This window comes from Diplotaxodon limnothrissa, linkage group LG19 (assembly GCF_057381915.1).
Source record: "Diplotaxodon limnothrissa isolate DT_005_m linkage group LG19, D_limnothrissa_male_GT1.1, whole genome shotgun sequence".
In the NCBI taxonomy this organism is placed as follows: domain Eukaryota; kingdom Metazoa; phylum Chordata; class Actinopteri; order Cichliformes; family Cichlidae; genus Diplotaxodon; species Diplotaxodon limnothrissa.
This window is the reverse complement of record NC_140614.1, coordinates 29,648,072-30,171,145: the sequence shown is the minus strand read 5'-3', so window position 1 is coordinate 30,171,145 and position 523,074 is coordinate 29,648,072. Positions and strand designations below refer to the sequence as shown.

The following is a 523,074-nucleotide window of genomic DNA, read 5'->3' as shown; positions in this document are numbered from 1 at the left end:
TTAGATCGTCAGTAATTTTTCTTCCAGTGTATACTTATATTGGTCACGTGTCTAATTGTAACATGTTTACATTAGAATCAGGTCAAAAGCAGATATGGGTTGTGTGTTTTGTAATTATTATTTTTTTGTATCATGTGTAACTCCAGGAGCAAGCTGGCTTTTACCCATGGCACACCAAGTGATTCCATAGCTTTCCTAAATGCCTTCAAGGTAAAGAATTTTTTACATATCTCCAGCAGGTTTTGATTTTGAGTGGATTTTCATGTGTGGTTGCTCTATTCTCTCTCGTTTCTTTATATTAGGCATGGCACTCAGCCAAGAAGAAAGGACAGCTGAGGCACCCAAAGGTATACTATGAACTAAATTACTCTAACCTTCAGCGATGTGAGCCACCCTACCAGGATAATGACCCCAAGCACACCAGAAAGCTTTGTACAAACTACTTACCAATGAAAGAAGATCAATAAGTGCTGATTGTCACTCACTTTAACTCACAGTCAGACCTGCTCGAGACGTTTTCTGACATCATAAAGCCTCTTAGGAGGCAAACTATACCAAGAGATTCTGAAAAAATAGAAGTAGTGTAATTGTTTCAGCAATTCACTTTTTCACTCAGACAACTAAAAGGGTATTATTAGAGCTAATGGAGATATTACTACAGTATTTGAAACAAAGAAAATGTACAACTATCTTCCTTCCTGGTTTCAGGATTTTGGATCCTGTGGCAAGTGATTTTCCAAGGCTAATTCTCTATAAAATATAGACAATAATAGGTGCTGGTGCCATTGCTGTTATCAGTTTTTAAGGCAACAAATCACATTAAATGGGTAGCCAAAAAATGGAGGAGCAGCTTCTTCTGACCATGTCTCTCCAACCTGACTATCCATGTCAGCGTCACAGGGATTAAAGTCTAGGAATAAGAAATAGGGAATAAATAGGAAAGGGGCAAGGATAGTCTATCATACAACACTGGTCAGATTGGTGATATGTTGTCTAGATGATGTTGCCATAGAAACAAAACCCACGCACTATGTGGGAGGGCTTTTTATGAACCATCCCCATCAACCTGCCAGCACTTTGTGTGTTCGTACAGCAATTGTCTCTAGTAAAAAAGTTATTCACCTGGTGACTTTTGAGGTCTATTTTTTGGATCATTATCCTGCTGTAGAACCATCTTCTTTACAGTTTAACTTCTAGCTGACTCTGTGAAGTTGTCACTCAAAACAAGATTTATCCTGTGTTTTTGCAATATATTCTGTGCCCTGTTTTTCATGTCAAAGACCTCACATAACAGTTCTTAGTAGCTGCTGTTATTGTTGTTATAGCCTGGTTGTTGTTTGCTGAGGCCAGAAAGATCTAGGTATTATAGAAATGATCAGGGTACCTACTTAGAATTTTTAGCCTCCCATAAAAGTGTTGAGGTATTCAAATTCTAAGAGTGAATTAAACTTAACACAACATTATAACAATGTTTTTGTTTTTTTTTGTCTGTTTTGTTTTGTGTTTTTGGCAAAAATTAAATGTATTTGCTGCCTTTTCTTCTTAGGATGAACTGGACTGGGGAAAGGAGAACTTCATTCAGATCAAGAGGATCAGAGAGGTACAGAGATCAAAGTCGCATGTGTTCAGAGAATAACATTTCAGGAGAAGGCGTGACCTGAGTGCATTAAATAGCAGGTGTTAAGTGATAATTGCAGTGTATTTTAAGCTGATACAAACTTGGCACAGAAAGTAAGCAAATGAGCCACAGTTTCAGGGGAAATTAACAGGCTTTCCAACAGTGTTGCCAGGAAGCTTTGTTACAACAAAGCAATAAACAACAAAACACAAATTGCCTTACTTTTTGCGCTAAGTTAATTTAAATTTGATTCCTTTTGTGAGGTCATGGGTAACCCCATGATGTCTTTTGCAAATTAGGTATTAAAATTTATAGTCCTTACAATGTTTTCTAGCTGTTGGACATGCAGTTTAAAGAAAGTATAAATACTTGCTTGCTGAAATTGCTGACCAGGTTGCAGAGCTGTATGAGGAGCTGAAGAAGCGTGTGTCCCAATTCAACATGAATGTAGCAGAGGAAAGCCAGTTCTCAGACTACACCAGTGCACGCAAGCAGGCATTCATTCTTCAGGTTAGTCTTTGCTGAAAACTGTGGGATGTTTATAAATTGTCTTAAACATCATAGTGTGACAATGTAAGGAGCTTTGGGTTGTTTTGCATGTCTGAGTATATTTGACTGTCAGTTTGATGTAAATTGTGACTCACTGCTTCTTAGGTGGTCATTGCTGGTGCGTACTACCCAAACTACTTTCTCCAGGTGGATATAGATGAAGCCCTGGCTTCCAGAGAGCTGAGTGGCTTCAACCCCAGAACGACAGTGATGGTATTATTACCTCATCTGCAGCTTGGCTCAGCTACACTTTACTTCATGTTAACATAGCACATTACGTTATTAACATAATAAGAATTATTTATAAACTTGTTAATAAGCAATTGGTTGTTGTTATCATTATTAGACTTCATGTACAATTCAAGCTGGCTGATGATTTACCTAAAACAGGCTTTACTTTTCTCGTAAATGTCTAAGAACGACAAATTTATCTCACTCCCTTTTCGCAGCTTGCTTGCATGTCCTTAAAGTTTTTAAAGATGTTTGATGGACAGTTTTTAATTAAAAGTGCATAAAGTATCTATCCATCCATCCATCCATCGATTTCTTCCACTTATCCAATTAAATTGTCTTAAATACAGATCAAGTGATCTTGTTTGTAGTCACGTCTCCACAAAAATTTGTAGCCAATAGTGTCTCTGTGTTTGCCTGCTCTACACATTTATATTTGCTTGTCTAGCTGGAATCTGAAGCCAATTTTGCTGCTTTTGCAACAGACCAAGCTCCATTCCATACTTGAATTCACAAATTGGCCATAATGCTCTCAAAAGCATTAAAAATATTCTGTAAGCATCATTTCCTGGCTTCTACCTCTGACCACCAGAGTTGATTGTGCCCACTCAAAACAGTGTTTGTTCTTTAGGATGTTTCAAAAGCTGCCAAGAAGCAGCCCTCAACTCATTCCCTTTTTTAAAAGAAAGATATGTATATATAGTCCAACCACTGAGACACAAATTTGGATCATTTTTAAATTTTCTTAATAAAAGGCACCACACAGACTGAACGCTCTGCTTCTAAAATGCTCCAAGTGTGATTTTAAACTGTGTGAAGGATAATACAAAGCTGCTTTAACCTCCTAAAACCTGACCTCTTTCATGGCATGCATTTACAATTTCTCTTTGGTGTCTGGGCTGATTGGGACCTGATGAATGTAAAAAAAAAAGAAAAAAGAATGACCTGATTTTTGTTTCTGAGAAAAATTAGATCCACATAAGAGTACATTTGTTTTAATTTTGATAGAACAGTGGCAGCATAATGTCCTCGTAAGTGGATATCAGGCCCATGTAGGCCCAAATTTAGTATTTTGGTCTAGACAACCCAAAATGTGATGTTCAAATATGTGGACACCAGGTCCTAGGAGGTTAAAGATAGACCCTGTGTATGCGTCGGGTATGATGATGTCGATGAAGGAGGCTGCAACATGCTAGCCATCCTACTTTCTAATCGAGAGAAATGGAAGGATACAAGTGTAATGACAGATGAGTTGGAAATTCTGTACGGTTAAAATTTGAGTGTACAAGTTATTACAAAGTAAGATACAGTAACTCAAAGGTGTTTACATTTCACAGCTAGTGAGCAGCTGAGCATAAACAGAATAATCCTTTTTTATCACTCTAATAATCACCCAAATTTTTAAAATCAAAATTATTTTATTCCGTTTGACCTGAAACTATCAACTGAGCCCAGGTTCATTAGGAAAATAATCACAAAGTGAAGAAATAAGGGCCGCTTCACCACAAACTTAGAAGAGGTTGTCACTGCTGCTAGCCTTTAGAAAGGTTTAAGGCAATTAAGCATTCACTTTTCGGACCCAGACTTTTTATTTTTGTCCAAATTATAATTTGGTTTATAGGCAATTAAATTGTCAGTTTTGTTTTTCTGATTGTATCATCAAACTGTTGTTTTTAGTTGAGGAACCTTCCACCGTACAGTTTCCTGTATTACAAGCAGCTGCAGTGCCTGTTCCGCCTCTGTGGACAGGTCAAAGCCATTTCCTTTGATAGCTCCAGGTACTAGAGGCTACTGTGGCAAGTCAAACATCATCACTCAGTACTTTGTCTGCTTGAACCTTTGTGCACTTAGTTTTAATCTCACTTTGTGTGTGTGTGTGTGTGTGTGTGTGTGTGTGTGTGTGTGTGTGTGTGTGTGTGTGTGTGTGTGTGTGTGTGTGTGTGTGTGTGTGCACTCAGAGCATATGTGGAGTTCTACAGGACATCCCAGGACTCTGGTGTGCTACCTGAAGTGTCTCTTGCCCTCCTGCTGGCCCATCAGAGCCCTGCAATGGAGCTGTCAGTCTACCCCATTGAACAAATAGAAAACTGCGCTGGGAACAGACACATAACTCACATGAAATATTCACGGTACGCCGAGTTTCGCATATTTCAGATGCCAAATGTAGTTGTCTCTCTGAGAAAAATCTAAGTCATGAGCTGAAATCTTGAACATGTTCGGCAAGGACAAAATGTCATCTTAACCACTAAGTTGTGGCTGTGTCTGTCATTTGAGGACTCAGTGTTTCTGGCAAATCTAACCCCTACATAACAGGCTGCAGTGGTCAGTGCCTTGGCCCTAAACCTTAATGTAATCTGACATCCTAGCACTCTGCATGCCTCTTGCCAGCAATCATTGGACTCAGAGTGGAGGTTTTAGGCAAAGCAGTGCCAGCTTCTTCCTACCCCTGCTGGGCTGTAGGGTGACACATTTATTTAATTGTAAGAATGCTGACATATTTTGATAAAATACAGTTTTAGCTTCTCCTCATAATTTGTGTTTTTTTTCCATAAAATATAATGTTCAGCTGTTGTTATTGCTGGTAAATTCTGAATAAAATTGTACGTTTGCTTGTTCTTAAAATGTTTTATTTTGGTGAACACATAGCAGACATCTGTTTACTCTTTAAAATGAGATGCTGACTCAGTTTAACTCATCACAGTAAAATGGCTATAAGTACACACATGCCAGTGTGTAGTCAGTGGTGACAGCGAAGCATCACCTAAAATCTCTGTTTCTGTGCAGCGTGAATGTTGACTTCCAGAGCCAGTCTGTCTGCCCAGTGGGAGTGGTCAGCAGCACCATCGACCCCGCCAAGCTACCCCCCAATCGCTTGTTTGTGGTGAACATCACAAAAGTTAGTCTTCTATTCTGTTTTTATTTCCCCTACTAAATACCCGACTTTCTTTATTTGAATAAATATTAATGGATGTATTGTCTCTGAAATCTGCTGTAGGTGGTGGAGGTTGGTCATTTCTGGGGGTTCCAAGCAGATGAAGCCAGCTTGGAAAAACAGCGCCAAATGACAGCAGATATTAACACATGCACGCTGCATCCTTTAACTGTGTCGCTCTACCCCAACCTGCTGTGCCTGGCTCCCTACTCTGAGTTCAATGAGCAGAACATGTACTACCGTGCCAAGATCCTACACATGCGTGGCAACACAGTGGAGGTAAATATTACTTACACTCTGCAGCCTGCTGCTCAAAATTTAGGACACCCGTTTATTTTCTCTGTAACTTTTCTCTGCAAGTTTTACTTCTATTTTTCTATCTTTTTTACTTGTGATTAGCCTGTCGTAGTTAGGATTCTGTACCTTTTTAAAGTCCAGACAGAAGTTCACCCATGAAGATGGCATTTGACAATCTCCCCAGTACCCTTAATGATGAGTTTTGAAACCTCAGTATATATGTTTGACCATTAGATCAGGTCACAGTTTTTTACAAGGGTGAGCTGTGTAGGCTGAGATCACCCTCACTGACTTCTGATGCACACTCAAACAGGCATCTGAGGGGAAAGAGTTGAGCTTATTGGTTTGAAGGTCTAGCTGTAATTTTTCCATTTGAACTCTTTTTTTTTTTTTTTTTTTTTTTTGCAAATATTTTTATTGAAAAAAGATAAAAACACAGTACTTGCAGTTACCGAAATACAATTAAACTTTCTTCATTTTCCTAAGTAAATATACTTATTAGGGGTGCAACGATACACAAAATTCACGGTTCGCTTCGATACTTTGGTGTCACGGTTTGATATTTTTTCGATACAAAAAAATGTTCATGTCTTTTTAATTTGTCATTTATTAAAATTATACATATATATTTTAACTCAAACGTACAGTTTTTAAATGTAATGTTGCTGAAACAACAAAGTAATAAAAAAATAAAAAAAATCTATCTGATCGAGAAATCCCTCATCTTTGGAAAAGAGAGTTTATTACAGAGAAATGGCTCTTTCCAAAATAAAAGCTATACTATACGCTTCTTCTGGGCTATATTCTCAACAGCATATTAAACATATCAAGTCCCATAAGGAGAATCATGTGCTAACGGCTGTCTAAATGACTCGGGTAAAGTTTGTAGCATGCGTGCTTGTTGTTTTTGTCTGTTTCCACTAGGATGATGTCGGCATAAATGTGCAGTCATATTAATTTTGTTCCCACTAGTGCTGTCGGCGTTAATTTCGTTAAAATGACATTAACGCAAATCTCCATTAACGAGTTACCGCGGATCGCCCCGTGCATGGGGCTGGACGGCGTTAACAGGCTAACTGCTCTAATGCACTAGTTCCCACCAATTGAGCTTTGCGTGGCACATCCGACATACTGTTTTACTTTTGTACATGACGTGCTTACCATCAGGGTCATACGTCACATGAAAACCAAGATAGTTTCAAAGGCCAGATCTGAATGAGGGTGGGGGAGGTTCAATTTCAGGTAGCGTTGAGGCAGTTGCCATGTTGCAACAAGCTTAGCTTCTGTCTCACTAGCTTGTGCTGCGCTCAGTGGATCTGCGCTCGACAGTGCAGCCTAGGCGGAGTAGTCGAACGCAGATCCACTGAGCGCTCAACACAGACAGCATCGTCAGAAGAAAAGTTGATAAAATAAATTAAAAATGTTGTATTGTTCGATACATATGCGTACCGAACTGAAAGCACTGTATCGAACGGTTCATTATATATATATATATATATATATATATATATATATATATATATATATATATATATATATATATATCACTTCTAAACTCATAACATTTTAGCCTTAACATTTAAATATTTTATATGTATATATATATATGTCTCAGAAAAAAATGTAGATGTTGTTTGTTTGTAATTTTTTTATTAAGAACTGCAACTTGCTCAACTTGAAATCTTCAAATAGATCTGGGTCCTGGTATTTCAGTGCTTCATGAAATTGGATGTAGTTCCTCCTTGGTCTCTAAAACCAGAGAACATTTTTTGAACATGGTAATTTTTGCAAATTTATCACCCAGGCGTCTCATCTTTCTGCAGGTCTTCTTTTTGGACTATGGCAACAATGAGATCGTTTCCTGCAGCAGCCTCAGAGAGCTGCCGTCTGATCTGCTGTCTCATCCTTTCCAGGTAGCAACATCATAAATGCCACAATCAGTCAGCAGATAAAATGCACACCAGATTAATAGTAACAGATAAACTGCTTATCATATCAGGCTCAGGAGTTCCAGGTCACTGGTATGCGTCCTTCAAATCAGTCCATCATTCTGGGGAACCAGTGGAGCAGCCGCGCCCGCAACCGCTTCATCAATCTAGTGAAGGGCCAATCTCTCATCGTGTCCCTGTACTCCATCCTCTATGGTGTGATGCGTGTGGATCTGCTCATCCACTCTGAGACAGCAAACACCAGCGTGGTAGACTTGCTGGTGGAAGAAGGACATGCTGTGAAGGCTGAAGAGAGCTTTGACTCCAAGGTGACACAATAAGCAGAAAGAAATACTAGTTCTCTTAGCAGCTTAAGATGAAGTTATTTCAGTTTTTTAAACTGAACTTAAAACAAAACTTGTATTGAAAAAATACTTTAGCTAATTGAAGTAAAAATGAAAGCTAGAATTTTAAAGACAAACTATTTGAGATGTCTGGCCTCAGGTTTGCTGCATGTGCTGCAGGCAGACTGAGATGCATTGAGACAAAAAGTTCTGTATGAATAGATCTGAAGCATTTTGTGCTTTTCTCAGTCAAAGTATTGAATGTTTTTGTGCTCTTGCAGCAAAACCATGAGGTGCTGATGTCTCTGTACAAGGACATGGAGGAAGGTACATATGTGCCCAACTCTGTAAGCAACACCTGGAGCAACCGCAAAAAAGAGGAGAAGGAGCTCATCGACAGCCTGCTTACCCACTTTTCCAAGCAACCCCAGTCCTATTCCAGGACAAAAGTACGAAACAATCCAGGCAAAGTTTTGCACATTTAGATGCTTCTAAGAAGGAATCAGAAAATATGTTACAGCATGCTTAGTAAACAGGGCTTTAACAATTCTGAAACCAAGACTAAAAATGGAATACAAATGCCCCAAAAGTAGTTAATTGTCACCTTCGTGTTCCTGTGATGCCTGTGCAGTGCTGGTAATTTCTCATGAAAGCATCCTAGTCTAGTAAAACTAGAATGGTTGAAGATCTTTAAGGTTTTGAGTGAATTGTTAGAAAGACAATATCTATAGCTAATGGTGGGTTTTGAATAACACTGAGTCTTTGGTGTTGAATGTGTGATGGATGCCACCGCCTTTTTTACTGTTTGCTGCTGTCAGTTTATCCAGAAGAGGGAGCCATTTCAGTGGCTCAGTTCATGTGTTTGTGTTCATTCAGAGGCACACCCATTCAATGTGACAGCCAGAACAGTGACGACACAGTTTTGCATCACTGTGATCAGTGAATGCATCATGTTATGTCTGATTGCTATTCCCTCTGACACTGCAGGTTCGTCTGCATGGACCAACCAGTCCTCATATGATGAGCTTCCACAGCTTGAGGAGCAACACGCTCTACAAGTAAGCACTACAGAGATTTAAAAAACAAAACAAAGCAAAACAAGAATATGTACCTACAACCACCCTCCCTCTGCCTCAGCTGATGATCACTGTATCCTCCTGTAGGACTGTATGTATAGAGAAGAACAGCATCAACTCCTTGGCTCTGAATGAAAACCCACATTGCAGACATCAGAAGATGCTGGTGGCTGGGACTGTGTCAGTCAGCTCCACAGGTACCAGATAAACAAAATATTACAAGGGTAGTGTCCTCCTAGTCCTGTTCCCAAGACTATAAATTGGGGAGTTGCATCAAGAAGCTTGAGCTCTAAATTCAGCTTTAATCATAATATTTGTGACTTTGAAATATAAGCAAGGCAGAATATTAAATTTACACAGAAAGAATGACATAACGAGGTGGTTCAAATGCAGAGGCGCTTTAATGGTAAAAGCACCATCACCTCTAGAGTTCAACCTCGACTTTGGAACAGCCAAAAGCATCTGAGGCTGTAATTTGACTCAAAAATTCAGTATTTCTGTTTTGGGCCCTGGTCTCCTTTAGAGGTGATCAATAAAATAATGCACTAAAAGCATTTTGAGCTAGCTTAAGGTGACAGACTAACTTTTTATTTTTACCAAATAGAAGGGTTTGCTTTAATCTAGCCTAGAGAAAACAAAGCCATAGATGACTTTTTCCAGGTCAGATTATGAGAGCATTGTTTTGATCTTGGCAATGGGTCTTATCTTATGTAGAGCTTTAAGGGTGTGTTTGTGTTGCAGGTACCCGTATTCTGCTGAAAGACACCTCCATTTTGCCAGACATCCCTGGACTGCCTGCACTTGTAATGATGCTCTTCACTCCCATCATGGAGCTACGGTTGGTTAAATGTGCATTACCGCTGCACATATATGTACAGAAACTCACATTCTTATTTACCTAACATATTTATTTTTAGCACTGATGAAGAGAGAACCTGCTACACTGGGGCACTCTGTGGCTTAGGCTTCAACAGTCAGAAACAGGAGGCCATCCTGCCTGAACATGACATCGAACTGTCCTTTGATGTGAAGATTGATGTTGACGACATCACTGAGGTAAATTTAACCTCAGAGACCGTTGTGTAAAATCATCAAAACAGCCACTCAAAGGATTCTGAATAGAAATCTTTGTGCATGTTTGAATAGTCAGTGTCATTTAGGAAGGTTCCTACATGGCAGGCATAATAAGAGTTTTTCAGTTCTCCAAATATTAAGAACGGCTTGCTGTGTGTGCTTCGCTGTTGGGGAAATTTTAGTATTTTATTAATCTGGTAACACTAACCATTATGTGTAAGTATGTGTGCACTTTACTCATGCAGTTTGCTAACATTTGCTAATACATTAGCTCTCCACCCTTTCATCCAAATGTGATCCAGATGTGGTCATTTCTGTCATTAGTGCTAATGTTGAAGCTTGAAAATAGAGTTCTAAACTACTTTTTATACAGTTTGTAGCTATGCTTTGTGATACTGGCAGTGGTGTGCAGTGTTGGGAAGGTTACTTTTAAAATGTATTCCATTACAGATTACAGAATACATGCCCCAAAATGTATTCTGTAACGTATTCCGTTACGTTACTCAATGAGAGTAACGTATTCTGAATACTTTGGATTACTTAATATATTATCGTGCTTTTTACAACAACGTGAATGTACTATTGCTGTGTGATTTATTACTATTACTGAAGGTCCGCGACTCCGAACTGTAGTAAAGGGACCTCTGACTAATACGGCGGGGTCCCTGTCGGCTCGTAGCCGAAAAATAGCTTTACTTTGTTGTGTGGGTCAACTTTTCTTGCGAGAGACAGAGAGAGGCGTTGAAAGACTGCTCCAACGGAACTTATTGTTTTCGGAGGAAAACACGAACACGGTGTACAGTCGAGTCTTAATAGCTTACTTACAACTGGGCTCGTCAGGCTCTCTTCTTGGCTGCAGTGGTTATTATTATATTTACATGCTTCCAGCTCCCGTTTTTCCTCGACGGCAACTCGTACCTTTCCACTCCCCTTTTTCTCCCTCCTCGCGCTCACAGACACATAACGTGTATGGCAGTCCATTCTCCCTGCAGCACGGACTACACTGCCCATGATGCTACATTCTTTAGAGCTATGCTTGTAGCATTCTGCCTGTTAGCTTAGCACAACAACGAAAAGGCGCTCTCTCACCCAGGAAACACACAGTCGCAGAGAGAGAGAGAGCGTCGCCCTGTAACCATGGCAACCGTAACGCTGCCGCCTGGAACGAAAGAACGTAGCTGTCAAACAAAACCCAAACAGTCCTGACCCGCGACAATATGAAACAGGAAAGTACCGCAGTGTAATCCATTTATTTCAACAAAGTAACTGTATTCTGAATACCACCTTTTTAAACGGTAACTGTAACGGAATACAGTTACTCATATTTTGTATTCTAAATACGTAACGGCGGTACATGTATTCCGTTACTCCCCAACACTGGTGGTGTGTGTGGATGGTAGTACTTCACTTGTTTGTTTAAATGATGTGGCACTTGATTGATTCTTTGTTTTCAGATAAATGCTCTACGAATGGCTATAAACCACCTCGTGTGCGAAGGCCCCAATGGCACTCTGCATCTGGGGACTGACAGGATCAGCCAGCTGCAGGAGGACTGTCGGGACCGCCTCATCAGGTCTGATATAGATACATACTGGGGTTGTTCCTGGCTCAGGTCTTTGAGGGGTCAACATGCACAATTGAGGTGTATATACATATATACAATTACCCACTCGCCCTGTGGGTGCTCTTTATCCTCAAAGCTTCATCAAATAACGCAAAAGCCAGATCAGCTAAAATGAGAAAGTATGACAGTTACCTCGAGTTTGACTTCATCAAGAATGACGATGGAAAACCCAAATGTGTTGTGTGTCTTCAAGTGATAGCAAATCAAGCAATTAAGCCAGCTAAGCTATAGCGGCATCACATAAAAAATTACCCAGAGTTTAAAGATAAAACAAAGTAATTTTTTTTCAGTGAAAAGGTAACATGCGTCAGAAAAAATTAATGGTGAACCTGATAACAACTTCAGAAAAAGTTCAGTGTGCCTCAGTGCACATTTGGTTTCAGATGACAGGGTGGCATCCCAAACTGGCTCCTGAGGGTATGCAAATATTGCTCCCCTTTCCTGCCACTTACCTCTGTAAATCATCATTTTCAACTTTGACTGTGAAGTACAGAGCTCGTTTATAAGTGGAAGATGATCTTCGAGTCTGTTTGTTATCCATCCTTACAAGAATAGAGAAACTGTGTAGTGAGAGACGCGCTCATCCTTCTCACTGAGTTAGGGAATAATTGTTGTTGATGACTGGATTGACTGTGTGAAATAAAGCCAGATAAGGCAAAATTGCTAGATTTTTCATTTTTCTGCAAATAATTTTAATAAGGGAAATATGTTCATTGTGTTAAAATTTAACCAATTAAATAGTCTTTAAACTGCTCATGAAACAAAATGGGTTCATTTAAATTGTTCCAGTGTTTTCACTGTTTATTTTTTTTGAAAGCTTTCCGATTTATTTAAAAAAAAAATGCTCTGAGTTTAAATACATCTTGAATTTGCCCGGAGTTTAAAAGTGTTCACGTTTATTTAAATTTTGTTTTGTTTATTTTCTATGAAGTTCATAGCTCTTTGAAACAGATTGAGTATTTATATTGAAAAATTTAAAATATAAATTATTCCTACATAATCTAGGAGTACAAAAGGCAGTCTGAGCATGGGGATTAGAAGGGGGTACTTGGAACAATTTTACCCCTGTAAGGGGTCCCTGGCCCCTAAAAGTTTGACAACCCCTGCTCTACCAGAGGACTGGGAGCTTTTTCCTGATGGTCTTTCTTTAGGGAAGGCCAAAATGTCTTTGGTGGACAACAAAAATGTTTTTTTTGAAAAAACAGTAAAAATGCTGAATTTTTAAGTTATTACTGTTTTTATTGTGCAGACTGTTCACGAAGTCTCCGCCAAGGGAAGCCATTGCTCCCCAGTTGTTTGAAAAACTGGGAAAATGGAACCAGGTAATGAGCAGATCAGTGCACTTTTATTTATTCATTTGATCATCTGCTCTGCTTAGGCACATTTAGGTCCTTGTGCTTTAAAATATGTATTTATCCTGCAGGTGGATCCTTCTCTGAGGATGGACATCGTGGAGCCGAGAGGTGGAAACGCCAGAGCCGTTCTCTACCAGCTACACCCTGTAACTGTGCTCAACAACTAAAAATGATTGTTTAAGTGTTGCATTGTGATTTGGTTAACTTCAATTTTACTTTAACTGTTGTTCGGAGGAGGTTTTTTTTTTTTCCCCCCACCCAAGTTTCACGTCCAATTTTTGTTGTAGCTTTCATCCTAACAGGAAAATCCTCCTTCCTTTCTTCATTTACGGTTACCTAGACACTTCCTGTTTAACTTGGTGGCTGCTGAAGTTCATTGATAAGATTCAGCCTCTTTGCCTTGTGTTTCTGCAGTTGGTCATTAAAAATAGTTGTCTGCAACAGATGAAGCTTGTCAGTCTTCTGATTGTGACTCAAGAGTGAAGTTAAATTTGTCAGCACACACACACACAGACACACACCTGTCTCCTACTATTAGAGGTGTGGTGGTGCCAGAATGTATTGGCCTATATTTATAGCTCGTCATTCCAAGTCTCTCATTCTAAGTGTTAGCACCTTAAACTTAGCTGTTGTGTCACACAGAAACACGACGTCAACTCATCAGTAAAGTGGCTTTGGAGAAGTTTTACACCAAGGTACATTTATTTTTCTTATTCTTGTAATTAAATACATACTGTGAGTGCAAATAGTTAAAGAGTCCAGGGTCTAAAGAACTACAGAGTATAGTTGAACATAGTACAAAGTTGGACAGTTATTCAAACAAGCTAAATATCACCAGATACTCCTTGTCTTCATAAGTTGTACAATAGTACCTAAAATATGAGCGTGGGTATTGTTCCTTATGGTTATACAAAAGCAAAAACCCTACAATTACCACATCTAAGACGCATATCGTTAAATTATTTTGTGCTTGGAAACACCAAAAGGAAATCATTTTGGATATTTATATATATTGACATATACTGAGAGAAGCCCCATCTGCTAACTCAGAAACATGAAGCGGTATTCAACATTGGCAGCAGAGCACGTCTGTGGGCGTTTAGCCATTTTGTGCCAAACCGTACAGTTTGTGGTAAGCACTGCAAAGCAAAAAATGTAGCGTGACTTTTAAAAACTGCACAAAAGATATCAAATATTATTTACCCAAGGCTCGACTTCATGCACTTCATAATAAGCAACACAAAAAAAGTCAGTTTCTTTTTTTGTCTTCGAGTTGTGTACTTGTCTACCTAGAAACAGGATTATGTGCATACGTGTGACTGTTTGTGTGTGTGTTAGTGATTAGACTGCTATAGACAAGGTGAAGGCTTCTCCAGTGGATGCTTTTAGAGAACACCAAGATGACATAGCACTACGCCCCACAGATGACGACCAGGCTCTTTAACGGTGGGCCTGACTCCGAGCTGGACTGGACTGTCAGCTTCTCGGTGAGACACGTGGGTCTACTCCTCCTTCCTCTTGGCTCCAGGGATCTTTGCCTGGATCCTTGACAGAGAAAACAGGAATTTAATTTTTGTTAACAGCAAGATGTTTACGCTGGATTTTATTTTTCTTTTTTTTTAATTTAAGGAGGGCATGACTTTGTGTGTTCTCTTTTTATGGTAGTCAATGGACCCGGCAAGTAGAGTCTGACTAAAATTAGCAACCTGCGTCCAGGAAGTGCATATTTAGGTATGAAAAGCAGTTACAAACCTAAAAACTCCTTGATTTTTGAGGGGTGTTGATGAGTTTATTTAAAGAAACACCCTGGGCATAATGCAAACATCTGTGGCTTTTCATTTCTTCAAAAGTGGCTGGAGAATAGGTAAATTTGCTAAGCAGTTAGAATTAGTATTTTCACATCCCACAGTTTTGATATTTTTATCATTAACAATAGTATCTGATAATTTTAGTTAAATAAAATGTGCAATAGCATCAGCAAACCTATATTTGTTTTTCCTCATTTGCCCATGCCACAGTTTGAGAACCACTGAGTTGCATAAATATATGAAAGATGCCCAGTAGAAGTTCACTTATATACTGGACACTGAGCAACTTTGGAGAAGTCTGACTGTGACCACTGAAAATGGCAGGTACTTCTCCTTCATTTGTTTGCAGTAGACAAACATGAAAGTTGGTAAGTTGTAAACTTTTTTCCCCCCCTTTCTTTGGCAAAAAAGTTCCTCAAATAAAATAACTGAATGGCAGCCACTCACTTGCCCACCACAGAGTTGACCTGGGTCCGTATTAGTCCCACGTACTGATCAATTTGTGCCTAAAAACAAAAAAAAAGACTTTTTAGAAGTTGAGCAATGTTTTTTCCAAACCTTAGCTGACTTGAGTTGATGTGCATTCCTACCTGATGTTTCTCATAGACCACAGGCAAGGTGAACATGGAGACCACAGCTGCAGAGGCACAGAAAAATAATGGTTAAAGTACTCTGACCTGAAGTGGAAATATGTTAAAAACAGGAAAAAAGTTGTTTCAACAGGAGGCCAAGCACACCCCAACCACTTCCCTTATCTAAGGTAAACTGGAAAAGCAAACACATACATGAAATAGAGCAGTACATGCCTCCAATAAATGCATTTGGTGCTCTCTCATGGTGACTGACATGTCATACTTCTGTTTAGTTCCCAATATATAAGGCTCTGTATTCTGATGATTATTAGGCTTCAGATGGAGTGTGAGTGAGTCAACAGCAGTGCCTGAAAGTCAGGATGAGCTCACCTAGGATGAGCAGTGTCAGGCCGTTGAAGAGAGCGCCTACGTAGGTCAGGAGCCACATCAGAACAGCAAACTGAAACAAAGTGTAGTTAAAGTTAGAGCTAGCAGACTTCTCAGCAGGGCTAAAAAGCAAACAGTGATCTTCTTTTAAATGTGATGCAAACCTTCAAAGAGTCAACCAGATCTTGTACAAGGAACAGCCTGCGGAGCTCCTTCATACAGGTGTTGGTGTAGAGCAGGATTTTGTCAGCATATTTACTAATCTGGTCCTGAGACAGAGCGACTTCCATCTCCAGGTAGGCCCTGGTAACATATACGAGAGCAGACAAAAGTGATACATGTCCACAGCCATCCATTATGTGAATGTCACTGACTGTTTAATGCAAACTGGTCATTTTCTTCAACTGTTTCCACTCACTTGAAAGGATGTCCCTCATCTGTCTTCTGCACAGCCTGCAGTACAGACTTGTAGATCCTGAAGCTGATGGTGGCCGAGAGGGCAGCCAGGGCTAAGTAAGCTCCGACACTGACCACACTGAACTGGGTCAGGGAGAAGAGGAGCAGAAGCACGCTGCTAAACACGGCCCCTGACTGCTTCACATTCCTCCAGTAGAGCAGATCAATCGCTGGGGAGGGAAGGACAGAACAAAGGTAAACTGTGTTAGGATCCATAACCAGCATTCTTTAGGTTCAATTGGTATCCACAGATGTACGTTTCACAAACTGGATTAGGCTGCTGCGGTCTACACACCACACATTTGGGTCAAATTACTGGAAGCTGTTCACAACCCAGGGTCCTCAGAGAGCTGTCACGTTATCTTGTTTTAACCCAGCTTCATAACCCAGCTTTTCATTAGGTTAGGCAGAATGAAGGTGTCCCAGTGACGGTGTGCCGGTTAAGTTTCTTTACCTCTATATATAGAGCGACCTTTCCAAAGGTAATAACTGACTGACTAGTTGAACAAGTGCTTCAATCTGTGTTGCGACACTCCAGGCCGGAGGGCTTCATTGTTATACCTGACGTGTGCTTAAAATCAGGAGCATCTGGTTGGGTCTCATACGTATACAAACATACATACCATCGGGCACGTTACACTCCAGGTACACCTGCACTGCCTGCTCACAGTGCAGAATTAATGATTGACCTATAGCTCATTTAACGCAGCAGCAGAAATAGAAGCACTATCAGCAGTTCACAGATTATGGCTCAATGTGATCTGGTCAGAGCAGCAGCTCTGGATCATGATGAAGGATGACGATGCATCAGGATCTCATTACAAAACATAATGATTCCTGTGAAGCACGCTCCCTCATACAAGAAGAAATATTTTGGATATACACATACCCCCAGGCTGTCATGTGTCTTGCTGCACTGGTTTCCTTCTGTTCTTCTTTGGGTGGTGGGCCCTGTAATTTAAAGCCACTAGCAAAGCAAAGTGATAACTGAGGATTAGCTCAGTGTACCATTACAGCTCCAGCAGCCGACGGGTCCTCCTCTGGCAGTCGGCTGGAAACATGGGCTTGTTTCCATGAGAACTGTCGGCTGCTCCTTTCACCTCTGCTGAACCGGCTGCCCCTCCACTCCAAGCACACCGCTACCACTGCGAGCCAGACAGAACCACTATAGTACGGACGCCATTAAATCCTTGATGACATGCAGGGAGAACTGTTTAATGTAAGGTATTGTGCCCACGAAGAACAGAAGATCGCTGCTGGGGTTTCTTGGGTGTCTTCCTCTGTGCTGTCCGCCTGCCTGCCTGCTCGCTCTAATTTTAGCTGTGGAGCTGTGAGCAGCATAGTGATGACGGCCATCTTTACTCTCCACTAAAAGGCATCTGTAGATGCCAAAGAGGGAGGCTAAACCTGGATGTGAAAGAACCACCATTGTCACTGAGTGAGTCTCAGCTCCGTCACACACTGTTCCCACACTGTGAAACAGCATGTCTTGTCTTCTTAGTAACTAAAATACATTACAAAAATGCTCAAGACCTATCCCAAACAACACCACCACTGTGAAATCAAAGACTCATTCATTGTCACAGCAGCTGCACATGGACCACTCCCCATTCGATCCATTGTTGCTGGCACGGCTCTCCATGTGGCTACTGATTTGAACGGAGATGCTCACATTCAATACACACAAAGACACACACGGGCAGGCACAGGTAGCGCAGACAAATCAACAACAGACATTTCTGCTCGGGTGACAGGTGTTGACAAGGCAACAGCGACTGAGGTCTGTGATGCGCCGCACAGATGGCACGCAGACTGAAAAGCTTTAGCTGCAGCAGAAGCGAGTACTGACCTGCGGCTCCCATGGCTGAACAGGGAAAGAGGCAGTTGCTTTATCCACGGACAAAAGGAGAGCGGTGAAAGGGGAGTCTCCCCCCCCCCCCCCCCCTGCACAGGAGGGGAGGGGCTACAGCCACACCAGCAAATCAGCATTCGCCTGAGCAGGAATGGGGGCTGAGGGATGGAGAGGGACGTGTATGGGGTGCGGTTGCCAAAGAACCACATTGCAATCCAGCACACACACACACACACATGCAAACACACACTCGTTCTCTGTTGGAGTGCTTTCATGCTCAGACTTTAAGCGCAGACTAGCTGAGATGAGACAAAGAACGTCAACCAGCCACTAATTTAAAAGTCAGCACATCAGAGTGGAAGAACCAAAAGACTTAAAACTGCACGATTTGACTTACGACAGCTAATAATCTTCCTAGACTGCTCCATTAAAACGCTTTGGTGGCATGGCGCTGCTGAGCACCTGCCTGATGCAGTTACCATAGTTACCATGCTCCATTTTCTCCCCACCGTTCAGTGAGAGATGGAGAGACAGGAAGGGAGGGGAAAGAACGTTCCTTTGGGAACAGAGAGAGATTCATTTTCTCCGAATCTGGGGAGACATCGGCACATAATGTGTCTTTGCACCCGACATATGAACAGCCACTCCCTTTACTGTGGAGCACAAAAGGACAATAGCAGGTTAAATAGAAGGCTTATGGGTGGACAAGGCTGTGTCAGTGTATAATGAAGAGAAGTGAGTGTTTAAAAGGCTTATACATTATAAGTCGACAGTTAACAACCACATCACGAGCAAAATTAGTGTTTGAATTCATATTGATCAAAAGACATTGTGTCTCTTAAGACGCTAAAGCTTCGGCTCCTACACATTTTTTTTTTGAATGGGTGAATGAGAAACTTTAAGTGGTCTGTAGAACCACAAGTGCAGCCCATTCACCAAAAGCCTGTTTAACAGCTTAGTCTGATATTCATATAAAGGAAACCCTTAGGTATGATAGCACGATGTAAATCCCAAGTACAGCGATGACGGGGGGAAGCTGATTGAATGTACACAGGAAGCACAAATGCTGCCTGACAGCCCAGTCTGATGATATAATTATTTGCTCTGATATTGAACACAAACACTGAGCAAAAAAGAACAAAACAGAAAATGATTAACACCAGTGCCAATAATTTGATTTCCCATCCCCCTTTTTCTGTAGTGGAACTAGTTTAGCCTGACCTCATTAAATCACTGAAGACATCCTGGTGGCCTGAAATGAGCCATCAGCCAGATGGAAAAAACATGCAACAAGACTTCTGTTGCAACCATCTTTCACAGCCGAGAGTCGGGAAAGATTTGGACCACGGCCACTGTGATTTGGACTTGGGGATGGTACCTCATCATGATCATTATTATTCTCTAATATTGGTTAATATATTAATGCTATATTAACACAGCTCAATGACAACTTAAGACTGTTAAAACTATCTGAAAGCAGACACACCCACACCCATATATGTATATATATATATATATATGCACTGTGTTCATATCAAACAAGACCAACATATCAAAGAGTGAGGTTTGAACTAATAGCTCAGACTTCAGATTGCGCTGACTCTCAGTTTTAGATATTTTTTTTCTACTCTTATGATGAGAAAAACAGGGGATGGGATCTTTCTGATGTGGTCATGTCAGAGTCATATCAAACCCCACACATCTGCTGTCCAAACCTTCGAACTGTGAGGGGCATTCAATCACAAGGAAGTTGGCTTGAAAGGTGAGCTAAGGGGCTGCACTGAGGCCCAGTGTAAGATTAAAAAAAGATTATTATAATATTTGAAAAGCTAATACAGTCTTGACAGTTGGTTTTAGAGCTGCCACTAGTGTTCTTAATTTTAAAAACTCTGTGACTTTATAAAGTTAAATTCTCCAGGTGGCAGCAGATAGAAAAGCATCCGCAGTGGAGAGAATATATTTTGGCCAACAGTGTGCATTAGAAAACCCATAAGCTGTTTTGTATACCTGTCATTTTTTATTATTTTGATTACATCATGTATCCATGACTCACCCCTGGACAAGCCTACATCATAGTTTGATCAACCCTGATGAGTTTGGTGGCAGTGAATCAGTATTTTGTATGGCAATGAGAATGACTACACAAAAATGCCTACAGCTTCAAAATGATGATGCACAGGCATTTAAAAGGAGAAGATAAATCAGCTCACTTTCATCCTTTGTTGTGCTGACTGCGGTGACTTAATTTGATGCGATCTTGATGCTGTGTATCGTTCGCATCAGGCTATAATGTTACACAGCCTGGGGTATCGATGTAGATCAAATTAAATGTATAATGACTCAGCACATTAATAACAAATAGGATGTTTTTGTCATCCTGAATCAGATACTGTTATGGTCTCTGCTGTGATACAATAAACAGACCAGTCTGTCATGTTTCTATGGCTTAACTAGACCTAAAAAGACGACAGATAATGAACCACAATCGGCGTGGAGGAAAAGACGCCATTTTCTCTCTCGGCCCCCTCTGTAAGCTCTTCCTTGCTGTTGGCACAGACGGCCGGAGGATGCTCTTCTCCGGCCCAGTCTCTGCAAGGTGCCATGGCGGCCAGAGAGAAAGGGCTGATGTAATGGGACTGGGTGCGCCCTGGTTACCATGGAGACAGTCTGTCAGTGCCATTCGGATGCTGTGACTGCCTCGTTACACAAAACAGAGCATCCGCCATAATAAACCAGCTTCCCTACACAGTCGCAAAGCGGGGAGGGTGATTACAGCAATATGCCTTGGTCCATGACACTAGCATCCATATTACCATGCACCCAAAACAGATGGCTCCCAGCACACTGATGAGGATACAGTTATTTTCCAAAACACCAAGCAGCGTCTCTCACCCCCCTCCCCCTCCCTTTGTTTTCCTTTTTTTTTGTGAGATGCACAGACATGAAACAAGAAACGATCCGTCATAAGGGCGTGTCCGTGAGAAAGGTGGAACAGCAAACGGCACAGTTTGAATCCCGTACGCTTACAGCTAATATGTAACATGCAAACCACACATGCAAGGGTGACACACATGAATGTTTAACCTACATGCAGAAATAACCATGTTACCCCTCCACGGCCACAACGTATGCACAGACAATAAATGAGCAAATCACAGTAAACACGTCAGTACCCTGGCCTTTCCAACTGCTCCAGGAGCATTCCTTCTTGGTCACGTCTGCAGCTCCCTGCATGCTGGTGATCAGTTTCTGTCCCTGTTCTCTCTCTCTCTTGATTTTCTCTTTCTGCTCTCCGTTTTCTTCTTTGCCTAGCTCTTCGGTCGCACCGACTCACTCACTCATCCCAGAAAGGCATGAATAGTCGAAAAAGGATGCGAGAGAGAGGCTGAGACGACAGAGAGGGAGGAAGGGAGGGAGGGAGGAAAGGTTTCCAAGGTGCTGCCGGCGCACGGAGCACAAAGACTGATGCTTGTGGAGCGGTGCTGGCTAGAAACAGAAGGAGAAGGGAAAGTGCGTATGTGCCTGTCTGTGTGGAGGGAATGGAGCGGAGGGGGGTAAATTGTAAACACCACACCACAGTTTCTGCTGCAGCAAATCATCCATGCAATGATTAAGAGCCCGGGGGGTTTGGGGGGTGGTGACAATCGAAGCTTCTTTCCTTTCACAATAAAAGTCCTAACAGAGCATCTAATTTGTAATAGTGGGGGTAAAAGCAACGGAAGGATTAGGTGGATGCAGGGTCACGTGGTGTTTAGAAAGCTGCTTTTGTCGTAGCTCCAATGTGGCATCATATGTATTTGAATCATTTGCAATATGCGCATTAAATATAGCACATACCACATGCTGTGCAGCCTTAAATAAAGAAGAAAAAAGGGAATTCTATAGTCTGATGTCATGCTGCACACCAGACAGGATGCAATGGAATATTTTATGAGCATTGAAAAATATGGCAACCATCCAGATTCGTTATTCTGTATTTGCACATGACACAATTTATGATTGTAGCCATAGATTAAAATAGCCTTTTCCAATATGACTCACTGGCAAATTAAGAGGCAAAGTGCTTGTTCTTAATAATTCATAACAAGAGACACTGTGCATTTACAGCACAATGCTCCTTGCTTAGTGCCTTCGGGATGTTTGTGTGTTATGGTTTCCTCTCCAGAACACATTTGTAATGCAAATGAAGCTGGAAAATGTGACAGAAAAAAGCAAAGTTGGATGTGTAAAAATGCAACTTAAAGAGCACAGTCATTGTGTGGTGTCAACGTTGAACAGAAAACAATGTGCTAATACCAGTTTTCAATCCCATCAAAGCTGCCAGTCCTGTCCCCTCAGTCCTCCTCCCCTCCACCCGCTGACAGCCACACCTCACACCTTCTGCTTCCTCTACAAGCTTGACGGGCCTTCATGCCAATACCCATGGAGAGGAAATGAAAAAGCTAACCTGGTCCCCCATCGCTGTTGCTATGGCAACTGGTATGGAAGTGCATGGACTGATGCAAACAAAATCTTCTCCCCTTCAACACAGCCTAACATAACAAAGGTGCACTATGCCCTCTAGTGGTGGAGATAAAAAAAAGACCTGACCTGCTTTTTACTAGCATTTCCAGAACCTTCTTCTAGCCTCAGTAAACAAAGTAAAACAAATGCATTCAGCTGTTATGAAATGTGTCAGTTTACATTTTAAACATGCAGCTATTCACCTGATTCAACCAGGGTGTCGGTACAATCCATGCTTTCTTAGAGGCCACAGAGGAACCAACGCAGACAAAAAAAAATCTAAATCAGAGGTTATTTTATTTGCTCTACAAACATGGGGGATTCAAGAGGATTCCTTCAAAGCTCTTAAGTAAGAGAGTGCCCCAGTTTTGACATCACAGGATTATGTAAACCCGCTGTTTACACTGACAGCCAGAACAGCCAATAGAAATCAAAATAGCCCTGCTGAGATCAAAAGGTGCAGGCTATCCAGCATTAACTGCTCACTGTGAGTGGCATGTCTGACTTATCTAATCTCAGGGGGCTGAAGGCTGATGTGTGAAGCCAGATGTTGTCAAGATGCTGGAAGCCCTCCACCCCCTCCTGCACATTTGTAATTCTTATCATTTGCATCATTAGAGTCACAGGCCTGAAACTGTAGCTGATTTTCAGTTGCCTTGCATTTTAAAGCACCATATCCTTTCTCTGTTTTTCCTTCTATACACCACCAGGGGGAACCAATTGTGGGGATAGTGCAAGACAAGCCTTCCCACCCACTCCTTGTACAGAGATAAACACTGAGCAGCTATTTCACGGCCTTGTCAACAAATCATTGCCAAAACACGCAGTCCATTAAGTAGCTTCTATGATAAACACCAGCAGATAAATTAGTACTTGTTCCATGAGCTGACAGCTAGTATTTAAGATGGGAGCACAGCAACAAATAAAAGATCACAAATAAGTTATAAGTTTGTGTGTAAACCTAAGAAGATATAACAGCAACAGTTTTAGGACTCACCTTTTTGTTTATCAAAGCCCTCCAGGAAAGTTGATGCAATAGGCTTTCCCAGGTCTTCTTTGCCCTCGCTGGTGATTTTGTGCATGTCTTCCTGGTGGGGCTTTTCTGATCGCACCTCGGGAGGCACGGCCGCAGTTGGGGGCTTTGGTTTGCTAGGGCGATCCTCCTCCTTTTTCACTGGGCTCTTGATCTTTTCTGAAACCAGGGGCTCAACGGGCGCCCCCTCAGTGGTACTGCGGGGAGGGACAGTGGTGGGAACCAGGGGGGAGGGAGGGCTGACTCCCTGTTTGGGGCCACTGAAGCCTTGCTCTCTCTTTGGGCTTTCTTCGGACGCAGACTCAATGAAGAGATCACTGTCAAGCTCTGCCTCCCTCTCTTCCCTCAGTATGCTGTAAGCTGTGGGTGGAGCGTGACTGCCAGCGAGGCCTAAACCACCCTTGGCAACTGGGGGACTATCAAAGGGGTTGTTAGGCTGGCTGAACGTGCCCTTGCTTTTAGGTGGCTGGGCAAATGGGTTGCTACTGGCCTTAGGAGGTTCCTCAGACACCAGCTCAATCTCAGAGTCCCCAGACTCTGCGCTGCTGCCATCATGGTCCCTGCCACTGCCCTTTGTGCCTGGGCTGCTTTTGGAAACTGCATCAGACTTGAATATGTCATGAGAGGGGAAATCTTTTTCTGCTCACAAAAAAATCCAGAGAAAAGAAGGCATTAGTGTCTTCCTTGCAAATCTGGACACACAGTATGTGCATACATGACTTAAAGCTAGATTACATAACTTTTGAAAGAATAAATAAAACTCTTTTCTTTTAGCAAATAAAGTCTGTCTACAAGTGCTAAATGTTAGCATTTTCTCCTATTAATATGGTAATTTGCACACCCCAGCCACAGAGAAAAAACTTAACCTGTAATTCTAATGTGTGTGTGTGTGTGTGTGTGTATTGATGCTGATATACCAAGCTACAGACTTTTATCCATGTAGTGCACAGGTGAAAGGTGTTTGTGTGTGACTATGTGCTTTGCCTACTTGTTGGTGAAGCACTGGGAGTGGAGGCTGGGCTGTCGTCCTCTGGCTCTGACAGCGTGACAGTGGGGACCCCCTGTATGCCCACACTGAGGACGCTTTCACGTTCAGACGCATTGACTGAGGGGGGGTGTGGCGGCGGCTCTGCCTTAGTAGTTGTTGGCTGGGACTCGGTCAAAGTGATCTTCACCGGGCTGGCCGTCTGTGGCGTGTCGCCTAGGTTTCGGTAGGAACGGTAGTCTCCCAGCTCCTCATCAGATGGCTCCTCAACATAGGGGAAAGAATGCGAGCCCAGTGCCGGACCTAGATTTTCTTCATCCTCATCATCCTCATCTCTTCTGGGATTCTTATCAATGTAGCTGCCCAATAAGTCATGTCCAGCTGAGCCTTTGTCCAGCAGGTTGTGCAGAGCCCCCTGTTGCTGGTCAGGGCGCTCGTCGCCGTGGCTGATGTCCATGTAGTTGTAGGATTCTGTCTTATCTGAGCCCAGCAGAGATTTTGCTGCATCACTAGCTTGGCTGGAAGTCATCTTGGAGCTGAAGCTGTAGGTGTCACTTGAGAAGTGATCCAAGGAAGAAGAACCTGAAGCGTGGCTAGAGGGCTTCAGGTCGTCAGACAGGTAGGAGGCTTCCTGGCCCGTTGTGAAGGTCTGATTGGACAGCAGGGAAGTGTAGACATCACCATCATCATTCATAGGCTTCCTGAACAGGCCAGACATGGGATCATCTACAAAAACAACCAGACAGACAGAAAGCAAGAGCGAGAGAGAGGCATGAAACTTAGGTGACAGATAAGTGTCACACAGAATCAAACCAGCCTGTGCCTGAGCAGTCTGATTAATGAAAACATCCAGTTAAACAAGGCTGCGCTTCAGCTGGATCTGCTACCAAAAAGAGGGGCTGTGAAAGCAGCACAGTCAGACTGGGTGCCTGTCTGTGCAGATCAGGAGGGATGCGGTAACAGAGCGTACTTGTACCCGACGAGGGACAAAGGGGGATTGTTCAGGCTCCCCCAAAAAACACAGTGTCGGAGCCAAAGTCTGTTCTAAATCATGCCAGCAAAGGGTATTCTGTAATCACATTTCTACTCTGTAATCACCAGTTCTCCATCTTCACAAAATAGTGTCATCAAAATGAGCTTATGCACACATGCTAATGATGCAGCACAGGAACGGTGAGGACCAGGCAGGAAAATAACCAGTCTCACATAATGCAAACTGAAGTGGTAAACAGGTGATTGCTGGCAGGTGTGAGGACTACTCCCTGCCGTCTTTCTGGACTGTGCTGTGTGTCCCTTTGTGGACTGGGCTGATTTATCCACTTCTGTGGTGAGCTGAAAGGTTTTCATCAGTTGCTTCTAGTCACTGTAATGTATATTAAGACTGATCCATGAAGATATGGATAAGCAGTAACAATACAGAGGTATGTCCTGACGGGCAACTTCTGCTTATATTAGGATTATTTAATTTAGTATTTTAGCCTCCCATTACAGGAGTGTAGTCCTGTCCTCTATTTCTACTGCTTAAGCAGGTGAGTCAGTTCAAGTCAGACATGAGCTGTAGTTGGAGTTGACTCACTTTATAAATTTGAATGTCCATGCTTCATTAATGCGGTGTTTTAGTTTATATTGTAATGAAGTTTGCTTACTGATAGGATACTCCCAGTGCTAAAGCAGTGGCTTGTTGGCTTCCCACAACCATGATGTTTTTCACGTATTTTAATATTCCATAAATGTTTTAAATATTTTTTTAATAATTTAATTTAATATGGTTTTAATAAACACCCATAACAATGACACATAATGTCACATAAAACAGGAAGGAATGTCAGAACATTAAGAATCAGGAGCAAAGGTCAAGTCAAGTATTTCCATTTCCTGACTTTAATTTCAATTCAGTTTTATTTTTATAGCGCCAAATGACAACAGTTGCCTTAAGGTAGGACGAAGACCAACAATCAAATGTCCTACTATTAGCAGCACGTGGTGGCAGTAGGAAGGAAGAAGATCCTTTTTTTCCCCTCCAGCAGAACCAGGCTCAGGGAAGGGCAGGGGACGGGGCAAAACTTTTAATAAATTTGGATCAACTGAAGAATTCATGTCAAGCTTCCCAGTCTAAGTTGACAAAGAATCCCACTTCATATAAAACTGCAACATTTTTATCTCATCCTCCTGTCACACATATTGAGACAATGTCCGACATTTTTATTGGTTCTACTTTATAAAAGTAAACATGGCTGAAAGAGACACATCTGCAGGTCTATGGGTACATCCCTAACCAAACATGTCTGGATAGTTTGTGTATTTCTTCAGTTTCAGCCTACCCTTTTTTAGTATTGTTCCACTTTGTCCCACACATGCCTACTCTTTGCCCCACATTTAGTTTGTTGGAATCTGTTCACCCTATACCAGTTTTAGTTGTGCAACATGTGTATAAAATGAACATCAGCAATCACAGTAGTCCCACAAAAATACAAACTATATACCATATAATGTTAATATTTGTATTATGCTGTGTACAAATCAGAGTTTATGCTTCCACAAATCCAGCTCCTCCCCCCTGCTCTCCAGCCTTGCTTCTCCCAGGGCAGCGGTGAGGCTATAAATAGGCTGGATCCAGCTGCTGGGCTGGATGAGGGGGTAAGATTTTAAATAGCAGCCTTCGGGTTAGCTCTGGAGGATGCAGACTGACTGACAGAAGACCCAACAGGTCAGGACGTCCCGTCCCTCCCTTTGCTTCCTCTGAAAAGCCCCGCCACCCTTTCCTTCGGCTGTCCTTCCAACTGCTGCTTCCTCAGTCATTAACAATAGATCATACCGCAGTACAGGGACATAAACACTACACACACAAACTGAGATACAGGGGAAAGCGTGATGTGGCACGGAAGGAAAGCAAAGCAGGTCAACACGTTTTTCAATAGGTTGCTGTTGAGCCATATTCAGCTCAGTAACATGAATGCCCTTGATGTACTGCTAAAGTGAAGCAACATGTAATCCTCCTAGTCCACTACTATGGTATAGGTCCCATCAATCGTCCCACAGGCAACAGCATCATAATCTTAACACTCACTGATTCACTGTACAAATGCTGTGCAGTGGGAAGCACTTAAAGCCACTAAAAACTGTGAAGCAAGGTCATCTCCCAAACTGGGAACTGCTCATGCTCCTGTTGATTGTAGGCAACACCCCCACTGCTTCCATCTATATCAAGCATTTTTACATAACAACACAGGAAATACAGTTCAACAGCACGTTCAACAATTAAGAGGCACGATTTCTGTCTTTAACCGCCATGAGAGCAGCTGCTCTGAGCAGCCGCTTGACAAACTTGGTGGAGATTGAGGGCATTTTGAATCTGCTGATCTGATATAGCACCCAGACAATGGGAAAAAAACCCATAAGGCTGAAACGAATGCCTTACTGCAGTTGGGACAGGATTGGAAAAGACAACAGAGGAATTCTCAGCTCACACAACATAATCATGTCACTGAAAGGATGGCGCAGTGCTGTGAATGGGCAGTCCCTTTGTTGTCCTCTGTGCAGCCAGTGCAGCTCTGAAACTAATGCAGCCTGACAATCTGTGCTACACCAAGGCATGGGCTCCTAATTATCAGGCAACACACAAATGTGAGCACAGATATCAAAAGGGTTTGGAGTTGCAACATGAATATATTAGCACTGGAAATAAAGGTGCACTGAGCCGCCTATATGGCAGTCATTCAGTGTGCAATAAAAACGAAAAAGCATTAAAAAAGAAACTTTGAAAATGAGGAGATGCAAAAAGAAATGTCGCTTTCCCCCCCCACAAAGCATGCCTACAGACTCGAGCATCATGGTGCCTCACTCCTTGCAGGCAGCAGTGCAGGAAAGAGTCAAAAGGCATGCTGCTGATTCCATGATCCGTAGAACAAGCTGGACTGACATTCTGGCATAAGTCTGTCTGTCTGCACTGTCCGAGCACACAGAGACCCTCAATAGTCCCAGTCATACAGTTAGTTTCATAAGCCTTTGGATGATGACTTTTTGGGGGGAATTTATGCCTCTGTACGGCCCACAGGATTTGAGATTTAAAAACTAAATCAAGAGGTGATTGGAGATGGGGTTTCACCTGTAATTCAAGTGCTTTAACTAAAGTACTGGATTAACTGCTTAGGAATTACAATTGTCAAATTAAGCAGGAACTTATATTTGGCATCACTGGAACTCTCAATATGAGGTCCAAAGAGATGTGGATGCAAATGAATGCAAATACAAATCGTATACAACAAGATGAAAACTGGTTATACTCAAGAAGAAGGAGGCCAGATTAGAGTTTGCAAGAAAACACCTAAAAGAGAGAGAATTTGTTTTCAGATGGAACCAAGATTAACTTCTACCTTAATAATGGGAGCAGAATTGTATGGAAAAAACTGAGAGACAGCCCATAATCTGGAGCATACCATCTGTCATGGTGGAGATAATGTTATGGTATGGACATGTATGGCTGCCAGTGTAACCGGGTCACTAATGTTTATTGATGACGTGACTGCTGATAAGAGGCAGTAGGATGAATTATGAAGTGTGTAGGGCTGTGCTCTCTGCTCAAATTCAGCCTAATGCTGCAAAACTGATCTGACAGCTCTTCACAGTTCAGATGGATAAATACCCAAAGCATATCGCGGTATAATTTGAAGCATGTGCAGTAATGATATATATTGCGATATATTCTTTTCTTCTGTATAATGTATTTTCCACACTATAAGGCACTTAAAAACTTTGGTAAGCAGCACTGCTTGATGGATTGTCAGAGCATTACGGCTGCCGTAGTGAGGAGCTTCGCGGAGTAATCTGGGCTTCAGGTCCCTAAGTCAAACGAACACTGAGAGTTAAAAACGGTCTAAATTCTTTCATCTTTAATAAAATGATCAGCGTTGCTGCTTTACCAGGTGTAACAATTAAGTTTAACATCCAGGCATCGATGAAAACAGAATTTAATACATTCAACGAAGTTACAAGTTAACAGGAAGTTAGCTCGCTAGTTTCCACCTAAACATGACATACCATGTTCTGAGAGATTTTTGAAACTAATTAAAACGTACAGCTCTGCTACAACTTCCAACATAAATGAAGACAGAAAACTAAACAGCAGTGACGTTTGCAGGGTTACTGAAGTTGGACTACCTGGTATATAATGTTGTGCTACGTGATTGCTAGCGACACAGCTATGTTAGCATAACATTAGCACAGTGAAGCTGGAGGATGAACGCCAACTTTTTTTCCCACTCGATAAAAGTTAACGTGAGGGATTCTGGTGGTCAGGCACAAATGCAATCGCATAGCAGGATGCTATACATGGGCCAAACTTCAGTCAGGAGAACAACTGAGATTATTCATCCACAATACGAGGTTAGTTATTAATATACTGCAACAACATGGGAATAGAACAGCTGCGAGAGAATTCAACATTAATGAATCAATGTTACGGAAGTGGAGGAAGCGCAGTTTTTGGCTTTCCCCATATTTCAAAAGTGCTTCATCTCTTTGCTATGACTGTCGTGCGGCACAATTTGCCGATGATAATGGTTGTAGCCGCTGCGATGCTTTTGACCAAAACAGGTGCAGCTTGATGACATCATCAACATGCGCTATCGCGGTAGAGCGGTATAGTCAAAATCTCTATCGTTGGCCAAATTTATATAGTTTCTATCGTATATCGTTTATATCGCCCACCCCTAAATGAGATATTCTTCATTGACCAAGTCACCTCATCTCAACCCAACAGAATGTTTTTTAGTTACCGAAGACCAAACTTAAGGCAGAGCGACAAGCTTAACAAGGGAGGAAACACAACATGTGGTGATGTGACACCAGCCAGTCATTTACTGAAAAAGAGTTTTATCCAAGCATAAATAACAATCTTTACAGTTAAAAATTTTAGTTTGTTCCATTCATTTTGAACTTCTAAATATTGGGGACTGTGTATCAAACGTCAGTTAGGGCAATACTTTTGAATTATAGCTGACAGTCTACACTTAAAATAATCTTTATTGTTTGAGTTCAAGTGTTGTGGTGTACGGAAGTAAAATCCCAACCCCCCCAAAAGTGCAGTTCTTCAAAAACATATAGTGTATTTGAGCTTCTCCTTTAGGCATCTCTGACTTCACAGCTCTGTTAGGAATCCATTACTCCACCCATGACCCAATGAGCAATGGTGTTACTTTTCAGGTGTTCTCTTTCACCATATGACCTTGTGGAAATGGCTCTATTACAGTGCTCTTCTTTCAACCCATCTGTGCATTTGGGGCTTGAACTTCCTACAAGTTGTCCTTTCTTTACCGGAAAGACAAAAACTGCACAAAAACATGCTAAACATGGACTATATCCAAAGACATGTGCATGTGTCAAAATCACAAAACATTTAAATAAGCTAAAAGTACATGGAAGTGCATATTATTCACTTGTTTTTATTCTTCTGTTTCCCTTTATTGGGTTTTGTAAGTGTGTTAGCAGAGCACAAGTGGTTTACATGCTGGTAAATTTATTTAACTAACTGGTGGTATTTTATGAAGAAAGTTAAGTATTTGCCTTTTGTGATTGATGTGGATGATTGAAATTATAACTCTAGGGTTCACTATGATTTCCTGGTAGCTGGTATAATAATAGATTTCTAAATTGAGTCTTTTGTATATCAGTGTTTAAATGAAGTTAAAGTTGTAATGGTCTCTGGCTCTAAAAGCTCTGGCTATTACATTTAAGTTCATGTACAAGCAGATGAATACCAATCACTGAGTACCACATTTTAATGATGGTAAAGAAAAAGAAAAAAAGGGGAGCACAAAAACAGCCTATACTGAGAGCTGAGGTCGATAGGAGAGCAGCTGGGCAGATGGATTCAAGTGCTCTGCTGCATTGATCCGAAATGACAAGGGCATACAATTACTGTAAGAAATGTTTGGTGAATCCACCACTGTTTAAAAAAAAATCACTTAAGGCCACCAGGACAATTTTTATTGTTCCAGCAGCCTCTGTCAAAAATAAATCCATTTAGAGGCAGTTTAAATAAAATCTATCCCCATTTAGAATGTAGCTGTTATACAGTGCTTGTCTTCCAGTGTATTGATTCTATCTTTCCTGCTTGGATGAAGCTTTATGGATGAATAGAGAGAATGTGGGAGGATCCAGACCGAGCGTCTGCACACCGCTCTCATCGGGTCAATTTAGCGTGACTTTTAAACAGCAATTCGCTTTTAAAAGTGTGGATGCAGGTAGGAAGGCAAGCTGACAAAGACTACCATAATTTACACGCCCACACACAAAAAAAAACTAATGGTCAATGCTCGTTGTGAGTGCCTTTGTTGATAGTAATTCTAATCCCGAGAGCACTTTCGCACTATGCCCAGGGATTACTCAGGACTCTCTGCTCAGCGCTAGAGAGCTGGTAAGATCAGATACATGGCATCATGTTTCACATGTTGGCTTTGAATTGCCTTCCGGGTGAACACATGGGATCTAAAATGTTGACTTATTGATATAATGAGCGCACTAATGCTTTTATATGGTCCCTCTTCAAAAGAGCTTCTTGAGTTTGGTCTACCACACCTTTATTTGTCCTTATATGCCTCAGCATTAGGTAACAGGTCCAGGAGACTGTAAATCCAGATTACACATTATTAAAACTAGTGCCAACTCAGAAGGACTGCAACCCAGGTTAATTCTTTAAAGCTACAATTTACAGATGTCTCCTAAACGTGTCACACACAGACAAGCTAAAAATTATGGTTGTGAAAAGAGGACTGGCATAAGGATGCATTAATTGAATATAAACATTGCCGTGGAGAGCGTGGCGATTGTGGATGCCACTCCTACACACAGAATGGAGTAGTCAGCAGTCAATATACAGGAAGCATGGGTAACAGACAGCAACTTGCAGCCAGAATATGGGCAATTATGCACTGAACCTCAGGTTCATCAACGCACTCGCTCGGCTCTTCAGCATTGCATCCACCAAGTTTGACTGAGTTATCAAGATTGCTGAAGAAAAGGTGGACAGATGAACTATTATTAAGATATGTAAGGCTCATGCAACAGCAGAAACACTCACAGCTGACCATAAGATACCAAGTTAAAGTTAACCTTAAAGGAAAGTGTTGTCTATCATATTTTTACTCTTTCCCATCACGCCAGCCTTTTGAAACACCAGCCTTGTCATCACAGCTTCACCTCTCTAACCATTAAGCCCCCTTCTTTCTTATTTTATCTTGCATCTTTATCATCTGCTCTGAAAAGACCTTGTACTGCTTACCCCCTCCCCCCTCCCCTTGGGAACAGCTCTCACGGCTAAAAGCACTGTGCTGGCTTATGCAGTCCACTAAGTGCTTTTTCTATCTCAAAGATATGGAAAAGTCCCAGCCAGACATATGCTGTCTCATCCTTGTCACTGATCTGTGCTAAAAGGAGAAAAACGTGAGTCTAATCCACCCATCAGCCACTGGATTGGAGTAGAAAGTTTCTTATGACCGATATGCTTTTTCAGGTTGTGATAAAATGATGCACCAGGAGGAGTTATGAAAAAGTAAAGGCAGTGTCACTGTTTGTGTATCTTATGTGCTCAGTTTTTTTCTTCACTGGCAGAATTCAGGCCCAAGCTATCAGAAACACCATCTGCTACAGAACAACCAACCCTACTGTTGTGTTCTCGCAGCACATCAGAGCTGGTCAGAGCTCCTTCCGCTCCTTCCTTTTCTCGTGACTCTTGAAACTTTTATAGGATGGGAAACTTTTAGATCAAAGAGGTTATCCGATCCGAGGATAAGGTTCTGCCCTGTGGTGATTTAATATGGCTGAAATCAGCATTATCGGGGTCTGTGGGTACATCAGAGCTGTGAACATGATTTAGAACAGACATGGATTGATTATCTGCAGAAAGATATGGTTTCCAATCTCATTTTGTTCAAAGCCAAAAAAATTCCAACCTCAAAACTATTTTTTCAGCAACGCAGAGAAGAGAAAAAGAAAAGCATGAGTGGACTTTTAGGAGTGAATGTCTTTGACAAAGATCAGACTGGACGATAACATGACTACATAAGAGTGAAACGTCCTCTCTGCCCTGCTAGATGTGATGAGATCTGCACTGTTCCCACCAAGAACATAACTGACAAAGTGGATTACTTCACTGGTATGGATACGGCTCAATGGGAGTCCGAGGAACAGCACAAAGCTATTCTTTTCCTCTTTTAGGAACCAAAACAAAGTGTGTGTGTGTGTGTGTGTGTGTGTGTGTGTGTTTGTCTGCATGCACCTACCCATGTTTGAGCCTGTCTGGCACAGAATGCCAAAAAGTAGAGCAAGTGCTCTGTTTACGTCTTCTAGAACACGAGGACAAACGCTGACAAGCCAGTTTAAAATGTCACACTGACTTGCTTTAAACGCTTCAGCAGCGTTTCTGTGTGTTTTATGTCAATTTTCCAAGCGGTTTTCCTACTGCACAATTCAGATTTGGATACTGTCATGGACAACTCCGTGCATCAAAGGATTTAAGTCCAATTTAAGCATTCAGCTATGCTGTTGTCCTTAAAGGATTTACCAGTGGCTAGATGTTTTCTTTTCTGTTTTGGAGCAGCTGCTGCAGAAGCAGCAGCAAGTGAAATGTGAAAAACCTGAGCAGCAAGGAAGAAAAACTGGGCAGCTCTTTTTTTTCTTCTTTTTTTTAAAGCACAAGCTCATGAATTTTTCAGTGGATTGGTGAATAAAAGTGCAGGGCTCTAGTTTTGCTCGCCAAGTGAACAGTGAACACTGTTAAGGATTAAAAATAGCAGCTTGAGATGAGCAGTGCTAAGGAGAATGATGACGGATCCAGAACCAAGGTCTGCCTTATCTTATCACAAAGTCCAGCATCCAGCAATGTGATGACATCACTGACACTATCCACGGAGGTGCACACAAAAACTGGGATGCATCATGTAACCCCTCTCTCGCGCATAAATATAAAAGACAGACAACAACTCCCCTAAAGTTCCCAAAACCTTTCCAAACTCATCTAGTTCGTGAGTTCTTATTATTATTATTATTATTATTATTATTATTATTATCATTATATTAGGTTCTTTCATGTTTATTCATCTATGTTATAAACGTGTCCTCTCTGTTACCCATTCTTTTTTGTATTTTTAGTTTTGTTACTGGACTAATGAAATCTTATGCTTAGGGATTAAGCTGTTCTCTTTCTATCCAGACACTGGCTTTGTAAGCTAAGGCCTGTAATTTGTAGCCTCACCTTCTCAACAAGCAAATATTTCTAATATAGATGTAGACCTAGCCCACATGTACGAGATGATACAGTAGTTATGGTAATGAACAGGCCATTCAGAGTTCAACAGGCTATTTGGTATTGCCTTCATCCAAGCAGATTCTTGTCTCCTGAGCGGAAAACCACTCGGTCATGAGCTATATGACGTTTCATAACTATAAAGGGCTGTTGCCGAGTTTAGTTTGGAAATATGTCTGCCATTTTTTCCCCTACGGCATCACTGAAGTTGCTTCCTCTTGGCTTTGTTTTTGTTTTCGAGCTCGGAAGTTTTATCCCGGGCTTACAGACAAGCCGTCTGTCGTAACGCTAATTCTCTGATAAATGCTCTCGCCTGCGTCCCTCACACTGTATTTATTCACACCGTAACATCGTCCTGTTACCTTCTGAAAAAGAAGACACGTAACGTGGCTAGACTGATTATAAACTGTCACATATTTAAGCATTTAAGGGCAATAAGTGCAAGCTTTACCTGTAGATGCAGTTTCCATAGCAACGGGAGGCCTTTTCCCGTCGTCCTGGAAAGGATGAAATTGTTGATCCAGGTCGCCCAACGCGTCGCCGCCTCTCGGCTTCAATTCTTCGCGCAGCTCGCCGAAGCGGCTCTGTGTGTTACCAAACAGGCCGTTCCTCTCATAGTCATCCCCAAACCACTTCCCCTCCGAGCCTAGCTCCTCACCGGGCTGCGCAGACATGCCTTTTTCCTGTCGTCGGACAGATGATATTATACTAGCTACACAAAGCTGCTGCCGCTTCTCTCTCTGCCGTAATCGTTTGCGCTAGGATGTGTGACGGAGAAAACCGCGCAACAACAACAACAACAATAGTGCGGCTCCTGGCTGGCGTCTGTCAGCTGAGACCGGGGTTTGTGAACGCCACAGATGAGGCGGTGCAGTCGGGAGCGAGAGGAGAAGGAGAAGGAGTGAGGTTGATTGTTTTAGTTCACTGCTCCGACGCTGACGTCATAGTGTCCGCGAGCCCTTACGGTTGGCACCACTTTATTTGGGACACAGTCAAAGATCAAAAAGGTGTTTTCGGCCTATAAATGAGGTCAGAGGATTCAGTCAAACCAGTGCTTAGCATTGGTTTGTGAAAATAGCGACAGTTAGCTTATTAAAACTGGACACATGGCCTAAAGAGGAGAATAATAAAGATGTTTTTTTAATAATGCGAAAAGAATATGTTTTTAGTTTTTCAAAAGTGGCAAAAATTCCTCATGTATCCCATGGTAATGTTTTAAAAGGAGAAATAGTTGTGTGCATTTTATGGTTTGATGTTTAAAAAAATGTCCCTTGCCATATGGCGCCCTCATGCGGCCGCTTTTAATATGAGCAGGACCTCAAAAAGTTGCAGTCTGTCTTAGCAACCAGACGCTCTTGCCTGGATACAGACTGATGGCTAACACTGGCTAAAGCAACCAGCGAGGTTTGCTGCTGTTCAGTTCTCCATGGAAAATAATTTTGATTTAGATGTACACTAAATTTAGCCGATTGATATTTAAACGGTCTCCTGTCGTACTTACTATTTACAAGCACAACGTTAGAAGCTAGCACAGCTAGCGCTGATGTGTGGTGACTTCGTACTCTTACTTGCTGACCTCAGTTATTACAGGTAGGTTTACCTGTACTAACTCTCTACTTTAACTTGTCCATTCGTTTTCTCTCAGTAAAAATAAGGCAGGATATTTTCAGCAACATATTTTTAATTAATTGCAGAGATATGTTGTCAAATGAGAAGCAAAAGAACCGCAGTGAAGAGGAAGTGATCAAAAAACTGGTAACTATCACATAAATATTCAGTTTTGAATACGTATAAAAAAATCAGTGCGGGTTTCTCCTATTTACTTCATTCTTTACTGTTTTTAATTAACAGTGCATGGCTAATGGAGTCCCCTATGAAAAAATTGCACAAGAGGGAAGCAACATCACATCACTGGAGATGTTCTTCTCTGGTTTCCCCCGCATGATTGGCCTTTCCTTCTTCCCAAGGCTGTCCCAGCTTACCATAATAGGCCAGAACATAGAGCACATTGATGGGCTTGAGTGCTGTCCTCTGCTTCAGGAGCTCTGGATAGTCCAGTGCCATCTGACGGTGTGTTCGCTATGCTAATAAATGCTGGTAACAACAACTGGTGATAGCTTGAATCATTCCTGTCCTTTAGATATTTTGCCATGTGGATGCAAGTGAAGATTCTTTAGTAATGGGTCTCTTTCACCTATAAAATATGAAATATTAGTTCACACCACCATTGAATCGTGTGTGTTAAGCATAATTATCCCCAGCTGACAAAGACACACGTGCAGGTGTTCCTGCAGGCAGGGTGATAACTGTGAATGAGCTGGATTGAAAAAGGAGGAGGTGCATGGATACACTGATTTTTTTTGTCCCAAAAAGTCTGAAAACCGTGAAAGAAATATGAACTATATGAGGTGTCGCATGCACATTTAAGCATGTATGTTTTGTGCCACATGCATCAAACAATCTACTTTCTCTTTATTGCAGGAAATATCTGGACTACAGAACTGCCTGCAGCTGGAGAAACTGTACCTTTATGAGAACAAAATCAGTGAAATAAAGAATCTGGACTTGCAGGTCCACCTAGAGGTGCTGTGGATCAATAACAACTGCATAACTAAGATTAAGGTTAGAGTTGTATCTCCTTTGCTTTTCTGTGTTTGTAATGCAAGATTTTTAATTATTTAGCAGAACAAAACTGCTCTTTTACACATAGTACTGTGCAAAAGTTGTGGGCCACCACTCATTTCTTTATATTTTGCTAGGAAAATGGGAAATACAGCAGGTGCAGCAATTTATTGAAACATGCAAACATATATGATAATATATGTCAAAAACAGAGTTTGTAGAATTCTGAAAAGCTTGAAAGTCAATATTTGATATGACCATCTTAGCATGACAAGGTAGACCTTTACTGCATTGGCAATGTGTTTGGGATCATTGCTGGAAAATGAAGCAGTTGTCAATCAGATACTTTCCAGATGGTATTGAATGGTGGCTCAAAGGCTGATGGTACATTTCTGCCTAAATAATTCCATCAATTTCAGATGGTGTAGATAGTTTTTTGAGGTCTCCCTTTTTCCCTCCACTTGTCTGGTTTTCTCTTTTTTTGTAAAGAACCAATTTAAAAAGTGCTTAGAGACAACACTGGTTCATCCCATGAGGTAGGTGCTTTTTTCAAATACTTGAACGACTCATGGGTCAGTGATGAGTGGCTAAACAAACAAACATTGGTCTGAAAATGATCGGGTATAATGACTGGACTGAAAAATCGGCCAATTTCCAAAGTTAACTTTGAAAGACCTTCAGAAAGGCTTAACTTAGTCTCCACATGTGGTTGTTGTTGTTGTTTTCTCTTAAAGGGCTTGGACACACTTCTAGACCTTAAAGAACTAAACCTTGCTGACAACATTATTGAAAAGATCGGTATGTTCTCAGAGTAATTTGTGTTCAGTTTGATGGAGATTCGGCGAGCTATGTGAAAAATAATGATGGCAATCAAATAATTTTTAATTTCTTCTAAGGGCACAGCCTTGATCCTAATGTCAACCTTCAGAAACTCAATCTGTCTGGAAACAAGATCAGCTCCTTTAAGGTAAGATTAAAAATGAAAACATGCTTTTGAAATACTTTCTCTAAAAACTTTTCTTACTTATTTTGTAAAATCTTATTAAAATCCTTGGTCTGACAAAAGGGCATTTCTAAATTCTTGGGAGAATGCCGGGGTCTCGGCTAGTTCACATTTTCAATCATTTCAACAACAGGCGTGCAACGCAAGACCTTTATTGAGGCATTGTGCGCCATAATTTCATTTTTTCCCCCCCATTCCTCATTCAATGATATACATTCATGAATGCATTTATTTAAATAATATATCTTAGGAGTATGCCTAAGAGTATTTTTTTTAATGTGCAGGTTTGTGTTAGTTACACATTTTAGGCATGCTTCAGCTGAGACGTGCTTTCACAGCACACGTGAATATTGTTTTTTCAAGGACATTTTGACAGGAAGCACAAAGGTTTTCGTATCTCTGTGACTGATTGGTTTAACACCTCAGATCTTGCTCCTGCAATCCACCTTTAGCCCTAAACCAGCTTATTATCTTATTCAAATCTGTAGCTTGACAAAGGGCATTCCTGAATTCTTGTGAAACGTTGAGGTCTGGGTCTTTTCGGATTTTCAATCATTACAACAATATGCTGGGCGATTGTGGCTCAAGAGTTGGGAGTTCGCCTTGTAATCGGAAGGTTGCCGGTTCGAGCCCCGGCTCGGACAGTCTCGGTCGTTGTGTCCTTGGGCAAGACACTTCACCCGTTGCCTACTGGTGGTGGTCAGAGGGCCCGGTGGCGCCAGTGTCCGGCAGCCTCGCCTCTGTCAGTGCGCCCCAGGGTGGCTGTGGCTACAATGTAGCTGCCATCACCAGTGTGTGAATGTGTGTGTGAATGGGTGGATGACTGGATATGTAAAGCGCTTTGGGGTCCTTAGGGACTAGTAAAGCGCTATATAAATACAGGCCATTTACCATTTACCATGTCTCAATAAGACCTTCAATAAGGTATTAGGCAGTATAATTTTGATTTCTGCCATTATATGTTTAGTGATATACATTCCTAAAAGACTACATAGGTTTTCCTGTTTTGTTTTGTTTTTCAAATCGGCACTTTTATATTATACATTTAATGGTGTACCTGTTGGCTCATTCAGATGACTCTGATCATTGTTGTTCAAGGTCGTTTTGTCAAGAAACGCAGAAAAGTTTTTTTGTTTCCTTCTCTGATTGACGTAACACCTGAGATCTCCACCTTTTCCTCTGCACCCGGCTTGTTATAAAAAACACGATTATCACCATTCACTCTAAAGACCCCACCGTAACTACAGGATCAAGAAAAAAATCTCGCCACCATGTCAATACAATGTGACATCTTTTTTTTTTTAGCTCTTCTTAAGTGTAGGTAATGTAGAAAAGAATAGAAGTGCTATCGTCAAGATGATGTGTTGAAACATCCATTTCAGTATGCAGCGATCATGATAGTTTCTTTATAATTACTAATATTGCAGTGACTTCTGGAAATGTAATTTATCTTATAGTGGGGGGGAAATATATGCAGTGTCATTGTTTTTGTTTAAAATACTTTAAATTTTCTGTTTCTGTTGAGAACAAAAAAAAAAAGTGTCCTTTAGGGTAAACGTACTTAGGATATGCAGAAACTTTGCTGTCCTAGTAAGTAAATAATATTTATTTAGAAATCACATGTAAACATAGCTTTCATTGACCAGGTTTTGTACAAATGAGTAATCCTATATACATGCATCCACATGTAATTACAAACATCAAATAAAAAAGTAAAAATTGAAGACAGAGTACAGATCAAAGGGCTAACAACAAATGTGCAGACACATAACGACAACAAGCAGAGGGGAGCTTAGTGGACGGGAAAGGTCAGAGAATAAGGTGGTTTTGAGCCTAGACTTAAAAGCAGAGATGGGGGGGGTCTTTTTATGTCATGCAGTAATTGATTTCACAAACGTGGAGCAGCGGCTGCAAAGGCTCTGTCACCTTTTTGTTTGAAACATGACCTTGGGATGTGTAAGAGATCTCTGCCAGTAGGATCGGAGAGATCTGGGAGCTGGATGTGAACAAATGGGATTGTTGATGTAAGCTGAGGCCTGCCCATTATAAGAGCCTTAAAATTGACCTTGAGTCTTGAATCTTTTCCTGTAACAGGAGTTGAGCCAGCTTGCCCGACTGCCCCGTCTGAGTGAGTTAGCATTGAAAGACCCCACGTCAACCCCAAACCCGGTGTGTCTCCTTTGTAACTATGACACGCACATTCTTTACCACGTGCCAAGCCTCCAGCGACTCGACATCTACGACGTCTCCAGCAAGCAAATCAAGGAAGCAGCTGAGGTACTGATAAGATCCAAGCTTTTTTTTAATGCTGCTTTGGGTTTAAATTGTTTGAAATAAATTTGTAAAATTACAGAAAAAGTTTGGTATAAAATAAAATAAAAAATTGTTAATTGACAGAATGTTTTTTTTTTTCCTTTGTCTGTGAATAAATACCTAAATATTAGTAATATATTTTAAAAAACGCCTAAATTTCTATAGTGGTAAAAAACAGGAGCTTTCTGTTTTTTGTGTATTATTTATTTGATTTGGTGTTTATCTGTATTAAAAGCTCCAAAACTTTTAAAAATACAGATAAAATTCTAAAATGTATGTCCTTCACATTTCCAGAGCCATTCAGTGGGCAAGTTTGTAGTCTTTGGTGGGCTGATTCTGGCCCCTGTGCCTTATGTTTGACACCCCTGCCTTATGGTATTTCTTCTAGGTTTCTATAAAAATAAGCTATATGTTTTTAGTGGATGTATTTTGTTTTCTTGTTTTTCTTTTTTTTTTCTTTCTTTAATCTGCCACATTTGATATTTTTGTTTTTTACAAAGATATTTAACAGTTATATTTGATGCATCTGTTATTTTGTTTTAGCCTGAAATAAGAGGGTTTTTTTTTTCATTTTTCTTTTAGTCTGCAGTGATGAAAAAAATGATGTACTACAATATGCGTGTACGCACAGCTCAGAGGAAACTAGCAGAGACCCGGCTCAGTCTGATAGAGAGGAAGAAAACTCTATCGCAGTCACCTGAAGAATGCATCAAGACTCTCACTCGTGCCCTTAAATTTGTATGTACTCTCCATAAAATGTCTTTTTGTAGCAGCTCTAAAAAGCTTCAGGTGTTTGTGTGCACAGAACGATTATAATTTGGATGCATTTCTAGCTCGAACGTGAGCTCTCCGTGGGGCCAGTTGTTTGCAAGAAACCTACCTGCCTGTCAGAAAGCGTAGAAGAAGGGCCACCACACCTGGATGAAGGCTTAACAGAAAGAAATGAATCAATCAGTGGCATAAGTCAGGATCCAGCCACGGAGCACAAAGTACACGCTAAGATTGAAGCGCTGAGGAAACGACTCAAACTATGGACCAGGAGGCTAGATGAGTGAGTTTGCATTTTTGATGAGATACAGAGACAGTGTACAGGGAGTGCAGAATTATTAGGCAAGTTGTGTTTTTGAGGAATAATGTTATTATTGAACAACAACCATGTTCTCAATGAACCCAAAAAACTCATTAATATCAAAGCTAAATGTTTCTGGAAGTAGTTTTTAGTTTGTTTTTAGTTTTAGCTATTTTAGGGGGATATCTGTGTGTGCAGGTGACTATTACTGTGCATAATTATTAGGCAACTTAACAAAAAACAAATATATACCCATTTCAATGATTTATTTTTACCAGTGACACCAATATAACATCTCCACATTCACAAATATACATTTCTGACATTCAAAAACAAAACAAAAACAAATCAGCGACCAATATAGCCACCTTTCTTTGCAAGGACACTCAAAAGCCTGCCATCCATGGATTCTGTCAGTGTTTTGATCTGTTCACCATCAACATTGCGTGCAGCAGCAACCACAGCCTCCCAGACACTGTTCAGAGAGGTGTACTGTTTTCCCTCCTTGTAAATCTCACATTTGATGATGGACCACAGGTTCTCAATGGGGTTCAGATCAGGTGAACAAGGAGGCCATGTCATTAGTTTTTCTTCTTTTATACCCTTTCTTGCCAGCCACGCTGTGGAGTACTTGGACGCGTGTGATGGAGCATTGTCCTGCATGAAAATCATGTTTTTCTTGAAGGATGCAGACTTCTTCCTGTACCACTGCTTGAAGAAGGTGTCTTCCAGAAACTGGCAGTAGGACTGGGAGTTGAGCTTGACTCCATCCTCAACCCGAAAAGGCCCCACAAGCTCATCTTTGATGATACCAGCCCAAACCAGTACTCCACCTCCACCTTGCTGGCGTCTGAGTCGGACTGGAGCTCTCTGCCCTTTACCAATCCAGCCACGGGCCCATCCATCTGGCCCATCAAGACTCACTCTCATTTCATCAGTCCATAAAACCTTAGAAAAACCAGTCTTGAGATATTTCTTGGCCCAGTCTTGACGTTTCAGCTTGTGTGTCTTGTTCAGTGGTGGTCGTCTTTCAGCCTTTCTTACCTTGGCCATGTCTCTGAGTATTGCACACCTTGTGCTTTTGGGCACTCCAGTGATGTTGCAGCTCTGAAATATGGACAAACTGGTGGCAAGTGGCATCTTGGCAGCTGCACGCTTGACTTTTCTCAGTTCATGGGCAGTTATTTGGCGCCTTGGTTTTTCCACACGCTTCTTGCGACCCTGTTGACTATTTTGAATGAAACGCTTGATTGTTCGATGATCACGCTTCAGAAGCTTTGCAATTTTGAGACTGCTGCATCCCTCTGCAAGCTATCTCACTATTTTTGACTTTTCTGAGCCTGTCAAGTCCTTCTTTTGACCCATTTTGCCAAAGGAAAGGACGTTGCCTAATAATTATGCACACCTGATATAGGGTGTTGATGTCATTAGACCACACCCCTTCTCATTACAGAGATGCACATCACCTAATATGCTTAATTGGTAGTAGGCTTTCGAGCCTATACAGCTTGGAGTAAGACAACATGCATGAAGAGGATGATGTGGACAAAATACTCATTTGCCTAATAATTCTGCACTCCCTGTATGTAAATTGATCTCTTAGGGGACAGCACAGAGCTAAACTGAAACTTTTAATCTGAAAAATTGATGTTCCTAATCTTATATTCAGGATTCACATCTGGTACGAGCGTGATTTGGCCCGAGCCACAAATAGGATGGAGTATACGGTGCAGTTTCTACTGATGGAGCTAGAAAGTGTTGGAAATATCCGTTTGGAGGAGGGCTGCTCCACAGATCCTTGGTACTTTTACTGTTCAGTATCATCCACTGTAACTGTAACCACTATGCAATTCACAGTAACAAATGGGAAATATACTCTCCTTCTTTTCTCTTTTGCTCTGACCGACAGGTTTACTTCTTGTTGTGACCTCCTACTTTCCCGCTTCTCTCCATCAGACTACAAAACGTATGGCATCACTGATATTAGGGTGAATAGAGTTATCCGCATCCACAATAGTGCACTGAGACTTTGCTTTGAGGACAAGATTCACCGTTTGCTAGCCAGCGAAGATTTATCTTCCCAGTAAGGCACGAAACAGATGATGAGCAGATTTTAACGACTATGTTAAGCTTCATACTGTAACTCTATTCTTTCTAAGCAGGAATTACAGACGTCAGCTGGAGTATTTATTCTACATAGTTGACCCTGAAAAATGTGAGAAGGATGAAACTTTGCAGATTCTCCAGGAAGGCTTCAAAACAACAGAGCAGCAGAAGGTATGTGTGCTACCAGAAAGGATGCACAAGCTCCTATCACACACATTTATTCTACTAACAATTAGGGGAGTAATTGAAGCTAATTAGCCACACATTAGACAGTTTATCACTCAACGCCTGCACACTTGTACACAGTGCAGTAAACGATATGTGCAAAAAGAAATTATCACGCTCATTTATGGAGCAGATTGCAATGAATACTAAAATGAGGGAAATTTATATTTGTGTGAAACTTTATGTGTGCCTGATTTGTGTCTGTATGGAGAGGTAACCACATTAGGGTTACAGAAGAATATGCTTGACTTGTGTTATTCTCACGCTTTCACTTTTTTACGCGATGACTCTCTAAATTAGGCCATGGGAAAAGAGGGTGCTATACCTTTTTCCAATAGCCTGAGTTTGAACGAGCAGTCCAGAATTGAGTACACACTTCGCCAGACCAGCCAAGGTCACACTAAACACAGCATGGATACGATTCCCTTCAGGCACGGTGAGGTCATTTTACAGATTTCATTCATTTCATTATGTTTTTATGCTGTTTTTTTAGAAGCTAAACTGCTAATGCTCTTTTGCTTGTAGGTCAGGTCAATGTTTCCAAAGTGTTCGTGGGTAGAAGCATGCCCATCCGAGATGGAGAACCAGTGGACAGAAGCAATTATCCTGGAGTTTACTCTGTGTATCGCAGTGTGGAGACAAAGCACAGATCTGCAATGAGTGAAGGTATTCACTGAATCGGTGTGCAACTTTGCCAAAACAATGTCGGACTCTGTAGTTTTCTCTGGTCCCCTCCCCAATCAGACCAGGAGTGACATGTTTAGCCGCATGTTCTCCTTAAATTGCTGGCTGTCTGAGTGGTGTCCCAGAAACGATGTGGGCTTCATAGATAATTGGCAAACCTTCTGGAGGAAACCTGGTCTTGTTAGGAGAGACGGCATCCATCCCACTTTGGATGGAGCAGCTCTCATTTCTAGAAATATGGACAAATTTATTAAACCCCCCAAAATATGACTATCCAGAGTTGGGACCAGGAAGCAGAGTTGCAGTCTTACACGCTTCTCTGCAGCTTCTCTCCTCCTGCTACCCCCCCAAAAACCCATCTCCATAGAGACTGTGTCAGCTCCCAAACAGACAAAAAACAAACTAAAAACCAGCAACAAACAACTTAAACATAAACAATTACAAAGAAAGAACAATAAAGTATCCACATCTGAACCAAAGAGTAAAACAGTGAAATGTGGATTATTAAATATTAGGTCTCTCTCCTCCAAGTCTCTGTTAGTACATGACTTAATAATTGATCAACAAATTGATTTACTCTGCCTTACAGAAACCTGGTTGCAGCAGGATGATTATGTTAGTTTAAATGAATCAACACCCCCGAGCCATTCTAACTACCAGAAATCTCGAAGCACAGGCCGAGGGGGCGGTGTGGCAGCAATTTTTCACACCAGCCTATTAATTAATGAAAGACCAAGACAGACTTTTAATTCATTTGAAAGCCTGATGCTTAACATTGTCCACCCCAGCTGTGAAACTCAGAAACCAGTCTTACTTGTTATCATCTATCGTCCACCTGGGCCTTACACAGAGTTTCTGTCTGATTTCTCAGACTTTATATCTAATTTAGTTCTGAGCTCAGATAAAATAATTATTGTGGGTGATTTTAACATCCATGTAGATGCTAAAAATGACAGCCTCAACATGGCATTTAATCTGTTATTAGACTCAATTGGTTTCTCTCAAAATGTAAAAGAACCCACCCACCACTTTAATCACACTCTAGATCTTGTTTTAACATATGGCATCGAACCTGAACATTTAACAGTGTTTCCTGAAAACCCTCTCCTGTCTGATCATTTCCTGATAACATTTACTTTTACAATAATTGATTACACAGCGGTGAAGAGTAGACTTTATCAAAGTAGATGTCTTTCTGAAAGCACTGTAACTAAGTTTAAGAATATAATCCACCCACTGTTATCATCTCCAATGCCCTGTACCAACACAGAGCAAAGCAGCTATCTGAACGCTACCCCAACAGAGGTCGATTATCTTGTTAATAATTTCACCTCCTCACTACGTACGACTCTGGATACTGTAGCTCCTGTGAAAACTAAGGCCTCAAATCAGAAGTACCTGACTCCGTGGTATAATTCTGAAACACGTACCCTAAAGCAGATGACTCGTAATCTGGAGAGGAAATGGCGTGTCACAAATCTAGAGGATCATCATTTAGCCTGGAGAAATAGTTTGCTGCTTTATAAGAAAGCCCTCCGCAAAGCCAGAACATCTTACTATTCATCACTGATTGAAGAAAATAAGAACAACCCTAGGTTTCTCTTCAGCACTGTAGCCAGGCTGACAAAAAGTCAGAGCTCTTTTGAGCCAACCATCCCTTTAACGTTAACTAGTAATGACTTCATGAACTTCTTCACAAATAAAATTTTTATCATTAGAGAAAAAATTACCAATAATCATCCCACAGATGTAATATTATCTACAGCTACTCTTAGTACCATTGATATTAAGTTAGACTCTTTTTCTCCAATTGATCTTTCTGAGTTAACTTCAATAATTACTTCCTCCAAACCATCAACGTGTCTTTTAGACCCCATTCCTACAAAACTGCTCAAAGAAGTCCTGCCATTAATTAATTCTTCGATCTTAAATATGATCAACCTATCTCTAATAATCGGCTATGTACCACAGGCCTTCAAGCTGGCTGTAGTTAAACCTTTACTCAAAAAGCCATCTCTAGACCCAGCAGTCTTAGCTAATTATAGGCCAATCTCCAACCTTCCTTTCATATCAAAAATCCTTGAAAGAGTAGTTGTCAAACAGCTAACAGATCATCTGCAGAGGAATGGTTTATTTGAAGAGTTTCAGTCAGGTTTCAGAGCTCAGCACAGCACAGAAACAGCTTTAGTGAAGGTTACAAATGATCTTCTTATGGCCTCTGACAGTGGACTCATCTCTGTGCTTGTCCTGCTAGACCTCAGTGCAGCGTTCGATACTGTTGATCATAATATCCTATTAGAGCGATTAGAACATGCTGTAGGTATTACAAGTACTGCGCTGCAGTGGTTTGTATCATATCTATCTAATAGACTCCAATTCGTGCATGTAAATGGAGAGTCCTCTTCACACACTGAGGTTAATTATGGAGTTCCACAGGGTTCAGTGCTAGGACCAATTCTGTTTACATTATACATGCTTCCCTTAGGCAGTATCATTAGAAGACATAGCATACATTTTCACTGCTATGCAGATGACACCCAGCTCTATCTGTCCATGAAGCCAGATAACACACACCAATTAGTTAAACTGCAGGAATGTCTTAAAGACATAAAGACCTGGATGGCCGCTAACTTTCTGCTTCTTAATTCAGATAAAACTGAGGTTATTGTACTCGGCCCTGAAAATCTTAGAAATATGGTATCTAATCAGATTCTTACTCTGGATGGCATTACCTTGGCCTCCAGTAACGCGGTGAGGAACCTTGGAGTCATTTTTGACCAGGACATGTCCTTCAACGCACATATTAAACAAATATGTAAGACTGCTTTCTTCCATTTGCGCAACATCTCTAAAATTAGAAATATCCTGTCTCAGAGTGACGCTGAAAAACTAGTTCATGCATTTATTACTTCCAGGCTGGACTACTGTAATTCATTATTATCAGGATGTCCAAAAAACTCACTGAAAAGCCTTCAGCTAATCCAAAATGCTGCAGCAAGAGTCCTGACAGGGACTAGAAAGAGAGAGCATATTTCTCCTGTTTTGGCTTCCCTTCATTGGCTTCCTGTTAAATCCAGAATTGAATTCAAAATCCTGCTCCTCACATACAAGGTCTTAAATAATCAGGCCCCATCTTATCTTAATGACCTTGTAGTACCATATCACCCTATTAGAGCGCTCCGCTCTCGCTCTGCAGGCCTACTTGTTGTTCCTAGAGTATTTAAAAGTAGAATGGGAGGGAGAGCCTTCAGTTTTCAGGCCCCTCTTCTGTGGAACCAGCTTCCAGTTTGGATTCGGGAGACAGACACTATCTCTACTTTTAAGATTAGGCTTAAAACTTTCCTTTTTTCTAAAGCATATAGTTAGGGCTGGACCAGGTGACCCTGAATCCTCCCTTTGTTATGCTGCAATAGATGTAGGCTGCCGGGGGATTCCCATGATGCATTGAGTTTTTCCTTTCCAGTCACCTTTCTCACTCACTATGTATTAATAGACCTCTCTGCATTGAATCATATCTGTTATTAACCTCTGTCTCTCTTCCACAGCATGTCTTTATCCTGTCTTCCTTCTCTCACCCCAACCGGTCGCAGCAGATGGCCGCCCCTCCCTGAGCCTGGTTCTGCCGGAGGTTTCTTCCTGTTAAAAGGGAGTTTTTCCTTCCCACTGTCGCCAAAGTGCTTGCTCATAGGGGGTCATATGATTGTTGGGTTTTTCTCTGTATCTATGAAGCGCCTTGAGGCGACTTTTGTTGTGATTTGGCGCTATATAAATAAAATTGAATTGAATTGAATTGAACTGAATTAAAAGGAACAACAGCAGTTGCCTTTTTTGTAATTGTTGTTGCTTATTTCTTCACTCCTAATTATTTTTACATCTCTGTGTCCTTTTCATTCAGAAAGACCTGGCTCCAAGAAAACACACACTGATCTTGAGTCCAGTCCCCGCCGAAGGCAGTGGTTTGTGTTTGACCACGAGCTTGTCCTGCCCGAGTACATCATATATTATGAATACATCACTCAGGTAAATTATTGCATACATTCCTTTGACTGTTACAGATGAAACACAATTGTTCTCTGTGGAGGTGTTTCTTCATCTTTTAATATTTAAATATTGAAAAATTGCTGCATTATTTAAAGCGATAACATGCCTAAATCTCAGTTTCAATCCCTGTGATTTAGGAAGTGCAGGTTATTTAGTAATCACAAATTTGGTGATGCCCATGTTTTTCGTGGGCAAGGTACTGAACCTCAGCTTACCTTCAACGCATTCATCGTGAATTGGATGCCATAGATCAAGCACTTAAAGTTCCTATTCAGAAAAAATGAGGGCAGATCTGGAGTTTGACTTTTGGATCTTCAATTATTGACATGTAATGTGTTTACTTTTGTCTGTACAGACCAGGTTATTCATCTGATGCCTGTGACAGATCTAAAATATCCGCCGTCATCATTTCTAAGAGTTAGCTGCATCGGTTGGAAGCCTCTAAATAGATGAAGGACATTTTTTATTGAGGTTGGAGATCAGACAGCTGAGCTGCAGTTTTCGCGCTACATCCCTTGATTTGATGGGTTTGTTTTCATGTGGGAAACTAAACTAAACTAAGAGTTTAGAAACATGAAAGTGCAATTGTTTGTGCAGGTTATGTTTCTGTGCATGAATTATGATGAGTATGTGTTGGTTGCTCCCCACCTATCTATCTAGACGTCATATTTATTAATTATAATATTAATTTAAAAAAGCAAGTTAAAAAAATGCATCTGTTGGCAGTACATGTTGTAAACATTTTGATTTGCCTTGTCTAGGACAAAGACAAACCTACACTGCTGAGCCATAGCACAGACAGAGATCCTTCCAATGATGTTGCTCTGGACAAAGAAGTCCTCAACAGGGAACCTGTTCTTAAACCTCAGCCCAAGTTATTGAGCTTGGATGATAAAATTCTGCTTAGTGTTGCCCGAGCCAATGTCCTCAGTCAAATCACAGTAAGTGCTCTGCCGTTTTAAATAAGAGGTTGAATATGAAGCAGTTTCATTTCAGTTTGAACCATCATTGTTGAATCTCCAGGTGCTTAACCTTCATGGCAACAGCCTGAGCAACATAAAGGAGATTTCCAGCCTCACGGCTCTAAGGCATCTTACTGTCAGCTTCAATGAGTTCACGCACCTTGATGACATTTCTCACATGGTAATACAAAATAATGTTAAGATAACACTTAAGAGTGTGTTTAAGTCAAAGAATGCTTCTTTTATGATGTCCCTCTCTATTATTTGTGAAACTGAATAGTGGCTGCATAGCCATAAAGTGGAACTCTCACCTGCTCTCTTACCTAAACTACAGCCAAATCTTGAGTTTTTGGACGCTAGCTTTAACCACCTGGTGACTCTGGAAGGTCTGCGGGGGCTGGGACAGCTCAAACAACTCGATGTGCGCTGGAACAAGCTGACCAAGGTCAGAGAGGATACAGCTGTGCTCAGAAAACACACACCTGCTCTGCTGAAACTGGACACCCGATACAATCCTTGGAACAGGGTGTGTGCTGTGATCAAATAGAAAAAATAACTCGAAATATTCAAGGTTGAACCTCAGCAATAGTAATACTATGTATATGCTCAGAATATATATGTTAAAAATATGAATCTGAGTCTATGTTTCAAACTATACCACTGAAAGTGGCCTCAAATTGTAGAAGTGACTGAGTGAAGATGTTTCCCTTCTTCCAGCCCGAGGCAGTCAGAATGACCATACTAGGCCATCTCATGAACCTCACACACCTGGATGATGTGCTGGTAGCAGAGGAGGAGGCTGCTGAAGCTGTTCAGATGGCAGCTGGGTCCAAAATTAACCAGGTGAAGATTTTGTCAATATTCCTTCTTATATACTAGATTTTATTTGGTTGAGCTGATCTATGTAAAGAGACGTTGTTTAAATGAACAAATCCAAAATTGATGGATTAAAGTAAATGTTTTAAGTGAAGTATGGTAATTCAATCAGACTCGTTGACACTGCTTGTAGGCGTCTCTTCTGACACACTCGCGTACCAAGAGTGACCGTCCCCGCACTCTTAGTCTGCTGTCAACAGCCCAGCTCCTGTATCATTTGAGTCCATCACCCTGGGGTCTTGGTAAAGAACTGGACCAAGACTGGACTGCAAAAGTGAGCTTCAGCATGTGGGCTTCTCAGTAAAGACGTTTTTAGGAGCGGTACTAGGTGGGATGATGTTGATCTTCGTTACCTTTTGTGTCTACCAAATTGCTGACCAGATCACCACCCTGAACCTTGACAACAAGAGGATTTCCAAGATGATCAATCTAAGTAAGCTGGTGAACCTGCGCTGGGCCTCCTTTAATGATAACGAGATCTCAAAAGTCGAGGGTCTGGACAACTGCCTGAAGCTGGAAGAACTGTCCCTAAACAACAACAGTATTTGCACACTCAGTGGTCAGTCGCACTCTCCGCTTCCCAAGGAGAAATCACACAGTGCCGTCATTGTTTCCATGTCTGTATTTGGTCACTGTTTCCTCAGGCCTCACACGACTCCATTGCCTAAATAAACTGAGTGTAGATGGGAATCGGCTAACCAGTCTGGACGTCTCAACTCTCGACGGGCTGTCCAGCTTGTCTTTTCTGTCAGCTGAGAACAACTGTATTGCTTCTCTTCATGGCATCCAGAGACTTCGGTCTCTCCTTGAACTTTACATCGGCAGCAACCAGATCTCTACATCAAGAGACATCTACTGTCTGAAAGTGAGCATCTAGTTAACATTTAAAAATGGATGAGAAGGTGAAATAAGTAGAGTAGAATTTAATTTAAATTCATTTTACTATGTGAGCTTATGTGACCATTTTGCTTTTCAGGGATTGACAAACCTCCTAATCCTGGATCTCTGTGGGAACCCTTTAGTGGAGAAACTGGAAAACTATCGAATATATGTAGTGTTTCATCTCCCCTTCCTCAAAGCTCTGGATGGAATTGCAGTGGTATGAGCTTAAAAAGTCATATTACAGCGGTTGTTTCCAGTATTTTGTAATTTCTCTTCTTTTCTGCTGTTTTCTCTAGGAAGCAAGTGAGTGTGAGAGCGCAAAGAATATGTTTATGGGAAGACTGACCACCGACACAGTGGCAGAGAAGCTGGGCCACTCAAACTACACAGAAATCACACACCTAAACCTTCAGGCCTGTTCCATTAGGTAATAACAGTGTTGTAATAAAACAGATTATAAAGAAAGATAAAGCCTTAAAAATATATTTTTTTCTCACAGGATAGTTGATCTGTCTCCACCAGAACTCTTCCGTAATGTGCGCTGCATCAACTTAGACCATAGCAACCTCACATCCTTCTCAGGCCTCATCCACCTGCCCAACATCAAAGTACACAGTGCACCAAATGCCAGTACACTGTAATACACTGGCTGGAAATGCATCATGTTCAAATAAATTATTTATGTTGTATTGTTTACAGGCTCTGTGTCTCAACTATAACCACATAGAGTCAATTCTGCCCAGGCAGAAGACTCAGACTCATCTGACAAGCAGACAGATACTATACAGCAAAGTGCACTCCAGTGGCTACAGCCAACAGAGCACATCTAAAGCCAGCAGGTAATCTAGTGTAGTTTTATTTATGGGTTTTGTGCAAAAACAAGCTTCTTTTAAAAGTATTTCAATAGAGTTTTGTGCAGTCTAACCATGAGGGGGCAGCACTGACCAGCCAATGTGTGAGCTGCCTTAAATTTAACAGAAGCTGCTGGCAAACTATGATGAATTTATTTATAGTCAGAGTTTCAGTCAGAGAAATTCTTTTTTAATATATAAAAAATGTAAGCATTTAAAATGGGGCATTTCCTTTGAGGTAAAGACTACAATAAACTAAACAATTAAAACCTATTTAGTCTGTAGATTAATATAAACATTAGATGAAATATTTGTTGTGCAGAACCACTACACAATGTAGTGCTGTGAGAGCCATCCATTTGTTTAGCCAGACTGTGATTGCCTTGATGTGGTCTGCACCTGTGAGGTCTGACCAGTTAGACGTGGCAGCGGGAGGGACAACGAGGTGCTCGTTTAACCACCGAGATTTCAAACGGCCTTTCTCTAACTGCGTTTAAGGGATACTGGGCCCACTGGCAGCCTGGAGCCACTGATGGGAAGCCTGGAGGTGCTTCATTTGAGTCACAATGGCATCTCCAATATGGCCAATCTGCAGCTCAGCAGGCTCACCAATCTTAAAGCACTCTTCCTTGAAGGTATGTATGGTTGACGTTGCCACCCTTTTCTCTGCAAGCCGTTTAAAAGTGCACTACACAGAGGCTGTGAAAAGGCAAGCGCAAAGAGCAAAGTCTCCCCAATAGACCTAAGGCCAGGTGGGGGATGAGACGCAAAGAAAAGAATGATTGACTTTCTTTTCAACAGCTTTTGATGGCTTTTGATTGAGTTTTGCTTTGCTGGGGTGATTTGTCCCACAAAGCCAACCCTACTTTTCTTTCTTAGAAACCTTTGGAAGCTTGGTTTGTAATTTCAGCACTGTTTACAGCCGAGTCAAGCAAGAAATACCCAAGAAGTGTTTATATGGGCCTAAAATTCTGCCTTTTATATTCTTCAGGGTGTGCAATTTACTCTAGTAGTTAGTATATAGAAATATTAGGGTACTGTTTGGGATGTCTGTTCGTTTTGATTTTCTAAAGTTTGGTCTCTCAACAGGCAATGAGATAAACCAAGTGGAAGGCTTGGAAGGGCTTCACCAACTCAGAGAGCTTGTGTTGAACAGAAACCGGATTAAAACTCTGACCAAGAACTCTTTCGCAGCCCAGGCTCTCCTCCTAGAGCTGCACCTGGCACAGAACCGGATCCGGGAGCTGAACCATCTCGATCCTCTGATTGAGCTTCGCAAGCTCTCCCTCGACATGAACAAGCTGCAGGTATTCAGCTTCAGCAGAGGTAGTAGTAGCAGCCTCCTCGCATGCTAGATTTTAAAAAAATGTTTATATTCACAATTTTAATGAAACGGCATATTCAATTAAACTGCATGAATAACTCAGAACGCCGTGATTTCTTGAGGTCACCGCCGAGGTCACAGCCATCTTTTGTGCAGTTTTGCGATTTACTACCAACTTTTACTGATTGGTTCACATGTGTCAGATGTATTTTGTTCACTGTGCAGCAGTATTACTTTTCCCTGCATTTGCAAAGTAAGACTTGAAGTATAGTAATCATGAGTCATTACTACCCACTGTGGCATGCAAGGGGTCGCATTAAGGAGAATCAAGTTTGATTGAAGGTCACGTATAAAGAATCAGGGGAACAATCAGGACAACGTGTAATCAGCTTCTCGGGCTGCATCTCCTCACACAGAGCGAGCGATTTGCACTTTTGTTGCCGGTTCCTTCTTCCCATCACTTCCTTAATGTTTTCACGCATTCAATTAAGACATAGAAATAAAGCAATCATCCAGAGCGTTATTCCTCACAGTGGGGGCGTCTTTGAATCACAGCCAAGTCCGAGTATAAAGCTGGGAATGAGAGAAAACATCCCCATGGCCTGTTGCGTGCCCAAAGTCTCTCATGAGATTAATGAGGGCTCACACATGTAATCTCTCCCATCAGCTGCTTCCATCCTGCCCACACCAAAATTATGAAAGGTTCAGCCCTGATGCAAATGCCTCTGTTATCAACACATAGCAAGGAACAGCTAAATGAGGGGTTATGAGTAAAAAAGAACTTTGAAATAATCTTTGCCTCTCTACTTCTTTGCAGGACATCGCAGAGCTTGACAAATTAGAAACTCTTCCCTCACTGAAGGAGCTCTCTGTTGTTGGCAATCCTGTGAGTATTAACAAGTTTTATAGGCAGTTTGTCCATTGGGTGGGTTCTGTCTTTATTTGCATCCACTTGCTGTCAGTCACAGAACATATCTTGAACTCACGATCTCTTGAACAAATGATCAAAAGCACGCCGAGTTCTCATTTTCACAATCCGATACGCTAACACAGGGTAATTCTGAGGTTCCAAATTAAGTGATTACACGATGGACCGTCTGCTGTGCCTCAAACTGGCTGGCATCAGAGACAAATTCGTTGACCAAATGGCTGTGTGCTATTGGCCCTGTTACATCACCCATCTGGAGCTCATGCAGGCCTTAGCAGTGCCTGCAGCCCAGGGCCTGTCTATTGTCCACTGGGTAATGCTCAGCTGCGGTAGCCTCTTTACTGCTCGATCTCATCCCCCTTCTGTTCCCATGGGGTGGGGGTGGTGGTGGTAGTGGGGTTAATCCTGCCAGGGGGTAGAGGCCAACAGCCACCCTGGAGACAATACCTCCTGCTGTTGACCGCATGAGATCCTTTAGCTATGTTCCCTAGCCAAAGTCTGTCTCCTCCTTTTTCAATGGACATCCATTGGCATGCACTCACAACCTCATCAAAGCAGAAGTGTCCTGCAGGAACAGGCAGTTCTGTGGCTGTACAGGCTGGGTGTATAGCCTGGCATACAGGGTGCCCTCAGCTGGGAAGGGACCTATGTGCTGCTGTCAGCTGGGTCACTGGAATAGCTGCTGGGAACATGGTAAATACACTGGGAGCCACATAGCATCATATTTATCCCAGATGCCTCAAAGCAGACTGGGCTCATCTCCAGAATTAATATTTCTGAGGAGTGGTTGATAGCCAGACTGTTTAACCAAACATTTGTTTGTCTTTTTGTTTTGTTTTGTTTTGTTTTTCAGGTGGCACGCAATTCTGTCCACAGACCAGCAGTGGTGCTTCGCCTGCCCCAGCTGCAGGTCCTGGATGGTGTGGACATCACTCTGGAGGAAAGAACCAGGGTGGAACTCCTCAATGCTGATTCATCAGTGAGAACTGTACAAATGCATGCTCGATCCAATGCGTAGGGTCGTCACACCTGTTAAATGTTACACAGTAATTTTTTCTTCCAAAGATTATGTTTAAGATACATTTTAACTCTTGCTTTGAGCCAGCAAAACTCCAATTTCCCTCTGTTTTGTTTCTAAGAGAGGTGGGAAACACTCTTGACCTCAGTCTTTGGAAATTTTAACAAATACATGTAAGGTTAGCGTATAGCTGAGATACGAACCCCTATCCTCTCCTACTGTACTTTAGTTGAATTTTAATTCTGACTGAATTACAAATGTACAAATGAAGACACTGTGTATGCAAAATAGCATAATGGGCCTTATCATGAAAGATGTAGTCCAGCTGGAAGAGTCAAAATGCCAACATCCAAACCACAGCCACCCTGAATAGTATGACTGATATTAGTATGACTGATTTAATGTTCATGTAATGAGAAACCGGGACAGTAATTCTCCCGCAGCACTGAATTAAAAGCGGTCTAAGCCTGCTAGCATCATCCTGCTGATTAGATGAAATGTGCCCGGCCGATAATGCACCAGTGGATTTACCCCTATTAGCCAGGTCAACACGACCCCCCTCTGCTTGTTAGACGTAAGTATGGAAATGAGCAGAGATCCTGGGTTTTCTCATTAAAAACACAAATGCAGCCCTCCCTCTGTTGACTCTCATGAATGCCATCTGAGTTGTCACTTTCAATCTGTGCCTGTAGCTGCTTTGCTTGAATGTAAATGTTGTTATTTATGCGTAGTAATTACTGTTGGCCTATAAGATGCTTACATATGTGGAACAGCAAGCAATCTAATCCCCAGTCCCCTGGCAAGTGTGTAGGGTGTAGTGGACACATTGCATGGACCGTGGACAGCAGCAGAGATAGAAAAGTGGAGAAAAAATGTTTTATGTTAGAATACATATACTAGTGAGGAACTTAGATGCACTTAATAGATCATGTTTGCATGTTATGCTTCACATCAGTTCTGTCCTGGAGAATTATGTCCATTTTCCTTATTCCCTCCTTGTTTTTTAAAGCCATACTCCCATCATCCCGGAGCTCTCCTTCCTACAAGTGAAGTTAACCTTCCTGGACTGCTCGTGCCCCACAACCCCACTCTAAGAGTAATGAGTGTAAGCGGAGGGCTGCAGAATGTGATGCACGGGCACAATGTCCTGCAAAATAACATAGACGAAGACCATTACACATACAAATGTGAGTATAACATACAAACCCAAATCCAAAAAAGTTGGGATGCTGTGTAAAGTCTAAATAGAATAAAATGTGATCACAGAAAACACATCAGAGTTTTAAAATAAGAAAATGTACCATTCAAGAAAAAGATTCTCTTCAATTTGATGGCAGCAACACAATTTAAAAATGTTGGGACAGGTCCATGTTTACCACTGTGTAGCAGTCGGTCTTCTTTTAACAACAGTCTATAAACATCTGGGAACTGATGTCTACATCACTTGCTTGACATTTGGGAGACAAATATATTGCTGAATAGTCCTGGATCTGCTGAGCTGTTTGATTTTTGGTTTTATGGTGCACCAGATCTTTTTGATTGGTGAAACGTCTGGACAGCAGGCTGGCTAGTTCAGCACTACATTCTTCTACTATGAAGCTGTGCTGTTGTAATAGGTTCAGTATGTGGTTTAGCATTGTCTTGCTGAAAAGATGTCTGGATAGGTGCATATGTTGCTCTAAAACCGGTATGGAGGCTTTTGAACTGAGTGTTGATTGTCTTTCCCCTCCTTACTCTGGAGGATTTTTCATCCTTGCTTTCTAAAAAGAATGCAAAATTTGGATTCCTCTGACCACAGAACAGTTTTATAATTTGCCTCGGTTCATTTTAAAAGAGCTTCGGCCCAGAGAAGACGGCTCATGTTCACAAATGGATTCTTGTTTGTGTGATAGAGCTTGGATCTGCATTTGCGGATGGCGGAGTGAACTGTGTTCACAGTCAATGATTTCAGGAAGGATTCCTAAGCCCATGCAGTGATTTCCATGATATAATCATGTCCGTTTTTAATGCAGTGCTACCCGAGGGCCCGAAGATCACAGACATCCAATATTTTCAGTCTTATCTGTTGCGCACAGAGATTTCTCTGGAATTTCAGAATTTTTTGTTGATATTATGTACAGTAGACGATGAGATATTAAAAGTCTTCTTAATTTTGTGTTGAGTTTTTTTGTAGAAAACTGTTGCAAAATGTTCCTCCATCTGTTTTTTCTTAGTACCACTTACTTTTTCCAGCCTTTTATCGCCTTTCTACCAATTATCTTTTGTCAGAGGTGTTGCTCCTATCACCTTCAAAATTTGAAAACATTTTTCCTTAAAATTTTTAATTTTCTCAGTTTAAACATTTGAGATATTTACTGTGTTCTGCGGTAAATAAAATTATTGGTTTATGGGGTTTGTAAATTGTTGTAATCGGTTTTTAGTTTTACACAGTTTCCTAACGTCTTGGAATTGGGTTTCTTTTTCTTCTTGATGTAAAAATGCCTTGTTTTCAGCTGCCATATGTAACTTGTTATATAGAGATTAGCTGTTCTCCTTTGTGCTCTGTCGCAGTAAGAATGATAGACGTTTCAGTGATATCTAATATTACGCCTGTATTAACTCCCCACCCAGGTAAGAAGCACAAACACAGTAACGTCGCTCGAAGTGGCCAAACTGATATTTACTTCAGACACAACCGAAGAACAGGAAGCAACATTCCGACCACTGCTGGGAACAGACAAGAACAAGACAGCAGGTCGGTAAAAGAAAAAAAACAGTGTATATCTGATTTTTTTCTCCTTATTTTTCCTGATGGAAAACTTTTAAAAAGAACTCAGAGTAAACTAAAAGTTTGTTTACACTTGTTGTATTCCAGATTCCCAAATGGCGGTAGACTTCCACCCCAGTAGGAATCAGAAGAGGTGGAACACGAGGTGAACACATATGGCGGCCATTGCTGTTGTGTGTTTTTATGTCCTGGTGTGAAATTAATGACAACAATAATCTATGTGTATCTAAATCGTGGGATTTTTGTATGTTTTAATAAATTACTATTAGTTAATACAAGCAGCACTTTAAACTGAACTGCCTCTGATGTAAATTAGGCCGTTTTTTGGGGGGGGCACATGTCGTGCCTTCCTCTCAAATGCATATATAATGATTGAGACTTCATTTTTTTTATATGCGGATCACTAACCATGGTAATCTGAGGATGAGAGGTTTTGGTGTCATTTTGAATGCCATCTCATCTTTTGCAAACAAGTAGAGAAAACACACAGATGTAAGGGCGTGTGAGGCTGGCATGCCGCGTCCATCGGGTCAGATGCATCCCCAACAAGTGGATAATCCAGCTTTAGCACACCTCTCTGTGGACAATAATCTGCAGTCGCTCAGATAAAGATATAATCTTGAATACGGTCCAAATGGATTTCAGAGATTGTCAGTTTCATCATGTTAGCCTCTTTTCGAAAAGCCCACAGCAGTTTCGTCTCTAACGTGCAAATCTCCTGTGTTGTAATGAACCCACTCCACTTTGTGTTTATGATGTTAGCTCAGTGGAGCATTAAAATATATTCTTCCTGTTTTCCTGTTGGCATAATCTAGTGGTGCCACAGTCAACAAAAACACCAGTCTGAATAAGCCACATAAGGCATAAATATGTGAAGTAAAAACTCCTTACTGCAACGGGAAACATTTAAATAAAAAGCTTCATTGCTTTCACAGTTGCTCTGCTGACTATCATACATTAGATCAACATAGCAACTTGAGGTTTTATAACAAAATTTGTGCAAAATTACACAGAGGAATATAATTATGAAATCGCCAGTTTAAAAGACACAGTGTTCGCTGCAGAGATTATGCATTGGTGGTGTTAACATGACCACTAGGTGTCCTTAGAGCTCCATTAACACTGCTAATCAGTCAGTGAGTTTTGACCTGTATGCTGTAAGCTGAAGGAGGATGTTTGCACTTCACTTTTGTGTCTCTCTTTCCGTGCAGCCTTTTTGCTCAACATCCCAGAAATAAGCCAGCTCTACGCAGAAAAAGTGAAAAGCTCTCCCCAAACAAGCTCCCCTAATGCATGTACTTAACTTCACTTAATTTGTGTTAATTCCCAGCATTAAGCGGGGCTAATGACTGCACAAGTGAGTGCACTGTCATTACCCTGCTCTGCCTGACATCAAATGGCAGCTGATGTACTTCTCTTGAAAAAAAAAAAGCACAGGAGAGATTTGGGGGCTCAGTGTGAGTGCTCTAATGCGTTAGGTACTGCAGAGGATAATTACACATTTTATATTTGAGTACAGTATGCGCAGTATGGATGGTTATAAATATATTTCTAATTCCTGTCGTGCGTGGTGTAAGCTTATAGTGAGCATGCCACTTTGCACGGCGTGTCTCATATCTGCATATCTTTCAGTGTTTCTTACATTAAAACGACATTATCATAAAGATTGTGAATAATTCATCACTTCTGTGCGAACCCAGATGCACTGCTCCCTCTGTCTATCTCGCTGCCTTTCCTAGCTCCTCCATGTGAGTAGACCACATGGTTTGTTGCTGGTTTAATGGGATGGAATGTGACAGGTTATGTTTTCATCTGCCTTATATGAAGGCAGGAGTGACCGAGAGGGAGAAGAAGGAGAAGAAGAGACGCAGAGAGTGAGAGTGAGGGGTGGAGAAGGGGGGAGTGAGCTGTCCTCTGCAGTTGTAATCTGGATTCAGAATTAGACATGTTTGAGCTTGTTGTGAATCTGTTATAGATGATGCCTGCCCCCTTCCCCCCAAAAACCTCGCTACACACACACACACACAGAAAAACGCATGCTCTGCATGGGGCCATTACTGCTGGTCCACTAACTCCCTACATTTGCTGTGTCTGTGCATTCAGAGCACCATTAGTCCAAGACTCTGTGAATAATTGCTGAATGGACCGCGTTTTCACAGCTATCTACTCAGGTTCAAGTGTTGGAGGGGAGGTTAGAGGGGTGACGACGCGGATTGAAGTTTGATGCGGAGGTTAACGCCGCACGTTGTGCAGTGCTTGTCGAAAATGCGCCGCATGTGTAATGGATGACCGACGTTACACTCCACATGCATTACACATTCGCCAACCTGTATTAACTTTTAGAAGTGCTTTGATAGGGGCTACAATTTCATCAACATCATCACTTGAGTTGAAATTGCTTTTGGAAAAAATGAACTTGCAATTGACGACCAACTGCAAGTCATTAAGGAAAATTATTTTGTTCTCAAAAGGTGCATATTATGGCCCAAGTTCATTTTATCCTTACAAATACATCCTCTATCTTGACATATTGCTTCTCTTGAAATCTGTCATTGAGTTATTGCTGTCGCTTGTGATTTGCCTGTAATTTGTTTCCTGTGGAATAAATCGTGACTGGCAAGAGGAGAGAAAAGAATGGAGTGAGAGTGACAGTCAGAATGAAAAGGAAACTGCTTTTATTTTGTGCAGACATTTTGGATAAGAGCCCGCATCACAGAGGCATTAAATCTTAATTGCTTTCCATTTCAGGAATCATGTGTCGTTTATAACATTATTGAACTTGTGTGTCATTAATAACATTATTTCAATCACGCAAAGTGTATTGCGAAATGGCAAAAACAATTTAACAGAACAACCAAACAAGAGAACGAATGCATAATTTTCTTGCAAATTTATCAGGAATCAATTTTCGGAGCTTTGTCAGATGGTTTGCTTTTGGGTAATTTGGTATCAGCCTTTCATATTTCATACAATTTGCAATGTGTTTCTCCTTTAATGACTTAAGTGTTAATTCAAGTGGATATTCTTCACCAGAGGGCTTTGACAAAAACACAGCAATGATTTTAAATACGCGGCGCTATGGGAGGATTGTGGACATGTTGCCGTTATTGATGAGTTTTTTTCTGTTATTATGGTTTATTGTGTCCTATGCGGAATAGAAATCGCTTTTTAAGATGACAAGGAAACATGACCTCCTGCCCACCCTTATCCCCTGAGCCCCATTGAGCAACAACAACAACAATTTAATCTCTTTTGACCCCGATTGTTATTTTTCTTTGTGTTTGTATCTTGGCCTTTTTAGTGATCGCTTCATGATCCTCCCTTTTTGCCCCGCTTCTTTCTAAGTAGACACTTTGCCACAATCACTTTCATTATATTGAAATAAAACACTTGCTTGGATTTGCTCTTTTTGTGTTAAGAACACGATAACAAGGATTTAGAATGCAATATTAATATTCTTAATCCCTTCTCAGTTATTAGGGTCGACTAAGCGCTTTAGAAACGGCATTTAAAGATCCTGGCAAGTGCCAAGTTGAAAAATTGTTTTGGATAAAGAAGATAAACAAACCCATGGGATGCGCCATTTGATGTCATTATAATTGCAAAGAAGGATGGTCTTTCCATTGTTCAGTGAAAAGCAGGTTAGAATGGTAAACCCCTTTGTTTTATAAGAGTGGTATCTGTATTTTTTTTAAGTTTAGTTTTAATGTATATGTCTGAACTTAATTATACAAGGTCTAAATGAAGCTGGTTAGTGTTTTCACAAAATAAGTGAGGTGATATACAATAGTTGTAATTATATCATTTTCACAATGAGAACTTCTATTCTTAAATTGTTGATCTACAGTACTGAGTGGAAGTCTTAAGCCACCCCTAATTTCTTTATATTTTGCTTCCAAGAAACCAGACTATCTTGTCATTTTTAAAGTTATTCTTTGGACAATGACTGCTTTTTCAGTCATTTTCAGTCCAGTCCTTGTACCTGGCCATTTTCAGAGGAATGTTTCATTTTTTAAAGTCATTTAAAACTGACCTATGAATCATTCAACCATAAAACAGGCACCTAACTCAAGGGATGAACAAGTCTATAAGTATTACAGACAACTTGGCAAAGAATCCTTTTGAAATTGTATCTTTAGGCACTTTGTTGCCAGCAGCCTGTAGCAAAAATACATAATTTGGCTTTAGCTAAATGAAAAATGCCAAAGATAACATGCAAAAAAAAAAACATTTTCCAAAATGTGAGATATTTTAGGATGGTGTACATAGCTTGTAATTTGAGGAAACTGAACCAATGGAGGGCAGAAGAAGTAGCACACCTTAAAATCTATCCACAGCAGATGAACAGTATTTGATAGTAATTTCTTTAAGAAATCTACATCTGTCCCTTCAGTTGATCCATCTACTGTTTACTGAAGCCTCGTCAGAAATGGTCTCAGTGGAAGGGTGGCTGTCAAGAAGCCATTCATAGGGAAGAGGGAAAACAGAGAAAAGGCTGACGATCAGTGACAACGGGTCTTTTTGGAGTATGTCATGGTTTGGGGCTGCAAGTGATCATGGTAATGATCTTGTCAAAATTGATGGAGTTATGAACCCAGAAAAGTACCATCAGTTCTACCACCTGGAAAACATCTCATTGGCAAAAGCTTCATTTTTCATTATGACAATGATTCTAAACTCCCTGCCAATGCAATAAAGGATACCCAGATAAAAGAACACACAGTGGATCACTATCAGTCATGGGCTGGCCTCCACAGAGTGCGCAACTCAACATTACTGAACTACTGACAGAGAATGGAACAATATCCTCAAAGAAGCCCGGAGAACTGTTCCTGAAGACTAAAACAGATATAGAGACTATTTAATCCCACACTGGGGAAAATCACTCGTTACCACAATACAAGGGACACAAATAAAATATGAATTAGAAATATTCTGGAAAAACAAAAATGGAAAAAATAAATAAATAAATAGGAAGATACTGTGCCAAGAAAAGCTAAAATACTATACAATGGTTACTATATAAAGTAAAATGCACCAGGATTTGTAAATTACAAGAAAGAGCCTAAGAGAATTTAGACCGTGTTGAACTTTCTGATACCTGTAATTAAAGCTTTTTTAAACATTACAGATGTTTTTCCAAGTGTGCATATTATTATAAGTGTCTGTCGGCTTATAGAAGTCGGTTTTTTTCAACGATGTGTGGTGAATAAATATTCCCCTTAAAGTGAAAACTCTTTTCAAAAATATGTTCCTTTTTGTATTAATAGTTGTGTGTGTGGCACAGACCGTCCATGGTATGTGGCAGAGCCCTTGAGTTGAATGGGCGGGGATTGTACGGTTTAAGCCAATCAGAGGCGCCGCGCTCTTCTTTCCTCAACTCTCATTGGTTAGAATCTGGCTGTGTATCATGCCGATGTTGCCTGGCTTTCTAATGGTTAGCTGGTAGCTAACGGTAATGTTGGCAATTTCCGCCCGTTTCTCCATAATATTACCTTATTACATCTTCAAATACTAAAAAAGACAAAACTGTCTGCAGTTGGCTATTCGGCTGTTAACGGTAAGTGTATCTCACATTGTGGCCAACCAGCTGTTATTCACCTGTTAATAATAGTAATCTAGCACATAGTCAAGATGAAAATACTTGGTGCCTTCGTTAGCTAACAGTAATAGAGCTAGCTGAAATAAAGGGACAAAAACTATGCCCAGTGCTCAGTGTTCTTTTACCTGGTTTAATTTTGTGAAGCGAGACTTATGATTATCCCTGCTAGCTTAGCAGGTTAGCCCACGTAAGCGCACCCACAAGCTACTGTTGCTGTGTTTTGTTTTCCTGGCAACTGACTAGCTGTGGCTCTTGTTTGCCATTCCTTTTTGTGCTGCACATTATTAAGCGGTGATTTTACGTGGTGTCTTAAAATTGAGTTTCCCCTGATGGAAAATGTGACCCATTGATGTGCTGTTGTAGATAAACAGCTTTAAAAATTATAATAATAGTGTGGTTGTAAGGAGTAACATTTACCTGAGCTGGAGGAAGGTATTCTCAAATAATGATGATGAATGTACTTCACTGTGAAAAATATATTTGTTGTGGCTTATTTAGCTCTAATTTGTGTAATGAGACTACAAAAAAGCACAGGATGGAGCTCCTATTGTATGGTTTCTTTGTCTTATTAGTGCATCTAAACTTTGTTCATTAATTGTTCCTCCATTGCAGGGTGCTTCACTGTTTCTGAGATGATGATGATGATGAATGGAAACTCTCCTTCAGGTGTGTGGAGATGACCTACCACCCTTTTGGGAATGGTCAGAATGGGGCCAGATGTGCCCCTTCTTAATGAGTACAAGCAGGAGTTCTTCTGGAAGCGCTTCCCCCAAACTGTGTTGGGGGGTCCACGCTTCAAGTTGGGCTACTGTGCCCCACCTTATGTATATGTCAATCAAGCAGTGTTGTTCTTGACACCATGGCTTTTTGGGGGCTTCGGGACCCTGCTCAGTCAGTTGCAGCTGCTTCAGGAGCTCCATGCTGCGGTGCTCTCTGGTATACTTATGTGTGGGGCTGCGGCGGGTGTCCAGGCCCTGGCGCTGTATGCTGCACGGAGGAGCGGCACAGTGGAGAGACTTGGTGCATCCAACATCCTTGTTGATGAAGAAGAAGTGGAATTTACCCACTGTGTCAGCACAGAGACTGTTCGATTCATTGCTCCTGGAAAGCGTTTTGGGCTTAATGTGGTGCTGCATACAGTGCTAGCTGGGGTGCTCTGTGGCTTTGGGACATGGTATGTGTTCCTTGGCAGACTCACTGCTCTTTATGGCAGTATTGGTGCATCTCTGGTGGTCTTCGTCCTGAGTTGGGTGACGCTGTGTATAGCTGAATATTCTCTCATTGTAAATACAGCTACAGAGACAGCCACTTTTCAGGCACAGGATACTTATGAGATAACCCCACTCACGCGGCCTCTTTACATTTTTATTTTCATCGCTGTGGATTTGGCTGATAGGTGAGTGACAAAATTAATGATTTTATTAAAGTACTTTGTGTTTTCTGTCATAATAATTCTGACATGTTGCTGTGATTATAGGTACTCTGATGCTGTCCCTGAACTCCATCTGGCCAGCCAGGTTCTCCACGTGCTGTTCCTCTTTCTACCTCTGCTGTGGGCGTTTGGTATCCTGCCTCCCCTGGATGCTCTGCTCCTCTGGGGCATGGAGCAGACTCTTGTGTTTGGCTTAGGAGGCTCACCCATGTCCAGCAACCTCAGGTACCACTGAAACGATTAGCTGACATCAAACTACAATTGAAAAATTACAGTTGTGGTCAAAAGTTTACACAACTGTACACTTGTAAAGAATATAACATAATGGATCTACTGAGTGTCCCGTTATTTCTAAAACTCTGATTTTTCTCTGATAGAGTGATTGGAACAGATACTTCTTTGTCACAAAAAACATTCATGAAGTTTGGTTCTTTAATGACTTTATTATGGGTTAACAGAAAAAAGTGATCACATCTGCTGGGTCAAAAATATACATACAGCAACATGAATTAGCAATTTTGGTGACTTAGAAAGTTGTCAGTGAACTGAGCTTCATAGCATGGCCTCTTAACTTCTTGTGAGTGATTATGAGTGACTACAGCTGGTGACTTCTCTTAGACAGGTTAAATAGGGCTCATTGGATACTAACGCCCACAAATGCTACAATGGGAAAGTCAAAGGAGCTCAGCATGGATCTGAAAAAGCGAATTATTGACTTGAACAAGTCAGGAAAGTCACTTGGGGCCATTTCAAAGCAGCTACATGTCCCAAGAGCAACAGTGCAAACAATTGTTTGTAAGTATAAAGTGCATGGCACTGTTTCGTCACTGCCAAGATCAGGAAGAGAACGCAAGCTATCACCTGCTGCTGAGAGAAAATTGGTCAGGAGGATGAAGAGTCAACCAAGAATCACCAAAAGGCAGATCTGCCAAGAATTAGAAGCTGCTGGAACACAGGTGTTATTGTCCACAGTTAAACGTGTTTTGCATCTCCATGGACTGAGAGGCTGCCGTGCAAGAAGGAAGCCCTTGCTCCAAAAGCGGCACCTTAAGGCTCGACTGAAGTTTGCTGCTGATCACATGGACAAAGATAAGACCTTCTGGAGGAAAGTTCTGTGGTCAGACTAAACAAAAATCGAGCTTTTTGGCCACAATGCCCAGCGGTATGTTTGGAGGAGAAAAGGTGAGGCCTTTGACCCCAAGAACACCGTGCCTACAATCAAGCATGGTGGTGGGAGTATTATGCTGTGGGGCTGTTTTGCTGCCAATGGAACTGGTGATTTACAGAGAGTAAATGGGACAATGAAGAAGGAGGATTACCTTCACATTCTTCAACATAACCTAAAATCATCAGCATGAAGGTTGGGTCTTGGGCGCAGTTGGGTGTTCCAACAGGACAATGACCCTAAACCAGAGGTGTGGACTCGAGTCACATGACTTGGTCTCGAGTCAGACTCGAGTCATTAATTTTATGACTTTAGACTTGACTTGAAAAAATGTTCTAAGACTTGTGACTTGACTTGGACTTTTACACCAATGACTTGGGACTTGAATTGGACTTGAACCGGTTTACTTGAAAAGACTTGATATTTTACCCCAAATATAAAATTTAACATGCATATTATATAGAGATTGAAAATGTGACGTCATTCACGGGTAGAACCGCAAAGGATTCTGGGAACTCGTGGCAAGCGGTACTAGCGCACGCAGGCTTTCAATTAAAATCAGTCACACAGCGATAAAAAGAAACACAAAAATGTCAAGAAGCTGTTGTATTATTAACTGCAATAGCCGGTCGCATGACAGCCACGGGAAGCCGACGGGTAAAGAGATCGGTTGTTATCGGATTACGTCGTTGAAGAGAAATTGTTCGAGCCATGTTTCCGAAGTAACAAAGAGGCGACGGATGGCCTGGATTGCAGCCATTCAAAGACCAAATATAACGTCCCAGAACACTCCAGCTCACAGGTTAGTCTGCTCCAAGCATTTCCACAAAGGTCAGTCTGCTGTAGTAGTTAATACGTCATTTTTCTTAACATAATTGGTGATATAGGTTACAAGCAAGTCTGGCGCTGAACAGAAATTGTCGCGCTATGCTCCTTTATTTATTGTGCATAAATAGTGAATTGTCCTGACACAATATTGCGTTTCGCTTCTGTTATTATGGTACATTGACAAAAACATATACTTTTATTCACAGGATAAAACAGGTTTTTTGTATCACTAATTGCCCAGTACGATTACAGCATACAGTATTATTGTCACTGCTACATTTCTGTAACGCGTACCAGAAATTATTTCCACTGCTAATTAATTACCATTGAGCTCAAAGGTCCTATTAATAAACGGTTAACGAATGTGTATTTATGACGACGATTTGTGAGACTGGTAAACTTATGATATGTACGATGGTCTTTACTTTCTACACGGTGCATTTCAAGGTCCTGTACCCATCCGTCGGTAAACTGTACCTGGGCTTGTTGCAGTGACCGGAAGTTAGTAAACTTCACGAGTGTATGCGCTCACTCCAAGAAGCGTATAATTATAAATATTAGGGCTGCCACGATTAGTCGACTAGTCACGATTACGTCGACTATCAAAATCGTCGATGACTGATTTAATAGTCGACACGTCGTTTGAAGCTTTGTAAGATCACAAAAGACGCAGGAATAAGTAGTAGGATTTAAGAGTGTAATAACGGACTGAAACAGAAGATGGCAGCACTGCATGTACAAGGATGCCAGCTGCCGTTAAACCCTGAAGAAGAAGCAGCTGTGTCTCAGAATTCATAGCGCAGCCCAGCTCAGTTTCCAACAATGGCGGCAGCTAGTTAGTTTTAATATTACTCTTATTATTGTTTCTGGGTCACAAAATAAACGTTTAACATATTTTCAGGCGAGAATGTAGCTGTGTAAACCTCAAATATCTGCTCAGTTTATCAAGACACCACATATTTTCAAAAGCGCTCCGACGTTTTCGGAGACGTCTGTTACCCACTAGCTTGATAGCTAGCCGGGGGCTAGGTCACTAGCGCCGTGAGAGCACCGGACTCCCGGCAAATCGTTTTCAAACCCACCGCCGTCTTTCGCTACTCAGGTTAAACATATAAGTCACTTAGATAACTTCAAAATGTTATTTTTTGGCTTTTTTCAGTGTTTTTTTGTTCCTGAGTAAATCGGTTTGGCTGAGATCAAAGTTATAGTTTTTACACAGCTGAATAAACGTCAAGCAGACAGCTGATTATCAGAAGTGTGAGATGCTCCAGAATTTACTCCGGTGTCCTGTTATATTTTAGATAGCAAGGAGTTTATTAAATTTTAATGAAATTTGCAGATTGTTTCGGTGAAGTTTAATAAACTATCATCTTGTCTTTATTTTTAGTTAGCACATACCTTAAACACTTAAAGCTGTAAGCTAATGATAGTTATATAAGAGCAGATGCTGCTGGTGCAATAAGCTGTACGCTGTACGTCCAATGGATGATGATCTGATTAGTCGACTAATCGCAAAAATAATCGGTGACTAGTCGACTATCAAAATAATCGTTTGTGGCAGCCCTAATAAATATGCATATAAATATGCTACGATGAGATAGCTGACTTTATCTAACTAGCAAATGTTTTCCAGGCTACGTTGGTGATGCAGTTTTTTTTTTTTAAATGATATTTAAAAAAAAAATCATTTATTTATGTATGATATTTTTGTCATGCGATTTTAAAGCCGGTCCTACAACCGCATCCAAGAATAACATGCAGCTTATCTCAGAACCGTCGGTGAAAATTATTCTTGGAGCTAGGTTTAATTGAGCTGCATTTTAAAGAGGTGCAATTTCACAATTTGTGTATATTTTCTAAGTTCACTATTTTGTCATGTGTTGAGAAAAACACAGATTTAAAAATTACATGGTCTAATATTTACATTTAGCATATAACTGCAACATGCTTTTTTTTTTTTTTTTTTTTTTTAAAGACTCGAAAGGACTTGAAATTCAAAATTTCAGACTTGTGACTTTACTTGGACTTTTACACCAGTGACTTGAGACTCGACTCTGACTTGCCTGACATTACTTGACTTGAGACTTGAGGATAAAGACTTGAGACTTACTTGAGACTTGCAAAACAATGACTTGGTCCCACCTCTGCCCCAAACACACATCAAAAGTGGTAAAGGAATGGCTAAATCAGGCTAGAATAAGGGTTTTAGAATGGCCTTCTCAAAGTCCTGACTTAAACCCCATTGAAAACGTGGACAATGCTGAAGAAACAAGTCCATGTCAGAAAGCCATCAAATTTAACTGAACTGCACCAATTCTGTCAAGAGGAGTGGTCAAAGATTCAACCAGAAGCTTGTGGATGGCTACCAAAAGCGCCTAATTGAAGCGAAAATGGCTAAGGGACATGTAACCAAATATTAGCACTGCTGTATGTATATTTTTGACCCAGCAGATGTGATCACTTTTTTCTGTTAACCCATAATAAAGTCATTAAAGAACCAAACTTCATGAATGTTTTTTGTGACAAAGAAGTATCTGTTCCAATCACTCTATCAGAGAAAAATCAGAGTTTTAGAAATAACGGGACACTCGGTAGAGCCATTATATTATATTCTTTACAAGTGTATGTAAACTTTTGACCACAACTGTATATCATTTGTTTTCACTTTTGAAACAATAATATTGTAAAAAAGTCATGTGGGTCATTCTATATCCTGAGATTAAAGTGGACAAACTCTGTTTAGCATTTCAGTATTGTAAGATGAGGTATGCATTTGTGCTGAGTGTTGGTGTGACAATAAAAGATGCTAAGAACTGGATGAAATGGTGGCAGATCATCTGCTGTTTTGACCCCTGAAGGGAGCATCCAAAAGAAAACGAAGCAAAACAAAAGAAATTATAGTAACTCAGAAGGTAAAACTAGATAACATTTCTAAATTGCCCATAGGTGTGAATGGGAGTGTGAAATGACTATCTGTCTCTCTGTGTTAGCCCTATATCAGACTGGCAACCTGTCCAGGGTGTGCCACGCCTCTCTCCCTATGATAGCTAGGCTAGGCTTCAGCCGCCTCCACGATCCTGATAAGGATAAGCGCACGAGAATGGACGGATGGATGAATCAGATTAAATGGTTCCACTGGCAGTGTTTTATTACCCTGTTTATCATCAGCCCTAATTTTTTTGTGTGTGTCTGTGTGTGTGTACTGTCTCACAGGCTGCTGTTGATGTTTGGTGTATCCGCTGGCGTAGCTGTATGTAATTACTTCATCCCATCAACACTTGGTGTGGTTCTCCTCTCCACTGCTATGGGATTTCTCTTGAGTCTGGATCTCAGCCAGGTTGGCACACTCTGCAGAGGTTCCAGGTCAGCCTTTGGGGACCGCGAATTGCTCAGAGGGGGGCCGTCACCTCCTCCTCCAACTTCCTTTGGCTGGAATCTAGGCTGCAGGGAAGTACTGCTATATTTGAGCTTGCTACTGGTGGCAATGGCAGAGGCAGGCGTTTTGCATCACTTCATCGGATCAGCTCAGTCCCGCAGCCTGATTACAGGACCCCAGGCTCCTGTCAGTTACCTCCTCCTCATACTGTTCTGCCTCTGCTGGGCTCTCAGAGAGATCCAAGGGGCCTATGTATTTGGAGGGGTGTTCCTCAATCCCCTGTACCCTAAAGGGATGTCCAATGTGCACATTTTTAAACAGAGAAACAGAGGACTGTACATTGCTGCTGCAATCAGAAGAGTCCTTATTTACCTGGGTGAGGTTTTGAGGTTTTTATAATACATATTGGAAGTCACCTTTTGTCCAGTGTTAACAGTTTTCTCAAGTGTGAGAATAACTGTATTTGAATGTGTTTGATCTGTGTGTGTTTTACTTCACAGTGTTTCCATTTGCAATGATTGCTTTCCTGGCTATGGATAAGTCTCTGCAGCTGCTCCACACGGTTTCCCTGAGCGTGGGATTTACTCGAGCCTTTAGAGTGGTATACTTAACATTTATGCTTGCTCACAGTCAAAATAATAAAAACTTGTAAAGCAATTTTGGGGAGATTTTAAACTGGGCAACAACCTAAATAACAGATCTTTGTCAAAAGAAGACTGAAAAGGGTGACACTGGAAAAACGGGTCCTCTTGACAGTTATTTATCCTTTCCTTTTATCAAAATGAAAATAAAAATGTATTAATCAGTGAGCGCCTCTTGCTTGATTTTAACAGCTTCTCTTTATTATTGTTGTTATGCAGGGATGGCAGAGTTCAGAAGATGCTCTGCTCCAAATGGTGGTGGTGATCTTGGTGCGGCTTGCAGCTGGAAACAATGTGCTGCCAGGGTGGGATGACTTAGGTACCGGAGTTCAGCTTCTTCTGGTGAGGTCAAAGTTTTCACCCACCATAAGTTCTTCAGTGCACGCTTTAAAATCTGACCCTTAAATATAAAACAGTGAAAAATGTCACAATTATCTGTGCTTTGACCAGCGCAAATAACTCTTTACTATCCGGATTGGGGCATCTTTGTATTTTTCTACTTGCCCTGAGTTGAATAACTCAGTGTGGCTTGTTTTGTTGTCGGCTGTTGATATTGAGAAGAAAATAACATTAGAGATCAGGGATAGAAGCAGCAGCTTCCAAATGCAAGTGCCTCATTTCAAATCAGCTCTCAACATGTTACTAGCTTTGATAATGAATGGCCAAGCAGGGTATTTTGGACATCTTTTTCGTCAACAGTGTTTTCTACCTCCTCCTGGAGAATTAAGAATATACACTATCAGGCTATATATATCCATAGCTCTGGTAAGTTCTGTGTTTTCCCTATGGTCTGCATCTTGGAAAGTGCTTAGTGTGCCTGGTAAACCTCCAAAGCAAGACACTCAGGAGGGATCCTGATCATATGCACAAACAGCCTCAACGAGCTCCCTTTGATGTAATGGAGCATTAGCTCTGTTTTGAAGTTCCCCTGAAGACTCACCTTTAACACGGTGCTAAGGTTTGTGTGTCCTGCTGACCCTAAGCCCTAGAAGCTGTGTTGTCCGGGGCAGTAGTTCCTGGCAGGGTTTTCCAAAGTAAAAAAAGCTGAATAGAAGCTGGAGCGCTTTGTTCCAAAAAAAAAAAAGTAAACCAGGGTCCCCTGAACCCACAACCGGTAAGAAGAGGTATTGGGACCATGCTTTGCGGCTTCTGCATTAACCTGCAATTAACTTTACAAAGTTTAATGCCGGAGGACTTAAGTGTTCTGACCCCTGCTGTTGCAGATTGATTCATTTGACACGTTATCCTCAGTTTTTTTTGACATTGTTTTTGTACTGATTACATGAAATGTTCCTCTGACACCTCATAAAATATATATATTAACTAATTTCCCATTGAAAGCCTACTAGGACTAACATTTGAAGCACTTTTTTGAACTGAGTGCTTTCTGTCATATTTCAGGCCTGTGTGTGAAACAAAATCACTGGGTGTGCATCAGAAATTAGTGAGGGTGGATCTCTGCCTGTGCAGCTACCCTTGAAAAACCCTGAAACTAATCTGATGCTCATCAAATCATATCTTTATTGATATACTGAGGTGTCAGAACTCATTAAGGGTAGAGGGGGAGGTCATCAGCTTTTGCCCTTTTGGGAAAGAGAGTTAAAATAGCCACACAGCCATAAATTTAATGCCTGCATATTGGACATGTAAGATTTCGCTTCATGTTTGCTGTTGTCTTTTGGCTACAGGTGGGCCTCCTGTTTGACAGAGTAACCCAGTTTCTAGCCAAGCTGAAATTCACCCTGATTGTGTTGGTGACATCTTGGACAGAGAAGAAGCAGCGCCGTCAGTCGGCTGGAACTCTCCTGGCTCTGAACGCCTCCCTATGCCCTCTGGTCCTGGCTGTGGTGATCGTCTCTGCCCTGCTCTCTGCCCCTTTGCTGCCCCTGTTCACTCTGCCCATCTTCCTTGTGGGGTTTCCCAGGCCTCAGCGAAGCTGGCCAGGACCCGTGGGCACTGCCTGTCCCTGCCCGGATTCTGTCTTCTACCAGCAAATGAGTGGAAGTCTTGCCTGTGCTCTGAGGACGGCCTTTGCAAGAGGGTCACTGGGTTAGTTGTTCGTGCCTGAAATTTTCTTTTCTTTTCTTAATAAATAAGCCGCTGATACAAAATCTATGTGTTAGAAAAATACAATTGTAGCATTAAGATTAGGGCTGTGCGATATGACCAAAATCTCATATCCCGATATTAAGACATCTATCGTCCGATAACGATATAAATCACAAAAATTTAACATTTTCAGTAAATTCTGTGAATCTCGGGCAGCTCGACTTGCGTGAAGTGTTTCCAGCTGGCGATACATGAAACTATATATTTTTTGACATAAGTTGTAAAGGCCGCCGTTTGCTTTGTGAGTATTTATTACACGACGTGCTGCGGGGAAAAGCCTGTTCTAACATTTGAGTCTAAGGTTTATTTTTTAGCACCTGACGGCTCTTTTTTGCTTCTCATCCGTTAATATTCTGCATACTCTTTTATGTGATTCAGTTTATTTTGAAAAGTCTCAACAGGATCTTGAGCTTTATTGTGAAAGGTTTATGTGGAAAATAAACAAGCGGACACGCAGTGGTTTTACCGTCTTTGTTACTAATGACAACACATAAAAAACAGGCGCTTGTCCGTCCGTAGTGTGGTTATATTAAATATAAGAGAAAGAGAGAACTGTAAGAAATTAATATAGCCACTACAGTGACCATCAAAACCATGAAAAAATATTGCCATAAACGTTTATTTTGCGACACCACACAATAAACGATAGCGTAAAATGAAACGATAGACGTTTTTATATCGTCATCCAATGTATAACGTTATGTCGAACAGCCCTAATTAAGATAATGACAAAACCCGTCATGGCATCTAAATTGGACAGCTAATAGTGTTCACTTCCTTTATGAAGCACCTGAAACCTGTTAATTATTAACTAATCAGTCACAGTATCTAAATTTAAATCTGTCTTAAAAGTTGGTTTTGCTTAACTTACAATACACACAGTATTTTTCTCCATTAAGTTTTTCTTTTTACAGCTCTCGGTAAACAGAGGTCACCTTATATAGAAAAAAAGTATATATATATGTTTTTTACAACAGTGTGTTTTGACGTGGGCTGTAATTGCAGCAACTGAACTCTTGTATGGGTCAAATGGGGACTGTATGCAGATCTGAAAGCAGTGAAGCATCATTTCATACGGTTACACAATAAGAGGAATTCTGTTGTGAGCAGACTTTTTGGACTACGGGCAGTAATGTGAACTTACGTGATCCAGTTGAGCTTTCTGTGAAGTGACCCTGGGGAAAAAAAAAAAAAAAAAAGCTTGGGTCTCTATTCATTACATCCAAATATTTCCACACCATTAACTGCGTAATACGCCGAGGCTAAACTGAGCTGCTGCTCGGGTTTTGTTCTCTTCCCAATCAGGTGGGGGAAAGAGAGGGAGGGAGGGGGGAACATGCAAGTAGGGACTTGTTTTTTATGGACTGATGATTTAAGACTGAATAAAACCAAGGTGATGTAATCAGTCAGTCTTATTGTTTTTTCTGAGCTAGGGAAGCTGTGGCTGTGATGTATAATTCAGAAAAGTTGCTTGTTAGGCTGAAGCTCACAGTCAAACGGTGGCAGTTTGTAGTGTTCTTTTGCTTTGCTCACACTGGGGGCCGTGGTGCAGTGAGCAGGAAAGAAATCTGCCCAGTGTGTCACTTCACATCATGAGGTAGCGGCTGGGACTATTCTAAGATGTCAGCATGGGACATGACATTATCCTTGAGCCAAGCGAGCACTAGTCAGGTTAAAACAAAAGCTTCCTTTCACCTTGCTGCTGCTGTTCATCTGTGTTGAATTAAACGTCTGTCTTCTGTCTCAGAAAATGAAAATCCACCTTTGTACAAAAAGAGCAAAGTTTTAGGGACTAATGGAAAGCTGGGGACAAGAAGAGATTTAATATTTAGATCTCTGTGCAGTCAGCCAGTTAAATCAGTAGCACGACCTTCCTGTACTATTGTACAGGATGCATCTCCAAGCAGCTCATCCAGTAACTACGTTATCCATGTAGTCAGCAGAGGGATGCACAGCTGATACAAAATGAAAGACTCCCATATGTGTGCTACATGTTTTATGTTCTGTGCTCATAGTCACATCTCCTTACATGTTGGATGTATGGATAACTGATGAGTCGCTCTCCATTTTCAGGTTCATTAGCCCCAGGCTCTCATTTTCTTGGCCGCTTTCAGGACCGCATGGTTTGGATAATGATCTTGGAGAGGGGATATGGCTACTGCACTGTCAACATTAAGGTACTGTATCCCTCTGATTGTCTATTAATAATCTATGTAAGAATCTAAAAGATTACATAAGGTGGGGTGTGTTTGTTACAGGGCCTGGAGCTGCAGGAGACGTCTTGCCACACGGTGGAGGCACGGAGGGTGGATGAGGTTTTTGAAGCTGCTTTTGAACGCCCTGAGCGGCTCGGCTTCACCCAGGGCTTCAATCTGCATTGGGGCAATGCCCTCACCCCGTGTGCTGCACTTGCAGTACGGGTCTACTCTGATGCCCGAAATGTGCTGTCTGGTATCATTGACTCTCATGACAACTTGAGGAAACTTCAGGATGACTTCATGAAGGCTCTGATCTGGTTGCTCCTGCGATATTGTGTGCAGAAACATAAAGGATTTTTATGGAGCAGTGAAGAAGTGTCAGTGGTTGGTGGGATGAAATCCCAGTCTTCACAGTTAGCCCAGACAACTTCTAACCAACCACCTGAGGCTGTCATGGTGGAGTCCAATGTGTCTTCTATAAGGTTCAGACAGGACAGCTCCAGTTTGACCTCCTTTGGTGACTGGTCAGATGAGGATGACTTATTTGGCCCTCAACCAGCCAGACGGACAGTTGCATTAGTGACTGCAGAAGCCCAGTCTGGACACGCCACCCTGCAGATGGGGGCCTCTCTGCCGGGCTCCGTGGAGATGGACAGTCTTTTTGAAAACATGGCCCTCTCTGCACTGCAGCCACTGCAGCCACTGGGACTGGGTATTGGGATGCCAGCTGTGGATAAAGGCCATAACTCAGAGGTATTCGGTGAAAGGTCTGGCTCTCTCCCACATCTGAACTTCAGCTGCCCCCAGTCTGAGGTATTCAACCTACCAAAAGGGTGGAGGACAGCACCATTACTACCATCCCGCTTGCTGTCTCTCAGGCCTTTATTTCCTGAGGATTGGTTTCGATTTACCTTGGGACACTTTGGGCCTGCTGTGCAGGGTGCAACCTCAGAGGACATGACCAAAGCCCTCAAGGAAGATGAAGCTTTGAAGGAACTGCATATTCATGTTGCACTTTCGTGTCTCATCTCACTGGGGGCAGAGTCTGCCTTCACCAGTCCTAGTTATGTGTACAGGCTGTATTGTGGAGATGTACCGTGGACAGAAGGACTTGAGTGGCTGTCTTCAAGTAAAGAACTTTACCAGCTCACACTTCAGGCTTTCAGGTAAAATTGCCAGTTAGGACCTCTAGATTGTGATTACTATAATCAGCCAGACTTATTTGAGCCAGAGCATCCATAAGAGTTCTGCCTTATGCTTTTGTTTGCCCTCAGGTTCAGTTTCAAGCTGTTGTTTGATCAAGCAAGCCTGGGGCCAATGGAGTCCCCTGAAGAGTTGTTCAGCACTCTGGAGGAATATGAAAGGGACTGGTACATCGGCCTGGTGACAGAGAAAGGCTGGCATGACAGCGTTCTTCAGGAAAAACCCTTTCTATTCTCACTAGGACATGATCTCACAATGGTAATAAGACATAACGAAGCCTCATTTACACCTAAGCTACAAAATATACAATTATAATTACAGTATATTATCCAGTTGACATAAAATTTAAGGTTCTCATAAATCCATGTGTTCAGCTTAGTTTGTTCCACTAGTTAGTTTGTAACATTTTGACTGTCCTTGTGTGCAGGGTACCTACACAGGGCGAGTGCTGACCCTTCAGGAGCAGCTTGTACAGGTGGGCCGTCTCAATGGAGAAGGGGTGAGAGGCCAGTGGGCAAACCTCTCCTGGGAGCTTCTGTATGCTACTAATGATGACGAGGAGCGGTACAGCATTCAGGCCCACCCCTTCATGCTAAGAAACCTAACGGTTCAGGCAGCCGATCCGCCTCTAGGATACCCTATTTACTCATCTGCCCCACTTCACTTTCCTTGCCTCTGAGCTGTGGTTCCATCTTTCATGTGGGAGTACCACAGAAATTCATGTTTGAACTGTAGCAAAGTCAAGAGAAATCTTAAATCAGGAGTTTTACATTTTAAATTGTTGACTCAGAGTTTGTGAATTGTCAAGTCGGCATGGGAACCAACTTAATTCTTCACATTAATTTGAGAGATGGAGCAGTGGCATCGCCACCAAAGCACAGACATTTGTGTTTATTAATGTTTGTGCTGAAACAAAAGGTGAATAAATTAAGACCCCTCCTCTCCAGGAGACGACTAATAAATACCTCTGGTTTAATTCGACTTTTTAATGTTCATGTGATCCCCCTTCCCATCCTCCCTCACTTTTCCACAAAAAGGAATGAGGATTTTATTGCTTTGTTAAAGAATATCAAGGATGTGCCTTGGGGATGTCTCGCTGTACACGTATGGTGTTTAGTGCTGTTGTTTTGTTTACAATTCACTTGTTTACAATCTAGAATGAATCTGTCCACAGTTTCTTGTACATATTGTTAATTTTTATATGTGTAGCTGTATATACTTACAATAAAAATAGCTTGTCAAAAGCTGTTTTTCATTAAACAAACTTGCCGGGATAGAGAAAACTGAACATAACTCAATTTTTGTAGGCATTTAAAGGGTCGTTGCAGAAACATTGCCATTCTTAATATAGTCTTTATAGCTTGTTGTCCATTCTTCAAGGCTGTGTACCACAAGTTGATTATTGGTTACAAACATTTCATTTAAGATAGGAAGAGGGCACGGAGCTTTCAAACCAGTTATGTCTCTAAATATTTACTTCAAGACTCAATTCAATTTCATTTATACATCGCCAGTTTATCGCCCGCAACAGCCATCCCAAGGTGACATGACATGAAAGCAGAAATTTTGAAAAAAGGAGAAAAAAAAATACAAAGTCCAACATTAGGAATGCAATTTCCCCTTGAGGATGTGATTTTCAGGAGGTCTTCGGTTTAGTCAAGTTCGCAGAGTCTGCATCCTACAAAAGAAGATGCTAACTGTCAGCACTTGATTTGCACCAAAAATGAAAAATTATTTTATTCAAGGTTGAAAATTGTCTGAATATATATCATGTTAACATCTGTAAATCTTGAGATACTTTATTGGTCACAAGCATGCCCCTTACATTGCCCAACTATTTCACTGTAGAGGAATGTTTAGATTCTGTAAGTCTTTATAGTGTTTCCTCTTTTTCTTTTGGTCCCAAAATGATCCTCCTTCATCCCAAGCAAGTGAATCCACAATGGCTAGCCAGTAGTGGCATGACCTTTCTGCATGGCCCTCAGCTGTCACTGTCCAGCAGAGGCCACCAGACACACTGGTCAGTCAGTTATCCAGTCAGCACCAGGGGGAAGGAGTCATGCTCACTGTCATACCCTAGCCACTGCCTTCTTCTTATTAGACTCAACCAAGGTCAGTAGAAGCTAGAGCCTCCCAGCTGTTAAGAGACAGCGCTACACACATAGTTCAACTTTATTCAAGTATTTTCAGCCTGTTCACACAGTGAGAACCCACCAGTCTCAGGTCTAATCTAGCACAGCTAACCTTGCAGAATACTGCAGCAGCACAAATGTTGCAGAAAGAAAGGGCAGCATCTGATGTGCCCCAAGTAAAGTGGAAAAAAGCTGCATGTTCACCTGCATGCTCCTGACCAAGTCAAAATGTGTAAAACAAATATTATGAAAAAAGATTTTTACTAACTCATAAAGCCCAAATATATACTCATATTGATCAGAGTATTTGGTAAAAATATGGTGATGTTTGAATTTCTCAGACCTACACTAATGTGTAAATAATATATCTACAAGGGAATTTTGCACCATAAAAACTTTCTGTACCTACCCGACCAGCTTTGAAATTCTGCACCCATTTTCTGCCCAACCTGTCGGACACGGACCAGGCGAATGTGGGCGCATACTGCCAGGTGTAGTAAAGCAGGAGCATGGGCTGCTGAGAGATCCACATCTCCTTGACACCATTGGAAATTCCCACTAGCATTAAACGCACACAGCGATCTGTTGGCATCCTCTTCAGATGTCCAACTGTGGGTGGAGGCTTGAAGTAATGAGAGGAAAACTTGTTACTTAAAACATAGCTTTGAAATGGTTATATTAGGCATATCAACTAAAAAAAATACCTTGTTTATTTCTGCTGTAAAGGCATTTTTGGCGATTTGTGATTGGACGGGCCCTGGACACACTGTGCTAATTAGTATTTTTGGATAGTCAGTCAGCTCAGTTCGAAGGGAATTAAAGAAACCCTGTGGATAATACAGCAGAGATCCAGATCTGTTCCCACAAGCCAACAACTAATACATTTAGTTGAAAAGAATTAAGAGAAATAAAATGGTCATAATCTCCTTTCTGAAATCTCATCACCTGAAGTGCATGCTTGCTAGCAGAGGCACCTGTTGCAAGAGGCGCAGCGGTAAGGCCAAAGAGGCTGCTGACAGTCACGATGCTCCCCTGGCCTCGCTGCGTCATGTGAGGCAGCACCTGCTTGGTTAGAGAGACCGTACCGAAGAAGTTGAGCTCCATCAAGGCCTGGCACACATCCACGCTGGTTTCCAAGAACAGAGAGCGCTGACTTCGACCGCCATTGTTAATGAGGATATCAATCTGATGAGGGATAGAAAAGAACATCTGAAATCTCATTTATTTCAGTTACCTATAGTTTTGTACTTTCTAATTTGTTTTTATTTTGATTCAGTTAGTTTTCAGAGTGGATTTTGTTGTTTCAGTTTAGTTTTTTTTGTGCGAAAATGTTTAGTTTTAGTTTAGTTTTTATTAGTTTCAGTGGAAGCTTTAGTCTTTTTATTATTATTGAATAGAGGACATGTCTCATCAAAACTATCACAATTGTAAGGGTGAATGTTTATGGAGAAAAAACATTGTTTTCAGCAGACATTTAAAACAGAGTAGCTATCTGAGAGTTTACAACCTCAGAAGAGATGGTGCATGTGGATTTAAAATAACAGTTAAAAGGCTCTGATCAGATGATGACTGCTGGAATACATCTCAGTAGATCTGCTTTTGTAAAAGGGGCACAACAGTGTTAGGCTTTAAAAGTGGTGGAACATGTCACAGCTAACAGGGGGATTTAAAACTGCAGTTTGATCAATCCAAATTTGAAATAGTTCCTGGAAATCGTGGGTGCCACACATGGTTCGGGCTAGAAAAGGAGACAGACAACCAAGCTTACTGTGAGAACCAAGTCCAAAGGTCAGCATCTGGGGCTGCATTGGTGCACACAGCATAGGTAACAAGCATATCTGTGACAGCACACCATTAATGCTGAAGGATACAGATTTTGGATGCTGGTTCCAAACTGACTTCTGCATGTGCTACAAAAGGAAGGTTTTGCAGTAAAAGCTGGAAATACGTTTTGCTATATTTTACCTTAGCCCTTTTTCATGTATGGCATACATATCCAGGTTTTCTACACCTTGTTAAAGTAAAAAGTCTTGAATTTACACACTGTCACAGGTTCTTAGAAAATGACTTGAATAATGAAAAAATAAACTACATCCACAAAGTGAAGTGAAACTAACCATCCATTAAAGGATGTCTTTAAAATAAGACAAAGGTGGTCTCTATTATGTAAATAAAACCCAGTATTTGAATGTTATAGATGAGTTGTTAATGCAACAACAAAAAAATTCATGAAACTATGAGCAACTGCAGTGAGCTTACGTGTCCAAAGTACCCAATCACAGTTTTTGTTTTTGTCTCATGTGACCTCCTCTCCAGCAAATCAAGTGGAAGAACAAGAATATCCTCATCCTTAAGTTCAGAGGTCTCTTAAAGAATAAAGGACAAAAAGCATTCATTTAGTCACTTTTGAGTAAAACTGAACAAACTATAACTGACATCATATGGAAACCTAGTATGTTATTAATGTGTTATACTCCATATACGTCCATGTACCCAAGCTCAAGTGTTCCTTCACATTAAGTGGGTTTCTTTTGGCTGGAATCCACTTTACTTTGATATAATTTGACAATTTAAAACAATTTATCTTACCTAAGCAATGGCGTTTCACTCTGTGTAGCTCATCCTCACGCCGGGCAGACAGGATGAGACGTGAGCCGCACTTTGCCAGCTGGTAGGCCAGCTCTTCTCCAATACCGCTGGATGCTCCAGTGATCCACACCACCAACCCTTTCAGCTTCCTCTCTGGTTGACACAAACCACAACAGTCAACATTTCCTGCTACAGTTCTTTGGTCTTTATAAACTTTCAGAGAGATAGCAAAAACCTAAGGAGCAGCCAAATCCATAATCTGGTACATCGGTAAAAAGGAAATAAAGTTTCACTCCACCATCTGGTGGGGGCCTTTCTGTGTGGAGTTTGCATGTTCTGCCCATGTTTGCATGGGTTCTCTCCAGGTACTGAAGCTTCCCTCCACAAGTCAAAAACATGCAATTAGTGGGGTTAGGTTAACTGTTGATTTGAAAATTTCCAGGGTGTGCATGGAAGGATGGCCATCTCAAAAATACCAAAAAGGCCTGAAAGACCACAGATGAAAACTAAAGTGGCTGGTCACAGTATCCTTTCCTTTTTTTCCCTTCAGTAACATCTAAACAAGTCAAGAGAACTCTCGAAGAGATAGGTGTATCATTGCTAAGCTGTCAAATCAAGAGATGTCTTCATGAATGGAAATAAAGAAAGTTTAAAACAAGTTGGAAACCACTGGTTACACTCAAGTACAAGAGGCCAGATTCCTGTAAGTTTTAATGATACTCTATGCATCATGCTTTACTTTCTAATTATGGTGAAGACTAAAGTGCTCCTTACAAAACTATCTAACAGCATAAAAATAGTTAAAGTTTGACCTATATATGACTAGCTACAACATCAAACTCCTGCTTACACATTAACATGGCAGGCCTAGTTATAATGGTACAGTATAATCCCGGTTTTATCCCCTTCAGTACAGCACAGTACAGAATGAATTCACACTTCAGGTCTCAGTGCAGGTTTTCAGTCTAATTTAGCTCTCTGTAGCTGTTGTCCTTAACAGTGATCCTTGGGCACAACTTCCCTCTTTAAGGTATCACATTTCAGCTTCACAAAAATCACCGCATTGCTATCAAAGATTGTTTTATTAAGTAAATGTGTTTCTGTTTAGAACAAACCCTTGGCTGACAGACAGTCTGTGCTTTCCCTTTAGGATAACTTTGCACTTAGTAACAGCAACAGGCTCTGAAGAGGCCTCCTGTGACTGCCACTGCTCCCTGATACGAAAACATTTGTGAATAATTGATAAGAGAAAAATGTATGATCTCTTCCAAAATTTGCCTTACTTAGCCTTTGCTGATTAACATTTTTTTATTTTTACTGTCCCCAACAGTTGCAGAGATACACATTTGATCACAAATCTGAGCCCCTTCTTTATTAATAAGAAACTTCTCACAGTTCTGGGGGATGGTTCTTTCACTCACCTGGCCTTTGCCCTGTCAGACTTGCCCAAAGCAGAGTGAAGTCTGCATCCGCGAAAATGAAGCCAATTAAACAGACAAGTAAACAAAATGCTATGAAGCAGCTCAGTGCAGATACAGTGCAGGACTCCATTCCTTGTAAAACAACACACATGCACAACCAACAAACTTATGATTTAAGTAACTACACTGCAACCTATAATGAGAGGTGGTTAAAGTGTAACCACTTGTGTAATCACTTCCTCTCTAGTATTTTCAAATTTAAACCTAGAGAGCGATATTTAAAGTCTTTATTCTTCTTCTTCATAATTTTTAAAACACTCTGTGGTTTCTCGACTGATTGGGATCCATTCCTGCCTTGTTAGAGTTCAAAGCTGATTAACTTGTGGGTTCCCACTTTTTACCCCAAAAGACCAAATGTATCATATTTCTTGTGTATGGATCCAAAATGTTAATTTTATGATATTTGAACCATTTAAATATTACTTTAGCCTAGAGACATGGTTTTCCATCATGCTTGAAAATGCACCAAAGTGTCATCAAATTGCTCCCTGGTCATTGTAAGAAGCTAGTCTTTGAGGCCTTTTTTTTTTTTTTTTTTAAACTATGAGTCAATCTTGACACCAATAGGAAGGAAGTTGATATCAAGCTTGCCACAAAGAATTTCAGAGGTTATGAAGAATAAGGGTCAAGAATTTACACCAATTTCAAAAGTCTTTGAAACTTACATAGTGGTTGTTGTTTTTCTGTGTCTCAGAAACATGTTAAAAATATATATAATTAAAACTGAAGCTGCAAAGTGCATGAAACACAAACAGGTGACTGTCAGTAAATTCACCATGATTTAGAAACAGCTAAAATTGAGACTTAGTCTCATCACATTAAAATTGTGATTCCAGGGCCTGGACAAAACTGGTAGGCTATTAAGAACGTTATTTCATTAGACGGTTGGTTATTCAGGTGAAGTCTGAGTATGAGTGCCCAAGCGTGATTCCAAAGACTCCTACAAGAAGATTTGTGAAAGAATAACCTCACAAGGATTTTTAAGCTTCTATGAAGACGTGCATTGGATTGGGTCTTGCTGTATCTGCATAGTGTTTGGTGTGATGTTGTGTTGATAATTTTACTTGTCCCTTTAAAGGAAGTGTAAATTTTCTAAGTCCTCTACTCTTTCATATGCTTACAATAAAAAAATAAAAAATAAAAAATAAAAAAATCGCTCATCAAACAGCAGTTTAATGTTTCATTAAACAACCTGGCCCAAAAGAAAATTTAAAGTAAACTTTATTAGTCATCCAAAAGGTCATTCAAATCTGTAATCATTCTTTAGGCCAAAAAAAAAACCAAAAAAACCCAAGGGAAAAACAGACTAACTACGTCTGAGACAAGAAGAGCTTTTAAACAGTCATGTCCTTGAGTTCTTCCTTCTGGATGGAAAAAAAAATCCAAAGTCCAACTTTAGGAACACATTGAAGTGTTTCTTCCTGAGGACGCAGCTTTCAGGAGGTCTTTGGTTTAGTGAAGTATGCAGAGTCTGCATCCTGCAAAAGGAAGAGTGCGGCTGTCAGCACTGATTTTCTACTTCCCTGAATCAAATCAAAATAATTTAAAGGAAAACGTCCAAATAGACATGCTGTTACTATTTGTACATCTTAAAAAAAAAAATTTTCAAGGTGGTCACAAGATGACGAGCTTTATAGGCAGGGATTTCACTGTTATGCTATTCATGTTTTTTTAGGCTCTTTCTGTTTCAAAATGATCCTTCTGAAGCAACGGCCACCCAGCTGCAAAATGACCTTTCTGTAAATTAACCTCTTTATATTTAAGGTCCAGTGTGCAATTTATATGCATTCTCCTCCCTCTCCGTTAAATACTGACATAATTACACTCACTGGCCACTTTAGTCAGCTGATCAGTAACATAAATATCTAACCATCCAATCACAAGGTAGCAAACTCAATGAGTTTAGGCAAGTAAAGAAGATTCAGATGACCTGCTGAGGTTCAAACAGACCATTAGAATGAGGCAGAAAAGTGATTAGAGTAACTTTGAATGCAGCAGATGTATGAATGTAGCTGGTAAGCGTATTTCAGAAACTGTTTGAAAAAGAGAAAATATGCAGTGAGCTACAGTTCCTCGGGTGAAAATGCCCCATTGACACAATAGGGAGACCACACCGGGTGCCATTTCTTGTCAGCTTAGAACAGGAAACTGAGGCTACAATTCAGACAAGCTCACCAAGGTTGCACAACAGAACTCTGGAAAAATGTTGCCGTGTCTGATGAGGTTCAACTTCTGTTGCTACCTTTGGATGGTAAGGTCAGAATTTGGTGTAAAGAAAATAAAAGGATGGATATTTGGGTTGCTTGGGATCAATTGAGTATTACCCTTTTATCACCGCATCTTCAGACAGCTGCTTGAAGCAGGATAACCTGAGACATAAAGCTCAAATCAACGCAAACTGGTTTCTTGAACATGACACGGGGTTCACTGTACTCAAACAACCTCTGCAGTCATTGAATCCTAACCCAATAGAGCACTTTTGAGATTTGGTGGACTCCAGAGAGTCACCTCATGGATGTGTAGCCAATAAATGTGTAGTAACTGTGTGGTGCTGTCATGTGACTATGGACCAAAATCTCTGAGGAATGTTTCCAGCACCTTGTTAAATCTATGCCATGAAGAATTAAAGCAGGTCTGGACTCTATGTATGAGCTATAGACATTTTTAAAATTCTCACACACTTAAATGACAGGGAGTGAAAAGGACACAAATAAGGCTCAACTGCATAACCAGGGCAAGAAGATAGGATCTATTATTGTGTGGTCTTTACCCTACAATATAAGACACAAGTTTTAGATTTTGTGCTTTATATTAATTTATATATAAATATAATAAAACATGGTTGCATCAAAAATGCTTGAGTGCAGACTCCAGAAACTAATGGATGACATGCAATGGCCTCATCAACCTTTTATGTACCCAATAACCAAGCTCAGCCATGAAAAAACACATCTACAGCAAAGTCTCTATAGCCCGTTTCCCCTCATAACATGTTTTGCTCTGCCTGTTTATCAAGCTGAAATTTGGGGGTTTGAATGCTTTGACTGACAGGTTTACAGACACGGGGAGCTGAACTGGACCTCTTAACTGGGTCTGTGCTGCTTAACATCCCCTGCTATTATGTACAGCCTGTCAGTTTGTGCATTAGTTTTATTAGTCTGCTATTTATCACTAATTAGCATGTTGCTAACTTGAGCCAATATCCTCACCCTCTGATCTAAATATGTTCACTTTTGGCGCAAAAAAAAAAAAAAAAATCAACATGATGCCTTCAGAATTCCGAGTCCAGAGGCCAAGGCATGCTGTCTTGGTGGCTACACCCATCTTTTACATACACCCTGTGCATATTATGTACGTACCACACCAGCTTTAAAATTTTGAACTCTCTTCCTTCCCAGCAGGTCTGTGATGAACCAGGCAAACGTAGGAGCATACTGCCAGGCGTAGTAAAACAGGAGGAAGGGCTGCTGTGCAATCCACATCTCCTTGACACCATTGGCGATTCCCACTAGCATTAAATGCACACAGCGACTTGTTGGCATTTTGTGTTCCTGGCTTCCAACTGATGCCACAGGCTTTACGTAATGGAAGGAAAAATGGTTACTGAAAGCAAACGTTCTCAAAAAGCACTTATGTCACAAATGTGAAATCGCAACAGCAAATAAAATGCATTACCTTGTTTAGCTCCTCTGTGAAGACGTTGCTGATAATCTGTGATTGGACTGGCCCTGGGCACACCATGCTAATTAGCATCTTTGGATAATCAGTCAGCTCAGGTCGAAGGGCATTGAAAAAACCCTGTGGAAAATACAGCAACACCACTTACCCAGTTGGGACCGGTAATAGTTTTTTTTCCCTTCCTTTGTTCCCCATATATAACTAATGCTAAGTTTAGACGAGATGCAGAAACATTCAATTACATTAAATGAGTTAAATTCAAACCACAGAGTCATGAGAAATCGCATCACCTGAAGAGCATGCTTGGTGGCACAGTATCCTGTTGCAAGAGGCGCCCCGGCGAGGCCGACTAGGCTGCTGACAGTCACGATGCTCCCCCTGCCTCGCTGCGTCATGTGAGGCAGCACCTGCTTGGTTAGAGAGACCGTACCTAAGAAGTTGAGCTCCATCAAGGCCTGGCACACATCCACGCTGGTTTCCAAGAACAGAGAGCGCTGACTTCGACCGCCATTGTTAATGAGTATATCAATCTGATGAGGGATGAAAAAATAAGATAGGATAAAAAAAGTGCAGAAAGTGCAGAAAGATGACGTGACTTGAAAAGTTATCAATCTACAATCTGGTGAAATAGAATTTTAATTGGGTCATTGTTTGATTCCTGGTTTAAAACCAGCATCTTTTAAATAAGTTGCAGGCGTCAGGAAATATTAATGTGGTAATGAAACTAAGAACTAAGCCTTACATTCCCAAAGTAGCGAATAACTGTTTTTGTTCTTTCCTCGTGTGATGTCCTCTCCAGCAAATCAAGGGGAAGAACAAGAACATCGTCATCCTTAAGGTTGGAGGTCTCTTGAAAATAAAAGAATAAAAATGATTCAGCTGATCACAAGCAAGTAACACTGAACTGAAATCAAGCTAATGCCCAGTTGCAACCGAACTGACTGAAAAGGTAAAAAGTTAAAGCACGGATGTTGAATACATAACAACATCATTTTAATTTATCTTACCTAAGCAATGGCGTTTCACTCTGTGTAGCTCATCCTCACGGCGGGCAGACAGGATGAGACGTGAGCCGCACTTTGCCAGCTGGTAGGCCAGCTCTTCTCCAATACCACTGGATGCTCCAGTGATCCACACCACCAGCCCTTTCAGCTTCCTCTCTGGTTGACACAAACCACAACAGTCAACAAGGCGAATTTCTTTTACGACACTTAGCAGTTAGCAACAGAGGAGTCATAAAGATTGCCTGATTTTGTTTTAACTGAATACGGCACTCTTATTGTATGCTCTTACTTTCACCAAAATTATTATTACTTATTTTATCTTTTTCACAGAAGACTCTTGAACTCTTGGATAGTTTTGCCTTTAGTACTTTTGTTGACTACCTGTGGTCACTGTTCAGAAAATGTTCCAGTGCACTAAAATGGAAGACTTTTGACATTCATACAGAGAAATTATTAAGTGCATATTGTAACATTATACGGAATTTGTTGTATGATTACATGTCTATATAATATAAGAAGCTGTGTGTTCTGCTGAGGCTCACATCAGAGTAAAGTTAGCATGGCACACATTATCTTCTAAACACAAATGACGTTTTGCCGTTAAAGAGTTCAGAGGTCAATCTGAGTTGAAGACGAAGCCTTATAAAATCAACTTATTGTTCTTTGACAGTTCAACCGATCAATCACAAACAGAGAGGTTACCCGTGCTTGTCCCCTCATAGGACGGATTCCCTTCGTTATAAACAAGAAGGTGAAGACAACATGTGGTGTGTTTCGTTTGACTCACCTGGCTTGTGCCCCGCTAGACTTGCCCAGAGGAGAGTGAAGTCTGCATCCGCGAAAAGGAAGCAGAGTAAATGGATGAGTAAATAAACTGGTATAAACCAGCTGAGAGCAGACACAATCCAGCAGTCCATTTGGTGGAAGCAAGTGGGCTACAGTACACGCGTATACTTTTAAAGTGGCTTGTCACTACCCGATCCGTACCGGAAATCCGATCGGTACCACGCATGTGCGAACGGTGTCTACTTACGGTCGAAGCATTTTACGATAGTTACAGGTCAGAGTATCTGTTAAGATGTTAAGAATAATAAGTATCTCTTAAAATGTTTGCAATAATGAAGCAGTAACCCTAACCCCATAGCTACAACCAAAACTAAGTTAAAGGATGTCTACGTCACTTCCGCTTTATTTTCAAAATTAAATCTTCAGAAATAAACGTGCTTCTTCCTATCTATCGCTCTTCTCCAGGTTGCATAACAGTATAACAGTTATCTTTTGCAATAACGAACTTGAACCACAGCTGTTACACAGTGTCCTGCAGAACCCTGCGAGTCTCCAAGAAAAACAAACAAAAAACCCCCAAACCCAGCCCTGAGTTTAGATGAGAGAGGATTTAATGGAACAGAATCAGACTCACAATACTTTACTAATCCCTGAGGAAATTATGTGGTCACAGTTGCTCCAAGACAGTAAGATATGTAAGTATAGTATGGCAGTAAGTAAGATGAGGGGATATATTTCAGTAATACAAGCAAACACACGTTTTCCCAGTATGAGGCATTAGCGATATGCAGTTTTGCATGTTGTATTTCATTTTAAAGTAACCTATATCCATCTATTATCTGTTATTATTATTAAAATAACCTATATCCCCCCGGTCATTGGTTTATGCAAGCCTGATGCAGGACGGATTTGCATAGTATAAAAACTGTGATCTTGACTAGTTTAACTAACTGAGGACAGTGTTATTTTCATGTTGGATTTAATGGGTTTAGAAACACTCCAAACTGAAAAACATGCATGTGGTGGTTATTTTACTGGCCGAGTGCAGTTAGACACAAGGCACTTAATTTTGATTGCTTAGCACACTGGACACATTTTGGCTCATGGATGTCTAGTGTAAATGTAATACATTTTAACTCATTTTCATAACATATCTTTTAATTTTTCTTTAAACAATATCTCATTTTTACCAAACAGACCCTTCAGAGTAAATGGATCATGACATGTTACATTGATTCATGTATTGCTCAGTTCCTCTTGATTACATCTTAATTTTCGAGACCCCTGCATCCATGTGAATACCATGCTCATTTAAAGAACTGTCAACCATTAAAGCTACAGCGATGATAAGGGAGTCTAGCAACTCAGCAAGGTTAAAGGGCATTTAAGATAAGATACTACAGTATTCATCCCAGAAGGGAAATTATGCTAGAGCAGCTGTAACCTAAGACAGAATTGCTTAAATTAAATAGAATAGCTCAGTATGACATAATACAACATGACAAAACAAAAATAGCTATAAGGTAAAATACTCAAGAATATAAATTTACATGAAAATAAAAATGTCAAACAATATAAAATGAATGAGCTTAAAAAACAAAAATCAGAAAATAAAATAACAAATGACATTTAAAAAGCTGATTATAATATAACAAGGAACTCAGTAATAAAAAAAAGCAAACAAACAAAGTAAATATTGGTATTGTGTTATGATATATTGAAAAGACTTCCTGTTGGGACAGCAAAGTCAATTCAATCTATTAGAGAAAGTTCTCCCCTAACTGTCCACAGTAAAAATGGTGCAGATGGTGGTCATCTTCTACCCACAGGCTTTTGGATACTGGGTTTGAAAGCCTGTTACAGAAGAGCGAGCAATGCCACACACAACCTCTGTGTCATCTCATTTAACTTTTATGAGACTTGGCCTAAAGATCCTCTGTTACAAATATACCCAGCAAAAACTTGTCAGCTTTTTAGGAAACCCGCTTCTGTAAAAAATACAGTATGACAGTGACTGACCTCAAAGAAACACTCGGTGAATCAGACTAGTTTATGTTTCTACAGCAGCAAAATAAAACTATCGTGGGAAGTTTTATGGGAATGTTTTGTTTGTAGATGCCAGTTGCCATAAAGTTTCGGTTCTTACGTTTTAGATACTACATATAAAACAAAATAATGAATTGCAGATAAAATATTATGTAATATATAATCCCAGAAACATGTATATGTAGATTCCCTGGCACAGTATGTTAAGCCAACTGTCACAAACCTGGGGGTCAAAGTGGACTGTGATCTAAAGTTTGATAATCAAATTAAGGCCGTGGTAAAATCTAGCTTCTTTCACCTCAGGCAGCTGGCAAAAATAAAGCCAATTCTTTCACGGCAGCACTTTGAGACAGTGATCCACGCCTTTGTTAGCACTCGGCTGGATTACTGTAATGCACTTTATATAGGGGTCAGTGCATTATATATTAGTCATCTACAGAGGGTGCAAAATGCCGCAGCTCGTCTTTTAACTGGCACTCGAAAGTTTGAGCACATTTCCCCTGTTTTAGCTTCACTTCACTGGCTGCCCATTTCTTTTAGGATTCATTTTAAAATTCTTTTATTTACTTTTAAAGCTCTCCATGGCCTAGCTCCATCTTATCTCTCTGAGCTGCTACAGCCTTATACACCCACCCGCTCTCTCAGGTCAGCTGATCAGCTGCTCCTGAAGATACCCAGGACTGGGCGTAAACTTAGAGGAGATCGTGCTTTTGCAGCTCCCAAACGGTGGAACGAGCTTCCTTTAGAGATTAGACAGGCCACTTCTTTATCTGTTTTTAAGTCACTCTTGAAAACCCACCTCTTTACCTTGGCCTTTGACACCACGTGAGATGTTGGTTTTTTATTTTTATTTTAGTTGTTTTTAGGTGATTCGATGCTGTTTTATCTTGTTTTTGCTTTAACATAGGGCTGTTTTAATTTTATGTCTTATGTGTTTTATTTATTTAATTTGCTGTTTTTTGTTATTCTATTGTTTTAACTTATTTTCTGTACAGCACTTTGTTCCTGTGCTGGGTATTTTAAAGTGCTTTATAAATAAAATTGGATTGGATTGGATTGGATGTACATCTAAATGATTGCTAAATGTCAATGAAAAATAAACTTTTTCACAGGAATCATCTGAAAAGTAGAACTCATTTGTTTTGTGGTTGCACATATTATAGGTTATAAATTTCCTCGAAAATTCTTTGGAACAACAAATCAAATAAGAAAAAGATTTCACTCATTTTTATGATTACATATATTGTAACCTAACTTTTTGGACAGACCTCACGAATTATACTTAACAGCTAAACATAACAATTTATGCATGCATGTTAACCTTTATAATTGTTTATAATTTGCTGTAGGAATGTGGTGGAAACCTTCCAGTTGTAAATTATTATAATTAAATAAATAAATAAATAAATAAATAAATAAAGCAAGCGATTCAAGTGCATAAACACACCTATAATTCGACCTATTGGTGGCGCCGGAGAACATGGCGGGGGAGGGGGGTAAAATAAAATAAATTAAAATTAATAAAAACAAAAATCAAGCAATGGTCAACATTAACTGTGCCACATTTCCCTTCTACAGACTGAAATTGCACAAGAAGCAGGAATTTGTGCAATAACGACATATTTTGACAGAAGCACTTATGCAGCACGTTTGCAGGATTGCACTGAATTAATTGTCATTTTGTACGGGCTTGTTTATATCAGATTTGGAAGCCCGTGTTGTGGTATACATGCTTTACGAGCATGTTTCTATGTAGCAGCTGGAGCAGCCAGCCACAGATCTTTAGGAATGATGTCATGTTTTCGAATGCGCAACCTGCAACATCCGGGTCCTGTCTCCGTCGCTCCGTGCCGCTCAGGCTAACGTTAGCTAGCAAGTTGTCAGGCTGTCAAGTGGAGAGGCTGGGGCAGACGTTTCAGCTTCCCTTCCCCTGGCTTGGCCGCATAAACCACCGGCCACCCCCCAAAAAGCCACGAGAAAATCCGTTTGAATATTCTCGCCAGCTGAGATAATGTAATGCATCACGGACGTACGCAAAGAGGGATCTCCGCACCTACACAATTTATATGCACCGAATCTTGAGTGACGATTGCTCGCTGCTAACTGGCTAGCTACCTTAGCTAAACCGCCGTATACCCCCTAGTTTCGTCGGTGTACCCTCTCTGGTGCGAACTGCGGCCAGTCGGTCATCGTCCCTGTTGTATCTTCCGCTGGTGTCGACTAGTATTTTGGTATTTGGTAAGTCATTAAATGTTTACTTTGTAGCCAGCAGCTGTTGAGGAACATTGGGCAGCCGTAGTTCTTAGCTGTGTTAGCATGTAGCAATTAGCAAGGCCAAGGGCTTTGCCTGCCTCAATATTATATTAGCGCACCACGGCAGGGAGGGAGGCCTGTCAGTTAGCTGTGAGGGACAAGGGTCAAGGCCCATAAGTAGGCTAGGCTGTTTGTTTATTTCAGTTGTAGTCGGTACTGGCTGCAGAGCAAAGTTTCTCACTAAACCCAGCAGCATTATTGAGCCTTAATAAACGTGACTATGGTGTAAAGTAGTTCATTACAGCGTTAGAGTTGGTTTTGACCGATTTTATGTCTTGTGATGGTTATCGAGTCTGCTAGCTGGGGCTAGCGCTACAGGCGTGTAGCTGCAACTCTTTACTACCCCAGGTAGCTAGTATGGTGAAGTGGTCTGCATTGCGGAGGTCACAGTGGTTTAGTGGACTATCAAAATGAAAGTAAATAACTTAAAACGTTTCGTTACATTTATTGGTAAACTCTAGACAGCCACTGGCCTGAGGGCGTTTCAGTCTGATCCACACCAGCAGTGTTCCTAATGTGTGGCCAAAATGTGCACACAAGTCTACTATTTTTAGACTAGTAGGGGCTGAACTCAACTCCAAGATGTTAATCTTTTGCCACAAATGGATCTAAGACGTGCTGTTAGTTTATTGATAGAATTGGTGCCTCTTTCTGGTTATTTCTTAGAAAACTATTTTTTAGAAAATTTGTCAGATTTGTACTCGTTTTATGTTTTCACATTGTCATAATTAGACAACATGTATTGTTTTAGTTTCCAAATTGGGGCTTTGATTGGACTGCACTTTCTTAATCAACGAATTTGTCATTTCTTTTGTGTTACAGGCTTTTAAAGGGACACAATGGGTGCATTTCTGGACAAACCAAAGATGGAAAAGTATAATTCCCATGGTGAAGGTAACAACCTGAGGTATGGGCTGAGCAGCATGCAGGGTTGGAGGGTTGAGATGGAGGATGCACACACAGCGGTAATTGGTCTGTCTCATGGTCTCGACCTGTGGTCATTCTTCGCTGTTTATGATGGGCATGCTGGCTCTCAGGTGGCCAAGTACTGCTGTGAGCACCTGCTGGAGCACATCACCAGCAACTCAGACTTCCAGAGTGCTCTTCAGGATGACCCCTGTGTGGACAGCGTGAAGAATGGTATCCGCACTGGGTTCTTGCAGATTGACGAACACATGCGAACCATCTCCGAGAAGAAGCACGGTGTGGACAGAAGTGGCTCCACTGCAGTGGGGGTAATGATTTCTCCAAGCCATATCTACTTCATCAACTGCGGCGACTCGCGTGGGCTCCTCAGCCGGGGTGGCACTGTGCACTTCTTCACACAGGATCACAAACCTAGCAACCCACTGGAAAAGGAAAGGATCCAGAACGCCGGTGGCTCAGTCATGATCCAGCGAGTTAATGGGTCCCTAGCAGTGTCCCGTGCTCTGGGAGACTTCGACTACAAATGCGTGCATGGAAAAGGCCCGACAGAGCAGCTTGTTTCTCCGGAGCCTGAAGTTTATGCAATAGAGAGAAGCGAGGGGGAAGATGAATTCATTATATTAGCTTGTGATGGCATCTGGGATGTCATGGCCAATGAAGAACTGTGTGACTTTGTGAGGTCAAGGCTAGAGGTTACGGATGATCTTGAAAAAGTCAGCAATGAAATTGTTGACACCTGCTTGTACAAGGTATACCATCAACAAACCCTCTTCTGACACTTTGTTGAACTGTTTGGTACAATGGTTGATTTACATAAATTCTTGTTTGTTATCTTTGATTTCTTTGCAGGGAAGCCGGGACAATATGAGTGTTGTGCTAGTCTGCTTTCCTGGGGCCCCAAAGGTATCTTCAGAAGCAGTGAAACGAGAAGCTGAGCTGGACAAATATCTGGAGGCCAGAGTAGAAGGTAGTAAAAGCACTTTTGGTTGACATTATTATAGAGTAAAACATCAAGTTTACAAATGCTCATATATCTTACTTATATTTAGAGGCAATGAAAAATGCAAAATCAAAGAGCAAAAACGGGAAGTGTTTTGTTTGTAATGTCTGTAGATTGGGTCTTAAATATCTGATATATTTAAGGTAGATATTTGAATCATACTGTATAATGAAGCATTGAAACACCAAATGAAGGACTTCAAATTCATTGATTACAGTGAGACTGCCATTGACATCTTAAGTTTATTTGCGCATCTTGCACATGTATCAATAAAACAATATCTTACTAGTGATGTCAAGTCTCTCAAATGCTGCCAGTGATCATCATTTCCTTTTTACCCCCTAATGTTCTGGAAGTATTCAACCTTTAGATTAAAAAAACAAAACCAAAAACCCCCCAAAAAACTTTTAAGTGTAAAACAGGGTGTGAAACTTCATGAAGGGTGTTGCTGACAGGTAAAGTAAGTTTTTCCCAGGCAAGATTTAAATTAACAGCCTGGTTTTCAACTGAAGATATTTTGCATGTTAAGCAGATGCTTTAACCACTACACTATGGAGAAACAAATGCATTTTTGAAAAGTTGGAAGTGGTGGAGGTTCATCTGATAATAGTTTAGTAAGTGATTTATGGTGTCCATAAAGATGATATCAAAAGGGCAACTATCAGTCCCTGTCTTTTTGCATCCACTACGGGGTGTTTGTGTGTGCAGATGGGGTCGAACAGAGTCAAAGGTGGCAGTGGCCTTGGTTGGCAACAGGGAGACTGTTGCCTGATACTTAAAACATACCAGGGGAGGAATTCTAAAATACCTGTAGTGCAAAGCACCTGCAGGAAACGGTAATCCAGCCATAGGATCAACTATGGAAACCTTGGGACTTTTACTAACTTTGAAATAGATTGTTGACTGAGGGCTCTCATTGTGTTGCCTTGACTATAAACTCAGTAATAACCTTGAGCTTTTAGACAGGGGTTAAAAATGCACAGCCACAAATTAAATAGGAGCGTCTGATTTATAACAAAGACAATAAAAAAAGATGAGTTTTGCAGTGAAAACAAATGCAAAAGAATAGTCAGTTTATCCAGTTATTTTGTCGTCACTGTCGGTGAAATTGCAGTCGAGATTCAAATTTGGTCCCAGTCCACCAATGTAGTATCCCAGTGGCAAGTAAAGGTAAAAAAACAGGCAAGTGCTGCCAGCTACACCATCACCATTGGTGTAGCACCTGTTGGCATGATTCCTGCCTGGGCTTATGTTGTTCTGTTTGAGCATCAGTTAATGCTTCATTACTATTTTGTAGAATTAAAAAAAAAAAGAAAAGTAGCAATTGCTGGTTGAGGTTATACCTGTTGTTGCGTCCCATTCATCGCGCAGGAACGGGTATTATAATAATAATAATAATAATAATAATAATAATAATAAAACCTGGATTTTAGGAAAATGCCTTGTACTTATTTCTTCTTCACTTTCCGGGCTACTGCCTAAAGGTTCTGTGAAAAGAAGCTGCTTTGGGTCATATAAGAAATCCCGGTAAAGTTTTGTACTCGCTAGCATAGTTACAACAGCTTTATACATTATTTACACAGGGCTTAGTTCTTCTCAACCTGACTAACCACTCAGCTAAAAAGGAACAAAAAAGGATAGATGTCTTTATCTTTTTTGTTTCACCTCCTGTTTTATCTGTCTTTGTTGCCTCCCCTGCTTTTCTGTGTTGTCTTGTGGCTTAGCAGCTGCATGTAGAGAAATTTTAGATGCGCTTAAAGCAAAACAAACTCCAAAGTAAATATCGTTACTGCCCATGTTACCAAATTTTAATGATAGCCTTTCAGTTTTAGATGGTAGAATGAACTTGTCTGGTTGCCAGTTGTTATATCTCTAATTAATACAGTGGGGCAAAAAAGAATGTGAAAAAAAAATCCATGAATTCACATGGTAGGATTTGTAAAGAATTTATTCGTAAATTAGGGTGGAAAATAAGTATTTGGTCACCTCAAACAAGGAAAATCTCTGGCTCTCACAGACCTGTAACGTCTTCTGTAAGAAGCTTTTCTGTCCCCCACTCGTTACCTGTATGAATGGCACCTGTTTGAAGGTGGAGGAAGAAGAATACTGAGTTGCATCCCAAGAACACCATACCTACTGTGAAGCATGGGGGTGGAAACATCATGCTATGGGGCTGTTTTTCTGCCAAGGGACAGGACGACTGATCCGTGTTAAGGACAGAATGAATGGGGCCATGTATCGTGAGATTTTGAGCCAAAACCATCAGTGAGAACTTTGAAGATGAAACGCGGCTGGGTCTTCCAACATGACAATGATCCAAAACACACCGCCCGGGCAACAAAGGAGTGGCTCCGTAAGAAGCATTTGAAAGTCCTGGAGTGGCCTAGCCAGTCTCCAGACCTCAACCCCATAGAAAATCTGTGGCGGGAGTTGAAAGTCCGTGTTGCTCGGCGACAGCCCCAAAACATCACTGCTCTCGAGAAGATCTGCATGGAGGAATGGGCCAAAATACCAGCTACTGTGTGTGCAAACCTGGTAAAGACCTATAGTAAACATTTGACCTCTGTTATTGCCAACAAAGGTTATGTTACAAAGTATTGAGTTGTATTTTTGTTATTGACCAAATACTTATTTTCCACCCTGATTTACGAATAAATTCTTTACAAATCCTACCATGTGGATTCATGGATTTTTTTTTTTTCACATTCTGTCTCTCACAGTTGAAGTGTACCTCTGGTGCAAATTACTGACCTCTGTCATCATTTTAGGTGGGGGAACTTGCACAATCGGTGGCTGACTAAATACTTTTTTGCCCCACTGTATATCTTAACATGACGTAACTTTGTATTTCTGAAGAGTTACTTACATAGCTGTTACATTTGCTCCTTAAACAAAATTGACTGTGAATTCCTATAAGATGCTCATAAAGTCCAGGGCCAGTAATAATAAAAGATGATTGTCTTTTGTGGTTGATACCCTAGTAATGTCATTAACAGCAGAAGGCAGAGACAAACATAATTTATATTATATTTATATTTTGTGCAAAGCTTAGGCTGAATGTAATAGATGAAAGTAGGCTTATTAAATTTTTTTCTACGCTTACTATTAAAAATAAGCATCAAAGTTAGCAATATTTTATTTAGTTGGGATGACCGTTTTGTGGCCTCTGTGTTACATCAGGGAAGAAGTATTACTATGACAAAGCTTTTATTTTACATATATTCACACTTAAACAGCTGTGATTTGGTCTAAATTGGACAATATTAATCTTGTTAGTTTGTTATCCTCCTTGTACACATGGATATATAATATTTTAATTGCTCATATCAATTGTGTATTTTTAGAAGTATTCTGGTGTTGTTTAAACAGAGCTGTAATCTAATCAAATTGTGTTTTCCAACAGAGATAATCAAAAAGCATGGGGATGAAGGTGTCCCGGATTTGGTCCATGTGATGCGGACGTTAGCATCTGAGAGCATCCCTAACCTTCCTCCTGGTGGGGAGCTGGCGAGCAAGTAAGTGATATTTGTGGTTAGAATGGAAACTATGCTATTGTGACACTGGGTGTCATATGTATATATTTTTTCATTTTGAATGAAAACTAGCATTGATTTTTTTTTGCCTTCCCCCTCAGACGAAGTGTTATTGAAGCAGTGTACAACAAACTTATCCCGTATCGAAGTGATGACACAGTAAGTATTTTGCTTTAACTTCCTGCAGATGTGCTTTCTTTGAAGTATGCATGCTTTTGTTTTCTTTAAGCACACTTGTACTAATCCCATGCATGCTATAAATATTCAGAAAGGTAAAACAATGATATTGCCAAGAGATCTTTTTCAAAATGCAGTCAGGGGAGAAAAAAATATGGATTGACTCAAGCAGTTCAGACAATTGTCATCAATGTTTATCTTAACTAAAACCATGAGCTAATTTCACCAATTAATGCAACTGAACTAAAAAAGAAGTCACTAATAAGTGTGGCATAAAAATGGTCCTCTTCAAACTGATTCAAAATGAACATTTCTCATAAGTCCTTTTCATACAAACAGGACTCAGAGCTTTTGCCCCTGTCCACTCAGATATTGTGCCTTTTATCAAATAGGCTCATTGAGTCAGCTACACGTATTAGTGCACATCATCTTGTCCTTGACAGTAAAACTTGTCCTCTGGTTCCTGTATTTCATGTTTGTGTAAGGAAGGTTTTTTAATTACTTAATTTACTTTCACTGGTAATTTCTTCAAAAAAAAACCAACCCTCAAACCTTTTGACTCAGTTTTGCTAATTGATTAAATTGAGATTTGTTTTTCCAACCAGTTTACACAAAGATTTCTGTGTTCAGAGGGCACTAGGCTTCTTAGAAACTGTTACAGTCAACTTAAAGTGACATTCTACACTTTGTTCGTTCAAGCTTTTTTTTAAGGGAATAGATCACCTTTGGTGCTATTTGCACTTTAAGATCTTCACAACTTGTTATCATTGCAGTTGTATACAGATGTATTCAAAACTCAGGGAGGAAGATGTGAAGTTAACTTAGATTATTTACAAAATTACCCCCCACCCCCCGGGTACCCTCAATTACGAGTTTTCGCACCTCAATATTTATCGATAAAGATGTGGTTTAACAATCATTAGAACAGGTTCCACGTCATTTTAGAAATAGGCCTGAAATATGACAGAAACCAGTCATTTCAGAGAAGAGAAACAAGGGATACCGCCAGTAATGTTCCAAGGGGGACAAAGTTGATGAAGATAAAATCTGAGGTCTGTCCTGGCCTTCCAAAGACCGTCACTCCTTGTGTTAAGCAACTCTAATGTTGCTGTGTGTTGTTAGATTTGTTTGATAGATTGTAAAATTGTAATTATACCCATTTTAATATCTTGTCTTTTTTCATGTATGCCTATACTGATCAATTGTTGAGATGCAGCTAAACTACTGTAGCACTGCAAAATTTAATATGATTGGTCATAAAGAGTGCTGCATAGAATGGATTGAGAGTGGACCAGGTTAACTGCCCCATCATTTTATAACACAATGATTATACATTTACATAATTACACTGCCAAATGGCATGCTGGGTAGGGTTAGCTGGCTGGTAGCAAAATGGTCTGCTAGCACCTGAATAAACCTCTGTCACTACAGAACAGTGAGAAAATAGAGACATGATGAACCTATGGACTAAGTGACTCTTTGGAAACCTGTGCCAGGTTCATACTGTGACACTGCCAAATCTGATGGGAAAAAATACAGTGATACTAAACTTCAGCAGTAACTATAACACATTATTTCACACTTCTAAATATAATAAAGTCATATAGGCTTACGTGGAAGGTAATTTATTATGTCTTAAAGGAAAATATGCACTGTCAGCCACTTTATTAGGTACACCTGTTAATGTAAATGTCTAATCAGTCGCATGGCTGCAACTGAGCATTTATGAAATTGCAGATCTACTGTCATCTTCCCACACAATCATCTTCAAAGTTTACAGAGAATGGTCAGAGAGAAAATATGCGCACCAGTTTCTCTCGGTGAAAATGCATTGTCGATGCCAGAAATCAGAGGAGAATGAACTGATAAGAAGGTAACAGCAACTCAAAAAAACCCCCACTTAGGACAAAGGTGGCACCTCAAACCATGGCGCAGGTTTTCAACAGCAGTATGACCGCATACTGCTGTTGAAGACCTAAAGACCACACCATGTGCCACTCAAGTCAGCTAAGAATGGGTAACTGAAGCTTTAACTCACACAGGCTCACCAAAACTGGACAAAAACGTTGTCTGGTCTGATGATTCTCCTGCAACAATGTTGCAATAATCAGATGGTAGGTGAGAATTCAGCAATTTTAAAAAAACACGAAAGCAGGGATCTCTCCTGCTTTGTATCAACGATTCAGGCTGCTGCTGTTGACATAATGGTTTGGGGATATTTATTTGGCACCTTTTGGGTGCCTTAAGATGAACCCGAGCATTGTTTAAACACCACAGCCAGTTTAGCATTTTTACTGATGTCCACCGCTTTAATGACGGTAGTGTAGCCAGCAAGATAACGTATCATGTGAAAAAGCTCAAATAATCTCAAACTAGTTTCTTGAAGATGACAATCAGTTAACTGCATGCAAACAGCCTCCTGATTTATTTTTTTCTTTTTATGCTTTCATGTATTGAATTTGTTTCTGATATTCACACTGACTTTTTTTTTTTTTTTTTTTTTTTAAGATAAATTTCTTATCTAGAGAGATTTTTTATTATAGCTCATGTAGCTTATGTTCTTTGTTTAAGTCATCCTTGTGGTCGTGATCCAAACTGCTAATATTCAGTGTTTTTTTTAAAACATTTATTTTTTTGTTCAACAGCCATCAGTTTGAAGCTCTCAAAAAAAAAAAATCCCGTCTCTTAATTTTTCATATACAGGCTAACTATGATTTGACTGAAAATTTTCACTGTTTGATGTCAACCTTTATGAAGACTAAGATCTGCAATTGAACATTCTAATATTATAAACTATAGCAAAATAAAATATAACAAAGTTTGAGGAGTTGAGTGTTCCATTAGGGCCTTTTAATTGAACCTGCTAGTAGTCATGTTAGAGAGTAAGGATGGTAAGGAAGTTTGTAATAATATCCTTGACAATATAGGAAAAAAAAATACAGAAGAGTGTTTTTATTGTTGCAGCAGGATCCAGGATCATGGTGCAACAATGGAGATATATAAAAAATATCTCATAGGACGCACCCTATGTGGTGGTTTTTATGAAAATTTTATGCAACATCAAGGATTTGCATGACTACATAAATACACATCAAATTCAGATAGTGTATTTTTATTATTTTATTAGTGTACACTGGAAATTGCGAGTTCAAAAATGTTATCTGTCGATGTTTCCAAAGTGCAACACATGTAAGACACATTTGAAATGTGGTTTTATAGGACTATGAATTAAAGTTTCATGTAGTTCCTAACATACATGAGAAATAATTGTTTGGGCAATGTTTACCTTTGTCCATTTAAAGTGGACTAGTTGATGAGTCAAATATTTTTCTCTTGTTTTAAATGACTAGCAGATGAGTTGCCATGGATATCGTTAGTAAAAGCAATAACAAAACTGCTTAACACTTGCACAATAACTAAAGTAACTTAACCTTGAAACCCTTTAGGAGGCTGAATAATATTGCCATATAATTGACTTGAGTTGAATTGGTTGAGCTTTTTAGTCAGCTTCTTAAAGCCCTGCTTTTCCATTGAGAAACCCTAATCAGTGAATTCCATCCATCATTTTGCTCTTCCCGTCATATAGAGTGCAAATTAGAGGGTGCTCCAGTGATGCACGGTTGAGTCATTTGTTTACTTTTCGGTCACAAATTATGAGCTGTTAGCATCTCTTCCTCAAGTACCTTCATAGCCTGGTTGTATTCAACAGTGCTTCAAGTTATGAAACAAGTTTGGTGTTTCCAACTTTTAGTGGAAACTTTTTTCTTGTATGTTTTGCAGTGTACTTTGCAAAACATGGAAGGCACAAAGGAGGTGGATGAAGTATGTTCTTTTTTTTTTTCTTTTTTTTTTCTTTTTTACAAAATTGTCATCGGCGGCTGATGTGGACTTTTAGCTGTCAGCTGGTAGCTATGTTCTATTGTAATGCTAATGACTGTATCCGGATACGAAATTATCGCATTTAACTACTGCTGTTAGTTTCTTTGAATCCAAATCTGCACTTGTTTTATTTATTCATTTATTTTTTATTATTACTATATTGTGGTGCACAGCAGGGAGGATGATGGCAGACGAGCTATATGTCAGAGCTAGATCATGTGGGTAATTTTTGTAAACACTAACTGTAATAATAATAATAATAATGGCATTTTAAATAGCAGGGGAAATCTAATTTGAGACATCTTGTACTGCTTTTGGCATCCTCGAGGCATTTTTCTCATTTTCAGAAAAATTTCTGTATGGCTCACATAATTACCCAATTTTGTGTGGTTTTGCTAAGATAAAACCATATCAGAAAGCCGCCATTAGTAATATTGACAAAAATATAACGGCATAACAGACTTATTTAATACAGTAGTCACAATATATTCTCAGTGCATCATATCAATAAAGAAATGTGTAAAATCTAATAATTAACCCTTAAGTTTAAACATTTAAAAATAAAAGTTTAAAGAAAAATCAAATCTCTACATGTTATAAACAAAAGTGTGTGTATTGTACATATTTTTCCCCCCTGTAGGAACTTGGTCAGATTTCTCTTGAAGCGAAAGAAAAACATTTAGATTTTTTCAAAGTTCAAGGTCCCTTTGACCTTGCAAAACCTAATGGATCGTTCTGAAGAGGTCATTATATTCAAATGTAGTACTGTAATAGGATGACATCGTTACAACAAGTCAGTTTGTGAAACTTCTTCCTACTTATATAATTCACGATCAACTATTAGTCGTATTATTAAAAAGTGAGAGCGTTTAGGAACAACAAAAACTCATCTATGAAGTGGCAGACTGCTTCATAACTGCAATGCAGTACTCTAGTTTTTCGTAGTAGATTACTTAAAATATTGCAATATCAGAAATGTGAATAGATAAATATTTTAATGGTACTCTTATCGGTATTGTGACCAAGTACTTTACCTGTACTCTAACTCGGCGGTCCCCAACCCCCGGGCCTCGGACCGGTACCGGTCCGTGAGTCGTTTGGTTCCGGGCTGCGAGAGTTGAGGCTCAGGTGTGAAATGTATGGTTTTCAGGGTTTTTATCGGTTTTCAGCGTTACTTTGTTATCGTTTTTATCTTTTAACTAAGTTTTCCTGGGTCTTTTCACGTGTGTTATGAATAAATCTTCTTTTTTTTCGGTACCGGTACCAGTTTTATTTTGTTATATTTTTCCGCGACACCTTAAAGGCCGGTCCGTGAAAATATTGTCGGACATAAACCGGTCCGTGGCGCAAAAAAGGTTGGGGACCGTTGCTCTAACTAATTTTAGTGAAAACATTTGAACCATACAATTGGGCAATCAAAACACAGGCACACTAGAGTACACTAGGCACTAGAGTAGGGGTGTCAAAACATAGGGCCCAGATGGTCTCTAATCTGACCCACTGAATGAGATTTTTTTGAAAAGTGTGAAGGAGTGCATCGATTTTAAACTCAAGTGTATTTTCATAAGTTTTAAAGCCTTTTCTGTCAAAGTAATAGATAAACAATTAAATGACAGAAAAGTATTTGCTTTTCACTACCTACTGTAGAAATATCTCCTGTCTAGGCACTGAGCTAGCATACATTTTTCTGTAATTTTACACATTTGTTATGTAGCAAAACTGAAGCTTACTGTTGAAGGTGCGCTTCTTTTCCTCATATTAAGACTTCTCAGGGATTAAATGCGTTACATGTTGTTATACTGATAGAAAGAGGAGTTTCACTGGTCTGGCCCACTTTAGTTAAGGGATGTCGAACCCATTTTACATTACAAAACACTTTGATCCTCACAGTCAGTGTGCTGTGTTTCGTTCGTATCTTATGTACTTTCAGTAGATGTTTTAGCAGACTGCCCTTGTTTCTTATCTTAGATGCATAGAGCTTTCCACACTTGTTGCACTCATTATGTGGTGCAGCGCAGCGGCTTGTGTGTATTGCGCAATGCTGCAGCCCACGCCACTCGCATACATACTGCAAGGGGGACAAAAGTATATTGTATGAATGCATAGTGGAAGAATGTTTTAATCGTATCGCAAATAAGAAATGGAGCTAGTGGTATAAAATGTGGAAGGCTACACTATAGCCATCACCTGTGATAAATGGGAAAACCAGCAGAGTAGAAACTAACATTAGAGCTTATCATCTTTCATGATTGAGATTCGTTTAATGGCAGTGTTGCTCACTAAATTTGGCAGATGTTACTTCCATTAGCGAAGAAGACATTCATAAATGAAGTCCTAGCTTTGATTTTAGATTAGTTTTAAACTTTGATTAGGATTCTTAGAAGTTCCATAATTTGCATCAGTATTGTGATGTTGTAAAGTGAATCTTCCTCAGTTGAAGTTTAACTTGACCCATAACAACAACAGGACAACAAGCTGGCCTTATAAACCAAAATCACATATGACACTTGTCAGCCATATCAGTAATGAATTTTCTGTGAAGATTTTATATTGTTATTTTATGTACTTGATACTTTTTACATATCTTTTATTTCACTGTAATTATATTGGCATCAATTTTTACATATCTCTATGCACTCTTGGTCTTATGGAGTTCTGATGGATGTAAAGCCAGAGTCTGAAGGGTTTTCCCGTCCTCTCCTCTCTTATCAAGGACTCTGCATCCACAGACGACATGTGGTAACACAACCTCCTACCACTAACACAGCATAGAGTTTACAAACCACCATCCTCTCAAGACCCACAGCAGCTCAGCTCAGCAGTCACTCTCCGTCACTCTGAGCTTTTGGTTTCTAAGAAGGGAATTTCATGGGAGGCGGAGGAGGAAGAGGAGATGCATGCACACAAACCTGGAACAGTGCAGCACCGGTCCACTCTGGAGTTCAGGATCCCCGCTGTCTTGTCTCCCCTTTATGTTCACCCACCTAAATATTCTCCTCTAAAGTAATCCATAACAAGTGAGTCCACAAAGTTTTCTTCCATTTTGTTAAATAATCGGCTTCAGTAGTAAGATTCCCCCCACCTTTTTTTTCCCTTTCTGTTTTTTTTTTTGTTTTTGCTGTAATTAATTTGATTCACATTTCCTTGTGTGTATTTGTATATTTCTGTTTTTGTGAAGTGCAATTGTCCTGTACAAACAGCCTGTATTTAATGCAGCTTGATTTTAAGTTAAAAAATGAAAGAAATGGAAAAAGAGAACCTTTTATGCACTATCTGCCTTTTCCTGCTCTTCTGGAATTCTAACAAATGTCTATTCAGTGAATATTATCGCTTGTCCTCCAGGCACAATGTCTCTGCGCTTTTATTTCTCTCTTTTTTTTTCTTCTTTTTTTTCCTCCTCCTCCAATTAGTCTATGCTCCTTTTAAGAAACGGGTAAATTGTATAGTTGACAGCACAGTAAGCTCTATATCAAACCATTTGAGTCCTAATTATTTTCCCCTGTGCTTTTTTTTTGTTTTTGTTTTAATTATATTTTACTTTTGTAAGTAGTTTTCTGTACATGCTCAAATAATAATGGCAAGGTGTTTCTCAATCAAGTATGAAGTGGAATTTTATTTTTCTTCAATTTTGAGAGGTATCTGATGGGTCCCATGTTAACGTGTTTGTCTGTAGATACTTGCAAGCGTGCTTGGGTGTTTGTGTGCACATGTGTTGGTAAAATGCAGATTTGGATGTGCAGCTCAGATTTCAATTTGGCATGGTGTTTTGGTCAAACTAGGCTGGAGTTTAAAAGAAGTGCTCTCCCCTTACTTGTTTTCAGCCCCCTCCCCCCCTTTTTTCCCCAGCCAGTGTTTCATATCAGCTCAACACAGGCTTCATTATTTCTAATTCCAAACACCATTGGACAACAGAGTTTACATCTTACCCTGTTTGATTTTAAAATGTATCTATCAGAACCTGAGATGAAACTAGTAATTCAGTTGAAATGTTTGGAGGTTATTCAGGTTTACACATCCCATCGTGTCATATTTAAATATCAATTTGTAAATGTAGATGAATACCAGTGACCACTGTGGGTGCCATATTTGTTTCTTTTCTTTTTAAATTACACCTTCAGCTTTAGTCAGCCTATGCCAAGCCCCCCATTAGATGCAGTTTTTGTATGTGTTGCAAATATGTTTGAGCTTCTTCATTTTACATCTGATTAAGATCTGTTTGTTGTGAACAGTTTAAGCACTGAACAAAATTTTGCATTGGCAATTTGAAAATAGAAGAAACTGCTGGCTCTAAAACTTACGAGGCTTTCTTTTGGGCATTCAGAACAAGAACAAATCTGCTAACGAAGCTTTCTTGTTGTGCGGCACCTTTTTTATTCCCATTAGTTTCTTCTCCAGTTAAAAACTCTCACCACGACACTGCAAGGCACAGCACAATACAGTTTGCTGCTATTGTGTTAGATCTGTGGGTTAACACCCTCGCTCCACTCCCCTGTAAAGATAGTCGCTGAATAAATCTGTATTTAACACACATAGTTGATATATTTCTCGAAGAGAAATAGTTTTATTTCAAATTTATTTTCTGGCATTTTGTGTGTGTGTGTTGCATTGTTGGAAACCTATGTATGTGTGTATATATTTTCAGCTTAAATTTTTAAGGAATAAATCATTGCTTGAGCTAGGTATTTTTTTTCTTCTTCTTGTTTGTCTTCAGGTGGTTGGTTAAATGTTTGTGTTTGACCAAGTTTTCCATTTAATCCATTTGGTGTTCCTGTGATTAATACTGAATGGTTCCAAATATATGAAATACAAAGTAATTATGTACTAAATTTATACTCCTTGATTTATCATGATGACAATCCTAACCATTTCAGTACATTTAGATTTGGCTAATTATTAAGAGTGGGAAAAAGACTAACTTTGATAATAATCCTAAGCTACTTTCTAATGTGCTTAATGTGGCAAATAATGCCAAAGAACCCCGAGGTTTTACAAAGCCCGCTTCACAAGTAAAACTAGCTATAAATATTTACTTATTGGACTAACTGTAGTTTATTTTTCTTAGTTTTGGTTGGTTGCTTTTTAAAGGTGCTCTGTGGAGTTTATGATCATTGGTTGAAAAGAAATCTATAAGCAGGTCCTCGCACTGCAAGTGCACACTTTAGAGGGAAAAAAAGTGCAAGAAATGTCCTTGAGGTGATGTGAAATGCACTTTTGCTGACTGCAGGGGGCAGTAATTTGTATATCAACAAGTGGTGTCATAGTAATGTGACATAATGGCCCTTTCACATAGAAATTTGCATTCGTTTATGCTTGTGGCCAAGTGAATGGCCTGAAATTTGTGTTTCGCTGATCGCTGCACACCCTGTAATTCTGCAGGGTTTTTTTTTTGTGTTTTGTTTTTATCGTGTGGAACAGGCAAGTTTTCCTTCGCTGCATTTTGCCTGTCGCGTAGGGAATTGTGCAAACAACAATATCCGAGTGCAGCTGTGATGCTGTCGCACATGTGAAGGGCCTTTTAGAGTGCCAAAGAACCATTAAAATACTCCAAAACCAGATGATGATTTTAGGGAATGAAGCCTAGGAAAATATGATTTTATGAAAAAGTTTGATAGGCCTTAAAGCAAAAATGAATTTGCTAAGACGTGTTGAATGTACGTTTACTGAGAGACTCCATAGTGTACCTTTAACCAGTAATCCTACAAAAGTATGACAACCATCAAAAGATTTGCTGAAGTGGCAGCTAACTCAAGTAGGAAATCTGTGTTTGCATGAAGATGTGGTTTCACTGAATGTTCTTTCCCTTTATTAAAATCAAGTTGCAACAAAAGACAAACAGCAGAGTAAAAATGTTTCATTTCCATCTTTTTGGTTTTAAAATTAAGAGTTGTATTTCTGCTAGTATGATACCGTAATACTTGTAAACCTGCTGTACTCAGTTGAAAATACTTCAATTTATTCAGTGGATTTGATTTTTTTTTTTTTTTTTTTTTGTGGAGCAGCTCATATTTAATCTGTAAGCTATTTATTTTGCTCTGCATAGCTTGTATTTTTTTTAAGTGCACTAAGTGTCTCTTACCTAACAACTGTCAGCACCCAACTGCTTGTTGCAATCCTGGTAGGTATTTCTAACTTTGATAATTTTCTCTTCAAGCCTAGCGATGAACAAACATTTTTCTTTGTATGTTGAGACAGTTGACAAAACTCATGCCCCTGTGTTTTCACATGAATAATTTAAAGCTAATGTCGTGGCCCTTCCTTAAATTTTGCTTGTTATCCACTTCCTACAGTAGAAATGCACCTTTCAATATTCAGAATAGCTGTAGCTGAAATGTTGTGAGATACTAAGAGTGGCCCGTCTATAATTTGTCCTCATGTGCATGTTTTCAGTGATTGCAAATTTCCATTGCACCCTTGTTATTTCCCCCAAAACCTGAACAAAAATTATTCCAAGCATATATTGTTTTTTATTTTTCCATTACCTTAAATACCTCGTGATCTCAATAGTAAGTGTTTTTGTCTTTAGTTCAGCAGTTACTTTTAATTAGAGCCTTTCCTTATTGTTTTTTTTTCCCTAGAGCCCATTACTTTAACACTGGTCTGTTTGATTGGTATAAGGTTATACTCATGTACAGTATTTGCCTGAATTGTGCTGATGTTAACAAATAAGAGTAACGATTGAAGAAACTACTGGAAAAGACAACCTGTTTTAGTAAGTAGGAACACTATCGGCCTTGTCCTGTAAAGCTCCCCCTCAACCCCAGCCAATGCCCTCAAACACTCACCCGTGTAATTTCAGCTTCTCGTGCACTTGTGTGATGCTCACTTAGCTCAAATCTGTAATTGTATTGAGTTCAGGGTTTTAAACATGTGAGGTGTGTGAGAAAATAAGTGTGACTATACATGACGAGTCATATGCACTGATCCTCTATATAATCAGCTTTTGTTTTCTTCTTTTCAGAAAATTGTTATTGTATTAAAAAAAAAAAAAGATTATAGAGCTATTTACAGAGTTACTTTGGTTGCCTGGAATGCATCCTGTATATTCTTGTACAGAGGATTACCTGGCAGAAGCTGAAGAGATTTTAAAAGCTTGCGCCCTCTTGTGCATATTTATGTACCTCAGTTGTGGCGTTTACTGTGTGACCCTTAGTGGTGGTGGTTTATTCGTCCCCTTACAGGACGTGCTGAGCCTCGCTTCGACCTTTTTTTTTCTCTCTCTTTTCTTTTTTTTTTTTTCTCAGCTCATAAATAAGCTCACCGATTTGCCTTACCCAAACTCACATTGCCCCCCTAAAGTACTTGTCCAACAAAACACTACGAGGAGAAGTAATGCTGCTAACATTACACTCTCAGAAAATGAAATCTGTCCATTTTAAGGTACTTAAGCTATCAGCAAAGTGACTTTGCCAGGTTGTCACCAGTTAGAACTTTTCAACCTTTGCGGGTTTGTTTGGTTTTTCTTCTCTCCATGTTACTGTATCAAATCTGTGTCATGAAAGCTTATTTAATTTCCACTGCAGATGATGTCATACTTTCAACAAATGCAAGTGTTTTAACATGGTAACCTCGTAAGCATTCAAAATGTGCATACATACATTAATGTCTGCTCTATTTATGATTACATTCAAGAATAGCTTTAGAGTGCTGTAGTTAAGTATTGTCAGTGTTGATTCAAATGCTTCTCAGAGGCCTCTGTGAGTGATTTTACAAAGTTCAATAACTGTATATTTTGTATTATGTTCTAGCTCCAAAGGAATGGCGGGAAAAAAAAGAAATGTGTTTAAAAAAAAAAGAAAAGGAAAAAAAAGCTTTGCTCCCTGAACTAAATTGTTCTATTTGTGTTGTCGATTGAACAAATTGCATTCCTTGCTTGTGAATAGATGCATTTTTCTCCCTGCTACTCAAATCCCCCCCCACCCCCCCACCTATCTCCCTCCCTCCTTTCTTTCATTTTTTAGCCTTTGAAGTTTGAATAAAATTTCTAGTTTGCAGAATGTATTACTAAATAAATGGGTTGTCATCTTGTACCTCTCATTTAATCACTTTTATCTGTCGGGGCCTGTTGTCCGAATGACACGTTCTCTGCAGTTAGATTATGTAACGCCAAACATTTTATTAAAAGCTGTCTCAGCTGTGAAAGTGAAGGGTTACAGGAAAAATCGGGAACAACATGCTTAATAAAAGAAAATCAGATGAGTTCATCATTTTTTTTTCTTTTTTCTGTGTGTCCATGAAACCCAGTGTTTTCCTCATCCAGATGTGAGATGCCTTCACAACAGCTGTATGTGTTGTTAATCTGGATTCTCTGAATATTGCCTGGTATTTATTTATTTTAGGAAAATCTAATCCTTAGCTCTGTCAAAGTGTAATGACAGTGTACATTCAACTTAATGCCTCAGTTTGTGTATTGCTACATGCTTTGAGCTGTGATCTCCGAAGCACAAGGATGTCGCAGACTGGCAGTGTCAAAGTTGTTCCTTTCTCAACGCCTTTTCTGCCGGGGTGTGGTGAGAGCAGCATGTACTATGAGGGGCTTGATCTCAGAGAATGGCCAGGCCAGTCCACGACAACTGGGATTAAGAACTGCGGGAGGGATTACTTTAAATGTCAACATAATGTCAGGAGCTGTGCTAGAAGGTCAAACGTTCAAATGGTGCTCAGTGGCAAGCAGTTAATAGATCAGGCACAATTTGGATTGTTGTGGCTCCTGTGATGAATTGACTAGAATGCTTAAACAAGGTAGAACATGCTTCCCAAATAATATCCATAGAAGGAAGAACTATTAATATTTTGTCTAAATGATTGTTATGAGAAAGACAGAATATGATTTATAAATTCTAGACTTTTCCAGTGCCATAGATAAATTAGATCCTTTAGAAAGTACAGTACAATGCAAAACAATGTCCTAATCAGAGTGCCAACTAGCCAGAGGGGGGCAGTGTTAATAACCAAGACTGATTAGAGAGGCCAGCAGAAACACTTAAAACTGTGATGCACAGTTCTCTGAAATCTGATTGATTAAAAACCGTGTTTATTCAGTGATTGTATTTTTAAAATGTTTTTAAGCAGAATTTAATGCTGGGAGGTTTAAAGGTTTAACTAGAAACTAGGAGCAGATGTATAATCCAAATATCAGCAATAGACACTGCAGGTTATTGGTAGGGTTGCAGAAGCTTATTGTGGTGCTCCTTTTAAATTTGTAGAATGAAATCTGTCCTCCCGACATGAGGAAAAGCAGCTGATACCTCTGCAGCAAAAGTGGCAACGAGAGCTCTGATACGCACTTGTTTTTAAGCATGTGCATTCCTCTCAGAGAGCCGTTTGAACTGCACAAAATGTGACTCATTAGATCTCGGGCCACCTGTGCACCCATAATGAATCACGCTGCCCTTGTATTCCTCCACATCAAAAAAAGCGGCCGCTGCGACAGAGGCCATCATCAAATGGAGCTGGCTCGTCATCTGCCTGCCATTGTTGAGCGCATGTCATGCTCTGCTTCTCATGGCGGAAAAACCCATCAGAGCTTGACTAATGCAGCCATGCAGACGCAGCAGTAAGAGGTGGGGGTGGTAGGGCGCACTGCATACTGTGTGTGCATGGTCTCTGCACTGAGGTCACTGAGCTCCACATTTGTTAATTTGCTTCAGAGTGCACTAGAATCAGACTTTTTCTTCTTTTTTCCCAGGGCTGCTCAGTATAAAAATTTCAATGCAAAATTTTGTGTAATTTAAGCACAGAAAGGAAAGTGAGAAAATGGAGTATTGTTTTATCACAGTCTACAATATTTGGTATCTGTTCTCCAAACCCGCTGCTTCTCCCCCACCCGCCATGCTTTCCTTCTCCATTTCCTCTTTCTGTGAGTGCTCTTGTTGCCCGAGGTCAGTTTGTCACGGAGAACACAAGCTTTTCTCACTTGGACGCAGCGATTCAATGATTGGTGTGTACAAACAATCATATCAGGCAGGGATGACATGCACCCACCTCTCTCACACCCTCCTCTCTCCTACAGACATGGAATATGTCCTTCCTGCTCTCTGTGCTACTGTCTGTCTCTTACTCACACTCTGTGGGAGTGACTGTCCCCTGCATGAGATGGGTTACACAAGCCTCTGCCTTGGGAATCCCGGTCCTGCTCATTATCCTTCGCCCCTGAGACACAGCTCATTGTAAATTAGGACATCAAATCGGGCTCGTTAAAGAGCCACAGATACACTCATTAGCATTGGCACCTTTCCTCTTTAGTGCCTGTATCAGCATTCGCTCCCACCACCTTATATCCTGTTATTCCCTCGCGCTGACTGGAAGGTTTAGGATTAATGTCAGTTCTAGCCAACGGGTTAGCACAGTTGTGCTTCAGATATGGGACTGATTGATCGATGGTGGCGGGAAGCTGTGGAATTTGTTGACAGCTGCCAACTATCCCCACCACTTCTATTCATATTTCATTGTGTGGAAGGGGAGGGGGAAAAAAAACCTGTCTCAGAATAACTCGTCTGGCAAGTGGCTGACTAGTTGTTTCACAGCTACAAGGGATTAGCAAAATGACTGAGACATCTCGAACCTTGCAAAAGATGCCTAGTTGGTTGATTTGTCAACATTTTTGCTGATTTTGAGCAAAAAAAATGACCATGACTTGGATGCGTATTTGCTTTATGTATAGGTGAAAGTGACTCTTCTCTTTGGCGTCATGCTCTGTATCAGTTTGTGCACTTACATAAGGATACACATGCCCAGCCTCCAACATGCAGTTGGCAGCAGCCGCACGGCAACAAAGGCAGTGAAGAGGAAGGCCGCTTGTGTTTAACAATTTTGCTAAACTTGAAGGATGCAGACAGTGTATTTTGGTAAGTAAAACACATTTTATTTATTTAGATTAAAAAAAGCAGCAGAAGGAGAGCTCCACAGTCTTGTAGACTACATGCCATGCTGACTTTACAGTATTACCATACCTGCATCTAATCAAAGTTACACTGATGTAATGCAACTTACTTTTTTTAATCTAATGTTTTAAATTGGGAATTTGTAAAAATGTCCTCCACAGGCAGCATTTTCAATGCCAACGATCAAAAACGGCAAACTTGGGGACCTCTTCTGATTTTAGAAGGAAAATGTTGCATTTCAAGAGCCCACATGGGCTCGTGTCCAATGAGATAGACACCTGCCTTGGCATGGTTGGTTGGCTGCAGGACTGGAAGACTCCAACAGCTTGGAAAAATGAAGTGCAACAATTGATGGCATTTGACCGTGAGCATGAGGGAACAATGAAATGAAATGAGTGGAGACTTGGGACAGGCCCTAATGAGCCATCTTCGCCTTAGTGGTGTTGCAACCATGGATGTCCTGGTTTCTTTGCTGATGTCTGTTCCTCTTTAGATGTGATGATTTATGCAAAATGAGTGTATCAGGTAGTGGGCTTGTCTCACAGAAGCAAACCATGCATCTTCAAATAGACCAACATGGAATGGAAACTTTCAGATATGGGGAGCAAAATTATAGACCTGACAGGAGCAAATATAATAGCTTGTCCTGAACTTCCATCAGTCTTGTGTCAATCCATACCAGCCACACTCCATGTGTGTAAGACCCAACTGCTCTTTACTGTGAAAATATGTCAGCATGATTCATATCAAACATTTGTTCTTTTTGTACCTGACTGGAGATTTTCTCATATCCAGCATGCTCTCCTATCTGTCATTGAGCTGCAGTAAGATAGAAATCTGAGCATGCGGTTCTTGTCATCATGCTGTCTCAGTGGGTCCTCAATGATTAATTGCTTAAAAGAAGAAGAAGAAAGAAACAGATAATGTCACAAGGATTTAGTCTCTTTTTCATACATTTTCCCCATCTCCTCTGCATGCTGTCTGACCTCTGGTAGCATGCAGCCAGTGGGTGATTGAGTCATCCCTCTTGCATGTCGTCACTTCACTTCATCCGTGTCTATAAACTTCACCTCATCTTCATCCTGCTCTTCTCCTCCCCCAGGACCCAGTCATCCTCCTCTTCCGTGGTTTCAGCTAAAATGAGGGCTAATCAGAACATGTCAAGCAAGCATTAGTTGCCACGCATTTGTCGATCACTGTAATTATCCACCCTCACTAAATAATTTATTTAATGTGGTTTACATCTCCAAAACACAAGTAGTCATTCATCGTTTCACTCCCGGCGTGTTCAGCGTCCAGTCTTTTCAAACTGTTATGTAAGTATAATTTTAAATACAGTATAAGACAAAGATGGAAATTCATAAGTTATTATGGAGGGGTTTTAACTTAATATGTCTACGGACCAACTATTTTAACAACATAGCTGGAAAAGAAATCCACACAAAACCGATTTAGTAACGTGTTAAAGGTGTGTGTGATGACTGTTTTACTCTTGTAGTCTGCAAATCATGAAAAAAAAGCTGTCATTCAGACTCTATTATTGAGTTCTCTGTTATCACACTACAGGAACATTTTCTACAAAACAGACATTGCAGGTATGCAAGGACACTTCAGAGGCCTAAGGCTCAGATAAAGGCAGTTGAGCTGTATGAACCTGTGAAATTCAGTTCACAGGTTTTAATGAAATTATAAAAGACAGCATCATCAGGGCCAGCCAGACTAAGGGAAACACCTGAAGTGGTTTAGTTTTGTCTTCTTTTCTAGAAAACATCTCATAACAAGTTTTAAGACAAAACTGAGTAATATGAATAAGGCTATAAAGGTATATATAAATATATGTCCTGCCAGTTTATAGAGGTGCAGAGGTGGTGATTGATTTATTGCAACCATTTTTTCCAGGGTGAAATGACTGTACAGCATACTTCTTTAATGACTTTAACAAAATAAGGATTGCGTGCACAAGTCTGAAATTATTTTGGACTTTCTCTAATTCACATACAGTCAAATTGTAAACAAAGAGGCTCAAATATATACATACACCCATCTTTAATAACTGGTGCTGAAAATTCTGTGATGCCTTTCTTTAGTATTCAGAATTGACTAGAGCTGGTTCTTTCTCTTTGCCAACATAAAATGATTTGTTTGACAGCACTCATCGGATTGATCATAATTCAGAGCAGTGAGAACGTCCAAGCAACTCTGTGAAGATCTAAAATAGAGAATTTACATATGTTGGGAAGGTCTCTTGGAGCTATTTCTAAACAACTGGCGATTCCAGGATCATCAATTAAATAGTTTTATATAAGTACAAGTTATTCACATATGTCACTGACACAAACCAGCCAAGGTTTGGAGGAAAATTCAATCAATCACCCTCAGATGAGAATAAATTGGTTAGGACCTTCAGGAACAACGAAGGAACCAACAAAGCTCAAGCCTGTCATGAATTGAAATATGTGGAAACACCAGCATCACTGTCTACAGTGAACCGCGTTTTACATCACCTGTACTGAAAGGGTGCTGACCAAGAAAGAAGCTCCTGCTCCAAAACCTTCAAGCTAAACTCTAATTTGTAGCTGCCCACGTGAAAAAGCCAAACGCCTTCTGGAGGAAATTTTTGTGATCAGATAAGATGAAAATTGAGCTATTTGTATAAATCACCAGGTAAATGTTTATAGGAGTAAAGGTGAGGCTTTCAACCATAAAAACTCTGTACCAGCTATCAAGCATATAAGTGATAGCATCATGCTCTGGTGCTGTTTTGATGCCAGTGGTGCTGGAACATTGTGCAGAGTTGATGGAATAATGAAGCAAGCAGTACTACCTTCAAATTTTTCAACTTCAACTCAACAGGTAGACAGTGTAGTGTTCCAACAGGTCAGTGATCCCAGAAATATATCAAAACTGGTTTTGTAATGGATAAAGCAGCCTAGCATTAGCAGCCTAGTTTCTGGAATGGCCTTTCCAAATTCCAGGCTCACCCAATTGAAAATTTCTGTACTATGCCTAAATCCAGCTCCGTCTCCGAAAACTAACGAATTTAAATAAACTCTGCTATTTCTGCCAAGAGGAGTGGTCAAATATCCTGCCCGGATTATGCCAGAAGCTTGTTGATGGCTACAAAAACCATCTGATCAAGGTGCAGCTTGCTAAGGAATATTTAACCAAATATTACTGCAAATGTGCTTATATATTTGAACCTATATGTGAAATTTTGACCGCAGGTGTATTAGAGAGATACACCTGGTGTCAAACTTGTACACCCAATTCTTGTTTTTTAAAGTCACTAAAGATATATGCTGTACAGTTATTCCACCTGGAAAAACAACAGCTCAAGGAAACCATTAAAGCACAAAATTACCATAACATTCATCCCTCTGATGAGTCTGTGTAAACTTCTGACCACAACTGTATCTGGCTCTTGAAGTATTGCCCCTAGTTGCAGCTACTAAACTGTAAAACTCCTCTTAGTTTGCTGCTAAATGGTTTATTTTTGGTGCTTTTGCCTTTGCATACAAGTTTTGTTTCTGATTAGCTTAGTCAGGATTTTTTCCCCCCTTTACATCATGGACTAGAAGTAGTAAATCCCATTTTTAAAGGAACCAGGCCAGTAAATGGAGTCACAGCAGTAATATTCACTGTAAGTCTACAAAGCAGCAGGGTCAACTCTTGCAGCTTTTCCACTGGACCAGTGTTGACAAGTCACTGTTTCTATGCCAACAGTGTATTCAGCGAAGGTGATTTTGAAATTGCCTTCATGTTGAATGTTAACAGGCGTTTATAGGGGCTTTATGTTTTAAAGCCCTAAATACATGTTGCTGATAGAGAGGAATCACATGAGCTGTACAACCCCTGGCAAAAATGATGCAATCAACACACTTAGAAGATGCTCACTTGACTGTTTTTACTATTAACGACTAAACAAATCACAAAACTGTTCCTTTTTTGATCAATAACTGAACATTCTTGATGCATGAAATTTACTCTGAATAAATTTAGTTATTTTAGTAATGACACATTTTTCCCCAAATCCAGTAAACGAAAAACAGTCGGAACATCTTTTAATCTTTTTTATCTAAAACAAATATAGACAAATCTAAATCTGCAAAATAGTCTGCAGTTAAAAGAGAGTGTTTGCAGACCACAGTGAGTTGTTGCGCTTGATGTAATGAAAGGAAGCATGGCTCTAACAAGAGAGCTGTCAGTTGAAACAATGGAAATGATTATACAAGTCTTTCAAGAAGGAAATCCAGCATGTTGGTTTAGCCATTCAGCTTTGTCTAAAATGGTGAGAAATGGTGAGCAAGTAGATTAATTTGATGTTGGGGTGAAAAAAAATTGAATCCCGGAAATTGAACTTTGTTGCAGCCATTCAGGGTTTTATGGTGGGTGGGCAAATTCACTATTCTTCAATTTCCACCTTGAATTTTTACTGAAGTTGAGATCTGGACTGTTTGCTGGCCGTGTTATTGAGCCGTTATGCCTTTCCTGATGAAAAGCTTTAAGGCTTTTTGCTCAGGGAAATGAGAAAAATGTCCAAAATGTAATTGTCCATCTCTGCATTTACTGTAGAGGTAAAGCTTGCCATCTCCTCTGGAACTTTAGCTAACGTGACCCCGTAGCATAAACGAGTAGAGGAGAATCTGTTTGTTTGCGCTTACATCTTTTATATGTGTGAAATTTCCAGATATATATTTTATAGCCTTTCAATTTAGTTTCTGCTTGGTCCAAATGTTAAACACGGCTGACTGGGAGTAGTCAACATATTTTGCAATACTCTGTGCTCCTGTTGGGGGCATGCTTCCTTTAAAGCAATCAGGTGCAACAGCTCAGCGAGGTCCGCCATCGCAGACTATTTTGCATATTTTGATTTGTGGAGGTTTGTTTTAATAAAGCATATTTCCTCTACCTAACCTTGCTAGGGTTTGTGCTTCTCATTTTTTCTTGGTCCATCATTAAACTTCACCTCAACCAACAGTGGTGCTGAGCTAAGTTGCTGATTTAAAGGCTGAATCTTTCCTGAGCGACGGACCCAAGCACTTCTGTTCCTGCTTGTACGACCACAGATCATTTAACCAACACAGCCTATGGATCAGCACTTAAATCCAAAGCTTAAAGCTGTACTGTACTTTATTGAACTATGTTGTATCTTCTGGTCAAAATCAAGGCCTGAAGATCTGATAGGAACAAATCACAGTCACATAATGTTCTGTCTGAATCTGTGTCCATAATTAAAACCTTGAACTGTTGCTCTCCATCGTGTGTTGTGTTCTGTTGTAAACCATTGTAAGCGTCTGTAGCAGTATGTCCTACGTCAGCACAGAGTTATGTTATGTGACACACGAGTGGTTACGCGCCCCCGGTTTATTGAGCATCATCTCTCACCTTGCTGCTCTTCTTTTTCTGAAGAAACATGAATACGTAACACAAAGCTTTTTTTTCACTAAATAAGCAGACACGAGAATGGAAGAGGTCAGGAGCTGAGCAGCCTGGCGACAAACGTACATGTTTTCAAAGTAAGCATTTAAGACTTTTGCTGCCTAACTTATCAATGATCTGAATAGTTTTATTTTATTTCTTATTTAGCTATTGGATGAATTGATATCATTCCCACACAGTTTCTATGGCTTTTTAGGTTTTAAAATTTTAAAAAGCCCAGTTGAATCCACATTATCATCAGATTTTTATTTTTTTTATTTTTTGGTAACAAAAAACGGTGCACTTTCTTTCAAAAATCACATATGCATTTTTTTTTCTCTGCCCGTTCTGTTGGTTTTTGTCTTTTGCCCTTCTCCCCCGTCCCTCTTCTCAGCTGTTTCTCTTTCCCTCTTTCTTTCTCCCCTTCTTTCCCCCAGTCAAGTCTGTCCCGTATTCAGTAAGTGAAAATAAAATAAACAATAAAAGGTGAATCAAATGGACCATTACGGCAAGGCTGGGATGGTCAGTTTGGTAAAGTAAATCCGTTGGGCATCTTTCTTTGCCTTTAGACAACAATTCTGATGGCAAAAGAGCCAAAAAAAAAAAACACATAAAGTTTATTTAGCGAGAGCTCCAACTCCTGCCTTTGAAAGCAGATGATGGAGAAATTCTCTCTATTTGTTAAGATTAATCAGCTTCATGGTGAGAGAACAAAAGATGATCCAAATGCTGAATATGAAATTGCTGAATAGCCCATACTCTTTTCAGCCTATATAGTTTTCTATAACTGATGACTGCATGTATGTCAGTATGATTTTTTTTCCTGAATAGTAAGGTCACAGCATAGTTGTAGTTTCATACCGTGTGTTCTTTTCAGTACTCTTTTAGTTGGAATTGGCAACAGCATCATAAAGAGAAGGAGCCTATACATTTCATTAATTTCCTAGAAAAAAACAAAACATTGCCTTTACTTTTATTTCTTTTTCTTCAGTGTGTCATTTGTAGCTGCTATATCATCATCATACCAAGATAAAGCTTAATACTGTTTTTTAAAAAAACAAGCAAGAAAAACAGTTTTTTCTTTTTTAATTAGACAAGAAGCTTTCTCAGATTTCCTTGACTTTTGCCCAGAAGAAAAGTTGATATTACTCGTGCTCCATGGTATCTAAGTAGTTTACTTGAACACACACAGCTGCGGTGTGTTTGTAAAAGCCATTCCTCCAGGTTTATATCATATATTTTTTCTGAAATTGTGAAAACTGCAGCTACCATGAAGACGCACTTGAAAAAAGCTGGCTTCCTATATTGTTCTTCTATATTCGTAGCATAATGAGACTGCAAGGATTCAGCACCATTCACCCACAAAGCACAAACAGCTTCTTTTTCCCCCTCTGCTAAGGTTATTGAGGCATCTTATGACTTTCCTGCCCAAACTGGGAATTATTTTCTGTTTGTCAATGACGATTACTGTAATTTGGCCTCAAGCCTCTTTGCTGTTTTTGTGAAAAGGGTTTCCCTATTCACCACTACCCATGTGAGGAAACTACTATTTTGGGCATGTGCAGTTTGTATAAGGACACGTGTTACAGCTCGGTCTGAGCCTTGTACACTAACACAATTCATCAACAGGTGTGAGAGGAAATAGTTTTTTTCTCTCTCTCTCAGCAAGAAGGATGTTACATTTGGAGTGTGTGGGGTAAGTGTGAGAGAACAAAAGTCGCCAGTAAGGGGCATTCAGCCTGCAGGAGGATTTCCTTGCTCAGCAGAGGAAAGAAGAGGGAAGCCTTGATGCAGCTGGTTGTGTGGAAGCATTTATACCAGCTGAATTAACTGGACTTGTTTGCTCTGATAATGGTTAACGTTAAAAGATCAGAAAAGCTTCAAGTAAACTGTAAGGGTAGAATCAACCTATAGTTAATATTCACCTTCACAGGCTGTTTTTATGTAAGAGACCAACAGAAAGAGCCCTTTTGTCAAACAGCCCTTAGCCTGTAAGCTGCTTCTAAAAGACTCTGAAACTTGTGTTTTACAATGAATGCCTGTCACCAAAACGGAAAATGGTAAAGTACTGCATATGCACTAATAACCATTCATGTGAAATCTTAAAAATGTACTTTGAGTAAAGATTAAAGTTGCAGCTTTTTCTTGCTGCTGTGACTTGAATTGGGGAGGGGGAGGAAAGGGAGGGGGTAATAGGGCAGATGCAGGCATATTAGTGGTATGTTGATTTGTAATGGTTTTTCTTTAATCTCTTTGATACCTTTCATTTGAGAAATGGGATGCTTGGCCTTGCCATCAGCAATATTTTATATATATTTTTTCCAACATCATACTTTAATCCCCTTGAAGGATGTTTTATGTAAAACATGCTTTTTGTGCCCTGGAAAGACATTTAATCAAGACTAACCTTGGTATTTTAGTAGCCAATGGTCTAGCTTTGTGGGGTTTAATAATGGAAGACAATTATAGTACTGCTTTCAGTTCTGAGGATCCACTCTTATGGAGAAAAAAAACATTTATTTATAGTAAGATTTTTTTTTTCTTTTTTAGGTGGATTTTTAAAAAGGACTTGTAATGGGAAATGTCTTTCCTTCTTTTTTGCATAAAGCCTGCCATAAGTTGACTTTTCTGCAAAATTTTGGCATTAATAACTCCTCCTCTATATTAGAAAAAAAGTTATTATGGGTGAAATGATCTGCAAAATGCTCAAACCTTTAACAGAGTTATAAAGAACTTTTTCTCAGAAATGAAGGTCTTTTAATTGATTCCAAGCTCAAGTATAAAAATACATATAACCCCCCTCCACAAATGATTTGTTATTGTTTGCAATTCTTCACTTTTTTTTTTTTTTTTTTTAGGAAATACTTATAGCAGCCATTAGCTGAAACGTGGCAGCAGGGGAGCACTGCTCTTGTGAATGTTCATTCATAGTTTTCGGAGCATGGCAGACTCGAGTATCCTCTTATTGTCCGCTAAGAAAGTTCGGAGAAAATAGATTTCCTGGGTGGTCCGACTCATTAATACACTGTGCACTTCTTGATTTACGGCTCACAGTTCAACTGCTGCCAATTAACATGAAAACACACAACAACAAGAAGAAGGAGGAGGTGGGGGGAGTACAGACGGGGAGGAGGAGGCCGATGAGTTTCCTCCCGTTGGCTCAAAACTTGAGTCAGGATGAACCTGCCCTCCACATCAAGGTAGGACATCGGAAACTATTAAAAACTCTCTGAAATGATCTTAGCTAGCACACAGGCTTTGCAGCACACAGCTCCTCGAGGTGCTGTGACTTTAAGACTCTTTAAAAGTTAATTACACAACAATGATTTTTTTCTTTTGCTTGTCAAGCTTATATAGTTGATTTCCTCTGTTGCATATTTAAAGAAGAAATTAGATGGTTGGGCTACATTTTTCTAACATCTTATCGTCGTTGTCACCCTTCGAAAAACTAGACAGCTGTAAAATAAATACGCCATTACAGACTTGGAACTATATCATATATTTTTATAAAGTGTTACCATCATTTTATAATAATGTCCTACAGTTTTATAATTTATTTTCATTCATTTAAAAGGTACTAAATAAATAAATAACCTAGCTAAAAAATGTTTTTCATTATAAAATATCCCGAAAGCTTTTTATTTCTGATCAATAATAAGAATACTACTTTCTTAAATAACAAAAATGATTCCGTGGAAGTCATAAAAATTAACAGCCCACGCAAATACAATGAACATCCGCGTCTTATCGATTATTTAAGCTAGTTTATTAATGATGATGTTCATTTTCCACACTTTAAGGCTGTCGTAAAACCTCTGGGAGAAATTGCATAATCATAATAAGAAAACTTTAGATAGAAATTAAGCAAAACAAAACATTAAGCACATTTTTTAAATACAAAAAAGCGTTAGTGACTGCAATAAGAAAGGTAAAAAAAACACAAACGCATGACAGAGGTTAAATAATCTATTAAAGTGGATCCATCATGTCACGCTCATCAGCCCTATCTGTTGTCTTTGGAGAATCAGAGCTGCCTCTTTTATTCATAGCAAGTCAAGTTTAGCTTCATTTGTACTTCACTGATTTCTTTGGCAAATGGAAAAGCAGTGTGACAATGCTATTTACAGTTTCTGTTACATGATGGTCATTTTTGCACGCCTGGTATGAATAAGATACCAGATGAGTTTTCATATCTACGTGAGGAGTACATGACACATTTTCAGCTGCTACAGCAAATGCATTAGTCTACCTGCTGCTTCAAAACCCGTGCCAGCACAATTTGATCAATTTTCTTCAGGGTGCAGGGTGTGATATTCTGCACTCTGGAGCATTATTTGAAGCTAAACCAAATTATGATAAAGATGTATAAAGTTACTGCCATTCTTTCTGAAATAAAACTAATCATTTTTGCAATTCTAGTCTTCTTATGCTGATGTGTAAAGGCTATTTGAGAAGAGAGCTGCTGCTATAAGCCCTCAGAAAGAGTTCATTACTGTTTTTTATTGCCCCTATAGCATACTGCTGTTCATACTTTCCAGGCCAAGTATTTGTCACTGTTACATTAATACGTCTCAGTGTCTAAAAAAGTAATTATTCTCTTTTTCTTTGCTCCCATCTCCGCCCTGTTGGGGTCACGCACTGTTGCACGGTACCCTTTGACCTTGTCAAAAGCAATCACTTGCCGTAACACACAACTATAGCTTTCCTCTCATCTTAAGACATAATCTCTTTAATTGGTGTCAAAGGTGGGGTCCTTATGGTGAAAGTCCTGAAAATACACACAGACAGACATGCTCACTTGTTGACACTTAGGGGGGAAAAAACAATAAATGAAGCAGAGCCTCGTCAATGTGGCGCTGAAACTTGTTAATCTTCAGTGGGAGGGGTGTTACCGCAGACCCTCTAGCCACTCCAGGCTGACAGGATCCTTCGACGTAAGTCAGTCCCATCTGACCCCTCAGACTATTCAGTCTTTACACCTGCTCGGTCCCAACAACAAGTTAGGAGGACAGAGGAGATTTGCTTTGAATCTCAAAGGGCTTCCACCTTGAGGAGGAAATTTATCTCATCATTTGATCAGAATTAGGCTTAGGTGTTGTCTAGTTTAACGCTTATTTTCAGGATCATTTAATCTGGCAGTTATTTGCATGGATAATCCCTAAAATGTCATTCTTAAAAAAAGGAAGCACAAAAAGCCCCTGATATTAATTTTAAGGAATGGGGTGATTTGTTCGGATTGCTTGTTTTACCTGGCTAAAACTTTAAATTGTTTAACTACACTGATATAAAAGGAAATGCTCACATTTTAGAATCGAGACCTAGAGTAATATTTAGCATTATTACTTGAAAAATGACCAAAATTAAAATGATTAAATGTGTTGAATATTGATGTTCTGCCAAGCGACAAATCTGCATATTGCATAGATTAAATTTGCTGTATTCTATGCCAGTATGGCAATCCTTTTAATACTGCTAGCTCCAAAAAGCAATTCAGTGTAATTCAGCACTCATTGAGGTGGACTGCTTTATGGTAATAGTACATTTACAGGATATAATAAAGCACTTTGATTTGTCGGTCATTTAGCATTTCTCCTTTTTATGTGTAATGTGTATTTATGTATGTCACAGTGTAAGATGAAAGTGCCGCAGTACTTTAAAGCTTGTAATGTTCAGTTGTTGTTGAAACTGAGGGGACAATTATTGTGTTTTACTGAAAGATGCTTTTAGTAATTAGTATAGCCTCACTGATATTAGTGCACCGACTGAAGACACAATTAATAGCAGTGTTGGTGCATTAGGCTGCATTAGTTTTAATAATGAATTTTCTAGTTCAAATCTTTGATCATATACGTGAAAATAATCAGGAGAGCAGTGAAAACCAAGTTAATCGTTAGCTGTGCCTGGAGGGATTATGAAAGCATACCGGAGGATGTTCTCATAATCCACCTAATTCTATAAATGCTGTGAGATTCAATAACAGAGATGACTCTGAGGTTGCACTTGCAGAAAGGTGCGACCTGAGAGGGTGTTGCAGTTTGTTAGGAAGGCCACCATCACGGTCACCCGAGCCAACGTGGCAGTCAGGCCTGCAGGGCAGAAAACTAGTATATATGCTTGAATATGGGGCGATCGTGGCTCAAGAGTTGGGAGTTCGCCTTGTAATCGGAAGGTTGCCGGTTCGAGCCCCGGCTCGGTCAGTCTCGGTCGTTGTGTCCTTGGGCAAGACACTTCACCTGTTGCCTACTGGTGGTGGTCAGAGGGCCCGGTGGCGCCAGTGTCCGGCAGCCTCGCCTCTGTCAGTGCGCCCCAGGGTGGCTGTGGTTACAATGTAGCTTGCCATCACCAGTGTGTGAATGTGTGTGTGAATGGGTGGATGACTGGATATGTAAAGCGCTTTGGGGTCCTTAGGGACTAGTAAAGCGCTATATAAATACAGGCCATTTACCATTTACCAATATCAGTGAGCAGAGGTCAGCCCTTTATTTTTCTTACCTGTGACCTCTTAGAAGACTCATGCTTTACCAAGGAGTTTCCTGGGGATGACTGTGAATACAAGACCCTGGCTCGAATCAATTAAATCACTGAATAAATGTCCATAGGGAGGCTGAATGGAAACCTTCAGGGATTCAAAGATGCATAAGATTCTCTGACATAAATCATATGTAACACGGCCAGGCGAAAAAAAGGGCATAATAGTGTTCAAATAATTTATTTATTTTAACAAAATACAGAAATATAGTGTAGAGCAGCCTTCATAAACAATAATTAAACCAAAAGCTGTTGTAAATGTTCTCTATCTGAGCCTGAACATTCACCTGAATGCTCCTCACCTTTGCCACACGAGAGTAGTGAGCAGAAAAAGAGGAAAGCCAAATGAATGTGGAAACGCACACATAAATAAAACAGGAAATTGGGGGCTAAAAAGTGCAAATAATCACTGGATGTGAATGTGTCCATTGAAGCACTCTTTTGGGTGCTACCCCGATGCTCCCACTAATGGTCTGTTTTACTGAAGTAGGACCAGGAATGCTAACCTTCTCAAAGCTTCACAACTCAGGGCAAGCATGGCTGCGCTCCCATTTGTGTATGTGTGCGCACCTATGTGTGCCTCGCTGTTATTATCCTTTCTCTAGAAGGAAGGGAAAAAAAGAAAAGGGGGAACTCATTCTAGCATACGCTCCCATCCTGTAATGAACAGAGTCTACATATTTATGTTTTTACCAGTGAACACTCGAAACACAAGAGGGGTTAAAGTAAAGAGTGGGGAGGTCTTTGGACCGTTTTCAATATTTCCCCCCTCTGCGCCCAATAGGGCAAGTGAGGGTTTGGTTCTTTATAATAATCAGGTGACCAGAGGAAAATAGTTGTGGCCTTAACAAGCCCAAATTAAAAAAGAACATCATTTTCATTATGCAGTCAAACACAATTACAAGCAAATGTTTTCTCTGTGGAGCTGCCCCTGCTTTCAGGGTCTTTGTCCCTCACTCCTTAGTGTGTGCAGAGAAAGGCCCCGGTGGTCAATGGGCAGCTGAGTGGTGTGTTCAGTGGAGGCCCACATCCTTAGCCGCCAGCACAGAATACGTTTTGTTAGAGGAGCAACCATACATTCTCAGCAGATTTGTTGAATTAGAGAGCGCAGCAGGAGATGGGGAAGTGGGGGGTAAGTGATGGGGAGGACTTGTTGCTAGGTGACTGACATACAACTGCAGCATGCCAGTTTCCAGAGCCTGGCACTCCTTGTCTGTTTTTGTTTTGTTTTTCTTCCTTACCTCGTCTCCCCTCCACCCCCTCCACCCCCCACACCGCCTCCCAAACCCTCTACCCCGCTCCACCCTCCCATCAATTCACTTGTCTAGCTCTCCTCATTGCTGAAGTGCAGATAATAAAACGGAGAGAAAATACACAAAACAGGGTGAATGGCAGAGGATTTTACAATACCCTTCTACTACCTACTAAGAACCTAGTCATCAGCTTCTCAACTGTGTCGATACTTTAAAAAAAAACCCTTACTGCGGTTGAGTGTTGTAGCAAAAGGAAAATGCTTTTATGGGGGAAAGTAAAGGTGGATCCTCTCTTTCTAATGTGCCAGTTAGTATAGAATCTGACATAAAGCATTAGCCTCATGGAGACACTTTGCGCTATCAGCAAAAAAAAAAAAAAAAGTCTTTTCCTGTGGCTGGTAAGTGACACACAAGGACAGGCAGGATTTCTCTGAGCCCCCACCTCCCTGTAGGCATCCCTGCTTGGGAGATTTGCCATTTGAAATGCTGATATTTCTCCCAAGCACACTCTTAAGATATTTGCTGTGTATGTATGCATGAAGCTATCACCTTCTCCCTTATACAGATCTATATTCTCTTCTCAAACCCATATTACAGTTTTTTTATTGCTTTTTTCCCCTGTTTGACAGATCCATTGAATTTTCCTGAGCAAACACTTCCCTCAGCTTCACCTCTCATTCCATAAGTGTCTTGCCTTTCTCCTGAATGCCTGACTTAGCAGTCTGACTACTTACTTTGTCAACTCCATCACTGCTCGTCGAGCATCTCAGTCCCATCCAGCCACATCTGCAGACAGAAGTTATGAGCACGGTGGAAAAGACTGAAATGTAGAATACATGTCTTTATCTATACTGTCGTGAGCAATTTAAGCTTATCCAAAAGATTAGTTAAGACAATTAGCACGTGTACATTTAGGTACGCATTACTGGAACGATGCTTATGCTTTTTTAAATCGTCATTTATAGGTTTATGTTGGCAGCACTTCTGTGTTCAAGTGTATGAATACATGAAAAGAAGTGACTGCGGCTGCTGGTGCTGCCAGTTCTGGAGAGGCCTTACCCGCACACGTCGTCTCTCTGCTTTTTTGAAAATGTATTACATCTTTGAACATCACATATTCATTCCAGGCCCGCGTAGGGTGTAGAGATTCAGGGTCATCGGGATTTTTGATTTCCCCCTCGGTGTTGCATTTATTTGAAGCTCTGTCTGAAGGTCAAAACCAAATACACCCAAACGAAGAAGCCATTGTTGATCTGTTTCTCCACCTTGTGCCTCCATATTCCTTTTCACCAAGAAAGCAGCTATCTTTCTTTGTGCTGCCGGGGGCTTATGAGACTATCAGAGCACACCTGTGCCCTGAGGAAAATTCCCTTGCTCTCTCTAAAGCTGTATTATTCAGCACAAGGCCGTGACAGTCAGTGTTTCTAAAAGCATTTGGAACATTGTAAATGGTGATGCTAAAAACTCTCAGGAACCCACCAAGGTATCAAAAAAAAGAAAGAAAAAAAAAGCAAAGATACTGTATACAATAGCATCGCTTTATATGTTGGAGGCTGACTAATTGCCAGGAACGAGATATAGGCTTTACATTGGATGGTAAAATACCTCTATAGCTTACATTATCAAAATAACTGAGTGAAAGCAGTGAAAAGTAATTTTTGCCATGTGATCAAATACTTTAGTAAATTTGGTGATTATATTTTTTTAAATTAGCCTGCTGAATGAACTGGATGACTCAGTGAAATGCTCGTTTGGAATGTTTTATTATAAAATGAACAGATCAAAAATTGCAACATTAAGTAACCATCGCAACTATTTGCTCAATTATGTCTTATCAGTGTGGGTTTTATTTTGTTAAATGTGGGCATGTAATAAGGCCAGCATTAAATGTATTAATAATACAATAAATATTACTGTAAAAAATAATTACATAAATATTCAATCAATTATACTTTAATTGTACTTTTTAAATAACAACACAAAATGTGTGATTTAACATAATTTTCCCTCGTTGACTAAATAACTATGACAGTTTTCACTGTAAATTCATATTTCTGGAATTTAACAGGTTGCACTTAGTGTTCAAGTTTAAATGAATGGCTGCAATCCTCTTTTTAAATTGAGGGTCTGTTTGTGTGTCTATCTGTGTATGATCACATGTGCTGGCAATGAAAGAGCAAAGGTTATCGATCCGTGCAGCTCAGCTCAGCTCGGGTCTTGTATTGACATGTGTTTTGGCTGATGGGATTAGCGGGCCCAGCATTGCTTTTGGTCAGGCTACAAACAACTTCAGAGATAAGATGGCATTAACGCTGTCTCGACTTTTACTGGCTCAGCCTCTGTCAGAGCTGATGTGCTGCAGCGTGCCAAACCATTTGGCAGGATGTTAATGAAACTGACGAGCAGTGTTGGTCAAGTTACTTGAAAAAAGTAATCAGTAACTAATTACTGATTACTCCCCCAAAAAAGTAATCCCGTTACTTTACTGATTACTTATTTTCAAAAGTAATTAATTACTTAGTTACTTAGTTACTTTTTAAAAACACGATTTACAACCTGAAGAGGTGATAAAGTGATAGATCTTTCAGCCCAATTCTACTTTTTCTGCATAATCCATCATACAAAATGTAATCAAATGGAAAAGTCTCTTTTTTTAACTTGTTTTATCAGTTTTAATCTTTTAACTTTATGCATCAAGCAAAACATTTAATTATATGCAACATTCTCTGACTTGAATAAATTAGTTTAACATTTAAACCTATTTTCTACACATTCCAGCACATAAAATAAAATATTTTTTGTGTTTTCACTCACTCTTTCAAACAGATGCAAGTAAAACACAGCAGAAAATAAATAAAGTCAAAGACTCAGCGGTCCTTTTGCTCTATTTTCACCTGTAAAGCAGGAGCAGGGTAGGCGGAGGGTTACCCTGGTGCAGGTGTGCTGCGGTCAGTTGAAGAATCCGCGAGTTTCTCTGTGAGTTTCCCATTACATCGTAGCTACTCGGTGCTTGCTCGGAAGTTTAGGGGTTTTTTTCGCTGTAAAAAGAAGTTTTCTTCCCACGCACGATGGACGCTAATGTTTTTGTCACTTTTTATGGAATCAAACTCAAAGTAAGGTCAGTACTTCCACGCTTTAAACGCTGCACGCTCATACTCTCTCTGCACTCGATATATTATCCATTGTTGATCTGCACACAGCTGCTGTCACCAACGTCGCACTTGCTTACGTCACTGTCATGAGACATTCTCGCAAAAAAAATCACGGTTTTAGTAACGCAGTAACGCAGCGTTCCTACGGGAAAGTAACGGTAATCTAATTACTGATTTTGCAATAGTAATCCCTTACTTTACTCGTTACTTGAAAAAAGTAATCAGATTACAGTAACGCGTTACAAGTAACGCGTTACTGCCCATCTCTGCTGACGAGACCTCAAATAAACTCGTGGCACATTCTTTGACAGTTACGTAACAAATGCATTGAGTTTAAAAAAGAGCATTTGTATCCCTCCTCTAATGAATCCAATCTTTATCCGACTTAAAATGTGGAATTCTTTTCTTGAACAGACACCAGTGATATGAATTAGCACTGCTATATCACTGTCACTAGAGCTCACCGTGCGCAGGCTAACAGCCAGACTTTTTATTGATCATCGTCCTCTTCTTTCTGATCTTATCACTTTGCTTGTTAGAAAACCCACCGCTGAATTTTATGTTTTACAGTTCGCTCATTTACATTGACCCGAATCCCCTGCCTGTTAAGTATATGATTTAATCTTCCCTGGCAGGAGCACCCAGAGCACCCCTCTGCTTGGCCTCCTAACATGCATTTTTAATCATTATATTAAGATGTCACATAACAGTCTGAGCTCATCAGCAATGCTGCTGGCCATAGCAAATATGGATTCAGCTGTTTAGGGTAGTATTAGACACAGGCTGCTGCCTATTAAAGAGTAATCACTGAATGGGGATGCGTAAAATGTGCTTTTTCTGATATGAGAAGCATAATAAGAGCGACGGCTCACCTGCAAATAAAAAGTAATCTTAGTCTCTTTTTAAAGACTATTGGAGGCTGTTATATTTACTGTGGAGCGGACAAGAGCGGGAACCAGTGAGGAAATTATTTGACTCATCTTCTCAAGGTCTCTGAAGTCTCCACAGGGCCTTGTCCTTGTAGCACAAGACTGCTGATGCCATGCAGTGCACTGAGAGGGCTGTACATGGATAAATATTTGAGTATTTGTGAGTGGCGAAAGCGAGATGACTCTCAGCCTGTCAGTTATGTTTGGAGGCCTGGCATCAAGCAAACAGGGACCTGCTCAGTGACACCCGGTAACCCAGGCAATGACATCAACACATACACATATACTTTCTTTTTGCACCCCAGTGCTCCCCCTCACCCACCTCACTGCATCTCTCACTCGCTAACACACACACACACACATGCAGCCCTGTCAGCTAACTTCTGTCAGAGACATCACCCTCTAGGTAGTGCGGTGAGCTTTGTGCACACAGTGATCAGGCAGCTCGCCAGCTCTGCCTTCTCCTGCCTCTACCTAGATGATCCCCTTCATCCTAATGAGCTCTGTCAGAATGGCATTTGACATAAGCCATCAATAAAGCACAGCTGACAGATATTAAGAGTCTGGAAATCCAGGATATCCCTGGTCACTGCCTCTTGTACTGCAGACAACTCCTGGACTCTTTAGAAGGCAGATTATTGCATCCACGCTTTGATCCAGTGCAGGCTTAATGGACATTCCAACTTTAAAATATGCACTTTCATTCAAATCTCTAAGCAGTATGTATCATTTTTATAATAAACCAGCCTGTTTGATAATTGCTGCTATTATTTTATATTTCATTTACATGGTGAATTGATTAGAAAATAATAACCTTAGCCAATGAGAACATCTCACTTTCTAAGAGACCGTGAGTGCAATTGTGCCACATTATATGCTGAATCTCTTTTTTCTGAAGCAAGCTTCACAGATTGCTGCTCTTCTACGATTGGCACTGATAAATACTGTGTCAAAGAAACAATTGTGTTTTATAGAAACTAATCAAATTAAAGATGTCTTTTTGATCATCGTAGTAACGAGTGTACCCTTTACTACAAAGCAATTGTAACCTCAGGGTGAAGCCACTGCATGGAGCTCAGTATGATTCATTCTCCTGAGTTTTCTCTCAGTGCCTGGATGTGTGTAGGTAGTCATTATGAGAAGGCAAACAAATAAATGTATGAAGGCAATCCGGCACGCCATGTTTGTACAAGAATGAAGCGGATATTTTTAATAAAAGCACATTTTCTACTCGCATACAACACATTAAGTCGCACGCATCCTAAAGAGATATGTGTAAAGGTCACTTCTGAAAAAGCTGTGATAGTGCAGACAAAAGACCAAAGTATATTGACAGTGTGTGTGTGTGTGTGTGTGTGTGTGTGTGTGTGTGTGTGTGTGTGTGTGTATTTTGACTTGGAGGAGCAGAGGCTCTTAGACAATGTGAAGTGGAGGTGAGGCCCAGGCGGCATGGCTGCGGCGTTGTGACCTCTGCCCTGACTCACGCATCATGTAGCTCCCTAGCGCCAGAGGTCCTCCTGAGTGTGATGAGTTTTGACTCCTGTCACCTCTGGGTGTCGTCAAGATCCTATGACATGGACAGAGTTTTTTTTATTTATTTTACTTTTCTTATTTTTTTTGAGAGGGTGACCACCATCCCCACCAACCAAAGAAAGGAGCGAGAGGACCCTTGGGGACCCTTATCAGACAACAGGAGCCAAGGAGGAGGTTTGTTGGACGCCTTTAGAGACAAAAATAATTAGAAAACTATTTTTAGAAGCTTGTTTTTTATAGAAATGTCCCTCATATAATGCTCAGAATAATGGTTTTACAGTCTCAGTTAGAATATAGCGTCCTCATAATAGTATTAAATAATAGGCTAATTTGTGATCATTGAGATGTAAAAACAGAGTGCTCTTTTTTTCCCTGTTCCAAGCCTGGAGTATTGTAAAGTTTGTTATTGAATAAAATAGATAAAGGGAGAAAGAGTGTGTGGGTGGCTGCAGAGGAAGGTCTAAAGACCAAGCTTTCAGCCAACCCACCTGTCTTGACGGTTTGTCTGTAGCTACATCAATGCAGTACATTCAGTGAAAAGGCTTTTTTATTTGATAATATCTTCTCATACAGTACTCAGGTTTGACGACTGGACCCTTGCGATGCCCCTTGGACCTTAGAAAACACTACAATTTGGCCAGTTTACTTTCATTCACTGTTAGACTTGATGGCTGCAGTTCAGTGTGTCAGAAAACAAGGGAGTGATTGAAAGCATACCACTGGATGCCAGTTTAATGCATGCTATGTATATGGAAAGTCACTTACTGCTGTGTTCAGTTTCATGCATGTTGTTCTTAAGCGCGTGTACACGCAGGCTTTACTGCTCATAATTACCAGGTTGGCATTTTAGCTGCTGCCTCAAACACACAATCATTTAGTTGTGCGAGTGCTATAGGCGACGCATGCATTTGTTCATTTGCAATTTCTGCCCTCTATTACTCTCCCTCTTACACAAACACTCACAAACGCCGGTTATATAAAGCGGTGCGGTGTGCACTGTGCGCTCTCCCTAGTTTCATTTAGCCCTTTATCTAGTCAGAAATTGACTGCATTCAAGAGTGGAATGGATGTAACAATTGCATGCACTCTATAGCATGCTCCGCAAATGTGTTTTTGAGAAAAAAAGGGGGGGTGGAGGGTAGGTTTCAAGGTATTTCTGATGGCTTTCTGCCAAAGATTAGATGTTCGCTCTCACTGTACCTCACTGCATTGTTTGTTTGCGACAAAAAAATCGTGTTTCCCCTACATTTGTGACAGGAGGAAGGGGAAAACGTTTCGATTTTCCGACGCACTGTGGGAATGAAATATTAAGGTTCTGGAAAAACCTTGTAAATGGGATCTCAATTTTATGCTGCAGGACAATAGGGGGATTTAATAAAGTTACATCTATAGGCCGCAGACAGTTGGTACAACCTTTTGTAATCCTACAGAGATTTACACAACAGAAAATCGATTGGACCAAGGTGTTTGTTTGGCCTCTGTGTGACATGATGAACTGTTTTGTTGGTAAAATGACTCTTCACGTAGCATTGAAACACTCACACAAATACTCCTTGCTGCTGTCATGTCTACGCTCTGACTTTATGGCATTGTGGAATATTTATTCTATAGCGTGTGCTAGAGTAAGCTAGCATTAGTGGGTATAAGGTCAAATGTCATGTGCATTGGTTATAATAAGAGTATTATGGCTGAGCTCTGTAGTAGATGCCCTGTGGAACAAAAGCATGGGAGAGCTATATGTGTGTCAGGACAGATGAGGCCGTGTGTCTGTGTGTGTGTGTGTACACAGCCTCCAACACTGGCTGCTGCTGCAGCATTGTGGCTCTCCTCTGTTCATTTCAGCTGGGCTGTGTGACTGAAAGGCAGTGGATTACATACACTCAGAGCCAATGGGTCAGTGGATAAGAAGTCTTCTCTGTTACCACAAATCCAGAGATTAAACACAGCGTCAAGAGCTACTGCCGCCCCGGGGGCAAACGGGTTTGAAAACACAACTCTGAGAGCTTTGGCTTAACCCTCCTGTCATTGTAGAGGCACGGCAAACATATGAGTGAAGTGATGTCTCTTTAAGTCCCAATACATTCAGGTATATTGGTTGTGTTGGTGACATGATGTCTTAATTGGAAAGTTAATCCTGTGCTGGGACAGCTGACTCTAAGTTAAAACAGTCTGTCACGAGCAGAGAGAAACACTGCAGCCTGTGAACCTACACACTAATGTTTGCATCCTTCATCTTTGCCAAGCAGAAGCGGCTTCCCGCCCGGGCAATTAGCTGTGTACATTATCATTGTGTGGCAGTGCTTTCCCTCAATGCCTTCTGGTTTCTCAATTGATGCTGTTTTAGTGATTTAAAATGTGCCGTTTCCATGCGAGACTAATCAGAGCATATTTAAAGTAAAGGTGATATTATGCATTTCAGATGCAGACCGGCATTTGTTTGTTTAGCAGGCACGAACATTTTTGGTGTACCTGTGCACATGTTTGCTTACATCTCAGCAGGCTTGTGGACATGATGAGCAGATGGAAAGAGAAAGGTACTGTAGGTCTGTATGGGATAGTGGCAGGATGGCTCTTGGTGACAGGCTTTTGTAGTGTCTTGTCTGCTCCAGTGATCCCAGGGAATCTGGGTCATTTCCAGCCTGTTCGCATCTAACTATTCCCCACTCCTTCCCTCCCTCTGCCCAGGGCAAGCTACGACCCAGCTACATGCAAGTGATGACACAAAGTAAATGTACTCATCTCTGATCGTAAACACCTCATTCATCGCTCCACCTTGCAGTGCTCTTTATGCTCTTGTTTGTCATGGAGCTGCCACCCACCTCGAGTAACATGCATATATCAAGCTGTTTCTCTTTGCCAGTGATATTCTCAAACTCTTTAATGTAGTGAATCTCTTGAAATTACGGCCACAGCAGCTTTATAATGAGCCACTGTGGATAAAGTGCTACAAAGCCTCCATTATTCTTCATTACAGTAGGTTACTGTTGTATTTTTTAGTGTGTGCAGAATGATAAAGGTTTCCAATCGGTTACTGTGGTTTTATTTTATTTCATAAAAATGTGCGGGTTGAAAAGATAACAGTCAACCCTGTTAAAAGTCTCAGTGGACAAGTTTTATTTGCAACTTTCCGAATTAAATTTGTAGTCATTCAATTTAGGTCACAGCTGAATTTTATTACTAGGTGCTACTCTAATTTGCTTGACTCATCCTATACCTCACCACATTGTTTTCAGTCTTCTCGAACCAAGTCTCTCATTTGAGGATTTGAGTAAGAAGATGTGGAGAAGGTACAAAATAACAAGTTTTCACACTCATTTCAGTTTATAGGCCACAAAAAGCTCAATTTGATCTCAGGTGGCCCTGACATGTAAAACCATTGCATAATAACTGTTTTTGGAAAAAGCATCTTAAAAGCCCCCACCCCCTTTTCTTTTAGTGAAAAGAAGTAGGCTCACACTGCACTGTGAAAATGTTCACCTTTAATGAAGCATCCTTTCACAGACAGATGATGAACAGCTGAAAAAAACCCCCAGAAAAGTCAGTGCAGTTTGAACAATATGTCCACATTTAGTCTGTCTGCTGTCACTGCAAGTGCCGTTTACAGAAAAAAGCTACAACACTCTTATATGTAAAATATTTTGCAAATAATATCTCACTTAAACGTTTAAACAGCACATTCACATATAGAAATGCTTAAACCGATTCACACAATATGCAATAATGGTGGTATCGCCACAGCAAGAATATCAGTGCATGTTATTATAGAACAATTAATTTTTAGTAACTGCAATTATCACTCTTTACAAAACTATCCAATAGGTCAGACTGAATCGTTTGGCGGTTATAACCCGCGGGCTATCCCTTCAGTCTGAAAGCGTGTATCTACAGCTGCCTTTGCTTGCACCGCATTAACAAGAGGGATTTGCCAACTCTAATATATAGAAAGCTGAAATAGCCTGAAGTTTGTGCGTTCGTGTGTGTGTGTAACTGAGGACTGAAGAGAGGCTTTGGGATTGGTGAAACAAACAGACAAAAGAAAGAAAACAGATGCGTTTGAATGACGTCCACTGTGTCCCTACGCTGCATGTGCGGAGATATTGGTGTCAGGAGGCCTATCCTTCTGACATGGTGTCATAGGCCTTTACGCATTGCTGTACACTTTGGGCGTCAATCGCTCAGCAGTCGATATTTAGGATTGCATTGCCAACCTGTGGCGGTGTTGGATAAGGTATAATCACAGGTTCACGAAGTAGCAGAAACAACTGGCTAAATAAAAGGAAATGTTACATTTGTGAGCCTTTACGCGAGATAAATATGCACAAACGCCTGTTTATTAGCGCAATAGGCCTGCTCATATAGTGAATGTCACTATGAAAAAAAAATCAACTTTTTCTTAAAAAAAAATATATGAATCTTTAAAAACATGCCTATAAGGTAGACGTGTTGTTTACACAGGATGAGGTACAATAGTTATTTCCAGTTCTCCATTTAAGAGATCTAAATCAGGTTTATTTTTTATTGATGCACGCTTCCTGGAGAAAGCATTGCAGTCCTTGTAAATTTAGGGTGAGTCGGGAAGCCTGCAGGAATGAAATATTTACAGGCAGCTAAATATTTCAAGCCAGCACCTTGTCAGTCGCCCTCACAATTTATTTCCACTGCTTCTTCCGATTGCGGTCTTATTCTTTATTTACTGCCATTGGTGTTGTAGTATGGGTGAATGAGTGGCGACCCCGGTCAAATACAAGTTAAATAGTCCCAGTCTGTACATTGCTCCTCTTGCGTGCGCAATTTTTGAAAGATAACGTGGTGCATATTTTTGACAAATTAACTGATTGTGCTCATTATTATTATTATTTGATATAAAATGAAACAGCCAAAGACTGAACAGCTTCTTGTACAGAAGGCATTTCATAACCCCACATCAAGAGTCTATAATTCATGCAAAAACATCCCGAAGGGGATTTGGATCGAGCGTGTGGTGCGTGCGCGCACGTGCACGACAGAGAGAGGGAGAGAAAGAGAGAGGGAGGGGGAGGGGGGGTGGTATCTGTGAAAATGATATCAGGCTTTTCCGTCAGAATGAACTTTACTACTGTATCCAGCCATGAAATAATCTGACCTGACACTTCAAACCATCTGCGCTATCTATCCGCCCTCTTATTTACTAAATCAGCCTGTGCACAAAACGGAATGTGTCTGATACTAAAACCGAGTCGCCTGGCGGGGCCATGATAATCCTATATACACAAATATTTCTCTCCCTGCTTTGTTTTACAGCTATCACGAGCTGGACGGACGCAAACGCGTGCGCGCTGATGGAGGCTACTGTAAATTAAAAAAGAGAGAGGAAAAAATAACAACAAAAACAAAAACAACAACAGCAACACAAAACTGAATAAAGGTACCTAAAGGCTGTCATCACACTTACGACTGTTAAACAACAGCAAACATTTAGCCATTTGGAAGAAAAGAAAGAAAAGAAAAGAAAAAAGGAGCATTTGTTCACGGGTTATTTAAAAGAGCGCGCTTCACCGACGACACCTGATAATATTTTATTATGATTATTGTTAATAAAGATTTTGCAGCTGTTCAAGGTTGGCTGCAGATTTGAGGTCCTGTTGAAATGCTTTAATAAATACCGACAATCACACTTTATTTATATTTGTGCACTTGCACTGTGGCATAATTTTATATTAGACGTGCGAAAGGACAAAAATATATATTTTAAAAGGCAAAACAAGCATTTAAAATACGGTATAGAGGCGCTTATAGTAGCGCTTTATAAGATTCTTACAGGCGTACGATGGGCCGGCTTATGACGGAGGGTACATCACAGAAAGCATGGCAGCCTAGCAGGCCATGCTAAACACAACTACAAATGTGATGTGTCTAATTTAGCTTCCACGCCGTCTAATATTATCTGTTGTTATTTATTTATTTGTTTATTTATTTATTACCTCAGGGCAGGGCAGGACGGGGCAGCCTATAGTCAGCGGGGATGTGTCATTTCGCTGCGTAAAGCCTGTTTCATAAAGGGAGACTGAGCGTGTCTGTCTGCTCGGGCACTTCACTATATAGGACTCTTCCTTTATCACCGCCCGCCGCGCACAAAGGCGGAGGAGAGCACGGAGAGGCAGCTAAACGTTTGAAGACGCCAAGCAGAAAAGGTCAAAATGTTTATATTATTTTTGAAAAGGGTGGTGCTGAGTGCTCCTTTCCGCCTGATTGGCTGAACTTGACAGTGATTGACGTGCATCCATGGCAACCGGGCAGCCAATCTGCCAAGTCCAATAGGAAATCATCGGAGGGGGCTTGACTGTCTTTTTCTCTCCCCCCTCCTTAAAAATACATCTCAGCTCGGGCTTTAATTCTTTCGTACATTCAATCCCAGCATACCTTGAAAAATAGACTACACCGCCGCAGTGGCTTTAATTTTTCCCCTTGCACCTTCAGCCCTTTGCCTGCCAAGTTTGCCAAGCCCAGAGGATGCGGTAGCCGGCCCCCACGCAGCATTGTCCCTCCTCTGTGGCGTTTTTGGCGTGTGCGTTTTTTCACGGCTGGTCAGACGATTGGTTCGATAACTTTGGGATTGCCTTGTTTTCTGGGTTGTCTTGGATTGCCTCGGCGCACGGGAAGAAGAAGCAGAGGACTCGGCGCGGAGGAGAGAGAGAGAGAGAGAGAGAGGAGAAAGGAGGGGGAGAGGGAAACACGGGAGAAGCCTCCATGTTTCAGTTGCCCATCTTGAATTTCAGCCCCCAGCAGGTCGCCGGGGTCTGCGAGACTCTGGAGGAGAGCGGGGATGTCGAGCGCCTGGGCCGCTTCCTCTGGTCGCTGCCCGTCGCGCCAGCGGCCTGCGAGGTCCTCAACAAGAACGAGTCGGTGCTCAGGGCCCGGGCTGTCGTCGCGTTCCACACTGGCAATTTCCGTGAACTCTACCATATCCTGGAGAACCACAAGTTCACCAAAGAGTCGCATACGAAGCTGCAGGCGCTGTGGCTCGAAGCGCACTACCAGGAGGCTGAGAAGCTGCGGGGCCGCCCGCTGGGACCGGTGGACAAATACAGGGTGCGGAAGAAGTTTCCCCTGCCCAGAACCATCTGGGATGGAGAGCAGAAAACCCACTGCTTCAAGGAGAGAACCCGGCACTTGTTAAGAGAGTGGTATTTGCAGGATCCCTATCCAAATCCCAGCAAAAAGAGGGAGCTTGCACAGGCTACTGGACTTACACCCACACAAGTAGGAAACTGGTTCAAAAATCGCAGACAAAGAGACAGAGCGGCGGCCGCGAAGAACAGGTGAGCTCCGTGCATAACCGTCACCGCCACAATCCTAATTTACGCGAACGCGTCAGAAACGAAACATACCCACACTCCATTACTGCCCATCAAGTGATTTGCCCTGCTTTCAGTTTAGTATACGTGCCTCTTTGGAGGCAATCAGCTCTGACATCAAATCATATTAAAGTCAAAATTATACCGTAATCCCGATTTTCTTCTTCTTCTTTTGTAATAAACGCCGCTTTCAGTGTCTGTGTTGAATCGCAGAAAATGGCCAACCAGCACAACCAAAAAATGGCAACGGGTTTCTCCGTTTTCTCCTGTCAGCAATGAATTATTTGGACTCTGAATAAACATTTGTATTATTTAAGTGTAATATTCCGACTGAAATTAAGTCGACCCTGCAACTACATTAATGGTATTTTATTAACAGTGACTCCAGTATTCTCCTGGTACTATTATTAGCAGTAATAATAACACAAACAACATAAATCTAATTGCTTTTACATGCAGTTTAACTGATGTCACGTTGTGCTTTCAAAGAACTATTTTCACCGGCTCTATCTGCCTGTTAGATGGTCGGTCGACTTACATAAGGTTATGTTTCATAAAGCCTTGTGTAAGCTAGACATTTACTACTGAGAATGACATTTGAAATTGTCCCATATCCAACAGTTATCCAAATAATATATTTGCTGTCTCCCTGTGGTACGTGGTAAAAATGTATCAATTATAAATTCACTAAGAAAAAAGTCAGATTTCACAGATTCCATTTAATATTTTTGTTTTGTTTTGTTTAAGCAAAAGTAGACATTTTTCTTCTTCTGTATGTTTGTTTAGGATTTTTTATTTTTTTTAATCTAATAAAAAAATCCATTTTGTAAATAATCGATGTAGACAATATATTATATATGTTCTGTATATATTATATACTTATAGACAATAATTTTGATGATCCTCGAAACAGACGGGCTTTTATTGTCATGTCTCTCCTTCCTCTGCTCAGGCTCCAGCAGCAGGTCCTGTCCGGCGGCTCGGTTCGCTCCCTGGCGGACGAGGATGGCACCGTGGACCGCCTGGGGAACTCCTCCAGTCCCGAGGCCAGTCTGTCCAGCAAAGCAGCCGCCTCGGCCATCTCTATCACCTCCAGCGACAGTGAATGTGACATCTGACGGGCAGATCGAGGGTGTTAATGAATTAAAAGGGGATACGAGTGAAAGACAATCCAATAAACAAGTCATAGTGCCTGCGTTGAGATAAAAAAAAAAAAACAACATACACACACATACACATACATACACACACAAACTAATATTTGACGGCTGCCAAAACATAAAGGGATCTGTGATCTGCTGCGGACTGCCCGTCCTTATCCTTTTAGGCCTATACTTTTGTTTGCGTTTTACCCACGTGCGGATAACTGAACTTAACACTTGGACGAAACACATTTCACGGACTAATAAGCCAACGCTTCGAGATGAAACGTTAAAAAAAGAAGAAGAAAAAATAAGTAAAAGGAAAAAGGGATGAAGACATCACACGCGCCTAACCTGCTGTTCTCTGTGGGTATTTCATGTTGAAAAGAACTGTGATATTTTTACTTTAAAGTTTTATAAATAATGTTTATTTGCCTATTTAAAACGATCTGCTCTGTCTCTTCGAATTTCATATTCATTTGCTTGGTGTTTTTAATACTTACCTTCTACACAGGTAAACCTGTTGAGCATGCGCGCTTTAGTGAACATGTGTTTCAGTAAAAAGAAAAAAACCCCGTAAAGATAACTTAATAAAAATAATTGTTGATTCAAGAGAGTTTAAAGTTCAGTCTTATTTCTTGGATTGTCGTGTGGATAGAGTAAGAGGAGAAAAAACAAAGTGTTAATAAAGCTGTAAAAATATGAACATTCATATGCTGTTATATAATAATCTTGGATTTTTTCGCTAAGACAAACGTTCTAGTGATATTCGTTTTGATACCTCGATGCTCGACTCCTTGACACGTTTCAGAGTGAGGCCTAATTGGCCGACATGCTTTGCGTCCTGTAATGCAGGGTGACAGCGAGAGGTCACGGAAAGGCCGGCTCACTAACCCGGATGATCTGCGGGAGAGACCATGGAGATCAAAACACAGCACAGATTGTGGACCTGGGCTTTACGCTGCACAGACGGCGCAGGAACAGGCTTCTTAAATCGTGCAAGTGTCCATTTTCCCAAGACATCGAGAATCAGACCGTACATGAGGCAAAGCAGTCTAGTAATTAACATAAACAGACAGCGACGATGAATTTAACACGGTGATACACACGTGCATCATGTTATCTTGACATATATGTGTTTGGACAACAGCTATATAGTTTGTAAGTTAGATGTGTGTGTGTGTGCGCAACTGAATCCTAATTTCATGTTCGGCAACCCTTCAGCTACAAAAAAACTTTTTAACTATTTTATTTTATTTTATTTTATCTGCATAGCCTCTGCTGCCTTTGTGTTGCCCTGCAAACAGAAGCGGGATGTGAGCACAGTGAGAAAATCCAGACTAAACCACAATGTCAGCCTTTCCAGCTGATGGGGCAACCACCTGGTTTCCTCCTATTTGCCATTAATTAGGCTACTGTAACTTATGAAGCACACAAAAGCCTTTCAGCTTGAACAAAACAGAAGCCAAACGTGTATGGTGAATTGGAGAGAGCGAACAAGTGAAGGGTACTAAATGGGGGTTCAGGGTGCTTCTTTTGATTTATTTATTTTTTTGCTCCTTCTTTTTCAATCTAGGAGGACAAAATAGCTAAATATTTCCGTTTCTATTAAGAATAAGGACAAGGGGGGACTACATGAAAAAAGTCTTTCTCGCAGTCAATAAGGTTGTCAAACTGGTCAGCGGTAATCAGTGCTAATGATGGGTCTGGGGTTCCAGCGCAGACAAAAGGGGTCCTGCCGCTGTTTTGTGAGGAGAAGCGACCGCGGGTCGCTATCCAAAGAAAAGACTCCGCGAGGAGGGTCTGGGGCGCAGAATCACAACTTCCCCTGTGTGTGCGTGCGTGCTTGCGTGCGTGCGTGCGTGCGTGTGTGTGTGTGTGTGTGTGTGTGTGTGTGTCCTCGCTCTCTACGGGGTGAACTCATGGCTTGGCCTATTAATAGGATGTAATCACTATTTTATTGTCTTTATTTGTGACTAGCCCGCACATAGACGCAGTGCGGTGATTATTCTGCGATGAAGTTCTGAATTAAGCAATTTTAACGAAGTTTTTTTTTTTGCTAAATGAAGCAAAGTGACGTCTTTTAACTTAGAAAACTTGTATTTGTCAGAGAAGAATATTTACCGATGCTTCAGCTTTAAAATATTTTTTAACAAGTTAAGGATAAGTGGCGCGGAGACTCTTTGAGCTGTGGGTGTGATATGTGATGAAGGGCAGGCAGCAGCCTTGGTTATGTGTGTTTACTGTGATTGAATCTATCAGCGTCCTTCCGTGCAGACACTCTGGAGTGCAGCATTGTTTATCTATAAGCAGGACTACATATCAAAGCTGTGTGTGATTGAATTGGATCCCCATTATAGCTTACTTATTATAATTGTATGTATATACGTAAATGCGTCCTGGACGTTTCCTTTGGTTGATACCGTAAATTGAATTTCATTCGTGTTTTCCTTCAGGCATAAAACGCAAGATGCTCAACAGTCTCCTCTCACGGTGTACCAAACTGTGATGGATGAGGCAGGAACGCTTAACACCTGGGTAAAAGAACAAAAAACAAAAACGCACAAAAATGTGCGTTCCAGGTGCAGAAAATGTTTGTTTTGAGTTTTTCACCTTAAATTTGTGAAAGATCCAAATTTTGTCTCTTTCACTGTCCGAAAACCCATCATATTACGTTTTATTATGCATGCCCACATTTCCCCCCACTCAGATCTATACGAAATGCAAATTAATGTTTCCATCAGGTGATAAAATAAATATAATACCCACGAGAGCATCTGCACGGAGGGTCTTTTACCTGGAGTATCCCCTGAAGCTGGTGTTTGATTAAAGCCCGTTTAGCGTCTTGATAACACAATAAAGCTAACGCGAGAGATCTGACTGCAGAGGTGATATTCCTGGTAGAGCTCTGTAGGCTTAGACAGAAAAAGAAACATCCTGATAGTTTGCTGGAGTACATCTGGACACCTGCTGCATCCAAGCAATACCCACAGGCTGTCTGTGAATGTAAGGCATTGATTGGATCCTCGGAGTTTAGCACATTGTTCCACTGATGCATTAAAATATGTGCCATAAATTTGGAATATGCTGATTTTTACACTGTGAGGAGCTCTGGAGTTTCCAGCAATGGAAATAAAAGTAGACCACTTAAATCCTGCACAATTTTGAGGTAATCTTCCTTCTTCTCTGCTTCTTTTTGGCGGTGAATGTACTTTTTATTCCGCTGCATTTGGCATCATCGTAGATTCTGATTATTATGCCATGAGGGAACTCGGCTAATAGGTACACCTGTACAATCTAATACAATACAGTTTGCATGATGAGAAATGACTGTTCTGCTCCTTGGTTTCATTTGCACCGCAGGCTTCGCCAAAGATGTATTAATTAACGTGTAGTTTTGTGTGACGTATACAGATCCTTTACTTAAGTAAAAGTACAGATAACAAACAACGAAATACTCCAGTACTTAAGAAAAAGTATTACCAGCAAAGTACCAGCTATTTAAAGCTTGAGAATGAAAAGTATGCAGTGTGCGGAAATATTTGCGTTTCGTTTTGCATTTTACTGCTGTGGGTGTATCATTTGATCATTTTGCAACAAAAAGTCAGCTTTCATCTGCTCAGAAAATTATTTCTGTTGTTTTTATTAGACTCTATTTTCCACTTGATCCAAAATTGGTTAAAGCATTTCACCCTTCCGTTAACCACAATCTTTTTTTTCCAGAATCACCAAATAGGCGGTTTGCCTATCTCCAGTATCTTGACACACACACACACACACACACACACACACACACACACACACACACACACACACAAATAGTAATTGTAACCCAGTGATATTACCAGTGTATATATCTGTGTAAAAGGGGTCACTATGCACGAAGCGTGCTGCAGGGTATTAATGAACTATTTCTAAATATTAATAATAATAATAATAATTTTGATTCACCGGTATTGGACTTGTGGCATAAACTGAATATTTTCCTTGTCAGCACATCTCCTGAATTGGTCGAGGTCACTCAGCAGGGGAAATGTGCCCTTTTCAGCGGGGCTTTTGTCCTCCGCCCTCTTCGTTTTTCTATCAAAAACCGCACCCCAGCAACTTAAAAAAATACAAAACAAAACCCCCCAAAACAAACAAACAAAAAATTCATCTTGCTTGTTGTTTACAAGGTTTCACTGCGCGATCTTTAAAAAAAATCGCCATCAAAAATAGTTTATTTGGTTGAGGAAAGCGGGCGTTTTTTTCTGTCGGCTCATTGTGCAAAAGGCCATGAATTTGTATCCAAATAATTCATTTAAAGCCGTTCCTTTCCCCAAGTTCTTTCCAACCTTGGGAATGTAACTACTTCCACTTATTTGTGTTTGCTTGTTAAGGTGTTTTTCTTCCCATCTGAGAGGTTTTCTTTTCAAACAATGGCAAACAATGTGTTTGCGCGCTGTGGAGATGTTTCACTCTGTGGGGGCTTCACAGCACAATCGTCTTCAAAGGGTACTGAAAATGGAAAAGTGCGTGCCAGTGACGCCCCCTGGCGGTGGTGTTTTACTACAGCAAAAAGGTGTCGCTGGTGGGGATGAAAATACTCAATCCAGTTAAGTTTTTGTGTTTTTTCCTTTCACAAAGGTGGTTAAACTTACAGGGTTTATTCCCCCCCTTTTATTTCATCTCCTTACATAAAACGTAATAAATAAATAAATTCCCAAATATTGAAAATCATGCGGATTCACTACTTTAAAGCATATTCCAATTGCTTCAAGTAGTCCTGAATGAAAACAGGATCTGAAAACACAAATGGAAGTGCATACATGCTTTATATGCTGTCTGTATGATTATGTTTTGTTTTTTTCTAAACCATGTGCCCATGCAGGTATCACGGTATCTTTTCTTCACGCAATCTAAACGGAAGAAATGCCAGATCTTTTCATCCAGTCTAGTTTTCTTAATTTCAAATCGTTCCGAGCGATCACATTTGCAGCTGATAGCCAATTAATATTAAAGAGCATCACATTTGTTATTGCAGGTGTCAAGAGATCCATAATACTACTGAGCTGGGCACCAGTGTCTTCAGTAGAAGCTGTCCTGATTTGATTTTAAAGCCCGTTGTTGACCTAACGCATATTTATTTCTGCAAATGCCAAATTTAAAGTCAAATATACTCAATCAGATTTAAATGATAAGAGCTGATTTCCTGTGAATGGATGTGCTCAGCCACCGAATCGAAAGGGAAGTGCTGCAGGAGACTTTCAGCACCACGGACAGAGACGAGGCTCTGCACCTGCAGTACACTCTCCAACCACCTCATCAATCACTCGTTCTGTAATTATCCACCTCTTTGATACAGATGATATTGTTGGGGGATGATATCATTATTCACAACAAAAGAAAATCCTTTCAAAAAGAGCTTCAGACAACGCTACAAAAACTTTACATGCCGACTGTACCCTCTTATGGGCTGCAGCTGCTGTAGAGACACACATTTATAGTTTGAAGTTTAAGTTTGAAACAAAGGTCTTGTTTGGACTAATTTCCAGTGATTCTCGGTAAATTAGTTCTTTGGATCGAATGCAGGGTGTCTGTAATAGCCTCGGAACTCAGAAAAAGTCTCCAAATCCACCACACAGTAGCATCATAACTGCACCAATTTTAAGGACCTTCTGTATAGGTCGAGCACTCATTGATCAGCCGTTCTTTGCAGGTTGTAGGTTACAGCGCTGTAAGTTTAACACACATTGATTGGACACGTTTCGTTTTTGCTTCTAATCATCTGTTCAGCCTCCGAAGCGCGCTTGGATCAATCAGCCAATCTCAAACGTCGCTGCTCACTTTGGAGACCGATATTGGAGACCGGTTATTATAAGTGGTTTTTGTTTTCGGAGATGCTGGGAATAGAAATAAGATGACTGCATGAGCAGAAAACACGCCGTCTATCCCATCGCTATGCTTACTCTCCTGGAGGTGGAGCTGCTGTTTGTGGGTGGAGGTCAGACGGCCTTCAAGCACGTGGCTGTGGCTCTGAGAGAGGCTGGGCAGCGTTTAAGGAGCCAAGAAGAGTCCATTACTCTGGTGACACTGTAGAGCAGGGGTGGACAATGAATTCCCTCAAAGGGCAACATGAGAAACTGGGACTGTTATTGAGGGCCCACCAGTAAGCTAAACTGAAATCTGCTGAATATTTATTTAATCTCTTTAAAGGCTTTTTGGTCCAGCCCTCCACAACAGTCCCAATCCCTCATGTGGTCCCTTGGGGGAAATTAATTGGAGCAGGGATTCAAATATTTCTTCAAATGTTGTTTTTTGTTTGACTCAGTAAGTAGCCCCAGGGCAAAAAAACACCCCCCCCCCCCCCTTTTTTTTCTTTTTACATTGAAAGCAGAAAAAAGTGAACCCAGTGAAATTACTGGTTAATATTACACTTTCATTGTTTGGTGAAACAAGAGTAGGACACAGCTATGGATGATAATATTATTATAATATTTATCATTATTGTCATCCACGCTACAAGTTAAGGGATCCACCTCGCTTTACACTGTGTCAGTGGTGCATATATTTAAAACTACAGTAATTATTCTGCACAAAACACACAGTCAGAATACTCAGTTATTAACCAGAGCCAATAATGTGGCCACAGATGCTCCAAGACAGTAAGTACAGTAAATAACTAAAGTAACTTAAAAAATACAATAAAGAAAGAGTTACAAAATATAACAAAATAGCCCTAATAAACACAAATAGCTCTAATTATAACTATCCTACTTAAATATATGTAGTTCACACTGAGGTGGCCTGTAGCACTGATGAGAGTGTGGGGTATAAAGCCCAGTTTTCCTATTTGTAAAACAGTTCTTGTTGACATACAGTTGATAACAGGATTCAGCTATAATGACTCATTACACATCATGGGCTAATGTTTGGTCTTCTGACATTATGCAGCCGAGTAACAAAAAGAAGCGTAGGATCTGTTTTAAGCCAAGTATAAGCCAGTAATCAGTAGCCCTCAACATTACATCTGTCCGTACTTAATATACTTAGACTGGGTGCTACATCTCTGGTGCATGGCTGTTTTTAACCTTCACTTCAACTTTCAAGGAAAGATGGATTTCAAATTGGTCAGTTGGTCAGAGAAGTTCAGTTTATGGCCACCAGATGGCGACAGCGACCAAATAATGACATCTCTATTTTACAGTTCTGTTCTGTGGCTCATGCTTCAACGTTTAAATACAAGTTCATGTGCGACTCACAAATGGCCTGTCAGATTAAACCAGATAATTAATATAAAACCTTTTACATTTCATGATATTTTTGTCTTGGCTATATTGATATATCGCTTTTATTTTTATAAGACAAAAACAAACAAACAAAATAACCCCCCGAATTTTAAATGCACTCACTTAAGAAAAACAAAAATCCTTATTCGAGCCTTCATAAAATCGCCAGCTTTTGTAACTGTATGTTTGCCTGGTTGAAACGAATTTAGTTACTTTCAGCTAAATAAAAAAAAAAGAAAAGAAAAGAGAAAAAGACGAATAAATAAAAAAACTCAAAGCTGACTCACAATAGTTCAGTCAAAAAACAAAAAAAAGCATCAAGTCACCGTTAGTGGGTGTGTGTAATATGCAGACTGTTTGCAGTATTTCCCTGCGGCCACAAGATGGTGCATAAGAACCATAATGGAGAGGAAACCGCGCATGCGCATCAAAACTAGGCTTTGCAGACATCTGTTCTGTTCAACTGCAGTACACATTAAAGCATGTACAATAAAAGGCCTCAAAGAGAGAAAAAAGTTGCTTTTATTTCAAAGAAGAGAAAGTAAACAGTTCCACTCGTCAGCCCGAGATAACACAGACTATACACTATGTTTGCAGGGTAAGTGTTACCATGTTTTTACTTTAAATATTATCATGTTTAAAGCCTCTCGTGCCCCTTTTCTGACATAGAGAATAAACCATATCAAGGACACCAAAGATCTTTTTAATCTCCTCCTTTATGCAAACAAACAAACAAAGAGACAAAGTGTAGCTTCAGGTTTTGGCCTGAAGTGTAAATGAGTGTACAGCATTGCTGAGTGGAGGGTGTGAATGTACATGTGTAAGAAAGTGTTGAGGCACACAGAGTGAGGGCACCAGTTGGGATTTTAAAGGGTCTATATTTAAACTATCTGCTCTCCAGTTTCTGCAGCTGTCGCCAAGTTTAAGTTCAGCAACTTGGGCCTTTCTCAGCCGTGTTCTTGGGTCGTAGTTATAAACCTGCCAAACTCTGAGAGGCAGAGAGTGAAGCAGGGAGTCTCGCATCTCCTCAAAGCTCAAAGAAAGTGGAAGGTTGTTCTTTGTGTGGGGCTAATTTTAGACTGGTGAAAATGTAGTGAAAAGTTCTCCTACAGCCAAATGCTGTAGGAGAACTTTGCTTCCTGGATTCTTGTGTTGCTGTGAACGTGTGCATCATCCACCTCTGATTGACGCCGCGCTAAAATATCTGCCCAATTACCAGCTCGTCTTTAACTTTTACACTTCCACTTTACTAACACTGCTTAACAGAGCACCAATAAGTTAGTGCTTCTTTAAGCATCACTTCTTTAAAATCATTTGGCATTCTGCTGTTGTAAAATCCTCTTATTTATAAAGGAATTAACTCATATGGAATATAGTCAAAGCAGCTCATATTTTTAGGACATTTTATCCAGTTTTCATAAGAGGCTTCTCGAAGCTTATCGCACAAAAATCTAGCTGAAATCATCAACAACTGATGCAGCTTTTGAAGCTTCGGGAAAAGTTTAGTTGTTTTACTAAATGATGTGTAGCTGCTGCTTCTACAGCAGGCATCAGAGGGATGATGAGAGGGATTTTTTAAGGGTGAAATGTTTCTAGCAAACGGGGCCTTAAATTAGACACTTCACTGATTCTGTTGGATGTGCGATGACAACTGTTCTGTGCATAATTTAGCTGCCGCATAAACCAAACATGCTCCCCACATGTGACAAAGATCCTACTAATCTAGCACTTCAGCCTGTACTTTGGAGGTAGTAAAACAATCTCTCATTTATGCAGACAGAAGAGATACATAGACAGACTGTGTGTGTGTGTGTGGGTGTGTGCATGTGTGTGTGTCTGCTGAAGTAGTGCCTACTGTCCAGTGGCAGCTCTGAGCCTAATAACAGAGCTTAGCTGGCATACCAAAGCCAGTGGCACACTGGTGTAGCGGTAACTCAAAGAGAGCCCGGTAATTACCACCGGCCGCTGACACCATGCTGCAAATGCACCAGTCAGCAGTGAGAAGACCAGTGGGGCATTTCGCCTCCCCCTGCTGCCAGAGTGTCCCGGTGATCAGCCCTGGCACATCAGTGGCGAGCAGAATGAAACAGCCTGTTTTCCACCTCTGACTACACGAATATCCGAATTTGTTTTTCCCCACTTTGTTGTTGAACATGAAACATCTTCAGTTTTCCCTTTGCCCCTCGTGTAGACTCACTCTTTTGGACTATAAGCACCAAAAGGGGAGTCATAAAGACTTTCTCTCAGGAGAGGCCCACTAGAAAACATACTGCAGGGCCGGAATGGGAAGTTTATTTTGCTTGGTGCTTGCATATCTGTGGGATGTGGGACTCTGTGCGCAGTGGGCTGCAGGAGCACACCACTTTCTGCACGGAGGAGTTCATCACGTCAGCTCCCTCTCCTCAAATCCTCCTCTTCATCTTCTTCTTGTAGTAATTTGAATTCATTACCCCTACATCCTCCTCATTTTTAATTTCTTGCTAATCTAAATATTCCATTGTCTGTTTTTCTGTCTTTATCCATCCATGTTTCCCTAAGACACCCTCCCTCTTCCTCTGTCATCTGCAGGCTAAAATAGTCCCAGCAGCTTTTCTCTGGGCCTTTTGTCCCTGCTCAGGGAGACGTTTGGCACACAGAGGATCGTGTTACAACTTTCATTTCCTGAATGTTTTTTTTCTTTTTCTTTTTTCCTTCTTCTTCTTTTTTTCTCCTTCTGTGTGGAACCAAGAAGGGTATTTCATCCCACTTTCCAGTATGAAGATGAAGAGCGAGGGGGAGCAAGATGGCAGCTCAGATTCAGGCTGCTGTCACTCCAGCTTCAGCAAACAAATAAAGTACAAACTGCATATAGCTGCAGGGTCCTGGTGGAGGGTAGCTGCAGTGTGGTTTGGGCACAGTGGGTGTGTGGATCATGTGTGTGGAGTTGCGGCGACTGGTTACTTGAGCTATTTGTGAGCCCCAGGATAGGTGAGGCGATGCCTCTTGGGAGCGTGAGGTAGATTTCATTATCCCATATCCCATACCACTTCCTCTTGTTGTGTCTGCCACCCGTGCCCCTCCCTAAAAACCTCTTGAACCCGAAGCAGAGATGTGTCTTTGAGACCTGTGGACCAGTCTTGGCTGGGCATAAAAGCAGAAGAACACACGGCAGAGTGATAACAGTCACTAGCAGGATTATTATTGCGAAATAAATCCTATGAAAAAACAGTGATCCCAGTCATTATGCCTCTAGTTATGTCTGGCACCTTCAGAGATGCCATGAAGGCTGATTTATGTTTTGAACCACAGAGACAGATGCTAGTGTCTCTTGATGCCCGAGGGTGTAACATTAACTGAGCTGCTTTTAGGTATATTTGTAACATGTGGTTGTTTGAGTCAGTAAATGTACTTTTTGGTTTGGTTAACAAATCATCAAATAGACAAGAAAGAGCAATGTGTTAGTCTGTCTTCTACTGCTATTCAGCTTTTTCACAATCTTTGTTGCTTTGGCAACAATACTTGCCAACTGTTGGTCGCTTTAATGGCACGGAGAAAGAATTGTCAAGCGATCTCCAGCATCTCTTCCACCTGACGTCTTCCAAATTTGTGTTTTAAAGGTTCAGGAAACGTTTCATTCATATGGTCATTTGGAGAAATAATGTTTCAGCTTAGTATCTGTGATATTTTTCTCAAGATTCCAAATCTCCCCACAGATCCCCCCATATTTGACCTTTTTTCTGGTGCCACTGAAACAGTTTTCATTGCTTTTAGCTCTACACATATACTGATCGCTTATCCAGTGTGTGGCTACATACATAAAGTTACATGGCATAGAGTTTTTAATACTTAACTAACTTGTTTAATACCAGTTAAACAATTATGACTTTATTCTGTTATGGTGTAAAATACTTTAAAAAATACTTTCTGTTAGAACATTATGCTTAATTTTTATACTTACCAGGTCTAGTTAATCCTTAAGCTAGGAGAAACTAAAAATGAATCCCAAAGAAGAGCTCAGGTAGCGGGTGGTTAATTTCCCCATGTCTCTCCTCGCATGCCTTTGTAGGGAATCACTCAGATGAATAAACTGCTGGATTTAGACCCACAGACCAAATTTAATAACTTAATGTTTTGTCACAGGATTTGTTTACAAACTTAGACATGTAGATAAGAAACGTTCTTAAGTCAATTTCACAGACATGCTGGAGTCTCAAAATACACAAAAATTGTGCCAGCCTCCTTTAGACATCCAAGTTCATTTTTTTTATTTTGAAATTTTTTCTGTTTGAATAAAGCGGTTGTGGTCAAGACTTATACTGCTGCTACTGCTTAGAAACTTCTGCTGTAAAAATGAAGACATGTGTAAATTAACATTTTCATTCGTCTATACATAAAGAAGCCATGGAAGCATCAGTGAACTGATCTTACTAACAAGTGAGCGTCACTGTGGTTTTGTATTATAGTGTGTTTTGACTCATCCTCCACACGCAAAAAGTTCATGTATGGCCTTTTGTGCCTGTTTGAATAGCGCTGGCTGGTGATTAACAGCATGCAGCTCTTTAGGAAAATGATTTTTCAGGTTTAAAAGGTTTAAAACAGAGAAGAGGGCAGATTTATGTAAATTATTGGATAAGGTGGTTTTAATGGACACAGTGTATAAAAAGACAGCAACCTTTACATTTGTAGATTTCAACTGAACTTTCACCATCCAGCAAGAAAGCAATCACACGTTACTTAAGAAGGATATTTGTTTACAACTTCCCCCTACTGAAACGTGCTCTTCCCTCATTTTTATTCTTTCTCTTTCCTTCACAAAACATCCATACCTTCCATCAGCCCTTTTTAAGCTCTGAAAATTACATTAACAAAGCCAGTAAGTGCTCACAGGAGTGGACCAAAAACACTCCAGACTGAAGTCACTTTTCTGATCAAAAGTATGAGGCTAATGCGACTATCACCTTTCTCCCCGAGCTCCAAAAATACAGATATCTGATTCTGAGCAACCAGAGCTGGGTTTTGTCTCAGGAAGGGGAGAAGTTATACGAGCCTCTGCCTTCTGGTCAAATTATAAAAAAATTCAAATCCTTTTTTCATAAATGCACGTCTTGTCTTGTCTTCTCCTTTTTTTTCTCTCCCTTTAACACATTAGAGAATTTCCCCCCTCTGTTCATCGGGTAATGTATATGATGCTGTCCTTCATTTGACACACAACATGCTATTTAACACCCTAATAGTACAGGATCGTCTGCAGATCCTCCTCCTCGCGTCTGAGTCCTGGGTCATGCATCACTCACACGACTGGGAAGAAAGAGATAAATATTTCTTTCAGCTCTGTCACATAGAAGCTTCCTGAGCAGCTTCCTACTCTTGTGTGTGGAAGCTGTCTTTGGCTCGCAGCCCCCTACATCAAGATAATTAACATTTTTTTCTGGCAGGGTAGTGTTCTGGAAATATAGCAGACCCCTTGCTGTCTGCATACAGCATGAGTTTTGCTTTAGTCAGTTTTATTTTCTCAGAAAAACACACACACACACACACACACACACACACACACACACACACACACACACACACACACACACACACACACACACACACACACACACACACAGCCTGTATCTGCCTCTGGCTTCGGCCGGGCAGGAACATTGTCAGATCCATGCATCATTGGTAAGAAAATCTCCCTACCTCCCCCCACCTTCCACACCACCACCTCCGCCCCTCTGAGGCAGACCTGAAAAGATCCTTTTGTCCCTCATCACCCGCCTAACCCCACCACCCCTCTCTCCCTCCCGTCCCCGCACCTCTCCCCTCCTCTGACACACACCCCTCATACAGCCTATGTGGTTATAGATACCTGGGATGGTCTCACACCCGGCTCTCTCCCGTACCTGCAGGCACCAGACCGTGCAGAGGCGGCTCGGCTTCGGATTTTCTCCTTATACAAGGAGCTCGCTGACTCGGATGCCAGAGAAAACATTAACCCAGCTGAGGCGGGCTCATGTGGGCCACTCTCCGTGTTTATTTGCACACGTCAGGGCCCTTCCTGCTGTTGATTTAGAGCCACTGCCACTTATGCCTATGACAAATGAAATACCCCTTTGATGACTCGGACTCTGTTTGCCATCAGCAGCTGTTGTTACTGGCACTGGGCTGCTCGAGGCTGACGTTACCTCCAGCTTTTGTCATCCAGTCTATAGGCCGGAGCACGCCCTCCACTTGCACTTGTTACACCGGCCGATGAGAGCAAACACCGGGCTGATACAGCACGCTGATTTATGATCGCAGACTTTGTCCGTCCTGATTCGGAAGCGAGGGATTCGAGCGTGATTAAAAGCGCTGTCAGAGTTTCCGTGCCGCATCGATTTTAGTCTCTTGCACATCCTGAAGGTGACTCTGATAGCCTCTCTCTGTCATGTGGCACAGAGCCTGTGTAATCCTTGCTGTGTCTGTCCTCTGCCGGACATGTTGTCATTAGATTAACAGGTATGAGGAGTCTCTTTGCTGGCTTTGTGATCACCTGTTTGTTAATTTGTGAATATTTAGCCACTCTGTGTGCCAAGAGTGAAGGTCACGTGAAATATACATGATGCGGAGGACCTCTGCTCTCTGCTGACCTCTGCTGCATGGTAAACACAGGCAATCCTGTGAGAGACTTGGTTGTGTACTGTAATAATAAATGCAGATTTTACGTTATTACTACAGTTGAAACTACTGCCAGAACTTGTTTTCAATAAATCTAATCGTCTCTTTGCTACAGAAGGCTGCAATGCCAAAATAAAAGTCTTTCTTAATCAGATTTTACAAATTAAAACTCTGCATTGTAAACGCTTCTTATATATTTACATAAGGAATCGTTTTCTCTGCATTAAGAAAACAAATCACTACTTGCATTCTCACTGTTCTTGTGAACTACATTTAATGTCTTTTAACACAAATTTCTGTATAAAGACTTAATATTTTCCCGCTCAGTCATAAATATTTAATGTTACAGAGAAAAGCATCAAGCCCAGTTTTTCCCTGCATTATGTCTCCATCACTCTACATTTTAATGACCGAACAGCTCAGGATTAGAAAAAAGAAATTAAATACTCATACAGCATCATGGATCACACAACCAGTGTATATGTTAGTTAATATTAAAAGAATTTCAGGCAGCCAGCAACATTAAAGTACAACTCCACACATTTACCCATTAGTAGTTGAACTCTTGGTACTTTTGTGAGTACTGTTAGATTCTTACACCGCTGCCAACAGATTACTTTCTCCACCACTGACTTTCATATCACATAATTAGTTCAAAATGCAAAAAGAATAATGACAAAAAATCTCCCCCCTAACAACCAGCCTTGCTGCGGGTCTGTAAAGGCCCAGCGGGATAAATCTCTCACACACAGCCACGGCGAGCTGTGATGTCTTAGCAGAAATGAAATGCTGAGAGGAGTCGTACCAGTGAGGCCTCTGGGATGGAGAATACCTCAAGGTTTCCTTCACTGAGAGTGGGAGCTGCAGCCCTGCAGCTCTGCAATCTTCGCAATCAGGCAGTAATGCAAGCGGCGACTGTTTCAGATTATGCTCAGGAAATCCTCGGTGCTCTCTGCTCAAAACAATTTACCCTGACATGAGCCCAGAGAGAGCACAGAGGGGGTGGGGGGCAAGAGAGCTGTCCTCACCAGATTCCTGCTCTCAGACCACCTTATTATTATTATTATTATTATTATTATTATTATTATTATTATTATTATTACTTCTGTTGACCTCTGTGAGAGTAGGTGTGTCTGTTAATGCTCTGATTGTTTTCAGTGGTTACAGCTGTTTGCTTAATGCTAAAGTCCATGTATTTGGTTTTGTTTTCTTTTGGATGCCATAAGTCACTATAAACTTTAAGCTATTTTTTTTCGCATATGGGATGTTTGCTCATATTTTTTCTGAAAAAAAAAAAGAGGCTGGTAAAGGTTGAACGGTGGCACTTTCTCATGGCCCGGAACCGACAGAGCAAACTCTCAGAGAGAGCAAAGAAAACACGGCAACAAAAAGCCAATGATCCGCAGCAACTGGGCTAAAAAAAATAAAAAAATAAAAAAAATTACGCAAAAAAAAGGAAGAAAAAAACCCTTCCTCCCGTAGCCAAAACATGTATGATGGAGCAGAAGCGATTTTCAAAAGAGTCAAAGCTGGTTCCTGCGTATACACAAGCCTCATGACAGACAGCTGCTGATGTTGACTCATATTAGTGTTGAATTAAATTTCCCGTCATGACTCTCGGTTTATTGTTGAAAAGCTGAGAACCAGTAGAACAGGATTTCATCCGTGCTGGAAGGAAAAAAAGGCGACTTATAATAATTTCCGATTCAAATCCCACCCGTGCAGATTTGGAGATTTGTTTAGTTGTTGTGCAGTTGTCAGAGGACGGGCTCATTCAAGTCCCCCCAAAAAGAAAAAAAAGAAAGATAATAGAAATCTGTCCTATTAATGGTGTGCTTCCTTTGGTTTGCTTGGATTTATAAAAGGCAGTACCAGCCCCCCCCCCCCCCCCTTTTTTTTTTTGCCCCTCGCTAAATACACAAATAACACAGAGACAAATTAATTAGTTTTGTTTTATTGGAAACTAATTACCATGACTCTAATGAAAACGTTACCTCTTAGTTTCCATAGCAGGAGGTCGCTATATTTTTTTTTGTTTGTTATCTTTAACAAAATATCATAAATTAAGCAAACGGGCAGTCCAGTTAAGTGTTTCGTTAAGAGTTTCAGAAAGGTCCTGTTTGTGTGTTTCCATGTGCAGGAGATCAGAAAAGCTCCTGTCGTGGAGGGGGTATATGGGTTAAGCGCCTTAAGGAATTTAGTTCTAACCAAATTTAACGACAGACAAGTCAGTCTATATTATAAGATAGGCTACTATAGTGTTATTTCATACATGTATTTAATCTGATACACTTATCAGTCTTTTTCTTTTTTTTCCTGTTTTCTTTTGTCGAATCTGATCGTCTGACAGCCTCTTTAAGAGCCCAAATCCACAAGACTGGAGGTTAGAGGTCCCAACAAAGAGTCCTGCAGTTGGTGTGGGTGTCCGTGCATGCCGTGCACCGGCTGTGGGGCCCCCAGTCCGGACATGGGGTAAGCGGAGGCCCCGGGGTGGCTCATGTTGCCCTGAAGCAAAAGCGCTGAGTTCTGGTCGGGGCTCTGAGGTGGAGAAAACTCGTCCTCCGAGCTGGACATGAGAGACTTTCCTCCGTCTAGAGGGGACAGCTGGTTCTGTTTGTTGCCGCCTGCGTTGTTATTTTCGCTGTTCTCCCTGGAAATGACAACAACGGGGAAATTTAGAGAAAAATGCTCTCAGTTTAGTAGATGACATTATATCAGCGAGGCGGGCCTTGAGGAAACGTCTTTATTAGTTTGTAAACGTGGATGGATATTGCGCACAAACCGCAGCGTTTTTGCTAACAACGAAATTTGTCCTTTGTGAGAGAGAAATGATTAAAAAACATTATTATTGTTCGCCTTCTTATTCTTTTCCTGATTTTTAATTTCACCGCATATTATCTACATTTGCTGATCTGTTTAAAGTAAAAGTCGTGTGTTAGACGCATTTATATCCCCATGTAACCTAATTTAACCTCACAGCCTAACATATTTCAAATTTCCATGGTCTCAAAAAAGTGTCCATATTATTTTATTATGATTTTTTTTTTGTAAAGAAATTTTAAAAAAGAAGTCACGTTGATGGATTTCAAATTGTTTTGGATTACAATTCGAGTCGAGACAAGTCAGGCGTTTTTGAAGTGAGTTCAGCGTTTGACAACATCTCGCTGCTGTTTAACACCTTCACTGTTATCAGGACAGATCTGATGTGGAAACGTGAACACGTCCTAAAATACTCAGTGCGTGGACGATTTGAATGAGGTGTTTCGCATGAGAAGGATTTATATTTTTCTCTTTACTTCAGGATTACTTCAGGGCCACGCTGTCAGAGCGCTGTCACTGATTCATTTATATTCTCGCTGCTTGAAGCCACTTACAAAAAGCATTTTTACCAAAGAATTATTTGCTCTTGAAACATGTTTTTTAAAAAAAACACTAAACGCTTTCTGCCATGGAGTGAGACAGCAGCGAGGCTGTGACAGTTTCACGTACCTCTCCTTCGCCTCTGCGGCTCTGTCTCTCTGCCGTCTGTTTTTGAACCAGTTGCTGACCTGCGTGGTGGTCAGTCCTGTGGCCTCGGCCAGCTCCCTCTTTTCCCGCGGGGACGGGTATGGGTTGTGCGTGTACCACTCTCTCAGCACCCCCCTGGATTTCTCCTTAAAGCAGTAGCTTGTCTCCTCACCGTCCCATATCGTGCGGGGCAGCGGGAATTTCCTCCGTACCCGGTACTTCCCTACAGCTCCGAGCGGCCGGCCCCGCAGTTTCTCCGCCTCCACGTAGTGCGCCTTGAGCCAGAGCTGCTGCAGCTTCGGATGGTTGTGCGGAGAAAACTGGTGGCTCTCCAGGATCTTATAAAGCTCTCTGAAGTTCCCCCGATGGAAGGCCACCACCGCCTTGGCTTTGAGGACGCTCTCGTTCTTGTGGAGGTGATCACAAGCGGGCAGCGACCACAGGAAGCGGCCGAGCCTCTCCAGGTTTCCACCCTGCTGCAGCACCTCGCAAACGCACGCCACTTGCTCCTGTGTAAACCCGAAGGACGGTAATATAGACATGATGTCCGGGGCTCAGTCCTCTGCGCTGTTATCCAAAAAGAAGCGGTAGCTGTCGTTGACTTTGTTTATATTCGTTTAATTGTGAGTCCTCGCGGTGCAATCCAGCGCAATCCGACCGCGCTGCACGGGCCTAGAAGCTATCCACTCCACTCCAGCCCCTGATGCGCGCAGCAGATTGGGATGTTGATTGTTGGGACAATTTGTTCCTGTTGGAGATATGTCAGGCTTAAAGGGAGCCTCTGCGTTTCGGTGATTGGCTCTCCCTCTGCCCTGCACCCTGTACAGCAGAGCAGGACTGAGTTTGCAGCTCCGTTTCCTCCCCAGAGGCAGTGCGTCAGGGGCTGAAATAGGAGCGCTCCCACCTCCCGCCCCCACAGTCCCTCTCCCGCTTCATCCGAGGGAGCAGAGCAGCACCTAAACACTAATCAATTATTACAGACCTCTTAAAAGTCGCATTAACGTGTTCTGAATGGAGGCTACATCTTCTTTAAACGGTGACTATGGACGGCAGACCTTCCCGCGTGGGACAAAAAAACCAAACCACAGAATGCTCTCCCTCCACACGTTATCAGTAATCATAGTCAGTGGAGGGTGAACCCACAAAAACACAGAGCTTTTGGTTTTTGAAGACAGGTTTATGCTCGATTAAAACAGAGATTGTAGTCTGCTTTTATAAAAAAATAGTTTTAGGTAGAAACCCAGAAGATTTTTTTTATTTTTTGCTGAAATTTATGTTGTTTTAACCAATCCCAAGTCTTTGTTTTTCTTTTGCTTTCTGTTTTTTTTTCTTCGATTTACCATCACTGTGTGTTGTGGACACCATAATTACATGCAGGCTGGACATTTTTGCTTCACCCTCACCTTTGATAGCCTATTAATTAACAAAAGCCGTTTATTTTATGAGGTGATATAATTTAATAAGTTCCTCAGATAGCTGGGTCCATTATGCGCCATTACGAACTTCTTTTATACGAGGAACCAACACTACCTGCCAAACGTGTTACGGCCCATAGACCACCAGTAGGAAAACAGCCACTTAAGCGTGTGTGTGTGTGTGTGTGTGTGTGCGTGTGTGTGAGAGTAAGAGGGAAAGAGAGAGAGGTTGTTAAAATATCATAGTGGACCTTTGCAATTTGCCAAACATCCTCACGAATAATAATAACACATAAACACTTAATACACACTTTATAAAACTGAAATAAAATAAAATCCATCCTGCTGGTGACAAACATTTTGCTGATCCACGTGAGTCTTAATATTAATATTATAGCCCATCCGGACAAATAAAAGATGCCACTCTTTTGCTTCATTCTCCTTTTTATCACTGGGTTTCTGTAGAGACCCCATTCAGTCTGCAGCCTATACATTTATATTTCAAGGATTAGACGGGCACCGCACTGGCTCCAGTGTTTTCTGCGGGGTGAAACTCTAAACCAATCCATTAGTAAATGAGTTCACTGCGACACTGGTCCTCGGTGGTGCAGTTGTTGGTTTGAGCCATATAGATCACATTTCTTTATCTACACCAGAGTCTGAAACTTAAACCCCCCTTTCAATATGTTATATGGGGCGGGATTGAATTATAATATATACAAAATTTAACCAAAAACAATTTCACAGAAAACGTTTTTGTTTTTGAAGACCTTAGATCTCGCTAAGGCATATTTTTGTGATAAAGATTTAATGCTTTGAACTCGTTTTAGTGCTGTCAAACTCAGTAAAATGCACTTCTAAAGACTCTGGAGCAAGGCTGTAAATCACGCTGTAAGATTTTACGGGCAAACGTGTGAAAAACAAAACGTCTCAATATTCGGGAATATGGGCGAATGTCCAGGCTATTAAATAATAAAAACAGAAAATGAATTCAAAACTGCGGGTTAAACATCCACGTGATCGCTTCAGTGCTATGCTGCTATTTGAACTCGCTGAAAGGACAGGCCCTTGAAATGCAGCATCTCATTTTCGAGGTCATAAAGACGAGAATTTAATTTGTGTAGTATATTAAATGGAAACAATGCAGAAAAACAAATAATTTATGAAATTTGAAACGAATTGTTTAGCGTGTGTTCATTAATTTGAAGCACTTTCCTCTTGGATGGACCGCTGTCTCACCAAGCTCAAATTATAGCTACTGGAAAAAAAAAAAGTATATATTATTGTTTAAAAAAACAGAAAACATTCAAATGTCCACTTTTCTCACACATGCGCAGTTAAAAGCCCAAAACCTCAATTTGATTCAAATGTAACAAATGCTGTGGGATTTATAATGTGGAACAAGAGTAAAAGCGGATACCCTATGCAAAAAACAAACAAAAAAACCCTCTGAGGTAGGTGGACACGGGACTAGGCTGGGGTGTAAGCAGCACTCGGGCTGTGTAAAACCCTCAGTGCTTCAGTAAATGAGCTGTCTGATGAGCGGCTCTCGGGTTTCTCTAATATTTCTACCACATTGCGCCGCGCCTCCTCCTTTAACCCGAGCAGCCCGGGGGGCGAGATTATTTCAAGATGTGGACTCTCCCCCTCTGCCACGGCCAGTGCTGGTCTGCTCATACCCCGACAAGGAGTTAATGCAGTACTCGGATAGGCTATCAGTCGTTAGGCCTATTCGTTCCAGGGAGCAGGGATTCCTCATTCTGTACTTTTTTTCTTTTTGTCCCCACGCTGTCTCATTCGTCCTTTATTAACTTATAAACCCCGACTCCCTTCCTGTGTGCTGCTGAAATCCAGCACCGATTTCACAGAAAAAAATTAAATAAACTTTTTTTCCCCTCTCCCCCCTTCTCTCATTAATCTGGGGTTTATGCGTAAAGGAGGCCATTGATCTGAGCTCTCTGAATTATGCTCTTCCAACTCCTTATTTGGACTAATTAGCCTTTTGACAGCAGCATACACCAGAGCATTTTGTGCAATATTGATTTTAAAAAAATAGGTGAAATGTCGCACTTTTACTCAATTTCAGTGCGCGAAAACTCAAAACAGTGAAAACACTTCATAAAAATGTCATCGTCAAAAAGACAAAAGAGAGGGGTGGTGGGGGGTAAGTTTCCTATTGTAGGGTTAATTTTTTCCCCTCAAATATAGAGGAAAATTGAAACGAGCACTGGCTCACTTAACAGATGGTTTTCAGTCTGTCTGAATCCAAAGTGCTATTTCAGCTGTATGGACTGGAACAAAGCCGATGCTGTTTAAATTGAGTGAAAAATGTCAGATTTAGTCTCCATGGTGTTTGAGCATTGTGGGGTTTTTTCCCCTTAAAGGAAAATGTCACTCCAACAACATGTATTTAACATGAATCATTTATTTATTTAAAGGGAAAAAAATCCCAAATCAACAACGCATAGGTGGATTCCGGTTATGAGTGACGCCTGGTATTTCTTAGTTTCATATGGCAGCTCACATATGACTGACTCCACATTGGGCAACAGATTAATAAATATAAGTAAATATAAGTAAACCCTTTCGTTGCCTCGGAGATTTGCCCATTCAAGATGCTCTAAATGTCTCTTCGATTAGGAGTAAAAGAGGTTTATCCGGTTATGTGGATGGCAGTTTAAAAAAAAGGCAGCTCCTTCTCTCAAAACAAAACACAACTGTTGACATGAGTGAGTTAAATGAAATTGGAGCTGCAATTATCAGCTTAACAGAGTTTCCTGTCATGTTGGAAAATTAGACCTGGTACAAGTGTACTGGGGTTAGACCCCCTCCACCACTGCCACCATCACCACTCACCCACCCGCCCCTCCTCATCAAAATCATTACGCATTTCCTCAGAGGACCACCTCCACAAATATGCAATTACGGCCTTGGCTTTTACTGCGCTCTGCTCGGTAAACACGCTCCGGGCATGTGGAGGAGCACATGCCCATGTTTTAGAGAAACTCTTTTCTTGGATGGATAAACAAACGAGGTCGGCAGACCAATCCATAAACAAACAAACAAAACAAAAAATTTAAAAAGGGAACAATTTCAACGTGATGTGCCGGGGAGCCATGTGTGCCTTCTGGCAGGGAGGGGGCGCCATGACAATACTTCGCATCCGAGTCCAAATGTAAAACCCTGAGAGGATGGAGGATGAGCTGGTATTTGGGTATTAGGAGTCGCGCAGTTGTGTGGCAGGTGTGCGGGTGCGCCTTATGGTCTGCATTGGTCACTTCAGTCCTCATGTGCGCAGCTCCTGTTACAAAGTGGTGTTTTTTTCTCTTTGGGAAATACCTTTGACCACTGTGGTGTGCACTTGATGCTGCCTCCCAGCTGCTGCCCCTGAGTGTGTGTGCGTGTGTGTGTGTGTGTGTGTGCGTGCGTGTGTGTGTGTGTGTGTTTGTGTGTGTGTGTGAGAGAGAGAGAGAGAGAGAGAGAGAGAGAGAGAGAATGTGAGTGCATCACACAAACACTCAGACTCACACATGCACACTTAAAGCTGTCCTCATGAGTTATGTTTTCTGTCCTTGTGCTCCAGAACAAAGCAGTGAATCATGCTGTTTGCATCCCCCCACCCCATCTCTTGCCACACTGGGTGATGCAGCAGACATGTGTGCATACCTCACACTCTGCCAAACAACAACTTAGGAGGTAAAAGAAAACTCTACAAGGTCATTATTTCCCCTCCATAGTTCAAACACTGCCACATACTTTCCACAGCCCGGCTGGAGCCAGCAGACTGTTTGTGCCAGGACCGGGGCTCGGCCTGTATGGTGGGTCTGTACAGGGCAGGCTGGTACCCGCTGACCCCTGCCCTCTCATTAGTGGGACGTGGAGCAGCGGAGTACCGTGCTCCCCAGGTCATGTTACATATGGCTTGCAGTCTGCTGCGCCGCATTAAATGTCAGCTTTGAAACCATCTGAAAGATCAGAGGTCAGTGTTTTTAATAAGGCCAGAGTTCTGGGGGAGTTCCCTCCTTTTTAACTGCTCGCCTGAGTATGTTTCACGTTGCGTGTTTGAAATTGTGGACAAAATGATCCACTGCACTGTTTGGTTTGGCGTTGGGGATGTCCTGGGGTTTTTTTTCTTTGTTTTTGCCCATAAAAAAGCATTTTATTTATGAAATCTTTAAACATTCTGCTGTAGAAATCCAAACACGCCGTCTTTGTGGCAGCGCTTATTTTCCTTTTCTGCTGAATTCATAGGCACAATACACAAAGGTGGAATTTGGAGTTTTCTGTTCCCCCTCTCCACCCTCCTCTCCCCTCCCCGTGAGATCCACAGACTATGGGATCCTGCTGGAAATGGGATATTGTTCTGGGCTCCAACAAAGCTGTTTTCACCCTCTTCAATATTACAGGAGGAGCTACCTGATACCTAACAATCAGCTAATCCACTGCCCATGGCAACGAGGTCACCTGTGCACAGGTAACTTTATCCAGGTTGCCTGCTTCTCTCTCCCTTTCCCGATAGTCCCTGCCATTTTTCTTCTCCCCCTCTCTGTGACTCAACAGTGAGCACAGACAAACAGCCTCTGTTTATTTAGGTCATCAGCTAGATCATATATAACTCCCGTAGCCAGGATTCCCCGAGCAAGGACGACTCCTATAATCCAGCACAGACACACACTGCAGAAAATAAAAATCCCCTGCTGTTCATTCATTTGTCAAACTTTGTCTCCATCTTATCTCTCCACTGCTGGTTTGGTCAGGTGCCCATTGCGCGAACAAGTATTGGCTTGTGATTCATGAATTCACAGCGAATCCCCTCAAGCCTTGAGAAGAGCCTCGGCTCTTTTCTGGATCAACTCTGTGTCTGTGAGTGACAGCACCTCAGATTCATTCTTCCATATGTTGAAGTTAGGGAGTGGGGGATTTGGCCTTCGCTCAGGGAAAAGACCATTGGATTGGACTGAGCTGTGGGGAGCTGCAGACCCCCCACCCAAAAGGAGCTTTACCTCTGGAAATCTCATTGCTGTTTATTTGAATTACAGAGACTGAGATGAGAAAAGGAGGCCTAATGAACTCCAGGTTGCCAGGCATGTGCAAACGATCACTGCAGGTTTGCAGAGAGCTGCACCAGGCTCGCTGGATTAAAGTGTGCCAGTTCACCCCTCCCCAACCCCGTATCCTCACAATCTGGCTGCACAGGACTCCAAAACACTGAGATGAGATGTTCTTTTTGTCCATCATAAACTTCCATTTATCTCAGACATGCTGTGACGAAAGAGAATTAAATAACGCTATTAGTCATCTTCTAGAAAGAATTAAAAATGCCTGTTTTCCGTTTTTATAAATATAAACTTTTATTGCAGTATGGAGATTTAGAAAAATACATTCACATAATTTCAGATAACAAACATATAATTCAAACTAAGATTAAAAAACAAAAAGCAACAAAGACACAAAAAAGACTATCTTTTGCCCACAACTCGTTTTTGGTTTATGACATTAAAGCACTGAGGATACTTTCACTGAAATGCCCACTCAAATGAGAGGATCATGTCACAGATCCTCAAGAAAAGTGTTACGAGGCCACTAGCATGTAGATCCACTGATAAATATGCATGGTGCAAGTTGGCCATGAGGTTGAAATGTCCCGCTTACGGTCACGTATGAAAGCGAGAACTCCTGCTGTGAAAAGCAAATGGGCTCTGCACTCCTGTGTCTTTCCCTCAGTTGATACCCGACTAATGTCCCGGCGACGGTGACAGTGGGAAATCTCTGAAGCTGCGTGGCAGCGCACGAGCCACAACAGAGCTTCATTTTATGTTAGTCACAAGACAAAGATTAAAAAAGTACAAGGCACAAGTGTCCCAAACACGATGATGCCACGCAAAGAGAAATGACCACAATCTCTCTCTGTTTTTAAAGTGGGATGATTTAAAAAACAAAAACACAATTTGTCCACTTAGTCACGTCCATAACTTCTGTCCCTTTGTTCCTTATACTTTTCGAAAGCATACGTGATGTTTGCACCTGGTTTTTACAGAAAAAATATAATTCGTGATCACTGACATCATGGAGACGGGTCATAATGGAAGATGATACAGCACGGTGTCACCACATCAAGTTGACATACTATTAGCTGCAGCATTAGAAAAAACATGTGACATCCAGCGTGCGAGCTGACCTTTTTGATCATCGTTCATATGCTGGTCTCACAGGTTGATGATGAGGCTTGAAATAGGAGCCATTGCCGAGAGGGTTGTGCGTTTGTTGAGGTGTGTCACACATGACAAAACCCTCAACACAAAGGCTGTTTGAAACACATCCGTTGTATTGTCACTATGGTAGTGCAAATGCCCAAACAGGCCAATGCCATTGTGTATGTTAAGTAGCAGAAAGGCACATTTTGTCTTAAATGTTGTCCCATTTTTGAACCCTCCCAGCTCATTTGGTATGAGTTAAAGCACAAAAAGCTGCACTTTTTAGTACTGATTTGTGAGGCTTTTGTAGACAATCTAAAGTGCTTACTGAAGGACACTCCCCCACCCCCAAATCAGCAGCTTTGTGTGTTTAGTGACCTATTCTCTTTATAAACGCGTGTGCAGTCCTTCAGTAAAGCTGTTGCTGTTTAACTGACCATTATCATAGAGGCTCACTTGCTGTTCCCCCTACAGCATGACCTTTTTGGTTTGACCCAGATGACGCATTTAGTTTGGAGGAACATCCTTGTCACATGACTCGAGGCTTTCCAGCACCTGCTTCTGCAGATCAAATCCACTCAACAGGAAGTAGCAGGTGCAGTCTATAAAAATGCACATTTAGACACGGCTTAAACGCTTACAGCAACGTCTTCTGTTAGCACATCACCATCGTAATGTTTCGTCTTAGGAAGCTGGGCTTTTAAAACATGTCACAGGCTTTTTTTATTATTATTATTTCGTGATAAACTGATAAAGCCCACCTACTAGGCTCCTCTCTGACTTGAGTGCATTGTAAAAGTCAAATGAATGCAAATAATTTAACATTGAAAAGGAAATGAATGTTTTTAAAAAAACAAAACAAAACAAAAAAACAACCCACACACACGCACACAAAAAGGAGTAAAAAGATTCATCATATCACTGCTTGGGCGGACTTGAGTGCTTCTGCAAAAGGGAGAGGTTTGAGGTTAAAGGTCAGCCATGTCCTCATCCATCTGCACTGTCTGTAGTTTGGCCAGCTCCTTTCCCTCCGTAGCCTCCATCTCCCCACACATTGCCCGCACCATTTCGTTCATGCTTCCTGAACCCGAGCCATCCACCTTGCTCTCTGAAAGGTTCATGTAGTTGTTGTTCATGCCGGGGCCCATCAGGTGTGAGGACGGTGCCCCTCGGACCTCGTGGCCCCCAAGGTACTCTGTGGGCTGGAGGTGGTGGTTGCTCGGTTCTGTTTGAGCCATCAGGGGTGTACTGACAGTGAGGGTGGTGTAGACCTCTGAGTCCGGGCTGGATGAGCTGACGGCAGTGACCTCGGCGGTTGAGGCGGGACCTCGGCTGGAGGAAATCTCTTCTGAACCGGAGTAGTTGATTTGACCACTGGGGTCCAAGTGGAGCCCGTGATGGTACGAGGAATAAACACCTCCCTCCAGAGGCTCCTTCTTGATGGATGGCTGGCCGCTATTGCTCATGCTGTAGAGAACCGTACTGTGGTGCAAAGATGCCATGGTCAGTTTGTCCTGCTGCTCGAATGAGTCGCCACTGGAGGAACTCACTGCTACATTATTCAGAGCCATGGTACCTGTGGTGATACAACAATAGATCAATACATATATCTTTCTCCAGTTTGGCTGCAGTAGATCCCCTTCCCGCTGCCTGATCCCCTCTTCGGTTCTTGCAGTATTATGCGTTCCATTTACAGCAGGCCTTGGCCGCAAAATTGCTGTTGTGTGTCTTACACACTTTGAGGACGTTAAGATCGACCCTGCAGTTGCACCAGAGAACAAATGAATAACGCTGCCAGAACTCAAGAGAAAGCTGCAATTTTCTGTTTTTTTTCTTCTTCTTCTAATTATTCATCCTGGTTTACATTCTCTGCTTCATGTCAAAGTAAGTGCTGTAATGGCTTATTCCCTGTTAGTGCATTTCATGGCCTCTGATTGTCTGCAACATATTTCCCCTCCCCTGCTCTGGAGATCAAGAGCGTAATGATGATGAGTGATGGTGACTTCAGAACTTGTTTTTAGCCATCTCTGAGGTTTTAAAAGGACCACCACTTCTATATATACGTGTGTGTGTGTGTGTGTGTGTGTGTGTGTGTGTGTGTGTGTGTGTGTGTGTGTGTGTGTGTGTGTGTCCCTTCTATATTTCTTCTGGTCTGTGTTATGTGCACCATCAGCCCCTAGGGCTATGGCCCAAACACAGACAAGCCAATAAAGCAGGTCAGATATATTGGGTGGGTGTAGTAGAGACCTGTTGACAAACCACTGGGGACATTTAAGGAGGGGAAAGAGCAACAATCACGTATTATAATGCAAGGTGGTATAAGGCTGTGATTTCTGTGCTATAGATTTAATTCAGATCTTCATTCTGATACAACATTGGATTCTGTTTTTGTACTTTTGTTGACTTTAAAAGTATATAAAGACAGTTTGATTCATATATAACTGTCTGTTATTAAAATCAACAGCAGATGGCTCTAATTTTTATCTAAAAATCTTTTATCTCCCTTATGAGACATTGTTGCTTCCTTAGTGAGAATAGTTAAAGTACAATTATTCTTAGCATAGTTATATTTGTATCCATGTCCATTCTGACTCAGTCTCTTCCATGAACATTTCAGCTACACATGACCACGTAACCTCTAAAGGTAAAAAAGAAGATCAAAGTATTAAAATTGAATCATCTTAGACAGCAAATCACTTCATGAACCCACCTTGTTGTGTAATTGTTGAAGAAGAGGAGGCAGAAGAAAGCTGCAGGGGAGGAAGACCTACGTCGCTGTTGAGTAATGAGCTGCCATCGCTGTCAGAGACTCCACTTGGTACCTGGACCAGGCTGTAGCCACCCAGCTGCAGAGCGCCTGATGGGGAGCTGAATGTCAGAACAGAGGAGCCGCCATTCTGGGCAGCCATGGTGTGAACCCCTTCCAGCTTCACCTCTGACCCATTCACACAGCCAGCGTAAGATGCATATGGCAGGGTGGACTCCTCAGCATTCCCTAGTCCTTTGTCCTGTCCTGTCTGCATCTGCATGTCCACTCCAGAGCCCCCCAGCAGCACCCCTCCAGAGGGTCTCAGAGGATTAAATGCCAGGGGCTGGATGCCCAAATTGAGCCCGTTGAAGAGGATGTTTCCAGGTGAGTGGAGGTAAGATGATCCACCATTGTGAAATACAGTAGAGGGCGTGTTACTGGTCACTAGACTTCCATTGTAGAGACCGCCACTGCTGGATCCAGGAGGCATCTTGATGTCCCCGATCTGTTGGATGACCACCCCACTGTCCAGAGGTCCCGTCTGAATAGGAAGGTTCCCGTGGGTTATCACCCCATCTGAAGAATTGGAGAGAGGACGAGGAGACAGCTCCTCCTGGCCTTTACTGGACTCATCCTCTGTGCTGTGGTTTCCATCTGATTCACTGTAGAAAAACAAAAGAGGAGGGAGAAAGATGGCAAATGGTGTGTAACAAAACAGAGGAAAATAAAAAGGGAAAATTTGTGTACCATTTGTATATGTTTCTGGGAAGGAAGAACACTATAAACACCGACACAATTAGACCATAAACTCGTATAATGGAATTCATTTCATTTCCACCCACATTTTGCTTTTAAGCCAGAGCACACAGACTCACATTTATTGCTGGGTTATTACAAAGCTTTGAAGGCAGGCTGTGTCTGTGTAGCCCTCTTACCTCATGGAGAGCTGCATGGACAACAACCAGGCAGCGTCAACAACCGTGCAACCATTTGGCGCAATAAATTCTGGAGTGACAAAATGCCAGCTCTGACAGGACAAATGGCTTCAAGTATTTATTTATTTGTTTTGCCTCTGATTTGGGACGTTCCAATGAAAATTCTTATTTTTAATTTTCCAAGAATAACAAAGTGAAAGAATAGGAGCAGCTATATTAGCAGCCTCATTTTGTTTACTAGCCCCCTTTTAAAAGACTGATTAAAACAGCTGCACCACTTCACACCCCCACTCCCCCCTAAGGGACACACACACACAAACACACACGCATCTAAACCCACCACTTCCAGGAAAATATAAAAGGGTGTCACAAGTTTAAAAAAAAAAAACAGGGGAAAAAAGAGAACGAAATCAAAGGTTTATAAAGATTTAAAAACTTTGAAATTATTATTTTTTTACTGGCGATTTTAAGACAGCTTACAATGGTGTGTATATGCCTCTGTGTGTGCGCGCGTTCGTGCGCGTGTGTGGTTAGAGAGACAGAGGGGTCACCTCCACCAGGTGTGCGTCATCTTTGTTCACTCAGAGGGAAACATGAAAGAATAGCGTGCACATGTCAGTCTGTTTGTCTGCGGGATTATGAAATGAAGCGCAGGAGTTGATGGAAGCTCTGAGATCCTTTCTTGATCCAAAAGGAAGAAGGGGAGGGCAAAAAAAAGAAGTCATGATCATGAAAATGATTTATGTGCTACTGGGTACACGCGCACCACCAAGTGTGTGCGTGCGCGCGCTCAAACACACGCACACACACCACGAATAGATAAGAAGATTTTAACCTTTCAAGTCATCTTTTGAACCGTCTCATTAAAGTTGCCCACTCCCCGCGTCTGATAGTTTAATCGCTGAAGTGTGTATTTTGTTGCTTATGGTTTCCATGCCTCTTAGCACCAACGCACTTGAAACTTGATCTGAATGGCAACAGCTTCATATTTCAAAACATTAAAAGCGTGCTCCTAACCCCTTTTACAAATAAAATTTTGTGTTTCTGAACTATGAATAGTTAATGATTTAAATTGTTCGTTCTTATTTGTGAGGCCGGCAAGACGATTATGAAATACACTCGGTATTGTCAGTAGTCGAACTTGGTCCAACTGCATAATATAGCCGCTTTTCCATTAAAAAAACAACAACTTTTAAATACTTGGTAAAGTTAATCGGCGTTCATTTTAATTAAAGGGCCTTTTACGCACATAATCTTCAGAAGTAAAATTTATTGCCGTTTGATGAGCGATCTGTGACGGGAAAAGGTCTGTGGCGTGCTCCTTTTGTTGCCTCACCTTTTTGATTGTGCTTCCGACGGGTTTCTGTCTCTCTGTCTCCTGTTTTTGAACCAGTTGCTGACCTGGGTCAAGGAGAGTCCGGTTATCTTGGCGAGATTTCTTTTCTCCGCTGGAGACGGGTACCTATTTTGATTATACAGATCCTTCAGTGCGTTCCGCGACCTCTCCTTGAAACAATAAACAGTCTCCTCGCCGTCCCAGATAGTCCTGGGGAGAGGATACTTTCTCCGGATTCGGTACTTGTCCACTGCGCCCAGGGGTCTACCCCGCGCCTTCTCCGCCTCGGTGTACCGCGCTTTGTACCACAGATCTTGCAGAAAGGTGTGGTTGGACGGACTAAAACTGTGGTTCTCCAAAATACTGTACAGCTCCTGATACCGAGCCTGATGGAAAGCTACGAGGGCTTGAGCTTTCAGGATGCTTTCGTTGCCCCGTAGCAGGTCACTCTGTGGCAGGGACCACAGGAACCTGGCCAGCCGGTCCACATTGCCTCCCTGCTGCAGTGCCTCGCAGACACACGCCACTTGCTCCGGGGAGAAAGCAAGAGAGGAAGCGGCATTCACCAACAGCTCAGTGCGCACCGCGTCAGTGCTGGGAGTCGTGCGCTCCATGGGCAACTCCGCCGCGTCCAGCGCCACAAGCTTGATGCACTCCCGCGTATCCACCTCCTTCACATTTTCCCTCTTGATGTCATTTGCTGTTGTGACTTCTCCGGCAGAAGAAGAAGACATTTTTTTTTTTTTTGGTTCAAGCCTTCCCTGGTAAAGTCACTCCTCCCCGCTCGATCAGGTTACCTCCTCGCCATGCGAATGCGATCGGATATCTGACAGCAGCTGTAAGTAGATATCTCTCTCCCCTTTTCCTTCCAACGTGACTTTTACTCTGCGGGGACTGGAGCTGGAGGGAGACACGGTGGGGTCTATCTACAGGAGCGCCTCGCTATTGGCCGTCGAGGGCCCGTAAGGGAGGAGCGAGCATGGATTCAGACGCGAATGTTTGGTTTCCAGCTGTCAGTCATATAACTTCCAGTAGATTAACGTAGCTCACCTGTGCAAGGTGAGTGCTTTTGTGATCGTGGGAACGGGATATCTTTGTTGTCTGTATTGTCAGGAGATCATTTGTCTGTAGGTATGCACATAAAAGAATGTTTTATTTCCATCTCGATGTATGGAAATCCAAACGGAAGTAATGCTGGGAATACTGTCACTCACTTTATTTAGCCAGTTTACATTTATTTTGACAATTTTAAAGTAACAAATGTTAACAAAAAATAGATATCAGATTTACTCACACTTTAAATTTGTTTTTATTGTTATTTCAGGAATGAAGGTAATAAAGTTTCAGCACAGATCCTGCTTTAAGTGGCTATTGCGAGGTTGTAGCCTACCCCTCCCACCAAAGACTGGATCAGAATACTATACGCGACCAAAGTAATGTCAGAAAAAAAACAGCACACCCCTATGAAAGATATCATATGAGGACTAGACCTCAAATTTCTCTCAAGAGTAGCTCATTCCCAAATCAGGTGATCTGTCTAGCATCACGTAACAGGTGTCCAACACCACATCATTACTGATATTTGAACTTTAAATTATGTTTTCATTGAATCTTTTATAGTAAAAGAGTCTCAGATCGTCTTAACAATTACTAGCATCCACATATAGTCAATAAACTATTATAGCTCAAGCACTGGGAGGAATGAAAACTAAAAATATTTAAATATCAAACTAATTCCTACGAAGTTCACGTTTTCTCGCAATGATTTCATAAAACTAACTTAATGTAACTTACGAGTTGTTTTCCCAAATTCACAATCATCCAGAAACGATATGATGTCAGAAACCCAGGGAAACAATGTCTGGGTTGATTTTTGTTTTTAATTATGTTTCTGCTCAGACTTACAAGATCATATGCAAGTTTTTTTTGTTTTGTTATATTTACTCGATTACTACCATTACTACTACTATTACTACTAGCTAAAGTTATTTATTTACTTAATTTATTTTACCTCGCTTCCACTGGGACTCCCTAGCAACCCTTGCATGTATGTGCGCCAGCAGCTATTTGCACCTCACCTCTAAAAGCAATCATTAAATAGGAACACATCTTATTAATGCCGTTTCCTGTCGGACCTCATTTTGTGTAACGCAGTGGTTCGCAGTTTGGAATCTGACAGGAGAGCTGCAGGTTATTGACGTGTTTTGTTTTGTTTCTGAAGTGCTTTTTATTATTGCCATTATTTTTTTAGTGTGGTGCAGACAGAAATGGACGAACAGGGCTGTCCGAGATGTAAAACAACCAAATACAGAAACCCGTCGCTGAAGCTGATGGTGAACGTCTGCGGCCACACGCTGTGAGTATTCACACCTGACAGCTACAAGGAAAGAGCACAAATCCTCCACAACATCGCGGCGTTTCTGCTCCAGGCTGCTCGAAACGACACGCAAACACAAAGCACCCCCCAAAAGCAGCTATAATATAGCGTTTAAAACTGTTTCCGCACATACATCTCTAGTCTTAATTGGGGGACTTGGACGTAAACAAAACTGATAAGCCTCGAATGCTGACGGTTTGTTGGGCTAGCTCATATTTATAGTCTTGGTGTTAAATAGCTGTGTCATTGTAGACAGAAAGTGTGCTTTAGAGGTGGGTTATGTTTCCTGATAGAGCTACACAATTGCAAAGCTAGGCTAATACTGCTGGTAAACACAGTATAGCGGCCATTGTTTACATATGACCTACACTGGCTGTAAGCAGCTCAGCTTAGAGACCTCTGTAGAAAAGCAGACCCTGCAGTTGTGTCTTTGTGTGTGTGTGTGTGTGTAAAGTACAGCAAGTTTAGGATGGCAGGGGGAAAAGTGACTAATGATGAGGAGCATAAACACCCTGTGCTGAGTTTTGAACCACATAATGAATATGAATTATTCAGAGGTTTTTGAAAAGGGCCAGCTCAAAGGTGCAAATCAAATTCGAGTTTGACTGCGCAAGTTTTTCCATGTTAATCTGCCAACCTAACTAAAAGCTACATTTTTATTTGAATGGCTGCACCTCTGCCACAGGTCTGGCTTAATTTGGAATTTGTCATTTTTGCATTAAACGGAAAATATAATGCAAAACCTAAAGTAATGTATTTTATTATTATAAGAGGCAATGATGAGATGGTTTGGAGGGAGGATATGTTGGTTAAAGGATATTGAAGATGGAGCTACCTTGCTGGAGGAAAAGAGAGAAGCCACAGTGATGGAGGAAATGCAGAGGGTTGGTTTGACAGAGGATGAAAGGGACAGAATAGGGTGAGATGGAGGTAGATGATTCACTGTGGCTACCCCTAAAGGGATCATATGAAAGAAGTAGAAGATTATGATTATTATTTGCATAACATACAGAAATGGATGAAAAGTTAGCATGTTTCCATTTGTTCGTATTCTGCTACTTCTGTGCAGCAGCATCATGTAGATACTTTTTCGAACTTCACTGTGCATTTTTCAGCATTTAACCTTGTCCGCCCTTTAAAAACATGGACGTTTAAATGAAGGGGACATGTTCTCCATGAGCATTATGCAGCGACGGTGGTAGCTTGATGAGCACATCTTTTTCGACCCTGTCTGTTTATTGACCGTGCCATCAGGAAGTGGTCGTGCTTTGTCATCAGGTCAGCGGGCTCATAACTCACTGCCTCTGTCTGGATGCAGGACTACACACAGAAAATTAAAATGATTCTGCAATGAAGCAATTTGGAGAGATGTCCTAGCCCGGGTCACCTTGGATCTATTCCTCAGAGCCGGTGCGACAGTGAATTTATGCATCACTTGGAAACTGCTGCACTCCCTAACCATATTAGTATTTTCATCACTGATGCTTTTTGGCTTTTCTTTTTTTTCCCCTTTTTTTTGAAGCAAGTCTTACAGAAATGCTACAAGATCTGTAACTCTGATCAGTTTCAGAGTTATCCATTTTCTCATTTTTAGTCAACAACGCTCTTCAGAAAAACTCTACAGGGAGTGCAGAATTATTAGGCAAATGAGTATTTTGTCCACATCATCCTCTTCATGCATGTTGTCTTACTCCAAGCTGTATAGGCTCGAAAGCCTACTACCAATTAAGCATATTAGGTGATGTGCATCTCTGTAATGAGAAGGGGTGTGGTCTAATGACATCAACACCCTATATCAGGTGTGCATAATTATTAGGCAACGTCCTTTCCTTTGGCAAAATGGGTCAAAAGAAGGACTTGACAGGCTCAGAAAAGTCAAAAATAGTGAGATAGCTTGCAGAGGGATGCAGCAGTCTCAAAATTGCAAAGCTTCTGAAGCGTGATCATCGAACAATCAAGCGTTTCATTCAAAATAGTCAACAGGGTCGCAAGAAGCGTGTGGAAAAACCAAGGTGCAAAATAACTGCCCATGAACTGAGAAAAGTCAAGCGTGCAGCTGCCAAGATGCCACTTGCCACCAGTTTGGCCATATTTCAGAGCTGCAACATCACTGGAGTGCCCAAAAGCACAAGGTGTGCAATACTCAGAGACATGGCCAAGGTAAGAAAGGCTGAAAGACGACCACCACTGAACAAGACACACAAGCTGAAACGTCAAGACTGGGCCAAGAAATATCTCAAGACTGGTTTTTCTAAGGTTTTGTGGACTGATGAAATGAGAGTGAGTCTTGATGGGCCAGATGGATGGGCCCGTGGCTGGATTGGTAAAGGGCAGAGAGCTCCAGTCCGACTCAGACGCCAGCAAGGTGGAGGTGGAGTACTGGTTTGGGCTGGTATCATCAAAGATGAGCTTGTGGGGCCTTTTCGGGTTGAGGATGGAGTCAAGCTCAACTCCCAGTCCTACTGCCAGTTTCTGGAAGACACCTTCTTCAAGCAGTGGTACAGGAAGAAGTCTGCATCCTTCAAGAAAAACATGATTTCCATGCAGGACAATGCTCCATCACACGCATCCAAGTACTCCACAGCGTGGCTGGCAAGAAAGGGTATAAAAGAAGAAAAACTAATGACATGGCCTCCTTGTTCACCTGATCTGAACCCCATTGAGAACCTGTGGTCCATCATCAAATGTGAGATTTACAAGGAGGGAAAACAGTACACCTCTCTGAACAGTGTCTGGGAGGCTGTGGTTGCTGCTGCACGCAATGTTGATGGTGAACAGATCAAAACACTGACAGAATCCATGGATGGCAGGCTTTTGAGTGTCCTTGCAAAGAAAGGTGGCTATATTGGTCGCTGATTTGTTTTTGTTTTGTTTTTGAATGTCAGAAATGTATATTTGTGAATGTGGAGATGTTATATTGGTGTCACTGGTAAAAATAAGTAATTGAAATGGGTATATATTTGTTTTTTGTTAAGTTGCCTAATAATTATGCACAGTAATAGTCACCTGCACACACAGATATCCCCCTAAAATAGCTAAAACTAAAAACAAACTAAAAACTACTTCCAGAAACATTCAGCTTTGATATTAATGAGTTTTTTGGGTTCATTGTGAACATGGTTGTTGTTCAATAATAACATTATTCCTCAAAAATACAACTTGCCTAATAATTCTGCACTCCCTGTATAAGAAAAAGAAAATCTAAGAGGTTAATGCACATGGTTAGTTTTTAGATGGTTATATAGTTTTTGACTCTGTGCGCCAACATATATATTTTAAAGTAAGATATTGTTGAAGTTCAGACTTTCATCTTTAATCCAAGGGGCTTAACAAAAGCAGACAAACAAAAGCCTTTGGATAAATGAAACTAAGATGAATGAATATATACCAGAATTATTTAAAGAGAAAAGTATGGAGAAAGAGTGAAACAGCTCCTGATCTAAAGCATATGACATCATCTGTCAAGCATGGTGGAGGCAGTGTTATGGGATGAACACGTATGTCTGCCAGTGGAACCTGGTCACTAGTGTTTCACAACGTGACTGCTGATAGAAGCAGCACAATGAATAATGAAGCATACAGAGCTATACTCTCTGCTCTCATTCAGCCAAATGCTGTAATACTGATCAAAGAGCTCTTCAAAGTACAAATGGATAATGACCCAAAGCTTATTGCAAAGCCAACCCAAGAGTTTCTCAAGCCATAGAAACTGGATATACTTCAATGGCCAAGTCAGTCACCTGATCTCAAACCAGTAGAGCATGCTTTTCAGTTACTGAAGACAAAACCGAAGGTAGAGACCCACAATTGTCGACCTGTCCTGTGTGTACCCTGCCTTTCACCCTATGGTAGCTGGGATGGGCTCCAGCCTCCCTGAAGCCTTGATAAGGATAAGCAGAAGAGAACAATTTGATTCCCAGCGTCTCCAGTCTGCATGTCCTTGGTATGAGAGAGAGAGTGTATGTGATAGGTAAAATGCTTTAAAGATGTAAAATCTAGTGCCGTGTGTGTGTGGTAGCATAAAGCACTTTAAATGTTCATGAAGTATAGGAGGGATATATATAAACACCGGCCTGTTTACCAGGAGAAAGTAGCACTAGTGAGAGCACAAAGCAGTTCAGTTATTCAGAGCGATAATGCTAATACAACACAACCAATTCTTCGCAAAACAAGTCATTTGAAGATATCACCCAGGCCTCTGTGAAGCCATTTTCTTCAGTGACTGTCCATTAAAGGATTAATTGACTTACTGAGATACATATACTAGATGAATCATAAACAGCTGAGAATACTTGGACTCCATTTAGATAAATGTAAGAATGTCTCTTCTTTGAGTGGCCCGTCCAGTCTGCGCTGACTAGCCTTCAGCAGTTGCATTATTAGCTTCTCCATGCATCTAAATTTAAACTCCACCGCAGCACATTTTGTATCCTTGTCACCAGGGGCATTTGATGTGGGTTATTTATTACCTTTGCACAATGACACTGGGTCCGTGTCCTTTGGCATTTGACACTGGGCACAGGCAGGCAAAAACAGTTGTAGCTGAGGCACACAGTGCTGTTTAGAAAGTGGACACAGTGATGCTAACATTACAATTATAATCGTATGCTGCAGGATAATCTACAGCAGCAATGCAAGAAGTCGTTTTGGGGATCGTTCAGATTTTTATTTTTTTTTAAAAAGCGTCCAGTGTGAAGTTCAGACATGTTCTTGGCTTTTCTTTAAAGTACTATAAATGTGCAGTTGGGGCAAGCTTTTAGTTTAAGCAGTCATAGTGTTGGTCTTTGGCATTTTCTGATTGTGATGCTGCAGGTTTTGCAGATTGTTTAGATTTCATACAATGCCATTACACAAATCCATCTCTACTTGGTCTTGAATCGACCCTTGGTCTAAGATGGAAACAAAAATATAGAGATCACTGGAACAAGCGAACAAGCTCCGTCTCATGCTGTCTCCTGCTTTTCTGTTTTTGCACTTTAATTCAAAAGTGACACAGCAAAGACGCAGGCAATGTCACTGAGAGATGGTGGGGGTAGTGGTGGTAGAGGAGTCTCTTTGCTGAGCCAGGGCCCTGTTTACCTTCCCCTTACCACCCCCTTTCCCTGACCTGCTGACAGCTGCAGATGGGAGAGATAGGAGCCTGGAGCTCCGAGCAGGACAGGTGAGAGAGGGAGGAGTCAGGAGTGCTCAGTCAGCGACAACAGCCTTGAGACTCAGAGATGGCAAGTAGCTAAAGATCTGTCCATTTAAATGTTTGCAATTGAGCGTAGAATTGGCTAAAAAAAAAAAAAAAAAAAAAAAAAAAATCTTGATCCTCCTTTGATCGCAAAATGAAAGAAGCTCACAATCTCAAAGCTGGCAAATTGATTCTAAGAGTCTCCTCCCTCCCTTTTAGACGGTCATCTCTTTGCTCTAGAGTTACACAGGATTTCCCCTTTGGAGAGTTCTGTTGTGTGGTCCATTTATGGGGCGGGGGGCTAAGCTACACCCCACTCCTTGCCCCATTTTGATGAATGGGCTCTTTGTGGGCCTGTGGAAACAAGCTGAATCCTTCAATCTACCTCCATATGGCCAGGCCTATAGATCTCCTGTAGCCTGAGGCCACAGCGAACATCTGCCTCTTCCAGGCTGCACTTCAGACTCCGAAGCACCAACTGGATGGCGCAGATGTTTGTCTGCCGTTCAGCTTTCATTTTTACATTGCTGCTTCTTGTAAGCCAAGCTGAACTGCTTGTAAGACAGTCCTCCGTGGTGCTTCGTCAGTTTGTTGTATAGCTGCTTTGAAAGCTTTGGTGTCACAACTCTGCAGGTTGGGCTTGTTTGACCCTTATGTGTGACGCTAGGTATAAACAGCCAAACTCCACGGCTCTGCAGTTTCTCCTTTAACTGCTTTTTTTTCTGCTTTAAATCCTGCTGATGAAGTGAAATGTCTTGCAGGATGGCTCAGTCATGATTGTTCTAATAAGCTCCATCCCTGGAGAACTTTTGACTCGACACCAGTGCCTCATGCCCAGTGTTTGACTTTTGGGAAGAAATGACTCAACCATACCATCAGTGACGTGTGGTGAAAAGTCGGGTTTTTTCCCCCCCCCCTTTAGCTTTGTTATACTTTATTATGAAAACTGTAAATGCTCAAAAGCAGATAGTGCTATTTGGAAACCAGATGTCTTTTTTGAGGTGGTCACAAGCAGGAAGGTGGATTCCTGTTGAAATAAAGCTCCACAGAGACCTAATTAAAAGAGTGTACTGTGCAAACGTTTATCCAGGCTCTCCACCCCATCAGGGGAGATAAAGGAACATTCCCATTGTCTTCGGTGTCCACTACTCACTTGCGTGTGACTGATGGGTAAACGCCTACCTGCATAAAGGTGTGATTGATGGCTAAGCACAGAATTGTGCCCTCAGGTAGGTCTGCTGATTGGTTACCATGGCGTTTCCAGTGAGGGTGCACAAAGTTCCTGTTTTGGCCTGTGTTTCTTTTTTTCTTTTTTTTAAAACCTGAAATAGTTTCTTCCTTTTGTGTAAAGGCACGCTCTTTACCGAGGAGAGCTCTGATTCATTGTTGCTTATATGGGGAACTAAAGGCCACCTGAAAAACTCATCATGACTTTGCTGTACTGCTACATATTTTTGCCTTGGAAAGACGTAGCCGTTTAACAGATTTATAGCAAATACTTTGATCAGTAACAGCCTAGATTTCCACAGTGTTTAAGATTGTGGTTTATTCCATTGCAGCCTCCTTTCATTTAGGCACCATGTCAGGAATAATAAGAAAGTGGGGGAAGGTTGGAATGACTTTTGGATCCGTTTTTAAAAAGGTATAAAATATTTCAGATTTATTAAAAGCTTTAGTTTAAATGACAATTCAGCTTAAGTAAGATACTGCTGTTGTTCATCTCTATGCATTTCCCAAATTACATAAGACTCGGTCCTTTCCTGTAATGATAGACTATGCCATGAGTTACCAAGCTGGATTTGATCATATTATGCAACGTGGCTAAATGACTGAGGCCTGTTGAAATAACAATAAAGTAAATGTTTTTCCAGTGCAGACAGACGCTCCGCTGATGGGGTGTCGGGCTAATTTCCTCCTCTCTGAGAGCGGGAGGCAGTCTAATCGACATTCCAATCATAATCCCAGCCATCTTTGAGCACTCAGAGGAAATATTCATGTTCCCCATTATCACCCATTGTGTCTGATGGTTTACAGAGATTTAAAAAAAACCACACAAACACAAATCTGCTTTATTCTGAGGGAAATTGCCACATACGCTCACACAAGCGTGCTTACTACTGACTCTCAGAGGTGCCCAAGGAGGGTCACCTCTGGGGAAAAAATGCAGTTCAGCTTGCTGTTTAATGCCTGTTTTTGTTGCAGATGCGAGAACTGCGTTGAGATGCTGTTCGTTCGCGGCTCGAGCAACTGCGTGCAGTGCGACACGCCTTTGAGGAAGAGCAACTTCCGCGTGCAGCTCTTCGAGGACCCGACAGTAGATAAGGAGGTGGAGATTCGTAAGAAAGTGCTGAAGATGTGAGTGAGGGGGACTGTGAGGGTGAGGGGTGTGGTTCTTGGTGTTTATATGTCATCCCATGCCTCCTCCCACTTCTTAAGCTACCTTTTGTCTTTCTCATTACACTGTTTGTTTTGTAGACAATGCATCTCCCCGGGGGTGCTCAAACGGGAAGGCTCTTTCTCTGCCAGATTTTTACTTCTCAGCCCCTCCCTGCCTCCTCTCTCTTCCCTGTTATCTGTTCTTTAATAGCCCCTAATTGACATCTAATGTGCGCCTATTAGCCAGGATACAGACATGGTATTATAAAATGGTTGATTTAATGGAAGCTATTAATGTCGGTGCATATTTGCTCTCACCAGGTTTTACTTTTTTGCATCACCACTTCTCTTGTTTCTCTGCAGTTACAACAAGAGAGATTTTGACTTCCCCAGCCTGAGAGAATATAACGATTATCTGGAGCAAGTGGAGGACATAGGTAGGAGCTTGGAGCTTCATGCTGAGACTAGTTTAATGATTTCTCCTTGACTCTGGCTGCACAAGAGGATGTTTTACAGGCATTAGTGTCAGCCGGGGCCACAGATTAGGAAACAGAACTTGCAATGTTCACACGTCTTCACTGGCAGGTCAGTGTAAACTTGTAGCTTGGATGTATTAGAAGAGCTGCAAAACAGTGTAAAAATCCATCTAAAACAGACAAATAAAACTGATGGAGTATTTCTTAAAATAAATAAATAGATATACCATTTGGGCCAGTGATGCTGTTTCCAGCAGTCCAGTCACCTTGTGAGGTTTTTTTCTCAACTTTTATTTTCACATTAGAAAACTGCAGGTTTAAACAGTTTAAATGCTTCTCCCATCCACCGCTGGTTTATTTTACACAGCGAGGGTGGAGCTAAATTGAGCAGAAGCTAAAATGAAAGCTGTCTGTATGCAGATAAACTTCTATATAATTAAATTTGGCAGATTTCTTGTAAATTGTCTCTTTCTAGCAGCAACACCTACAGCATGTATATAAGTGGGTCTTTATTATGTTAATTTGTATTATGAAATATATATGTGTTAATAAATTGTATATATTGTTATAGATTAATCTGGCAACATAAAATAATCAAATTTGCTTGTTTTTTGTGCGATCTGCTGGTTCGACGGCCCAATGAGGGGGGAAAAATGTCATGATGAATAATTTCTCCTCAGCTCGTCTTTACATCGTCCCTGGGTTTAAGATATCACATGCATGTTAATTTCAACATTTCAGTTGAATAAATTTGTCGTTATTTCGAGTACAGTTTTAAATGATTTGGAGGATTTAGATAGTGGGTTTAATTAACGGTATTGTGGACTTGGAGACAGTGGTTCTGTCCACAGTGTGAGTTGTGATGGATTGATATGTTCAACAGTGGCTGTTCTTTTGCACACAGTGTATAACCTGACAAACAACGTTGACGTGGAGAACACCAAGCTGAGGATGGAGCAGTACCAGAGAGAGAACAGAGATGTCATCCAGAGAAATAAGGCCAAGCTTGTAAGTACTTTTGAAGGTTTTCCCCCCTTATAAAAGGATAATACCTAATAATGACACTTGTATTTAAGATAAACACTGGCCTTTTTTATTTTAAAGCCAGCTGCTCTGTTTGTCTAAGAGGGCAAAGTGTAGAATCAAGTGCAACAGGGCGGTGCTACAGCTTGTGTAGAATCTGCCGCGTGGTCAATAAAGCGACAGGTTCTTCCAACTTGCCGACTCTCTCTCCTCCTCAGACACGGGAGCAGGAAGAGCTGGAGGAGCTTCTGTTGCAGGAACAGCAGAGCAATGAGCAGCGGCGACTGGAGGTGCTGCAGGAGGAGCAGAGGCAACTACAGGCCAAGAGGAAGAACAAACAGGCTCTGCTGGACGAACTGGTGAGATGCACACGTTGCATGGCCGTGTGCATGTGTAATGACAAATCTAGTGATGCAATTAGCGAGTCACATTATGACAGATGTTCCATGTCGGATGTGCATGCGCTCGGCTCTAGGGTTCGTGGATGTGAGATCATTAAGAGCTTATTACCAGTCATTGTGCTGCAGGTTGCATTGTTCTCATTCTGTGATTCCAAAGCCTATCGGCTCCATTGTGTTGAGCTGCAGGCTTTGAAAGTTATTGTTCCGGCAGAGCGGGCTGCTGAAGGACCATCACAGATAGCTGGCTAAGCTGTGTGTTTGTTTGTTTAAGGCACAGGGCCTGTTGACTGTAGGCAGATGAGATCAGCTCTCACCCCCCCCCCCCAGGGGAGCTCTCCTGAGCTCTGACATCTGTACGGCCCTGTGGCCACTAGGCTTGCTATTCTTATGTGGGAACACTCACATACATTACATCAACAAATACATTTAGACTGCATGTTGCCGTTTCCCGGAGTGGCTAACTAATCAATAAAACACATCAGTAGGAAGTTGAAACACACTAGATTATTGTTCTTCTCTAATACAACATGTACTCTACGCTGGATTCACATTTGTTGTCTGCCATTTTATTTCACTCATTTGAGTAAAATGTGTCAGTTCTTATTGTCAGAAGAGGACCCATAGTATGGAAACTGATTTAACTGTTACTGACAATATTGATAAATAGCGCCAAAAGCTCTAGACTGTCCCACCTTTATAGTTCACCCCATCAAAAATGTCCTACCTCTACAGTGAACAATGTGTCCAGGCTTGTGTTCTTAGATCTATGCGCTTGGCAATACTCCACTGAAGAAATTGAAACGTCCGACCTTGCATTTAATGGAGGTGAAGACGGCGCAGTGCACTTGAAGCGGCGTCCCCTGACAGCGGCACAGTTTTGCTAATACGACTTACTAAAGTTTTGTGGCAGCTGGCCTGAAAGCAGCCCATGCTCATGGTAATGGTAAATGGTAAATGGCCTGTATTTATATAGCGCTTTACTAGTCCCTAAGGACCCCAAAGCGCTTTACATATCCAGTCATCCACCCATTCACACACACATTCACACAATGGTGACCCAGCAATGGGTGGGATATGTTCAATGAACTACTGCGTTACATTTCACACACTAAGATTAATACTTACAAAGTCTATATACGTTTTTTGTCTCCAGGAGCAGTCTCAGCTTCCTGCCACCCTTTTACTCGCTCAACACAAAGTTCGCGCTGCCCAGCTTGAGACCCAGATAGAGCAGCAGAAACAGGCTGTGAAGCCCACCAGTCTGTTTTCAACTGGAATCCATATGGTAAGTGCAACAGTCATATTGTAGTTTTCTACTTCTCTTTCCATCCTGAATGTGTGTTATTTACACACACAGGAAGTGATATGACTTATATGGTCATCAAGGAGCTGCTAATTCAAAGAAAAGCAGCTTTTGAGGAGGATGGAGCCAAAAGTGCTCGTTTCAGCCTGACAATGAATGGAGGGGTTGTATCATGAGCTAAGTAAGGATAATTTCTGTGCTATAAATCATGGACTGGTTTTCCAGCGAAGTTCAAGAATAAAAATATGGAGCTCTAGATGGAGCACAATAGGTCCCATTTAAATCCTGAGAGTTCGATAATCTGGGAAGGTTTTTTCCCTCGCTTACAATTGTGGTTGTTTAGAACAGCTTTAATTCTTTTTTTTCTTTCCACTGTGGTTGGGCAACACATCACACACACAAAAACGACTGCTTTTCATACAAACCCCTGGACTAAGTTTGCTTGTTAGCATACGTCCAACAGACTAAACTTTGCTGCTCTGAACTTATGTTGCAAAGATCTAAGACAAGCAGCAAAACAGTGAGAGCAAAATGAGCATCAATCAAGTTTTAAGAGGCAGTTAATACACATAGTGACATGCCTCTGCTCAGTGCGATTAAGGTGAATCTGAACTGTTGAGGTCATTAGTGTCAAAACTTTACACGGATTGCTTGTTGACAATAGTGTGTCATACATGGCCACGCTTTGAAAAGGAGGATGTTCCTCCATGTTTGGTGCTTCTTCAGTGTGGGAAGAGGCCCTCACCTCTTCATTCATGTCATCACATTCCTCTGGGTGTGCAGTAGGTCCCACAGAGAGCGAGATAAAGCATGTGGGCTCAGGGTTTCGGCCACTCTGAGCTTGCAGCTTTGTACGCACCGTGTCTGGAGGGACCTTCCATTTGGCTGTAGCTCAGGTTTTCAGTCGTTTATTTTCATTTTACTGCGATGAGATAGGCTGTGTCATCATCCCCACCCCTTTCACAGCAACCCTCATGAGGCATGGTTGTCTTCCCACAGTTCAGTGGTGCGTGGGAGAGATATCTGCTTAGCACTCACCTCAGCTCAAGCTGAAGCAAGGTTTTGACATACTTGGGTAGAACCGAACTCTATTTTTGAAGAAAGGACTATCTCATAAAGCAACACTCAAAGTATTGAACTGAGCTATACGGGGGGATTCAGTACTCTCACTTTCACCTCCTTAATATACAGCGTGAAGTTAAAAGTTGCTGATGGAGAGAGAAACTGCATGATTATGTTGCTCTTGGCTTGTTCTGTGCATGTTTTTCCTTGCTTCTTTCTCCCCATTTCTCCTCATCTTCCCATCCCTGTGCTCTTGTTGGTGGAGTAGAGTTCTTCCCATGCATCTGCTGTTGGACTTGAGAGACTTGAGTCAGGGGAACGTGTGGGTTTGGATTTCCCTTCACCTCAGTCCATAAGAATGACTTCTGTTTGACTTGGTGGGGTTTCAGCACAGAGCGGCAGATTCCTGGAGATTGCTGGAATTCATTTATCTGCTAGGTTCTGGTCCCTCGCTCCAAACAGGGTTTCAGTTTTTCTTCAGCAGAAATTAGGAGAGACAAATATAAAAACACACTTTTTTTAAAGCTGGGCCACATTTCTATGATTTTGCTTTGAAGCACGACTAATATGTGCCAATCTCTTTACTGTGATATCATGTACTGTTATAATGATTAGTCATTTTTGTAATTTTCAAGCATAAATGGCTCCGGTTTCCTTGGACCCTTTTTTTCTATCACGAGAAGAAAGTCTTATATTTAAAAAAGCAATTTTAAAGGTATTTGCTTTAGGCCTGGAAAACTTTAACAGTTTTCCCAAACTGCTTAGAAATATCAATCAATGAAGTATTCATTAGTACAAGTCCTGTTATCGCTTGTGAAATACACTGACAAATACGAAACAGTTTCATGTGACAGTGATGAATGGGCTTGGAGCACATTTTTGACCTCTTGATTTTTTTCATTTGGATGTTTTTGCCGAGGTGACGTTCACCAGTCACAGGAGCACAAATGTGCGGCGCCCCTGACTCTCTGTACCCACAACCCCCCTCTCTATACTGTCACCTTAACGGTATTTCAGCCAGCTGTTTCATCCGTGGCCAAAGTGAGCCGTCACCAGAGGAATGACATATCTGCCTGTCTTTGGGCTGGAAATTGGGGATGCCAGTTATTCCTCAGCTTCCTAGTCGTTCCGGACTTTATTTAAAGCGTGATCTAATATTGCACCTAGTTGTGATATGTTGTCAACTGGAAACACGCATGGAGACATCTCAGCCATGCTGGCTCTGTTCTTTGCCAGAGTGATTTTCTCGGAGTTCGTGAAGGGGACTCCAACCTTGGCCCTGATGTTTCTGGTTATGCACTACCATTGCTGTTGAGCGGACGTTTGAGGAAGTTCACCAATCCTCAGGGAAAGTAGTCTTATTCCAGGTGTGATTTTGAAGTGGGATGGGCCTGGTCTTGCCTTAGGAATGGTCTGAAATCACTCACTAATCCTTTACTTTGTAGGGACTCTATTGAAGCATGAGACACACATTACCCGTGTGTGGATGCGCACACACATATAAATACACCCCCTCCTTAGCCAACCTGAGTAAACATCCTTTGAAGAATAAAGTGTCTTTTAAAATAGATGTCCGCTGATATCAAAAGAAACACTCTGTGTGGGCGGGAGGTGACTATTCGCTGTTTAAACAGGTTGCTTGTTGTAGTCTGACACATAAAACGAGCCTCAGTGCCAAGCTTAATGACAAGAGTCACAATGCTCGGCACCTGCTCTGACAAAATCAGAGGGTAATAATTAGCATACAAATGACATCTACTTTGATTTTATTGTACTCTTGCGTGCTTGCTTTATTTGTACCTGTACATTTTCTTATATTTTCCGGTGAAACAGTGTGTGTGTGTGTGTGTGTGTGTGTGTTTGCAGTTGGGAATTTTTTATTTTTTTTTCCCCAGCTGCTACAGTGTCCCATTCCTGAAAGCATTTTGACTGATGGGGAATCTTTCCACCTTGGGGGCAGCTTTCAGCGCCATCTTAAATGAAAGGTCCCAGGTTCCTGCGCTGCTGGGGCCCAATCCCCTCCTCACAGGCAGGAGAGCAGCTGACATACCTGACGGGGCCGGCATGGGCACCTAATGAAAGCAGGAGGCAAGAACACACATAAACAAAAGTGGAACTCACACACACAATCGGCTAAATGTGGGTGGAAAGTTTATACCTAAACATTGACGTGTAGCTGGCTGAAATAACCTCGGGTCCTCTCTGGCTGTAGTCCATTCTACTCTTAGGCTGTGGAATTTGAATACCACAGAAAACACAAGCAAACACAAACACACACAGACATGCTGTGAGCTTGTTTGCTCAGGCCTGTTTCACTTGGTTAAGTTGTCCTCTAGGGTGACCTCTGCGCAGTAGACGCACTTGTCAGCGCTGTGCCGGCTCTGCTTTACTTCGCTCTGGCAGACTGGCCCAACCTGTTTTGCCTGCAAGTTTGTCGCTTTATACTTAATGCAACCCCCACTCGCTCTTCTTCAGTGTTATCTTTATATCCCTTATTCACAAATTTTTACAGATGCAGGTAAATTATGTTGTTTATACTGAGATTGTTGACCTTGCAGCATTCAAAAACCAAAGGTGACATGTTTTATGTGGGAGAGTGCACAAACTCTGTCCTTTGGCCTTTTCCTTTATATTGGACTGCTGGCACGCAGGGTTGAAAGCGCTGGCGTGGGGGGGTCACCTCAGGGAGAACCGTCAGCCCTGATTGGCACCAGCACATGTGGGCATTCACACCTCTGCCCCTGGCCCCGGCTTGGCCCTGTTTAGGTTGGCCTCAGCAGCCCTTGGGCAAGCTGCTTCAGCCCAGCCCAGCGGAAAAAGAAGTTGTCAGCTTTAGGGGCTTTGCGCTGGGGCAGCTGCCACTGGTCAGGCAGTTATATTTAAACTTGTAAGGCAAGTTGAGGCACTGTATGAGAAGCAGTTTTACACTTGCTACTTGCTGCTTAGTGGGCTGCTGGGTAGCCCAAAGCTCTTTATCCATACAGAAGCACTGGCAGCACCAGTGCGGAAGGTGGAAGTGAGGACTGGAGTTGGGCTGGGACTAGCCTGGCCCTGAACTGTGGTTGTTATTTTTTATCCCCTCTGCAAAACCAACCACTGTTCCCCCTTTTCCATTGTTCTCATTATCAGGATTTGCATTAGCGCCGAGTGCCTCGATGGCTTTGGAGCTGTGGCTTCCCAAATCCTCGGGGACCACATGAGTGTATGTGGTTGTGTGTGCGAGTGCGTGGATGTTGTGGGAAGGTGCTGATGGAGAGGTTAGTCTCAGCAACCTTGATGTGTCCTGCTGAGCTGCAAAGTCAAGGGAGAGAGTGGGATGGGCGGGGAGTGCTGACGATTGTTCCGTGTGTGTGTGTGTGTGTGTGTGTGTGTGTGTGTGTGTGTGTGTGTGGAGGGGTCTTGTGACCCACAATCTGAGCCGTTGACCAATGAGCCTTTTGGATTAAAGTTTGGCATCGTTAACGCTGTATAAGATCTTCTTCTTTAGCCTTGTTTGACCGCAGTTCTCACATTTTAAATCCTATTCTAATCATACTTTAGCATTGATGGTCAGTGCCAAGTAATATTATAGCTTAATATGCCATTAAAACATATTTTTTTGTGAATCCTTTAATGACACATTCTAGTACTTTCAAAGTTATGTGACTTTTATGAGAGTCCTATAAAGTTACTTTAATGTTTACCTATATTTTTAGGTTTCAGGTGCAATTTTTCTACTTTTGGGTCTCTATGATGTCAGTAATTAGGATTATTTTTTTTACCTTTATTTGTACAGGTAGTTCCACTGAGACTCAATGTGTCATTTACAAGCGACACCTACATCAGACAAACATATTAAAATTGCAACAATAAAATAGTCAACGCACAAATGTTTACACAGTCAAAAACAGGAACAAGTTCCCAGTGATGGTTTTGCAAGTTCATTTGTACATCTTTTAAAGTCTGCAAGTCAAATCAGTATTCCATGTGTTCTTTCATGTACTCAATGAAGACGGGGCAGAAAAGGCTCTGTAACATACACAGCTACTTTAGTAAAGTCCATTAATGAAACTACCCCCTAAAAACAATTCCCGCTAAATAAATACTTATGTGTAATGTTAAAGCACAATATCAGCCTGCACACCTGTTACCTGCATCAGTTAACGGATAGACACCTGCAACAGTTTTACTTGGAATTGGTTGTGGTACAACCGGATAATGTTGAGGTACAAATTCAGGGTAAGTTGAAGTACTCCCGTTGGCATGACGGTAATTTCCTCAAATCATCCTCCCCTGCGGTTTTATTAAGATTGATGGCCTCCAGAGTTTCACTTTAATGCCACAGGGGTATTATATGAGCCTTAAAACCAGTTACATGCTCAAACTTGTAATACACTGTGTTGTATAGGTAGGAGGATGGGCCTCCATAATGATAAAACCAGATGTTTATTTTGGCTCTTGCTGGGGCGTTGTTTCAATAGCCCCTTAGTCCCTCAGCCATTTCTGCTCCGCTGGGTCTGGCTGGGGGTCTCTCGCTCTCTCTCGCTCTCTCGTTGTCTTTAACTGAAGGACTTAGAAAACAGCATTCATACTCTAAGTCACATTGACTTGATGTGCACATGATTAAAGCCTCAGCAGTGGTATTAGCTGTAGGAGAAATCAGTCCTGAGGGGTCACAGCTCTACATTATGGGCATTCATTCAGTTTTTTTTTTCTCTTTCAAAGCATTTTGTATGTACTACAAGTCATTCATTTACACATTTCTGTAAATATAATTAGAAGTCGCTATGTTTGCGTGGACATCTTTAAAGGCTGCTTTTGTGGGTGCTGATGCATCTGTGCCAGTTTTCAAGGTGCCCTTGCAGAGGAATGTAGAAGAAATTTCCCCAGAATGGGGGCTGGGTCTGTTGTGTCTGCCACTTAAAAAAAAAAAAAAAAAAAAAAAAAAGGTGGTCTGATTTACTGCTCTTCAGCCATCTGCAACTGCCAATTTGCTGCTCTTTCTTTACCACACCACCACTGAGGAGTTTTCTTCTTCTGCTTCTCCTTCCACCTTCCCTTTGTCCCAGTGCATCTCATTGAGTGCGCAGTAGGGGAGTTAAGCAGTGCTGAAAGTTTGAAAGAAGATGGATGAACAGTCTGAAAGAGTGCAAAAGAGAGTGAGAGTGACTGGGATTGCGTTCATTGGTCTGGATTTCATTAGCCTGTGGTGGGGCTCCTCTGCGTTGGATGAATGGATAGGATGGTATAACAGAGCACTGGTACCTCAGGGTACAAGGTTGAATGAAAACCATGGAGAAGTGTGTGCCTAGTGCTTTAAAGGAAACAGCGTTTATACACTAGCAATGCAAATATATTATATTGTTTTTTCTAATTTACTTGCATATATTAGGAATTTACAGTTGACAATCTGGCCAAGAACAGATACCCAGCAGTTTTTTGGCATCCCTTGATGAAAGAAGAGAAAAATATCGTTTAACTGACAGTGACATCATAAGGAAATGTTTTGGTGTGATTTGATATTTAGTTTTCATAATTTCTTCTGTGGAAAAACCCACTTTTAAAAAATTTATTGCTGTTTTATTGCTTTTAATGTGCTGCAACTGCCGTTATCCCTGTTGCCACCCACACCTTCATGTGTAAACCACAGCTGAATGCAACAGGTTTAGACTCGTTCTGTTAAAATAATTGAAAGTTATTCTGGGAAGCAGGATTTTGTGAAACAGATGAGATCCATCTGTTTAACTTCCTATAGGTAAATGTAATATGGGGTGGGGGGTGGGGTTGTTTTTATTTTATTAAGTTAGCCCATAATGAATTCAATATCTGGATTATTTTATGGATCGTAAGGGAAAAATGATGCTGGCCTAATGTGGTCGGAGGTGAATGAATGGTGGTTAAATAATTGTCAGGATAGATATATTTATTTTTGAAGTGTATTTTATAATAAGTTGCAGGGAATTTAAAAAATAAAATGCAAAATACACTACGTAGACAAAAGTCTTGGTCCACACCTCTTCCTTTTTCAGTCCCATTGCCACATGTGTGTAAAAGTACGTAAAAAGAAGCCAATGCTGTGCTAACTATATGCAACTACAGTGGGGCAAAAAAGTATTTAGTCAGCCACCGATTGTGCAAGTTCCCCCACTTAAAATGATGACAGAGGTCAGTAATTTGCACCAGAGGTACACTTCAACTGTGAGAGACAGAATGTGAAAAAAAATCCATGAATCCACATGGTAGGATTTGTAAAGAATTTATTCGTAAATCAGGGTGGAAAATAAGTATTTGGTCACCTCAAACAAGGAAAATCTCTGGCTCTCACAGACCTGTAACGTCTTCTGCAAGAAGCTTTTCTGTCCCCCACTCGTTACCTGTATGAATGGCACCTGTTTGAACTCATCATCTGTATAAAAGACACCTGTCCACAGCCTCAAACAGTCAGACTCCAAACTCCGCCATGGCCAAGACCAAAGAGCTTTCGAAGGACACCAGGAAAAGTATTGTAGACCTGCACCAGACTGGGAAGAGTGAATCTACAATAGGCAAGCAGCTTGGTGTGAAAAAATCAACTGTGGGAGCAATCATCAGAAAATGGAAGACATACAAGACCACTGATAATCTCCCTCGATCTGGGGCTCCACGCAAGATCTCATCCCGTGGGGTCAAAATGATCATGAGAACGGTGAGCAAAGATCCCAGAACCACACGGGGGGACCTGGTGAATGACCTGCAGAGAGCTGGGACCAAAGTAACAAAGGTCACCATCAGTAACACACTACAACGGCAGGGAATCAAATCCCGCAGTGCCAGACGTGTTCCGCTGCTGAAGCCAGTGCATGTCCAGGCCCGTCTGAAGTTTGCCAGAGAGCACATGGATGATACAGCAGAGGATTGGGAGAATGTCATGTGGTCAGATGAAACCAAAGTAGAACTTTTTGGTATGAACTCAACTCGTCGTGTTTGGAGGAAGAAGAATACTGAGTTGCATCCCAAGAACACCATACCTACTGTGAAGCATGGGGGTGGAAACATCATGCTATGGGGCTGTTTTTCTGCCAAGGGGACAGGACGACTGATCCGTGTTAAGGACAGAATGAATGGGGCCATGTATCGTGAGATTTTGAGCCAAAACCTCCTTCCATCAATGAGAACTTTGAAGATGAAATGAGGCTGGGTCTTCCAACATGACAATGATCCAAAACACACCGCCCGGGCAACAAAGGAGTGGCTCCGTAAGAAGCATTTGAAAGTCCTGGAGTGGCCTAGCCAGTCTCCAGACCTCAACCCCATAGAAAATCTGTGGCGGGAGTTGAAAGTCCGTGTTGCTCGGCGACAGCCCCAAAACATCACTGCTCTCGAGAAGATCTGCATGGAGGAATGGGCCAAAATACCAGCTACTGTGTGTGCAAACCTGGTAAAGACCTATAGTAAACGTTTGACCTCTGTTGTTGCCAACAAAGGTTATGTTACAAAGTATTGAGTTGTATTTTTGTTATTGACCAAATACTTATTTTCCACCCTGATTTACGAATAAATTCTTTACAAATCCTACCATGTGGATTCATGGAATTTTTTTTTCACATTCTGTCTCTCACAGTTGAAGTGTACCTCTGGTGCAAATTACTGACCTCTGTCATCATTTTAGGTGGGGGAACTTGCACAATCGGTGGCTGACTAATTACTTTTTTGCCCCACTGTATATGCAGAGCTTAAACCTCCTCTGCCATTAACATCAGCACAGAAACTGGAGTGTGAGCTTCATGGCCGAGCAAATCCTTTAGGTGTAATGTGAATGTGGCCAAGTATTTTTGTCCTAGAAAACATGATGCTGATGAGATATAGCATAATAATAGTGATAATGATTATGATGATGATAATAATGAAAAGAAGAAGTATAATAATAATATGCAAAACGACAAACTTCTTGAATCTTGAAAAATAGATAAATAAAGCTGAAGTTTATTTTAATGCTCTCATGCAATGTTGTACTCATCTGCTGTCTTTCTGTATTTCAATAACTGTTGTTACTTATCTCTCCTACTTTTCTTTTTGGTGAACATCTTTCAGTAGGGTTGCATTTATCGTTCTGCGCTGCTCTGAGTTGTCCGTTTTCAGCATTTAGGCGCGCGACAACATCCTGTTTATCTGTGCCAAGATGATGAGGTGGTGAAATATCAAAAACCTCTTTATTCAGAATTTCTGTGTAAAAGTTGCGTTGAGGCTGCTGCATCTCCAAAAGCATGTACAGATTCTCAAATTCTTTTGGTTGCGTCTTTCTTAAGCTAAAAGACATAATCTTGTGCATGCCTGTCTGTTAATGTGACTGCATGCAGTTCAGACTTGCACTGTTGAATCTGATAGGTTTGTCATTCAGACATGAAGCGGACCAGTTCAGATGCTGTCAGATTAATGGGGGGAAAAGTGCACATATGAAAGCACCTTTATTGGGACCTGGAAGGAAACTCTGCATGTGTTGTCATCTCATGTCTTTGGTGCTTTTGTAACTTCCAGCTCAGGTTTTGGTTGCTCTATTTCCCCCGTGTCTGCGCTCATATGGGTCAAAGCATGTGTGAAGGCAGGCAGTGTGAGGCCGCAGGGCACATGTTACTCGTTTAGTTTGGTTTTCATCGACTCCCCTCTGTGTTCTGTTGTTTATACTCCCCCCACTACTTTTTTTTTTTCTTCTTGGCTTTCTCTCTTATCTTTTTATCTCTCCTTTGTCTCTGAGGTCCTTCGCTGCACTCTAAAATAGTTCATGTTTGTTTAAACATCATCCTTTTTAATTCCAGGTTTGTTTCATGAATCAGGCTTGTCTTATGAGTCTCATTACTTTAATGCTGGAGAAAACATAGCGGTCGGATGCTGTGTGGAAATTCCCCTTTGATGGCAGAGCCCCAAATCGAACAATGCTGCAGTATCCCAAAGAAGTCTCGTATTTCTTACTCGATCTGCACGGTCAAGAGCATTAGGAACTGGAATAGTCTGACTGAAATTTCAGCTCAGAGTAATTATTGATTGGATTAAAAAAAAAAAATTAAACAACTTTTATAAGATTTACAAGCGTTTGTAATTTGAACATATTTCAGTCGGAGGCAGCTTTGACGGACATAGTTTTAGGTGAAACCACGCTAAAATAATCACAACTCAACCCACAAACAAAGCATTTCCTCCACACTACATTTATACATTATCAGCCGATTTCTCTTTGGTGGTTTTATGGAGCAAGCCAATAGCCATTTTTGAACCAAAGTACACTTGCTTTGTTATCAGGAATTGCATTTCGGCCGACCACAATTTTCCTGAACGATGTTCTCATCCCTTTTTTTTTTTTTTTTTTTTTTTTTTTTTTTGTGTGTGTGTCCTGTTCAGTTTCCAAAACTATTTGACTGCTAAAAACATGTTCAGTCACTGTCCTGCCTCAGTTTCTCCTCCAAACCGCCGTTGCCGGGGGAAAGTGAAAATGTTGTCAGACAGAACTTCTATTTCCAAACCAGTCTGTCAAGAACCAGTGGGTGCTAATGCTGCGGACTGATTGACTTTAACCGTATTCCAAACAATTTTTGTGTGTTTGCGCCATAGCCATAAAGTTTCCAGGGTTGCACGATGCGCCGAGACAATGACGATTATTTCCCGTCTTGAATGACGTGCCTCTTTTGTGTTTTTCTTTCAGCGACAGACGGTGTCTCTCCAGCCTGTTACCAAGATAGAGGATGTTCTTTACCACTACAGACCCCTCCAAGTTGAAACCTATGGACCCCCGGTGCCTGAACTGGAGCAGCTGGGCAGACTCGGGTACAGTTATTTACTCAGTCTCATTTAGTCTCAAGAACTCTGAAAATGTGGATTTTCTTTAAGTTCTTGAGAAATTTCCTGGAAAGCATTAAGCAATATGGCCGTATGGTATGAATAAAGATAAAGTTATGTCATAGTCAAAATTGTTCAAATATACAAGAGGACTTTATTACCAGTTTATACACAGAATACTGCTGGATTATTGTTTCTAAAATAGAAGTAATGAATTAAAAATGTTTTCAGGAATGATCCCATCAATTTATAGTTCCATGTCAGTTACAGGAAATTACAGGAAATCTTGGGAAGGAAAAAGTATTTGCAATTCATTTAAATTATTATGTTTGAAAAGGTTTTGTTGTAGGTGTAGCGAGTAGCTGCCAGATGAGAGGTCTGCTTGGAAAATCTTGACTCTCTTCTGATTAACTGGGAGAGTGAAAGCAAAGTGAGGGTGGGGAAGGGAGGAGGGAAAGGGAATAACAGCCATCACCCTGCCACAAGCCGCCACAGTGCATCTGCAGGAGCGTCCATTAACACACAGGAAGTGCTTTCCCCCGACGGCCCCTTTGGGCCAATCAATCCACGACGCCATTGGTCCACTCCTCACCGAATGTAAGCTATCTATCAGCCAACCCAGCGCCCAGCCGTCTGCACTGCAACTGGCTGGCACTATAGCCTGCCCACACGTTGAGGGTGGCCTGTGTTTATTGGGTGATAGAAGCAAAGTGGGGTTATAGCTTTTTAATTTCAGGGGCAAGCTCAGTGCTTCACTCTAGCAGTAACTTTAATTTGGCTGAGACGTGCATATTAAAGTATAATGTCAGCGTGTTTAGGATAAAGGATTTCTAGTTTTATTGTTCCTTTTTTGTTCAGGAAAAAGTTGCCATTGACTTTTGTTGCACAATCACCTGGAAAAGCACAAGCTGAAGGTGAAACGTTTCAGGAGAGTTTAAGCTGAATAACTGCTGCTTGTTTACATTATGTATTCAGTGAAGTGCTGAGGTTCTACTTCTTTTGGCCAGGCTAATCAATATGCAGATGAAACACATCTCACAATTTTTGCTGCATGCTGGAGCTCAGTGGAAGGAGGAAAAGCAGCCCCACCTCCCCTAGTGTCAGCAGTTCAGGGGTCCAGGAGGACCGATGCTGGAGAGGAAGGACTCTGCCACAGAGATAAATGAGGCTCTGTTCAGTTCAATGAAGAACACAAGTCCCTTTGGTGCAGGCTGCAGGCAGCGACACAGACAGCCCCCTACAGACAAACCACAACTCCCAAGATGCAATGTGCTGTTAAGTAAAAGAAGGGAATAGTGCTGACATTTCTGCGCTGCTGGCAGTTTGTGATTCAGCTAAGTTGGAGATTTTGCGATGTACATAGACGATCAAGCCTGTATACACACACGCCCACAGGGTGCCCCGTAAATGTGCTGTAGGCTTTATGTCACACACACTCACCTTTTGTTATTGGAGTCCCGGCCTTTTGGCCACAGTGGAACTCTTGCGATGTGGTAAATATTCACAAGTGTGCGTGCACAAGAGAGAGAATGCAGACAGCGTTGAGAGAGTGGAAAGTGAGTCCCCTGTGTAGAGCGTTGGACTACAGCTCCAGTCCTATGACCTGTGAAGGGAATTTGCTTTAATGTGTGACGAGATGTGGATGTGCCTGAGTGTGGATGAGGTAGAAGGGCCTGTGAAGGGGGCAGGTACTTATTTTAAAACACGGCTGTTTGTCTTGGTCAAGGCTCACTGTGACAGCAGCTCCACTGGTAATTTGTCTTGGACACAGCCATCAAGTAAAACTGGAGGATCGAGCTCATACACACACACCCCCCTCCCTGGTGGCCCCGGGGCCTCCAGGGCTCGTCTTTTGCACAGGATGTCCAGTCAACACAGGACTGAGTGGAGCCATGCCTTTTTTATGTCAACTTGCTCTTTTCTTCTGCACCACATACCCCCCACCCCCCTTCTGAGTGTCTGTCTTTTTCGTCTTGTCCCTTTGCCCCCCAAAAAAACCACAGGAGCGCAGCACGCCTTCCAGGAAAAAGAAAAGCCACACCTCTTTCACCGTGTCTCCTTCTCTGTCAGCTGTACCTGAATAAATATGAGTTGAAGTGGACTCTTATATTAAAGACAGCTGCCTGGTTATAGGATGCATGTTCAGGGGCCTCCAAAAGTGCCCATTCAGCTTCCACCTCAGCATCTACCCTCTCCGCTCACATATACATATCGCGCTCTACAAACGCTCCTGTCCTGACGTGCATAGGTGTGTTTGATTTGCCACGGAGGATGTGACCCCCACTGTGTGAGGTTTTCTATAATGGCAGCATAGAGCTGCCCATCTCTTTGACTGGCACATACCCTGAGCTTTGCGTGAGCTGTCAGAGTTATGAGTAGACTGTGAATGTAACGCTACAGCCTGTACTCCAAATGTCCTGCCATGGCTCCTTGCTTTTATGTTGAACAGTAAAAGCCTTTAATAAACAAAATCAAAGTAAAAGTAAATACCGCTTTGGAGACACAAACAGTAACATATGATGTTTACATTGACATGGCTGCGATATGAATCCCAGCACACAGCACTGTGGGACTCGAGTAGTAGCTGTTAAACTCCTGCCGCCAGCTGACAGCCATAACCTTCAAACAAATGGATACATCACAATACACAGCACCTCAAAGACACGTTTACATTACACTTACAATAAGTTTTTGTGCATGAGCTCTTGGAGGCAAATGCTGGGGGTTCCAAAATAAAAAATATTATATTTTTGTTTTGCGTATGTAGATGAGCATCTGGATCTGAGTTTGTTCTCTACCAGAATACTTTTTAAGCGCTGACTGTGCAGGCGATGAAAGACTGACTGGGATCTTGGACAAGGACAAATCATATGGGGGGAAAAATAGGGGAAAGAGAAATTGGCTGCGGAGCGCTGAAAAAATGTGACTCAAACCTCAAGTGCTGACAATGAAAGCAATCCAGAACAGTTGTTTGTGTTGGCACAGGGTGCCCTGAAATTAGCCCATCTTTCTCTGACAGAGGTTGCTCAATGCGCTCCGCCAAATGCCAGTGTGTATAATATTTTGAAGTTTTGCCTCCTCCCCCACTCCGCATTGCTTTCTATAATTGGTGGAAAAAGTGAGGTTTTTCTCTGAGAGTGCTTGTCAGGCGTCCGTCTCTTGTCGGTGGGGAGAAGGGGAGCAGCTGAATGGACGGAGTGTTTAGTCTAGCGCTCCTCTCCTGGGGATGCACTTCTCTGCACAAGGAAGCAGTCCAAGGACCACTCTGTCTGAAGGGTTAAATAGGCTTAGGTAGTTTGCTGTGACCTTCATTCATTAACGAAGACAATCAGTCAGTTTTGTCTCCTGAACACTCAAGTTTGAAGTAGATCAATGTTCTCATGGACATACAGTTGCAGGAAGAAGTTCGAGCCTCTTTTGAAATTGCCAGGATTTCTAAATTAGCAGCTAATAAAATGTATCCCGATCCCCACCAAAGTCACAATTACAGACAATTTGATTAAACTAATAACACTCAAAGCCTTTTTCAGACATGCGATACGTAGCTTTGGTGGCTTCTCCGAGCATTTTGTCATTTAGACACTTTGAAGTTAATATGCATGACCGCTTCAGTAACACAGAGAGAGCCATGATACATGAGCAGTATTCACTACACACACTAGATGTACCCCAGCTTTTACAGGGTCACTGTTGTGCTAGCCACTGTAGATAATACAGTCCTGCACTAGTTCATCCAAATCTTATGCTTGTTGACTAATCAGACTTTATATGTGATCTATTAAGACTTCTAAAGTATCCATCAGGCACGCATGATTCTAAATTGACTCTGGCAGATAAATTGCTTAAAAGTCCATTTTAAAAAGCGCTATATGAATGTATGGATAATAGTAGCTTGTAAGTCACACTTGAGTTATACTTTTCATATGTTTACTGAAAACATTAAGTAATCACTTAGTGTGTGGGTTATAAAAAGTAAGTAAACCTTTTGAACATAATAGCATGTAACACCTCACTTAGGAGCCTCTGTCAGGAATTTCCTGTAGCACAAGCGTATTTTGCAACGTTCCTCCCTCTAAAACTGTTTCAGTTCATCAACATTTCTAGGAATTCTTCCTCAGACCACCCCCCCCCCTTCAGGTTTAACCACGTTTTCTTTTTTCTTGGCTTGTGTGCCAAAGTTCATCGTTGTCGTGTTGCGTTTACCAACCTGGCTGCTGCCCTGACGTTCTCCTCTAAAACTTTTGTGATTCAGTTTTGAATTCATTTTTCCCTCAGTGATTGCAAAAGGTTTAGACTCCAAGGTAACAAAGAGATAAAACTCAATGCTCCTTCCAACGTGCGGAAATAGTTTGGTGCATTTTTATTTTTTCAAAGCAGATTAATGTTTGTCACACCAGTACATTGTCCCATGAGTACTGTGGAGTATCTGGGTGGTCTGTGCTGCTCTAAAAAAAAAAACCCAAACAAAACAAAAACTTGCAGTTTTTTTGGGGGGGGGTTAAATAAAAACACAGTGAACATAGATTTTTGGCGGGTTTTAAAGTGTCTAGCCGGGACTGTGAATTATTACTTCTCGTTTGAATAAAGAAATGAATAGTATAGCTGTTTGCTGAGAATGTGTTTGTACATAACTGTCTCTTAGCTGAAGCTCAGATCACATTTTATGAGTAATCAATGCAGAAATCCTGGTAATTACACAGGGTTCATGAGCCTTTTCTTGTAACTGCATAGATACACTTGGACACAGAGCAGTAATACATAAATCACTTGTGCACACACACAGAGACTAGCTATGTTTAACATGTACTTAAAGGATGCCTGCTCACTGTTCTGGTTGGAAGCCAGGGGTTAATGGCTCTCTGAGTGATGCTCTCCTTCTGCCTGTGTTCTTTAGCTTTCCACCCATCCCTTGGCGTCTGCGTGTTTATTTGAATAGTGTGTGCATCTGTTTGTTTGTTTGTGTGTTGACTTATACTGCATGTTAAGTGCTTTGGTGGGAGTGAGATATCCAGGATAGTCAATGGTGCCATCACAGCTCTCAGTTACCGGCAGCCAGCTTCTCTAGCCTCTCCCTGCTTGGTTGGCCTGACTCCAGGTCTGAACTCTCAATCTTTCCAGCTCTGGCCTCACTGGCCAAGAGCACAAGCAGTGACCCTGGATTTGGCTCTGGAAGTTAGCAGGGACCACTAAACATGGTCCATTGAGTGCTTTTGAATCCATTTCTGCCATCGCTAAATTAGAGAATATGAGGTTTACATTGCATACAAATCATTCTTTTCCTTTCCCTGCTTTCCTTTCTCACTCTGCGATGAAAGTGCAAGTCAGCCATGATATTTTTCTTTTTCTCTCAATATGCAGAGGCGAGGCGCTCCAGAGGAATCTGTAGAAACAGCCATGAATAGCTTTACCATGTAACCCAGATTCTCTGAGCCCTGCAAGGCATATATCCATCTGATGGGTCAGGAAGGGCCAGGGGGTGGGGTCAGAGGTCACTGACCGTGGGGGACTGAGGTGCAGCACCAGGATGTCAGGGTGCTGAGACTGACAGGAGGAGAATGATGGCACCTTGGAGAGACTCTCGTATGCTGGGCCACAAATAGTCATAGACCCTCACACTCTCTCCCACACAAACACAGCTTTGATGCTTTAAGTTATGAGCCGGAGAGTGAGGCACCAGTGAGTGTGACCTCAGATGAACTCTTTTGAGAGCAGTGGGCTTTGATCTACTTTTACTACTATTAGATAATGTCTCAAGGCCCATATTTTGCTCTCACTGTGCCAATTACAATATTCTCTGACGCTGCCAAACAATACCGTTTATGGGAAACGGTTTATTTTGCTCTTGCATAACAGTGGGACTGTTTCTCAAATACCTTGGAGTTGTCACCATAACATAAAGGTGGACCTGGTTTCCCAGAGATCTCCTATACGACACAGTCAATGCACGTGCCATTGTCTTGTTACTAGATCCAGCATTGCTAGTAACGATATAGTTCAATGAAGTGCTTCAACGACCGTTCAAGTGTCTCTACAGCTTAGATCTGATAGCTTGACTGCAGCCATGAGACACAGATTTAAAATTTGCATAACCAAAAGAGAGTATAAAAGTGTGGGAGCCTGAGGCCAGCTATTTGACTTGCAAACCTGTCTGTGTCAACAGAATGCCCCATCTTTATTTAGAGCACATATCCACCACCTTACTTAGGGTCCAAGTTCCTTGCACACACAGATGCGTACACTTCTTGTTACTAACTATATCAGAAACTGAGTGGAGTGTGGCCACCGTCTGATTCACCACCAGCCAACACCCAGACCATTATCCTGTCTGCCTCAGTAAACAGACCATTAACAGACAGAGCTGGAGGAGGCCACATCACTATTGTTTTCCCTCCCATAGATCTGTGCAAATATTGATTTTCTCTTGAAGTATGAGGCAAAATAAGCATGCACTGTAGTTGACTAGAAGCTTTTTAGTTGCGGGTGAGTCATTTCTGACCCAAAGAGCGGGCGGAAACGGAGGGAGCGTAACAGAACGACCGAAGGGGGAGGTCCGTTTGTCTAGTGTGTATTCTGGTCATTCGAAAGAGGCCTGCTTTTAGTGTTATTGTTTCCCCTCTGGAGGCAGACCAGCAGTCTCCTTGTGAGATCAAGCCAGGCCAGGCCCAGTCAGGCTACTCGCTGCCAGCAAAGGAGACAACAACAAGCAGGGAACTCCAAGGATAACAGCCTCTCTTGCTTTCAGATTTATTTGTATCACAGCCTAGCGGCTGCAGGGTCAACACCCAGTGGAGGGTGAGGTGATGTCTCCTGCCTATTTTAACACACTGATCTCTGTAGTGGTTTGCATCCATGCACTGTCTAGAGTTGCACGCTTTGATTTTGAGTCTGATGGGGCTCATAACTATGCATACACACAGACTGACTGGAATTCTGCGCCTCTCCTCTGCTCTTCATCCCTGGGGCAAAGGGTCCAGTAATGTACAGGGGGATTAACTGGCTCATTTTTCCCTCTTAAGAGCTGGAGAAACAAAACAAACTCCTGTCATGTGGGGCTTAGCTGTGGGGACTTGCCACACACACCTCAGGGGAGGAGGTACTTCTCCACTGTGACGTATGAATTAAACCCTCCTCCTGTGGTACCTTTCCTTTTCCTTTTTTTCCTTCTGTCTCTCCCTCTTTATTATTTTCTTGTTTTTCTTCCTAATTGAAATCCTCTTTGCCTTTTTACCAGTGCCTCGGGGTCTTTTGTAACTGATAACTGCATACGAGACCGCACCCCCCATGGGAAAAGGCTTTTCTTCCTCTGTGTATCAGTGATCTATCCACTGAATGTTACATCCAACTGTCAAGGCTCCTTTTGCTCTGTGTATGGGTGTGTCTTGTGCTAGCAGCCATTCACTGGTCAGCATATGTGCTTCCATTGTGTACAGCCCCATTTGGTTAACGATGACACTGATGTCATGTCATTATCCTCCCCTCTCCCTCTTTCTTCTTCTAAGCTTTCCAGGGGGCAAAGTTATCAAGTGGCAGCTCGGGAGACAAAAGAAAGATGTGTGTGTGTGTGTGTGTGTGTGTGTGATGCTTATACACTTCTCAAGGCTGCTGCAATTAATTGTGAAGGTGGCGGCCTAGCCAGTCAGCCAGCCTCTATTGCCCCCATCAGGTTGGATATAGGAGGTGCAGGGCCAAGATCTAAGAGCTCAAGATGAGTAGTGACAGGTGATGGCTTAGTCCAGGAAGTGTGGCTGAATTTGGGCAGAAGTTGCACTATCTGCTTTTATGGTGGCCACCTCAGCAATGCTGCCCTTCATAATGAAAACAAGCGCACCTCTTAATTATCACTGATAGCAACAAGCTGCCTTCTCGAGGACAGGCTGTCAGTCACTCCACACGAGAATGTATTTCTATAAGCGTTAATGTCAAGTGTCACCCAAAGCTTCTGTTAACACTCTAAACATGGTCTCTCCTTAAGAAGGTAAGTGTTAGCAATACTCTCCTCCCTCTCCTCCTCTCTTGTGGGATGCAGAGACTATCAGTGGTGATGATAAGACGCATGATAATGGATAAGAGGTTTGTATGCGTCTGAGGATATGACGTAACCGCACTGAGCCCCCCTCAGACACACTCATGGAGCACAACTTGAGATAATCTGGTAGACGGTGGATAGAATAATGGCCGAGGATCTCACTCACACACACTTGCATGTCCCAGAGGAAGCTGCATTCAATGGAAAAGAGTGTGACCTATGACCCACAGTGATGAAAGACTGCTGTTGACAGATATAGTATACCTGTGAGAGTTCTCTGTGTTTGGCTTGTCTGCGGGGGTTTTGTTTCGTAGACCACAGCCTGGACCAATTCACACATTCTCCTCTGGTTTAAAAACTTGGCTCCAACGGTTCGCTTTCGGTATCGATACAAACAGCTCTGCCGTTGGATAAACATGTATTCAAGCACATGTGAATCACGTAGACGCGTACACGGGGGGCATGAGCACGCATCGCACATCCACACAATGCGCTCAGTGTGCTGTGTGTCTCTCACAGGGGTACATTTTCTCTCAGGGCAGAGTGTAGGGAAGGAGGGGCAGATTGAGCAGCAGTGCTGTGAGTGAAACCGGAGCTGCCTGAGGAATGCAGGGGGTGTTTTGGGAGGACTGGAGAGTGGAGTTTAGTGGGTGAAGGTGGAGGTGGGGGGGTGGTGACTCGAGGGGTTGGATGGGTGATTAGGGGGTGACAGCTGAGTGCTGACCCCTCTATAATGACAAATCATCTGGCAGGTGTGTGGTTCTGTACAACACCCCCCCCCCCCCCCCCCCCCCCTTACCCACCCAAACTCCCATCATTCCCAGGCCAGGAATCCTCAACTGCTGCTGCCGGAGCAAAGCGCTAAAGGAAGACTTCCGGACATTCACACCGTCGCCCTGCAGACTCATGACTTGTCTTTTAGAAGTACGCAGTAGCCTGTCCGCTGCCCTCTTTGTGTATTCAACACACAAAGTTTAAGCTCCATCTCTTTAAGAAACATAGCTAATGAGGCTCCAGTCCTTGGAGCAAGACGGGGTAGAGTTTATTGATTTATCTGTAGATGTTATTTCTTTTTCCCCCCCTTCCAGTGTCGGTTCAGCTGAATACAGAGTTTATCTCCCGGGCAGCCTGAAAGTCATTGTACCCTGTTTGGGCCGTGATTCACGTTGACGACAGGCTAAATCCAGAAAGCGTCTGATCTTTGGTGCTGTAAAAACAAGTGGTGACCCCGGATCAGCGATAGGTCTGTAAAATCAGACAGGTGTCAGTCTGAGCTCTGCTCTCAGGTCAGTAGTGTAGGAAGAAGTCAAGACTTGAGAATTTCATGTATGTAGGAGCCTGTTTCGCTCCTTAAACTTGCCGCATGGTAAACAAGAATGTATGAAAGCAGCCAAACCACACAGAGTGGTCTGCACTGAGCATTGTTTAAGGCTGATTCAGATTGCTCTTCTGTCATGTGCGTCCGCCTTGTGGTTTGTATGTTGATTAAGTGTCTGCTTGGCAAAATAGTCACTGTGGCATTGCAGGCCTCTTTTCTTTTCCATCAAGCTCAGGCTTCCACACATCTCCTCTTAATCTAATTCTAGCCAACACATGGAGTCTAGACAAGAGGCCCAGCGCAGCCTGCACCTCCTTGTAGTATCTGTAGTTTTTCCCCTTCAGGGTCCCAGCTTCGCAGCCATTTCCCTGAAGAACCCCAACACCCTTCGCTCGGGAGCGGCGTCCCTGATCCAAACGCAAAGAGGAGCCACACATTCTCAGCTGGAAATCGCGCGGAAACCCGCCGGAACATTTCACCACTTATCTTTTCACTTTGAATTAGAGATGGGGCTCTGCAGTGTTTTCCAGGCAGCAGGAGTGGAGAATACTTTTTCGGGGTCCCGTCAGGAAAGCCTCTGATGGTTATTAGCATTAGCAGGAGACATTGCCCAGGTATTCAGAGCTCCAGACCCAAGTGGAAAAAAAACACTGTTAACTCGGAACTGTTTTGATCCAACCGCACATGGCTTCTTAAAGCAAAGGGTAGCAGCAGATGGTGAGAGTCAGAGGTTGAAAAATAATGCAAGCACTTATCAGCTGTTATGCTTTTGTGAATGCTAAAAGAAATCAAGTAATCTTGCTGTGTGAGAAATCTGCAAAAGCTCCACCTTTTTATGTAAATTATACTCTTAGACTTGTATATGAGGGAGTTTTCCATATGGGGAATATTACAGTATTGTTTACTTAAAGTCATGATACTTTTGTTGGAGAAAATAACACACATCACTCCTTGGAGTCAAACCTCGACCCGACCCCCCTTTACATATTCCCTTGTGACAACTGCAGTCCTAACACTCACACTGTGTCATACTGTGTCATTCAGTCGTCTTCATCACCTGCACCCGTCCTTTCCCGCCTCCCCCTTAGCGACATAATGGGCGAGCCCAAAGTGACCCATATTTACCCAATAATACGAAGCTTTGAAAAGACCCATATCGAGTTGCAGCTAATGCTCCAGTGGGGCCCGGAGAGTGAAAGATGTTACCGGCCGAAACGGCTTGGGTTTCAGCGCCCTGCGAAACAAAAGGCAGTCCAGTCCTCGGAGAGAGAGGGGGGGGAGCTGATGGGGTGAAGGAGCATTGGTGCACACAGTGTAGCAGTAGTGTTCAGAGGGGAGCAAAGCGTCTATTTCACAAGTAATTTTTTTTTTTCGTAAGTTGGTGTTTGGCTAAAAAAAAAAGCATTCTTGTTGTTGCACGTCTTCTGTTGCTGGTCTGTCCTGTCAAGTACAGTCATGTGAAGTTTATCTTTCAGCTTCACTTACATCTAGCCTTTATGGGAAGATGCGGATATTATCCGCCGAGTTAATGGAGCAGAACTGAACTAACCTCGGGTGTTAGGGGTGAGCGGAGGGCAGGCAGGGTTAGTTTAAGAGAAGAGGGTTTGTGATGATGATACCCAAAGGTGATTTCCCCCATATCCTCCCCTCCTTCCTCTTCCCAACCCCCTCAACTACACTCTTCCTCCCTCTCCTTCATGTTCTCTTTCTGCGCTCTCTCCCTCTCTCCCTCCTTAGGGGCAGGCAGGTATAAAGTTACACAGAGCTCTCAGCTTTCTTGGAAGGAATGACCACATGAGTAGCTTGGGGATTAGATTAGCAGGAAGAGCAGACTTAGCCAGGCTGTAAATAGCCCACTTTTTTCACCATTAAAAAGGCCCAGTACAATATAATCAATAGATAGCACTCATCTGATGCAGGAAGCCATATGAGAAGACCTCCCTCAAGTGCTCTGAAGGACAGGCTACAGCAGCTTGGGCCTAATGAAGTTATTATTAATCACTGGGCCTCCTGTTTTGAACTTGTGTGCCGTTTCTCTAGTGGTCTTTGTGTGCACCGTCTGGTTGACATTTTGTGCTTTCCTCCTTGTTATTTTCACTCTGTTGTGAGGTGTTTGTGTTTTTAATGTCACAGACATGCTACCAAGCATGTTTCACCTTCATTTTCAATGTTTTTATTGGGTTCTTAGGAACAACAGAAAGCAAAATCCGATCTATGCAGCGAGTGTTATCGCCAACACCTTTTCCCCCCTCATCCATCTCTCATTCACATACACCTCGGCTCTGTCAGTCTCTCTGAGCCTCCCTGCAGGTGTTAGGTTTCTCTGTAAAGCAGCCTGAATGAGCATGGAAATCAGAGTGCTGTCTGTGCTCTTGATTCACTTTTCACTTTGAAGTTTCCCGAGCTCACAGGAACAGGGGCCACAAAGCCAGACTCGTGTGAGGGCTTTAGACGCCTCTGCCAGGACTATGGCAGGACGGGGGGGCGTGAGAGGTTTGGGCAGTATTGATGGGCAAGGCTACGTGTTGTCTGGATCGCTGGCGGCCTTTGCTTTTTTTTGCTTTGTAGTAACACGAAAGAGAAAACGGTACGGCTCGCTTTTTAAGCGCACAATACACACTTGAGAAATTACTCGACTGGGAAGGGACGGAGCACTTAAGTAGAGAGGCAGCTATCACTGTGACTGTTTTTTCTGCCCGTGCACAATTGTGAAAATAAACAGTGACGTTCGCGTTTGCTTAAGATCCCCGCAAAGGAGGTTTGGCAGGATACATCTGTAAGCACTTAGAAAAAATAAAAACGGCTATAATACTTTAATAGAGCCATGTCGGAGAGACTTTTAGGCACAAGGTGTTCCACTGTCGGTGTATGTCTACGTCCGTCTTCGCTGATCTCATCAAAGGGCCAAAGGGTACCAGAGAGAAGGAAGGGAAAAAACCTTCAAAAATAAACTTAAACTCAGGCTACATTCGCAGGAAGAGTCTTTAAAAGCAGCCTTCGGGGTGCCGGCCAGGCAGATTATTTCTAACATATCCAACCTGCGTTACTCAGCAGAGCTTTCTATTTGTTCTCAGGTATCTGAATCACGTGCGGGCTGCCGTGACTCAGGACACAGCTGGAGGATACACCTCAGGTTTGGCGTGTTATCGCGCCATCCAGGACGCGTTCAGCGGGCTGTTCCCTCTGAGAGGCTGAAGAAGCTGCTCCAGTTAGAAATGTGACTGAAAAGACCTTAAATATTGCACTACTACCACTACGCTGCTGTGGGTGGGGAGTGCTCTGACTTATATGTATGTTGTATGTAACTTTTTAAATTTTGTGCAAACTTTATTTTTTAAATAAATGGCAATGAACACTGAGGTTTTGTCTATCATTTTGCAGATTTATTTTAAAATTAAACGCAGGCCAGAATTTAAAAAAAGAAAATGCAAATGACTTAGTCACAAAGCTGAGCCGTGACTTCTTCAAATAAACAATATTTAAGTGCAAAAAATAAAGTCGGCTCCTACGCTGATCCTCATGGTCCTCATTGTGCCAAGTCGATATTTATCCTTACGTTGCATTTGTAGTTTCTTCACACTTCTGTCTCTTTGAGGCTGGCTCTTCAATTTGTTCTGTAGACAAACAGAAAAAAGCATCATGGAAACCATCTCTGTGCCAACGTTGAAAATTAGCTCTGGAATTTCAGCACATATAACAGCGCAAACACAGGTATTTAGTATTTATGTATTTATTGTCATTGTCAAGAACAATGAAATTGCGTTTGGGGCTTCCATGCAACCCAAAAAAAAGAAGAAAATAATAAATACCCCTTAAAACCCAAGTGTACATATTTAACCCAGTGTGACTCCAATGCAATAAGACAATCCTTAGCAATAATGTTCGTAGAAATTCAGACAAAGACCTGAGAAACATGACAAAATACAACAATGCAACCCATTCAATATTATTGTACTGTGAGATATGATATCAGATATGATAGTTATCTATTTAAGAAAGGGGGGGGGGGGGGGGGGCAGGAGGGGGAAGAGAATAAAGATATGATGCACCAATGCAGACCAGTTCATTGCTATTAAGAAGTTTGATATGGTTATTGTCCGTGAGAGGGGGGCAGAGAGTTCAGGTATTCATGCTTTACTTTTAATTGTGTCTAAATTATGGTCACAGAAATCATCCCCATGCATGCAAAATTCACACTATGGGCTAAGTAATGTCTAAGTAAAGTGGGAACTTAAAATGTTATGACAGAAAACTGAGGAAACATGCTTTTCTCGTTTATTTTCAATTCCTCTTCTTCCTACATTTATGGGATGTTTGAGCCTTTTCTTTAGGAAAAGACCTCATAAGAAGGAGTGATTCCTTACCTGACTCTTCAGCATCACTTCCAAAGAGGATATCTTTAGGGAGTGTGAACCTTACACACATCATATCTTTGTTAGGAGCCACGTTGCGCACAAAATGCACAGAGCATCGGTTCTTCAGAGGGAATCCGAGGCTGCGGGAAGCTCTCTCCACCACATCTGTGTCAGGGTCATCATCTTTGGAGAAGCCGTAGCAGTGCACTGTAGGTAGGTTCTCGTCACAAGGAGGCTCCTGGTGGTGCAGGAGGCCCCTGAACGCATCCAGGAAGTCCAGAGCTAAGGCAGGCAGGTTCATCACCACATGAATGGCAGATGTTCCCCTCATCAGTACAGGCAGCTCCTGCTTTAAAGGTCCCCGGATGAACGCCCTGCCGTCCAGATTGAAGGCTCTGACTTTGCTCTCCACCTTGTTGAGTTTGCAGTTATGCTGCAGCCATCGGTAGGACTCTGGGTTGAGGTCGTTGGCTAAGATGCTGGCACCTAAGCGAGCAGCTGGGATGGCGAAGGGTCCGACGCCAGCGAAGATGTCAAACACAGTGTCGCCGCGCTTGACGAGCTGCACCACCCGCTGGTGTTCTGTGCTCAGCCGAGGGTTCCAGTACACGCGAGAGAAATCAAACTCGTACGTCACCCCGTTTTCTTTCACCTGGATCGGGATCGGGACAGCGATTAGCCTGTGCACTGAACATATGTAATAACAAGTGTGAAACAGAGGGCTCTGTGGAACTACACATACTTTGGCGACCATGTTCTCCTCTCCAGCCAGCACTTCCATCTTAAAGTTGCGGTAAGTGGAATCGATTATGTTCGTCTTATTGACCACACAGGTGACACCAGGATTTTTGTCCATGATCACCTGACCTGCAAGAGAAGGCACAGAAAAGAAGCCTTACTGTAAATTTGGAAATGATGGGTGATCCCAGCTGATCCACTGTTTCTGTTAGCTGTATTTAGTCAGATGTACTTGTCATTTTGACATTTTAAGACACAGGTAAGTTTGGGTGACACATTAAAAAAAATAAAGTGAATAAATAAGCAGAAAGACGTGTAGATACTTCAGTTTGTAATAAAACCTCCCGCTGTCCAGGCAGCAGCCTCTCACCTATGAGGTTCTTGTATGTGAGCTGGTGGTCCCTCAGGTTCATGTGTGCGATGTGGCCCACCCGACTGAACGCAGAGGTCACATCCTGACCTTGGGGAAGCACAGCCTCCAGCACTTCTTCGCTCTTCAGGTTGTCATAGGTCAGCTTCAGCTCATAGTAGTGGAGCTCCTCACTGACACTGAACGACCTCAGAGCCTCAGCTTCAGTCTCACTGAAGGAGCTCGGCGAGGAGACTCTGCGAGGGTCCAACAGGACCAAGCGAAAGTCGCTACTCTGCTCTTTGTCCTGAACCACCCTGGGCACACCAGGGCGCTGGATGCTCGACTTTTTTAGGCTTTTCACTACTTTGTTTAAGACCCCAATGGGCACCCGTAGAGCAGGGACTGTAATAGTCTGTGTGAAGGCGTCTTTGTCCAGAGAGGTCATACCCCGGACCTCTGGAGGGGGTCGGTACAGTTTAGGCTCCATTATGGGCTTCACAGCCAAGCAAGGATACGCTGCAGAGCAAAAGCAGCGGTGCACAGTGGCAGGATTCAGGCTCCTTTGAGTTTGTGCAGATACAAAGATCCTGCCGAGAAACCTACGAACATAATAACGCCGTAATAATCAGGCAGAAAAGAAAAAACATTCAAATTATCAGAACAAAGCTTAAAACAAAAGTATACAATTAACCACTAACGATAAACCAGATCCAGACAGCTCACCTCAACATCCTCCGATCACAGGCATGCTTGAACTACGTCATAAGACGTCGACCACCGTCGAGCGGTGATTGGTCAAGCGAGCAGCGACTCGCATTTTGATTGCACGGTGTAATTTCTGACGTGTAGAACGCGACGGAAATAAGAGGCACGTGACTCAACATCAACAGTGATCAGCTGACAAGTTTAGAGGAGCAGAGTTTGAGATGGTATCGTAACTCTGCGGCTCCCCGTCTCCTCTCAATCTGCGAGGGTTTTTTTTTTTACACTAATAAATTTGTTTCCCGCTTCGGTTCCCCACCCACAATGAGCATCAACAACGATGTGGACGTGGTCCGTGAACGCACCGCCCAGGACACCGAAGAGACTGCACCTCTGTTACAGGTAAAACAACAGGCGAAGACCCAAAAGTGAAACTGCGCTGAATGACTTGCTGACCTAAAATCTACAGTCTGAGACAGAAAATAAATGTGTTTCTGTCACAAGGAAGAATTTATGTGTTTTATATAACTTTATTTATCCAAGAGACATTTGACAAATGATTTTTTTTTCTTCAAATCTGGCGAAGGGGTAGCAATAATTGCAACAAATCTAAAATCACAGTTCAATAAACATATTTTAAATGGTCCAAATTTAAAAAAATAAAAGTCAAACATCAACAGTGACTTTTTTTGTTTAATTTAATAATACACTGTGAATTACAGCAGTTAAAATGGCTGGTTTTTGTAGTGTTGTCAGTAAATCAGGCTGTCAAAATGTCCAGGAAAAATATCACGTGCTTGTTTTGAACTGCTTGTTCATCTGTTTTCTGCCTGTGTCAGCACTTGCAGTGAAAGTACACCCAACACCAGAACCTCTCTTTCTTCTTCTTTTTCCCCCCTCTCATGCTAATCTCTAACTTTGTTTCCTTTGGGCTTTGTCTTTTTTTTGCTAGTAAATTATGTCCAAAATTGAAGTAGACAAATATATGATTTTTTTTTTTTTAATATACTGGCATTATTTCAGTATTTCACTGGTTAAAAATCCAAAGGACCAGACAGGGCACAAGAGAGGTGAACAAGAGAGTGCTTGGAGACAAATGACCAGGATGGACAGGATTAGAAAGGAGTACATCACAGGGACAAAGTCGGGACTGTTTGGAGGGAGGGATAGTGGCTATATTAGACCAAGGATATTGAAGATGGAGCTGCCAGGCAAAAGGGAAAGAGGAAGACCTCAGAGGAGACTATGGATGTAGTCAAGGACAGGAAGAGGGTTGGTGTGAAAGAGAAGCGTGATTTAATTACATACCATGGTTTCACAGTTAAATGGACAATTCTACTGTCAGTCCCTCATTTGAGGATGTTGTTGTGGTTATATTAAATCAGTTGTCCACATACACGCTGACAGACTGCTCAAAGCTGCTGATGAATCCTGCAAAAACTCTGCAGAAACCAAAGTGTCTCCATCTGCACCTCTTCAGAATGTGCCATTTTAATAGTGTGCAGGGGGAAATGGGGGAAAAACAACAACAAACCAAATTCATATTTCAGCCTTTGAACCACTTATTCTTTGATTTGATGTCAGACTAGATTAATTTAATGTTGTTTGCTGAAGCTACTTGAACCTAAAACAGTGCACTGATAATGCAGATAAAGACTTTATTGTGACACAGAGACTATTTCAGTGCCCACTTAAGTGTTTAGAATTTTAACTTCAGACAAAAACTTTTTGACCTCACCCGTATTACAGCATTATATTAAAAATGACTGTTACAGTCATTTTTAAAACATCAGTAATGTATGTTTAGAGAGTTTAGAAGTTTTAGCTTGTCTGTCTAAAGGTAATGAGAGACTCTTTCTAGCTTGATTTTGTTAGTTTATGTGGCTGATTTCAGTGAGCAATATAGAGTTACAGTTCAAATCTAAGCAAGACATAGTGTGTGGTGTGTGTTGTTGATTCAGTGAGAGTATGTGAGGGTTACCATAAATTTTGTCATCATGGTGTGAACATGCGGCTCAATCTGGACGTACACATGTTTGCAAAGTACTGAAAACAACATGTTCTCCCTCCTTTGGCTACTCTGTTTAGGGGTCACCACAGCAGATCATTTGCCTCGGTCTCAGCCTATCCTTAGCATCTTCCTCTGTCACACCAACCCTCTGCATGATCTCCTTGAATAGATCCATCAACAATCTGTGTGGTCTTTCTCTTTTCTCCTGCCTGACAGCTCCATCTTCAACATTCCTTGTCCAATATATCCACTCTCCCTCCTCTGCACGTCCAAACCAACTCAGCTTTGGCTCTCTAACTTTGTCTCCAAACATCCATCACAGTGGTTTGATTTCTTCTTGTTTTGCTTCCAACTGTGTTGAATTGTACCCTGTGCAAGCTGGGATAAGCTTTACCTCAGTGTGCCATGCTTTACAATAAACTCCAGCTACTTTGTATTTTTATTCATTTGGGGTCTTAGTTCACTTCCTGTCTCTCAGTACTGTAACAGGGGGGACTGCAACAGCCTGAAGGTCAATCTAAGCTTGTTGTGACACTGACACAAGAGTTGCCACTCGTTCTGTCCAGGATATCCCCCATTAGAGAGGTCAAGCAGTTTGGGCAGCTCCCCTTATCCTGAGCTCAGGCAGCTGTCCCACAGCCAGCAGCTCAAATCCCTCTCCATCCATTCCCATTTCCATTCCCTGATCCTCCATGCCACTGCTGTGCTCTTTTCATGACATCCATCATCAGGGCAAGCCAGTTGTTCTTAATACTGTCATGAGTAATCTTCCTGAGGCTCTTACAAAAATAATCAGATTTCTTCTGCTGCATCTTTTTCTTCATGCTATTTATATTGTGTGTTATATGTGCAGGGAGCTGTGCTATCCAGAGCCAAAGGTGCCTCCTTCGCCTCCTCTGTGTTTAACCTGATGAATGCAATCATGGGCAGCGGCATACTGGGTCTAGCTTATGCCATGGCTAGCACTGGAATAGTTGGGTTTTGGTAAGAATCTTCTCGGTGCGTAAGGCAGAAAAATGCATGACTTGACCCCTGGTATCCCAGACGATATCTGGATTAGTTTGTTATAATTCCTATAGAGCATCTAAAACTGTGTCTCCCAGTGTTTATTTTTGCTTTACAATTTGATACGTGCTTGTAAAGATATGATGAGAAACGTTTTTTTCCAGTATCCTGTTGGTGCTGGTGTCCAGCCTGGCTGCGTACTCTATACACCTCCTGCTGAAGCTCTGTGACCAAACAGGTGGGTGGGATGCAGGGTAACACGTCTCTGTGGGTGTATCCAGGGGGCTTCATCCAGAGTTGTTACATTTAAACACCCTCACTTGATTTTTTTTCCCGTTCCATTTACTTATTATTTGCATCCTCATTGTGAGAAACTTCAGATGATGTTTAAATAATATTTTACAGGAGCAAAGAGAGGAGATAAAAACCAGATAATCCCATTTTTCCATGAAGAATTTTGTGATGTGATAGTCATCCTGACATCGTTTTCATGTCTGATTCTTCTTTTTTTCCCTCTTCTTCTTGGCTTTAGGTATCAATTCATATGAAGACCTCGGAGGGAAAGCCTTACAAAAACCAGGAAAAGTAAGTGTTGATTTTTGGATTGCTGCACATTTGCCCTGCCAAAAAGTTTTTACAAGTTTTTCCACCGTGACCAGAGAACTTGCTCACACTGACTGTCTTTTTAGGTTCTGGTTGGAATCGCTATTCTTATCCAAAATATCGGTGGTAAGTGAGCCCCCGGTTCAATGTGCAGTTACATACATCATTTCTGACATGCTGGACAGGAACTGATTTTTGTGGGTTTTTATAGGAGAAGGGTGGTGAAGAGGGTGAGGAGTGCTGCAGGGTCAGACTATGGTCAGTTTATTTTGGAGGTAGATAGCGCCTCCTGCTGGTGCCCAAATGGCTGGTGTTTTACAGCCACCCTCCTGTGTGGCTATTATCTCGATTCCCTGATAACCTCTGACCCTGCAGCCGCTGTCTCCTCCCCTGAGCCTGAAACATGACTTCTCCTCTAATTGATCGCTGATGGTAAACCCACTCCCACCGTCTGTGTGTGGAGTAGCCTAATGGGACCCCTCCCTTTATTTCCCCCACCCCCTCACTTCTCTCTCTCTCTTTCTCTTACTGTCATTCCTCAGCCACAAACCGTGCTTCCCAGACAGTCGAGAGCTGAGGTGATAGCTCCTCTGCAGTCATTAGTGGCACGGCTGAGTGGATTATTGCCGTGCCCTCTGGTATGTGTGCGGTTTTCCCAGCATGGGGGCAATATGTGTGAGAGTGTGAGAGCCAGCACTCCAGCATGCATCTGTCTCCTTTTATAAGAGTGCAATTAGCCTCACTCTGGGTAAACATTCATCTGCACTGCCAAAGGCTGATGGGCCAATTGACCTTAATTACTGACCAGCCCAGGGCTCTCACAGCCGGCTTCGGCCCTTGTCCTTAATGAAATGAAAGTGGCTCTGGCCTTTGTTGAGCACACTCTGCCGCTATTTGCTGACCACACACAGAAGGTTTAGGTCAACTTTTCTTGAAGTTTACATACGTACTTATTATTCTAATACGTTTTCTTACCACTTGGCAACGCTTTCTCTTCACTCAGGGTTTTTTTTTCCCCCTCCCTGCTTTTTTTTTTAAAGATGCAAATACTGTCCCACCAGCAGTTTCCACAGATGTGGTGTTATACTTACAGTTACCAGCTGCATCGAACGAAACCATTGCATCATGTCTGCTGTGTGTGATCTCTGTCAGCATGTCTTTATTTGTCTGTGGCTTAAAACGATACATATAATATAAAAAAAACTTTCATGCTTTCTTTAAGTTGACGGATGAACTCTCCCAGGGTACGTTTTTGATTAATCCGCTAAAAAAAAACCCGCAGCCTCAGAGTAACATCTTATTGACAGATTTGAGCGCTTACATAAAATGTCTGCAGTTATTCTCAGAGAGGGAATGTCCGTGCGTCTGTGTGGGCCGAAGTGTTGCTGGGGGAATTTTCTTTCATAAACAAATACAGGATCTGGGGGATTAAGGCCAGGCTTATTTAACGGCAAGCGCAAGATCTGCCCTCTGAGGCAATAAGGGCCCAACTAACTCTGGCTAGCGTGGCTTCACAAATCTAAATCCCTTAACATTATCTCCCTTTATAACTGGCCACACATTGCATCTGAATACCAAACGTGCTCATTTCTGATGATGCTCTCTTCCCCCTTTCTTGCTTGCTTTCTTGTTTTTGGGGCTTCTAATACTCACAAAAAGTGACCCCCCCCCCCCTCTCTCTCTCTCTGATTGGTTGCCTGTGCATACAGGGAAGTATCCTGTTTCCTAGTGAGGTGGAGAAAGGGGGAGAAGTACCTGGATTAGCGTCAGAGATCATTATTGTTAGCATTCCTCCCCCCTTCGCACTTCTTCGTCATGGCTGCTACTCGCGGTCTCCAGCAGTTGGAAGTCCTGCATAATGTCCGCTCCTCTATGCCAAGGGCTTTGCCGGTGATCCCCTTGAGCTGCCTGCCCCACCCGTTTGCATTGGAGCCGTAGTAACCCCCCCCCCCCCCTTCCACCCTGCTATTTCCTCACACTGGAAAAACGCTCATCATCCTCACACAGCAGCTTATGATTGCTTGTGACAGCACACATTCATCTGCTGTTTTTTTGATTTAGTAGCTTGGTGTGATTATGGGCTTTTTTTTCTTTCTTTTTTTTAATAAACACTCAATTTCTGAACCCTTTCTGTTCTCTCGCTTCTCAGCCATGTCATCCTATTTGTTCATCTTGAAGTCGGAGCTTCCTGCAGCCATCAACAGCCTCCTGAGTGCAGACAGCCCAGGGTGGGTATATCCAGCGCTGTGAGCTCCCTCGTTTGCCAAAAAAGAAATTCAGCTCAAAATCTGTCACAGCTGCGGGTTGAACAAAGTCATTCTTTTGAATTAGCTGCACTGAGATAAAGAATGAGTCATTCCTGTTCCCATGATGTTGTAGATTATACCTTTTGGCCTTTTTTAAATAAGTCAAATTTGACACTTGTGCGCCACAAAGCTACACAAACTGGAATTAGTCGGGCAATAAGAAGCGCATGAATAATGTCGGGGAAGCTCCCTCGCTAAACCAAAATACACTGCTAATGTTTTCTCTGTCTGTCGTGTAGCGTGAGGCATGCCCACAGGAAATGTATTCCCGATACGAGAGCCATTCATCACCTATCAGCAGCAGCCAGTGCCTTTCATTGGTCTGCGTGGACATGCCTGCAGAGAAGTCCTTGGCAAAGAATGTAACTTCTATCACTTTATTATTGGCCACACTGGTTTAAGCAAGAGTTGTAGCTGCTCTCAGCCCTATCCGTCAACATCTGAATCTTCCACACACAGCTGCTTTGTATTAGCGCTCTCCTTTCACCCCCACCCCCCAAAATCTCTCACACATGTTCCCCGGAATCAGACTGATACAAGGGGATATCAGTTTTGCCATTCTAATTACAGCTCACTGCTGAGGGAAACAAAACATTTCTGTTAATGAGCGGCTTTGAGATGTTAACAGACGCGCACATTCGATTCCATCAAAGCCCAAATAAATGAGTTGTTTTATATTAAAACGCGTTTCTTTTATCTGGCTCATTTATCATAATACGGCAGAGCGAAAACAAAGTCACGCTCAATCTTTTCTGCGCTGCTGCTAACAGACTGCGTGTGTCCCGCTTCTCTCATCGCGTTTAAATTCAAGGCCAAAGACACGGACAGCTGTGGATCTGGGATTGTGCGCATCCAGATTTATGCTGATGTTCGAGATTGACTCATTGGCAGTCGTGCTCCGGCTTTAACCGAGAGCTATCCTGCATCTCGTTATAGCGTGAAATGTTCCACATTTCATGGTTCTTCTAGGTATCCTGTGACTTTACAGTAAGCCTGCAGCCTCCAGAGATCCCTTTTTCTTTTTTTTTACAAAAATGTCTGCAGGAATGAGAGCTTTTTTTTCTTTAATTTAAAGTGCTTCTTGTTGAAAAGTAATGTGCAAATAAACCGGCCTCGCCTTAATTAAGATTGGGTCGAATACTTTGTGTAAACTTGGCTTGGAGCAGACCTGATTGGACCAGAGAGAGTCCAGGTCAGAGCAGAGGTCTCGGTGACATCCAGTTACAGGGTAGAAACGGTGTAGATGCGGAGACAAATCCATCAGCGCCTATGGTAACGCCACAGCTGTGAAACTGCCAAACAGGGGTCAGTGGGTGTTGATGTTGTCAGAGCAGGTGCTGCTTGACTCTGGAAGCCCCCATAAAGAGCGGTGGAGCCAGTCCCTCACGACCCCCGCATACAACCCGCAGCAGAGAGCCGGGCAGCACCCACCTCGACCGACCCCGGTGGAGCCGGCATGCCTTCCACATGTGTCACCTCGAACGCCAAGCCCCCACCCCCCTCCTCCTCCTCATTTTACTCCCCGATCTCGAATGAACTGCCAAGGCTATCCCTCGGCAAAGGAAAATATTATTCCCCCTCTCCAAAAACCCAGCAAGTGAAATGTGGTCTCATCTGATGGAGCGACACAACGTTTGCATGTGAATTACATAATTGTTATGGTTTGCAAGAGCTAAAGCCTTTAATTCATACCACATGATGAATCTGTCGCTCTGTATTTGAGCACGAAATGGAGACAAATTTCCAGAGCCGGCCCATCTTAAGGCATGGAAGAATACTCTCTCCTATCCCTGACCTGATAATAAAACGTGGCTTAATTCAGTGTTAACCTGTAATAGTTCACTCCCTTGCTGTTTTTATTCATTCATTCATTTATTTATTTTCCAGAAATGCCTGGTATGAGGATGGCAGGCTGCTTCTGATCATAATCACACTTTGTGTCGTTCTACCTCTGTCATTGTTGCCTAAAATTGGTACGTTAAGCGATCCTCAAGCGTGTTATTTATTTTTTTCTTGTTTGGTTGCTTCTTGATAGATCTTTCTCCCGTCCTTACAGGCTTCCTGGGATACACTAGTAGTCTCGCCTTCTTATTCATGCTGTACTTTGCAGTTGTGGTAAGCTCTGACACGAACCTCCATACGTCCATCTGTTTGTTTGTTTGTTTTCATTTTTGACTTTATTTATTATCTCGTGTAGGTCGTGGTCAAGAAATGGTCCATCCCCTGCCCACTGCCCCACAATATAACGTCCCTTTCAGGTGCCTTCAAGGTAAGAACAGCATTTCTTTCAGCACATAAATACTCTTTTGAAAACAACACAGATCTGGTGCAGTATGGTCCAGAAGGTCACGGGCACGGGATTAAGAGGAAAGCCCAGGAGATTGAGCTTACTGATTGTGTCTGCACAGGCTGATGAGGACCAGAGAAGGCTGCACAGATCTGTGTATGGTAACTGATGCTGTTCCTGAAGGACAGGAAGTCCAGATAACCTTGCCTGATCCTGGAAATCAACTCTGACCTTTAGGAATTAAACAGACCATACAAAAAACCTGCTATGAGCTATATTAGAATACTTGTTTCCCTTAAGCTTGAAATTAAGCTTTACTATTTGCAGCAGCACTGCTGAACTCATCTCTTTCTAGAAATAACCGGCTCACTTTTTCACCTTGTTTCTCCAGATATCAAATTCCTCTGACTCAGAGTGTTCTCCAAAACTCTTCGTCATCTCTAGTAAGGTACGTATAGGAAACCAGCGTTTTTCCTCGGCACTGAACACGCGGAGGCTTTGAGGTGGCAGTGAGAAGCTGTTAAACGTAGATCTGCTGCAGCTGCTCCACTGTGTTGACAGGTCACACTCTCACCTGTGAAGTGTAACCTGTACATGTGGAACTCAAGCACACTACGCAGCTGACACGTGACACCGATTTACACTTTCTCGACCGTTTCCTATAATGTGCTCACACGGCACTATAGATGTATACTTGCACGTAGTATAAGATGCATTTAGTGGAAGAAAAGTTCAGAAAGTTCTCACATTTCGATTTGCATCCTCACTCTTAGCAGCCCAAGCAGTAATTACTACTATGAGGACCATACCTTGACCCACCTACCTCCTCCCTCCAGTGTAACTGAGTAGGTTGTTAATTTGTTAATGACGGCTGTGCTCTGACTGATGTGTGTGTGTGTGTGTGTGTGTTTGTGTTGCAGAGTGCCTATGCCATCCCCACCATGGCCTTCTCCTTTCTGTGCCACACGGCTGTCCTGCCGATCTACTGCGAACTGGATCGGTCAGCTTCGCGTTTATTTCTACTATTTTTGCCTGTTTTCTGTCATATGTATCCAGTTATGACAGAAAACAGCTGCTTATATTAAACACGGCAAAGTTTCAAGTAGTTAGAGGATGCGTGAGTCAGAAGCTCAGGCTTTAGGCTCCTCTACATGCATTTCCTACAGTTTGCTTTCTATGTGGAGAGGAGGTTAAATGACCTGACTTAGGGGCTACACCAAGGCCCAGGATAGGATAATAAGATAAATTATAATTGTTATGTATCATTTAAAGATATTCTAAGTCTATGAATAAAATATGGAGCTGGAAATGACCATAATAGGTGCTTGTCACGTGAATGCATTATTATCGCTTTGTCTTTCAGACCTACCAAAGCCAGGATGCAGAAGGTCACGAATATCGGCATCAGCCTCAGCTTCTTGCTGTACTTTATTTCTGCGCTGTTTGGCTACCTCACCTTCTACGGTAAGTCATCAGGGACACTTTCATTCAAAGGAAAGCATTGTCCCATCTCTGTTTTCATCTTCTAACTTTTAGCTCACGTGGAATCCGAGCTGCTCCTCAGTTATGATGCATACTTGCCCCGGGACACCATGGTGATAGCGGTTCGACTGGCCATCCTCCTGTCTGTGCTGCTGACTGTGCCACTTATACACTTCCCTGTGAGTAGACCTGCTTCATCATCATCATCATCATCATCATCATCATCATCATGATGATGATAATGATAATAATAATAATAACGATGCTTTTTCCACACAGGTTTGTTTAGTGCTTCTTCTTTTTTCTTTTTTTACTCAAACTGTGAAACTGAAGAACTGAACTGAAAATACTTGAAGGCTTTGTTGATCATTTTTATGTTGTTATTGTGATCAAGATGGTTTTATTTTTCAGTTCCACCTTTTTACTCTTTCACTTTATCAATTTAAATTTATTGTCGCCTAGAAAATTCATCTGGCTCTGTTACTGTGTTACAGCTGCCAGAAAAGCAGATTACTTCACTTTCCTTCTTTCTGCTTTAAGACATTTAGTTGCAATAACACTCGAGTGCTTTCAGCTTGAATGGGTACTGTCTGTGTGCTTGCTGCAGGCCCGTAAAGCTGCAATTTTGATGCTTTTCGGGGGGCGTGCCTTTTCTTGGCTGATCCACATCGCTGCAACTCTAACCATCCTGTGTGTGGTGCTGATACTCGCCATCTTTGTGCCTGATATCAGAAATGTGTTTGGAGTAGTAGGTATGTGGTACTTTGAAAATACTTTTAACATATGGGAGTGGGGGGGGTGTATATCAATAGATATTATATTGTTCATAAATTATAGATATATTTTTATTTCCTTACCTGTAACCTTTTAAATATGAACAGGCATTATAAGCTGCCAATATCCCAGTAGCCCACAGTTATTGATTGTACTGGCTAGAACTGCAGTATCTGCTTATACATAATTGATGGCTGGAGTCCTGCTCAAACAGTTTATAAATCTCCTATCATGAGCCTTTCCTGTTTGTTCCTCAGGATCAACAACATCCAGCTGCCTCTTATTTGTCTTTCCGGGCATCTTCTACCTCAAAATCAGCAGGCAGCCCCTCAGGTCCTTCGACTCTGTTGGGGTAAATGAGCTCTTCCGTAAATAGAAGATCTGGCGATGAAGTTGCATACATTATATTTTGAGGTAATCTGGTAATTATTTCGATTTTTTTCTTTTCTTTTCTTTCTCCTCTCTCCCCTTCAGGCTGCACTACTCGTGGTCTTTGGCGTGATTATGGGAATCATCAGTTTCTGTGTTATCGTCATCACATGGGCAAAGAGCTCCTAGCCCCCTTCTGGTCTCCTCCCCCAGACCAACAACAAAACCAAAGAAAATGAAGCGCGCACCAAACAAACTGAAAGTTGAATAAATAAAGGGAACAGCATCGCCCCCAGGCATTTATTTATGATAAAATTATTCTACATTTGTTTTTTGTTTTTTACGTTCTTTCCAATCTCAGCTCAATGTTTACATCTCCTGTACCGCACTGACCTTTGTACTGTACCAAATTCAGGGCAAGTCTTGTCTTTTTTTTTCAAATCTGATGTGTGGGTTTGTGATACAAAGCTGTAAATTTACTTTAATGTGCTTGTTTTTTCATTTCTACTTGTTCTGTGTTTGCGATTTTTGCACTTTATGTAAATTATTGACCACCTGATGAAGACTACATCGAAGTTTACTGCTTTCCTAAATTTTGTATGTGACACTATATGTATTTGTAAACACAGTGGGTTTTATGAATCACATTTATTTTTTGGGGCATTTGTTTTGAGTGTCTTTGAGCTTTGAGCACTCTAAAATCAGGTAAAACTATTTCTGCTACATCGTCTACTGCAGTGAATGTGATAAAACCGGTGATCAGTTTGTTGGTTCATTATAGCGCACGCCATGTGGGCCTAATTTAAAATGTGTTAGATTGTATCAAATTGCCAGCACTTGATAAAAGAGACATTGTTTATGTAATGACATGTCAGTTTTGCTCTATTTAACCACTAAAATGTCTTTATCGGTTTTCTAGAAAGCTCATCAGTCAAAACATGTCTGCTTGTTTGATTGGCAGGCACACTGCTGACGCTGAGGCCCCGCTCCTCAGTTGTACTGTGGTTTTCAGCCTGTAGCTAATGAAAGCCACATGCTCTGTACGTTTCTAATCATGATGCTGTTTAGAATGTCTTCATGCTGCCTCTGGAACCTACGGCCACCCGACTGCTGCTTTTAATCTGAGGAATTAGGCAGGCTGGCCCCCGCCATCCCTGCGAGAAAGCAGCGGCTGCAGGATTTTCACGCCACCCTTTTTTCCTTTTTTTAAAACAAGGTTCGGTAATGCAGGGAATATCCCCGTGCTTCAATCCACCCCTCTTAAGGACACTCCCAGAAATAAAGGGCACCACAGCTGAACATATATATTTGGTTGTCATGAGGGGTAGAAGCAATGAAGTATGACAGCAGAAAAAAATACTGAAGTACATTTTTTCCAAATAATTGTAATAATTTTGGGCTTGAAGGAATAATTTAAAGAAATGCCAGTGAGAAAGTCCTCAGATAAAGGAGCTATAAATGAAGTGGGAAAACAACAGTGTTTCTGACAAATAGGAACAAATTAAGAATCCTGACCTTCTCCTGCACGGGATCATTTACAAACCTCTATGCTGAACGCAAAAGCAGAGCAAGATTGCCACCTGGTGTCAGACTGTGTCCACAGCAGTCCAGGTCGGCACCATTTCACAGAAACTCAGGCGTCCTATGTTTTATCAAAACCTAACTAGGTGAAGATAACCACATGCTCAGATATTTTTCCAGGTTTATAATGAGCTGGAAAAATGCATGTTAACTCAAACCAGAGCTGGGTTTTTTTGTTTTTTTTTAAATGGAGATCTGACTGGGTCCCGAGTCCTCGGGCCCAGAGGTGGGAGTGTTTTTGTTTAGTTAAACTCACTCACACCCTGGGCCCATGTCCAGCAGTATGACAGCACCATCTCCCAGGGTTAAAGGATGGAATGAGCCAGCAGAGGAGCGATGGTGGGCCGGAATTAAGCTCCTGCTGGCAGCCGCCACTTTTGTATTGTTTCAAGAGGCGTCGGCTGTGTTCTTTGAAAATCATTTTCTGTTGTTGGAAATCAGGAGAAGGGTGAACCTGGTGTCCTCACTTTGACCTTCAGCCTACTTTGCCCATCCTGTGTGTGAAAACAGGCTGGGAACCACTGGATTAGATATGCAGAAAGTATTATCTACGTTTCTACAGGTGGCTGGAGACTGTTATCAGTGTGTCTTCTCTCTCCCTCCCCTCACCCCACCCAGTCACGGCAGACAGCTGCCCCTCTTGAACCTGTTTCCGTCTTTATTTCCTGTTAGGAAGGAGTTTTTCCTTCCCGCTGTTGCCAAGTGCTCGGTCACAGGGAGTCGTCTCATTGTTGGAGTTTTCCCTGCGTTATTGTAGGGTCTTTACCTTACAACACAAAGCAACTTGAGGTGACTGTTGTTGTGATTTCGTGTCTTTATAAATTAAATTAAATTGAATTTTCTGTTGTGGTGGACATCAGAAACTGAAAATCTCAGTGCGGACAACATCTGCTTTCTGTTTGCCTGCATAATCTTGTTCAACAGGCATTCCTGGCTGAAAGGTGCTTCACATGAGCTTTTTAAATGCCAGTTGGCATGATGAGTGGCTGTCCTTGTTAGTCACGGTGGGGACTGCAACTCAGAAGAGATGCCATCAATACGCAAGTGTCATCACTGATGAAGTGCTCTCCATTTATTTATTTTTTTCCTCTTTCCTCCCATTCTCTCTGTTCCCTCCATCTACATTCACTCCATGCCGCTTTTCTGCTTTTAATCAATTTCCATGCTCTATCAGTAAACATGTTCTTTGTGTCACAGTAAGAGCATTCCTCACTCTGAGCACTCTTTCTGAAAGAGCACACGCTTTGGTCATAGGAGAATGTGACTCATTTATACTCCTTATTTCTTTATGATTTTTTTAAATATCATATTGCTTAAATAAGGCCTCAAAGCAGGAGAAAAACACGATTAGAGATCTTTATATGTGACATGGTGCAGTTTGACAACATCATCTGCTCCTGCTTTTCAGCTAGCGTGCTTCAGACAAGCCCGTGCTGCATTTGTAGATGAGCGATGTCCTTCAGCCCTTTCACCAGGGGAGTCCCCAAAGCTGTGTATTAACTGAAAACCATTGTGTGCAGCAAACTCGTCACTTTCTCGAATAAAGGGGAAGAACTGACTGACACACGCATCACCTGCCAGTTCACAATAAGGGCCAACACAATGACTAAAAAAATAAACTTGACTCCAAGATTGCAGTCCCTATATAGTCCTCGAGACACAATACACCTCTGTAGCAGAGCCGTATGTTTTCAGGACTGGAATCAAGGTCAAGAGTGAAAGAGGAGGTTTTATAAATAAACAAGGGAAGTTTTACAAGGAAAAGCTTTGTAGTGGTTTGTCAATTTGGCATGTAACGACCAGAGGTTGAGGAGTAAGGAAGAGCGCCGATGGAGGCCCAGTGGTCAGCAGCGCAGTGTGGGATTCTGTTTTTTTTGGTTGGGAGCAGGGGTTAGTTTGTGTCACTGCAATCCCATCAGCCCTGCGCTGAGCCTTTAATGCAGCCCTGACGCCTTTCTGGCGCAGGGGCCACGCTGCCTCACATCTGGAGCCAATTACCCTGGAGGGGCTGTGACAGGGCCCCCACCATCCTCTACTCTCTGCTCCTCTGTCCAAAGCAGCTCACACCACTCTCACAGTTGCATTCTTCTTTTCACAGCATCATGCTTTATTTGTCAGTCCTTTTCCTCTTTCTTTTTTTTAATTTGAAAACCATAACCTCCTCTACACTCAGAATCCCCCCCCCCCCCCCCCCTCTAATAAGCTGATAAAGAAGAATAACAGGGTATGTTTGTGGCCGAAGGGCTTAAGAGAGCAGAGAGCACTACGTAATGTCAGAGTCTCTTGTTTGAGGCCGTGTGTGTGTGTGTGTGTGTGTGTGTGTGTGTGCACAGCCTTACCTGAGGAGAAGCTGGGGTCTTGTGACTGGACTGTAGCACGGGGGTTAGTCCTGCTGCTTGGACCCGATGACTGATGAGGGTAATTGAGTTTGTGGTAGTGCAGCAAGCGTGTTAGGGGTGTAGACTGGCCCCGTAGGATTTCTCTCACCGAGGTCACAAGCGCTGGGAATGGGCTTCACCATATCTGGACCATATTCTTGTTAGTTCCCGCCCCACAGTTTGGCACCAATGCTATGGTTCATTAGCTGCAGCTATAGGGTGTACCTGGGCAGAGAGCCAGGGGATTGAGCTGTCCTGGGTTACACAGACATAAATTGAGAGTGTAGACTGTGAAGCAAATGTGGAAACTCTACAGGTGGCTGAAATTAAGCCATATACACAGAATCAGCCTGCTCTGAAAAAAGGAGGGGGGAGGCTTTTGGTAGCTGGCTTTGTGCTCGAGGCAATAAAATCTTGGCATTTTAAGGAGATACCTCAGAAGTGTGTGTTCATGCCTTTGTGTGTGTAAAGCATGCACATGTCTAATGTATATGTACACATGAAGCTCACAAGTCTGTGTGTTCTCAGTCTCTGGAGTCATGGAGAGCTGCAGACGTCTCCCATGGGTGCATAAATTCACGATTTGGCCGTGACAGCCTCTTCCAGAGAGAGAGAGAATGTTAGGCTGGAATGAGGGGGAAGCCATGCAGGGCAAAGAGCCACTGAGTTGGCAGACAGAAGGAGAAAAAGAGGGGGAACTGCTCGTAGAACAAAGAAAGAAAACAAATCATCCTGAGCTGTAAAAGTGCCATCTCTCGTTCTGGGGTAAAATATGAGCGAGTGGAAGAAAAATAGATTTTTAAAGTTTATCATAAGAGGGATGTGAGCAGAAAGGAAGAGGAGGGGGTGGAAGATGAGGGGGATCAATGGATTAAACAGTCTTACTCTGCCCTCTGCTGGACAGTTCAACAAAACAACATTGAGGCTTTGCTGAAAGCAGGAACACTCTTATGACCTTTCTCAAACTGTGCACAGAAATAGAACTAAAATACCCCGACTCTAACATGTATTTAAAAAAAAAAAAAGCCATGTGAGAATACCTGAACATTTGCTCCTGCTGGTCGGGGTGATCTGCAACAAAAATTTAAAGGGGCAAAATGTTTTATTTTCAACCACCAGCTTTGAGAGTCCTGCCGCTGATTGCTGTAAGTGCACTGACACTTTTTGCACTGAATCAATCTGCTATCGGCCCGCTTTGGCATTACGACCTTCTCTTCTCAGTAAGGTCATGTCTGAGAGGCCGTTTACAAGACATCCTGGATTCAGGGGAGGTGCAAGTTCTGGGACCCCAGCCCTTTATTTATAACAGCTGGACCAGAGAGATGTGGAGTCCTGACATTTGGCAGAGTGGGGTGAGAGGTCAAGTCTAACACCAATAAAGTGAAGACTTTGATCGTGGCATTTATGGATAGAGGAGGTACAGCACCCTCAGAGTGGGAGAGAGTGGTGTTTAAAGAATAAAGAAAAAGAGCACTCCTGCAGTTAGGTGAACCAGCCGGTCAAGAAAGAAAAAAGAAAAAGAAATTAAGTAGCTGAACTTTTACTTTCATTTCAGGATTTATTTTACAGCCCATTGCCTCCTGCTGGTTCACTGAGCCCAGTCAGAGGATGTCAACAAGCACAGATGTGCATGTAATAATAATTTGAATTACTGCTTTTTTGTGTGTGCTGTAAATATTGAGGAAAGTGCAGCTTTAATTCAAGAGGTTTAACAAAAATATTGCATTCCCTGTTCAGGAAATGCAGCCTTTTTATATACAGACTTTATAATTTTCAGGCACAAGTGCTATTTAAGTGCTTGCTTGACTGACAAGCACTTTCATGGCCAAGTGGAATCTGTTCTCTCATTATTCCATGACAAATTAAGCAGATAAAAATCTGTAGTTGTTAAGTGTTAACACAGATAGACAAATACATGTTTAGCACAGCAAGTGCTCTCAACATGAATGTCATGGTCCCCGTGTCTCTCTGGTTGGCCCACGCTGGCTACAGGTTTTGTTGTTGTTGTTTGTTTTTGTTTTCTTTGTCTCTCCTCCTCCTCTCTGCCTGGGCGGAGCTCGTTACGGGCTCTCGCTCTTGGCCCACGCACCTGTGTGATTGTGTCCACCTGCTGCTGATCTGGCTGATTTCCCCAGCTGCTATTTAAGGCAGTGGCACAGAGCAGCTCACCGCTGGAACGTTGAACCTCCTGAGTTTGTGCTCTCGGCATTTTCAAAAGAATGCCCTGTGTGTATTTTGCTGTGGAACTAACGTTAACTTCTGTGTGTAGATATCCCTCTTCTGGACCAAATCACGGGACCTGCCCGGGTGTGGCAGCGTGTGTGGAGTTTTGGAGCGAGTGCGGCTGAAGAGGAGTGCGTGTGTGCGGAGGAGCTGTGGCGGTGACTGTGTGGAAGAGGAAGCGTGTGTGTGGATTTCCCCCCTGCTTCTCTTCCTGGAGCCCTGGACCCCCCTCCCAACTCACTGTACATATATATATAGCACTGAGGTGATCCCTGTTGTAAATAAATCTCCTTTTGTTCTCTGAGAAAGAACTGTCTGCGCGTGAGTCCGTTCAGTAGCCATGACAATGAGGTCCAAAGATATAGGTAAAGGTGGCCATCATTAGTCTGAAACACCGGAATAAAACTATCAGAAAGATAGTAAAAGCTTTAGGAGCGGCCAAATCAACAGTCTGGTGCATTCTTATAAAGAATAAATGCTCCTATACGGCTCAGCATCTACCTGGAAACCACAGAAAACAACTAAAATGGATGATTACAAATGCTTTGCTTGGCTAGAAAAAGCATTCACAACATCTAACCAAGTCAATAACACTCCCATGGAGGCATGTGTATCATTGTCTACAATCATGAGAAGCCCTTGTGAATATAAATGCAGTTTATACAATGAGGTGGAAAGCACTGGCTTCCCCGAAGAGCAAGAAGGCCAGATTAGACTTTGCAAAAAAGCATCTAAACGGCCTGCACAGTTCTGAAAAAAAAAAAAAAATATATATATATATATATATATATGGACAGATTAAATCAAGATTAACTTGTACAATTCAAATGGGAGTATGGAGAAGAGAAACAGCTCTCCTTAACATACTGTGGCAGGAGTGTGGTCTCTGGTATGCTGCAGTGGAGGGGTGGGGACAGGTGTGTGTGCTGTGACTGATGACTCTCTCTCCCTATATAGAGTGATGGCAGAGACTGACGGGGTGTGTGTGCAGTGGAGGAGCTACAGAAGGAGCTGACTCCTTGCTCGAGTGCCTTAGTCACAGCGAACTGCTAAACAAGCGAAATAAAGAAATGCAAAAACACGTCAAACACTGTGTCTGTCGGGTGCTTGCTACACATGCCGTCTGTGATGGTGGGGGCAGTGTTAGGGCATGGGTATGTATGGCTGCCAGTGGAAGCAGGTCCCACTGTGGCTGCTGATAGAAGTATCAAAATGAACTGTGAGGTGTGCTCAGATTCAGTCAAATGCTGCAAACTGACTGGACAGCAATTCATGGTGCAAATGGATAATGACCCAAAGCATACTGCAGAAGCACCCAAGAGTTTCTCATGAAATGAAAGAAGTGAGTCAATTCGGTCACATGATCTCTGGCTAATAGAGCGTGCGTTTTAGTCAACTGGAGACCAAAATACCCACAAACCAGCAGCAACTCGGTTTGGCTGACATAGCATCTCAGGAGACGAAACACAGCATTTGGTGATGGGTTCTAGACGTCATGGAGTCATGAAATATTAAAAATGATCCTTATGGAGCTTGGGATGGGGATTGGTTATATGCTGTTCAGTAGTTCTCAAAAATCATCCAAATTGTAATGGCCTGAATGTATTGAGGTATGTCTTTGTATCGTTTGGTACTTGTTTTATTAGGCCTGATATGTCAAACTGCATGTAAAAACTCTATAAATAAAGAGGGGGGAAAGAGCCTTATGTATAAAATTATGTTAGTTTGTCTAATTAATTTTGAGCTTCTGAGAATGACAGGCTCTATGTAAAAAAATATCTGCAATTCTTAAACAGTCAATTAAAGCTGAAAGTCTGCACTTCAATCAGATCTTCAGTCTTTGATTTCAGATCCCCTGCGGTGGTGCACAGACGCCAAACTGCATGAAAATACGTCACTATGGCTCTAACTGGAAGCACGATACTTCCTGCTTGCTTGTTTGGTTTAAATTACATTAGATTTTTGAAATATTTCTCATCATAACGTCCAACAATACACTAAATAATAAATATCAAGTCTCGTTCCAAACTCGTCTGTTTGATTGATTTTTACTTGGTGTGTCCTGATAAAATCCATTAAGGCTCTAAATATAAAGACAAAAAGTAGAGCTTTGCATACTTACTTATGTGTCACGTCTCATGTTCGTTTCAGGGTGTTTCATTGTATTTACTGATCTTTCATGGCCATCTACTGGATGAAGAGCAAACTGCAAACATAAAACTATCAATACACTGTGTAAAAGTACATCCAGTTCTTTATTTATTAGTTATTTGCATTGTTTTTCTTTAATTTAGAAACAGATTTTTTTCATTTGTTGTATTTTTTTTTTCCACTTCCGCAGAAGTGCAAGGCTAAGCTGTTGTCGGGAGCTCTGATGCGAGGGTAGATTTTCTTTGTTGACAGCCTGTGGTCAGCTTATCTGTGCTGGTTCTGATCAGAACTAATCAAGCCTACTCTTTATGGTTTTAGCAAGCTTTAGATTAAAGTATACTTAAGCAGCTGTTACACGAGCTATGACAACTGCATGTAAAAAGTAGCCAGTCAAGTCTGACAAAGAAAAAATCTCTTTTAAATCTTTTTAAAGCCTGATAAAGCCCTTGAAGTTATAAATGAGAAACTCGGACTCTGTAGTGCACGATAAGAGCCAAAGGGGCGATATTTCATCACAGAGTGAAGGACAGGTGAAGCACCACAGCACCTTACACAAACAGAGTGTTGCATCATGGTCTATATAGTACCAGACTCCATTTTTTTCTACACAAAGAACTACAATACAACCACGTGACACACCAACCCGACAGTGACAGGTTGAGAGGTTTGCTGATGTGTGTGTGTGTGTGTGTGTGTGTGTGTGTGTGTGTGTGTGTGTGTCAAATGTTATGCGGAACTTGTGCCTCCTCCCCAGCATGCTGTCGCTTCCTATTTACTGAAAGCATTTGAAGCAGGTTCGCACCGATACTGGCTGCAGCTTTTTGCGCTCACAGTAAACGCGCTGCACAGACGGTCAGCACAAAAACTTTTAGGTCAGGATGAGCTGACACCAAGAACTGTGAACAGATTTGGTCGTTGTTGACCTGAAGTGAGCGTGAATGACTTTTTCTCCATATTGCTTTTAAAATATTATTTTTAATTTGCCTGCTGTCTTTTTAACTTAGCGCATATATAAGCTTAGTAAACATGAAGTTTAACGGGTATCTAAAGCTCCGGATCGGCGAGGCGGTGGATCTGAAACCGACTACCTTCTCCCTCCGCCACTCTGTCATCTTCAACAAGGCTCCTCCAGCCATGGACCCCTATATTGTGGTGAAGGTGGACGACTACAAAATTGGGCAGACTCACACCAAGCAGAAAACCAACATGCCCACGTACAACGAGGAGTTCTGCCTCAACGTGAACGACGGCAAACAGATCGAGCTGGCTGTTTTCCACGACACTCCAATCGGATATGATGACTTTGTGGCCAACTGCACCATTCAGTTCGAGGACCTCATCGAAACTTCCAACACAGGGGAGACTTTTGAGGGATGGGTAAGTTTTAGGGTTCCCTTGTTTTTTTGTTTAAGTGAAACTGTCATTTAATGGCTGTTTAAGTGTTATTTCTTCCATTTAAATTTAGACCATCCTTTAACCATAAACATGGGTGGATTCGTCTGTCAGGATGCCCTGGGGCACAGATGTGCAGCTGGCCACACACCACTACATACACCTCACAATATGAGAGCAGGCCTGTGGTCTCGTACTGAGAACAGTGCCTAATAATAATAATAATAATAATAATAATAATAATAATAATAATAATAATAATAATAATAATAAGAAGAAGAAGAAGAAGAAGTAGAAGAAAAATAAAATGTTTTTATTATTAAAGTACACACACCTCCAAGCAGAGTTTATTGGTTCAACCCGGAGCCAAAAACGCCTCAGATCCAATGACAGTATGATGGCATTTCCTGCCATCATACATTGCCTTGGAAAATTAAATAACAGCCAGAATCAATATACCTGAAGGTCCAATACCAACAATACTTAGTATTTCAGTATGATCACTCACATCACTTACAGCTGCCACATACCCAGACATGAACCAGTTCCTGTTTGCTGGAGCAGTAACTGACCCAAAGTTTCTGCCTGTCCCATCTCATGTAGCTTTATTGTAGTATATGTATGAGAAATAATGCAAAGGAAGAGACTTTTACAATTCTTTATAATACAGAAACTTTAGTGTCAAAAGCTCTTAAAGAAATTTATCACTGATCCACTTTTAGTTGGTAATGTGAAATGGGCCTACTGTTTACAAACCTATGGATGGCTTAATGGGAACATATACTTTTATTCTTATTTTTTGTCAGATATATATGCAATTTAAATTGCATATTCATGTTAAACAAGGCTTTAACTATGTTAAAAATGCATTATACAGACAGCTTTGAATTACTCAAAGAGTATCTCAGAAGCTAGTGTGATATTATTTTGATACATTGCCCACAATAACATTTGAATACAGTATTCTGTGTAACTGAAGGATAATTTTTTTTAAAGGGTGAAAAGCTGGAATTTTATATGCAGTACGTACACTGCGGTGTCACATTAGTGTATAACTGATTAGTTCAGTGAATTCTCAGCTGGATGTTCACCATCTTTACTAAAGCTTCTGTGCATTTTACCCTCATTCATTTGAGTAACACCCCCCAGTGTGTCTGTAATTGCATGGCAAAAAAAAAAGTATTGTAATTTTATTGACCCACCTGTACTGGGAATGCTAAATTTTTACTTTCGGCAACAAAAATGTTACAGAGATTTCTTTATAGTCATCTTCAGGCCTACGAAGCCAAACTAAAGTCGTCTTGCTGCCAATATATATGTAAACATTTCAGTAAAACAGTGTTCTTCAGAAGTCTTACTGACACTTAATTTACTCTTGTCAGCAAATACCATGCTAGCTTTGTTAGCTTTGGTTGTTCCTGACAGCAGACCTTTCCCATGTCAGTCATGCATTGTATGCCAATTAACTGAAGCATGCACAGGAAAAAAGCTGTACATATGTTTTTTGCAGCTTGTGACTGAAAGACTTAATTGACCGAACACGAGAAAACAAACAATGCAAAGGGCATTAATATTTACAGATCAGTCACATGTTACACATGTTGTTCATGCGCTTATTCCTGGTTAGATTAAGGTTCCAAAATAAGCAAGTTAAGTTGAGATTCAAGTTTTAATCAAGAACAAACAAACCAGTGAACAAATGCAAAAATAAACAAGTGTTGCTCACAGGCACGCGGTGCTTCTCCTCAGCAGGCTTTCTCAACGCTGGCCAATCAGACAAGTGTGCTTTAAGTCAGTTTTTTTTTGTTTTGTTTTACTTTACAAGGGTAACTTTTCTGAATTTAAAGTCCTGGAATCAAAATATGGACCTTATGATGAAAAAAATCATCCTATATTTTCTAATCCTGCTTAAATTATTAATTTCTTCTATCCATACCTAAGCAATTTTAAGACAACGCTATAAGACTGATTAAAAATGTAGTTCCAGGTTGATTTATAGTAAAAAAAAAAGTTAACCTCTAAAGTCACATTCACATTAGGCGCTATTTTAACTTCACATCAGAGCTTTAATACTTTATGAACAGCGTTTTAGAGCAGGTTTAGAAGGCAAAGCCTGTTATTAAGCTCAGGGCGCTGTTCACTACACGCCTCAGTGTGTGACTAATTTTCCCTCTTTTTGTGCCTGAAAACAATAACACCATCCCATCTGCACTGAGGTCCTCCCTGCTTCTACAGGAGGAAGAGGTTTAAACAGAGTCCGAGATTTATTAACTCATTTTCAACATAAAGTGTTGGGTCAAGAACCTCTGTCATAAATGTTGCTCATACACTGCCTTAGAATTGTTATTGGCAGCAACCATGGTCACAAACCACACATGCAACTGCAGTGGGGAGGTGTTAATTTTACTTATAAGACCTGCTAACTCACAAGCAAATACAGAGAAGTACCCAGGCCTGCACGAGCTGCCTCTAGAGACATGTATTTTTATAACTTCCACACGTCTGCTCTTAGCCGTTTACAGAGTTTCACAGTTCACAAAACTTTGTCGATTGAGGCGTAAAAGAAACTTTGTCCAAAATTTTGTTGCTATAATACCATATATGCACAGTTTTCAGTGGAAAAAATGACCTCATGAAGCTTAAATTAAAGCCTTATGTGAAGTACCACAGTGGTTTCACTCTTATTTACACTGAAACACAAAAAAGTGCTTCTTGAAACTGGAGTTTCCCTGTTCAGACTTACTCTCATCCCTTCAGGACTAGAAGCCACTGCAGGTGTGAATGTAACCTGAGCATGGCCCTTACGCTGTCTCCTCACTTTCTCATTACGTCATAGCACATTAGAAACAAATGCCTCATAGAGTCCATTTAATGTGGCGGTTTTGTATCAATCAGCAATAATATGCAAATTGCAATATAATGCAATAGTGCTATAACCTTCAGTAGTTCTCTATCTCACATTTGGAAACAGCTCTGCCCTTGCACATAGCACAGAGGTTAATTATATATATATATATATATATATATATATATATATATATATATATATATACATATATACGCATTTGTAGAGAGAAGCATGACTTTCAAGACTGCTTTTGCACACATTTACACCAAGACCCCAGAAGTGTAGGGGAAGTGGTATGAAAGTGGAGCTTGGTCTGCAGTTTTAGAAGAAGTGGCTGGTTAGTGCAGCTGACTTTCTCACTTCAAGACACAAATTCTAAGCCGTTATCCGCTAGATCTGAACTGTGAAGGCTTTAAGGGCTTTGTTGTGCAGAAGTGCTGGGCTGGTTTGTTTCACATGAGGCGCAAGCCTCCACACGCCCACACTGCTGTTTATCAGTCTTCTCACCAGGCAGCTGATCAGCTCTCTCTCTTACTGCTAAAATAGTTAGTCTCAGTTGGCTTGTGTTCAAATGCTCTTCTTTCTGTGTTGCCTTTTTTTCTCTGTCTCTTCTTTTCACACCTTCTTGTGTCCAGGAAAGAAACCTCCACAAAACTCTTCGTGTCTTTTCTTCTGGCTTTTACTGGACTCAAAGCACAGCTTAAGCAGAATTCTTCAGGAAGTTACTCAACTCCTCCATTTAACCCAAAGGCGTTCAGAGACATTTAACATGGCATTTACACACACACACAAGCCCAGCTCCTTTGACTCCCACCTGCTGACAGTACCCAGCACTACTTTGTGATGTCTTTTGCTTATTATTCGGTTGTTTAGCTGCTGTTTATTTTATGTGTTTGCTCTAATCAGTCTTGAAGTACTTGTGGATGTGTTCATGCAGTGGTTTTTGAGGGTTACAAGCTATGAAACTAAAAGTGGGTTAAATGTGGCCCCTCAACATTTTCCACCACTGATTATTGTGCTGCTCGCTTGGCTGAAAAAGGGACCCTACCCTCCTCCCGTTTACAAAAAAAGAAAAAGAAACTTCCCTCTCTATGATGTAGCATTCAGTGTTCTGCTTTTTAACTACAGCGTCTTGCTGTCCTTTACCTTTACCCACAGTTATGAGATTACTTTAAGGTCTGTATAAAAAATGTGCACTTGCACAGCTTGCAATGGTTCCCTTTCTAAAGTAAGTAGAAATGTCTGCATGTCCTGAAATAGATGCAAAAGTCAAACCAAAACCTTGTTATCACAGATTGAATTTTCTGTAGCACCACAGTTCTTTATGTGTTTGTATAAAGATAAACAATATGGACACCTCCTTTAATCTGCCCATCTGCCCAATTGAGCTCTGTCACTCAGTGAGAAGGAAACAAATTCTAACCTCTTAATGTATTGTTGTTTTTTATTATTATTATTATTATTATTATTATTTATTTATTCACTTAAACTAAGCCGCAGTCAAAAAGGCAAAGATAACATAACACAAACACACACACAGAGGAAGTTCTCACAGTGGACAAGTCAAACCTGTCGTCTAGACTGTAGATTGAGACAGGATATGAGCGGCAACTGAAAAGAAAATTGAGGTTTCTTCACTTCTTAACTGAAATTATCTTTTTCTTTTTTCATTTTAAACTTTTACACCAAGTCATTTTTTTCAGAGCTTACTATATATTTATACTCCGTGTCATCGTCTGGTTTGCTGTCAGTATTTTCCAGGAAGGGCTTATGTGTATAAATAGAGCTTTGCTCGACCATACGGTGACATAAAAATTTCCATCCAGTGGTTTCTGCAGGAAGGAAGTATCTCTTTCTGTCTGCTCATCTCTGTCCAGCTTTAAAGAGGCCAACTTATATATGCAGATGGTGATGCTGTTAATTATGGTTAAATAGCTTGGCACCACTCTCACTGTAAGTAGCCTGACATGTAAGACCTGTCAGGCCTGCTTTGTAGTCTTTCAGTCCCATTGTCCAGATTCCTGCGACAGTATGTACACTCTGAAGAATGACACAAAAATGTCGTGCCATAGTTGTGAGTCTGGGATAGTACACCCGAAGGACTCGAGCTCTATTTTCAATGCTATTTAAATCCAAACATTCTTTGATCTAACAGCTGTTTCTAAAACTCTAATATTTTTCTATACAAGTTTTATAACATTTTGTATACGTGTGAGGTAATGTATTTTTCCTACACTTTGAAATATAAGGTAATGTTTGGACATAAATATCGCAAAAATTATGAAATATAAGAGGTAAAATTTTGAATATACTAAGAGGCATTATAAATGCAACACTGTAACATTTCTTATATTAAAATCTGATCCTGGTCCCTGCTTGCCTGTAGCAGTCGTGGGATTAGGGATAGGGTCTCGTATGACATTACTCACATAAATTCATATTATTTATTTGTATGTATGAAAAACTGTACATCAGTACAACTCTGTGTGTGTGTGTGTGCGTGCGTGCGTGCGCGCGCGCGCACACGTTTATATATACATGCATACATACACACATGTGTGTGTGTATATATATATATATCTTGCCTTGGTAAGTGAAGACAGGCAGGAAATCGGAAAAGGCACACAGCAAAGGGCTGCAGGTCGGCCTCGAGCCAGGCGGCATGTGGTTGCCTGCTTACCCGCTGAGCTAAACCGGTGCCCTAGTCTCATTATATTTTACACTCTACCTGAATTATAAGACTCTTCCATGGGTCATGGAAATGAACGGTATGCATATTCGCTGATATTTTAGGGTCTTTTTTTTGCCATAATGTCATATTTGCTCAATCCAGCACAGAAGATGAATGTGATGTAAATAGTTACGAATTTCAAATTAAAAACTGTTCTACATGTTTTATTTTTCCGTTCGTGTAGAATACTGTTTACATTTACATACAAAATTTATACTAGTTGTGTTCTGAAATGTAATTTCTTTATTGAATTATTTAAAGTTATTTTTCTTCAAACATGACACTTTAAGGACTTCTCACTTTTTTCCCCATATTGTAACTAGCCAATACTCGGTCATTTTGATGTATCTGTGCCAAATTACACACCCTGATTCATTTTTATGTTGAGAGAGGCTCTTTAAAGGTGTTTTAAGGTATACATGTTTTGCTTCGGATTTCAAGGCAGAAAAAAAAGGCCTGAAAGCGGGTGGACGGGCTTTTTTAAAAAAAAAAAAGAAGAAGAAGAAGAGGGAAGAAGTCACAGTTTTGGTCATATTTGTTTATTATATATGACCAAAAGCATAAAAAATTCAGCCAAATCAAAGGTCACTGAGCAAAAATCTTCTAAAAATGTGGTGATCTGAGATTGAACAATCTAAGTGTATATAAATGGCTGATTTGTTATTTGTGTAATATTAGTAAGCTAGTTTGGTTAAGCTAGTTTGGTTTGGATATCTCTGCTTCTAGCCAGATACTTTAGAACCGTGTTTCACTGTGGCAGATGTGTGTTTCAGTTTTACTGTCTGGGTGTAGTGAAATCATTTCGTGTCATGTCTTTGAATCTGCAGATGGACTTGGAACCAGAGGGCAAGGTGTATGTTCACATCACACTCACCGGATCTTTTGTAGATGGTATGTATGCAACGCACAGTCTAGTTGTTCTCCTCGTGCCTACATGTCAACACCCTCCAAGAGCAACATAACAACAATGCCAGCTATTTAAACAATTCCACTGTGTTACCTTCACCTTTATTCTACTGTGAAACTCCACTTGCCCTTATGAATAATGATTATCTGACTCATTAAATACCAATGTCTGTCAATGCAAAGGCTCTGATAGGTGCGTGCGCATGCACGTGAATGTGAAAAATGTTTGCCCTTTTTAGATGTCGACATCAAGGCGTTAACTTAAGTACAAACTCTTTCACCAATGAGACAAGGCCATTTAAATGAGATGAGTGGGAAGTGATGGTGCAGGACTGTTAAAGCAGAAGTTGATTAAAAACAACACTGGGCTACATTCTCTGTTGTTCCTGTCAGTTTTCTCATGTAGGTCTAAAAAAGGTTCTCCTAATGTTCTTCCTCTCATGTTCTTCCCTTGTGGACATAATCCACGTCCAAAACAGCTGAATCAAAAGCTTTCGCATCATTAATGCGATTGACCTCAAGGAGGATGCAGATAGCCACAAAACATCCAGTTCTACATATCAAGATGATATTTTGTGATAGGGTAGGTCAGTGTGGTTGAAATCTTTTTTTTTTTTTTTTTTTTTTTTTTACACTGAGACTGTACATCATTGGCAAATCTATGCCACCTCACACAAGTTCCCAATTAATTAATTCTCAGAAACAAGAGCCTACAGTCAAGAAAACACATGAAAAGCAAACAGAAATGCTTAAAGTTGTGTGAAAACAAAGTGCACCTTTACTGCTTCCATAGAAATGACTAGGGTAGCAGCCAAGTGCCGCTCATTAAATTGACTTGATTAACTGATCACCAGCAAGTATGACCAGCTTTATAAAAGCAGATTTTTTTGGAAGTTTGCTTCTGTGGAGTATTCAGGTGTGTGCTGAAATAATGCCAAAATCCTTCCAGGAGTGGACAGCTCAGCAAAATTCACCCTGACTGTCCAATGCTCAGAAAAACTGCAAAAAAACCCCAGAAATACATCTCAGACTTTACAGACCTCAGTCAGCATGTTAAGTGTTAAAGTTTATAACAGCAAAGTTAGAAAAAGACTGAACAAGAATGATGTGTTTGGAAGGAATGCCAGGTGAAAGCCTCTTCCCTCTAACAAAGAGTATAGCAGCTCATCTTAGGTTTACAAAGGGGCATCTGAGCAAACCAGGAGACTTCAGGAACTATGTCCTTTGGACAGACAAGACCAAAGTGGAGATGTGTGGATATAATGTACAGTAGAGCTGTGCAAGGCCGAACAACTTAGCAGCAAAACACAATCTGTCAGCACAAACACCTCACAACAACTGTCTAGCACATTGGAGGAGTGATGATTTTGGCTTGTTTTGCAACTATGGGAACCTGGGCAATCTGCAGTTACTGATTCAACCCCGAACTCCTTTGTAAACTATTTTATTTGAAAAAGTGGGTGAATGGTTAGGTTTAGGACGTTATGATTACCGGTAACCTAACCAGCAAATCTACAACAGAATGGCTGAAAAAAGAAAAGAATTAAGGAGCTGCAATGGCCCAATTGAATTCCAGACTTCAACCTGATTGAAATGTTGTGCCAGGACCATGAGAGCTGTGCATGAACAAATACCCACAAACCTCAGTGATCTGAAGCATTGCTCCACAGAGTCTCTTTCTTGATGTATAGAGATATATATTCAATGACAAGACCGTAACAGAGTAGCCAAGAGCACAATGAATAGCAACAAACACCACATCAAATGCATAAATCTAAATTAAGATGTTGTGTATTTTCAAGAAATACCTGTCGCCCGTGGAGCGCACTACCACCTGAAGCAAAATATATGTTGGACTAATGTAGTGTGTATATTGGGCTTTGCAGTATATGTAGAGGCTCTTAGTCTGAAATGAACGCCCCCTTTTCATACAATAACCACACTACATCTATGTGTTGTTTGCAGGGGTGGGGTGTGGGCTCAGCAAAAAGGTTTCCGTAATGCATGTGTAATGCTTGTGTGGTTTTGCAGATTTCTTTACTGACTTTCATTACTTAGGTCTAAACACACAGTTACAGTGTAGATGTTCACAACATAAATTACAATATGACAACTCTAGACTCTTTGTCTCTTTTATTCTGCCTTCCTTTCAAAGTCTTGTTTGATCTTTGACAGATGACTGAATTAATTTATTTAATAAAAATAAAATATATTGTGAATCATGCTAGGGTTATGTGATATGGGAAAGAAGTCATGTTTTAATAGTGTCAGGAGTTTTTATTTTTAGTTATGGAAAATTCTCTGTTAGACTTTTTTTTTTGTGTAGGCAGTGTCTGTCTGTTACGTTGGCTTAAATGGTTACAAATAAGTAATATCAGACTGTTGTTTTGTATTCTAAAAATCATTCAGAAATGCCAGACATTTATTTGTTCCAGCTTATCAGGTTGATAATTCAGGGCTTGGTTCTTTTTCTTTTTGTTTTTTTTGCTTGTTGGTTGTCTGTCTTACTTTTGTTCTGCTGGTTGGGCAAAACTAATATATCATAGATGCCATCTTGCAGTTCATGGAAACAACGATGGCAATTTTTTACGTCATTTGTGAGACAGTTCATCAGTTGATTGAAAGATAAGAGGATTGACAATAATTCATCCTAAAAATAAAAAAGTTGTTTTTTTACAGTCCCTGGGAGTAGTCCTAGAACTGTGAGAGATAACAGTGTCTGCTTTTAAATGCTAATCGTTCCACCTTTTTCTTGCTTGTCCATACACTGTAGTGGGTGTGTAGAGGACATTTTTATGTGAGAGTGGCTCCCTGCGGTGCCCAGAAATATCCTGATGAAAGCTGTCAAAATGAACCAAAGAAGTAACCCAGACACCCCCTCGCTAAAATCACGCAACCACACAGACTGTAATGCAGCACCATCACATGTAACTGTCAGATACAGTTAAATAATACGTCATCAAACTTCAAATCTAAAAGAACCAGAAAAATCACAACCTGTTGAATTAATGCAAAACAGTGATGTTGAGCTGAAATATCCTCAGAGTTGAGCAGAAACACAGATTTTAATAATTCATATTTCACATTCAAGTATAAATAAAGACTTTATATCCACTTTAAAGAAATCCCATAATGTGATAAATCCATTCTAAGAGTTCACGCACTTCTTCTGTGCTTTTTATGTTACAAACTTATGTTCTTGTCTTGTTGCCAGATGAGGCCGTAGTGAAGAATTTCAAGCAGTTTACAAGGAAGCGGCAGGGAGCCGTGAGGCGAAGGATACACCAGGTTAATGGGCACAAGTTTATGTCCACTTTCCTCCGTCAGCCCACCTTCTGTTTTCACTGCAAAGAGTTCATCTGGTGAGAAAGTCACGCATGGGTGATTCAGTGCTGGCAGCGCATCTCTGTGTAGAATGTAAACTGGATCTAAATGTGTTCTCTTTTATGTTAATAGGGGTGTTTTTGGAAAGCAGGGTTACCAGTGTCAAGGTAAGCAGAACTTATTTTTCTCTTTCTGCCTTTTACCACAGTTGCCTAAACACACCTGTGTTTGTTATGAGTCCGCCATTGACTCGTTGTCTTGTCTTTTTTTTTTTTTTTTTCAGTGTGTACCTGTGTGGTGCACAAACGATGCCACCAGCAGGTCGTCACTGTCTGTCCACGCATGAAGAAAACAGCAAAAGAACAGGTAACGACACATTAATACACTCTAATCAGCATGTTTACTTCTAAATAGTTGTTCTCTTTACAGATTTTTTTTTTTTGTTTGTTTAAATACAGAATGTCAAAAAAAAGCACCCTCCCCCTCCTACACACACATTCACACACGCATCTGATTAACACCTGCAGTGATCAGTAGGCTGTTTCCTGTTTCTATATTCTGTCTAGACTGGTCACTGAGGCAGAACACTGTACTACACTATTATTTTCCACATATGAACACTATAAATTTTTATGCTTCTATAAATACATCCATGACAGTTTTAGCAGTTTGAACGCAACTATGTAGCTTAGTTTTGTTATTCAAAGGAGCTTGCAAAGAAAAGCGTATGGACTTCTTTAAGTTGCTTGAAGACGTTTCACCTCTCATCCGAGACGCTTCTTCAGTTCTAAGGTCAAATGGTGGAGAGTCCCTTAGTTTTGTTATATTTTGCTGAATATTACAAGTTTCTCTTCCCTAAAATCTGACAGGATAATAAAAATTTATACGCTAAGCATGTTTATTTTTAATACACCATTTACAAATTTTGTAAATATAGTATAATCATCATTATATAATTCCTTTAGACTTATTGTCTCTTTTATGCTATGTTCCTTTAAAAGTCTTATTTGATCATAAGTGACAGAGAGTAATTGATTGAGTTTTTTGTTTGTTTGTTTTTTAAGAAATTAAACATAAGTATGAGGCATATTGTCAAAACAGATGAAATTCTTTTCATGGAAGGTGCTTGCACATTTTCTTCTTTGGAGCTCCACAGGGTAGCTGTCTGGGTCCATTACTTTTTTTCTTTACATGCATGGAAACATTATTAGACAGCATAAATTTTTGTTACTGTAGTTACACAGATGCTAGACAGCGTATTTCTGTGGAGCCAGGTGACAGTGTACTGAACTCATTCACCAATGTGGGTGGCTGACTTTAACAAATGGATGACTGCAATTTAAAAAAAAATTAAAGATAAAAATTTTTGCTTAGTCCTAAAATAAAATGTGATCTGCTCATTTGCAAATTAGGAGCTGACAGAATAAAACCAAAAGTTAAGTCTTATGATCATTACTGTGATGCAAGCTTTAAACTTCTTCCATTTCAGGAAGATGTGTCTGACAGTACCAGACTCACCATGATTCTAAAAAACTTCTTCATGCATTCATTTCCTGCGGACGAGTTTGAATTTTGAATGTATTTATTCAAAAGGGACAGTGCAGATTAATCAACTTATCACGCAAATGTGCAAGAATGAACCTTAAACAGTTTTCTAGCTCTAGTCCCTGACAGGGCAGACAAAAGATAAATAACAAAGAAAATTAAAACACCATCAGACAGCGTACAACAATATAGTCCAGACAACAAATACATGAAATCCACAGTACAATAAGAAAACACAGAACAACAAATAAATATAAACACATACGGCATTAAAGATAACACACATTAGTATAAAATGAATGGTCACAGGTCTGGTTCCTTTTTAGCCATCATTTGAGATGAGTTTTAAATGTATTCTCTTATTACAGCTGGAATATTTTTCCAAATCTCACTACCTTTAAGTGATAACAGCTTTTTACTAAATATCATATGTCTAAAAGGTATTGCACAGGTATTGGTTGTTTTTTTTGTTTTGTCTTTTGCTGCAATGCTCTTTTTGTTGGACTTCCCAAAAAGGTTGCGAGAAGGCTGCAGCTTACTTGAAACTTGACTGTGAAGTTATTAACTAAAACAAATAACAGAACACATCATTACAGTTTCTTAACAGACTTACAATGACTTCCATTATCTCACAGAACTGATTTTAAAATAAAACTTCTTTCCCCTTTATAGGGCACTCATTAAAATACGTAGAAATTCAAAATTTCAACCCTCGAGTGTTATTGGAGCGTATTACAGGCCTTTTTTTTACTTGTAGGATGTTTTTATGTTGCAGATCAATGTCAGTGAAGTTAACATAGTAACATACCAGTTCCTCATACATTTAAAGGAACATTAGTGTATGAACATTTTTATTGATGCACATTGGCAGTTTCCATAAATGTAACAAACATAGCAAAGTACAGCCCTGAGTAGACACAAGCAACTTGCTTCCCAGTACCTGCAATAAGATCATGTGACTAAACATTTAAACTTTTCTACAAAGATAAAATTGAATTCTCTGAACTGAGCATGTGTGCACATCCTACTACAGGTGCTGTCCTAGAGCATGGCACTTATATAAAAGAGGCAAGTAGACAGCTCCACAAACATGAGTACATCTTTGAGACAATGTCCTGACATTTTCCATGTTTGTAGGAAAACCGAAACAGTAAAAACAATATATTGACATAGAAATTGTAACTGCATAACAAAAAGTAACAATTGCAATTATAACTACTCATTTTTATTACACTTAATTTAATCAAACTTAAATAAATCACAAATATTGAATTACTAAATTTATTTTAGCATTAATAACGCTTCCAATAAAAATAACCACTTATATTTGCAATTCAAGTATAAATTAAAAAAACTGCTATGTCATAAGATGATCAAATATTTTACAATGTCTAGTCTTAAAAGTCTATAAACAGGTTCAATTTCTTACTATAGCTCTGTATAATAATATATACGAAATTGTGGAAAGATCCAAAAGAGCATTTAGTATTGCTGCTCTACGTTTAAAATAGAGTGTGGGGTTTTGTTTTGTTTTCTTAAAAAAACAAAAAAACAAATATGGCTCACTAGATCCACCTGGTACATGTCTGAAAATTGCCTGACACTTGCACTAGTTTTAAGTAAATTCCACTAATTTCTAGAAATCTAGCACATTGAGTTTCTAGAAAACAACACCCATCCCAACATTTAGAAGAGCTATTGAGTAGGGAAAGTTTGGGAACAACCTACCTCAAAAAAATAGGGAAGCAAACTCTACAGATGATTTGAAGAAACACAAAAAAATACATCTCTTTTAATCTAGCACTAAACTAGTGCTATAATTCGACTGTAGAGCCTCACGTAATCTGGTAGATACAGAAGATAGGCATCATTATTCATCAACATATTGGTCTTCTGGTTCTATTACTTCCAAGATTGTTTGTTTCACAGGATTTTATTTACGATTTAATTTTCCTTTTGTTATTTGTATGTCTGCGTTTGTGGTTTTATATATGTGTGTAAATGTGTATTCTGATGGGTTGCTTGTTTGTTTAAATGTTTTAATATGTAAGTGACTTTATTTCTCATGTGTTTTTATACCTGCGAAGCCCTTTGAACTTCTACATGTGATGTTGGCCTGTGCAAATAAAACTGAGTTGAACTGAAAATGCATTGTGGACGATGCTGTTGCAAAGCAGTTTTACATCTCGTAATTACCGTGTGCTCTCTTTCTGCAGCCTATAAATCAAGGTTTCAGCATCAACATCCCTCACAAGTTCAACATGCATAACTACAAGTCGCCCACCTTCTGTGACCACTGTGGCTCGCTGCTGTGGGGGATTGTCAGACAGGGGCTGCACTGTAAAAGTAAGACTCGCATCAGCATTCATGTCTCAATATCTGCATCCAAAAGTTGTCTTTCATATAGAGTCACCGTTTCTGTGATTTCTCTCTTCAGTCTGCAAAATGAACGTCCACATCCGTTGCAAATGCAACGTTGCTCCCAACTGTGGGGTCAACAGTGTGGAACTGGCCAACAAGCTCGCTGAGATGGGTCTGCAGGCAGAAGGACTTGCCAAACGGAAATCAGTGGTACAAACGTCTGAGTTTTCCAGAATAACGGAACAGTTCTAAATCCTAATCACAAACGTGAGTGTAATCAGAGAAATGTCTTTTTCTCTTTGCATTGACAGGTGAAAAACGCAGAACAGACGAGGACTCCATCTGAGGGGAGGGATTGTACGGAAACTCAGCAGCAGTTGCCACGGCTAGGAATTTCAGACTTCACGTTCCTTCAAGTGCTGGGCAAGGGCAGCTTTGGCAAGGTAGGAATGAGATAATAAGATTATAGGAAGTACTCTGTGCACTTAGTGTAATGATGAGCATTGGCTCATACTGGACAAAAATGGATTAGAGCAGCTTAATTCTAACGTTTGACTAATAAAACATTTACATGACCACAAAAATATACAACTGGCATTAAAAAACACTGAATTTTGATCTCCATATATTGAAAAGTGAGCGAACCCTTTCACCAGTGGCTAAAGAGATTCAAAAAAATGCTTGAAGAGTGTGTGTTGTTGAAATGCCTCCCCCACATTAACAACTGAGGCCTCAAAACGGTCACTTAAAGAGGTTAAAAGCTTCAATTATGAGTCCAAAATTTGCAAATAGAGATGGTTTAAAGAGCCAACTGCAACATGGTGGTTTGTGGTTAGCATTGTTTCCTCATCAAAACCCACCCAGAAGGCCAAAACCCTTCTGGGTCGGTTTTAGCATGCTTGTGCTGGCTTCGTCCTCCAGTTTATCTCGCCATTGCAAATGTCTCGTTACTGTTCCTCTGACCGATGCACAGACTTACTCCGGGCAATGCACGATTGCTGCCCACTGCTCATAATATCAAGGATGGTAAAGTAGATAAAAAGCAGAGAATTAATGTCCCTGCAGGAATTAATAAAGGGAATCTATTAACCCTGACACAAGAAGAACCTCACTGTGTCCCTTAAGCTTGGACAGTCCACGATGCCAGTGGGAAAATGTTTTTGGCTGATTTGTTTTTGAAGATCAATGTAGCACAAGTACCATAATTTTTGGAGTTTTTATGTGAATTTAAGATATCTCACAAGACAATATCAGAATGGCTGCTCTGCAGATTACTGCAAAACCTTTTGTAAAGCCTAAACAGAAATACTGTGGAAGGAAGTCCTGTTCGTTTAGGCATCATTACAATGCGACTTTCTAAACAGCGCATCGGTCCAATTGATAACTAATGGAAACTGCTGCCAAAAAACACACTTTTAGCAAATACTAAATTTAAGTTTACTTGCCAGCACTCTAAATGATTAGCAGGTGTTTCCAGGAAGGACCCTAAATCCTGTCGCTGTCAAGTTTAGCACATTTTATTAGCAGTTAAGCAAATCATTCACTTTCTCACGTGGCTTTTCCTGTTACTATGTTTGTGTTACTCTCCAGGTGATGCTGGCGAGACTAAATGGCAGAGATCGGGTTTTCGCGGTCAAGGTGTTGAAGAAGGACATCATTTTGCAGGATGATGACGTCGAGTGCACCATGACAGAGAAGAGGGTGCTGTCACTGGCCCGCTGTCACCCGTACCTCACACAGCTGTACTGCTGCTTCCAGACACCGGTCAGTGAAAGCATGGCCGCACACTTCTTTCACATAAACTCATTTGTGACTTTTAGCCCTCTTCACTCATGAGAAGCTTTCACCCCGCCTTAAATGGCTGAAGATTGTGATGATGATGACATTTCTGCTGAAAAATAGAAGGGGATGTTTTGGCTCATGATGTCTGTGTCATGCACAGATCTTCCTTATGAGTGCTTTAGAAATGTCGTGGCCTCATATGACCTTATTTTCATTTTTACTGCTTTGCTTACCAGTAAATGATCCACAGAACTGGTTCAAGTAAGGGTCACGGCACTCAGGCATACCCTACTTTTGGTTTCTGGTGCTAAATGTAAATAGAAAAATATCGGTCTGTTTCCATAGATGCCAGTGCATCATGTGGTCAGAAGGTGGCAGCAGTTCCCCAATCTTATGTCTGTTCACTCCTGGCACAAGCCAGTGAATGATGCTTGACTGACAGAGCTGTTTTTCTGGCTCAGACGGGATATTTCTAATCTGCTTTGGTTGGTTGAACCACGACTGATTGAGATCGAAGTGAGCTTGCTGCGCAAACAGTTTCAAACCCAGACAAAACAATGCAACAGCTATTGTTCCACGAGAACGCCTTGTTTTATTTAAATGCCTGTCACTTGTTTCCTGACAAAATACTTAAAAGCACCTTTTATTATACCAGAAGTGTAAAATTGTTCTATATTTTGGTAATAGAGTCATTCAGTTCACACTAATACCACAAAATCACGTTGCAAGGGACAATTAGCGGCACTTTCTGCATGGCATATAGTTCCATTTCACAATAATTCAAACTAAAATATGTAGAATGTTTTTTAGAGATGATATTCCATTGCTAACTATATGCATATTTTTCATTTTCAAGGCCCACTTTGTAGGTACACTGATTGCCCTGGAGGAGTCTTCAGATTAAGTTTAAAATATTAAAAAAAGGCATTTAAATCGGCCAGCACGGTGGCACGGTGGTTAGCACTGTTGCCGCACAGCAAGAAGGTCCTGAGTTCAATTCCACCACCAGGCCGGGGTCTTTCTGTGTGGAGTTTGCATGTTCTCCCCGTGTTTGCGTGGGTTCCCTCCGGGTACTCCGGCTTCCTCCCACCGTCCAAAGACATGCAGCTTGTGGGGATAGGTTAATTGGATAATCCAAATTGTCACTAGGTGTGAATGTGCGAATGAATGTGAGTGCGAATGGTTGTCTGTCCCTGTGTGTTGGCCCTGCGACAGACTGGCGAACTGTCCAGGGTGTACCCTGCCTCTCGCCCTATGACAGCTGGGATAGGCTCCAGCACCCCCCGCGACCCTGAAAAGGATAAGCGGAAGCGAATGGATGGATGGATGGATGGATGGCATTTAAATCGCAACAAATCTCGATGTAATAATTTTTTGTTTCTACAGATAAGCAAAAACAAAAGAGATTAGTAGCTCATTTCATGTGAGTATGCTTAAAAGTTGCCGTGTTTACATAGTAGCCTCGTTAGTCCGATACAAGAACCTAACCCTAACCACGACTCCTACCTGCAAGCAGGGATCAGACAGTCGGCATGCTGACCTCCGGCATGAATGCTTCAAGTACTGTATTAATAAAAAGGCTGCTTTGTTGTAGTTTTAATGTATTATATATATTTTAAACATAACCTGAATCTGAAGCAGAGGGTTTAAGAAGTGGAGCTGTGTTCATGTGTACAGGTCATCTAAAGTGCTAACCAGGAAATTAGTAGTAATAGACAGTCAGACTAATGTTCGTCAGGTTCCAGGATGAATGGAGAAACTCTTTGGATAGCAAAACTTTGGAAATCCCAGTAACCACTATATTGGCAAATTAAAGAGCTGATCCAGGAAGTGACGTCCATTCTTGCTTTTATGTTTGAGCAGTTATCTATGGAGGGGTTTAGTATTGCAAAGTAAATTGTCACGCCAGATCTCTGATGGCCTGACAAGTCAGTTTGACTCGTATAAGACAGAAAAACCCAGAGAGATTTCTTTGAACATACAAAGTGCTCCCTACTTTGCCTGTGCAGCACGTCCTTATTGGACATTATATGTGCAAAAAGGGGGGAAAAAAAGCCAGACCTCTCTAAACCACAGACCAGTAAAACAGAGTCAGCTGTGCCTCAGTACCCAGATCACTTCAAGAGGCAGATCTCTAAATCATGTCGTACTGCAGTCTTTTCCCCAGGTTCCCATTTTGTAGATCACCTATCGACCGTAGCCTGTAATGAGAAAGAAAGAAAGATTTATGAGTTAGATTAGGGTTTGTTTGGTTTTTTTGCTAACTTTAAGCTGCAGTTGGTTGCACAGGAACACATTATACAGGCATCTGAAGTTAATGAGAAGCAGCCATGTAACATCCTTGAAGCAGCCTCAGCATGTTTGCGGTCGTTGCTCCTTGGACTGCTTAATAACGTGGGAGCTTCTGTGTGCCCAATGGGGGTTTTGTGTGCACACGTGTAAATGTCATCTCCTAATTCTCACTGCAGGACCGTCTCTTTTTTGTCATGGAATTTGTGAACGGCGGCGATCTCATGTTCCACATCCAGAAGTCCAGGAAGTTCGAAGAAGGCAGAGCCCGTTTCTACACAGCCGAGATCACCTCTGCGCTCATGTTCCTGCACAGCAAAGGCATCATTTACAGGTATAAATACATAAAGCAATCGAACTAGCCTTTATAGCGAGCTCAGAGCTCACTACCATAGTTTACTATATTTAAAAAAAAACTTTAATATCATAAAGAGTGTAATATTACTGCAAAGACACTAATTATGCAGTTTCTTCTCTTGGATGTCGGAATCAATTTATTATCAAGAGGAAACTGCATATATGATACATTAATCATGTGAAGTACTACATGGCTGTGAACACTAAATCAGAACATTGCAATCCTGAGACTCATACGTCACGTTAAAGAAGACTGCCGCTGAGAACCATCCAATGAAAATGTGCTACCAAGCATACTTGCAGGTTTAATGAGAGTTTGCTTAATTCATGCATTAAGCGGAGGGTGTGGAGGTTCTCTCCCAGGAAGCACTCCATTTCCTGCTCTCTGATTCATCTTTATGCACCACTTTTGCCTTTTCGCCATCAATTTGTGTTAAAAATGTCTTTATTTATATATAAAAAGAAAAATCCAAATTTCAAGTTACAAATGATAAAATCATATCAAGGAGGATAATGCTGCTAAATCTTGTTGTGTCAGCGCACACACACGCAAGCACACACAAACACACACTGTACTACAAACTACGTTCAACACATCTAGTGTGTCTTTGCATTCGCTGACTCAACAAAGCTTAAAACCGAAGCTGAAAGTAACGGATGATGACAGTAATTATCATCTTTCTCTGTTAAGTCAGACTTTCTGCTTCAGGCTCTAAATATAAAATATATATTTTCCAGCAGCAGATTTGAATCAAGTAAAACATTTACACATTTTCTGCATTACCTACTTAACAATTATATGCTTCATTCAGCAGTTTTAGTAGGATACAGATTAACGATGTGCACAAATGAAGCGTATTCCTCAAGCTGAGAATCTATAATGAACTTAAAACATGCTGTAAATAAAAGAATAAATGAAAACTTGCCACTTTTCACTGTTATGGTTTCAGCATAAACTACCACGGTTATTTAGGCAGGCAAAAAGAGAGGCAGGCAACACTGTAAATCCAGTCTGGGGCCTTCCTGCGTGGAGTTAGCATGTTCTCCTCGTGTCTGTGTGGGTTCTTTCCAAGTACTCCAACTTTCTCTCAAAGACATGTGCAGGATTACGGTGATTCTAAAATGACTGTAGGTGTGAATGCGAGTGTGAATGGTTATGTGTTTCTCTATGTTAGCCCTGTGATAGATTAGCGACGTGATCAGAGTGTATCCAACACCTCTTTCCCCATGACAATCAGGATAGACTCCAATACTCCCTGTAACCTTGAATTTGATAAGGATTAATGACACAGAAGACTCTGACAATAATGTTGCTACGCATAAACGCATATTTGTGTTTATGCGTGTATCTCATCCTGAGCTGTGATAATGTTGTTACATTTTAGATTCCTGAGAATTCTCATCTCTATAGAAACACACTGTGTCCACACATGTCAGGCTCTGTGACAGAACGCCAGCTTTTACCAAGAATTATGAATAGATGAACCAATAACGATCCCCCTTCCTCAGCTTCTAATAGCTACATATATTCAAAGACCTTTTTTTCGGACTGTCCGCTCAAGGAAAGTCGAGTGGGAAATCTTTTGGTGTCCTGCCAGTACACAATGAAAAAGGAAAAGGAACATCAGTAAATCCTGAGTTATACTTAGTAGTATGTCTGAGTCTCCTTTCAGCATGCACTGCATAGCATGACAGCAAGCTGAAGAGGTTGCATGCACCTTGCGTGCTATAACTAAATAAGTAAAAAGCATCCAGAATAGTAACTCTGACATCAGGCAAGTGTGGGAAGAATAAAATTGTAGCCTCGGTCCTTGTGTTGTGTAATATGCGTGTCTTTTACACTGTGTGTGGGGGTTTTTGGCTTCAGGTAAAGGCTTTGAGGCTTTGAAGCTTCTCAGTTGACGCCACAGCGTGTCCTTGCGTTTCCTGTATTTGTCCTTAAAAAGACGTGTACAGTTCTCGAGGTTTCAGTTTGAGGTTTTAGACATGAAAACTCAGTTTTGCAGTCTGAATCCACACTGGCTGCTTTTAAGAGTGAGAGCACGTTTCATGAGGAGAGCCAATTAAATCCACAAGGATTAAAAAGGCTGTATGGCGAACAGCTGCTCAGTGTCGTGCAATAAACACATGCTTTGTGAAGCCTGTTTTGAACTCCGCCAGGGAGGTGTTGTGTGTCTCTTTGTTTTGTCCTGACCCACATATGCAAAGAACAAGTAAATTCAAGACTGAACAAAATAGATAAAAAAATACTCAATTTTTTTTTTAGGCTTATGCAAGTTGTGATATATATCGCATCCTTAGGTTGATGCATAACATTTTAGGAGCCTTTGATAGTTTGATTAGACTCTTACCATAATGAAAAAAACAAAGTTTGTGCGTCAGAACTTTTTCTGAACTTCCTCCTCTTTTCTTTGGAATCTCTTTTATTAGTGCAACTCTATCTCCTACTCAGTGACTCATTTTGCACCGCAGCATTTTTTTTTCTGCAGACATCGCATTGTTTGATTGACCTGTTTCCATCATCAGTCGTTTTCGCCCGTGCACTGCAGCACTTCCATTTTCTCTGCTTTAGCAGGTGGAAAATGCAGGTAAACATTACATTAAATTAAATCAAAGAGAGTACTGGCAGTAGTGACAACATTTTCTCTCCTGACATCGGCCAGAGTTCATGTGTGAAACTGGCTCAAGTCAGGCTTGTCTCTCCCATGTGGTGAAGTCGTTGGATGAAGGAGCTCATACAGGATGATTAGGTGCAGTGAGTGATGTGTGGTTCTGTGTAGCTCAGTGATAAGAGGCGGTTAAATTTCCCACTGGACACATTCATACTGAAAAAAAACCCAATAATGGTCCAGGAAATGGTTTGGCAGTGTGCGAACGATTATCAAGAAGCAGAACTGGCCATATAACTGGAAGAGCTCAGACACCTACTTAAAAATACTTTCCCCTGCGTCCAGTTTCCCAGTTTTGTTTTCCTAGCTGTGATTATCCCTAACACAGCTTAACACAGTCTGTGTGTACTTTGTGATGTGTGAGTGTCAGAGCTGCTCTCTTTGCCATGTTTTAGACTGTGTGTGATCAGCGTTACACAATCGGCTTAAGATAGAGAACGGCAGACTAGATTAATCGAACCAAACTGGTTCCTGACCCTCAGTCTTTTACAGTCAGGCTTTCTGTATTTTGGTTTTTCTCATCCTGTTATGTATACATTAACAGTATCACTGTCCAGCTAGGATCAGGCCATCTATGTAACACTGTCTGAAGTTGAGTCACCTGATCACAGATTAGAGCTTAACTCCAGAGCCCACACTCGACAGCTGTAATCGCTCTGTCAGCTGACGTGAACACAGGACAGGAGATTTTTCCAGTGTTTGGTTTGGAGACATCCCCATGCACAGCCAGCAGAGGGGAAAATATACCCGTGGAAGGCATACTGTGAAGACGGTGCATATTAGCAGTGAGTGGCAGAAAAAACAAAATGCATCTTTCTATCAAGTGGTCACAACTTACGTATTTTGCTTTAAGCTAAGCCTGCTTCACAAAGGCAGAGCAATAAAATGGAATAACTGGGAGAAGAAGTTTTGCTTTTTTGGGAGCAGAATAAACACAGACACTTTTTCCCTTGGTGTCAAATATGCAAGGGTTTGCTTTCATCCGTGTGAAGTGCATTTCATCATCAGTGGGTGCACAAATGGCTCTGTGTGGTTCTCTGTGTACCATCCAGTTTGACTCCGTGCAGATGGTAAGCTACGAGGGCACCGGTGTTTAACCCCAGCTCCAACGATTTTTCTTTTTTTACTGGTTGCCAGTTAAGGGTCAGGGAGTTGTCCGTCAGTGTCTCCCTCTGCTTTAAGTGTCACTGTCTTCAGAGAACTATTTCCTTTTGTCTCACCACAAATTTCTACCTTCCTCACATATAATTAGAAACAAGACCAGCAGGATGCGACTGGAGTCTGAGCACTGAATTGGATTTTTGGTGGCTTATTTCAGGCTTCTGATTTATAGGTGCTGAATAACAGTCCCTGAGCAAATACCTCATCTATTTGTTCCTTTTTGCGTTTGCCTTTCTTTTCAGGGATCTAAAGTTGGACAATGTTCTTCTTGACAAAGACGGTCACTGCAAATTGGCAGATTTTGGCATGTGCAAGGAGGGCATATTTGAAGGTGTTGCCACGGGAACGTTCTGCGGGACCCCGGATTATATTGCCCCTGAGGTCAGTTTCTCCCCCCTACATTAACCAGCAGAAAACATAGTCGGCACTCAAAATAACAGATACTTCAGCTCCAGATTTATAATAGAACATTTCATATATTGAAGCAATGTTTTCACATTTCCATTTTTAAGATGACACTAAAGAATAAACTTGGCCATCTTTAGCTTCCAGCAGCTCAGGTTCTCTGAGTTCATATGTTTAATTTCCATCACACCACCTCACTAAGAGCAAACATTGTGGTCGCTGCCCGGCACTTCAAGCTCCCTCCCTCCTGACTGGAAGGCAGCATACCTGTGAGGTCAACTTATTGACTTGACAAGCCCAGATTTCCACTTCTTCAGACTGCGCCTTCAGAGGCGTGTTTGGCTTTCATAATGAGGAATTAAGATGGCCTGCATCCTCGTGTTTGAGAGCTTTTTCTCTAACCAAGAATGTGCATCTGCGTTTATGAAAGACCCCTTTGCTGCCCTCAACACTTACTCCTCAGTGTGTAGCTCCGCTAATCCAGCACATACCCCTAACTAAACTTCATAAAGTGGTTTTAAATTTGCTGCTGAGACTCTCTAAAATCTCATACTCATGCTCAACTTCATTTTTCTACTCTGACATGTTTTCACAGATCCTGCAAGAGATGCTGTATGGGCCTTCTGTGGATTGGTGGGCCCTCGGGGTGCTACTGTATGAGATGCTCTCTGGACATGCTCCTTTTGAGGCGGAAAATGAAGATGACCTCTTTGAATCCATCCTCAATGAAGAGATTGTTTATGCCTCTTGGCTCAGCACAGAGGCAGTCAATATACTGAAAGCTGTGAGTCTGCCAGGAGTAATATCTTTTATTCACATTTTTGCGGTCACCAGCAATAAAAATTTAATGATAAATGGAGCTGGGTGAAGGCCAGGTCTCACTCTTCTCAGACCAGCGCCGTCAGACTGTGTTTGCTTTATACAATTGCAGGAAATGTCAGAACGGCTTTTTTTTAAACTCATGTAATGATAGAGGAAATCAATTTGTCAGTGGATTTGTGATATCTCTGTGGAGAAAAACGGATGAGCATTTCCATGCCTGGATATTGTATCAGTAGCCAGATTCTTGTCTGTCTGCCTGACTGACACCGTCTGACTGCAGAGTGAGTGGCAACCCCACACAGTCTTCCAGCCAGCTGTTTGGCTGGGGTCTTTACATAACTATATTAAGGCATGGTTCACTGCCCAGCCACAGCACACAAGCTATAAATACAACTGCACCTCCTCTCCATTCCTTCTCTCTCACACTGTTCTCCTCGTGTCCTTGTTGTTATTCCCGCATGGCTGAGGAAGCACCAAATCAGTCTCCCCATGCCGATTTGTCATTGCCCCCCACTATCACACGTTACTGACTGGTGTGAGTGGATTTTAAACGCTGCTGCTCTATTTTTACTGGAGGCAGATCCATTGCCAAGATCACCTTGTTCTTAAAAGGAAGTTCATGGAGCTCAGTTGTCAGGTTGTTCAAGGTCGTGTGAGAATGGCTGCAGAAATGTCACGAGTTTGTGAGTCATGGTGAAAATACCTGAAGGCTGGTAGATGCCAATGGTCAAGTTAAACTATCACATAGCGCTGAAACAAAGCGCTTTTGATCGCTTTGTCCAGCCCAGCATCAACAATCTAAAAAGAAATAAATCTAAAGTTGTTCAATTTATATTGTTGTATAACAGCAAACCTTTCATTTCAGGAGCTGGAAGTGTTGAATTGATTTTTCTGCCAGCCGACCGATTGATTGACTAAAAGTTTCAGCTCTAATATTCCCCGCCTTCCCGTAAACGTCTTTTTTGCGAGTGTAGAGGAGAACGGCTTCTTCATGCAGAAATGCCCACATGGCAGGTCTGGCTCTGAGAATGGCACAACTGACGTGCAGCCATGGAAAGATGGCATCAGCTTTAGTGGAAAAGTTTTTCTTTGGTTTTGTGGTCAGTTTGCTCCTGAACTGAGTCACCTCTGCTACTCTGTCATGCTTACAGTTAACTCCAATTCAAGCACCATACTGGTGTCTACTGGTGTGCCTTTTTTCTTTTTTCAAACATGTTTTAATTCAGTAACTGGAAATAATGTCATCACAGCTGCAAATCCCTGAGTTTAACTGCTGTAACCTTAAACCTTTATTCATTAGCAGTGATGAGTATAAAAGGGACAAATGCAACATTTCAACAAAGCATGTTTTTGTCTTAAAGTACAGTCACAACCATGGGCTGATGCAGTTCAGTACATAGATGTACAAAGGAAAAGCAACGGGTGAAAAGGCTTACATGAACAATAACTGTGCATCTCCCAATCAATCATGTTGGAGGCGTTATTGGCAGAGACACTGACTACAGCAGAGCGACACACATGCTGTTTATTATATAAAATTACGCATGGCAAGGCATCAGAGTTTCATTAGTCTCTATGAATCCTCGTTATTGTTCATTGTAGCTTGATGCTTTTGGGACACCTCGCGTCTTTTTGGGCATTGCCCCATCACCTCCGCAGCTGCTTCCTCATTCTCTTGGAGCTCAGTATTGTTGAGACATGCGGTTTTGTTTAGGCAAAGTCTCTGGTAGTTAATATCGTTTGGAGCTGACACAATGAGATGTATTAATCTCTGTATTAATCAGTGTCTTCAGGTTAATCTTAACACTGTCACAATGGAGACGGGGACTCATTAGTTTGCTATGCTGGGTCTGAAGGTCACCATTATCCCTGAGGTGCACACAGAGTCACCATGCGAGACGGTTTTCCAAAACAAAGTGGTGTTTTTTTTCTGTTTCCCCCCCAGAGGCAAGTTAAAACTATTTTAACTTTTATTTGTTTTTGTTTGGGCTTCTTCCTAAGACCTGCACCACCTACCCGACCTTGGTCAGAGAGAAACGGTTAAAGTTCAATGGCTGATTCACTATTGTTTTAATGAATACAACCCCAGGAAGTTGAGACACCTCAGCTGCACTTTACTGAAACTAGTTGAACTCTGGCCAACTAAGACTTTGTGGGAGGAGCTTAACACAATTCAGGGTGTGTGTTTTTTGTCAGTTGAGAGGGAAGGACTCACTAGATGAACTTGAGCCCTGTTTGGCATACCTCCAGAGAAATCTAATCTGATCTGGTGCTACACATTTCCCTATTTTGCACCAACCACACAGTCATGGTAAACGGAAAGCAAACTCGCTTTATATTCTGAAGTTAACATAACAAAAATAATTTGGCATTTAGCAGCTCTTGCTAAGGTAAATGCATTCTCACATGATTTCCAAAACATGACATATTATACTGTGGTATTTATTTAACAGAACCTAAGCAAAAATCCCAAAACAGTGTGTGAAAAACTAGGTAGACCCTTATTGCTTCCATAGGAAATAAGAGGATAAGTAGCAGGCAGTTGCTGCTAAATCAACATTTGATTAATTCTTTTTTTGTCAGGAAGTATAAGCATAAGCTTTGGCGCTGAAGCATTCAGGTATGTGTCATCACATTGCCAAGGATGAAAGACAGCAGCAATGGTCTTTAAAAAGTTGTTGAAGTTGCTGTCCATCAATCTAGGGGAGGGTTACAAGGCCATTTATAAACAATCTGAAGTTCATTATTCTACAGAGAGAACGATTATTCACAAGAGGGAAACATTCAAGACCGCTGCCAATCTTCACCGGAGTGGAAGTCGCAGCAAATTAAACCCAAGGTCAGACTATCCAATGCTCATAGAAACTGGAAAAAAACCTCAAAAGCTACATCCCAACTCTACAGGCCTCAGTTGGTGTGTTAAATGTTAAAGTTCATCACGGTTCAATTAGAAGAAGACTGAACAAGTATGGCTTGTTTTGAAGGGTTTCCAGGAGAAAGCCTGTTCTCTCTGAAAAGAACATGGCAGCGCAGCTTAGACTTGCAAAGTTGCATCTGAACAAACAGACTTCTGGAAAAATGTCCTTTAGACAGACGAAAGTGGAAATGTCTGGCCATAATGCACAGTGTCATATTTGGAGAAGACCAAACTCATAACAACCGTCAAACATGATGGTGGAGGGGTGTTGATTTGGGCTTTTTTTGCAGCCACAGCACCTTGCAGGCCTTGAGTTCACGATGGACTCTTTATACCAAAGTATTCTAGAGTCAGATGTGAGGCCATCTGTCCGACAGCTAAAGCTTAGATGAAATTGGGTCTTTAATTCATCAATTGTTTTTAATTCATCCGCATTTTATCTTCGCAGCTCTTGACCAAAAACCCGGCACGGCGTCTGGGCTGTGTGCCCACAGAGGGTGGAGAGGAGGCTGTGACCAGCCACGCTTTCTTCACAGGTATCGACTGGGAGAAGCTAAATCGTAGAGAAATTGAGCCACCTTTCAAGCCCAGGATTGTAAGTCACATGATTTTATTGATGCTAAATGATAATCGGTGTACTCACCAGACATTACGCAGTGTATGATTTTGTCTCACATTCTGTGTGTGTGACTGTACTCTATTGTTGTCCTCCAGAAAACCCCGGAGGACGTCAACAACTTTGACCCAGATTTTACTCAGGAAGAGCCCACGCTCACGCCCATCGATGACCCTATGATCCCTTCCATCAACCAGGAGGAATTCAGAAACTTTTCCTTTACTTCACCTGAACTGCTGGAGAATTAAGACTCAGAGACTGATCCACTAGCAGTCGTGCGGTCACCCTTACTCTTCTCAGTGTCTGTGCATTTGCCTAAAACATTTTCCACTGGCATATAAAACACGGTGCGGACACATTTCCCAGAGATATAACTGTGCGAAAGTTCCAAGTGGCCAGCCAAAACATGCTTGACAAGGACCCGAGCTGCACTTGAACTGTAAGAACTTGTACCTCAGACCCAAATGTGGAGTGTGGCCAGCTTTTGAAATAACATTTAGTTTTGGCTTCATTTACACATTCATGCAAGTGTGTATGTACGTGTGGACAGGATGTATTTTATTATGTTGTATTCTGATGAAATTGCTTCTATTTGCTCAATTTTTGCTCTTTTGCTGCTCAGAGATGGGGGGGGAAAAATTGGGATCTAAATCTGCTGGAGATTCCCAGAAGAGTCAAAGTTACACAAATCCTGGAATGATTTCATGCACAGATGGAATAGTTTCTGAGTGATGCGTCTCCACTCTGGAAAAAACACAAATTCACACAGAAACAGCTGAGTCCATCCACTGTTAAATAAAGGGTTAAAATCACCTGAAGCCTGAAATATTGGTTTTGAAATGAGATAAAGGTTGAAATTGGGTTAAAGGATAGAATTTCACTGCACTGAATTCCCGATAATAGAGTATTTGTGTTTTTTTATTTGTGGCCCACACCCAGTAAGAAAAACTTGGAGAATCACTGCGACGGATGCCATGTAAATTGCTCCGCCAGGCATGTAGACGATGATGCAAGATTTCATCTGAGGTGAAAGCAGCTCGATGATTCATGGTAACTGTGAAATATTGAAAAGTCTGTAGATTTCACAACACTGTTAGTGTATTGTCCAACTGTTGCCAGAGTGTTTGAAAGCTTCCAGCACTTTCTACAGACCTGCTTGGATAAGTGAATTCACGTTTTTGTTGTTTGTTGTTTGTTTATTCTTATCCATAAAAAATATAAGAAAAACACGTAAGTCTTGAAACCCTGCAGTTCTGTGCTGTGCGTCTAGTGGAGGGCCAGCAAACCAGCAGAGAATAAACAGGAAACCACACAGCGTCACTACTGTCGCCTTTGCTAGAAAAAGGAAGACACGAGAGAGGAAAAAGTGATGCTTTTTTTCAGGGGGGTGACATTGAATTCATATATAAATGCAGTATTGTATACTGCATGATGTTGGAAATAAAAGCAAAAACCTTGAAAACACAATGACAAAAAAGAAAAGAAAACCCTGTGTTGAGATGAATCTCTTTCCTCCGGAACTTGCACAGACACGAACAAGCCCAGCCCTCCAGGACGGAGTCTTCAAGTTAGTTTGAATGAGGAAGTTTGGGTCTCAACATCTGTTTATCTCTTCAGCTGGGTGTCCTGTGGAAGATTCTGTCTCTAAATACTGCACATTAGCACCTTAATACTCGGAAATGCCTCAAAACGAAGCCTCCTCTGCTTTCTGAGCACAGAACAAACCTTTTGAGCTAAGGAACCTGCTTGAACCTGCTATGTTGGTGTGGTTTTCAGTCCGGTTCTCCCCTCTGAGTGAAGCAACACCATGAAATGAAAACAAATTTTTATGAGTGATTACCTCGACCCTTTGACGAAACATGTCAGAGCAGTTGTCCATGATGAAAATAGCTCCATCCATGTGGCATGATGAGGGACTGGAAGCTTACATGAGTATGGCCTCCATAGCAACCCATCTCAACCCAAAGAAATAGCTATGGTGACGATTCTCCACCACCATCATTAAAAAATCAAATGCAGAAAGATCTTTTGTTAAAATGATGGTGTTTTAGCTACTAAACTGCACTGAAAACTTTCCTGGTCCAGCACAACTTGCTGCCTGTCTATACATTTGAGCCAGTGGTGTGTCACAAATTTCTTCCCGTTGCGGTTCAAACCCCTGTTAAGCCTCTGATCACTCATTATTTAGAAGAGCCTTGATGTGGACTTTACAGCAGCCCACTAATCTACATTAAGCTTTCCCTAACAACGACGGTCGACATGTGCTATATAAAGCATAGGACACTGGATTAAGCAACTTTGCTTATTGTTTATCCTTTGTTGTGCCTCAGTTTGGCAGCTTTCCCCAGGTTGTGTCTCAGTGAAGGAGAGATTTATGAGCTTTCCTTCAGCGTTCATTACTGAGACTTCCTGATAGCTGCCAGCAGTGTCTCTGCAATGACTGATTGAATAAGCGTTTGACCCTGCTGTCCTATGCATTTGATTGGTAACCCCCAAAGTAGCGACCGATAATGGAAAAAAAGTCTCTCTGCACAGACGTCACATAAGTAATTCCCTATAGAAATCTATAAATCAATAGCTTCATTTTTGTCAGTAAATGAATAGATAATGGCCTCATATTCACTCTGACCTATAGTTAATATAAGATCATTACTCATAAACTCTTAGAATTTACGTAAAGTGATTCAGACAAAGAAAACTGCTTCCTATCAGATGGTGTCTTTTATAACAATGACAATGCAATCTTCCTTTTGCATTTCAACACTTCTGTGAATTTTAAAGTGAAAGGTCATTGTTGACTTTCATGTTGAATAGTAGCATAATGAGGCAAAATAAACCTATAAGCTCAGTTAGTGTTGCCAAAGCACATATTGCACAGCTATGTTATAAAAAATAAAAAATAAAAAATCCATCAGATTTACATTTAAAGGACGCAATAGGCATATAAAAAACCCCACACACAATTAATCCTATGTAGACATGCATGGTTTACTTTAAACTAATTTCCTCAGGTCTCTCTAGTTTCTAGGTCTAGTAATAAAGGATTTTATCAGGATTTAACTTCAATTTCTACACTTTTCTCTCTTTTTTTGCCTTGTGTAATGAATAAAAATGTAACCCTCCCAGGTTTGTTCGATGAAATCAATATGAACCGTCAAGATAAAGTTCAATTCAGGGGCGTTGTGCCACACACCCTTTATCTAACGGGAAGTCACTGCAAAGGCTTTGTCTAACTATCGTGACCAGATGCAACAATCAATATGTGTTCACCTAGTAGCATTGTAAGGCAACACAAAGAACAAACTAACCTGCGACTAACTTTTTCTGTGATTTAGAACAGAATCGTTAGTCTACAAGTTCATGAATGTATGTATACTTTATTGATCCCCTTGGGGAAATTCCTCTCTGCATTTAACCCATTCAATCAGTGAAGCAGTGGGCAGCCATTGGGCGCAGTGTGTAGGGACAGTGCCTTGCTCAGGGGTACCGCAGGGTAGCCGTTCGGTGGGTTTGAACCACCGACCTTCCGATCATGGGGCCAACACTCTACCTACTGAGCTATCCCTGCCGCCCCAAAGTAAACATAAGTTTAGTTTAGTTAGTTTTTGGTGTAATTTAAGTTACTTTCAGAGGTGATTTTCTGGTTTCAGTTGAGTTTTAAAAATATCTACTGTTTCCATCCATCCATTTGCTTATCCTTTCCAGGGTCGCTGGAGCCTATCCCAGCTGTCATAGGGCCAGAGGCAGGGTACAGCCTGGACAGGTCGCCAGTCTAACACATAGAGACACAGACCTATGGGCAATTTAGATTAACCAATTAACCTATCCCCACGCAAACACGGGGAGAACATGCAAACTCCACACAGAAAGACCCCGGCCTGATGGTGGAATTGAACTCAGGACCTTCTTGCTGTGCGGCAACAGTGCTAACCGTGCCACCGTGCTGCCCTACCATTTTCTTTATATGTGTTTTATTATTATTTCTTATAATATGGATAGTATTTGTTAAACACAATCTTAGGAGTGAACCGTTGGTATAGAGGACTGTTCAAAAAGATGGATGCAGACACTCATTGTTATGGATCTCTCCTGACTTTCTCCATACAAACTAATGATCATTTGAACCCAAAATTTTAATCTTCGATTCAACATTACATACAACCTGTTACAAATGATGTAATTTGGCACATCTCAGCGTTTTCTCCCTATTTCTCTTCCTTAACAATGGCTTCTTGATAGCTACCCTTCCACTGAAACTGATGAGGCTTCAGTGAACATTACGTGACTCAACTGAGGAGTCAGATAATCCTCTGTAGGTCCTGTGTCAGGTCTTTGCAGAATTTTTCCTATTTCTTAAGGACATGGCTTTCAGATATTGTTGCTATGATATACCAAGTTTTCAGCAAATAGTTCTTTGGAAATCATCGCTTTGGTGCCCATCAAACTGTGTTATCTTTGGCATTTTTAACAGATGAATCTTTAAAAATAACTAAAAAAACATGTTTTTCTTACAGGCTGATAGTAACAAAACAATATAAAAATTTGAAATTTGAAAACAATTTGAAAATGGTCAGGTATAACAATTGGATTGTCAGTGAGTAAAAAAAAAGCAGCCAATGTCCAAGGAAAACCTTGGAAAGACCTTCACAAAGCCTGGAGAGCTATTGCTCAAGACCACATTAAAATTTACAAGAAAGTCGGTCTCCTTGGAAACAAAATATAAAGACATGAGGCTTTTACACTATACTAAAAGGATTATAACACATTGTGGAGGTAACTAACAAGCCATAAAGTAAAAAATACAGACTTAGTAAATATATTTGTATTTTATTGGTACATACAGTGTTGTAGCAATGTGAAAAGGCTAAAGTGAAAGACATTTGGTGTCCATTATTATGTTGTCATAATTAGCTCTTCTAAGTACATAATATTACTTTAGTTATTTTTCAGTCCAGTTATTTACAGTTAACCAAAACGTTTTTTCATACACAGTTTCCTCCTTTTTGCTTTTCTTTTACTATTATTTTTCATTTCCAAAGTAAAACTGAATCACAGATTTCATTGTAAAATGAATTCCACAGGGTGAAGGAGGAGGTGAAGGAAGTCTGATTGGACAGAAATATCCAGAGCAGTGGAGGAAATTTACCAAGCCCGCCTCCAGGACCAAAGAAATCCTCATCTGCCCTTGAACTTTTTAACTTCTAAAGTCTAATAACATTTCAGAATTTTTCCTGGCTCAGACTCAAGGGGCGACACAACAGTAAACTTACCATCAACGCACAATAAAGCAGTGATTCTGATCTTTTTGTTTGTTTGAACAAAGAAACTCGAATATTATAAAACAAACAAACAAAATGTTACAACACTGAGGAGTTTTGTTAATGTCAGTCCTTTGTTGGGTGCTAAAAAGCCTGTAATGAATTGTAACTGCATATAAAAATACTGGTGCATAATGATATTATTGTTTAGGCTTAAATACAGTGCTGTGACACTATTTGTGGTATAACTCACTGTGACTGTTTATGAACAGCTTTTGTAAAGAGCTCTACATTTAACACTATTTAAAACAGTGCTTTTTTTATTTTATTACATGTGTTTATTTACCTCAGAGTGATATTTAGCTATTAACAGTCGCTGTATGTCTCGCTGTTGTAGGATCTTCTTGAAAATTACAGCAATCTGTCGTTTGTCGGTGGGACGCTCGGATTTCCTGTGCGCGTCCTCGATGCAAAAAAAAAAAAGAAAAGAAGCGTGTGACTGCGCGTCCGCGGAACGGAGGAGGAGTGAACACTTTTACTCTGAAGCAACATTGTCTCGGCAATTGAACGTCTCTCCAGCGTGGCAATATTTCTGAAGGAAAGTCGACGGAGGATCTGTTTTTAGCGGTCGAGAGTTTGATTTGTTAAACTAAATCCACAAAGAGAGGACTCTTATGCAATCCACTTAAGGATTTACGGACTGATATCGGTAGAAAATCGTGGGATTTTGGTTCATTTCTTGACGGGCCCGAACACAGCTCTATACCGATAGAGAGACTCCACACAGGTCTTTTCGTCCTGAAATGGACACAGGAACTGTACCCGAAAAGAAGAGGTAAGAGCAGTGCCGGCTAATGCTACGTATGTGCCCAGTTTTTAAGCATAACTGGAAAATGTGTCTCTATTTAACGTTTGGTTATTGTGAGACCTGCGACACTGTGGCCTTTTTTTCAAGGTTAGAGGCTAGTTCGGTGTGTTTCGTCAAAATGTGTCGGCTAGCGGCGCTGTTAGCAATGGCTAACGCAGCTAGCCTACAAATGTAGGTCAACCTGATAAAAACTATCAAAAATGTCGAGTTAACAGGTAAACAGCATCAACTGGTCACTACCCTTTACATCAATCTAGACTTCTTCTTTTTTTACTTAGATTAAATCTGCGTTAAATAAGTGCTACTTAGCCAGCAACGTTTTTGTTTGTGACCATTGCTAAGACTTCCTGCATGCAACATCAGCGTTATTTACATTTATTTTGAGTGTGACACTTTGCTTATTGTATAGCTTATTAATAGTGTATCACTGGTGGTGTACTGTTTGGACTTTAGGTGCCAACCTTGACACTTCAGTGAAAGGCTGCCAGCGCTCATGTGATCAGTGTGGTGTGCGGTTTCTGCTGAAACGTTAAGGCTTTTTTTGGGGGGGGGGAGCAGGCCTTGGTTTGAGATTTCCGCGTATTAATTTGTGCTTAACTATAAAACCAGAAGTAGGCATAATTATCTTGTTTTGGAAGGCCTTGTAGAATATACTGTACCCCCTCAATACTGAGCAATATCAATTGCACAAAATCCCACCACCAGAGTGATCAACTTTAATAATCATCAGAGTGCCATAATATCATGTTAGTGGCTAGTAACTTTTATTTATACAGAAGCCCAATTGAAGGCTTCATTTGGAGGTCTGTGTGGTAGAACAAGAGAAAGTTGATAAACCATTTTTGACATAAATAAGTTGAGTTGTATCTTAAAAAATAACTAATTCATTAATGGTTAGGTAAAACAAACAAAACAAAACAAAAAATAACAAAAACAAATAAGTATGGCTATTATAAGTTATCAGAGCCCAAAGGTGTGTGATGGAAAAAGAAGATTTTCCAGGCCCCAAACGGGCCTTTCTCGGTGAGAAGCACATTATTAAACAGTCTATGTCACCTTACAGTGCATACAAAAAAAAAAACAATCAGTCAAACAAAAAAGCTAATAACACCTAATATTTAAGGTTGGCATTATTTATAAGTAAACCTTACTTAAAAGTGGTTAACATATTTCTATTACAGGTCTGGTGGCCAGAGCCTTTATTTTTAAATGTAGGAAATCCTTAACATCTAGCCACTGCAACCATTACTTTCCCACAACAAATAAAATGTGTAGGACTGTAATACAACTCAACTGCACAGGGATTATTTGTAAACTCTTAATCCAGCCAGACAGTCTGCATCGACTGCAATATGTAGCAGATTTTCATGAGTTTTATTGAAGTGCTTGAGTGAAAAAGTGGTTATTAGTATTGACTGTAGAAGAGGATAACTCTGCAGCAAGCAGATTACTCATCCAGGCCTTTCTGTCATTCTTAGATGTTCTAAAATAGGCAGACAGGTGATGAGATTATGCTTCTGTGTATAAATCTTAGATTAGACTACAAAACAAACAAGAGGATAAAAGATGGTTATAATGGTAACAGCAGTCACAAGACCAAAAAATAGTCTGATGAACAGAGTGAATCCTGAGATTAAAAACCCCAAAAAAGGTGGTCATAAGATGGTGAAAGTCATGAAAGAGAAAACAACCTGCAGGTAGGCTGATGGCAAAATAGTAAGAATAACACTGTTTTCAGAAAAGCTTGCTGTGTGTGTATATGCAAACAGTTGTCTTTAAGGAAAAAATGTTATTTGTAATGATGCAAAATATGGTGGGTGGATCTCTAAAAACGTTTGGTGAAACAATTGTCAGAACAACATTTTTTGAAACATTGGCAACTCAACATGGGTGCAAACTGGTTTCATGGAACATCCTAAAAAGCGCACCGGGCTGTTGTTAAGATCTTATCATGACTGTTGTGTGTGTGTCTGTTACCTCCATAGTTACATAAGGAAGGTAACTGTGATGCTGGTCACCCTGTAGATATTTTTAACAAATGAATACTCCATTTCCAGGCAGTCACCATATTTTAATGTAGATTGCATTCAGGGGCTTTGCTTATTGTCACCTAATTTGGAGTTTAGGTGAAAGGTTGACATGTAGATTAAAATGTGTTGGAAAAAAATTCCAGTGTGCAGTCTGGTTTGATGCAGATCTGGCTGGTGTGTGTGAGGTGCCTTTGTAGTATTACTTCTGTCTCATCTCTTAATCACTAGGGCTTGACATCAATAGGAGTGGCCGTGTGTGTGTGTAGCAATTCGCTAGCTTGTAATTTCCTGGTTCCCTTGAGGGATTCAAGTAGCAGGCTAGTCTGAACTTGAAAAAGAAATTGGGTTACTTGATAATATGAAGCATAGGGGGTATGTTTGTTTTTGTTTTTTATGGATTTTTTTGTTTTTCCAGATAAGTTAAAAATGTGTGCTGAATAAACATTCACTTTAGGCCTTCAAAGCTTTAATTGTGATGACTGATTTTCTTAAAGCAAAAAAAGCACTTTACAGAAAAGTAGTGGAAAGGCCCTGCTGGAGTTGTGTTGTGAACTGTTGTATAAACAATGAAACTTGGTCCATATTATATTCCACTTTTATATTTCGGAAACTTTAGGTCACAAATATCTTTATGGTTTGCTGTAAAGTAATTGTACTTTTGTAGTGTGAAGGGCAACATGTCGCACACGAACAAACAGTAAAGTCAGTGATCTTTGCCATGTGAGAAGGAGCATATAAGCTAAATTGTGATAATTCCACATTAAACAATATTTGTAGTCAAAGCTGTAAGAGCCTACTAGATTTATGAAAGGCCCATTTTTTTAAACTTATCATTTCATGTTGTGATTCCAAGTTGTTTTTCCCCCCCTTTGATCACGTTTTAAAATCAAAGCATGGTCAACAAAGACACGGGAAGCCAGAGGAAGTTGATTTGTAACGTCCACTTCTGGTGAGTCAGTCAGACTAGAACACCCAGAAGTCCTGCTGAGTTGCTCTTGTTATCAAAGCTGCAGTTGAGTCAGTGGGTGTTCATGGAATAAATGTAATCAGCTGTAGTAACTATGGCTTGTTGAAATTATTTTAACTTGAGGTGAAATTACTCTTCTTCTTTTCTTTTTTTTGTCTTTGTAAACCTGGCATCACTCCCGCCAAATAAGAATAGGAAACTGAGGCTATAGTTCACATGGGCTCATAAAAATTGGACAATAGAATTTGGTGTAAGCAGTATGAAAGCATGGATCCATCCTGCATTGTAGCACCAGTTCATGCTGCTGTTGTAATAATGCGGGTAACATTTTCTTGACACATCTTATACCCCTTAGTGGCTTCCCTGAGCATTGTTTAAACACCAAAGCTTACCTGAGTATTGTTCTTGACCCTGTCCATCTCTTTATAACGACAGTGTATCTATCTTCTGGTGACTGCACCTTGCAGGAATATGCGCTATTTGACAGAGCTCAAGTCATGTCAAACTGTACCCACTGTACTCTGATGACCTCCGCAGTCACAAGATCTCAGTCCAGTAGAGCACCTCTGGGATGTGGTGGATTGGGAGGATTTGCATAATAGGCAGCAAACAAATTTGCAGCATCTTGTTGAATCTGTGCCACAAAGAATTAAAGCAGTTTTTAAAGCAAAAAGGGGTCCAACCCAGTACAAGCAAGGTGTGTCCAATAAAGTGTCTGTGTATTATTACAGTCACCACAAATGTTCATTCAGTTTAATGTTTGTTTGTTTTATTTAGATGGCTCTTTATTGGACAGAATTTCACTTTTCTGATCCACTGCTGTGTGCAAAATATTTAAAAACCAATACGATGTGCTAAAATGTCACACTAAACACACAGGAGTTTGTGTATGTTTGCTATTTACAAAAATATTACTTCATGTAGCTATAATGCAAGTGATTAATTTGACTTTTAAATGAGTTATTTTGAGCCCTGCTCTGATTTTCTCCCTACATTGGGCAGTGTTGTTTCTCCAGAGCTGGTTATATAATAGTTTGGTGTCACACTGAACAGGACGGAGTGTTTGTCTTTTTAAAAAAAAGAAAAATAATTGGGACAGCCTCTAGTAACAAGTTTCATAGGGAACTGCTAACGTTGTTCACACTGAATTTTATTGTGGAGTGTTTTGTTTTTCTATTAATCTCTACTCCACTTGGCTACAAGCCAAATACATTTTGTTTATGTAATAGCGCCAATTCACAAACAAGTCTAAAGTGAGCAATACTACAAAATGTGACTGCTGTAGGGCAAGTAGAGGGCAGCTGGGCAGACATGACCACGTGCTTTAATCCTGTTGCATAATGATGGCCTCTCTGGTGGCCTTAGTTTTAACATCAAGTGAACTGGGTGTTCCTAGGGAAGCTGATTTCAAGCTTGGAAATGGTGGAGGCGGTTATGAAATAGTAGCGGTTTTAGATTTTTGGAATTTAGTGTCACAACTGAATTAGAAAAGCACAAAAGTGAAGGTGGTGTTTGACTATTGTCCAAATGGGAAACTTTAGAAACTGTCTGCTGTTGTTTATGACCTATAAATTTACTACTTCTCTACTGTATCCTTATCAGTGGTGCTTTTAAAGGTTTCATAAGAGGTACACAGTACTGTTCTGTTCAATGAAGCCTTAGGTAAATGAGATAAATAACCTTTGTAATGGCTCTTTATTCAGTAGGGTTGTATTCTGGTGCAGTATTACTTGTCGGCTTGATTTGGGCAGGATTTGCATGAGGACCTGATACAACTACAAAAGAAAATGCGTATGGCAGGCTAATGGTTCAGTCATGATGAGCTGCTCAGCAAGAGAAGTTTCTCAGTGTGTGTCCTGTGTATAAAGCTATATTAACCATTTGTGATCCTTTAGTTTGTAATGATAAATTGACCTAATTAATTGAGTAGGCTGGAGGTGATTGTGTGATACATACAGACAGAACTGCTCTTATTTTGACCAGATATCCTGGCTGTGTCCAACAGAGTTTACAGAGGGTGTTGTAAATATTTGTCCATGGTATTGACAATAGTAACGGTGAATCTGCATGCATGTATGGGTGTAACTGCTGCTTGGCTTGAAATCTGTTTACATTACATATAAAAACAATCTTCAAGAGGTTTCCTCTTGGTTAATACACAACCAAAAGTCTCAGTTTGTCACTTGATATTGTTTTAGTTTTATTCAAAGTATTTTGATGATAATGTGCGTTAGTTTTAGTCTCGTCTAATCTTTTTCCTCATTTCTGTTTTGATTGTTTTGCTGCTGTTTTTGTCAACATTTATGATGGTCCAGCATAGCGAGCTATACACCTCGCTATGCTGGTGTATAGCGAGGTAAATGGAAAATGCTCAGCGTCAAATGTCCCTCTGCTTTGCAGTGATGCAACAGATGGAGTCTCCTCAGTAAATATAGTTAGCCTTATCTTGTCCCAACTCTGGCTGTTTTTAACAGAACCGCTCTCTCTTTCTTTGCTTGTCCACTTTGCTCAGTTTGCATTAGCATAACTGTGGCTACCTGCACACTTCATTTGGAAGATGATTGACTTGCTCACTAAAGTCCTGAATGTGCTCTGGGTTTTGGCTTGAGTTGCAAATTGAGTTCGGATTTCTTGGTTGGCAAGAAAGAAAGAAACTGAGAAAAAGTACATTTAATGTAAAGATGTGTAAGACAGACTTTGATTATCAAAATCTAGTAAAAGTTTTTTTTGTTTTTCTTGAAAGATTTTGGTTTCAAGAACTTTGACGAACAACAAATGCATGAGCTTTCAGAAACCTTAAATATTTTTGTCATCAATATTAGCCAAAATTATCTTTATTGTGACCTTTGTCATACTCAATCAGCCCTACTTCATCATATGCTTTTTCAATTGCTACAGTTAAAAAGGGGCGACAAGTGGAAAAATAATACAAGGAAGTGTGTTACTAAGGTTTGTGGGCTGCAATGTTTTTGCACTGATTTAGTCAATTCTCAGAAACTCTGGATGAAAGCATTCTTCCAGAAGATATTCCCTTATTTGGTGTTTGGGTGAAGAAGATGGAGCCCTCTTACAATCCGGACCCAAATCTCCCATAAGTGTTTAATTTGTTACTGTGACCACAGCATATGACTCACATCATTTCCATAGTCATCAAACCACTCAGTGACCTTCATGCCCTGTGCATGTGGGTATTGTATCCCGAACTTACTCCAGGATAGAAATGTTTTACCAGATGATGAAGGTATGGGTTGACATTCCCCCAACATTAAAGAGGTGCTGGCTTCCTCACTGTAGAATTCAAGATTCTCCAGTTTATATCTACATGCATGGTTTGACGGTTGAGGAGTGGAGTAAGAAGGAAAGAGATCGTGTACATGTGTGGATTGGCTGTTATCCAGTATGATTTTGCTCTTTCTCTCTCTCTTTTTTCCCTGGGTTGAAAAGTGGTCACTGCATTCATGTTTAGATTTTTGTTTGTGCAGCTTTGTTGGGAGATGCCTCACATGTTTACAGACTGCTTTTTTTGCTCTCAGCACCATGTTTGCGACTTCCTGGGGGACAAATGCTTTGCCTAGACTTGTGCAAATCCTTCTGCCCCAAAGGACTAATTACGTTGCACAGGAGTTTGCACATATTATATAGTTGATGGAAAAAATGCATCCTGACACCCTGCCAGGTGATTTGATATACAGTAAGCTAATTTTAGTTAGCCGGCCCCTTTTCTTGTTGGAGAGCCTCAAATAACAGCATGGCCTTGGTCAGCGCTGCAAGTGCGTAACAGATCAATTTCAATTAGGTGTGTGTTTCATAGCCAAGGGCTTTTGAGCGTCCATCCATTCCATCCATGACATTTCCTTGTCATGCTGGTCCAGTGTCAGCTAAATGCATTTGGGTTGAAGTAGAGCAGTGTGGTTGACAATTAGGATGATGATTTTCCAGTGTATTTATGTTTGTGGTCATAAAAGAATCTGTATTGCACAACAGTGCAAATAAAACACCAAATCAGTGCCTTGTTGAATGTTTTTCTGTCCAGCTGAATATAAAAACAAGAGCATGATTTTTTTTAATTTTTTTTTTTATATATATATATATATATATAGTAGCTATCTATTTTTATCACTTTAAAGATTTTGGGTGTTTTAAAGTACCGTCAGCTCCTGTGATTTTTTTTTTTCTTCTTTACAGTCCTCTGAGAGTCCATTAGGCAGACCTTCGATCACTGCCTGGATTAAATGTAAGATCGAAACTGGAGCTATGGTCAGCAGAAGCAGTCATGAGCCACTAACATAAATGAAAGAAACTGTGATCATTTGTTAGTCCTGGTAGGTGAAGGTCACTCGCAGTGTGTCACTGTGTTAGTGTGCTTGTGTGTTTACCCTGTGTTGGTGCAGGTATTGTCATCTCTCGTCCCCATAGATTGGTTGAACCAGGCTTGTAAACATCATGATGATTGATGTTGCACTGTAGCTTGGCCGTGCACCAAGAGACAGGAGAATCTATGACTATCCTCCTAGCCAATCACTTTGAGTGGGAGGACTCAGTTTCTTTTGGTCAACAGCCAATAAGATGCTTGCAGATAGCTATGCATGTAAATGAGTCTGACGGGGGTCTAGACGGTGGCTTGGCCGTGAGGTTGCTTGTTGCAGACTCCAGCTGCCGCAGCATTCTCTAGACACTGTAGGCTGTAGAAAGGAGGGATGTCAGGTCTAGCAGTGTGCATAACAAACCCGGTATGTGTCAGAGCTGTGGCTGATCCACTACCTTTGTCCAGCAGAGCGAGCTCAGAGCGCAGGAAGGAGAAATCAAGGGATGCAGCACGATGTCGGCGTGGGAAGGAGTCAGAGGTGTTTTACGAGCTGGCCCAGCAGCTGCCCCTGCCCCACAGTGTCAGCTCCAGCCTGGACAAGGCCTCAATCATGAGACTCACCATCAGTTACCTGCGCATGAGAAAACTGCTTTCCATTGGTAGGTATCTGTATATATCTGTATGCTATTCCACCTAATAATGAGAAGTTCAGCTTGGTGCACAGTTGTGTTTCTTTACACTCTTCTGATTATTGAATTGTGCAGCCATTGTTGTTTATGTCATGTAGCCCCATAAGGTTTCAGTTACAGGTCCGTAGTGTAAATTTGAATTGTTTATAATAAACTCTGCCAACAACGTGTTGTGATATAATAATAATAATAGGATATTTCCATGCCATTTACCTGATCTCCTTTTCCTTTGCTTTTCCCCCCCTGCCTCCCTCTACCTCAAATTCTCCCTCCTCTCCTCCTTCTGTTTTCTCCTCTAGATGAGCCAACAACAGAGGAAGATGCAGAGCTTGATATTCAGCTAAACAGCTCCTACCTAAAAGCTCTGGAGGGCTTTCTGATGGTGCTGTCCGAGGATGGAGATATGATCTATCTCTCCGAGAATGTCAGCAAGTGCCTCGGGCTTGCACAGGTTGGTTTGATTTGACCTGCTGTGTCAGAAGGGAGAAGCACAGAGCAAGAGATTGATCGGAGGAGACAAAAGTGCAAAATTCAGGGCGGAGGAGTTTTTGCGTTGACTGTATAATATAGTACAGTATTTTCTACAGTTAATTTTGTGCAAATACAGATCTGAATTGTGTGTCTTTGGAATTAAAGTGATTTGAAATTTGGTTCTTTCTAGAAAAAGGTTAGATCCTGTATTTGTTAACTGTTACTAAGCATTTTTGTCTCTCTCTCTCTGTACTCTGCAGTTTGACTTGACTGGACACAGTGTGTTTGACTTCACACATCCCTGTGACCAAGAGGAGCTGAGGGAGATGCTCATCCACAGACCCGGTGAGTAGTGTCTCTTTATGAAACCTACAACACAGAGGAAGGGAGAAATAAACGAGCGCAGCACTGTGTCAGGTCAACCAATTAGCAGGAAGCGCAGTTCAATCTGAGCCGATAAATTCATACCAAGAAGCTGTGAGAACAATTGATCATTTCCTCTATCTAGTCACGAGGTCAGCACGATCAATGAGGTCATGTCAGCTTATAGTTTTGTGATTGTGGTGAATCACAAATTGTGCTTACACCTGTGGTTCATAACATTGGTGTGACTGGTAATTTGTTAACAGTAGGTCTAATTGGAACCCACACGTGGTTCTGTACTGCTTGGATTTGGACTCACTGCACACTGATGGTATGTGCACTTATAACGGCTGGTAGCGTTGCAGCAACCACTTTTGCGCCCTGGTGTCTCCTGTATGCAAATTGGCAGTTGCCCAACACTGAAATATGAAGATTTAAAATAGAGGCAGTAATAAATGGAAGTGGTCACCATTGAAACAGCATGTAAGAAGCAGCTTCCCCCCTTTTGTAATTGTGGCTCCATTATTCCTGCTTCTGTGATTTCAGGCTCCAAGAAATCCAAGGAGCCAAATACAGAGCGTAGCTTCTTTCTGCGGATGAAGTGCACCCTCACGAGCAGGGGCCGCACTGTCAACGTCAAATCTGCTACATGGAAGGTAGGCTGTGGTGGGAACACACTCGCAGACCTGCCATCAGAAGCAGTAATGTAATAAGTGATAATATATTTATTTGTGTTGCCGTTTCCAATGTGCGTTGTTCATCTCGGTTTGTCAACACCACGGCTGCTGGCTGAGTCAATCACATTTCACAGAACATTTTAATAAAGCCTGGCCTCCTTTGAGCTGGACCACTGTGCTGTTGGCAATAATAAAGCCACGTGATGACAGCTATTGTGGGCTAAAGAGCAGGGAGGAGTGATGAAAACAAGACTAGTAAGCAGCTGTCCACGTGATGTCATTTTTGTAGGTGCTGATGACTGAGGGAGAATAAAGTCAGCGTAGCTTATGATCAGTGTGTTTGAAAACTAGTTTGCATCCATAAAAGTGAATGATGCAAACTACATTGAGTTATGGCAGACAATGTTACTGTGTGAAGGAAATGAACATACTTAAATTTGCAATGCTTCTCATTTACAGATTATGTCAAAGGACTGAAAGTAAAAAAAATATGTTGTGGTCACACAAAATACAAAAGTACATCCCATAATCATCACACAACTGTTGTCCTCCTGCAGGTGCTTCACTGCACAGGTCACGTGCGCGTTTATGACAGCCCGGACGAAGAGGGCACCAACGGGCAAAAGGAGCCACCTGTGCCCTACCTGGTTTTGATCTGCGATCCAATCCCGCACCCCTCCAACATTGAGGTCCCTCTGGACACCAAGACCTTCCTCAGCCGCCACACGATGGACATGAAGTTCACGTACTGTGATGAGAGGTTAGTTTGCCAGTGGGAGTAAGACTTATATGCTTAAGATACAGGGATCAAATCTAAATCAGCTCCTTAAACCTATGTTCTCACTATTGCCGCTCATCAGCGTCGCTCTATCTATTGTAGTGTAGTGACACAGAGCCATCTAGTGCTCAGTGTAGGTACTACAGAATTCAATCTAAATAAATTGTTTGTTTCTCTAGGATCACTGATCTCATGGGTTATGATCCAGAGGACCTGTTGGATCGTTCTGTGTATGAGTACTACCATGCTCTGGATTCAGACCACCTTACCAAGACCCACCAAAACTGTAAGAATAAACAAAAATGTTAAACATAATTGGATTTAAAAGTTTAAAACAGATGTTAGCTGTTTAATTTTGCCTAACTTAATTTTTTTTCTCTCCTCTTTTTTTTTTTTCTTTTTCCCCCTGATGTTTTTAGTGTTTGCAAAAGGCCAAGTCTGCACAGGCCAGTACCGAATGTTGGCTAAGAAAGGAGGCTTCGTGTGGGTGGAAACACAGGCCACTGTCATTTACAACAACAAGAACTCCCAGCCACAGTGTGTTGTCTGTGTCAACTTCGTGCTCAGGTACACTGAAGTCTCACTGAAGTCATTCTTTCAGAGGAAACACAATAATCCTAACCCTTACCTAAGGGTAAGGGTTAGGATTATCTTTTTACTTGAGATACACTGGTAGTAATTTTACAGCAGCATAATTTCATCGTGTCCTTCCTCTGTTGTAGTGGCATCCAGGAGGAGAAACTGATCTTGTCAGTGAAGCAGACCGCAGATTTGAAGCCGGTAAAGGAGGAACAGCAGGAGGAAGACCAGCTTGTAGTCGAGATCAGCCAGGTCGAGGTCTCTCCAGTCCAGCCAAAGAAGGCTGAACTGGAGAAGGAGGAGGAAGTGCAGAAGGAGGAGGAGGTGGTGAAAAGCCCAAAGATGAACATACTCAAAATCCTTACTGATTCGGCAGTCACCCAGCTGCCGATTAACCTGTATGACCACCTAAAGGGAGAGCCTGAAGCCCTCACCATGCTGGCACCAGCTGCCGGAGACACGATCGTCTCCCTGCACTTCAGCTGCCCCGGTTAGTACCCGACTAAACATACTTAAACTTCTTTAAACAGCATAACTTGGTTTATTTCTTGCTAAATGAAACGATTCTGACCTTGTCTACCCTCAGGTACAGAATCAGATATCCATCTTCTGAAGGATGTCCCTCTCTACAACGATGTAATGCTTCCCTCCACAGATGACAAGCTGGTTCTGCCTCTTTCCCCTCTGCCACCCAGTGAGCCTCTGGATGTTTCCAGCACTAACTCTGAAGATTCAAAGTCTGAGAGCTATGCTCCAGCCCAGTCTACTACCACAACCAGCCACAGGCCCCCAGCGGTAAAACTGACTTACTATTTTGTTGTCAACATAAGACATTGACAGTTAATATTTTTAACCACTCAGTAATATCTATTGGAAAAAAATGACCTTTGACTTCTCTTCTTTTTAGCCCGGCAGTCCACTGGACTTCTGCTTCCCCATGGATTCAGAGATGAACTCGGACTTCAAGCTAGACTTGGTTGAGAAGCTGTTTGCTATTGATACAGAGCCCAAAACACCCTTCAACACACAGGTAGTAAATCTAGAAAAAGCATCACTTTTTACTTTTTTTTTTTAAATTAAGTTAGTCATGAATCACATAAACACCAGAGTTTTCTGTATTCTTATCCATTTGATTTTTTGTTTCCTCATAAGGAAACGGAGGACTTTGATCTGGAGATGTTAGCTCCATACATTCCCATGGATGATGATTTCCAGCTGCTCAGCCTGCCCCCAGGAGAGCCTTTGTCTTGTGGATCAGTCAAGTCCCTTGAGAGTACTCCAATCCACAGCTATCCCAGCTCCCCCTTCAGTGCGCCAGGCAGTCGCACAGCTTCCCCAGCACCACCTGTGGAGCCTGTAGATGCTCCTCATCCTCCCACCATCTTGGCAAATGGGTAACATCTCTTAAACGTTTTAATTTTTTTGGCCAAATTACATTTTTATGGCCTTTTTTAGAGGCTAGTTAAGGCCTACTTTTTGTGTGCTGCAGAGCCCCACATTTGGAGAAAGAGATGCTGCTGAGGACCCTCGCAGTTCAGAATGCACAGCGCAAAAGAAAAATTTGTGACCTAAAAGAGATTATAGAACAGGTTAGTCCTCAGCACATACACATAGTCGGTATAATCTGACTTCTGGAAGTGGGACCTTATTTATTTATTTATTTATTTATTTATTTATTTATTTTTCAGGGAACTTCGCTCCAGCAGCAGGTTGAAAAGGGCAAAAAGCTGAAGCCTTCAGGGTCTGGTACAACCAGGACCATCGTTCTGCTGTCTTCAGGTGAATAAACTAGTTCTTTTTTGTAAGTAGTGTTACTGTGTTACTTGAAATTGAACATCAAAGATTCAACTGGATCTTTTCCGATCTTAGATTTGGCGAGTCGCCTGCTTGGCAGCACTTCAGAGGCCACCAGTTCCTCCTTCGGCCTGCCGCTCCTCACCCGCGACGACTGCGAGGTGAATGCACCCTTACAGGGTCAGTACTTACTGCAGGGAGAGGAGCTGCTTCGTGCTTTGGACCACATCAACTGAGTCAATATTTAGCCTGCTCACTGCTGGACTACAATTTGTTCCTCACATTGTCAACCAAACCCCCAACGCCCCCTCCAAAACACAAACACACGTTTCCAAGACCTCCCACCCCCACTTATTTATGTATCTGTATGAGTTTATTATAGTTTGGCTGCTGTTTGTGCACATCTTGTGATATTTGCAGCATTCCACCGTGACAAACACCATAGCAGCAATTGGGTTTAAGTGCGAGCGATTCAGGCATCGCGTGATGTCCAGCTGTCCTTTCTTGGTTAGTTTTTTCTTCTTTCCTCTCTTCCTGGGAGTTTCTCAGCACACGGCGCCTTGACGGATGACCCATTCCCAGCTGGTCACCACAGAATCTGGCGCCACTGCCAGCAGTGCATTGTAAGCTTCAGTCGCACAATTTATATTTTCTTAAAAAGAAAAAATATTACCAGCAATATATATTAAGCCTTTTTAAAGTAGTTTTAATGGGGTTTGAACAATTGTATTTTTCCTCCCATACTTGTATGTTGTAGTACTCGTACCTAATAAGATGTCTTTAGTCCAGAAGTATGAATATATTGTTTAAAATATTGTTTAATAAATGTTATCTCAATTTATTAGCTATCAGTCTTTGAGGTTAATACAGGAAATTGTGTAGCAGTCCAGTACATGTCACTTTATTACTTTACTGTAAGTGTGTGTTACTGTACATATACCAGGGAAATTTTATTTTGCTCATTATGGCTTCAGAGTGCTCAATGAAATCTGAATAACCTCCTCACGTTTACTTCTCATGCAGAATTGGCATTTTAAACATTCATGAATTGAATTCATGTAATTTTTTCCTTTTTGGTCTTTACTGTGTGTGACATACTCAAAGCAGTTTAAATCAGTGCGACTTCATATGTTACTATCATCATCATCATCATAGCGGCAACATTTGTGACTTCTGTGCTCATGTAATGGTAGTCAGTTTAATACCATTTATCCTTGCCATAGTGTTGGGTCTCTCTTGCTTCCTTTTGCTGTCCTAACAACATTAAATGGCTTTAATAAAGTGCACCCTCTCAGGCTCTGTGAGCTTTTATTTTACAAATAATGCATTTTGGACACAAATCATTACAAGAGACACAAGTTTGGCTACTCTGAGCAATAAGTAAGAAAGAAGAGGTAGAATTCACTAAGAACCCCTCCGTGAATAAACAGTGAGCATGGCTTTTATCATTTAATGAAAAATGGCACCATGAAGACTGCACCAGTGTAGTTTTAAACAGGTAACACTTACTATGGCTAAAATGCCTACACATTCACTGTAAGCTGACACCTCTCCAAATGTTAGTGAAATACTGGAGAATATAAGAAAACTTTTACATAAAATCTAATTTATTAAACAGCAAACATTTTCTTTTGAACACAGTCACTGTAAGGTTTCACAGTTTTCTGGTGTACACAAGCTAACAACTCATTCTGTCCAGCGGCTGACATGAAATAATGCAGTTTGCATTAATCTATATAATCGGGAGTTATGTGAAGGCGGAGTATCTCTTGTCCTCGCTGCACCTGCATAGTGATTTTGTCGCTGCTGCGGACGGCCTCATAGATCTCCTCTGAGGTGTTCACCTTGGCCCCGTTTATCTCCAGCACAATGTCTCCGGCTTGCATGCCAGCTCTGAAACAAGACATACGACAATTATATACCAACAAAAACAAACGTATAACGTATATCTACAGCTTTAAAAACAAAAAGACCCTCTTCAGTTATGAATCCTGCTATTAACACACACATAACTTTGCCTTTTCTTCACACAGATGAATCCTGATGTCTCAGTGCAATCCTTCGCACGTTTTGGTTTCTGTCACTTCTGCAGTTGTCCGTCACATTGTGTCCCCAAAAACATTGTGTTTTGTGAGATTTTTTTTGTCTACATTTACTGTGTTTCATTCAACTTCGACTTTGTGTTTTTCATCTATTTCCTGGTGCTTTCTTAAGTTGCTATGCATTTGAACCCTCAGGGCCACTGTAAATTCCCCTTAATACAGCAATAATGACAAAAGTAAAAATTTATTCTGTGTGCACCAAGTCACTATAAGTCTGTACAAACATCTCACATATGCCTGCATCTTAATTACAACCACAAACACATGTATTAGATTAAAGCAACCTCAATATAAGTTGCTGAACTTGAGGAGCTGAAAGAAGAAGCATCCTTTATGCTTACCTGTAAGCTGGAGAGCCCTTGATTACCCTGTGAATCAGGATACCGTGAGTCACATCCGGAAAAGATGAGTCTCTCAACCTCAGCTCAGCAATGATCCTAAAGGAACACACAGAAAACACCTTGTTTTAGATCAAACACTGCGCACTGCTGCTCTAACGGGGCATCGCTCGCTACATTTACCTCTGCGTCAGCGTCAGCATTATAACACCAATGTACCGCTGCTTCGTCTCATCCTTATGAAACCAAGTGCCTGGGAGAGGTGAGAAAAGATGTGTGAACTTCATGAAAGACTGCAGGTTTTCTAACATATTTTTATAACACCATGAGGTAGAAAGCCACATAAAAAGATGCGATGCATTGCTTTTGATTCTTGATCGTTTTCTTACTTTTTCTTTTGGCTGCTTTCTCCAGAAAAAGCCTCACACGATCAGACGGAATTGCAAAGGAGATGCCAGCGGTAACCTTAATGGTGTTTATACCAATGACTTCACCATCCTAATAAAAGGAGAGATAAGGCACTCTGATTTGCGGAACTATGAGATCAGATCCAACAACATTTAGTCAACAAACACCTGGCGCATCATCAACTGAGATGACTTGGCCATTTAAATTGTTCGGGCTAATCGCACATCAACCCCACACTTCTTTCACCAGGACACTGAGTGTTTAATGGGTGTGCTCAGTAAACACTCAAAGTATTATCATGGTTTTAGTTTCTGTGGTGTTAGCCCAATCAGCATGTGTTTGTATATACCTGTGGCTGAAATCAAGGCACATTTTATGACTACTTACTGGAGAGCACTTTAATTCCAGCACTGCATGCTGTGTGACTTAAAATAAACACTTCAATAGACTAGAATACATCAATCGGAAACAGGCTGCAACGCAATGGTTTTGCCACTGTATTGCATCACAAAGAGAGAGAGAGAGAGTGAGTGTGTGAGAGTGAGACACACAAACAGGACTTGTGACTCACCAGATTAATGAGGGGACCTCCAGAATTTCCAAACTGAAAAACAATTAGTCAAATGTGGCATTTAGAAACACGACAGGAGATGCCTGAGTCACTGAAAATACACTATCAACATATTCCAGTTTAAATATATTCTATTCAAGTACTCACATCAATGGTTGCATCGGTCTGTATGTACTCCATGTTGGAGTTGGACAGGCCCAGCTCCTTACTGCCTCTCTGCACTGAGCTGACAATCCCCGATGTGATTGTATTTTGTAACGAAAATGGGCTTCCCATGGCAACCACAAACTCTCCCTGTCGGATGTCAGACGACTGGCTGAGTGTGAGAGTGGGTAACGGGTTCTGCATGTCAGGGGAGAGAAAGAGCATCTGAAATAAAGCTCTGTGTTTCTCTGTCTGTGGTGAAAGCACACATGCTAGTTTAGCTCCTTTCACTGAGACTGGCCTGTATTTTCTTGCTCACCCTTGCAGAGATTTTGATGGTGGCGATGTCCGCCACAGGGTCGACATCCTGCACGATGGCATTGTACGTCTCTCCATTGGTGAGCTTCACACGGACGCCTCGCTTGTTGGCTACAACGTGGGCATTGGTGATGATGAGACCATCGCTGCTGATGATAAAACCGGAGCCGTTTGACACTGGGACCTCTCGTCCTGAGAACGGGTGTCTGTAAAGAAGTAAATGCAGCTTATCTTACTGACCCTGGTTTCTCAGGGTTAGTTTATATGGCAGGAGATACCGTATTGTGCAAAAGTCTTGAGCCACCCCTCATTTCTTTATGTGTGTCTAGGAAAAAGGAATATAAGTTCCTTGTTTTTACTGAAACATGTGCAAACATAGAGTAACGGTATATGAGGCAAAAACGGTGTTTGTACAGTTCTAATTAGTTTTAAAGTCAATATTTGGTGTGATCACCTTCATTCATCAACACACTCCAAGTTCTCTTGTAATCATTTTTGTAGTTTTCAGTAATAGTCTTTGTTTTTCTACCCAGATATGCTTGATTTTGTTTGACATCACTGTGATACTGAAAAAAATAAAAAAAAATAAAAAAATAGAGCTGTCACCAATCAAAAGATGGATTGGCAGATGTAGCATGTAGCATCAAGATCTGACGCTACTTTTCTGTTTGCGATTGCATAAATTTTGACATCCCCAACATCACAGGCTGAAATGCAGTGCACTGTGTTTTAAAGATGCATCTCTCAGGTCTTGTGTCAGGTTTTTTGCTGGATTTTGTCTTCTTTTGAATTTTATTTAGACAGACTGTTAGACAGGCCTGTCACTTCTTCTTTAAAAAAGAAAAAAAAAGAAAAAAGGAAACGTCCTCCACTTGTCCAGGTTCCTCAATTTTTTTAAGGACGCACTGCTGAGATGTGTCATGTTTTCAGCTAATAGTCTAAGGAGCTTGCAAAGAAAAGCGTCTGGACTTCTTTAAGTTGCTTGATGACGTTTCACCTCTCATCCGAGAAGCTTCTTCAGTTCTAAGGTCAAATGGTGGAGAGTCCCAGATATAAACCTAGTGGGAGTAACCCCCCACAGAGGGACAAAAGGACCCCTGATGATCCTCTAATCGCCTGAGCCAAGGTGTGAAACTGGGTGTGGACAAAAATGAGTTCATTGTGAAACCTGGCCCATGATAAGGTGGGGCCAGGTTTCACAATGAACACACCCGAAACTCTGGCTGATTGGGACCCACACCCAGTTTCACACCTTGGCTCAGGCGATTAGAGGATCATCAGGGGGTCCTTTTGTCCCTCTGTGGGGGGTTACTCCCACTAGGTTTATATCTGGGACTCTCCACCATTTGACCTTAGAACTGAAGAAGCTTCTCGGATGAGAGGTGAAACGTCTTCAAGTAACTTAAAGAAGTCCAGACGCTTTTCTTTCCAAGCTCCTTAGACAACGATGACCTGGATGACTGAGAACCTTCACAGACATATTTTTCAGCTAATACCTTTTTGGAGTCATCTTGATTCAAAAATACTACTTCATGCTTTTCAAACTCTTATCTTTGGCATTTTGCATAGATTCAGTTAAAGAAAAAAAACTATGTGTTTTTTTGACAAGCTGCATTAACAAAGTGCCTAAAAACACAATTCAAAAACTGGTTCTCAGGCAAGTTGTCCATTATTCCTCCAGTGAGTTAAGTGCCTTTTTAATCTTACTTCAGCTTCATCAGTCAGCATTACGTAGCTTAACCAACAATAAAAAGAAAAAAGAAAAACTCTTCAGGAAAAAGGTCAGGTAAAAGGACTGGACTGAAAATAGGTAAAAGCAGATCTCCTTTATGAGAACTGTTGCTCAAGTTAAACACACACAGTAAAAGGTTATTGTGACACAAAAAGTAAAGGTGGGGATTGACTGTCAGGACTTTACCTGATTCCACTTACTGATAAAAACAAGACTATCCACTGCTAAAGTATATCAGCAGCTGATGATGTTTTTTGAAAATAAAATCACAAATGCTTTGGGTCCTTTTCTGTTACATCTGTAATAAACAAAACAAAACAAAAACAAACAGACAAACAAGACCCTTTTCTCGTGTTTTCTGGTACATGTCCGGGCAAGCAAGATCAGCTTCTGGGACTGAGTGTTTAACTCCAGTGTGTGCTCTCACAGCTGTCTGAAATCTTGATTTAGGAACATAACCGAATAAGTCACACGCAGACACAGGAAAAAAAACTCACTGACATTTATTACCGTCAATGGCACCTCTCTAGTTAACTCACCTGCCCACGATTTCAATGTACACCACAGCTGGAGCAGATTTTTCCACCACATCTGCAATGAAGTTGTACTTAAATCGGGGGCTGTCTGGTTTGAAGGGAGAAGCGCACTGAGCCGATGGGAGGATGTGCTGGAGAAATCCCCGGGATATTGCCAATTCTTTGTCCCCCTTTTGGTCTTTTTCAGTGTCCAGAAGCACCGCACCACAGAGCCCCAAACCCACCGACACAGAGGTGAGCAAAGAGGAGCTTCTGTTGCTGTCCCGACCGTTTCTTCTTCTTCTCTCCCCAGCTTGAGCTCTCCTGTCCAGGCTTGTGTGTCCTCCTGCAGCCTCATGGTTACATATCACAGCAGAGACACGACTGGTTGTCCTCTCAGCTAACGAGTTAAGTCCTCGGGTCTGACACCAACTTTGAGTCCTTAATGCTGAAAGAAAGCCCCTATTGACAGCCGCTGCTGCCATGTTGCATCACTTTACTCGCTCAACGTCGGTTTGAAGGCAGCCAAAAAGCACTTTATATCCCAATGTTTGCAGCAGTCTGTTATTCACGCGCCTTCATTTAAAGTGTACCATTATCTAGCCCAGTCAGAATAACGGAAATACAAAAAAAAATTCCCCACCTATTAATTTTTAGCACAACACACTCAACACGGTAATGTCACTAAGATTGCGCCTGCGTGGTAAGGCACCTTCTTCTTCGGTGCTGTTTTTTCCTCCCTGGACTTTTGTGGGTTCTTTACTCATTACTGCCCTCTGCAGGGGAGAAAATGCAGGGGTTAAAAAAAAATCAAAACTGTCTGTGAGTTACAACAGAAACGGTCAGGTTTTGCATATTTTTGCATGTATATGCATGTTATCAAGATAGTAAAGTTTATTTATTAAGCGCGTTTTACAGAAAAACCGTCACAAAGCGCTGTACAATAAAAAGAGTACAATAAATAAGGCCTGTGCATACTAATTGCGTTATAGTATTCTCCTTAAGTACAAGTACCAATGATAAGTTGCTAGGCCTATGAATTATGACATATAAATTAATTAAATACATAAAAATTTCCAAAATATTATTGCTTTTACAGATAAATCCTTAAAGTTAAGGAAAAGCTGTCTGAATCTAATATTAGATATATCTTTTTATATTATTTGCTATGCAAATAAAGACTTTAAGTTAAGTGATTTTACTCTTGGGGAGCTCTTATCCACAAATGGAAAGTGGTTAGAGTAATACATGGCTACAATTAAAGAGAATAGAATGTGTGTGTAAAACTAGAAGAATTTAATAATTTAAACTACATGATAAAGAACAAATATAAGTTAAAATACACAAACATATCAATTACATTGCTATATATATATATATATATCAACTCAACAGCAAATATTATTTTTTTTGGGGAAAATTACAAAGGGAAAGAAATTAACATTATGTATTTATGTTTTCTGTATGTATCACGTGAAAGAGTCATCTTCTTTTTTTAAAATTCTTCATAAAGAAATTAATTATCAGTTACTTTTCTGAAGTCATATTACACTGGTTATCATTTTTTTAGTCTTAAATTTAATTGACATTTTTAGATTGAATTATATTGAATATTATATATGTATAGTTCTTCGTTTATCCATTTATTATTATTATTTACTTTTTTTTTACATGCTCAACCTTTGGTGAGTAATAAAAGTATCATATTTATTTGTATTTTCGTGTTAAATAATAAAAATTAAAAAAAAAAAAACCTTACAGACTGCAAGAATACGTTTTCAAACTTTTAAATAAAGTTTTATTCATAAAAACAAAACTCCAGAGATGAGCGGCAGTGACGTACTTGTTGTGAAAGTACGTCACACGGTTTGAGCCAAAGGCGGCGGTGATGAGAAATTTAAAATTTGCGGGCTAGCTCGTTAGCTGCTAGCTAACGCCTCGGATCTACAGTCAGGTAACTTCAGCTCGAGAATCATGGCTTCGTATTTTCATTTATTACAACAGACAAAACCGCAGTTTGAATCTCCGGCCAAAGTTTTTGCTAAGCTCAAATCCAAGGTGCAAAAGGAAGCGATGTGCGCAAAAGACGACAACGGTCCGCCGAACAACGCTCGAGAGGAGTACAGAGTTAATTTAAAGTCGCCCAGGAAGCAGCAGCAGAGGATCTGGGTGACCGAGGAGTTCGATGAGAATCAGAGGTTCGGCAACGAAGCCCAGCCTTTGATTCTCTCGCCCATTAAGAGTCCACAGAAAACCTCTCCGTATTCGTATTCAGACTGTATCCGCAAACCTTTGGAGGAAACGCTTCCAGTGGTTGAAATGGGACTTGGATGCACAAGAAGCGAGAGACGTTTCCTGGAGTCGACAGCCACATCTCACCCTCTCTTTCTGACTAATCATATCCACAAAGAACCTCCTCAGGTCAGAGACGCGGATCAGTTCATCCTCTCCAGCACGACTCCGTTGAAGGTTCAACCTGTCGAAAGTGACTGCAAGAGCATTGCTTCTGATGAAGAATGCGCTCCTCTCCACAAACCCCTGTCTACAGCCAGTGCCTTTTCCCCCATGGTGAAGAGGCTGAGGAAGAGAAAATGGGAGCAGCAGGAGTTTAACAAAGTCAACACCAACAGCACTGAGGAGGTGAGAAATGAACTCACATGTCAGCCTCGGCAGAGGAAAGCCCCTGCTGTCAGCGAGGAGAACACCCACAGCACCTGGATGAACATCAGAGGATGCTCCACTGACCAACCAGAGAGGATCCCCGAAGACATGTTCACACCAAGAAAATCCGTGGCAGAGAGACGTGAGACATTTTTTCCTGCCTTTCCCCACCTTACATCAGAATATAGAGGTGTATAGAAATCACCTGGTAGACGTCTACAATAGAATAATAATAAAATATTTCTTCTGTTTTGAAACAGGCTGTGGTGTTGTTTTGGAAAAAATTCCTATAATGTCTCCAGCTAAGATGTTTGCTTATATGAAGGAGAGAGAAAGCAAAAGGGCACTGCGGGGAGTTCATGAAGCTATCAATACCACGAGGGACATCTTTAATGCAGGTGAGTGTGCCATGGTGTTAAAAAAGCAGCACATCCGGTTTAAGCAGTTTCTATAGATATAGTTTGAGTTTTCCCAGGTCACTGTGCACAACACACCTTTGCTTATGGCACAATATCTTTCCCATAGGTAACTCCCTTAAGTCCAGAGACAGCCCTCTCTCCACACCTCACAGTGTTGGTGAGAGGGACGACAGTGTGTTTACAAACACCTCAGAAAGTGATGTTCCTGTAAGCCGGCACATATCAGAGTCAGCTGACGCTCTGACCTCGGCTGTGTCGTCGAAGCCCGTTTTGCTCGAAGACCCGCTCGTGCTCAATTCTCCGAAGATCTTGATTCCGAAGAGACAAGAGGCTGTGTTCAAGTGCAACAAGTGGCCTAAGCAAGCAACATTCCCCAGCGTGAGTAAAGCAAATGCCTATTAATGAAATATAAGTGAACAAATGGCAGGCCTTGTGTCGGTTGAGCCTGAAAACTGTTTGAAGAAAAACAGTTACTGATACATTTACATTTCAAGAGCAAATTGAAAAAGTAGGTCAGCGGCAGTTTGCATTTCCCTATACAAGTTTTCTCTGGTTCATCATTGTCCCCTTGTTTCCCTCCTTTGGTAGGAGAGTGTGATTTATCTCAAAAAGTGGTTCCTGAGGAAGAACAGCAAGGGCCTCTTTGTTGATGGAATCCACGGGTAAGTGTTGTTTGATGTAATTTTGAACTTTGTGAATGAGGAGAATGACATGATGTCAGGTTGCTTTTCTCATTTGATAGACATTTAGACATTAGACTTAGACATTTTTTTGGTTTCATCCAAAAGATTTTAATGAGGTTCATAGTTAACTGCTGGTCATTTCCTCCCAGGGAAGACAACATACCATGGAACAGTAACGTCATCATGCACAGGGTTTCTAATTCTATGATAAAGACCGTCTCCGGCAGGGTTTACATCCTGGTTGGGAAGATGAACTTGAAAGTTGAACCCGGTAAGCTGACTTGAACCTTTTTCCAATTGTGCGTGGGAAGAAATTAAAAATGGATAAAAGGGTGAAGCAAAGCTGTATAGAGAGAGTCCTATGCATGGTATTACATGGATTTACTCTTTCTTTTTTCCCAGAGTTTCCCAGGTGGTTTTTGAAAAAGTTTGAAAAGGGTTTTCCTCCTGACTGGAAGGCGCTTTACAACAAGATGCTGACAGAGTCGAGAGAGTAAGTACACTAATTTCACATCCCTGCTCTTGCGGTCAATATATTGTGTTTGTTTTTGCAGGGGGATTGTGACTAAATTAATTATTTTTTGTATAATTTGTTTAGATTGGTTGTTTTACACCTTTGGGCTTGGTTAAGACCTAAATTTTGTTTTCCTGTAGCAACCAAGGCAGAGGAAGACAGAAGAAAAGTGAAAGTAGTGGTATCAAATCGAAGAAAAAATCGGAGGCCTCCCTCATCAACAGTTCTTTGAACCAGCAAACTTCCTTTATGACATGTAAGTACACGATACAAACCTGGTGACGTGTTTTTTGTTTGTTTGTTTGTTTGTTTGTTTGTTTTTAGTGGATTTGGGGGCATGAATAAATTGTTTTTGTTTTTACAATAAAGTAATTTTACTTTCTCTGTTAATTCTCTCTAGCTGAATCCTGCCCTCCCATGGGTGCCCCCTCCTCTAGCATGAAAGTGTCTCGAAGCGGTCGAGTAATCAAACCACCTTTGGAGTACTGGAAAGGAGGGCGCGTCATTCTAGATGCGTTCATGAACGTTACCATCCATGAATGTTATAATACCTCCATCTGCAACTCTGTAAGCACCTAAAGTTGGGCTTGTGTGTGTTATAATTAAGGGTGAGTTACTTCAACTATATTCATTTTGATATTCCACAGGAGGTCAATACAACATTGTCTACAGGGATGTCGCAGGAGCCCGTCCGTGTGTTCTTGCCCTGCAGTGAAGGTAAAGACGCTCTTGGAGCTTTAGTCATAGCAGTGTGAGATTTTAAAGTACATGTTGCATAAAACTGTGTTCTCTGATCCTAGGTGAAAAGGAGGCATCAGTACTACTGAGGAAGGTCAAGGCTCCTCTTCACAGACGCAACAGAGTCAAGGCTAAACCAGACAGGAATCACTCTGATTTTCTCGAACCTGCTGCAGAGCTACTAATAAGCCCTGAGGAGGGGGCAGGAAGAATAACAAGGTCTGGCCAAAAGTGTCCTGCTAAAGAAAGAGAACTACATGTGGACACTGTCCTAAAACACCACAGTGATAATGAAAAGTCTTCAGCACAGAGATCACAGAAACAGTCACAGGGCAGCTGTAGTGCTTCAGCAAGATTATCTAAAAGTAAACAGGCTGTCATAAATTCCCCAGAAACTCCTTCAGTTAAAACATTACAGCATCTGTCATCAGATGATGAGTTATCTATTAAGAGGAAGAAGCGAGGACACAGTAAAGACAGCAGGAGCACTCACAGGGAGTCAAAGTCGAGCCACAGCTCTGCCACAAACAACTCACCAGGATCTGAAGAGGAAAAAGATAACAGAGAGCATTCAGCACTGAAGTCCCAAAAATATGGGTCACATGCCACTCGCAGGCCTACAAAAAGAGTAAATACAAGAAAACGGATCACAAATCCCCTAGAATCTCCCCCAGTGAATGATGAAACATCCCAGAATCTGTCATTGGACGATGAGTTACCCACAAGGAGACGGAGGGAAAGGAAAGGAGCGCACAGTAAAAGCAGTAGAAATGCTCGTAGCAGGCCTCAGCCAAAACATGGGTCCTCATCCACCAAGTCAGAGGATTCAGATAACTTGATGAGGCACAAACCAAAACACAAGTCAAGCAAATGCACCAGAGCACCAGCACCCACAAAGACTTTGGCTGCGCCCACGCAATCCAGCAAGAAACACAGTACGAACGAGGGCAGCATACCGCCGGAGCACGATGAGGATAAGTGGACAGAGGCAGAGCTGATGAGACTACAAGAGTGAGTTTTGTATCCGCAGTAAAGCCTTGTCGCTCTCTTGTGGTTATAATCGTGTTTTTCTATGTTCTGTTTGCCAGGGCTGTGTCTTACTATCCTAAGCACATGGCAAATTACTGGGCAAAGGTAGCACGGATGGTGGGAACCCGTTCTGCAGAAGAGTGCCACAGCCAGCACACATCCCAGGGAGCATCGTACAGTCCTGCTAAGAAAGCCACGAAACCCAAAAAGAAAAAGGTTGAGCCGCCCCAAGCTCCAGGTAGGGAATAGACACTTCTGGGATGTCGACTGTGCAAGTTAGTTAATTTGTGTACCATTTTAAGGTGTTTCATTAATAACTTTGAGGGATATTTTTCCAGCATTGAAAAGTATTACTTCACTATTCACTACTTTGTGTCCCATTATACTCTTTAAGTAAAATGGGACAATCTCATGCATACAGCCAACAGGTACCTTCATTATTGATCTACTGTTTTCTCTTTGAGTAATAAATTCTTTAAAATTTAAATACAGTCTAGAGCTTGTTTTGTTACACAGATTTGAACAAAGTATACACAAATTTAGCACCCTTACATAGCCTTAGCCGGTGATGCCTATCTGCCTGTGTTTGGTTACAGATCATCCTGTGATATCAGCCCGAGTGGGAACCCTAAAGAGAAAACAGCAAGTGCGTCAGTTTTTGGAGACTATGCCCAGGGACAATGTTGATGACGTTTTCAGCTCTGAATACATGCAGAACAAGCGATTTGAGGTTTGTCTCCCTTTCACAGGATTTTTATGAGTAGTCGTTACACTAAACAACAACTAACCATTCCTCTTGACCGTGCCTCGACACGCAGCTCCCTTCCTTGTATTCCGAGGACGAAGAAGACTTGGCAGTGTCGGACCTGGAACCCTTGACCCCTATGTCGGCACGTTTCCCTGAAGTAAAGACTCCTCAGTGTCTGCATATCACTCCAGGCATGATGGGTTCTCCAAACAGGTGGGCGAACGTTTGTTCTAACCTGAAATGAGATGAGTGCAGGAAAACAACGTTTTCACTTAATTTTTGCCTCGATTTTAAAGGGACAATGACGATAAGTACGTGTATCAACTGCAGAAGAGGATTAAAAAAAATCAGTTTAACGCCTGCAAGCTCCCACTTCCTTCAAAGGTACTTCTTTCCTAACAGGTTGGGTGTAATTTGTGACATTTTTCATCATGCAAGTTTGTTTCACACAACACTGTATTTCTTTTGACTTTCAGAGATTCACACCCACACCATCAGCTAAAAGAACAATGAGAAGATGTGGCAACACGGGTAAGTGTCCTTAAGAATTAGGTAACAGTTGTACAAAAGGAATATATAGATAAAAGGAAAAGAGTTCATAACTTTACAGGTAGAGTTTTGGTTTTTTGTCTTTGACCACATGTTTTGTTTATTTTTCCCCTCTTTTGCACTAGAAAACGATACATTCGTGGTTTGGGAGATGTTCCCTGGAAACAATGAGGCGCTGTCTGAAAGTGAAGAAGAGGAGGAGGATTTCTACTTCTCAGATAACGACTGATCAAAGCCAGAAATGAAATGTCATGTTGTTCATTTTATTTTTAAATCTGAAATTCTTCAAATGAGTCAAAATTAGCAGAGGAAAGGTGGGATCCCCCCACCTTGAGACATGAACAGCCAAACATCTGTTGCCAGTCTTCCTCACCACTTCAATGTACATAACTTCCAATGTTGTAACGTATAAATATTTTTGTGTTGAGACAATGTGGTCTACATTTAATAGTTGCAAATGTAAAATCAATTTTAATAGAGAATAAAAAAAGAACTGCTGCTGTCTTGCAGTACATCCTTGTAAATATAGTTTTTGTGTATCTGCATTTTTTTTTTTATATACCAAAGGGTTACTTATAATAAACCTTTTTTCCCCCCATTGTTAATTATTGTTTTATGCTTTAGTTGCACAGAGGTTGTTGGTGTTGATGTGCTCAAGTAGTCTTCAGGATGAGTTCTACAGGCTTCCTGAAGGAAATTCAACACTTTCTTTTGGCTGCCTTTTATTCTGTTCTTTGTCAAGACGATTTCACACTGCTTCAGTAATGCTTCCACATGGTACTGTCCACATTCATAATTATGACAAGATCCTTAACACCACTGATTAAAATTCAGTTCAGTACAGTTTTATTTATATAGCATTAAATCACAACAACAGTTGTCTGTGTGCTTTATACTGTAAGGTAAAGACCCTACAGTAATACAGAAAAACTCCCAACAATCAGATCCCAATGAGCAAGCACTTGATGACAGTGGGAAGGAAAAACTTCCTTTTAACAGGAAGAAACCTCAAGCGGAACGGCGGTCAGTCATCTGTCGCGACTGATTGGAGGTAATGAAACAGAACAAAAAGACACTGGAAGAGAGCCAAAGAGTTATTAATAACTAATATTTAAATGAGAGTGGCGTATAAACACATAGTGAGTCAAGAAGAAAAAGTGCATCATGGGAGCCCCAGCAACCTAAGCCTTTTGTAGTTTAACTAAGGGATTCAGTCCCAACTTTATGCTTTGTCAAAAAGAAAAGTTTTATGCCTAATCTTAAAAGTAGAGAGGGTGTCTGTCTCCCAAATCTGAGAGCTGGTTCCACAGGAGAGGGGCCTCTCTGCTCTGCTTCCTATTCTACTTTTAAATCTAGGAATGAAAAGTAGAGCAAAGTACTCTATTCAGGTGATACAGTATTTTGGGTCTGTAAGGTAAGAAGGTGCTTGATTCTTTAAGAATTTTCATTTTCATTGTACAGATACTGTACCACAAGATTTCTCTTCTGTACATACTGATGATGATGAGCCAGAAATGTCAAAACTGGATTAATCCCTCCATAAGATCAGTCCAGTTCTAATAGAAAAGACCTATCCCAGTCCTCATTTTCTTGCTGTTTCCTGTGGCTATTCACTGAAGCCACATTTGTGATGAGGCTTCAGTGAATAGCAGATGCATTTCTCAGGTCTTTGCTGGATTTTTCCTTTTTCTGAAGGATATAACCTTCACTAACTGCTTTTCCTGCTGTGGATCTTTTTTTTTTTTAGGCCTGCCGTTTCTTATCCACTTTCAATTTTTTCCTCAATTTTTTTGCACACCATGCCAAGATATGCCAAGTTTTTGGCTAACAGTTCTTTAGGAATCACCTTGTTGGTGCAAAATACTATTTAATGCTGCAAAACTGTGTGCCTATTGTGACAGGCTGCTAGTAACAAAGTGCCTAAAGAAACCATTTAAAATTAGTTCTTTGCTGTTGACCTGTCTGTTATGTGTAGACACAACGCTGGTTCAGTCCTTGAGTTAAGTGCCTGTTTTATCTTTGAACGATTCATAAGTCAGTGTTAAGTGGTTTAACAAACAAAGAAAGCATTCCTCTGAAAAAGGCCAGGTACAAGGACTGGGTACTTGGAAGCAAAATATTGAGATATGAGAGCTGACTCCAGGCTTTTGCACAGTACTGTACCACAACAGAAATATACCAGACTTACAATACAAACTTAGTAAATATATGTGTATTATTCAATTTAGTCTTTCCACACTGGTATGTGTTATTATAGTTAGGTTTTTTAAGTTTGCAATATTATTTTAGTTATTTTCTACCGTCTAGTTATTTTAAGTTAGCTAGTTTTTTTGTTTTTGTTCTTTTGCTTTTAGTTGGGGAGACAATTTTTCTTTCATTCCAAGTCCACAGTGGTGAAGGAGAAGTGTGAGTGGACAGAAATATCCAAACCATAGCAGGAAATTTACAAAACTTGCCTCCAAACCAGCAAAAGTGAAGCTGTGACACAGATTTGAACCCAGTTTACTTTTTCTATTTGAATACTGTTAAGGAGCAGCGTTTACGTGCAGTAAAAAAAACAAAACAAACATAAATAAACCAAAAATAAAAGTTAGCAGAACATACTACATTACAAACGTGTTAAAGGATCGGTGGTGGGAGGGGGAAGGGGGGGGGCAGCGGTTGCTAATCACGTGAAAACAAAGTCACATGACTAGTGCGCATACACTAACCTGGTCGCTTGAGTTTGGAAATCTGAAACAGGAGAGGACACCATGAACAAACTGTGAGTGCTTTAGATAACTTCAGAGCTTATTTACATAAATAATGAAGAGTGCGATACCGTGAACTGTTTAAACGTAGCTAACCCACGTTTTTTACGTCACTGGTGACCTATAGCTGCTGCTAATGTAGCAGGTTAAAGTGGCCGTGGGACGTTAAAGCCGTAATAAACTAAACCGCGCTTTTCTGTAATAGATGTAGCATTAGCATAACGCTATGTGTGCATGAAGGCATGAAGAAATGCGTATGATTTTAATTTTACCTTCTTACCTGAATCACATTGAGACGTCAAAGATGCACCAAGACATGTTTTGTTACCGACCTGAAATAACACTAGGTGCTAATTGTAGTTTTGACAAAACTTCCGGGTTTGTTTTGGGTGTATCTGATTTTCAATGCTTTGATTTCTCCTTTCTTCCAGCAGACTGGTCTTCTCCTTGCCCTTTTTATTCAGTTCGGTGGTCTGGAGTGGATATCTGGAGTCAGACCAGGATGTCTTGTGAGCAAACATACAATTTTAAATCTGTTATGATATGTATTATTTACTTTAAGTTACATCTGGATTTCTGCTAGCTATAGACTGTAAAGTGAGGTATGATTCATATGTAATTAATTACTGGGTGCCGTGTTTATTAATAAGTCTGTTATACCAGGTCTCCCAGCCATTTAAATGCTTGCCATTAATTTCTGACTGTTAAAATACATTTTCAAAATTTTTATTCCTCTTTACACAGGATACCACAGGAGTGGGCTCATGTGGATCGGGTTGGTCCCACAGAAGAGCTCGAACTGACCTTTGCCCTAAAGCAGCAGAATGTTCACCTGCTGGAGGAAAAGCTCAGGCTGGTGTCAGACCCTGACTCAGTTCAGTATGGTATGGATCTATCCGATAACTGCAACCTTTACATTTTAAAAACAGAAAGAAAAACTCCTTTAAACGTTAACCTGTGCTCGTTTGCACTCCAGGTAAGCATCTCAGTCTAGAGGAAGTAGCCTCCCTCGTGCGTCCCTCTGACCTGACCGAGAAAGTGGTGCATCGCTGGCTGCAGAGTCATGGGATTACAAACTGCCTTACGATTCGCACTCAGGACTTTTTGCAGTGCACCATGACTGCAGAGTAAGCATATTTCTTTGGCAGCATTTGTTCTGCTTACTCAACTCACTTGCTCATGACACAGTTAAAGCGCAAAGTCACTTCTTCAACACGAGTTCTGTAGCAGTGTAAATCTCCCACTAATGCTTGTATCTTGTGATATAGTTCCTCTTTATGCGGTTTTGGGTTAAAAAAAAAATCAGACATTGACCTGGAGTAAAATGAAATTCATAAATCAAGGCTGAGACAAGGAGTCGATTTCACTTACTAGAAGTTCCTGTTTTATCTGTTTTACATTGTTTCCTTTTTAAACACACATAAATGGACTTGCATGTGTTTGCATGGTAATGACAGTAAATGATAGTTGTACTGAATTCTTTTGTTTGCTTTTTTCCCTCAGGACTGCAGAGAGGTTACTTCCAGGAAGCAGATTTCACCGTTATATGAGAGATGGACATTATTTAGTGAGGTCTTCAGCTCCATACTCGGTTCCCGATGACGTTCATCATCACCTTGACTTTGGTGAGCTCCATTTCAAAAGCTGCTAATTATTATGTTGGTTTTTTTTAGACCTAGGTCATAAAGTTCTACGATTGCTTGCAAAAAAATACACCTACTCACATTTTGCTGCAAAAACTTTTTTTTTAGATCGCTTCTTTGTCCCGTTCAGTCCACTTGAATAGATGTCACTACTGCCCACTGGATCCTCAATAACCTTTTCATTACATTTCTTTTTACCAGGAATTTTATTTTGGGGAAGAGGATAGTGTCGCATAGGACCTAAATTTTTGGGTGGTTACTTAAATTGTCATTGTGGCCAAGAAAACTCCAGTGTGGCACCAAATATTCTCCTTCACAAGCTTCAGGGTGTTACAGTAGAACCCAAGTTTGACCCTGACCTGTGTGTGTGTGTTTACATGTATTCAGTGCTTCTGCAGTGTTAATGACCTGTTAAAGTCCTACAAATCACACTTTTAATCATCATATAGTGCTTTATTCTAACCACCTTAAGTACAGCCAGAATTGAAATCAGAAACCTTGCTGGTGTAAGGTGACGCTGCTAACCACTTTTTCCTTAGAAACTGTTGCTTGGTGTGTGGGTGCCGGTGCTTAGCCACAGGGTAATTTTTTACACAGAAGTTGTGGGTTTCTCTCGGATATTTCTGTTGAAATCGTAAATACCAACGTGCAAGTGGTCAGAATGGCACTTCAGTGACTAATCAAAAAAGGAATAAATAGAAACTACACAAAAAGTGGGTTTGAGATGCAGGTGAGGAGATATAGTTGGGTTCAAAGACTTCATCATTTTTTATGGCAAAGTCTTTGAACTTTATGAGAGCATCTCATATGATTAGGTTTGGATCTGCATTGACACTGCCGCCCCCGTGACTCTGAAGTACATAAGTGGTTAAGGAAGTGGATGTGGGATTTAATTTTTTTTAAAAATTTGTGTATGCTTCTGCAGTTGGAGGACTTCACCGTCTTCCTCCTAAGGGACTGGATCTCAGCAAGAAGCAGAAGTCTAAGGCAGGGTTTCACCTCGGGGTGACTCCTGCTGTTTTAAGGACTCGCTACAATCTAACATCAGCTGATGTGGGATCAGTTCAGAACAACAGCCAAGCTGTAGCTCAAGTATGATACACTCACCTTATTATTTAAGGGATGAAAGGTTAAATGTTGCAACTAGCCATATAACCTTCAGCTCCAAGTCTTTAATCTGACTATAACGTGGTGTAATTTTTCACTGTAGCTAGCTGCTTTCTCTTTTAGTTTTTGGAGCAATATTACCATCCCGCCGACTTGGCTGAGTTCATGGCCATGTTCGGTGGTGCCTTCCAGCATCGGTCTGAGGTGGATCGAGTTGTAGGAACCCAGGGGGGAGGAAAAGCTGGTATAGAGGCCAGTCTGGATGTAGAGTACATCATGAGCACAGGGGCAAACATCTCCACTTGGGTCTTCACCAATCCAGGTATGAGAAAGAGTTTGTCTTTCTGTTTTTAGATTATTCAAAACAAAATCATGATATAGAAATGATAAACCCTTTAGCAAAGAGGTCAGAGCTTGGAGTTAAAAGCAAGAAAAAAAACCAACCTCCACACAGAGTAACGTTTCTTTTTTCCCTTTAAATTGTTCTGCTGTGCCTCCAGGTCGCCATGAGTCCCAGGAGCCTTTCCTCCAGTGGATGATTTTGCTCAGCAACATGACTGACCTGCCCTGGGTTCACACTATCAGCTATGGAGATGATGAAGACAGTCTTTCTGCAGCCTACATGACACGCATCAACACAGAGTTCATGAAGGCCGGCGTCAGAGGAATCTCATTGCTCTTTGCTTCTGGTCAGTAATAACAGTAACATTTGTAATAGTAACATGTGTGTGACATGTTGTGGTGCTTTTTGTGGTTTTCGTCACCTTGGTTAAAAATGAGACTTGACTTGAATAACTGGGGAATTCTTTACCTGATCGTGTAAAGAAAATAAGAGGCTTTGTCTCCTTGGCAATATGTCACCTGACTGTAAAGTCACTCTCATTGTCAGATCATTATGTCACTTGAAACATGAATACAGCACCATTGTTTCATACTGAACCCCTGATGGCACGGCATGTGTACGCGATACCTTTTTGTTCTGCTTGCTTTTTATCACGGCTCCAAAGCAACAGTCAATAGGCTGCCAGTCATTAGTAAAATTTACTGCACCATCACCTGCCACCTCACTTATAATCACCCTGATCTTGTGTCGTGTTCAGGTGACAGTGGTGCTGGATGCAGACATCTGGGGAAAGAAAACACCTTCAGGCCCAGTTTCCCTGCCTCAAGGTAAAACATCAACTCCAGTTTTGTGAAACTAAAGCAGCGTGTAATTATTTGCAACAGATAGTTTACTATATTAAAAAAAATCTGATTTAAAGAGCTTCTTGTTTCCAGCCCATATGTGACTACAGTAGGAGGCACATCCTTCAAGAACCCCTATAAGGTCACGTATGAAGTCACAGACTCAATCAGTGGTGGAGGCTTCAGCAACATCTTTAAGATGCCCGACTACCAGGTAAAATCATCAGCCTTTAGTGATACATGATACATCTCCGTTCATTTATGTATCCAGTGATCATCGTGTGTTTTTTCCCCCCCCAAAAGTCAGTGTAAACAGTGCTATCTGTGCTCTGTGTGTGTTCCCACAGACCACTGCGGTGAATAGCTATCTAAAGACTGTAGCGGCATCCCTCCCTCCTAAGTCATACTTCAATACCAGCGGAAGGGCTTACCCAGACATGGCTGCCCTATCTGATAATTACTGGGTGGTCAGCAACAGAGTGCCTGTCCCGTGGGTGTCGGGGACCTCGGTCAGTATCCTTTGTAGCAAATAGAGAATTGACAATGTAGCAGAGGAGGAAAAAAGAAACAGAAGAACCATAAAATTAGCCCAATGGGCAAACTGACAGACTAAACGAAGCTGGTGCCTTTTTTCCTCTATGGGCTCCTAAAATGTTGCAGGTTTAGTTTTTTTGGACAGATAAGTTTATTTCCAACAAAGTACACTTGACGTGTATGGACATTCATCGAAGCAACATAACAAATACATTAGACATCTCTATATAAATAACACAGATTCTGTGGTTGAAATTGAGTTGGTCCCGTCTAATGAATAATAGAAATATTCATCTGACTTTCAAATCACCAGCCAATGGCTCATATAGAGTAAGACAAGTGCATTCATACCTACACACTGATATGCATACAACAAAAATGCACAATCATACATCTGTACATAAATATCTATACCTGTACCTGTAGTTTCCAGAACAGACTCTGTGCAGTTAGGATGGATCTGAGCAGGCAAACTCAATAGCTACAGGGGATTTGCTTTAAAATGAGTGAAGGTCTAAAAGGGTGATGCTTCATTCCCCCATGTTGCGCTCTTCAGATTCCTTTACATTTGGTACAAAAGCCTTACACATCATGGGAGGTTTATTTCAGTTAAAGAAATGTTTGTGTTTACAGAGTGTAGCCACCCCCATTCACCACCTGCTGCACCACCAACAGTCTGCACTTACCTTAAATCACTTGCTTTGAATGTCTGCTTCTTGTGGCTCATTGTATCTCACATGCATTGCTTACCCATCCAGGCATCGACCCCTGTAGTCGGAGGTATGCTTTCCCTCATCAATGATCAACGTTTCATGAAGGGCCTGCCTGCCCTGGGCTTCCTCAACCCCCGACTCTATAAGCTGAATGGAAAGGCCTTATTTGATGTAAGTGCAGCTAATTATACTATTACTGTAGATAAGTACTTGAAGTAATTATTGGAGGACTCTTGTTGTTACCAAACTATTGAAGAATGCTCCACTTGTATAGATTACACAACATAGACACTGCGACGCTTTAACCGAAAAACAAGCTTTGTTTACGCTGCTACTGTTATGACGGGTGTTCACTAAGGCATTTTTTTAAAACAAGAAACCAAATATCCATGGTCGAGGTCTGTTTCCTAAATGCCGTTCACTTTTGTCTCAAGGTAACTGAAGGTTGCCACTATGGCTGTCTGGACGAGCAGGTTCAAGGGCAGGGTTTCTGTGCCGCACCTTCGTGGGATCCTGTTACCGGCTGGGGTACGCCAAACTATCCTGCCCTGCTGGCTGTCCTCCTGAGTGATTAGCTGCAAATAACCCACCAGCGCCTGCTCTGAGAGTAGACGGCAGACACACAATGCCAAAGGCAAAAGGGTCGAATAGCTATACTCTAGGTTGCCTCTTTTGGTTTTATTCAGGTATACGTTTGAAGTTGAAGGATTATTGAACTCCTAAAGATTTTTGTTTGCTGAATCATTTAAGGATAATTGCATCGCCTCTCATTTTAAGGCTTCAAACTGTTCAAGTATGTTTGCCAGGGATAATTATAGTGGTAGTTTTTTAATACTGCACTACAGCTGCCATTTTCTGCTGTTCACTGCATTTATAACTGACCCAGATTTGAGATATTCTTGGCTTTACATCCATCCCTTTAGATACACAGTGAGGACGTACAGTTGGCTATGCAAAAAGATTAAATAACTTTATTGAAAAGGTGGAAATATATACTGTAATCACTTCTTATGCACAGCTTGTTTTAAAATAGTGCTGTTGATTCTTAATGACTGTGAGCTGGATTAATATCTGATCTGTACAGGGAATGAGACTTCCTAACTACTCGGCAGGGATAAACTAGGTACAAGTCATCGTGTTGTTTGAGATTTTTAAAACACCGCTCATGTATGTGCACTAAAAAGGGGAACATACTTTGTGGTGTGCTGATTAAGAGGACCTTTGAAATCTTGATTTGCTGCTGTGAAATGACAAGATGTGTTGTAATATGTGGATTTGAAGTGATTCAGCAATTCTACCCACCAGCATTGTTGTACTTGTTGTGAAAGCACTGCCTTTACTATTTTTGTGGACTGATTAAAGCCAGATTATGTACAACAAAATGTCAGATGGGTGTTCAGTATTATCCTCGATGTTTGAAAGTATGTTATGATGGTTGCAGTTTGGAAATGTGAGCTTATTAGAGCTTCCTTTGGCTGTCACAATGGGTTGCCACAGGAGCCGGAGCTACATATTCGACTTTACAACAATCAGCCTTTGTGGCACAACCCTCTCAGGGATTTTTGTCTCCTCCCAGTCTCAATCATCATTTACCTGTGGGTGAATTCATCAATCGCCACACTTTGAAGCTAACATTTTAATTTATTATTAATCAAGAATAATCTGCAAATTATGCATTGAAAATAAGTGTAAATAGATAAATGTAATAGAAGTGGGTTATGACTAAAGACCTTATACAAAAAGTTGAAAATTCTGCCCTGTCATTTCCAATGCAAATGTCAACACGGCCTCTGGCCTCTACTGTTTTCAGTATCCTGGCACACGAAGAAAAACAAGCCGACAAACTAATTTTTACAGATGAACCTTTGTAACTGCAAAAGTTGACAAAACTACCATTTGTGTGTACGCACTATGGAAAAGGATTAAACAAAAAGAAGTTCCACTTATTTATTTCTATTTGAATGAAAGAGGAAACCAAAGTTCGGTAATTCCCTGTGAAAGACTTCGACAAGTTAACCGGTTACATTGTTATTATTCTATAGTATCAAACATGTACAAGTATCCCAGTTATATGACAATGGAGGTTTTAGTTTTGTTTTTTAAATTAAGTATAAAATATTTGAGAATGATTTCAAACTGAGAACAAATGACACCGTTTTGCATTGGTAGTGCAAGGGGGAAACATTTTAATCACTGATTACTATTGAAAATCACATGTCTATGATCTACAGGATATTGTGTTGTAGAAAATGAAAATATGCAGAGACCACCCAGTCACATCCTCGAAACACACTCGTGAGGAAGAAAGGGAGGAGGTAAAACAAACCGAAACCTCTTCGAAGAAGAGCTACAGAGACAATCTGACTACATACATCACCACAGAGCCTACAGCCCCTTTCAGACATGCAATCCCTTTCTTTAATTTTGAGGGCACCTGAATGCGTCACCTGCCCAAGTGCATGTTCACTTATCCTTAAATGGCAATCTTGTTAGGTCGGACCTGGAAACGTTTACTTCTAACTTTTCAAGACAAATCTGAATGCATGCAGTCAAATTAAGAGAGGAGCATCTGAGTGATTTTGACTGTGCATGATTCCATTTAAACTTTTCTTTGAAGCTGAACTCATGAGGGAATGCCCTCAACAGCAATACATACAAATCTCTCCAAAATCAGGTTCTAATTTATGATAAAGACATTCCTCTTTCAATAAACAGAAGAGACATCTCTCTTTCTCTGAGCCTGTGTGCAGCTCTCTGAGCAGCACATATACACACAACCTGCTCTTAGTGACAATGACAGAAGAAACTAAAAACACAGTGAAAAGAGTCGATCCTGAGAAAACCTGCTGTCACAGAGTCAACAAGGCTTTTCCAGGAAGGGCAAGTACTGCATGCGTACTGCGACTCTGCCAATCACTGTCATGTGTGTCTAAATAAAACTTTGAGAAAAACATAAACATAAAAATGACCTACATTTGAAGGACAGAAAACCATTACTTTCACAGATCCCATGTCTGAAAAGGGCTTTGTTCATTAGTGTACAATATGCACACTTGGGGAAAAGTACAAAATTGAAAATATGTCATTGCTAAGGATTGACGCAAATTTGAAGAATATTGCAAAAACATTTTTTTTTTTAAACTGCTCGTCTTAAGATATAAATAAGTTTCTTGGGTGCAGATCCATGAAATAACATCTCCACAAGAAGAAACTGTTAAGCTGTTCCATCCAGGTAGAGCCAAAGTAGGGTAAGAGGCCTGAGGGGGTTGGGGTTCTCACAAGTTGCTTGTTGAAAACCTCTGTGTATCAAAAAGTTTGTGAAGACGCCTTTTTCCGTTTAAACGTTTTACCCTAGAGGCAACACAAAGGGACTTCTTATGTCACAACAAAGCAGGCCAAGGGATCATTTGGCTGTCGAAGGAGCGGACATACAGGTCAAATCCTCCAGTGTTTCCTTGTGTTGTCGTTCGTCTGAAGCGCGGCTCATTCACTGGTTATTTTTGGCTTTGGCGTGTGTGAGGATGTGAGACTTCAGGTTGGTGGACTGGGCAAATTTTTTGTTGCAGCCATCAAAGGGGCAAACATACGGACGGTCTCCAGTGTGAATACGCACATGTGTGCGCAAGTTAAAGTCCAGGGAGAACCGCTTGCCACAGCCCTCAAATGTGCACTTGGAAAGAGACAGAGAGAGTGTTAATGCTACTTCATGTCTCAACTTAGCTCATGTATAACTTAGCTCAGTAGCCTTATGATGAAATAGCAAAATTTGCATATAACCACTCTTAAAACACACAAACCCAGCCGAGTAAGGTAAACACTTCCATAAGTATTTTTATGTCCTACTATTAAATCAAAGTAAATATTTGCAGGCTGTCTGAGAAAGCCAAATAACTGACAGCCTGCCACGTGTGAGACCTCACCTGGAAAGGTTTCTCTCCCGTGTGTACGAGTTGGTGCCTCTTCAATTTCGAACTCTCGACAAACGCTTTGCCGCACTCTGCGCAGACGTGCACCCGAGGTCCGTGGGTGTGCAAGTGTTTCCTCATTGCAGAGTTGTCCCTGAACATCTTGGTACATCCCTGACAGGGAAGAGGAAACACAGTTAGTTTAACTTGTTTGCACATAATGGCATGCCAATGCATAACACACTTGCATATTCTCAAAAGAGGTGTCATAACAAATACACAGCAATCAGCAAACTTCTGAGCTGCAACATGCAGAGCACACGCACTTTGTGTGGACAGGCTATCGTCCTGGGCGCGTCATCTTCTTTTACTTTTCTCGGCTTCATTCTGCAACAGAAATGGAAGTAGCTGCATGTAAACTAGCTGCATGTAAACTAGCATTAGAAAACCCCCCAGAAAACAGATAAATAGCATTTATTTGCATACAGTGCTATTTTTTTTTTTGCATTTTAACATATGTAAATGCATGCATTTACATGTGTTAAAGTGGAGTTGCATTTATGCTCAATGTTGCACTTCACACAAAACAAAACTAGAGTGTGCAAAACTGCATCTAATCTATCAGGTCTGCAGAGTTTTCAGCAGTGTTGCTTGTCTGTCTTTCATGGAGCCAATACAGTTTTGTTTTGAAAGCTGCAATGTGTTTCAACATTATCACCACTTACCTTGCAAACTCTGCCAGCTGTTTGGGGTCTGACAGGTCAATGCCTGGGATGCCTCCAGGAGGAAGCTTTTTCCCTGTCATGTATTCCGAATAATCTGGAGGAGAGTTTTCTCCTGTGATTTGCTCCTCGTGGTCTATGTCCTTTTTGTCATCTAAAAGATAGAGGAACAGTTTTTAAAAGAAATCCATAACTACAACAGTGCATTTTGAGCTCAATGTGCCCTCACTAATTTCCTACTTAAATATTACGGAAAATCCGGTTGTTGCTAAATAGGTGATTTCTGTTGAGTTGCAAATGGTTTAATCTCAAAAGTACACTATAAACAGTTTTCCAAACAGTATGAATGGTGCATTTGTGTGACAGTCTATTCAACATAAAATGTGAGGAAAAACAGAAAATTTAAAAGATTTTGCGTTAAATACATAACGATTCACTGTAGAAACGCAAGTAAGGTGAGGTTGGCTGCACAAAGTTTACAAAAAATGTTTTCCAAATAAAATTTAAATTAAAACTCGGTGTTTTTTTTTAATCATCTCAATTTTCATTTTCTCCATGTGTTGAATAGCCAGTTCAAAACCAGTTTCTATATCAAGCTGATAAAATCACACTTTTTAGGGTTCACGCAAAGAATTAAAAAACATGATACAGTTTCCGAAACAAAATACATAGTTTATTGTACTTTTAAAATCATGTGACTAAAAACGCGTGACTAAAGAGGAAAAACTGTAATGTTTGAGGGGTTCCTGAATGCACCACCTCCACCGACTTCGCTGAGCTGAACTGAACTGCGCCACAGCGGCCTAGCGGAGCTAGCTGCACTCGCTCCCACTCTCGCCGCCATCTTCGTCGGCCAAATAAACGCCATTTTTTCGGGCCGCCATACTTTCTAGACCGGGGAAATATGGCGGCGCCCATCGACACATAAAACATGGCTTCCCATAAAAACAAAAACATTTCAAATGGAGTTTAAGTGGCTCGGAGTTGGGGAATGTTTCCTACTTTGGCGGAGGACACGGCCCCAGCAGGGCCCAGTCACACGACACACATCCTGAGAACAAAGCGAGGCGCCAGCTTGCAGGAATTCACTTAACTTACCCGATGCCCACATAGTGACTGAAAATTCCCCCTCCAACGTCTTTATCTGGACCTGCTTCTGTTCCCATTTTCTGCCCATTTCTCCCCCACTCAGGTAGCTCTTTTTGCCCGATTTCTTTCCGCTTCCAGCCTTCTTCATCCGGCCTGTTGACGAGCTTTTCCCGGCCACAGTAACCAGAGTCTGTTCGATATAGTCCTCCTCCACGGCGGGCACTGGGATAAGAATTTGGTCCTCGAAACCATCATCTGTGTGCAGTTCGGAGTCATCCTCACCCACCACTTCTTCTCTCGTCTGCACCAAAATCACCTCCTGGTGCGGGTGAATCGAGTTCGGATCATCTGTATCGAGAGGCTGTAAGGCGATCATAGGCTGGTGCTCACCGTCGTCTCCAACAACTGTGGTCTCGATTGTCTCTACTTCGATTTCGTGCAATTCAACTATTTCGGCCGGCATTTCTGAGCCATCCGTTTCTATGTACAGGGTGTCCCCCGATGCCATGATAACTTTCGTGTATTGCTTCTTCCTATTGCTATTTATTTTACACTCTAGCCTTCCCTCCTCTCTACTCTCTATCTGCCCCCCCTCTCGCTCTCTCCGACAACAACTCCACAGTCTCACTAGTGTATTCTCGCCGCCACAACGCTCCAGTTCTGAAATCTCGCGAGATTCAAGGAAAAAGTGCCCTGACAGGTAGATTATGTTTAGTTCACAGATTATTACACACACATTTTTATGAAATAAATATAAATGTGCATAATACACATCTTCTATGAATGTCTTTATTTGTAACATACACATCATTATACATTATGGGTTCACAGTTTGTGGGTTTTTTTTATCATATAGTAAAATGCGTTTTTTGATGATCCAGTTTATAAATTAAATAAAGGGGACAAGTTATTGTTTTTGTTTTTCTTATCAAACTTAGAAATATTCAATTTACAAATACATCAAACAAAAAAGCAGCAAATAACTGAAAAGCGGGAAAGCTTGCTATTTTTTCCATGCCAGATAATTTGTGTAGTGGAAACAAATGAGTTGGAAATGTAACAAAAGAAGCACATAAACACTGATATCTAACCTTAAAGCAAAAATTCTGACCTTGACAGTTACAATATGTACAGTTACAATATGTAACAATATGTAACTCTGTGTAAGCTGTGTGTGTTTTCCAGTTAAATTCTTCACTCATTCTTTGAGAGTATATGCCTACTGTAGTACCACTACAGTCCCACCTCCCCTTAATACAACATATTAAAAAAGGTTTCTAGTCTCCACGACAGAAAACACTCGCTGCGGGGTTGCATACATTTCAGCAGGTGCACAAGCAGGTTTGCCCTGCGTCAAATTTCGGAGGAGGGGCGTGAGACCACACCCTAAACCTTCTGTCTGCAACCTGTCAAGGTGGGTGTGTCCCGATACTTCGAAGGTTTGATGACACGGAGCCGGATGCCTCACACGCAGAGTAGATAGCCATGGGGAAGACAGGTGGAAGAGGCGACTTTGAATGGGTCTACACTGACCAGCCGCACACTTCAAGAAGAAAGGAAATTCTGGGTAAGAAATGACAGAAGATTTTTTTTTTTTTAAACAACCCAAAAAAGTCCAGATTGTTTTTTTTAAATCCGCCAGAAACTGCGCTTTAGAAGTCAATGTGTTAACAGTTGAGGTCAAAGTTTTTTTTTCCCTGTCTATACTCTACTTATAAAACTGTAGCCGGTTAAACCTGTTTACAAGCAGTTGCTTAACGAGCTATCAGCTCACAGTGGATGCAGTGAAAACGTAGAAACGAACATGCCGCTCATGATAAACACATAGTTTTATTACTTGTAGTTGAAGTTACGCATACTTGTACTGTTTTAGGTGCGACGAGATCGATTTACTTATTACTTTAAATCCGTGTATTTATTGGCGAAGGTATAGCGTGTACCTGGAGTGTACTCCAGTTAAAATCAATGCAAACGAACAATTAAATAAATACGAGTACAGCGTGCTGTGAGTGGAATTTCAAATCTGATGTTGCAGTCTTCATGTTTACTTTTGATTGCGGTTTTAAAACTAAAGTCAGTTATTTCTTAAAAGGAAACACGGGTTATGAAAGAGGATTAGCATGTTTCAAGCTCGTGATAGTGACACATTTAATTCACTTCAGCATTTCTTTTTTTCGAAACCCCCTAACTTGTGAAATAATAGGAATGTAGTGACAGTTCACTTTTCCAAATCATGACTGTCACACTCTGAATGCTACTCCTTAAATGATAAGAAAGGTTTTACAGGTTCCTGGGAAATCCTTTAATCATGACACGAATGAGCCAACAGAATGTATCCAAACTGTTTGGAGTTTCCATTTTATTTCTTTTTATTTTCCCTTGCCTATAAAATATGTATCACAAACTAATAGGTTATCTGATCCGTCATTTGATCCATTTTAAAAGCTCTGCTGCTGAAGTGTATTTAATCTTGGCTTTACCCAGTATTTGCATGCTTACTTGGGTGTGAAAGACACACCTAGTAGGTGGTGGGTTTCTTGACACTACAAAATCCTAAATTATTAAACTGTTTATTGTCCTCTGCTCTGAGGGGACAGGGATGTGGTGGAGAAATGTGTTAGAGGTAATTGTGCTTCAGATCCTTTTACTTTACCATTTGATGGAAGGGGCACCTTTTGAACAGTTTAATAAATTAAATGGCTTGTTTTTTCCACGTCTGCAGACTGAAGGTTCAGGCGGGACTCACAGGCCATAAACTTAACATTATACTGCACATTCAAAGGACAGCAGTACCTGCCATTACAGATGCTTATGAGACCACACATGTGATCAACCACCACATGTTGAACAGAATAATGTGTGAATTAATTTTGGCTGATACTCTATGCTGGAAAATGATCTAACAGTAAGGCAAATGAAAGGCCTTTCTTGTTTGACATGATGAAGTCAAAATTCTCTAATGGCTTTACAACATGTGTTCTGCATGGGCACATTAAGAAGTTATTACTGGAGTTTTATGATGCCTGGTCATTGATTTAACTTCATACCCTGGAGGCAGGCTGTGACAGCATCTGAAAATTTATGGTCCATAAACGGCTTTAATTAGGAAAAAGGGAAGGACGCTCTGGAGGTGAGCTCACATTGAGCCACAGATTTGAAAGCAATACTAATGCTGATGTAATGCTTGTATGTTGATGAATGATTGTTTCACAATGGGAGACTGCAGGGAAGCAACAGGGAATTCTTGTTGGGTAAACATTCATAGAATAAAGGGGATTTGGTCCGTAGAGGAGACTATCAAAATATGAAACGGTCACGGGGACCCAGCCCCAGTATCTTTAATCTATTAGTCACCAAGGTAAGAAAGTTTTGCATAGAGACATTACACAACCTGAAACTAAGGAAGTAGGTCAGATTTGCATGCAACATCCCGCGATGGTGTGTGGCTAACGTTGATGTAATGCATGATAGGATATGCTCTGTATGGTGTGATTGTAAAGTCTTAGTAGCCGAATCACTTGGCACAAAGCTTTTTCACTTACCTGCCCAAATTTCTTTGCTGTTCCCATAAGGTGGGGCCAGTGCAACAAATCAGAACCTGTATGACCTAATTATTTAAATTTTTTTAATTGTAAAAGTCTTTTTTTTAAAAAAAGAAAAAAGAAAAGAAAGAATGATTTTTCAAATGCTCTTTTGTTTCTCCCTGAGTTTCATTTCCTGCAGCAAAACAACACCTCTGCCAATTAAAGCTGACTTTTCTCAGCATGGTTTTCCCAAGAGAAGGGCAGCTACCTCACAGCTTGTTTGCTGAGAGCAACCTTAGGAAAATTACTGTGAAACATATGCTGTGCAAGTCACTGTTTCAGAAAAAATAATTAATTCATTTCTTTTATCCTCATTTTCTTCACTGCTTCCTTTAATCTATTATTCCCTTTCCTCACATGTCCTCTGCCACTCCTGCGATTCTTTCTTTCTTTTTCAACAATCGCATTACTCCTGCCTTTGCTCTTTTCCATCCCTCTTTTTTTCTTGCTTCTCTCCTCAGCCAAATATCCACAGATCAAGTCTCTGATGGGTCCAGACCCCCAGTTGAAGTGGGTGGTATCGGGCATGGTCCTGACCCAATTCCTGGCCTGCTTCCTGGTCCAGGACCTCTCCTGGAAATGGATCTTCTTCTGGGCCTATGCATTTGGAGGCTGTATTAATCACTCCCTGACTCTGGCTATCCACGACATCTCCCACAACGTGGCTTTTGGTAACAAGCTGGCGAAGTGGAACCGCTGGTTCGCCATGTGGGCCAACCTACCCATCGGGCTGCCCTACTCTGCCGCCTTCAAAAAGTACCACATCGACCACCACCGGTATCTTGGAGGGGACCAGCTTGATGTTGACATACCTACAGACTTTGAGGGATGGTTCTTCTGCACCCCAGCCAGGAAGATCCTCTGGCTCTTCCTCCAGCCATTATTCTACGCCCTGCGCCCATTAGTGGTCAACCCAAAGCCAGTCGGTCGGCTTGAGATCCAGAATGCAATGGTTCAGCTTGTAGTAGACCTAATTATCTACTATTTATGGGGGGTGAAGCCCATCGTTTACCTCATTGCGGGATCTATCTTGGGTATGGGACTGCATCCGATCTCTGGACATTTCATAGCTGAGCACTACATGTTCCTTAAAGGACATGAGACATATTCCTACTATGGAGCGTTGAACTTGATTACCTTCAATGTTGGGTATCACATGGAGCACCACGACTTTCCCAGCATACCCGGCAGTAAACTACCTCAGGTGAGAACATATTACTGTTAGAAATAGATTTATAACAGTATAACTTATAACTTTGGACTTGAATGTACTGAGCGTAGAAAAATGAGCACAGTTATATCACTGAATACTGTGGACAGATGATATGGGCCTCTCCTGACTTTTAGAACCTAAATACAACAGACACTGGGAAATGCCAAAAATCTAATTTCTTTTTCCCATTAACTGCAAGTATTTATGAGCTTAATGGGCAGGTTTTTTAAATGATTAACTGCCGCCTCTATCAGGACAGTGTTGGCACTTAATACAAGTTAACTGCCTTTAGGTTTGTTGACCACGAGTTTAAAGAACTCTTTAAAAATCTATTTTGTTTAGTTACATTTTAACCCCCGTTCACGCCCCCCTTTTCATTGTCTAGTAAAACATTTCAGTCAGGATATGTCGAGCTGCATTCACCCCGACGTACTGTTTTGTGTAATATCATACAATATGCTGTTCTGTTTGCACTTGTTCTAGTCAAATACAGTCATGTCGAATTAGGTCGAATAAATAAAAGCCCTCAAATCCTAAACACATTAACTCTGCACTTCAGATGCAGGCTTTACACTCACCATTTGCAACATTTACTCTTTCTACACCACCTTCTTTCTCACTGATATTTCTTCTCTTTCATTTTTAACTTCTGCTTTTTTTTTTTTAACTGGCAGGTCAAGGAAATCGCAGCCGAGTATTACGACTCCCTGCCTCAACACACTTCCTGGAGCCGTGTATTGTGGGACTTTGTGTTTGACGACAGCATCGGGCCCTATTCCAGAATCAAACGGGAGTACAAGCTGAGCAAACAGGAATAGATCTCCGATTGATTGATTGATCTGCTAAGCAAGAATGTGAATTGTAGTTGTCAGACGTCGGCTAACCACAACAGAAAGTCTAGTTTTGTTGCATAGTGTGGATGTTACCATACGTAAGCCCAATAACATGTTTGACATTGTTATCTAATCAGTGCTGCACTCGTGTTACTATAAGGCAATGTGCACATTTCAGCTGCATATTTTACACAAATGAGATTTCACCTCATATGACTGGATGTTATTTATTCCTGCTATAAAAAGACAGCCAGTGTCATTGTGCAATGTGGAAATCTACTTGTACCCAGAAAGCACAAAGAAGAATTGCGGAAAAAAAGAAGGTACATTTTTTCTTATCTGTGACTGAAGGCGACATAAAGCCATAACTTCGGGATAAAGGTCACATACATTCTCATGTGGTTTTATGGAGATGTCACTACCCCATGCCGTTTAGTTTTCCTGATTGTAAGCGTTCGTCAAGCCTCGTGAGAGTTTCTGCAGAAGCACAATTGCTTAGATTAGCAGCTGCACATCCGTCATGCAGAACAATGCTGAAGTGGAAAATAAGCATTGAAACTTACCTTCCAGTAAGAGGAGCCTTTTCTTCTGTGATGCCTCGTTCTGCTTGGTTGCAGCTGCATCGCCGTACAAGGATTTTATCTCAGAGTGTTAGGCTTGTTAAATGACCATACTGGTGTTTCTTCAGGTTGAACACATGTTCATGAAGTATTCATTTACATCGGTGTTGCTAAGGAGCCTCTTATGACCACTCTTTGATCATACAGCTTTTCTGTTTTTGGATTTAGTGTTTGCCATTTTAAATTATTTTCTAGTGACACACTAACTGGTATAAAGAATAAAATACCATCCATCCATTCGCGTCCGCTTATCCTTAGAATAAAATACCAGCGTGTGAAATGACAAGAAGCACAGGGGTGAAAAAGAAAGCATCTACAAGAATCACAAGCCACCACAAACGGTAAATTACAAGCATGGCTACTGTTTTTATGCAGGGTTTGTGTTGTTTTGTCCACCCACTGACTGTTCAACCTAATGTATATTCAGTCTTAAGCATTATCTTGTTTATAAAAGTTCTATTTAAAAAAATGCACTACATAAAAAGTCTTTATAAGGAGAAACTCTGCATTCCTGAGTGTGTTAATGCTTTTGTCACTGTGGTATCCGAAGAAAAATATGCCTTCAAGCTTAAGACAAACTCGAAGATAGTGAGAGACACACACACACACACACACACACACACACACACACACACACACACACACACACACACACACACACACACACACACACACAGTGAGCAGGATACTGTGTAGCTGACAATTTTTTTTTTTTTTTTTGAATGAATGAATTTACTTCCAGCTTTTTAAATGAGAACGTAGTTGAGAGCGGACAGAGTGAACAGAATGCAACAACTGATATTCATCCAAAGCCTTCCTGCAAATACACATTTAGCTACCATCACAAAGGCCTACTTTTCATCTCTTGCACTTAGCTAGGTTTGCATATTGCCAGAGCAACCAATCCTCTTCACTTTTTTTTTCTCCCCACATTGCTACCATCATCAAGGTTAACATCTTGTAGAAAGGGAACGTTCATAGAAACAAACCACTATAGTAAATGTACCACCGTTTATATAGATTTTTGCATGTGTGTGTCTTTTTTTTTTTTTTTTTGTCCCCAAACCAAATAAACTTATTCATAGAGATGGGGTATTCATGCATACTTGGTGGGGGGTGGGGTTCACAAAGCATAGGGTGACTAATATATATAATACTACATTTTTTTTTTATACCTAGGTAAAACCAGGTGGCACATTTAAAGTTATCGGCCTGTTTTTTGTGAATGATCCCCGAGTTTCAGTGATCTCGCACGTCCGAACAGTTACAGAGAAACCTCGGTCACACTGGAGTTGCAGAGCAGACTTTTTGTGTGTTGTCTGATTCATTGCTAAAAACAAAAAAAATTGTTATGCCTTTAAATATGGTGGAAATTAAGGTAATTCAAGTGGTTTAAGCTATTTTTTTCTTAAAGGTTAGATACACAACGCCAGTATGAGCAAGGTCGTAAAAAGTCTTTTTTTTCTTTCTTTCTTTTTTAAATATGCCAGTTGAGGGCAGGTGGGTATGCGGAGCCACTGTGCCCATATTGTGCTTGTTATCGTCAACGAGTTAGGGATAAACTAAACAAAAACAATAGAAAATATAAAAGGCTGACGTAGGGTGTGCAAGATTCCTTTCTCCCTCTAGAATATCAATAAAATACTCATTGTCATCAACAGCATCATCATCATTATCACCACATTTTTTAAATAATAAAACAGTAAAAACTTAGAAAACAAAAATATTTTCTTCTTAAGACTTGGACTGAACGGCAAACAAAGAGTTGCAACACTGGGCTGACTGAGTCTAGGTGCACAGAGAGGACCACAACACCAAAACTCAGCACGAACGTCCTTCTTTTCCTCACTTCTTCTTTTAGTCCATCTGTCAACCTCTGTTTGAGTTCAACCTGTACGTCAGTCTTCCTTTAATCCATCCCCACATTTCTTCTGCTCGTCCCTCTCGTTAATCCGCGCTCTCTTGTCTCTGTTTCTTCTTTTTATTGTTGCTGTCCAGCAGACTTAAATGTTGCCACAACGTCTCTGCAACTCGAACGATGGCGTCTATGAGGTCACAGAAACATTGAGAGAACATTCCCTGGTCCTCGCGTCTGTGCATCTGCGTGTCCGTCCTCCTCCAGCTCCTCCGTCGCTCTCCTCCTCCTGCTCCTCCTCTTCCATCTGTACGCTCGGATGAGATTAGGATGTACTGATTCTGCCAATTTCTTGTCTGATGGCTGAGAGAAAATAAAAAAAACAATTTAAGAAAAAAAAAGGCTACACTGCTGTTTAACTTTACAAGGACGGCTGCTGCTTACCGTTAATGATCTCGTCTTTCACTTTATGCAACTCGCGCACGACTTCGTCCAAAATCTCCTGCGGGGCAGTAAACAAGCTCGTGAGTCTCATTTCAGTTTCGCAGGGTGAACCCATAATGCGCTTTATGCTACATGGGAAGTTAAACCAACCTGTTTCATCCTGTCAAACTCTGTGTCTGCTTCACTAGTGCTGCCGATGGGCCTTACTCTGAAAGGCAAATGGGTGAAGTGACTAAAAACACAGTGGACAGTGAAGTAGAACAGGCTACATATTTTTATCATTTGCATTGATAAAAGTGAATTTTCAACACTTCACTGTTGCTCCAGTGAAACAAATTTATGCCTAAATCCCTGTGGGTAATGCTAGAGGTTTGATATCCATTTCATATTCAGAACATTGCTCCTCCTGCTCCTCCTCTTATCTACAGACCTGGACACCAGTGAGGACTTTTCTGCAGAGTTGGATCGCTCCCATGGCCTCTTCACAGCATCTTGCAGAGTAAAATACTTACAATCAGATAACGGGGCTACGCCACGGACTAAAATATACTGAAATATGTGCAGATAAAGCCGATAAAGCATCAGTGTTAATACCTGTTGAGTTCTGCTGACCTGATCCCCGACCACCTGAGTCATCCTTCAAGGAGAGACAGATATTGATTATCAGACATTGAGTATTGTTAATAACCGTAAGTAATTTCATACATCTCTGAAATATTTAAAAAACATCCTTAAAACAATGCACATTTTGGAAAATATCCTAGTCACGCTTCTAGAGCTTTATTTAAACACTGATACCAATCATGCCAGCAACAAATGGAAAAATAGCAAAATGCCAAAATGTCATGGTCCTGGGCCATGTTGGCCCAGCATTCTTAGTTTTCTTGTATTTTTGTATTTTGTTCCTTCCCATATGGAAAAGATATATATAAATCTTATAAAGTTTGTATCTGTCTTGCGTGAAACTTGTATGAAAAGCATACAAGAGTGAAAACAGATATAAGATCCCTTGAAAAATTATATAATGAAACTTGTATGTTTTGGATACTTACTAAAACAATGTATGAAAGTAATGAGAAAGTGGCCACTTTCATGAGTAATCACATATAAGTTTTTACTATTTCTTTTCCATATGGGTTATGCCGTGGTTCCTAGGTTCTGTTAAAGATGTTCCTTATTTGATTACCCCCTGTGTGCCCCTCTGTGTATCTGTGAGCCCTCGTTTCCCCTCCTTGTGTTTCATTCAATGTTTTCCCCAGCCCGTTATGTCTGTGCTCTCTCTCCTCCTGTCTGAACCTCTGTGTACTTCCTGTTTTACTTTGACAGTCTCTCATCAGTATGTGTCATGTTGTGTTCACTCCTACCCTGTCCCGTTACGATTATCTGTGTCAGCGGTGTTCCCCGTGTGCTTCCACTTCCCTCGTTAACCCTCTGTGTATTTATGTGCATGTCTCCCTCAGTTCAGGGTTGCGTCATCAATGTCTCCTCCCTGAACCTGTGTGTCTTTCTGTGTTCCCTCGGTCTTCTGTTAGTATTCCCAGTTTAGTTCTGTTTCGTTGTAAGGCCTGCAATAAAGCAGTGATTTTGAGTTCAGTTCCTGTCTCCGTGAGTTTTGGGTTTGGGTCCTCATCTGCCTCCACACAGCTAGTTCATGACACAAAAACTACAATTCCTGGACTGGTCGCTTGAGACCAGTGCTAACACTGAGTCAGTCCCATGTTAAAATGCTCAGATTTAGACCTTTAGAAGTCGTGTTTACACCCTGTTCTCCACAGCTTATTTATCCCTTTAGTGTGTGGGGGATGAGTTTCTTTCATAACTCATCAGCTGAACTGGATTGCGCCTTTAAGTCATGCGTTACTAAGGGCATGAATGTGCTGACTGACAAGTGACAAGTGTTGGGGCTTTTTAGTGTAAATGATCTAATCATCAGATAAGACAGTGTTGAAGTTTTGGTGAGTGAATCTTTGCTATTCTATTTATATGCTACTTAGCTCCAAGCACTGAGAAGCCATCCATGGCCATGTGATGCACAGATAAACTTTATGCATGCAATTTCCCAGTTTGACTCCAATCGTTGATCCAAAAATGATAACTTCTGGCTCCAAAAAAAATAAGCAACAACAATTACAGTGCTAAAAATATAAGTCCAGGTAACTGTGGCGAGGTCCATGTTTTATATCAGGTCTGTAATCTCTATGCTAAACATAAAATCTGTCAATAACTTGTTAGTTTAGCTGTTATCATCTGTTTTTCAAAGGTTGGATATCTCTCTAGGCTTGAGTCTCACATTTAAAAGAATGAATTGAAACTGGTATCTTTTCTACCAGCTCTCGATGATAAAGAAAATAAGGGAAATTCCCAAAAATGTTGAGCTATATCTTTAAGCACAAAACTTACTTCATCAGGTTTCTCAGAAGCTTTTCGTCTAAAAGAGAAAAGGGAATGAGGAAACTGTGTAAAAAGAGTGAGCTTTCAGTGAGAATTCAGAAACTAGTATGAATAGATTGTGACACGGATATGATACGAACCCAGAAACATTTTTTTCGATAGATATTTACTGTAAGGAAAACAAAAAGGCTAACGGAACAGGTTTCTGTGTCACTGCATGATCTGACAGGTGAAGGGGTAAAAAGTTTGTGTGTGTTTAGAAAGTTGTTTGACCTGCGTGCTAGTAAGGCATTCATCTCCTGCATCAGTCCCTCCCCTCCGCCGCCACTGCCACCGCTAGACCGGTTGGAGTCACTTTTGCCACTAGAACCAGGAGGGCTGCTCTCATCCTAAACACAGACACATTACAAAACAGGTTTCCTTTTTTTCTCCCGTGGGGGTAGGTGGAACCTTTTTGCCTAAAATATGCTAATAACATTCCCTTGCTTTAGTCTGAACCTCCTCAGACTAAAGCAGGGAGGCTCACCCTATTCACTTTACGTAGCTTGGCTCCAGCCAGTGCCGCAGCCAGTCCTGAGGGTTGGTGTTGGACCCCAGGTGGGCCACCAGGAGGCCCTCCACCAGCGGGTAATGGAGGGGGCATGGGTGGCGGCACGGCCATTGGGGGTGGTGGACCAGGTGGTGGTGGTGGGGCTGGAGGACCAGCCATAGGTGCTGGAGCTGCGGCTGAAGGAGGTGCAATAGAAAGCAGAGATGGGTTACGTGCAGAGATGAGAACACTTGGGAGGAGTAAGATTAAATCCTGATTAAAGGTTGGGGGCCTGACATATATATATATCTATATATATATATCCATATATATATATATATATCTATATATATATCTATATATATATATATATATATATATATATATATATATATATATGGATATATATATATATATATATATATATATATATATATATATATATATATATATATATATATATATATATATATATATATATCCATATATATATATATATATATATATATATTTTGTGGGAAGGTTATGTGAAAGCCAGCTGATGATAGAGGTATGCTTTAAATTTTCCTACAGGCTTTGAATAATTCCAGGACCAGGAATAAAACCAAAGATCTGACAGTAGCTTCAAATGTATTTTGTTTGATAACGGCAGATAGTCAAGTCAGGCAAAGTGAAAAACCTGCACAGCAGGAACGACTTCAGGTCCACTGACTTGTCAATACAATCCTGAATTCCTGTGTTTCTTCAATTTTAGGGTTGTGCGCTGTAACTGTGTGAAGCATGATTTGCTGGGAATCTTGAAGAAATTGTCAGCAGCAAAGGCCTATTGTTCTGCTGCATTGAGCTACATTGACGGAAATATGTATATTTATAAAAAGAGGCGCGTAAATGTTTGTCTTAAAGGCTCTGCACACCTACACAAGTATATTACATTTCTGCTTGATTATATACCTGGTGAGACGGAAGTTGGTTGAAGTTCTCCTGGGAATTACACTGTCATAAAACCAATAGCACTAATAACACATGACTCATTGTGAGCAGCACTGTGCAAAGGTTTTAGGCAGTTTAGACTTATATCAATCATAAGATACCAACAGGGAATTTGTTCGGTTAGAATGACATCAATCCTAAACATACTGTGGAGCGGATCGCTGTGAGTCGGGAATAAAGAGGCTGAAGCAACCGAGAGAGCTTATAATGGCAGAAGGAGTGCGGAGAGTTATGCAAGATTTGAAAACATTCCTGCCAAGCACAGTGAAAATGTGTGAGAGTGCGAAAGGAGAACTTGGTTGTTTTAAAGGCAGAAGGTGACGTTTTGTTTTGTTTTCTAAATGGATGAATCCGTGTCATATTAAAATATCTTCTCTTTACTTTTAGTGCCTAAAACGACTGGACAGCACTGCACGTCTCGCCCTGTAAGTGGGACAGCTTTACACAGATTAAGCAGACTACGTTCACACCCTAGCAATCCTGAGAAGTAGTCTGATGACACCCTGTGAGAAAACTGTGGGTTGACCTCTGGGTGTGTTTGGGCTTTAACTGCTGATACCACACATATATTTTTTATGTTCTTGTCTAACAGTGCAGGTGTGGTGCATTTAACAACCTATTCTACACACACACATACACATACACTATTTACACACACTATGTAAACATGTCCCTCTGCTGAGGGACTACCTCCTCCGCTCTCCTCCTCATACTTACTGCTGCTGGTCATGGGGGTTGGCTGGGGGACAGGGGAGGGGGTCTTCTTGGGCGAGCCCCCGTCAGACATGGCAGTGTAAGAGGGGGGCGAGGAGGAGGAGGAAGAGGTGGTGGTGGTGGTAGGGGGCTGGGCCTGCTGGTGGTACACCTGCTGCTGCTGATGCTGTTGTTGTTGCTGCTGCTGTGGGTGGAAAGTGGATGGGTACTGGGGCTGGTGGCTGGGGGGAGGGCCTGGGGGTGTCTGACTTGTGAGAGGGGGCAGTGGGATGGCCTCGCAGTACTGTGGTGTGAGTGGCAGGTGCTGAGAATGAGGGGAGTAGGAATCGTCTGGCTGGCCGTTGGAGTGAGGGTGTGGGTGGTGCTGAGGGTATTGGTGAGGGGTTGTAACGGTATTGGGATCGAAAGGTGGGGGCTTCATCCTAGTGCTTACAGGTGGGAGGGGGTGAGCCACCGGGAGGACCGGCTGCGGGGGCAAACCCTGCTTCACCGGCATGGCCATCATTACTGGGGGGGACGAGGACTGGGGAAACTGGGCGTACATTTGCTGCAAGTGTGAAGCAGACCAGGTGCCGTGTTTAGGGGGCAGCATGGTGTCTTGTTGCTGTTGTTGCTGTTGAAGGTGAAGGTGGCGGGCTGCGGTGGGTGGAGATAGGGGGATCTGACGGACCTGTCGGCCCTGGGTGGTCACTCCTGCCTGGACTGGGGAAAAGGCTGATGCGAGCGAGGTGGAGAGCTGGGAGGAGAGCTGGGCCTTGTCCCTAGCGGCTCCCGCCTCCTTCTCCTGAGAGGGAGACATGGAGGCGGAGGTGGGAGGAGAGGAGGATGCCACGCGGACGTAGGAGGGTGGCAGTGTGCTAGCTCTGTAATGTCTGTACTCGGGAGGAGTGTCTGGGTGGATGGGAGGGGTGGACACTTTATATTGGAGAGTGGAAACGACTGTGACGGGCAGAGAGAGAAAGACAGAGAGAGGAGAGAGAGAGAGGAGGAGGAAGAGGAGGAGATGCAGACGAAGGAGGGCAACAAACAAAGGAAAACAGAAAAGAGATAAACGTGAGAAGAATGAAAAGCAACCAACTGAGCAACCAAGCAAGTAATGATGAGAAAATCAGGAGCAGTCCAAAAAACAGAAGCCAATAGCAAATAAGAAAGAATCAAAATATTGTAAAAAGAACAAGCAGCAGAATGCAACATGACTGAGCCATGATCGGAAAGCATATGGCATTTCCCCCCCCCAACAGTAGCTGGAAGAAAGAGATGGCAGTAGAGCATGTTGCAGGGGCAGGGGAGCACTGATATTGCCGGTGGCGGCAGGGACAAAAGGAGGATGTTTAAGTCTGTATGGATATTTAACAGGCAGACTTGAACATTTATATGTGTGCATGGGTTCAAAAAAGCATAAGGGCATACAGACTGGGGAGTCGTGGTTGAAACTAAGGGGGGAAACACTAACACAAACCACACTGGGGAAGCCTATTTACCTCTAGGACCTGCTAGCATGGAATCTCTGCTATGTATTAATGATGAAATCACTTGTTTGCTCTGGGAAAGTAAAGTGTGCTTTGCCTGACTAAATGGCGATAACGTCCATCATGTAATGGAAAAAAACAAAAAGCTTCCTGTTAGTGTGTGAGTGTGAGCGCGAGTGTCAGAAAGAGTGCATGTTTATATATGAGGGTGTGGGTGTGTTTGTCTAAACCTCACCTGATCCTGACGTCCGTCGCTCCCTCTCCTTGTGCATCTGATGTTGCTCCATCATCCTATCAAGTGCAAGGTTTTCACGACTCTTTAAAGCTGCAGTTTGTGGCGATAAATCAGCCTAATGTGTAGCTTTGACTGTGTCTCTGTTAAAAACACTACTAATCGTTTTAAAGGGGACCTGTTATGCTAATTTAAAATCACAGATGGTATAACAAGCAGACGCATCTACCGTGACATCATCCAATCATTTCTAAAGGTCTCATTGTAAACAGTTGGCTCATTAGCTAACCAGTTGTTAATAAGATAATCCTCCGTTTTGAAACCTATCATGACAAAGATTTAGAAAACAAATTTCAGTTTTTATTCAATATGACCCACAATGACTGACTAAGCCCATAAACTCAACAGGAAAGTGTTTACTGAGGTCAAGTCAGAAAACTATTCTCCCATAGACTTATAGTGGAGCGCAAATCTTCTTGCAACCACAGCTATCGCCATCTGGTGGCCTTCAGTTAGAATGCAGGTTTAAGACACTTCCACATTGATTTTATTTTCTTGAACTGGAAGCTACCTCCATTTATATCCTTACACTCTGCTATAGAAACTCGTCATGATTCAAAATGTTCCATTGTTCGTCCTAGACTAGGCGTTTGTCAACCCCTATCCATTTTCTACATCTTATCTGTGGCCAGGATGCGGGGCAGCAGCCTAAATAGAAGAGCCCAGACCTCCGTCTAGCCCAGCCAGTGCTACCAGCGTATCCGTGGCAACACAGAGGGGTTCCCAGGCCAGCCAAGAAACATAATCACCTGAGTCCTGAGTCTACCCCGGGTCCTTCTTCTTGTTAGGACATGGCCAGAACACCTCGCCCAGCAGGTGCCCAGAAGGCACCCTAACCTTGCTTTAGCTCCCATCCCTCATCCTTGAAACCAACTTTCTCCTGATTGGTTAACCCTCGCAAACAGGAGATTGTAAAATACGATGGATCGCTTCTGTATTTACAGCCAATGCCTGACATGTTTGCTGTTAGTGACATCATTCAGATCAAAGAGTGTCTACAGGGCTCTAAAGCCTCGCAGGCCCAAAGGGATTACCTGTGCATGCTGACTGGACTATTTGAATCATTGGCTCAAAAATGAGCATGCACCACTGTAACGGTATAAAAATATGACAGAAAATAAGAAAACGCATAATAGGTCCCATTTAATACTTACACATTTAACATTAACTAGCGAGTTTGGATCTACAGACTAGCTTACTGTTTTGTAAAGTCTTCCACTAGCTTTACATGTTTTACACTATTTCTGCTCGTGCTCTCATTGTAAAAGTTTACCTCCTCTGTGCTTCGTTTTCGTCCGAGGAGGGCCCATTTTGGCGCTGCACGACTGGGCCTGAAAGACACAAAATAAGAGGAAAAAAAAGCAATTAAACCACAGAAATAATCAGCTTCTATGCGTGTACACGTAAGCCCTTATTACTGTTTTATTCATCTCCAACACTTTCCCCTTTGTGCTGAATATCACCCCTTATAGCACCACATACCAAACACTCGTTTGTGACCGCACCGACAGAAAAAAAAGCAAAGACAGCTTCAAAAATGTTCAACATTTCTCAGTTCAACAGGGAGTTTTTTTCATATTGAGACAAACCACATAAAAAAGGACTCAAATGACAGAAAACAGTTAAGTAGTGTGCTCAGGGAGAGAAGCTGAATAAACAGATAGCAACAGCATCATGTGAGGCACTGCCCTGGAGGCCTGCAAGCTGTTTATAATTGCTGAACAAGTTGCCAGCCACAGAAATTTCAACTGTGAAACACGAGAGAAAAGAACTGAAACAAGTGGAACAAACAGAAACCCGACAGAAAAATCTAAAAAATACTGCATATAGTGCAAAACAGCAAAATTCATTTAGTAAAATACATCTAATCTCTCTTGTTAGTAGCTGGTTTTGGATAATCAACATCAGCCACATGATCATCTCAGTTTAGCACTTTTGCTTGTTGACCAACTACAGACAGAGCGAAGGAGTCAGCACCTCATTCTGGAGCAGCTATTAACGGGGGGAGCGCTTATCACATATCACCAGAATACCAGTCATTAAACTTCAACGCCCACCGTGACATCAAGATCACCGACGGGTGATATTTCCGTTCGCTGCGTCTGGAGGATGTGGGGCAGCAGGCGGGGTGATGGGGGCAGTCAACACTGGGCACAGTCGCAGCTTGAGACGCTCAGTCTGGATCATTTCCCCCACGCCGTTACATCAGCAGCAGCCTGAACCATTATTACGAGGCAGGATGAAGCCACGTTTTCATGTTGTTTACTCAAATTCTGACCACACCATCCGAATCCTCCAACAGATATCAAGACTCATCAGACCAGACAACAGTTTTCCTTCTGTTGTGCAGTGGAAAACACGTACAAATTGTAGCCTCACTTTTCTGCTCTTAGCTGATGGGAGTGGGCTGCTGTAGCCTGTCTGCTTCAAGGTGTTGTGCTTTCAGAATCTTCTGCATACTTTGGTTGTAACAAATGGTTATTTGAGTTACTGTCACCTTCTTAATAGGTCAAAGCAGTCTAGCCATTTTCCTCTGACCTCTGGCAACAACACTGCTCAATAGTTTCTCTTTTCAACATCCTTCACCTGCATGACATAATGCTGACTAAATTTCTGCTTTAACGAGCAGCTGAACAGGTGTACCTGTCGAACCGGTACAGTGAGAATACTCCTGTTGTCATGGTGAGGGCAAGGGAAGAACATGGAGCCCCGGGGGAGGATGGGACCTGATCATGCTTGTAGACATTTTACTGGAGCTAAGGAGCCCACTGACTGTGTGTACATTAGATGTGATGATAAAAACAAAGAAGCAGCTCTTCCTCCCCCTCCCTTCCATTAACACACACACACACACACACACACACACACACACACACACACACACACACACACACACACACACACAGATAACACATTACAAACAACAGCTACCATAGACGTAGGCACGAGGTGACAAAAACAGACAAATGGATACACAATGCTTTCTATCACCACAAATAAATTACTTTAAGTATTATGTAAATATGACTCTGATTTGTACTTTCCACTAAGCTGTCAGTTTAGATAACCTGCCTCATTTACTCAAGTAGAAACTACCATGAATTCATCACAGAGTGTAATGAGATTCTGCTTCTCTTTTCCCGATGTGTGCAACAACTCAGGTAGACTTCATAGCCTCATTATGGCTGACAGTGCAAATGTATGATACTTTTACTGCTTGTAATCACAGACTGTGAGTGTCTGGACAGATCGTCAGCTGTCTGGCCGGTAAGCTACAACCATCACTACAACCAGTGATGTAAAATAGCTCCTTAAATGCATTGCTCAGTAAAAAAGAGAACACTTGATTATCACAATATGACAGAAGGTCAGTCAAAGCAGTATGCTTGGTTAGCAAACACTAACCATTGTGAATTCATTCACCTGCTTTTGGTGCAAATGAAATTGACAGCAGGTGCACTGAAGAGAAAGCAACAAGAAGACCCCGAAAAAGGGAAATGTTTTACAGGTGGTAGCCACAGACCATTGCTCTCTCTTTACTCCTCGTGACAGTACCTGCAGCCCATTCATGTGGCACCGATAATCCACCTGCTTCAGGATGCTGTCACAGGAAGGTCTGCTGTGTCTCCTAGGTTAGTCTCAAGTGTGTCTGTTACACAAGGCGAGCTGGACAAGGCCAGAGAAGGGTATCAACGCAGCAGCAGGACCTGTATCTGCTTCTTTGTGAGAGGAGGATCACTGCCAGAACCCTAATAAATGACCTCCATCGGGCTATGTGCAGATTTCTCACCAAACTGCTCTAATCGGACTCCATGAGGGTGACACAAGGCCCCCACATCTTTAGTGGGAAATGTGCTCATAACCCGGTGCTGTCCACTCTACAGCCCTGCCCAGCTCTCCTCATATAATGGGATCTACTTCACAATCTCGAGACTGTGCTGGAAGACACAGCAAGCCTTCCTAGCAGCCATCCTGGGGGCAGAGGGCTGGTAGGAAGCCCCTGCCACCTAAATGGGTTGCAGGTCTGATGCTACCAGCAGTGACAAGGTCACAAACAAAAAGCAAGACTAGAGAAAAATCAGTGAGGCAGGATAAAGAGAGAGCATTGGTCTGTGGCTAAACCACTCTATTTCGTTGTTCCTTTCATTTGCACCAGAGCAGGCCAAAAGGATTCACAATGTTTTTTTTCCTTCCTAACTGAGCAGATTGAAATCCCTGCAGTTTAACTGAGTGTACCCATAATTCTTTTTGTTTGCTTAAAAGACAAAGTGCTGATAGATCAACTAAAAGCCCTGCAATAAAAACACTACTCAAGTAAATGTAGCATTTTATTGGTGTACCTGGTCAATGTGTAACAACTTTTTCTTGAGTGTGGTAACTTAGTGCAGGTTCACAGCAGACCTTCAAAGGGAAAGAAAGACAAATCTAGGGTTCTGACAATGATTAGCTGGAAATCTGTATCTTGAAATTTCCTTTCATGTAAAATACTGGACACACCTGTGAGTCTCAGGAGGTATTTAGAGAAGAGCAGAGTGGAGAATCTAACAAATGGCAGACAAAGAAAGATCTGAAAATGAACTGAACTGAATGTGTTGGATGTTTAACATGGAATGTAATGTAGAGGAAGTACAAGGATGTAAAAACACTGAAACAAAGCTGAAGTTGCTCAATATTAGACCAAAGTGCACACATTTCACCACTGAAGGGAACACAATGCACAATTACCTTCATAACCAAACGATTCCTATCAAAAGAAATGGTGAATATTTAACTTCCCTCCATGTTTCCAACAGTCTCAGACGATCAAAGATATCCATAACTGCTGGATGATTTAATCAGTCATGCATGTATGGCACTTACTGAGGATGATGATGGCTGAAGAAACCTGCCTGAGGACTCCAGGTGAAACCTCTGGAGTGATCATGGTGGGAAACTTTCCACAGCCTACCAGCGATCAGTACTGCGTGACACTAGAGTGTCAGTGTGGAAGCTTAGCACAAACAGCGTTGTCGAGTAGGAACAGATATGTGTCCCAGGAGCAGAAATGCCTTGCATGTTGAGGCCCATGATCCCACATCGAAATGCACCCAAAAAAAGGAGAGCTGCCACATGAGCATGACGGGGTACGACATTCAGGCTCCCTATGAGATATTTTAGCCACCAATGGGGGGTGGGTCACAAGGGTGGGATGGGATGACACCGCAGTTAAACACTCACAGATATTCTCTCTCAGTATCTCCACAGTATCTATGCACAGACACTCACACACACATACACACACACAGAGCTTATAAGTAGCTTGTAACCAGAGATACTCAGGAGCTATTTAGTAAACCAGAGATAAGTGTGAGGTTAGTGTCAAATTCAGTTCAGGCCTAAACTGAATTTAGGCCTGAACTGAATTTATTCAGTTAGCTGTACAAAGAACTAAAATATCCTGATCTCTTTTTTGTCATTTTCTAAAAAAAACCATTGAAAAATCTCAAATTTCAGGCAGCCACCAACAGCCCTTTCATGTTGTTATTTTTACCTCTGCTGAGGAGATCATGCGATCAATTTTTTTTGTTTTCTTTTCTATGTATTTTCGTTTGTCTCTTGAAAGGTCAAGGGTGGATCTGCATGAAACCTGAAGTTACGGTTGGCACCACTCAAAGCAATACATTTTTTTGGAGTCAGAACAGAAACGGGATCTGAATCCTTAAATCTCTAGAATGGTTCTGTGCACAAATACATATAATAAAAAATATTAATCCAGGGACTCAATTCATGCCTGCTGTTTGGCTTACCGTTGAGCCTGTACCTGCAGTACATACATTTAACCAGCAGGGTGTAGTAGAGCTTAGCATAGCAGTTAGACCTCTGAGGGTGTAACGGCTTTATTATCAGCCATACATACTTTCTTGCTATATTCATGTATTGTGTCTTAAACCAGCTCATGCTGTCTGTGCAAATCTTTCCCCGAATGAGCAAGTACCCATACTGAAGAACACCCAGGTAATGAAAACAAGCTGAAAACAACCTGGATCATTTCATTGCAGTAACCTGACATTCTTTTCAGATAAAAATAGATGTAAATTGATCACAGATGAACAACTGAAGACAGCTGCCTGAAGTACGACCCAAAATCCTCCTGAAGTTCCACTTAAAACATTAAAGTTCTCCAACACCAACAGCTAACAGCTCAGAAGCTTTCATCTCCCGTTTCACTGCGGAGAGAGGAACGATTTAATTTGAATCAAGCATTCGGAAAATGTCCTTAGCCTGCCAGGAAGTGAAACGCAAAAGCAGAATGCCTGTTTCTAATGAGAAATCTGAATGATAAAAAGGTAACTGAGTGAATGCTTAAATAGCTAGAAAAAGGAGCAACAGTGATCAAGAACATGTGCTTATTCCATTACTGACAAATGCTCACCTCCGCTGTCAGGTGAGCTGAGGACGTTGAGGGCGAACAGCATGGCGTTGGAGAAGGTGGTGGCCTCCTCCTTACTGGCAAAGTTCAGCCCGTAGACCTGCCGGGCATCACGCCACTGATGGAAGGTCGGGGTGGCCTGATTGTACTTCAGGCCCTTCACTATGGAATAGTTGATCACCACCTTTGTTGGAAGAAAGAAAAGAATCGGTGTACGTGAATGTGATCATCTAAGACAGGAACTCAATATTTGCCAATTAGTTCTGCCAAGGTTAGAATTTATTATTGTTAAAGTAGATGTATTATTCTAATTTTCACATCCATATGTTTTATTAATGACTCTCCTGACATACTTTTACAAGACTCAGAGTTCAATTTATTTATCTTATACTGAGCTTTCAGTTCATCCTGGCTGAAAAAGCTATATCCATTTAGGGGAACCCTCCTTTCAGCAGACAGTGGATGAGGCTGCTGTGCTCACAGGAATTACTTGCATACCTGATGAGCATAATATTAACCAGTGACATGCTGAACATATATATGAGCTGTCCAGAAAAATCCTTAAATAAATACATGTCTACCTGCTTTTTATGAAGGCAGTAAGCTCTGCTAACATTATAAAGAAGTTCATCCTAACTGGAATAGCTAGATTTTTGATTATTATGCTAAAGGTCATAGCAGGTAGACCCAGGCAATGAACCTTATTCATACAAGATATAAGTACTTGGAAAAAATTTATAACTGTAGTTATAGCAACAGCAATAAAACCTCTTATGATGAACATCCTAAATATGCTATTACGACGACGGCTTCTGTCTGTAACATGATCGACAGCCATCAGACTCAATGTTAGCAGTTCATCAGAGGATGAGGCCTATTCTGAAATGTTTAGCAGGAATTCAGCTGCGTAGATTAAATGATTTTATTAATGTCACAGTTTTTGTTTCAAACCTATGTTGGGCTCCGACTTGTCTCTCTAATGAAACTATAAACAAATACAGAGGTAAAAACTTGTTTGTTAAAGATTTCAGGTTGTTTTTGTCTCATTTGGGGGATTAATGATCTTTATTTTGTCCACATTTTCTTCTTTTAAATCATTTTAGTGATGATCTGTCTGAGTAAACTGAAAGCATTAAACAAAGTCCTTCTAGACTTGTAATGCTGAACGCACCCAGCAGCAGCAGCTCCGTACTGCATATTCTGTGTAAAGTGTGCAGCACAATCTCCGAAATATCATCTATCTAAAGAACTGAAGAATTCCTGCTTTTAAACGGTCTGATAATAATCTGAGTGCCTTTAACAAGATCATGTATCTTGTACATTTTATTCCAGATCAAATGATAGATGATGAACAAACTGTCTCTGTTCAGATCATGTTGTATTTCACTCTATACTGCACACTTGTGGTCAAACTACAGAAAAACAAGCTTACAGGGACTTGAAGATCAAAGCTTATAACGATTAAATTAAGATACAGCTGAAAATACATATGATACTGAAGATACACGGTGAAATGTGTTAAAAAACACCCCTACTTAATAAATATTCTTGCAGGCTTAACTATTCTAAAAAAAAGGGGAATAAACATGTGTTTATAAGGGACAGGGTTTAGCATAGTATTTAGTATGTAGACTGTAGCAATGATTTATTGATTGCTCTTATTAAGAACCTTATAAAAACTATTTAACTGCATCTTTATGATGAATATGAATATGCAGACCCGTGAGCAGGGAAGATTTTTTTGTAGCTGAAGCTTCCTGGTTTATAGTTTATTTGTAGTCACGTCTGAGCAGGTATGCCTCAGCCGGCCATTAAACTAGTCCACGTGCAGAGCAAAAGAGGGATTACATTTTCTGAAATGCAATCTATAAACCATGAGCTATTATCTTGCATGCGTATGACACAATAACAACTGCATGAAGATAAACGAAATCAGCAGTCTGAACCATATAAAACGAAAGAACCATTAAAACAGGAGTGAAAACACAAATCCAGTCATGAATATCAGCAGTGTTTCTTTGCAGCAACTGAATGGATTTACGCATGTAAACATGGTCGAGACGACCTGATGAAGTTAAAATCGAGCATCAGAATGAAGGAAAAAGTTGGCTTAAGTGATTTTCAATGTGGCATGATGTCTGGTGTCAGATAGTCTGAGTATCTCAGAAACTGTTCATCTGCTGGAATTTCAGATTGGTCCAAAAAGACAAAAACATCCAGTGAGCAGCAGTTTAGTTATTGATGCCAGACGTCAGAGGATAATGACCAGGCGGCTTTGAGTTGATGGTTGGCAACAGAAACTCAAATAACTACTTGTTACAATCAGTAAGTATCAGTGCAGAAGACCATCTCTGAATGTCCAGCATTTTGATGCTTGAAGCAGATGTTCTACAGCATCCACACCAGGTGCCACTAATGCCAGCTAACAAAAGGAAACTGAGGCTACATCTTGAGATGCCGTTTGAGTTCTCTCTACTTCCACAGTCACCAGATCTACATCCAACAGAGTGCTTCTGGGATGTGCTGGACATAATCAACATGCACCAGACAAGTCTCCAGGACTGTGTGATGCTATCATGTCTTTGTCAAGCAACATCTGTGTCTCCAGATGTGAGAGTTGCTGAATAAAAAATTAAGAATTAAGCCAGTTCTTAAGGTTAGAGGAAGTCCAACTCAGGACTAGCAAAGCGTACCTAATAAAGTAGCTGGTGAGTGTATAATTGGAAATCCTCTCTGTTTTAGTGATACAGTAAATTATAAAAATAATAGTAATCTACAACCTTATATGGAAATAGAAAAATCAATAGATTTGTATTTATACTGAATTGTCACTAACACTATCCAGCGAAACATCCACTCGTCATGCGACGTGCGCTGCTGGTTGCTTGTGACTCTCACCTGCTGGTCCTGCAGTTTAACGCCCACCACTCTGAAGGTGTTGTTGGCAGTATTGTGGTAGATGTTGATTCGGCTGAAGCCCTGTTGCCCAGGCTTGATGGGCACCCATTTCTTACTGGCATCATCGTAGACCATCACAGAGGCCCGCGCCTGGCAGATACTCTGTTCACTGGTATAGAAGAAGGGGAGAGGGAACACAAGATCAGAAGGTCTGGTAAACATCCTAGAAAAAGTGCTTCGTTTCACTCTTTATACTGTCAGCGTTGACCTTAAAAGCAAATATAACGGCAGTCAATAAAATAAAACCAGTGAAACAGATTTAGTGTGTAATTTTCTGGTGAGCCGAGGGCCACTGGGACTGGCGAGCCACACCTTTTTTCAGTCACCACTTAAGGAGGAACATTTTGCCACTGTAGGAATCTGACAGCTTATATATGTGCCGTGCATGTGCTGAGTAAAGGACGGGTTGCTGTTTTTAAAATCTATAAACAAGACCTCAAACTAAAACTAAACTCTGGAAAATTCCCCTTTTCCTTGTGGCCTTTACTGTGGTGCAGTTTCATAAAAAAACAAAACAGGCATCGATGCAGAAGGGTGTGTGTGAGTGCGTGTGGCGTGCTGGCTAATGACACACTGTGTTAAAAACATGTGTTTGATCAGCACACATGTTGCCAGCTACAGGCACCCTTGGTAAGAAGCTAATGAAAAGTCAGAGGACACACGGCTACCAGTGAGCATTAAATAACCGTGTTCACAACCACAGAACTGCAAAGAAATTACTTCAGTGTAGAGATGCATTTGGCCACTGACTGATGTGGCTTACACAAGTCACATCACAAAATTATCAGTTACAGCGGACGCAGCTTTGTAAAAGTTTAACTCGTTTTTTGCGTGTGGCGACCGCCTTGACTTTAGCAGCACGCGCTCCTAAAAGTGAACTCATGCTGCTGAAGCCACAGCGTGGAAGCACATGTGAGAAGGTGGCGAGGAAAAGAACAGGTGACAACTTCAAGTTCCTGAAATTTCCACTTTCAGCACCTCAGAGATTGACACTCTCTGGACGTTAGACACATTAGCAGCCTGAAGGTGTGAGGGCCGGAGAAAGAAAACTAACAAAGCGCTGGTTGTGTGCACATTGCCTTAAACTCTGCAACAGTTTGTGAAAAATAACATAGAGCATAACAAAACTTCCCACACTGAAGGAGTGGATTAGCTGGCAAAAATATTCAGAAACAGATTACAAATCACAGAATTCATTCCAGCTTTAACAATATAGGAAATCAGCAAACTCCTCACATTTCACAGGGAGGTACCATAGACTATATTTATAAGAGGCCTCTCATTGCACCTGGGACTGAAAAGTGACGCCTTCATCCGGTACAAGGGGCGGCTATAGCTATAAAAGAAATCAAGACTGTACAGAAGTCTATGGGAAAATGACCCTATTTCTTACTTGATTTATGACCTGAGCAAAAATCAGTTTACCATCTCAATTGTTCATTTCAACTAAATGAAATATAAAGTTCATTTGGTAAAATATGGCCTCAGTCAGAAGAACACATACAACAAAAAGGGCATGGTACGCTTTAAGGAGCGGTTCCTATTGCATGACCTTTTTCTCTGTTAGATTAGATATTTAGTGTGTAAGTCTGTTGTGTCCATCTTTTATATACAGTCTATGTCCTCTCGTCCTTTGGTTGGCAAGTGGATCAATTGGCAATAATGTCAAGGTTCTCAGCAGCTGACACAGCTGCTCTCTTATGCTTGCACAATTAAAGGCTGTGAATTATTCAGGGCGTGCCGGTCCCATTTGTCCTTTCAAAAATGGATAAATGAACAAACTGTAGCTGCCTTTAGGTTTACAGTTTGGATATGGTTTTAATATAGAATATATAATTCAATATGAATATAGTCAACTGAGACTTTCAAATGACTGAAAAGACAAAAAAATGCATGCAAAATTGCAGAGAGAATATTTAAAAGTGCCACTGAACTTATTATATGCCACCTTGTTACAGACAGAACAATTTACTAAAATTAAATGATCAATAAAAATAACAGACGGCTAAGATAAGTTAAGATAAGATAAGATAACCTTTATTAGTCCCACACGTGGGAAATTTGTTTTGTCACAGCAGGAAGTGGACAGTGCAAAAGTTATGAGGCAAAAATTAGAATACAGGAGATGTGAAAAGAAGGTTGGTTTGCACAGAATTTATTAGGAGCCACGATTTGCTGCAAAGGCTCTGAGGACATCAGCGCTGAAATGCCACCGTATGAGACCCTTCTCTGACATCCTTTCCTTCAACGTGCCGCTCTGCAGGAGGAAGACAGCATGACACCTGAGAGACCCCCCGGTGCAGCACTAACATGTTCGGTCTCAGCCGGCTTCCTCTTACTTTCCTGCAATCAGCTGCTCTCTGGTTTCCTTGTGGTTGTTTTAACAGCCTCACAAAAAAGTCAGCGATGATGAGATAGCAGCATTTTCTATTGGATTCACCCATGCAGTAAATTCCTATATTATTCAGAAAATGTAAGTCAGACAAGGAAGTGATGTTTTCTGATAAAGACGTTGTAAAATAAGAAATGTTATTAGTGGTATAAAATAACCTGCTGTCAAAATGTTTTCCGATCCCTTCGAAACCACTTATCTGGGAATGTCAAAATAAAAGCACCGCTCTGACACATGACAGCTGTGTCGAGTGCATCATTTTTGGGTAAAAATGTCTGAACAAAGTGAGCAGCACATCGCAGCGCTCCTAAGGGAGGAGACTTTAAAACTCGCTTGACAGACGGACTCCCACGGTTACAACCTCCCTCCCTCTGTCAAGTATCCATCTCTCCCCACTGCACAACTGCTGTTGAGCTAACCGGCAGCAATATCACCATGTGAGAGTAAAAAGCAAGACAAAAGTGAGCGCTGATGCCTGGAAAATGGTTACACAATAAAAAAAAATCTCTGTCTGGGGACAAACAGGAACTTCAAAATGAAACAGGAAATTCAGGCGGGCAGACGGAAATATGAAGTCCCCTGAAAATAGCACAAATCTGAAACACAAAGCAATCCGCTGCAGGAAAGAATTGCAAGTTTTATCAGACAAAATTAAAACCCCTGAATAACACCGATCATGCCATTGCACTGCAATGATATGCTGGAAAAATCAGGAGTCCTGGCAACTGAGTGAATGTTATTTAGGAATGAAAACACACAAACTCCCACGATCCAAATCTGATCAAGCATGTGTTGAAAATACTGAAGACTTAACCCACAACCAAGTGGACCAAAAGGCTCCCATGTTTATGACCTGATGGGTCAGAGCTGTTTTGGTGGCACGATGAGGGCCGTACAGTATTGGGCAGGTTGATCTGTGTATTTGATAGGTATGATTCATCCTTAACCTCCACATTTCTTGGCATCTAAAATAGATACAAACACATTGCTTCTGCTTAGCCAAGCTTAGAGTTAAAATCAACTTATAATATAGCAATGCAAAACGATGCGGGACAAGTACAAACGGCCTCTAAATACGTTTAACGGACCCTCTAATCACATAACAGACACTTCTCTCCACTTCAGAGATCTGACAGACCACCGCAGTCCCAGTGGGGCAGATCAGGGCGGGGAAAAGGGAGGCGGCTGCATCTCTGCGATGGATCTTCTTACAAAAACAGACCCTATTTCTGGAGCAGTTTGTGCCAGAGGTTGGATGGTTTCAGTTCTCCTCAACAAGTTAAAAAAAAATATGTCCGTCTTGTCTAGTTGATCCTTAGACATTGCATGTTACTCAATCAACACATCATGTGATATAAAGCAAAAAAAGGGAAAAACAGGAGGACTGTAGGAGTATAAAAGTGTGAATTAGGACCATAACACAGGAGCTCTCACCAATTTCGATAGTGTGCTAAATGCTTCTGTGTGTGATCTACTATTTGGGGGTGCTGGAGTATAGATCATATGGCAAGGAACAAGAGAGAAAAGAAAATAGGTAGAGCATGAGGATAGTAGATGCTCATATTAAAAATGCTCAGTTTCAAAGAACGCAACAATACAAACTGTGCAAATGATGCCGGTGAACTGAAAGCAGAGGCTTCAAACCTCTATGCGCTTGCTTTCAGGCAGTTTGTATTTCCAGTTAAGAATCCGCATGATGTGAAAGCGAGGAGATATCTTTAATATGATCATCTTAGGCATAAAACTCTGGCTATGAACCCAGCAATCTGTTGTTTAAGCCTTCTGAAATCCAGAGGCATCAAGTCAGAAGAAAGCGAGCTTGAAGTGGGAGGAGGAGAGGACAGCAGATGAACTGAGGTGCAGAATTAAGGCCCAGTGTAATAAAAATAGGTAGTCTAAGAATAAGAATACAAATCTGTAAATTAGAATGATAGCTCACCTTAAAAAAGAAAGTGAACTGGTTGATTTTCAGGCAGAAAGCAAAGATGACTGAGTAAGAGATGACACACAGGAGAGGCTGTGACTATGTGTTTGTGACGAAAGGCGATATGGCATAATCTGAAAAAGGTCAGCTGTGGCTAAATATCAAAATCAGTGACATTAAAATTAACATGTTGAATCAAACTGATGTTCAAGGTTGTACAGAGGACAGCGGAATATTGAGGTTTATACTTAATCAATTCTTAACACTATTTTTGAACAGGCCTACCACCCCCATTTATGGTCCCAAGCTGTGGGTAGTGACCAAATGAATAAGACTGCAGATATAAGTAGCTGAAAATAGGTAGACACTTTGCAGGTGTGATAATAAAGCTAGGCTAAGACTAAACAATACGAAGAGTAGCTTAAAAAACTGCATGAATAATTGCAATTGGGCTGGCAGTAGCATGTTATAACGCAGGAGCCAGGCTCATTTTATGTAACTGAGACAGCCAACATAGACCAGAAAGTTCTTCTGTGAAAGACTGATTTTTTTGGCACATTTCTGTGACATACATTACGGCTGCAGCAGGCTTTTTTGTTTATATAGCAGTCTGCTTTTAAAATGTCACATCTGCACTTTATTTATGTGCCATGTTAAAATGTAAAAGACAGAAATCGTTGAGCTGTGTAGAGCTCAGAGGACATGCAGAGTAAGGTAATATTTCACTATGGCCTCATCATTACAAGTGACCTTTTACATGCATGCTAAATTAAAAGTATTGATTATGGCTAATGAAAGCGATTTCATCAAAGTGCAGAAAGCTTGCATGAACTATAGTGCATTGATCATTTGGGCAGTTTCAGACTCCAGGCCACTCTTATGTTCTTTATTGACTACATCTTATATCTTTAAAGTGCATAATTCATCTCATGAATAGAAAAAGAAATACATGTGTTTTTTACATTATATTGACAGGCTAATGAGACCTGCATTCAGCAGAAAGCAGTTCTATAAGCCTGTACATTCATGTTTTATTTAATATACAATCAATAGTAGAGCAGGGCGATATGGCCAAAAATATTTATCACGATATATATTTGAAAATTTGCGATAACGATATAACCGACGATATAATTGATGCGAGACAAAATACAACTCCACAACATTACTAGCGCAAAAAGACAACCTTCCATTTATTTTCACTTAAACAAGAAGCTGGTTTTTATGTACATTAAAGCTTTATAAAAATGTAACAGTGCAAATGCAAATTCCTTGCTGAAAGTTTAACCAAAAGGCATTTCCAGTAGAAATGGGCTGACATATCCTGAGCATAACCATGTATAATATCCACTGAAGTTAAAAAGAGGTGCTTTGCAACATTAAACTGCAGTGTGCAGTACGTATTTTTCGGACCATAAGGTGCACGGGATTATAAGGCACATTAAGCGAAACAAAGCAGTCAGATAAATCAAACTTTATTAAACTCATTCTTCTTGCTTCCTCCACTTCTGTACCATTGATTCATTAATGTTGAATTCTCTGGCAGCTGCTCTATTCCCATGTTGTTGCAGTATATTAATGACTAACCTCGTATTGTGGATGGATTATCTCAGTTGTTCTCCTGACTGAAGTTTGGTCCTTTTACAGCATCCTGCCATGCGATTGCATTTGTCTCTAACCATGAAGAACCTTCACGTTAACTTTTATAAGTGGAAAAGTGTTAGTGTTCGTCCTCCAGCTTCACTGTTTATGTTATGCTAACATAGCTGTGTCGCTAGCGATCACGTAGCACATCATTATATACCAGCTAGCCCAAATTCAGTAACCCTGCAAACGTCGCTGCTGTTTAGTTTCCTGTCTTCATTTATGTTGGAAGTGATAGCAGAGCTGTACGTTTGATTTTTTTCAGAAATCTCTCAGTCAGAACATGCAATATCATGCTTAGGTAACTAGCGAAACTAGCGAGCTAACTTCCGCTAGCTTCCTGCTAACTTCTAACTCCGTTAAATGTAATAACTTTTGTTTTCATGGATGCCTGGAAGTTAAACTTTATAGTTACACCTGGTAAAGCAGCAATGCTGATCGTTTTATTAAAGATGAAAGAATTTAGACAGTTTTTAACTCTAAGTGATGCTGCAGTGTTGTTTGACCTGAAGATACGGAGTTTAGGACCCAGATTACTCCCAGATTTAAGAGCATCTTAGTCCGACAAATATGACAATAACAACGGCTGCTTGCATGTTCTGCAAAAAAATGTGCTTTGTTGTGTATCTGATGGACAAACACCAAACCAGTTCCACATCACGGAAGTTGCACCATTTTTACAAACCAATTCTGGTTCATCTGTTTCACTCAACAATCGGCCATGTGCGTATGAAAACAAAGGCACTGCGCATGCGCGTTTTACTCCCATTCTATCGCGATATTTCATTTTCCTATCGTTGCCTAACATTATACCGGTATTACCGTGAACGGTATAATATGGCCCAGCCCTAATCAATAGCCTCTAAACTGGCTCCACCTGTTGAACTGCTTGTTAACACAAATATCTAATCAGCCAATCACATGGCAGGAACTCAAAGCATTTAGGCATGTAGACATGTGAAAATGACCCACTGCTGAAGTTCAAACTAAACATCAGAATGTGGAAAAAAGGTGATTTAGGTAAGTGTTGGGGTCAGACGTGCTGGTGAGTATTTCAAAAACTGCTGATATGTTTGCACAACCTTTTAACGAATCGTCTAAAAAAAAAGACAAAATATCCACAGTTCTCTGGGCAAAAATCAAAAGAGAGTGGCCAGATTACTTTGGTCTGATAGGAAGGCAATAGTAAGTAGTAGGTATGCAGAAGAGCATCTCTCAATGCACATAGAAGCACTATGGCAGCAGACGACCACACCAGGTGCTACTCCTGTCAGAAAGAACAGCAAAAGGGAGGCTACAATTTGTATGCTGTTTTGACTGGACAGCACAATACTGGAAAATATTGCCTGAACTGATGAGTCTCGATTTCTGCTTGAGCAATCAGATAGCAATGTCAGAATTTGGTGTAAATAACATGAAAGCATGCATTCATCCTTCTTTGTATCAATGGCTGTTTACAATTGGAAGTCACAAATGATGATGACACTTTAAGGCCTCCGTAGCCACCAGATCTCAATCCAACAGACCATCTTTGGGATGTGGTCGAACAGGAGATTGGATCATGAATGTGCAGCCAACAAATCTGCAGCAACTGTGTGCAAAATATGGACCAGCATCTCTGAGAAATGTTTCCAGCAACTGTTGAATCTATACCATAAAGAACTGAAGCAGTTCTGAAGGTGAGCGGCAGTCCAATCCAGGACTTCCTAGTTGTAACTAATAAAGTGGCTGGTGTATTTGTATTGGTGCAGAGGAAACAAGTACTCTGAATATTCAAGTTCTTTCCTGGAAAAAGTGGATGCGATTTCCCCAATAGATCCCATCTGAGCGTTGCACCTTGTTTTTTCTGGAATAAGTAGGCTAAAGCTGAATAATAAATCCACCCCAAAGGCAGCCCGAGTGCGGTGAGAAGAAAAAGTAGCAGAAGAGAACAGTGGCAGTGATTGAAAAGAAATAAAAGAAGAACAGAGAAAGCTATGAAGGCTTCTGGTGCACTGAAGCCTTCCTCATGTCAAATAAAGCCTCATAGGCGAGCAGTAAAAATGAGGCCACATTCCCAGGCTTCTGAATTAAGCAAAGCACTTCCCTGCACACATGGTTAGACATATGTGCCTGCCTCACCCCACCCTCCTCCACACAAATCCTATATTATACAATTTGAGTGTTTCCCCTCAGAGATCAGTTATTTTCAGAAATGACTCCTCAAACTGATCACGACCAGAAAATACTAAGAGCATACGTTAGGGGTCGAGACATATTAGAAACAGAAGTTTCATATTTCTGTGAGGTCTGGCAAATCAAAGATTAGATCACTGGCTGTATTTAGTGCTACCTTGGCAGGGATGCGAGTGGGTCGTGGTGGGTTGCACGAGGCGTCTTCTTTGGGTAGCACCCGGGGGGCAGGGCTTCTGTTATCATGGCAATTAGCTTTTGTATCTGGGGTAATTGTTTCATCCTGCTGGTTCACAGTGGAAGGCACCCGAACAGATCTGAACAACTGATGAGTCATTAAGCACGACCCTGCATGGCCGGCTCATGACCGTGGATCGGATTGTTAGGCCTTTGTTTCTGTGAAAACTAGATGTCAAAAACACTATTAAAGGACACTAAAGCGTCACAGAAATACACCGTCAGCAGAGATCTGTTGATACAAATGCATGACAAATCTATGACAGAAAAAGAGGTTAGTGAAGGTTAGTTTTCCCTTTAAATTTTCCTGGAATAACACTGCACTGCAAGAAATTTGCATGTTAAATTACAACAATTTCTTCTCCTACTCCCTTGTACTGCTCATAGTAACAACTACTCTAAGTTGAACTCTGGTTCACGGTGGCCCATTTTTAGCTAAACTATAACACTTTTTTCTCTACACTATTTTTAGGCACGTAATCAATGGGAACCACATCACACGCCCACAACAATCACAGCAAAACTAAAATGACTGCAGTAACCATGACAACACTTCTGAATTGATGACTTGTGCTTAAACATTTCCATCCAATTAGTTCTGTCGTTGGCAGGGGAAAAAAACAGTAATCTACTATAAAAATGTACAGCTCCCTACTGTATATTTTTACATATGTACCACAATAGAGGATACTATTTGAAACTTTGGCCATGGTTAATAATACGGGAGAACTTTTATCTAAAATTAATTAACTAAAAGGAGAAGCAGTGAGACCAAACATAAGACACATGCCATGCTATCATACCCGAGGTCTTTTTCAGCACCTCTGCTTTCCCCCAGCCTTTCACGTCACCATAAATCTCACTTAATTACTCTGTCAACTGTCACATCAGTTATCATTCACTGCAACTTGGAGGTGCCACAAATACAGCTTAATCTATCCAACTAATGAGTTTCATTTCATGCTAATTAAGTAGCCTAAAAAAAACAAAAACCCACCATAACCTCCCGCACAACGAAAGCCAGCCGAGAGAGAATAAAGCACCCAGAGAGGCAGCAGAAGTGATAATTACACAGCTTTATGCATCCCTTGTTGGTGCTGTAGCTAATAAAGAAATGCAGTCAGTGTCAGGGAGATGTTTGGGAAATAAACATTAGTAGCCTCAAGTGAAAAATGTTTCATTCCTGCAGAGGAATTTGCTCCCATATTGGAAATTTGGTTGTAGGAAAGGTCAGGAAGTCAAACAACCAACAGTGCAACCACTGTTGTAAAAGTTTCCATTGAAACATTATTAATTGTAACTACAAGGAGAGACATAACCCACTAACACCATGCACAGTAGCCAGAAATCCACCTCGGTTCTTAGTATCTTCTCGTTAAGGGTGAGGCAGTCAGTCTTATGATGTGATGTGAGGTGCTGCCCCTTTTTTTTCCAAACAGGAAGAGAAATACACAATTATACACCCACACACAGTATATTATGGTACCCATAGTGTACATACACCATTACATGGTAACAGATATTTTTAGTGAAGGGCCAGAAACAGGGACAGAGAGATTGGTTGTAAAGTAAGGATCCAGTTTAGTGTTATTATTATGCTCACAATGAGGATTATAGCCCCCGTGGCTTTAGAGCAGGGCAAAGCCATACATTTAGAGACGGGATGCCACTCTCTCTTTGTGTGTGTGTGTTTAAGTGGGTGAAGGGGTCTGGCTGACAGAAGGAAGAGGTCTGTCTGGATTAGAGACAGAGCATAGCAGGCAGATCATTACCTCACTGCAGCCTTAAATCTAAATTAACCCGGGCTTAACTCTCGTACAAGACCTCTAATCTGCTCCATGGGGGAAAGTAGTGTTCACAGGCACAGGCAGGGAAGGAGGCCCGAGGAACTAAAAACAGCACAAGCTCACTGTGGCTCACACACAGTGTGAAGCTGGGTCACTGGTAACCCGGCAAGCTATACACACTTAGTCTGTTTAAAGGATGCAGTGAGATATGAGGCAGGGGCCAGATTGCAGGGGTTGTAGTAACTGCCGCATGTAACCTAACACTGCTACTAAACTATATGGAGCACAGTCATTAAAAATAAATAAGAGTGACACACACTCATAGAGTTATAATTACAGTGTTTTTGCTGTCTGCATTTTGCCAAGCATGCCAAATCTGACTCTTAAAGGGACCATTTCTGCTTTTCTTTAATGTCCGTCACAGATTTAGTCCCATAATAATGGAAGATTATATCAAATATGGACCACGTTTTTCAAAAAATGAGGGTAAGTGTACAAATAATGCCTACGAGGGAGAAGCTCAGGCTTTAGACTGCTCTAAACAATCTGTATCAGACATGATTTTTTTCACTCTTGTCTCTGTATGATGTCAGTGAGAGCGGATATCCTTAATATATGAGCCCTGGAGCCCCGCCCACATGCTGTTTAGCTCTTTAAATCTCCTTTTACAGAGGGTTGACCAATCGGAAAAAGTGTGGCTTAAAGGGAGAGGAGCTAAACGGGCTTTTTACAGACAGCTGCACCCAGAAAAGGATGGTTTTTGTGTAGCTGTGAAAACACCTTAAGTACTTTTCCTGAGTTCAAGAGTAAAAATATGGAGTTGGAAATCTGAAAAACAAATGTAACATATATTTAATTCTACAGCAGAGGTGTACTTATTCAAAAGACCTTTGAACTCGTGTATCACAGTCCCGCTAAGTAGACAACTAAGACTATTTTAAAGCAACAGCACACAGCCGATTCACAAAGGCTTTCACATCCCAGATCCATCATGTTGTGCCTCACTCTTAATAGATCACAGGGCATTTATCTGACCCCCGCCCCACTCATATACGAATACTGCACAATATTGCAAAATGCAACTAAGCCTAAATGAGAGAGAACAGAGTGATGTGGTCTTAATGGCATTAATTTCAAACTGCATTAATGTGCTTATGTTCTTAGCCAAATGCCCCAGTTGTTCTGTGGAAAAGGTTCAGTTGTTTGAATCCTTCTGCAGCACAATCCTTTTCATTCAGAGCCATGTAAAACATAAACAATGATCAGACAGTTTGCTTATTACACTTGATATCTATATGTTGTATATTTTGTGTACTTGGTGTCCTTCTTCAGTCTGTGTTTCTGCCCCTATCACTGCCACTTCTCTCCCTGTTCATTCAGGTTTAGGTTTAAATGAATATCCTCTACAGGTCAAATAAATAAAATGATTTTAAAATACTCGAGGAGTCAATTAATTATAAGAAAAATAAATAGAAACAGATACACAACTATTGCTTATCTTAAAATATAGAGTTCAGGTCCTGGGTTGGCTGGCTTAGGTAGGTGGCACAAGGCCACTGTGGCACATGAGTTTGATTCCACCCCAGGCTTTTCCTGCATGTTGTTCCCCCTCCTTTCCTATCTGCTTCACTGTCCCAACCACCAATAAACGCTAAAATACCCCCAAATAAATCTTCAATTCAAACCAGACGAAAGACGAAAAGCCAATAATGTGTGTGAAAAATAAGGGGCTATAAATCTACCACGAGGATACATATCCATCTGAGAGGAGTTTGGAGTCGGGGGACAATTTCTGAAGAGCAGTTTAGAATGAATATGAAACAGTACTTTTGTATGAAATGCCCGTTCTTACTTAAAAATTTAACATTGCTCACAATATCGTATGCATTTTCAGTGTTCAGTGCTGCAGCAGACACAACAGGAGTTGCATGTATTAGACGGGAAGTCAGTTTTAAGCAGCGGCTGCACATCTCGTCATAAAATCCTCATTGTCCTTTATTTTCACACCCCCAGCCTCCCCCTTTCGTTCTTCTTCTCCCTCGTGATAACAAGGCAGCCAACAGAGCTGTTTGATCCTACCGCTCTCATTTGGAACATCAGCAGCGACCAAATATCCCTCTTTCTCTCTTTTTCCATGTCTTCCCTCGATCTTTCATCGTCCAGGAGAGAGAGGGGGGAAGTGCACTGGCCTGAAAGGCTGCCTTTCTAGCCGGAAGCTAAGCAGTCTTTAACACGTGTGTGAATTAAACATGTATAGAGCCCTTACAGAGCTCTGCTATTCAGAGATGCTCTGTGTGAAGCTGCAGCGTGTTTAGAATAAAGAAGATGCTCGGCGTCGCATCACGTGCACATGCTGAACCGCATCTTTCTGGCAGCATCTCTGGCTTTGATGGGAATGCTGCAATCAGGCGAACAGTCATCAAAACACATCAGAGTCAAAACTTTGCACACTTTTGTGCACTTTTAACATAAAAACAGAGAGCTGATTCATTCCACCTTTATGGCAAAGTTAACATTCTCCATGCACACAATAACTAATCCAAAATAACCTCCATTCTGTGTCAGTTTGCTGAGGCCAGATTAAGATGACAGATTAGTATTTCAGCTCTGATTAAAATACAGCAGGGAAAGATTTGTCCGTCTGTGCTGCTGGAATATTACAGTGCTTTCTTTGTGGACGATAATCAAACCTCATCGACTAAACAATCAGACTTTTTTTACTCATCCCAAACTGTTTTTATCTCATCTTTGACATCCTTCCTTCATCTTCCTTCCTATCTTCACCCTTCATCCTCACTGACTTACTTACAGGAAATAGAAATGATCAGACAGACGTCAAACAAAGTGTCAGCACAAACCTGGCAGCAATGTGGCTGTAAAACAATCCCGAGTCACTGACACTCTGAGGAAGGCAGTAACGCAGCGCTTGCAACCGGTGTATGTCCATGCTGGTCAACAGGAAAACAAAACAAAGCAGCAGCAGCAGCAGCGTCACTCTATAACACAAACTCCCTTCTGTGCTGCTGCGTTACATTTAAACTCTAACCTATTAAAAGCGGTTTAATCCTCTCCTGAAAGCCTGCGAGAAATTACGCACAAGAGCAACAGCTGCATGAGTAACTAAAATCATCCACTTAGAAGCGAAATGAGATTTAGAACATTCCCGAGTTCTCGCAGTGCTGCATTCACATCCAGACGGCTGGCCCCTCCATCCAGGAACAAAGGCGATGACGGACAGACAGACTGGCAGAGATGAAGTCACTGACCAGCCAGTGATCCCTAACACACGATTGTGAATGTGCGATTGTCACTGAACCTCTGCGCTATTGTTGTACTGAAAACCCAAGGGAGATTACCTCATATCCGTCTCAACCAGCAGCACCCCCCCCCTCCCCTAACAAATCCAAACACACACTACAGTTTACTGGATGTATGAAGGGGGGGGGGGGGTCCTGCTGTTATCTCCAACCGCCCCTCCTCCTGACCTGCCGTTGCCATAGCTACCCAAATAAGCCGAGCCCGAATTAACAACCAGTGGTCTATACTGTGGTCAGCTACTATTGACTGGGATGTCCTCCACCTCTGAGGACAGTGGATGAACACTCACGGGGCATGCACATTAACTGGAGGTGGTGTGTGCATGTGTGTGCGTGCATGCGTGTGTATGTGCTAAATGTCCATTAAAAGCTATTGAATAACTCACAAGCTAACGCTCAATCTGGTTTAGATTCCCTGGGTGAGACAGCAAAGGGAGGTGGGGGCATTTTGGAAGGCATCGGTGTTATTGTTGAGCGGAGCGGCAGTATTCGATCCAAATGTAATAAAACCAGAGGTAGAGAACGTTCCCGGTTTGATTCTGGCAAAGGACCCTGTCCACTGTGTGCTGTCCTGCAGGCTACAAATAAACGATCTCCCTCTCAAGCTCTCACACACAAATCCACACAACCTTGGGCTGACAGCAGTCCAGTGTTAAGATGACAGAGCATTACCCTTTGACCTCTCTGGTTCACATGCGCTCGGCTCTAACGGCTGACATCATATGCCGCTCAGAGAGCAAACAACCCAAACGACAGAGTCCCACCACCAAGATGCGTGACAGGGCACTCTGTGTCACGTTGACATTGGTTAAACCGGGGTCACGATCAACAGCGATTTGTTATTCAGGGGTAACAGCCATGCCAAGTGAAATTACTCTTGGCTCGTGTGCGGCTCAGATGGCCCAGCTGGACCGCAGGACGTTTCTGTGGCCGGACGGGTAAATGTTAACAAGCTCGATCTGTGGCAGACGAGGCTCTGTTGTGCCCAGAGGAGGAGACACTGCCTGCTCACTAACATTTATAAACTGATAATAGGAAAGAGCTAAACTGCTGCAGGGAAAGTGAGCGCATCGAAAATCAAACATGAAGGCCACATTGTTGCTTAGAAAGAAAAAGACACATTCACAGTGATCATAGGGTGCTATTATTCTTTCTATTTAGGATTTTTCCAATAAATGTATGCCACAGCAAAATAATATTTATTTTAAAAAATAGGACGATAGCAATTAAAGCATAGTGTTGCAATATTTTGCATGACAATATTGTATCGATACAGGGACACCAAATATCTAAATTTTATTAAATTAAATTAAATAGTCTGGGAGTTTTATTACACAGAGGGCTCATCTCATGCATCACCAGCCTGAGTTAATGTTAGCTGAGCAAACTTACATTAAATGAACTGATTAACCATCCAACACTGGACACTAAAATACCTCCTAATCAGAGTAAGCTAATGGCTCAGTCACATGAGGGAAAATAAGACAGGAACATTCTTACCTCTACACAAAAACTTGGCAGCGTTCTGATGATTTTATTGAATTTTTTCACATTTTGTGACCGACTGCAACTATTGGTGACTAAATGGTTTCCCAGAGCTTGAAGTCACTGCACACTCACAAGCACTTTTGATCAAGGTTGCCTTACCTTGTCAGGATCCTGGGTCTCCTGACCCAGCGTTTTTAGTTCTTTTGTGATTTTTGTATTTTGTCGAGTACTTGTGTGATTTATTTTATGGTTTCTAGTTTGCCCCTGTTGTTTTCCTGTGCCCCCTTTTGTTCTGTGTAAAGTCGGCGTTTCTTGGTCTGTGTCTTCGCATGTTTTGAGCTTCTTGTGTTTCAGGATTTCCCTCTGTGTATTATTTATCATCTCTAGTTTTTTGGTTCTTTGCCTTATGGTTATGTCTCTGTGTTTCTTAGTTGCTGTCTCTACCGTGTCAAGTTCGCGTCTCTGTGTTATACTTCCTGTTTTACTTTGAAGGTCCGTGTCTTATATGAATGTGTTCAGTTTACGCTTCCTTGTCTCGTCAGTTCTGATTTCCCCCAGCTGTGCCCTCCTTCTGTGTCTCATTCCCCTCTTTACTTCCCAGTGTATTTAAACCCTGTGTTTCTCTGAGTCAGTGTTGTGTCGTCCCTCAAGCTGTGTGTTTCCTCGTGTGCCTCCCTGCAAAGTGTAAGTTTATATTTTCCCTGTGTAGTTTAGTTTTGTATGCTTTTCCCCTGTCAGCAAATAAAGCTGAGTTTTTTGAGTTCATCCCTCGAGTCTGAGTGCCTGCATCTTGGGTCCAACTCCTGCCTGCCACACAGCACTTCCTGACATACCTGATAGATGGCAACCTTTCTGCAGTCGCAGTCTTGGTTGGACTGACTGCAAACACTCAAAGATACAGACAGATTTCCAACGTGTTGCCAGTCTGAAAAAATCTCCACTCAACTGGTTTTATTCTTGTTGGAACAGGAAGGATGCAGAGCGCAAATGTGAAAGTTAAATGTGAATTTCTGTCCATGTACACAACAGCAGATATATTATTTTCAGTGATTTATCACAGTTAACTGCTGCATCATCACAATCAGATTGCATGTAATAGCCAAACTGACCCCATTCAAATAACTGAAGTGAGATAAAAAAAAAATATACTAACAGTTAAAATTCGAAATTATAATTTGCAGTTTAAAAAAAGGTGATATTTTATTGCAAAATGTTAAAAATTGCAGTAAATTCTTTTACTGAGGCTTCCAGTGCAGCAGAAGCCTCAATAGGTGAAGTAGTGTGATAGTCATGGGGTGTTTGATGATTCACAACATTACTCTCATATACGCTTATGAAAAGCTAAAAAAACCTTTTGTAATTGATTTATTTTTGCTTGTTTGTTTTTTCTTCTTTTTGCTGGTAATCACCGAAAATGTCAAAATTTTTCAAAATCTCAAAGTCCTTTTCAAGTGCAGAATTTTAACAAAAAAGAAAAAGCGTAATTAATTTGAAAGCACTGAAAGAAAAACTAGACATAAAGTAGAGCTGAATAAAGACCGACACCAGGGATGCACTAATCATGAAACAGTGCATCCCTAACAGTTTGCATCCCTAACAGTTTGCCTGATAGTCAATAGTGTTCCCACACTAACCCCATAATACTGTAACTTATTCATTACTCCTGAGATACCAGTTGCTGTTCCTCTTTCTGTGCCAGGGAAACAGTAACTTAACTGTAGTCACATCTTTTAGCTCGTCATCACACGATGTTTGAGAACAGTGAAATAACTGAAATAACCACCGACACTGGGAAATCTCATCGTACATACAAAGATTCAGGCGGATCATCTGTAATGTGTAAAATCAGCACACTGACCTCCATAATACCATCACTTATTCATTACCCTGTAGATGCCAGTTGGGCCTCAGGCTAACCGACTGTGATCACATACAGTACAATATGGATGGCAACCCCACATTTCACTGTCTTACCCTTCCCCCACCACTCTCCTCCACCTTCTCCAGTCACCGTCACTAATCCTGATCCTTAAAGGGATCCGCCGCTTCCGTTTGGAGAGAAAATACTTTGTAGGTTACACAAACGAGAACACAGGAAGAACAGAGCGAGCGTTAGCCTGTTCAGATTGATTAACATTCTCAGCCGGAGAATAATATACAACCCTGCGGAGCTCGTATTTTTCTTTGTATCCTGTGTCGTTGATGGGAATAAGAATGGGCCGAGGTCTGGACGGTAGAAAAACGGAGCATTAGGTTTGATTTCACAATTTGAGGTTACGTTTTGGACAACTTTTGTTTTTATTTCCACATTACAATCAGAATGACACTGTCATAAATAGTGAGCATACTGTGAGAGATGCTGAGAGATCTTCCCTGTGATGGAGATTACTAGAGTGCACGCGGTCAAGTGTAAACCATCAGTCTTATCTCTTCTGCCCCACTCGGCTCTGTATCTGTATTTGTGCTTTAACAAATCGCCATGACCCGCTCTAATCTGGCAGGGCCACATTATACTGGACTATACCCTCTCTTGAGAGTCTCACTCAATCAGCCAGTCAGATTAACACTTTCTATCTCTTTCTTCTCGACTTCCTTTCTCAAACGCACGCACATGCAACGAGTCAGATGGGATCAGTCCCGTGAACAAGAGTAAGCAGCTGAGCAGATTCAATGGCAGGCAGCAAGAAACTCATTCCTTTATTTGCCAGGAAAAGACTGAACCAATGAAAGACTGCTAGAGGGTAACCAATCAGACTTCTCTGCAACAGCTGGCTCCAAAGAATCACAGGCAGAGAGGTGGAAAAAAGGAAAGGAGAGAAAGTCAGCAACTCCTGGAGGAGATTTTTTTCCAAGCTTTTCCTCCAATTCAACATATTCAGCGGCATGTCGGGCTTGGTGAAATAGGGGTTTTTCTTGCAGGCGCACAATTCTGTTTCAAGGAGCAAACAGATTGTGTGGTCTGAAAGCTGAGCCAGGCTTCAAACAGAAACACCACAGAGTGAAGGAGGCTACATCATTACCGCACAACCCAAAGCCAACCTTAGCTTTACTCACACAACTCCAAAAACACAGAGAAGAGACGATCACTGATGAGTCATTTTGCCTTACCCGAAGTCGTCCAGGGAATACATGTCGCAGGAGAAGAGGGCACAGTCCTCGAGCACGGGATGGAAGGAAGTATAAAAAAGGGAGATTATGGAGGAGAGGGGGAAATGTCAACCTTGAGAAGAGAGAGCAATACGCATGCTGTCCAACCCTGCTGCAGTCAACTCAGTCTTTCCCCTCTTCACATCCCTCTAAAAAAGTTTAAAAAAAGAGAAAAAAATCTACTACGCCAGCAAGGCAGTCATGAGCATGAGACACAGAGAGAGTAGGAGGGAAGGAGTGAGCGAGAGAGATGAGGAGTGTTGCAACAGAGTAAGGGAATGCAAGAGAGAGAGAGAGAACATGTGACCAGCGCAGACCAGTCACCTCCCTCTGCTTCGGGGACCGAGTCGTCGTCTTTCAACCTCCGAGGAATAATTTCCACTGGATGGAAATTACATGTTAGCCTGTATTGGAAACAGGAGCGCTTTTACACTCCCCTTTCTATACCGGAGCTTTAAATAGATTCTGCATGTCAGCCTTTTATCACTAATTAACTACAGAAGAGGAAACAACAGCAACAGTTCATTCATTCAGCTCAGATATCATAATGGACACAACATTCCCGTTCTCTGCAGGAACAACAGAGCGTAACGAGCAACAAAAGTTTCCCCGATGTGGCGTAATATTCGCGGCATCCCTGTGGCTTTTATCAGAATTCGCCCTCCAACGGCGGTCCATCTGGCAGGAGCAAACTTAAAGGCTTTTAAGCTTCTTTGCAGCAGTGAGCCGAGGTGTAGGAAACAAACAAAGAGCGATCCACTGAAAGATTAGGAAGCTTTATGGATTTAAGAAAATAGCCAGAATCACACAACGGATCCGGGGTTCTAAAGTGGCACCCAGAAGGTCTGAGTTCATGTGCATCCAGGATTAGTGACATTCGGCTGAGGCCTAAGCGAAAACTTTCAAGCAGACTTTGAACTCCACAACAAACAGAAAAAAAGTGTTAAAATGTTGTTACTGCAAGTAAATACAGGGCCAGATACCAATACTGATACCAGAACTTTTAACCTTTAAGAAGAGAGCAGCGTGTCTTGATTTATAAGATGAATCATTGTCATCAGTTTGCTGATTTTGAAGACATTTTAATGATTACTAAATCACGGTGATTTTTACTTTCCACAGTAATGAGTTCACACAAAAAACTCCACTTTTCAGCTTTTATTGTATTTCATGTAAGAATTATTTAACACAATCCAGGGGGCTACATACTGAACTTAGAGGATAGAAAAATATCGTCCATATTGACTGATTACTTTTGGAGAGTTAATATTGATCTGATACCAATACCAGCCTTGGAATTGATACTAATCAATATTTGGATCTAGCGAAACCCTTGGGGAGTGAAAATGGAGAGACTAAAGGTTAGGCTGAACCTGTTTGACCTCCACCACGCCAAAGGACACAGCCTTATGGATGATGTACAGGAACAGATAGAAAACAACCAGATAAGGGTAGATTCATAAAGGACTGCCATGTGAGAGTCAATTAATCATTTGTGATATTCAGTTGTCACTATTACTGCTCGCTAAAAGCCATTTTCCTTTCCCCTGAAATCCAGGCTTTATCATTGTATCACAAATGGGAGCGCTGTGGCTGCGGTGATGCCGTCTCTCGTGGAGCTGCTCTCTGATCAGCTCAGAGGGCAGCAGCCTGCAGTAGGAGGCATAACTCAGCGTTTTACCTTGCAGTGAGTGCACTCGCTCTTTCTACTTTTTGCACAGTGAATCACCACAACGAGCCCTTCAGAAATAATCCTGTCCTATAATAGCAATGGACAGACGCCTACATGCACGCTCACGGTTCTTCCTCCCAATCCACTCTGCCTACTCGTAACACGCACGCACAAGCATGCAGAAACAGCCAGGTCTAGACTGACGGTAGAGAAGAAGCGCCCCTTAATGAAATCTCTAAAAATAACTCCACTCTCGTGTGTACACTTATGTGCAAGTGCATGGGCATCCACATACATGAATGCATGCGCACCCTCACATAAGTGCAGCAAATGGAAGCGGCGAGGTTGAACATATGGGCCCATTGAATGTAATTCTTTTTTTTTTTTTTCCTTTAACCCTGCAAAAATAAAAGCCAGGTCGCCCCTCGCTGATGCTTTGTGGAGATTTAAGACTTCCCTTTTGGGCCTGAGTCAAAGAGCAGATCTGCCTCGGGTGAAGACAAACACACAGGATGGGATACAAGCAGCGTTGCTTTACAGAAAAAGAGGAAACGGCGTGCTCATCTGACTGGACTGGAAGATATGAATCTTGCATGTTTACGTCTTGGAGCAGTTGAGCCACTGGCTTTGTGCTGGGTGAGGTTACAGGATGACGGTGAATTATTGGGACTGGAAATAAAAAAACAGAAGCACTTCACAAATATGATTTATCCCATTTTTTGTTCCCTTTCTCTCTCTTTTTCCTTTTCCTTTTTGATTCCACAGACTCTCAGCAGACTCTCTCACAAAGATACAGACCAACACCGGTAGCTACAGGAAAAGCAGAGCGAGAGTGCACTGTATCTGAGGAGAGCTGTCAGAGTAAATCTGAGGCTGTAAAACGGAATGGTGCAGGCTGACTGCAGCTACGGAGACATGGAGGAGTCAAACTAAGGCAGGAAGGGGAAAACATAAAAGGACTGCTTCATAAATAGCACAGAGTATAAAGACTGCTGCTCCTCCTGCTGAAGAAGAAGATCTGGGCCTCAGCGCGTTCTGCATACCAGCACAACCAGGAAAGGGCTCAAAATACCGCCCATAAGCTCAGATGTAGAATGACTTCAAAAAGAGCCACAGACTGGATAGTATGCATATATGCAACCATCATGGTTTCTGTAGGTGTATATGGGAAGTGGGTGAGGGGGTGGGGGTCTGTTAACCTGCCTAGCAACCACCGGAATAAACACCCTCCTCCTCCTCTTGCCACGGTTATAAGCACCCTCATTTATCCTGTCCCCCACCCACCACACCAACACACTCCCCTCCTGCAGCCACTCACCCCGGCGGTGCATCAATCACATTTAACGAAAGCAGTATTTTATTATTTTTTTTATCATTTCACCGGGTGCACCCGAATTGCTTATGTAGGGAAATACATGATGCTGTCGTTTCCATGACAACATCAACCTGGCCTGAATCCTGCCTTCAATGCGCTGGGTGGGTCCGGCGGTGACAAAGAAGGGGGTGGAGGGGGGTGGAAAGCGGAGAAGTCATTTCGATAATTCGCCATTTAACAATATGACATAAAAGCGCACAGTTAAAGGGCGCACGTATGGAAGGTGGGTGAAGGGGATGAGGCCGGGTGGGTGGGCACCCGGAGGAAAAACTGGCAATAAAATATGAGAAGATGCTGCAGTTATTCAGTAAATGATCATTCCAGCGAGGTTATTGTGGAAATGCAGATGTAGCCCCGGAGAGGGCTCCGTGTCGCTGCGCATCTGCCATGACAGCGCACGATACGGTGCTTACCTCATTTTCCTCCTCTTTTATTCAACCGGGGCTGATGGCACTGATGAGGCTGCTCAATACGTCCCGCTATTATTTCAGTATATACCCTCGTGTGAGGCTCGGAGCAGCCCGCCGGCCTCCACCTTGTGTCCTCTCTGCGCGTCTGTGGCGATATCACAGGCTGAGGATGGGTCGTGAAACGCTAAGCGACAACCCGAGCGTTTTCTTCCATCCGCTTTGTGCTCCGTTGTCTCTGCTCTCCGCACGCGCTGCTGCTTACGCCGCGTGTCCTTAAGTCCATGTTCAGTCGGTGCTCGCGCTCGGTAGAAGACGGTGAACCGTGGTCGTCAGCCGCCTCCTTCATGCCATATTTTCTTCCCATTCGGAGTGTTTTGGTGAGATGGACAGATTTTGGGGAAAATGCTAATACGGCGTGCAAAGGGAGAGGGGAGGGGGTGCGAGCCGACCGGCTCAATGCTGCCCACCTGCGGCCAAGACGCACACATGCAGGGAACTGACGCCCCCTAAGTACCCCACCCGTCAGAGTCTCAGCAGGCAAACAAGTATTAGATTTACGCATCAGGGCTCGCAAAATCGCTAGCCCGACGTCCTGGAGGTAGCGATATCTCTGGTCGGGCGACCACAATCTATCTCAGCCCTGCATCATTGCATTTACATGATTATTTTCTTAAAATATTTTTTTGCTTTTTACATTTCTTTTATTAATTTCTATTGAATTTTTTCCAACTATTTTATGAGGTCAGCTTTGTTCTTTCTAACTAACCTCAGGCTCTTAACAGAAATTACTCCCTCGAATAGTTGCTATAGAGAACTGAGGTGCTTGGCTGGTGTGGTGGAAAATAATTGTCTTAATGTACTACTACCAAGTTTACTACCAAGTCATCAGGTCATATGTTAGTCAAGAGAATCCTCACTGGTAGGCTCTTCAATCACTCACAAGTTGAGAAAAACTTATGTGAGGTTCCGCTCACTTTGCATCCCCAGTGTTTATTTCTCCCGTAGTTGCCTGAAGTTATCACGCTGCTGTGAAGTGCTTCCAGTGTGGACACAGCATTAGATCCCTGAAGGTTCTTATCTATATCAGATCTTATGATATTATCACGTTGTCTAGCTACCACCTTTCAGTGGGCTAAAATGATCTGTTTTAAGAATTTATGCACGCACAATGCCTTATTAAAGCACACTGTCCTTTTTAATTTTACGACAGTGGCATCCTGTTTACCTCCACAAAACTTCAACCGTGCATTATGCATTATGATATCATGAGGTTGCTCAGCAACCACCTACCAATGGGCTACAATGAATGATTTTTTCCATTTCTATACTTAGAAGACCTTAAAAGGGATTGTCTCATTTTCTTTTCGTGACCTATAGCAAAACACAACAAAGAATACTGGAGCTTGTACATGTACCAGTTACATTTATATTAGCATTGAATTTATTATCCAATTATTAATTATTAATTTATGTATTAATTATTTTATGTTGCATTTAATTCCACCTTTTTATTTTTATATATATATATATATATATATATATATATATATATATATATATATATATATATATATATATATATATATATATAATTATTATTATTTTTTTATTTATTTTTTTATTTTTGATTTGGGCAATTTTAGCCCTCCAGGGCGTCTACAGGTACTACAAATGTTGTATTCTGCTTTAGAGTGAAATGTTGTTGTCATTTTTTTTGTTTTTTGTTTTTACAACTAACTGATTTCAATTTCCACTCTATAGTCCCTGTGAGTGGATTTCCTTTGTTAGAATTTTCAATAAAACAAAAGCCACATGTCAAAGAAAGAATTAAACAAATAAAAAAGAGAAAAGTGAAAAATATAAGACAAAAGATCATTTGTATTTCATCATTTACTTCCAGAGAGATTTTAATGTTCAATGGTATTTTGCAGCCCCAAGTGTTAAAGTGGTAAGACAAATAAATGTTACATTCACTCTGTAGAGTGGCAGCTTTAAATCACTGTTGTTAAAAGATCTGAAATTTTCCTGATAAAAGGACATAAACCGATAAAACAATCAGCCAGCCTTCAGGATTTTTAAACCACCTCAGTGTGCCTCATAACAGCAGCAGCTATGTTCACACTAAAATCAGCTAAACCCCAACCAATTATCACGTAAAAAAAAGTCCCATTTACTCATGCACGTGTGCTCATTTGGCTTTTCTGTTAACCATAAGGAGTGTGACATGCTACACATCGTACCACTGATCGGATGGCAGACAGCTTTAAAGCCTGAGAGCAGACATTGGTTTATGAAAAGCTCCAGTAAGTGCTAAATGTTAATTAGCTTAATAGACCTGCTGTATTTTTTTTTTTTTAAATCAGGCAGAAGCAGTGCATTATAGAAAAAAACCCAAAAAAACATCTCAACAGTTCTGTTAAATACCTTGCCAGTGACTGATGGCGCACAGCTGAGAAGCACATCAGACAGTTACAGTGTAATGGTCTCATTCTTCCCCTTCATAAACTGATGTAGGTACAATAAAAAGTGGAAAGACACAGATTTGAAAGGGCTTCACATCACTGAAAACCTCAGCATACGCTTCATTTTGATTCTCCTTGCACTCCAGGCAAAAGTCAGAGAAACCTAGCAAACCAAAATAGTGTATATTTCACCCACAACGTCCTCAGATCAGTTTCAAGCTTTTTAGTACATCTACCGATCTAAACAGAGATTTATTGCAGGAAAAAGGGTCAAAGGAAATCAAGCTGGCAGTGAAGGATTTTACGCACAATCAATAAATAATAGGAAAGGGGTCCTGTGTAAAGAGATGGAAGCACAAACAATTTGAATATGTTCAAATAAATTTCTTATTAGATCCTTCTGGTTTTAAATAGTGGGTAACAACCTCCTCACTCACAGTATCCTCCTCAGTCCCACAAAACCAACAAAGCAATAATGGCTGAACAAAAGTTGGATCTAATATTAACCGTTAATGAGACGTTTGGATATTTTAGTGAGATGTTTTTTCAGAGACTCTTTCTGATGTGACAGTGTTAACAAAACGGGGAAGGGCCTTGCTTCACTAGTGCTTTCCTGAGTTGTTAAATACAAAATAAAAGTTTGACAATTAGAAAAAAATCACACTGTATTTCTTTCTGTGCACAGTTTTTGTTGCAGTGTTCTCGGATCTCCAGTTCAGTCTGGAGGGGCTCTGAAAGGCAGCAAAACAAACCTCTTCAGTCCATTATCTGGTGGCAGGAGTGTGTACTACACAAGGACAGTGAAGCCAAACTGTAAAAACGCACCCATCGGGTCAGACAGGGCCTTTGGTTTTCGCATTGATCCGTTTGATTTGTTTTGTTTAATGTCGCTGGGTGCAAGGCTACAGTACGCGAGGGGGAGATTTCTTTTCTTTTTACATGTAGTGCGGAGACAGAGAAAGGGGGAAATAAGAGGATTTTTGTCTTTCAAGCAGGCGCATGTCAGACCCCCGACAGTTTGTCGCAGTTAGGATCTGTGTGTGGATCGGGGAAAGGAAACCTCAGGTCAAAAAGTTTCTCTTCAATCAAAACCACTTCAGTTAATTCAGATCCACATCTGTGTTAGCGTATGAGTTCGTTTCAGTTTGGTTTGGTTCAGTTTAGTGCAGTTTGGTTCACTTTGCTTCAGCCGCAGCAGCAGCAGCAGCAGCGAGAAGCTGGACAGTATCCATTTCTGTGCTCGCTCAGACTATCCTCCACTGCATCACGCTCATGTCCTTCCCACCTGTCGACACCAGGTAGCTGTCATCATACAGGAAGGTTACATTGGTCACGTGACTGCTGTGGCCACCGTAAACATGGCTGGGAGCCTGGAAAGAAACAAAAACAACACTGTTTTTCGATACTGAGCCGAATATCCTGCTTAACATCACCGTGAGCAGCATCTCACCCTGAACTGTGAGCAGGGGTATGAGAAGAGGTGGACCTTCCCAAAGTCGTCTCCGGTAACCAGGAGGCTCTTATCGTTGGATCTGCACACAGCGTTGATGTCGGTGCCGTCTGAGCCGTCGGGCCACAGGCCTGGGGAAGCAGAGGGCGCCGGAAATGTCTACTGAATGCACAATTAAACACCAACATACACGTAAAGAGGGAGATCAAAGGATCCGCCACTTACCAAAGACCTGGAAGCCCAGAGTGCAGGTGTGGGTGGCCCACTCAATATCTCTGGTTGTCTCCACGCTGACCACCTGTTTACACACTGATGGGATCCCTGAGGAAACAAATACAAAGCAAATACAAAACAGGTCTTAGCGTGGCTTAGAATGGGTGCTGTTGGGCATGCCAACTCCAAATTACTGTGACTGAAAACTTTACACTCAACATCTTACGAAACTAACTACCGTAAGATTGCTCAAATGCACAACCAAGTTTGTGCTCTCCTGCTACCTCAGAGCAGGTTGTGAACACAGTTTTGCACAGTGACTAGTTTCATGAATGCATGAAAGGGGAAAAATCATTTTAGGCCAACTTTACTAGATTTCGTGGCATTTTTAAGGATTATATCAATCCTAAAGGAAACCTGAGGATAAGTGACTTACAGTACAGTATCTCATAGTCGCCGGAATTTGATACCAGGTACTGAGAGTCCACAGACCAGTCCAGATGAGTGATGAAACTGGAGTGACCCTGGGAGAAGTTAGAAAAGTTTAAAAATGCATCTCAGACACACACAGCAACACATACTTCACAGTATTTTCAGAGTGGAGTCAGTATGGGTATCCAAGAACTATAAATAATCCTAGAAATGTTGATGCATAGTCTCAGCAGGGTATGACTCTGTGGGTTGTTATTTATGACTTTGCCGGTTCTCTGTAAACACACATCCAGAAAGCACTGAAATGCAGAACTGAGGAGGGAGCTAAAGATAAAGGTGAAGCAGAAAGGAACTTGAAATAAAGGATGAGGGGGATTATAAATACAGGTGCTCACCGAGCACTTCCCCACTCGACTGTACTTCCTCCCATTTTCTGCCACAGCGTAGATATAGATGTAGTTGTCGTGGGATCCGATGGCCAGGAAGTTACCATCTATATAAGATGAAGAAAAGAGGAACATTAGAGGTCATAAAATGAAATATAAATTAAAAAACAGGTTTGCAGATGGCAAATAATTAACTAGACTGTTGTAGATGGATATCCACTGTGAGGAGGCAGGCGATACATCTGATGCTGCAGGTATAGCAGATGTTCATTACCTAATATAGGAAAATATGGATCAAAGCATTCTCACACTCTTGGCAGAATATCAGATATTTGCAAAATTCATTTAAAACTAAATAATCTAATGTAATTTTTGAATGTATATATTAGTGCTGGTAGCGTTAATCTCGTTAAAATGACGTTTAACTGCATTAATGCAGCAAATCTCCGTTAGCGAGTTAACGCCGATCACCCCGTGCGGGGCTGCACGGCGTCAACGTGTTAGCGCAGTTAGCTGGTTGTATTAACTTTTTGGTTTTTATAACAATATTACTTGGTAATTCATATACACTCACTGATCACTTCATTAGGTACACCTGTTCCACTTCTTGTTAACAAGAAGGCTATAATTAGCCAATCACATGGCAGCATCTCAGTCATTTAGGCATGTAGACATGGTCAAGACTGCTGAAGTTCAATCTGAGCACCAGACTGGAGAAGAAGGGTGATTTATGTGACTGTTGGTGCCAGGCAGGAGTGTTTCGAAACTGCTGACGTGGGATTTTCCCACACAACCATCTCCAGGGTTTACAGAGAATGGTTGGAAAAGGAGAAAATATTCAGTGAGCAGCAGTTCTCTGGGCAAAAGTGCATTTTTGATGCCAAAGGTCAGAGAAGAATGGCCAGACTGCTTTAAGCTTAAGCGGATTTCACATAAACAATATAACAGCAGGGATCCACCCTGCCCTGTATTTTTGGTTCAGGCTGATTCTGGTGTAATAGTACTGGGGATATTTTCTTGGCATCCTTTAGTACCAAGTGATCATTGTTTAAACTCCACAAATGACCATGTCCATCCCTTTATGACCACAGTGAACCCATCGTCTGATAGCTGCAAGACAATGTGCCATGTCACAACACTCAAACTGGCTTTGAGTTCACCGTATTCAAACGGCCTCCACAGTCACCAGCTCTCAATGAAGTAGAGCACCTTTGGGACAGGATGGAACGTGATATTTGCTATCATGTCAGTATGTTTCCAGCTCATTGTTGAATCGATGCCGCAAACAATTAAGCCTGTTCTGGAGGCAAAATGGGGTCGAAGAGAGGTGTACCTAATAAAGTGGCTCATGAATATATGACTTCTTTTGTTTTGATTTTGGCAGTTTTAGCTCTCTTCAATCAACATAAACTACAACACATACAAGTCTTCTGTGTAGTCTTCTTAATTTTCCTAACATTAATACACAAACATGAGATTAACACCATACCTGGCCCATAGCGCATAACCGACAGCTGCTCATTCCCATCTGTGTGCATTGTGACTAAATCCTTAGAGTCTGTGTCCAGTACCAGCCACCTGCAGGATTGATGACAGAACCAATCAAAATCTTACAAATACTTTTTTTTTAGCTGTAAAGTAAAGGCTGTATCTCTTAACCAAGCGCATTGGCACTAAATGCTTTTTAGTGATGGTGTCTATACCTGCCCGTCTGGGTTCCTACAGCAACCACAGCTCCAGAAGGATGGAAACCTGCTGACTGTGCAGCATCCTGTGAGAAGAAGAAAGAATATGACATTTAAAGTCCACCCCTTCACTCATTAATGGGTTTTGATTATTGTTACCTCACTATGCAGATTCACTTGTGTGCAGCTTTTACGTTTATCTCCTGGTTTCACTGCTTGCCTTAAATTTAAGATGCGTTTGGTACATATGAGCATGATTTTGTGAGCTCTACTTTTGTAGTCTACAGTGCGCAGACATTGAAAATGATGATCTCAGTCATGTAGAAGATGTATACCATCATGCTAATCAAAATCGGAATCAGTTAAGCACTTCACATCTCACTCGTATGACTGGGATCACACATATAAATTGATTTCTTTAGCAAGAGAGAAGAAATAGATGCAATAGAAAAAGAAGATTTATTTTTTACTGAATTGTGTTATGAAATGTATTTGGAGGGAATCTTTAATGTGATCAATTCAAATAATCCAAATTTATATAAAGTATAAATAATGTTATGCTGATAGCTTTGCTGTAAATTTGTACATGCACTTTTGCTACTTGATGTCCTGTTTATTCTAATAGACATAAAAATGATCTTCATATGTTTGCTGTGTAATTCCAGTGACTGACCCCAGGGGCCAGTGTTGCCTAAACTTACTTCCAGGCTCTTGGACCAGATCAGCTGATGGGAGCTTGAGTCCCACAGACAGACCTGCCTGTCATACCCACAGGTCAGGAACTGAGGTTTCCAGGGATGGATGGCTAAACCCCACAACTCATCAGTGTGACCCTGCAGAAAAGAAGAGAAAGAAAGAGAAAGAAACAAAGCTGATAAAACTAATCAGCAAACTACTGTTTTGGGGTTGTGCAAAGCATTTGAACACATCCTGTTGTAACTTAATCAAACACATTCATTTATTCATTAAAATTTGATTTTCATCTGCATGAACTTGAGATGAGCTAGTAGTAGGTTCTAAGGAAAGGAAGAAGAAGGAACCCTCCTATTGGACAGCCAATGTAGAGATAAACCTGACTGCTGCATGTACCTGTGTAATGGGCATGAACTCTCCATCCAAACTGCCTTTCAAAACAAAGTTCTTTGTGGTCCCGATGAGCACACTCTCCCCTCTGCCCTCTGCTATAGTCCGGATGGGACCAAACAACTCAGGCACCTGTAGAGAAAAAGCAGCGATCATGCACAGCACCGCTTCACCTGGAACCTAACAGCTGCCTCAGGCAAGACAAGCTAATTTATAATAATAATACAGTCAATGTGAACCCCGAGTGTCATTGCTATAAATGCCTGTGAATCTCTTTGAAAGCACAAATCCATCTTATCCTCTGTAATATTTATAATAAGATGCAGTATTCAGAATGCATAGTCAGCCGCCTCAGGCATGCATGCAAATTCTGGCTAATATTCCAGACTGAGACCTACTTGGAGGAAGGTGCTTGATATTCAGCTTAACATTTTATTAATACATCTTAACAGTGTGTGCTTCTGGTGCATCATTAAGAGCTATAGAGCTGAGCAACTAAGCATTAAAAACCCAAGGATTCTGTCAAATGCTTAACAGCATGACTAGTGTACCCCATCTGTAAAATTATGTGTAATTTATAAACTTTGCATTTGCCTCAGAGCGTTTATGCTTTCTCACCTCCACCGTTTGTGTCTGCTGGTAGCTGCTGTCCCAGGAAATGAGCCTGCGGTCTTTCCCCCCAGACACCAGAGTGCCGTTCCTCAGCATGCACAGAGCAAAGATGCTGCCTTCGTGAGCTCCTTGGATGACGTGGCTGATGCGATTAGTGCCTGCACAATGAAGATGGGACAGAGAAGGGCGTAAAGGTCGACTGTACGCAGAGGGAAGATAAACTGACAGAGACAGATGGTGTGATGAGGGTATAAAACTGTAAGACTGCACATCTCCTGCACCTTTTTTTCCTTTTATATAAAACAGTTCAGATTGAGACACATCTTTGACTCCTAGTCTCCTGATTCCACCACCACAGTGACGCATCTTCGAGCTTATAACCACAAAATCCTTCGCAGACAGAATCATTATTGTTTTTTTTCGTTGTGCTTCTGACGCACACTTCTTCTGTGAAAGCACACAGCTTTTTCTATTTTTGACCACACCCCTATTTTCAGCCGTGGTACGCTCTCTTTCTCTGCAGACTCATTCACTGTGTACACCCTACAGACATGATCCTTTTCACAGGCGAGCGTGAAACAGTCGAGTACCTTTTCCCCACACCAGGATGTTCCCACTCGAGTCTCCGGTTATAGCGTCTCCATTTTCCGCGAAGGTCACGCACAACACAAACTTGGGCTTCTCTTGTTTCTGCAGTAAACACAAGAACATACATGAACTGAATTTTGCTCAGCTACCCCCAAATTTCTATATATAGCAACGCAACAACTCATGACGTTACATACTGTCATGACTCTAGATGTGAATATGCTTCCTAACATGTGAGGAACAGTCCTACCTCAAACAGTCCCTGCTTCTTGACCAGCATGCCTTTCTCCAGGTTCCAGAAATATAGATGGGACTTGCCACACGTCACCACGATGTTGCTGTCTGTGGGGTGAAAGTCCGCAGCAAACACCGACTCGTTGGAGCACTGAGCCAAAACACGTGGAAAAAAAAAGAAAAGAAAGAATGAAGCTCAGGAGAAACATTAAACACTGAGGCTACTGAGGCAATCACACCCAAACACAAACACAAAGAAATCACACAATACATGTGCAGATACCTTAACTTCAGCCAGTCTGTCCTCTTTCTGCCAGTCCCACACAGAGAGGACGTGGTCGTTGGAGTCGTCGACGACACAAAGTGTGTTTCCTCCGTTCTGACATTAAAAATGTTTTGAAAATAAAGAGGTTAATTTTACAGAGAACTGGAACTGTCAAAATAAAAAATGAATAAAGTAATAAATGGACTCAATAAATAAATGATCAATTCATTAAATGTAATAAAAACATATTAAAAATTAATGTAGCCAATGAATAATTTAAGACTAATTTACTGACAGTATTAATTTTTACTAGATTATCTGAGTGCTTGAACTATATATTGTGAGCTTGGCACTGATAAACCAACAGAGGTGAAGTTAACCTCCGACCTGCTGTGAATGACAGCGCCTGTCCTTGCAGTAGAAATGAAGAATTAATTAAATATAGAACAAACTAAATGGGAAACCAAGGTTAATAAAAAACAAAAGAAATTTAAACAAAATATGAACTTATGTCACAATTTATACATCAGTTCATGCAGTTTGTGACACTGTAATTAATTTATGAAGTCACTAATTTATTTATTTAAGTGTGTCAGAGGGGGTTTCCTCACCGACTTGGAGAAAGCCAAGCAGACGAGCGCTCTGTCAAAGAAGCCGGTGCCCAGAACATGGAGGGTGTTGAGGCTGACGGAGTCCCACACACGAACGTGAGGAGCCAGCTGCTGCCAGACAGGGAGTGCACACAACCATCGGCACAACACATCAGTTTGATGTGACGTACGGCTTGAAGAAGCAAATTCACTGAGAAAAATGCACTCGCTGGCCACTTTATTAGATACAGCTCAGCTGCTTATTAATGCAAATATCTAATCAGCCAGGGTTACGCTAGTTTCTTGAACACGGCGATGAGTTCACTGCTCACAAATGCTCTCCACAGCCACCAGATCTCCACCACAACCCAAAGGCTGTTTAGGTTGCATCATGGCTGTGCTCCAACATTTCTGCAGCATCTGTGTGATGTTATCATGTCAACATGAACCAACATCTTTGAGAAATGTTTCCATAGACAATTAAAGCAGTTTGGAAGGGAAAAAGGGGTCCAACTCTGTAAGAGTAAGGTGTACCTAAAAAAGTGACCGCTGGATGCAGGAACTCTCTGCCAGAATTAGGTAAATCTGTTCCTTCAAGAAAATAGAATTTACACCCAAACACAATAAATCAAAAATGATAACAGATAACTTGATAAAACATAAGGAGCAGATCTCACTTACTTTTCCGTCTGAGGAGGTGCCCGCCACCTGCCCAGTTGCTATGGTGATTTTATCAGGGTGGACAGCCAGGCTGGTGGAGAGAAAGATGTGAAAAGTAGATGTGAAAACAGGCTTTTTGACATCAAAGGACCGTTTGAATAAAGATGAGCCATGTGCTCCCAGGACATGAAAGGCCGCTTTTGGTGAGTGAGATTTTTAAAGATATGAATATGATATTCGCTGTAGCTACCACACGCTGTCTGCGTCAAACTGTGGAGGGAAATTAAACATATTAAGATGAATTCCTTTGGGGGCTTTGGCAGTGCAGCACCACTCGCAGGAAGTTCAAACACTTTGTCTTAAAAGGAGCGAGAATCTCTCTGATTCATCCTCTGATCTGTAATCCAAACTGGTGATTAATAAGATGAACTTTTATTAACCTCAGCGTGTGATAACATAATCATGGCAGTGACTGCTCAAGGTTACTCTCACTGCACTCCGAGCTTTCCTACAAATATACTTTCAGCCTTGTGCCTGAATGCAACACTTGAGTGCACCTGTTACTTCGCCTGCTGTAGTTACATGAGTCAGTTGTGTATTTGTCAGGGATAGGAGATACAAAAGGAGCAAAGAGATGAGAGCGAGATTAAAGACTCGATCTGGGCTGCTGACGTCTCTTACCATTTGATGTCGTCTGTGTGTCCGGTGTAGTGTCTCTGCAACCGCTCGTCCACGTTAAACAGGACGACCACGGAGGCGATGAAATACACCGTTTCTCCAGTGGGGAGCAAGTAAAGGTTGGAGCGACAGTCTCGACCACGGTAGCCATAGCTGAACAAGAAAGCGGTCAAGGAATGAAAGAAAGGAAAACCCTAAATGGGTCTATAACACATGTTTTGCTCTGTTTTCTTTAATCACAAACAGCTATGTGCTTTCATTTGTGTAGCATTCATAAATTTAAACTGTGTGGATTAAAACTGAGATCAGGAGAAGCAAAAATAATAGACTATAAAATTAGCTTTGCATGATTCATAGTGAAAAGGAATCCTTTGTCTTCATTCTTTTCATTTCATCCACTGAGTGAGCTAATCTCGCCTTTCTTCTGATTGGCTGCCACTTGCAAACAGAACACTTGAACAGTGGGTGGGAGGGGCTTCTAAGGCTGAGATGACTGCATTAAAGATTTCAGTCTCTTTGACATCATGTAGATCCAAGGAAAACGGTCTGAAACCAAGCGTTTAGAGCTTTTTAAAGCATTACATGCTGCTCTATTCATATTATTGTTGAATTACACTTTCGGCATGTTTAATGTGGACATTCTTCACTGCAAAAGAAAACAACCAAAAGCTATATAGGTCCATTTTAAAAATGGGTAATTCATCATATCCAAAATGCACGGCCCACGTTTGTATTTCTGTCGGTGTGTTTGTTGTTTGTGCTTTCCTTATCAGATTTGATCATTTTCTGTTTTGCCTCTGGGTTTGTGACAGGCTTAACAACCAGCTATATTCACTCCTTCATCAACGAACAAAAGAAGCAAAGAAATAAAACCGCAGTGACACAAAGTAAAAATAAAACAGCACAAGAGGAGCTGCTGACTGGCCGTGCTTTAGCCTGCCAGCTGTGCGCAGGTTATTACTGACTCCAGGCCGCAGAGCGATGAGCCCGGCTCCGACAGCGGCAGCACAATCCGGTGAAAATGAACATCTGAACAGATCTGCTCTGACAAGCAGGGAAAGCAAAAAGACAGGCTCGCGCCTTCCTCCTCTTAACTCCCACAACTACATCACAATGTGGATTTCCTCAGATGATTACTTTGAGAAACTTTCCAAATCAGAAAGTGGGATTATACTTGAACTTTTTCTGTTCAAAACATGTCAAAATGCTCTCACACAAGCTCCCTGCCTCCGGTATTTGGCAAATAGGTTGCAGTAAAAGGATACACCCAGTCCAGCTTGAGTTTGTTGCTAGGTAGCTCTGCTCTTGCCTCCAGGCAGTAGCTGTCCACTTGGTCTTTGGGCATGTACATGGTGACGGGGCGTCCTTTCAAATACATTTTCACATAACCCTCCTCTAGAAAAGGCAACAAGAATAATCGGTGAGATAATGTTTAGATGCACAAACACAGAACCCCTGAATCCTGGGTGGAATTAAATCACTTACAGTGTCATTTTTTTTACTATACGGCAAAACAGAAGCACACACAGCACTGCTACTTAATACATCCATTATGGTGTGAATGACAAGGGTGATAATACTGAGTGTAAGACAAGACGAGAGGATGAAGTGATGTGAGATGATCAAAAAATGACAGAGCTTGGGAAGACAAACAGCTTTTTAACGGACTTTTATTGGCCATTTCAAAACACATATGACAAGAAGCAGCACAAAATAAAACTGCAAACACTTTGTTAAAAATCTTCACAACTCAGGAATATTCAGCTCACAGCAGAGATTGACCAACATGAAACGCAGACACAAGAAGCAGTGAAAAGAAAAAAAAACCCAGATTGAGGCTTAGAAGAGGAAACACTGAGAAATCATTTTAAAACATGCAAAATAAACCATGCAGAAGGAAACCAAAATGAACAAAATAAACTTTAATGTTAACAGATAATCAGAAAGGTTGACTAATGGATCAAATTGATGGCTTTAAAGGTTTTTGTACTCATTTTGCTGCTTTTTCTCTGATTCTTTCCTTGTGTTGTTTTTAAAGGGAAAGATCAGGTTTAAAATCATGAATCTTCCTTTATTACTTTAGACATAAAACATGCTGTCCTCTCTAGATAAGCTTGCTTATGTTTGCTAATAACAAATCTGGAAGTACTGGCTGGGGGATTTAATAGGGCTGCGGTAGCTGGGTGTATTAAGGGGAGAGTAGGATGACAGGCTCCCGGTCTTCCTCAACTGGATGCTAAAATTCGGGGTCGTTCTGGCCACTGAAACCTTAGCAGAGTTGCCTTTTTTGGCCCTGCTGATTTCTGAGGTTTGTTGTGTGTTGGCGGCTGAACGGGTTGTTACCCCTGAAGCTGCAGGGACGCTGCCTTTCCCAGTCAACTTTGTAGAGCGGCTGAGGTAAATCTGTACTGTGACTATAACATAGATAAGGAGAAAGAGCAGGGGAGTTGTTGATGAAGCGGGGCAATAGAGGTTGTCAGGGCCGGACAGATGAAGAGGGCAAAATAGGGACAAAGCAGGATCAAGAAATGCAAGAAGTTAGACACATGAAGTTTTTTTTACATTAAGTACAAGAATTATGAAACTGGTAGGACACAGGGAAACTATGGAAATTATTCCCAATTTAAGCCAGCATATTGTTGAAGACTGGGATATATTTAGAAAAGTAGTAATTTAGTATCTGTTGAGCAATGCAAATTAAATTTGTCATTTTTAGTTGGTCTCATATAAGATCTCCCCCTCAGTCATTCGAAACCTTGTTTTGGAGCCTTTACATAAACTGTATATAAATGATGGCAGCAGTCATGGTTGTCAACTGGTTTGCATATTAATGCTTTGAGTTGACAATACTGGTTCTGGCCATCTGGGTTTCTCAGTCAGATTTGTGCCTTGGGTATCATTTCTGGTTTAAAAAACTAAGACATAGCACAATTGCGGGTAGCCACGCCCTAAAAGCATTCCCTGCATTATCCTCTATTTTACTATAAATGGAGATCATAATTTACAGCCTTTGGAAGAGATTGCAAAATAAAGAAAATGGTGTTACAAAAAAAGACCATATATTTTATAACTGCTATATTTTATGGGGCTATAATCTCTTAATTACATTTAAAAAAAGCTTTATTGCTGAATTTCCGATTAATCAAATTGGACTGAAAGTCTAACTTCAGTGTTGTTTTTTTCAGGTTTTATTTTAATTAAAACATTAACATGAAAGGTTTAGGGGGTAAACAACACCTTTTTGGGGGTTAACTTCTCAAAAACACAAATACGTCCAGTCTGCGACAAGAGGCTACACACACACACACACACACACACACACACACACGACTTCATTTTAAGAAGTCACTAGCCTGAAACGTTGGAACCAGATGCTTTTAGCAACAAAATGTTCACAATCATCTCATTGTTTGATTTAAAGATTACATGCCCCTGTAACAAGGCTGTGCAAACACCAATATATCTTTAAAGAAGTGGGCTTGGCTTTCACTTTGGTCAGTTTTGTTCAAACACTCATCTGAAGGGGACCACACACACACACTCACACTCGTCAGGCTGTGTGAGAAAACTACAAGCTGAAAAAAAAAATCAAACAGACTTCAATAGGAACTACCCAAAATCAGATACTCAGTGTGTTTGTAATGCAAATATTCACTTTGAGGGTGGGGAGGTAATAAGCAGTGGCAAATCTACATGCTCTGAACTGAAGCGAAGGATCTGAGAACAGAGGATTTAAAGAGTTTGCAGAAAAACTCAAAGCGACTGCGAGGCAGCAAGTGTCAGAAATCTTTGTGTGGTTACTATGGTGACAGAGACTAAATGCCTGTGAGCGAAAGTGAGGCTGTGAGCAAACAGGCACAACTGTGGTAAGGCGGCAGCTTCGCCCACAGCTGTATAAGTAAACTGCAAACACTGCAATCCCACTCTGATGCAGCACTCGGTGGAGGTTAGGTAGGAGGTGTGGGCGTTTTTATGTTAATTAATCCAGGGAAGGCTATGTTCACACAGTTTTTGTGAACCCACTCCCGCCCCTGTCTGGACAGCTTTCTGTGTACTGCGAAAGTTTTAGATACCTAAAAGTTGGAGGTGAACAAAACTATGAGTTGAAATTTCAGAGTTATACTCCATATTTTATCCAGAAGAGTAAAATAGCTTTTGAGGCTTAGAGCAAAAGTGATATGTGTTCAGAGATCAGAACAAATTGTCTGCAGTGTCCAGAGAGCTGTGGATAACTGGGAGCGGATGTGTATTAGGGGACGGGGGTGAGTGGCCTACCTTTGCAGTGGGTCACACGTCGCATTCCTTGTAAAGGTCACAGAGAGACACACAAGCACCAGGTGAGGCGTGGCATCGCTTCCTCACTTCCTGGTCTGTCCTAATATGAGTGAACTTCCTGTTTACTGGTTTTAATGAACAGCAGCTTCTCTCCGTAATGTTCTTAATGAATCAGCCTCATTCCTAATGGCTACTTTCCTTAAATGGCCAAAAGAATCAATGCTCGTTTCCTGGTGCTCCACCCTCTGCTCCTACACTGTAAGTGAATAATTAAATTAAAGCCCCCACCTGACCCCCATCTACTAACCCTTTTAGTCCTTGTTAAGCTAAAAACAAAGAAAAATGTCTATTTTGTTAGATTAGTTTAATGTGAGGACAAAGACTATTTTTTACTGAATATCAAATGTACCATTTTACGTTCATGTCCTGCAGGCAAGCATGAGATAAAAGCTAAGACTGCAATTATTGCTCACATTGGTTTATTGTCACATAGTGATAGGTTATGCCTATCAAGCTGCCTATGATCAATTAGCCTAAATCATCAGAGCATGACATAAGTGAAATAAATTAGCGGGAATATTGACTGGCTCATTCGATCATTTTTTGTGTCGTAAATTGCTGTTTTTCTTTTTTTTTTTAAACTATGGCCTTAAACTTCTGAATATTTAAGGCAGTTTGTGACATGTGGTGGATAAGTAAGCTGCACGCTGTTTTATCTTTTCATAACACAGACAGAAACCTGGTAAAGCTTTGTCTCGTTCTGTAGATCGAGCCAAGTAAATATGGAACCAGATGAAACGCAGCGGTGCAATTTAGGCAGAAATCAATAGCATGCTGGATATGGAAATTCTGATCAATACTCATCTAATTTTATATTCAGTCCCATTGTCTTGTTACAATGTGCTTTCTGGATTTTGTTCAAAGGATACACCGTGTAAGACCTGGTTCACCTGTGAGGTGCATGATTCAAAAAGATTCAAAGCATCAGATTGAAGGATTTTCTTGAGAGGAATTTTTCAGCTGTTAGATGCTTGTATGTTTTTAACTTTTTAAAATTTACAGTAACTCAGAGAGGTCAAATGCACTACGATTTAAGAAAACACCAGCAAATAAAAAAAATGCTGCTAAAGTACACAAAACACAACAGAAATGCAGATAAGAAAAAAAAATCCAAAAAAAGACCCACAATGGAAGTAAAGAAAACCGAAAACTTGTGTTCTTGGGGGAAGCATTACCATGACGGAACGGCTGCATAAGTGACAGAAACCAAAACATGGGAAGAATCGCCCTGAGACAAACTTAAAAGAAGCGGAAGACGCCTCAGTGTTGTGAGGAGGAAAAAGATACAAGGGGCTGACTGTTTTAGTCTCATAACTCATATAATTCTGTAGATGCTTGTTTGCTTTTAGCCGTTAACTGTTAGCATGTCACTTCCGCTGCTGTTCCGTCACATTATTGTCCCCCCAAAACACGTTCTGTTTTGTGAGTTTTGTTTAGTTTTTTTGTAAGGTTTTTCTATTTTATTTTGTGTACTTTTGCAGAATTTTTGCTGGTGTTTTCTTAAGTTACACATTTGACCTTTCAGGGCCACCGTACTTTTTCTCATTGCTGCACTAATATCACATATTACGTGAGTCATATTAACCTTGCACTCCTTCCGCTATTAAAAACGTTTATATCGTTTTATGGAAATCACCTGGCCGCTAATTTAATTAGCTAGAAAGTTACTATAGCAAATGCCAATGCAATTAGCTATAACAGTTTACCCAGGAGTGTACTTTATATCATTATTTGTGGCCTCAAAGACAAACCCTTAAAAAGTTTCCTGTAAAGTTCTGATTTACTTGGAAAAGCCCCTGAAGGCTTGCTATTGATATATTTATGCATTTGAATCTCTTCAACAAAAGCAGAGGAAGTTTATCAGCTCACTGGACAATATTAGGATCTGCTTTTTTAACTGAGTATAAATGACAAACTGTTTAGCAGTGCAACCAAAAGTTCAGTTTAACATAAGAAGCAGGAAGAACTTATTACAAAAAAAAAAAAAGACAAATGGCAATTTGAAGATGAGGATGTAGGATGCTTGTTACTTGTGAGGGAGGAAATAATGGAGAAAATGAACACTAAGACAAAGCATTGTGTGTTAGCCGTCAGTGGTCGTCTGGGTACAGAAAACAGTTCAAGGCATCTCTTGCACTGCTTCCTTTTAGGGATAAACAAAAAAGTGAATACATAATTCTGTATTTTAACAGGATTTCTAAAAAAATGCATTGACCTCCGACTGACACAGAGAACCACTGAGCATCTTTTATGTAATGGCTCTCAATGAGTTGGACCATAGCTTGGAAACCCATAGTCATCAAGGCCAGACAGCCATAAAGGAGATGCTTCTTACCTGCATTGAACACTGGGTCCCTCTGTTTGCTGCAAAGTAAACGAGTAAACAGACAGCTGTCAATCAGCACCCCAACTTTGGGTAAACCATCGCTACTGTATGTTTTAATTTGAAAGATAAGATAGAACTTTATTAATCCCTCGGGTGGGTTCCTCTGGGAAATTCGACTTCCAAAAAGCACAGCAACGACCGAAGTTACAGTTACAGAATTGAGATATATATATATATATATATATATATATATATATATATATATATATATATATATATATATATATATATATATATATATATATATATATATATATATATATATATATATATATATATATATATATATATATATATATATATATATATATATATATATATATACATACATACACACACACACACACACATATACATACACACACATACACACACACACACATATACACACACACACACACACACACACACATACATATATACATACACACATATATACATATATACATACACACACACACACACACACACACACACACACACACACACACATATAAATACAGAGACAAATATAAATAAAATATACAAAGGGGATAAATAGAATAAATAGGAATAAAAAATAAAAATACAAGTGAATTGCACATTTCAAGTATTGAGTCTATTGCACTGTTGACTATTTACAAAAAGTATTGCACAAGGTATTGTACAGTGAGGTGAAGAGGCACTACAGCTTAGTTGTTCCCCCCTCCTTTGTCCTCCTGTTTCCCCTCCCTCTCCCCTCCAGAGAGGAGTTAAACAGTTTGATGGCGTGTGGGACAAAGGAGCCTTATAAGAAAAACCTTGTAGTTTCTGGTTTGCAAAACACAAACATTGTTATACATCTTAGCTTCCATGTGGCGCCGAATGGAGAAAAACTGATTCACTGCCGGTTCTGCCTAACCTGTCACTCCTTTTGCCGCTGGAGTTGCTTCCGGTGGATCCGGCTCGGGTTCGGTTGCCCTTGGAGTCACCTGAATCTTTCCGATTGAGTGTCCCCATTTGTTCATTAGAATTGGCTCTCCTCACAGTGCTGTGATTAAAAGGATGGAAGACAAAGTCACAAGAAATAGGTCACAAAACTTACCGGATGCTGCTTTTTCTGAAAATGCCATCTGGTAAAGTTTTCATCCAGATGTATACATTTCCCCCCCCTTAATCAGCTCAGATTTGTCCCCGTCTGGCACCTAGAGACAACCGGCCACTCACAAATAGGGCAAAGCTGGCAGACGGCTAAATACTAAGTAATACAGATTAATTTAATTCTGGATTAATTCATTACATAAATAAACCCTGCTTGTTGCTGCTTTTGCTGCATTACTACACAACTTAAGTACTAGAATAGCTTTATCCCCGCTCTACCTCCTGGCTGTGGCTCAGGATGTAGAGCGGCTGTGCACTAATTGAAAGGTTGGTGGTTTGAGCCTCCAGCCTGGATGCTGAAGTATCCTTAGGTAAAATACTGAACCCTGAGTTGCTCCTATCAGAGTGTGTGAATATTATGTAATATTAGTATTACTGATTACAAGTAAGCAGTATGAGCAAAGTTGTTTGAGGAGATTAAGAACACCTTTCAGGACTCGAAGCATCTTTCTTAGAAGATTATTAAAGCTCAAACTTTTTGGGGCCATGCACCCCTTTCAGGCAAGGACATCATCCAGGGACACCTTTATAATGGTAGCATGAATAGAGATGTTCATTTACTCACGCCATCTCCATTCACTAGGAGGTCAAACTGTGCAGCAGCAGTAGAGGTTTGTTACACCTTGAGAATGGTTATCGGTTGTTAACCTGCAGAGGGTCCTTGCAGCCCAGTGTGAAGAACCACTGATCATTGGGCCTGCTTAGCAAACACTGCTACCTCACTAACAGCAAAACAGGAAAGTTGAGGACATCAGGTCCAATAAAAGTTGGGAAGAAGAAAGAAACAACTTTTTACAAAACCGCACAGTGCCGTTTCCTCAGAGTTTTACTGTGTTTACTCCTCTGTGATTATAATAACCACAGCATCTGCACAGACCTCTGTAAATCTGCATATTGGTGGTGCCGGCAGCCTGCCCATTCACAACAATAAAAAGGCTCCATCAGCAATCCAATGACCAGCAGGCCGAGTCACCTAATCCACCCTATGGGAGGAAAGTCTATTCAAATTCTAAAACTGGCCGGTGGCTGTTATCCCTTCTGGGATAACTTCTGTGTGTGTTTGTTCATTAAAGAAGAGAACAGGATGGAAAGAAGAGTGAGAGAAAGAGAGACACTGTTGTTTGCCGCGTTATCCCATGAGGAATCACAGTAATTGGACCACAGGGCTTTGAAGGCTGTTCTGTGTACACCAGTGCTGATGGGATTGTGATCAGTCTGCAGTTTAAGTAATCCCACACAGGCACAGCAAATAACACACACACTGCACCAAAGACTTAAAAAACATATGATTAATCACACCGAATAAAAAAAAAATTCATATAATTTAGTGAGCAATTTTAAAAACTGGAGATCAAGTTAAGCATGTGTTAGATCAGTTAAGCGCTGTATAAATCTACAGCATACTGTAACGTGGTGATAGTCTCACCTGAGGGGCAGATAGAGAATTCTGGAGGAACGAGACAGGGAGGAGAAACTGGACAGAGTGGCAGGACATAACAACATAGGTGAATGAGACATAAACAGAATGCATCACAGTGGGAAACGACATATAATCAGAGACAGACAATGAAGACAGGAAAAAGATGGGAAGGACCCAGCACAATACAGGAGACTACACGGAAGAGATATCTGATGAGAAATAACTCTATCTTGGAATACAACTAAAAACTAAAGACTTTAAGGGGTATAAGATTTGCTGCTATTGTGTTATCAGCGTTCACTCTATTTCCATCTTTAGCCTGACGTTGCCTCCACAGGGAAGATGGATTTGATTTTCCCTAACAAGTAGCAAGAGACCCATATGTCATATCTTAAGTTAACACTGATTCACAGCCATGCCAACATAACAAGTAAAAACAGTTGGGCTAATCATTAGTCTCCAGTGCCACTCATCATCCTTCAACTAAGAAAGTGCTGTTTCATGTCACGATGCCAAGCCTGGAACTAGACAACCCTAAAACTATGACTATTCAGGGTTGGATATATATATAATGAAATATACATTTAAAAAAAGATATTTTCAGTGTCAAAGCTTGAGCTCCTGAGTTTAATACTTCTAAAAGAGAGGCGGAGAAGCAGAGTTAACATTTGCGCGGACTGGAGCAGGCCCCTGCTGTGTGCCAAGCTTCATCTGATTTAGTTAATGTCATCAGAGAATGGGGAAAGGCGATTGTTATGCTGGCAGGCAAGATTGATAACCTGCACTCCATATTCACCTGTAAACGCACGGACGCACAAAGAACACAGAGCAGCAGATGATGAAAATGCTTTGTCTCCCTTTATCAGGGCTGTTAAATGTCAATGTGTGTGGATGATAAAAAGCCAGAAATGTGACGATTTATGGCTGAAATGACCTGGCGTGGCACAGGCAGACATGAGGGAAGAAATGTCGAGACACATAAAACTTCTGGGGTGAAGAACAATAAATCATTCCAGCGGTTTTAATGACGCTTGGGATTTTGTAGAAAAACAAGACAAAATCTGCTGACTCTGACAGTCCACACCTTCAAGTTGCTCTAAGGAAGCAAAAGGTTTCCAGAAATGCCGATAGCCTCCTTAAAATCGATTATAATGAACAGACAAAGAAGAGCAGAGGAAAAAAATGCTCAAATACATTTACAGTCATACTGGGTTTCCTTACGTCTTGTTGGCTGGCGCGCTGGTGTCCTTCCTGGATCCAGATCCAGATGGGGATGGCAGAGTCCCGCTGCCTTTCTTTGGTAGGACGGTCCCGTTGTTTACTGTGGGCCGTAACGGCAGGGTGGCGATCATTGGCCTGGCTGGAAGAAAGAGGACGACATGACGTGTTCAGAAAGAACCAGTATCAGAGTCAGCACCTGTAGTGTATTTAAAATAACGCTGTATGTACTGCCACCTCGGTTATTTGTCTACACATTCATTGAATTTGGAGTCAACAAACAATTAAACTCAGAATTCTTGATTTGAAGATAGTTTACTTTGCTTTTAGCTGAACACTCAACATGTCAAAATGACTTTTTTCTTAGAGTGACCATGGGTTTGGGGAGGGTGGGGGTGGGGGGGCTTCCTGCTGGGGCAAAAGGAGCTGAGGATTGATAAGTCCTGGACACATGCCATGCCGAGTCAAACCATGCGCTGCCATGTCATGGATTTATTGAAATATTTCTTCATGTTTTTGTAGAAACACGGATAAATGAAATGTACAGTAGTGCTGGTTTTCCCAAAAATGCCCCCAGGGTTGCCACTGGCCTACTGTATAGGTTTATAGACACGTTTGTGTCATTTAATATACACAGTATATACTCACTGGTCATTTCATTAGATACACTTGCTCAACTGCTTGTTAACACAAATATCTAACCAGCCAATCACTTGGCAGTAGCTCAATGCATGACCTTGACTCATTGGTCGGTTTGAGAAACTGCTCATCTGCTGCGATTATGCCACGCAACCACCTTTAGTGTTACAGAGAATGGCCTGAAAAATAGAAAGTGTCCAATGAGCTTCAGGCTCCTGGGTGAAAATGCCTCATTGATGCCTGAGGTCAGAGAAGAACGGTCAGACTGCTTCAAGCTGATAGGAATGCAACAGTAACTCAACAAAGGCATGAAGAAGGAAACATCCCTGAACACACAACCTTGAAGCAGATGGGCTACAGTAGCAGAAGACCACACCAGTTACCAATCTTGTTAGTGAAGAATAAGAAACTGAGGCTACAGTTCACTCAGGCTCACCAACACTGGGCAAAAGATTACTGAAAAAGCGTTGCCTATTCCGCTGTGATATTTGGATAGGATGTTAGGGTCCTCTCCTTTGGGATGTGGTGGACGGGGAGATTCCAATTACGGATGTGCAGCAGATTCCAAATCAATATGGAATTGTTGGATTCATACCATTAAGGCAGCTTTGAAGACAAAATGTGCTCCAACCCGGTACTAGCAAGGGGTAACTAATGAACTGGCCAGTGAGCGTAGTTTGACTTTCAGGGTTTTGTTTCCCAAATGTAAATATAATTCCAATGTGAGGGTTCAGAGATGGGAAATAACTGCACAGTGTTTTATATCTTCAGGTTAAAAAAGAGGGAGAAGATTAAGTGATTATATATAAACAAGTAAACTAAATTTAAATGTAATTGTTTTAAAGGTTTCTCATTGAGATGGAATACAGTTTGTAGAAAATGGAGTGGTATCAGAAAAACTGACACACACACCCACCCACCGACACACACGCACGCACACACACAATTCATTCAGGCAGCATAGACTAACAGATCCAAGCTGCAGCTTTATCTGCAGTGATAAATATTTAATAGACACTGCTTCATCCAGACACACATTGATACTCAGGCCTGTGCACACACTCCCTCTGTTATCTTTCATGTAGTAATTACGCAGCAGGGGCAAAACGAGGTTTGTAATTTTGTTAGCATGTTAAAGAAGACAAATGCGTGTGCTCCTCTGTGTACACGATTGTCCACATGCAGTCAGCCCGACTGGGTTAAACTTTCTGAATCAGATCACTGTGCTTCAGTCGAGGGAAAGCAGACTGCTGGTGGGGAACAATGAGTCCGAGTCATCCTCCACTTCCCCAATCAAACTGAAACTCCATCCGTCCAGACTCACTCCTGAGAATGGAGCTGTCAGCAGCTAAGAATCCTAATCTGCTTTTGCTTCATTACTCTAAAGCACATGTGAGGACTTGAAACACATGAAGTGCAGCTGATTTCCCATGCAGCCTTTATCAGCCTCAGGAGTGACAGCACGATTTCATGACCAAAGTTTACACATCTCCACTGAAAAATCGATGCATGCAGTATTGTTAAGCAATAAAAATGCAAAAAACATGTGAAAAAAGTCTACCTTTTATCACTCTCTGGGGCTCGCTTTTTTAAAGTTTATGCAATGTTTTCAGCACAGATGAGAAGAGCATGCAGCTGTGTGACACCAGGTGGAGAGATCATCAGAGTGAGGCATTTTAAGGTTTAGCAACTGTGCCTTTGACTTATGATAAAACCATTCGTGAAGGTGAATCACATTCTGGACTTTGGAAAATAAACTGAGCCTGTGTCAGGGAGGTGTTGATTTAACTCTACACCTCAGCCGAATAGGTTGGGATGCTTTCTTATTCCTTTTCATTCCAGAGAGAGAGTTGTGAAAATCAATACAGCCTCTGTTCAGTGGGAAGCTACAGCCAGCAGCTAGTGAGCTTACCAGAAAGACAGGAAACAAAGGAGAACGCTAGCCTGGCTCTTATCAAACAAAACCTCATAAAACAGTTTTTGTGCTGACACAAATTCCCACAAAGATCTGTCTTCAAACTCGGATCACAGTGCAGTGAGCCGTATTGAATGCAACTGTGCATTTCCTGGTGAAATACTATATATTTAGGATAATAGTAGCAGGGCAGGCAGTGACACAATACCAGGTCTGGTTAGTGCAGTCAGGCTACACAGTGAGCCTACCTGGCTTCCCAACATTGCTGTCTGCTGAGGGAGATTTTCTCATCATAGCGGGGTCTATACATGTAAGGCAAAAGCATTCAACAAGACAACACAGTCCAAGAGAAGATGGGACAGGAAGGAGAGGAGAGCGATGAGTCAGATGAAAGAAAACTAGCGGGATTTGAAGATCAGCATCGACAGGTCAGAGTGGAAAAACAGACCCAAGAGTCCTGAAAAACCACGTGTGCAAGCCAGTCTGTGTGTGATGCATATACTATAATAGCAAGCCCCTAGGCTTTGTGCTGGACTGTATGTTACCTTTGGTGGGTCCTCTGCGTGCACCCATGGCCTGCTGCTCTTCAGACACATTGAGTCTGCGGACCACGTCAGCTAGAGCGGACTTGAGCAGCTGAATCTCATCCTCCTGCATCTGGACCCTCTGCTCCAGGGAGGCGATGCGGTCGGTCACCTCCATACTGCTGGCCGCTGACGCACTGTCATCTGAGGACGCAGTGAGCTCACGTTAGAAAACGCAGAAAACTAATGAGAAAAGTAAACAGTGGTTTTTCAGATAATGTCACATTATCAGTACAGGCGGCTACAACTTTCAAACCCTGAACTCACTTTTATCCTTTTATACTTTCAGCATCTTTGACTATGAAGACTGTTCGCCAGCCTGGTTTTAGTGTCTGTTCTCTGATCTTAAACTAACTTAACACATTATTACCACCTCTCCACCTGACACACTAATAAAGGCCAAGCATAGGCCACCAGGGTCCACTTCATTAATGATCACACACACACACACACACACACACACACACACACACACACACACACGCATCTTAATGCAGGGTCTCCTCCATTAAGACTTTGATGTCACAGGGGTTTGATGAATTATTAATGTAAATCACTGCTGTGTTTTCCCTGCAGACTTGTAATAACAGCCTGATGCATTATGCATTAGAGAGCAGGCATCTGGTGCTTAGACAGATCTGCAGCCTTGTTTCTGCTGGGAATCTGAGTTAGACCCCAACTGCTTGGTGACATTATGGAAATCGTGAAAAAGGCTTCTGACCTCTGTAAATAACATTCTCAAACAATGTAGCGCAACAGTGTCTCAGACAAACTGAAATGTGTTTGTTTTCAGACAATCTGGTGAAACAAAACGGGTGTGATGATGCTCTAAGGAAGCAAAAGCTGCTCTGCGGAGGCGTGAGTTCCCCAAATATTCACTTGTAGATAGAAATTCAGAAAAACTGCAGTATTTTTAGTTCCATAAAATAATTAGATAAATAAAAACACACATTTGGATCAATGACACTAATAACATAAAGACAACTTCCTACCAAATATGATCTAAATAGAACAAAGAGTCGTTAGTGAAATTGTAATACTTGATTATTAATTTGAAATAAATAATTCTTTACTCAAATTTAAATTTTCTTCCAAAATGAATGGCAAACATTTAAGCACAAATAACACAAAAGAGTGTGCGACTTTAGGACTGTCAAACTCCTTTTCTTACAATTTTACATCATAAGTATTCATAAGTGTATAATCCCATAAGATCCAATGAAGTCGCTGTAATCTAATTGTCAAAACATGCCGGAAAGGCAATTTCACCGATTTGTTTACAAGTGGGAAATTCCATTAGCGAGCAAAATTCACCGTTAGCTGGTTATGAATCGCTTCAGTCAAGGAGACCCTCGATTAGACAAGATGATGAACTGGCGCATTAAGCAGATGGGGCACGTGAAGCTTGTAGCATAAAATGGAAATCTGCATACGTACAGAATGGCTGAATCAAGCAATTACAGTCGACACACAAACACAGACTACAGCTGTGCACACGGCTACACATTACTGCTGACTTGAGATTTCCCTGAAAGGTTGCAATAATAATGCTAACTGTTTTGAGACTGGACTAACATAAGTATAGTGCTTAAAAAATTATTAGACCTTCTGTCAAAAAACAAGAAGACAGAAATATTTTAGAAATCTGTCAAAAACTTGTTTAAAAGTAAAAAACTACTGACCTCCACTTTTCATATCCACACCTGAGCCGGTGTTGTGCCAAAAAGTGATTGTCTGCCAAAAACTGATTTCCAATGTTTCTGTGTATTTTTTATGTGTAATATCTTTACGTATGTTCATAAATAGACTTCGGTGAACAGGGTTTACAAAGGGGTTATATAGAGAATTAAAACAATATCTGTTTTTCAAGTATCTTTACAACTCTCTGCTATTGTACTTACATTAGCCTGTGGCCATCTCCCTGTACAACGCATCCACTTAACACACTGTTTGCTGCTACAACTACACATGTTTCTTTTCCAACTATTTATTTATGAGTGACTTATGTATGTATGTATGTATGTATGTATGTATGTATGTATGTATGTATGTATGTATGTATGTATGTATGTATGTATGTATGTATGTATGTATGTATGTATGTATGTATGTATGTATGTGTATATATTGTACTATTCTTAGTTAGTGTATTGTCTGTCTTGTCTTAATGTTGGTTTAAAATGGAGCACTGTAACAAAAAATAATTTCCCCCAGGGATCAATAAAGTATTCTGATTCTGATTATAACCAATCCGGTCCTTTATCCCCACTTAAAATATTTTTACAGAAATATTGTAATATTTGCTGCCATGTCTGCTGTCCTCTTGGCCAACTTACTCTTACAAAAGACATTTTTAATGTTAATGAGATTTTTTTTAACTGCATAAATAAAGGTTATATAAAAGTCACTGCCAAAAACTGATTGCGGCTTCTACCTTGTTACACGAATGTTGTTTGTGGCTCAAGATGACTTTATGTCATCCATGAGGGATGCATTTGACATATGTTTCACATATTATAGCCCAACAAGTTACTTATAGCAGTTTAAATACGAGCAATCAGTTTTTGGCAAATACCGGAAATCAGTTTTTGGCAGACAATCACTTTTTGGCACAACACCGGCACAGTCGACTTCTTTGACAAGTCAGGAATCGATCGAGTAGAACATCAAGCCTGTCCGTCCATTCTCTTCTGCTTAATAGGTGTTTATAGGCGTCTTACCCTGTTTACTTATTACATAAAGACCCTAAGTCTGAGTTTAACTGTTCTAATTACACAAATTAAAATGACTTTAAGTGGGAGATAAATATCTATGAAGATTCATGGCCACCAACCAACCAATGGTTATTTGTATGTTTACCTGCTAATGAGGAATAGAGATCACCAATGTCGTTATTATTCATCTTCAACCATGAGTATCTGTGAAAAGATATTTGAGCAAGCAACTATCGCCATGTCCAGAGTAGAGTGCTTACAAACACAAACAGAGTTAACAGAGTTGCTGACTTTAGAATTCAGGTCATGTGACAGGTATTTTTTATGGCATCAAAGCCTGTAACACACTTGATATAGGTATTATTTGTATGCACCTTCTAATATTTTCACCGCCTGGTGAGAATCCTATAATGAAACCCCCGCTGTGGAGAAATGGCATCTGATGAAAACTGCAGGTGTGCAATCTTTTACATTACACCGACAGCAGAAGCTTTACAGGTTCAATGAGAAATATGTCTGTCTCATTATACGCTCATACAGACAGATTTCTACTCCAAGGATATGCTTTCTTGTTTCATAAGCAAAATCGCAATCTCGCTCCTTCTTTTCCACAGACACACACTGACAAAGCCTTTTCCACAGATCTTAATAACATTTAGCTCACCTGAGATTCTCTCTTTGAAGCAATCCTTGTTCATATTTACATGCAACAGTGTGTCACTGAGTGAACATCCAGAGATAACGCTTCTATTATCTGTCGAGCATCTGTCGTGGGTCTGCTCCCAACACTGACACAATGACAGTGTAATACCGAAGCACAATGACTGGCTGTCACGGCCCCGTTTCCACCCAGCCCTGTGCTACCATCCCAACATATGCCACTTTCTGCCTTGGTTCCAACATCTGGGCCGAGTTAACGCCCACTAACATGTTTACAGCTACAACCAGAATCGGAAAAGGTCAGACAAGTTTGTTTTCATATGGAGGAATATGTGTTGATGGCGTGATGCTTATGTGCCGACAGCGCGATCACACAGAGAGCCGATTTAGCTAAATTTGCTCAGCTCTGTCTGGGGCTCAGGTCACATGCCTTCTGCCCAGAGACTCAGTATCAGTAAGATGTCAATCTTCATTTAACAGCAAATCCATCACCACAAAACAAGATTGCTGCACCAGTGTGGTATTCACACCTGTCAGCCATCTGCTTAAATCACTTCATTTCTGTCAGTCTGCTCCAGCTTCTGACTTTTTCTTTCTGTCCCTATTTTGTTATCTGGTCAATACCCGGCTGGGTCACAAATCCGAGGCGGATCTCAGAGCCCATCTGTCTGCTCGCCGTAATGCATTTTGACACCCTGCTCCCTATTACCTTCCTCCTGCAAGTAGATGTGATTCTGGCAGAACCAGCAGCCTGCTTAAGTGCTTGTCCATCACTGCAGCCACGGGGATTAAATGAAAAACGCTCTTCAGTTCATTTTTTTTACAGCTCTAAAATAACCCAACACTCCAGCTTGCATCTCCGCCTTATTTACTGACCTCACTGTCATCAATAATGAACACTGGAGGAGGAGGGCACACATGCTTTGACTCATTTCCCCTTCTTCTGGACTCGTGCTTTCCAAAGAATCGATACGCTAAAGGAGTAAAAATAGATGTGGAAAATGCTTATGACGAGCATAAAGGGGAGCAAAGCACAGCAGCCTCATAAATTCTGCAGGAGCCTTTTTAGCTGAGTCACTCCTTCAATATGTAAAATATGTAAGGATATGAATGCACATACAGACACGAGGAAGGGAAAAAAGACAAGGTTAGGGACATTCCCTTGGAGGAAATGTCATGCTAGCAGCTGTCTCCCCATGTGTTCAAGCACTCGTGCTCACTTTGCCAATAACCCGCTGACAAACAGAGTGATTGATGTCTGTTTTCTTTACTCTCAGCGGTGCAGAAGATCCAAACAATAAAGCTAAACTGATTTGATGGAAAGTTCAGCTGCCAGGTTAAGCTGTGCCACAATGGGAGGTACCGAAAAAGCCGCAACCAGTGTTTGCAGAGAACCACCAGATCAAAAGAGCGAGAGGCTGCAGGAAACAGGTTGTCACAACATTTTGACAACTATTCCTGTTTTTCAGGCAGAAGGGCAGATCTGATATCGCTGCAGCTTCGGTGCATCTTTTTGCTACTTGCTTGTGCTCCAGCTTGCCAGCTTTTTTTACCCCCCCCTTTTTAATTTCACAACACAGACGCACATAGACCAGGTGGTGTTACTGCCACAGCGCCAGTTCAGCTGCTCCAAATTGAGTCACACTTAATAAACAACCAGTCTTCAGCATGATTCACTAATGGAGGTCTGGACTTTATCACCATTGAGCAGCACAAAGGAATTAAAGGAGGCAGCGATTTAAGGACAGGCATGAGAAATACAGAGCTAAATGAGAGAGAATAAAGGTGGGTGTGTGGCCGTGATCACAGAGCAGGTGGTGCTTTGACCTGAATGCTAATTTCAGTAAGCACTCTGATGAAACGTGGGTGTGATATTAGCATATTTTTAGCATATTTACCTTAATGTAGCAAATCAACATGCTACTTTGACAATTAGTTCTGAATTTCAGCTAATGATGGCACTTTGTTACTACCTCATGATAACTTAATGTCAACTTTCAGGGCACTTCAGCACAATACTAGAACTAAGTGGAAGACTAATAACATGTGTGATGATTATTTTTTTCTAATGTTATGCACAGTACAAGACAAGAAAAGTGTTGTGCTTAAAAGTGACGCATTTACACAGTTACAGTGTGCCTCAGGGACGACTGAAATGATCCATCAGGTGCCTGTCAGGAGGTCGGAGAGTTTAGTTACAGTTACAGACTGGAGAGAAAAATGAGGAAAGAGAGAAACAACAGACTGAGAGTTACTTAAAAGCCCATCAATCCCCTGTGTCACCTGCAGGAGAGAGCAGGGGACGACCTGATAGCTTTAGCTAATCAACTGGTCAGATTAGGGAGACAGATGCAGTTTACAAGCTGCCACTGAGGGCTTTTGCCTGACCGGGGCTTAAGAGGTAATAAATATCTAGAGGTGGATAAGAGAAAGGGAAGCCCTCACAGGCAACCTGGGAGGAGATTAAAGAGGAGGAACCACTGAGAGGAAGATGGAGATGATAAACAACGGAGGAAAAGCTTCTTTGTCCTGTCAAAACGGTAGCACTGAAAGACCCAAATAGGCTGACAAAGACAAGAATGAAAGATGGAGCTGTGTGCATGTGTAAGTGTGTGTCTTTGCACACACAGGGGTCAGAAAGAGTGAGTCTGGGTCAAACAGGGGTATGAATTGGGGCCAAAAGACCCCCCTCTGAGAGATCCTACTGTCCTTGTAAGAAGATGTTAAACCCTTCCTTCCTGACATCAGCTACATCCTTCCTGGGGTCAGAGTGAGGTCAGACGGGAGCTAGCTCCACCTTGCTCCTCTCACCATCACACCTACACACATCCAACATACTGCACAGGAGCTGAAATGCTGGCGGCGGTGATTTACAAATAGATGGTGTTAAGTGCTGCTTATTTTTCTGAGTGATTGATCAGATAATGTATTAAACACCATCAGTACTATTCCCCTGCCTCCTATGGGACTGCACACCAATTATTAGAGAAATGGAGGAAGGCAGAAAAAATGGAAGGCTTTTCTCATAAATCTCTTGAACTTGTCTCCACAATCCACGTTAAAGGAGCTTATTGTGCATTTTTTCCTTTATTCTGTCACATATCTAGACTATGTAACTATACAGTTTCAGTGGATGCCCATGTTAAACACGGAACTTTCCTGTAATGAAGTCAGCATATTTACAAGTCATCAATCCTCAGTTTCAGACTGTTTCAGGCTATGAGCACTGAAGCTCAGCCCACCGATAGGTCCAATTTAACCATGTGGTATTTGCTGTCAACGTTCCAATGAACAACATCAAATTCAGTCGCTGTCAACCACAAAGTCTCCGTAACAACAAGGCCTAAGGCCAGGACATGGATGTGTGTTTCAGATGTGAGAGGATCTGAAATAACAAATATAAACACCTGCTCAAGCCCTGTAATTCCCCAGTGATTTAGAAAGAAACAGTCCAGAAAAAAGAAAAAGAAACTACATAAAAGAGGCCTAATCAAGGCAGATTTACCTCGAGCACATGACATACATGAACTCCACTCGGCTTCACACAAACACACTCCCTCCAACACACACACACTCTCCTCTGTCAAAGAGGAAGTGGTCACAGTGTGGCAGAGGGATTATGCTGGATTTGTGGAGCAGATCTTGCTCAATGCTAGTGATCCTTAAACTCTGGGGGGGGTTTGAGCTTAGCAGCAGGCTGAATTTTATTCTCCCTCCTTCGGTCTCTAACCTCTTTCACCTCTCTATTTGTCTGCTCTCCTCTCTCCTGAAAGTCTTGTGGGATGAATTCTTGAAACAAAGCAGGAAATAAATTGACTGTGGGAAGAAAAAGTGAGCCTGAAGGATTAAACGTAAAGAGGACTTGGCAGTAAAATGTTTTTATTATCTTTCTCTAGCATTTATCTCCCTCATTTTTCCTGCTCTTGTCCACGCTGTTCGCCCAATTAGAGATTAACTCCTAGTGGTAGACTGTTTCAAGAGGTGGGGCTTTCAGAGTGTGGGATACTTGAAGCGTCAATAGACTAAGATGTAGCTGAAGCCCCAAAGCTCCATCGGAACGAACCGCAATGTGCACACGTGAAGTCTAGAAATTCTCAAACACTGCCAAAGCTTCATAATTAGAAATCTTCTTCTTACTATTATTATTATTAGAATTAAACTATTGCAAACACATATATAAGCCTACAGCCAGTATTGTACTCTGATATCCTCATGCTGATATTGTTAACATGCTGAGATGCTTACTGTCTTAGTTGCCTTAAATTCCCTTAGTTTTGCAGGAATCAGATAAAAGATATATATATATATATATATATATATATATATATATATCAGAGAAAACAATGAGACCAACACATCATTGAGGTTTGCAGACATTCGTTTACGCACAGCTCTCTTAAGATCATGCTCTAACATTTCAATCAGATGTTGCATGACCCAATTTGGCCCAAGTTTTAGCTGCCAAACAGAAGGCCTTATATTTGAATTTGGAATACTTTGACATACAGAAAAGTTTGTAGTTAACTCGATGACTGAAAGGTGCCCAGGTCCTGTGGCTTTAAAACAAGCCCAATTCATCATCCCTCCGCTACCGTGTTTGATAGTTGGTATCAGGTGTTTGTGTTGATATGCTGTGTTTGGTTTTGAACATTACGGCCAAACATCTTTATTTTGATCTTGCCTGTCCAAAGTGTCCAAGTGGGACACTGTTTTAAACATGGCAAACTTCAGTCTTTTTCTAATGTTACTATCATGAACTTTAATATTTAACACAGTAAGTGAGAAAAAATATGTCAAATACTATATATGAGACATGAAGCCCCAGCTTCTGAACTTACAAAGCAATATGCTGAACTTTATATAACATCCCTGTCTAAATCTGAATAAAACTAAAACGGTAATAAACAGCCGAAGAAAGACATCCTTTTTATTGCTGTGACTTTTAGGGATGAAGCAGACCACAGAAGCACAAAGTCATGGTTGGCAGCAGCTCCAGGCTCCAACACAAGCCCGTTTCTCAGTCTCAGCCTTCGTCTACATAAAACACGGCTTTGTCCCGCAGTAACAAACAACCAGGAAGGAACAGGAGGCGGGATACTTGTTCCATCCAGTGTGTGTATACTGGTGTTGTCCCATCCAGTAACATTGTTGTTATGGGATACCAGATTTCCATGGTGCAGAAATGGTCTCACACACATACAGAGAGACAGTGTGCCAGAGACTGTTGCCACACTGAGCACAGGCCAATCGTATATCTGCCATCTGGAGGGGAGAGAACATACAGTGGCACTGCTGGCAGCAAACAAGATCATTACAGAACAAAACTGAGGAGAATTATTACAAACAGACTTTGGTGTGTAAGCAGAGGTTTTCCTTTGTTTGTAACTCAGTGTCTGGATTCTGCCCTATAAATACTACATGTCTCTTTCAGTATATTCGCTTTAACTTTAAAATTATTATTATTCTCTGTTCTTGCCATCAACTAAACCAGCTCTGTTTGCATTTTTGGAGTTTTGACAGCACCTAAAAACCCGAGTCACATCCAACTGTGTTTAGTTTGAGTGAACCTGACAAGTGAACCTGACAGGCCACATTATTAGATTTTCTCTTCTCCCTGCAGCCACAGATGAGACAGGGGAGTTTAAGCTGATTATGTGAGACACATTTTTATACAGTTTTCTGATGAAATGAATGGTTCAAACATCTGATTAGATAAACACGCAATTCAGTGAGCTGTAATAAAACATTGTTGGCACTATAAAGGTGGAAAAGAGCTATTAAAGAGTCGTCAGTAGTAATGGTCTCGTGATCTTCTGTGGCTTCAAAACGGAATAAACTAAAGAGTAAAAGTAGAAGCAGTACTTGCAGTTTCTTAATTTCAGTGGCTGCTCTAAATAGTTTAGGAGGACCAAAACATCCTTTAAATTCTTCTCCTAGTTCACTGATCTGACCAACTAGCATTTTTTTGTCAGTCTGTCTATGCCGGGTGTCCACTCTTAAATCAGACCATATACTGAAGACACTAGATTTAAGGTAGACTTACTAAATCAGAAAACAAAAGGCAAACCATTGTTCAGGTCACAACAGAATCCCTTACAGGCAGCCAGGACCAACTTTTATAGGAAAATGCAAGGACTATGGCAAAGACTAGGAGGAAGGACGGGACTATTTATACACAGAGGTAAGTGGAGAAGCTGGAGAATGGCATCCATCCTGGCAACCATCAAAGAAAGACTCAAGAGGCAACTGACTTTCAAAGTAAAACTGAAAAATACCAAAAAACAAATAAATAATAGAATGGAACAATCCATAAATACAACAAACACAAAAATCTAAACTCGAAACTCTGGAAAATGCAGGAAAAATCTAAATAGAAACTCAAATGCAAACATATTCATTGAGGACTCCAAACTTGAGAACATGACCAAACACTGGGTCTGTGACACAGTCTCGGGAGGAAACCAACCACAATCATGACTTCACTAATCTTCTATAATATTTAATGTTTATACATCAGCCAGAGTTAGAGCATACAAATTGCAATGTGTGCATACTTCAGATGCTCTTAGTACATCTCGTTTGGATCAGCGGCATCTTTAACATCTAGCCACAGACATCCTTATAAACACCTGCCGAATCCTGTTACAGCCCCACAGTTTGCCATTAGGATACATACAGAGACAAACAAATTTTTAAGGTAAAAGTTAGAGACCATCTGGTCATAGTCTCACACCACACACATCCACACCAACAACTTGGACTACACCCATCCACCACCACTTGGCCTTTGTGATGATACCCCGGTACAGTTTTGACACTCTGGCTTTGAGAAGGAGTCTGACAGCAGTAGATTTCTGCCTCTATAACTGTTGATTTTTCTCTTGTGAAATGTGTCTTGAAAACATCTATGCTTCCATTGTAAGAGCAAAATGTGACATGCACGCCCACCATGAAGGAGTCCTGAAATCACTCGCTGGTAGCTGTCCTAGAACTGAAAGCAAAGAATCAAAAGCATTTTTGGACCAAAACAACTGCCATCTAACAACAAAATTGGGCTGTCAGTAGACAAGGAAACAACCCCAATAACCCCTTTCCTCTCATCTCTGCACCTGTGATCTTGATGAATTTCTAATGGGATTCTCCTCTTTTCCCCAGCCCATCTGTTAGAGGCCGGCTGAATGCGTGCAATGGGGGATACACCCTCACACTCAGAGCTGGCGCTCTCCCCGTCGTTCTTCCATTAACAGCAGATGTAAGAGACCAATTAGAGTGCTGAGCAGCCCCTGGGAGCTGCACCACGGATACCAGGAGGTTAATTATATCTATTCACCTTACAACCGGCCAAGGTTTAAAAACAGAGGTGTTGCCAAATCTTTGGTCCGTGACGAATCAATACGCTTATAGAAATAATTGCACAACACAGTCAAACCTACACTCATCTTTTCCAGGCTACAGAAGTGATCTTTAATTACTATAAGAGGGCTTGGTGGTGCAGGATTAAGAGTGAGATCCATGCACAGACATTCATACACAGACATGCATGTGCGCACATGAATGCATGTACACATACCAGTGCGCAGATGATCTGTGCTGGAAATAATTTGCATAGTAACTTGATTTAAATACCTTTACGTTTTTGTGTAACATTCAGATTAAAGAATACGTAACCAAATCCTTTATGCATTATATCTCTCTGATTGGGAACAACAGCCTTGGGAATACTTTGAGCATGAAACAAAAACTAAAAATAATGCCACATCTTTGGGATTTTGCTGACCTGAGTGATTTATTAGTGGTCACCCTCCCCCACAGGTAAAATTCTGCGCTCTGCTGAGCACATTTAGTGTTACAGTGCAGATTGAGAGCATCCTACTCACTGATGGAGTACATGATCCTGTTTCCGGCACTTTTTAGGGGTATTTTTATGCATCCCTGACATACCGTTCAAGAACTCATGCTTGCCTGCATGCCTCCTGTACTGACATTGGAAGGTTGTGCATGCACATGTGCACACTGAACCTGAAAACGGACACATAGACACTCATACACAACCACAAGCGCATACATAACAGAGAGCAGTACTCTGCCAGAAGCATTAGTGAGATGCACACGCACATATACACGGAGTCAGTGTATATATTTAGCACAGGAACTCACACGATCCTGCTTTACATGCCTGATTGTTTTAGTAGGTCATGAGATGAGGCTGCTTGGATGTGTGTAAGTGGAGGAAAAGAGAAGAATGGTAGACAGAGAAGAGAAGAAGCACTTGACAAAAATTTCATCTAATTCCTAGTTGCTCTCCAAGAAGCTGTTTCCAGTGATTGTTCTGCTGATCACAAGACAATCATGCAACAATATCTGAGCACCTAAAATGTCTCAATAAAAAGGAAAGGCAGGGATAAAACTATATTTTACTTAGTCAAAAGAGCTTTCTGTTTTATAGAAGAAAGGAAATACCCCTGAAGTGAAGACAGATCTTTAATATACTGGGTACACATATGTTATATTTTCTCCTCACATGATTACAAATCATAATTAGATAAGAAGATATCATGTCTCAAGCACCTTATGTTGTAATATAAAGCAGTTAAATTTGAATTGCAGAAATTGAAGAAAAATTGCTATTAACGCAATAGAGATGAAACATTTTAAAGCCCAACTGATCAGCGGGTCAACTAAGATAACAAAGGAATACATTACTGTGTGCCATGCATGTTTCTTTCTTTCATACATAATCTTATAGACATACTTTGTACTATTCCTTTGGCTTTTAAGGCAGATTTGGCTTTTCATTGACCTCTGCATGTATGCATGTACTCGACAGATGTCAGTAACACGCTATATAACTGAGGGTGGACACATTTGTGCCAAAAATTGCTCAGTGGGATCCTGGCTCATGGCCTAATCTTCCTTTTCCATGCAGATTTTATACAACATGCTGCAATACGCAGATAAATTCTCCACTGTGCACACAGTGGAGTGCACACTACGGGATGCCATATTTAGAAGTATTTAAGATAGAGATTTCATGATTAGCTGCGTCAAGGCTGCCGTGAAATGAACAGTTCGCACTACATAGGAGGCATGAATTTCTCACAAATCTCAAAAGCAGCTCGATGTAGCTGTAAACATACAAACATTCAATGACGGTAAGTACAGAGCCACTTTTCTTTTTTATCTGTTAGCAGCCAATGTGCCCCTATTCAAGAAAAAAGTGCGAGGCAAAGCTTATCAGGAGAAAAGTGAGAAAGAAACAGGGAGATAAGGAGTAGAGAGGGGGCGGGGGGGCGGCGTGACTCGTGAGTACTGAAGCCTAAGTGGCCTGGCTCAATATCTGACTGTCTGCAGATTTAAAAAAACAAAAAAAAAAAAAACAAAACACAAAACAGAAAAGCACTCTGAGCTCCACTTGGGGCACTCGCACAAGATCAAACAAAGAGCCTGAGAAAGTCTGACGTAGGGATGAGGGAGAGGGGAAGAGCTCGAGAAGCGAAGGGCAGAAGAGTCAGAGTTTTAGAAATGAAAGAACTCCAGGCGCGCTGGGCTTGAGAGAGGGAAAAAATTAGACTAAATAGAGAGTGGTGTGTGTGTGTGTGTGTGTCTATGCTCTCACTGACACGGCCATAGGAAATCAATATCAAACTTTGCATGAATCAGCAGCTTTGGATGAGTTAACCCGTTCACGTCGATATTTATTAGACTGCTTTACGCGTAGGGCAGTTACAGATGACTGATGGCACAGAGACACATAATTTCCTAATACTTTCTTCTTAATGTTTCTACATTGATGTTTTTGTGCAGTTTTATCAGAGTGGAAGAAATTTCAGAGCACAGGCCAGTTTGCAATGAGTTTTAGTAGGCTTTGATGGATAGTTGGATAGATGGATATGGAATAATCAAAGAGAAATAAAGGAATAAATAAAGTCAGAATGGAGAAAACCAGGGAAACTAAAAACATGCAAAAGGCCCATAATTGATACGTAAAAGAGAAATGAAGAAACTGCTTGAACTGGCTTTTCAAAACTAAATGGACTCCAACCGCTCTAACACAAATACATTCACCTCATCCTCCTGTCTGCCATCCCTTCTTGGCTACTGTGGACGGTAACGTGAGCGGGGCTTTAATCCTAATCCCTCTCCACGTGCCATCATCAGTCAGGGTTTGGATGGACATACCCACAGAGCCACAGCCAAGAAGTGGGGGAGACTGGGTGAAGTCGTGTCACCTCTGCTGCGTATCAAGATTCCTCCAACAAACATCAAAGCGTTCTCCGTCTTTATTAATTTCCCTCCTTCCCCTACACGCCTGCTCCATCCGTCTGCCCTCCTACTAATTCTAACATCCTTATTTTTTCTTATGAACTGTTATCGCGATGTTTTCTTTATGTTTTGTTTTTTTTGGCTCCAGTCTTTTCTTCTTCGCCCTGCCCCCTCTGCTGCTGGTGTGTTAAGTTGCCAAGGAGCCAGTGATGGTTAGGTGAGCGCACTCACTGCCAGCGTGGAGCATAGACATAAAGAGATGTTTAATCAGGTTTTATTAGCTCAAAAGATAAATGAACAGGTGATTAATAATAGTTAGAATGGCGATGTTGGACCCTGTGAGATGACTCTCAGCATGTCATCATCAGTATTATACTGTCATAAGTGAGCTGGATTTACTGGATTTTTAGGAATCGCATTAACTGATGTTTTAGTCTGGTGGCTTTGGATGTTTTAGCTGTGGCATCTACATGCTGCATTTTCATGCTGCAGTCAGATTTCTTTTGCTGTGTCAAAATCGTGTTATTAAAGAAATCTAGACCATATGTGTGAATAATGAAGTATATGCAGGCAGAACAGGAAACCACTGGGACGGCACTTGGAAGTGATGCACAAACACTCACTTAAAATGGGCAAGAACCACACCAGTTTGACTTCAGGACATTGGCAATCGTATTACCAGCCCAAGAAAACAGGCTAATTCAATGTAAACCTGTTCTGCAGAACTAAGGTGTTTGAAATGAGATTTTTAAAAGGAAAAAAAAGGATTCACGTCCTTCTTCACCTGTGTGTGATGACAGTGTAATGGCGCTAATTTTCATTTAGCCTAAGATAACCCTGAGCTCCCAAGGACAAAGCGTGCAGCCTGAACGCAGTTTAGCTGACCTAGTCTCTGAACATTAGTCTGGTTGGATGCTCCACAACACACGGGCCAGAGAAATGGAAAAAAAAAAAGAGGGGAATGAATGACATCATTGACTTTTGCTGATCTGGGTTCAGCTGGATGGCAGAAGCAGAGCAGCATGATGTCATTTTGGCCTACAGGACCAAACAAAGCCCACAGTGGCCGAGCAGATGTGTGAGTACACTCCATACACACAACAGATCCAACTTGGACCGCCACAAACACAGATATATTCTTTTTTTTTGGTTTAAAGTGAAGCTCATGCACTAAGCCGACTGTCGAAACAACAAACAAGATGCTGCTTCCTCAGTTTGCGTGTGCGTTTGTGTAGCGAGGCAGAGAGAGAAAGCAAGAAGGTAGAGGTCGGAAAATCCCTGGCAACAGCCTCTGAGCGGCATGTCTTACTTCACTGACATCCCTTCAGAAAATTAACACGAACAACCTTGCGGTGTTGGACAACTCAAATCTGCTCACGGTCATGACTTGGCAAAACGCGCAGCATGAAGGGAGGGAAAAAAATCATTTAGCATGGAGTAACTCAAGTCAATGAAGTGGTAATGTGGTGCAGCTGTCCTTTACTGCTCCGACGTCACACTTTTTCACCCTTCACTAAAACTAAACCTCGAGTCTGACACATCAGAAAAGCCGTACCTGCCACTGCTATAAAGGTCAGGCAATTCCTAGGAGGAAACTGCAGGCCTCCTGTTCTTCTACACTCGCTGCTACACCTGTTTTTCAGGTCAGTCCAACCAAACCAATGTCTCTTCTTATCACTGGCACTGACAGCACTTTACTCATCACACAGGAATGACCAGGAAACATTCGATCATGTACAAACTAGATTTGGCCTGATGCCTCGTCTTTTTTCACATATCCTTGTTCCTTATTATTCCCTGTGACTGTAGACACCAGGAAAAACGAAGCACCATTTTTAATCAGTCTCCTATTTTACACTAGGGCTTCATTATTCTGCTTCTGTGAATTCAAAGGATTTTGTATTACATACTTATGTGCTTTGTTTTATCCAACAGCTGGTTTCGTTATGCTTGATTTTATCATTTTTGTAACCCTGTAATGGTGCCCAGTTTTCCTCCAAGTCTTATGAAAGGACTTCCAAAGGGTAAACAGGGTAAAAAGAAAACACATTTATGGATGAAGATGCTTTTCTTCTCTACTCGATACCCTTCTCTTACCCCTTTTTACCCCCCTCTTTGTCTGTATCTAAGCTGCTGTGGCTGGCTATAAATTTAATAAAGGAAATCCATACGGGGTGAAAGCTTTTAAGTAGTTTCACCTCATCAGTTATGCATTAAAATACTGAAGCGACCAGTAACCCTCGTGGGACATTCGTCAGTGCAATTCCACACCTCTGATTTGCTCGGTTGGCCAGTGGTATTCCCCTCATCTCACTGATTGCTGGTGCTTACACAGCACAGTAAATATTATTGATTTTCTCATTATCCACCAATGGCAATTATGTTACTCCATCCTTCAGCAGTGATAGCTCACGCTAACCACGACATCACAGTCACTGCTACGGACAAGCACAATAAAAGAGGGTGAAGTGAGTGTTCCCCCTTTCCATGTGATCAACATTTTAAAGCACATGTTAGTAACAACAACAAAACAGTGTGGTTTAAACTCCCTCTGCTGCTCCCTATCACAGACACAGGTTGTGTTGGGGATAATCCCCTTATGTGTGTGTCACTGTAGTTGGTACACACCAGCAGTGACTATGAACAAACTGAGCCGTACAGAAAGAAAAAACTGTCCCGTTGTACTGGGATAAATGCAGGCATCACTTAAAGTATGCTGTCGATACATAAACTGAGCATACGTCTCACACGAGGGCTCAGTCGTCAAGAAGAATGGGCGCATCTTGGAAATGAATCCTAATATTGATGTGTCATGCTGCTCTTCGCTCTTCCCTGAGTCACCCTCTCCCACCCATAACATTATCAGCCTGAAGTACGGTTTCTCCCTGTGCCAGCAAAGAAATCACGTTGCAGCAGGCGAGAAGGAGTGTCCTGTTCTGTCACACCGTTTTGTCTCATTCGGCAAACTGCAGAATACGTACACTGTGTATACATTCATAACAAGCCCTTCATCACATCGAGCAGAGCCGGGGCAGCGCTGTGAGCAAAGGACTGTTTCTCATCCTCCCTTCCTCTTTGTTTATTAGCTCTCTCCTGATGGAGGCTGTTGACATCAGCCCAGCCTTGATTTCAAACACTTCCTGTTAAATCTGCAGTGCTTTTAGTTTTTCTTTCATCCTGTAAATGTCAACCCGGGAGCGCCTGCTTTGACTTAAACATCCGTCTGTTTGACAGTAAGTCTAGTGATTAATCAATTGAAGAGCATCCAGATCTAAACAATGATGGAAAATGTTATAGTTTTACTAAAGAAACCCAGCTCATGTCTGCAACATCTAACACCTCTGCAGGGTGTCAAGTCACACCAGTCAGCTGGTGACATGTCAAATCCAGAAAGCAGCATGCAGTTCATAGTAGAGAGGGATGGGAGTATATGAAGGGTTAGTTTAGTTTTACCGTTGCAGAACTGTAGCAGTGATGAGGTGTCATATAAACTGCTGTAGCTGGAAAAACCGTCCTCCATTCTCAGCCTCTGCTCGGCACCTCTGTCCTCCCTCTGGTATCCCACCACTCCTTCGCTCCTTCTCTCTCTCTCTGGTGATTCCCCTACTTTAGTTTATCGCTCACTTGGCGTCCAAGGCGCTCCCTCCATTCACTCTGTACGGGTCAGGCTCCCTGGGTGAGTCACCATGGCAACCCATTCACTCCGATTATGTCATGTGAACTCCAGCCCCTCTTTTTTTCCAATCCCCCTCTCTCACAAAAAAAAGAAAAGAAAAGTCCTGAACTACAGCAGAAAACACTCCCTGCAGAAGAATGACTGAACAGGGACACAAGTTAAGAGGCTGCCGGTCGTGTTTTCTTTTTCTTTCCCCTGTGATCGTCCTCTCCTTCCCTTCCCCTGGCTCCTCTTGTCCTTATTTCTCCAGCGTTCAGGAGAGATCTCCAGAAGAGAGAGAGAAGAGAAAAAAAAAACAGCTTTAAGAGGGCTTGAGCTGACAGCGCAGGCGAGCTCTGGCACAGGCTGTCGCTGTGTATATGTGTGTATGTTTGTGTGTCAGGAGCTGTGTGAGTGTTAAGATAATGCTCGGGACAGCCCAGCCTTCCCGTCACACACAGCGTGGACGAGTCAGAGCGCAGGGGGCTGGGCCTGTCAGCTACAGCCTCCTCCTCCTCCAGCTTTAGTGGGAGCGGAGCGGAGGAGAGGAGGAAAGGGGAGAAGAGAGGACATGGTAGAGGAAGGAGACTTCAAGAGAAAGGAGGAATGGCAGGAGAGGAAATAGAGGAAGAAAGAAAGAAAGCAGATGGGGAAATATGGAGAAGCAAGGGCAAAGTGGGAGAGGAATGAGACAAGGGCATTGGGGAGAAGAAAACAGAGATTAGACAGGAGGCAGGAGAAAAAAAGAGCTGAAAGAGAAGTCAGCAAGGAGTAGCTGGTATGTTATCCTCCTGCTCTCACATGCACAGCAACGTCACATATACTGTAGGTGTGAGTACGGAGTCACATGGGGACACACCACAACAAAACCGACGTCACCTCCTCCAAGCGTTTGAGCTGAACCTTGCCAAGGGGATCTCAGCTGTGACTAAACACGATTATCATTCTGTCCTCTGTCCGTCTTATCTGCCCTGCTGCAGACTGCGCAGAGACCGAGGGTTCCTTAAAACAAGGACGAGAGGGGGAGAGAATGAAAGGGAGACTATAGGGGATTGAGGAAAGAGAGAAATAAATGGAGGGTAGAGGGGGGAGGAGGAAAAAGAAATTGAGTGGTGCTCGAGGAGGGTGCTGGGTGTAGAAAGAAGGAGCAAATTAAAAAGTGAGCAGGGTGGGAGTTTTGTGAGGGTGGGGGCACCCTATAGAAAAAAAAGGGACACAGAGAGAGGGTTTTGTATGTGCAGGAGAGGAGGGGTCTCACTGCATTATTTATAATTCAGGCTTGAAGGGAAAACTAATAAAGCCTAAGAACACAGTGTCTGTGGCCTATATTCATGTTGGAAACACTTCCCCCATTTTTTCCCCCCGAGATCACAAGGCAAAGCCGACAAAAGTCACACAAAGGCAGGGAAGCTCTAAAGAGAGCAGAGGGACGAGCCCATGAAAGGATACATGATGTTTTTCATAGCAGTCCAGAACACGTGATACTATCAGTCAACACGATGCTCTGTTGGTGCAGGTACCTGTCACGATATCTCTGGTTTAAAGGTGACCCTGCTAGATTTGACCTTTTAAAAGTTCAATTCAATTCAATTTTATTTATATAGCGCCAAATCACAACAAAAGTCGCCTCAAGGCGCTTCATAGATACAGAGAAAAACCCAACAATCATATGACCCCCTATGAGCAAGCACTTTGGCGACAGTGGGAAGGAAAAACTCCCTTTTAACAGGAAGAAACCTCCAGCAGAACCAGGCTCAGGGAGGGGCGGGGCCATCTGCTGCGACCGGTTGGGGTGAGAGAAGGAAGACAGGATGAAAGACATGCTGTGGAAGAGAGACAGAGGTTAATAACAGATCTGATTCAATGCAGAGAGGTCTGTTAATACATAGTGAGTGAGAAAGGTGACTGGAAAGGAAAAACTCAATGCATCATGGGAATCCCCGGCAGCCTATGTCTATTGCAGCATAACTAAGGGAGGATTCAGGGTCACCTGGTCCAGCCCTAACTATATGCTTTAGCAAAAAGGAAAGTTTTAAGCCTAATCTTGAAAGTAGCGATAGTATCTGTCTCCCGAATCCAAACTGGAAGCTGGTTCCACAGAAGAGGGGCCTGAAAACTGAAGGCTCTGCCTCCCATTCTACTTTTAAATACTCTAGGAACAACAAGTAGGCCTGCAGAGTGAGAGCGAAGTGCTCTAATAGGGTGATATGGTACTACAAGGTCATTAAGATAAGATGGGGCCTGATTATTTAAGACCTTGTATGTGAGGAGCAGGATTTTGAATTCAATTCTGGATTTAACAGGAAGCCAATGAAGGGAAGCCAAAACAGGAGAAATCTGCTCTCTCTTTCTAGTCCCTGTCAGGACTCTTGCTGCAGCATTTTGGATTAGCTGAAGGCTTTTCAGCGAGTTTTTAGGACATCCTGATAATAATGAATTACAGTAGTCCAGCCTGGAAGTAATAACTGCATGAACTAGTTTTTCAGCGTCACTCTGAGACAGGATATTTCTAATTTTAGAGATGTTGCACAAATGGAGGAAAGCAGTCTTACATATTTGTTAAATATGTGCATTGAAGGACATGTCCTGGTCAAAAATGACTCCAAGGTTCCTCACAGCGTTACTGGAGGCCAAGGTAATGCCATCCAGAGTAAGAATCTGGTTAGATACCATATTTCTAAGATTTTCAGGGCCGAGTACAATAACCTCAGTTTTATCTGAATTAAGAAGCATGGGAGGAAAGGAGGATGAAAGGCATGCAGTGATCAGTTTATGGTTCGAGGCCCTCCACGGCTTCAACCTCGGGGAAAACATTGCACTTGGCTTCACTTATTACACAATAACATCGAGCCCACAGCAGATCGACTAAGCTCACCAGCAGACAGGATTATGCAAGGAAACAAGGTGCTCTTTGTAGACCCGTGCTGCATTTTCGCTCTTTATTCGCAAGAATGCTACAATGTAAAAAGTCTTACCTTTGCACTGTCTTCAGTTAATATTCTTATCAACAACCACAGAATATAACTGTGCACCCAGCTGTCCTGCATTAATATACAGTCTGTGTATTTTTAGTCCTGAGTAGTACAACATCCAGTGTTTTGATTGAGATAAAACAAGGAATTCCTTGCAGTTCTCTGCTAGAAGAACAAGCAAAACATGCACCCTTTGTGCTTTGTTCTGAAAGACTGCAGGTCACAGTGGTGTTTTGTCTGAAGGGGCTCAGATTATGGTAAATCCCATTGTAGCATCTCACTGCAGGGTCTGATGTGGGATCTAGATTAGAGGGTCTGGTTTTATGTGTATCTGTCTCTCTGTGCATATGCTTGTGCCAGAGGAGAGTATATTCCCTCCAAAATCCTGCCCCATGGGGCTCTTGACCCCACCTACAACTCAGAGGGTGGCAGGTGGTGAAGTGTGCTGGTGCTGCTGCTCCATCCCTTTTCAGTCCATTGCTCCCACCCTCACTGCCCATCAGTGAACCACTTGTAAGACAAGCGGGACAGTGCTGCACTTACTGTGAGGCTATTCCACTTCTATTAACAAATACTGCGTGTGCACGGCCTCTAAAACACACAATCTGTGCAGTCAGTTAGACATGCAAACAACAAAACCTGACAAACAGGGGGATTTATCAGATAAATATTTTTAGTTAATGTTTTTTTTTTTTTTAAGTGGCTACACTTCATAAAAAGATATAGTGGCTATATGTTTTCTACTGCTAACTGTTCTAACTTCTAACTGTTAGCCATAACAGCTTAAAAAAGCGATGATACCTTTGTGTTGTGGTCTGCTGATTTTATTGCCCCCTAGTGGCCAAGAAACAAAAGCATAAACCACAGATTTACTCTAATTGCTACTGCTTTTTCTTTAATCCTTTCTTTAATTATCCTTACTTTCTTTTTATTCCATAATAATACTATACTGTTGGGCACATGGTTAGTTCAGTGGAAAATTAGGGGAATGCATGGTAGTTTTAAAGCACATGCTCAACTTTATTTGCATGATACATTTAACAGGGGTTAGCGTCATTTGTTTAAAAGCACTTTTAACTTGGCAGCTTGGCATCATGCCTGTAGTTCTCCATTGCTTTCTCAACTGGCTCTGTTTTTACTCCTTTTGTTCCCATGAGGCACTTGAAGGTCACATTCAACATTTAGCGTGCTGTTCATTTTTTAAAACTTATTTTTGTTTCAGAAAGAAAAAAGAAACTGCTGACATTTTTTTTATTATCAACAGATGATCAGTCAGTCTGTCAGTGGGCCAGGATTATACACAATCAAATCCAGAGCTGAAGAGGAAACAAGGTCAATCCTCTGCATGATCCAGCCACCATCTGTGTGTCTGTCCTGGTTATTGGGCTGCTTTGTGCTTTACACCACAAATTATTTCAACCTGGGCTCCCATTGATTTATATAAACACAGAGTTTAAACAAAGCCTATGGACACATGTAGGATCAGGTTTCCCAGATTTTTTGGCCAGCTAAAGACCATACACACATCTTAGTGATTGTGTTTTTGGGCTGCAGCTTTGAGGGTTGTTCCAGCTATAATAGTTAAACATTACATCAAGTACAATTTTAACCTATCCTTTTAAAAAAAAAAACTATATACAAAGGTTGACTAGCTACTTTTTCACATGGAAAGAGGAGAAGTGTTAAATCTAAAATGTAAATGTAGCAGCAGGTAGCAAAGGTCAGCCACTATGAGCTTGTGCCAAGGACAAGATGAGCCAAAAGGAAAGAGCGAGCATAAAACCCTCCACATTAAACGAGTGTTTCTCATTTACTTCCGTGGTTGTGAGAACCTTCACTTGGCTCTTTAGCTGTTGTGTTAACTCATCATCCCACAGTGGAAGTGACAGCAAAATACTGCAGGTTTTCATTTCAAAGCGATCTTTTGGTGCACTGCTGTAAATATGCCTCAGAGATGACACGCATAAAATGTGGTTCAGACATTCATGGTCGCCAGAGAATGCATATGTGAGTCATGACTTTTACAATCTCTTTCCTTGTCCTTCTTGCGTGACAAGCTGGTTTACAAATGAAATGAAAAATAAGTCTCAAACGCCTCGACAGATACTCATAATTCCCTCAGGATGTCTTAGTCTATCGCTTAACCTTAACCTGCTCTTTTGTCCCATCAACACGGCCACATTTTAAATCGTACAGTGATTTAACTCCTGCCTTGCTTTGTGCTGTGCTAATGGCAACTGGTAACTAGGGTTAGCATGTGGTCAAGCAGGTATAAACTGACTAAACTGCATGATAGCAGTGCTGTTCATGCAGAGTCTCCAGCATGGCTTTTTTTGAAGAAACAGAGAAACAATAAAGATTGAAACAATGAATTTAACTTTATGTTCACTGCTCAAAAAACTAAAGGAAAACTTTGGAAACACACCAGATCTCAATGGGAAAACCCCAGAAAACAAAAATCTAAGTTGTGTCCTATGGACCGAAACATTATATCCCAGAGGTGTTCTATTGGATTTAGATTAGGTGAGTGTGGGGGCCAATCAATGGTATCAATTCCTATATCTGCCTGCATACTCTCGCCACATGAAGCTGGGCAATGCTGTGCTGATGGGTTAAGTTCCTTCTACAGCCCTGTCCAGCTCTAGTAGAGTAACTACCTGTCTCTGGAATCTCCTCCCTGCTCTTGAGACTGTGCCAGGGGGCACAAGAAAACTCCTGGCAATGGCACATGTGCCATCCTGGAGGAGTTGGACTACCTGCGCAACCTCTATAGGGTCCAGGTATCACCTCATGCTAACAATAGTGACACTGACCCTAGTCAAACCTAAAACTAGTGAAAAAACAGTCAGAAAGGAGGATGAGGAAAGCAAAACTTCCAGTGGCCTAACCTGTAAAACCACCTGTTTTAATGACCAGATCACTATCCCACAACTTTAACTGATTTGATGCTGTTGTCTGATAAAAAAAAAATCCTTTATGTTTTTTTTTAGTAGTGTACTTTTTCTTGAACTGAAATATCCAAATTTCCCCTCTAGGAACTGTAATATTTTGGCCTGTTTGATATCCTTTAAAATCAGTGGTGCCACTGATGCACCTAAATGACGACCGGTTACTCTCTGTGACTGACAGGCTTACTCTTTTTAATAGCTGAGTGTGAGAGGGAATAGCAAATCAGCCGAGAGTCTGTTGAAAAGACATCATCCCCCACATGCTGGGAAAAAAATAAGCTGTCATTTCTAATACATTCTTAACAGAAGAGCCTCTGAGTGCAGAATAAAACATATTTTATGACACTTAATTATGAACTATGGTACCCGTGTGTCGGGCATTATTAGCTTCAAGGGCTGCCTACATGGTACTGCATATCTCGGTGATTTCAGCTGATGTTTCATTTATCAAGGTCCAGCCCGACACGATGTGGGAAGAACCTGACAGTCCGCTGGCTCCACTGCATAAGAGAGAACGGCAGATAGTTTAGTTTAACCCTGTCAGATCAACAAGAATTTGCAAGGATGATACATTGTTAAGAGTTTCTGTTATCATGAATTATGTGGTAGAAATGTGACCTAGATTCAGCGGGGGCGTGGGTGAGTGGGGGATCCAGAGTGTTAGCAGCTCTGTTTGAGAAACCAGAAAAGCCTGCATCACATAGATTATAAGGACATACACTGTTTTAAAATACACAGCTTGACACATGCACAGTTACTTATCCCAATAAAGCAGTTCCTCCCCTGCCATAGAAATTGTATCACCACTACATGAAGCTAGATGCAAATGCAAATGTATGCCACAGACACCAGTGCCTCCTGTGACGATGCTAGCGTGGCTAACACTGTTAGAGATGAATATCCTGCAGTAAGCAATTGGAGCCATCTGCTTTTGCTAAAATTAAATACTTCATCTAATTGTCCTCTGAAGACAGTCGGCTCGCAAATGTTGCAAACATAACAGAGAGGAGCATGGCTAAATCAAATAGCAGCCACACAGCATAGTGCACTCTTGTGAGCCACACAAGCAGCAGTGCCAAATTATGATGTTACCATTCAGGAAAACTGGGTCACCAGTTTTTAATGCACTCCTTTCGTCATGAACTCTTAACAGCATTACTCATGTTCAAATCAAATCCACTGCCAGTCTCTGTAATATCCACAGAGCCTCGTATTTATTTACACAGATTTATAATAAAGTAGGAGTTGTGTAGATATGTTTTGTTAGTCAGTGTCAATGCATTTATTTATTTTAATCGATTAACTGCAAGCCTAGAAGTTGTGCTGGAGCTACAGTCAATGCAGGCCAATCTGTTTTAACCTTTAAATATAGGTAAAGAAAGGTAAAGGTAAAGAAAATATTAATAGAGCAACAAACATATAGAGTGCAAGTATTCATGTATGCTGTCTCTTTTTCTGTTCAGCAGATGTAAACTTGATCAGTGCTTTCCAACAATAATACTCAGCTCAGTGTAATCTGATACTGAGTCGAGCTTTACAAGTGTTCATGGTTTGCAGCTGTAAAATCAGGAAGTGCTTTTAAAGTCAAAGCTTAACTCAACAGATTTGTCATTTTTTAAAATCTCCACACATTTTCAACTTTTATACAAACAGAACCTCCAAGAGAACCTTTGGATGTCGACCATAAATACCGTCATTATTGTTTTTAGGACGTACAGTAGCACATAAGCGTCATATCAGTGCTGTGTGTTTTTCATTTCTCTCAATTAAGCTCAAGAGAAAAGGTTTGGAAGACAGTTTAAAAATAAGTAAGGATCTTTAGATACATTTTATGTTAAATACAGATGGAGATTAAAGTTTTCATACACGGTTAAGATAAAAACCTCACCTTTGGTTTAGAATAACCAATGTGATGAACAGCTAATGCAGTTTGGGGTTTACAGTGCACACAGTTTATATCTCCTTCAATATCTAAACTCTCATTTTGGATAAAGAAAAACCTTTAAAGAAAAAAATCTTAATGTGGATGAAAGGAAAGATCTATAAGTAAACTGAAAGAGGACACTGCTTTTCTTCCAGGATGAAAGAGGCATCCTCAAAAGAGATTGTAAATGTGTGGAGAACAGAATTGAATTTTCACTAAACACGCTTTGAGACACCTTTGAGAGGACTGTTTTGAGCTGAAAGGCAGGAAGAAAAAAGCAGATGATCTGAGCGGAAAAAAGTGTGAAAAGAGGAGAACTTGATCTTCTGCTACAACGTTATGAAATTCATAACATCGTGACACCCTTTAAAATCATACTGTGGGTATTACCTCAGCCTTCATTGCTTCTTGTCAACCTTTGATACCTCTTCCCACCTCCTCCCCAACCCTGCCTGACCCCGTCGCCTTCACACTAATGATGGTATGGAAGTGGGAAAGAAGGTTTATAAACCAGACTGACTTCTCTAAATCTAATCTATATGTTAATGAGGCATAATTCGGACACAGAGGTAGAACAGGACTGGTGTAATTCAATGGACTGCAATCCATGAAAGTCTTTGCAACCATTGCCGTGCGGGGCCATTAAAAATCAGAAAAGAGCCCCGTGCAGGTCAGTGGGAGGGATTGGAATTCATCAGCTTTCTACTACTGTGAAAATTGTTCTACTCATCTAAAGGACAGGAATCTAAATCCACCTCATCACCACCATGAAAACCCAGCAGCGCTGTGGTGCGTAATATGGACACACAGTGTGTATCCAAGAGTGTTCGGAGCTGTGTGTTCTCTCAAGCAACGACAACATTAATCAAATCTGACTCGGCCGCTGAAACACCCATCCACTCCCTCCCCCCATTTCCTGAACAACCAACTCTGGCTCTCTCCTTCGCTCATGCACCACCCTCAACAGCCGTATACTACAACTCTCTGATGTCTTTCCACTCTGCGTTTTTTTGTAACAACTTTTATGTTCATTGGTCTTGAATCGAATGATTTTTCGCTGAACCTGCCGGTCAATCCTTTCCTGTCCCTTTTAAAGTCACAGCATCGCAGTTCTTCTTCAGTTCAGCCTTAAATAACCTGGGCTAAAGTAAGCCTCTGCTCGAGAATTTATGGTAATTCGTGGCAGGAAACTCACTCAGAACTGCAGGTCATTGCTCCAAAGCCCACATGACAAATGAACCAAGAAAAAGGTTCCACATCAGCAGAGCCACTTGTCCTCATATTCAGGGCACAGATGGAGGTCTGACGTCAGAGAGTCGTGCATGACGCCATCTTTAACTGTCATCTGCATTTCTGAACACACACACACACACACACAGAGACACACATACTCTTACAAGCTTCCCACTCGCCACAAAGACATGCACACTCAAGAGCGTCCAGGTATACTGCATCTAATGTGGCTCGATGCTCAACATTTTCTGTCACTTTCTATTTCTGTCCCCAAAAGTCTCAGTTAAGTGACACACAGCAGCCGGAGCTGCTTTTCAGATGTACTTTTGTTCCATTTTATTTCACTTTCCCAGCCCCATAAAACGGGACTGAACTTGCCACCTTTTATGGCCCTTTGCTTTGCCTTTATTCTATGACCACTACCACAGCCACTCATTCAGCATACCAATACTGCCACCTATGGGACAGTAGTAGGACTACAACTATTAATTGTAGGCAAGTATTAACACAGAAAAAAGGAAAATCAAATTGATTATCAGCTGCTATGTTTTGTGATTTTTTGCAACACGAGGACTGTTTTCATTAGACATTTTGACGGCAGTATCACTTAATTCTGCATTAAGTATCTCATCTTAGTTGTTATACACTAAAAAAAGTGTTGGATTTACTTAATTCAATAGTGGATGATTGAAACATGTTTAGATGAAGTAAGTTGAGCTCTTAGAATATTTTAATCCTTCACAATTTTGTCATTTTATCCCAACACTATTCAATAACTTTTACTCCAATACTACATGCTTTCTTCATATTACACAATGTTCAACAAGGTCTAGAGTCTGGTTTACATAAAAATTGAATGGATTTACTACTACCATCCTCCTATCTTTATCCGGGTTGCAGGGGGCTGGGGCATAACCCCAAAGTGATAGGTTAAGAGGCAGGGTACAACCTGGACAGTCTATCACATAGAGACAAGCAACCATTTGCACTCACATTCATGGGCAATTTGGAATCACCAAGTCAAGTCAAGTATTTATTTATTGTCATTGTCAAAGAACAATGAAATTGCGTTTGGGGCTTCCGTACAACCCGTAAAAAACAAACAAACAAATACCCCTTAAAACCCAAGTGTAAATATTTAACCCAGTGTGACTTCAGTGCAATGAGACAATCCTTAGCAACAACATGAGAACAAGACAGGTAATGTTCATAGGACATTCAGACAAAGACCTGAGAAACATGACAAAATGCAACAATGCAACCCGTTCAATATTATTGTACTGTGAGATATGATGGTTGTCTATTTAAGAAAGGGGGGGGGGGGGGGGGGGAGGAGAGAGAATAAAGATATAATGCACCAATGCAAACCAGTTCAGTGCTATTAAGAAGTTGGATATGGTTATTGTCCGTGAGAGGGGGGCAGAGAGGGGAGGGGGGCAGAATTCAGGAGCCTCACAGCCTGTGGATACAGGCTGTTGGCCAGTCTGGATGTTCTGGCCTGTATAGACCTGTACCTTCTCCCTGAGGGCAGCAGGTGGAAAAGGTGGCGCGCAGGGTGATGTTGGTCCTGCAGGATACTGTGCACCCTCCTCAGACAGCGAGTGGGGAAGATATTACTGATCTCTGGCAGAATTGTTCCAATAATTCTGCCAGCTTCTTTCACCACCCGCTGGAGTGCTTGCTGGTCGGCCTTGGTGCAGCTGGGGAACCACACTAGAAATCCATGCGTCAGGACGCTGCTGATGGCACAGTTATAGAAGTTCAACATCAGAGGTCTGGGAATGTGTGCGCTCCGTAGTCTCCTCAGGTAGTAGAGGCGCTGTTGGGCCTTCCGTGCAACTAAGGTGATATGGTTGCCCCAGGACAGGTCCTCGGTCACAGTTACCCCCAAGAATTTAAAACTGCTCACCCTCTCCACCGCCTCACTGCCAATGAAGAGAGGCAGATGGTTGTTATGACCCTTCCTCCGGAAATCTACAATGATCTCCTTGGTCTTTTTGGTGTTTAAGACCAAGTTATTGTCGTGGCACCATGACTCTAGTTGTTGCACCTCTGTCCTGTAGTTTGTCTCATCGTTGTTGGATATAAGTCCGAGCACTGTGGTGTCATCGGCAAACTTAACAACTCTAATAACTACATGATGTTTAACTGTGGGAGGAAACCAGAATACCCAGAGAGAACCCACTGCAAATCCGCCAGAATTGGGATTTGAACCAAGGACCTTCTTGCTGTGAGGCAACAGCTTAACAAAAGCAGGAAAGCTATGATTTCAAGGCTTGATGCAGAATTTTCAGTATGTTTTTGTCCTTGACAGGTTAAACCACAACAAATGGCGATAGCATAAACGTGGTGTGTGTCCGTGTGTGTGTAGTTGTCTGCCTCTTATAACTCCAGTGATTTTCCTGCAGTTTGAAATCTCATGTGATCTTGTGAATTTCATGAGTCCAGCAACTAATCACTCTTACTAGATTGTATCAGATCACCTCAACAAGAACTAATTAAGTTGTTGAATTTCATACAAATCCTACATAATTTAATTACGTTCACCAAACACACAAGACATTATTTTGTTCAAATTACAAGTTAGACTTTTGTAAATGTAACAACCGCCCAATTTCCTTTTATCGGTATACCCAAAAAAGTAGAGGCGGCTGCTCAACTTGACTGAGATGGATGCCTTCACCAAACCACCATCCAAAGCGCGCGAGATGAAATCATGTGCGGTGTCGCCAGATTTAACATTGCTGTATTATTGACTTACTTCACTCGAACATGATATGAACAATTTAATCTACCCTCTCTGCATATCACGTAGTTTCTACACTATATAGTTACACTTAATTTTAAAGCATGAGCAGGATGCTTACATAAATCCAAGAGCTGGCCCAGCTATGGACAAAAAAAGCAAGATACAACCTTAATATGTCACCAGACCATCTAAGAGAGTCAGACTGTTGTTGTGTGTTGACTGTGGTTGTGGATGTGAGAGTGTGTGGTTGTTTGCCACACATGCCAACGTGAGAAAACCAACGCATGCACACAGATAACATGCAACAAGAGGACCACATGGTTCAGGTCCATGGTGTCCCCAAAACTAACTAATGAGGATTAAGAAATACATTTTAATCATCAGTACAAGCCATGCTTTAAATGCACACATGTGATATTACTCAGGCATGAATACATAATGTGCATTTCTTTAAGGAGTTTGTTTACAGAAACTGAACTCGAACGCGTCCCTATATCAGACTCACTGACCGTTAGGCTGCTGTTTTAAACTGTTTATTTCTCCAAGTGCTGTTTCCCAAACACCGCTTCCTACAGATAACATCTTCATTCCCAGACATGCGTGCACCATTGCTTTGTCATCTTTGCACACAAACATCTGCTCTTGAAACAGGCTGTTTAAAATATGAAACACATGTTTAACTAAACCTAAAAATTGCACTGCAAAGATTTCAAAAAGATACAGAATGTGTGGATAAAAGGTTTAAAGCCTGTGCAAAACATCTGAGTCACTGCCGCGTGTGGAATGAATGAACGAACTTAATATGCACGTGCTGAGTACATTAGTTTTAAACAGCATAAAAACTGGAGTGTAAAGCTGGAAATATAGATCTGCAGCAGAAGCCTTTTAAAGTTATGGAATTTTATTGAGTTATGAAATCAGCAGGACAGAAAGGGCAAGAAAGAGGGAAGGGGGAGGGGCTAAAAATGAATCTGCATTGAAATGAGAGCTTGGAAGTGATTTAGCTTATCGGGTTTGATGCCATTTCCTGGCAAATGCAATAGGGAATGATATCATAGGATAAGGAGGTGTGGCCACCGCGTGGTCAGCTCTTCATTAAACACAATCACAAAAAATCTTGGCTGCTCGTCTCAAAGCTGCAGTTTATATAACTGCCGACTTCAAAGGCTTCTCATTCTGCTGAGTCGCGTTTAATTACACCGAAGAAAGAGTCATGCACGACCCACAGTGAGAATGGGGGCGTGTGTGTGTGTGTGTGTGGGGGGGGGGGGGTAGACAGAGGTGAGAATGAAACATGAGTGAGAGAGTGCAGGAGTGAAAGGGCCAGACAAGGGGAAAGGCTTCTATTTATAACTGATTGTTTCTGTTGGAAGCAGTAAGGCCTCATCTCTTCTCTTAGCTTGGCTGCACTTGCACAAAAATGACCTTTAGCTTAATGCTGTGGCACACATGTAGCACTGCTGTATCCAAACATCCTTCTCACAGGAACAATTGGAGAAACCGACAAAATGCGCAGCTTTGCCGGGACTTCCCTGCCTTAATCCAACCTGACCTTCATCCTCCTCTCTCTCTCTCCTTCCCTGCACATCTCACATTAAAACTTATGGGCAGTCATTCTGCATTATTTTGATGAAACCAAAAGGGAATTCGCTCCAAGTTTCCATATAAGGCCTCAAGCTGAACAGGCTCCTCGCTGCAGTTGAATATTTGCTGGGTGAGCTGTCCCAGCAGAGGGTTTAGACTAAAACAGGATGGGCTGAGAAAGACACCCACCCCTCCCACTTGCTCCCCCCCCCCCCCCCCCCACACACACACACACACACACACACACCACCACCCCCTTCCTCCCCTCCCCAAATCCTTCCCCTCCTTCAAATGTACACACAGTGAAAGAAAACAGAGAAGCAAATGCAGATGATACAGAATCCAATTTCCAGACCTGCAAGATGTGCACTCTCATATATCTCTCTCGAACACATGCGTAAACATTCCCATGCAAAAGTCACGCAGACTCGGGCTCCTCTTACCCATAGGGAGCCCCTCACAGTCAGACATGGCCACAGAGGTTCGGGACAGCGTCTTCCCTGGTCAGTTAGGTGTAAGCAGCTGATTGCTTCTTCTCTATTTGTGCCTCCTTCAATGTGTGGTCCAACTCTTTGCTTTCTACTTTTATCTCTTAGACTGTTTCACTCTAAGACTCTCTATCGCCTTGTCTGCTTTCACTCTCTCCCTCTGGCTCCCAATCTGGCTAGTGGCCCTTAGATATGCCAGTCAAACATCGGACACCGCGCGATTGGACACTAAATTTGTAACTACAGCCCTCACTTGGGATACTGTTTCTCTTAGATATGACAGACCTTTGAGCTATGATGTCACAGGCTTTCTACTGAAAGCACATGTAATCATTAAAATTAAAAAAGATAAGAGTTTTGTTTCACTTTGCCTCCGACAAAACAGGCAGGCTAAGCATTTTCCTAAGAAACTCCTTATGAAATAACCAGAGCCACATTTGTTTTCCAGTGTGCTTTTCTCCTCATCCCTCCAGCCTGTAACAGAAACCCTTCAGTAAACTTCTTATCCCTTGAGAGACAGGTTTGCCCAGGCCTGGCGGAAAAGCTCGGCATTTTTGGCAGTAGTCACTTTTATTTCCTGCAGAGGGCAGTAGTGCCTCATTGAGGATTGTATGGAGAAACCTTGTGTTGCTCCCAGGTCCTCAAGCAGCTTAGATACCAAGAAAATTCCAGGATCAAATGACTCGTCAAGACTGCATTTTTGACAGCTAAACATAAACTCGGTCAGTGCTGCGTATTGTTTCCTATAAATAAGTCAGAGACAATGTTTATGAGTAATTCCATTTACTCTGTTTTTACTAAATACAAGCAGACAGGAAGCAGAAAACTAGTTCTCTTTTGTGGCCAGACAAGACGTGAAGAGACAAACTAGACAAGAGGAAAGTAAAAGCTGGGCTACTGATCATCCACGTCAGCTTTCACCCTTTGTTTTAAATCCTTTTGTGATGGAGGAGACAAAGAAAAGTGCTTGCCAGACACTTCATAATGCTGCACGAATTACCGGCCTACTTGCCTGCAGCTTTTATTGAATTCGTTGCCAGCCTTTCCACACTTTTAGCTCTGAATTACTTCTCGGCTTACTCAGCTGACCCTTTGTCACTTGACTGGGAGGATTAACAAGAGGGAAAAGTTCAGCATGTGATTAAGTGTGGGTCAGATGGAAGACTTTTCCAGCAAAATCAGTGTCAGAAAGGTTAGGATTAAGTGCCAGGGGACCGGAGTTATCTTGAGAATTTGAGAGAACACAGGGGATGAGATGTTAGAGGGCTTCCTGCTCTGTTATCTGTCCACCAGACCTGTCAGTAACCCCTCCGCCCTCCCCACAGCCCAGCAGCCCAGCATTCACACTGGGACCAGCTTAGCTGTTTGATCTCCAGCTCTTGTTTGCAGAGGAGCTTGAAGGCCTTTTTGTAAACACAACCTAAACCTTCACCCCATAGAGACCTTTGAACCCCCGTGAGATCTGGCAAACAGAAAGTGAACCAGCCACCGCAGCGCAGTTTTACTCGCATGTAATAACTGTGGCTGAGGTAATGTCAGACCGATGCCCAGATTGTGTTTAATTACACTGTAAAGCAGTTTAATACAAGTTTTCAGCCTGCATCTCGTATTAACTGCATGGCAACGGCACATATACACAAGAAACCAGGTTACTGGGAGAAGCAGGACATTTAAAAGATGTGTGACCCCTACAATAGCCTGGTAACTATAAAACCTGCATTACCGTACAGTTAGAGGCTTGCTTTTACTTGATAATTACGACTAAATTACAGTGAGAACAATGATGACAGGCCACCTGTTTGATGAAGCACGCACTCTCTTTGCAAGCAACAAATATCAACAGTCCGAAAAACCCAGATTTTAACTTCATTTAAATCCAGGAAAACACACACCAGCGGTGATTTTCAGCTGTGTTATTTTAGTAATGGTGACAGTAATTGGGGCACAAACTAGGAAAATAACAGGATGTAATGTAAACTGCTGGAATAAAAAGGCAGTGACAGTAAAACAAACAATCAGGAGCAACCGGCAAGCATGGAGAAGCAGCAATGGGTAACTAAATATTCATTTAAAGGCTCGACAGTAAAACGTCTCGTGGCCCGGGGGTCTTTGTATCACGGCGAGCCTCAGACGTATAACGTTTCATTCTTTCAGATGATTATTAATGAGATTTGACCTTCTCACGTATCAGACAAGTAAACTTTAAGGCGTGGCCGTTAAAGCAATCAGATCCTTTATGTTGATTTTCTGCCAAGACCTTTTTTAATCGAGCCAGCCAGCAAAATGCTGAATGCTGATAGCAGTAGGTACTCTGAACCATGTGAATTATTTTAAAAATAATGAATTCGATGTGAACTTTTAGGTAAATCCATCTTCAGTAACTGTACTGCAGATTTTTTGTCTGTAAGCTGTATTTGATACTCTTTTTCCTTCACCGGACGTGATCATAATCTTTTATTGCCAAATTTATAATAATAGAAATATTAATTAATATTCTCTAACACTTTAATATTAATACTGTTTTACATCATAAATGGAAAAGCTCCCTATTTTTTTATGTTTTGTGTGCAGATGATTTTTCGTGCATCATTCACACACCACATGTTCTAATATTCACTGTTTGCTAATGTTCATTTAAGACTTAAAAAATTAAACAATTACATTTTTTACTTGCTGAACTGCTTATTAATTGTGACTTCTGATATTTAACCCTTTAGTATGTGTGTTATAATACACCACACTGTAAGTGTATGTTTAAAAACAGCACGTTAGAGTAAAATAAACTGCGACTGTATCTCACAATAAATGGCATTTTTGAACTATCGCAGGTGTCGATAAAAGGTGGCCTGAGCGAAAAGGCCTACTTTAATGTGTCTCTGTTAATGATGCTTCAATAGCTACAGTAGCTGTGAGTGCAGGTACTAATGAACTCTTAATAGTGTTAAATCTAACAGCCTCCAAATGATTCCACTAACTGTTTTATGGCCGTGTGGGCAGAACCCTAATTGGGGACTTGTGGATTCACAGCTCTCTTAACGACCTGCACTCGGAAACAAAACCTGTTCTCCACGGTGCTGAACACAGAGAACAATCACTTCTATTTCCCATCATAATTTTAATTTATAATTGATTCATTTCATAGCGTATTTCTGTAAAAACGCATTTTAATTACTTTCCGGTTTTGTCTCCGAACCATTGTGACACATCCTAAAGAATCCAAGACACATACAAAGCTAAATGAAAGACATCACTTATATATATATATATATATATATATATATATATATATATATATATATATATATATATATATATATATATATATATATATATATATATATATATATATATATATATATATATATATATATATATATATATATATATATATATATATATATATATATATATATGTTTATTTATGTAACAAAAACACATAAAAATTAATCCCACAACAGTTAGATAGAAAGAGTGCTACTTTTAATATTTTATCTTCATCTTTTAAACCCTATTCCTCGCATCTCAGATGGAGACATGTCAGTGGCTAACCTTGTTTGTAGTTTACAAGAAAAACAAAACACAAATTAAAAGTCCTGAATGTGCTAATTAATTGAATTTGTCTATAATCCTGTGACTCAGAGGGGGTCCACAGTGTATTTGTGGTGGAAGATTAACTGAGGAGAAGGAAGTCTTCCTCTGCCTGGGGGCAGCCGAGGTGTGACGGAGGGGATTCCAGAGCAAGTAACAAAAGGCAGACACTTTGATTTGAACAGCAGTGGTAGTCAGAAACACACACACATATACACAAACCACAGTTCCTGATCCTGAGCAGCCCTGCCCTCAGGTTCCAGCCAGGCTGAAAGACGGCAGAAACTCCAGATGCTTCGCAGCAGTTGTGGGCTGCGACTTGGTAGAAGACGGTTGCCGTGGAAGACTGGCAGGAGGAGGACACTGATGCAGGGTTGGAGTTATGTTGGCTATGAAGTGGAACAATTTAACAACAGCGGCGGAGGCCTAAATTAATAGCAAAGCTGTGGAGGTTGTGGCCCGAAGGAGCGTTTCAAACACAGAGAGAAAGAGAGAAAGCAGAGGCAGCAACAGAAAAGGGGGACGGGTGGAGTGGAAGGAGGCTCCACAGACTCTGTATGATGGATGGACTGGTGAGGAAGAGAGGAGGGTGTGGGTGTGGGGGAGTTCAAAAGAAAAATGACCCAGACTGCTGCTGTGATATAGCAGGAGGGAATGCAGGGCAGGGAAACATGTGGGGTTCTCATAATGAAGCAGGGTTTTGTGATAGCACCACACTGATGCAAACATTCGGAGACCTTAAATAAATATGGACAGACGCTGATTAAAGTCAGCTACCCATCGTGAAACAAACAAATCCAGCACTTCTGCTACGCTCCAGAAAGCTGTGCAGCAGGTCTGTGGAGATGTCACTGGATACAACACGACGCTATTAGAGCTTTCAAGATGTCTCTGTGGCTTTAGTGGTAGGCATAAACCTTTTGACTGGGGTTAACTTCGGGGCTTTTAAAACATGATCCAGCCACACCCCCCCCCCTTCCAATGCAGACAGGCAGAAATGAAAACCTCTCCTCACACACACCTACTTGCTCTCTCTCCTTTAGGGCCTGCTAAAGCCATTATGGCTCTAAAAGAGATCATATCGGCTCCAGGCAGACAGACAAATAGTTAGCTCGACAGTTAGATATGCCTGCAAACTAAGACGCCTCTGTGCTCGGGACAGGCCGACTAAATGTCTGGCTGCTCTTCAGAGGCTCTCAGGTGTGACCGGCCAGTCTTGTGTGTACCACGGCCAAAATGGCAGACAGACACAGAGGCGTTTCTGTGAGCCCGGAGTCGAGTGAATATCCACTCTATCTTTCCAGTCACGGGCAAGCATATGCGCCGGCGAGCAACTCAAACACAAGCCAGATCTTCTTTCCTGCAGAACTATGCAGGCTTTCACTCAGTTAATGCATATTTTTAGTCTGAGCCAAGGTCAAACATTTCACCAGAGACCTTTCCTGACACGTAATTTCTCCCAGCAGCTGTGGTTTCTGACATTTGATGACTAACTTTGCATTTGAATCAAAGACTTTTGGCCAGACCACAAATGCATCGCGCTAGGATTTTAAGTGGGGATGATGGAGGCTTTGGTTCTTAGCTTAGTCACAGATGTGTTTTTCACTGAACTAACACCGTCGCATCAGTAGAGCCTGAACCCAGCAGAAGAAGCCCTAATGTCGCCTTCCCTGCACATATGCACGCACATGCACGCACTAGTGTTCTCGAAAAAAATTGCTGATGGCGTGTTTTCATGAAGTTATATTATTTCCAGATGGAGGTCATGAATAAAACCTGACGGAAACAAGTCGGTGAAACTGGAAACTTGAAAAAACAAAAATGGAGGGGTATGGAGCTGGGTAAAAAAAAACAATCATTCTCCTCCCCCGCTCATTCCCCGAGCCTTTCAAAAAGACCGACTTGTCAATTACACGCCTTAAAAAACAGAGGAACAGTGTGCCACACAGGAACACATGGACAGGAACGCTGTGTTTGAAATGTTTCACTACAGTGAAAACATCCGTAAACAAAAACAACTTATGGGAAAAAACCCCTCAATCTTCAAAACTCTGTCCTTGGTTTCAGCCAAAAACAGAGTTAAGGGAAAAGCGATTATTTTTAGACTCACTGAACATGCTGTGAAGATCTACTCGGGGGTTCACTAACCCCCCACCCCCTAGGCTCTCCAGCAAATCCTGAGCATAAAGAAAGACTCATTGTTGTTCCTTCGCTGCATCCAACTGAATAACCTAATTAATCTATCAACATTCTGCATTTTTAATGTATTTCAAAACATTTAAGCATAAAACAACATGTGCAACCTTTGCGCGAGGCCAAAACATCCATTAGCTCTGTCAAAAAGACTGCCAAGACAAACCCAATGTGACGCCAGAAGTTTTCCTCTTTGAGCTGATGTGGAGAAGGATGAACCACAGCTGTACATTTCACTAAATTACAGCTTATCACTTGAGGGATTGTTTCACTGCATTATCGAGGTAAAGACCTCATCTCAGGATAAATCCTGCGATGAGCTTACAGAGTCAGCAATTCGTTGTTGGTGCCTCTCCAAATTCCTGAGATGTGATTTGTGTGTCCCGACCTGCATGTGTGTGTATTTATAGGACACCAATCGATTAATGAGAATACCACAGGCATGTTGGAATGATGACTAGGAAACTGCCACTTCAAAGCTAGGCCAGTTAGCTTAGCACAAACCTTAGAAAAAGCTACCCTACTGCTATTAAATGTATACTCAGATGTATAAATGGCTCTTTTTTCTAGAAGGGAATGTCCCGTCACACCATTTCATGACAAGGAGTAACAAACTACCTTCTTAAATAGTGTTTGAAACCATAGAACACCACCCAAAGTGACTATGTATGGATCTAGCTGATAGCTAGCACTAGCTAGCTTGATTGGTATAATGCATGCTAGTTTGTAATTAGTGTTAGAATTTACCTCATCAAAGAACAAAATGGACACAAACTTGGATAGCCTGTAAATATTAATAATGGGGAAGACGTGTTTTAAAATGGTATGAAAAGGACTTGTGTAGTATAGGGAAGCTATGTGTCATATAGCATATAGCTTTTCTGTACTGTGACATATTTTCCAGGCTAAGCTAAGCTGTTGTGTTTAATTTTTACCCTATATCAGAGGTGGGACCAAGTCATTGTTTTGCAAGTCTCAAGTAAGTCTCAAGTCTTTATCCTCAAGTCTCAAGTCAAGTCTCAAGTAATGTCAGGCAAGTCAGAGTCGAGTCTCAAGTCACTGGTGTAAAAGTCCGAGTCAAGTCACAAGTCTGAAACTTTGAATTTCAAGTCCTTTCGAGTCTTTAAAAAAAACAAACGAAAAAATAATGTTGCAGTTATATGCTAAATGTAAATATTAGACCATGTAATTTTAAAATCTGTGTTTTTCTCAACACATACAAAATAGTGAACTTAGAAAATATACACAAATTGTGAAATTGCACCTCTTTAAAATGCAGCTCAATTAAACTTAGCTCCAAGAATAATTTTCACCGACAGTTCTGAGATACGCTGCATGTTATTCTTGGATGCGGTTGTAGGACCAGCTTTAAAATCGCATGACAAAAATATCATACACATTAAAAAAAACTATCACCAACGTAGCCTGGAAAACATTTGCTAGTTAGATGAAGTCAGCTATCTCATCTTAGCATATTTATAATTATACGGTTCTTGGAGTGAGTGCATACACTCATGAAGTTTAGTAACTTCCGGTCACTGCAACAAGCCCAGGTACAGTTTACCGACGGATGGGTGCAGGACCTTGAAATGCACCGTGTAGAACGAAAGACCATCGTACGTATCATAAGTTTACCAGTCTCACAAATCGTCTTCATAAATACACATTCGTTAACCGTTTATTAATATAACCTTTGAGCTCAACGGTAATTAATTAGTAGTGGAAATAATTTCTGGTAGCATCACAGAAATGTAGCAGTGACAACAATACTGTATGCTGTAATCGTACTGGACAATTAGTGATACAAAACAACTGTTTTATCCTGTGAATAAAAGTATGTGTTTTTGTCAGTGTACCATAATAACAGAAGCGAAACGCAATATTGTGTCAGGACAATTTACTATTTATGCACAATAAATAAAGGAGCATAGCGCGACAATTTCTGTTCAGCGCCAGACTTGCTTGTAACCTATATCACCAATTATGTTAAGAAAAATGACCTTTGTGGAAATGCTTGGAGCAGACTAACCTGTGAGCTGGAGTGTTCTAGGACGTTATATTTGATCTTTGAATGGCTGCAATCCAGTCGCCTCTTTGTTACTTCGGAAACATGGCTCGAACAATTTCTCTTCAACGACGTAATCCGATAACAACCGATCTCTTTACCCGTCGGCTTCCCGTGGCTGTCATGCGACCGGCTATTGCAGTTAATAATACAACAGCTTCTTGACATTTTTGTGTTTCTTTTTATCGCTGTGTGACTGATTTTAATTGAAAGCCTGCGTGCGCTAGTACCGCTTGCCACGAGTTCCCAGAATCCTTTGCGGTTCTACCCGTGAATGACGTCACATTTTCAATCTCCATATAATATGCATGTTAAATTTTATATTTGGGGTAAAATATCAAGTCTTTTCAAGTAAACCGGTTCAAGTCCAATTCAAGTCCCAAGTCATTGGTGTAAAAGTCAAGGTCAAGTCACAAGTCTTAGAACATTTTTTCAAGTCAAGTCTAAAGTCATAAAATTAATGACTCGAGTCTGACTCGAGTCCAAGTCATGTGACTCGAGTCCACACCTCTGCCCTATATATTTATGCCCAAAATGCTGGCTTTGAATTATTTGATTATGTGTAAATTTCCCATGGTTTTTTTGTGTGAATAAATAAAACCTTTTACAAAACAGCACACAAATCAAACTGTGATCATTTTTCTTCTGCTCTTCTCTGACTATAAGTCATGTTATGTGTTGGGAAAATTTTCCCACCAGGAAACCAGTCCTTCTAGTTAACGTGGCTTTTGGTTTTGCCTTATCTAATCTGAGTCAGACTCCTTATCTTTATCATCTGGACTCTAATCAGCCGGCTTTGTCCAGACAACAAGGGGCCAACCTAAGGCAAAGACAATTATTTGTAGACAGGGACATGCCCTTTCAAGTCAGTGGCACTGGTATGGCTGAACGGTAAAGACTCACCGCAGAGCTATCTGGAATTTGCTGCTTCCATTTTTGTTTGAGTGGCGTTTTCCGGCGTGACGTAGGCGTGCCTTCTTGAGAAATTAAACAGATTTTTATCGCTTCTTAAACTGTGTGTGTGCATCAACATTCGCGTTTTACCTCAGAAGATAATAGATGAAGAGCCGTTGATGGCATGTGGCAGAGATCTCCTGTTCGTATCACACCAGGTATTTGTTTAACCCTCTCCTAGCATAAACTCAGTAGTTTCTGAATCTGACTTTACAAATCCCTCCACCCTGCAGACCTGCCCTTATCTCAACCTCGCCAGGTTACTTCTGGCAGGCACAGATGGCAGCCCATTCGTGTGCTAACCACAAACTGAGCTCTGATTGTCCTGATGTCTGCCTTTGTCTTACAGTAATGCACCCTCTCTCACCATGAGAAAGGGCTGGCAAGTAAGCCAATTTACATGTATTAATTAAGGCTCATAATGAGCTCAGCGTGGTGGGGCATTAGAATGCATTCTTCTGGTATTATGCAAACTCTGTGGAGCTCCTTTCCTCTGAGCCATTCAGATGGGCTGCAGATAGTGGATGTGGGGGCATGCGAGAAGATAAAGGGCTTAAAAAACACAGAAAACCAGGTCAGCACACACATTCTAGGCCCCCCTCCCCCCACTGAAACACACACGAAGGTGTTAATGAGAAGTAAACAGGCTGTTAGTTGCAGTTACACTGAATACAATAAAAATGCAAATGAACACAACTTAAAAAAAAAACAGTAGAAACATTATATTTATATATCTGTACAAACTAAAAAAAAACTGCACAGTAACAACACGGGAAGTATTAAAAAACAAAAACAAAAAAAAAAACAAATGAATAATTTTTCATTGAAAATAAAAGTATCACCCACAAGGTGCATGAAAGCTGTAATGCACAAACATGTAAGAACAATTACAGTCCATTTAATCATATAAATATTTAGGAATGAAACACTATAACTAAGTGCACAAAAGTATCTAAAGCAAACAAAAAAGACTGCTCTGGAATGGTTTTGATCATCTTTGCTCATTGTTGATGTGTAAACGCTTACATGGTTGTTGCCGTCTCATGCGGCGGTGCAGCTAAGCCAGGGAACCACGAAAATACAGCCACAACCTCTGCGCATTAACATCAAAGTGTATTTGTATAAGAGCTTGTTTTCCTTTCTCATCCTCGGGCTCCAAATGCTCAGCGACTATACTTCTTACCTCTTTGGTTTAAAAAAAATAAATAAAAAAAATCTAGCAACAGGGACTCGACCTCACAGTGAAAGCTGACGCACACGGCAAATAAAGGAAAGGTAAAAAGAAAAAAAAAATGTCAAGGGCATGAGGCTCTCCCTGCTTAATTGTACCTGAAGGGAAATCCCTTTAAATAGTAGCTGGCAGAGGGGAGTGAGCTGGCAGGCAGATCAAACAGTCACAGAGCAAGAAGCCCCATAAATACATGACATTCAGTTGCTGGCTTCAAACGCCTCCTCGTCAGCCTGGTCTCCACGCTGCTCCTGCAGATCCACAGAGCCATGCTGCGTTTGACTTGTTAAACAGGAGGACGCGGTTCTCGAGTGCCACGTCTTGCATCAGTTCCCATCGCCCCGCTGTGTGCCATCTCTTGGTAACTCCCATTTTGACAGAAACTCGCTCGGACGTCAGGCGCTTGATTTTTCGACAACTTTTGTCTTCTTTACATAAACTTCTGACGTCCCATCAGGCACCAAGTGACTGAAGCCACTCCTGAAAGAGGCTAGGAGGCGGCCTACAGAGTAGAAAACAAAGAGAGAGACAGAAAAGCAGATCCACGTTAAACAAACTGGCAACATCAAGAAAGTGACAAGTCCTGACTCGAAAATTTAAACTGTGTATTTAAACTTTAAAAAAGCTTCACTGGAAGATTAAAAGGAGCAGCAATTGTATGCTTAGCACTTCTAGTCATGTGGCAGGTGTGGTTTTGTGGAAAGTCATACAACTAGTGCTTTTCCATGTCTACTTGATAATGGGAGATGGGGAACTATGTACCAGTAGAACCAGTAGAGGAGGCTTTACTAACCTGTCCAAGTCTTCTGCCCCGTCAGAGTGAAGCTGTTGCACTGAGAGTGGGAGTTACAGGTGTACGCTGCCTCTCGGGCACTGTGGACTGACAGCACGCAGCCCTGCTGGCTGTAGGATGGCCAGCAGCGGTACTCCACGTTCCCAGAAGTGCCCATCCCTCGCATCACAGTGTAATCTAACCACAGAAGAAGAGACGCCACTTCAGTACGTGAGGCTGCTGAAAGATTCTGAAATGCTCTCCAGGCATAAACACGGAAGTTTAGTAATCCCTGGAGGGAAAACAAACACGCTGGAGCACTGAAAGAAAAGAATGCTAATGAAAATAAAATAAGGGATCCCTAAATGTAAGACTACGTCTCATAGAAACACAGACTCTGGTTTTGGTTGGGAGATATTTAAAGAACAGATATTCTTATGATAAAAGGACACAAAAATGTTAGTGTGAAAATGTAAATCTACTGCTGGCAGAACAGGATTTAAAATGTGCCGATGGTCTGGAATTACCTCAAAGTGCTGACATACATTATTATGTATTATTTATAATAAACTAGCCAGCGGTAAAGTATTACTTTAAATTATTAATTAATTTGCAATATTTTTCTTAAATGAAAACAATAATTTAGTCGGTAAAATACTATGAAATACTTTTAAAAAATACAAGCCAATGTCTTAATTTCTTTTTATTTATTTTTTTAAACATGGGATCAAAGAACAGAGCTGCCAAGCAGGAATCACAAAATGCTTTTCGCTTGAAAAACGATTTCTTATTTTACTCAACTAACTTATTAGGCGACAAATTGTTTTCAGCAATGTTTTTGTTCGAAATGCCAAAGCAGGACCTTCTGCGTCTGTCATCGTCTCTAATTATGTGTCAAACGTTTCATTTGACACCAGAGATTTTTTGCTCTCTCACACACACACACACACACACACACACACTCTCTCAATCGACCTCATCGTCCACTTTCCAAACATTTGCCGTACATTCATCATTATAATTCTTCCTGTCAGACGTCTTGTGGATCTGGCCTTAAATCATCTGCTACACATTAGCAGGAGCCATGAGAGGAACCCATGCTCACATATGCCTGCACACACACACTTACACACACACAAGAAATGGACAAAAGCCTCGTCTGTGAGCCCGTACGGAGGAGGCTCACTGTTACAAACTGTTAACCTTCCTAAATGGCAGGAGGCGGTGTGTGTGGGGGAGTATTGTTACGAGGAAAAAGACACGAGGATCTGCCTTCTGGCTCTGAGAAAAGGGAACAAGGAGAAGGAGTGTTTGGAGGATCCTTCTCTGGGGAGAAAAAAAAATGAGGCCTGTTGGGGTGGCAGACCTCAGCTGTTAAAGAGACAAAGACATACAAGTCTCAGTGTTTAAGATGAAGAATGGGAGAAAGGACCTCGTTTTCTTTTAATATATAGAATATCATTTAACGGTGAATTTACGGCCCGGCCTATGCGGTCTCTACAGTTCTGTACACAGCTGGATTTATAGTTGCAGCAGTTTTTAGGAAACTACAGTAAATCTTCATCAGGTTTCCCTCCATCACATCAGAGATGATCTCAGCTGCGGACAGCTTACATCCACATTACCTATGAATCTGCATCTGTCAACAATTTCAAATTAAGACTCTGGACCTGATGAGTCTCCCTCCCTCTCACACACACACTATTACACAAGCTTTAGCTCTGTTGCCATTTGGCTTCTTTTATAAAGATAAGTTGGGACTTTGGCTGCAGTTATGTTTTCTCTCTCTTTTTTTAAATTTCCTTTGAGGGAAAACATTTTAATTCATGTGGCTTTTAATATACAATCCCACAATTACTCAGTTTTTCCCCCCTCAGGCTGTTTAATCATTTAAAAAGACAGTTCTGTCAGATAAGTCACATTGGAAATGATTTATTACAGCAGCCGAACAGAGTTTGGTTTCTGTGCTCTGAGCTAAAACGTGTTCCATATAAAATTGGTTAGCGATGAGTAAATATCGCCCCTTGGAGTGTGCAGGTGAGTGTGCTGGGGAGGTGGAGCAGGGTTGAAGCATTAAGGGCACTGACATATGTGAGAGGGTGATGGTAGAAATTTTGCAGCTTAACTACTGCCCCTGCCTCAAACCGGGGAGGGCGTGCTTGGTATATAATGTGAGGAGAGTGCGGCATGTTACATGTGTGCGACAAAAATGCAGCTTTTTTTCCAGTTTGTAAAAATGACTAATTTGGTGAGAACTGGACGAGAAGTTTAATACCTTTTTCATGTTAGTGCAGTGAGCATGCAGCTAACCACCTTAGCTTAGCATCTGGAATAAGGGAAATGTGGAAAAATATGCCCACCAGCCCTTCATATGCTTACTACTCATCTCCCTTTTTGTTAAATCTGTGTAAAATCTGAAGTGTGCAAGCAATCAGGACCGACTTTAAACAAGGAGATTTTTTAAGCTTCGATAAAGCTGGCCATTTCCCCAATATAGGAAATTAGGCTAACCAGATGCTGGTAATTTACTGGATGGAGTTGAATTCTCAACATGATTGAGCCACGAGCTTTATTTCCCCCAATATGTGAAACGGATAAGCCAAGCTGGTGCTGAGCACAGGCTTTTCCTCCACCCACAAATACCTCTGCTTCAGCTAATATGCTGAATTAATAAACACACGCATTTTTTCCCCCCACAGTCTTATCACACACACTCAGCAGCAGCAGCAGCAGTCTCCTGGCACCTCCTTGTTAAGCTGAAACATTCCCTCCCGGTGTCAGCCTCGGCACCAGGGCCTCTTTACCCTGAATCTGTGATTAAATTCACAAAGTGCTGCTATATAAACAGTCCAGCATCTGGGGGGACGGAAAATCTCACCACAGGAACGCAGCCAGTCATTCTGTTATTAATATTTCATACGGCTGAGAGGAGCGGGGCAGGAGGGGGGGCGTGGTGGAAGCGAGTTGGAGAGAAGAAAAGTGAAGGACGTTCAGCGCTTAGGCTGGGCGAACACAGAAACAAGTAGGACAAAGATTTTGAAAAACTGTTTACGTGGCCGTTCTGCACAGCAAAAAGCGAGGAATTTTAAATGTAATGAAGTAAAAAAACACTTCTTTTTAAAATGAACGCCAACTGCACTCTCTAAACAAAAGACATACGAGATTAATCTCACTTTGTTAGTCTCGTCCCCTCATTCCAGCTGCCTAATAAACCTGTCAAAACAGCCCCTTCTTTTTCAGTTTTTTCCCTTCTTAAGTAGAAAATGAAAACACAGGTGTAGACTGTCTGCTTTTCTCTACAAGTAGATTAAAAAAAGCCAAGCATTCTCTTCATGCTCACAAAAAAAAGGAAACAGGTCCACAAGAGAGCCCAGTGTGCTTTTATATAAAGCAGCCTTCATTCCACGAGCGCTTACCTCTGATTATTGATGGAGGCAGGTTCTCCAGGTGTAGGCCAGACTTATAGAGGTGGAGGATGTGTTCAAAGGCCTCCAGCGTCTGATTGATGTCAGCTTTCAGCTCCCCTGGACACACACGCACGCACAATGAATTCAATCTGGTTAAAGATTTAAGTGACTACAGGCATAAAGTCAGGCATTATGGATGTTTTTTTTTTACACTATGCTGTCTACTCCCAGTTGTGTGATCTCAACAAATAACTACTTGTATTCATTACTGCGTTACATGTCATGAAGCATCTTGTCTTGCTCATTAAAAGAAGCACTTAGGCAGAGGCATGTCATTACACGACTGCCGTAATGGAAAGATTTGCCTTCTGATCTTTAGTAGCGAGCGTCCCCCGTCATGTCGGGACGACTCTCATCCTCACCTGTGGCGTTCATGATGCGGTCTACCAGGTGTGTGAGGCTGGGCGGGGCCTGGTGAGGCAGCAGGTAGGTGAAAAAATACCTAAGGTCAGGCAAAGACACTCATTCAGAGAGAGAGAAAGTTGGGCAAGCCCTATCGCATAGCCGTCTCGCTCCGTCTCACACGTAAAGATCGTAAAGCTGTCAAAAAAATCGGAACCATTTTTAAAAGGAAATTGCTCTTTTTCCCCCCCACTGAAACTAACAATGCATTCATTACACTTTCCCCATCAAACTGCAAATTTCCAGCTGCACGTCTCCACTGTCAACACTTTAGGTGTCAGCTTGTTCTATATTTATGCAGTTATCCGTGTAGCCGATGCTCCTCCTATCTATCACGCAGTAAAACTGTCACTTTTTTTTTTACCTGTAGGCGTTGTAAATGTTCCTCTTCTCGTTTAGCCCCTCACACACACCCCGAGCTGAGCAGGGCAGAGTGAAGTTTCTGTGTGGAAACTGGAGAGTGCAGTCTGCGTCTGTGTGACAGGTGGTCTCCTCCGCGCTGGCATCATCCAGGTCCGTGAGCTTCAGCGAGCCGGACACTGTGACAAACTGCCGAGGCTGGAAGTCCAACAGGGCCACGGAGCCCAGAGGCGACTGAGAGAGGAAGTGGAGGAGCCGGACCAGGTCCAGACACACCTGGAGATTAGAAACAACAAAGTCTGATCAGCTGGACTCGTGACAGTGGTGAAATATTGCTCAGGAATATTTCACGTTGGCCTTGAAGCGCTAAATGCATTGTCACTGAAGCCAGTTACGGTTTATAACCAGATAACCGTTGAAGTCATTCATCAAGTATGTACTCAGCTGTCTGACGTGAGAATATGCTTATTTTTTCTTTAATGTTAATATTTGTGATCAAATGTCAAGAAATGTTTTTAAAAAATGTATCAAATACAAATATAATTACAGGCGTCAAAGCTTTTTCTTGATTTTCATATATCATTTTTAGGCGTGTTGCACATGGTTTGGTCTGAAACTGATGAAAAACCAGGCTGCAGTGTTCAGAGTGATTGTTGTGTCATACCAACAAAATCCAAAAATACTACATTTTGTACAATAAAAGAAAAATACTAGATTTTTTTTTTTGCAGAACCTAAAATTTTTTTAACAATGACTTTAAATTTATTTCCATTCTCTCTCTCTCTCATTTTATTTTTTCAACCATAATTTATAATATAAAAAAAAAAAATCATAATCATAAGTAATTATCTTGTTAGTGAAAAATGTCATTTGGCCAACAAAAACCTGTTAAAAATATTATTATTTGACTTGTTTTCAAGTTAAAAACTGACTTGTTTTATCCTCTAAAAACTCAGAACATTGGACAATTTAATTAGGTTTAATTAAATGGCTAAAAATGGTTAAAACTGGAAGCCATGCAAAAGCCTTTCCTTTAAAGACGGCTCACCAACCACATTTGCAAACCATTTCCTGACACTGTTTTTATAGTACTCTTTAAATCCTATAATAAAAACAGAGAGAGAGGGAATAAGTAAGGCTACCAAAAGCAAAATTAAAGCATTAGCCATGTGCTAAAAGTGCATGAAATGCTTCTGTCACACTACAAACATAGCTGCAGTGTTAGGTAATGCTCCGAGTCTCTTGGACGTCGCTTGGTGGAATCGGGGGGAAGGCAAAAACGGGGCTGGCTGAAACCAAACACCCCTGGATTACTGAAGCTTGCACAGATGCGATGTAGCTGAAAGTGGCCAAGCAGCTCAAGGGGAGGGTTATTATGAACTGCTATTTTGGTGATGCAGCAAAAAGTTGCCCACTGTTGAGATGATACGTGCAGAATGCCAAAGTACTTTTTGCCAGTCCAAAAACAAAACATGCATGCTCAGGCATTCCCCCCCCCTTTCCAACCACTCTCCTTTTCAAACACATCCATGCGCGAAGGCGAGCATATCTGAATCCCTGGAGTGTAAATTCAGCCTTTGTTGGCTTCCACTGTGGAGCATACCTGTGATCGGAGGGGGGTTGCGCTAAAGCTGTATGTGTGCATCTAAGAGTGTGTGTCTGGGATGAAATGACATTCCCAGTCATAAGTGGATTAACTCCAGGGCCCATCACGACTCAAAACCTCGGCCTGATCAAATGTACCGAGGGACAGATGCCCGACGTCCAGGAGTTTCCAACATCGGCCTCTGTCATTTTTCAACCTTCACCTTTTCTGCAGACTTGAACAATGGCCTGCACATGCCCTGTGCACAGTAAGTGTGAAACAGATACCTCTAACTTCCCAGTGCGTCTGCAGTGTATGAGATAAATGACAAAACACGCCGTGGTGCTTACTCTGAATCTGTCCTCCCAGGAGCTCTGGAGCAGCTGGATCATCTGGAGAGGGTTCCCCTGCTCCAGAATGACTGTGACTCTTTCGGCCTCGCCTTCTCTTCCTCCTGGGCCCCCAGCACAGTGACCCTTCAGCTGCAGAGTGGAAAATAACTAGGTTAAGCCACAGTACAATAAAGAAAAGCAGGGTAGATCATGCTACTGTTTGTTTTTTACATTTTAATTCAGAGAAAGCAACAGGTTAAAGTCTCTTTAAGGTTTTGAGCAAAGATTGCATACAATGTGTCATCAAGCTCACTCTAGCAGTTATGACTTGTGATAAAAATTTGAAAAATTACATTATAGCCAAGAGAATCCAGCACATCTCTGAAATGAATCAACTGGGCTGTCACACGACTGCAGGACACGAGAAAGAAACCCCTGGGTTTAGCTCAAACTTCTTCTAAATTGGGCTGTAATGGTTTGAGTGAATAAGCGCCAGGGGGTTTCAGATGCAACCATGGATAGTAGAGGAGGACAGAGTCACATTGTCTGCTCTCGCTAAACTGGACCCAAAGGTCAGAGGAGGGTCACCGAATTTAATTTAATTAGATGGGAAGGCCCTGCAGCAACCTTTCACGCAGCTCAGTGTGTGTGAAACAAAGGAAAATGTGAGCTGTAGTACGAGGATTATGGAAAATCTTCACTTTATCCAGTTTCCCCAGCTGGAACGCTCAGAAGTCAACAGTAGCCTCTGAAACTTCATGGCCCTTAAATAAACACCGAGAAAGACGCAGACTAAACGCTGTTTTAGCATTTGAACTCGCAACTTAACAATTTAAACTGATTAAAAAACAAACCCTCAAAGCAGAGGGAGAGGAAACTTTACCTTAATGACGTTCGGATGCTGGAGTCTTTGGAGAAGGACCATTTCTTTCCTCAGCTTGAATGAAACGAGTTCGCGACATCCCCGAGGATCTTTAAAGTCCTCCACGCACTTCCCCATGTCTATGCCCTGCTCGTTGACGAGTTTCAGCGCCACCGGCTCAGATTCCCCGGCTAGATTCACTTTGACAACCAGCTTGGTGTATCCCGATCCGAGGATCTCCACCGCCTGCATGTCGGCTAGGGAATCACAACCCATTTCATCCAGATGCGTTTTCCCGGAGCCAACTGTGATCTCATTCCACAGACTGTAATCCAAAGTCGAGTCACGCTGGGAAAAACTTTCTCCTAACAGTCCCTTTTCATCATCATCACCAACACCAGGTGAAAGCAGCGGAATAATTTCTTTTCGCCTCTCGTTGAGCTGGTGAATCAGCGCCTCGCGGAGCGAGGCTAACTCCTCGTCATCACCAGAAGGTGCGGTGGAAAAGTGCGAGATTCTTGCTCCAAACTGCTGCACGCTGCTGATCAGGAGCGTCACCAGAACTGAAAGAACCACGAAAGCCAGGAGGGCAGCCGCGCGTAAAGAGTTGCCCATCCCGGGCATTTTCACTCTGAGGCACGGCTACAGCTGCCAAGACGCACAGCCGCCGGCGGAGGTAATCGCCCTCTCAAGTGAAAGGGCTCCTGACTTTCTGCAGGAAGGAACGATCGGCTCCTTGTTTCCACCTCCCCGGGAACTCCCTCTAGAGGTGTGTCCTGCCGGCTCGTAACTTTACACCCGCCGGACAGCTTTGCAGGAGAGCTCGACCTCGCGTTGTCACACAGTGTGACTGGTTTTACAGCAGCAGTCATGGAGTTAATCTGAAGAAAGTCATGAAAAGTAATGAAAATATTTACTTAAAAGACACAAGAAAAGAAAACAAGTTGAGAGTATAGAGTATTGAAACGCGTAGATTTTATGTATGGAATGGCACTACTGCATACACCTCAAATAAACAGACAACGCGTAGGGTACTATAGGCTTATTGATTGATTGATTTATTTTCATTATAATGGTAAAAACAATTCAACCACTTACACAATCTGCCCAATAGGTGGCAGCAAAACACCTTTGTGTTCCTACTCACAGAAACAACAACGTGTTAATATCAACTCGACGATGAAAATAAACAGACACGCACTATTTTCTTCTTCGCTCTTTGTTTCCACGCCATATTTTAAGCCATATTTCTGCTTGCATCTCTGTTTTGAGCCGAATGTGTTTGGGCAACAGATCTCGAAACAGCACTGAAGCTTTAATGAAGCGTTTCCCTTCCCGTCCCCGTTCACTGGCAGAAATCTGCCACAGGAAATTACCATGGCTGTCACCTCAGTACCAGCCTCAAGCCAAACCCTCTCATTATACATGTGTGTCTGGTATCCAGTACAAGTCTGTCAGGCTCTGCATTATGTGGGTATTTGTGTGGCTTTCCCCCCACCCCACCCCATTGTGTGTGTGTGTGTGTGTGTGTGTGTGTGTGTGTGTGTGTGTGTGTGAGAGAGAGAGAGAGAGAGAGAGAGAGAGAGAGAGAGAAAGAAAGTGAGTGTGTGTGTGTGTGTGTGTGTGTGTGTGTGAGTGTGTGTGTGTGTGTGTGTGTGTGTGTTTGTGGCATGCTGAGCAGTTAAACAGTAAGTTAATCAGTGCCTGAAGTCAACAAGGCATTAGCAATGTCAGCTGCCACACAGGTGGATCAGAAAACTCCACGCCAGCGGGCTTTTGTTCAATGTGAGGCCAGCGATTCACAAACACAAACCTGAACACTAAGTTTTTAAAGACAGATCTTAAGTCAGATCAGATTTAAACAGCCACACCCCTCATCTATGACTTTCACAGTTTGTTTAACCTAGTATGAATCAGTGCTGACCATCATGAATCACTTATAACAGACATAAATTGGGCCACGCTTTCAGATTTAAAGCCGTAAAACGAGACTTTTCATCTCTCCTACAAAACTTTCTCACAGCCTCCTTTTCTTGATCTTTGGCTTTCTTTCAATAAATTATTCCCTTCTCCCCTCTCAGTGGTGGCCTCTCACAGACAAGCACCCACTGCCATGATTCATATTTATAACCAGATCCAGACCAGCGGCCGCCTCATTAGCACACTTTCACACAGGTCTGCTGTGTCACAGTCACTCCTTTCTTTTTAGTCTGCTGTGCTTTGGCTAGTTCTCTTCTCTTCTCTTCTCTTCTCTTCTCTTCTCTTCTCTTCTCTTCTCTTCTCTTCTCTTCTCTTCTCTCTAATCAATAACAGCTCCACAGACTGAGGTATGTAAAATCCACACCAAATAATGATTTTTACATTCTACACAACGTATATAGCTGCACTTCCTACTTACTCAGCTATGATTATTCTTATTTAGGAAGTCTTCATTTGCAAAAGTCTTCAGGATTTTATGGCACACTAATCAGGATGACCTGGTGCAGGTTATTCTGCTAACAGTGTGTAATGATGATAGAGCAAAGCCGGTGAGTCCTTTACGGGCAACAACACAGATAATTAAAAGAACACCAGGTCAAAAACCAGACCTATAAATTGAGCTATTGTCTTGAATTGTTGTTATAAGACTTAATTGAGAGTTGTGAAAGAGGAGCTCTAGATGGATGTTTCTTCTTAACTTTAAGGAAGTAAATAGGGTTCAACTGGTAAACGTCTTTAGAGCAGTATCATAGTGTTGAATTGTTATTGTCAAAGACAAAGGAAGACAGACATTTTCCTGCTATTCTGAACAAAAATCCTAATTTCATTTTTAACTTTTGGGCCAGATGCTGAAACTGAATCTTAAAAGAGAGTCAGGTATCAAGCAAAATACCTTCCAGGTATTTGAAAGACTCCACGAGACTGATATGAAGATAATTTAAAGGACAGACAGAGTCACAGGTTTATTTAAACCGAACCTAAAAGTAGGAGATAAGCCTAATCTTTAGGAATATTATTCACATGTATTTATTTCTTTTTAATTTCAGTGATAATGATTGCATACGTTATGCCACAACGCTTTTCTTTCATTCCGATGAGGCATAAACATCTGGATGTTTTAATAATTCATTATTTGGAGCAATTTGATACATCAAGTTAGCATTGGTATCAAACCACTAAAAGAGATTTCACAAAATCTGGCAAGAATGAAAGGTGCTGTTATTAACGGCTAATTACTGATCTATGAATCATCACTCTCCCAAATGGTATTAATGTAACCGCTGGTTACAAACCTCTTCATACATAATTTATGAAAGCATCCTTGATTACTGTAATGCAGCAAAGACAATGAAGGGACAGGGCTTAAATCTTTTTTATACATTCTAACTGACTGGTGCAATTTCCACTTACATTTCTAGTAAAAACATGCATTTAAGTGTTTTCCTCTAACTAAAGCACGTCATTATTTAAAATTAATGAATAATGTACTGATTGTCTTAGTCCCTTCTTTTTAAATCGTTAAGGAGGAGAGTATTTCACCCGGCGGTGATTTATGCTCAGCTTTGCTGTGATCAGCAGCAGTTAGCTATTGTTTTAATTGAGTGCAGCATCTCTGCCTGTGCACCTTCATAATGAGCAGCTGTAGCTCCTGTCTGAGCCGCTTAATCAGCCACCGAGGCTCACCACCCTTCACTCGGTCGGTGCTCCAGCACCGCGGCCAGTTGGACAGCGACCATACAGCCTCCTCAGCATCACCGGGGCTCCGCCAATCAGAGCGCAGCTCGGGGCAGATTAACCCAAACAGCCCTAGTGCTGCTCTGTAGTAGAAGCCCCAGAAACAAGCATTTGATCCTCGTGGACTCAGTCCTGGCAGATAGAAAATTAACCGTTTAGTTAACCCGATCTGATATTAGAAGGGATTTATATATTTTTTTTAAATAATCAGAAAGAAAAAGGCGGATCGGGAGGAGGATGGATGCTTGCTCAATAATAGGAGAAAGCACGGACGCGATAGTAATGGTTGATTCTCCTGTAGATGAAAAGGAAATTCGGGAGGCTTGTAAAAGGTGGGTTGTTGTTTTTTCTTTCTTGTTTGTGGAAACGTCCAAAAGCTTACTGTGTAACTTGATCAGTAGCGAAAATGAATGGATGTTAAAAGCAGACATCAAGGTGTGTGTGTGTTTTTTTACCCCCCTGGCTGCTGCTAGTTTCGCTGAATGGTGGGTTACTGAACCCAGCTGTTTCTGCTGTAGACAGTGGGAACAGTACACGACAGGATTCCTGCTGCTGCTGTTGTTGTTCTTGTGTTTCAACATTACTGCAACAACATATATGCTGCTGTCTTAGTTTTAAGAATTTATATTGAATCACTGCGTTTTCAGTGATAGCACACTCCATATAAGTGCTTTATGATACTCAGAGCTAGTACCCTGAGTGCCTACTTTAATTTACCACCATACAAAAGACCGTTCCCTTTCTGCTTCTGACAGATTTGCAGGATTCAGTGAGCAGCTCATAAATAGTTGGCTGGAGCTCTTTGCGATCTGTTCAGTGTCATCCTGCTGCTTTAGTCAAACTGCTTCTTTGGGTCACTGATGTCACCCTGTCACTCACTTTGTTCTCAGCTTGTAAAAAAATCTAATGGATAAGAGGCTTCAAACATGAAAGCAGGGCTGGAAACAGCTGAGACCTGTCACCCTTCAGCTCAGCAACAGGCCACATTATTAGTATTATTATTATTATTATTTCTCTCTCCATGAACACTCCTCACTTGGTTTTGTCACCTATATGCAGAGACAGAGCATCACATTTTTACTCTAATGATACCTCAGGCTTTTAAAGGTTAACAGTCAGCACTCTGCATACAGAGTGTGCTTTTGCACAGTTCTTCAGCGTGTCTATATGCGTGATTTTCAGGTTAGGAAATTTTGAGAGACATGACATTGACTGACATCCAGACAGTTGATGCACGAAGCGTGCTGTAGACAAGAAAACAGACAAAGATCTAAAGGGAAATGTTTGGAGAGAGAGACAGAAAGTACAGCTGACAGCCTTTAAGCCTTAGAGGGGCCACCTTTGAACAACTTTAAGGTGATTTTATACACTCAGTTTCCAACTCAATATCACACACTCAGCAGTCATATGAAGGACTGTACAGAAGCGCAAACCTGATTTGTGCTTCTTTTCCACTTCATTCAGAGGGCGAAACATTACAATTTCAACTCTACGTTTTAAAAAAAATTAACATGATAAATTTGAAGCTTGAAAAATTAATAAACTCTAATTTAAACTATTCATTCGTATGTCATTGTAATGGAAGTCTAATAACAGCCCAGAAATACCCAGCACCTTCCTCAAGTCACAGTTATCAGTTTTTGCTGAAACTGCTTGGTGCTGGCTGTATTTTCCGATGAGTCTGAGATGTAATAATAAGAGGGGTTTCTAATAATTAATGACATGGTCTAGCATCACTGATTATTTATAGTTGTTATATGAGACTTCATTATTTTAAGAGGACTAATAATCTGGCAACAGAGTGTGTGCACGGTGAAAAACGAGCAGCTTTTGTTTCAGCTGTGCACTCTGCTGTTCTGATGTAAACTCTGATTTATGAGGTCATTTTGATTTCAGGGCACGCTGCCAGTTTCCCATTTTTGTCCTAGGTGTCGGGAGTAGCTTGGTGACACCTTTTTGGATGTATTTTTGTATTCGTCCGCTGAATTATTGATAAGCTCCAGAATTGAATTCCTTTGTTAGTGTGTTTGCCTGGGTTGGCCAGCTCTGTGGAAACCATTAAGATGAAAACTCAGGGTCAAACACTGATATCCCACACCCTGTGGTCAAGAGGCAGCCAGGCAGTGTCTCCTAGTATCTTTAATTATATTCCTGCATCAATTCTAAGCTGTAGTGAAACACTGGATGGACTGAGTTTCTTGTGATTACAGTGAAAATAAAGTATTTACACTCTGAAGTAGCTTCATTTTGTTTGTTTATTCACTCACGTCAGCGTCTAAATAGGTCAAACTAGTAGATGAACAAATGCTTTGCGATTAAGAGCTTCTGAGGACTTTGCGGGGTATTTATTATTTAGGTCATAACACAATTTTATTGTAACATGAAGACAAAACTCTGAGGTTTTCTTCTTCACTTGGCTCCACTAATAAACTCCATAATCCCTCTGCTTATGTTTACCAATTCAGCAGACTGCTCATCATCATTTGTTCTCCTTATTATGAGATGCAAATAAAACCTTGTGAGGTCAATTAAGCTCTGTTGACTTACTCTGTCGCCATGGTGACTAGGCAGGAAGTGCGGTTGCATCCAGTCTTGCGTGGAAAAACAAGCATGTGGTTGACTTTAAGGAGCTCATGCCCACTTTCCTGAGCTACAGCCAAAGGAATACGCAGCTATCCTGTTAGGTCTCTTTATTTTCTGTTGTTTTTATGTAACGTAATTTTGGGGGTAGAAAGTGAAATAAAACTAAATGAATGAATGATTTTAAGGACATGTGATAGAGGAGGAATGGAATATAAAACAAGAGTCTACAGCCACACTGTGTAATTAGTTTAGTTGTTGTTTTTTGTGAACACTGTCTTTATATTTCATGACAATCCATAGAATAACACAGAGCATTAGTGCAGGCAGGCTATAAGGTCAAGCACAGCCAAGAATCCCATTACAAGACGCTTTGCAACCCACTTTTTTCCTAGCTACTCCTTTTTTTTCATGAGTCTAAGTTAATCCCTATCATCTCTGTCATTGTCCATTGTCATTACAGCCTGCTCTGTTCTGCTTTGCTTTGTAGTCAGGCCTTGCTGCTGGGGAGGTCCCAGATTAGAACCATGATGCCCAATAAAAATAGAAATGGAAAGAAAAGAAAAAAAAAGTGGCTTAAGTGAATGTCATTGAAAAAAACTCAAAGGATCACGGAAGTCAGTAGGACTCATCTTCAGGGAACTAAACAAGCGGACATGTGAGCCTTTCCATAACTGTGTGGGCTAAAGTGGTGAATGCAATAAACCGACACAGCTATCCACAGAAGAATGCTTTTAACATGACCAAAGACAGACAGTTTTCACAAGAGCTGCAAAATGAGAAAAATATAAAAACAACTACTGAATGCTGCCGTTAGCCACGAACCATCCCTCAGTCTTGTCTTGTGTGCCATCCTAAATAACCACCTACCCCAATGATGGTGACATGAAGTGAAAAAAGTCTCACTCTCTCGCTCATTCTCGATTCCTTCTCCTTCCTCCTACCTTCTGTTTTAATTGGCCCTTCTTCCTTCCAGTGGCTACAGCATGTTATCCAGAAATCCATTCCTTACCTCATTAGCTCAGCTGGGCTGCTCAATTCGCCGTTGAAAATCAGATGAAGTAAGGCAAGAAGTGCATTCAAGAAACTGAGTTGTCAGTCATTGTTTACAAGCTGAACTTTTGCACCTTCATTTGAAAAGAGCTGCTGCTTCTTTCACTGCTACCACTGTCAATCATATCCTCTCTCCTGTTAATATATTTCCATATTTTTATATTTTCATTGTCTTCCTCTTCTCCCCATCCGACGTCTCTCCTTAGTGAGATCCCGACAGTTTCTCTGTGCCCCCCTGACAGCTCTGCTGAGGCCCAGTTGACTGTCATCCAGCCTGAAGGGGAGCTATGTGACAGCTGCAGCAGCCTTGGCAGACCCTCTTCTTCCTTTCAGCTCTATCACCAAGTATACCTTAGCATATATAGGGATGCATTAAATAAGGTGGTGGATTTGGAAGGCAGTGACATCAACAGTCATATTGTTATCTTCCTTCCTCCTTTAGGTTCCCCAGAGTCCCCAGCTTCTAAAATGTCCACACTGCAGTCACTGTGGGCCAATCAAATCAAATGCCTGCCACAGCTGTCATTCAAACACCAGCGTTCCTAATGATGAAGGAGGAATTGTTGTAAAAGTGGGACACAGCTGTGGTTCTGCCCATCAGTCATCCTGCCATGGACCGGTGAGATGTCACTGGCTGCACGGGTCAAATGAAGGTGGGACACAGAAACCAAAGCAGCAACATGTGGTGACAGTAAGGTGTGTTTTGGAAAATATACTTTGGCTTTTTTTGGCTGTTTTACCTGAAAGTAGATAGTTCAAAAGTCATTGTCTGCATTTCAATTTTTTGTGTGTGTATTCAACAAACTGGAGAATTAAAGAGCTTCAGTGGTGCCGACAGTCGGATTTGATTACATTAAAGAAAAAAAAAAAGAGAGACAAATCTGCTGTTTCGTTCCTTTTCGGCTTACTTGTGCTTGGCCATAGCTTCATACTTAATACATGTCTCAACTACCTTGTGGGAAGAGGTCAAAAGTCACATTTATTTATATGACACATTTAAAACAATAGAGTTGACCAAAGCACTGTACATTAAAAGCATATTGCCCCAAGAAAACTACACTGAAATCCAGAAAAAATTGAAAGCAATACATAACATTAAAGGACAATAAATAAAATAAGATAACAATAAAATGAAATCAAAATAAAAACAGACCATAAAATGCAATCCTTTAAGTGGATGTCACACTGCCAAGGAGAATAAATGTGTTTTTAATAAAGATTTAAATGTGTACCGCCGGAGCTGTGTGGATATGAAGATAGGTAGATTATCCCATTGATGTGTTGCTGATTCTGCAAAAGCTCGATCACCTCTCTGTTTTAATCTGGTTTTAGGCTTGTGTAAGAGCTGCTGGTTAGATGAGGTCAGAGCTCTTATAGAAGAAAATGAATCAACAAATTTGCTTGTTTTTTCCCACATGTGCACAGAGTCATTATAATGATAATAATTATTTTTTTTGTTACTGATAACAGTTTTCTTTTGTGAACAGGGATGGGGGACTGTACTGTATCCTTAGAAAGTAAGTGTGAAAACCCTTTTTTATCTTAAAAGCCCAAAAGTACTGCAGGTCTCTCTTAATTTCATCATGATGATTCTCTTTTCTTCAGCGACACAGCCTGATTCTTTTGCGGTATTTTATTTAACAGTTATTCCCAGGTGATAGTGGACTACCCGTTGGTGGTTCTGATTGGTTGTGCTGTGCTGTTGCTGGGATGCTCACTGGCTGCATTCTTGATTGGCCCACTGCCAGACTTCTCTGACCCATTACTGGTTAGTCTCAAATACATGTGCACACTCACAAATTTTAATATTCATTAAATGCATTCCCTAGCTCCAACTGTGACTTCATGATCTATGCCTTCCCCATTGCTAGTAGTCTCTTCCAGAGTGTACATCCTTTATGTCAAAATTTAGTCAGAGAAGGCCCCCATGGTTTGCTTTACAATTGGTTTAAAGTCCCCACTGGGCCATGAAAACAAGAACACTCAAGCCTGTACACACAAGCAATCTTCAAATTTTAATCCTAATTTTCTTGCTGCAGCACATGTATCTCTACTGTCAGGTTCTGTTAAATCAACAACACAAACATCCTTCACCACCTTAGGCTGAGTGTGGTTAATTACTGTTCTGCTAATGACTCATGATTTCAGCCATATCCTTTTAGTTCAGTCTAATCTCAGATTCAATGAGCCGCTCTGAATTAGATCACACTTGCTGTCATCTTAATTAAATACACCTTCTCACCTTTGAGATGCATGTTTACAGGATAAACACTGATTAAGAAATCATTCTCAAGTCTCAACAAGCGACTCACAACAATGAATCATGAACGGCAAAGCTAAAAATGATTTACATAAGAAAAGAAGTACGATTATGCCAATGATAAGAGTGCTGCTTTCTTTTTATAAACACCACTCAGTAAAAATATAAGCAAATACAGGCTGCGTATATACATGTTTATTAGACAGCATTTAATTTGCTTGATGCTGATTATATCAGTGGATGCATTTTGTTAAATGGTAACAGCATCTGTACTGCCTTTCACTGTGATGTCTGCTTGTGTTTGAAAGTGCTCTCTTTCTACAGGGCTTTCAGCCACGAGGAACATACATCGGAGTTCGCATGTCGAGCTTGTCCAAGCTGCAGGAGAACACTGGCCCTGGGAAAAAACTGTCTCTTTTACCACAGCAGCTCAGTAAAAGGTCAGCAGAAGGTTTTCGCGGAGTGAAGCACAGACTGCACCACTGACAGACGCACAGATGTGCTGCTGTAGAAATGGATTTGAGCAACCTGAAGACTGATAACATATTATTATAATTACTTGCAGTAAAAGCTTTGGCAATAGTGACTGTATGCAGACACACTACACACAGTCATTACAAAAAGAATGCACACCCTCTTTCAAGTTCTGGTTTCTGTATTGGGAAATAATAAAACAATAATTAATTTGGGCCTTACTAAGTTGTGTTGGATCCTTAAGGTAGAGTACAACCTGAACAGTGTGTAACACAGGGCTAACACAGAGTGGTAGACAACCATTCACACTCTCACATCTACCTCTTATGGAAGTTTATGGAAGAGAAATCCAAGACAGAGGAAGACTGAATGTTGGACTTTAACTGAATCCTAACTTTGCAGTATTCCCACAGAGTTTATAAATAAGCAGCATGAATAATAATGGAAAAACAAACAGCTAGTGTCTATTGTGCTTATCCCAAGTGCTAAAAAAATATTGCAAATTAAAAAAATGTTAAAATCAAAATGCTAAAAAGGGCATCTGTCTGGTTTTATATGTGTTAGATTTGGAGGAACTATCAGCAGAGAAAGTAGCAGTGGCCACGACACCTCCAAAGCTCGAATGAAAAGGATGCTGGCCAGGGACTCCACTCTAGACACCTTCCTCTGCGATTCTCCAGGTGAGAAAACCCTGATCAGTTTAAGCTTTTCAGTAAAATAAACTTTTATGTTTTTAAAACTTAAACAAATGAAATCTCGTTGTTTTCACACTGTAGATCTACAAGGGTTAAGAGTAATATGTATCTATGCTGGCCATGACAAACTAAACATTAGAAAATTAAAAGGAGATAACTATGCATATGTGAATGCAGCCGATTCATTTCAATTTAATCCACCTCTATAAACTGTATTTAAAAACTGTGAATGTTGGGAAAAACACTGGAGCTTAGTAAAGAGTCATTAGTGGTCTCTGCAAACTTAGAATGAAAGACATAAACAACATAAAAGTGACCACTTAAATACAAGTTCACAAAGAAAAGTTGCAGATCAAAGAAGTTTTTTGAGAGCTATTCTTTGGGAATGGTATTCCTGATTTTCTTCTTTAAGCTCTGCTTTGATATAGTTTTCTGTTAGATCAAAGACTTCTTTTTAAAATACGGAAAGCTCCCTAAATAGATTTATTAGCAATCCCAAGCCCTAGGTTTGCATTTTATTGAAGTTGGCTAATTTCTATTCACATCCAACACTGACGCCAGGATAAAACACACAAAATATGTAGTTTGCTTGCTTTCATCCCTAAGGATTCATACCTCAGAGCCCTTGACAAGGGTCTGCAAACATTCTGAGCATTTCTGACCACCCCTGTGAACTGAGGAATCACGGCTGGTCATCTTGTTCCTGTATGGAGACTCCATCTGTCTCTCTCCACACAGGCGAGCGTTTTGCCCAGCTGGTGTTTCGATCAGAAAACTCAGCCAGTCTCTGGAGTCTGAAGGCGATCCACGCCATGTGTGAGATGGAACAATCCAGGGTTCGTCATGTTCTACTCACTCCTCTCTGTCAACTTTGCTGAAACATTTAGTCATCGTCTCCTCTCTCTCTCACTTTTTCAGTTTAATACAGTGGCTGTGTTCCACATTTTAATCCATCTCCTCCAATAAAAATCACTCTACATCATCTTGTGTGAAATTAGTTCTTTTTTTTTATGAAATAGCTTTAAATCTGGGCATGCATTCAAAAAAACCTTTGCCTCCTTTGAAACAGATTCGCTCCCAGGCCCAGTTCCAGGACCTGTGCCAGCAGCATGTGAGGGTGAAGGCTGAGGGAATGTCCAAGAGCGGCTGTTGTCCAAGCTGGTCTCTGGGGAATTACTTGGCAGTCCTTACTAATGCCTCCCGCTGCCTCAGCCTCACCTCACAGCAAGTACTGAAGCTTTCTTCTCATTTTCAAAATTATAAAACAAAACAAAATAAAACAGGCAAAGGGATATCAGCTCATCAGACCAGTCCTTTTTATTTTGTAAATTGTACTTTGTAGGTGGATGTCTTGTCACGTTCAAGAAGACATTTGAAAACCTGATCTTGTCCTCAGAGTTGTTTGGTAAAGTAACCCAAGCAGAAAGTTGACCATTACAAGCTTTTAACTGCACCTCCAGTCATAATGAGCAAAAATCAAATTAAACCACGTTCAGTTTAAATATACTGTGTGTGAAATCTCACCTTTAGATGTCAGTAGATTCCAATCAAGTGCATAATTGTAGCTACGGAGGCCACTGCAGGGCAAACAACTCTGGCTGCTGTTCGTCTGTAGTGAGTGTAGTTGGTCAGTCGACTGTTGTCCAACTGAGGACATCAGCTGGTAAAGCATTATTATGCAGATATCCCTGTGACGTGGCATTTAATTTTCTTTCAGAAATAAAATGTGCTTATTTTACAAAAGGTTAAAGGAGCATGGATATGTGTGAGCAATGCAAACTCAGTAAGCACTTAATTATACCTCAGTTCTGTTGTGTTATCTTGTGGTTTTATTTTCCATTGTCTTTCTCTCATACCAGGTTTCTGAGTCTCTGAACCTTCTGCGGAAATGTGCGCCATACTATCATGAAGGACATCTAGTTGAAGCCTGTGCCCAGAGACCCAAACATGGCAGCTGTTCCTCGGTTCCCTCCCGCTGCAAACAATCCCGCGTGGTGTTTCAAATCCTGCACTTTCTGGTTGACAAAGACTTTCTTGGACCGCAGACTGTTGAATACCAAATTCCCACACTGAAGTACAGTCTTCTTTTCCTACCTGTAGACAAAGGAGAACATATGATGGAGATATACATGAATAGCCTTGAAGGCAGGGATCTAACCTACAATAATACGACTATTACTGGCATAGACTTTGGCATTAAGCAGGCTCTGTTTGAGTATTACCTGACAAGAGATTCAGTTTACCCTTTCCTAGCTGTTGTATCACTTCTGTTCACTATGGCTCTATACCTCCACTCGCTCTTCATAGTAGCGCTATCTGTAATAGCAATCACCGGCTCCCTTCTAACATCCTATTTTTTCTACAAAGTAGCATTTCGTCTGACTTTCTTTCCTCTGGTCAACCTGTCAGCAGCTCTTATTCTCTTGGGAAGCTGCTCCAATCAGGTTTTCATCTTTACTGACTTTTGGAATCTGCAGCTATCCCAAAATCCTTCAGCTTCCCTGGAAAAGAGAGTAAACAGAGCTTTGCAGGAAGTAGGCTATTTGATTTTAGCATCAGGGCTGACCTCCAGTGCAGCTTTTTTCTCTGGTTATCTCAGCAGCATCACAGCAATCAGATGCTTCTCCATTTATCTCGGAACTGCCTCTGTAATCAGCTCCCTCTTGGCATTGGTGTGGCTGCCGTGTTCGTTCATTCTGCGTGAGCGCTACACAAAAATGTCTTCTGCATCTGCGGCAGCGCAAGGATGGAACCCCTGCTGCTCCAAAAGCACTGGTGGCTTTTGGGACACGAGTTCACGCAAGAGATGCCTCTTCAGCCTTGGGCAGAAGCTGAGAGAATTAAATCGTGGTCTCACTGACACCTCCAATTTATTATTTCTGAAAATCCTGCCCTGTGGAGTTGTAAAGTTTAGATACATTTGGGTTTGCTGGTTTGCAGTGCTCGCTGCTGGAGGCATGTACATGTCATGCATAGACCCGGGCATGAAGCTGCCAGCTCTTGAGAGCAGGGTCACCCAACTGTTCCGCTCCAGTCACCCATTTGAGCGATATGACGCAGAGTACCATCACATGTTCATGTTTGAGAGGCAGAGAAATGGAGAGGATAAGCCTGTTACGTTGTTGCTTGTTTGGGGCATCAAACCGACTGACAACGGAGACCACTTTAACCCAAGAAGCAATGGCTCTTTAGTTCTTGACCCTGACTTTAACATGAGCCGACCTGATGCTCAGGTTTGGTTGCGGGAGCTGTGTGGACGGGTTCAGAACCAAAGCTTTCACTCTCCTTCATCACCTGAAGATAAAGATGCAATGACAGATAATATCTGCCTCGTAGAGCAGCTAATACACTGGATATCTGTCAGGAGGTGCTCAGAGAGCGATGACGCCCTTCATTTCTGCTGTAATGACATCCCATTCCCCTACCCTCCCAGCGTTTTTGAGAACTGCCTAAGCATGATGCTGGCAGAGAGGTATGCCGAGGGCCATCTGGCACACAGCGGAGGGGTGTACTTCCAGCCAGATGGCAGGGTTGCTGCCCTCGTGCTGGCATTCAAAACTACATACTTCTACAGCTTCAACTTTAGCAGAACCAGTGTTTTTTACAGAGAAATCCTGACATGGTTTAACAGAGAGATATCAGGAGCACCACAAGGGCTGGAGAACGGCTGGTTCATCAGTCAGCTGTCTCTTTTTGACCTGCAGCAGTCTTTAAGCTCAGAGACTCTAGTAGTAGCTGGCTTTTCAGTAGCACTCACATGTGCTTTGCTTCTTTTAACCACATGGAATATTCCACTGAGCATATATGGAACAATAGCTGTAGGAGGCAGTGTGTTTGTCACTGTCGGCCTCCTTGTTCTTCTTGAATGGCAGCTGTGTGGCACAGAGGCTCTGTTTATATCATCTGCCGCAGGGCTGTCAGTCGATTTTATTGCCAACTATTGCATATCCTACAGCTTAGCTCCACATTCAGATAAAATTGGGAAAGTAGCACATGCCACTAAAAGGATGGGATGTCCTGTAGCAATAGTTTCTGGTGCTTTTTTCTTCATAGGGATCATCATGTTACCTGCCACGGCCTTGTTCTTCAGAAAGCTTGGGATTTTTCTGTTTTTGGTCAAATGTGTAGCGTGTGGATTTGCAACCTTCTTTTTCCAGTCCCTGTGCTGTTTTTGTGGACCCCAGAAAAACTGTGGAATGATCACGCTGCCGTGTTTTTCCGACCAAACGGACGGTATGCTTTCTTCTTGTTCTGATCCTGGCTCTTTGTCGACTTCTGCGGCTAACGGGGCATTTGGTAAATCTAGAGTGAGGAGGAGTTATGACAAAGAAGCAGGCGGTTATCTCTATCCCAACCATCGTCAGCACAGGCAGAAACAGACTGCAGGAAGTGGCTGCGGGAATCGAGGGCCCGAGCAGTACGAGCTGCAGCCATTGGCCTATCGCCTGAGTGACAGCTTTGAGAACAGCACCTGCACCAGTAAACTGTCAAACCGGCCCTCTGTGCTTTCTGATGAGATTGAGTACTGTGAGGGAGATGTGGCAAGGAATACCATGGATGGGGAGAGTGAGGAGACATGTAGCCATCAACAGAAAATCTGCCAACCACCACCAGCCGTCCAGACCTCATCTCCTTACAAAGAAAACACTCTATGCCCACCAGGCCTGGCTGAAGAAGATGTAGCTAAGGACAAGTTGCTGTGTAAAACCTGCAGGAGTCAGTCTGTCAGGGTGAAACACTGGAGCAATACATCATCCTCATCATCAAGCATGGAGGAGACCATCATCAGCCATACACTGGAGACTACTGACCAGTCATCACTCTGCAAGGATGAAAATACCTTAGGGGAGAGGTGCTGTCACCCTCATCGCTCACATAAAGGACGTCACCTCTCCCTGTCTCAGAGCTCCTGTGAGGGTCTGGAGGAGTCCTGCGAAACGTGCCTCAGTGACATCGAACCAGGATCTTCGAACACACAGCAGCAAGAAGGAGAGGCGGAGGTCCACTTACAGCCAGGACACCTTAATGGGAGGAGAGATGCACTTCGTCTCTCACTGAAAGAAATCGTTTATGAGACTTGTGGCAAGCGTCGCACCAGCCACAGCGAGGAAGTGGTGATTTTACCCAACAGTAAGCCAGACTTACCAGATGTTTGGATAAAGAGAGACGGACAGCGGGAAGATACTTGTTAAAGAAAGCTGGAGAAAATCTTGAAAACACTGTGGATCTGACTCTTAATTTATACATATAAAAAAATTAAAACCAAAACAACTGAACTTATACAATCGCAGTTGATGAAAAAGGAGCATACATTGTTACATTTGTATATTACACAAAGGAAATACAAGCCAACTGCAAATGTAACACGACAGCATGTTTGTCCAGTCTTGTTTCATCGTTTGTTACAAATGAGGTCAGAGCATGAGCGTGTCTTCAGCTAAAGGTTAAAACTGAAAGCATGACAGCAAAAGATGAAGCTTTCTATCCAGCCACAGTTTTAAACAAATGCCACATTTGAATATTAACTGCAGCTCGTCATCGACACAGAAACTATCCGAGTGCTGCACCTGCTGCCTGCAGAACTTACTTTGTGCCTGGAACTTTTTAACTTCTGAACCTGGACGCTCTGCACAGACTGGGTTTCTCCAAGCTGGGATTGACCCCTATGAGCCATATGCACTCATAGATTTAAATGTGAGATATAAAGAGACAGAGCTGCGTGGGGTGTGCCTGCGCGCAAAGCCGCAAACAGTTTATGAGCATGACTCAATCATTATCACGTTTAGAGAAGCAGACAACTGTCAGTGGGTTCTGCACTCTGTGGGGATAACATGTACAGTATGTCTTTTGTGATGATAATGTAGAGAATCACTAACCTACAGTTCGCAGTGTGTATCATGTGTGGTGTCTTGGCTTGCTTTTAATGTTTCACTTTCAAATTAACGGTCATGCTGTTTATTCTAGTGTCAGTGCCAAAACAATGTAATGTTCACTCGTGCTGATTTCCAAGGGGCAAAGTGGTGTCTAACAGACTTAACACTAAGGTTTATACACTTAAGGTGCATACTATTCAGGATCCACAGATGTCAGTAAGCCTTAGCAGAATTAGGAGGAGCTTGAATTTCTGTTTTAAATGCAGTAATTGTACCATCACAAGCAGCTGCATCAACAGTCAATTTCCCATACAGATCTGGCTGCAGTATTAAGAGAAACTCCTGACAGGCGACCTTTATCCACACTGCAAAGCATTTAACAGTATTTATGACATGAACAGCATGTGTCAAATGTCTTTCAAACGGTTGTTTCAAAGCAGCTGAAATTTTGTGATGTGCAAAAAAAAAAAAAAAAAAGTGTCCTAAGAGTAAAATTTTATATGTTTATGGTCCTTTATATGTATAAAACAAAGAAGTATTGAAGGTGCAGTGGCTGTGATTCAGCGAGGACCTTAAGAAGAAAGATTTGCCATAAAATGTGCCTATGAGCGAGGTTATTTTCAAGACTTTTCATTGCAGAGGTGTTATCTTGACTGTATAATCAAACGTCTTTAACCAGCCTTCACTTTGGGTCACTCAGCAGAATAACCTTGCCTTATAGACAAAGGTAATCAATCACAGGCTTTCTATAAACAAAAAGATAAAGGTCACCACCACTCTTATTTATAGCTGTCAATGTTGATTTTTCACAAAAATGAAATAAAACATTTTATTTTCCTGCAGACTGGCTTTCGATTTATTTCAAATGTTCGCTGTGGTACAAGACAGATTACAGACTTTGTGGATAATGTTAAATTAAAATAGACCTCAAGGTGAAATGAGAACCACTCCAATCTTAACTCATATTTGCTTTCAAAGCAGCAAAACATTTTTGTTTTTGGTTCTAAATCAAAAAAATTAAAAACCAAAATCTCCTTGAGGATTAATGATTGTCTGAAGATTAAATGTCAAAGCCGTCAGCAGCGTTCATCTGGTCTGTTCTAATCTGCCTCCACCCAGTCCTCTTTTGCCCAGTCAGGTAATTGTGTGGAATATTCGAAGTCAGGTCCTTTGTAGCGTAAAGCGTGAAGATACATGATGAGTTCCTTCTCTGTGGGGTCTGGCCGCACTAGTTTACATTCACTACATAGGTGGTCTGGGGGAGTTTTCTGACTAGAATCATTTGCCCCAGTTTCATTTCCATGTGATTTGACTGGTTGAGGGTTCTGACAGTCTTTAACGGTGTTGTTGTCATTTACTGCCTCGATGCAATCTAACTTCTTGTCACTGCCACAAGCATCTACCTGTACTGGACAACTTTCTCCGCTTTTGTCAGATTCAGCGGTTCCAGCTGATTTGTCCATTTTCTCAGAGGCTTTATTTTTGTCTGCCTTGTGTGCAATGCCAATGCAGTCATCTGCAATATCCAGCATGTTAAAATTTTCCTGAGAGCGATGTTCTTCTACCAGCGCCTGCAGAAGCTCTTCATCACTCTTCCCCACAAGTCCCCCCTTCCCTCTGTGAGGACCCCAGGCTGATGACCCATAGACGGGATCATTAAGGATGGGAAAACCCAGGTACTGAAGGTGGACCCTGATCTGGTGTGTCCGACCAGTAAGGGGTAAACAGCGGACCACACTTGTTTTTCCGTTAAAGCTAAGCCTCTGGAAGACGGTCCGGCACTCCTTTCCTTTTGGGTCAACACGACAGAGGCCGATTTTGAAAGAAACAACCAGGATGGGTTCTTCACAGATCACCTCATCCTGTGGAAACTCCCCCTCCACTCGGCAGACATACTCCTTTTCAAGCTGAAAGAGACAGAAGATGTAAGAAACCTGTGGAGACGTTTTGAAAACCGACTCGCACAAAAGTGCAAAACATGCTCAACATACCTGTCTGTCTCTCACCATCTGGTCCAGTTTCTTAGAGGTCTCAAGCGTCCTGGCAAACAGCAAGACTCCAGAGGTGAGCCTGTCCAGCCTGTGGACTGTATGCAGCTCAGAGATGCCAAACTCCTTCCCCAGAATGAAAATCACCGTGTTGTGGCGGAATCGGCCACAAGGGTGCACAGGGATGGAGGCAGGCTTATCGACCACAAGCACTTCGCCATCATCTACCAGAATCTCCAGTGGTCTGCCAACTACAGGGGGCTCGTGGCGGTGTACAGTGTTCCTCAAGTGATCATTATTCTGTGCATGGTGAGGGAAAATTTAAGTGTTTGCCCACCTCAAACAAGGCCATCCAATACAATCAAGTGAATTTTAGAAATCAGAGTATCAAGATTTGGATAGCTACCAATTTAATGACATGAAGGGTTGTTCTTTACAGCTACCACATGTCAAATATTTGATCCTTTCAATGCAAGCTACAATATTGAACAAAAGTAATCAGATTTTACTGACTGATCATTTGGCAACATGAATTTGGTGAATAATGTAGCCATGGCATAAAGTCAATACCTTGTATTAGTATCCCACAAATGGTAAATGGCCTGTATTTGTAGCGCTTTACTAGTCCCTAAGGACCCCAAAGCGCTTTACACGTTCAGTCATTCACCCATTCACACACACATTCACACACTGGTGATGGCAGCTACATTGTAGCCACAGCTGTCCTGGGGCGCACTGACAGGGGCAACTGTCAGTGCTAACTAGATCCCGTTTACCTCCCCTATATAGGTTATACTATGGACTTATGAGACTTACCCTGAGCACCACAGATAGATCCTCCACAGGTGTCTCGTTGAGGCGGATGCGACCCTCTTTAGCGGCCTTCTGATAATACTCAATGGACTCAGCTCTGAACTCATTCTTAAACACATCCAAAAGGCTCGTTCCAATCCACCGACCTTTGCAGTAGGTCTTAAAGTCAAAGTAATACGGATAGACTTTACGAAGCCCAGCCTCGAAGTAGTATGACGTCTCGTTGAAATGCTCTTGGCTAAAGCTCACACCTGGGTTGCGTTTCTGCGGTGGGGGGATATATCTCTCCCCCGGACGGAGCTTCTTCCCACCGGCTCCTCTCCGTCTCTTACCTCTGCCGCTTGTCTCTTTGTCGTCCGTGTCGTCGTTTTTGCGTTTGCCAGTTTCTGACGCCTCTACCGCTGTAGTTTGCTCCAAGGGCACCGGCGTGTTTACATTTCCCGGTGTTCCCGACTCAATACCCGCCCGCTCCATAGCCCAGCTGCTCTTTCTACACTGTGGAGAATTAAGAAAACTCAGAAACCGATTCGCTTTCTCGCAGGCAGAAACAAAATAAACTCCGCGACAATGAACGTCACACTGACTCAGAAAGAAAGATAATAAGCTTCCAAACGGCACCCTCACGTGCATCGCTCGTTAGCTAGAGGTCCTTCTCGCCACACGCGCGCGCCGTGATGACGTTTGTAGTCCAATCGGCGCTCCCTGAAGTTTAAACCAAACTATCAAACCCAATCCTGCATCCCATTTTGCACTTAACCATTAAAAGTAGACAGTTTGTTGTTATTTATGTGTTTTAATGTATTATTTTTGTCATGAAATGTATTTTTGTTATAAATTAAGTTCTATTCACACGAAATATAAATGACAGTGTGTTTGTGTTTGTTCATGATCATGTTTCTATGCTCTAGTCCTTGTAGCTTCTCACGATACCAATTCCCTTAATACTTCTTTGTGCCACAAAGTGATTTTTGATGCGTTTCATAATGTTTGCCTATATTTAATAGACTGTAATTAAATAGATTTATGAAGTTATATATAAAATAAAGAAATTACCTGTTTTGCAAGTGTCTTTAAAACTCTGTGTTACTGCACCTACATTATAGTGATATGAGTTCGTTTTTACCCTTCAAATGGTTTTCTTGGTTCAATTAATGTATAATTCATGACAGATTATAGGCCTAAAAGACATTTAAAATGGTTTAAATACAGGAAATCACTTTATGGCACAGCATCTCAAAAAAGGCTTGTTTACCCCAGTTATGTGTTTATTTTCAGTCTTTTTGGAATAACAGCAGTCACTAAAATATTCATTTACTTGGTTTTATTATTAAATCCAATATTTACATATGATTACGTTACTTATATGATTCCAAAAATGTATCAGATTATTATGTTTTGGCACAACTTCCTAACCCTGCTCTATATTTACAGTGTCACATGTGATTTATTCTGCACACACATATTGTTAAATGAGTAAGAAGCATTCTTCCCACAAAAATATATTACTTTGTCAATTTGCTAAACGTTTATTAAAATTCCCAGGTTTGAACTTTTGCAAGTATTACTGCATATGTATCCAAATAATTCCCCCCCCCCCACACACACACACACACACAATTTTACCATCCATCTGAAATCAGCACAAGCATTCACATATCTTAGAGCTTTTCATGCTGTAATCTCAACAAACCCATTATTACACTTCACAAACTTCCCCAGAAATAATACTGCGTACAGCCCTCTCCCCCCCCCCCGATCTACTGTACTTGCATCACTCTAAATGAATCACAGGATTCTGGGAAGAGGCTAATCAGTAGACCGCTGAAGACTTATTTAGTCACTCATTGTTTTATCGCCCTTGGAAGACAATCTGGCCAGGCAAACAGAGCGATATCCTCCTTTCATGTTGCTAGGTGACAACCTAGCAGAGCAGGTGGTCCTTAAGACAGAAGCTCAGTTGAACTATAAGAGGTGTTACAGGGCCCCGGAGACGCAGCACCAACGCCACCTCCTGCAAGGGCAACCACACTGCAGTCAGAGCTCACCTCTGGGGAGAGAAGGAAGGATAGCAGGCACAGGTGACTTCCTCATTTTTTGTGTAAGAGTTCAAGGGGTTTAAGGCTTTTTTTTTTTTCTTACCCAGGCCACTGGTGCCTCTTGTCAGTCAAGGGGACATAAACCACTCCCATCAAAGCTTTCTTGAGGAAGCTCCCATCACTCTGCCGATCATACTGCTCTAGCACCTGACTGCCACCATCAGGGCCCACTGGGAGAACCAACCGCCCACCTGGTTTCAGCTGCTCCAAGAGCTTCCATAAGGAAAGACAGTATTTAAAAAAAAAAAAAAAAAAAAAAAAAAAAAAAAAAAAAAGGTTTCATACTTTTTCACTTTATTCATGGCATTAATTCAGCGCAGTCTGTCTTTAGAATGCATTTCAAGTACCTTCGAAGCTTAACATACTTGATAAAGTTATTTTAGAGACAACTGATTGGGTTATAATGACTTTAATATAGCTGTAGATACACCACAGCCTTCTGTGCCTTGTTTGCAGGCTTCAGTTATAGCTGAATGAGTGCCTTATGCTTATTTTTATTGCATTTTATTCTGACAAGAGCCTGTGTCCTTACAGCCTTAGGAACAGTGGCTGCTGCTGCACCAACATGAATGGCATCATACGGCGCTCCATCTGGGTAGCCGAGTCTTCCATCTCCCACTGTGGGCATACCCAGATATGAATTGTATTTTTTTTGCAGCCATGTGCTTTAAATCTCAATAGATAAAAGTGGCATGACTTTAAGTTTGACATCTCCTGACTCACCAACTAGTTTGATGCGTCCAGAGGACAGCAGCTCCGGGTCGTCAGCTTGAACATTTTTGATTGACATCTGAACCAGTTCGTCGATGTGTTCAATGCCAACCACTCTACCCGTGGGCCCTGTCTGCATATGATGGTAAAAAGCAGCTGTTTAACCTCTGTTACATGATACATGGGTGAAACCATCTAGCTAGTGGTAAGCTTTAGAAAGAAACTTCTCAAATTTTTAACAGAATTCACCATTCTTGCAAAGCAGGCGGTGAGATATCCACTTCCTGAGCCTACATCCAGTGCCGACGCTCCTTCAGTTAGTTTGTCACTTAGTAGCTCCAAAGCATGAGCATGCTGTCGAGTAAAGCCAGCAGGAAAACTTCTGTTAAGTTTTGTTTAACCATTTAGTCCTCCCAGCACTGTTCAGTGTTTGTTACTCACCATGTGTGGTGCACTGATGGTTGCCCTGTAGCCTGTAATTACAACGTTTAATAACAAAGTTGTAGCAGATCTTTCTCTATAAAACAGCTATTATTTAACAATGCAATGTGATGAAAAAACCCAGGCTCTTGTTATTGCATTGACAGTAACATGCATTTATGTGTTTAGAAAGTGCTTCTGAAATAAATACCTATGGATTGGGGAGAGTCTGCATATGGATAGTCTCTCGAGTAGAGTCCTCTGTCAGTAGCCAGCATGGCATTGAACACTCTGTCACTCTGGATCACGCCATGGTCTGGCAGAAAAAGAAGAAAAAAAGAGGTATTGATACTGAGTTGAATGAATGGAGATGATGATTCCAAACCAACCTGTGCAACATGTAACTACAGTCCCAACCCTCGTTTAGAAAGGTCAAGAAAGGTCACAAACAACAACAAAGATATCAAAGCTCAAACCCTTTACCCCTTAGCCTGCTGATAAGCTCTGGATTTGTTTTGCCGCTGGACATCCACGCCATTGTCCGGGACAGCAGCACACCCATGGGGACTGCCACTACTGCCAGGCGCAGCGCCGCTCGCATCTCCTACACCGAATCTCTCTGCAGGGACGCGACGATCAGCGCTTGTAACCCTGAGTACACGACACACAGATTACTGTAAAATGCATTCAACGGCCTGGCTGTATTCTCCGTGTGGTAATCGAGAGGGCAGTTTAGGTCATTTGTAAGATGTCCAAATGTGGCAGTGCAAATTCACTAATTACAGTAAACTTGACAGACAGACAGCGAGCGGTACAGCAGCACATGTAACGGCTATAACAGCAAGTTTACGTTACACTATAAGCGGATACTATCATTATACCGTTGCAAATGATTATTGCACTTTTTAAAATAGTAAATACCCCCATATAAACAAATTCCGTAGAGGTCGGTAGCCCTTGTTTACCTCGGTAGCTCAGCCGCGGTCACTTCCAGCTGAGACACATTTCCTAATCCCCTCCTCAGCAAACCACAGCCCAATGAGAAACTAACCTTTTATATGTGAAGCCCAAACTAACCAATCAGCTCTCAAAATTGCTTGACGGGCGGATACAGCGTCTAATCAAATATATCTAAAAGAGGAAGTGGGCTGTCGGTCGTTTAAGGTTGTAGATCATGGATATGTTTAGCTAGCAACGCTAAACTTTAATCATTAAAATAATATATCTGCGTTATTAATTTCTAGCCTTTTGAGGTTTTTCCCACACAGGTAAGTTATGTTTCTATTCTTTATGGTAACAAACTGCTCGAAAAACGTTTAAATGCACAGTAATTATCCATGTAGTTGGTCAGCAACCAGCTTAGCCGTAAATGTAAACCTTACCATCAGCTTTCTGATTTGTCTTAATTGTATGTACCTTCCAAACATCTGACGCAAGTGTCACTGAAAGAAAAGGGTCTTAGTCCAAAAACAGAGTAACACTGTGTGTGTGTTTTAAACCGTGATGTCGACATCTCTTTTACCCACTGGCTGCACCAGAATGATAGACGACTTCGAGAAACAGGAGGTTCGGTCCAGCGGGGAGCTTTGGTCCGAGATCTGCTCCAGCCTGCCGGAGGTGCAGACTGAGGCGACCCCGGAGAGCAGCACAGACTTCAAAGACTCATTTCACCCGCCTGTGCAGGTTAATGGACAAGCAAATGGGACAGATACCAGTCCATCTAGTGCCAAATGGGAACCCATGGAGGATTCTGAGATTTACATAGCCACTCTAGGTATTTCCTTTTTTTAAAAGCTTTTCAAGACTACAGACTTCCTGTCTCCTCGCTGTCTGTCAGCAAGAGGCATGGAAATGATAAGATGCTAAATTCCCGCAAAATGAAACCAGATAGTTTTCTTCAGCATAGCTGGCTTGAATTGCCTATTTATTCTCCATGTTTTTGTAGTGGCTGACACATTTGCCTAACAAGTGACTGATCCCTGGTTTGATCCCAGAAGGAGACACAGATCCCTCTGGGGTTGGGCCAGGAAGGGCATCCGGTGTAAAAACTGCTGATCAAATATCCTGTGGCGACCTTTTGTGAATAAGGGCGTTCCAAAAATATGGCATGTGTCATCTGTCAATTATTTTATTACACCCTTCCACTGTTTAATGTTCTGCCCCATACCATGGTGCTACGTATAACACATAAAAGACAATCAATACAGGACTACATAAAGTGCAAGTGTGCAAAAACTGCAAAAAACTAAACAAAGACAGTGCAACACCAGACAGAACAGAACGATACAGGCACAAGACGGTGCAGACACAACAATGCAATAGAAAAGCGCAACAATGACAGCGAGGTGTGTGTGGTAGTGTGTCAGTCAGTGTTCAGGAGTCTGACGTCTGGGTGGATGGAACTGTTTCACTCTTCCAGTGAGGGCCTGTTACCTCTTGCCAAATGCAGCAGGGTGAAGAGTGTGTGTGAGGGGTGTATGGGGTCCTCCACAATACTAGTGGTGTCTGTGATGAAGGGAGGAGAGGCTCCAATGGTCTTCTCAGCTGTTCTCACTATCTGTTGTAGTGTATTGCGCTCCGATACGGTGCAGTTACCATACCAGACAGTGATGCAGCTGCTCAGGACGCTCTCGATAGTCCCTCTGTGTACCTTAAAGCGATAGAAATAAAACTTCATGGGGGGAAAAAAAAAAAACTGAACCAGAAACAAAAATTTAAAAAATGACAACCAATAAAAATACAAAACTATAACGTTGTTACAAAACACTTGACAGTATGTACTCACACATGATTAAAAAAGACAAGATTGCTGCAGAAGGTGTTTTTTCCTAATCAAAGAAAGATCAGCACTTATTTATTTCTCATGAGTTAAATGTTTTATTTGTTCAGTAGGTGTTTTTAATTTTCATCTTAAATAAATTCATTACATCCGTTACAACCTAACCAGTCCTTTAACCTCTAAATGGTTATTTTGCATATCTGCGATCTTTGCTGGCCTTTTATGACACATTGTACCAAAACTCACACTCTTCTTTGATTCTTAATTCAAAATCTGTCGGAACTTTGATCAAAGCTATAAAACTGACATTTTTTGGCTACATTTTGCTCCAGAAAACCGCCTGAAGAAGATAAAGGGCCAGTCCAGTGATGTGACCTCCAGGGACATGCTGCACTCCTTGTCTCAAGCCAAGAAGGAATGCTGGGATAGGTTCCTACACGATACCCAGACCTCAGAGCTCTTCCAAGGGGGCGACATGGATGAGAGGTAGGACATGGACATGATGTGAAAAATCATCCTGTTGGAGGAGGATTTTTATTTTTATTTTTAAATAGTCATTGCATCTTTAGATGTGATTGTATTATTTTTGCATTTCTTTCCTATGTCTTTCTAACTTAACATATTACAGCAATAACTCATCATCTCACTGTTTCCACTTTTCCTTAAATTCAAGAGACTTATGTGGCATTTACTCATCCCAATACAAAATTACTTTAATCTTTATCTTTCAAAGTGTCGAGTAGTTATCTGGAGATGGCCTGCTTCTTATTGTAACCTCTTAAGCCCCAAGCCTAACTGATCTCCTGCCCTTTGCCCCCGCATCAGGGAGCGTTGGGGCTTAAGAGGTTAACACCCTAAACTATTCGTGCCCTTCATCCCTTTGCAGTGCTCTCGAACACTTCAAGAGGTGGTTGATTCCAGAGAAGGTGGCCATCAGTGCAGAAGAGCTGGAATATCTCCTGAGGCCCTCTCAGAATAAGGAATCAGCAGAGTCGGACCAAATGCAAAACGGAGAGGACGCAGAGATGCAGAAACCGGATGAAGATGACGCTCACCAGCCAGAGAAATGAGTGAATTAAAATGGTAACATGGAAAGAAGAACTTACTTCCTATATAGTCGGTAAACGTGACATACTGCTCTCATATTGTGTCATTGCAGTGTTTTGGCTATAGCCTTTGTTATCAGTGATTATAGCCTCTCATCACTGTCTGTATCCCCAGCAACTGAGTGTTAAACACTTATTAACTCACATGCATTTTGTCCTCTCTATTCAATGACACTGCACCTTGAGAACACCTAATAAAGAACGTGAAATGATACCTTTTTGTCCTCTAGCTGTAATCCGTGTCTCCTACTATGTTTACGAGAATGGCTCTTAACTACATATACAGATATTCATTGAGGACCATATGTAGCGTCACATGAGAAGTGATGTTAACAATGCATTAATTTGTCAAAATGTTATTTTTCTGTCATTAAAAGGCTGACATCATAAATTAGAATGGCTGTGATTCAGTCCAGAAAAATATTGTAACATACTGTGTAACATTTTATTAATTTCATGTAGAAGTTTTTAACGATGTTTCAATAAAATATTTAAAAAAATGGTAAATGGTATTGTGTTCATTTGTCTGCTTGTAACTCCAAGGACAGTGTTGTTGAATTGCTTTAGATTTTGGAAGTGAAAACGTTGGGTCTGGTACAATATGGCGTGTCATCAAGGGGGTATTTTAGGGCTTAGACGTGCAATATGGTGACAAATTAAGTGCACTCTCTTTCAGTTCAGAGATTTTAAACCAGGACATAAAAAAATCATCTGATCCTAACCAAGTAAAATCATTTAAATGAGCAACAGCACACAACATATGAGACTTTTTAATTACTTTTTAAACCAAGCTATGGCAAAATGTGTGTGTGAAGTACACCACATTATTCAGTAGCTTGCAGAATCATCTTTAGTGGTACAAAAATAATTTTTTTTTTGAATTACTTTATCATTCTCTCCAGGACACGAGAGACTGATAAAGTGTTGCTTCAGTGAGATTTGCAGGCATTCTTTATGTGCAGCTCTCTTAAGGTTCAATCAGGTTGAGGTCTGGACTTTGATGTAAAGTTGCTGCTGTACTAGGGATCATTGTCCTGTTGGTTGACCCATATTCTTAAGCTCTCAGATAGCTTCACATTACTCTAGAATACTTTTTACAAAGGAGTTTATGGTGACTCTGTGACAGCAAGGTGCTCTTGTCCTGTGGCTGTAAAGCAAGCCAAAATGATCACCCTGTTAAGAACTTGAAATTTTAACATGCCAACTGAGGCCTGTAGAGTTTGAGATGCATCCCTGTTTTGTTTTCGTTTTTTTGCAGTTTCTCTGAACATTACATGGTCTGACCATGGTCTGAATTGGCTGGGACATCCACTCCTGGGAAGACTGGTAACTCCCTTAACTGTCTTCCACTTCTGAACAGTCCTTCTTGTTGTAGAATGATGGACTTCAAACTGTTTGGAAATGGCCTGAAAACTCTTCCCAGATTGATAGGGAGCAACAATTGCTTCCTGAAGATCAATGCTGTTGTCTTTTCTTATTGGCTTTGTGATAAAACCCAAATGCTCACACTTACTGAAGATCAAATAATCAAGTGCATTTGATTAGCAGTACACGGCAACTATTTGGCCTCTTAATACCTATGGAAGGCAGCAAAGAACCGAGTTTGATTCATTCACCATTTTACAAGCCAGCGACTTTAGCAGTCACAGCGAGTCCACAGCCTGTTTTACAAAGTCCCTCGTGGCTCTGAATGACATAAAGCAAAGACCACCAGACATGATAAAATGCTCCGCTTGGTTTGGAATAATAATTTGTGTCTGAAATGGTGCACAGTGAACATGTTTTGAAACACACATATCCTAAAAAAAATGGATGAAAATGTAAATATCTTCATTTCAAAATTTCAGGGTAGCTGAAATCAAAGCAGCACAGAGAGAAAGTTGGCCTCCTTCAGCAAATTCTAGCGTTAAATTTTGAACATGCATCATTCTCCACAATGAAGGTCACACATTTGAATCAAGTAGGAGCAAGAAAAACACATTTTCGAGAGAAGAGCTCTTTAACTCTTGAAAGGAAATGACTCATGATATCACACTGGTATCTCTGCTTGAACTCGAAGACTGCAAGTTGTGAAAGGACAAGTGGAAGCTGTGGGCTTTAATTAGGCAGGGCTGCTCAAATTACAAGTTGTTAAGGCTTTTTGTGCGTGGAAGCTAGGAACTCGAAGGCAGTATTGGTCAGTATTGGCTGTTGTTTTTATTTCATTTGTCAATTCTGTGAGACTATTTCATTGTCCTCATTGAAAGCTATTCATTGGATGGTTATATTGTATATATTCAGTTTATATGTAGAAAATTCTAGTGATTCCTCTCGGAGCTACAAATGAATCCCTACAAAATAACCAAAGTTACAACAACTCTTTAAAGTGGTACAGCTCGAAAAAGGGCATTATAAACTTCTTAAAGGTAATATGTATTAAAGCGTACAGACGATTTATTGATTGGCATCCAAGTGTAATTCTGAATTAAATAAACTGAATCAAATTGTGTTCATTTGAGTAAAAGGAATTAGATTAGATTACTCTTGGATCTAAACGGCTGAGAGAGTGAGATCAGAAAAAGCATCTCAACAAAACAGTCTTTGTCCTCATTTCTCATTCAAGTGGAGAACATATTCTGACAGTTACCTTGATTTAATAAAGTAGACTTTATTTAGCTTTTTCTAGAACATCCTTACCATTATTAATAATACTTAGCTGTAGCGGTCTCACAGAGACATGGTTTGTGGTAATAGGTTGGACTGGGATAATAGACACTATGAAGCTCTGAGTGGGAAGAAACTAAAATCTGGCTCGGGCTCAGCAGTAATTAAAATGACATTTTCATCACTGGAGTATGTTAATAATGAAATCTACTTTGATGTCCACATAGAAAGAGAGTTTCAGAAAGCCATTTAGCCCCAAAGATCAGTCCGTTAAAAATAAAAATAGCTAAAAAATAGCTAACCCAAAAAAAACTTGATCTTTCATGTCTTTGTTTATTAATTATTATATATTATATATTATGTTCCAAAAATATCTGTCACAACTTTCAATGAAATGCTTCAAATGAGAGCCCATGGATTGATTCCCTTGCACAGAAAGTACAAAAATGAATACTTTATAATTTAAATTTTAATTTACATTGCTCTCATTTTATCTGCTGCAGCTTCTCAGTTGGATGCCTCCCACTCTACCTCTGCATATAGCAGAGGCTCTCTCAACTATAAACCCATTCCTAGTCGCATATAACTTACATATCCAAATCTGCAGACCCTCAGTACAATCTGCATTGGGATCTATGGTCACAGTCCCAACACTGAGACAGCTGAAGTAAATTCCTCCCAGCAAGGTCCCTTGTTAATGAACTAAATCCCAGTAGCAGCAGCTACATCTTAGTGGAGCTCCTATAAACAGGATGTGGTGAAGAAAGAAAATCTCTGAAGGAAAAAAAGCATCTCTTTGTTAATATCAACACAAGCAAGTTTGTCATTTTGGGGGGATATATCTTCAGTGCAACTTTCTCTGAGGTGGACTAGCTTATGATTTGGTAAGTTCCACAGTAAAGCGTGGATATGTGGGAACTGAACATCATCACCATACTGTAATGATCGTATTTTATCTATAAATGATTGTATGTTTCCGATCTTTTCCTAGATTAGTGGACAGATCTTGATGAAATGTTGCACAAGAAACTGTGCCAATATCTTCAATATTTACAGAATAAAATATTAATTGTATAAATTTGTACATTTGACAGTCACTCAAGCGCTGAAAGGGACGTCAGATTAAATTGTAGCAAATATGTATATTTATCCATGTATGCATGTTTCCCGTGTCCCGCTGGGGAGCAGTGGTTTGCTTGTGTATTTAATGTATTCAATGTCAGAGTGTGGCCTTCAGTAGCATTCTGTACAGACCTAATGACAGCAGGAACTACTGCACATTTAATCCAGTGCAAACTAGATGAACTGTTTAAAAAAAAGTATTTCCAAATACAACTGGTGATGACTGGTGTGACGAAACCACCATAACCCACCACCATCCTTTCAACCAACACATTTCCAAAATTACCTAAAATATCAAATCTGAACAGACTTCTGGCTGCTCAGTATTTAATACATGAATTATTACATTTGCACTTAGTTTGTTTGATGGGTGCATTTTTCTTCTGCAGCCCTCAGCTGAATGCTGTCTCCCTAAATTGGCACTCAGTCATCAAACAAGCAGAACCCCTGTCTAGGACCTGAAAATAAGCCCACCACAAAGGCTCCATCAGGAGGACACGTAATGGGGCCGCTTGCTTTTTCTGACACACGTGAGGTTTTGCTGTGTGCTTTCTGGTGGCACAGTGAAAAAAAGAGAGCAATTAGCCGAAAATAGCTAAACACCTGTAGCTGTCACGTCTCCCACACTTGGACATAGTATACATGACATGTACAAGTGATTCAGAACTAGAGTGGTCACCGTAAAGGAAGACTCTGAGGTGGTACACCATTTGATTACTTCGTGGATGCTGCTAGAACAAACTGTTACCTTCACCACAGGAACTTATCAGACTGAAGAAAGGCCAGCTCGACAGCCCTGTCCACATCAGTGTCCAGTTAAATCAAAGTGGGAAAAAGTGGTCTGTGGAAGGAGAGGCTGTGTGCTCTAAAGCAGACCAGTCTGTGTTATTTTAAACTGTTCTGATGTGTCCTAACAGTAAACATCACACAGAAAAATGAGCAACAGACAGAAAACCATTACAGTGGCTGTATGTTCAGTGCTTTGAGTCTTCTCTCCAAACAAGCCAGATTTTAAGCTTCTCCCAATAGTGCTAAATTTACTCTTAAAGGGAGGAAAAATGGCCATGTCCTCATCGTTTACCATGTTGTAGCAATCAATATTAAAATGTGAATGCCATGGAAATATCGGTATTAGTTAAAAGCAGCATTTCAAAGCAACACTTACCAGAGCTCCATTGAAATTGAAACACTAATGATATCGTACCTTTATGTTAGAAGATTTCGAGCCTTAAAATGTCATCGTAAGAAGTTCATACTAACAAGTACTTTAAAATAGTGGCCACACTTTCTGCTCTGAATTTGATGAAAATCTGGAGACTACGTGGTTTCTGCACATGAATATGATTAACTGGAACTTTTGGGCATCTTAATTATCTTCACAATGAGATCTGTGCTCCCTTCAAGCAGCGAAACAGTCAAGCAATGAATGCCATTCGGTATTACCCTTGATGAATCATTCGATCATGCTGGTTTTGACTGAGACTCACAATTTTTTTCAAATTAGTTTTGAGATTATGAATAATGAATGCGAACTGCTGGAGAAACATCTTAATTGTTCAATTTGTATTCTGTTTCCTAAATGCTTTGTCTAGAAAGTGTCCGCTTTGTGGAGAACCTCACAGCAGGATCCTTCATTCATGGCGCTCCGTGGAGGGCGGGGGTGCACAACATATTCAAAATAATAATTTTGGACCTCTTTGGTGTTTCCATCCCAATGCCTGTTTCTGACCAAACTTGGGATAACACGAGTGAGAATGCTGTAGGAATGTTAACATAAAGGGCATAATTTGAGTATATAAAATCTCAGACATAATGTAAGTCCCACTAGAAAAATGATAATGATGTCATGAGCGATATTAAACCATAAAGAGGCTCAAGGTCATCATAAATTTGTCATTTTCTAGCTGAGATGCACTCCCCAAGAGAAACATTATAGGAGATTAGAATGATTTTACTGGAGGTGACTCACTCACTCACTTCAGCCTTTACTGTATCCCTTGTTGGAGGGAGAGAGAGCGCGAGAGAGAGAGAGAAAGAGCGCACCTCTTTATTCTGAAGCAGAGCAAGCTGCAGCAAATGAGTGCGGCTGCACAACAGCGGGACTCCCTGCAGGAAAAGGACTCAAACAGGTGCATCTGATATCTCCAACAGGTACTTTTTCATTTACTCTGCACTTCAGAAAAATTGCCAAGTGGCTGATTGCGAAATTTGACTCAGATCTTCTTCCTTTTGAGGAAATAAATTTTCAATCCGAGGTCGACCACTTCAGGTTAAAAATAGGTTGATCCTATTCATGTTTATGAATGATTTTGGATCCCTTTTGTATCTTAGAGAAGATGTGGTTGCATGAATCATTCTGAGCGGCCTGATCAGAAAAGGTCAGTAAGGAAATTGGTTGAGTCAGTAAGGGAAGAATATCTGCTCTGATCATGATTTAATTAGCTTCCTTGGGAAATTACACTTTTATGATTGTTCACATTCAGTATGATGAACGCATAATGAGGCAGTCGGCCCATTAATTATTATTTTTATTATTACTATTATTTGCTTAATGTAATGCAATATGCAATATGCAATATTTTTTAAATTAAAACAGCGGCTTAATATATAAAAATGCAAAACAAAACAAAATAAGGAAAATGTGTTGGGTATAAACTTAATGTATACCAAATCAAAGACATTAAATTGTAACAAAATTACATGAAAGATGTACATGTTATTAAATGACTTAAAGTCTGAATTTTGGGCATAAATATCTTCTTTTCTTGGTTGTATGAGTTTTTTAGATGAAACAATATTTGTAGCCGTTTTTTCATGTCAATGAAAGTTGAAACTGTAGCCAGTGCTCATGCCAAAATTACACCATTCAGCCCACTTTTGACTACAGGTGTTATTCATAGACTCCTCCTCTGATCTTACAATTTTCTGTGGTTTCACTCTCATTTTATTCAGTGATTTTTTTCTTTTCTTCTCTCACAGCCAAGTCTCTCATTCAGCAGTGACAGAATGTGAAACGAATCTGCATTCATGCCCATTTTCACACTCTTGCATAACATCTGATTGTGTGATGCCAGTTGATGAATATTTCTTATTTCTGAGCGACAATAAAAATCACTGACGTCAGCCTAGATTAATAAGTGCAGATGTTCCAGCAGATGTGTGGGATGACCGCCTCTGAGAAGTTACTATGATTTCGAGGCTGATTTCTGCTTTTCATAACCAGAAATCATCCGTCCAGTCAATGTGAGCTTTCTTCCTTTTTTCAATACTTTAGATAATGGATCAAAGATAATTGGAAAGGCTTTTGGAGAAGTAAAGAGAGAAATGTGTGCTGAGAGTTTTGAAGATGAGCTTCAATTAGCCTTTTAAAATGTTCAAACACCCAGACGCTGCCATACTGGCTTCAATCAAAATGTTGATTAATAAATTACACAGAAATATTAATTGAGTCATGCAAAATATGCTTGTTATTTCCGCAGCTATGGACTGGGAAAGATCACTGAATCGAACCAAGGTGAACTTTTCTACTCCAGCCTCCTCTTCATCTTCGCTCTTGCCTGACTCCTCGTCCTCCTCCTCTTCCTGCTGCAACTCTTCTCGCTCCATCTTCTCAGCCTCCCAGTTCTCAGCCCCCTCTTTCTCTGGGCTCGACCTCCTGTTTAACCTGAAGCTCATCTTCATCCCTCTCTACTCTGCTGTGGTCCTGGTTGCGTGCTCTGGCAACCTCCTCCTGCTCTTCCTCATCTGGCACAATAAGAAAAGACACAACACGACCAATTTTCTCATCAGCAACCTGGCACTCGTCGACCTGGTGATGTGCGTCTTCTGCGTCCCTTTGACCGCGTCCTATGCATTTGATAAGCGCGGATGGGTGTTTGGATCCCACATGTGCCACTTTGTCACCGTCATGCAATCCGCAGCTGTTTACGCGGCCGTCCTCTCCCTCATGGCCATTGCGGTGGATCGTTACGTAGTTGTGGCTTATCCCATCCGAAAGAGAGCCAGCTACCGCTTCTGCTGGGTTCTTGTAGTTCTGATCTGGCTCTCCTCTCTGGCTTTATCCACGCCTACGGCACTGCACACGGTCTACCTGGACCTCCAGGCGGCAGGCCTGCAGATGGCTGTGTGTGAGGAGTTCTGGGATGGCCAGGAGCAGGGTCGCCTCATTTACTCCTGTTTCATTCTCTTCTTCTCCTACTTTGTCCCACTGGTTGCTGTCTCCATTTCCTACTGTGCCATTTCCTATCAGCTGAAACACAGGATGACTTCGAGCTTGACAGCATGCACGGAGCTGAGATCTGCACGGGCCACCTGGAGCAGACGGAGGAAGAAGACCTTCTGCCTGCTGCTGGTGTCCGTTCTCTGCTTTGCCTTCTCCTGGCTTCCTTTACAGGTGAACAAAACATGAGATTGCTGGTTTGAAGAATATGCAAATATATGGGAATCTAAATTAGGAGAAGTTCCACCTTATGAATCAGATCTTAGCAGGTCATCTTAACTTTGAAGGAGGGATAAAACAGGGAGAAACAGCCAGCCTGCCTTTGTCCAGAGGAAACACACTCTGCCTCAGCAATAAACACATCTCAGTCTGCACACAAACTGACAGTTCAATTGGGTACAGTGACTTGATGTTTAGAGTTTTCAAGTCAGCCAGGAAAGACTCTTTATATGGTGAAGAAATTGGCATTTTCTTTTCTTTTCTTTTCTTTTGTTTTTTTTTGTGCCAATTTAGCAATTTTACTTTTTCTAGTTTGTATTTCTTTGCTAGACTATCTGTTGGCAGTAGAAAAATGGCAATTGTCCCTTGAATTAATGTTTTGGATACCGATGTTTACTCCACAGGTGGTGAACCTGATCCGTGACCTGGACACAGACTTCTCCATCCTGGGGAAGAACTATATCAACGTCATCCAGGTGTCCAGTCACCTCTTTGCCATGAGCTCCGCTTGCTACAACCCATTCATTTATGCTTCGCTGCATAACAAATTCCTTTCTTACCTGTGTCTCCACTTCCTGCCCTGGAGAAAAGGAAAAGCGAAAGACAGGCGACAAGGGTCAAGCGTCCTGACGGTGTCTCACAGAATGCCGCACCTTTACACCTCCACCATTGCGGCAGATTTGCCGGGTGTTGTTGCAAATAATGCCGATCCTCAAGAAAACTACACATAAGTGACTTTGTGGACAAACGGGCACAAGAATGATATGAAGCTCAGTCGAATGTATGAGGCCAAAGAAGCCAGACGTGATCCAGACAATCTTCTTCTGCACTTCAGATTTAATCTTGTCAGCGTTCATGCTGACAGACAAAAGGAGTAAAACGATAAGTCATTGTTAAAACACCAAAACCCACAACATGGGGGTGTAAGGCTTTCACATACAACAGCCACACTGCTGTGCCGCTGGCTATCGGGGGATTCAAGTGTAGATGATGCTTATTAACCTGAATAATATGCTACTGTTTGCTTAAAAAGCCACTTTTAGCTTTGACTTTGCTTTTGTTGTTGCAAGTGTTTTGTGTAATGGTTCTCCATAATTAGATTCTTGTGCATTTTAACACCAACCTTACAGGATCTTTACGCAAGCCATTTAACAATGTGTTGAACTAATGTAAATGTTTATTCACCTCCACCTTGAAAGACTGTGCATTAGGTTATTTCTGTGCATACTTCACGTGTAGTACTAAATATGCTTTGTTGGATTTTGCTCAGTAAAGAGGGTAATTCAAACCATCTTTTCCTCATTCATTCATTTCCATTTTGTTAAGGAACACGAAGCGGTTCTGAAATAAATAATACCGTATTTCCATCATTCATTTCTGGCCTTGAATCGTTGAGCGCTTTTCAAATGTTCAACTATAGCTGTGGCATTTGGCAAACACTACGTGTGCGCGAGATCTGCAGCACTTTTAAATGTCAAAGCCGAACCGATGAGCGAGAGAGCCAGAGAGAAAGGGAGCGAGAAAAGGCATAATGTGTGCTGGTCATTACACAACTGCAATAAAGACACAACAGAGACCTTCCATAGATAACTATAGAACAGGAAGTTTGGAAATCCCGCCTAAAATAAACATGTTTGCATTTTCCGACCTTGTTTGTTGACTGCCTTTTGCCACCTCGACTACTTAAGAGATGTCCGCTTATAAAAAGTGTGAATGTTGGCACAAATGAAGCTCCAAATTCATTATTGGGTAAATATTGATTTACTTTTCTCTCAAACAGCTTTTGAGATCACCTATCAAGCAAAGAAACAGAGTTTTTATTTAGATTAAAAATAATAAAACTGCTACTCATCACCCAAGTTACTGTTTATGAAACAAATAGGTTTCATAAAAAGAGCAACGCCTTTAAATATAAATCGTGTTTTTGACAGATTGTTTGAGAAAGGATTTTTGTCTCATCACAAAGACATTTCTGTTAAAAAAAAACCCTCACACAACTGAAAAGCATTAGCAGTGTTTGTGACTGTGTCTGGTGTCTAACGCCTTTAATGTGAAATTATATCAGAAAATAGCACAGTCAATTATCCAGACTGGTATCTGCAAAAGGAAAAGTTAATCAAACATAGTTTCTTTGTTTCCACATATTCTTTTACCAAGCTAAAAAGATTTTTTGAAAACAAGATTATTGAAGGAAAACCATCTAATGCGTCTCATTTGAAACTAACTAAATGGCTTCTTTTCTTGAGATCACTTTCTCAGATTTTATCTCACACAGAAAAGCGCCTTGCAATTCATGGTGGTGCAGCGGCTGATTAGACACTTTACACAGTGCTTTTCAAGAGCAATTTGCAGAGCACAAAGTGTATATTTTAGCAGCTGATGTCAAAAGCAGACTGCTGTGTGAATATATGAGTTGACAAGTGAAGATAAAGAGGAGACAGCTTTTCATCTTATCACAGAAACACAACAGTGGTCATCTCTGCTAATGGCAACAACTGTCCACATGCAGCACACTGCAACTTTGTGCTTCCTGCTTAGCCTTGAAGTGTCAAGGACGACCTTCATCTGAATGTAAATGTGTGCTGCCCTTACAATCATCTTTGTCATGTTGTTGACATTGATCGACTGTGTTTATAATTTCCGGGTCCCCTTTCATGCTTATGATCTGAAGATTGTTACAATGAACTCTATACATTTAAAATATTCAGAATAAAAATGAAGCAGCTGCATCCTGAGACCTATAATAATGCAGAGAAAACAGAAATTGGTTTATAAAAGACTTTAGGATATGGTTTTGATGTCTGCTCTCACTGAAAGAAAGAAAAAAGCAGCATACAACAAATGACACAACTCTGAAATAACCTTTCGGGGCATTTTAAACTGAAGAAAACAATTTACAGGCTTTCACTACTGTATTGTGCTTTTTTCTCTCTCTAGACTTACAAGACTCTTAGTAAAAAGAGAGAGAGAAAAAACAAAACAAAACAATCCTTACCTGGAGGGTGCAATGTTGAGAGTAGTTTTTTAAAAAAAGAATCACTGAGCATTTTAAGGGAGCAAGAAAATGCTGAAGAGCAGAGAAGTAGCAGCTTCTGCAACCATTAGAAGAGGATTTTGCAGAGATATAACAGCAGCAGGAAAAACAGGCTTTGAATAAATTCTGGGAGAATCTGCCCCTCAGCAGAATCAACTCAAGACCAATTGCCACAATAATCTGGAACTTTCCAGAAGATGAAGCCCCTGTGCCTGTGAGTCAGTACATCAGAGTGTAGAACACTACAAAGGTTCAAAAGACACGACAGCAGTGCAAAATTGGATTGAGTCAGGCAGCGGAAAGCCTTACAGGTGTGTAATTTAAACACCTCAGGACCTCGAGCAAAATCCACTTGCTCTTACCACATTTCTTGCAGCTATCTGACAAGATATATAGTAAGGAAATCCCATTTGAGGCAATTGCTTCACCTTTCTGGACAGTTTTGGGACGAGGGGAAATCTTTTGTTGGAGAAAATTTAGAGAAAAAAGCATTTTTTACTTTGATCTTGTTCCTTAAATGGTCATTTTTGTGATTGACTACAGCCTGTTATCGTAAAAGGTGTGACTAGGTCAGGCTGTACCAAGCTTTGATTCATCTACGTACTAATTTATACCTATACTCAAGTCCTTTTTTTCATTTAAATAATTAGACTGGGTTTGTAAAGTTTACATTTGTACTAACTTACAGCTACTTTGGCAAAATATCAAGTTCAACTGTACATTTTGAACAATTTCAACTACTCACTAAGATTTAGTTTTTAAAATATTTTTGTGATTCAAATAGCCGGGGAGGAAAAAGACATTTAAGCATAGTAAATTAGTTTAATGTGACGATTTTTAAGCAAAAAATTTAAAATTATTGGAGAACAATTTTATCCATTGTCTTTGTCAGATTTTGACTCACCATGCAATACCACATGGAAAGCGCCTGGTTGACAATAGCTTCATTTTTCAGCATGACAATGAACGCAGACACACTGCCAGTGCAGTGCAAGGACACCTGAATAGAAAAATACACAGTGGAGTAGTATCATTCTTGGACTAACTTCACCTGGGGCCCAGATGTCAATGTTTTTGAAGTGCTGTGGGATCAGACAGAGAAAGGAACAAACCAACTTCCAAAGAAGAGCTTGGAAGTCCCAGATAACTATTCCTGAAGACCATTGAAGAAATGACAAGAAAACTTACATAAAGGTGTTCAGGCTGTGTTGAAGAATAAAGATGGTCACACTAAAGTTCAAACTCAGTAGAGCTGTACAAACTCAGTTTTTGTCTATATATTGCATTTCTATGTATGTTTTTACATGTTTCAATAAATCATGTGCCTATTTTTTATTGTCCTAGCAGAATATAGGCAGATCAAGACTTTTGCATGGTACTCGATCCATTATGATTAAACTGTTTTAACACATCTTCTCCCCTTTGATTTTCTTTCTCTCCCTCTCTTTCTTTCATTCTCTCTTCCTGTCCTATCCCCCAGTCATGTCTGTCCCGTTTGTAGCAACCGAAAATAAAATAAATTCATAATTATAATAAAGGTCAATCAAATGGACCAATATGGCAAGGCCATGATGATCCACTTGGTAAAATAAATCCGCTTGGCATCTTTCTTGGCCTTAAGACAACAATTCTGATGGCTAAAGATCCAAACGGGACACAAAAAAAACAAAAAAAAAACAAAAAACTGTTTTAACACACAACCTTTTATTACGGAGTTTTGTCAGCTTCTATAAATTAAATACTGCCAACATGTGTTTGACTCTTTCAACTTTTTGCCCTTCCAATTTTCACTTTCTTTCAGTTCAGTTAAATTTTACTTATATAGCGCCAAATCACAACAACAGTCGCCTCAAGGTGCTTTATACTGTATTTCAGGACCCTATAATAATACAGAGAATACCCCAACAAATAAATGTCCACTATGAGAAAGACAGGACAAAAGACATAAGACAACCAGAGATGAATAATTACTAATGATTAAATGCCAAATTATTATTGTTATTGTTATGATTATTCAAGACCTTGTATGTGAAGAAGAGGATTTGAAATTTGAATGGATTTAACAGGGAGCCAATGAAGAAAAGCCAACTGGGAGATTATGCTCTCTCCTTCTAGTCCCTGTCAGTACTCTTGCTGCAGCATTTTGGATCAACTCTGCTTTCTGGTCCCAACTCTGGATAGTCATGTTTTTTGGGGGTCATCAAATTTAGTCAGATTTCTACAAATGAGTGCTGCATCCAAAATGTTATGGCGGACATCTCTCATAACATGACCTGTTTTTTCCCAGAAAATCTTTCAGTTATCTCTAAAGTGTTTTCTTGGACACCAGAGAAGGCCAGAGAAAACTACAGTCCGAGAGACATTGTTCTGGCAAAACTACACACCTGTTCACTATGAATTTTAGTGACCTCCGACGGACGTAACTGGGTGTCAATACCCTAACGTAAATTGTTATTTAAAGAAATCTACCAGGCCCAGACAATCTGCTATCGTTGGTGGCTAGCTTCAGAATTTTCCAGAGTACAGAGCCTGTCCTCCAGAACGGTAAACAGGCTACATTTATAACTAACATGATGCTTGTAATAAGGAAGCTTAACAACAACAATAAGCTTAACAGCTGCTACTAAACAGGAAAGTGTGTAAGGGACAGGTGAAAAAACCATGTTGCTAGTGACTCAGCTACAAGCTAAGCTAAGCTATCGAATTCTTACAGACAGAATACTGTGAATATAAATAGCAGGTGATTCAGCAGAGTGTGCTCTAGACAAAGCACCTGGATATGACACTATGTTGTTATCTAAAGGTTGTTTTTTTTTAATTAAACAGGCTACATAAAACACCACTGTGAGCTGTAATAGGAACATGAAGTGATACGATATCTCAGCGGGAGCTAACACACAAAGATCACAAAGTGCTTCACAACAAAATGCCAGAGCAGTAAAAAAGAGAAAAAAAGAGTTAACTAAATGCTAGTCTACAAAGATGGGTTTTTAGTTGTTTCTTGAAAGAGATCCATGAGTCCACAGATTTTCTCATTCCTATTTAATTAGTGCCTTTTCTACTTCTATTTTAACTGGTAATGTGTCAATTTTAGACATTTTCACCATATAATTGTTCAGCTATATTTATCCCTTTTGTTTCGACTGCTTCGCATTTGACTAACAAATCATTTCTAGTGCTATTTGCAAAGCAATTTAACTGGTAATTTAGTACTTGTAGCTGCTTTAACCCAATAAGTGTCTATCCATTACCTTTCAAACCTTTCTGACTCTGTGTGTGTATTTGAAACTAAAACTATTTATTCCTAATATTTAACTGCTTCAGATCCACTGATTTCTCTCCCTAACTGCATTAAGCCTTATTTGGGAACCATAAATCTTGTACTGACAGTCAGTACAGATATTCAGTAAAGAAAGTAACATAGTCATGACAGGAATTTGCTGCACAACCACTGAGAATTCACATCATATACAGACTGATGACTATATAAATGCCATTCACACAGACATGTAATCACACTAAATAGCCCAGTGTGTGAGCTGAAGCAGATGAGCTTTCTGACTCACACATGCTTGCTGTTACAGATGCAAATCACTTACCTGCTCATGCCATTTAAAATCTCAGAACCAAATTTAGCTGTGCCAGAGGCATCATGCATATTCATCACAAGCCTAATTATCGAAGTTAGATGACTGATATCTCCTCATTGCTCCTTTCGAGATGCTGCCTCTCTTGTCTTTTCCATCATGATCTATGCAGCACAACAGACAAAAGGGCTTGTATCCAGTTCAGTTGAAAAAGGGGATTGAATGAAACAAAAAGCACAAACAAAAGAGAAAGATTTGAGGCTAAATTATTTTTATGCATGGTAAAAAATATTTTACTTGTGATTTCCAATCAAATCAAATCAAATATGCAATAAAAACTGATGTAAAGAAAAAAAAAAGACTGAAAGAGACGAGATCAGCCATGATTATGTAGGTTTGTGTGTTTACCTTTTTCCACATATGCATGTTACACATTAATATTTATCTCTGAAACCTTTTAGTAAGTCTGTGCTTTGATTATTGCAATGACTTTTTAATTTATTGAAAAACAAATCAGATATTTAAAAAAAAAAATTTGTCCAAGTGGGCCACCATGTGGGCAAGAAGCATTACTGCAGCCATAATAACATATGTGTAGGTAATAAAAACTCAGAAGCTTGTTCAAACTCATATATTATTTATTACAATTAAATATTTTTCTTATATTACAGGTCCATTTGAAACCATACAAATAATCTGTGCTGTGATTAATATTTCCAAGATATTTCCAAAAAAAAAAGCCATGCAAAGAAACAAACAAATTCACATAAGAAGTACACCTGGGAATGAAGTTCAATTCATGGTTTAATCCCCTGCCCTCTTTTAGTCTTAGTCTTTTTGGTGAAAGCATTTCTTTGTGGTGATTCAAGCTCAATACCAAGAACTGTGTCATCTGATGAAAAGTGAAAGGCATTTGAAAGGTACGCAAAAACTACAGTGACTATTTGTACTTTTCTTTGTGGAAAATTCTTGGAATACATGTAATACAGGATAATGGGAACAGGCACAGAGGACCAATTAAGACACAAGCATCACACATCTTGATTAAACATAATTAGTTTGCTGAGTGATTCCTAAGGCCATAAAATGTGCGTGGTGTGGTTTTCTAATTCTGGATTTAAGTTGTTGAACCAAATCAAACCAAATATTTTCACCTGATTCAAGTTGGCTATACTTCATACACCATCAAGCAATATTCAGGATTTTTTTTAAAACGTTTGTTGAATAAAGACATGATAATATTTAAGTCATCGGGACATATTAAAATAGCATGGAATAGTTTTAAATTCAGATGAATTGAAATAAACAGAAATAAATGAATATGAGACATCTATTTAAATTATTTCTGAATTCAAACAAACAAAAAATGTCTATGCCACTTACAGAGGATAAGGAGCAAAGGAGATGTAGGCGGGATGTGAGCATTTTAAAGTGATACCCCACCTAAAATTTTGACTATCAAATACTACTGTGCTTGTAGGTCAGGTGTAACGCCTCCTTCATGTAGATCAGCAGCTGTAGTCAGCTCATATGTCCTTGTGTTATCGTGTTGAGTGTGAGTATGTTTGTCTGAATGTCTTTTTATCTGTATTTATGGAACTTATTAAACATACACTGAGAGGTTTATTATGATAACGTGGTTTAGGGAAGCTTCTCTGGACATTTTGACACAGTTTATTCACCATGATGACTTGCATCAATTAATGTTTATAAGAAATGATACAAATCAAGCTAACTATTATGTTTTTCAGGAAGGCTTAAACTACCAAGTTAAAGCAGTGAGGAGGGAGCCAAGCGGTTTAGCAGGACAAAGTCACAACAACCTCTTGATATGAGTATAAAACGTGGCTTTTTTCTTTTTCTTATTGTAGCAAAAATCATGAAAAGTCCCCAAATGAAATTTCGTGTCATTATATGAAACAGTAGCTGAGATGAGATTCCACTTTCTGTCAGAAAAGCAGTTTGAGAAATTGAAAATCCATCTGGTAAATCTTTTGATATTCGGTCTGAAGATTGACAATTTTGGTTAGGATTGCAAAGAATTTGTACCTGGGAAAAATTCCAGTAAAGTGGTTAGCTTTGGGACTTGCAAGAGAAAGAAGAATTTATTTATTAGAATGCTTCCAATGATCAATGGGCAAGTTTTTTTTTAATGTTTCCTTCAAATGGGGTCCCAAATCCACATACTGATCTTTGCATGGATAAATCAAAGTTATGGTAAGATATCCTGCTTGGCTTTTCATAAAGACCATAAATCTAAAAAAACAAACAAACAAACAAACAAACAAACAAAAACAGGTATATATAATATAATGCACAAATAGTCAATAATGGGCTGTGATATGAAAAGAATAAAACAATCAGTGACAGCAATCAATGTGCCAAATTTTGCATTGCTGCTTGGCCCCAGGTGATTGACATTTTGTGAACAAAGCTTTCTTGTGGAGAGTTACCAAAAAACAAACAAACAAACAAACAAAAAAAAAAACAGTATGCAAGCTTGTTTATGCCACTTAAAAATATATGTTTTTGGCTATCCATAAGTTAAAAAAAAAAGTGGATTATTATCTCAAAGTTTTGACCTAACTTCAAGTTTGAAGGTGTTTTTTATAAGTATTTTGAGTTATTTTCTGATATTTTTTGAATTAATAAATTAAAATGTTAAGATTCTTAACTTGAATTGAATTGAATGGCATAATAACCCCAAATTGTGACTTATGGATGGCAAAAAAACATTTTTTTTCCCTCAATGGCAGAATGCTCTAAGGTCTGCATGTAAGAAATGAATCCGTAACCAGCTGGTTAGCTTAGCTTAGCCTAGCATAAAACCAAAAACAACACAAAATTTGCTAACAAGAAATTTGTTATAACACTTTGATTTATACAGACTAAACAAATTACATACATAATGTTACCTATTATGCTCACAGATGATAAGGGTGCATCTGGCTTTCTACCGCCCGCTCCCACTTCCAAGCGTTATAGATCGCTAAGCTAACTAGCTTCTGCTTTATATTTAAAGTACTGATATGAAAGAATTGTCAGTATTGTCATACCACACTCTGTAAAAAGTTAGTTTCTCCAAAAAAAGAAAAAAAAATCCTCATCTACTCTCAACTAGTTAAGTAGTTTGATACCAAACATCACTCTCAATAAAAATTTTGATTAAGATGGACTTTCAGGTCACATAAGATCACAGGTAACACTGAAATACATGTCAAGCATCTAGGAATCAAGATCAGCGCACTTACTAGCTTCATAACTCCAGACTGTGATCAATACACGTTACTAAATAAAAGGCTGGGAATGTTCTATAAGGCAGCAAAGATCCAGGGCACAGGCTAATGGTAAGTTAAAATCAGTGAAGCAATCGGCATTTAAAGATGAAGAGGCAAAGCTTCACCATCTCAGGGGAAATGAAAAGGAGGATGACAGGAAGCTGGAAAAGGCCAGGGTACATTTTGGTCCTGCAAGGTTTAGCATCTCTGGTCACATGTTAGCGCATGTCCTTCAAACCGCATCTGAGATCCTTCCAAATACTCCATATGTGTCCTCAAATCTGCCTATTGCCTACTTCAGTGTCTCAAAGCAAAATTGCACGAGCTTGTATTGGGTAAGCGAGCTGAAACACAGAAATACTGCTGCAAAGACTCTCACACTTATACAGTGCAGCTACAGAGAGACATCGTCAGCCTCCTTTCTAATCAGGAATGCAAGCCACTCATCTAAAACTCTTTAAAATGATCTTTTGAAAATAAATTATATATTTTCTCAGTACAGACATAAATACACATCTTTTCTCAAACATAGGAACGAATCATCATCACAGATCTAAATGCTACACTGACTACATTATTCACCAGCTCATCAGTGAAGAAACAAGAATATACGTGACTAACTGATGCCATCTGCCACTAACAGACACCCATCCAGATATTTAAATGCAAATATACAGTACGCTGACACCGGAGTCAAATCACACCTCTGGTAAACAGCTTTGAAAAAGTTAAATATTCCTCGGCATTGGCATAACAAAAATCCCCTTTAATGCTCGGCTGATCCTCGCAATGTGAAAGCAAGCAAACTAAACTCTCGCTGTCTTTTAGCGATTAGCATGCCCGTGTCTTCACTACAGATACAGATACGGAATAAAACCTGCATCTCTCTCAAAACTTAAGTAGAGAAGAAGCCAAAAAACCTTTAATTGCTCACTCTTGTTATACTTTTTCACTGCTAATTAGATTCAATCAAACCGTTTGACTGAGAATGTCTTTCATGGCTATCTTTGGGGCGCGCTGCAAAGCTCTCCAAAATCAATCACCATTAGACAAAAATGTCAATTTCAATATTTGGGAAACTTCCTCACATGCTTGCTTGCTGAGATTTGGATGAGAACACTCTCTGTATACGTTGTAAGCACACAGCTGGAGCCAGCAGCTAATTAAGCTTAGCACAATCGCTCCAAAAAGATATGTATGCAGATATTCGTAGTCTGCTTGTAGCCCACGTTCTATCAACCAATCATGTTTGAGCATGCTTCGACTGCATGCATTTAGAGGGGGAAAAATAGGGATTGCTGATTTACTGAAACACACCTAGCTTCTTTAAAACTGATCTGTAGTCGCATGCAGTCGATAAACCTCTGACAGAACAGGTGTTCTTGCCCTTGACAGCTGCTAATTACATATATAGTATCCGACCATTGCCCCGAGAGTCAGACTTAGACTTTATGCTAAGCTATACTAACCAGCTGCTGGTGATTATTTCATTTTGATTAAACAGACATGAAACTGATTCCTTCTTATTTATCACAAGCAAGCACATTTCCCAGACTATCACTATTTCTCAGAACAGCATGAACACAGCTGCATTACAGTAAGATTTCTATATGCCGTGTCAGTAGAAAACGCCATGTTTTCACTATCAAATGGACTCAGTGCAGCTCAAAGCAGCAGAAATAAACTGAGTGAAAAAAAGATGTGATTAAGTCTTCAGCTGCACCATCCGGTGTGGCACAATATGCCACATATTTTCATTATCTATGGCATATCAAGATACTTTGTGTTATCTGTTGTCTGTCAGGCAGATAGTAGCATTATTCACATGAAACATCGAGTTCTCGGCAATCTAATCAAATTTCACATTTCTAAGAGCTACAGTAGCTTTTTCTACAGCAGAGTACGTTCCAGGTTCTTCACACAGCTGCTACAACACCAGAGAGCCATGTATGATAAAAGAAAAAGATTTACACTGCCATAGCAACTCTTATATATTACGTCAAACCATTAGTTTACTTAATAAATGCGTGACATGTAAGCATGAATGAGAGACTGAAAAGAAAATAAGCTGTCAAGCCGTCGTCCGAAACTCCAGTTCCTCTCTCACGGAGGCAGCCAGTGAGAATCTGTGGCAGATGAAACCGGGGTGTAATGTGATGTCATGCCTCGTCAGATACTACTGCAGGTTCTTGAGGAGGCGTCCGTAGCGGAAGTCGTAGACGTGTCGACAGAAAAACACCAGCTCTGGGTCAGTGTCATCGGGCACACAGTGGTGGGTGGGCATGGCGTTTCCAACAACAGGGGGCACTACAAGGGAGGCGGCGCTGTCGCTGACGCCTTCTCTACGGCGTTTTACCAAGGCACAAAATCTGGACAGGAAACAAACACAACATGAGAAACTAACCTCAAAAACACCCCTAATGGCTCAAAACTACCTGAAATTAAGAACACGACAGAAAGTAAAAATGCTTTCCTGCTTACCGACAATACTGTGCCAATGTTAGGACATAGCATTTGTCCTCAATACAGGCCACACTGTTCACATCCTGGTGACGGGATGCAAAGACCTCATTCTAGAGAAAGACACTCGGGTTAGATCCATACAAAAAAGCCCAAACAAACAAACCCCATCATGATATCCTCTTACATGTAGAAAGAAAAAGAAAAAAGTAGCGGGTGGGACTTTAAAAACTAAATCTCTCTTCTAAATTTTAAACAATCCCTCCTGCCTCACCCTCACTTCCAGATTTGCAGAGAAAGATGCTTTACGTCATCCTCTGTGACAAAGCCGTGTTCCCGTTCTCACACTGCTGCTCTGATGTGTTTGTTGTCTGTCAGCGCACGCTGAGAGTCGACAGACTTCATGTGGTTTAATGTTTCTAGACAGTGAATTGAACTCGTTCCTCTGGGAGATTACTGACATCAGGACGTGAACACAATAGAGACGCGTTCCGTCCGCGAGCGTACAGTGCTGTGCAAAAGTGTTAAGCCACCTTTCATTTCTTTATCTTTTGCTTCTAAGGAGTCAGATTTATCTTCAGCAAAGGTTTTCCAGGCTTTAGGAAGGTCTTCCAAAGTTTTTCTTTGTACATCAACTGCTTTTTCACTTGACCATTTACAGAGGAATTTTTGTTGTTGTTGTTTGATGAGTTACTTAACACTGCAATAAAAAGACTTCTAACTCAAGAGATACACCATTGTTGTGTTTACACATAACAGAAAGTTAACAAAGACCCGCTTTAAATGTTATCTTCAGTCACTTTGTTACTATCTGCTTATTGCAAAAACATATAATTTGTTCCAATTTTCTTAGTTGAAGATTTGAAAAAAGCCAAGAATAACCTACACTGACAGGTATAAAAATAGTACTTCTGCACCAACAAGGTGATTTCCAAAGAGCTATTAGCCAAAAACTTGATGTGCCTCTGCTCGGTGCAGTGCAATGTGTCCTTAAAAAAATCTGAGTAAATTGCACAATGGGAGGACAAAGGAAAAAGTGGTAGGAGGTGAACAGTCTCTGAAAGTCCTTAAGAAAAAGGAAAAAAGCAAGGACCTGACCCAGGACCTCAGAGATTAATCTGGCCCCATAGTTGCATTACTGTTCACTGAAGCCTCAACAGAAATAGTCTCAGGGGAACGGTGGCTGTCAAGAAGCCAGTCTTAAGAAGGGGAAACAGAAGGAAAAGGCCAAAAGAGAAAAGAGCCATCTGTAACGGAACAAAAGGCAGCAAACATACAAAAAAGAGCTTTGAATGTTCTTCAAGACGCCTGGAGAACTATTCCTAAAGACCGCTTAAAGAAATGACAGGAAAGCTTGGATAAGAGAGTTCCAAATATTGACTTTAAAGCTTGTTAAAATTATCCAAACTATATTTTTTCCTTATATGTTGTATTTCCATGTAAGTTTGCATAAGAAATCTTTGCAGTGATAAATAATTTCATAGCAAAATTTTACAAAAAATAGTGATGATTTAAGACTTTTGCACTGTACTGTACAACTGTGCATTCATTGCTTTGATACAATGGTTATTCTTATTCTGTAACACAGTTCAAGGTGTCCCAATACAAAGAAATATACTTAATGTCCTTGGGCAAGACAATGAGCCAATGAGAGTGAAGGTGAACACCTTACACTGGTATTTGAGTGAGAAACAGCTTACAGCCTGCTATAAATACACTGCTGAATTTTTCCTAAAACACCGTTCACTGTACTTTGTAAGCAGCTGGTGGTTTAACAGAAGTAGACAGCATACTTTTTGGGAACAATCTGCAGCCCTGGATTAATACACATTTAGTGCATTTTTTAAATATTAAATCAGCAGGATTTAAAATAAACTACATCATCAGGTTTTGGATAATTAGAGAAGCATTTTAGCGTGTTCCCTTTCTTTCTGTGTTTTAAAGTTTACATAACATGTGTTGTTGACAATAGAAAACACATTTAACACTATAATAAGAGTCATTATATTCATTAATAGTATCTAAAATCTCTTCTGGTTTAGAAAGCCAGCACGAAGCACACATTACAGCCATTAGTTAAGCATGGATTAAAAATTTTTCCCCTTTTTTTAAAATCACAGCACTCAACCTGCTTGTTGTGAGAGTGTGGAAACCCACAATAATATGTGTCAGTCAAACACCTGGATCCACCTTGAACCGTGCCGTAACCTTAACCGCGCCAACACTAATTTTACAATTCCATTTGATCCAGCTACTAGAACTGCATCAAAGAGGCGAGTAAAAATTACATGGAAATTATGCAGTTTAAATAATTATGCAGATTATTATGGATCATGCAGCAGGCAGGATTTTCCAAACTTCCTCGCAGTGCACTACAAAGCAAGGCCGTTTAAAGTTACATGACCTCGAATTATATATCGCTGTAGCTTCTGAGTAGAGTGTGTTTCACCAAACAGTAAAATGTGGACCTAAAGTCAAGTTTCCCCTAAAATACTTTGTTATAGAGGCAGCGGATTGGCCTCTGGTGCAATTTCAGCAGCGCTGAATGATCATAGCAGCATTAAAAGGATATTATATGAGCACTTAAGGTATCAGAGAGTCTCTTTGATCCTCTTGTTCTCCCATCTTAATAGACATTTGGGCTACTTTATAGCTTTGTTAGGCCATAGGAGGACTTGAGCCTTTCAGTGTATGTCTCAGAGAAGGAGAGATATGCAGATAAAGGAGACACGAAGGTAGTAATCAGAGCCTGGCATATTGCACATAGTGTTTCTGTGAGTTATTTAACTCCTCCCGCCAGAACCGGTGATGCTTTCTATTAAACGTACGTGAACTGGCTCGACCTGTGCATCACTAATAGCCATGATTACAGGCGCTGAATATGCTGCAGTTGACACAAGCTATATTTTAGATTTGCTGGTCTATAATTACCCCTGACAGTTATTAGAAAGCCGTGGTTAAAAAAAAAAGCATTTCAGAAACACACGTCAGCCTTCTCACCTCACAATGTACGCTGGGGTTGCGTCCTCCCTGTGTGTGTTCTGGACGGTAGTACCAAAGCAAACTCATCATCAGCTCTCCTGAAGGAAAGAAAAAAAGTAAAACATAGCACGTCTTTAACTTCACTTCTCAAACCAGTTATTACCACATAAATGCGTCTTCTCGTGTGGTCTGAGTAAATGCTGCGTACAGCGAGCATACTACCTGACTCTGGCTCTTCCCACAGAGCTGAGACCTTAGCCACGTAAGGCAGAGACTTTTTTCTAGGTCCAGATTTCAGCAGAACAGTGTCTCTGACTCTAATCAGCTCCCCGTCCCTGTGGACTCCCTCAAAGCACTTCCTCAGCACCAAAGTGTCCTCTCCCTGGGAACACAGCAGCAGGAAATACTGACTCCTCTAGCAGTCAGAAACTGATAAGCTTTGAGAGGCTGTGGAGTAAAAAGCTGCAGGATGTGATTTGTATTGAATGGCTTCTGCGCCTTGGTTGTCGGGGTTGCTGGATAAAATGTAGTAAAAAATAGTGAATAAGCCCTGATCCAACAGTGAAACAGGTGTTATGAATCACCCCCCATACTCTCTCAGGACACTTCAGTAAAATTACATCAGCTCTAATTAAAAGTGGTGCCATTGTGGCTGTGTCAAAAAGCACCAAAATGACTTTCTCTACATACCACAGAGAAAACCTCCTTCTCAAAGGACAGGCCAAATGGCCTCCAGCCGTTGGTGGATTTTTGGCGGCCATTCTTCGGCTGCTTGGCAACCGTTTGCCCTCCGTCACTGGCACAGCTGAGCTTCTGTTTCTTGTTTCTGTTGAGAGGGCAGACAGCCGAGCTGATGCTGCCGGTGCTGCGCGCGCCAGACCTTGACCCGCTGGGCTGCTTGGCACTCTGTGGACACTCCTTTGCCACCTTCAGCGGAGGCTGCGGTTGGCTGGGGTCAGACAGCGGAGTCTGGATGTGGGGCACTGATTGGCCGGCTGGAGGCACAGTGGGAACGGGGCAGCCAGTAAGGATTCGAGGGCTGGGACAAATGGGGATAGAGGAGGGGCTGTGGTGGTCATTGATGGTTGCTGGGTAGTCATCTGAGGAAAGAACAGAAAAGGTACGATAATGTGAAATGAATACAGAGTACTGAAACGAGCCCTGCATGCAGATTTCAGAGCAATAACAGCTATTGAATCGCAGCCAAGACACACAGTTTATTCTTCGCCATTTGTTTTCATGCTACGCCCTCTTTCACGTGGCTGATGAACATCTGCAGGAAACATCACGCAACCAAGCTTCAGCTGCAACATAAGCAGAGTTTCTGCTTGGCTGGAATGGCAAAAATTTTCTTTAGCTATTTTACTTCAACCTAATCTAGTTTATTTTGTTTATTTGTCACATTGCGAGATGGTAGCCCTACTTTTCTGATGGCGCCGTAACTGATCATTTCACTGTAAGTATGCTGTACCTTTTGGGGTGCGTGCTGTATTATGGAGTGACTTAACCTTGTCTAACTTCCAGGTACTTTACAGGTATTTCATGGGAAAGGAGACACCAAGGACACTTATTCCTTTACACTCACTCTGAAAGATGTTTGAACAGTGATTGTGAAAAAAAAGAAAATAAATTAAGTTAGATTTCGGTCCATCATGATGAGGTCACAGGCAAATTTTTGACAGTATTTTTTTTTTCTCTTATAAATTGCTGAGGGGGAGCAGTTCTCATTTAGATCAAATAAAATAACAGCTGAATAAGAGAACATCAATCGTGCACATCAACATGATGAATATTGAAAAAGGATCCCAAAAGGCAAGCTTAATCCACTCCATAATACGGCCAACGCCTTGAAAAACACAGTGTACTTATGACCTAAGACACTACCTAAAACTATTTACACTGTACTGAAATTTACTTGCAGTATAATTATTTCTTTGTTTCCTATAAAATCCTGAATTGTTATCCCCTCATTCAAGTGTACCTACCTTTAAGTATTTGTAGATAAATATAATTACATTATCATTTCAAATAAAACCCACAGAAATTCCATTTGATTACCGGGAATTGCGCCCTTAATTGCGAGCCGTATCATAAGGTGTTACCTAGAACTTTGAACTCTGATACGAGAGGCACAACAAATACTTCGTTTCTTAATATTTATGCTGAAGTAGCAAAAAAACCAAACAGGCAGAGCCTCAATTAAGATCAATTATAGTCTTTACCATGCACACAAACTAGACGTTTCTCCTACAGTGGCACTGAAAAACAAGACAAGCATTCTGCTGTGTGAGAGGGGGGTTGTGCACACTCCCATGACACAGCTGCAGTGGTGACATTAAGGTGAAGTGATGATCAATGAACCCATTTCACAGCAGATTTGTGCACTTGTCATAGCAGGAAATATTCTTAACAGTGGCTCAGCTGCAGTCCCTGTCCCAGGCAGGAAGCCACAGCTGAGGATTAGATTACCAGGATCCTTCAAGCTCGCTCACCTAAATAGAATCCAGTCATTTTTAATGTTGTCAATTACACCTGTGCTTTTCCTGCTATGGCAAGTCAAAATCTCTGCTGACCGACCTATTTGTTGGCTTTCTGAATCTGAACCTCATCTGCTGCATTCATCGAATCCCTGAGAGTACATTAACACTTTTTTTTTTGCTGTCCTAATAATTCTACCCAGTAAAATTTCAGACAAAGATTGCCTGATCCTGCTTGCCTGAGTTTTTACTGGAAAGTCCATCATTTTGTTCCATTCAGATTAAACTACTACTCATATATACTGTTTTTGTGATCCAACTAGTATTCTACACGTTTTACGTTATTGTGAAATACAACTGTATACCAATCAGTAATTGTCACAAGCTGTCCTCTGCAATCTGATGAGTTTTATTGTGTGCTCAAGAATGGGACTTTACAAAGACTGCTTGAATTTATTTATCATATTTTCACCAGCCAATAAAAAGATTTAACGTTGTGTCCAGAGATGGGCAGTAACTTTTTTCAGCTAACGAGTAAAGTAAGGGATTACTATTGCAAAAACTATTACCGTTACTTTCCCGTATGAACGCTGCGTTACTGCGTTACTAAAACCGTGAATTTTTGCGAGAATGTCTCATGACAGTGACGTAAGCGAGTGCGACGTTCGTGACAACAGCTGTGTGCAGATCAACAATGGATTATATATCGATTGTGGGAGAGAGTATGAGCGTGCAGCGTTTAAAGCGTGGAAGTACTGACCTTACTTTGAGTTTGATTCCATAAAAAGTGACAAAAACATTAGGGTCCATCGTGCGTGGGAAGAAAACTTCTTTTTACAGCGAAAAAAACCCCTAAACTTCCAAGCAAGCACCGAGTGCGCAACAACTCACAGAGAAACTCGCGGATTCTTCAACTGACCGCGGCACACCTGCACCAGGGTAAACCTCCGCCTACCGCAATCCTGCTTTACAGGTGAAAATAGAGCAACAGGACCGCTGAGTCTTTGACTTTATTTATTTTCTGCTGTGTTTCACTTGCATCTATTTGAAAGACTATGGAAGCCCGTTTCCGCCACTAAAAAAAAAAAAAAAGCTAGTATCCATAACTCGAAATTTCGAGTTACTTTTCTCAAAATTTCGAGTTAGCTCTGCCAATCAAAAATATACGTGAATGAGGTCGCTTTCTTGTTACCCGGAAGCATATGGCGCAGGACCGCGCACTCAAAAACGGATCCCAACAAATTAAAGTATGTTTGCTGATAGTAACACCATGTGATTCAGCTAATAACACAGGGATTTCATCATTTGTGAAGCCAGGCTGAAAACACTCAGCAATCTGTGCATTCACGACTGGATGTAATACCGGTAGCTTAGCTGTAGCATTTGTAGCTGAGGGCTTCAGCTTCCGGGTAACATGGAAATGACGTCATTCACGTAGATTACTGATTGGCAGCGCTAACTCGAAATTTCGAGTTGCTTTTCTCAAAATTTTGAGTTAATATGTCGAAATTTCGAGATAATAACTCGAAATTTCGAGGAAATAACTCGAAATTTCGAGAAAATAACTCGAAATTTTGAGTTATGGATCCTTTTTTTTTTTTGTGGCGGAAACAGGCTTCCATAGAAAGACTGAGTGTAAACACAAAAAATATTTTATTTTATGTGCTGGAATGTGCAGAAAATAGGTTTAAATATTAAACAAATTTCTTCCAGTCAGAGAATGTTGCATATAATTACATTTTTGCTTGATGCATAAAGTTAAAAGATTAAAACTAATAAAACAAGTTTTAAAAAGAGACTTTTCCATTTGATTACATTTTGTATGATGGATTATGCAGAACAAGTAGAATTGGGCTGAAAGATCTATCGCTTTATCACCTATTCAGGTTGTAAATCCTGTTTTTAAAAAGTAACTAAGTAACTAAGTAATTAGTTACTTTTGAAAATAAGTAATCAGTAAAGTAACGGGATTACTTTTTTGGGGAAGTAATCAGTAATTAGTTACTGATTACTTTTTTCAAGTAACTTGACCAACACTGGTTGTGTCCCAAATTACTAATCCTGATTCATTTTTTATAGTAAGAAGGTAAAATTTTCAGACGTTCAAACATCCAACCAGCCCTTTTTCTTGCACTTACATACATTTATGTCTGTATTATTTATAATAGTGATAAGACATCTGTATTTTTCATGCATTATGTGATGAACAGCAGGTCCTCCTGCACATTTGCTGAGACTCTGAATCATGAGGTATTGCCATCTTTTCTTAAAAACTGATGCTTGGGTGAATGAGCACTTCGAGACGTGCATTTCCTCCATCCTTGCACTTCTTCCTCATTTCCTTCCTCGCATCCCCCGCTGGGCGAAGCCGAGATTCGAGGAAGAGACGAGTGAGGGAAGCGAGAGGGCCCATTAGCCAAATGAAATGCAGCTTAAGCTGTACACACCTCGAAAGATGCCACAAAATGAGCAAGAGAGCGAGGAAGCTGTCAATAAAACCGGAGGTGTATACACCCAAACAGTAATGAGGTCTGTTCAGGCAGAAAAGTGGCAACACCTGTGTGGGTGGACCACAGACCTCTTTGACAGCATACTTGTCACAACAGGAAAAGCACAAGTGTACTAATGACATTAACAATGGGTCTGTGCTATTTAGGTCTCCTAGTAAGCCATGACAGTATGACACAAACACACCCCACACACAATACCAGCAGCCAGTAAGTAAGCAGCCAAATGAAATTCAGCCATTATTTATTCTATTATGTACGTCTGTTCTTTTCCAAGTTAACATTTCCACTGAGATTAAACTTGGTTCTCTAGCAGATAAAAGCGTAAGTCCTCACAGACAGCGTGACCTGGTTGTGACTGCTAGAGACCAAAGAGTGGCAGAGAGAGAGTGCGTGTGTGAAACTAGTGTTATTTTGAGATCGCATTCAGGTGTTTCTAACCATACCCCCACATATTCAGACACTGTTTAACCCCAGCGTGCTTTCCTGTTCAGGCTCACATCGCTCACTTTGAACACAGAAACTCACAGCAGACACTCGAGCCCGTACAGCTCAATTGTATTCAGCCGCACAGGCCTCGTGTTCACCGTCCAATGACTTTTATTCAAACGGAGACAAAAGGGGTCTTGCCCTTTATCTGATTTTTTTTTTTTCCAACTTCCCACTCAAGTGACATGCCAAAGTGGGAGAATATAAATGGCTCATATAATAGCTATTCTCAGCACATTGTACTCCTTTGGCAGCTGGATGAGCGGGGCTCTGCATGCAAAATAATATGCCCATACTGTGCTGATGAACATTTAATACTTCTTCAAAACGCTTACTTAGATAAAAGGAGCCCGTCACAGAAATACGACTCCACTTGTGAAAACAGCTGTTTTAATGTCATTTATGAATCTTGAGGGCACTTTCTGAAGCCTAAAAGAAATCTGATCTCAGTTTGTATTTGGAAACAGAATACTGATGCAAACTTTGACAGGAAAATGTAATTTTGGTTGCACAAATGCCATAAGTAACTCATTAACTTGGAATTTCTACTAAATGAATTCTTGCAAATTAAACCGTGTGATCTCCGCTTACCTCTTTTTACGCTGTGGTTACATTTGATGCAGTCTGTGGGGCCAGAGGAGCACGCTCCTCTGTTAATTGCTGGAATCACACTGGTATAAGCAGAGTAGCCGTTGATCCTGCAGGGCTCTCCGTAGCACGGTTTCACTGAGGTGCAGCAGTACACTGGATGGCTAATCCCTGAGGGTTGGGGACCCGTGCTGGGGAGCAGCTTCGGCCTCTTGCTGCCGCTTGGGCATAAAGCGAGGGGTGATATGGTGGAGGCGGAGTTGTCCGGGTGGCTGAAATGGACGTAGTAGCCTGGGAAACAGGTGTACGTGTGCGGGCTGATGGTTATGGCCGCCGGGTGGCCGACAGAATGGTGGTGGTGATGGTGGTGGTGATGATGATGGTGGTGGTGGAACACCTCAGACAGTGAGCCGTCCTCTGGTTCCTTGAAGGTTTTGTCATCCAGGAAGAGGGCTAGCCTGTGAAAGTACTCGACACATCTCTCCTGGGAGCAGCAGTAACAGGAAGACACCTCCGTCTCCACCTGCTCCTCTTTGATTGTTTTTAAGGAGAATCCCAGAGAAGAGCCACAGTGGAGAGGATGCTTGACACACTCCTGCCCCCCTGTGGCACCCTTCCACTCCGGATCCAAAGTCTCCGTCTTACACAAACTGCAGCATTCCTGGATGGCGGGGCTCACCTGGGAATGGACTGGATCTTCTGTGCCCTGTTTTCTGTGCTTTAGTTGCCCCTCATGTTTGGGATGTGTTCTTCGTTTGGTGTGTGTTGTTCCTTTGCACACAGGCTTACCACTCATTCCATCCTGAGTCGTAGCTGCAGCTTCACTTCTACTCCCTGGCTTGGACTCCACCTTCCTTTGCCGTTTGGCCCCATATGGGGCACTGGTGAGTTTGAGCAGCGTTGCAGCGGTGAGGCCTGCTTGACGCCGAGGTGTCGGTGCAAGCAAACTCAACCAGTCGATGTTCTGAGCCTCAGCTGTGGAACGCTTTTGTTTTTTCGGTCTCTCTTTTTGGACTGCTTTCCCTTCCAAAGAACCTTTTTTGGTTTTCTGATCTCCGTGTTCAGTTTTAGTGAGCTCTTTTGCTGGCTCTTCGTTGGATGGCTGACATTTCTTTGCGTTATTCGCCATGAGTGAGTCGCCTTTGTAGAGCAGCAAGCTGTTGACAGCCTCAGCGTTAAGCGAAGCCATTCTCCTTCTGCGGGGCTCAAACATAGCTGAGGGCATCATGAGTAAGGCGTCAGATTGGTTGTTTTTTGGTTCCAGTGCTTGCTGATTGGCGACAGAGGTTTTCTTGAGTCTATGTTTGGTCCCTCTTTGGATGGAGTGTTGCTTCTTTTTAACTTTTACACTCCTTTTCTTCCCAGCTTTTAGTGCATTCTTCTCTTTACCAGCAGCTGCTTTCTCCTCCAGACGGGTGAGCAACACGCAACAGTCCAACGCATCTCCATCACTCACGGCTAGTTTCTTCTTTTTATTTCGGTGCAAGTCTTTCTTGTCCCTCTTTTTCTTCCTCTTCAGCTCAATCACCCCCCCTCTCCCTTTCTTCACACCATCCTGCTTTTCCTTACTTCCCCTCTCCTTCTTGGGCTTTCCGCATTTCGCCGTCTGGCACCGCTGAGCTTTCACCATATTCTCAGCGTCTGGGAGCAGATTCACTAAACTGTCTTCATCCACGGGTTTCTGATTGGTGGAGGGTTTCAGCTCAGACTGGGCTTTCAGTGGATATCATCATGGATCATCATCTGGGTCCATATGGCTCTCTGAGAAGACACAGATCAGACATTCAACATTAAAGCTTAAGCCACACACAGATGTTACTCATGCAGAACCTGAAAGTGACTTAATGTAACAGACAGGATCTTCTGATGCATTATGTAGCAACCAGTTTTACTCCGTTTGCTGTCAATTTTCCACATCCACAGAGAATAGGAGCACTTAGGAAACCCCTCTCCTTAACATGCAAATACGCTTCATGCTCAAGACAGAGGATCAGACACCAAAAGCACATCACACGCTGCACGCACATTATGCATTCAGACTGCTCTCCCTTTTTCTTTTAGATGCATTTTAGATTTAATTTTTCTCCTTTTACACTATCTTGATCACAACACGCTGATAACCACAACATTAAGACCACTAAAATTAAGTATCATTAATTAATACACTGTTAAGCTGAGAAACTTTGGGTCTAGCCATTCATGTGAATCTTACTTTGACACCTACCGCCTACCTAAACCTGTTCTTGATTGTTAACTTATTGTTCCAGAGCAACAGGTGTGCTGTTGCCATCACACCTGTAGTATGGGAACAACACACCTCGACAGCAGTGGTTTTCCTCTGGCTGAACAATGCGGCCAGCCCCCCCACAAAAAACAGGAACACAACAAAAATGCTGCAAAAGCGGTCACTGTGGTATCTGTGACATGATCATGACAATAGTGAGAAAGGGCACACAGCCAACTCTTCACATAAAATGCTCATATAGATAAATCAGAGTCCTTTGTAGTAAATGCACACATACTTACTTAGTGCCTTTTAAATTTTTTTACTCTCACACAGCATTTTATTCTATGCCTGGCGTACATCCATCCATCCATGGAGTTCAGTTCCTTGGCCAAAGCACAGATTGCAATGAGGACTGGAGCCTCCTGGAATTGAACTGTAGATCTTCTGATCAGTAGATGACCTGCTTTGCCTCCTGAGCTGGCACTTTAACGTTTAGGTTTAATATTGAGAAGGGCTGAATTTTGACCTAACCCACCATCTTGTCCTAAATAAGATGCACAAAAAGGACAAGAGGTGGTTGTAGCTCAGGAGGTAGAGCAGATCATCTACAAATCGGAAGGTTTGTGGTTTGATCCCTGGCTGCTCCTGCCTGCATGCCAAATATCCTTGGGCAAGATCCGAACCCTAAGCTGCTCCCTGATGCATCCATCACAATGTGAATGTTACACAGAAAACACATAAGCATTGAAAAAGAACTGTTTGTATAAATGAGGGAGGAAGTGTAAAGTGTTTTGAGAACTCGGTTAACATAGAAATGCCCTGTTTAAAAACCAGTCCATTTGCCAAACTGACCCAAATTTCCTTTTTTTTTTAAAAAACAAAACAAAACAGGAAGTGAAACTCTTGCCATTTACATTTACAGGAGTATCCTGGGCCAAGATAGGCAGCATTAGCCTAGCATGTTATATGGCAGGAGAAACCAGAGCGCCTGTAGAAAACCTGCAGAAGCACAGGAAGAAAAAAAAAAACTCCACACATAAGTGTTTGTCCTGGTTTGAACCCAGGATCCTGTTGCTGTTAGGCAAGCACTGTGGCTAACCTCTGAGCCGCAGTGCAGTAAAAGCCGTTTTTGCTTAACCTAAACAAGCAGCAAGCTGTGCAAAACACAAAGCTCACAAATATGATTTGAACTGCGGTCTCTTGGCAGACAAACCAGTGCCTTCTTCTTCCACTGCCTCCCCCTCCAGCATTCTGATCTGATCTGGACTGTTTAAAGGAAGGCCGTTATCTCTCTGGATCCAATACTGCTGTGGCTGTTGTGTTCAGGCACCAGTGCTAAAGGGCACCTTGTTCGTATCACTGTGGCCCCACTGCATCTAACTGAATGGCAGCATTTGATGCCCTGGGATGAGAATGCACTGGATGCTCCCAGAGGACCCGTGTGTCCATGCCCTGATGGGTCTGAGCTGTTTTAGCCGCACGAGGGAGGCTTGCACAATATTCCACAAGTTCTTTTAATGTTGTAGCTGATCAGTGTATGTTTAGTTTAATGTGCTGTAGCTTCCACGTTTCGGTTTTTATTTTGATTCGAGTTTTAAAAGAGAACTGTTGGCTTTTGATCCTTCGTATTAAAAGACCATTTTGCCTTGAAGTCACATTGAAGCAGATTAATGACTCAAGCAAGTCACTGAGAGCCTGTTGGGTTGCAAGCACCCACTCACTGCTAAGACACAGAAGCCAAAAACCAGAAAAAGGTGAGGCATTTGAGTGATGCATTTAATATTTGATACGATGGATGCTCAGACACTCGCTTCTCATATTCTCATTTATAGTGTCAACGACACAACAAACTCTTTCAATTCACTGTAAGATATGAAATTAAGCAATGATTGTCTGACACTTAGAGGCACAAAACAAACAGTACCACGAACAAATGACTCATGAATCGATCCCGATTCTACAAAAAAAGAAAAGAAAGGGAAAAAAACTGGTGGCAGAAACACTTGTCACACAATAGCCTCTTCAGTTTCCATGTCAACAGGCTGATACCAAAGCAGCTCCAGCAACTTTAGAACAAACGATGCATAACAAGACTTACGGCCCTCCGTAACTCACGGCTTTCTGCTCCCTCAACGGGAAAAAACACCTCACTTAGGAAAAGCTTTTAGATATCCTGATGACTCAACTCCGGCGACCTTTATGTAATGACACTCGTGTGTGCAGCAGAAGGAGATGGATCGTGCTTCTTGCTGCAGCCGTGGAACACAATTATGCTACTTGACCTCCAAGGAGTAAGTCAACATGGGTCCTTTTATTATAAGTGACTCTCCAGTGAGAAAATCCCTGAGCTTTCACAAACATACACAAATGATCAAGTTCTGAGCACGCTTCTTATTAATAGATTCAGTGTAAGTGTATGATATGAGTTAAGAGGCTAACGATACTACATTTCAATCACTATATTTCAGCCAATCATGGAAGGCTATTTCATTTACACACTAGTAAAGGTCTGTTCAGTATTTAATGTGAGTCTAAAAAACTCTTCACTTCAAAACACTGCTAGGTTTCAGATTTAGGGTATATACATATAAATAGAGTAAATGTGGCATAAGTTGTTTTTTACGATCTTAGGCACAGACATATGGGCAAAAGAAATAAAGGAAAATGACAAAAAATGTGCACAATTACTTTTAATGTTGAAGGAACTACTCATGTCATACACAACTACAAATCCCAGATTCCACAGCGACTTCGCAACTTCCTTTCTTCTTCTCAAATGTAATGCTTTGAATTTTTACTGTAGTATTTATATGGTTATTAACAGTGTTGTATGTTAATAGTTATTTAAATAAATTATTTTGTACTGTGCATGTATAATTATTCACACCTCGAATGTCTTAACATTAGTGGGTCGAAACATTTTCACAGGTCATTTAAATTAAGGGTTGTAGGTAGAGTAGTTCTTTACATGAACAAATGTATTCTTGTTAAAAAAGGTTCATGTAGACTGATGGTTTCTATCCGGTCGTTAAGTCTGACGTCACTAGCCGTGTCTGGGCCTAAACTCCGCTGCAGGTCCATATATCAAACGATCACTATGGCATTACTGAGAGTTGAAAAACTGTCTAAAGTCTTTCATCTTTAATAAAATGATCAGCGTTCTGCTCTACCAGGTGTAACAATTGAGTTTAACATCCAGGCATCCATGAAAACGGAATTTATGACATTTAATGGAGTTAGAAGTTAGCAGGGAGTTAGCTCGCTAGCTTCTATCTAAATACAATATAGCATGTCCTGACTGCGGGGTTTTGGAAACAAATTAAAACGTACAGCTCTGCTATCACTTCCAGCATAAATGAAGACAGAAAACTAAACAGCAGTGACGTTTGTAGGGTTACTGAAGTTGGGCTAGCTGGTATATAATGATGTGCTACGTGACCGCTAGCGACACAGCTATGTTAGCATAATATAAACAAGCTAACTTTTTTTCCACTCGATAAAAGTTAACGTGAGTGTTCTCGGTGGTCAGGAACAAATGTAATCGCATGGCAGGATGCTGTAAAAGGACCAAACTTCAGCCAGAGAACAACTGAGATAATGCAGCCACAATACGAGGTTAGTCATTCATATACTGCTGCGTGGGCTGGGCTGTAGTTACATCCTAAGGTTTTAAAAACTGAGCTTAAATAAATGATTAGCAGTAATAAAAGCCGAGGGAGGTCAACAGTGATCACTGACTGTTTTAGGAGCTTTTTGAGATCAAATAGAAGAAAATACAAAACATTAAACATGTTAACAACACAAAAGCCATATTAAACGCAGACTACTTTAGGCCCGGAAGTAGGATTCGTCACGTCATCACTTAACGACCGGATAGGAGCACATGCCATCGTTTAACAATGTCTTGGGTCGCAGTAAGTCTGCTTTAGATGGTTAAAACATTATGGCTCATCATCAAACTCTCTATGGAGAATATGAGTGGGATTTTTACGTCCAGAATGCCCCTGTTGAGACATTAATAATAATTTGAAATATGCATATTATCTCATTTACTTTAATGAAAAAAAAAATCCTATAAATCACCAGAAAAAACAAAAAACCTTTCACACTTTGAACACCGAGCAACAACCGCCTGCCATCTTTCTAAAGGCTACCATTGACAACAACTGATTGGAGCTGATGGTATTGTGAGACGCTCTTACAAGCCCACAGTAAGTGATGTTTATTATCTGTACTCATGTTGGCTTTCTATAAATCAAAGCGCATCACATCATGCTGTAATCTTTTTTGCCCGTTGTCCTGTTTTTAAAGTGAACCACTTAGGAGTTCCAACAGGGCTTTAATGGCTGCGATGGGGGCATTCAAGGAGAGTGTATGCGTGTGTGCGCCGGAGAGGGTTATGAGAAACAAAACAAGGATCTCATACACTGCACGCTATGAGCTGTCTCTTTGAAATTCACCTTTAATTATGGATTTAAATTTTTAAAATTTTACAATTAGGCAGCGCAAGTCTAAAAAAAAAAAACTACATATAGGGCTGTGCCGTATAACATCGTCCACGACATTGTGATATTGCTGTTATAGCAACGCCACACGTTCTTAGTGTGCATAATAATGAGACAAACCCAGGCATGCACCTAAAAAAGGCGAGCTACTTTAGCAACCTCCAACAAAGCACGATGCTTTGCAAAATAAACAAGAACACTGTTCCTGCCGAAGGTGGAAACAACAAACTAGTTTTCCACTCGAGGCTGAAAACATCGTCAACTATAACCGGGCTACAAAGGAGTAGATACTAGCAGCTGGTGATGTGCAACCCAAAAGTAAACAAATGACTCAAACCAAGCATCGCCGGCTGCTAGTTGCACTCCATATGGCAGGAAGAGCAAACGGTGGATGGAAATTACTGATGTGGTTACACGGTGGAAAATCAGTGCTTTAAGCAGCTGGTTAAAAAGTTAAGGTTAACTTAATATACTAAAGTTTTAAGCAGTTATTCTATATTTTTACTTAAAAATTCCAGGCAAAAGCTAGCTGGGACACTTTTGTGCTTACATTTGACTTCTGCCATGTCACTGGATATACTGCTGTGCCACTACTATCACACTATACTGCTGATGCTGCTTCTGCTGGCACCTTGTTTCAGTAGATTCACACTTTGATTTAGAAGGTGTGCCATCAGTGACAGCAGCTCACTGGAAAAAAAGGAAAATCCCCCTATTTACTTACACTGACTGCAAGCATCACTGAAATGTAGCTTGCTATTTTTTCTATGTCATGAGAAATATCATTGCACATCATCTTGAAATATTTTAATATCATTTTAAGGCTGTATTGCCCACAATAAATGGTGTAAAATAATATTTTAAAAAACCATAAGGCACTCTAGTATTTACACGAGTTGACCTTATCAGCAAGTGTGCAACAAAGTGCATTTTTTTACTATGTCAGCTTGCTCTCAGGTCCCACTTAATGAAAGGTTGATTAAACCAAAACCTTGTGTAGCTCCTTTTGGAGTTCTTTAATTATAGTGTGAATAGTTTTATTCTGCTTTTCCAGTCATTTCCCCCCCGTCTGCTAATATAAAATATGTGCAAGACTTTCTGCGCTAAAACCTGAGTACAATTTTTTATAAGCCACAGTGCATTAAAATGAATAACGACACGGAACATACTCGGGCTTAACCAGGCGAACCACTGTAAACCCACTTAGATCCGGAGCGGACAACTCCGCCCGGACGTTTTTGAAACCATCTCATAGCTCGGTCTTACGGCCCTTATTGGCGGATGAGTCGGTGAACCGTGAAATGCAATCCATGAGGGAGAAAGCCTCACATTGAGTTTCTGTCTGTGGATATCAAATCAAGTTACTTCATTTGAATAAGACAAGCGTGCACAGTGGAAGGACAGGAGCTCATTGAAGAGCATCATCGTTTCCCCTGGCTAAAGCATCGCCACGCTGACCACAACAAAGAACGCGGCCTTTCAGCAGAGGGAATTAATGCCAGAGTATTACGGTCACTTTTCTTTCGTGCTGTTGCGAAAATCTAACTAAAACACGTTGCCAGTTTAGATGAGCTTTGCTCACACCGCCTTATGCACAGCAGCAATGCCAGTAGGCTGCATAAAGCCACCCACACACACATACACACACAGTTTGAAAATATTAACATTTGTATTACGACTCTTTGAGGGAACATTAAACATAAGTCTTGAAAATCCCTGTTAGCAACAGTTTATGTTTTTTTTCTAACATCCCCCGTGTCCATATAACCCATTCACAGAGAACACTGAGTCTTAATATACAGTGAAGGATGTTTAAACCCTGTTTATCTTTATTTTACACAGGAAACCTTTTTCTCCACTATCTGACTTTAAGACAACAGTAGACATGCCGAGTACAAATCTCTGTGACTAAATCTGTTTACTTTGAAAGGTCAAGGATTTAACAGATGAATCCAAAGAGGTCAAAGGCCATCGAGTGACTAAAGGCGGAAATCCATTTTTGCCTTCTTTGCTTTTCTCATTACCTTTGTTGTCGTTTTTTAAATAAATGTATCCCATAGCTGAGAATTAAAGGCTCTTTCCACGACATACTGCATTTACAAAGTATTTCATCTTTTAAAACCTCCTTAATGTGATACATATGATACATATGCTATATTGTATTACACTGTTATATTCTTATACAGTTATAATGCTTTTTTAAGGACTCCTTAGCCCAAAAAAGGAGGATTTGATGATTTTAAGTAATCCTTTTTTTGGCGGTGACTATTTTCAATGTGCAAACCTATAGAATACAGTGTCAGTGTGAATATACAGTATACGCTATTTCATTTTTATAGTATTAAAAAAGCTGAAAATGCTGCAATGTTAACATTTATTCATTTTAAAGTCCTTCTTTCCAAGTGTTACATAAGTAACACTATTAAAACTAGTATCTTGCAGTATGAAGTTTCAAAAGTAAAAGGGTGCATTCATAATATATTGTTTAGTGCTGTGTTTTACTACTAATCTTCCAACATCTAAGCTGCATTTACCTGCTGCTGGGATTCAACACATTTATCTGCTTTTAGGCAGTTTGTCCTGCAGGAACACGTCACACAATAGAAGCTGTTAGTATTACTGTGTAGAAAAACCTTAATTTGCACACAAATCGCCAACCAAATAAATGTAGGAAAGGAAAAAACTCAATATTTAAATGTAAAGTACTAAAACTGAATTATTCAAGTACTTCATCAAGTACTTTGGTTGATGCAGTGAAGAAATATCAAGAAAAAGAAAACATAAAGCAAAAGTGAGTAAAAATATAGTCATTTTTTTCCTTTTAAATCCTTTTAAATATCTTGAGACTCCCTTTTGACCCTGAGATTAGTCGGCAGATGATCAAATGCCAGTGCAGCTCTACTGTGTGAATCTTACGCATTTTAAAGTAAATGGAGCATAGTTCACACATCAGACCTACTTGCCATTGATTTGACTCTCTCCCTGCCGATGGCACATTAAGAGACTGTAGTTTCATCTACATCAGAAGTCCGATAGATACAGGATTAGGAGGAGGAGGAGGCGGCTCTGCCTGGCTGTCTCACAGGCTCATTCAGAAGAAGGACATGGTGTAGCGCTGTCATCATGAGGGAAACAGCCCCGAGGCTGGAGCTCTCGGGGACCTAAGCTGCTGTGCTTCAGATAGTGCATATAACCAAGTCCACTTTCCTGGAGCAAATCAGCAGTTCCACAGTCTTACACCACCAAACAAACGCTAACCATCCTCCTCCACCACCACCAACACCAACACCTCGCTTCTCCTACACGCAGGTTCGGGCTCCAGCAGTTACACAAACACCCACATCCACTACTGTTTCGCGAATATATTGGGTAGGAAAAAACGATTAACGTTATAATCACACTGTTCAACAAAATAAAGAAAATACATACAAATGACTCGCCTCTTGAAGATCGTAGTTGGCCACGGTGGTGGTGGTGGTGGACAGTGTTAATCTGACAGCATGCCGTAGCAGGAGTGCAGGCTGCGATATGAGAAGTAGGAAATAAAAGGAGAGATCCTCAGCGGGGAAACGAGTGGAAAACACCCGACCATCCTCACTCAATCGGGCTTTTTCGGAGCTGCTAGTTAATATCAGTATCATTAGGAGGCTCGTATTACAGCCGAGTTGTTAGAAGCAGCCTAACCACCGACCCTGTCATCTCCAACTGTGACTGAAACACAGCAGCGATTCACCATTACCTCGCGTGTCCCGTTGGAAATAATCACCCACTCAATTTGAAAAAAATTAAATAAAATAATAACAATAAAAATCTCCCGTCCGTGATGTTTGTTTCTTTTCCCGATGATCAGTTTCTACTCGGTAGAGCTGCGGACCCGGGGAGCGATCCGTGGACCAAACAGCCCACAGTAGCTGGAGACATGGTGAACAAATCGGTGAGCGGTGACCTACTTCCGAAGTGGCAAGCTGGAGATAATATTCATGCGCTGCCTGCATTCGCATTCGCCGTTGCACCGGGACATCCCCGTGTAAAATCACGGTCACGTTACTGTAATATTCCTACAGGGACTAAACGGTGTCATCGTGACAGTTTTTTCCACACTTCCTCGTGGTTTTTCTTTGCTTTTTAATTCTTTAAATCTTCTGTGCATATGCGCCAAAGACAAGTGCAATTTCCCCATTTCCCAAACGTCGGTCTGTTTTATGATGCATTTGTACCAAATGAAACCAGCTCTATTTTATGTCCCAAAAATAAATAAATAGAGTTATTGATAAGTAAGTTTTCCCTCTGCCTCATTGGCTGCAAAGCAAGAGTGAATGTACTGAAACCTGACTGACTTTCAGCCATTAGATGGTCAACTTGAAGCCGCACATCCACAAAAAGCGTAAGTTAAACATAATAAAAGCAAGTGGGCATGAATAAAAGATGTGGAATATTAAAATATTCTAGCCATAAAGACCATATCATCACCCAATTCAACTACAAACTAAATCCTTTGTGTAGTTTACTATATAAAGGATTTCAAGTTTCAAACGACTATTTGAATAATTGTTTTAAAACCAGCTGAAAATACAAGTATACGTCCATCTAAATGTTTCATCTTAATGTTCCCACAGCTTCTATACAGGCACATAATGCCAATAGGTACTATTCATTGAATTTTTAACAAGCCTTTGTTCAAATACAGAAGAATGCTTATTACAATAGCTTTAACAACTCATTGCGTATAAAACAAAATAAAACTACAGTAACTAAAACTTTCTTGGGTGCAAAAGGCATAGGAATATTCTGACATGCAGCCCTGCTATAGGTTGGATTGTGTTCTGGTTTTCTTTTAATAATAAAATAGGGATACATTCAGTTCAACTGCTTGTTAATGCAAATATCGAATCAGCCAATCACATGGCAGCAACTCACCGTGTTTAGTCATACAGATTTGTTTGAGATGACCTGAAGATGACAAACTTCTAGCCAAGCTTTAGAATGGGGAATAAAAGTGATTTAAGTCAGTCTGAGTGTGGAATGGTTGTTGGTTGTCTGGTTTAAGTATTTCACAAAACTGTTCATCTCCTGGGATTTTCTCACGTAACCATCTCTAGAGTTTAGAGAGAACTTCAGGAAAAGAGAAAACATTCAGTGAGTAGCAGTTCTCTGGGTGAAAATGCTGTGTTGATGCCAGAGGACAGAGGAGAGTCAGACTGCTTCAACTGGTAGGAAAGTAACAGCGTGCACTATTAAAATAAATGTCTAGGGTTCGTCCACGTTGCTTTATGTTCAGCCTATTTATATCCATCATTCAGGCCCAGCTGTAATTTGTTATAGTTTGTATAGATTAAGAATTTGTAACTTGTATTTTTCTTACTTTTCATCTACTCTTCGTATTTATGGTCTCCATTTATATCTGCTTATTAAAAAATGTCTGTTTTTAAAATATTTATTTTCTTATGCAGAGAGCAAAGAACTTTGTTTGTGTAAACAAACTTAACCAAATGAAGATGAATCTGATTCTAACTCAAATCATTTATAATACAACCAAAGTGTGCAGACAAACATCTCTGAACGCATCACGTGGGCTACAGCAGCAGAAGACCACACCAGGTGCCACTCCTGTCAGCTAAGAACAGGAAATGTCAAAATTAGACAGCAGAAGACCGGAAATATGTTTCCTGTCTCATGAGTCTTGATTTCTCTTTCATTAAAATGTTAAGGTCGAATTAGAAGTAAATAACATAAAAGCATGGCTTCATCCTGCCTTGTTTCAAAACTTAGGCCGATGCTGGTGGTGTAATGATGTAGGGGACATTTTCCTGTTACACTTTGGGCCCCGTCAGTTGGTACTGACACCACAGCGAGCAGTATCGTTGATGGCCATGCCCATCCCTTTATGACCACAGTGTACCCATCGTCTGTTTGCCACTTCCAGCAGGATGACACACCATGTCACAAATGTGAATATATGAATATAACAATGAGTTCACTGTATTCAAGCGGCCTTCAAAACCAGCAGCTCTCCGTCTAATAGAGCACCTTTGAGATGTGGGGGAAACAGGAAATTTGCGTCCTGGATATGTAGCCGACAAATCTACAGCAACAATATGGACCCAAATCTCTCAGGAATGTTTCCAGCACCTTGTTCAATCTGTACCACAAAGAATTAAAGCAGTTCAAAATGCAAAACCCAGCAAGAGCAAGATGTGCCTAATAAAGTGGCTGTGACTTTATATGAAGCACAGTTTATCTGTAAAGAAGCACAAAGATGAATTGCATTAAATGCATTCATGTTAAACTGTATTCATTTAAGTAAAAGCTACAAAATATCACAACTTCCATCCATGTGTTGACAAAATAAGTCATCTGAACAGATCTCGTTAGAGAAGAAGAGACATTTTAATCAACATTGATAACATTTACATAGAGCCCCAGGAAAAACACTAAATAATACGATATATTATGTAATGACGAATATGCAATGAGCTATAAATTCATCATGTTAATGCCTAATGTAGTAGGTTAGTAATGCTTTTCTCATGAATAACATCAAAAAAATAGAAGCATGTATCCCTCTTAATTAGGCTAATTTACTGTATCCTCTGCTCTGAATGAGACATTCAATCTAAACATGACTGATCATTTGCTGCTCATCATTTATTACCTCTTAACACAGATAAGATCGGCCCGTTGCGATACACACAAATTACGGACTATCACTGACGGCTGCTGGACTCACTCAGTGGGCGTTCAAGTTAAAGAAAAGCTTAACGGACGGTTCAATTTTGTTTTTCCACAACAGCCTGATTGGAAAGCCACCATGTTGTCAAGTTACTGACAAGTCAGAATCAAGCTTAACTGGGATAAATGCTGTCCTCGCTGATATCAGCTTTACAGTGTGTAATTAACAGCTGCAAAGGACCTGAGTGTGTTGAGCTAATGAGGCGTGAGCACCGGGGGGAGCTGAGGGAGAATGGACTGCTGAGAGGTGACCTGCGCTGCAATAAACACGCTGCAACACACTGCGGAGAGGTGCAGGGCAACAACTTAGAGGGCTAAATGCTTCCTACATGCAGGATGCACTCACTTACCCGCTCAGTGCTGATCTATAGACATACAGCAAACATCTCAATCATTTCAGGAGAAGCAAAACAAAACAAACCCACCAAAACATTTTACCAGAAGAGACGTTTGTAATGTGAAAGAGGAAGTACGTCCTTTTCCACTACAAGGCTTTTATATATTAGGAGATAATTAAAAAAAAATATCATTTGGTCCTTAGCAGGATCTGAAATGATGTAAACTCAACCTCAGATGAACCACAACATGACATACTACACCGTGTCATTACTTATTTAGCAAAATAAAGAAGAAGCAGTTTGTGGAAACTAAGTACACCCTTCCTGCTTTTGTAGGAATTATTGGATAAGTAGCATCCAGACTCTTAATCAAATGCACTTATTTAACTGATCATCAGCAAGTGAACAACTCTATGAAAGCAGATGTTCTGGCAGTTTGCAGGTCTGGTGCTTTCAGCAACAGAAAGTCAGTCAGCTTCACTAAGATTGGAAAGGCTAATGTCTCCTCGTTAAGACGTTGATCGATTGATGATCTAAAGTTAATCTGGGAATGGATGTAAAACCATTTACAAACAATTTGAAGTGAAACAAAAGATTATTCACAAGTAGAAAACATTAAAGGCATTTGCCAGTAAGCGGAAGATTGCACAGCACGTTTGATGAAAACCTAACGCAGCATATCAGCACGAACACCTCATAAAACTATGGTGGTGGTGGAGTGGTGATGGTTTAGGCTCGTTTTGCAGTCGCAGGACTTGGTTATCTCGCAGTCTTTGAATTGACCTTGAATGGTTCCGTATACCAAAGTATTTACAGAGTCAAATGTGAGGCCAACAGCCATTCTCTTGTAGACCGGCTCCTTTAAATAATCAAGATGTTGCAATGGCCCAATGAAAGTCCAAACTTCAGCCCAACTGAAATGCTTTGACAGGATCTTAATAGAGCTGCGTATGAATCAGTTCAATTGTACTTATATAATGCCAAATGACAACAAAGATATACCAATGCCAACAAACCTCAATGAACTGAAGCAACTCTTTAAAGAAGAGTTTGGAATTCAAACTGGGGTTTTTTTTTTCATGCCAAATGTTTATTTATACCCTCAGCAGACACAAAGTACTTACAGAGCACTCATTCACTGGAGATGAGTTTTTAGTCAGTTCTAAAAAAAAAACTGGCCTGAAACAAACAAAAAAATCATTTATTTGTTCTTTTCTGGTCTCCAACAAGTCCTCAGAGGAGTCATTTTCTAGCAGATAAATACTAGAAACTAAGAATAATGTCCCAGTGCAGTTAGGCTGCACACAGTCATTTGAGCCACTTGTTGTTGTTACAACAAAAATATTAATTATGGCTGCTTTAAAGAGCTAGTTAATGACTGGAATAATTGTTATGAGATTTTCAATCATGTCCCACTAACTGTGAGCCAACACCTTCAGTCCTACAGCCATATTTTTATATAACCAGTGTGAAGCAACCCAAATGTGATTTTTTTTTTTTTTTTAAATCCCCAAACTAAAACATCACTACACCAGGAGACTAAATATTTGTGACAGGCATCAATATGTTCAGGGAGTGAAGCCCTGATGAGACATCATGCAGCGAAGGTACTGCAGGTGGGCTGAGAGGTCATTTCTCATAAACACACACAACACACTAAAACATTCAGTTAGAAAACTCTTAACTGAATATTTAATCATAATTAAAAGTTTTAAGTTATAAATTCTATATGATCAAATACTTTGGGAATTTAAAAATAAAATCACTTGAGTTGGTTGTGACTAAAGGTTTGGGTGGGCTGTGGAAGATTTTCACATTTCAAGCTTTGCTGTGGCGGACTGGCAAGGCAAGGCCAGCGCAGTTAGGAAGCCACACTTAGATGTGAATGCACTGCCTAACAACAGTGACACAGGCACAAATAATACCTTCAGGTCAGATCTTTAAGAATAAACTTGCAGCAAAAAAACAGGATACAGAAATGTACGATTTAGGCCTTTTGAGTTGAACTATGCACTCAACCTATTATGTCACCACATGGGTTCAACACAGTCCGTGGGGGGGCATTTGATTCAGATCGGTCATGTGCCCTTTGCCCAGCTGCCTGACTACGCAATGCTGGTTTTGTGTCCACAACTCGCTTTGCCTGCTCAAACTGACTGAAACATCGTGTACCAGTGGAGCTGATGCAAATACAGTTTCTACTGTTGCTCAAAACCTGCTTGTGGTATTATTCGCTGCAGCTCTTATGACTCTTAGCCGAGGTGTCCTCACTCTCAGGCTAGCTACAAGTGGCTGATTTGAGACTAATGGTCAGTTTGTCATTTTCCCTACAGTGTTTTGGCTGCACAGCAGCTCTGAGCCTGACAGTGATACCCACAGCAGATAATGTGACTGTTACACACACCAGCAAAGCCTGAATGCAACAATGATGTAATGAAAATCACATACAACCGCACAAAGCTCCACATAAAACAGCTGGGTGACACCCTAGAGATTAAAATAAAAAAGTACCAGCAGTGCTAATGAATGGGAAGAGTCAGTTTAAGAACAGAAGAGGAAGTGCCGTGTACACCAGTCTCCTGTCATTAAAACAAAATGGACTTTTTCAGCAGGGCATATCTCTCTAACCACTTTAACAACCTGTCATTGTTTGGCTGCAGACTGTTTGTTTACCAGGGGCTTTCTAAAGGGAGCGTGTGTGCGAGAGAAGTGTTTGTGTCAGTCTTGGCTGATAGCAGCAATGTGACAAATAGCTGGTTATCATGTGATTGAGTTTGCATGTGTTAGGAAAGATTTTAAAGTCTAATCTTAAACTCAATTTTAACTTAATCTGACCATTTCTGTTAGAAATAGGAAGACAGGGTGCACAATTCAGTCTGACGCAGGCGGGGGGGATACACGGAGCAGTCAATGAAGCTTTTTAAAAACAGCCAAGAAACTGATAAACATGATAGACAAAAATCATCTTAATTGCACACGTGCAGAGGCAAAACGCAGCTTCAAAAGAGAATGTGTCATGCACACAGAGCAGCGCTTCGAGCTCAAAACTGGTTGTAAGCTGTTTATCGTCTTCAACGTGTAGCCTACCGATGTAAAGATGACAGTTGAGCAACACAGAGCAGATACAGGACAGGAAGTGTAATTATCTGCTTCTACTGTTCTGCTTCAAAGAGACGGGGCAAGATGCCAGGCTGCCTGACTAACAAAAGGGGAGGAGAGAGGGGAAAAAAAGAGAAGTAGATGGAGAGATACTGATGAAGATCGAAGTGAAGCAACAGAGAGGAGAGGAGAGGAGAGGAGAGGAGAGGAGAGGAGAGGAGAGGAGAGGAGAGGAGAGGAGAGGAGAGGAGAGGAGAGGAGAGGAGAGAATCTCACCTCTTACATCTCACTGAGCAGAAGAAAAGTCAAACTCAGTAGAAGTCAGAGAGGCTTTTTTTCCTTTCACATTCAGCTTCCTGTTTTTCTTTGCCTGACAGCTCTTCAGAGATACAGGCGTTTGACACAGACTTTGTGAGAGAGCAGGGGAAAACAAGAGGGGGGGGGGGATATTTAAGAGAATGTGTGTGAGACAGCGATGGAGGGAGGAGGCAAGAGACAAGAGAGTGATGGATTGAGATAGCACGGTGAATGGAGACAGTGAGAGATTGTCATCATCATCATGAACAATGACTCTCTGATAGAGGAGGCCTGAGGAGCTGAGGAGTGAGTGAGGAGGGGGTGGGGGTGCCCGCCTGCCCACCTGCCAGGGTCTCAGTCATGCTTTTAGCATCTGCCAAACTGAAGGACGCTTGGTGCCATGTGCTTTTCGCTGAAGGAGCCTGACGTTTGTCAGTCACAGGGAGGACTTCTGTTCTGTTTAGTCGCGGCCAAACAGGATTTACTGTAATGCCTCCATCAAAACCCACACACACACACACACACACACACACACATGTAAACAATCCCAGTGTGTGTCAGAAGTAGAAGTGAGTGAGACCCCATCTCTAAAATCTCCACTGCAGCTGTGGACCAGTGGACAGCTGACAGCAGTCTGTGGATCTCTGCTCCACTTCTCCTCCCGTCCACACCAGCCCTGCCTCCTCTTCTTCTATGTTTCCATGAAGCAGGCCTGTAATTTTCACAGCTGTGTCTTGGAACTGAGCCAGCGTGAGTCGGGGAAAGAGAGCGCAGAGCAGTATGGGCTGGCTAATGGCTTTTAGACAACTAAGGGCTACAGAGCAGCTTTGCTAATCCCGAGGTTCGCTGCTCATTCAGTACAGAGAAATATTCATACCAGTGAACAGGGATAAGAAGGAAACTCATTAGCATTGGAAAACATTTAAAAAAAAAAGGTGCAAAGTTCTGTAAATTGTATGTTAACCTGTAACAAGCACTTCTTTTGTGGTTATGATGGCATTTAGTCAAGTAACAGCTGAAATCTACGATCGCAGCAATTGACCTCATTATAATGTCAATAAAGACATAATTACAGGTCAGCCTGGCTATGTGCAACGCTGTGGTTGGGGGTTAAACTTCACTATTTGCCCTATTTTCTTCCCAATAAGGCCAACTAACCTGTGGCTTTGTACAAAATAAAATAATGATGTTACTTTCTGTTCCACGTGCATTTCTTTGGAATCCCATCATACACCCACATCTCAGCTGAGGCTGGGTTACCTGCAGAGGACAGTGGGCACCTGCTCTGAGGTTTCGTAACTTTGCTGGGTCAGGGTTTAAGGATAAAGCTCCCAGGTAGCTCTGTGTGTCAGCTGGTTCCTTTAGATGTATTATATGAAAACATATCTGGTTCTTGCTTTATGTAAAGTTAATTTTAGGGCATTATAAGAAGTAAGTTTGGTATTAGAAACAAAAAAGCTCACTTACTGAGCTCAGCGCATGAAGCGCATGATTATTTTTAACATAAAGTGCTCTTTAAACTCAGCTGGTTTGGACAGCACTGTGATCATGAAGAAACGACTTGTGTTCTTCACTTAGTGAATAAGTAAGTACATATAGGAAATGGATTTCTCTAATGTTCTCCCTAAAAAATTCTTTAGAAATACAAGTTTCTCTGCTAGAAAACAAATCTTGAAAATGTAACAACAGATATTAGATTAAAAAGCAAATTAAAAAACTAAACTGTTACAAAAAAACCCCAAAAAACAGCCCAAAGTGGTGTTTCTATTAGACAATATTTAACATCACTCTGTGGGGAATTACAGTGTGATGACAACCACACAGTGATGTTTTGGAAAATTGGGACTTGTCAGTGTGCTTTTCCTACGCAGCTGTAGGCGGAAATTGTTTCACTTTCAGATGATCTTTTCAACAAGTGAAATATATTTTTAAAGATGATAACAGGGCGACAACACAGCCACTGTTTCAGTTAGTCTGCTAACAGCTATTCTTTTCATTTCTGCCCTCTCCTCCTCCTCCTCCTCCTCCTTCTTCTTCTGACCACATGTGTCCCGACTGCAGGCTGGAGGTATTCGTCTCCTCTGGGACATCTGGGAGGTCAGTGCGTCTTTCCTCCGTGGCCACATCAGGGCAGTTCTTCAGCAATAATGGGATTAAGTCCTGGATTGATATCCAGCTTTATGGCTCACGTGTGGGCAGCGCAACGCTATTCAACATGCTGCTATGGCAAGCCTGTCAAGGTAATGCTGGAGAACCGACCAGACACAAATCTACCACGACCTCCAAAGCTGGCGTTCTATTGTCAGGCTCTTCTGCTCACAAGGGCCTTTACAAACACTATTATGCCCAGGAACTCACCAGGCAACTTGTGTTATAAAGCTCATGTCATATGAAAAGCCTGCACTTTCCAGTGGCCTTTAACAGCAGGAGATGATTCTTCCCAGATTATGGCATTTCATTTCCTTGACTTACTGATTGTTTAGTCTATGAAATGTCAGGGAAAAGTGCAAAACAGTCCAAGTTAAACCTTCAGATTGCTTATTCTGTCAAACCAGCGGTAATGCAAGACGTATTCAGATGTTTTACCTGAGTAAAAGTGCCAAAACCGCAGTGAAAAGGCACACAAGTAGGCGAACAAAGCATTAATAATCTTCTATAGAAACTACAGCTGTTAAATAAGTAACCTGCAGAGAACTTTCAACTGTTTGGAGCAGATGGATTAAACCACATAAAACTCTAACATCAGTTTGTTTATCTTTCTGAGTAAATCAACGTTTAAACCGTCCAAAACGCCACTACTACCACTACTACTTTGGTGGCATCATTAGCTTGAAAGTGTATAAAAGATTAATAAACCCCTCAGATTCGACTAATCGGCATGCTTTAGCCGTGTCTTTAGAAAAACAAAAAAAAACCAACCCCTTACATGTTCCAAGAGGATCTCCACGTCCCCCCTGCTCTTACAAACCCACAAATACAAACTCCAACACAGAGCCGAGCCTCAAACTTGACTCTAACAGAAGCTGCTTGCGTGACATTTTCTGCGATCACGAGCTGGGAGTCTCAGCCGATCGAGCCTTGCTACCCAGTGTTTGGCCGATTAAAAAAAGAGGCAGCTTTGCCACCTGCACAAGTGACACCACTGACAACAGATGTCTCCGAAAGTTACCTCCGAGGGTTTTACAGATCCCCGGCAACAAGAAGGATCTGCTATCTGTCAATAGCTGACAGATTATTCCAACCCGAGCTGCCTCCTCTCTCTCGATCCTGTCCTGCCTGACACTTTCAGTTTTGCCTCGAATGCGATAAGAGTTGAAACGCTTTCGCGTCTTACCGTTTCGCAAAGTGGAAAATAACCCAGCGGGAGTCGGTATGTTGGAGAGGAAGATCAGTTCCACGGCAAGAGAGAGTGATGCGTCAGGTGTACGCTTCCCGCAAGTGAAGGAGGAAAACCGTGCGGAGGGCGACTCATGTTGAGTTGATCGGCTGAAGCCTTTTTTCTTCTTCTCCTCTCTCCTGCTCCGATCTGCGCCGCTCCACGCTCTACGCGTAAAAATCGCCACTCGGTAAACTTAGAACTAAAGCAGAGGTCAATAAGACGGAGCGAGGCGCACTCGGCACTCCGCAGAAATCCTGCAAACTACGGCTCACTTTGGCATGTTTTTACATAACAGCATCATCCGCTTTTTGTGTTGACGCATCATGTAGCCTAGAGAAAACATGGAGTTTCTTAAAGGGCCACGGACGCATCGTCCACATGTCACCGTCCCCAGCAGCCCCCGCTGTGGCTGACAGATGGGTTTCACCCAGTTAATGTATTTAAGCCCTTTCCTTTTGACGGGTGTATTAACCTAACCCTGGCGGGGGGATTGAGGGGAGAGGGTCGGGCTCTGCTGCTGAACACTGAGTGAAGAATTTATGGAGTTTATGGTCTCCCTTTTTTTGTATTGTGCTTTTGTTTGCGATGATATTTAAAATGGCTTGTTTGCAGAAATTGGTCGTCGGGTAGTATTTTAGCATTTGAATGTGATCGCGGAAACAATAACAAAGGTTATGATTAATTTAGATGAACTGACTTAAGCTAAACAAACGAGTAATTTCTAAAGTAAAATTAAGCTTCTATTTTTTAAAAAAAAAAAAAAGTTGTAAGAAATGAGCAAAACCTTGCAGCAAGTAAACTACATTTGAAAATCTGCAATGTGTAATCACGTGCTGTGGTTGTGGGTTTTCATGTGGGTGTGTTTTTAGCCCTAGACTCTTATTGATTGGTGCACCAATATGGCTTTTTAGCCCCACTAGGTATCAGGGGAATACCCACTAATTATACCTCACGTTGCTGCTAACCCTGCAGATCTACAATAACACAATGACATTCCTCGTCAAGGAAACCCATCCATCCATTCAGCCAATGATTTTCTTCTGCTTATACAATTCAGGGTTGCAGGGTAGCTGGGGCCTATCCCAGCTATCATAACTCAAAAGGCAGGATAGCAGATTGCCAGTGGATCAAGAAACTCCAAAAGAATAAGCCCTAGAAAGAGTTCATTAAAATACAATACAACACCTGAAAATGGCAAAAGCATCCCTCAAAATTGCATCGTTAGAACCACATCGCCATACCAACATGCAAGATCAGTAATTAAACTGTCACCACTTCAGATAGATGTGCAAAATTTCATGAGTTTTTAAGCACTGATAATAGATTTTTAAAAATTATTTTGGTCACTTGTTGGGGAAATTATTTGTGTAGAGCAACAGAGGCTATATGCTTTGACTCATTAATTTCTGAAAGCTCATAAATAAAATCAACGTAGGGAGTGAAACGATAATTCATCCCAGGCCACTTGATATCACGAGCTACATGATTATCAAAGAATTGGCATTAATTTGGAAAAGAACAATAATGTTAAATATCAGCTGTCAATTATTAAAACAAAATCTGAGAAATAATTCCACCTGTATACTAAAGATATTTAAAAATGAAATATGTTAATATCACATGAATTAACCAGAAAATGTGTAATTGCTCTTTTAAACTGCTTTTGTTGAGTTACACTAAAATACAGGTAATATAATAAAAGTTCATTCTTTCAGCCAAATTAATCATGTAGTCAAAATATCCATCATCCATTCCCAGTCACATGTCTGAGCCATCTCAACTAGCTCCTTTTGATGTGGAAGGAGTAGTGGCTCTACTCTGACACCCCCCGAGCCCCCGGCGCACGAATGACCAAGCTCCTCTTCTTGTGTCTTAGGGAAAGCCCAGCCACCGTTGGCAGCTCATTTCTAGTGTTTTGTGTGAACAGAGTGACCTGGGATGGACTCAAAATCCCTTCTGACTTGACTTAAGCTACTGAATCCTTTGTAACCAGACACTTTTGTCAATTCATCTCCCGTTTCACCTCACTTTACAGCAGCAGTGACTGCTTTTTAACGAGACGCTCATTTCATTTGGTGTAAAAAGCAATGCCCCTCAAATCTCTTTGCTTTCAGCAAATGTGAGAGAGAAGAGAAAAAGGTTAGCTCAGTTCTAAAATTTATGAATGGATTCAATTTAATTAAACGTCTGCTTCACAGTGCTTTGACTTAATAAAACAGGCATTATATTGTGGCCTTTGGCTAACATTTAAAAAGTAATTTCTACAATTTTAAGCCAAAAAATAATTCTGTAGTTTATGTTTTCGCTTCCTTGACACACCTGCACTAACATTTAAACTGCCTACTGCTGATAGACTTGCTCATGTTTTGTTTTTTGTTCTTTGTATTGTTGTGTAAACTGATTTAATGTGCGTTGTGCAGCGCTATTTCAAGAGAATGGCATATTTTTCAATTTTCAATCCAGACCTCAATGGTAGTATAACATGTGGAATTTATTTTATTTGGGAGATAAAACCTGGTGCTCACACAGGAAATTGCATTGCCACTGCAGCTTTAATACAGTCGACGCATCCCAAACAGCTAAACAATATCAATTCCAAATACAGTTAATAACATAAAAATAATTAAATTGGCCAATAACCAATGTGCAAATATGCAAACATGCAGATCATCTTATCATTACTGTGCATTAAACAGTCCTGTAGCAGCGGGTAAAAAGGACCTCCTGAGATGCTCAGGCTTGCACTTTGGTGCAATCAGTGTTTGAGTGAAGATGCTACTGTCGATAACCTCCGGAGCATGAAGAGGGTGGGCAGGGTTGATGGTAACTGCTTTCAGCTTCGAGAGCATCCTTCTCTCTGCCACCTGCTGGACTTTCTCAAGTTCAGACCCGAGCACAGAGCCGACCTGCTTGATAAGTTTGTTTACTCTGTTCCTGTGTGCTGTGTGGACCCCTTTCTCCCCAGCAGGCCACAGCATCAAACAAATCACCACCATGTGGTTGACACTGTGGAGCAAAGGTTGACAGATGTTAACCTCCTTAGGAAATTAAATCGTCTTTGTCCCTCAGTGTACACTGCTTCCATATGGCTCTTCCAGTCCAACTTAATGTGCAACTGCACATCAAGGTATCTGTGGCTGAACACCACATTAATGGTGGTTATAGGTGTTGGTTGGGTCCTCCTCCAACCTCACCTGAAGTCTAAAACCATCTCATTGGTTTTTGCGATGTTAAGATGGAGATGACTGCAATCACTCCGAGTCAAGACAGTAGGTTTTTAACTAAGCTTTAGTTACCCTGTGATAGGCTGGTGACCTGTCCAGTACTCTTGTCCAATAACACCAGTGATGTGATCAGGCCATCCCTGACCATTTTACTGCTTTTTGATATCAAATGTGTTAAATAGAAATTCATTTCTATTTATTTGTGATAGTTTTAACAAAATTTGGGACATAGTGTTAAATGCTTCATATTAGTAATACTTCAGAATATCCAAAAAGAAAAAAAAAAGACCTTTTAAACTTGGGCACAGTTGCTGAATTGCTTTGTCACGTGTCTCTACAATGGCAGGTGCTTTCAGGTCAACGTGAGGTCCTTGTCGAGCAGGTATGCCTGAGACGTGCTGCTAAACAGAGGCTTACCCTCATCCAAAGGGAGCTGCCCAATAGGAAAGAAGAAACGAGACAATGCTGTCCAGCAGCTTGAAGTTCTGCATGTGTCAGCAAGCTTTGGGCACGACGGTGAGTGTGTTTACTGCAGTAGGTTGTTTGGAAATGTCTTTGCATTTTAGCTGTCTGCTGAAATAAAATTAAAGATTGAATAATATAATAAGTATATCTAAAAGACAATGTCTTTCTGTTTTAATTCAAAGGCTTAAGGAAAATACATTTCAATAATTTCTGCAGAATTCTCAGTGTCCTTGTAGGTACACAGGTGAGCACATTGTTCTTATTCTCAGAAGGATGGCGGTATGGAGCCCGTTAGCACTGTAGCAATGGAATCAGCTGTAGGTGACTACAGAGGGATGAGCTCAAAATTCTCCCCTTCACAATCAACATAACACAGCGCAAGCACAAGCAGGTACTGTGTGGCAATATCCATGATCTCATCTGTCTGGACTGACACAACAGCCCTGCTCTGCTCTGGGCTGAAGACGTCCTCCCTCACGAGAGAAAACAAGTATCTCATGAGCTCGTTCTGCATCGTTCCCCTAGAAACCGTGGCGTTCTCAAGGCGCTCCTTTCTGGGGTATTCTGGAATCCCGGGGTTACCTGTACTCCGAACTCACCGCCGCTGGCTACACATCAGTTAAATGGAGCTCCATCAGCTCTCACTTGTTTCCTCCCAGAAACCTGTGGGTTGATTTCCCCAAATATTTTGGCTCATTGTCCATGTTTCCTGTGAAACTTTGCTGATCAAACAATATTTTCTATCCCTGCATACAATAACATAAGAAATAGGGAAAAGGTCTAAAGATAGAGAAATTTGTCTATGTCAGGTAGTTCACTGTGTCAGCTTATAGTCTACCTGAGCACCGTTTAACAAAACCACTGTGTTTATAGCAACTAATAACATTACAGACATAACTGACTACCATTGTAACGATATAGACAGTAATAGTGTCAACATATATTTGCTAATTTTGCATTTTTGTGTATAACTTTGAAGACACAGCTGAGACCAGCATTCAAACTAAGGAGGAGTTCCCTGATCTGATCCAATCCTTCCTTGTCTTAACACATTCCTTTTATCTTCCGTGTTTACTTCTATTTGTTATCCTCTCCTATTTTTTCTTTTCTTTTTAGGGGGAAATCAGTCATTAAAGGGTTATTTTTGTTTATGTACTTTGTTATTTATGTCATTTAGGTTGTGTCTGCATTTTGGTTCTTCTCCATAAAGAGCTAAAATGTCACAATGGGTGAACTAATGATCAAAACTAAATGGCTTCAGACTGCTTATATCATACTTACGACATATACTTGCATGCGGTCCACCAAAAAATACCAACCACCCATAGCCCTGTGGTGATGACACTATGCCTGAGAAGCACACAGTGTAACTTCATTACAAAGAAGGTCTTTGTCTATTATGACTCAGTGTTTTCTGTGTAGGAACAACACACAACCATGCTAGTCCTTAAATTTGGAAAATTGTAATAAATGTGTTTCGGGCATGAGGATCACTGTGATCTTCAAGTTGTATTGTACGTAATGACACATGATGGCGATGCTATTAAACATAGCATGAAAAACGTTTGCATCATCATGATCTGTAGGTTTTAGTCACCAGTACAGAGGAGGGTCTGAATCGAAATCCACACATCCATATGCGCTAAAAAAAAATGTGTGTAATATTGTTTCATAAGTACAATATAAAATGTTGCATTTAATGGAATCTGGTTATTTGAAATTCACTTGACAGGTGCACATTCAGTTTACACCAAGCACATTTTCCTTAGTGATCAATTATTTGAAAAAATAAATCTTTCATTTCATATTTCAGTCGCCTTTTTTAAAATATTGCTTCATGTTTACTGAGGGTCAGGGATGTTTTTTTGTTTTGTTTTTTTTGAGTGTGGCCTCATGCTAGAAGTTTTAATTCCATGCTACAAGTCTGGTTAATTACACGTTAAGGTTTCGTGACAAAACACCATAATTCACCACTGTTCCATCGACACGCCTTTCAATGAAAACTCAGAAACTCGCAATTTAGCTTCCCCGAGGTCTTTAGACTAAACTGACCAAATATGGAGGATGTCATTAAGATAGAAAGCCTGAAAATGATGAAATCTGTAAAGTGGAAAATCACGGATTTCCTGTTTGGTTGAGGGCACTGTGTTTTGTACAGACATGTGGACTTCCTAAGGCCTCGACTGTTATTAACTGATGTACACAGAGTTAACGTGTAAATTCTTGCACTAACTATGTGGTTAGAGAACACCTGTAAATTAAACACCATGTTGATGTAGTATATCATGATTAGAACGCACAAAGCTCACTTCCCACTCACGTCTGCCATGTAAATGTCTGCAGACTTGAATACTTGTAAAGGCTGTGAATTCTTGGGCTATTTGAGTTATAACAACTTCGTGTGCCATAGCGAAACAACTCACGTGCTCCCCCAGATGTGCTCTTTATCAGAAAAAGCCTCATAATTTAGCATTATGAAGAACAATTCTGGTAAAAAAAAAAAAAATCCAGTACATTTTTCTGGATGACTTAAAGTACAATGGCTGAAAACTGCAAAAGCAACTGAAGACAAAAAAAGACGTTTTGCAACAACTACATGCAATATGAAACGTATTACCATGTACGAGGTGTGCGCTAGGTGTCATAGATGTTCAAGCATCCCTAGTCCCTCAACAACAACCTCGTGTCAGAGGTGATTTATCATGTCGCCAAACTGAAAACTCGGCGCATTCACACGAAAGCAGCACGGAAGTGTGACAGTTCTTCTGACCTCATTTGAAGTGGATGTGGTCAACCTGCTAAGAGGGCTACATCAAAGTATCAAACATTTCCTAAAAATCTTTTATCTTTTTGCCTGACTTACTAGCCCAGTATCAAAGTTATTGGAGTGGGTGGACAGATACACATGGCGAATGTGTGAATTTATATCCTGCTTGATACTAATGAGCGTATCCATTTAACTGCCAATATTTCTAGTTTTGTGGATTGAATTTAGCATTTTTTTTCCTCAAATGGTTTAGTATGTGGTTTCGACCATAAATTTTGCTTGTTCTGCCAGGAATAAACAAACAGTCCCAGTGTTGCCGCCTCAGTTGCAGAATTATTTAACTGAAAACTATGAAATTACAAACCAAGCATCCGAACTAGGAAGAAACGTAGTTTAAGGAACTTTGGCATTGTTGTTGGTGCCAGATGGGCTGGTCCAGGTACAGTACCGTACAAAAGTCTTGAGGCAAAATGTCTGGAGCAATAGTTCTCCAGGTTTTCTGAAGATCTTTTAAAGTTTTTCCTCAGACATTGGCTGCTTTTACTCATTTTCAGTCCAGTCCTTGTACCTGACCATTTTCAGAGGAATGCTTTTGATCTACTTTAACTATGATTCACTTAACCATAAAAAAATGTCACGTTTACAGACAGACGACAACTTGGAAAAGAATCCATTTTAAATTGTATCTTTAGGCCAGGGGTGTCCAACTCAGGCCTCAAGGGCCGGTGTCCTGCAGGTTTTAGATGTGTCCTTGATCCAACACAGCTAATTTAAATGGCTAAATCACCTCCTCAACATGTCTTGATGTTCCCGGCCCTTGAGGCCTGGAGTTGGACACCCCTGCTTTAGGCACGTTATTAGCAACAACTTGTCATAAAAATGCATCATTTGTGCTTATATAGTATTAAAAAGGCACAGCACCTCAGAGATGCATTCAACCATGAGCTGAAGCATCTAATTTTCTCCAAAGCCTTGTCAGAAATGGCCTCAATTGTACAAGTGATTTTTCCCATAAATACTGTATTTCCATTTATGTTTCCATTAAGTCTCATATTTTCTACAGAATTACAAGGCAATGAGGAGTAGCTCAAGACCACATGTAGTTTATTTCTGCTGTGATATTCAGATGGTCAGAACTCAATATCAATGTGGAGTGTGGGAGATCCTTTCTTGGGATACCTTGAGCCCCCTAGCACCCTTGAGCACAGTTTAAATGTCACAGTCTTCATAAGTACTGTTCATGTTTGCACCTTGTTGAATCCAAATATGTCTCTCTCTCTCTCTCTGGAAATGGGTGAAAATCCACCCAGTAACGCAGCTCCCATCCATGTTTAATTCCCTTCAATTATAGCTCGCGCTACTGGCTCCTCTTTGGCTTTTCCCTGTGTTCAGTGGATACAGAGGAACTATAGAGACATGCTTTTACCAGACCTCTTTTTTATTCCAAGATACAAACAATGCACAAATGCTCTTCTAGTTCACAGAAATAAATCCAACCTCCCTATCTTCTGCACATTAGTCAACCTGACTCATACACGGCAGATATGATATCATGTTAACAGGTGATGGAGAAGTTTCAGCCACAAGTTACTGAGAGGGATTGTAAAGCCACAGGGATCACAGAGAAATCATTAAAGATTTAGTAAGATGACCCGGAAATAGAGGTTAATTTTTTTATTGCTGTTTTATATGCTTCTAAAGTTCAGATGTATAATTACACATTTAACTTCAACAAAGTGACTGTCAGGAGTACCTCATGTGTTCAGATATAATAGGCTGTAATAAACGAGTTCCCCCTCAAACTATTAAAATGTAAAAAAAATGCAAAACTATGCTAACACGTTGTCCTCATAGTTTAACATTTGATAGCCTCGATTATGAATTTGACTTTTATAACTTATATTTTAATTTAGGGCATGTAAATCATCCCTAAACCAATATTCATCTTGGTTGTTTTAAGGCTACTCTAACATGTAGGACAGGGGGTTTAAACACATATCACAGGTTATGCAGTGCAAACTGGAGGTTTTGCATTTTACAGACAGGATGCTGTTCCAGTGTCACAGGAGATATATCACAATAATTCTCCCGAAAAATTGAAATAAAATGGAATTAAACCAAATTAATCCGGGCTTCATGGATTGAGGTATGGAGCTCGACAGCAGATTTATTTTCCCTGCAATATTTCTCCCACCCATATAAACCTGACTAATCTCATAATTCACAGCAGCTGTAATTCTCAATCAGTGCAAAACGCAAGGAGAAAAAAAGTTCATGGAACGTGGATTACAAATCTTTCATAAATGTGTGCAATAAACACAGACAGAAATAGAAAATTACAATTTTTATTTTACAAGATTTCATTTCATACACGTTCACAATGTACAACTACATAATTCTTTGCAGAAAGGAAGACAAATCTGAGAGATTTCTACAGACTGATTTTTATTGTATACAAACAGTGACATATGCTCCCAAAAAGAAACAAATGCTAGCAGAGCGCTGACAGACATTTGCCCTTTTCACATATTTCAGTTTGCTTTGAAATCATGTTTCTGAAGATCTGAACTACAGTTAGATTCGATTTCACACTTACAAATCAAGAAAATTCAGACAATGATGGCGGCAACGTCATCAGACTTGTTTTTTTAAACTGTAGTGATAATAAGTGAGGTAACACTGAGCCCCTATATGATACACGGTTCTTCAATGCAGCCAGTGAGTGTAAAAGTTGCACAATTTGAAACATGTTGGCTGAAGGGTTTTTAGTGTATACCTCTCTGTGACCAGCGACTGCCAGTAACCTCCAGCAACCACACAAGGAATACACATTTCAGTGACCAATCACCAAAATGATTGGGCCTTTATCAACAGATTTCACAGCAACTTCTTGCTACCTGGTTGGAGAATACGAACATTTTTGTACTGTAGCTAAAAAAAGTCACATAAAGGCCACTTAATGTAGTTAAAATTGCTTTTCATTATGTCGAGTTCTAATATCACAATTTCATAATGATCTGTTTTGACTGAAACTAATCAAAATCCTTGGTGACAAGTTCTTTTGTAGAGTAAGGCCTTGTGTGTGTGAATAACTTTTATCATCCACAGCAAACCACTCGCAGTCTTTTGGTGATCACCCCCTCAGCTTTATTTGAACAAGGAGTTGAAGGCTCGTCCAATGATGAGTCTGCGAACTTCACTTGTCCCGGCACCAATTTCATACAGCTTTGCGTCACGCAGAAATCGCCCCAGTGGGTAGTCATTGATGTAGCCATTGCCACCTGACAAAGGACATAAAGATGTTAGTGCAAAGTTACCGAGTAGTAACAGAGCTCAAGGGTGGCCATCTGTTAATCAACAAAAACCATGTTGGAATATCAGATATCTATGTCTCCAAAACAAAATGAATGAAAAAGTGACTTCATATAGGCACCTCAGCAAATAAATTCTATAGATCTACGTCAGCTCCAGCAGCCAGTGACTGTCAGAGCAGAACAGATTAAAACAAGTCAGACTGTTGTTGCGGTTTATTAGGAAAGAATCAGTGTAATGGATAAGGGGTTATCACATCAACTAATTAGTAAGAGGTTTTTACACATGAACTCCACAAATTGTCGGGCGAACTAAGCTGGTAACAGATCACAGTGCTGCCCTCTCACAACAGGAAAAATATGTGTTTCAGGCACATTCTCAGTACTAGAAATCCTCCAGCTGGTTTAACAGGGTCTGCAAATAATTTGCAAGAAGTCAGACATGTGACCTACACTCGACTCTTTTTCAAGTAAACTAACAAGGTTACACTCATTTAATGAATAATCTGACTGCTACAGACATCTTTGTTTTGTGCAGTTTTGCTGGGTGAAGCCGAGAAAAGCTCAGCTATAGTCTACGTGTGAAACTGGCTTTAGGGGAAATCCCTCATTTTACTATGAACTTTCTTTCTGTTAACTAGACCTTCCTAACAGCTGTGTGTTGGTTGCAACCTGAAATATGTTGTTTGTACATTGTACATTGATTAAATCATGACAATTTCCTCAGTTTAAGAATCTACTCTCATTTCATTTCAGCTCTGGTTCTTGGCACTCACCCAAACATTGAATCCCATCCAAAGCAACCTGAGTGGCATTCTCAGCACAATACAGGATCACTCCAGCACAATCCTGCAAACACACAAAGCATCACAGTCACTGAGTTAGACAAGAAAGTCTCTACGGAAAGAAAAAAAACAAGTAACTGGATGCAGACTTGAAAATGAGAACCTTTAGGATCCAACAAAAGATTATATATTACAACATTTTCTATAAAATTCTTATTTAATGCTTAAAAGGGGCCATTATACAGGATATGAATTTAGGAAACTTCTTGGCTAAAGTGACTGACTGAGTGCTGCAGAAGCAGACGTGATTACAAATCTTCTCACCTTTGCGCTGAAGTGTCCTCTGTCACAAGCACGTGCAACACTGTACAAATACTGCCGACAGGCGCTCAGCCTGGTGTACATGTCAGCCATCTTCCCTTGCATCAGCTGTCAAACAGATGAACATCAGGTCAGTCTGACTTGAGTAAACGTGAATTAAACAAATCATTAAACACAATGGCCGTCAAAATATTTGAATTTTTATTCTCTGAGGAAAGTGAAAAATGAAGGCAAAACCTGAAAGTGTCCGATCTTCTGTCCGAAAGCCTCTCTGACATGCAGATAGGGAATAGCAGCATCCAGAACCGCCTGCATGATGCTGAAACACAATATGAGGATGTCACATTAAATGAAATGTGTCACATCTCTAAGGTTATAGGACAACATTCAAAAAATATATGTTAAACATGTTTAACTAAATTTAAATTACAGGACAGTCTGGCCAATGAACTACCAGAACTTTTCTGTAATTGTACATGTTTATCATGTAGTTTCATTGGTCTGGGCCACTTAAGATTAAGGTGAGCTGTATGTGGCCCATGATATAAAAGGAGTTCCTGCATTAGCCAATCAAATACTGCAAATCAAATGAACTTAAATTAACCACTATACAGAGACGTGAAATTTCAGCTTTGAAACGGCACAAAATATCACTTCATCAAAGTCAGCATGGGCAAACACCTAATGTGCATGGAGTCGTTACGGCAACACGGGCAAAAGTCCGGTGACGTCATGTGTGCGACATGAACACCACAACAAAGGAGGGCGTTGAGGCAGCGGTATATACCTGCTGCTCGGTGTATAGCTTTTCGTCCAACTCGCGGGCCACAGTGTTGCGTTTTGTGCAGCCATTTTCTTTCTTACTGGGCTTTAAAAACGGCCGCATCACGTGATGCCACTGACTAGCCAATCGGTGGCATGCAGTCAGTTGAAGTCACATTTTTGGATTGCCTCAGATCACTTGGAATCTCAGCCAAGTGGGTACTAAAAAGGTGGCTAGTACCAGGTGCTACCACTTAATGGAAAACCCTAAAAACCAAGTGGAGCTGAGCCAACCTGAGCAGGTAATAGTGGAAAATGGCTGTGTCAGTCCAGGCTCAGCATGCTAATGAACAACACATAAACCAACTTCTCGCACACCAAGTCCAGTAACTTTCAAAGCTGAAGCACACACTCACAGAATCACTGGATACAGCATTTATGTACTAAAATACTTGGTCATTTCTAATTAAATCAACATGTATATGTGATTAGATATAACTTGACATCAGTGTAAACCAACCAGCCAACCTCTTCTGGTGAACCTTACCCAATAGGTCCAGATGCAAGCACCAGTCGCTCCAGATCTAAGCCGCTCATCATCACATACACGCCTTTGTTTAATGGACCCAGGATGTTCTCCGCTATAAAAGACAGGAGAAACGAAAACAAAATAAATTCCACGCTGATAAAAGACAATCAGTTTGCATTAGGATGACATAAAGTAACAATGCATAGTGAGGCACACCTGGGATTTTGCAGTCTTCAAAGATGAGCTCACAGGTGCTTGAGCCTCTCATGCCGAGTTTGTCGAGCTTCTGTGCGGTCGAGAATCCCGGTGTTCCCTACACAAAGCGTATATATAAATGCACAAATAAAGACACTTGTTTATTATTAGTACACCTTCTTTTACTGGTCGATTTCCAGACAGAATGAAAATAGCAAAAGTTATACCTCTATACAAATCTGGAAACAAGCACCATTTCACAAACTACAGGCCTGTCTCTTTACTACCCCAATTCTCAAAAGTTCTTGAAAAACTGTTTAAAAACAGACTGGAAAAATTTATAGATAAACATAAACTACTCACTGAGAGTCAGTACGGATTCAGATCAAGCAGATCAACATCATCGGCACTATTAGATTCAATAGAATACATCACAAATTCCATAGACAAAAAGCAATATGTGGCTGGGTTATTCATAGACTTGACAAAGGCATTTGACACTATAGATCATGATATATTAATAAGAAAACTGGAACGTTATGGTGTCAGAGGGGTAGTTTTAGATTGGGTCCGGAGTTATTTAAGTGACAGAAAGCAGTTTGTGAAAATAAATGGTGGTTGCTCCTTATGTATGGACATTGCTTGTGGTGTACCCCAAGGGTCAGTTTTGGGTCCAAAATTCTTCAACTTGTACATTAACGACATCTGTAAAGTGTCCAAAGTATTAAAAATGGTTCTCTTTGCTGACGATACAAACATTTTTTGCTCTGGTGATGATCTGCAGAATTTATTGGAGGATATGACTAATGAAATAAGTAAAGTGAAGTTCTGGCTTGATAAAAACAAATTATCATTAAATTTGAATAAATCTAAACTGATGTTATTTGGAAATAGTAGTTTAAATACAAATGCAAAGATTCAAATAAATGGTGTTGATATTGAAAGAGTCAGTGAAAATAAATTTCTGGGGGTAATAATAGATGAAAAACTTAACTGGAGAGCTCACGTAAGATATATTCATTCCAAAGTATCACGAAGCATTGCAGTACTAAACAAGGCAAAACAGGTATTCGACAGAACATCACTTCATATTCTCTACTGTTCACTGGTTTCACCATACTTAAGCTATTGTGCAGAGGTCTGGGGCAATAACTATAAAACCACATTACATTCACTTTTTACTCTTCAAAAGAAAGCAATTCGAATCATCCACAATGCAGGTTATAGGGAACATACAAACTCACTATTTTTGCAGTCTGAAATATTGAAAATTGACGATATAGTGAAATTCCAAACAGCACAAATTCTATTCAAAGCAAAAAATAAAGAACTGCCAGGTAATATTCAGAGTATGTTTTTTTTGAAAGAAGGAAGTTATAATTTAAGGGGTTTTTGTAACTTCAAAACAATGAAGGTACGTACTACAAGAAAAGGCTTTTGTGTTTCTGTTCAAGGAGTGAAACTATGGAACAAACTGAATATGGAATTAAAGCAATGTCCAAACATAAAACTGTTCAAAAAGAGTTATAAAAATACGATCTTCTCGATCTATAAAGAAAAGGAAAATATTTAAATTAAGTGAATGTCTCTATTTAAAAACAAACAAACAAAAAATTCATGATGTGATATTATAGTATATCAGAAATCTGTTCACTATTTTTATTACAAATTATATCAGTAAGGAAGCTGACTAAATATTCACTGATAATTTATGGGACAGGGGTGGGATTAAATAAGTGTATACTTCTTCCCACTCCCTTTCAACATGTAAATTAATCAGAATGTTTTTTTGTATGTAATTTGTATAGTATTTTTTTTTTCTCTCATTTCTTTTCTAAATGTACTTGTATATTGTTCACATGTTGAAATAAATTACCAATCAATCAATCAATCAATTTACCTTTTCGACAATGAAAGCTGTGATGCCTTTTTGATAGGCCTCGGGATCCGTTTTGGCATACACAATAAGCACATCGGCATCCGGGCCATTCGTGATCCAGAACTTGTTTCCATTCAGAACGTAATAGTCTCCTGTGAAAAGATTATGTTCATATAGTAGTTACTTTGTAATATAACAATTTCAGGGCACTGCATTTTCCAACAACTTAAAAATTCTCTCTGGGCTTTGTCAAAATACTGACAATCACCCACAGCTTGAAAGGCAGTACTTACAAAGCATGAATGCTGCCTCCAAACCTCATGGCTTACACCTGATGGCAATGATTCTTTCACCAAGTGGCGCATGTGTGGAAGCACTAGAGAGCTGTGCAGCTGGTAATTTTGAGGATTTGACATTTGATATTGTCATAAAAAAAATTTAAAAAATTAAAAAAAACAAAAGGCACTGATACTATTTTGGTTCTCTTAGGCCTGCCAGTAGATACTATCTGTCTCTTCACATCTTTTTGCTGTTAAGGCATCACATTTTCCTGCTGGAATTCATGTTTGTATATATTTGCATTTGTTTTCACCGGCCTTGGGCAGTATAGGTGCTTGGCATTTTGGTCTTGTTGATGCCTTTGGCTTATGCCAAGCTCTTCATGGACAGTCCTAAAACTTTTATGCACACAACCTCTAATATTTCTATTTATGTTGAAGTTTGAAGTGGAAAAACTGCTCGTCATTCAGCCAAATATACACAATAGACTGTATATAAAAGATGGACATGGCATTTGAGTTTGAAAAGTGAAGTGCCTCAAACCTGCATTATTTCAAATGGCAAGCAGACAGCGACTTTGACTGTACAGAGGCCCATTGGAGTACAGTGCTTCGGCTCCCTTGATCCATGACTTCATTAACAATGTTTTATAATGAGTTTATGTTCTTAGTTTGTAGTTTCAAGTCTTAATGAATAAAATACGATACATTTTACAAATAATCTTCCCCATTTGTGTCCAGAAGGAAGATAACACAGGGTATGCTTTAGGATGAGGGTTAGTGTGCATGTTTCCCTCAGGGTCTTGATCAGATCCACCACTGCCTCATCACTTCACCAATGAGTGACCTCATGGTAGCTATGTTGATCTTTTATATACAGTCTATGTATTAAAAAAAAAAAAAAAAAAAAAAAAAAAAAACACTGCCTGCATCCACTGCAAGGAGACAAACCTATCAAAGACATGTGAGAACTTTGCTTCACAGCAGTGAAAATTTTCTCCCCATCCCCGAATGTCGCACCAGGCAGCAAAAGTAATTCATCCATGTTCTTCACCACAGCTTGAACCCACCCCAGCAGTCCCTGAGCAAGCAGTGGGGTGCAATCTGTACAGGTTATCACTCCATCAGGAGGCTGAATCAGTGAAACTGAACAACACATTCACCTATTGCCAATTTAGAATCAGCAGCTAAACTAACAAGCACTGTGGCAGGAAGTACCAGGTAGAAATCTGATGCAGGTACAAAACTGTCTTCCTGTGAGCTGATGGTGCTAACAAGGCTGCGAAAACAGCAGCTCAAATAGTTCTATTCATAACTTGTTTATGACATACGCAAAAAAAAAAAGCTTTTAACTTCAATACTTACATAATACAGTCTATAACCTCACAAACTCCATTTTAAAAAAGCCCGACTTTTTGTTGCTGCTGTCACATCTTATTAACTATCAAAATAATGTTTTCAGATAAACAACACAGTCAAATTTTATGCCTCTATAAGCAGCTCATACTCACAATCTGGCCATGCAGCACACACACGACACCTTGCTGAGTCTGACTCATTTGTACATTTTCAGTGTGGTAAATGCCAATAGCATTTCTGTCAAACCCTGAGCTAATAAAGCCCTGAAAACTCTCTCCCCCCCCCCATCAAGAGAGTGTCCAACACATATCTATTAACATACCATGATAATAGCTTTCAGAAGATGTTCTTATGTAATAATGCATTCAGATATTAATGATTTTGAGGTGAACAAAATAATAGAATAATTAATCCTTCTTCTTGTAAAGTCCTTGATATTAATAGCACTCAATAAACACACAAATAAAGCTACGTGACACTGGCAAAGCGGACCAAGAGTACAAAAAACAAACACAAAACAAACACACAGATCTGTAAGACCAAGAAAGCTAATAGCAGATCTTATTTATGTGCTCCACATACTGGATGTATGATTAAGCTGAACATTTATCATTACCACAGAGAAGTGAGTCACAGTTTGGGCGTCTTACCTTCTTTCTTTGCTCTGAGTTTCATTGACACAACATCAGAGCCAGCATTGGGCTCACTCATTGCCAGGGCTCCAACATGTTCTCCTGTCAGTAACTGGCAAAGGAAATAACACGATTAATGAAATAAGTAAACAAGCTCATTACGTTCAATGTTTTTCGATAATATTTAAACATGAATTGTTTGATCCTGACCTTCGTCATATACTTCTCCTTCTGCTTTTCATTGGCGTGGCGTACCAGCTGGTTAACGCAAAGGTTAGAGTGGGCGCCATAACTGAGACCGACGGCTGCTGACACTCGTGACAGCTCCTCCATCACAATTATATGATCTAGATAGCCCAATCCTGTGCCTCCACATTCCACTGAAAGGGATATACAGTGTGAGCTGAGTGTAAACTCGCCTAATAACAGCTAAAAAAAAAAAAAAAATAGAAACCTTTATGCCTTGATATGAACCATAAAATATGTGTTAGACATAACTGTAACTGTATGAACTGCCTGCTACATAAAAATCACAGCTGTCACACCTGGAGCAGTGACGCCAAGAAGTCCCATCGTCCCCATTTCTATCCAAAAATCCTGTTTAAGAGGGAAAGCAGAAAGTTAGTAGAAACAATACACTGGAGGTACAGTTGAACATGCATATCTACTAGAGCTCAACCAATAGTAACAGCCGATATTAGCTATATATACATATATTGGTGTCATGCAGCTGTGGTCAGATGTTTACATACAGTCATCATGGGCATGAACGTCACGACAAATTTGGTCTTTTAATGATTTCTTTGAACTGTTCTCTTTCCAGGAATGCTTGTACAGCATCTTTAGAGACTTAAAAAATACAAGTGGTTGTTTTCCTGTGGCAGCACAAAGAGGATTTGTTTGATTCTCCACTCATTGGCTTGACCAATGCTCAGAAATGACTTGTAAGTAATTGCAGATTCGTCAGTTCACACAGTTGCATGCAGGTAGAAGTAAATTGGATGTGTCACAACTTTGCCAAGTTCTGGAAGAAGACCCAAACTGTCACCCAAGATGAGAGGAAACTAGTTAGGAGGTTCAGGAACAACCCAGAAACCACCAAAGCTCAAGCCTGAACTGGAATCCCCTGAAAAGAAGCCCCTGCTCCAAACCAAGTTTTAGCAGTGGTTTATGTATATATTTGAGCCTATACATGTACTTTTGAGCCTGTGTGGATTAGAGAAAATCCAAAATAAATTCAAACTTGTGAGCCAAATTCTTGTTTTTTAAAGTTATTAAAGATGTATGCTTTACAATCGCTCCACCCTAGAAAAAGAACAGCTTAAAGAAATCGTTGAAAGTACAGTAAGCTTTTGACAACCACATTTTCCGATATGATTAGATATAAAAGTGCTTTTTTAAATGGTAAATGGCCTGTATTTATATAGCGCTTTACTAGTCCCTAAGGACCCCAAAGCGCTTTACATATCCAGTCATCCACCCATTCACGCACACATTCACACACTGGTGATGGCAAGCTACATTGTAGCCACAGCCACCCTGGGGCGCACTGACAGAGGCGAGGCTGCCGGACACTGGCGCCACCGGGCCCTCTGACCACCACCAGTAGGCAACGGGTGAAGTGTCTTGCCCAAGGACACAACGACCAAGACTGTCCAAGCCGGGGCTCGAACCGGCAACCTTCCGATTACAAGGTGAACTCCCAACTCTTGAGCCACGATCGCCCCGTGCTCAAAAAGCAATGCCGATTCCTTTAGAAAAGCCAGCTGAGCTCACTGGATTGCTTACGATACTCAGAAGTGGTGGTGCAGGATACAGCAAGTAAGGAATGTCAACAGATGTATCAACAATGTGTTGTTTTCTTTTACCACCTAGAAGTACTGTCCCCAAGTTCCATTACTACTTGGTACATCAGCTACAACTTTCTGAATTTTGTCACTTGTGCATTTCAACTCACCCGCATTCCTGGGAACTCGTTCTTCTTATCGATCTCGTCGGCATGAGGTGCAAGTTTTTCTACAAAGAATTTGCGAACTGTTTGCCTCAGCTGTGGAAAGGACGTAAAACAATTACTTAGCAAAAAACCATACCTGTAATGACTGTGCTGGGAGGATGAAGATCATAAAGTGACGGCTTGAGAAAGCTTTTCACCTGCCTGGAGATGGAGGTAAGTGTGTTGTTTGATTTACAGGTGGACGTGTTGTTTGCCCAATCATACTGAAATGTTTTAACTGGCATTGCATGTATATTTGACTTTATAAAAGGTCTGGGATCTGAGACAACTCCTTCCATCCAATCAAATCCTGTATATGAACCCCACCCACCCCCTGCTCTCCTTGCAGCCTCGGGTCCAGTCTCCTTCACTTTGCGCAAAAATATACCCGGCCTGCAGTCACCTTTGATTTGATTTAATATCGACTGTAAACCAATGTCGGCATCAGTCACTCCATTACTACCATTTATTACCACAACCTACTTTGTAAAGTCATACGTGGAAATTTAATAAAATTGTTTAATAATGTAACTAGTAAAATTAGTTAAATAGACCATTTTCTAATTAGATAAATGTAATTAGATAAATTAATCGAGTATTAGTCGGTAGCTTTTGATTTTTTTCATTTAATTTGTAGCTGTTAGCTAACTTATGTCATCACGTAACGGGGGACGGTGTCCTCGCAAAACTGTCTTCTTTTATTGCCCTTAAAATTCACAAAACTATACAACACACTAAAAATGTTGGTCTCTGAGAGTATGTGATTGTTTTAATGCCTGCGGTTGACACGCACAGACACAAGTGTGCACTTTGTTTTGCTAGCATTAGCTAGCTAGTGTGGCTAACCTGTATCTGCTCCTCTGTGAGTCCGTTCACTACGTCGTCTATGGGGATGGCAGCTCCGGCACAGCCTCTTCTTGTCACCGCAGGGATGAATAACCTGGAGCCGAGGCGAAGTGCATTTCTGACAGCAAACATGGTGCTGCTTGCAAAATAACAAGGATGAAGGTTAGACCACGGATGAACGTCTGAGGTCTCCTGCCTGGCTGTCTTGTAGCAGATAAAAGGGAAGAGGTCTCACTCCGCCAATATTTCCTAGTCCTACAAAAGTAGTCCACGCTGTCGTTCTTCTTACCTGAAGGGTCGCGCAGGCACAGGAGTGCGCTTAAGTACCCCGCCGCGTATGGAACGCCAGGACTGCCATAATGAATTAATTAAATACATCATTAAATAATTAATTAAATGTGGCAATAATTAATTAAAATTGGAATTAATTAATTAAATAAATAGTTATGACACATGTAATTAATTAATTATTGACACATTTAATTAATTATTTATGTATTTCACATTTTAATTAATTATTGACACATTTAATTAATTAATTATTGACACATTTAATTAATTATTTATGTATTTCACATTTTAATTAATTATTGACACATTTAATTAATTATTGACACATTTAATTAATTATTTAATGATATATTTATTTATTTCATTTTGGCAGTCCTGACGCCTGGCTCTCATCATGAAATAATTTTATCTGTCAGCCTCACCCATCAAACTCAGGGGGCGGGGTTAACGCTGATCGAGTCAAAACCATTGCTTTGGCCTGGTGGCCATTGTTTCTAGCGCACAACAACCGGCATGTGGAAGCTAACAGAACTGAGCTTTGAAAAACCCTGTTTGTGTGTTACCAAATACCGTTTTAATATTTTTTTAGCCGAGAATGTAGTGGTTTAATCTTCATGTGTCTGGTCGGTTTGTCAAGATACAGCCTCTTTGCAAAAGTGTTTCGATGATTTCGGAGATGTCTGCCCAGTCTCACGGCAAAGCGTGGGATAGACCCGCTCGCCTCGCAAGCAATCCCACCGACAAAGCGCAGGCCCCGGTACACAGCTGTAGTAACCCCCGCTGACTTCTTTTACTGAGGTTATATTTATCGGTGTTTTATTTCCTGATGTTCTTATGTGTCCTACGTGTTTCAGTCGCCAATTCTGAATTATAACTAACATTAAAAACATGTTTAAGGAGGAGAGAGAGCAAATAAATCTGTTTAACATCTGATCTTTGGGTTTTTGTTCAGTAATCAGCGTGACCTGTGTATAAACGCATAAAAGAGATAACGTTGGTGTTTCCGTCATGTAGTAACTGCTGGCTTTAACTGTACAAAGGTTGTTCGACACTATGAAACACATACAGACTTCATGATGTTCGGCTAATATTTTTATTGTGAATATTAATCATGCTGACCTCGCTCTGTACACCACGCAGCGAGGTCAGCATATCCACGATATCCTCAGCTCCACGAGTTAACACAAAGTTTCCCAGCTGACTATCTAACTGCCAACTATTCCAGAGACGTGAAAATATACAGCATAAAGAAAAGTGTAAGAGACTCAGCAGCAGATTAGAATAACAGTTATACATTTAATAAATCACCAAATGAATCCAAGAAACGAGCAAACCTGTTCCGACAATTTGAATTTGTATTCCCTCAGCTGCAGACTCGCTGCTGTTTAAATGTTTGAAAAGGAAGATTAGATATAAACAAACGTATAGTGGCCTCAGCAGGCTATTACTGAAATACACGTGCTATATCATAAACTATGATATAAATAGGGAGGTCCTATTAACATGTTTAGTCTTAAAGGACACCTTCCTGCCTTTAGTCTCATTCATGAGCAGTATTAGTTTTCTTCTAACATCCAGAAGTCTGCACCATGTGTTTCATAGTTTGTAACAAGCCTTTGACAGGTAAACATAACATGACCGAAAAAGCAAAAAAAAAGAGAGAGAGAGAGAGAGTGTGTTGAGATAAGAAGAGAAAATGCTCTCAATTATGGAGACAGACAAATGGTTCATTTATGTTTGATGTGTGTTTATTCCTCCCTAAATATCGTCGGTGAAGTTCGCCATGCACGTCAGATTTTCCTGCGCATTTTTATACCTCTGCCAACAGAGAGAGAGAAAAAAATCACATTCTAACAGACAGCTGGTGCTTAGAATACAGTTGAATAACTATTAAAAAACAGATGATATTTAGATGATAGTTCAGTCTAACACATGTGCCAGTGAACCATTAAACGTCTGTGAAACTATGCAGTTATGAAACGTAACTTTAACCTCAGCCAAACCGATTTGCTCAGTTGTAAATAAAACAGCGAAGTAAACGTGACCCGACAGACAGAACCTGAGTGAATGAAGTCCAGCGTTTAACCACTGAGAGCTAAAACTCACCTGAGGTTTCAAAGCTGTGTGCCGGTGATTGGACATCAGCCGCTGATAAAGCTGGCTCGCCTATAAAGTGCTCTGTAAGGAAACAAGCTCCAGCAGCTCTGCGCTCGGGGAAAACACTATATTTACTTATCTTGTGCAGAAAAATGCGCTGACATTGCGTTATATCGAGCACCGGCTGCCCAGTTAAACTGTGACTATCACCAGGTAACTAGGCGTGTTTCTTGAATTAGCAGCAGGTGTTAAACAGCTGACAGATGAGGAGGAGGATGCATGCAGGTAAACTGAGGGTCTGTTAAGCTGATTGCTGGTTTCGTGAGAAAAATGTCAGCTCGTTCTTTATGTTACAGAAGCACAGAGACACAAGACCAGGCGGAAAGAGACGATCGTTCGGTGAGAATCTGCGAATGCAACATGTGGAACACGGAGAGTGGAATATGTAAACAAACCGGTTAACGTAACCCCCTCGGTGCACTCTGCATGCTAATTGTTAGCAGAGCTAGTGAAATCTCTGAAAACATCTGAGCACTTTTGCAAACATGTTCTATGTTGACAACCTGACCAGACATACGTCGCGACATTCGCGGCTAAAACACTGTTAAAAGTGTAGCTGGTGACAGAAAAACTACACCACCACCATTGCTGCCTGTGATTTGATCTGCATTCTGGGATAACTGGCTGCCCCAAGTCTGCACAAGCAATCGATTATCTAGGATCGACCTGTTTTGACTTACTTTGCACGGCAACCAATCAAATGTTAGAGAAGCTGCATGGGCAGCGTTAACCCCGCCCCCTGAGTTTGATGGGTGAGGCTGACAGATAAAATTATTTCATGACGAGAGCCAGGCGTCAGGACTGCCAAAATGAAATAAATAAATATATCATTAAATAATTAATTAAATGTGTCAATAATTAATTAAATGTGTCAATAATTAATTAAAATGTGAAATACATAAATAATTAATTAAATGTGTCAATAATTAATTAATTAAATGTGTCAATAATTAATTAAAATGTGAAATACATAAATAATTAATTACATGTGTCAATAATTAATTAAAATGTGAAATACATAAATAATTAATTACATGTGTCAATAATTAATTAATTACATGTGTCATAACTATTTATTTAATTAATTAATTCCAATTTTAATTAATTATTGCCACATTTAATTAATTATTTAATGGTGTATTTAATTAATTCATTATGGCAGTCCTG

General features: G+C 41.2%; 30 protein-coding genes across 48 annotated transcripts in view; 15 read left to right on the top strand and 15 right to left on the bottom strand.

Annotated features, from left to right (window-relative positions):
* The window catches only part of tdrd9 (tudor domain containing 9), a 38,216-nt gene extending 25,021 nt beyond the window's left edge, over nt 1-13,195 (top strand). For both annotated transcript variants that reach the window (XM_085342703.1, XM_085342702.1), the window contains exons 17-35: nt 147-210; nt 303-347; nt 1,547-1,600; nt 2,012-2,128; nt 2,273-2,380; nt 4,076-4,176; nt 4,357-4,527; nt 5,183-5,294; nt 5,394-5,609; nt 7,451-7,540; nt 7,627-7,884; nt 8,181-8,348; nt 8,887-8,957; nt 9,063-9,172; nt 9,717-9,813; nt 9,893-10,031; nt 11,504-11,622; nt 12,923-12,995; nt 13,097-13,195. In XM_085342703.1, the coding sequence (XP_085198829.1) occupies nt 147-210; nt 303-347; nt 1,547-1,600; nt 2,012-2,128; nt 2,273-2,380; nt 4,076-4,176; nt 4,357-4,527; nt 5,183-5,294; nt 5,394-5,609; nt 7,451-7,540; nt 7,627-7,884; nt 8,181-8,348; nt 8,887-8,957; nt 9,063-9,172; nt 9,717-9,813; nt 9,893-10,031; nt 11,504-11,622; nt 12,923-12,995; nt 13,097-13,195 (2,212 nt within the window). The remainder of the gene's footprint in view (nt 1-146; nt 211-302; nt 348-1,546; nt 1,601-2,011; nt 2,129-2,272; nt 2,381-4,075; nt 4,177-4,356; nt 4,528-5,182; nt 5,295-5,393; nt 5,610-7,450; nt 7,541-7,626; nt 7,885-8,180; nt 8,349-8,886; nt 8,958-9,062; nt 9,173-9,716; nt 9,814-9,892; nt 10,032-11,503; nt 11,623-12,922; nt 12,996-13,096) is intronic.
* A 510-nt stretch (nt 13,196-13,705) lies between these two features.
* On the bottom strand, nt 13,706-35,801 carry rtn1a (reticulon 1a). The gene is made up of 9 exons (XM_085379172.1): nt 35,376-35,801; nt 24,628-25,350; nt 23,604-24,278; nt 16,214-16,421; nt 15,960-16,098; nt 15,799-15,868; nt 15,427-15,473; nt 15,284-15,342; nt 13,706-14,573 (listed from the first exon to the last, which is right to left on the bottom strand). The coding sequence occupies exons 1-9, from the start codon at nt 35,596-35,598 to the stop codon at nt 14,531-14,533; spliced, it is 2,187 nt and encodes a 728-aa protein (XP_085235298.1). The 5' UTR covers nt 35,599-35,801; the 3' UTR covers nt 13,706-14,530.
* A 666-nt stretch (nt 35,802-36,467) lies between these two features.
* lrrc9 (leucine rich repeat containing 9) lies at nt 36,468-58,861 on the top strand. The gene is made up of 33 exons (XM_085342532.1): nt 36,468-36,514; nt 36,619-36,679; nt 36,776-36,994; nt 37,406-37,546; nt 38,281-38,344; nt 38,443-38,513; nt 40,644-40,826; nt 41,445-41,600; nt 41,696-41,913; nt 43,601-43,732; nt 43,841-44,014; nt 44,094-44,208; nt 44,563-44,698; nt 44,788-44,928; nt 48,842-48,966; nt 49,749-49,928; nt 50,011-50,130; nt 50,284-50,475; nt 50,667-50,792; nt 50,959-51,099; nt 51,207-51,384; nt 51,470-51,690; nt 51,802-51,924; nt 52,004-52,134; nt 52,207-52,315; nt 52,407-52,546; nt 53,057-53,193; nt 53,648-53,865; nt 54,700-54,768; nt 55,664-55,798; nt 56,838-57,015; nt 58,439-58,562; nt 58,683-58,861. Exons 1-33 carry the CDS (start codon nt 36,468-36,470, stop codon nt 58,714-58,716), a joined length of 4,539 nt encoding a protein of 1,512 aa, XP_085198658.1. The 3' UTR covers nt 58,717-58,861.
* A 5,186-nt stretch (nt 58,862-64,047) lies between these two features.
* pcnx4 (pecanex 4) lies at nt 64,048-78,209 on the top strand. Its single transcript, XM_085342714.1, has 11 exons — nt 64,048-64,155; nt 64,810-65,593; nt 65,675-65,854; nt 70,836-71,374; nt 71,499-71,599; nt 71,859-71,981; nt 73,328-73,688; nt 75,822-75,925; nt 76,007-77,112; nt 77,221-77,407; nt 77,577-78,209. Exons 2-11 carry the CDS (start codon nt 64,896-64,898, stop codon nt 77,826-77,828), a joined length of 3,651 nt encoding a protein of 1,216 aa, XP_085198840.1. The 5' UTR covers nt 64,048-64,155; nt 64,810-64,895; the 3' UTR covers nt 77,829-78,209.
* Nucleotides 78,210-78,627: 418 nt separating this feature from the next.
* Nucleotides 78,628-83,469, bottom strand: LOC146612484 (dehydrogenase/reductase SDR family member 7-like). The gene is made up of 7 exons (XM_085343134.1): nt 83,292-83,469; nt 81,871-82,023; nt 81,541-81,647; nt 80,227-80,466; nt 79,986-80,108; nt 79,691-79,903; nt 78,628-78,827 (listed from the first exon to the last, which is right to left on the bottom strand). Exons 1-7 carry the CDS (start codon nt 83,440-83,442, stop codon nt 78,786-78,788), a joined length of 1,029 nt encoding a protein of 342 aa, XP_085199260.1. The 5' UTR covers nt 83,443-83,469; the 3' UTR covers nt 78,628-78,785.
* A 1,152-nt stretch (nt 83,470-84,621) lies between these two features.
* On the bottom strand, nt 84,622-89,079 carry dhrs7 (dehydrogenase/reductase (SDR family) member 7). Its single transcript, XM_085343062.1, has 7 exons — nt 88,821-89,079; nt 88,037-88,189; nt 87,772-87,878; nt 87,320-87,559; nt 87,027-87,149; nt 86,711-86,926; nt 84,622-84,829 (listed from the first exon to the last, which is right to left on the bottom strand). The coding sequence occupies exons 1-7, from the start codon at nt 88,948-88,950 to the stop codon at nt 84,788-84,790; spliced, it is 1,011 nt and encodes a 336-aa protein (XP_085199188.1). The 5' UTR covers nt 88,951-89,079; the 3' UTR covers nt 84,622-84,787.
* Nucleotides 89,080-92,723: 3,644 nt separating this feature from the next.
* On the top strand, nt 92,724-118,817 carry ppm1aa (protein phosphatase, Mg2+/Mn2+ dependent, 1Aa). 2 transcript variants are annotated; one of them, XM_085343742.1, is made up of 6 exons: nt 92,724-93,103; nt 94,001-94,854; nt 94,955-95,072; nt 98,509-98,620; nt 98,740-98,797; nt 114,677-118,817. In XM_085343742.1, exons 2-6 carry the CDS (start codon nt 94,018-94,020, stop codon nt 114,710-114,712), a joined length of 1,161 nt encoding a protein of 386 aa, XP_085199868.1. In that variant the 5' UTR covers nt 92,724-93,103; nt 94,001-94,017; the 3' UTR covers nt 114,713-118,817. The 2 variants fall into 2 exon arrangements, with proteins under 2 accessions (XP_085199868.1, XP_085199869.1); XM_085343743.1 differs by lacking the exon at nt 114,677-118,817 and adding an exon at nt 105,408-108,645.
* Nucleotides 118,818-139,113: 20,296 nt separating this feature from the next.
* LOC146612481 (homeobox protein SIX6) lies at nt 139,114-140,839 on the top strand. The gene is made up of 2 exons (XM_085342435.1): nt 139,114-139,685; nt 140,674-140,839. Exons 1-2 carry the CDS (start codon nt 139,114-139,116, stop codon nt 140,837-140,839), a joined length of 738 nt encoding a protein of 245 aa, XP_085198561.1.
* A 15,867-nt stretch (nt 140,840-156,706) lies between these two features.
* On the bottom strand, nt 156,707-159,110 carry LOC146612480 (homeobox protein six1b). Its single transcript, XM_085379200.1, has 2 exons — nt 158,245-159,110; nt 156,707-157,405 (listed from the first exon to the last, which is right to left on the bottom strand). Exons 1-2 carry the CDS (start codon nt 158,802-158,804, stop codon nt 157,111-157,113), a joined length of 855 nt encoding a protein of 284 aa, XP_085235326.1. The 5' UTR covers nt 158,805-159,110; the 3' UTR covers nt 156,707-157,110.
* A 5,900-nt stretch (nt 159,111-165,010) lies between these two features.
* Nucleotides 165,011-171,748, bottom strand: six4a (SIX homeobox 4a). The gene is made up of 3 exons (XM_085343747.1): nt 170,892-171,748; nt 168,582-169,282; nt 165,011-167,447 (listed from the first exon to the last, which is right to left on the bottom strand). Exons 1-3 carry the CDS (start codon nt 171,623-171,625, stop codon nt 166,840-166,842), a joined length of 2,043 nt encoding a protein of 680 aa, XP_085199873.1. The 5' UTR covers nt 171,626-171,748; the 3' UTR covers nt 165,011-166,839.
* Nucleotides 171,749-171,770: 22 nt separating this feature from the next.
* On the top strand, nt 171,771-207,568 carry mnat1 (MNAT1 component of CDK activating kinase). 2 transcript variants are annotated; one of them, XM_085343750.1, is made up of 9 exons: nt 171,771-171,950; nt 173,143-173,247; nt 180,647-180,799; nt 181,184-181,257; nt 182,201-182,304; nt 182,538-182,678; nt 183,874-184,005; nt 194,738-194,859; nt 207,290-207,568. In XM_085343750.1, the coding sequence occupies exons 2-9, from the start codon at nt 173,159-173,161 to the stop codon at nt 207,408-207,410; spliced, it is 936 nt and encodes a 311-aa protein (XP_085199876.1). In that variant the 5' UTR covers nt 171,771-171,950; nt 173,143-173,158; the 3' UTR covers nt 207,411-207,568. The 2 variants fall into 2 exon arrangements, with proteins under 2 accessions (XP_085199876.1, XP_085199875.1); XM_085343749.1 differs by lacking the exon at nt 171,771-171,950 and having other exon boundaries at nt 173,047-173,247.
* A 148-nt stretch (nt 207,569-207,716) lies between these two features.
* Nucleotides 207,717-210,434, bottom strand: trmt5 (tRNA methyltransferase 5). Its single transcript, XM_085343748.1, has 5 exons — nt 210,384-210,434; nt 209,679-210,259; nt 209,313-209,437; nt 208,580-209,222; nt 207,717-207,829 (listed from the first exon to the last, which is right to left on the bottom strand). Exons 1-5 carry the CDS (start codon nt 210,389-210,391, stop codon nt 207,768-207,770), a joined length of 1,419 nt encoding a protein of 472 aa, XP_085199874.1. The 5' UTR covers nt 210,392-210,434; the 3' UTR covers nt 207,717-207,767.
* Nucleotides 210,435-210,587: 153 nt separating this feature from the next.
* On the top strand, nt 210,588-221,606 carry slc38a6 (solute carrier family 38 member 6). Its single transcript, XM_085342675.1, has 16 exons — nt 210,588-210,764; nt 213,227-213,357; nt 213,543-213,616; nt 213,911-213,963; nt 214,068-214,107; nt 216,131-216,209; nt 218,175-218,260; nt 218,344-218,402; nt 218,485-218,556; nt 218,966-219,022; nt 219,495-219,574; nt 219,938-220,038; nt 220,111-220,235; nt 220,664-220,808; nt 221,088-221,182; nt 221,305-221,606. The coding sequence occupies exons 1-16, from the start codon at nt 210,687-210,689 to the stop codon at nt 221,386-221,388; spliced, it is 1,359 nt and encodes a 452-aa protein (XP_085198801.1). The 5' UTR covers nt 210,588-210,686; the 3' UTR covers nt 221,389-221,606.
* Nucleotides 221,607-230,506: 8,900 nt separating this feature from the next.
* On the top strand, nt 230,507-258,243 carry prkcha (protein kinase C, eta, a). Of its 2 annotated transcripts, none has more exons than XM_085343128.1 (14): nt 230,507-230,909; nt 237,331-237,394; nt 240,624-240,771; nt 240,866-240,900; nt 241,017-241,099; nt 244,495-244,624; nt 244,716-244,846; nt 244,951-245,082; nt 246,230-246,403; nt 248,890-249,044; nt 253,140-253,278; nt 253,898-254,086; nt 257,490-257,636; nt 257,756-258,243. In XM_085343128.1, exons 1-14 carry the CDS (start codon nt 230,559-230,561, stop codon nt 257,903-257,905), a joined length of 2,028 nt encoding a protein of 675 aa, XP_085199254.1. In that variant the 5' UTR covers nt 230,507-230,558; the 3' UTR covers nt 257,906-258,243. The 2 variants fall into 2 exon arrangements, with proteins under 2 accessions (XP_085199254.1, XP_085199253.1); XM_085343127.1 differs by having other exon boundaries at nt 244,716-244,849.
* Nucleotides 258,244-263,451: 5,208 nt separating this feature from the next.
* On the top strand, nt 263,452-276,698 carry hif1aa (hypoxia inducible factor 1 subunit alpha a). Of its 2 annotated transcripts, none has more exons than XM_085379162.1 (15): nt 263,452-263,750; nt 271,555-271,745; nt 272,075-272,226; nt 272,507-272,591; nt 273,156-273,265; nt 273,844-274,046; nt 274,244-274,350; nt 274,484-274,631; nt 274,787-275,133; nt 275,230-275,438; nt 275,551-275,673; nt 275,796-276,037; nt 276,133-276,232; nt 276,332-276,422; nt 276,513-276,698. In XM_085379162.1, the coding sequence occupies exons 1-15, from the start codon at nt 263,719-263,721 to the stop codon at nt 276,671-276,673; spliced, it is 2,301 nt and encodes a 766-aa protein (XP_085235288.1). In that variant the 5' UTR covers nt 263,452-263,718; the 3' UTR covers nt 276,674-276,698. The 2 variants fall into 2 exon arrangements, with proteins under 2 accessions (XP_085235288.1, XP_085235287.1); XM_085379161.1 differs by having other exon boundaries at nt 271,552-271,745.
* Nucleotides 276,699-277,863: 1,165 nt separating this feature from the next.
* Nucleotides 277,864-283,256, bottom strand: LOC146612473 (serine protease HTRA2, mitochondrial-like). The gene is made up of 8 exons (XM_085379163.1): nt 282,590-283,256; nt 280,320-280,524; nt 280,004-280,198; nt 279,857-279,889; nt 279,267-279,375; nt 279,061-279,130; nt 278,881-278,976; nt 277,864-278,330 (listed from the first exon to the last, which is right to left on the bottom strand). The coding sequence occupies exons 1-8, from the start codon at nt 283,048-283,050 to the stop codon at nt 278,165-278,167; spliced, it is 1,335 nt and encodes a 444-aa protein (XP_085235289.1). The 5' UTR covers nt 283,051-283,256; the 3' UTR covers nt 277,864-278,164.
* A 1,283-nt stretch (nt 283,257-284,539) lies between these two features.
* On the top strand, nt 284,540-290,135 carry mis18bp1 (MIS18 binding protein 1). Its single transcript, XM_085343411.1, has 16 exons — nt 284,540-285,368; nt 285,487-285,624; nt 285,752-286,023; nt 286,234-286,307; nt 286,478-286,599; nt 286,731-286,821; nt 286,983-287,098; nt 287,243-287,409; nt 287,490-287,559; nt 287,643-288,591; nt 288,669-288,847; nt 289,206-289,339; nt 289,428-289,570; nt 289,654-289,741; nt 289,834-289,888; nt 290,032-290,135. Exons 1-16 carry the CDS (start codon nt 284,540-284,542, stop codon nt 290,133-290,135), a joined length of 3,531 nt encoding a protein of 1,176 aa, XP_085199537.1.
* Nucleotides 290,136-292,606: 2,471 nt separating this feature from the next.
* On the top strand, nt 292,607-299,210 carry tpp1 (tripeptidyl peptidase I). Of its 2 annotated transcripts, none has more exons than XM_085342752.1 (13): nt 292,607-292,670; nt 293,091-293,165; nt 293,401-293,540; nt 293,633-293,783; nt 294,160-294,281; nt 295,225-295,391; nt 295,530-295,728; nt 295,907-296,095; nt 296,507-296,576; nt 296,685-296,805; nt 296,939-297,100; nt 297,884-298,009; nt 298,273-299,210. In XM_085342752.1, the coding sequence occupies exons 1-13, from the start codon at nt 292,660-292,662 to the stop codon at nt 298,411-298,413; spliced, it is 1,674 nt and encodes a 557-aa protein (XP_085198878.1). In that variant the 5' UTR covers nt 292,607-292,659; the 3' UTR covers nt 298,414-299,210. The 2 variants fall into 2 exon arrangements, with proteins under 2 accessions (XP_085198878.1, XP_085198877.1); XM_085342751.1 differs by having other exon boundaries at nt 293,088-293,165.
* A 786-nt stretch (nt 299,211-299,996) lies between these two features.
* Nucleotides 299,997-304,149, bottom strand: yy1a (YY1 transcription factor a). The gene is made up of 5 exons (XM_085342409.1): nt 303,564-304,149; nt 302,469-302,619; nt 302,070-302,130; nt 301,759-301,917; nt 299,997-301,508 (listed from the first exon to the last, which is right to left on the bottom strand). Exons 1-5 carry the CDS (start codon nt 304,060-304,062, stop codon nt 301,326-301,328), a joined length of 1,053 nt encoding a protein of 350 aa, XP_085198535.1. The 5' UTR covers nt 304,063-304,149; the 3' UTR covers nt 299,997-301,325.
* An 890-nt stretch (nt 304,150-305,039) lies between these two features.
* degs2 (delta(4)-desaturase, sphingolipid 2) lies at nt 305,040-309,323 on the top strand. Its single transcript, XM_085342754.1, has 3 exons — nt 305,040-305,121; nt 307,600-308,342; nt 309,026-309,323. The coding sequence occupies exons 1-3, from the start codon at nt 305,040-305,042 to the stop codon at nt 309,167-309,169; spliced, it is 969 nt and encodes a 322-aa protein (XP_085198880.1). The 3' UTR covers nt 309,170-309,323.
* A 1,182-nt stretch (nt 309,324-310,505) lies between these two features.
* On the bottom strand, nt 310,506-346,093 carry evla (Enah/Vasp-like a). Of its 2 annotated transcripts, XM_085342874.1 has the most exons (14): nt 345,925-346,093; nt 327,796-327,964; nt 324,901-325,081; nt 319,762-319,819; nt 318,432-318,487; nt 316,731-317,666; nt 315,021-315,220; nt 314,768-314,883; nt 314,504-314,531; nt 312,698-312,740; nt 312,534-312,594; nt 312,254-312,311; nt 312,104-312,161; nt 310,506-312,022 (listed from the first exon to the last, which is right to left on the bottom strand). In XM_085342874.1, exons 1-14 carry the CDS (start codon nt 345,945-345,947, stop codon nt 311,985-311,987), a joined length of 2,025 nt encoding a protein of 674 aa, XP_085199000.1. In that variant the 5' UTR covers nt 345,948-346,093; the 3' UTR covers nt 310,506-311,984. The 2 variants fall into 2 exon arrangements, with proteins under 2 accessions (XP_085199000.1, XP_085199001.1); XM_085342875.1 differs by lacking the exons at nt 324,901-325,081; nt 327,796-327,964; nt 345,925-346,093 and adding an exon at nt 323,349-323,695.
* A 5,226-nt stretch (nt 346,094-351,319) lies between these two features.
* Nucleotides 351,320-405,696, bottom strand: eml1 (EMAP like 1). Of its 9 annotated transcripts, none has more exons than XM_085379195.1 (25): nt 405,520-405,696; nt 374,336-374,518; nt 374,039-374,092; nt 371,240-371,378; nt 370,025-370,072; nt 368,360-368,488; nt 367,429-367,457; nt 365,034-365,060; nt 362,024-362,153; nt 360,762-360,911; nt 360,102-360,171; nt 359,442-359,552; nt 358,849-358,944; nt 358,582-358,716; nt 358,334-358,433; nt 357,750-357,901; nt 357,138-357,263; nt 356,750-356,881; nt 356,067-356,134; nt 355,853-355,941; nt 354,373-354,470; nt 353,982-354,069; nt 353,558-353,653; nt 353,333-353,463; nt 351,320-353,252 (listed from the first exon to the last, which is right to left on the bottom strand). In XM_085379195.1, the coding sequence occupies exons 1-25, from the start codon at nt 405,545-405,547 to the stop codon at nt 353,127-353,129; spliced, it is 2,535 nt and encodes an 844-aa protein (XP_085235321.1). In that variant the 5' UTR covers nt 405,548-405,696; the 3' UTR covers nt 351,320-353,126. The 9 variants fall into 9 exon arrangements, with proteins under 9 accessions (XP_085235321.1, XP_085235316.1, XP_085235317.1 ...); XM_085379190.1 differs by lacking the exon at nt 405,520-405,696 and adding an exon at nt 391,465-392,057; XM_085379191.1 differs by lacking the exon at nt 405,520-405,696 and adding an exon at nt 391,465-392,057 and having other exon boundaries at nt 359,442-359,549.
* Nucleotides 405,697-415,138: 9,442 nt separating this feature from the next.
* Nucleotides 415,139-424,070, bottom strand: pkdccb (protein kinase domain containing, cytoplasmic b). The gene is made up of 7 exons (XM_085343185.1): nt 423,394-424,070; nt 422,529-422,660; nt 420,598-420,869; nt 420,194-420,273; nt 419,781-419,888; nt 416,386-416,562; nt 415,139-416,094 (listed from the first exon to the last, which is right to left on the bottom strand). Exons 1-7 carry the CDS (start codon nt 423,994-423,996, stop codon nt 415,988-415,990), a joined length of 1,479 nt encoding a protein of 492 aa, XP_085199311.1. The 5' UTR covers nt 423,997-424,070; the 3' UTR covers nt 415,139-415,987.
* Nucleotides 424,071-427,323: 3,253 nt separating this feature from the next.
* Nucleotides 427,324-439,340, top strand: disp2 (dispatched RND transporter family member 2). Its single transcript, XM_085343184.1, has 10 exons — nt 427,324-427,418; nt 430,926-431,064; nt 431,162-431,415; nt 432,207-432,236; nt 432,364-432,487; nt 433,304-433,419; nt 434,018-434,133; nt 434,887-434,984; nt 435,218-435,376; nt 436,008-439,340. The coding sequence occupies exons 1-10, from the start codon at nt 427,324-427,326 to the stop codon at nt 439,338-439,340; spliced, it is 4,464 nt and encodes a 1,487-aa protein (XP_085199310.1).
* Nucleotides 439,341-441,099: 1,759 nt separating this feature from the next.
* Nucleotides 441,100-443,452, bottom strand: rpusd2 (RNA pseudouridine synthase domain containing 2). Its single transcript, XM_085343188.1, has 3 exons — nt 442,826-443,452; nt 442,013-442,309; nt 441,100-441,928 (listed from the first exon to the last, which is right to left on the bottom strand). Exons 1-3 carry the CDS (start codon nt 443,450-443,452, stop codon nt 441,122-441,124), a joined length of 1,731 nt encoding a protein of 576 aa, XP_085199314.1. The 3' UTR covers nt 441,100-441,121.
* A 685-nt stretch (nt 443,453-444,137) lies between these two features.
* pcmtl (l-isoaspartyl protein carboxyl methyltransferase, like) lies at nt 444,138-447,068 on the bottom strand. Of its 3 annotated transcripts, none has more exons than XM_085342444.1 (9): nt 447,015-447,068; nt 446,533-446,700; nt 446,261-446,365; nt 446,071-446,102; nt 445,879-445,983; nt 445,642-445,762; nt 445,451-445,536; nt 444,962-445,131; nt 444,138-444,869 (listed from the first exon to the last, which is right to left on the bottom strand). In XM_085342444.1, exons 2-9 carry the CDS (start codon nt 446,648-446,650, stop codon nt 444,857-444,859), a joined length of 750 nt encoding a protein of 249 aa, XP_085198570.1. In that variant the 5' UTR covers nt 446,651-446,700; nt 447,015-447,068; the 3' UTR covers nt 444,138-444,856. The 3 variants fall into 3 exon arrangements, with proteins under 3 accessions (XP_085198570.1, XP_085198568.1, XP_085198569.1); XM_085342442.1 differs by having other exon boundaries at nt 444,138-444,833; XM_085342443.1 differs by lacking the exon at nt 447,015-447,068 and adding an exon at nt 446,971-447,012 and having other exon boundaries at nt 444,138-444,833.
* A 140-nt stretch (nt 447,069-447,208) lies between these two features.
* On the top strand, nt 447,209-450,329 carry ccdc32 (coiled-coil domain containing 32). The gene is made up of 4 exons (XM_085342445.1): nt 447,209-447,317; nt 447,588-447,823; nt 449,161-449,314; nt 449,715-450,329. Exons 2-4 carry the CDS (start codon nt 447,589-447,591, stop codon nt 449,896-449,898), a joined length of 573 nt encoding a protein of 190 aa, XP_085198571.1. The 5' UTR covers nt 447,209-447,317; nt 447,588; the 3' UTR covers nt 449,899-450,329.
* Nucleotides 450,330-457,150: 6,821 nt separating this feature from the next.
* On the top strand, nt 457,151-458,868 carry prlh2r (prolactin releasing hormone 2 receptor). Its single transcript, XM_085343305.1, has 2 exons — nt 457,151-458,092; nt 458,542-458,868. The coding sequence occupies exons 1-2, from the start codon at nt 457,151-457,153 to the stop codon at nt 458,866-458,868; spliced, it is 1,269 nt and encodes a 422-aa protein (XP_085199431.1).
* Nucleotides 458,869-465,435: 6,567 nt separating this feature from the next.
* On the bottom strand, nt 465,436-500,418 carry bahd1 (bromo adjacent homology domain containing 1). The gene is made up of 7 exons (XM_085342880.1): nt 500,069-500,418; nt 479,543-481,300; nt 474,169-474,578; nt 473,701-473,860; nt 473,497-473,576; nt 470,518-470,609; nt 465,436-470,405 (listed from the first exon to the last, which is right to left on the bottom strand). Exons 2-7 carry the CDS (start codon nt 481,167-481,169, stop codon nt 470,213-470,215), a joined length of 2,562 nt encoding a protein of 853 aa, XP_085199006.1. The 5' UTR covers nt 481,170-481,300; nt 500,069-500,418; the 3' UTR covers nt 465,436-470,212.
* Nucleotides 500,419-508,945: 8,527 nt separating this feature from the next.
* Nucleotides 508,946-519,769, bottom strand: ivd (isovaleryl-CoA dehydrogenase). Of its 2 annotated transcripts, none has more exons than XM_085342748.1 (13): nt 519,749-519,769; nt 519,460-519,595; nt 518,578-518,667; nt 517,166-517,217; nt 516,831-517,000; nt 516,639-516,732; nt 514,373-514,503; nt 512,494-512,590; nt 512,296-512,389; nt 511,224-511,305; nt 510,990-511,094; nt 510,657-510,729; nt 508,946-509,850 (listed from the first exon to the last, which is right to left on the bottom strand). In XM_085342748.1, the coding sequence occupies exons 2-13, from the start codon at nt 519,589-519,591 to the stop codon at nt 509,717-509,719; spliced, it is 1,254 nt and encodes a 417-aa protein (XP_085198874.1). In that variant the 5' UTR covers nt 519,592-519,595; nt 519,749-519,769; the 3' UTR covers nt 508,946-509,716. The 2 variants fall into 2 exon arrangements, with proteins under 2 accessions (XP_085198874.1, XP_085198875.1); XM_085342749.1 differs by lacking the exon at nt 519,749-519,769 and adding an exon at nt 519,695-519,711.
* Nucleotides 519,770-523,074: the final 3,305 nt, after the last annotated feature.

What these genes read in the sequence shown, in the direction of transcription:
- rtn1a (XM_085379172.1), bottom strand. Translation starts at nt 35,598, where the DNA reads ATGTCTGCGCAGCCCGGTGAGGAGCTAGGCTCGGAGGGGAAGTGGTTT. An exon ending in GATGAGGGACATCCTTTCAA is followed by an intron (nt 16,099 to 16,213) that starts GTGAGTGGAAAC and finishes ATATGTTACCAG; the next exon opens with GGCCTACCTGGAGATGGAAG. An exon ending in GTCAACTCTGTGGTGGGCAA is followed by an intron (nt 14,574 to 15,283) that starts GTGAGTGGCTGC and finishes TTCTCTGTCAAG; the next exon opens with GATCCAGGCAAAGATCCCTG.
- lrrc9 (XM_085342532.1), top strand. Translation starts at nt 36,468, where the DNA reads ATGTGTGGTGACTTCGTACTCTTACTTGCTGACCTCAGTTATTACAG. An exon ending in AGGAAGTGATCAAAAAACTG is followed by an intron (nt 36,680 to 36,775) that starts GTAACTATCACA and finishes TTTAATTAACAG; the next exon opens with TGCATGGCTAATGGAGTCCC. An exon ending in TGGACCAGGAGGCTAGATGA is followed by an intron (nt 41,914 to 43,600) that starts GTGAGTTTGCAT and finishes TCTTATATTCAG; the next exon opens with GATTCACATCTGGTACGAGC.
- pcnx4 (XM_085342714.1), top strand. Translation starts at nt 64,896, where the DNA reads ATGGTCAGAATGGGGCCAGATGTGCCCCTTCTTAATGAGTACAAGCAG. An exon ending in GCTGTGGATTTGGCTGATAG is followed by an intron (nt 65,594 to 65,674) that starts GTGAGTGACAAA and finishes CTGTGATTATAG; the next exon opens with GTACTCTGATGCTGTCCCTG. An exon ending in TTACTCGAGCCTTTAGAGTG is followed by an intron (nt 71,600 to 71,858) that starts GTATACTTAACA and finishes GTTGTTATGCAG; the next exon opens with GGATGGCAGAGTTCAGAAGA.
- LOC146612484 (XM_085343134.1), bottom strand. Translation starts at nt 83,442, where the DNA reads ATGTGTGTTGTTTTACAAGGAATGGAGTCCTGCACTGTATCTGCACTG. An exon ending in TGATTGGGTACTTTGGACAC is followed by an intron (nt 80,467 to 81,540) that starts GTAAGCTCACTG and finishes ATCCCTCATCAG; the next exon opens with ATTGATATCCTCATTAACAA. An exon ending in CTAGCAAGCATGCACTTCAG is followed by an intron (nt 80,109 to 80,226) that starts GTGATGAGATTT and finishes TATTATCCACAG; the next exon opens with GGTTTCTTTAATTCCCTTCG.
- dhrs7 (XM_085343062.1), bottom strand. Translation starts at nt 88,950, where the DNA reads ATGGACTGCTGGATTGTGTCTGCTCTCAGCTGGTTTATACCAGTTTAT. An exon ending in TCACAGAGGAGCTAAACAAG is followed by an intron (nt 86,927 to 87,026) that starts GTAATGCATTTT and finishes CATTACGTAAAG; the next exon opens with CCTGTGGCATCAGTTGGAAG. An exon ending in AAAATTTTAAAGCTGGTGTG is followed by an intron (nt 84,830 to 86,710) that starts GTACGTACATAA and finishes TTCCTTTTGCAG; the next exon opens with GATGCAGACTCTGCATACTT.
- ppm1aa (XM_085343742.1), top strand. Translation starts at nt 94,018, where the DNA reads ATGGGTGCATTTCTGGACAAACCAAAGATGGAAAAGTATAATTCCCAT. An exon ending in GGTGGGGAGCTGGCGAGCAA is followed by an intron (nt 98,621 to 98,739) that starts GTAAGTGATATT and finishes CTTCCCCCTCAG; the next exon opens with ACGAAGTGTTATTGAAGCAG. An exon ending in CGTATCGAAGTGATGACACA is followed by an intron (nt 98,798 to 114,676) that starts GTAAGTATTTTG and finishes CTCCTCCCCCAG; the next exon opens with GACCCAGTCATCCTCCTCTT.
- LOC146612481 (XM_085342435.1), top strand. Translation starts at nt 139,114, where the DNA reads ATGTTTCAGTTGCCCATCTTGAATTTCAGCCCCCAGCAGGTCGCCGGG. An exon ending in GCGGCGGCCGCGAAGAACAG is followed by an intron (nt 139,686 to 140,673) that starts GTGAGCTCCGTG and finishes TCCTCTGCTCAG; the next exon opens with GCTCCAGCAGCAGGTCCTGT.
- LOC146612480 (XM_085379200.1), bottom strand. Translation starts at nt 158,804, where the DNA reads ATGTCTATATTACCGTCCTTCGGGTTTACACAGGAGCAAGTGGCGTGC. An exon ending in GCCGCAGAGGCGAAGGAGAG is followed by an intron (nt 157,406 to 158,244) that starts GTACGTGAAACT and finishes TGTCATTTCCAG; the next exon opens with GGAGAACAGCGAAAATAACA.
- six4a (XM_085343747.1), bottom strand. Translation starts at nt 171,625, where the DNA reads ATGTCTTCTTCTTCTGCCGGAGAAGTCACAACAGCAAATGACATCAAG. An exon ending in TCGGAAGCACAATCAAAAAG is followed by an intron (nt 169,283 to 170,891) that starts GTGAGGCAACAA and finishes GTTTTTCTACAG; the next exon opens with TGAATCAGATGGAAACCACA. An exon ending in TTCAACAATTACACAACAAG is followed by an intron (nt 167,448 to 168,581) that starts GTGGGTTCATGA and finishes GTATCACCACAG; the next exon opens with GTACCATGGCTCTGAATAAT.
- mnat1 (XM_085343750.1), top strand. Translation starts at nt 173,159, where the DNA reads ATGGACGAACAGGGCTGTCCGAGATGTAAAACAACCAAATACAGAAAC. An exon ending in AGGCTCTGCTGGACGAACTG is followed by an intron (nt 182,679 to 183,873) that starts GTGAGATGCACA and finishes TTTTGTCTCCAG; the next exon opens with GAGCAGTCTCAGCTTCCTGC. An exon ending in GAGCAGCTGGGCAGACTCGG is followed by an intron (nt 194,860 to 207,289) that starts GTACAGTTATTT and finishes ATTTGTTCTCAG; the next exon opens with GTATCTGAATCACGTGCGGG.
- trmt5 (XM_085343748.1), bottom strand. An exon ending in CACATACAAGAACCTCATAG is followed by an intron (nt 209,438 to 209,678) that starts GTGAGAGGCTGC and finishes CTTCTCTTGCAG; the next exon opens with GTCAGGTGATCATGGACAAA. An exon ending in AAGTGATGCTGAAGAGTCAG is followed by an intron (nt 207,830 to 208,579) that starts GTAAGGAATCAC and finishes GTTTGTCTACAG; the next exon opens with AACAAATTGAAGAGCCAGCC.
- slc38a6 (XM_085342675.1), top strand. Translation starts at nt 210,687, where the DNA reads ATGAGCATCAACAACGATGTGGACGTGGTCCGTGAACGCACCGCCCAG. An exon ending in TGCCACTTATACACTTCCCT is followed by an intron (nt 220,236 to 220,663) that starts GTGAGTAGACCT and finishes TGCTTGCTGCAG; the next exon opens with GCCCGTAAAGCTGCAATTTT. An exon ending in GGTCCTTCGACTCTGTTGGG is followed by an intron (nt 221,183 to 221,304) that starts GTAAATGAGCTC and finishes TCTCCCCTTCAG; the next exon opens with GCTGCACTACTCGTGGTCTT.
- prkcha (XM_085343127.1), top strand. Translation starts at nt 230,559, where the DNA reads ATGAAGTTTAACGGGTATCTAAAGCTCCGGATCGGCGAGGCGGTGGAT. An exon ending in GGGAGACTTTTGAGGGATGG is followed by an intron (nt 230,910 to 237,330) that starts GTAAGTTTTAGG and finishes TTGAATCTGCAG; the next exon opens with ATGGACTTGGAACCAGAGGG. An exon ending in CAGTCAATATACTGAAAGCT is followed by an intron (nt 254,087 to 257,489) that starts GTGAGTCTGCCA and finishes TTATCTTCGCAG; the next exon opens with CTCTTGACCAAAAACCCGGC.
- hif1aa (XM_085379161.1), top strand. Translation starts at nt 263,719, where the DNA reads ATGGACACAGGAACTGTACCCGAAAAGAAGAG. An exon ending in GAGAAAACTGCTTTCCATTG is followed by an intron (nt 271,746 to 272,074) that starts GTAGGTATCTGT and finishes TTTCTCCTCTAG; the next exon opens with ATGAGCCAACAACAGAGGAA. An exon ending in TAAAAGAGATTATAGAACAG is followed by an intron (nt 276,233 to 276,331) that starts GTTAGTCCTCAG and finishes TTTATTTTTCAG; the next exon opens with GGAACTTCGCTCCAGCAGCA.
- LOC146612473 (XM_085379163.1), bottom strand. Translation starts at nt 283,050, where the DNA reads ATGGCAGCAGCGGCTGTCAATAGGGGCTTTCTTTCAGCATTAAGGACT. An exon ending in CCATCAAAATCTCTGCAAGG is followed by an intron (nt 280,199 to 280,319) that starts GTGAGCAAGAAA and finishes CCTGACATGCAG; the next exon opens with AACCCGTTACCCACTCTCAC. An exon ending in GAGGTCCCCTCATTAATCTG is followed by an intron (nt 279,376 to 279,856) that starts GTGAGTCACAAG and finishes TCCTTTTATTAG; the next exon opens with GATGGTGAAGTCATTGGTAT.
- mis18bp1 (XM_085343411.1), top strand. Translation starts at nt 284,540, where the DNA reads ATGGCTTCGTATTTTCATTTATTACAACAGACAAAACCGCAGTTTGAA. An exon ending in AAAATCCGTGGCAGAGAGAC is followed by an intron (nt 285,369 to 285,486) that starts GTGAGACATTTT and finishes GTTTTGAAACAG; the next exon opens with GCTGTGGTGTTGTTTTGGAA. An exon ending in AGCTCCCACTTCCTTCAAAG is followed by an intron (nt 289,742 to 289,833) that starts GTACTTCTTTCC and finishes TTTGACTTTCAG; the next exon opens with AGATTCACACCCACACCATC.
- tpp1 (XM_085342751.1), top strand. An exon ending in TCATCATCACCTTGACTTTG is followed by an intron (nt 294,282 to 295,224) that starts GTGAGCTCCATT and finishes ATGCTTCTGCAG; the next exon opens with TTGGAGGACTTCACCGTCTT. An exon ending in CTCATTGCTCTTTGCTTCTG is followed by an intron (nt 296,096 to 296,506) that starts GTCAGTAATAAC and finishes TGTCGTGTTCAG; the next exon opens with GTGACAGTGGTGCTGGATGC.
- yy1a (XM_085342409.1), bottom strand. Translation starts at nt 304,062, where the DNA reads ATGGCATCGGGGGACACCCTGTACATAGAAACGGATGGCTCAGAAATG. An exon ending in CAGCTGGCAGAGTTTGCAAG is followed by an intron (nt 302,131 to 302,468) that starts GTAAGTGGTGAT and finishes TTTCTGTTGCAG; the next exon opens with AATGAAGCCGAGAAAAGTAA. An exon ending in CGGGAGAGAAACCTTTCCAG is followed by an intron (nt 301,509 to 301,758) that starts GTGAGGTCTCAC and finishes TCTCTTTCCAAG; the next exon opens with TGCACATTTGAGGGCTGTGG.
- degs2 (XM_085342754.1), top strand. Translation starts at nt 305,040, where the DNA reads ATGGGGAAGACAGGTGGAAGAGGCGACTTTGAATGGGTCTACACTGAC. An exon ending in AAGAAGAAAGGAAATTCTGG is followed by an intron (nt 305,122 to 307,599) that starts GTAAGAAATGAC and finishes TTCTCTCCTCAG; the next exon opens with CCAAATATCCACAGATCAAG. An exon ending in CCGGCAGTAAACTACCTCAG is followed by an intron (nt 308,343 to 309,025) that starts GTGAGAACATAT and finishes TTTAACTGGCAG; the next exon opens with GTCAAGGAAATCGCAGCCGA.
- evla (XM_085342874.1), bottom strand. Translation starts at nt 345,947, where the DNA reads ATGTATTCCCTGGACGACTTCGG. An exon ending in AATGCCTTACTAGCACGCAG is followed by an intron (nt 314,532 to 314,767) that starts GTCAAACAACTT and finishes TTTCTCTTTTAG; the next exon opens with ACGAAAAGCTTCTGAGAAAC. An exon ending in GAAAGACGAGATCATTAACG is followed by an intron (nt 312,023 to 312,103) that starts GTAAGCAGCAGC and finishes ATTTTCTCTCAG; the next exon opens with CCATCAGACAAGAAATTGGC.
- eml1 (XM_085379190.1), bottom strand. Translation starts at nt 391,531, where the DNA reads ATGGAGGACGGTTTTTCCAGCTACAGCAGTTTATATGACACCTCATCA. An exon ending in ACGCAGAGGACCCACCAAAG is followed by an intron (nt 374,093 to 374,335) that starts GTAACATACAGT and finishes TTACATGTATAG; the next exon opens with ACCCCGCTATGATGAGAAAA. An exon ending in GCACCTCCTCAGACGGAAAA is followed by an intron (nt 359,553 to 360,101) that starts GTAAGTGAGATC and finishes CCTGTCTGGCAG; the next exon opens with CAGCTGGCTCCTCACGTTCG.
- pkdccb (XM_085343185.1), bottom strand. Translation starts at nt 423,996, where the DNA reads ATGCCCGGGATGGGCAACTCTTTACGCGCGGCTGCCCTCCTGGCTTTC. An exon ending in CCTGGGAGGACAGATTCAGA is followed by an intron (nt 420,870 to 422,528) that starts GTAAGCACCACG and finishes TCTAATCTCCAG; the next exon opens with GTGTGTCTGGACCTGGTCCG. An exon ending in GCCTCCATCAATAATCAGAG is followed by an intron (nt 416,563 to 419,780) that starts GTAAGCGCTCGT and finishes TTCTGTGGTTAG; the next exon opens with ATTACACTGTGATGCGAGGG.
- disp2 (XM_085343184.1), top strand. Translation starts at nt 427,324, where the DNA reads ATGGATGCTTGCTCAATAATAGGAGAAAGCACGGACGCGATAGTAATG. An exon ending in CTGTACTGTATCCTTAGAAA is followed by an intron (nt 432,237 to 432,363) that starts GTAAGTGTGAAA and finishes TTTATTTAACAG; the next exon opens with TTATTCCCAGGTGATAGTGG. An exon ending in TCAGCCTCACCTCACAGCAA is followed by an intron (nt 435,377 to 436,007) that starts GTACTGAAGCTT and finishes CTCTCATACCAG; the next exon opens with GTTTCTGAGTCTCTGAACCT.
- rpusd2 (XM_085343188.1), bottom strand. Translation starts at nt 443,452, where the DNA reads ATGCACGTGAGGGTGCCGTTTGGAAGCTTATTATCTTTCTTTCTGAGT. An exon ending in ATCTATCTGTGGTGCTCAGG is followed by an intron (nt 442,310 to 442,825) that starts GTAAGTCTCATA and finishes CACCATGCACAG; the next exon opens with AATAATGATCACTTGAGGAA. An exon ending in AGATGGTGAGAGACAGACAG is followed by an intron (nt 441,929 to 442,012) that starts GTATGTTGAGCA and finishes TGTCTCTTTCAG; the next exon opens with CTTGAAAAGGAGTATGTCTG.
- pcmtl (XM_085342442.1), bottom strand. Translation starts at nt 446,650, where the DNA reads ATGCGAGCGGCGCTGCGCCTGGCAGTAGTGGCAGTCCCCATGGGTGTG. An exon ending in CCATCAGTGCACCACACATG is followed by an intron (nt 445,984 to 446,070) that starts GTGAGTAACAAA and finishes TTTACTCGACAG; the next exon opens with CATGCTCATGCTTTGGAGCT. An exon ending in CCGCCTGCTTTGCAAGAATG is followed by an intron (nt 445,763 to 445,878) that starts GTGAATTCTGTT and finishes CATCATATGCAG; the next exon opens with ACAGGGCCCACGGGTAGAGT.
- ccdc32 (XM_085342445.1), top strand. Translation starts at nt 447,589, where the DNA reads ATGATAGACGACTTCGAGAAACAGGAGGTTCGGTCCAGCGGGGAGCTT. An exon ending in GATTTACATAGCCACTCTAG is followed by an intron (nt 447,824 to 449,160) that starts GTATTTCCTTTT and finishes ATTTTGCTCCAG; the next exon opens with AAAACCGCCTGAAGAAGATA. An exon ending in GGGGGCGACATGGATGAGAG is followed by an intron (nt 449,315 to 449,714) that starts GTAGGACATGGA and finishes ATCCCTTTGCAG; the next exon opens with TGCTCTCGAACACTTCAAGA.
- prlh2r (XM_085343305.1), top strand. Translation starts at nt 457,151, where the DNA reads ATGCAAAATATGCTTGTTATTTCCGCAGCTATGGACTGGGAAAGATCA. An exon ending in TCTCCTGGCTTCCTTTACAG is followed by an intron (nt 458,093 to 458,541) that starts GTGAACAAAACA and finishes TTTACTCCACAG; the next exon opens with GTGGTGAACCTGATCCGTGA.
- bahd1 (XM_085342880.1), bottom strand. Translation starts at nt 481,169, where the DNA reads ATGGTGAAAGCTCAGCGGTGCCAGACGGCGAAATGCGGAAAGCCCAAG. An exon ending in GTGGGAAGAGCCAGAGTCAG is followed by an intron (nt 473,577 to 473,700) that starts GTAGTATGCTCG and finishes TCTTTCCTTCAG; the next exon opens with GAGAGCTGATGATGAGTTTG. An exon ending in ACATTGGCACAGTATTGTCG is followed by an intron (nt 470,406 to 470,517) that starts GTAAGCAGGAAA and finishes TTTCCTGTCCAG; the next exon opens with ATTTTGTGCCTTGGTAAAAC.
- ivd (XM_085342748.1), bottom strand. Translation starts at nt 519,591, where the DNA reads ATGTTTGCTGTCAGAAATGCACTTCGCCTCGGCTCCAGGTTATTCATC. An exon ending in TCTTGGCGTCACTGCTCCAG is followed by an intron (nt 517,001 to 517,165) that starts GTGTGACAGCTG and finishes TATCCCTTTCAG; the next exon opens with TGGAATGTGGAGGCACAGGA. An exon ending in CTTGCATCTGGACCTATTGG is followed by an intron (nt 511,306 to 512,295) that starts GTAAGGTTCACC and finishes ATTGTGTTTCAG; the next exon opens with CATCATGCAGGCGGTTCTGG.